Source organism: Psittacula echo, assembly GCF_963264785.1.
Source record: "Psittacula echo genome assembly, chromosome: 11".
NCBI classification, from domain to species: domain Eukaryota; kingdom Metazoa; phylum Chordata; class Aves; order Psittaciformes; family Psittacidae; genus Psittacula; species Psittacula echo.
Genome location: NC_137746.1, coordinates 20,364,697 through 20,935,135, shown reverse-complemented (window position 1 = coordinate 20,935,135; position 570,439 = coordinate 20,364,697).

The window sequence follows — 570,439 nt, the reverse complement described above, 5'->3', positions numbered from 1 at the left end:
GTAGAGCACGAACGGTTAGCCTCTGCTCCCACAGCCGAAGAGCCAGGGCAAAAAACTTGAGCTGTGCCTCTTCTGCAGAAAGTCACCTTTGCAACAGTGCCATCTGCATTGCTGAGGTTCCTCGATTTCTCAACTCAAAGTCCATTAAAATGGAACCTCTTTGGCACCCGTGCTCGGCTGCCCAGCATCCCAGGGAGTAGAGCACGAACGGTTACCCTCTGCTCCCACAGCCGAAGAGCCAGGGCAAAAAACTTGAGCTGTGCCTCTTCTGCAGAAAGTCAGCTTTGCAACGGTGCCATCCGTATTGCTGTCGCTCCTCGATTTCCCAACTCAAAGTCCATTACAATGGAACCTCTCTGGCACCCGTGCTCGGCTGCCCAGCATCCCAGGGAGTAGAGCACGAACGGTTAGCCTCTGCTCCCACAGCCGAAGAGCCAGGGTAAAAAACTTGAGCTGTGCCTCTTCTGCAGAAAGTCAGCTTTGCAACGGTGCCATCAGCATTGCTGAGGATCCTCGATTTCCCAACTCAAAGTCCATTACAATGGAACCTCTGTGGCACCCGTGCTCGGCTGCCCAGCATCCCAGGGAGTAGAGCATGAACGGTTGGCCTCTGCTCCCACAGCCGAAGAGCCAGGGCAAAAAACTTGATCTGTGCCTCTTCTGCAGAAAGTCAGCTTTGCAACGGTGCCATCCGCATTGCTGAGGTTCCTCGATTTCCCAACTCAAAGTCCATTACAATGGAACCTCTTTGGCACCCGTGCTGGGCTGCCCAGCATCCCAGGGAGTAGAGCACGAACGGTTGGCCTCTGCTCCCACAGCCGAAGAGCCAGGGCAAAAAACTTGAGCTGTGCCTCTTCTGCAGAAAGTCAGCTTTGCAACGGTGCCATCCGCATTGCTGTCGCTCCTCGATTTCCCAACTCAAAGTCCATTACAATGGAACCTCTCTGGCACCCGTGCTCGATTGCCCAGCATCCCAGGGAGTAGAGCACGAACGGTTAGCCTCTGCTCCCACAGCCGAAGAGCCAGGGCAAAAAACTTGAGCTGTGCCTCTTCTGCAGAAAGTCAGCTTTGCAACGGTGCCATCTGCATTGCTGAGGTTCCTCGATTTCTCAACTGAAAGTCCATTAAAATGGAACCTCTTTGGCACCCGTGTTCGGCTGCCCAGCATCCCAGGGAGTAGAGCACGAACGGTTGGCCTCTGCTCCCACAGCCGAAGAGCCAGGGCAAAAAACTTGAGCTGTGCCTCTTCTGCAGAAAGTCAGCTTTGCAACGGTGCCATCCGTATTGCTGTCGCTCCTCGATTTCCCAACTCAAAGTCCATTACAATGGAACCTCTGAGGCACCCGTGCTCGGCTGCCCAGCATCCCAGGGAGTAGAGCACGAACGTTTAGCCTTTGCTCCCACAGCCGATGAGCCAGGGTAAAAAACTTGAGCTGTGCCTCTTCTGCAGAAAGTCAGCTTTGCAACGGTGCCATCAGCATTGCTGAGGATCCTCGATTTCCCAACTCAAAGTCCATTACAATGGAACATCTCTGGCTCCCGTGCTCGGCTGCCCAGCATCCCAGGGAGTAGAGCATGAACGGTTGGCCTCTGCTCCCACAGCCGAAGAGCCAGGGCAAAAAACTTGATCTGTGCCTCTTCTGCAGAAAGTCAGCTTTGCAACGGTGCCATCCGCATTGCTGAGGTTCCTCGATTTCCCAACTCAAAGTCCATTACAATGGAACCTCTGTGGCACCCGTGCTCGGCTGCCCAGCATCCCAGGGAGTAGAGTACGAACGGTTGGCCTCTGCTCCCACAGCCGAAAAGCCAGGGCAAAAAACTTGAGCTGTACCTCTTCTGCAGAAAGTCAGCTTTGCAACGGTGCCATCCGCTTTGCTGTCGCTCCTAGATTTCCGAACTCAAAGTCCATTACAATGGAACCTCTGAGGCACCCGTGCTGGGCTGCCCAGCATCCCAGGGAGTAGAGCACGAACGGTTGGCCTCTGCTCCCACAGCCGAAGAGCCAGGGCAAAAAACTTGAGCTGTGCCTCTTCTGCAGAAAGTCACCTTTGCAACAGTGCCATCCTCTTTGCTGTCGCTCCTCCATTTCCCAACTCAAAGTCCATTACAATGGAACGTCTTTGGCACACGTGCTGGGCTGCCCAGCATCCCAGGGAGTAGAGCACGAACGGTTGGCCTCTGCTCCCACAGCCGAAGAGCCAGGGCAAAAAACTTGAGCTGTGCCTCTTCTGCAGAAAGTCAGCTTTGCAACGGTGCCATCCGTATTGCTGTCGCTCCTCGATTTCCCAACTGAAAGTCCATTACAATAGAACCTCTTTGGCACCCGTGCTGGGCTGCCCAGCATCCCAGGCAGTAGAGCACGGACGGTAGGCCTCTGCTCCCACAGCCGATGAGCCAGGGTAAAAAACTTGAGCTGTGCCTCTTCTGCAGAAAGTCAGCTTTGCAACGGTGTCATCCGTATTGCTGTCGCTCCTCGATTTCCCAACTCAAAGTCCATTACAATGGAACCTCTGTGGCACCCGTGCTGGGCTGCCCAGCATCCCAGGCAGTAGAGCACGAACGGTTGGCCTCTGCTCCCACAGCCGAAGAGCCAGGGCAAAAAACTTGAGCTGTGCCTCTTCTGCAGAAAGTCAGCTTTGCAACGGTGCCATCCGCTTTGCTGTCGCTCCTCGATTTCCCAACTCAAAGTCCATTACAATGGAACCTCTCTGGCACCCGTGCTCTATTGCCCAGCATCCCAGGGAGTAGAGCACGAACGGTTAGCCTCTGCTCCCACAGCCGAAGAGCCAGGGCAAAAAACTTGAGCTGTGCCTCTTCTGCAGAAAGTCACCTTTGCAACAGTGCCATCTGCATTGCTGAGCTTCCTCGATTTCTCAACTCAAAGTCCATTAAAATGGAACCTCTTTGGCACCCGTGCTGGGCTGCCCAGCATCCCAGGGAGTAGAGCACGAACGGTTGGCCTCTGCTCCCACAGCCGAAGAGCCAGGGCAAAAAACTTGAGCTGTGCCTCTTCTGCAGAAAGTCAGCTTTGCAACGGTGCCATCCGTATTGCTGTCGCTCCTCGATTTCCCAACTCAAAGTCCATTACAATGGAACCTCTGTGGCACCCGTGCTCGGCTGCCCAGCATCCCAGGGAGTAGAGCACGAACGGTTGGCCTCTGCTCCCACAGACGAAGAGCCAGGGCAAAAAACTTGATCTGTGCCTCTTCTGCAGAAAGTCAGCTTTGCAACGGTGCCATCCGCATTGCTGAGGTTCCTCGATTTCCCAACTCAAAGTCCATTACAATGGAACCTCTTTGGCACCCGTGCTGGGCTGCCCAGCATCCCAGGGAGTAGAGCACGAACGGTTGGCCTCTGCTCCCACAGCCGAAGAGCCAGGGCAAAAAACTTGAGCTGTGCCTCTTCTGCAGAAAGTCAGCTTTGCAACGGTGCCATCCGCTTTGCTGTCGCTCCTCGATTTCCCAACTCAAAGTCCATTACAATGGAACCTCTCTGGCACCCGAGCTCTATTGCCCAGCATCCCAGGGAGTAGAGCACGAACGGTTAGCCTCTGCTCCCACAGCCGAAGAGCCAGGGCAAAAAACTTGAGCTGTGCCTCTTCTGCAGAAAGTCACCTTTGCAACAGTGCCATCTGCATTGCTGAGGTTCCTCGATTTCTCAACTCAAAGTCCATTAAAATGGAACCTCTTTGGCACCCGTGCTCGGCTGCCCAGCATCCCAGGGAGTAGAGCACGAACGGTTGGCCTCTGCTCCCACAGCCGAAGAGCCAGGGCAAAAAACTTGAGCTGTGCCTCTTCTGCAGAAAGTCAGCTTTGCAACGGTGCCACCGTATTGCTGTCGCTCCTCGATTTCCCAACTCAAAGTCCATTACAATGGAACCTCTTTGGCACCCGTGCTCGGCTGCCCAGCATCCCAGGGAGTAGAGCACGAACGGTTAGCCTCTGCTCCCACAGCCGATGAGCCAGGGTAAAAAACTTGAGCTGTGCCTCTTCTGCAGAAAGTCAGCTTTGCAACGGTGCCATCAGCATTGCTGAGGATCCTCGATTTCCCAACTCAAAGTCCATTACAATGGAACATCTCTGGCTCCCGTGCTCGGCTGCCCAGCATCCCAGGGAGTAGAGCATGAACGGTTAGCCTCTGCTCCCACAGCCGAAGAGCCAGGGCAAAAAACTTGAGCTGTGCCTCTTCTGCAGAAAGTCAGCTTTGCAACGGTGCCATCCGCATTGCTGAGGTTCCTCGATTTCCCAACTCAAAGTCCATTACAATGGAACCTCTGTGGCACCCGTGCTCGGCTGCCCAGCATCCCAGGGAGTAGAGTACGAACGGTTGGCCTCTGCTCCCACAGCCGAAAAGCCAGGGCAAAAAACTTGAGCTGTGCCTCTTCTGCAGAAAGTCAGCTTTGCAACGGTGCCATCCGCTTTGCTGTCGCTCCTCGATTTCCCAACTCAAAGTCCATTACAATGGAACCTCTGAGGCACCCGTGCTGGGCTGCCCAGCATCCCAGGGAGTAGAGCACGAACGGTTGGCCTCTGCTCCCACAGCCGAAGAGCCAGGGCAAAAAACTTGAGCTGTGCCTCTTCTGCAGAAAGTCAGCTTTGCAACGGTGCCATCCTCTTTGCTGTCGCTCCTCCATTTCCCAACTCAAAGTCCATTACAATGGAACGTCTTTGGCACCCGTGCTGGGCTGCCCAGCATCCCAGGGAGTAGAGCACGAACGGTTGGCCTCTGCTCCCACAGCCGAAAAGCCAGGGCAAAAAACTTGAGCTGTGCCTCTTCTGCAGAAAGTCAGCTTTGCAACGGTGCCATCCGCATTGCTAAGGATCCTCGATTTCCCAACTCAAAGTCCATTACAATGGAACCTCTTTGGCACCCGTGCTGGGCTGCCCAGCATCCCAGGGAGTAGAGCACGAACGGTTGGCCTCTGCTCCCACAGCCGAAGAGCCAGGGCAAAAAACTTGAGCTGTGCCTCTTCTGCAGAAAGTCAGCTTTGCAACGGTGCCATCCGCTTTGCTGTCGCTCCTCGATTTCCCAACTCAAAGTCCATTACAATGGAACCTCTGTGGCACCCGTGCTCTATTGCCCAGCATCCCAGGGAGTAGAGCACGAACGGTTAGCCTCTGCTCCCACAGCCGAAGAGCCAGGGCAAAAAACTTGAGCTGTGCCTCTTCTGCAGAAAGTCACCTGTGCAACGGTGCCATCTGCATTGCTGAGGTTCCTCGATTTCTCAACTCAAAGTCCATTAAAATGGAACCTCTTTGGCACCCGTGCTCGGCTGCCCAGCATCCCAGGGAGTAGAGCACGAACGGTTGGCCTCTGCTCCCACAGCCGAAGAGCCAGGGCAAAAAACTTGAGCTGTGCCTCTTCTGCAGAGAGTCAGCTTTGCAACGGTGCCATCTGCATTGCTGAGGATCCTCGATTTCCCAACTCAAAGTCCATTAAAATGGAACCTCTTTGGCACCCGTGTTCGGCTGCCCAGCATCCCAGGCAGTAGAGCACGAACGGTTGGCCTCTGCTCCCACAGCCGAAGAGCCAGGGCAAAAAACTGGAGCTGTGTCTCTTCTGCAGAGAGTCAGCTTTGAAACGGTGCCATCCGCATTGCTGAGGATCCTCGATTTCCCAACTCAAAGTCCATTACAATGGAACCTCTTTGGCACCCGTGCTGGGCTGCCCAGCATCCCAGGCAGTAGAGCACGAACGGTTGGCCTCTGCTCCCACAGCCGAAGAGCCAGGGCAAAAAACTTGAGCTGTGTCTCTTCTGCAGAAAGTCACCTGTGCAACGGTGCCATCCGTATTGCTGTCGCTCCTCGATTTCCCAACTCAAAGTCCATTACAATGGAATGTCTTTGGCACCTGTGCTGGGCTGCCCAGCATCCCAGGGAGTAGAGCACGAACGGTTAGCCTCTGCTCCCACAGCCGAAGAGCCAGGGCAAAAAACTTGAGCTGTGTCTCTTCTGCAGAAAGTCACCTGTGCAACGGTGCCATCCGCTTTGCTGTCGCTCCTCGATTTCCCAACTCAAAGTCCATTACAATGGAACCTCTGTGGCACCCGTGCTGGGCTGCCCAGCATCCCAGGGAGTAGAGCACGAACGGTTAGCCTCTGCTCCCACAGCCGAAGAGCCAGGGCAAGAAGCTTGAGCTGTGCCTCTTCTGCAGAAAGTCAGCTTTGCAACGGTGCCATCAGCATTGCTGAGGATCCTCGATTTCCCAACTCAAAGTCCATTACAATGGAACATCTCTGGCTCCCGTGCTCGGCTGCCCAGCATCCCAGGGAGTAGAGCATGAACGGTTGGCCTCTGCTCCCACAGCCGAAGAGCCAGGGCAAAAAACTTGAGCTGTGCCTCTTCTGCAGAAAGTCAGCTTTGCAACGGTGCCATCCGCATTGCTGAGGTTCCTCGATTTCCCAACTCAAAGTCCATTACAATGGAACCTCTGTGGCACCCGTGCTCGGCTGCCCAGCATCCCAGGGAGTAGAGTACGAACGGTTAGCCTCTGCTCCCACAGCCGAAAAGCCAGGGCAAAAAACTTGAGCTGTGCCTCTTCTGCAGAAAGTCAGCTTTGCAACGGTGCCATCAGCATTGCTGAGGATCCTCGATTTCCCAACTCAAAGTCCATTACAATGGAACCTCTTTGGCACCCGTGCTGGGCTGCCCAGCATCCCAGGGAGTAGAGCACGAACGGTTAGCCTCTGCTCCCACAGCCGATGAGCCAGGGTAAAAAACTTGAGCTGTGCCTCTTCTGCAGAAAGTCAGCTTTGCAACGGTGCCATCCGCATTGCTGAGGATCCTCGATTTCCCAACTCAAAGTCCATTACAATGGAACATCTCTGGCTCCCGTGCTCGGCTGCCCAGCATCCCAGGGAGTAGAGCATGAACGGTTGGCCTCTGCTCCCACAGCCGAAGAGCCAGGGCAAAAAACTTGAGCTGTGCCTCTTCTGCAGAAAGTCAGCTTTGCAACGGTGCCATCCGCATTGCTAAGGATCCTCGATTTCCCAACTCAAAGTCCATTACAATGGAACCTCTTTGGCACCCGTGCTGGGCTGCCCAGCATCCCAGGGAGTAGAGCACGAACGGTTGGCCTCTGCTCCCACAGCCGAAGAGCCAGGGCAAAAAACTGGAGCTGTGCCTCTTCTGCAGAAAGTCAGCTTTGCAACGGTGCCATCCGCTTTGCTGTCGCTCCTCGATTTCCCAACTCAAAGTCCATTACAATGGAACCTCTCTGGCACCCGTGCTCTATTGCCCAGCATCCCAGGGAGTAGAGCACGAACGGTTAGCCTCTGCTCCCACAGCCGAAGAGCCAGGGCAAAAAACTTGAGCTGTGCCTCTTCTGCAGAAAGTCACCTTTGCAACGGTGCCATCTGCATTGCTGAGGTTCCTCGATTTCTCAACTCAAAGTCCATTAAAATGGAACATCTTTGGCACCCGTGCTCGGCTGCCCAGCATCCCAGGGAGTAGAGCACGAACGGTTGGCCTCTGCTCCCACAGCCGAAGAGCCAGGGCAAAAAACTTGAGCTGTGTCTCTTGTGCAGAAAGTCAGCTTTGCAACGGTGCCATCCGTATTGCTGTCGCTCCTCGATTTCCCAACTCAAAGTCCATTACAATGGAACCTCTCTGGCACCTGTGCTGGGCTGCCCAGCATCCCAGGCAGTAGAGCACGAACGGTTGACCTCTGCTCCCACAGCCGAAGAGCCAGGGCAAAAAACTTGAGCTGTGCCTCTTCTGCAGAAAGTCAGCTTTGCAACAGTGCCATCCGCTTTGCTGTCGCTCCTCGATTTCCCAACTCAAAGTCCATTACAATGGAACCTCTGTGGCACCCGTGCTCGGCTGCCCAGCATCCCAGGGAGTAGAGCACGAACGGTTAGCCTCTGCTCCCACAGCCGATGAGCCAGGGTAAAAAACTTGAGCTGTGCCTCTTCTGCAGAAAGTCAGCTTTGCAACGGTGCCATCAGCATTTCTGAGGATCCTCGATTTCCCAACTCAAAGTCCATTACAATGGAACATCTCTGGCTCCCGTGCTCGGCTGCGTAGCATCCCAGGGAGTAGAGCATGAACGGTTGGCCTCTGCTCCCACAGCCGAAGAGCCAGGGCAAAAAACTTGAGCTGTGCCTCTTCTGCAGAAAGTCAGCTTTGCAACGGTGCCATCCGCATTGCTGAGGTTCCTCGATTTCCCAACTCAAAGTCCATTACAATGGAACCTCTGTGGCACCCGTGCTCGGCTGCCCAGCATCCCAGGGAGTAGAGTACGAACGGTTGGCCTCTGCTCCCACAGCCGAAAAGCCAGGGCAAAAAACTTGAGCTGTGCCTCTTCTGCAGAAAGTCAGCTTTGCAACGGTGCCATCCGCTTTGCTGTCGCTCCTCGATTTCCGAACTCAAAGTCCATTACAATGGAACCTCTGAGGCACCCGTGCTGGGCTGCCCAGCATCCCAGGGAGTAGAGCACGAACGGTTGGCCTCTGCTCCCACAGCCGAAGAGCCAGGGCAAAAAACTTGAGCTGTGCCTCTTCTGCAGAAAGTCAGCTTTGCAACGGTGCCATCAGCATTGCTGAGGATCCTCGATTTCCCAACTCAAAGTCCATTACAATGGAACCTCTTTGGCACCCGTGCTGGGCTGCCCAGCATCCCAGGGAGTAGAGCACGAACGGTTGGCCTCTGCTCCCACAGCCGAAGAGCCAGGGCAAAAAACTTGAGCTGTGTCTCTTCTGCAGAAAGTCACCTGTGCAACGGTGCCATCCGTATTGCTGTCGCTCCTCGATTTCCCAACTCAAAGTCCATTATAATGGAATGTCTTTGGCACCTGTGCTGGGCTGCCCAGCATCCCAGGCAGTAGAGCACGAACGGTTGACCTCTGCTCCCACAGCCGAAGAGCCAGGGCAAAAAACTTGATCTGTGTCTCTTCTGCAGAAAGTCACCTGTGCAACGGTGCCATCCGCTTTGCTGTCGCTCCTCGATTTCCCAACTCAAAGTCCATTACAATGGAACCTCTGTGGCACCCGTGCTGGGCTGCCCAGCATCCCAGGCAGTAGAGCACGAACGGTTGGCCTCTGCTCCCACAGCCGAAGAGCCAGGGCAAAAAACTTGAGCTGTGCCTCTTCTGCAGAAAGTCAGCTTTGCAACGGTGCCATCCGTATTGCTGTCGCTCCTCGATTTCCCAACTTAAAGTCCATTACAATAGAACCTCTTTGGCACCCGTGCTGGGCTGCCCAGCATCCCAGGCAGTAGAGCACGGACGGTAGGCCTCTGCTCCCACAGCCGATGAGCCAGGGTAAAAAACTTGAGCTGTGCCTCTTCTGCAGAAAGTCAGCTTTGCAACGGTGCCATCCGTATTGCTGTCGCTCCTCGATTTCCCAACTCAAAGTCCATTACAATGGAACCTCTGTGGTACCTGTGTTGGGCTGCCCAGCATCCCAGGCAGTAGAGCACGAACGTTTGACCTCTGCTCCCACAGCCGAAGAGCCAGGGCAAAAAACTTGAGCTGTGCCTCTTCTGCAGAAAGTCAGCTTTGCAACGGTGCCATCCGCTTTGCTGTCGCTCCTCCATTTCCCAACTCAAAGTCCATTACAATAGAACGTCTTTGGCACCCGTGCTCGGCTGCCCAGCATCCCAGGGAGTAGAGCACGAACGGTTAGCCTCTGCTCCCACAGCCTATGAGCCAGGGTAAAAAACTTGAGCTGTGCCTCTTCTGCAGAAAGTCAGCTTTGCAACGGTGCCATCAGCATTGCTGAGGATCCTCGATTTCCCAACTCAAAGTCCATTACAATGGAACATCTCTGGCTCCCGTGCTCGGCTGCCCAGCATCCCAGGCAGTAGAGCATGAACGGTTGGCCTCTGCTCCCACAGCCGAAGAGCCAGGGCAAAAAACTTGATCTGTCCCTCTTCTGCAGAAAGTCAGCTTTGCAACGGTGCCATCCGCATTGCTGAGGTTCCTCGATTTCCCAACTCAAAGTCCATTACAATGGAACCTCTGTGGCACCCGTGCTCGGCTGCCCAGCATCCCAGGGAGTAGAGCACGAACGGTTAGCCTCTGCTCCCACAGCCGATGAGCCAGGGTAAAAAACTTGAGCTGTGCCTCTTCTGCAGAAAGTCAGCTTTGCAACGGTGCCATCCGCTTTGCTGTCGCTCCTCGATTTCCGAACTCAAAGTCCATTACAATGGAACCTCTGAGGCACCCGTGCTGGGCTGCCCAGCATCCCAGGGAGTAGAGCACGAACGGTTGGCCTCTGCTCCCACAGCCGAAGAGCCAGGGCAAAAAACTTGAGCTGTGCCTCTTCTGCAGAAAGTCAGCTTTGCAACGGTGCCATCAGCATTGCTGAGGATCCTCGATTTCCCAACTCAAAGTCCATTACAATGGAACGTCTTTGGCACCCGTGCTGGGCTGCCCAGCATCCCAGGGAGTAGAGCACGAACGGTTGGCCTCTGCTCCGACAGCCGAAGAGCCAGGGCAAAAAACTTGAGCTGTGTCTCTTCTGCAGAAAGTCACCTGTGCAACGGTGCCATCCGTATTGCTGTCGCTCCTCCATTTCCCAACTCAAAGTCCATTACAATGGAACCTCTGTGGCACCCGTGCTGGGCTGCCCAGCATCCCAGGCAGTAGAGCACGAACGGTTGGCCTCTGCTCCCACAGCCGAAGAGCCAGGGCAAAAAACTTGAGCTGTGCCTCTTCTGCAGAAAGTCAGCTTTGCAACGGTGCCATCCGTATTGCTGTCGCTCCTCGATTTCCCAACTGAAAGTCCATTACAATAGAACCTCTTTGGCACCCGTGCTGGGCTGCCCAGCATCCCAGGCAGTAGAGCACGGACGGTAGGCCTCTGCTCCCACAGCCGATGAGCCAGGGCAAAAAACTTGAGCTGTGCCTCTTCTGCAGAAAGTCAGCTTTGCAACGGTGCCATCCGTATTGCTGTCGCTCCTCGATTTCCCAACTCAAAGTCCATTACAATGGAACCTCTGTGGCACCTGTGTTGGGCTGCCCAGCATCCCAGGCAGTAGAGCACGAACGTTTGAACTCTGCTCCCACAGCCGAAGAGCCAGGGCAAAAAACTTGAGTTGTGCCTCTTCTGCAGAAAGTCAGCTTTGCAACGGTGCCATCCGCTTTGCTGTCGCTCCTCGATTTCCCAACTCAAAGTCCATTACAATGGAACCTCTGTGGCACCCGTGCTCGGCTGCCCAGCATCCCAGGGAGTAGAGCACGAACGGTTAGCCTCTGCTCCCACAGCCGATGAGCCAGGGTAAAAAACTTGAGCTGTGCCTCTTCTGCAGAAAGTCAGCTTTGCAACGGTGCCATCAGCATTGCTGAGGATCCTCGATTTCCCAACTCAAAGTCCATTACAATGGAACATCTCTGGCTCCCGTGCTCGGCTGCCCAGCATCCCAGGGAGTAGAGCATGAACGGTTGGCCTCTGCTCCCACAGCCGAAGAGCCAGGGCAAAAAACTTGAGCTGTGCCTCTTCTGCAGAAAGTCAGCTTTGCAACGGTGCCATCTGCATTGCTGAGGTTCCTCGATTTCCCAACTCAAAGTCCATTACAATGGAACCTCTTTGGCACCCGTGCTCGGCTGCCCAGCATCCCAGGGAGTAGAGCACGAACGGTTGGCCTCTGCTCCCACAGCCGAAAAGCCAGGGCAAAAAACTTGAGCTGTGCCTCTTCTGCAGAAAGTCAGCTTTGCAACGGTGCCATCCGCATTGCTGTCGCTCCTCGATTTCCCAACTCAAAGTCCATTACAATGGAACCTCTTTGGCACCCGTGCTGGGCTGCCCAGCATCCCAGGGAGTAGAGCACGAACGGTTGGCCTCTGCTCCCACAGCCGAAGAGCCAGGGCAAAAAACTTGAGCTGTGCCTCTTCTGCAGAAAGTCAGCTTTGCAACGGTGCCATCCGCTTTGCTGTCGCTCCTCGATTTCCCAACTCAAAGTCCATTACATTGGAACCTCTCTGGCACCCGTGCTCTATTGCCCAGCATCCCAGGGAGTAGAGCACGAACGGTTAGCCTCTGCTCCCACAGCCGAAGAGCCAGGGCAAAAAACTTGAGCTGTGCCTCTTCTGCAGAAAGTCAGATTTGCAACGGTGCCATCCGCTTTGCTGTCGCTCCTCGATTTCCCAACTCAAAGTCCATTACAATGGAATCTCTTTGGCATCCATGCTGGGCTGCCCAGCATCCCAGGGAGTAGAGCACGAACGGTTGGCCTCTACTCCCACAGCCGAAGAGCCAGGGCAAAAAACTTGAGCTGTGTCTCTTCTGCAGAAAGTCAGTTTGCAACAGTGCCATCCGCTTTGCTGTCGCTCCTCGATTTCCCAACTCAAAGTCCATTACAATGGAATCTCTTTGGCATCCGTGCTGGGCTGCCCAGCATCCCAGGGAGTAGAGCACGAACGGTTAGCCTCTGCTCCCACAGCCGAAGAGCCAGGGCAAAAATCTTGAGCTGTGTCTCTTCTGCAGAAAGTCACCTGTGCAACGGTGCCATCCGCATTGCTGTCGCTCCTCGATTTCCCAACTAAAAGTCCATTACAATGGAACCTCTGTGGCACCCGTGCTGGGCTGCCCAGCATCCCAGGGAGTAGAGCACGAACGGTTGGCCTCTGCTCCCACAGCCGAAGAGCCAGGGCAAAAAACTTGAGCTGTGCCTCTTCTGCAGAAAGTCAGCTTTGCAACAGTGCCATCCTCTTTGCTGTCGCTCCTCCATTCCCAACTCAAAGTCCATTACAATGGAACGTCTTTGGCACCCGTCCTGGGCTGCCCAGCATCCCAGGGAGTAGAGCACGAACGGTTGGCCTCTGCTCCCACAGCCGAAGAGCCAGGGCAAAAAACTTGAGCTGTGTCTCTTCTGCAGAAAGTCAGCTTTGCAACGGTGCCATCCCCTTTTCTAAGGATCCTCGATTTCCCAACTCAAAGTCCATTACAATGGAACCTCTGTGGCACCCGTGCTGGGCTGCCCAGCATCCCAGGCAGTAGAGCACGAACGGTTGGCCTCTGCTCCCACAGCCGAAGAGCCAGGGCAAAAAACTTGAGCTGTGCCTCTTCTGCAGAAAGTCAGCTTTGCAACGGTGCCATCCGCTTTGCTGTCGCTCCTCGATTTCCCAACTCAAAGTCCATTACAATGGAACCTCTCTGGCACCCGTGCTCTATTGCCCAGCATCCCAGGGAGTAGAGCACGAACGGTTAGCCTCTGCTCCCACAGCCGAAGAGCCAGGGCAAAAAACTTGAGCTGTGCCTCTTCTGCAGAAAGTCACCTTTGCAACAGTGCGATCTGCATTGCTGAGGTTCCTCGATTTCTCAACTCAAAGTCCATTACAATGGAACCTCTTTGGCACCCGTGCTCGGCTGCCCAGCATCCCAGGGAGTAGAGCACGAACGGTTGGCCTCTGCTCCCACAGCCGAAGAGCCAGGGCAAAAAACTTGAGCTGTGCCTCTTCTGCAGAAAGTCAGCTTTGCAACGGTGCCATCCGTATTGCTGTCGCTCCTCCATTTCCCAACTCAAAGTCCATTACAATGGAACCTCTGTGGCACCCGTGCTGGGCTGCCCAGCATCCCAGGCAGTAGAGCACGAACGGTTAGCCTCTGCTCCCACAGCCGAAGAGCCAGGGTAAAAAACTTGAGCTGTGCCTCTTCTGCAGAAAGTCAGCTTTGCAACGGTGCCATCAGCATTGCTGAGGATCCTCGATTTCCCAACTCAAAGTCCATTACAATGGAACATCTCTGGCTCCCGTGCTCGGCTGCCCAGCATCCCAGGGAGTAGAGCATGAACGGTTGGCCTCTGCTCCCACAGCCGAAGAGCCAGGGCAAAAAACTTGATCTGTGCCTCTTCTGCAGAAAGTCAGCTTTGCAACGGTGCCATCCGCATTGCTGTCGCTCCTCGATTTCCCAACTCAAAGTCCATTACAATGGAACCTCTTTGGCACCCGTGCTCGATTGCCCAGCATCCAAGGGAGTAGAGCACGAACGGTTAGCCTCTGCTCCCACAGCCGAAGACCCAGGGCAAAAAACTTGAGCTGTGCCTCTTCTGCAGAAAGTCACCTTTGCAACAGTGCCATCTGCATTGCTGAGGTTCCTCGATTTCTCAACTGAAAGTCCATTAAAATGGAACCTCTTTGGCACCCGTGCTCGGCTGCCCAGCATCCCAGGCAGTAGAGCACGAACGGTTGGCCTCTGCTCCCACAGCCGAAGAGCCAGGGCAAAAAACTTGAGCTGTGCCTCTTCTGCAGAAAGTCAGCTTTGCAACGGTGCCATCCGTATTGCTGTCGCTCCTCGATTTCCCAACTCAAAGTCCATTACAATGGAACCTCTGTGGCACCCGTGCTCGGCTGCCCAGCATCCCAGGGAGTAGAGCACGAACGGTTAGCCTCTGCTCCCACAGCCGATGAGCCAGGGTAAAAAACTTGAGCTGTGCCTCTTCTGCAGAAAGTCAGCTTTGCAACGGTGCCATCAGCATTGCTGAGGATCCTCGATTTCCCAACTCAAAGTCCATTACAATGGAACATCTCTGGCTCCCGTGCTCGGCTGCCCAGCATCCCAGGGAGTAGAGCATGAACGGTTGGCCTCTGCTCCCACAGCCGAAGAGCCAGGGCAAAAAACTTGATCTGTGCCTCTTCTGCAGAAAGTCAGCTTTGCAACAGTGCCATCCGCATTGCTGAGGTTCCTCGATTTCCCAACTCAAAGTCCATTACAATGGAACCTCTGTGGCACCCGTGCTCGGCTGCCCAGCATCCCAGGGAGTAGAGTACGAACGGTTGGCCTCTGCACCCACAGCCGAAAAGCCAGGGCAAAAAACTGGAGCTGTGCCTCTTCTGCAGAAAGTCAGCTTTGCAACGGTGCCATCCGTATTGCTGTCGCTCCTCGATTTCCCAACTGAAAGTCCATTACAATAGAACCTCTGTGGCACCCGTGCTGGGCTGCCCAGCATCCCAGGCAGTAGAGCACGAACGGTTGGCCTCTGCTCCCACAGCCGAAGAGCCAGGGCAAAAAACTTGAGCTGTGCCTCTTCTGCAGAAAGTCAGCTTTGCAACGGTGCCATCCGTATTGCTGTCGCTCCTCGATTTCCCAACTCAAAGTCCATTAAAATGGAACCTCTGTGGCACCCTTGCTGGGCTGCCCAGCATCCCAGGCAGTAGAGCACGAACGGTTGGCCTCTGCTCCCACAGCCGAAGAGCCAGGGCAAAAAACTTGAGCTGTGCCTCTTCTGCAGAAAGTCAGCTTTGCAACGGTGCCATCAGCATTGCTGAGGATCCTCGATTTCCCAACTCAAAGTCCATTACAATGGAACGTCTTTGGCACCCGTGCTGGGCTGCCCAGCATCCCAGGGAGTAGAGCACGAACGGTTGACCTCTGCTCCCACAGCCGAAGAGCCAGGGCAAAAAACTTGAGCTGTGTCTCTTCTGCAGAAAGTCACCTGTGCAACGGTGCCATCCGCATTGCTGAGGTTCCTCGATTTCCCAACTCAAAGTCCATTACAATGGAACCTCTGTGGCACCCGTGCTCGGCTGCCCAGCATCCCAGGGAGTAGAGCACGAATGGTTAGCCTCTGCTCCCACAGCCGATGAGCCAGGGTAAAAAACTTGAGCTGTGCCTCTTCTGCAGAAAGTCAGCTTTGCAACGGTGCCATCAGCATTGCTGATTATCCTCGATTTCCCAACTCAAAGTCCATTACAATGGAACATCTCTGGCTCCCGTGCTCGGCTGCCCAGCATCCCAGGGAGTAGAGCATGAACGGTTGGCCTCTGCTCCCACAGCCGAAGAGCCAGGGCAAAAAACTTGAGCTGTGCCTCTTCTGCAGAAAGTCAGCTTTGCAACGGTGCCATCCGTATTGCTGTCGCTCCTCGATTTCCCAACTCAAAGTCCATTACAATGGAACCTCTGAGGCACCCGTGCTGGGCTGCCCACCATCCCAGGCAGTAGAGCAAGAACGGTTGGCCTCTGCTCCCACAGCCGAAGAGCCAGGGCAAAAAACTTGAGCTGTGTCTCTTCTGCAGAAAGTCAGCTTTGCAACGGTGCCATCCGCTTTGCTGTCGCTCCTCGATTTCCCAACTCAAAGTCCATTACATTGGAACCTCTCTGGCACCCGTGCTCTATTGCCCAGCATCCCAGGGAGTAGAGCACGAACGGTTGGCCTCTGCTCCCACAGCCGAAGAGCCAGGGCAAAAAGCTTGAGCTGTGTCTCTTCTGCAGAAAGTCAGCTTTGCAACGGTGCCATCCGTATTGCTGTCGCTCCTCGATTTCCCAACTCAAAGTCCATTACAATGGAACCTCTGTGGCACCCGTGCTCGGCTGCCCAGCATCCCAGGGAGTAGAGCACGAACGGTTAGCCTCTGCTCCCACAGCCGATGAGCCAGGGTAAAAAACTTGAGCTGTGCCTCTTCTGCAGAAAGTCAGCTTTGCAACGGTGCCATCAGCATTGCTGAGGATCCTCGATTTCCCAACTCAAAGTCCATTACAATGGAACATCTCTGGCTCCCGTGCTCGGCTGCCCAGCATCCCAGGGAGTAGAGCATGAACGGTTGGCCTCTGCTCCCACAGCCGAAGAGCCAGGGCAAAAAACTTGATCTGTGCCTCTTCTGCAGAAAGTCAGCTTTGCAACAGTGCCATCCGCATTGCTGAGGTTCCTCGATTTCCCAACTCAAAGTCCATTACAATGGAACCTCTGTGGCACCCGTGCTCGGCTGCCCAGCATCCCAGGGAGTAGAGTACGAACGGTTGGCCTCTGCACCCACAGCCGAAAAGCCAGGGCAAAAAACTGGAGCTGTGCCTCTTCTGCAGAAAGTCAGCTTTGCAACGGTGCCATCCGTATTGCTGTCGCTCCTCGATTTCCCAACTGAAAGTCCATTACAATAGAACCTCTGTGGCACCCGTGCTGGGCTGCCCAGCATCCCAGGCAGTAGAGCACGAACGGTTGGCCTCTGCTCCCACAGCCGAAGAGCCAGGGCAAAAAACTTGAGCTGTGCCTCTTCTGCAGAAAGTCAGCTTTGCAACGGTGCCATCCGTATTGCTGTCGCTCCTCGATTTCCCAACTCAAAGTCCATTAAAATGGAACCTCTGTGGCACCCGTGCTGGGCTGCCCAGCATCCCAGGCAGTAGAGCACGAACGGTTGGCCTCTGCTCCCACAGCCGAAGAGCCAGGGCAAAAAACTTGAGCTGTGCCTCTTCTGCAGAAAGTCAGCTTTGCAACGGTGCCATCAGCATTGCTGAGGATCCTCGATTTCCCAACTCAAAGTCCATTACAATGGAACGTCTTTGGCACCCGTGCTGGGCTGCCCAGCATCCCAGGGAGTAGAGCACGAACGGTTGACCTCTGCTCCCACAGCCGAAGAGCCAGGGCAAAAAACTTGAGCTGTGTCTCTTCTGCAGAAAGTCACCTGTGCAACGGTGCCATCCGCATTGCTGAGGTTCCTCGATTTCCCAACTCAAAGTCCATTACAATGGAACCTCTGTGGCACCCGTGCTCGGCTGCCCAGCATCCCAGGGAGTAGAGCACGAATGGTTAGCCTCTGCTCCCACAGCCGATGAGCCAGGGTAAAAAACTTGAGCTGTGCCTCTTCTGCAGAAAGTCAGCTTTGCAACGGTGCCATCAGCATTGCTGAGGATCCTCGATTTCCCAACTCAAAGTCCATTACAATGGAACATCTCTGGCTCCCGTGCTCGGCTGCCCAGCATCCCAGGGAGTAGAGCATGAACGGTTGGCCTCTGCTCCCACAGCCGAAGAGCCAGGGCAAAAAACTTGAGCTGTGCCTCTTCTGCAGAAAGTCAGCTTTGCAACGGTGCCATCCGTATTGCTGTCGCTCCTCGATTTCCCAACTCAAAGTCCATTACAATGGAACCTCTGAGGCACCCGTGCTGGGCTGCCCAGCATCCCAGGGAGTAGAGCACGAACGGTTGGCCTCTGCTCCCACAGCCGAAGAGCCAGGGCAAAAAACTTGAGCTGTGTCTCTTCTGCAGAAAGTCAGCTTTGCAACGGTGCCATCCGCTTTGCTGTCGCTCCTCGATTTCCCAACTCAAAGTCCATTACATTGGAACCTCTCTGGCACCCGTGCTCTATTGCCCAGCATCCCAGGGAGTAGAGCACGAACGGTTGGCCTCTGCTCCCACAGCCGAAGAGCCAGGGCAAAAAGCTTGAGCTGTGTCTCTTCTGCAGAAAGTCAGCTTTGCAACAGTGCCATCCTCTTTGCTGTCGCTCCTCCATTCCCAACTCAAAGTCCATTACAATGGAACATCTTTGGCACCCGTGCTGGGCTGCCCAGCATCCCAGGGAGTAGAGCACGAACGGTTGGCCTCTGCTCCCACAGCCGAAGAGCCAGGGCAAAAAACTTGAGCTGTGCCTCTTCTGCAGAAAGTCAGCTTTGCAACGGTGCCATCCGCTTTGCTGTCGCTCCTCGATTTCCCAACTCAAAGTCCATTACAATGGAATCTCTTTGGCATCCGTGCTGGGCTGCCCAGCATCCCAGGGAGTAGAGCACGAACGGTTGGCCTCTGCTCCCACAGCCGAAGAGCCAGGGCAAAAAACTTGAGCTGTGCCTCTTCTGCAGAAAGTCAGCTTTGCAACAGTGCCATCCTCTTTGCTGTCGCTCCTCCATTCCCAACTCAAAGTCCATTACAATGGAACGTCTTTGGCACCCGTCCTGGGCTGCCCAGCATCCCAGGGAGTAGAGCACGAACGGTTGGCCTCTGCTCCCACAGCCGAAGAGCCAGGGCAAAAAACTTGAGCTGTGCCTCTTCTGCAGAAAGTCAGCTTTGCAACGGTGCCATCCGCATTGCTAAGGATCCTCGATTTCCCAACTCAAAGTCCATTACAATGGAACGTCTTTGGCACCCGTGCTGGGCTGCCCAGCATCCCAGGGAGTAGAGCACGAACGGTTGGCCTCTGCTCCCACAGCCGAAGAGCCAGGGCAAAAAACTTGAGCTGTGCCTCTTCTGCAGAAAGTCAGCTTTGCAACGGTGCCATCCGCTTTGCTGTCGCTCCTCGATTTCCCAACTGAAAGTCCATTACAATGGAACCTCTCTGGCACCCGTGCTGTATTGCCCAGCATCCCAGGCAGTAGAGCACGAACGGTTAGCCTCTGCTCCCACAGCCGAAGAGCCAGGGCAAAAAACTTGAGCTGTGCCTCTTCTGCAGAAAGTCACCTTTGCAACAGTGCCATCTGCATTGCTGAGGTTCCTCGATTTCTCAACTCAAAGTTCATTACAATGGAACCTCTTTGGCACCCGTGCTCGGCTGCCCAGCATCCCAGGGAGTAGAGCACGAACGGTTGGCCTCTGCTCCCACAGCCGAAGAGCCAGGGCAAAAAACTTGAGCTGTGCCTCTTCTGCAGAAAGTCAGCTTTGCAACGGTGCCATCCGTATTGCTGTCGCTCCTCGATTTCCCAACTCAAAGTCCATTACAATGGAACCTCTGTGGCACCCGTGCTCGGCTGCCCAGCATCCCAGGGAGTAGAGCACGAACGGTTAGCCTCTGCTCCCACAGCCGAAGAGCCAGGGCAAAAAACTTGAGCTGTGCCTCTTCTGCAGAAAGTCAGCTTTGCAACGGTGCCATCAGCATTGCTGCGGATCCTCGATTTCCCAACTCAAAGTCCATTACAATGGAACCTCTGTGGCACCCGTGCTCGGCTGCCCAGCATCCCAGGGAGTAGAGCATGAACGGTTGGCCTCTGCTCCCACAGCCGAAGAGCCAGGGCAAAAAACTTGATCTGTGCCTCTTCTGCAGAAAGTCAGCTTTGCAACGGTGCCATCCGCATTGCTGAGGTTCCTCGATTTCCCAACTCAAAGTCCATTACAATGGAACCTCTTTGGCACCCGTGCTGGGCTGCCCAGCATCCCAGGGAGTAGAGCACGAACGGTTGGCCTCTGCTCCCACAGCCGAAGAGCCAGGGCAAAAAACTTGAGCTGTGCCTCTTCTGCAGAAAGTCAGCTTTGCAACGGTGCCATCCGTATTGCTGTCGCTCCTCGATTTCCCAACTCAAAGTCCATTACAATGGAACCTCTCTGGCACCCGTGCTCGATTGCCCAGCATCCCAGGGAGTAGAGCACGAACGGTTAGCCTCTGCTCCCACAGCCGAAGAGCCAGGGCAAAAAACTTGAGCTGTGCCTCTTCTGCAGAAAGTCACCTTTGCAACAGTGCCATCTGCATTGCTGAGGTTCCTCGATTTCTCAACTGAAAGTCCATTAAAATGGAACCTCTTTGGCACCCGTGCTGGGCTGCCCAGCATCCCAGGGAGTAGAGCACGAACGGTTGGCCTCTGCTCCCACAGCCGAAGAGCCAGGGCAAAAAACTTGAGCTGTGCCTCTTCTGCAGAAAGTCAGCTTTGCAACGGTGCCATCCGTATTGCTGTCGCTCCTCGATTTCCCAACTCAAAGTCCATTACAATGGAACCTCTGTGGCACCCGTGCTGGGCTGCCCAGCATCCCAGGGAGTAGAGCACGAACGGTTAGCCTCTGCTCCCACAGCCGATGAGCCAGGGTAAAAAACTTGAGCTGTGCCTCTTCTGCAGAAAGTCAGCTTTGCAACGGTGCCATCCGCACTGCTGAGGTTCCTCGATTTCCCAACTCAAAGTCCATTACAATGGAACATCTCTGGCTCCCGTGCTCGGCTGCCCAGCATCCCAGGGAGTAGAGCATGAACGGTTGGCCTCTGCTCCCACAGCCGAAGAGCCAGGGCAAAAAACTTGATCTGTGCCTCTTCTGCAGAAAGTCAGCTTTGCAACGGTGCCATCCGCATTGCTGAGGTTCCTCGATTTCCCAACTCAAAGTCCATTACAATGGAACCTCTGTGGCACCCGTGCTCGGCTGCCCAGCATCCCAGGGAGTAGAGTACGAACGGTTGGCCTCTGCTCCCACAGCCGAAAAGCCAGGGCAAAAAACTTGAGCTGTGCCTCTTCTGCAGAAAGTCAGCTTTGCAACGGTGCCATCCGCTTTGCTGTCGCTCCTCGATTTCCGAACTCAAAGTCCATTACAATGGAACCTCTGAGGCACCCGTGCTCGGCTGCCCAGCATCCCAGGCAGTAGAGCACGAACGGTTGGCCTCTGCTCCCACAGCCGAAGAGCCAGGGCAAAAAACTTGAGCTGTGCCTCTTCTGCAGAAAGTCAGCTTTGCAACGATGCCATCCTCTTTGCTGTCGCTCCTCCATTTCCCAACTCAAAGTCCATTACAATGGAACGTCTTTGGCACCCGTGCTGGGCTGCCCAGCATCCCAGGGAGTAGAGCACGAACGGTTGGCCTCTGCTCCCACAGCCGAAAAGCCAGGGCAAAAAACTTGAGCTGTGCCTCTTCTGCAGAAAGTCAGCTTTGCAACGGTGCCATCCGCATTGCTAAGGATCCTCGATTTCCCAACTCAAAGTCCATTACAATGGAACCTCTTTGGCACCCGTGCTGGGCTGCCCAGCATCCCAGGCAGTAGAGCACGAACGGTTGGCCTCTGCTCCCACAGCCGAAGAGCCAGGGGAAAAAACTGGAGCTGTGCCTCTTCTGCAGAAAGTCAGCTTTGCAACGGTGCCATCCGCTTTGCTGTCGCTCCTCGATTTCCCAACTCAAAGTCCATTACAATGGAACCTCTCTGGCACCCGTGCTCTATTGCCCAGCATCCCAGGCAGTAGAGCATGAACGGTTAGCCTCTGCTCCCACAGCCGAAGAGCCAGGGCAAAAAACTTGAGCTGTGCCTCTTCTGCAGAAAGTCACCTGTGCAACGGTGCCATCTGCATTGCTGAGGTTCCTCGATTTCTCAACTCAAAGTCCATTACAATGGAACCTCTTTGGCACCCGTGCTCGGCTGCCCAGCATCCCAGGGAGTAGAGCACGAACGGTTGGCCTCTGCTCCCACAGCCGAAGTGCCAGGGCAAAAAACTTGAGCTGTGCCTCTTCTGCAGAAAGTCAGCTTTGCAACGGTGCCATCCGTATTGCTGTCGCTCCTCGATTTCCCAACTCAAAGTCCATTACAATGGAACCTCTGTGGCACCCGTGCTCGGCTGCCCAGCATCCCAGGCAGTAGAGCACGAACGGTTGACCTCTGCTCCCACAGCCGAAGAGCCAGGGTAAAAAACTTGAGCTGTGCCTCTTCTGCAGAAAGTCAGCTTTGCAACGGTGCCATCAGCATTGCTGAGGATCCTCGATTTCCCAACTCAAAGTCCATTACAATGGAACATCTCTGGCTCCCGTGCTCGGCTGCCCAGCATCCCAGGGAGTAGAGCATGAACGGTTGGCCTCTGCTCCCACAGCCGAAGAGCCAGGGCAAAAAACTTGATCTGTGCCTCTTCTGCAGAAAGTCAGCTTTGCAACAGTGCCATCCGCATTGCTGAGGTTCCTCGATTTCCCAACTCAAAGTCCATTACAATGGAACCTCTTTGGCACCCGTGCTCGATTGCCCAGCATCCCAGGGAATAGAGCACGAACGGTTAGCCTCTGCTCCCACAGCCGAAGAGCCAGGGCAAAAAACTTGAGCTGTGCCTCTTCTGCAGAAAGTCAGCTTTGCAACAGTGCCATCTGCATTGCTGAGGTTCCTCGATTTCTCAACTGAAAGTCCATTAAAATGGAACCTCTTTGGCACCCGTGCTCGGCTGCCCAGCATCCCAGGGAGTAGAGCACGAACGGTTGGCCTCTGCTCCCACAGCCGAAGAGCCAGGGCAAAAAACTTGAGCTGTGCCTCTTCTGCAGAAAGTCAGCTTTGCAACGGTGCCATCCGCATTGCTTTCGCTCCTCCATTTCCCAACTCAAAGTCCATTACAATGGAACGTCTTTGGCACCCGTGCTGGGCTGCCCAGCATCCCAGGGAGTAGAGCACGAACGGTTGGCCTCTGCTCCCACAGCCGAAGAGCCAGGGCAAAAAACTTGAGCTGTGCCTCTTCTGCAGAAAGTCAGCTTTGCAACGGTGCCATCCGTATTGCTGTCGCTCCTCGATTTCCCAACTGAAAGTCCATTACAATAGAACCTTTTTGGCACCCGTGCTGGGCTGCCCAGCATCCCAGGCAGTAGAGCACGGACGTTAGGCCTCTGCTCCCACAGCCGATGAGCCAGTGTAAAAAACTTGAGCTGTGCCTCTTCTGCAGAAAGTCAGCTTTGCAACGGTGCCATCCGTATTGCTGTCGCTCCTCGATTTCCCAACTGAAAGTCCATTACAATAGAACCTCTTTGGCACCCGTGCTCGGCTGCCCAGCATCCCAGGGAGTAGAGCACGAACGGTTGGCCTCTGCTCCCACAGCCGAAGAGCCAGGGCAAAAAACTTGAGCTGTGCCTCTTCTGCAGAAAGTCAGCTTTGCAACGGTGCCATCCGCTTTGCTGTCGCTCCTCGATTTCCCAACTCAAAGTCCATTACAATGGAACCTCTCTGGCACCCGTGCTCTATTGCCCAGCATCCCAGGGAGTAGAGCACGAACGGTTAGCCTCTGCTCCCACAGCCGAAGAGCCAGGGCAAAAAACTTGAGCTGTGCCTCTTCTGCAGAAAGTCAGCTTTGCAACGGTGCCATCCGTATTGCTGTCGCTCCTCGATTTCCCTACTCAAAGTCCATTACAATGGAACCTCTGTGGCACCTGTGCTGGGCTGCCCAGCATTCCAGGCAGTAGAGCACGAACGGTTGACCTCTGCTCCCACAGCCGAAGAGCCAGGGCAAAAAACTTGAGCTGTGCCTCTTCTGCAGAAAGTCAGCTTTGCAACGGTGCCATCAGCATTGCTGAGGATCCTCGATTTCCCAACTCAAAGTCCATTACAATGGAACGTCTTTGGCACCCGTGCTCGGCTGCCCAGCATCCCAGGGAGTAGAGCACGAACGGTTGACCTCTGCTCCCACAGCCGAAGAGCCAGGGCAAAAAACTTGAGCTGTGTCTCTTCTGCAGAAAGTCACCTGTGCAACGGTGCCATCCGCATTGCTGAGGTTCCTCGATTTCCCAACTCAAAGTCCATTACAATGGAACCTCTGTGGCACCCGTGCTGGGCTGCCCAGCATCCCAGGGAGTAGAGCACGAACGGTTGGCCTCTGCTCCCACAGCCGAAGAGCCAGGGCAAAAAACTTGAGCTGTGCCTCTTCTGCAGAAAGTCAGCTTTGCAACGGTGCCATCCGTATTGCTGTCGCTCCTCGATTTCCCAACTGAAAGTCCATTACAATAGATCCTCTTTGGCACCCGTGCTGGGCTGCCCAGCATCCCAGGCAGTAGAGCACGGACGGTAGGCCTCTGCTCCCACAGCCGAAGAGCCAGGGTAAAAAACTTGAGCTGTGCCTCTTCTGCAGAAAGTCAGCTTTGCAACGGTGCCATCCGTATTGCTGTCGCTCCTCAATTTCCCAACTCAAAGTCCATTACAATGGAACCTCTGTGGCACCTGTGCTGGGCTGCCCAGCATCCCAGGCAGTAGAGCACGAACGGTTGACCTCTGCTCCCACAGCCGAAGAGCCAGGGCAAAAAACTTGATCTGTGCCTCTTCTGCAGAAAGTCAGCTTTGCAACGGTGCCATCCGCTTTGCTGTCGCTCCTCGATTTCCCAACTCAAAGTCCATTACAATGGAACCTCTCTGGCACCCGTGCTCGGCTGCCCAGCATCCCAGGCAGTAGAGCACGAATGGTTAGCCTCTGCTCCCACAGCCGATGAGCCAGGGCAAAAAACTTGAGCTGTGCCTCTTCTGCAGAAAGTCAGCTTTGCAACGGTGCCATCAGCATTGCTGAGGATCCTCGATTTCCCAACTCAAAGTCCATTACAATGGAACATCTCTGGCTCCCGTGCTCGGCTGCCCAGCATCCCAGGGAGTAGAGCATGAACGGTTGGCCTCTGCTCCCACAGCCGAAGAGCCAGGGCAAAAAACTTGAGCTGTGCCTCTTCTGCAGAAAGTCAGCTTTGCAACGGTGCCATCCGCATTGCTGTCGCTCCTCGATTTCCCAACTCAAAGTCCATTACAATGGAACCTCTGAGGCACCCGTGCTGGGGTGCCCAGCATCCCAGGGAGTAGAGCACGAACGGTTGGCCTCTGCTCCCACAGCCGAAGAGCCAGGGCAAAAAACTTGAGCTGTGTCTCTTCTGCAAAAAGTCAGCTTTGCAACGGTGCCATCCGCTTTGCTGTCGCTCCTCGATTTCCCAACTCAAAGTCCATTACATTGGAACCTCTCTGGCACCCGTGCTCTATTGCCCAGCATCCCAGGGAGTAGAGCACGAACGGTTAGCCTCTGCTCCCACAGCCGAAGAGCCAGGGCAAAAAACTTGAGCTGTGCCTCTTCTGCAGAAAGTCAGCTTTGCAACGGTGCCATCCGCTTTGCTGTTGCTCCTCGATTTCCCAACTCAAAGTCCATTACAATGGAATCTCTTTGGCATCCGTGCTGGGCTGCCCAGCATCCCAGGGAGTAGAGCACGAACGGTTGGCCTCTACTCCCACAGCCGAAGAGCCAGGGCAAAAAACTTGAGCTGTGCCTCTTCTGCAGAAAGTCAGCTTTGCAACGGTGCCATCCGCTTTGCTGTCGCTCCTCGATTTCCCAACTGAAAGTCCATTACAATGGAATCTCTTTGGCATCCGTGCTGGGCTGCCCAGCATCCCAGGGAGTAGAGCACGAACGGTTGGCCTCTGCTCCCACAGCCGAAGAGCCAGGGCAAAAAGCTTGAGCTGTGTCTCTTCTGCAGAAAGTCACCTGTGCAACGGTGCCATCCGCATTGCTGTCGCTCCTCGATTTCCCAACTCAAAGTCCATTACAATGGAACCTCTGTGGCACCCGTGCTCGGCTGCCCAGCATCCCAGGGAGTAGAGCACGAACGGTTGGCCTCTGCTCCCACAGCCGATGAGCCAGGGCAAAAAACTTGAGCTGTGCCTCTTCTGCAGAAAGTCAGCTTTGCAACAGTGCCATCCTCTTTGCTGTCGCTCCTCCATTCCCAACTCAAAGTCCATTACAATGGAACGTCTTTGGCACCCGTGCTGGGCTGCCCAGCATCCCAGGGAGTAGAGCACGAACGGTTGGCCTCTGCTCCCACAGCCGAAGAGCCAGGGCAAAAAACTTGAGCTGTGCCTCTTCTGCAGAAAGTCAGCTTTGCAACGGTGCCATCCGTATTGCTGTCGCTCCTCGATTTCCCAACTCAAAGTCCATTACAATGGAACCTCTCTGGCACCCGTGCTCGGCTGCCCAGCATCCCAGGGAGTAGAGCACGAACGGTTGACCTCTGCTCCCACAGCCGAAGAGCCAGGGCAAAAAACTTGAGCTGTGTCTCTTCTGCAGAAAGTCACCTGTGCAACGGTGCCATCCGCATTGCTGAGGTTCCTCGATTTCCCAACTCAAAGTCCATTACAATGGAACCTCTGTGGCACCCGTGCTCGGCTGCCCAGCATCCCAGGGAGTAGAGCACGAACGGTTAGCCTCTGCTCCCACAGCCGAAGAGCCAGGGCAAAAAACTTGAGCTGTGCCTCTTCTGCAGAAAGTCAGCTTTGCAACGGTGCCATCCGCTTTGCTGAGGATCCTCGATTTCCCAACTCAAAGTCCATTACAATGGAACCTCTGTGGCACCCGTGCTCGGCTGCCCAGCATTCCAGGCAGTAGAGCATGAACGGTTGGCCTCTGCTCCCACAGCCGAAGAGCCAGGGCAAAAAACTTGATCTGTGCCTCTTCTGCAGAAAGTCAGCTTTGCAACGGTGCCATCCGCATTGCTGAGGTTCCTCGATTTCCCAACTCAAAGTCCATTACAATGGAACCTCTTTGGCACCCGTGCTGGGCTGCCCAGCATCCCAGGGAGTAGAGCACGAACGGTTGGCCTCTGCTCCCACAGCCGAAGAGCCAGGGCAAAAAACTTGAGCTGTGCCTCTTCTGCAGAAAGTCAGCTTTGCAACGGTGCCATCCGCATTGCTGTCGCTCCTCGATTTCCCAACTCAAAGTCCATTACAATGGAACCTCTCTGGCACCCGTGCTCGATTGCCCAGCATCCCAGGGAGTAGAGCACGAACGGTTAGCCTCTGCTCCCACAGCCGAAGAGCCAGGGCAAAAAACTTGAGCTGTGCCTCTTCTGCAGAAAGTCACCTTTGCAACAGTGCCATCTGCATTGCTGAGGTTCCTCGATTTCTCAACTGAAAGTCCATTAAAATGGAACCTCTTTGGCACCCGTGCTCGGCTGCCCAGCATCCCAGGGAGTAGAGCACAAACGGTTAGCCTCTGCTCCCACAGCCGAAGAGCCAGGGCAAAAAACTTGAGCTGTGCCTCTTCTGCAGAAAGTCAGCTTTGCAACGGTGACATCCGTATTGCTGTCGCTCCTCGATTTCCCAACTCAAAGTCCATTACAATGGAACCTCTGTGGCACCTGTGCTGGGCTGCCCAGCATTCCAGGGAGTAGAGCACGAACGGTTGACCTCTGCTCCCACAGCCGAAGAGCCAGGGCAAAAAACTTGAGCTGTGCCTCTTCTGCAGAAAGTCAGCTTTGCAACGGTGCCATCAGCATTGCTGAGGATCCTCGATTTCCCAACTCAAAGTCCATTACAATGGAACATCTCTGGCTCCCGTGCTCGGCTGCCCAGCATCCCAGGGAGTAGAGTACGAACGGTTGGCCTCTGCTCCCACAGCCGAAGAGCCAGGGCAAAAAACTTGATCTGTGCCTCTTCTGCAGAAAGTCAGCTTTGCAACGGTGCCATCCGCATTGCTGAGGTTCCTCGATTTCCCAACTCAAAGTCCATTACAATGGAACCTCTGTGGCACCCGTGCTCGGCTGCCCAGCATCCCAGGGAGTAGAGTACGAACGGTTGGCCTCTGCTCCCACAGCCAAAAAGCCAGGGCAAAAACTTGAGCTGTGCCTCTTCTGCAGAAAGTCAGCTTTGCAACGGTGCCATCCGCTTTGCTGTCGCTCCTCGATTTCCGAACTCAAAGTCCATTACAATGGAACCTCTGAGGCACCCGTGCTCGGCTGCCCAGCATCCCAGGGAGTAGAGCACGAACGGTTGGCCTCTGCTCCCACAGCCGAAGAGCCAGGGCAAAAAACTTGAGCTGTGCCTCTTCTGCAGAAAGTCAGCTTTGCAACGGTGCCATCCTCTTTGCTGTCGCTCCACCATTTCCCAACTCAAAGTCCATTACAATGGAACGTCTTTGGCACCCGTGCTGGGCTGCCCAGCATCCCAGGGAGTAGAGCACGAACGGTTGGCCTCTGCTCCCACAGCCGAAAAGCCAGGGCAAAAAACTTGAGCTGTGCCTCTTCTGCAGAAAGTCAGCTTTGCAACGGTGCCATCCGCATTGCTAAGGATCCTCGATTTCCCAACTCAAAGTCCATTACAATGGAACCTCTTTGGCACCCGTGCTGGGCTGCCCAGCATCCCAGGCAGTAGAGCACGAACGGTTGGCCTCTGCTCCCACAGCCGAAGAGCCAGGGCAAAAAACTTGATCTGTGCCTCTTCTGCAGAAAGTCAGCTTTGCAACGGTGCCATCCGCTTTGCTGTCGCTCCTCGATTTCCCAACTCAAAGTCCATTACAATGGAACCTCTCTGGCACCCGTGCTCTATTGCCCAGCATCCCAGGGAGTAGAGCACGAACGGTTAGCCTCTGCTCCCACAGCCGAAGAGCCAGGGCAAAAAACTTGAGCTGTGCCTCTTCTGCAGAAAGTCACCTTTGCAACGGTGCCATCTGCATTGCTGAGGTTCCTCAATTTCTCAACTCAAAGTCCATTAAAATGGAACCTCTTTGGCACCCGTGCTCGGCTGCCCAGCATCCCAGGGAGTAGAGCACGAACGGTTGGCCTCTGCTCCCACAGCCGAAGTGCCAGGGCAAAAAACTTGAGCTGTGCCTCTTCTGCAGAAAGTCAGCTTTGCAACGGTGACATCCGTATTGCTGTCGCTCCTCGATTTCCCAACTCAAAGTCCATTACAATGGAACCTCTCTGGCACCTGTGCTGGGCTGCCCAGCATTCCAGGGAGTAGAGCACGAACGGTTGACCTCTGCTCCCACAGCCGAAGAGCCAGGGCAAAAAACTTGAGCTGTGCCTCTTCTGCAGAAAGTCAGCTTTGCAACGGTGCCATCAGCATTGCTGAGGATCCTCGATTTCCCAACTGAAAGTCCATTACAATAGAACCTCTTTGGCACCCGTGCTGGGCTGCCCAGCATCCCAGGGAGTAGAGCACGAACGGTTGGCCTCTGCTCCCACAGCCGAAGAGCCAGGGCAAAAAACTTGAGCTGTGTCTCTTCTGCAGAAAGTCAGCTTTGCAACGGTGCCATCCGTATTGCTGTCGCTCCTCGATTTCCCAACTGAAAGTCCATTACAATAGAACCTCTTTGGCACCCGTGCTGGGCTGCCCAGCATCCCAGGCAGTAGAGCACGGACGGTAGGCCTCTGCTCCCTCAGCCGAAGAGCCAGGGTAAAAAACTTGAGCTGTGTCTCTTCTGCAGAAAGTCACCTGTGCAACGGTGCCATCCGTATTGCTGTCGCTCCTCGATTTCCCAACTCAAAGTCCATTACAATGGAATGTCTTTGGCACCTGTGCTGGGCTGCCCAGCATCCCAGGGAGTAGAGCACGAACGGTTGACCTCTGCTCCCACAGCCGAAGAGCCAGGGCAAAAAACTTGAGCTGTGTCTCTTCTGCAGAAAGTCACCTGTGCAACGGTGCCATCCGCATTGCTGAGGTTCCTCGATTTCCCAACTCAAAGTCCATTACAATGGAACCTCTGTGGAACCTGTGCTGGGCTGCCCAGCATCCCAGGCAGTAGAGCACGAACGCTTGGCCTCTGCTCCCACAGCCGAAGAGCCAGGGCAAAAAACTTGAGCTGTGCCTCTTCTGCAGAAAGTCAGCTTTGCAACGGTGCCATCCGTATTGCTGTCGCTCCTCCATTTACCAACTGAAAGTCCATTACAATAGAACCTCTGTGGCACCCGTGCTGGGCTGCCCAGCATCCCAGGCAGTAGAGCACGGACGGTAGGCCTCTGCTCCCACAGCCGATGAGCCTGGGTAAAAAACTGGAGCTGTGCCTCTTCTGCAGAAAGTCAGCTTTGCAACGGTGCCATCCGTATTGCTGTCGCTCCTCGATTTCCCAACTCAAAGTCCATTACAATGGAACCTCTGTGGCACCTGTGCTGGGCTGCCCAGCATCCCAGGCAGTAGAGCACGAACGGTTAGCCTCTGCTCCCACAGCCGAAGAGCCAGGGCAAAAAACTTGAGCTGTGCCTCTTCTGCAGAAAGTCAGCTTTGCAACGGTGCCATCCGCTTTTCTGTCGCTTCTCGATTTCCCAACTCAAAGTCCATTACAATGGAACCTCTCTGGCACCCGTGCTCGGCTGCCCAGCATCCCAGGGAGTAGAGCACGAATGGTTAGCCTCTGCTCCCACAGCCGATGAGCCAGGGTAAAAAACTTGAGCTGTGCCTCTTCTGCAGAAAGTCAGCTTTGCAACGGTGCCATCAGCATTGCTGAGGATCCTCGATTTCCCAACTCAAAGTCCATTACAATGGAACATCTCTGGCTCCCGTGCTCGGCTGCCCAGCATCCCAGGGAGTAGAGCATGAACGGTTGGCCTCTGCTCCCACAGCCGAAGAGCCAGGGCAAAAAACTTGAGCTGTGCCTCTTCTGCAGAAAGTCAGCTTTGCAACGGTGCCATCCGCATTGCTGTCGCTCCTCGATTTCCGAACTCAAAGTCCATTACAATGGAACGTCTTTGGCACCCGTGCTGGGCTGCCCAGCATCCCAGGGAGTAGAGCACGAACGGTTGGCCTCTGCTCCCACAGCCGAAGAGCCAGGGCAAAAAACTTGAGCTGTGTCTCTTCTGCAGAAAGTCAGCTTTGCAACGGTGCCATCCGCATTGCTGTCGGTCCTCGATTTCCCAACTCAAAGTCCATTACAATGGAACCTCTCTGGCACCCGTGCTGTATTGCCCAGCATCCCAGGGAGTAGAGCACGAACGGTTAGCCTCTGCTCCCACAGCCGAAGAGCCAGGGCAAAAAACTTGAGCTGTGCCTCTTCTGCAGAAAGTCAGCTTTGCAACGGTGCCATCCGCTTTGCTGTCGCTCCTCGATTTCCCAACTCAAAGTCCATTACAATGGAATCTCTTTGGCATCCGTGCTGGGCTGCCCAGCATCCCAGGGAGTAGAGCACGAACGGTTGGCCTCTACTCCCACAGCCGAAGAGCCAGGGCAAAAAACTTGAGCTGTGCCTCTTCTGCAGAAAGTCAGCTTTGCAACGGTGCCATCCGCTTTGCTGTCGCTCCTCGAATCCCAACTCAAAGTCCATTACAATGGAATCTCTTTGGCATCCGTGCTCGGCTGCCCAGCATCCCAGGGAGTAGAGCACGAACGGTTGGCCTCTGCTCCCACAGCCGAAGAGCCAGGGCAAAAAGCTTGAGCTGTGTCTCTTCTGCAGGAAAGTCACCTGTGCAACGGTGCCATCCGCATTGCTGTCGCTCCTCGATTTCCCAACTCAAAGTCCATTACAATGGAACCTCTGTGGCACCCGTGCTGCGCTGCCCAGCATCCCAGGCAGTAGAGCACGAACGGTTGGCCTCTGCTCCCACAGCCGAAGAGCCAGGGCAAAAAACTTGAGCTGTGCCTCTTCTGCAGAAAGTCAGCTTTGCAACAGTGCCATCCTCTTTGCTGTCGCTCCTCCATTCCCAACTCAAAGTCCATTACAATGGAACCTCTTTGGCACCCGTGCTCGGCTGCCCAGCATCCCAGGGAGTAGAGCACGAACGGTTGGCCTCTGCTCCCACAGCCGAAGAGCCAGGGCAAAAAACTTGAGCTGTGCCTCTTCTGCAGAAAGTCAGCTTTGCAACGGTGCCATCCGCTTTGCTGTCGCTCCTCGATTTCCCAACTCAAAGTCCATTACAATGGAACCTCTCTGGCACCCGTGCTCTATTGCCCAGCATCCCAGGGAGTAGAGCACGAACGGTTGGCCTCTGCTCCCACAGCCGAAGAGCCAGGGCAAAAAACTTGATCTGTGCCTCTTCTGCAGAAAGTCAGCTTTGCAACGGTGCCATCCGCTTTGCTGTCGCTCCTCGATTTCCCAACTCAAAGTCCATTACAATGGAACCTCTCTGGCACCCGTGCTCTATTGCCCAGCATCCCAGGGAGTAGAGCACGAACGGTTGGCCTCTGCTCCCACAGCCGAAGAGCCAGGGCAAAAAACTTGAGCTGTGCCTCTTCTGCAGAAAGTCAGCTTTGCAACGGTGCCATCCGCATTGCTAAGGATTCTCGATTTCCCAACTCAAAGTCCATTACAATGGAACCTCTGAGGCACCCGTGCTGGGCTGCCCAGCATCCCAGGGAGTAGAGCACGAACGGTTGGCCTCTGCTCCCACAGCCGAAGAGCCAGGGCAAAAAACTTGAGCTGTGCCTCTTCTGCAGAAAGTCAGCTTTGCAACGGTGCCATCCGCTTTGCTGTCGCTCCTCGATTTCCCAACTCAAAGTCCATTACAATGGAACCTCTGTGGCACCTGTGCTGGGCTGCCCAGCATCCCAGGGAGTAGAGCACGAACGGTTGACCTCTGCTACCACAGCCGAAGAGCCAGGGCAAAAAACTTGAGCTGTGCCTCTTCTGCAGAAAGTCACCTTTGCAACAGTGCCATCCGTATTGCTGTCGCTCCTCGATTTCCCAACTGAAAGTCCATTACAATGGAACCTCTGTGGCACCCGTGCTCGGCTGCCCAGCATCCCAGGGAGTAGAGCACGAACGGTTAGCCTCTGCTCCCACAGCCGATGAGCCAGGGTAAAAAACTTGAGCTGTGCCTCTTCTGCAGAAAGTCAGCTTTGCAACGGTGCCATCAGCATTGCTGAGGATCCTCGATTTCCCAACTCAAAGTCCATTACAATGGAACATCTCTGGCTCCCGTGCTCGGCTGCCCAGCATCCCAGGGAGTAGAGCACGAACGGTTGGCCTCTGCTCCCACAGCCGAAGAGCCAGGGCAAAAAACGAGCTGTGCCTCTTCTGCAGAAAGTCAGCTTTGCAACGGTGCCATCCGCTTTGCTGTCGCTCCTCGATTTCCCAACTCAAAGTCCATTACAATGGAATCTCTTTGGCATCCGTGCTGGGCTGCCCAGCATCCCAGGCAGTAGAGCACGAACGGTTGGCCTCTGCTCCCACAGCCGAAGAGCCAGGGCAAAAAGCTTGAGCTGTGTCTCTTCTGCAGAAAGTCACCTGTGCAAAGGTGCCATCCGCATTGCTGTCGCTCCTCAATTTCCCAACTCAAAGTCCATTACAATGGAACCTCTGTGGCACCCGTGCTGGGCTGCCCAGCATCCCAGGCAGTAGAGCACGAACGGTTGGCCTCTGCTCTCACAGCCGAAGAGCCAGGGCAAAAACTTGAGCTGTGCCTCTTCTGCAGAAAGTCAGCTTTGCAACAGTGCCATCCTCTTTGCTGTCGCTCCTCCATTTCCCAACTCAAAGTCCATTACAATGGAACCTCTTTGGCACCCGTGCTGGGCTGCCCAGCATCCCAGGCAGTAGAGCACGAACGGTTGGCCTCTGCTCCCACAGCCGAAGAGCCAGGGCAAAAAACTTGAGCTGTGCCTCTTCTGCAGAAAGTCAGCTTTGCAACGGTGCCATCCGCTTTGCTGTCGCTCCTCGATTTCCCAACTCAAAGTCCATTACAATGGAATCTCTTTGGCACCCGTGCTGGGCTGCCCAGCATCCCAGGGAGTAGAGCACGAACGGTTGGCCTCTGCTCCCACAGCCGAAGAGCCAGGGCAAAAAGCTTGAGCTGTGTCTCTTCTGCAGAAAGTCACCTGTGCAACGGTGCCATCCACATTGCTGTCGCTCCTCCATTTCCCAACTCAAAGTCCATTACAATGGAACCTCTGTGGCACCCGTGCTGGGCTGCCCAGCATCCCAGGGAGTAGAGCACGAACGGTTGGCCTCTGCTCCCACAGCCGAAGAGCCAGGGCAAAAAACTTGAGCTGTGCCTCTTCTGCAGAAAGTCAGCTTTGCAACGGTGCCATCCGCATTGCTAAGGATCCTCGATTTCCCAACTCAAAGTCCATTACAATGGAACCTCTTTGGCACCCGTGCTGGGCTGCCCAGCATCCCAGGGAGTAGAGCACGAACGGTTGGCCTCTGCTCCCACAGCCGAAGAGCCAGGGCAAAAAACTTGAGCTGTGCCTCTTCTGCAGAAAGTCAGCTTTGCAACGGTGCCATCCGCTTTGCTGTCGCTCCTCGATTTCCCAACTCAAAGTCCATTACAATGGAATCTCTTTGGCATCCGTGCTGGGCTGCCCAGCATCCCAGGGAGTAGAGCACGAACGGTTGGCCTCTGCTCCCACAGCCGAAGAGCCAGGGCAAAAAGCTTGAGCTGTGTCTCTTCTGCAGAAAGTCACCTGTGCAAAGGTGCCATCCGCATTGCTGTCGCTCCTCAATTTCCCAACTCAAAGTCCATTACAATGGAATCTCTTTGGCATCCGTGCTGGGCTGCCCAGCATCCCAGGGAGTAGAGCACGAACGGTTAGCCTCTGCTCCCACAGCCGATGAGCCAGGGTAAAAAACTTGAGCTGTGCCTCTTCTGCAGAAAGTCAGCTTTGCAACGGTGCCATCAGCATTGCTGAGGATCCTCGATTTCCCAACTCAAAGTCCATTACAATGGAACATCTCTGGCTCCCGTGCTCGGCTGCCCAGCATCCCAGGGAGTAGAGCATGAACGGTTGGCCTCTGCTCCCACAGCCGAAGAGCCAGGGTAAAAAACTTGATCTGTGCCTCTTCTGCAGAAAGTCAGCTTTGCAACGGTGCCATCCGCATTGCTGAGGTTCCTCGATTTCCCAACTGAAAGTCCATTACAATAGAACCTCTTTGGCACCCGTGCTGGGCTGCCCAGCATCCCAGGCAGTAGAGCACGGACGGTAGGCCTCTGCTCCCTCAGCCGAAGAGCCAGGGTAAAAAACTTGAGCTGTGCCTCTTCTGCAGAAAGTCAGCTTTGCAACGGTGCCATCCGTATTGCTGTCGCTCCTCGATTTCCCAACTCAAAGGCCATTACAATGGAACCTCTGTGGCACCCGTGCTGGGCTGCCCAGCATCCCAGGGAGTAGAGCACGAACGGTTGACCTCTGCTCCCACAGTCGAAGAGCCAGGGCAAAAAACTTGAGCTGTGTCTCTTCTGCAGAAAGTCACCTGTGCAACGGTGCCATCCGCATTGCTGAGGTTCCTCGATTTCCCAACTCAAAGTCCATTACAATGGAACCTCTGTGGCACCTGTGCTGGGCTGCCCAGCATCCCAGGCAGTAGAGCACGAACGCTTGGCCTCTGCTCCCACAGCCGAAGAGCCAGGGCAAAAAACTTGAGCTGTGCCTCTTCTGCAGAAAGTCAGCTTTGCAACGGTGCCATCCGTATTGCTGTCGCTCCTCCATTTCCCAACTGAAAGTCCATTACAATAGAACCTCTGTGGCACCCGTGCTGGGCTGCCCAGCATCCCAGGCAGTAGAGCACGGACGGTAGGCCTCTGCTCCCACAGCCGATGAGCCTGGGTAAAAAACTTGAGCTGTGCCTCTTCTGCAGAAAGTCAGCTTTGCAACGGTGCCATCCGTATTGCTGTCGCTCCTCGATTTCCCAACTCAAAGTCCATTACAATGGAACCTCTGTGGCACCTGTGCTGGGCTGCCCAGCATCCCAGGCAGTAGAGCACGAACGGTTGACCTCTGCTCCCACAGCCGAAGAGCCAGGGCAAAAAACTTGAGCTGTGCCTCTTCTGCAGAAAGTCAGCTTTGCAACGGTGCCATCCGCTTTGCTGTCGCTCCTCGATTTCCCAACTCAAAGTCCATTACAATGGAACCTCTGTGGCACCCGTGCTCGGCTGCCCAGCATCCCAGGGAGTAGAGCACGAATGGTTAGCCTCTGCTCCCACAGCCGATGAGCCAGGGTAAAAAACTTGAGCTGTGCCTCTTCTGCAGAAAGTCAGCTTTGCAACGGTGCCATCAGCATTGCTGAGGATCCTCGATTTCCCAACTCAAAGTCCATTACAATGGAACATCTCTGGCTCCCGTGCTCGGCTGCCCAGCATCCCAGGGAGTAGAGCAGGAACGGTTGGCCTCTGCTCCCACAGCCGAAGAGCCAGGGCAAAAAACTTGAGCTGTGCCTCTTCTGCAGAAAGTCAGCTTTGCAACGGTGCCATCCGCATTGCTGTCGCTCCTCGAATCCCAACTCAAAGTCCATTACAATGGAATCTCTTTGGCATCCGTGCTGGGCTGCCCAGCATCCCAGGGAGTAGAGCACGAACGGTTGGCCTCTGCTCCCACAGCCGAAGAGCCAGGGCAAAAAGCTTGAGCTGTGTCTCTTCTGCAGGAAAGTCACCTGTGCAACGGTGCCATCCGCATTGCTGTCGCTCCTCGATTTCCCAACTCAAAGTCCATTACAATGGAACCTCTGTGGCACCCGTGCTGCGCTGCCCAGCATCCCAGGCAGTAGAGCACGAACGGTTGGCCTCTGCTCCCACAGCCGAAGAGCCAGGGCAAAAAACTTGAGCTGTGCCTCTTCTGCAGAAAGTCAGCTTTGCAACAGTGCCATCCTCTTTGCTGTCGCTCCTCCATTCCCAACTCAAAGTCCATTACAATGGAACCTCTTTGGCACCCGTGCTGGGCTGCCCAGCATCCCAGGGAGTAGAGCACGAACGGTTGGCCTCTGCTCCCACAGCCGAAGAGCCAGGGCAAAAAACTTGAGCTGTGCCTCTTCTGCAGAAAGTCAGCTTTGCAACGGTGCCATCCGCTTTGCTAAGGATCCTCGATTTCCCAACTCAAAGTCCATTACAATGGAACGTCTTTGGCACCCGTGCTCGGCTGCCCAGCATCCCAGGGAGTAGAGCACGAACGGTTGGCCTCTGCTCCCACAGCCGAAGAGCCAGGGCAAAAAACTTGATCTGTGCCTCTTCTGCAGAAAGTCAGCTTTGCAACGGTGCCATCCGCTTTGCTGTCGCTCCTCGATTTCCCAACTCAAAGTCCATTACAATGGAACCTCTCTGGCACCCGTGCTCTATTGCCCAGCATCCCAGGGAGTAGAGCACGAACGGTTGGCCTCTGCTCCCACAGCCGAAGAGCCAGGGCAAAAAACTTGAGCTGTGCCTCTTCTGCAGAAAGTCAGCTTTGCAACGGTGCCATCCGCATTGCTAAGGATCCTCGATTTCCCAACTCAAAGTCCATTACAATGGAACCTCTGAGGCACCCGTGCTGGGCTGCCCAGCATCCCAGGGAGTAGAGCACGAACGGTTGGCCTCTGCTCCCACAGCCGAAGAGCCAGGGCAAAAAACTTGAGCTGTGCCTCTTCTGCAGAAAGTCAGCTTTGCAACGGTGCCATCCGCTTTGCTGTCGCTCCTCGATTTCCCAACTCAAAGTCCATTACAATGGAACCTCTGTGGCACCTGTGCTGGGCTGCCCAGCATCCCAGGGAGTAGAGCACGAACGGTTGACCTCTGCTACCACAGCCGAAGAGCCAGGGCAAAAAACTTGAGCTGTGCCTCTTCTGCAGAAAGTCACCTTTGCAACAGTGCCATCCGTATTGCTGTCGCTCCTCGATTTCCCAACTGAAAGTCCATTACAATGGAACCTCTGTGGCACCCGTGCTCGGCTGCCCAGCATCCCAGGGAGTAGAGCACGAACGGTTAGCCTCTGCTCCCACAGCCGATGAGCCAGGGTAAAAAACTTGAGCTGTGCCTCTTCTGCAGAAAGTCAGCTTTGCAACGGTGCCATCAGCATTGCTGAGGATCCTCGATTTCCCAACTCAAAGTCCATTACAATGGAACATCTCTGGCTCCCGTGCTCGGCTGCCCAGCATCCCAGGGAGTAGAGCATGAACGGTTGGCCTCTGCTCCCACAGCCGAAGAGCCAGGGCAAAAAACTTGAGCTGTGCCTCTTCTGCAGAAAGTCAGCTTTGCAACGGTGCCATCCGCATTGCTGAGGTTCCTCGATTTCCCAACTCAAAGTCCATTACAATGGAACGTCTTTGGCACCCGTGCTGGGCTGCCCAGCATCCCAGGGAGTAGAGCACGAACGGTTGGCCTCTGCTCCCACAGCCGAAGAGCCAGGGCAAAAAGCTTGAGCTGTGTCTCTTCTGCAGAAGTCACCTGTGCAAAGGTGCCATCCGCATTGCTGTCGCTCCTCAATTTCCCAACTCAAAGTCCATTACAATGGAACCTCTGTGGCACCCGTGCTGGGCTGCCCAGCATCCCAGGCAGTAGAGCACGAACGGTTGGCCTCTGCTCCCACACCCGAAGAGCCAGGGCAAAAACTTGAGCTGTGCCTCTTCTGCAGAAAGTCAGCTTTGCAACAGTGCCATCCTCTTTGCTGTCGCTCCTCCATTTCCCAACTCAAAGTCCATTACAATGGAACCTCTTTGGCACCCGTGCTGGGCTGCCCAGCATCCCAGGCAGTAGAGCACGAACGGTTGGCCTCTACTCCCACAGCCGAAGAGCCAGGGCAAAAAACTTGAGCTGTGCCTCTTCTGCAGAAAGTCAGCTTTGCAACGGTGCCATCCGCTTTGCTGTCGCTCCTCGATTTCCCAACTCAAAGTCCATTACAATGGAATCTCTTTGGCACCCGTGCTGGGCTGCCCAGCATCCCAGGGAGTAGAGCACGAACGGTTGGCCTCTGCTCCCACAGCCGAAGAGCCAGGGCAAAAAGCTTGAGCTGTGTCTCTTCTGCAGAAAGTCACCTGTGCAACGGTGCCATCCACATTGCTGTCGCTCCTCCATTTCCCAACTCAAAGTCCATTACAATGGAACCTCTGTGGCACCCGTGCTGGGCTGCCCAGCATCCCAGGGAGTAGAGCACGAACGGTTGGCCTCTGCTCCCACAGCCGAAGAGCCAGGGCAAAAAACTTGAGCTGTGCCTCTTCTGCAGAAAGTCAGCTTTGCAACGGTGCCATCCGCATTGCTAAGGATCCTCGATTTCCCAACTCAAAGTCCATTACAATGGAACCTCTTTGGCACCCGTGCTGGGCTGCCCAGCATCCCAGGGAGTAGAGCACGAACGGTTGGCCTCTGCTCCCACAGCCGAAGAGCCAGGGCAAAAAACTTGAGCTGTGCCTCTTCTGCAGAAAGTCAGCTTTGCAACGGTGCCATCCGCTTTGCTGTCGCTCCTCGATTTCCCAACTCAAAGTCCATTACAATGGAATCTCTTTGGCATCCGTGCTGGGCTGCCCAGCATCCCAGGGAGTAGAGCACGAACGGTTGGCCTCTGCTCCCACAGCCGAAGAGCCAGGGCAAAAAGCTTGAGCTGTGTCTCTTCTGCAGAAAGTCACCTGTGCAAAGGTGCCATCCGCATTGCTGTCGCTCCTCAATTTCCCAACTCAAAGTCCATTACAATGGAATCTCTTTGGCATCCGTGCTGGGCTGCCCAGCATCGCAGGGAGTAGAGCACGAACGGTTAGCCTCTGCTCCCACAGCCGATGAGCCAGGGTAAAAAACTTGAGCTGTGCCTCTTCTGCAGAAAGTCAGCTTTGCAACGGTGCCATCAGCATTGCTGAGGATCCTCGATTTCCCAACTCAAAGTCCATTACAATGGAACATCTCTGGCTCCCGTGCTCGGCTGCCCAGCATCCCAGGGAGTAGAGCATGAACGGTTGGCCTCTGCTCCCACAGCCGAAGAGCCAGGGCAAAAAACTTGATCTGTGCCTCTTCTGCAGAAAGTCAGCTTTGCAACGGTGCCATCCGCATTGCTGAGGTTCCTCGATTTCCCAACTCAAAGTCCATTACAATGGAACCTCTGTGGCACCCGTGCTCGGCTGCCCAGCATCCCAGGGAGTAGAGTACGAACGGTTGGCCTCTGCTCCCACAGCCAAAAAGCCAGGGCAAAAAACTTGAGCTGTGCCTCTTCTGCAGAAAGTCAGCTTTGCAACGGTGCCATCCGCTTTGCTGTCGCTCCTCGATTTCCGAACTCAAAGTCCATTACAATGGAACCTCTGAGGCACCCGTGCTCGGCTGCCCAGCATCCCAGGCAGTAGAGCACGAACGGTTGGCCTCTGCTCCCACAGCCGAAGAGCCAGGGCAAAAAACTTGAGCTGTGCCTCTTCTGCAGAAAGTCAGCTTTGCAACGGTGCCATCCTCTTTGCTGTCGCTCCTCCATTTCCCAACTCAAAGTCCATTACAATGGAACGTCTTTGGCACCCGTGCTGGGCTGCCCAGCATCCCAGGGAGTAGAGCACGAACGGTTGGCCTCTGCTCCCACAGCCGAAAAGCCAGGGCAAAAAACTTGAGCTGTGCCTCTTCTGCAGAAAGTCAACTTTGCAACGGTGCCATCCGCATTGCTAAGGATCCTCGATTTCCCAACTCAAAGTCCATTACAATGGAACGTCTTTGGCACCCGTGCTCGGCTGCCCAGCATCCCAGGCAGTAGAGCACGAACGGTTGGCCTCTGCTCCCACAGCCGAAGAGCCAGGGCAAAAAACTTGAGCTGTGCCTCTTCTGCAGAAAGTCAGCTTTGCAACGGTGCCATCCGCTTTGCTGTCGCTCCTCGATTTCCCGACTCAAAGTCCATTACAATGGAACCTCTCTGGCACCCGTGCTCTATTGCCCAGCATCCCAGGGAGTAGAGCACGAACGGTTAGCCTCTGCTCCCACAGCCGAAGAGCCAGGGCAAAAAACTTGAGCTGTGCCTCTTCTGCAGAAAGTCACCTTTGCAACGGTGCCATCTGCATTGCTGAGGTTCCTCGATTTCTCAACTCAAAGTCCATTAAAATGGAACCTCTTTGGCACCCGTGCTCGGCTGCCCAGCATCCCAGGGAGTAGAGCACGAACGGTTGGCCTCTGCTCCCACAGCCGAAGTGCCAGGGCAAAAAACTTGAGCTGTGCCTCTTCTGCAGAAAGTCAGCTTTGCAACGGTGCCATCCGTATTGCTGTCGCTCCTCGATTTCCCAACTCAAAGTCCATTACAATGGAACCTCTGTGGCACCTGTGCTGGGCTGCCCAGCATTCCAGGGAGTAGAGCACGAACGGTTGACCTCTGCTCCCACAGCCGAAGAGCCAGGGCAAAAAACTTGAGCTGTGCCTCTTCTGCAGAAAGTCAGCTTTGCAACGGTGCCATCAGCATTGCTGAGGATCCTCGATTTCCCAACTGAAAGTCCATTACAATAGAACCTCTTTGGCACCCGTGCTGGGCTGCCCAGCATCCCAGGGAGTAGAGCACGAACGGTTGGCCTCTGCTCCCACAGCCGAAGAGCCAGGGCAAAAAACTTGATCTGTGCCTCTTCTGCAGAAAGTCAGCTTTGCAACGGTGCCATCCGCATTGCTGAGGTTCCTCGATTTCCCAACTCAAAGTCCATTACAATGGAACCTCTGTGGCACCCGTGCTCGGCTGCCCAGCATCCCAGGGAGTAGAGTACGAACGGTTGGCCTCTGCTCCCACAGCCAAAAAGCCAGGGCAAAAAACTTGAGCTGTGCCTCTTCTGCAGAAAGTCAGCTTTGCAACGGTGCCATCCGCTTTGCTGTCGCTCCTCGATTTCCGAACTCAAAGTCCATTACAATGGAACCTCTGAGGCACCCGTGCTCGGCTGCCCAGCATCCCAGGCAGTAGAGCACGAACGGTTGGCCTCTGCTCCCACAGCCGAAGAGCCAGGGCAAAAAACTTGAGCTGTGCCTCTTCTGCAGAAAGTCAGCTTTGCAACGGTGCCATCCTCTTTGCTGTCGCTCCTCCATTTCCCAACTCAAAGTCCATTACAATGGAACGTCTTTGGCACCCGTGCTGGGCTGCCCAGCATCCCAGGGAGTAGAGCACGAACGGTTGGCCTCTGCTCCCACAGCCGAAAAGCCAGGGCAAAAAACTTGAGCTGTGCCTCTTCTGCAGAAAGTCAGCTTTGCAACGGTGCCATCCGCATTGCTAAGGATCCTCGATTTCCCAACTCAAAGTCCATTACAATGGAACCTCTTTGGCACCCGTGCTGGGCTGCCCAGCATCCCAGGCAGTAGAGCACGAACGGTTGGCCTCTGCTCCCACAGCCGAAGAGCCAGGGCAAAAAACTTGAGCTGTGCCTCTTCTGCAGAAAGTCAGCTTTGCAACGGTGCCATCCCCTTTGCTGTCGCTCCTCGATTTCCCAACTCAAAGTCCATTACAATGGAACCTCTCTGGCACCCGTGCTCTATTGCCCAGAATCCCAGGGAGTAGAGCACGAACGGTTAGCCTCTGCTCCCACAGCCGAAGAGCCAGGGCAAAAAACTTGAGCTGTGCCTCTTCTGCAGAAAGTCACCTTTGCAACGGTGCCATCTGCATTGCTGAGGTTCCTCGATTTCTCAACTCAAAGTCCATTAAAATGGAACCTCTTTGGCACCCGTGCTCGGCTGCCCAGCATCCCAGGGAGTAGAGCACGAACGGTTGGCCTCTGCTCCCACAGCCGAAGTGCCAGGGCAAAAAACTTGAGCTGTGCCTCTTCTGCAGAAAGTCAGCTTTGCAACGGTGACATCCGTATTGCTGTCGCTCCTCGATTTCCCAACTCAAAGTCCATTACAATGGAACCTCTGTGGCACCTGTGCTGGGCTGCCCAGCATTCCAGGGAGTAGAGCACGAACGGTTGACCTCTGCTCCCACAGCCGAAGAGCCAGGGCAAAAAACTTGAGCTGTGCCTCTTCTGCAGAAAGTCAGCTTTGCAACGGTGCCATCAGCATTGCTGAGGATCCTCGATTTCCCAACTGAAAGTCCATTACAATAGAACCTCTTTGGCACCCGTGCTGGGCTGCCCAGCATCCCAGGGAGTAGAGCACGAACGGTTGGCCTCTGCTCCCACAGCCGAAGAGCCAGGGCAAAAAACTTGATCTGTGCCTCTTCTGCAGAAAGTCAGCTTTGCAACGGTGCCATCCGCTTTGCTGTCGCTCCTCGATTTCCGAACTCAAAGTCCATTACAATGGAACCTCTGAGGCACCCGTGCTCGGCTGCCCAGCATCCCAGGCAGTAGAGCACGAACGGTTGGCCTCTGCTCCCACAGCCGAAGAGCCAGGGCAAAAAACTTGAGCTGTGCCTCTTCTGCAGAAAGTCAGCTTTGCAACGGTGCCATCCTCTTTGCTGTCGCTCCTCCATTTCCCAACTCAAAGTCCATTACAATGGAACGTCTTTGGCACCCGTGCTGGGCTGCCCAGCATCCCAGGGAGTAGAGCACGAACGGTTGGCCTCTGCTCCCACAGCCGAAAAGCCAGGGCAAAAAACTTGAGCTGTGCCTCTTCTGCAGAAAGTCAGCTTTGCAACGGTGCCATCCGCATTGCTAAGGATCCTCGATTTCCCAACTCAAAGTCCATTACAATGGAACCTCTTTGGCACCCGTGCTGGGCTGCCCAGCATCCCAGGGAGTAGAGCACGAACGGTTGGCCTCTGCTCCCACAGCCGAAGAGCCAGGGCAAAAAACTTGAGCTGTGCCTCTTCTGCAGAAAGTCAGCTTTGCAACGGTGCCATCCGCTTTGCTGTCGCTCCTCGATTTCCCAACTCAAAGTCCATTACAATGGAACCTCTCTGGCACCCGTGCTCTATTGCCCAGCATCCCAGGCAGTAGAGCACGAACGGTTAGCCTCTGCTCCCACAGCCGAAGAGCCAGGGCAAAAAACTTGAGCTGTGCCTCTTCTGCAGAAAGTCAGCTTTGCAACGGTGCCATCCGCATTGCTGAGGTTCCTCGATTTCTCAACTCAAAGTCCATTAAAATGGAACCTCTTTGGCACCCGTGCTCGGCTGCCCAGCATCCCAGGGAGTAGAGCACGAACGGTTGGCCTCTGCTCCCACAGCCGAAGTGCCAGGGCAAAAAACTTGAGCTGTGCCTCTTCTGCAGAAAGTCAGCTTTGCAACGGTGACATCCGTATTGCTGTCGCTCCTCGATTTCCCAACTCAAAGTCCATTACAATGGAACCTCTGTGGCACCTGTGCTGGGCTGCCCAGCATTCCAGGGAGTAGAGCACGAACGGTTGACCTCTGCTCCCACAGCCGAAGAGCCAGGGCAAAAAACTTGAGCTGTGCCTCTTCTGCAGAAAGTCAGCTTTGCAACGGTGCCATCAGCATTGCTGAGGATCCTCGATTTCCCAACTGAAAGTCCATTACAATAGAACCTCTTTGGCACCCGTGCTGCGCTGCCCAGCATCCCAGGGAGTAGAGCACGAACGGTTGGCCTCTGCTCCCACAGCCGAAGAGCCAGGGCAAAAAACTTGAGCTGTGTCTCTTCTGCAGAAAGTCAGCTTTGCAACGGTGCCATCCGTATTGCTGTCGCTCCTCGATTTCCCAACTGAAAGTCCATTACAATAGAACCTCTTTGGCACCCGTGCTGGGCTGCCCAGCATCCCAGGGAGTAGAGCACGGACGGTAGGCCTCTGCTCCCTCAGCCGATGAGCCAGGGTAAAAAACTTGAGCTGTGCCTCTTCTGCAGAAAGTCAGCTTTGCAACGGTGCCATCCGTATTGCTGTCGCTCCTCGATTTCCCAACTCAAAGGCCATTACAATGGAACCTCTGTGGCACCCGTGCTGGGCTGCCCAGCATCCCAGGCAGTAGAGCACGAACGGTTGACCTCTGCTCCCACAGTCGAAGAGCCAGGGCAAAAAACTTGAGCTGTGTCTCTTCTGCAGAAAGTCACCTGTGCAACGGTGCCATCCGTATTGCTGTCGCTCCTCGATTTCCCAACTCAAAGTCCATTACAATGGAATGTCTTTGGCACCTGTGCTGGGCTGCCCAGCATCCCAGGGAGTAGAGCACGAACGGTTGACCTCTGCTCCCACAGCCGAAGAGCCAGGGCAAAAAACTTGAGCTGTGTCTCTTCTGCAGAAAGTCACCTGTGCAACGGTGCCATCCGCATTGCTGAGGTTCCTCGATTTCCCAACTCAAAGTCCATTACAATGGAACCTCTGTGGCACCCGTGCTGGGCTGCCCAGCATCCCAGGCAGTAGAGCACGAACGGTTGGCCTCTGCTCCCACAGCCGAAGAGCCAGGGCAAAAAACTTGAGCTGTGCCTCTTCTGCAGAAAGTCAGCTTTGCAACGGTGCCATCCGTATTGCTGTCGCTCCTCCATTTCCCAACTGAAAGTCCATTACAATAGAACCTCTTTGGCACCCGTGCTGGGCTGCCCAGCATCCCAGGCAGTAGAGCACGGACGGTAGGCCTCTGCTCCCACAGCCGATGAGCCAGGGTAAAAAACTTGAGCTGTGCCTCTTCTGCAGAAAGTCAGCTTTGCAACGGTGCCATCCGCATTGCTAAGGATCCTCGATTTCCCAACTCAAAGTCCATTACAATGGAACCTCTTTGGCACCCGTGCTGGGCTGCCCAGCATCCCAGGGAGTAGAGCACGAACGGTTGGCCTCTGCTCCCACAGCCGAAGAGCCAGGGCAAAAAACTTGAGCTGTGCCTCTTCTGCAGAAAGTCAGCTTTGCAACGGTGCCATCCGCTTTGCTGTCGCTCCTCGATTTCCCAACTCAAAGTCCATTACAATGGAACGTCTTTGGCACCCGTGCTGGGCTGCCCAGCATCCCAGGGAGTAGAGCACGAACGGTTGGCCTCTGCTCCCACAGCCGAAGAGCCAGGGCAAAAAACTTGAGCTGTGCCTCTTCTGCAGAAAGTCAGCTTTGCAACGGTGCCATCCGCATTGCTGAGGTTCCTCGATTTCCCAACTCAAAGTCCATTACAATGGAACGTCTTTGGCACCCGTGCTGGGCTGCCCAGCATCCCAGGGAGTAGAGCACGAACGGTTGGCCTCTGCTCCCACAGCCGAAGAGCCAGGGCAAAAAGCTTGAGCTGTGTCTCTTCTGCAGAAGTCACCTGTGCAAAGGTGCCATCCGCATTGCTGTCGCTCCTCAATTTCCCAACTCAAAGTCCATTACAATGGAACCTCTGTGGCACCCGTGCTGGGCTGCCCAGCATCCCAGGCAGTAGAGCACGAACGGTTGGCCTCTGCTCCCACACCCGAAGAGCCAGGGCAAAAACTTGAGCTGTGCCTCTTCTGCAGAAAGTCAGCTTTGCAACAGTGCCATCCTCTTTGCTGTCGCTCCTCCATTTCCCAACTCAAAGTCCATTACAATGGAACCTCTTTGGCACCCGTGCTGGGCTGCCCAGCATCCCAGGCAGTAGAGCACGAACGGTTGGCCTCTACTCCCACAGCCGAAGAGCCAGGGCAAAAAACTTGAGCTGTGCCTCTTCTGCAGAAAGTCAGCTTTGCAACGGTGCCATCCGCTTTGCTGTCGCTCCTCGATTTCCCAACTCAAAGTCCATTACAATGGAATCTCTTTGGCACCCGTGCTGGGCTGCCCAGCATCCCAGGGAGTAGAGCACGAACGGTTGGCCTCTGCTCCCACAGCCGAAGAGCCAGGGCAAAAAGCTTGAGCTGTGTCTCTTCTGCAGAAAGTCACCTGTGCAACGGTGCCATCCACATTGCTGTCGCTCCTCCATTTCCCAACTCAAAGTCCATTACAATGGAACCTCTGTGGCACCCGTGCTGGGCTGCCCAGCATCCCAGGGAGTAGAGCACGAACGGTTGGCCTCTGCTCCCACAGCCGAAGAGCCAGGGCAAAAAACTTGAGCTGTGCCTCTTCTGCAGAAAGTCAGCTTTGCAACGGTGCCATCCGCATTGCTAAGGATCCTCGATTTCCCAACTCAAAGTCCATTACAATGGAACCTCTTTGGCACCCGTGCTGGGCTGCCCAGCATCCCAGGGAGTAGAGCACGAACGGTTGGCCTCTGCTCCCACAGCCGAAGAGCCAGGGCAAAAAACTTGAGCTGTGCCTCTTCTGCAGAAAGTCAGCTTTGCAACGGTGCCATCCGCTTTGCTGTCGCTCCTCGATTTCCCAACTCAAAGTCCATTACAATGGAATCTCTTTGGCATCCGTGCTGGGCTGCCCAGCATCCCAGGGAGTAGAGCACGAACGGTTGGCCTCTGCTCCCACAGCCGAAGAGCCAGGGCAAAAAGCTTGAGCTGTGTCTCTTCTGCAGAAAGTCACCTGTGCAAAGGTGCCATCCGCATTGCTGTCGCTCCTCAATTTCCCAACTCAAAGTCCATTACAATGGAATCTCTTTGGCATCCGTGCTGGGCTGCCCAGCATCCCAGGGAGTAGAGCACGAACGGTTAGCCTCTGCTCCCACAGCCGATGAGCCAGGGTAAAAAACTTGAGCTGTGCCTCTTCTGCAGAAAGTCAGCTTTGCAACGGTGCCATCAGCATTGCTGAGGATCCTCGATTTCCCAACTCAAAGTCCATTACAATGGAACATCTCTGGCTCCCGTGCTCGGCTGCCCAGCATCCCAGGGAGTAGAGCATGAACGGTTGGCCTCTGCTCCCACAGCCGAAGAGCCAGGGCAAAAAACTTGATCTGTGCCTCTTCTGCAGAAAGTCAGCTTTGCAACGGTGCCATCCGCATTGCTGAGGTTCCTCGATTTCCCAACTCAAAGTCCATTACAATGGAACCTCTGTGGCACCCGTGCTCGGCTGCCCAGCATCCCAGGGAGTAGAGTACGAACGGTTGGCCTCTGCTCCCACAGCCAAAAAGCCAGGGCAAAAAACTTGAGCTGTGCCTCTTCTGCAGAAAGTCAGCTTTGCAACGGTGCCATCCGCTTTGCTGTCGCTCCTCGATTTCCGAACTCAAAGTCCATTACAATGGAACCTCTGAGGCACCCGTGCTCGGCTGCCCAGCATCCCAGGCAGTAGAGCACGAACGGTTGGCCTCTGCTCCCACAGCCGAAGAGCCAGGGCAAAAAACTTGAGCTGTGCCTCTTCTGCAGAAAGTCAGCTTTGCAACGGTGCCATCCTCTTTGCTGTCGCTCCTCCATTTCCCAACTCAAAGTCCATTACAATGGAACGTCTTTGGCACCCGTGCTGGGCTGCCCAGCATCCCAGGGAGTAGAGCACGAACGGTTGGCCTCTGCTCCCACAGCCGAAAAGCCAGGGCAAAAAACTTGAGCTGTGCCTCTTCTGCAGAAAGTCAACTTTGCAACGGTGCCATCCGCATTGCTAAGGATCCTCGATTTCCCAACTCAAAGTCCATTACAATGGAACGTCTTTGGCACCCGTGCTCGGCTGCCCAGCATCCCAGGCAGTAGAGCACGAACGGTTGGCCTCTGCTCCCACAGCCGAAGAGCCAGGGCAAAAAACTTGAGCTGTGCCTCTTCTGCAGAAAGTCAGCTTTGCAACGGTGCCATCCGCTTTGCTGTCGCTCCTCGATTTCCCGACTCAAAGTCCATTACAATGGAACCTCTCTGGCACCCGTGCTCTATTGCCCAGCATCCCAGGGAGTAGAGCACGAACGGTTAGCCTCTGCTCCCACAGCCGAAGAGCCAGGGCAAAAAACTTGAGCTGTGCCTCTTCTGCAGAAAGTCACCTTTGCAACGGTGCCATCTGCATTGCTGAGGTTCCTCGATTTCTCAACTCAAAGTCCATTAAAATGGAACCTCTTTGGCACCCGTGCTCGGCTGCCCAGCATCCCAGGGAGTAGAGCACGAACGGTTGGCCTCTGCTCCCACAGCCGAAGTGCCAGGGCAAAAAACTTGAGCTGTGCCTCTTCTGCAGAAAGTCAGCTTTGCAACGGTGCCATCCGTATTGCTGTCGCTCCTCGATTTCCCAACTCAAAGTCCATTACAATGGAACCTCTGTGGCACCTGTGCTGGGCTGCCCAGCATTCCAGGGAGTAGAGCACGAACGGTTGACCTCTGCTCCCACAGCCGAAGAGCCAGGGCAAAAAACTTGAGCTGTGCCTCTTCTGCAGAAAGTCAGCTTTGCAACGGTGCCATCAGCATTGCTGAGGATCCTCGATTTCCCAACTGAAAGTCCATTACAATAGAACCTCTTTGGCACCCGTGCTGGGCTGCCCAGCATCCCAGGGAGTAGAGCACGAATGGTTGGCCTCTGCTCCCACAGCCGAAGAGCCAGGGCAAAAAACTTGATCTGTGCCTCTTCTGCAGAAAGTCAGCTTTGCAACGGTGCCATCCGCATTGCTGAGGTTCCTCGATTTCCCAACTCAAAGTCCATTACAATGGAACCTCTGTGGCACCCGTGCTCGGCTGCCCAGCATCCCAGGGAGTAGAGTACGAACGGTTGGCCTCTGCTCCCACAGCCAAAAAGCCAGGGCAAAAAACTTGAGCTGTGCCTCTTCTGCAGAAAGTCAGCTTTGCAACGGTGCCATCCGCTTTGCTGTCGCTCCTCGATTTCCGAACTCAAAGTCCATTACAATGGAACCTCTGAGGCACCCGTGCTCGGCTGCCCAGCATCCCAGGCAGTAGAGCACGAACGGTTGGCCTCTGCTCCCACAGCCGAAGAGCCAGGGCAAAAAACTTGAGCTGTGCCTCTTCTGCAGAAAGTCAGCTTTGCAACGGTGCCATCCTCTTTGCTGTCGCTCCTCCATTTCCCAACTCAAAGTCCATTACAATGGAACGTCTTTGGCACCCGTGCTGGGCTGCCCAGCATCCCAGGGAGTAGAGCACGAACGGTTGGCCTCTGCTCCCACAGCCGAAAAGCCAGGGCAAAAAACTTGAGCTGTGCCTCTTCTGCAGAAAGTCAGCTTTGCAACGGTGCCATCCGCATTGCTAAGGATCCTCGATTTCCCAACTCAAAGTCCATTACAATGGAACCTCTTTGGCACCCGTGCTGGGCTGCCCAGCATCCCAGGGAGTAGAGCACGAACGGTTGGCCTCTGCTCCCACAGCCGAAGAGCCAGGGCAAAAAACTTGAGCTGTGCCTCTTCTGCAGAAAGTCAGCTTTGCAACGGTGCCATCCCCTTTGCTGTCGCTCCTCGATTTCCCAACTCAAAGTCCATTACAATGGAACCTCTCTGGCACCCGTGCTCTATTGCCCAGAATCCCAGGGAGTAGAGCACGAACGGTTAGCCTCTGCTCCCACAGCCGAAGAGCCAGGGCAAAAAACTTGAGCTGTGCCTCTTCTGCAGAAAGTCACCTTTGCAACGGTGCCATCTGCATTGCTGAGGTTCCTCGATTTCTCAACTCAAAGTCCATTAAAATGGAACCTCTTTGGCACCCGTGCTCGGCTGCCCAGCATCCCAGGGAGTAGAGCACGAACGGTTGGCCTCTGCTCCCACAGCCGAAGTGCCAGGGCAAAAAACTTGAGCTGTGCCTCTTCTGCAGAAAGTCAGCTTTGCAACGGTGACATCCGTATTGCTGTCGCTCCTCGATTTCCCAACTCAAAGTCCATTACAATGGAACCTCTGTGGCACCTGTGCTGGGCTGCCCAGCATTCCAGGGAGTAGAGCACGAACGGTTGACCTCTGCTCCCACAGCCGAAGAGCCAGGGCAAAAAACTTGAGCTGTGCCTCTTCTGCAGAAAGTCAGCTTTGCAACGGTGCCATCAGCATTGCTGAGGATCCTCGATTTCCCAACTGAAAGTCCATTACAATAGAACCTCTTTGGCACCCGTGCTGGGCTGCCCAGCATCCCAGGGAGTAGAGCACGAACGGTTGGCCTCTGCTCCCACAGCCGAAGAGCCAGGGCAAAAAACTTGATCTGTGCCTCTTCTGCAGAAAGTCAGCTTTGCAACGGTGCCATCCGCTTTGCTGTCGCTCCTCGATTTCCGAACTCAAAGTCCATTACAATGGAACCTCTGAGGCACCCGTGCTCGGCTGCCCAGCATCCCAGGGAGTAGAGCACGAACGGTTGGCCTCTGCTCCCACAGCCGAAGAGCCAGGGCAAAAAACTTGAGCTGTGCCTCTTCTGCAGAAAGTCAGCTTTGCAACGGTGCCATCCTCTTTGCTGTCGCTCCTCCATTTCCCAACTCAAAGTCCATTACAATGGAACGTCTTTGGCACCCGTGCTGGGCTGCCCAGCATCCCAGGGAGTAGAGCACGAACGGTTGGCCTCTGCTCCCACAGCCGAAAAGCCAGGGCAAAAAACTTGAGCTGTGCCTCTTCTGCAGAAAGTCAGCTTTGCAACGGTGCCATCCGCATTGCTAAGGATCCTCGATTTCCCAACTCAAAGTCCATTACAATGGAACCTCTTTGGCACCCGTGCTGGGCTGCCCAGCATCCCAGGGAGTAGAGCACGAACGGTTGGCCTCTGCTCCCACAGCCGAAGAGCCAGGGCAAAAAACTTGAGCTGTGCCTCTTCTGCAGAAAGTCAGCTTTGCAACGGTGCCATCCGCTTTGCTGTCGCTCCTCGATTTCCCAACTCAAAGTCCATTACAATGGAACCTCTCTGGCACCCGTGCTCTATTGCCCAGCATCCCAGGCAGTAGAGCACGAACGGTTAGCCTCTGCTCCCACAGCCGAAGAGCCAGGGCAAAAAACTTGAGCTGTGCCTCTTCTGCAGAAAGTCAGCTTTGCAACGGTGACATCCGTATTGCTGTCGCTCCTCGATTTCCCAACTCAAAGTCCATTACAATGGAACCTCTGTGGCACCTGTGCTGGGCTGCCCAGCATTCCAGGGAGTAGAGCACGAACGGTTGACCTCTGCTCCCACAGCCGAAGAGCCAGGGCAAAAAACTTGAGCTGTGCCTCTTCTGCAGAAAGTCAGCTTTGCAACGGTGCCATCAGCATTGCTGAGGATCCTCGATTTCCCAACTGAAAGTCCATTACAATAGAACCTCTTTGGCACCCGTGCTGCGCTGCCCAGCATCCCAGGGAGTAGAGCACGAACGGTTGGCCTCTGCTCCCACAGCCGAAGAGCCAGGGCAAAAAACTTGAGCTGTGTCTCTTCTGCAGAAAGTCAGCTTTGCAACGGTGCCATCCGTATTGCTGTCGCTCCTCGATTTCCCAACTGAAAGTCCATTACAATAGAACCTCTTTGGCACCCGTGCTGGGCTGCCCAGCATCCCAGGGAGTAGAGCACGGACGGTAGGCCTCTGCTCCCTCAGCCGATGAGCCAGGGTAAAAAACTTGAGCTGTGCCTCTTCTGCAGAAAGTCAGCTTTGCAACGGTGCCATCCGTATTGCTGTCGCTCCTCGATTTCCCAACTCAAAGGCCATTACAATGGAACCTCTGTGGCACCCGTGCTGGGCTGCCCAGCATCCCAGGCAGTAGAGCACGAACGGTTGACCTCTGCTCCCACAGTCGAAGAGCCAGGGCAAAAAACTTGAGCTGTGTCTCTTCTGCAGAAAGTCACCTGTGCAACGGTGCCATCCGTATTGCTGTCGCTCCTCGATTTCCCAACTCAAAGTCCATTACAATGGAATGTCTTTGGCACCTGTGCTGGGCTGCCCAGCATCCCAGGGAGTAGAGCACGAACGGTTGACCTCTGCTCCCACAGCCGAAGAGCCAGGGCAAAAAACTTGAGCTGTGTCTCTTCTGCAGAAAGTCACCTGTGCAACGGTGCCATCCGCATTGCTGAGGTTCCTCGATTTCCCAACTCAAAGTCCATTACAATGGAACCTCTGTGGCACCCGTGCTGGGCTGCCCAGCATCCCAGGCAGTAGAGCACGAACGGTTGGCCTCTGCTCCCACAGCCGAAGAGCCAGGGCAAAAAACTTGAGCTGTGCCTCTTCTGCAGAAAGTCAGCTTTGCAACGGTGCCATCCGTATTGCTGTCGCTCCTCCATTTCCCAACTGAAAGTCCATTACAATAGAACCTCTTTGGCACCCGTGCTGGGCTGCCCAGCATCCCAGGCAGTAGAGCACGGACGGTAGGCCTCTGCTCCCACAGCCGATGAGCCAGGGTAAAAAACTTGAGCTGTGCCTCTTCTGCAGAAAGTCAGCTTTGCAACGGTGCCATCCGCATTGCTAAGGATCCTCGATTTCCCAACTCAAAGTCCATTACAATGGAACCTCTTTGGCACCCGTGCTGGGCTGCCCAGCATCCCAGGGAGTAGAGCACGAACGGTTGACCTCTGCTCCCACAGCCGAAGAGCCAGGGCAAAAAACTTGAGCTGTGCCTCTTCTGCAGAAAGTCAGCTTTGCAACGGTGCCATCCGCTTTGCTGTCGCTCCTCGATTTCCCAACTCAAAGTCCATTACAATGGAACCTCTGTGGCACCTGTGCTGGGCTGCCCAGCATCCCAGGGAGTAGAGCACGAACGGTTGACCTCTGCTACCACAGCCGAAGAGCCAGGGCAAAAAACTTGAGCTGTGCCTCTTCTGCAGAAAGTCACCTTTGCAACAGTGCCATCCGTATTGCTGTCGCTCCTCGATTTCCCAACTCAAAGTCCATTACAATGGAACCTCTGTGGCACCCGTGCTGGGCTGCCCAGCATCCCAGGGAGTAGAGCACGAACGGTTGGCCTCTGCTCCCACAGCCGAAGAGCCAGGGCAAAAAACTTGAGCTGTGCCTCTTCTGCAGAAAGTCATCTTTGCAACGGTGCCATCCGCTTTGCTGTCGCTCCTCGATTTCCCAACTCAAAGTCCATTACAATGGAACCTTTGTGGCACCTGTGCTGGGCTGCCCAGCATCCCAGGCAGTAGAGCACGAACGGTTGACCTCTGCTACCACAGCCGAAGAGCCAGGGCAAAAAACTTGAGCTGTGCCTCTTCTGCAGAAAGTCACCTTTGCAACAGTGCCATCCGTATTGCTGTCGCTCCTCGATTTCCCAACTCAAAGTCCATTACAATGGAACATCTCTGGCTCCCGTGCTCGGCTGCCCAGCATCCCAGGGAGTAGAGCACGAACGGTTGGCCTCTGCTCCCACAGCCGAAGAGCCAGGGCAAAAAACTTGAGCTGTGTCTCTTCTGCAGAAAGTCAGCTTTGCAACGGTGCCATCCGCTTTGCTGTCGCTCCTCGATTTCCCTACTCAAAGTCCATTACAATGGAACCTCTGTGGCACCCGTGCTGTATTGCCCAGCATCCCAGGGAGTAGAGCACGAACGGTTAGCCTCTGCTCCCACAGCCGAAGAGCCAGGGCAAAAAACTTGAGCTGTGCCTCTTCTGCAGAAAGTCAGCTTTGCAACGGTGCCATCCGCTTTGCTGTCGCTCCTCCATTTCCCAACTCAAAGTCCATTACAATGGAATCTCTTTGGCATCCGTGCTGGGCTGCCCAGCATCCCAGGGAGTAGAGCACGAACGGTTGGCCTCTACTCCCACAGCCGAAGAGCCAGGGCAAAAAACTTGAGCTGTGCCTCTTCTGCAGAAAGTCAGCTTTGCAACGGTGCCATCCGCTTTGCTGTCGCTCCTCGAATCCCAACTCAAAGTCCATTACAATGGAATCTCTTTGGCATCCGTGCTCGGCTGCCCAGCATCCCAGGGAGTAGAGCACGAACGGTTGGCCTCTGCTCCCACAGCCGAAGAGCCAGGGCAAAAAGCTTGAGCTGTGTCTCTTCTGCAGGAAAGTCACCTGTGCAACGGTGCCATCCGCATTGCTGTCGCTCCTCGATTTCCCAACTCAAAGTCCATTACAATGGAACCTCTGTGGCACCCGTGCTGCGCTGCCCAGCATCCCAGGCAGTAGAGCACGAACGGTTGGCCTCTGCTCCCACAGCCGAAGAGCCAGGGCAAAAAACTTGAGCTGTGCCTCTTCTGCAGAAAGTCAGCTTTGCAACAGTGCCATCCTCTTTGCTGTCGCTCCTCCATTCCCAACTCAAAGTCCATTACAATGGAACCTCTTTGGCACCCGTGCTGGGCTGCCCAGCATCCCAGGGAGTAGAGCACGAACGGTTGGCCTCTGCTCCCACAGCCGAAGAGCCAGGGCAAAAAACTTGAGCTGTGCCTCTTCTGCAGAAAGTCAGCTTTGCAACGGTGCCATCCGCTTTGCTGTCGCTCCTCGATTTCCCAACTCAAAGTCCATTAAAATGGAATCTCTTTGGCATCCGTGCTGGGCTGCCCAGCATCCCAGGCAGTAGAGCACGAACGGTTGGCCTCTACTCCCACAGCCGAAGAGCCAGGGCAAAAAACTTGAGCTGTGCCTCTTCTGCAGAAAGTCAGCTTTGCAACGGTGCCATCCGCATTGCTAAGGATCCTCGATTTCCCAACTCAAAGTCCATTACAATGGAACGTCTTTGGCACCCGTGCTCGGCTGCCCAGCATCCCAGGGAGTAGAGCACGAACGGTTGGCCTCTGCTCCCACAGCCGAAGAGCCAGGGCAAAAAACTTGAGCTGTGCCTCTTCTGCAGAAAGTCAGCTTTGCAACGGTGCCATCCGCTTTGCTGTCGCTCCTCGATTTCCCAACTCAAAGTCCATTACAATGGAACCTCTCTGGCACCCGTGCTCTATTGCCCAGCATCCCAGGGAGTAGAGCACGAACGGTTGGCCTCTGCTCCCACAGCCGAAGAGCCAGGGCAAAAAACTTGAGCTGTGCCTCTTCTGCAGAAAGTCAGCTTTGCAACGGTGCCATCCGCATTGCTAAGGATCCTCGATTTCCCAACTCAAAGTCCATTACAATGGAACCTCTTTGGCACCCGTGCTGGGCTGCCCAGCATCCCAGGGAGTAGAGCACGAACGGTTGGCCTCTGCTCCCACAGCCGAAGAGCCAGGGCAAAAAACTTGAGCTGTGCCTCTTCTGCAGAAAGTCAGCTTTGCAACGGTGCCATCCGCTTTGCTGTCGCTCCTCCATTTCCCAACTCAAAGTCCATTACAATGGAACCTCTGTGGCACCCGTGCTCTATTGCCCAGCATCCCAGGGAGTAGAGCACGAACGGTTGACCTCTGCTACCACAGCCGAAGAGCCAGGGCAAAAAACTTGAGCTGTGCCTCTTCTGCAGAAAGTCACCTTTGCAACAGTGCCATCCGTATTGCTGTCGCTCCTCGATTTCCCAACTCAAAGTCCATTACAATGGAACATCTCTGGCTCCCGTGCTCGGCTGCCCAGCATCCCAGGGAGTAGAGCATGAACGGTTGGCCTCTGCTCCCACAGCCGAAGAGCCAGGGCAAAAAACTTGAGCTGTGCCTCTTCTGCAGAAAGTCAGCTTTGCAACGGTGCCATCCGCATTGCTGAGGTTCCTCGATTTCCCAACTCAAAGTCCATTACAATGGAACGTCTTTGGCACCCGTGCTGGGCTGCCCAGCATCCCAGGGAGTAGAGCACGAACGGTTGGCCTCTGCTCCCACAGCCGAAGAGCCAGGGCAAAAAACGAGCTGTGCCTCTTCTGCAGAAAGTCAGCTTTGCAACGGTGCCATCCGCTTTGCTGTCGCTCCTCGATTTCCCAACTCAAAGTCCATTACAATGGAATCTCTTTGGCATCCGTGCTGGGCTGCCCAGCATCCCAGGCAGTAGAGCACGAACGGTTGGCCTCTGCTCCCACAGCCGAAGAGCCAGGGCAAAAAGCTTGAGCTGTGTCTCTTCTGCAGAAAGTCACCTGTGCAAAGGTGCCATCCGCATTGCTGTCGCTCCTCAATTTCCCAACTCAAAGTCCATTACAATGGAACCTCTGTGGCACCCGTGCTGGGCTGCCCAGCATCCCAGGGAGTAGAGCACGAACGGTTGGCCTCTGCTCCCACAGCCGAAGAGCCAGGGCAAAAACTTGAGCTGTGCCTCTTCTGCAGAAAGTCAGCTTTGCAACAGTGCCATCCTCTTTGCTGTCGCTCCTCCATTTCCCAACTCAAAGTCCATTACAATGGAACCTCTTTGGCACCCGTGCTGGGCTGCCCAGCATCCCAGGCAGTAGAGCACGAACGGTTGGCCTCTGCTCCCACAGCCGAAGAGCCAGGGCAAAAAACTTGAGCTGTGCCTCTTCTGCAGAAAGTCAGCTTTGCAACAGTGCCATCCGTATTGCTGTCGCTCCTCGATTTCCCAACTCAAAGTCCATTACAATGGAACCTCTGTGGCACCCGTGCTGGGCTGCCCAGCATCCCAGGGAGTAGAGCACGAACGGTTGGCCTCTGCTCCCACAGCCGAAGAGCCAGGGCAAAAAACTTGAGCTGTGCCTCTTCTGCAGAAAGTCAGCTTTGCAACGGTGCCATCCGCTTTGCTGTCGCTCCTCGATTTCCCAACTCAAAGTCCATTACAATGGAACCTCTGTGGCACCTGTGCTGGGCTGCCCAGCATCCCAGGGAGTAGAGCACGAACGGTTGACCTCTGCTACCACAGCCGAAGAGCCAGGGCAAAAAACTTGAGCTGTGCCTCTTCTGCAGAAAGTCACCTTTGCAACAGTGCCATCCGTATTGCTGTCGCTCCTCGATTTCCCAACTCAAAGTCCATTACAATGGAACATCTCTGGCTCCCGTGCTCGGCTGCCCAGCATCCCAGGGAGTAGAGCACGAACGGTTGGCCTCTGCTCCCACAGCCGAAGAGCCAGGGCAAAAAACTTGAGCTGTGTCTCTTCTGCAGAAAGTCAGCTTTGCAACGGTGCCATCCGCTTTGCTGTCGCTCCTCGATTTCCCAACTCAAAGTCCATTACAATGGAACGTCTCTGGCACCCGTGCTGTATTGCCCAGCATCCCAGGGAGTAGAGCACGAACGGTTAGCCTCTGCTCCCACAGCCGAAGAGCCAGGGCAAAAAACTTGAGCTGTGCCTCTTCTGCAGAAAGTCAGCTTTGCAACGGTGCCATCCGCTTTGCTGTCGCTCCTCGATTTCCCAACTCAAAGTCCATTACAATGGAATCTCTTTGGCATCCGTGCTGGGCTGCCCAGCATCCCAGGGAGTAGAGCACGAACGGTTGGCCTCTACTCCCACAGCCGAAGAGCCAGGGCAAAAAACTTGAGCTGTGCCTCTTCTGCAGAAAGTCAGCTTTGCAACGGTGCCATCCGCTTTGCTGTCGCTCTTCGAATCCCAACTCAAAGTCCATTACAATGGAATCTCTTTGGCATCCGTGCTCGGCTGCCCAGCATCCCAGGGAGTAGAGCACGAACGGTTGGCCTCTGCTCCCACAGCCGAAGAGCCAGGGCAAAAAGCTTGAGCTGTGTCTCTTCTGCAGGAAAGTCACCTGTGCAACGGTGCCATCCGCATTGCTGTCGCTCCTCGATTTCCCAACTCAAAGTCCATTACAATGGAACCTCTGTGGCACCCGTGCTGCGCTGCCCAGCATCCCAGGCAGTAGAGCACGAACGGTTGGCCTCTGCTCCCACAGCCGAAGAGCCAGGGCAAAAAACTTGAGCTGTGCCTCTTCTGCAGAAAGTCAGCTTTGCAACAGTGCCATCCTCTTTGCTGTCGCTCCTCCATTCCCAACTCAAAGTCCATTACAATGGAACCTCTTTGGCACCCGTGCTGGGCTGCCCAGCATCCCAGGGAGTAGAGCACGAACGGTTGGCCTCTGCTCCCACAGCCGAAGAGCCAGGGCAAAAAACTTGAGCTGTGCCTCTTCTGCAGAAAGTCAGCTTTGCAACGGTGCCATCCGCTTTGCTGTCGCTCCTCGATTTCCCAACTCAAAGTCCATTACAATGGAATCTCTTTGGCATCCGTGCTGGGCTGCCCAGCATCCCAGGGAGTAGAGCACGAACGGTTGGCCTCTACTCCCACAGCCGAAGAGCCAGGGCAAAAAACTTGAGCTGTGCCTCTTCTGCAGAAAGTCAGCTTTGCAACGGTGCCATCCGCATTGCTAAGGATCCTCGATTTCCCAACTCAAAGTCCATTACAATGGAACGTCTTTGGCACCCGTGCTCGGCTGCCCAGCATCCCAGGGAGTAGAGCACGAACGGTTGGCCTCTGCTCCCACAGCCGAAGAGCCAGGGCAAAAAACTTGAGCTGTGCCTCTTCTGCAGAAAGTCAGCTTTGCAACGGTGCCATCCGCTTTGCTGTCGCTCCTCCATTTCCCAACTCAAAGTCCATTACAATGGAACCTCTGTGGCACCCGTGCTCTATTGCCCAGCATCCCAGGGAGTAGAGCACGAACGGTTGACCTCTGCTACCACAGCCGAAGAGCCAGGGCAAAAAACTTGAGCTGTGCCTCTTCTGCAGAAAGTCAGCTTTGCAACAGTGCCATCCGTATTGCTGTCGCTCCTCGATTTCCGAACTCAAAGTCCATTACAATGGAACATCTCTGGCTCCCGTGCTCGGCTGCCCAGCATCCCAGGGAGTAGAGCATGAACGGTTGGCCTCTGCTCCCACAGCCGAAGAGCCAGGGCAAAAAACTTGAGCTGTGCCTCTTCTGCAGAAAGTCAGCTTTGCAACGGTGCCATCCGCATTGCTGAGGTTCCTCGATTTCCCAACTCAAAGTCCATTACAATGGAACGTCTTTGGCACCCGTGCTGGGCTGCCCAGCATCCCAGGGAGTAGAGCACGAACGGTTGGCCTCTGCTCCCACAGCCGAAGAGCCAGGGCAAAAAACGAGCTGTGCCTCTTCTGCAGAAAGTCAGCTTTGCAACGGTGCCATCCGCTTTGCTGTCGCTCCTCGATTTCCCAACTCAAAGTCCATTACAATGGAATCTCTTTGGCATCCGTGCTGGGCTGCCCAGCATCCCAGGCAGTAGAGCACGAACGGTTGGCCTCTGCTCCCACAGCCGAAGAGCCAGGGCAAAAAGCTTGAGCTGTGTCTCTTCTGCAGAAAGTCACCTGTGCAAAGGTGCCATCCGCATTGCTGTCGCTCCTCAATTTCCCAACTCAAAGTCCATTACAATGGAACCTCTGTGGCACCCGTGCTGGGCTGCCCAGCATCCCAGGGAGTAGAGCACGAACGGTTGGCCTCTGCTCCCACAGCCGAAGAGCCAGGGCAAAAAACTTGAGCTGTGCCTCTTCTGCAGAAAGTCAGCTTTGCAACGGTGCCATCCGCTTTGCTGTCGCTCCTCGATTTCCCAACTCAAAGTCCATTACAATGGAATCTCTTTGGCACCCGTGCTGGGCTGCCCAGCATCCCAGGGAGTAGAGCACGAACGGTTGGCCTCTGCTCCCACAGCCGAAGAGCCAGGGCAAAAAACTTGAGCTGTGCCTCTTCTGCAGAAAGTCAGCTTTGCAACGGTGCCATCCGCATTGCTAAGGATCCTCGATTTCCCAACTCAAAGTCCATTACAATGGAACATCTTTGGCACCCGTGCTGGGCTGCCCAGCATCCCAGGGAGTAGAGCACGAACGGTTGGCCTCTGCTCCCACAGCCGAAGAGCCAGGGCAAAAAACTTGATCTGTGCCTCTTCTGCAGAAAGTCAGCTTTGCAACGGTGCCATCCGCATTGCTGTCGCTCCTCGATTTCCCAACTCAAAGTCCATTACAATGGAACCTCTCTGGCACCCGTGCTCTATTGCCCAGCATCCCAGGGAGTAGAGCACGAACGGTTGGCCTCTGCTCCCACAGCCGAAGAGCCAGGGCAAAAAACTTGAGCTGTGCCTCTTCTGCAGAAAGTCAGCTTTGCAACGGTGCCATCCGCATTGCTAAGGATCCTCGATTTCCCAACTCAAAGTCCATTACAATGGAACCTCTTTGGCACCCGTGCTGGGCTGCCCAGCATCCCAGGGAGTAGAGCACGAACGGTTGGCCTCTGCTCCCACAGCCGAAGAGCCAGGGCTAAAAACTTGAGCTGTGTCTCTTCTGCAGAAAGTCACCTTTGCAACGGTGCCATCCGCTTTGCTGTCGCTCCTCGATTTCCCAACTCAAAGTCCATTACAATGGAACCTCTCTGGCACCCGTGCTCTATTGCCCAGCATCCCAGGGAGTAGAGCACGAACGGTTAGCCTCTGCTCCCACAGCCGAAGACCCAGGGCAAAAAACTTGAGCTGTGCCTCTTCTGCAGAAAGTCACCTTTGCAACGGTGCCATCCGCATTGCTGAGGTTCCTCGATTTCTCAACTCAAAGTTCATTAAAATGGAACCTCTTTGGCACCCGTGCTCGGCTGCCCAGCATCCCAGGGAGTAGAGCACGAACGGTTGGCCTCTGCTCCCACAGCCGAAGAGCCAGGGCAAAAAACTTGAGCTGTGCCTCTTCTGCAGAAAGTCAGCTTTGCAACGGTGCCATCCGTATTGCTGTCGCTCCTCGATTTCCCAACTCAAAGTCCATTACAATGGAACCTCTGTGGCACCCGTGCTGGGCTGCCCAGCATCCCAGGGAGTAGAGCACGAACGGTTGACCTCTGCTCCCACAGCCGAAGAGCCAGGGCAAAAAACTTGAGCTGTGCCTCTTCTGCAGAAAGTCAGCTTTGCAACAGTGCCATCCGTATTGCTGTCGCTCCTCGATTTCCCAACTCAAAGTCCATTACAATGGAACCTCTGTGGCACCCGTGCTGGGCTGCCCAGCATCCCAGGGAGTAGAGCACGAACGGTTAGCCTCTGCTCCCACAGCCGATGAGCCAGGGTAAAAAACTTGAGCTGTGCCTCTTCTGCAGAAAGTCAGCTTTGCAACGGTGCCATCAGCATTGCTGAGGATCCTCGATTTCCCAACTCAAAGTCCATTACAATGGAACATCTCTGGCTCACGTGCTCGGCTGCCCAGCATCCCAGGGAGTAGAGCATGAACGGTTGGCCTCTGCTCCCACAGCCGAAGAGCCAGGGCAAAAAACTTGAGCTGTGCCTCTTCTGCAGAAAGTCAGCTTTGCAACGGTGCCATGCGCATTGCTGAGGTTCCTCGATTTCCCAACTCAAAGTCCATTACAATGGAACGTCTTTGGCACCCGTGCTGGGCTGCCCAGCATCCCAGGGAGTAGAGCACGAACGGTTGGCCTCTGCTCCCACAGCCGAAGAGCCAGGGCAAAAAACTGGAGCTGTGCCTCTTCTGCAGAAAGTCAGCTTTGCAACGGTGCCATCCGCATTGCTGTCGCTCCTCGATTTCCCAACTCAAAGTCCATTACAATGGAACCTCTCTGGCACCCGTGCTCTATTGCCCAGCATCCCAGGGAGTAGAGCACGAACGGTTGGCCTCTGCTCCCACAGCCGAAGAGCCAGGGCAAAAAACTTGAGCTGTGCCTCTTCTGCAGAAAGTCAGCTTTGCAACGGTGCCATCCGCATTGCTAAGGATCCTCGATTTCCCAACTCAAAGTCCATTACAATGGAACGTCTTTGGCACCCGTGCTGGGCTGCCCAGCATCCCAGGCAGTAGAGCACGAACGGTTGGCCTCTGCTCCCACAGCCGAAGAGCCAGGGCAAAAAACTTGATCTGTGCCTCTTCTGCAGAAAGTCAGCTTTGCAACGGTGCCATCCGCTTTGCTGTCGCTCCTCGATTTCCCAACTCAAAGTCCATTACAATGGAACCTCTTTGGCACCCGTGCTGGGCTGCCCAGCATCCCAGGGAGAAGAGCACGAACGGTTGGCCTCTGCTCCCACAGCCGAAGAGCCAGGGCAAAAAACTTGAGCTGTGCCTCTTCTGCAGAAAGTCAGCTTTGCAACGGTGCCATCCGCTTTGCTGTCGCTCCTCGATTTCCCAACTCAAAGTCCATTAAAATGGAACGTCTTTGGCACCCGTGCTGGGCTGCCCAGCATCCCAGGGAGTAGAGCACGAACGGTTGGCCTCTGCTCCCACAGCCGAAGAGCCAGGGCAAAAAACTTGAGCTGTGCCTCTTCTGCAGAAAGTCAGCTTTGCAACGGTGCCATCCGTATTGCTGTCGCTCCTCGATTTCCCAACTCAAAGTCCATTACAATGGAACCTCTGTGGCACCTGTGCTGAGCTGCCCAGCATCCCAGGCAGTAGAGCACGAACGGTTGGCCTCTGCTCCCACAGCCGAAAAGCCAGGGCAAAAAACTTGAGCTGTGCCTCTTCTGCAGAAAGTCAGCTTTGCAACGGTGCCATCCGCTTTGCTGTCGCTCCTCGATTTCCCAACTCAAAGTCCATTACAATGGAATCTCTTCGGCATCCGTGCTGGGCTGCCCAGCATCCCAGGGAGTAGAGCACGAACGGTTGGCCTCTACTCCCACAGCCGAAGAGCCAGGGCAAAAAACTTGAGCTGTGCCTCTTCTGCAGAAAGTCAGCTTTGCAACGGTGCCATCCGCTTTGCTGTCGCTCCTCGAATCCCAACTCAAAGTCCATTACAATGGAATCTCTTTGGCATCCGTGCTCGGCTGCCCAGCATCCCAGGGAGTAGAGCACGAACGGTTGGCCTCTGCTCCCACAGCCGAAGAGCCAGGGCAAAAAGCTTGAGCTGTGTCTCTTCTGCAGGAAAGTCACTTGTGCAACGGTGCCATCCGCATTGCTGAGGTTCCTCGATTTCCCAACTCAAAGTCCATTACAGTGGAACCTCTTTGGCACCCGTGCTCGGCTGCCCAGCATCCCAGGGAGTGGAGCACGAACGGTTGACCTCTGCTCCCACAGCCGAAGAGCCAGGGCAAAAAACTTGAGCTGTGCCTCTTCTGCAGAAAGTCAGCTTTGCAACGGTGCCATCCGCATTGCTGAGGATCCTCGATTTCCCAACTCAAAGTCCATTAAAATGGAACATCTCTGGCTCCCGTGCTCGGCTGCCCAGCATCCCAGGGAGTAGAGCATGAACGGTTGGCCTCTGCTCCCACAGCCGAAGAGCCAGGGCAAAAAACTTGAGCTGTGCCTCTTCTGCAGAAAGTCAGCTTTGCAACGGTGCCATCCGCATTGCTGAGGTTCCTCGATTTCCCAACTCAAAGTCCATTACAATGGAACGTCTTTGGCACCCGTGCTGGGCTGCCCAGCATCCCAGGGAGTAGAGCACGAACGGTTGGCCTCTGCTCCCACAGCCGAAGAGCCAGGGCAAAAAACTTGATCTGTGCCTCTTCTGCAGAAAGTCAGCTTTGCAACGGTGCCATCCGCTTTGCTGTCGCTCGTCGATTTCCCAACTCAAAGTCCATTACAATGGAACCTCTCTGGCACCCGTGCTCTATTGCCCAGCATCCCAGGGAGTAGAGCACGAACGGTTGGCCTCTGCTCCCACAGCCGAAGAGCCAGGGCAAAAAACTTGATCTGTGCCTCTTCTGCAGAAAGTCAGCTTTGCAACGGTGCCATCCGCATTGCTAAGGATCCTCGATTTCCCAACTCAAAGTCCATTACAATGGAACCTCTTTGGCACCCGTGCTGGGCTGCCCAGCATCCCAGGGAGTAGAGCACGAACGGTTGGCCTCTGCTCCCACAGCCGAAGAGCCAGGGCAAAAAACTTGAGCTGTGCCTCTTCTGCAGAAAGTCAGCTTTGCAACGGTGCCATCCGCTTTGCTGTCGCTCCTCGATTTCCCAACTCAAAGTCCATTACAATGGAATCTCTTTGGCATCCGTGCTGGGCTGCCCAGCATCCCAGGGAGTAGAGCACGAACGGTTGGCCTCTGCTCCCACAGCCGAAGAGCCAGGGCAAAAAGCTTGAGCTGTGTCTCTTCTGCAGAAAGTCACCTGTGCAAAGGTGCCATCCGCATTGCTGTCGCTCCTCAATTTCCCAACTCAAAGTCCATTACAATGGAACCTCTGTGGCACCCGTGCTGGGCTGCCCAGCATCCCAGGGAGTAGAGCACGAACGGTTGGCCTCTGCTCCCACAGCCGAAGAGCCAGGGCAAAAACTTGAGCTGTGCCTCTTCTGCAGAAAGTCAGCTTTGCAACGGTGCCATCCTCTTTGCTGTCGCTCCTCCATTTCCCAACTCAAAGTCCATTACAATGGAACGTCTTTGGCACCCGTGCTGGGCTGCCCAGCATCCCAGGGAGTAGAGCACGAACGGTTGGCCTCTGCTCCCACAGCCGAAGAGCCAGGGCAAAAAACTTGAGCTGTGCCTCTTCTGCAGAAAGTCAGCTTTGCAACGGTGCCATCCGCATTGCTAAGGATCCTCGACTTCCCAACTCAAAGTCCATTACAATGGAACGTCTTTGGCACCCGTGCTGGGCTGCCCAGCATCCCAGGGAGTAGAGCACGAACGGTTGGCCTCTGCTCCCACAGCCGAAGAGCCAGGGCAAAAAACTTGAGCTGTGCCTCTTCTGCAGAAAGTCAGCTTTGCAACGGTGCCATCCGCTTTGCTGTCGCTCCTCGATTTCCCAACTCAAAGTCCATTACAATGGAACCTCTTTGGCACCGGTGCTGGGCTGCCCAGCGTCCCAGGGAGTAGAGCACGAACGGTTGGCCTCTGCTCCCACAGCCGAAGAGCCAGGGCAAAAAACTTGAGCTGTGCCTCTTCTGCAGAAAGTCAGCTTTGCAACGGTGCCATCCGCTTTGCTGTCGCTCCTCGATTTCCCAACTCAAAGTCCATTACATTGGAACCTCTCTGGCACCCGTGCTCTATTGCCCAGCATCCCAGGGAGTAGAGCACGAACGGTTGGCCTCTGCTCCCACAGCCGAAGAGCCAGGGCAAAAAACTTGAGCTGTGCCTCTTCTGCAGAAAGTCAGCTTTGCAACGGTGCCATCTGCATTGCTGAGGTTCCTCGATTTCCCAACTCAAAGTCCATTAAAATGGAACCTCTTTGGCACCCGTGCTGGGCTGCCCAGCATCCCAGGGAGTAGAGCACGAACGGTTGGCCTCTGCTCCCACAGCCGAAGAGCCAGGGCAAAAAACTTGAGCTGTGCCTCTTCTGCAGAAAGTCAGCTTTGCAACGGTGCCATCCGTATTGCTGTCGCTCCTCGATTTCCCAACTCAAAGTCCATTACAATGGAACCTCTGTGGCACCTGTGCTGGGCTGCCCAGCATCCCAGGCAGTAGAGCACGAACGGTTGACCTCTGCTCCCACAGCCGAAGAGCCAGGGCAAAAAACTTGAGCTGTGCCTCTTCTGCAGAAAGTCAGCTTTGCAACAGTGCCATCCGTATTGCTGTCGCTCCTCGATTTCCCAACTCAAAGTCCATTACAATGGAACCTCTGTGGCACCCGTGCTGGGCTGCCCAGCATCCCAGGGAGTAGAGCACGAACGGTTAGCCTCTGCTCCCACAGCCGATGAGCCAGGGTAAAAAACTTGAGCTGTGCCTCTTCTGCAGAAAATCAGCTTTGCAACGGTGCCATCAGCATTGCTGAGGATCCTCGATTTCCCAACTCAAAGTCCATTACAATGGAACATCTCTGGCTCCCGTGCTCGGCTGCCCAGCATCCCAGGGAGTAGAGCATGAACGGTTGGCCTCTGCTCCCACAGCCGAAGAGCCAGGGCAAAAAACTTGAGCTGTGCCTCTTCTGCAGAAAGTCAGCTTTGCAACGGTGCCATCCGCATTGCTGAGGTTCCTCGATTTCCCAACTCAAAGTCCATTACAATGGAACGTCTTTGGCACCCGTGCTGGGCTGCCCAGCATCCCAGGGAGTAGAGCACGAACGGTTGGCCTCTGCTCCCACAGCCGAAGAGCCAGGGCAAAAAACTTGAGCTGTGCCTCTTCTGCAGAAAGTCAGCTTTGCAACGGTGCCATCCGCTTTGCTGTCGCTCCTCGATTTCCCAACTCAAAGTCCATTACAATGGAACGTCTTTGGCACCCGTGCTCGGCTGCCCAGCATCCCAGGGAGTAGAGCACGAACGGTTGGCCTCTGCTCCCACAGCCGAAGAGCCAGGGCAAAAAACTTGAGCTGTGCCTCTTCTGCAGAAAGTCAGCTTTGCAACGGTGCCATCCGCTTTGCTGTCGCTCCTCGATTTCCCAACTCAAAGTCCATTACAATGGAACCTCTCTGGCACCCGTGCTCTATTGCCCAGCATCCCAGGGAGTAGAGCACGAACGGTTGGCCTCTGCTCCCACAGCCGAAGAGCCAGGGCAAAAAACTTGAGCTGTGCCTCTTCTGCAGAAAGTCAGCTTTGCAACGGTGCCATCCGTATTGCTGTCGCTCCTCGATTTCCCAACTCAAAGTCCATTACAATGGAACCTCTGTGGCACCTGTGCTGGGCTGCCCAGCATCCCAGGCAGTAGAGCACGAACGGTTGACCTCTGCTCCCACAGCCGAAGAGCCAGGGCAAAAAACTTGAGCTGTGCCTCTTCTGCAGAAAGTCAGCTTTGCAACAGTGCCATCCGTATTGCTGTCGCTCCTCGATTTCCCAACTCAAAGTCCATTACAATGGAACCTCTGTGGCACCCGTGCTCGGCTGCCCAGCATCCCAGGGAGTAGAGCACGAACGGTTAGCCTCTGCTCCCACAGCCGATGAGCCAGGGTAAAAAACTTGAGCTGTGCCTCTTCTGCAGAAAATCAGCTTTGCAACGGTGCCATCAGCATTGCTGAGGATCCTCGATTTCCCAACTCAAAGTCCATTACAATGGAACATCTCTGGCTCCCGTGCTCGGCTGCCCAGCATCCCAGGGAGTAGAGCATGAACGGTTGGCCTCTGCTCCCACAGCCGAAGAGCCAGGGCAAAAAACTTGAGCTGTGCCTCTTCTGCAGAAAGTCAGCTTTGCAACGGTGCCATCCGCATTGCTGAGGTTCCTCGATTTCCCAACTCAAAGTCCATTACAATGGAACGTCTTTGGCACCCGTGCTGGGCTGCCCAGCATCCCAGGGAGTAGAGCATGAACGGTTGGCCTCTGCTCCCACAGCCGAAGAGCCAGGGCAAAAAACTTGAGCTGTGCCTCTTCTGCAGAAAGTCAGCTTTGCAACGGTGCCATCCGCTTTGCTGTCGCTCCTCGATTTCCCAACTCAAAGTCCATTACAATGGAACGTCTTTGGCACCCGTGCTCGGCTGCCCAGCATCCCAGGGAGTAGAGCACGAACGGTTGGCCTCTGCTCCCACAGCCGAAGAGCCAGGGCAAAAAACTTGAGCTGTGCCTCTTCTGCAGAAAGTCAGCTTTGCAACGGTGCCATCCGCTTTGCTGTCGCTCCTCGATTTCCCAACTCAAAGTCCATTACAATGGAACCTCTCTGGCACCCGTGCTCTATTGCCCAGCATCCCAGGGAGTAGAGCACGAACGGTTGGCCTCTGCTCCCACAGCCGAAGAGCCAGGGCAAAAAACTTGAGCTGTGCCTCTTCTGCAGAAAGTCACCTTTGCAACAGTGCCATCTGCATTGCTGAGGTTCCTCGATTTCTCAACTCAAAGTCCATTAAAATGGAACATCTTTGGCACCCATGCTCGGCTGCCCAGCATCCCAGGGAGTAGAGCACGAACGGTTGGCCTCTGCTCCCACAGCCGAAGAGCCAGGGCAAAAAACTTGAGCTGTGCCTCTTCTGCAGAAAGTCAGCTTTGCAACGGTGCCATCCGTATTGCTGTCGCTCCTCGATTTCCCAACTCAAAGTCCATTACAATGGAACCTCTGTGGCACCCGTGCTGGGCTGCCCAGCATCCCAGGCAGTAGAGCACGAACGGTTGGCCTCTGCTCCCACAGCCGAAGAGCCAGGGCAAAAAACTTGAGCTGTGCCTCTTCTGCAGAAAGTCAGCTTTGCAACAGTGCCATCCGTATTGCTGTCGCTCCTCGATTTCCCAACTCAAAGTCCATTACAATGGAACCTCTGTGGCACCCGTGCTCGGCTGCCCAGCATCCCAGGGAGTAGAGCACGAACGGTTAGCCTCTGCTCCCACAGCCGATGAGCCAGGGTAAAAAACTTGAGCTGTGCCTCTTCTGCAGAAAGTCAGCTTTGCAACGGTGCCATCAGCATTGCTGAGGATCCTCGATTTCCCAACTCAAAGTCCATTACAATGGAACGTCTTTGGCACCCGTGCTGGGCTGCCCAGCATCCCAGGGAGTAGAGCACGAACGGTTGGCCTCTGCTCCCACAGCCGAAGAGCCAGGGCAAAAAACTTGAGCTGTGCCTCTTCTGCAGAAAGTCAGCTTTGCAACAGTGCCATCTGCATTGCTGTCGCTCCTCCATTTCCCAACTCAAAGTCCATTAAAATGGAACCTCTTTGGCACCCGTGCTGGGTTGCCCAGCATCCCGGGGAGTAGAGCACGAACGGTTGGCCTCTGCTCCCACAGCCGAAGAGCCAGGGCAAAAAACTTGATCTGTGCCTCTTCTGCAGAAAGTCAGCTTTGCAACGGTGCCATCCGCTTTGCTGTCGCTCCTCGATTTCCCAACTCAAAGTCCATTACAATGGAACCTCTTTGGCACCCGTGCTGGGCTGCCCAGCGTCCCAGGGAGTAGAGCACGAACGGTTGGCCTCTGCTCCCACAGCCGAAGAGCCAGGGCAAAAAACTTGAGCTGTGCCTCTTCTGCAGAAAGTCAGCTTTGCAACGGTGCCATCCGCTTTGCTGTCGCTCCTCGATTTCCCAACTCAAAGTCCATTACATTGGAACCTCTGTGGCACCCGTGCTCTATTGCCCAGCATCCCAGGGAGTAGAGCACGAACGGTTGGCCTCTGCTCCCACAGCCGAAGAGCCAGGGCAAAAAACTTGAGCTGTGCCTCTTCTGCAGAAAGTCACCTTTGCAACGGTGCCATCTGCATTGCTGAGGTTCCTCGATTTCCCAACTCAAAGTCCATTAAAATGGAACCTCTTTGGCACCCGTGCTGGGCTGCCCAGCATCCCAGGGAGTAGAGCACGAACGGTTGGCCTCTGCTCCCACAGCCGAAGAGCCAGGGCAAAAAACTTGAGCTGTGCCTCTTCTGCAGAAAGTCAGCTTTGCAACGGTGCCATCCGTATTGCTGTCGCTCCTCGATTTCCCAACTCAAAGTCCATTACAATGGAACCTCTGTGGCACCTGTGCTGGGCTGCCCAGCATCCCAGGCAGTAGAGCACGAACGGTTGACCTCTGCTCCCACAGCCGAAGAGCCAGGGCAAAAAACTTGAGCTGTGCCTCTTCTGCAGAAAGTCAGCTTTGCAACAGTGCCATCCGTATTGCTGTCGCTCCTCGATTTCCCAACTCAAAGTCCATTACAATGGAACCTCTGTGGCACCCGTGCTCGGCTGCCCAGCATCCCAGAGAGTAGAGCACGAACGGTTAGCCTCTGCTCCCACAGCCGATGAGCCAGGGTAAAAAACTTGAGCTGTGCCTCTTCTGCAGAAAATCAGCTTTGCAACGGTGCCATCAGCATTGCTGAGGATCCTCGATTTCCCAACTCAAAGTCCATTACAATGGAACATCTCTGGCTCCCGTGCTGGGCTGCCCAGCATCCCAGGGAGTAGAGCATGAACGGTTGGCCTCTGCTCCCACAGCCGAAGAGCCAGGGCAAAAAACTTGAGCTGTGCCTCTTCTGCAGAAAGTCAGCTTTGCAACGGTGCCATCCGCATTGCTGAGGTTCCTCGATTTCCCAACTCAAAGTCCATTACAATGGAACGTCTTTGGCACCCGTGCTGGGCTGCCCAGCATCCCAGGGAGTAGAGCACGAACGGTTGGCCTCTGCTCCCACAGCCGAAGAGCCAGGGCAAAAAACTTGAGCTGTGCCTCTTCTGCAGAAAGTCAGCTTTGCAACGGTGCCATCCGCTTTGCTGTCGCTCCTCGATTTCCCAACTCAAAGTCCATTACAATGGAACGTCTTTGGCACCCGTGCTCGGCTGCCCAGCATCCCAGGGAGTAGAGCACGAACGGTTGGCCTCTGCTCCCACAGCCGAAGAGCCAGGGCAAAAAACTTGAGCTGTGCCTCTTCTGCAGAAAGTCAGCTTTGCAACGGTGCCATCCGCTTTGCTGTCGCTCCTCGATTTCCCAACTCAAAGTCCATTACAATGGAACCTCTCTGGCACCCGTGCTCTATTGCCCAGCATCCCAGGGAGTAGAGCACGAACGGTTGGCCTCTGCTCCCACAGCCGAAGAGCCAGGGCAAAAAACTTGAGCTGTGCCTCTTCTGCAGAAAGTCACCTTTGCAACAGTGCCATCTGCATTGCTGAGGTTCCTCGATTTCTCAACTCAAAGTCCATTAAAATGGAACCTCTTTGGCACCCATGCTCGGCTGCCCAGCATCCCAGGGAGTAGAGCACGAACGGTTGGCCTCTGCTCCCACAGCCGAAGAGCCAGGGCAAAAAACTTGAGCTGTGCCTCTTCTGCAGAAAGTCAGCTTTGCAACGGTGCCATCCGTATTGCTGTCGCTCCTCGATTTCCCAACTAAAAGTCCATTACAATGGAACCTCTGTGGCACCTGTGCTGGGCTGCCCAGCATCCCAGGGAGTAGAGCACGAACGGTTGGCCTCTGCTCCCACAGCCGAAGAGCCAGGGCAAAAAACTTGAGCTGTGCCTCTTCTGCAGAAAGTCAGCTTTGCAACAGTGCCATCCGTATTGCTGTCGCTCCTCGATTTCCCAACTCAAAGTCCATTACAATGGAACCTCTGTGGCACCCGTGCTCGGCTGCCCAGCATCCCAGGGAGTAGAGCACGAACGGTTAGCCTCTGCTCCCACAGCCGAAGAGCCAGGGTAAAAAACTTGAGCTGTGCCTCTTCTGCAGAAAGTCAGCTTTGCAACGGTGCCATCAGCATTGCTGAGGATCCTCGATTTCCCAACTCAAAGTCCATTACAATGGAACGTCTTTGGCACCCGTGCTGGGCTGCCCAGCATCCCAGGGAGTAGAGCACGAACGGTTGGCCTCTGCTCCCACAGCCGAAGAGCCAGGGCAAAAAACTTGAGCTGTGCCTCTTCTGCAGAAAGTCAGCTTTGCAACAGTGCCATCTGCATTGCTGTCGCTCCTCCATTTCCCAACTCAAAGTCCATTAAAATGGAACCTCTTTGGCACCCGTGCTGGGTTGCCCAGCATCCCGGGGAGTAGAGCACGAACGGTTGGCCTCTGCTCCCACAGCCGAAGAGCCAGGGCAAAAAACTTGAGCTGTGCCTCTTCTGCAGAAAGTCAGCTTTGCAACGGTGCCATCCGCTTTGCTGTCGCTCCTCGATTTCCCAACTCAAAGTCCATTACAATAGAACCTCTGTGGCACCCGTTCTGGGCTGCCCAGCATCCCAGGGAGTAGAGCACGGACGGTTGGCCTCTGCTCCCACAGCCGAAGAGCCAGGGCAAAAAACTTGAGCTGCTCCTCTTCTGTAGAAAGTCAGCTTTGCAACGGTGCCATCCGCTTTGCTGTCGCTCCTCGATTTCCCAACTCAAAGTCCATTACAATGGAACCTCTCTGGCACCCGTGCTCTATTGCCCAGCATCCCAGGGAGTAGAGCACGAATGGTTGGCCTCTGCTCCCACAGCGGATGAGCCAGGGTAAAAAACTTGAGCTGTGCCTCTTCTGCAGAAAGTCAGCTTTGCAACGGTGCCATCTGCATTGCTGAGGTTCCTTGATTTCTCAACTCAAAGTCCATTACAATGGAACCTCTTTGGCACCCGTGCTGGGCTGCCCAGCATCCCAGGGAGTAGAGCACGAACGGTTAGCCTCTGCTCCCACAGCCGAAGAGCCAGGGCAAGAAGCTTGAGCTGTGCCTCTTCTGCAGAAAGTCAGCTTTGCAACGGTGCCATCCACATTGCTGTCGCTCCTCGATTTCCCAACTCAAAGTCCATTACAATGGAACCTCTGTGGCACCCGTGCTGGGCTGCCCAGCATCCCAGGGAGTAGAGCACGAACGGTTGGCCTCTGCTCCCACAGCCGAAGAGCCAGGGCAAAAAACTGGAGCTGTGCCTCTTCTGCAGAAAGTCAGCTTTGCAACGGTGCCATCCGCTTTGCTGTCGCTCCTCGATTTCCCAACTCAAAGTCCATTACAATGGAACCTCTCTGGCACCCGTGCTCTATTGCCCAGCATCCCAGGGAGTAGAGCACGAACGGTTAGCCTCTGCTCCCACAGCCGAAGAGCCAGGGCAAAAAACTTGAGCTGTGCCTCTTCTGCAGAAAGTCAGCTTTGCAACGGTGCCATCCGCATTGCTAAGGATCCTCGATTTCCCAACTCAAAGTCCATTACAATGGAACCTCTTTGGCACCCTTGCTGGGCTGCCCAGCATCCCAGGGAGTAGAGCACGAACGGTTGGCCTCTGCTCCCACAGCCGAAGAGCCAGGGCAAAAAACTTGATCTGTGCCTCTTCTGCAGAAAGTCAGCTTTGCAACGGTGCCATCCGCTTTGCTGTCGCTCCTCGATTTCCCAACTCAAAGTCCATTACAATGGAACCTCTCTGGCACCCGTGCTCTATTGCCCAGCATCCCAGGGAGTAGAGCACGAACGGTTAGCCTCTGCTCCCACAGCCGAAGAGCCAGGGCAAAAAACTTGAGCTGTGCCTCTTCTGCAGAAAGTCACCTTTGCAACGGTGCCATCTGCATTGCTGAGGTTCCTCGATTTCTCAACTGAAAGTCCATTAAAATGGAACCTCTTTGGCACCCGTGCTCGGCTGCCCAGCATCCCAGGGAGTAGAGCACGAACGGTTGGCCTCTGCTCCCACAGCCGAAGAGCCAGGGCAAAAAACTTGAGCTGTGTCTCTTGTGCAGAAAGTCAGCTTTGCAACGGTGCCATCCGCTTTGCTGTCGCTCCTCGATTTCCCAACTCAAAGTCCATTACAATGGAACCTCTGTGGCACCTGTGCTGGGCTGCCCAGCATCCCAGGGAGTAGAGCACGAACGGTTGACCTCTGCTCCCACAGCCGAAGAGCCAGGGCAAAAAACTTGAGCTGTGCCTCTTCTGCAGAAAGTCAGCTTTGCAACAGAGCCATCCGCTTTGCTGTCGCTCCTCGATTTCCCAACTCAAAGTCCATTACAATGGAACCTCTGTGGCACCCGTGCTCGGCTGCCCAGCATCCCAGGGAGTAGAGCACGAACGGTTAGCCTCTGCTCCCACAGCCGATGAGCCAGGGTAAAAAACTTGAGCTGTGCCTCTTCTGCAGAAAGTCAGCTTTGCAACGGTGCCATCAGCATTGCTGAGGATCCTTGATTTCCCAACTCAAAGTCCATTACAATGGAACATCTCTGGCTCCCGTGCTGGGCTGCCCAGCATCCCAGGGAGTAGAGCATGAACGGTTGGCCTCTGCTCACACAGCCGAAGAGCCAGGGCAAAAAACTTGATCTGTCCCTCTTCTGCAGAAAGTCAGCTTTGCAATGGTGCCATCCGCATTGCTGAGGTTCCTCGATTTTCCAACTCAAAGTCCATTACAATGGAACGTCTTTGGCACCCGTGCTGGGCTGCCCAGCATCCCAGGCAGTAGAGCACGAACGGTTGGCCTCTGCTCCCACAGCCGAAAAGCCAGGGCAAAAAACTTGAGCTGTGCCTCTTCTGCAGAAAGTCAGCTTTGCAACGGTGCCATCCGCTTTGCTGTCGCTCCTCCATTTCCCAACTCAAAGTCCATTACAATGGAACGTCTTTGGCACCCGTGCTGGGCTGCCCAGCATCCCAGGGAGTAGAGCACGAACGGTTGGCCTCTGCTCCCACAGCCGAAGAGCCAGGGCAAAAAACTGGAGCTGTGCCTCTTCTGCAGAAAGTCAGCTTTGCAACGGTGCCATCCGCTTTGCTGTCGCTCCTCGATTTCCCAACTCAAAGTCCATTACAATGGAACCTCTGTGGCACCCGTGCTGGGCTGCCCAGCATCCCAGGGAGTAGAGCACGAACGGTTGGCCTCTGCTTCCACAGCCGAAGAGCCAGGGCAAAAAACTTGATCTGTGCCTCTTCTGCAGAAAGTCAGCTTTGCAACGGTGCCATCCGCATTGCTGAGGATCCTCGATTTCCCAACTCAAAGTCCATTACAATGGAACGTCTTTGGCACCCGTGCTGGGCTGCCCAGCATCCCAGGGAGTAGAGCACGAACGGTTGGCCTCTGCTCCCACAGCCGAAGAGCCAGGGCAAAAAACTTGAGCTGTGCCTCTTCTGCAGAAAGTCAGCTTTGCAACGGTGCCATCCGCTTTGCTGTCGCTCCTCGATTTCCCAACTCAAAGTCCATTACAATGGAACGTCTTTGGCACCCGTGCTCGGGTGCCCAGCATCCCAGGGAGTAGAGCACGAACGGTTGGCCTCTGCTCCCACAGCCGAAGAGCCAGGGCAAAAAACTGGAGCTGTGCCTCTTCTGCAGAAAGTCAGCTTTGCAACGGTGCCATCCGCTTTGCTGTCGCTCCTCGATTTCCCAACTCAAAGTCCGTTACAATGGAACCTCTCTGGCACCCGTGCTCTATTGCCCAGCATCCCAGGGAGTAGAGCACGAACGGTTAGCCTCTGCTCCCACAGCCGAAGAGCCAGGGCAAAAAACTTGAGCTGTGCCTCTTCTGCAGAAAGTCACCTGTGCAACGGTGCCATCCCCATTGCTGAGGTTCCTCGATTTCTCAACTCAAAGTCCATTACAATGGAACCTCTTTGGCACCCGTGCTCGGCTGCCCAGCATCCCAGGGAGTGGAGCACGAACGGTTGACCTCTGCTCCCACAGCCGAAGAGCCAGGGCAAAAAACTTGAGCTGTGCCTCTTCTGCAGAAAGTCAGCTTTGCAACGGTGCCATCCGCTTTGCTGTCGCTCCTCGATTTCCCAACTCAAAGTCCATTACAATGGAATCTCTTTGGCACCCGTGCTGGGCTGCCCAGCATCCCAGGCAGTAGAGCACGAACGGTTGGCCTCTGCTCCCACAGCCGAAGAGCCAGGGCAAAAAACTTGAGCTGTGCCTCTTCTGCAGAAAGTCAGCTTTGCAACGGTGCCATCCGCTTTGCTGTCGCTCCTCGATTTCCCAACTCAAAGTCCATTACAATGGAACCTCTGTGGCACCCGTGCTGGGCTGCCCAGCATCCCAGGGAGTAGAGCACGAACGGTTGGCCTCTGCTTCCACAGCCGAAGAGCCAGGGCAAAAAACTTGATCTGTGCCTCTTCTGCAGAAAGTCAGCTTTGCAACGGTGCCATCCGCATTGCTGAGGTTCCTCGATTTCCCAACTCAAAGTCCATTACAATGGAACGTCTTTGGCACCCGTGCTGGGCTGCCCAGCATCCCAGGGAGTAGAGCACGAACGGTTGGCCTCTGCTCCCACAGCCGAAAAGCCAGGGCAAAAAACTTGAGCTGTGCCTCTTCTGCAGAAAGTCAGCTTTGCAACGGTGCCATCCGCTTTGCTGTCGCTCCTCGATTTCCCAACTCAAAGTCCATTACAATGGAACCTCTCTGGCACCCGTGCTCTATTGCCCAGCATCCCAGGGAGTAGAGCACGAACGGTTAGCCTCTGCTCCCACAGCCGAAGAGCCAGGGCAAAAAACTTGAGCTGTGCCTCTTCTGCAGAAAGTCACCTGTGCAACGGTGCCATCCCCATTGCTGAGGTTCCTCGATTTCTCAACTCAAAGTCCATTACAATGGAACCTCTTTGGCACCCGTGCTCGGCTGCCCAGCATCCCAGGGAGTGGAGCACGAACGGTTGACCTCTGCTCCCACAGCCGAAGAGCCAGGGCAAAAAACTTGAGCTGTGCCTCTTCTGCAGAAAGTCAGCTTTGCAACGGTGCCATCCGCTTTGCTGTCGCTCCTCGATTTCCCAACTCAAAGTCCATTACAATGGAATCTCTTTGGCATCCGTGCTGGGCTGCCCAGCATCCCAGGGAGTAGAGCACGAACGGTTGGCCTCTGCTCCCACAGCCGAAGAGCCAGGGCAAAAAGCTTGAGCTGTGTCTCTTCTGCAGAAAGTCACCTGTGCAACGGTGCCATCCACATTGCTGTCGCTCCTCCATTTCCCAACTCAAAGTCCATTAAAATGGAACATCTGTGGCACCCGTGCTGGGCTGCCCAGCATCCCAGGCAGTAGAGCACGAACGGTTGGCCTCTGCTCCCACAGCCGAAGAGCCAGGGCAAAAAACTGGAGCTGTGCCTCTTCTGCAGAAAGTCAGCTTTGCAACGGTGCCATCCGCTTTGCTTTCGCTCCTCGATTTCCCAACTCAAAGTCCATTACAATGGAACCTCTCTGGCACCCGTGCTCGGCTGCCCAGCATCCCAGGGAGTAGAGCACGAACGGTTAGCCTCTGCTCCCACAGCCGAAGAGCCAGGGCAAAAAACTTGAGCTGTGCCTCTTCTGCAGAAAGTCACCTTTGCAACGGTGCCATCCGCATTGCTAAGGATCCTCGATTTCCCAACTCAAAGTCCATTACAATGGAACGTCTTTGGCACCCGTGCTCTATTGCCCAGCATCCCAGGGAGTAGAGCACGAACGGTTGGCCTCTGCTCCCACAGCCGAAGAGCCAGGGCAAAAAACTGGAGCTGTGTCTCTTGTGCAGAAAGTCAGCTTTGCAACGGTGCCATCCGCTTTGCTGTCGCTCCTCGATTTCCCAACTCAAAGTCCATTACAATGGAACCTCTCTGGCACCCGTGCTCTATTGCCCAGCATCCCAGGGAGTAGAGCACGAACGGTTGTCCTCTGCTCCCACAGCCGAAGAGCCAGGGCAAAAAACTTGAGCTGTGCCTCTTCTGCAGAAAGTCAGCTTTGCAACGGTGCCATCCGCATTGCTAAGGATCCTCGATTTCCCAACTCAAAGTCTATTACAATGGAACCTCTTTGGCACCCGTGCTGGGCTGCCCAGCATCCCAGGGAGTAGAGCACGAACGGTTGGCCTCTGCTCCCACAGCCGAAGAGCCAGGGCAAAAAACTTGAGCTGTGCCTCTTCTGCAGAAAGTCAGCTTTGCAACGGTGCCATCCGCTTTGCTGTCGCTCCTCGATTTCCCAACTCAAAGTCCATTAAAATGGAACCTCTCTGGCACCCGTGCTCTATTGCCCAGCATCCCAGGGAGTAGAGCACGAACGGTTAGCCTCTGCTCCCACAGCCGAAGAGCCAGGGCAAAAAACTTGAGCTGTGCCTCTTCTGCAGAAAGTCACCTTTGCAACGGTGCCATCTGCATTGCTGAGGTTCCTCGATTTCTCAACTGAAAGTCCATTAAAATGGAACCTCTTTGGCACCCGTGCTCGGCTGCCCAGCATCCCAGGGAGTAGAGCACGAACGGTTGGCCTCTGCTCCCACAGCCGAAGAGCCAGGGCAAAAAACTTGATCTGTGCCTCTTCTGCAGAAAGTCAGCTTTGCAACGGTGCCATCCGCATTGCTGTCGCTCCTCCATTTCCCAACTCAAAGTCCATTAAAATGGAACCTCTGTGGCACCTGTGCTGGGCTGCCCAGCATCCCAGGGAGTAGAGCACGAACGGTTGGCCTCTGCTCCCACAGCCGAAGAGCCAGGGCAAAAAACTTGAGCTGTGCCTCTTCTGCAGAAAGTCAGCTTTGCAACAGTGCCATCCGTATTGCTGTCGCTCCTCGATTTCCCAACTCAAAGTCCATTACAATGGAACCTCTGTGGCACCCGTGCTCGGCTGCCCAGCATCCCAGGGAGTAGAGCACGAACGGTTAGCCTCTGCTCCCACAGCCGAAGAGCCAGGGTAAAAAACTTGAGCTGTGCCTCTTCTGCAGAAAGTCAGCTTTGCAACGGTGCCATCAGCATTGCTGAGGATCCTCGATTTCCCAACTCAAAGTCCATTACAATGGAACGTCTTTGGCACCCGTGCTGGGCTGCCCAGCATCCCAGGGAGTAGAGCACGAACGGTTGGCCTCTGCTCCCACAGCCGAAGAGCCAGGGCAAAAAACTTGAGCTGTGCCTCTTCTGCAGAAAGTCAGCTTTGCAACAGTGCCATCTGCATTGCTGTCGCTCCTCCATTTCCCAACTCAAAGTCCATTAAAATGGAACCTCTTTGGCACCCGTGCTGGGTTGCCCAGCATCCCGGGGAGTAGAGCACGAACGGTTGGCCTCTGCTCCCACAGCCGAAGAGCCAGGGCAAAAAACTTGAGCTGTGCCTCTTCTGCAGAAAGTCAGCTTTGCAACGGTGCCATCCGCTTTGCTGTCGCTCCTCGATTTCCCAACTCAAAGTCCATTACAATAGAACCTCTGTGGCACCCGTTCTGGGCTGCCCAGCATCCCAGGGAGTAGAGCACGGACGGTTGGCCTCTGCTCCCACAGCCGAAGAGCCAGGGCAAAAAACTTGAGCTGCTCCTCTTCTGTAGAAAGTCAGCTTTGCAACGGTGCCATCCGCTTTGCTGTCGCTCCTCGATTTCCCAACTCAAAGTCCATTACAATGGAACCTCTCTGGCACCCGTGCTCTATTGCCCAGCATCCCAGGGAGTAGAGCACGAATGGTTGGCCTCTGCTCCCACAGCGGATGAGCCAGGGTAAAAAACTTGAGCTGTGCCTCTTCTGCAGAAAGTCAGCTTTGCAACGGTGCCATCTGCATTGCTGAGGTTCCTTGATTTCTCAACTCAAAGTCCATTACAATGGAACCTCTTTGGCACCCGTGCTGGGCTGCCCAGCATCCCAGGGAGTAGAGCACGAACGGTTAGCCTCTGCTCCCACAGCCGAAGAGCCAGGGCAAGAAGCTTGAGCTGTGCCTCTTCTGCAGAAAGTCAGCTTTGCAACGGTGCCATCCACATTGCTGTCGCTCCTCGATTTCCCAACTCAAAGTCCATTACAATGGAACCTCTGTGGCACCCGTGCTGGGCTGCCCAGCATCCCAGGGAGTAGAGCACGAACGGTTGGCCTCTGCTCCCACAGCCGAAGAGCCAGGGCAAAAAACTGGAGCTGTGCCTCTTCTGCAGAAAGTCAGCTTTGCAACGGTGCCATCCGCTTTGCTGTCGCTCCTCGATTTCCCAACTCAAAGTCCATTACAATGGAACCTCTCTGGCACCCGTGCTCTATTGCCCAGCATCCCAGGGAGTAGAGCACGAACGGTTAGCCTCTGCTCCCACAGCCGAAGAGCCAGGGCAAAAAACTTGAGCTGTGCCTCTTCTGCAGAAAGTCAGCTTTGCAACGGTGCCATCCGCATTGCTAAGGATCCTCGATTTCCCAACTCAAAGTCCATTACAATGGAACCTCTTTGGCACCCTTGCTGGGCTGCCCAGCATCCCAGGGAGTAGAGCACGAACGGTTGGCCTCTGCTCCCACAGCCGAAGAGCCAGGGCAAAAAACTTGATCTGTGCCTCTTCTGCAGAAAGTCAGCTTTGCAACGGTGCCATCCGCTTTGCTGTCGCTCCTCGATTTCCCAACTCAAAGTCCATTACAATGGAACCTCTCTGGCACCCGTGCTCTATTGCCCAGCATCCCAGGGAGTAGAGCACGAACGGTTAGCCTCTGCTCCCACAGCCGAAGAGCCAGGGCAAAAAACTTGAGCTGTGCCTCTTCTGCAGAAAGTCACCTTTGCAACGGTGCCATCTGCATTGCTGAGGTTCCTCGATTTCTCAACTGAAAGTCCATTAAAATGGAACCTCTTTGGCACCCGTGCTCGGCTGCCCAGCATCCCAGGGAGTAGAGCACGAACGGTTGGCCTCTGCTCCCACAGCCGAAGAGCCAGGGCAAAAAACTTGAGCTGTGTCTCTTGTGCAGAAAGTCAGCTTTGCAACGGTGCCATCCGCTTTGCTGTCGCTCCTCGATTTCCCAACTCAAAGTCCATTACAATGGAACCTCTGTGGCACCTGTGCTGGGCTGCCCAGCATCCCAGGGAGTAGAGCACGAACGGTTGACCTCTGCTCCCACAGCCGAAGAGCCAGGGCAAAAAACTTGAGCTGTGCCTCTTCTGCAGAAAGTCAGCTTTGCAACAGAGCCATCCGCTTTGCTGTCGCTCCTCGATTTCCCAACTCAAAGTCCATTACAATGGAACCTCTGTGGCACCCGTGCTCGGCTGCCCAGCATCCCAGGGAGTAGAGCACGAACGGTTAGCCTCTGCTCCCACAGCCGATGAGCCAGGGTAAAAAACTTGAGCTGTGCCTCTTCTGCAGAAAGTCAGCTTTGCAACGGTGCCATCAGCATTGCTGAGGATCCTTGATTTCCCAACTCAAAGTCCATTACAATGGAACATCTCTGGCTCCCGTGCTGGGCTGCCCAGCATCCCAGGGAGTAGAGCATGAACGGTTGGCCTCTGCTCCCACAGCCGAAGAGCCAGGGCAAAAAACTTGATCTGTCCCTCTTCTGCAGAAAGTCAGCTTTGCAATGGTGCCATCCGCATTGCTGAGGTTCCTCGATTTTCCAACTCAAAGTCCATTACAATGGAACGTCTTTGGCACCCGTGCTGGGCTGCCCAGCATCCCAGGCAGTAGAGCACGAACGGTTGGCCTCTGCTCCCACAGCCGAAAAGCCAGGGCAAAAAACTTGAGCTGTGCCTCTTCTGCAGAAAGTCAGCTTTGCAACGGTGCCATCCGCTTTGCTGTCGCTCCTCCATTTCCCAACTCAAAGTCCATTACAATGGAACGTCTTTGGCACCCGTGCTGGGCTGCCCAGCATCCCAGGGAGTAGAGCACGAACGGTTGGCCTCTGCTCCCACAGCCGAAGAGCCAGGGCAAAAAACTGGAGCTGTGCCTCTTCTGCAGAAAGTCAGCTTTGCAACGGTGCCATCCGCTTTGCTGTCGCTCCTCGATTTCCCAACTCAAAGTCCATTACAATGGAACCTCTGTGGCACCCGTGCTGGGCTGCCCAGCATCCCAGGGAGTAGAGCACGAACGGTTGGCCTCTGCTTCCACAGCCGAAGAGCCAGGGCAAAAAACTTGATCTGTGCCTCTTCTGCAGAAAGTCAGCTTTGCAACGGTGCCATCCGCATTGCTGAGGATCCTCGATTTCCCAACTCAAAGTCCATTACAATGGAACCTCTGTGGCACCCGTGCTGGGCTGCCCAGCATCCCAGGGAGTAGAGCACGAACGGTTGGCCTCTGCTCCCACAGCCGAAGAGCCAGGGCAAAAAACTTGAGCTGTGCCTCTTCTGCAGAAAGTCAGCTTTGCAACGGTGCCATCCGCTTTGCTGTCGCTCCTCGATTTCCCAACTCAAAGTCCATTACAATGGAACGTCTTTGGCACCCGTGCTCGGGTGCCCAGCATCCCAGGGAGTAGAGCACGAACGGTTGGCCTCTGCTCCCACAGCCGAAGAGCCAGGGCAAAAAACTGGAGCTGTGCCTCTTCTGCAGAAAGTCAGCTTTGCAACGGTGCCATCCGCTTTGCTGTCGCTCCTCGATTTCCCAACTCAAAGTCCGTTACAATGGAACCTCTCTGGCACCCGTGCTCTATTGCCCAGCATCCCAGGGAGTAGAGCACGAACGGTTAGCCTCTGCTCCCACAGCCGAAGAGCCAGGGCAAAAAACTTGAGCTGTGCCTCTTCTGCAGAAAGTCACCTGTGCAACGGTGCCATCCCCATTGCTGAGGTTCCTCGATTTCTCAACTCAAAGTCCATTACAATGGAACCTCTTTGGCACCCGTGCTCGGCTGCCCAGCATCCCAGGGAGTGGAGCACGAACGGTTGACCTCTGCTCCCACAGCCGAAGAGCCAGGGCAAAAAACTTGAGCTGTGCCTCTTCTGCAGAAAGTCAGCTTTGCAACGGTGCCATCCGCTTTGCTGTCGCTCCTCGATTTCCCAACTCAAAGTCCATTACAATGGAATCTCTTTGGCACCCGTGCTGGGCTGCCCAGCATCCCAGGCAGTAGAGCACGAACGGTTGGCCTCTGCTCCCACAGCCGAAGAGCCAGGGCAAAAAACTTGAGCTGTGCCTCTTCTGCAGAAAGTCAGCTTTGCAACGGTGCCATCCGCTTTGCTGTCGCTCCTCGATTTCCCAACTCAAAGTCCATTACAATGGAACCTCTGTGGCACCCGTGCTGGGCTGCCCAGCATCCCAGGGAGTAGAGCACGAACGGTTGGCCTCTGCTTCCACAGCCGAAGAGCCAGGGCAAAAAACTTGATCTGTGCCTCTTCTGCAGAAAGTCAGCTTTGCAACGGTGCCATCCGCATTGCTGAGGTTCCTCGATTTCCCAACTCAAAGTCCATTACAATGGAACGTCTTTGGCACCCGTGCTGGGCTGCCCAGCATCCCAGGGAGTAGAGCACGAACGGTTGGCCTCTGCTCCCACAGCCGAAAAGCCAGGGCAAAAAACTTGAGCTGTGCCTCTTCTGCAGAAAGTCAGCTTTGCAACGGTGCCATCCGCTTTGCTGTCGCTCCTCGATTTCCCAACTCAAAGTCCATTACAATGGAACCTCTCTGGCACCCGTGCTCTATTGCCCAGCATCCCAGGGAGTAGAGCACGAACGGTTAGCCTCTGCTCCCACAGCCGAAGAGCCAGGGCAAAAAACTTGAGCTGTGCCTCTTCTGCAGAAAGTCACCTGTGCAACGGTGCCATCCCCATTGCTGAGGTTCCTCGATTTCTCAACTCAAAGTCCATTACAATGGAACCTCTTTGGCACCCGTGCTCGGCTGCCCAGCATCCCAGGGAGTGGAGCACGAACGGTTGACCTCTGCTCCCACAGCCGAAGAGCCAGGGCAAAAAACTTGAGCTGTGCCTCTTCTGCAGAAAGTCAGCTTTGCAACGGTGCCATCCGCTTTGCTGTCGCTCCTCGATTTCCCAACTCAAAGTCCATTACAATGGAATCTCTTTGGCATCCGTGCTGGGCTGCCCAGCATCCCAGGGAGTAGAGCACGAACGGTTGGCCTCTGCTCCCACAGCCGAAGAGCCAGGGCAAAAAGCTTGAGCTGTGTCTCTTCTGCAGAAAGTCACCTGTGCAACGGTGCCATCCACATTGCTGTCGCTCCTCCATTTCCCAACTCAAAGTCCATTAAAATGGAACATCTGTGGCACCCGTGCTGGGCTGCCCAGCATCCCAGGCAGTAGAGCACGAACGGTTGGCCTCTGCTCCCACAGCCGAAGAGCCAGGGCAAAAAACTGGAGCTGTGCCTCTTCTGCAGAAAGTCAGCTTTGCAACGGTGCCATCCGCTTTGCTTTCGCTCCTCGATTTCCCAACTCAAAGTCCATTACAATGGAACCTCTCTGGCACCCGTGCTCGGCTGCCCAGCATCCCAGGGAGTAGAGCACGAACGGTTAGCCTCTGCTCCCACAGCCGAAGAGCCAGGGCAAAAAACTTGAGCTGTGCCTCTTCTGCAGAAAGTCACCTTTGCAACGGTGCCATCCGCATTGCTAAGGATCCTCGATTTCCCAACTCAAAGTCCATTACAATGGAACGTCTTTGGCACCCGTGCTCTATTGCCCAGCATCCCAGGGAGTAGAGCACGAACGGTTGGCCTCTGCTCCCACAGCCGAAGAGCCAGGGCAAAAAACTGGAGCTGTGCCTCTTCTGCAGAAAGTCAGCTTTGCAACGGTGCCATCCGCTTTGCTGTCGCTCCTCGATTTCCCAACTCAAAGTCCATTACAATGGAACCTCTCTGGCACCCGTGCTCTATTGCCCAGCATCCCAGGGAGTAGAGCACGAACGGTTGTCCTCTGCTCCCACAGCCGAAGAGCCAGGGCAAAAAACTTGAGCTGTGCCTCTTCTGCAGAAAGTCAGCTTTGCAACGGTGCCATCCGCATTGCTAAGGATCCTCGATTTCCCAACTCAAAGTCTATTACAATGGAACCTCTTTGGCACCCGTGCTGGGCTGCCCAGCATCCCAGGCAGTAGAGCACGAACGGTTGGCCTCTGCTCCCACAGCCGAAGAGCCAGGGCAAAAAACTTGAGCTGTGCCTCTTCTGCAGAAAGTCAGCTTTGCAACGGTGCCATCCGCTTTGCTGTCGCTCCTCGATTTCCCAACTCAAAGTCCATTACAATGGAACCTCTCTGGCACCCGTGCTCTATTGCCCAGCATCCCAGGGAGTAGAGCACGAACGGTTAGCCTCTGCTCCCACAGCCGAAGAGCCAGGGCAAAAAACTTGAGCTGTGCCTCTTCTGCAGAAAGTCACCTTTGCAACGGTGCCATCTGCATTGCTGAGGTTCCTCGATTTCTCAACTGAAAGTCCATTAAAATGGAACCTCTTTGGCACCCGTGCTCGGCTGCCCAGCATCCCAGGGAGTAGAGCACGAACGGTTGGCCTCTGCTCCCACAGCCGAAGAGCCAGGGCAAAAAACTTGATCTGTGCCTCTTCTGCAGAAAGTCAGCTTTGCAACGGTGCCATCCGCATTGCTGTCGCTCCTCCATTTCCCAACTCAAAGTCCATTAAAATGGAACCTCTGTGGCACCTGTGCTGGGCTGCCCAGCATCCCAGGCAGTAGAGCACGAACGGTTGACCTCTGCTCCCACAGCCGAAGAGCCAGGGCTAAAAACTTGAGCTGTGCCTCTTCTGCAGAAAGTCAGCTTTGCAACGGTGCCATCCGCTTTGCTGTCGCTCCTCGATTTCCCAACTCAAAGTCCATTACAATGGAACCTCTGTGGCACCCGTGCTCGGCTGCCCAGCATCCCAGGGAGTAGAGCACGAACGGTTAGCCTCTGCTCCCACAGCCGATGAGCCAGGGTAAAAAACTTGAGCTGTGCCTCTTCTGCAGAAAGTCAGCTTTGCAACGGTGCCATCTGCATTGCTGAGGATCCTCCATTTCCCAACTCAAAGTCCATTACAATGGAACATCTCTGGCTCCCGTGCTGGGCTGCCCAGCATCCCAGGGAGTAGAGCATGAACGGTTGGCCTCTGCTCCCACAGCCGAAGAGCCAGGGCAAAAAACTTGATCTGTGCCTCTTCTGCAGAAAGTCAGCTTTGCAACGGTGCCATCCGCTTTCCTGTCGCTCCTCGATTTCCGAACTCAAAGTCCATTAAAATGGAACGTCTTTGGCACCCGTGCTGGGCTGCCCAGCATCCCAGGGAGTAGAGCACGAACGGTTGGCCTCTGCTCCCACAGCCGAAGAGCCAGGGCAAAAAACTGGAGCTGTGCCTCTTCTGCAGAAAGTCAGCTTTGCAACGGTGCCATCCGCTTTGCTGTCGCTCCTCGATTTCCCAACTCAAAGTCCATTACAATGGAACCTCTCTAGCACCCGTGCTCTATTGCCCAGCATCCCAGGGAGTAGAGCACGAACGGTTAGCCTCTGCTCCCACAGCCGAAGAGCCAGGGCAAAAAACTTGAGCTGTGCCTCTTCTGCAGAAAGTCACCTGTGCAACGGTGCCATCCCCATTGCTGAGGTTCCTCGATTTCTCAACTCAAAGTCCATTACAATGGAACCTCTTTGGCACCCGTGCTCTGCTGCCCAGCATCCCAGGGAGTGGAGCACGAACGGTTGACCTCTGCTCCCACAGCCGAAGAGCCAGGGCAAAAAACTGGAGCTGTGCCTCTTCTGCAGAAAGTCAGCTTTGCAACGGTGCCATCCGCATTGCTGTCGCTCCTCCATTTCCCAACTCAAAGTCCATTACAATGGAATCTCTTTGGCATCCGTGCTGGGCTGCCCAGCATCCCAGGGAGTAGAGCACGAACGGTTGGCCTCTGCTCCCACAGCCGAAGAGCCAGGGCAAAAAGCTTGAGCTGTGTCTCTTCTGCAGAAAGTCAGCTTTGCAACGGTGCCATCCACATTGCTGTCGCTCCTCCATTTCCCAACTCAAAGTCCATTACAATGGAACCTCTTTGGCACCCGTGCTGGGCTGCCCAGCATCCCAGGCAGTAGAGCACGAACGCTTGGCCTCTGCTCCCACAGCCGAAGACCCAGGGCAAAAAACTTGATCTGTGCCTCTTCTGCAGAAAGTCAGCTTTGCAACGGTGCCATCCGCATTGCTGAGGTTCTTCGATTTCCCAACTCAAAGTCCATTACAATGGAACCTCTTTGGCACTCGTGCTGGGCTGCCCAGCATCCCAGGGAGTAGAGCACGAACGGTTGGCCTCTGCTCCCACAGCCGAAGAGTCAGGGCAAAAAACTTGAGCTGTGCCTCTTCTGCAGAAAGTCAGCTTTGCAACGGTGCCATCCGCATTGCTGTCGCTCCTCGATTACCCAACTCAAAGTCCATTACAATAGAACCTCTGTGGCACCCGTGCTCGGCTGCCCAGCATCCCAGGGAGTAGAGCACCAACGGTTGGCCTCTGCTGCCACAGCCGAAGAGCCAGGGCAAAAAACTTGAGCTGTGCCTCTTCTGTAGAAAGTCAGCTTTGCAACGGTGCCATCCGTATTGCTGTCGCTCCTCGATTTCCCAACTCAAAGTCCATTACAATGGAACCTCTGTGGCACCCGTGCTGGGCTGCCCAGCATCCCAGGGAGTAGAGCACGAACGGTTGGCCTCTGCTCCCACAGCCGAAGAGCCAGGGCAAAATGCTTGAGCTGTGTCTCTTCTGCAGAAAGTCACCTGTGCAACGGTGCCATCCACATTGCTGTCGCTCCTCCATTTCCCAACTCAAAGTCCATTACAATGGAACCTCTTTGGCACCCGTGCTGGGCTGCCCAGCATCCCAGGCAGTAGAGCACGAACGCTTGGCCTCTGCTCCCACAGCCGAAGAGCCAGGACAAAAAACTTGAGCTGTGCCTCTTCTGCAGAAAGTCACCTTTGCAACGGTGCCATCCGCATTGCTAAGGATCCTCGATTTCCCAACTCAAAGTCCATTACAATGGAACCTCTTTGGTACCCGTGCTGGGCTGCCCAGCATCCCAGGGAGTAGAGCACGGACGGTTGGCCTCTGCTCCCACAGCCGAAGAGCCAGGGCAAAAAACTTGAGCTGTGCCTCTTCTGTAGAAAGTCAGCTTTGCAACGGTGCCATCCGTATTGCTGTCGCTCCTCGATTTCCCAACTCAAAGTCCATTACAATGGAACCTCTGTGGCACCCGTGCTCGGCTGCCCAGCATCCCAGGGAGGAGAGCACGAATGGTTGGCCTCTGCTCCCACAGCGGATGAGCCAGGGTAAAAAACTTGAGCTGTGTCTCTTCTGCAGAAAGTCAGCTTTGCAACGGTGCCATCTGCATTGCTGAGGTTCCTCGATTTCTCAACTCAAAGTCCATTACAATGGAACCTCTTTGGCACCCGTGCTCGGCTGCCCAGCATCCCAGGCAGTAGAGCACGAACGGTTAGCCTCTGCTCCCACAGCCGAAGAGCCAGGGCAAGAACCTTGAGCTGTGCCTCTTCTGCAGAAAGTCAGCTTTGCAACGGTGCCATCCGCATTGCTGTCGCTCCTCGATTTCCGAACTCAAAGTCCATTACAATGGAACATCTCTGGCTCCCGTGCTCGGCTGCCCAGCATCCCAGGGAGTAGAGCACGAACGGTTGGCCTCTGCTCCCACAGCCGAAGAGCCAGGGGAAAAAACTGGAGCTGTGCCTCTTCTGCAGAAAGTCAGCTTTGCAACGGTGCCATCCGCTTTGCTGTCGCTCCTCGATTTCCCAACTCAAAGTCTATTACAATGGAACCTCTCTGGCACCCGTGCTCTATTGCCCAGCATCCCAGGGAGTAGAGCACGAACGGTTAGCCTCTGCTCCCACAGCCGAAGAGCCAGGACAAAAAACTTGAGCTGTGCCTCTTCTGCAGAAAGTCACCTGTGCAACGGCGCCATCCACATTACTGTCGCTCCTCCATTTCCCAACTCAAAGTCCATTACAATGGAACCTCTTTGGCACCCGTGCTGGGCTGCCCAGCATCCCAGGCAGTAGAGCACGAACGGTTGGCCTCTGCTCCCACAGCCGAAGAGCCAGGGCAAAAAACTTGAGCTGTGCCTCTTCTGCAGAAAGTCAGCTTTGCAACGGTGCCATCCGCTTTGCTGTCGCTCCTCGATTTCCGAACTCAAAGTCCATTAAAATGGAACGTCTTTGGCACCCGTGCTGGGCTGCCCAGCATCCCAGGGAGTAGAGCACGAACGGTTGGCCTCTGCTCCCACAGCCGAAGAGCCAGGGCAAAAAACTGGAGCTGTGCCTCTTCTGCAGAAAGTCAGCTTTGCAACGGTGCCATCCGCTTTGCTGTCGCTCCTCGATTTCCCAACTCAAAGTCCATTACAATGGAACCTCTGTGGCACCCGTGCTCTATTGCCCAGCATCCCAGGGAGTAGAGCACGAACGGTTAGCCTCTGCTCCCACAGCCGAAGAGCCAGGACAAAAAACTTGAGCTGTGCCTCTTCTGCAGAAAGTCACCTGTGCAACGGCGCCATCCACATTACTGTCGCTCCTCCATTTCCCAACTCAAAGTCCATTACAATGGAACCTCTGTGGCACCCGTGCTCTATTGCCCAGCATCCCAGGGAGTAGAGCATGAACGGTTAGCCTCTGCTCCCACAGCCGAAGAGCCAGGACAAAAAACTTGAGCTGTGCCTCTTCTGCAGAAAGTCACCTGTGCAACGGCGCCATCCACATTACTGTCGCTCCTCCATTTCCCAACTCAAAGTCCATTACAATGGAACCTCTTTGGCACCCGTGCTGGGCTGCCCAGCATCCCAGGCAGTAGAGCACGAACGGTTGGCCTCTGCTCCCACAGCCGAAGAGCCAGGGCAAAAAACTTGAGCTGTGCCTCTTCTGCAGAAAGTCAGCTTTGCAACGGTGCCATCCGCTTTGCTGTCGCTCCTCGATTTCCCAACTCAAAGTCCATTACAATAGAACCTCTGTGGCACCCGTGCTGGGCTGCCCGGCATCCCAGGGAGTAGAGCACGGACGGTTGGCCTCTGCTCCCACAGCCGAAGAGCCAGGGCAAAAAACTTGAGCTGTGCCTCTTCTGTAGAAAGTCAGCTTGCAACGGTGCCATCCGTATTGCTGTCGCTCCTCGATTTCCCAACTCAAAGTCCATTACAATGGAACCTCTTTGGCACCCGTGCTGGGCTGCCCAGCATCCCAGGGAGTAGAGCACGAATGGTTGGCCTCTGCTCCCACAGCGGATGAGCCAGGGTAAAAAACTTGAGCTGTGCCTCTTCTGCAGAAAGTCAGCTTTGCAACGGTGCCATCCGCTTTGCTGTCGCTCCTCGATTTCCCAACTCAAAGTCCATTACAATGGAACCTCTGTGGCACCCGTGCTCTTTTGCCCAGCATCCCAGGGAGTAGAGCACGAACGGTTAGCCTCTGCTCCCACAGCCGAAGAGCCAGGGCAAAAAACTTGAGCTGTGCCTCTTCTGCAGAAAGTCACCTGTGCAACGGTGCCATCCCCATTGCTGAGGTTCCTCGATTTCTCAACTCAAAGTCCATTACAATGGAAGCTCTTTGGCACCCGTGCTCGGCTGCCCAGCATCCCAGGGAGTGGAGCACGAACGGTTGACCTCTGCTCCCACAGCCGAAGAGCCAGGGCAAAAAACTGGAGCTGTGCCTCTTCTGCAGAAAGTCAGCTTTGCAACGGTGCCATCCGCATTGCTGTCGCTCCTCGATTTCCCAACTCAAAGTCCATTACAATGGAATCTCTTTGGCATCCGTGCTGGGCTGCCCAGCATCCCAGGGAGTAGAGCACGAACGGTTGGCCTCTGCTCCCACAGCCGAAGAGCCAGGGCAAAAAGCTTGAGCTGTGTCTCTTCTGCAGAAAGTCACCTGTGCAACGGTGCCATCCACATTGCTGTCGCTCCTCCATTTCCCAACTCAAAGTCCATTACAATGGAACCTCTTTGGCACCCGTGCTGGGCTGCCCAGCATCCCAGGCAGTAGAGCACGAACGCTTGGCCTCTGCTCCCACAGCCGAAGAGCCAGGGCAAAAAACTTGAGCTGTGCCTCTTCTGTAGAAAGTCAGCTTGCAACGGTGCCATCCGTATTGCTGTCGCTCCTCGATTTCCCAACTCAAAGTCCATTACAATGGAACCTCTTTGGCACCCGTGCTGGGCTGCCCAGCATCCCAGGGAGTAGAGCACGAATGGTTGGCCTCTGCTCCCACAGCGGATGAGCCAGGGTAAAAAACTTGAGCTGTGCCTCTTCTGCAGAAAGTCAGCTTTGCAACGGTGCCATCCGCATTGCTGAGGTTCCTCGATTTCCCAACTCAAAGTCCATTACAATGGAACCTCTTTGGCACCCGTGCTGGGCTGCCCAGCATCCCAGGGAGAAGAGCACGAACGGTTGGCCTCTGCTCCCACAGCCGAAGAGCCAGGGCAAAAAACTTGAGCTGTGCCTCTTCTGCAGAAAGTCAGCTTTGCAACGGTGCCATCCGCTTTCCTGTCGCTCCTCGATTTCCGAACTCAAAGTCCATTACAATGGAACCTCTTTGGCACCCGTGCTGGGCTGCCCAGCATCCCAGGCAGTAGAGCACGAACGGTTGGCCTCTGCTCCCACAGCCGAAGAGCCAGGGCAAAAAACTGGAGCTGTGCCTCTTCTGCAGAAAGTCAGCTTTGCAACGGTGCCATCCGCTTTGCTGTCGCTCCTCGATTTCCCAACTCAAAGTCCATTACAATGGAACCTCTCTGGCACCCGTGCTCTATTGCCCAGCATCCCAGGGAGTAGAGCACGAACGGTTAGCCTCTGCTCCCACAGCCGAAGAGCCAGGGCAAAAAACTTGAGCTGTGCCTCTTCTGCAGAAAGTCACCTGTGCAACGGTGCCATCCCCATTGCTGAGGTTCCTCGATTTCCCAACTCAAAGTCCATTACAATGGAACCTCTTTGGCACCCGTGCTGGGCTGCCCAGCATCCCAGGGAGTAGAGCACGAACGGTTGGCCTCTGCTCCCACAGCCGAAGAGCCAGGGCAAAAAACTTGAGCTGTGCCTCTTCTGCAGAAAGTCAGCTTTGCAACGGTGCCATCCGCTTTCCTGTCGCTCCTCGATTTCCGAACTCAAAGTCCATTACAATGGAACCTCTTTGGCACCCGTGCTGGGCTGCCCAGCATCCCAGGCAGTAGAGCACGAACGGTTGGCCTCTGCTCCCACAGCCGAAGAGCCAGGGCAAAAAACTTGAGCTGTGCCTCTTCTGCAGAAAGTCAGCTTTGCAACGGTGCCATCCGCTTTGCTGTCGCTCCTCGATTTCCCAACTCAAAGTCCATTACAATGGAACCTCTCTGGCACCCGTGCTCTATTGCCCAGCATCCCAGGGAGTAGAGCACGAACGGTTAGCCTCTGCTCCCACAGCCGAAGAGCCAGGGCAAAAAACTTGAGCTGTGCCTCTTCTGCAGAAAGTCACCTGTGCAACGGTGCCATCCCCATTGCTGAGGTTCCTCGATTTCTCAACTCAAAGTCCATTACAATGGAAGCTCTTTGGCACCCGTGCTCGGCTGCCCAGCATCCCAGGGAGTGGAGCACGAACGGTTGACCTCTGCTCCCACAGCCGAAGAGCCAGGGCAAAAAACTGGAGCTGTGCCTCTTCTGCAGAAAGTCAGCTTTGCAACGGTGCCATCCGCATTGCTGTCGCTCCTCCATTTCCCAACTCAAAGTCCATTACAATGGAATCTCTTTGGCATCCGTGCTGGGCTGCCCAGCATCCCAGGGAGTAGAGCACGAACGGTTGGCCTCTGCTCCCACAGCCGAAGAGCCAGGGCAAAAAGCTTGAGCTGTGTCTCTTCTGCAGAAAGTCACCTTTGCAACGGTGCCATCCACATTGCTGTCGCTCCTCCATTTCCCAACTCAAAGTCCATTACAATGGAACCTCTTTGGCACCCGTGCTGGGCTGCCCAGCATCCCAGGCAGTAGAGCACGAACGGTTGGCCTCTGCTCCCACAGCCGAAGAGACAGGGCAAAAAACTTGAGCTGTGCCTCTTCTGCAGAAACTCACCTGTGCAACGGTGCCATCTGCATTGCTGAGGTTCCTCGATTTCTCAACTCAAAGTCCATTACAATGGAACCTCTTTGGCACCCGTGCTGGGCTGCCCAGCATCCCAGGGAGTAGAGCACGAATGGTTGGCCTCTGCTCCCACAGCCGAAGAGCCAGGGCAAAAAACTTGAGCTGTGCCTCTTCTGCAGAAAGTCAGCTTTGCAACGGTGCCATCCGCTTTGCTGTCGCTCTTCTATTTTCCAACTCAAAGTCCATTACAATGGAACCTCTGAGGCACCCGTGCTCGGCTGCCCAGCATCCCAGGGAGTAGAGCACGAACGGTTAGCCTCTGCTCCCACAGCCGAAGAGCCAGGGCAAAAAACTTGATCTGTGCCTCTTCTGCAGAAAGTCAGCTTTGCAACGGTGCCATCCGCTTTGCTGTCGCTCCTCGATTTCCGAACTCAAAGTCCATTACAATGGAACCTCTTTGGCACCCGTGCTGGGCTGCCCAGCATCCCAGGCAGTAGAGCACGAACGGTTGGCCTCTGCTCCCACAGCCGAAGAGCCAGGGCAAAAAGCTTGAGCTGTGTCTCTTCTGCAGAAAGTCACCTGTGCAACGGTGCCATCCACATTGCTGTCGCTCCTCCATTTCCCAACTCAAAGTCCATTACAATGGAACCTCTTTGGCACCCGTGCTGGGCTGCCCAGCATCCCAGGCAGTAGAGCACGAACGGTTGGCCTCTGCTCCCACAGCCGAAGAGCCAGGGCAAAAAACTTGAGCTGTGCCTCTTCTGCAGAAAGTCACCTGTGCAACGGTGCCATCCGCTTTGCTGTCGCTCCTCGATTTCCCAACTCAAAGTCCATTACAATGGAACCTCTCTGGCACCCGTGCTCTATTGCCCAGCATCCCAGGGAGTAGAGCACGAACGGTTAGCCTCTGCTCCCACAGCCGAAGAGCCAGGGCAAAAAACTTGAGCTGTGCCTCTTCTGCAGAAAGTCACCTGTGCAACGGTGCCATCCCCATTGCTGAGGTTCCTCGATTTCTCAACTCAAAGTCCATTACAATGGAAGCTCTTTGGCACCCGTGCTCGGCTGCCCAGCATCCCAGGGAGTGGAGCACGAACGGTTGACCTCTGCTCCCACAGCCGAAGAGCCAGGGCAAAAAACTGGAGCTGTGCCTCTTCTGCAGAAAGTCAGCTTTGCAACAGTGCCATCTGCATTGCTGTTGCTCCTCCATTTCCCAACTCAAAGTCCATTACAATGGAACCTCTTTGGCACCCGTGCTGGGTTGCCCAGCATCCCAGGGAGTAGAGCACGAACGGTTGGCCTCTGCTCCCACAGCCGAAGAGCCAGGGCAAAAAACTTGAGCTGTGCCTCTTCTGCAGAAAGTCAGCTTTGCAACGGTGCCATCCGCTTTGCTGTCGCTCCTCGATTTCCCAACTCAAAGTCCATTACAATAGAACCTCTGTGGCACCCGTGCTCGGCTGCCCAGCATCCCAGGGAGTAGAGCACGGACGGTTGGCCTCTGCTCCCACAGCCGAAGAGCCAGGGCAAAAAACTTGAGCTGTGCCTCTTCTGCAGAAAGTCAGCTTTGCAACGGTGCCATCCGTATTGCTGTCGCTCCTCAATTTCCCAACTCAAAGTCCATTACAATGGAACCTCTGTGGCACCCGTGCTGGGTTGCCCAGCATCCCAGGGAGTAGAGCAGGAATGGTTGGCCTCTGCTCCCACAGCGGATGAGCCAGGGTAAAAAACTTGAGCTGTGCCTCTTCTGCAGAAAGTCAGCTTTGCAACGGTGCCATCCGCATTGCTGTCGCTCCTCGATTTCCCAACTCAAAGCCCATTACAATGGAACCTCTTTGGCACCCGTGCTCGGCTGCCCAGCATCCCAGGGAGTAGAGCACGAACGGTTAGCCTCTGCTCCCACAGCCGAAGAGCCAGGGCAAGAAGCTTGAGCTGTGCCTCTTCTGCAGAAAGTCAGCTTTGCAACGGTGCCATCCGCATTGCTGTCGCTCCTCGATTTCCCAACTCAAAGTCCATTACAATGGAACCTCTGAGGCACCCGTTCTGGGCTGCCCAGCATCCCAGGGAGTAGAGCACGAACGGTTGGCCTCTGCTCCCACAGCCGAAGAGCCAGGGCAAAAAACTGGAGCTGTGCCTCTTCTGCAGAAAGTCACCTGTGCAACGGTGCCATCCGCATTGCTGAGGTTCCTCGATTTCTCAACTCAAAGTCCATTACAATGGAACCTCTTTGGCACCCGTGCTGGGGTGCCCAGCATCCCAGGGAGTAGAGCACGAATGGTTGGCCTCTGCTCCCACAGCCGAAGAGCCAGGACAAAAAACTTGAGCTGTGCCTCTTCTGCAGAAAGTCAGCTTTGCAACGGTGCCATCCGCTTTGCTGTCGCTCCTCTATTTCCCAACTCAAAGTCCATTACAATGGAACATCTCTGGCTCCCGTGCTGGGCTGCCCAGCATCCCAGGGAGTAGAGCATGAACGGTTGGCCTCTGCTCCCACAGCCGAAGAGCCAGGGCAAAAAACTTGAGCTGTGCCTCTTCTGCAGAAAGTCAGCTTTGCAACGGTGCCATCCGCATTGCTAAGGATCCTCGATTTCCCAACTCAAAGTCCATTACAATGGAACCTCTTTGGCACCCGTGCTCGGCTGCCCAGCATCCCAGGGAGTAGAGCACGAACGGTTCGCCTCTGCTCCCACAGCCGAAGAGCCAGGGCAAAAAACTTGAGCTGTGCCTCTTCTGCAGAAAGTCAGCTTTGCAACGGTGCCATCCGCTTTGCTGTCGCTCCTCGATTTCCCAACTCAAAGTCCATTACAATGGAACCTCTCTGGCACCCGTGCTCTATTGCCCAGCATCCCAGGGAGTAGAGCACGAACGGTTAGCCTCTGCTCCCACAGCCGAAGAGCCAGGGTAAAAAACTTGAGCTGTGCCTCTTCTGCAGAAAGTCAGCTTTGCAACGGTGCCATCTGCATTGCTGAGGTTCCTCGATTTCCCAACTCAAAGTGCATTAAAATGGAACCTCTTTGGCACCCGTGCTCGGGTGCCCAGCATCCCAGGCAGTAGAGCACGAACGGTTGGCCTCTGCTCCCACAGCCGAAGAGCCAGGGCAAAAAACTTGAGCTGTGCCTCTTCTGCAGAAAGTCAGCTTTGCAACGGTGCCATCCGCATTGCTGTCGCTCCTCGATTTCCCAACTCAAAGTCCATTACAATGGAACCTCTGTGGCACCTGTTCTGGGCTGCCCAGCATCCCAGGCAGTAGAGCACGAACGGTTGACCTCTGCTCCCAGAGCCGAAGAGCCAGGGCAAAAAACTTGAGCTGTGCCTCTTCTGCAGAAAGTCAGCTTTGCAACAGTGCCATCCGCTTTGCTGTCGCTCCTCGATTTCCCAACTCAAAGTCCATTACAATGGAACCTCTGTGGCACCCGTGCTCGGCTGCCCAGCATCCCAGGGAGTAGAGCACGAACGGTTGGCCTCTGCTCCCACAGCCGAAGAGCCAGGGCAAAAAGCTTGAGCTGTGTCTCTTCTGCAGAAAGTCACCTTTGCAACGGTGCCATCCACATTGCTGTCGCTCCTCCATTTCCCAACTCAAAGTCCATTACAATGGAACCTCTTTGGCACCCGTGCTGGGCTGCCCAGCATCCCAGGCAGTAGAGCACGAACGGTTGGCCTCTGCTCCCACAGCCGAAGAGACAGGGCAAAAAACTTGAGCTGTGCCTCTTCTGCAGAAACTCACCTGTGCAACGGTGCCATCTGCATTGCTGAGGTTCCTCGATTTCTCAACTCAAAGTCCATTACAATGGAACCTCTTTGGCACCCGTGCTGGGCTGCCCAGCATCCCAGGGAGTAGAGCACGAATGGTTGGCCTCTGCTCCCACAGCCGAAGAGCCAGGGCAAAAAACTTGAGCTGTGCCTCTTCTGCAGAAAGTCAGCTTTGCAACGGTGCCATCCGCTTTGCTGTCGCTCTTCTATTTTCCAACTCAAAGTCCATTACAATGGAACCTCTGAGGCACCCGTGCTCGGCTGCCCAGCATCCCAGGGAGTAGAGCACGAACGGTTAGCCTCTGCTCCCACAGCCGAAGAGCCAGGGCAAAAAACTTGATCTGTGCCTCTTCTGCAGAAAGTCAGCTTTGCAACGGTGCCATCCGCTTTGCTGTCGCTCCTCGATTTCCGAACTCAAAGTCCATTACAATGGAACCTCTTTGGCACCCGTGCTGGGCTGCCCAGCATCCCAGGCAGTAGAGCACGAACGGTTGGCCTCTGCTCCCACAGCCGAAGAGCCAGGGCAAAAAGCTTGAGCTGTGTCTCTTCTGCAGAAAGTCACCTGTGCAACGGTGCCATCCACATTGCTGTCGCTCCTCCATTTCCCAACTCAAAGTCCATTACAATGGAACCTCTTTGGCACCCGTGCTGGGCTGCCCAGCATCCCAGGCAGTAGAGCACGAACGGTTGGCCTCTGCTCCCACAGCCGAAGAGCCAGGGCAAAAAACTTGAGCTGTGCCTCTTCTGCAGAAAGTCACCTGTGCAACGGTGCCATCCGCTTTGCTGTCGCTCCTCGATTTCCCAACTCAAAGTCCATTACAATGGAACCTCTCTGGCACCCGTGCTCTATTGCCCAGCATCCCAGGGAGTAGAGCACGAACGGTTAGCCTCTGCTCCCACAGCCGAAGAGCCAGGGCAAAAAACTTGAGCTGTGCCTCTTCTGCAGAAAGTCACCTGTGCAACGGTGCCATCCCCATTGCTGAGGTTCCTCGATTTCTCAACTCAAAGTCCATTACAATGGAAGCTCTTTGGCACCCGTGCTCGGCTGCCCAGCATCCCAGGGAGTGGAGCACGAACGGTTGACCTCTGCTCCCACAGCCGAAGAGCCAGGGCAAAAAACTGGAGCTGTGCCTCTTCTGCAGAAAGTCAGCTTTGCAACAGTGCCATCTGCATTGCTGTTGCTCCTCCATTTCCCAACTCAAAGTCCATTACAATGGAACCTCTTTGGCACCCGTGCTGGGTTGCCCAGCATCCCAGGGAGTAGAGCACGAACGGTTGGCCTCTGCTCCCACAGCCGAAGAGCCAGGGCAAAAAACTTGAGCTGTGCCTCTTCTGCAGAAAGTCAGCTTTGCAACGGTGCCATCCGCTTTGCTGTCGCTCCTCGATTTCCCAACTCAAAGTCCATTACAATAGAACCTCTGTGGCACCCGTGCTCGGCTGCCCAGCATCCCAGGGAGTAGAGCACGGACGGTTGGCCTCTGCTCCCACAGCCGAAGAGCCAGGGCAAAAAACTTGAGCTGTGCCTCTTCTGCAGAAAGTCAGCTTTGCAACGGTGCCATCCGTATTGCTGTCGCTCCTCAATTTCCCAACTCAAAGTCCATTACAATGGAACCTCTGTGGCACCCGTGCTGGGTTGCCCAGCATCCCAGGGAGTAGAGCAGGAATGGTTGGCCTCTGCTCCCACAGCGGATGAGCCAGGGTAAAAAACTTGAGCTGTGCCTCTTCTGCAGAAAGTCAGCTTTGCAACGGTGCCATCCGCATTGCTGTCGCTCCTCGATTTCCCAACTCAAAGCCCATTACAATGGAACCTCTTTGGCACCCGTGCTCGGCTGCCCAGCATCCCAGGGAGTAGAGCACGAACGGTTAGCCTCTGCTCCCACAGCCGAAGAGCCAGGGCAAGAAGCTTGAGCTGTGCCTCTTCTGCAGAAAGTCAGCTTTGCAACGGTGCCATCCGCATTGCTGTCGCTCCTCGATTTCCCAACTCAAAGTCCATTACAATGGAACCTCTGAGGCACCCGTTCTGGGCTGCCCAGCATCCCAGGGAGTAGAGCACGAACGGTTGGCCTCTGCTCCCACAGCCGAAGAGCCAGGGCAAAAAACTGGAGCTGTGCCTCTTCTGCAGAAAGTCACCTGTGCAACGGTGCCATCCGCATTGCTGAGGTTCCTCGATTTCTCAACTCAAAGTCCATTACAATGGAACCTCTTTGGCACCCGTGCTGGGGTGCCCAGCATCCCAGGGAGTAGAGCACGAATGGTTGGCCTCTGCTCCCACAGCCGAAGAGCCAGGACAAAAAACTTGAGCTGTGCCTCTTCTGCAGAAAGTCAGCTTTGCAACGGTGCCATCCGCTTTGCTGTCGCTCCTCTATTTCCCAACTCAAAGTCCATTACAATGGAACATCTCTGGCTCCCGTGCTGGGCTGCCCAGCATCCCAGGGAGTAGAGCATGAACGGTTGGCCTCTGCTCCCACAGCCGAAGAGCCAGGGCAAAAAACTTGAGCTGTGCCTCTTCTGCAGAAAGTCAGCTTTGCAACGGTGCCATCCGCATTGCTAAGGATCCTCGATTTCCCAACTCAAAGTCCATTACAATGGAACCTCTTTGGCACCCGTGCTCGGCTGCCCAGCATCCCAGGGAGTAGAGCACGAACGGTTCGCCTCTGCTCCCACAGCCGAAGAGCCAGGGCAAAAAACTTGAGCTGTGCCTCTTCTGCAGAAAGTCAGCTTTGCAACGGTGCCATCCGCTTTGCTGTCGCTCCTCGATTTCCCAACTCAAAGTCCATTACAATGGAACCTCTCTGGCACCCGTGCTCTATTGCCCAGCATCCCAGGGAGTAGAGCACGAACGGTTAGCCTCTGCTCCCACAGCCGAAGAGCCAGGGTAAAAAACTTGAGCTGTGCCTCTTCTGCAGAAAGTCAGCTTTGCAACGGTGCCATCTGCATTGCTGAGGTTCCTCGATTTCCCAACTCAAAGTGCATTAAAATGGAACCTCTTTGGCACCCGTGCTCGGCTGCCCAGCATCCCAGGCAGTAGAGCACGAACGGTTGGCCTCTGCTCCCACAGCCGAAGAGCCAGGGCAAAAAACTTGAGCTGTGCCTCTTCTGCAGAAAGTCAGCTTTGCAACGGTGCCATCCGCATTGCTGTCGCTCCTCGATTTCCCAACTCAAAGTCCATTACAATGGAACCTCTGTGGCACCTGTTCTGGGCTGCCCAGCATCCCAGGCAGTAGAGCACGAACGGTTGACCTCTGCTCCCAGAGCCGAAGAGCCAGGGCAAAAAACTTGAGCTGTGCCTCTTCTGCAGAAAGTCAGCTTTGCAACAGTGCCATCCGCTTTGCTGTCGCTCCTCGATTTCCCAACTCAAAGTCCATTACAATGGAACCTCTGTGGCACCCGTGCTCGGCTGCCCAGCATCCCAGGGAGTAGAGCACGAACGGTTAGCCTCTGCTCCCACAGCCGATGAGCCAGGGTAAAAAACTTGAGCTGTGCCTCTTCTGCAGAAAGTCAGCTTTGCAACGGTGCCATCCGCATTGCTGAGGATCCTCGATTTCCCAACTCAAAGTCCATTACAATGGAACATCTCTGGCTCCTGTGCTGGGCTGCCCAGCATCCCAGGCAGTAGAGCATGAACGGTTGGCCTCTGCTCCCACAGCCGAAGAGCCAGGGCAAAAAACTTGAGCTGTGCCTCTTCTGCAGAAAGTCAGCTTTGCAACGGTGCCATCCGCATTGCTAAGGATCCTCGATTTCCCAACTCAAAGTCCATTACAATGGAACCTCTTTGGCACCCGTGCTCGGCTGCCCAGCATCCCAGGCAGTAGAGCACGAACGGTTGGCCTCTGCTCCCACAGCCGAAGAGCCAGGGCAAAAAACTTGAGCTGTGCCTCTTCTGCAGAAAGTCAGCTTTGCAACGGTGCCATCAGCATTGCTGAGGATCCTCGATTTCCCAACTCAAAGTCCATTACAATGGAACATCTCTGGCACCCGTGCTCGGCTGCCCAGCATCCCAGGGAGTAGAGCATGAACGGTTGGCCTCTGCTCCCACAGCCGAAGAGCCAGGGCAAAAAACTTGATCTGTGCCTCTTCTGCAGAAAGTCAGCTTTGCAACGGTGCCATCCGCATTGCTGAGTTTCCTCGATTTCCCAACTCAAAGTCCATTACAATGGAACCTCTTTGGCACCCGTGCTCGGCTGCCCAGCATCCCAGGCAGTAGAGCACGAACGGTTGGCCTCTGCTCCCACAGCCGAAAAGCCAGGGCAAAAAACTTGAGCTGTGCCTCTTCTGCAGAAAGTCAGCTCTGCAACGGTGCCATCCGCATTGCTGTCGCTCCTCGATTTCCCAACTCAAAGTCCATTACAATGGAACCTCTGAGGCACCCGTTCTGGGCTGCCCAGCATCCCAGGGAGTAGAGCACGAACGGCTGGCCTCTGCTCCCACAGCCGAAGAGCCAGGGCAAAAAACTTGAGCTGTGCCTCTTCTGCAGAAAGTCAGCTTTGCAACGGTGCCATCCGCATTGCTGTCGCTCCTCGATTTCCGAACTCAAAGTCCATTACAATGGAACCTCTGAGGCACCCGTGCTGGGCTGCCCAGCATCCCAGGGAGTAGAGCACGAACGGCTGGCCTCTGCTCCCACAGCCGAAGAGCCAGGGCAAAAAACTGGAGCTGTGCCTCTTCTGCAGAAAGTCAGCTTTGCAACGGTGCCATCCGCTTTGCTGTCGCTCCTCGATTTCCCAACTCAAAGTCCATTACAATGGAATCTCTTTGGCATCCGTGCTGGGCTGCCCAGCATCCCAGGGAGTAGAGCACGAACGGTTGGCCTCTGCTCCCACATCCGAAGAGCCAGGGCAAAAAACTTGAGCTGTGCCTCTTCTGCAGAAAGTCAGCTTTGCAACAGTGCCATCTGCATTGCTGTCGCTCCTCCATTTCCCAACTCAAAGTCCATTACAATGGAACCTCTTTGGCACCCGTGCTGGGTTGCCCAGCATCCCAGGCAGTAGAGCACGAACGGTTGGCCTCTGCTCCCACAGCCGAAGAGCCAGGACAAAAAGCTTGAGCTGTGTCTCTTCTGCAGAAAGTCACCTGTGCAACGGTGCCATCCGCATTGCTGTCGCTCCTCCATTTCTCAACTCAAAGTCCATTACATTGGAACCTCTGTGGCACCCGTGCTGGGCTGCCCAGCATCCCAGGCAGCAGAGCACGAACGCTTGGCCTCTGCTCCCACAGCCGAAGACCCAGGGCAAAAAACTTGAGCTGTGCCTCTTCTGCAGAAAGTCAGCTTTGCAACGGTGCCATCCGCATTGCTAAGGATCCTCGATTTCCCAACTCAAAGTCCATTACAATGGAACCTCTTTGGCACCCGTGCTCGGCTGCCCAGCATCCCAGGGAGTAGAGCACGAACGGTTGGCCTCTGCTCCCACAGCCGAAAAGCCAGGGCAAAAAACTTGAGCTGTGCCTCTTCTGCAGAAAGTCAGCTTTGCAACGGTGCCATCAGCATTGCTGAGGATCCTCGATTTCCCAACTCAAAGTCCATTACAATGGAACATCTCTGGCACCCGTGCTCGGCTGCCCAGCATCCCAGGGAGTAGAGCATGAACGGTTGGCCTCTGCTCCCACAGCCGAAGAGCCAGGGCAAAAAACTTGATCTGTGCCTCTTCTGCAGAAAGTCAGCTTTGCAACGGTGCCATCCGCATTGCTGAGGTTCCTCGATTTCCCAACTCAAAGTCCATTACAATGGAACCTCTTTGGCACCCGTGCTGGGCTGCCCAGCATCCCAGGGAGTAGAGCACGAACGGTTGGCCTCTGCTCCCACAGCCGAAAAGCCAGGGCAAAAAACTTGAGCTGTGCCTCTTCTGCAGAAAGTCAGCTCTGCAACGGTGCCATCCGCATTGCTGTCGCTCCTCGATTTCCGAACTCAAAGTCCATTACAATGGAACCTCTGAGGCACCCGTTCTGGGCTGCCCAGCATCCCAGGGAGTAGAGCACGAACGGCTGGCCTCTGCTCCCACAGCCGAAGAGCCAGGGCAAAAAACTGGAGCTGTGCCTCTTCTGCAGAAAGTCAGCTTTGCAACGGTGCCATCCGCATTGCTGTCGCTCCTCGATTTCCGAACTCAAAGTCCATTACAATGGAACCTCTGAGGCACCCGTGCTGGGCTGCCCAGCATCCCAGGGAGTAAAGCACGAACGGCTGGCCTCTGCTCCCACAGCCGAAGAGCCAGGGCAAAAAACTGGAGCTGTGCCTCTTCTGCAGAAAGTCAGCTTTGCAACGGTGCCATCCGCTTTGCTGTCGCTCCTCCATTTCCCAACTCAAAGTCCATTACAATGGAATCTCTTTCGCATCCGTGCTGGGCTGCCCAGCATCCCAGGGAGTAGAGCACGAACGGTTGGCCTCTGCTCCCACAGCCGAAGAGCCAGGGCAAAAAGCTTGAGCTGTGTCTCTTCTGCAGAAAGTCAGCTTTGCAACGGTGCCATCCGCATTGCTGTCGCTCCTCCATTTCCCAACTCAAAGTCCATTACAATGGAACCTCTTTGGCACCCGTGCTCGGCTGCCCAGCATCCCAGGCAGTAGAGCACGAACGGTTGGCCTCTGCTCCCACAGCCGAAGAGCCAGGGCAAAAAACTGGAGCTGTGCCTCTTCTGCAGAAAGTCAGCTTTGCAACGGTGCCATCCGCATTGCTAAGGATCCTCGATTTCCCAACTCAAAGTCCATTACAATGGAACCTCTCTGGCACCCGTGCTCTATTGCCCAGCATCCCAGGGAGTAGAGCACGAACGGTTGGCCTCTGCTCCCACAGCCGAAGAGCCAGGGCAAAAAACTTGAGCTGTGCCTCTTCTGCAGAAAGTCAGCTTTGCAACAGTGCCATCTGCATTGCTGTCGCTCCTCCATTTCCCAACTCAAAGTCCATTACAATGGAACCTCTTTGGCACCCGTGCTGGGTTGCCCAGCATCCCAGGCAGTAGAGCACGAACGGTTGGCCTCTGCTCCCACAGCCGAAGAGCCAGGACAAAAAGCTTGAGCTGTGCCTCTTCTGCAGAAAGTCAGCTTTGCAACGGTGCCATCCGCTTTGCTGTCGCTCCTCCATTTCTCAACTCAAAGTCCATTACAATGGAACCTCTGTGGCACCCGTGCTGGGCTGCCCAGCATCCCAGGCAGTAGAGCACCAACGGTTGGCCTCTGCTCCCACAGCCGAAGAGCCAGGACAAAAAACTTGAGCTGTGCCTCTTCTGCAGAAAGTCAGCTTTGCAACGGTGCCATCCGCATTGCTAAGGATCCTCGATTTCCCAACTCAAAGTCCATTACAATGGAACCTCTCTGGCACCCGTGCTCTATTGCCCAGCATCCCAGGGAGTAGAGCACGAACGGTTAGCCTCTGCTCCCACAGCCGAAGAGCCAGGGCAAAAAACTTGAGCTGTGCCTCTTCTGCAGAAAGTCACCTTTGCAACGGTGCCATCCGCATTGCTAAGGATCCTTGATTTCCCAACTCAAAGTCCATTACAATGGAACGTCTTTGGCACCCGTGCTCTATTGCCCAGCATCCCAGGGAGTAGAGCACGAACGGCTGGCCTCTGCTCCCACACCCGAAGAGCCAGGGCAAAAAACTTGATCTGTGCCTCTTCTGCAGAAAGTCAGCTTTGCAACGGTGCCATCCGCTTTGCTGTCGCTCCTCGATTTCCGAACTCAAAGTCCATTACAATGGAACCTCTCTGGCACCCGTGCTCTATTGCCCAGCATCCCAGGGAGTAGAGCACGAACGGTTGTCCTCTGCTCCCACAGCCGAAGAGCCAGGGCAAAAAACTTGAGCTGTGCCTCTTCTGCAGAAAGTCAGCTTTGCAACGGTGCCATCCGCATTGCTAAGGATCCTCGATTTCCCAACTCAAAGTCTATTACAATGGAACCTCTTTGGCACCCGTGCTGGGCTGCCCAGCCTCCCAGGGAGTAGAGCACGAACGGTTGGCCTCTGCTCCCACAGCCGAAGAGCCAGGGCAAAAAACTGGAGCTGTGCCTCTTCTGCAGAAAGTCAGCTTTGCAACGGTGCCATCCGCTTTGCTGTCGCTCCTCGATTTCCCAACTCAAAGTCCATTACAATGGAACCTCTCTGGCACCCGTGCTCTATTGCCCAGCATCCCAGGGAGTAGAGCACGAACGGTTGTCCTCTGCTTCCACAGCCGAAGAGCCAGGGCAAAAAACTGGAGCTGTGCCTCTTCTGCAGAAAGTCACCTTTACAACGGTGACATCTGCATTGCTGAGGTTCCTCGATTTCTCAACTCAAAGTCCATTACAATGGAACCTCTTTGGCACCCGTGCTGGGCTGCCCAGCATCCCAGGGAGTAGAGCACGAACGGTTGGCCTCTGCTCCCACAGCCGAAGAGCCAGGGCAAAAAACTTGAGCTGTGCCTCTTCTGCAGAAAGTCAGCTTTGCAACGGTGCCATCCGTATTGCTGTCGCTCCTCGATTTCCCAACTCAAAGTCCATTAAAATGGAACCTCTGTGGCACCTGTGCTGGGCTGCCCAGCATCCCAGGCAGTAGAGCACGAACGGTTGACCTCTGCTCCCACAGCCGAAGAGCCAGGGCAAAAAACTTGAGCTGTGCCTCTTCTGCAGAAAGTCAGCTTTGCAACGGTGCCATCCGCTTTGCTGTCGCTCCTCGATTTCCCAACTCAAAGTCCATTACAATGGAACCTCTGTGGCACCCGTGCTCGGCTGCCCAGCATCCCAGGGAGTAGAGCACGAACGGTTAGCCTCTGCTCCCACAGCCGATGAGCCAGGGTAAAAAACTTGAGCTGTGCCTCTTCTGCAGAAAGTCAGCTTTGCAACGGTGCCATCTGCATTGCTGAGGATCCTCCATTTCCCAACTCAAAGTCCATTACAATGGAACATCTCTGGCTCCCGTGCTCGGCTGCCCAGCATCCCAGGGAGTAGAGCATGAACGGTTGGCCTCTGCTCCCACAGCCGAAGAGCCAGGGCAAAAAACTTGATCTGTGCCTCTTCTGCAGAAAGTCAGCTTTGCAACGGTGCCATCCGCATTGCTGAGGATCCTCGATTTCCCAACTCAAAGTCCATTACAATGGAACCTCTTTGGCACCCGTGCTGGGCTGCCCAGCATCCCAGGGAGTAGAGCACGAACGGTTGGCCTCTGCTCCCACAGCCGAAGAGCCAGGACAAAAAACTTGAGCTGTGCCTCTTCTGCAGAAAGTCAGCTTTGCAACGGTGCCATCCGCTTTGCTGTCGCTCCTCGATTTCCCAACTCAAAGTCCATTACAATGGAATCTCTTTGGCATCCGTGCTGGGCTGCCCAGCATCCCAGGGAGTAGAGCACGAACGGTTGGCCTCTGCTCCCACAGCCGAAGAGCCAGGGCAAAAAGCTTGAGCTGTGTCTCTTCTGCAGATAGTCACCTGTGCAACGTTGCCATCCACATTACTGTCGCTCCTCCATTTCCCAACTCAAAGTCCATTACAATGGAACCTCTTTGGCACCCGTGCTGGGCTGCCCAGCATCCCAGGCAGTAGAGCACGAACGGTTGGCCTCTGCTCCCACAGCCGAAGAGCCAGGGCAAAAAACTGGAGCTGTGCCTCTTCTGCAGAAAGTCACCTGTGCAACGGTGCCATCTGCATTGCTGAGGTTCCTCGATTTCTCAACTCAAAGTCCATTACAATGGAACCTCTTTGGCACCCGTGCTGGGCTGCCCAGCATCCCAGGGAGTAGAGCACGAATGGTTGGCCTCTGCTCCCACAGCCGAAGAGCCAGGACAAAAAACTTGAGCTGTGCCTCTTCTGCAGAAAGTCAGCTTTGCAACGGTGCCATCCGCTTTGCTGTCGCTCCTCGATTTCCGAACTCAAAGTCCATTACAATGGAACCTCTTTGGCACCCGTGCTGGGCTGCCCAGCATCCCAGGCAGTAGAGCACGAACGGTTGGCCTCTGCTCCCACAGCCGAAGAGCCAGGGCAAAAAACTTGAGCTGTGCCTCTTCTGCAGAAAGTCACCTGTGCAACGGTGCCATCCCCATTGCTGAGGTTCCTCGATTTCTCAACTCAAAGTCCATTACAATGGAACCTCTGTGGCACCCGTGCTCGGCTGCCCAGCATCCCAGGGAGTGGAGCTCGAACGGTTGACCTCTGCTCCCACAGCCGAAGAGCCAGGGCAAAAAACTTGAGCTGTGCCTCTTCTGCAGAAAGTCAGCTTTGCAACGGTGCCATCCGCTTTGCTGTCGCTCCTCGATTTCCCAACTCAAAGTCCATTACAATGGAATCTCTTTGGCATCCGTGCTGGGCTGCCCAGCATCCCAGGCAGTAGAGCACGAACGGTTGGCCTCTGCTCCCACAGCCGAAGAGCCAGGGCAAAAAACTGGAGCTGTGCCTCTTCTGCAGAAAGTCAGCTTTGCAACAGTGCCATCTGCATTGCTGTCGCTCCTCCATTTCCCAACTCAAAGTCCATTACAATGGAACCTCTTTGGCACCCGTGCTGGGTTGCCCAGCATCCCAGGGAGTAGAGCACGAACGGTTGGCCTCTGCTCCCACAGCCGAAGAGCCAGGGCAAAAAACTTGAGCTGTGCCTCTTCTGCAGAAAGTCAGCTTTGCAACGGTGCCATCCGCTTTGCTGTCGCTCCTCGATTTCCCAACTCAAAGTCCATTACAATAGAACCTCTGTGGCACCCGTGCTCGGCTGCCCAGCATCCCAGGGAGTAGAGCACGGACGGTTGGCCTCTGCTCCCACAGCCGAAGAGCCAGGGCAAAAAACTTGAGCTGTGCCTCTTCTGCAGAAAGTCAGCTTTGCAACGGTGCCATCCGTATTGCTGTCGCTCCTCGATTTCCCAACTCAAAGTCCATTACAATGGAACCTCTGTGGCACCCGTGCTGGGTTGCCCAGCATCCCAGGGAGTAGAGCAGGAATGGTTGGCCTCTGCTCCCACAGCGGATGAGCCAGGGTAAAAAACTTGAGCTGTGCCTCTTCTGCAGAAAGTCAGCTTTGCAACGGTGCCATCCGCATTGCTGTCGCTCCTCGATTTCCCAACTCAAAGCCCATTACAATGGAACCTCTTTGGCACCCGTGCTCGGCTGCCCAGCATCCCAGGGAGTAGAGCACGAACGGTTAGCCTCTGCTCCCACAGCCGAAGAGCCAGGGCAAGAAGCTTGAGCTGTGCCTCTTCTGCAGAAAGTCAGCTTTGCAACGGTGCCATCCGCATTGCTGTCGCTCCTCGATTTCCCAACTCAAAGTCCATTACAATGGAACCTCTGAGGCACCCGTTCTGGGCTGCCCAGCATCCCAGGGAGTAGAGCACGAACGGTTGGCCTCTGCTCCCACAGCCGAAGAGCCAGGGCAAAAAACTGGAGCTGTGCCTCTTCTGCAGAAAGTCAGCTTTGCAACGGTGCCATCCGCTTTGCTGTTGCTCCTCGATTTCCCAACTCAAAGTCCATTACAATGGAACCTCTCTGGCACCCGTGCTCTATTGCCCAGCATCCCAGGGAGTACAGCACGAACGGTTGGCCTCTGCTCCCACAGCCGAAGAGGCAGGGCAAAAAACTGGAGCTGTGCCTCTTCTGCAGAAAGTCACCTGTGCAACGGTGCCATCCGCATTGCTGAGGTTCCTCGATTTCTCAACACAAAGTCCATTACAATGGAACCTCTTTGGCACCCGTGCTGGGGTGCCCAGCATCCCAGGGAGTAGAGCACGAATGGTTGGCCTCTGCTCCCACAGCCGAAGAGCCAGGACAAAAAACTTGAGCTGTGCCTCTTCTGCAGAAAGTCAGCTTTGCAACGGTGCCATCCGCTTTGCTGTCGCTCCTCTATTTCCCAACTCAAAGTCCATTACAATGGAACATCTCTGGCTCCCGTGCTGGGCTGCCCAGCATCCCAGGGAGTAGAGCATGAACGGTTGGCCTCTGCTCCCACAGCCGAAGAGCCAGGGCAAAAAACTTGAGCTGTGCCTCTTCTGCAGAAAGTCAGCTTTGCAACGGTGCCATCCGCATTGCTAAGGATCCTCGATTTCCCAACTCAAAGTCCATTACAATGGAACCTCTTTGGCACCCGTGCTCGGCTGCCCAGCATCCCAGGCAGTAGAGCACGAACGGTTCGCCTCTGCTCCCACAGCCGAAGAGCCAGGGCAAAAAACTTGAGCTGTGCCTCTTCTGCAGAAAGTCAGCTTTGCAACGGTGCCATCCGCTTTGCTGTCGCTCCTCCATTTCCCAACTCAAAGTCCATTACAATGGAACCTCTCTGGCACCCGTGCTCTATTGCCCAGCATCCCAGGGAGTAGAGCACGAACGGTTAGCCTCTGCTCCCACAGCCGAAGAGCCAGGGTAAAAAACTTGAGCTGTGCCTCTTCTGCAGAAAGTCAGCTTTGCAACGGTGCCATCTGCATTGCTGAGGTTCCTCGATTTCCCAACTCAAAGTGCATTAAAATGGAACCTCTTTGGCACCCGTGCTCGGCTGCCCAGCATCCCAGGGAGTAGAGCACGAACGGTTGGCCTCTGCTCCCACAGCCGAAGAGCCAGGGCAAAAAACTTGAGCTGTGCCTCTTCTGCAGAAAGTCAGCTTTGCAACGGTGCCATCCGCATTGCTGTCGCTCCTCGATTTCCCAACTTAAAGTCCATTACAATGGAACCTCTGTGGCACCTGTTCTGGGCTGCCCAGCATCCCAGGCAGTAGAGCACGAACGGTTGACCTCTGCTCCCAGAGCCGAAGAGCCAGGGCAAAAAACTTGAGCTGTGCCTCTTCTGCAGAAAGTCAGCTTTGCAACAGTGCCATCCGCTTTGCTGTCGCTCCTCGATTTCCCAACTCAAAGTCCATTACAATGGAACCTCTGTGGCACCCGTGCTGGGCTGCCCAGCATCCCAGGGAGTAGAGCACGAACGGTTAGCCTCTGCTCCCACAGCCGATGAGCCAGGGTAAAAAACTTGAGCTGTGCCTCTTCTGCAGAAAGTCAGCTTTGCAACGGTGCCATCAGCATTGCTGAGGATCCTCGATTTCCCAACTCAAAGTCCATTACAATGGAACATCTCTGGCTCCCGTGCTGGGCTGCCCAGCATCCCAGGCAGTAGAGCATGAACGGTTGGCCTCTGCTCCCACAGCCGAAGAGCCAGGGCAAAAAACTTGAGCTGTGCCTCTTCTGCAGAAAGTCAGCTTTGCAACGGTGCCATCCGCATTGCTAAGGATCCTCGATTTCCCAACTCAAAGTCCATTACAATGGAACCTCTTTGGCACCCGTGCTCGGCTGCCCAGCATCCCAGGGAGTAGAGCACGAACGGTTGGCCTCTGCTCCCACAGCCGAAGAGCCAGGGCAAAAAACTTGAGCTGTGCCTCTTCTGCAGAAAGTCAGCTTTGCAACGGTGCCATCAGCATTGCTGAGGATCCTCGATTTCCCAACTCAAAGTCCATTACAATGGAACCTCTGAGGCACCCGTTCTGGGCTGCCCAGCATCCCAGGGAGTAGAGCACGAACGGCTGGCCTCTGCTCCCACAGCCGAAGAGCCAGGGCAAAAAACTGGAGCTGTGCCTCTTCTGCAGAAAGTCAGCTTTGCAACGGTGCCATCCGCATTGCTGTCGCTCCTCGATTTCCGAACTCAAAGTCCATTACAATGGAACCTCTGAGGCACCCGTGCTGGGCTGCCCAGCATCCCAGGGAGTAGAGCACGAACGGCTGACCTCTGCTCCCACAGCCGAAGAGCCAGGGCAAAAAACTGGAGCTGTGCCTCTTCTGCAGAAAGTCAGCTTTGCAACGGTGCCATCCGCTTTGCTGTCGCTCCTCGATTTCCCAACTCAAAGTCCATTACAATGGAATCTCTTTGGCATCCGTGCTGGGTTGCCCAGCATCCCAGGCAGTAGAGCACGAACGGTTGGCCTCTGCTCCCACAGCCGAAGAGCCAGGACAAAAAGCTTGAGCTGTGTCTCTTCTGCAGAAAGTCACCTGTGCAACGGTGCCATCCGCATTGCTGTCGCTCCTCCATTTCTCAACTCAAAGTCCATTACAATGGAACCTCTGTGGCACCCGTGCTGGGCTGCCCAGCATCCCAGGCAGCAGAGCACGAACGCTTGGCCTCTGCTCCCACAGCCGAAGACCCAGGGCAAAAAACTTGAGCTGTGCCTCTTCTGCAGAAAGTCAGCTTTGCAACGGTGCCATCCGCATTGCTAAGGATCCTCGATTTCCCAACTCAAAGTCCATTACAATGGAACCTCTTTGGCACCCGTGCTGGGCTGCCCAGCATCCCAGGGAGTAGAGCACGAACGGTTGGCCTCTGCTCCCACAGCCGAAAAGCCAGGGCAAAAAACTTGAGCTGTGCCTCTTCTGCAGAAAGTCAGCTTTGCAACGGTGCCATCAGCATTGCTGAGGATCCTCGATTTCCCAACTCAAAGTCCATTACAATGGAACATCTCTGGCACCCGTGCTCGGCTGCCCAGCATCCCAGGCAGTAGAGCATGAACGGTTGGCCTCTGCTCCCACAGCCGAAGAGCCAGGGCAAAAAACTTGATCTGTGCCTCTTCTGCAGAAAGTCAGCTTTGCAACGGTGCCATCCGCATTGCTGTCGCTCCTCGATTTCCCAACTCAAAGTCCATTACAATGGAACCTCTTTGGCACCCGTGCTGGGCTGCCCAGCATCCCAGGGAGTAGAGCACGAACGGTTGGCCTCTGCTCCCACAGCCGAAAAGCCAGGGCAAAAAACTTGAGCTGTGCCTCTTCTGCAGAAAGTCAGCTCTGCAACGGTGCCATCCGCATTGCTGTCGCTCCTCGATTTCCGAACTCAAAGTCCATTACAATGGAACCTCTGAGGCACCCGTTCTGGGCTGCCCAGCATCCCAGGGAGTAGAGCACGAACGGCTGGCCTCTGCTCCCACAGCCGAAGAGCCAGGGCAAAAAACTGGAGCTGTGCCTCTTCTGCAGAAAGTCAGCTTTGCAACGGTGCCATCCGCATTGCTGTCGCTCCTCGATTTCCGAACTCAAAGTCCATTACAATGGAACCTCTGAGGCACCCGTGCTGGGCTGCCCAGCATCCCAGGGAGTAAAGCACGAACGGCTGGCCTCTGCTCCCACAGCCGAAGAGCCAGGGCAAAAAACTGGAGCTGTGCCTCTTCTGCAGAAAGTCAGCTTTGCAACGGTGCCATCCGCTTTGCTGTCGCTCCTCCATTTCCCAACTCAAAGTCCATTACAATGGAATCTCTTTGGCATCCGTGCTGGGCTGCCCAGCATCCCAGGGAGTAGAGCACGAACGGTTGGCCTCTGCTCCCACAGCCGAAGAGCCAGGGCAAAAAGCTTGAGCTGTGTCTCTTCTGCAGAAAGTCAGCTTTGCAACGGTGCCATCCGCATTGCTGTCGCTCCTCCATTTCCCAACTCAAAGTCCATTACAATGGAACCTCTTTGGCACCCGTGCTCGGCTGCCCAGCATCCCAGGCAGTAGAGCACGAACGGTTGGCCTCTGCTCCCACAGCCGAAGAGCCAGGGCAAAAAACTTGAGCTGTGCCTCTTCTGCAGAAAGTCAGCTTTGCAACGGTGCCATCCGCATTGCTAAGGATCCTCGATTTCCCAACTCAAAGTCCATTACAATGGAACCTCTCTGGCACCCGTGCTCTATTGCCCAGCATCCCAGGGAGTAGAGCACGAACGGTTGGCCTCTGCTCCCACAGCCGAAGAGCCAGGGCAAAAAACTTGAGCTGTGCCTCTTCTGCAGAAAGTCAGCTTTGCAACAGTGCCATCTGCATTGCTGTCGCTCCTCCATTTCCCAACTCAAAGTCCATTACAATGGAACCTCTTTGGCACCCGTGCTGGGTTGCCCAGCATCCCAGGCAGTAGAGCACGAACGGTTGGCCTCTGCTCCCACAGCCGAAGAGCCAGGACAAAAAGCTTGAGCTGTGTCTCTTCTGCAGAAAGTCACCTGTGCAACGGTGCCATCCGCATTGCTGTCGCTCCTCCATTTCTCAACTCAAAGTCCATTACAATGGAACCTCTGTGGCACCCGTGCTGGGCTGCCCAGCATCCCAGGCAGCAGAGCACGAACGCTTGGCCTCTGCTCCCACAGCCGAAGACCCAGGGCAAAAAACTTGAGCTGTGCCTCTTCTGCAGAAAGTCAGCTTTGCAACGGTGCCATCCGCATTGCTAAGGATCCTCGATTTCCCAACTCAAAGTCCATTACAATGGAACCTCTCTGGCACCCGTGCTCTATTGCCCAGCATCCCAGGGAGTAGAGCACGAATGGTTAGCCTCTGCTCCCACAGCCGATGAGCCAGGGCAAAAAACTTGAGCTGTGCCTCTTCTGCAGAAAGTCACCTTTGCAACGGTGCCATCCGCATTGCTAAGGATCCTCGATTTCCCAACTCAAAGTCCATTACAATGGAACGTCTTTGGCACCCGTGCTCTATTGCCCAGCATCCCAGGGAGTAGAGCACGAACGGTTGGCCTCTGCTCCCACAGCCGAAGAGCCAGGGCAAAAAACTGGAGCTGTGCCTCTTCTGCAGAAAGTCAGCTTTGCAACGGTGCCATCCGCTTTGCTGTCGCTCCTCGATTTCCGAACTCAAAGTCCATTACAATGGAACCTCTCTGGCACCCGTGCTCTATTGCCCAGCATCCCAGGGAGTAGAGCACGAACGGTTGTCCTCTGCTCCCACAGCCGAAGAGCCAGGGCAAAAAACTTGAGCTGTGCCTCTTCTGCAGAAAGTCAGCTTTGCAACGGTGCCATCCGCATTGCTAAGGATCCTCGATTTCCCAACTCAAAGTCTATTACAATGGAACCTCTTTGGCACCCGTGCTGGGCTGCCCAGCATCCCAGGGAGTAGAGCACGAACGGTTGGCCTCTGCTCCCACAGCCGAAGAGCCAGGGCAAAAAACTGGAGCTGTGCCTCTTCTGCAGAAAGTCAGCTTTGCAACGGTGCCATCCGCTTTGCTGTCGCTCCTCGATTTCCCAACTCAAAGTCCATTACAATGGAACCTCTCTGGCACCCGTGCTCTATTGCCCAGCATCCCAGGGAGTAGAGCACGAACGGTTAGCCTCTGCTCCCACAGCCGAAGAGCCAGGGCAAAAAACTTGAGCTGTGCCTCTTCTGCAGAAAGTCACCTTTGCAACGGTGCCATCTGCATTGCTGAGGTTCCTCGATTTCTCAACTCAAAGTCCATTACAATGGAACCTCTTTGGCACCCGTGCTCGGCTGCCCAGCATCCCAGGGAGTAGAGCACGAACGGTTGGCCTCTGCTCCCACAGCCGAAGAGCCAGGGCAAAAAACTTGAGCTGTGCCTCTTCTGCAGAAAGTCAGCTTTGCAACGGTGCCATCCGTATTGCTGTCGCTCCTCGATTTCCCAACTCAAAGTCCATTACAATGGAACCTCTGTGGCACCTGTGCTGGGCTGCCCAGCATCCCAGGCAGTAGAGCACGAACGGTTGACCTCTGCTCCCACAGCCGAAGAGCCAGGGCAAAAAACTTGAGCTGTGCCTCTTCTGCAGAAAGTCAGCTTTGCAACGGTGCCATCCGCTTTGCTGTCGCTCCTCGATTTCCCAACTCAAAGTCCATTACAATGGAACCTCTGTGGCACCCGTGCTCGGCTGCCCAGCATCCCAGGGAGTAGAGCACGAACGGTTAGCCTCTGCTCCCACAGCCGATGAGCCAGGGTAAAAAACTTGAGCTGTGCCTCTTCTGCAGAAAGTCACCTTTGCAACGGTGCCATCTGCATTGCTGAGGATCCTCCATTTCCCAACTCAAAGTCCATTACAATGGAACATCTCTGGCTCCCGTGCTGGGCTGCCCAGCATCCCAGGGAGTAGAGCATGAACGGTTGGCCTCTGCTCCCACAGCCGAAGAGCCAGGGCAAAAAACTTGATCTGTGCCTCTTCTGCAGAAAGTCAGCTTTGCAACGGTGCCATCCGCATTGCTGAGGTTCCTCGATTTCCCAACTCAAAGTCCATTACAATGGAACCTCTTTGGCACCCGTGCTGGGCTGCCCAGCATCCCAGGGAGTAGAGCACGAACGGTTGGCCTCTGCTCCCACAGCCGAAGAGCCAGGGCAAAAAACTTGAGCTGTGCCTCTTCTGCAGAAAGTCAGCTTTGCAACGGTGCCATCCGCTTTCCTGTCGCTCCTCGATTTCCGAACTCAAAGTCCATTAAAATGGAACGTCTTTGGCACCCGTGCTGGGCTGCCCAGCATCCTAGGGAGTAGAGCACGAACGGTTGGCCTCTGCTCCCACAGCCGAAGAGCCAGGGCAAAAAACTGGAGCTGTGCCTCTTCTGCAGAAAGTCAGCTTTGCAACGGTGCCATCCGCTTTGCTGTCGCTCCTCGATTTCCCAACTCAAAGTCCATTACAATGGAACCTCTCTGGCACCCGTGCTCTATTGCCCAGCATCCCAGGCAGTAGAGCACGAACGGTTAGCCTCTGCTCCCACAGCCGAAGAGCCAGGGCAAAAAACTTGAGCTGTGCCTCTTCTGCAGAAAGTCACCTGTGCAACGGTGCCATCCCCATTGCTGAGGTTCCTCGATTTCTCAACTCAAAGTCCATTACAATGGAACCTCTTTGGCACCCGTGCTCGGCTGCCCAGCATCCCAGGGAGTGGAGCACGAACGGTTGACCTCTGCTCCCACAGCCGAAGAGCCAGGGCAAAAAACTGGAGCTGTGCCTCTTCTGCAAAAAGTCAGCTTTGCAACGGTGCCATCCGCATTGCTGTCGCTCCTCCATTTCCCAACTCAAAGTCCATTACAATGGAATCTCTTTGGCATCCGTGCTCGGCTGCCCAGCATCCCAGGGAGTAGAGCACGAACGGTTGGCCTCTGCTCCCACAGCCGAAGAGCCAGGGCAAAAAGCTTGAGCTGTGTCTCTTCTGCAGAAAGTCACTTGTGCAACGGTGCCATCCACATTGCTGTCGCTCCTCCATTTCCCAACTCAAAGTCCATTACAATGGAACCTCTTTGGCACCCGTGCTGGGCTGCCCAGCATCCCAGGGAGTAGAGCACGAACGGTTGGCCTCTGCTCCCACAGCCGAAGAGCCAGGGCAAAAAACTTGAGCTGTGCCTCTTCTGCAGAAAGTCACCTGTGCAACGGTGCCATCCGCATTGCTAAGGATCCTCGATTTCCCAACTCAAAGTCCATTACAATGGAACCTCTTTGGCACCCGTGCTGGGTTGCCCAGCATCCCAGGGAGTAGAGCACGAACGGTTGGCCTCTGCTCCCACAGCCGAAGAGCCAGGGCAAAAAACTTGAGCTGTGCCTCTTCTGCAGAAAGTCAGCTTTGCAACGGTGCCATCCGCTTTGCTGTCGCTGCTCGATTACCCAACTCAAAGTCCATTACAATAGAACCTCTGTGGCACCCGTGCTGGGCTGCCCAGCATCCCAGGGAGTAGAGCACCAACGGTTGGCCTCTGCTCCCACAGCCGAAGAGCCAGGGTAAAAAACTTGAGCTGTGCCTCTTCTGTAGAAAGTCAGCTTTGCAACGGTGCCATCCGTATTGCTGTCGCTCCTCGATTTCCCAACTCAAAGTCCATTACAATGGAACCTCTGTGGCACCCGTGCTCGGCTGCCCAGCATCCCAGGGAGTAGAGCACGAACGGTTGGCCTCTGCTCCCACAGCCGAAGAGCCAGGGCAAAAAACTGGAGCTGTGCCTCTTCTGCAGAAAGTCAGCTTTGCAACGGTGCCATCCGCACTGCTGAGGTTCCTCGATTTCCCAACTCAAAGTCCATTACAATGGAACCTCTCTGGCACCCGTGCTCTATTGCCCAGCATCCCAGGGAGTAGAGCACGAACGGTTGGCCTCTGCTCCCACAGCCGAAGAGCCAGGGCAAAATGCTTGAGCTGTGTCTCTTCTGCAGAAAGTCACCTGTGCAACGGTGCCATCCACATTGCTGTCGCTCCTCCATTTCCCAACTCAAAGTCCATTACAATGGAACCTCTTTGGCACCCGTGCTGGGCTCCCCAGCATCCCAGGCAGTAGAGCATGAACGGTTGGCCTCTGCTCCCAGAGCCGAAGACCCAGGGCAAAAAACTTGAGCTGTGCCTCTTCTGCAGAAAGTCACCTTTGCAACGGTGCCATCCGCATTGCTAAGGATCCTCGATTTCCCAACTCAAAGTCCATTACAATGGAACCTCTTTGGCACCCGTGCTGGGCTGCCCAGCATCCCAGGGAGTAGAGCACGAACGGTTGGCCTCTGCTCCCACAGCCGAAAAGCCAGGGCAAAAAACTTGAGCTGTGCCTCTTCTGCAGAAAGTCAGCTTTGCAACAGTGCCATCTGCATTGCTGTCGCTCCTCCATTTCCCAACTCAAAGTCCATTACAATGGAACCTCTGTGGCACCCGTGCTGGGTTGCCCAGCATCCCGGGGAGTAGAGCACGAACGGTTGGCCTCTGCTCCCACAGCCGAAGAGCCAGGGCAAAAAACTTGAGCTGTGCCTCTTCTGCAGAAAGTCAGCTTTGCAACGGTGCCATCCGCTTTGCTGTCGCTCCTCGATTTCCCAACTCAAAGTCCATTACAATAGAACCTCTGTGGCACCGTTGCTGGGCTGCCCAGCATCCCAGGGAGTAGAGCACGGACGGTTGGCCTCTGCTCCCACAGCCGAAGAGCCAGGGCAAAAAACTTGAGCTGTGCCTCTTCTGTAGAAAGTCAGCTTTGCAACGGTGCCATCCGTATTGCTGTCGCTCCTCGATTTCCCAACTCAAAGTCCATTACAATGGAACCTCTGTGGCACCCGTGCTCGGCTGCCCAGCATCCCAGGGAGGAGAGCACGAATGGTTGGCCTCTGCTCCCACAGCGGATGAGCCAGGGTAAAAAACTTGAGCTGTGCCTCTTCTGCAGAAAGTCAGCTTTGCAACGGTGCCATCTGCATTGCTGAGGTTCCTCGATTTCTCAACTCAAAGTCCATTACAATGGAACCTCTTTGGCACCCGTGCTCGGCTGCCCAGCATCCCAGGGAGTAGAGCACGAACGGTTAGCCTCTGCTCCCACAGCCGAAGAGCCAGGGCAAGAAGCTTGAGCTGTGCCTCTTCTGCAGAAAGTCAGCTTTGCAACGGTGCCATCCGCATTGCTGTCGCTCCTCGATTTCCCAACTCAAAGTCTATTACAATGGAACCTCTCTGGCACCCGTGCTCTATTGCCCAGCATCCCAGGGAGTAGAGCACGAACGGTTAGCCTCTGCTCCCACAGCCGAAGAGCCAGGGGAAAAAACTGGAGCTGTGCCTCTTCTGCAGAAAGTCAGCTTTGCAACGGTGCCATCCGCTTTGCTGTCGCTCCTCGATTTCCCAACTCAAAGTCCATTACAATGGAACCTCTCTGGCACCCGTGCTCTATTGCCCAGCATCCCAGGGAGTAGAGCACGAACGGTTAGCCTCTGCTCCCACAGCCGAAGAGCCAGGGCAAAAAACTGGAGCTGTGCCTCTTCTGCAGAAAGTCACCTGTGCAACGGTGCCATCTGCATTGCTGAGGTTCCTCGATTTCTCAACTCAAAGTCCATTACAATGGAACCTCTTTGGCACCCGTGCTGGGCTGCCCAGCATCCCAGGGAGTAGAGCACGAATGGTTGGCCTCTGCTCCCACAGCCGAAGAGCCAGGACAAAAAACTTGACCTGTGCCTCTTCTGCAGAAAGTCAGCTTTGCAACGGTGCCATCCGCTTTGCTGTCGCTCTTCTATTTCCCAACTCAAAGTCCATTACAATGGAACCTCTCTGGCACCCGTGCTCGGCTGCCCAGCATCCCAGGCAGTAGAGCACGAACGGTTAGCCTCTGCTCCCACAGCCGAAGAGCCAGGGTAAAAAACTTGAGCTGTGCCTCTTCTGCAGAAAGTCAGCTTTGCAACGGTGCCATCCGCTTTGCTGTCGCTCCTCGATTTCCGAACTCAAAGTCCATTACAATGGAACCTCTTTGGCACCCGTGCTGGGCTGCCCAGCATCCCAGGCAGTAGAGCACGAACGGTTGGCCTCTGCTCCCACAGCCGAAGAGCCAGGGCAAAAAACTTGAGCTGTGCCTCTTCTGCAGAAAGTCAGCTTTGCAACGGTGCCATCCGCTTTGCTGTCGCTCCTCGATTTCCGAACTCAAAGTCCATTAAAATGGAACGTCTTTGGCACCCGTGCTGGGCTGCCCAGCATCCCAGGGAGTAGAGCACGAACGGTTGGCCTCTGCTTCCACAGCCGAAGAGCCAGGGCAAAAAACTGGAGCTGTGCCTCTTCTGCAGAAAGTCAGCTTTGCAACGGTGCCATCCGCTTTGCTGTCGCTCCTCGATTTCCCAACTCAAAGTCCATTACAATGGAACCTCTGTGGCACCCGTGCTCTATTGCCCAGCATCCCAGGGAGTAGAGCACGAACGGTTAGCCTCTGCTCCCACAGCCGAAGAGCCAGGACAAAAAACTTGAGCTGTGCCTCTTCTGCAGAAAGTCACCTGTGCAACGGCGCCATCCACATTACTGTCGCTCCTCCATTTCCCAACTCAAAGTCCATTACAATGGAACCTCTTTGGCACCCGTGCTGGGCTGCCCAGCATCCCAGGCAGTAGAGCACGAACGGTTGGCCTCTGCTCCCACAGCCGAAGAGCCAGGGCAAAAAACTTGAGCTGTGCCTCTTCTGCAGAAAGTCAGCTTTGCAACAGTGCCATCTGCATTGCTGTCGCTCCTCCATTTCCCAACTCAAAGTCCATTACAATGGAACCTCTGTGGCACCCGTGCTGGGTTGCCCAGCATCCCGGGGAGTAGAGCACGAACGGTTGGCCTCTGCTCCCACAGCCGAAGAGCCAGGGCAAAAAACTTGAGCTGTGCCTCTTCTGCAGAAAGTCAGCTTTGCAACGGTGCCATCCGCTTTGCTGTCGCTCCTCGATTTCCCAACTCAAAGTCCATTACAATAGAACCTCTGTGGCACCGTTGCTGGGCTGCCCAGCATCCCAGGGAGTAGAGCACGGACGGTTGGCCTCTGCTCCCACAGCCGAAGAGCCAGGGCAAAAAACTTGAGCTGTGCCTCTTCTGTAGAAAGTCAGCTTTGCAACGGTGCCATCCGTATTGCTGTCGCTCCTCGATTTCCCAACTCAAAGTCCATTACAATGGAACCTCTGTGGCACCCGTGCTCGGCTGCCCAGCATCCCAGGGAGGAGAGCACGAATGGTTGGCCTCTGCTCCCACAGCGGATGAGCCAGGGTAAAAAACTTGAGCTGTGCCTCTTCTGCAGAAAGTCAGCTTTGCAACGGTGCCATCTGCATTGCTGAGGTTCCTCGATTTCTCAACTCAAAGTCCATTACAATGGAACCTCTTTGGCACCCGTGCTCGGCTGCCCAGCATCCCAGGGAGTAGAGCACGAACGGTTAGCCTCTGCTCCCACAGCCGAAGAGCCAGGGCAAGAAGCTTGAGCTGTGCCTCTTCTGCAGAAAGTCAGCTTTGCAACGGTGCCATCCGCATTGCTGTCGCTCCTCGATTTCCCAACTCAAAGTCTATTACAATGGAACCTCTCTGGCACCCGTGCTCTATTGCCCAGCATCCCAGGGAGTAGAGCACGAACGGTTAGCCTCTGCTCCCACAGCCGAAGAGCCAGGGGAAAAAACTGGAGCTGTGCCTCTTCTGCAGAAAGTCAGCTTTGCAACGGTGCCATCCGCTTTGCTGTCGCTCCTCGATTTCCCAACTCAAAGTCCATTACAATGGAACCTCTCTGGCACCCGTGCTCTATTGCCCAGCATCCCAGGGAGTAGAGCACGAACGGTTAGCCTCTGCTCCCACAGCCGAAGAGCCAGGGCAAAAAACTGGAGCTGTGCCTCTTCTGCAGAAAGTCACCTGTGCAACGGTGCCATCTGCATTGCTGAGGTTCCTCGATTTCTCAACTCAAAGTCCATTACAATGGAACCTCTTTGGCACCCGTGCTGGGCTGCCCAGCATCCCAGGGAGTAGAGCACGAATGGTTGGCCTCTGCTCCCACAGCCGAAGAGCCAGGACAAAAAACTTGACCTGTGCCTCTTCTGCAGAAAGTCAGCTTTGCAACGGTGCCATCCGCTTTGCTGTCGCTCTTCTATTTCCCAACTCAAAGTCCATTACAATGGAACCTCTCTGGCACCCGTGCTCGGCTGCCCAGCATCCCAGGCAGTAGAGCACGAACGGTTAGCCTCTGCTCCCACAGCCGAAGAGCCAGGGTAAAAAACTTGAGCTGTGCCTCTTCTGCAGAAAGTCAGCTTTGCAACGGTGCCATCCGCTTTGCTGTCGCTCCTCGATTTCCGAACTCAAAGTCCATTACAATGGAACCTCTTTGGCACCCGTGCTGGGCTGCCCAGCATCCCAGGCAGTAGAGCACGAACGGTTGGCCTCTGCTCCCACAGCCGAAGAGCCAGGGCAAAAAACTTGAGCTGTGCCTCTTCTGCAGAAAGTCAGCTTTGCAACGGTGCCATCCGCTTTGCTGTCGCTCCTCGATTTCCGAACTCAAAGTCCATTAAAATGGAACGTCTTTGGCACCCGTGCTGGGCTGCCCAGCATCCCAGGGAGTAGAGCACGAACGGTTGGCCTCTGCTTCCACAGCCGAAGAGCCAGGGCAAAAAACTGGAGCTGTGCCTCTTCTGCAGAAAGTCAGCTTTGCAACGGTGCCATCCGCTTTGCTGTCGCTCCTCGATTTCCCAACTCAAAGTCCATTACAATGGAACCTCTGTGGCACCCGTGCTCTATTGCCCAGCATCCCAGGGAGTAGAGCACGAACGGTTAGCCTCTGCTCCCACAGCCGAAGAGCCAGGACAAAAAACTTGAGCTGTGCCTCTTCTGCAGAAAGTCACCTGTGCAACGGCGCCATCCACATTACTGTCGCTCCTCCATTTCCCAACTCAAAGTCCATTACAATGGAACCTCTTTGGCACCCGTGCTGGGCTGCCCAGCATCCCAGGCAGTAGAGCACGAACGGTTGGCCTCTGCTCCCACAGCCGAAGAGCCAGGGCAAAAAACTTGAGCTGTGCCTCTTCTGCAGAAAGTCAGCTTTGCAACAGTGCCATCTGCATTGCTGTCGCTGCTCCATTTCCCAACTCAAAGTCCATTACAATGGAACCTCTTTGGCACCCGTGCTGGGTTGCCCAGCATCCCAGGGAGTAGACCACGAACGGTTGGCCTCTGCTCCCACAGCCGAAGAGCCAGGGCAAAAAACTTGAGCTGTGCCTCTTCTGCAGAAAGTCAGCTTTGCAACGGTGCCATCAGCTTTGCTGTCGCTCCTCGATTTCCCAACTCAAAGTCCATTACAATAGAACCTCTGTGGCACCCGTGCTGGGCTGCCCAGCATCCCAGGGAGTAGAGCACGGACGGTTGGCCTCTGCTCCCACAGCCGAAGAGCCAGGGCAAAAAACTTGAGCTGTGCCTCTTCTGCAGAAAGTCAGCTTTGCAACGGTGCCATCCGTATTGCTGTCGCTCCTCGATTTCCCAACTCAAAGTCCATTACAATGGAACCTCTGTGGCACCCGTGCTGGGTTGCCCAGCATCCCAGGGAGTAGAGCACGATTGGTTGGCCTCTGCTCCCACAGCGGATGAGCCAGGGTAAAAAACTTGAGCTGTGCCTCTTCTGCAGAAAGTCACCTTTGCAACGGTGCCATCCGCATTGCTGAGGTTCCTCGATTTCTCAACTCAAAGTCCATTACAATGGAACCTCTTTGGCACCCGTGCTCGGCTGCCCAGCATCCCAGGGAGTAGAGCACGAACGGTTAGCCTCTGCTCCCACAGCCGAAGAGCCAGGGCAAGAAGCTTGAGCTGTGCCTCTTCTGCAGAAAGTCAGCTTTGCAACGGTGCCATCCGCATTGCTGTCGCTCCTCGATTTCCCAACTCAAAGTCCATTACAATGGAACCTCTGAGGCACCCGTTCTGGGCTGCCCAGCATCCCAGGGAGTAGAGCACGAACGGTTGGCCTCTGCTCCCACAGCCGAAGAGCCAGGGCAAAAAACTTGAGCTGTGCCTCTTCTGCAGAAAGTCAGCTTTGCAACGGTGCCATCCGCTTTGCTGTCGCTCCTCGATTTCCCAACTCAAAGTCCATTACAATGGAACCTCTCTGGCACCCGTGCTCTATTGCCCAGCATCCCAGGGAGTAGAGCACGAACGGTTAGCCTCTGCTCCCACAGCCGAAGAGCCAGGGCAAAAAACTTGAGCTGTGCCTCTTCTGCAGAAAGTCACCTGTGCAACGGTGCCATCTGCATTGCTGAGGTTCCTCGATTTCTCAACTCAAAGTCCATTACAATGGAACCTCTTTGGCACCCGTGCTGGGCTGCCCAGCATCCCAGGGAGTAGAGCACGAATGGTTGGCCTCTGCTCCCACAGCCGAAGAGCCAGGACAAAAAACTTGAGCTGTGCCTCTTCTGCAGAAAGTCAGCTTTGCAACGGTGCCATCCGCTTTGCTGTCGCTCCTCGATTTCCGAACTCAAAGTCCATTACAATGGAACCTCTTTGGCACCCGTGCTGGGCTGCCCAGCATCCCAGGCAGTAGAGCACGAACGGTTGGCCTCTGCTCCCACAGCCGAAGAGCCAGGGCAAAAAACTTGAGCTGTGCCTCTTCTGCAGAAAGTCACCTGTGCAACGGTGCCATCCCCATTGCTGAGGTTCCTCGATTTCTCAACTCAAAGTCCATTACAATGGAACCTCTGTGGCACCCGTGCTCGGCTGCCCAGCATCCCAGGGAGTGGAGCTCGAACGGTTGACCTCTGCTCCCACAGCCGAAGAGCCAGGGCAAAAAACTTGAGCTGTGCCTCTTCTGCAGAAAGTCAGCTTTGCAACGGTGCCATCCGCTTTGCTGTCGCTCCTCGATTTCCCAACTCAAAGTCCATTACAATGGAATCTCTTTGGCATCCGTGCTGGGCTGCCCAGCATCCCAGGGAGTAGAGCACGAACGGTTGGCCTCTGCTCCCACAGCCGAAGAGCCAGGGCAAAAAGCTTGAGCTGTGTCTCTTCTGCAGATAGTCACCTGTGCAACGGTGCCATCCACATTACTGTCGCTCCTCCATTTCCCAACTCAAAGTCCATTACAATGGAACCTCTTTGGCACCCGTGCTGGGCTGCCCAGCATCCCAGGCAGTAGAGCACGAACGGTTGGCCTCTGCTCCCACAGCCGAAGAGCCAGGGCAAAAAACTTGAGCTGTGCCTCTTCTGCAGAAAGTCAGCTTTGCAACAGTGCCATCTGCATTGCTGTCGCTCCTCCATTTCCCAACTCAAAGTCCATTACAATGGAACCTCTTTGGCACCCGTGCTGGCCTGCCCAGCATCCCAGGGAGTAGAGCACGGACGGTTGGCCTCTGCTCCCACAGCCGAAGAGCCAGGGCAAAAAACTTGAGCTGTGCCTCTTCTGCAGAAAGTCAGCTTTGCAACGGTGCCATCCGCTTTGCTGTCGCTCCTCGATTTCCCAACTCAAAGTCCATTACAATGGAACCTCTCTGGCACCCGTGATCGGCTGCCCAGCATCCCAGGGAGTAGAGCACGGACGGTTGGCCTCTGCTCCCACAGCCGAAGAGCCAGGGCAAAAAACTTGAGCTGTGCCTCTTCTGTAGAAAGTCAGCTTTGCAACGGTGCCATCCGTATTGCTGTCGCTCCTCGATTTCCCAACTCAAAGTCCATTACAATGGAACCTCTGTGGCACCCGTGCTGGGTTGCCCAGCATCCCAGGGAGTAGAGCACGAATGGTTGGCCTCTGCTCCCACAGCGGATGAGCCAGGGTAAAAAACTTGAGCTGTGCCTCTTCTGCAGAAAGTCAGCTTTGCAACGGTGCCATCCGCATTGCTGTCGCTCCTCGATTTCCCAACTCAAAGCCCATTACAATGGAACCTCTTTGGCACCCGTGCTCGGCTGCCCAGCATCCCAGGGAGTAGAGCACGAACGGTTAGCCTCTGCTCCCACAGCCGAAGAGCCAGGGCAAGAAGCTTGAGCTGTGCCTCTTCTGCAGAAAGTCAGCTTTGCAACGGTGCCATCCGCATTGCTGTCGCTCCTCGATTTCCCAACTCAAAGTCCATTACAATGGAACCTCTGAGGCACCCGTTCTGGGCTGCCCAGCATCCCAGGGAGTAGAGCACGAACGGTTGGCCTCTGCTCCCACAGCCGAAGAGCCAGGGCAAAAAACTGGAGCTGTGCCTCTTCTGCAGAAAGTCAGCTTTGCAACGGTGCCATCCGCTTTGCTGTCGCTCCTCGATTTCCCAACTCAAAGTCCATTACAAAGAAACATCTCTGGCTCCCGTGCTCGGCTGCCCAGCATCCCAGGGAGTAGAGCATGAACGGTTCGCCTCTGCTCCCACAGCCGAAGAGGCAGGGCAAAAAACTTGATCTGTGCCTCTTCTGCAGAAAGTCAGCTTTGCAACGGTGCCATCCGCTTTGCTGTCGCTCCTCGATTTCCCAACTCAAAGTCCATTACAATGGAACCTCTCTGGCACCCGTGCTCTATTGCCCAGCATCCCAGGGAGTAGAGCACGAACGGTTAGCCTCTGCTCCCACAGCCGAAGAGCCAGGGTAAAAAACTTGAGCTGTGCCTCTTCTGCAGAAAGTCAGCTTTGCAACGGTGCCATCTGCATTGCTGAGGTTCCTCGATTTCCCAACTCAAAGTGCATTAAAATGGAACCTCTTTGGCACCCGTGCTCGGCTGCCCAGCATCCCAGGGAGTAGAGCACGAATGGTTGGCCTCTGCTCCCACAGCCGAAGAGCCAGGGCAAAAAACTTGAGCTGTGCCTCTTCTGCAGAAAGTCAGCTTTGCAACGGTGCCATCCGTATTGCTGTCGCTCCTCGATTTCCCAACTCAAAGTCCATTACAATGGAACCTCTGTGGCACCTGTTCTGGGCTGCCCAGCATCCCAGGCAGTAGAGCACGAACGGTTGACCTCTGCTCCCACAGCCGAAGAGCCAGGGCAAAAAACTTGAGCTGTGCCTCTTCTGCAGAAAGTCAGCTTTGCAACGGTGCCATCTGCATTGCTGAGGTTCCTCGATTTCTCAACTCAAAGTCCATTACAATGGAACCTCTTTGGCACCCGTGCTCGGCTGCCCAGCATCCCAGGGAGTAGAGCACGAACGGTTAGCCTCTGCTCCCACAGCCGAAGAGCCAGGGCAAGAAGCTTGAGCTGTGCCTCTTCTGCAGAAAGTCAGCTTTGCAACGGTGCCATCCGCATTGCTGTCGCTCCTCGATTTCCCAACTCAAAGTCTATTACAATGGAACCTCTCTGGCACCCGTGCTCTATTGCCCAGCATCCCAGGGAGTAGAGCACGAACGGTTAGCCTCTGCTCCCACAGCCGAAGAGCCAGGGGAAAAAACTGGAGCTGTGCCTCTTCTGCAGAAAGTCAGCTTTGCAACGGTGCCATCCGCTTTGCTGTCGCTCCTCGATTTCCCAACTCAAAGTCCATTACAATGGAACCTCTGTGGCACCCGTGCTCTATTGCCCAGCATCCCAGGGAGTAGAGCACGAACGGTTAGCCTCTGCTCCCACAGCCGAAGAGCCAGGGCAAAAAACTGGAGCTGTGCCTCTTCTGCAGAAAGTCACCTGTGCAACGGTGCCATCTGCATTGCTGAGGTTCCTCGATTTCTCAACTCAAAGTCCATTACAATGGAACCTCTTTGGCACCCGTGCTGGGCTGCCCAGCATCCCAGGGAGTAGAGCACGAATGGTTGGCCTCTGCTCCCACAGCCGAAGAGCCAGGACAAAAAACTTGAGCTGTGCCTCTTCTGCAGAAAGTCAGCTTTGCAACGGTGCCATCCGCTTTGCTGTCGCTCTTCTATTTCCCAACTCAAAGTCCATTACAATGGAACCTCTCTGGCACCCGTGCTCGGCTGCCCAGCATCCCAGGCAGTAGAGCACGAACGGTTAGCCTCTGCTCCCACAGCCGAAGAGCCAGGGCAAAAAACTTGAGCTGTGCCTCTTCTGCAGAAAGTCAGCTTTGCAACGGTGCCATCCGCTTTGCTGTCGCTCCTCGATTTCCGAACTCAAAGTCCATTACAATGGAACCTCTTTGGCACCCGTGCTGGGCTGCCCAGCATCCCAGGCAGTAGAGCACGAACGGTTGGCCTCTGCTCCCACAGCCGAAGAGCCAGGGCAAAAAACTTGAGCTGTGCCTCTTCTGCAGAAAGTCAGCTTTGCAACGGTGCCATCCGCTTTGCTGTCGCTCCTCGATTTCCGAACTCAAAGTCCATTAAAATGGAACGTCTTTGGCACCCGTGCTGGGCTGCCCAGCATCCCAGGGAGTAGAGCACGAACGGTTGGCCTCTGCTTCCACAGCCGAAGAGCCAGGGCAAAAAACTGGAGCTGTGCCTCTTCTGCAGAAAGTCAGCTTTGCAACGGTGCCATCCGCTTTGCTGTCGCTCCTCGATTTCCCAACTCAAAGTCCATTACAATGGAACCTCTGTGGCACCCGTGCTCTATTGCCCAGCATCCCAGGGAGTAGAGCACGAACGGTTAGCCTCTGCTCCCACAGCCGAAGAGCCAGGACAAAAAACTTGAGCTGTGCCTCTTCTGCAGAAAGTCACCTGTGCAACGGCGCCATCCACATTACTGTCGCTCCTCGATTTCCCAACTCAAAGTCCATTACAATGGAACCTCTGAGGCACCCGTTCTGGGCTGCCCAGCATCCCAGGGAGTAGAGCACGAACGGTTGGCCTCTGCTCCCACAGCCGAAGAGCCAGGGCAAAAAACTTGAGCTGTGCCTCTTCTGCAGAAAGTCAGCTTTGCAACGGTGCCATCCGCTTTGCTGTCGCTCCTCGATTTCCCAACTCAAAGTCCATTACAATGGAACCTCTCTGGCACCCGTGCTCTATTGCCCAGCATCCCAGGGAGTAGAGCACGAACGGTTAGCCTCTGCTCCCACAGCCGAAGAGCCAGGGCAAAAAACTTGAGCTGTGCCTCTTCTGCAGAAAGTCACCTGTGCAACGGTGCCATCTGCATTGCTGAGGTTCCTCGATTTCTCAACTCAAAGTCCATTACAATGGAACCTCTTTGGCACCCGTGCTGGGCTGCCCAGCATCCCAGGGAGTAGAGCACGAATGGTTGGCCTCTGCTCCCACAGCCGAAGAGCCAGGACAAAAAACTTGAGCTGTGCCTCTTCTGCAGAAAGTCAGCTTTGCAACGGTGCCATCCGCTTTGCTGTCGCTCCTCGATTTCCGAACTCAAAGTCCATTACAATGGAACCTCTTTGGCACCCGTGCTGGGCTGCCCAGCATCCCAGGCAGTAGAGCACGAACGGTTGGCCTCTGCTCCCACAGCCGAAGAGCCAGGGCAAAAAACTTGAGCTGTGCCTCTTCTGCAGAAAGTCACCTGTGCAACGGTGCCATCCCCATTGCTGAGGTTCCTCGATTTCTCAACTCAAAGTCCATTACAATGGAACCTCTGTGGCACCCGTGCTCGGCTGCCCAGCATCCCAGGGAGTGGAGCTCGAACGGTTGACCTCTGCTCCCACAGCCGAAGAGCCAGGGCAAAAAACTTGAGCTGTGCCTCTTCTGCAGAAAGTCAGCTTTGCAACGGTGCCATCCGCTTTGCTGTCGCTCCTCGATTTCCCAACTCAAAGTCCATTACAATGGAATCTCTTTGGCATCCGTGCTGGGCTGCCCAGCATCCCAGGGAGTAGAGCACGAACGGTTGGCCTCTGCTCCCACAGCCGAAGAGCCAGGGCAAAAAGCTTGAGCTGTGTCTCTTCTGCAGATAGTCACCTGTGCAACGGTGCCATCCACATTACTGTCGCTCCTCCATTTCCCAACTCAAAGTCCATTACAATGGAACCTCTTTGGCACCCGTGCTGGGCTGCCCAGCATCCCAGGCAGTAGAGCACGAACGGTTGGCCTCTGCTCCCACAGCCGAAGAGCCAGGGCAAAAAACTTGAGCTGTGCCTCTTCTGCAGAAAGTCAGCTTTGCAACAGTGCCATCTGCATTGCTGTCGCTCCTCCATTTCCCAACTCAAAGTCCATTACAATGGAACCTCTTTGGCACCCGTGCTGGCCTGCCCAGCATCCCAGGGAGTAGAGCACGGACGGTTGGCCTCTGCTCCCACAGCCGAAGAGCCAGGGCAAAAAACTTGAGCTGTGCCTCTTCTGCAGAAAGTCAGCTTTGCAACGGTGCCATCCGCTTTGCTGTCGCTCCTCGATTTCCCAACTCAAAGTCCATTACAATGGAACCTCTCTGGCACCCGTGATCGGCTGCCCAGCATCCCAGGGAGTAGAGCACGGACGGTTGGCCTCTGCTCCCACAGCCGAAGAGCCAGGGCAAAAAACTTGAGCTGTGCCTCTTCTGTAGAAAGTCAGCTTTGCAACGGTGCCATCCGTATTGCTGTCGCTCCTCGATTTCCCAACTCAAAGTCCATTACAATGGAACCTCTGTGGCACCCGTGCTGGGTTGCCCAGCATCCCAGGGAGTAGAGCACGAATGGTTGGCCTCTGCTCCCACAGCGGATGAGCCAGGGTAAAAAACTTGAGCTGTGCCTCTTCTGCAGAAAGTCAGCTTTGCAACGGTGCCATCCGCATTGCTGTCGCTCCTCGATTTCCCAACTCAAAGCCCATTACAATGGAACCTCTTTGGCACCCGTGCTCGGCTGCCCAGCATCCCAGGGAGTAGAGCACGAACGGTTAGCCTCTGCTCCCACAGCCGAAGAGCCAGGGCAAGAAGCTTGAGCTGTGCCTCTTCTGCAGAAAGTCAGCTTTGCAACGGTGCCATCCGCATTGCTGTCGCTCCTCGATTTCCCAACTCAAAGTCCATTACAATGGAACCTCTGAGGCACCCGTTCTGGGCTGCCCAGCATCCCAGGGAGTAGAGCACGAACGGTTGGCCTCTGCTCCCACAGCCGAAGAGCCAGGGCAAAAAACTGGAGCTGTGCCTCTTCTGCAGAAAGTCAGCTTTGCAACGGTGCCATCCGCTTTGCTGTCGCTCCTCGATTTCCCAACTCAAAGTCCATTACAAAGAAACATCTCTGGCTCCCGTGCTCGGCTGCCCAGCATCCCAGGGAGTAGAGCATGAACGGTTCGCCTCTGCTCCCACAGCCGAAGAGGCAGGGCAAAAAACTTGATCTGTGCCTCTTCTGCAGAAAGTCAGCTTTGCAACGGTGCCATCCGCTTTGCTGTCGCTCCTCGATTTCCCAACTCAAAGTCCATTACAATGGAACCTCTCTGGCACCCGTGCTCTATTGCCCAGCATCCCAGGGAGTAGAGCACGAACGGTTAGCCTCTGCTCCCACAGCCGAAGAGCCAGGGTAAAAAACTTGAGCTGTGCCTCTTCTGCAGAAAGTCAGCTTTGCAACGGTGCCATCTGCATTGCTGAGGTTCCTCGATTTCCCAACTCAAAGTGCATTAAAATGGAACCTCTTTGGCACCCGTGCTCGGCTGCCCAGCATCCCAGGGAGTAGAGCACGAATGGTTGGCCTCTGCTCCCACAGCCGAAGAGCCAGGGCAAAAAACTTGAGCTGTGCCTCTTCTGCAGAAAGTCAGCTTTGCAACGGTGCCATCCGTATTGCTGTCGCTCCTCGATTTCCCAACTCAAAGTCCATTACAATGGAACCTCTGTGGCACCTGTTCTGGGCTGCCCAGCATCCCAGGCAGTAGAGCACGAACGGTTGACCTCTGCTCCCACAGCCGAAGAGCCAGGGCAAAAAACTTGAGCTGTGCCTCTTCTGCAGAAAGTCAGCTTTGCAACGGTGCCATCTGCATTGCTGAGGTTCCTCGATTTCTCAACTCAAAGTCCATTACAATGGAACCTCTTTGGCACCCGTGCTCGGCTGCCCAGCATCCCAGGGAGTAGAGCACGAACGGTTAGCCTCTGCTCCCACAGCCGAAGAGCCAGGGCAAGAAGCTTGAGCTGTGCCTCTTCTGCAGAAAGTCAGCTTTGCAACGGTGCCATCCGCATTGCTGTCGCTCCTCGATTTCCCAACTCAAAGTCTATTACAATGGAACCTCTCTGGCACCCGTGCTCTATTGCCCAGCATCCCAGGGAGTAGAGCACGAACGGTTAGCCTCTGCTCCCACAGCCGAAGAGCCAGGGGAAAAAACTGGAGCTGTGCCTCTTCTGCAGAAAGTCAGCTTTGCAACGGTGCCATCCGCTTTGCTGTCGCTCCTCGATTTCCCAACTCAAAGTCCATTACAATGGAACCTCTGTGGCACCCGTGCTCTATTGCCCAGCATCCCAGGGAGTAGAGCACGAACGGTTAGCCTCTGCTCCCACAGCCGAAGAGCCAGGGCAAAAAACTGGAGCTGTGCCTCTTCTGCAGAAAGTCACCTGTGCAACGGTGCCATCTGCATTGCTGAGGTTCCTCGATTTCTCAACTCAAAGTCCATTACAATGGAACCTCTTTGGCACCCGTGCTGGGCTGCCCAGCATCCCAGGGAGTAGAGCACGAACGGTTGGCCTCTGCTCCCACAGCCGAAGAGCCAGGACAAAAAACTTGAGCTGTGCCTCTTCTGCAGAAAGTCAGCTTTGCAACGGTGCCATCCGCTTTGCTGTCGCTCTTCTATTTCCCAACTCAAAGTCCATTACAATGGAACCTCTCTGGCACCCGTGCTCGGCTGCCCAGCATCCCAGGCAGTAGAGCACGAACGGTTAGCCTCTGCTCCCACAGCCGAAGAGCCAGGGCAAAAAACTTGAGCTGTGCCTCTTCTGCAGAAAGTCAGCTTTGCAACGGTGCCATCCGCTTTGCTGTCGCTCCTCGATTTCCGAACTCAAAGTCCATTACAATGGAACCTCTTTGGCACCCGTGCTGGGCTGCCCAGCATCCCAGGCAGTAGAGCACGAACGGTTGGCCTCTGCTCCCACAGCCGAAGAGCCAGGGCAAAAAACTTGAGCTGTGCCTCTTCTGCAGAAAGTCAGCTTTGCAACGGTGCCATCCGCTTTGCTGTCGCTCCTCGATTTCCGAACTCAAAGTCCATTAAAATGGAACGTCTTTGGCACCCGTGCTGGGCTGCCCAGCATCCCAGGGAGTAGAGCACGAACGGTTGGCCTCTGCTTCCACAGCCGAAGAGCCAGGGCAAAAAACTGGAGCTGTGCCTCTTCTGCAGAAAGTCAGCTTTGCAACGGTGCCATCCGCTTTGCTGTCGCTCCTCGATTTCCCAACTCAAAGTCCATTACAATGGAACCTCTGTGGCACCCGTGCTCTATTGCCCAGCATCCCAGGGAGTAGAGCACGAACGGTTAGCCTCTGCTCCCACAGCCGAAGAGCCAGGACAAAAAACTTGAGCTGTGCCTCTTCTGCAGAAAGTCACCTGTGCAACGGCGCCATCCACATTACTGTCGCTCCTCCATTTCCCAACTCAAAGTCCATTACAATGGAACCTCTTTGGCACCCGTGCTGGGCTGCCCAGCATCCCAGGCAGTAGAGCACGAACGGTTGGCCTCTGCTCCCACAGCCGAAGAGCCAGGGCAAAAAACTTGAGCTGTGCCTCTTCTGCAGAAAGTCAGCTTTGCAACAGTGCCATCTGCATTGCTGTCGCTCCTCCATTTCCCAACTCAAAGTCCATTACAATGGAACCTCTTTGGCACCCGTGCTGGGTTGCCCAGCATCCCAGGGAGTAGACCACGAACGGTTGGCCTCTGCTCCCACAGCCGAAGAGCCAGGGCAAAAAACTTGAGCTGTGCCTCTTCTGCAGAAAGTCAGCTTTGCAACGGTGCCATCCGCTTTGCTGTCGCTCCTCGATTTCCCAACTCAAAGTCCATTACAATAGAACCTCTGTGGCACCCGTGCTGGGCTGCCCAGCATCCCAGGGAGTAGAGCACGGACGGTTGGCCTCTGCTCCCACAGCCGAAGAGCCAGGGCAAAAAACTTGAGCTGTGCCTCTTCTGCAGAAAGTCAGCTTTGCAACGGTGCCATCCGTATTGCTGTCGCTCCTCCATTTCCCAACTCAAAGTCCATTACAATGGAACCTCTGTGGCACCCGTGCTGGGTTGCCCAGCATCCCAGGGAGTAGAGCACGAATGGTTGGCCTCTGCTCCCACAGCGGATGAGCCAGGGTAAAAAACTTGAGCTGTGCCTCTTCTGCAGAAAGTCAGCTTTGCAACGGTGCCATCCGCATTGCTGAGGTTCCTCGATTTCTCAACTCAAAGTCCATTACAATGGAACCTCTTTGGCACCCGTGCTCGGCTGCCCAGCATCCCAGGGAGTAGAGCACGAACGGTTAGCCTCTGCTCCCACAGCCGAATAGCCAGGGCAAGAAGCTTGAGCTGTGCCTCTTCTGCAGAAAGTCAGCTTTGCAACGGTGCCATCCGCATTGCTGTCGCTCCTCGATTTCCCAACTCAAAGTCCATTACAATGGAACCTCTGAGGCACCCGTTCTGGGCTGCCCAGCATCCCAGGGAGTAGAGCACGAACGGTTGGCCTCTGCTCCCACAGCCGAAGAGCCAGGGCAAAAAACTTGAGCTGTGCCTCTTCTGCAGAAAGTCAGCTTTGCAACGGTGCCATCCGCTTTGCTGTCGCTCCTCGATTTCCCAACTCAAAGTCCATTACAATGGAACCTCTCTGGCACCCGTGCTCTATTGCCCAGCATCCCAGGGAGTAGAGCACGAACGGTTAGCCTCTGCTCCCACAGCCGAAGAGCCAGGGCAAAAAACTTGAGCTGTGCCTCTTCTGCAGAAAGTCACCTGTGCAACGGTGCCATCTGCATTGCTGAGGTTCCTCGATTTCTCAACTCAAAGTCCATTACAATGGAACCTCTTTGGCACCCGTGCTGGGCTGCCCAGCATCCCAGGGAGTAGAGCACGAATGGTTGGCCTCTGCTCCCACAGCCGAAGAGCCAGGACAAAAAACTTGAGCTGTGCCTCTTCTGCAGAAAGTCAGCTTTGCAACGGTGCCATCCGCTTTGCTGTCGCTCCTCGATTTCCGAACTCAAAGTCCATTACAATGGAACCTCTTTGGCACCCGTGCTGGGCTGCCCAGCATCCCAGGCAGTAGAGCACGAACGGTTGGCCTCTGCTCCCACAGCCGAAGAGCCAGGGCAAAAAACTTGAGCTGTGCCTCTTCTGCAGAAAGTCACCTGTGCAACGGTGCCATCCCCATTGCTGAGGTTCCTCGATTTCTCAACTCAAAGTCCATTACAATGGAACCTCTGTGGCACCCGTGCTCGGCTGCCCAGCATCCCAGGGAGTGGAGCTCGAACGGTTGACCTCTGCTCCCACAGCCGAAGAGCCAGGGCAAAAAACTTGAGCTGTGCCTCTTCTGCAGAAAGTCAGCTTTGCAACGGTGCCATCCGCTTTGCTGTCGCTCCTCGATTTCCCAACTCAAAGTCCATTACAATGGAATCTCTTTGGCATCCGTGCTGGGCTGCCCAGCATCCCAGGGAGTAGAGCACGAACGGTTGGCTTCTGCTCCCACAGCCGAAGAGCCAGGGCAAAAAGCTTGAGCTGTGTCTCTTCTGCAGATAGTCACCTGTGCAACGGTGCCATCCACATTACTGTCGCTCCTCCATTTCCCAACTCAAAGTCCATTACAATGGAACCTCTTTGGCACCCGTGCTCGGCTGCCCAGCATCCCAGGCAGTAGAGCACGAACGGTTGGCCTCTGCTCCCACAGCCGAAGAGCCAGGGCAAAAAACTTGAGCTGTGCCTCTTCTGCAGAAAGTCAGCTTTGCAACAGTGCCATCTGCATTGCTGTCGCTCCTCCATTTCCCAACTCAAAGTCCATTACAATGGAACCTCTTTGGCACCCGTGCTGGCCTGCCCAGCATCCCAGGGAGTAGAGCACGGACGGTTGGCCTCTGCTCCCACAGCCGAAGAGCCAGGGCAAAAAACTTGAGCTGTGCCTCTTCTGCAGAAAGTCAGCTTTGCAACGGTGCCATCAGCATTGCTGTCGCTCCTCGATTTCCCAACTCAAAGTCCATTACAATGGAACCTCTCTGGCACCCGTGATCGGCTGCCCAGCATCCCAGGCAGTAGAGCACGGACGGTTGGCCTCTGCTCCCACAGCCGAAGAGCCAGGGCAAAAAACTTGAGCTGTGCCTCTTCTGCAGAAAGTCAGCTTTGCAACGGTGCCATCCGTATTGCTGTCGCTCCTCGATTTCCCAACTCAAAGTCCATTACAATGGAACCTCTGTGGCACCCGTGCTGGGTTGCCCAGCATCCCAGGGAGTAGAGCACGAATGGTTGGCCTCTGCTCCCACAGCGGATGAGCCAGGGTAAAAAACTTGAGCTGTGCCTCTTCTGCAGAAAGTCAGCTTTGCAACGGTGCCATCCGCATTGCTGTCGCTCCTCGATTTCCCAACTCAAAGCCCATTACAATGGAACCTCTTTGGCACCCGTGCTCGGCTGCCCAGCATCCCAGGGAGTAGAGCACGAACGGTTAGCCTCTGCTCCCACAGCCGAAGAGCCAGGGCAAGAAGCTTGAGCTGTGCCTCTTCTGCAGAAAGTCAGCTTTGCAACGGTGCCATCCGCATTGCTGTCGCTCCTCGATTTCCCAACTCAAAGTCCATTACAATGGAACCTCTGAGGCACCCGTTCTGGGCTGCCCAGCATCCCAGGGAGTAGAGCACGAACGGTTGGCCTCTGCTCCCACAGCCGAAGAGCCAGGGCAAAAAACTTGAGCTGTGCCTCTTCTGCAGAAAGTCAGCTTTGCAACGGTGCCATCCGCTTTGCTGTCGCTCCTCGATTTCCCAACTCAAAGTCCATTACAAAGAAACATCTCTGGCTCCCGTGCTGGGCTGCCCAGCATCCCAGGGAGTAGAGCATGAACGGTTCGCCTCTGCTCCCACAGCCGAAGAGGCAGGGCAAAAAACTTGATCTGTGCCTCTTCTGCAGAAAGTCAGCTTTGCAACGGTGCCATCCGCTTTGCTGTCGCTCCTCGATTTCCCAACTCAAAGTCCATTACAATGGAACCTCTCTGGCACCCGTGCTCTATTGCCCAGCATCCCAGGGAGTAGAGCACGAACGGTTAGCCTCTGCTCCCACAGCCGAAGAGCCAGGGTAAAAAACTTGAGCTGTGCCTCTTCTGCAGAAAGTCAGCTTTGCAACGGTGCCATCTGCATTGCTGAGGTTCCTCGATTTCCCAACTCAAAGTGCATTAAAATGGAACCTCTTTGGCACCCGTGCTCGGCTGCCCAGCATCCCAGGGAGTAGAGCACGAATGGTTGACCTCTGCTCCCACAGCCGAAGAGCCAGGGCAAAAAACTTGAGCTGTGCCTCTTCTGCAGAAAGTCAGCTTTGCAACGGTGCCATCCGTATTGCTGTCGCTCCTCGATTTCCCAACTCAAAGTCCATTACAATGGAACCTCTGTGGCACCTGTTCTGGGCTGCCCAGCATCCCAGGCAGTAGAGCACGAACGGTTGACCTCTGCTCCCACAGCCGAAGAGCCAGGGCAAAAAACTTGAGCTGTGCCTCTTCTGCAGAAAGTCAGCTTTGCAACAGTGCCATCCGCTTTGCTGTCGCTCCTCGATTTCCCAACTCAAAGTCCATTACAATGGAACCTCTGTGGCACCCGTGCTCGGCTGCCCAGCATCCCAGGGAGTGGAGCACGAACGGTTAGCCTCTGCTCCCACAGCCGAAGAGCCAGGGTAAAAAACTGGAGCTGTGCCTCTTCTGCAGAAAGTCAGCTTTGCAACGGTGCCATCAGCATTGCTGAGGATCCTCGATTTCCCAACTCAAAGTCATTACAATGGAACATCTCTGGCTCCCGTGCTGGGCTGCCCAGCATCCCAGGGAGTAGAGCATGAACGGTTGGCCTCTGCTCCCACAGCCGAAGAGCCAGGGCAAAAAACTTGATCTGTGCCTCTTCTGCAGAAAGTCAGCTTTGCAACGGTGCCATCCGCATTGCTGAGGTTCCTCGATTTCCCAACTCAAAGTCCATTACAATGGAACCTCTTTGGCACCCGTGCTGGGCTGCCCAGCATCCCAGGGAGTAGAGCACGAACGGTTGGCCTCTGCTCCCACAGCCGAAGAGCCAGGGCAAAAAACTTGAGCTGTGCCTCTTCTGCAGAAAGTCAGCTTTGCAACACTGCCATCCTCTTTGCTGTCGCTCCTCCATTTACCAACTCAAAGTCCATTACAATGGAACGTCTTTGGCACCCGTGCTGGGCTGCCCAGCATCCCAGGGAGTAGAGCACCAACGGTTGGCCTCTGCTCCCACAGCCGAAGAGCCAGGGCAAAAAACTTGAGCTGTGCCTCTTCTGCAGAAAGTCAGCTTTGCAACGGTGCCATCCGCATTGCTAAGGATCCTCGATTTCCCAACTCAAAGTCCATTACAATGGAACCTCTTTGGCACCCGTGCTGGGCTGCCCAGCATCCCAGGGAGTAGAGCACCAACGGTTGGCCTCTGCTCCCACAGCCGAAGAGCCAGGGCAAAAAACTGGAGCTGTGCCTCTTCTGCAGAAAGTCAGCTTTGCAACGGTGCCATCAGCATTGCTGAGGATCCTCGATTTCCCAACTCAAAGTCCATTACAATGGAACATCTCTGGCACCCGTGCTCGGCTGCCCAGCATCCCAGGGAGTAGAGCATGAACGGTTGGCCTCTGCTCCCACAGCCGAAGAGCCAGGGCAAAAAACTTGATCTGTGCCTCTTCTGCAGAAAGTCAGCTTTGCAACGGTGCCATCCGCATTGCTGAGGTTCCTCGATTTCCCAACTCAAAGTCCATTACAATGGAACCTCTTTGGCACCCGTGCTGGGCTGCCCAGCATCCCAGGGAGTAGAGCACGAACGGTTGGCCTCTGCTCCCACAGCCGAAAAGCCAGGGCAAAAAACTTGAGCTGTGCCTCTTCTGCAGAAAGTCAGCTCTGCAACGGTGCCATCCGCATTGCTGTCGCTCCTCGATTTCCGAACTCAAAGTCCATTACAATGGAACCTCTGAGGCACCCGTTCTGGGCTGCCCAGCATCCCAGGGAGTAGAGCACGAACGGCTGGCCTCTGCTCCCACAGCCGAAGAGCCAGGGCAAAAAACTGGAGCTGTGCCTCTTCTGCAGAAAGTCAGCTTTGCAACGGTGCCATCCGCATTGCTGTCGCTCCTCGATTTCCGAACTCAAAGTCCATTACAATGGAACCTCTGAGGCACCCGTGCTGGGCTGCCCAGCATCCCAGGGAGTAGAGCACGAACGGCTGGCCTCTGCTCCCACAGCCGAAGAGCCAGGGCAAAAAACTGGAGCTGTGCCTCTTCTGCAGAAAGTCAGCTTTGCAACGGTGCCATCCGCTTTGCTGTCTCTCCTCGATTTCCCAACTCAAAGTCCATTAAAATGGAATCTCTTTGGCATCCGTGCTGGGCTGCCCAGCATCCCAGGGAGTAGAGCACGAACGGTTGGCCTCTGCTCCCACAGCCGAAGAGCCAGGGCAAAAAACTTGAGCTGTGCCTCTTCTGCAGAAAGTCAGCTTTGCAACAGTGCCATCTGCATTGCTGTCGCTCCTCCATTTCCCAACTCAAAGTCCATTACAATGGAACCTCTCTGGCACCCGTGCTGGGTTGCCCAGCATCCCAGGCAGTAGAGCACGAACGGTTGGCCTCTGCTCCCACAGCCGAAGAGCCAGGACAAAAAGCTTGAGCTGTGTCTCTTCTGCAGAAAGTCACCTGTGCAACGGTGCCATCCGCATTGCTGTCGCTCCTCCATTTCTCAACTCAAAGTCCATTACAATGGAACCTCTGTGGCACCCGTGCTGGGCTGCCCAGCATCCCAGGCAGTAGAGCACGAACGCTTGGCCTCTGCTCCCACAGCCGAAGAGCCAGGGCAAAAAACTTGAGCTGTGCCTCTTCTGCAGAAAGTCAGCTTTGCAACGGTGCCATCCGCATTGCTAAGGATCCTCGATTTCCCAACTCAAAGTCCATTACAATGGAACCTCTTTGGCACCCGTGCTCGGCTGCCCAGCATCCCAGGGAGTAGAGCACGAACGGTTGGCCTCTGCTCCCACAGCCGAAAAGCCAGGGCAAAAAACTTGAGCTGTGCCTCTTCTGCAGAAAGTCAGCTTTGCAACGGTGCCATCAGCATTGCTGAGGATCCTCGATTTCCCAACTCAAAGTCCATTACAATGGAACATCTCTGGCACCCGTGCTCGGCTGCCCAGCATCCCAGGGAGTAGAGCATGAACGGTTGGCCTCTGCTCCCACAGCCGAAGAGCCAGGGCAAAAAACTTGATCTGTGCCTCTTCTGCAGAAAGTCAGCTTTGCAACGGTGCCATCCGCATTGCTGAGGTTCCTCGATTTCCCAACTCAAAGTCCATTACAATGGAACCTCTTTGGCACCCGTGCTGGGCTGCCCAGCATCCCAGGGAGTAGAGCACGAACGGTTGGCCTCTGCTCCCACAGCCGAAAAGCCAGGGCAAAAAACTTGAGCTGTGCCTCTTCTGCAGAAAGTCAGCTCTGCAACGGTGCCATCCGCATTGCTGTCGCTCCTCGATTTCCGAACTCAAAGTCCATTACAATGGAACCTCTGAGGCACCCGTTCTGGGCTGCCCAGCATCCCAGGGAGTAGAGCACGAACGGCTGGCCTCTGCTCCCACAGCCGAAGAGCCAGGGCAAAAAACTTGAGCTGTGCCTCTTCTGCAGAAAGTCACCTTTGCAACGGTGCCATCCGCATTGCTGTCGCTCCTCGATTTCCGAACTCAAAGTCCATTACAATGGAACCTCTGAGGCACCCGTGCTGGGCTGCCCAGCATCCCAGGGAGTAGAGCATGAACGGCTGGCCTCTGCTCCCACAGCCGAAGAGCCAGGGCAAAAAACTGGAGCTGTGCCTCTTCTGCAGAAAGTCAGCTTTGCAACGGTGCCATCCGCTTTGCTGTCGCTCCTCCATTTCCCAACTCAAAGTCCATTACAATGGAATCTCTTTGGCATCCGTGCTGGGCTGCCCAGCATCCCAGGGAGTAGAGCACGAACGGTTGGCCTCTGCTCCCACAGCCGAAGAGCCAGGGCAAAAAGCTTGAGCTGTGTCTCTTCTGCAGATAGTCACCTGTGCAACGGTGCCATCCGCATTGCTGTCGCTCCTCCATTTCCCAACTCAAAGTCCATTACAATGGAACCTCTTTGGCACCCGTGCTCGGCTGCCCAACATCCCAGGCAGTAGAGCACGAACGGTTGGCCTCTGCTCCCACAGCCGAAGAGCCAGGGCAAAAAACTTGAGCTGTGCCTCTTCTGCAGAAAGTCAGCTTTGCAACGGTGCCATCCGCATTGCTAAGGATCCTCGATTTCCCAACTCAAAGTCCATTACAATGGAACCTCTCTGGCACCCGTGCTCTATTGCCCAGCATCCCAGGGAGTAGAGCACGAACGGTTGGCCTCTGCTCCCACAGCCGAAGAGCCAGGGCAAAAAACTTGAGCTGTGCCTCTTCTGCAGAAAGTCAGCTTTGCAACAGTGCCATCTGCATTGCTGTCGCTCCTCCATTTCCCAACTCAAAGTCCATTACAATGGAACCTCTTTGGCACCCGTGCTGGGTTGCCCAGCATCCCAGGCAGTAGAGCACGAACGGTTGGCCTCTGCTCCCACAGCCGAAGAGCCAGGACAAAAAGCTTGAGCTGTGTCTCTTCTGCAGAAAGTCACCTGTGCAACGGTGCCATCCGCATTGCTGTCGCTCCTCCATTTCTCAACTCAAAGTCCATTACAATGGAACCTCTGTGGCACCCGTGCTGGGCTGCCCAGCATCCCAGGCAGTAGAGCACCAACGGTTGGCCTCTGCTCCCAGAGCCGAAGAGCCAGGACAAAAAACTTGAGCTGTGCCTCTTCTGCAGAAAGTCAGCTTTGCAACGGTGCCATCTGCATTGCTGAGGTTCCTCGATTTCAAAACTCAAAGTCCATTACAATGGAACCTCTTTGGCACCCGTGCTCGGCTGCCCAGCATCCCAGGGAGTAGAGCACGAACGGTTGGCCTCTGCTCCCACAGCCGAAGAGCCATGGCAAAAAACTTGAGCTGTGCCTCTTCTGCAGAAAGTCAGCTTTGCAACGGTGCCATCCGCTTTGCTGTCGCTCCTCGATTTCCCAACTCAAAGTCCATTACAATAGAACCTCTGTGGCACCCGTGCTCGGCTGCCCAGCATCCCAGGGAGTAGAGCACGGACGGTTGGCCTCTGCTCCCACAGCCGAAGAGCCAGGGCAAAAAACTTGAGCTGTGCCTCTTCTGTAGAAAGTCAGCTTTGCAACGGTGCCATCCGTATTGCTGTCGCTCCTCGATTTCCCAACTCAAAGTCCATTACAATGGAACCTCTGAGGCACCCGTGCTGGGTTGCCCAGCATCCCAGGGAGTAGAGCACGAATGGTTGGCCTCTGCTCCCACAGCGGATGAGCCAGGGTAAAAAACTTGAGCTGTGCCTCTTCTGCAGAAAGTCAGCTTTGCAACGGTGCCATCCGCATTGCTGTCGCTCCTCGATTTCCCAACTCAAAGCCCATTACAATGGAACCTCTTTGGCACCCGTGCTCGGCTGCCCAGCATCCCAGGCAGTAGAGCACGAACGGTTAGCCTCTGATCCCACAGCCGAAGAGCCAGGGCAAGAAGCTTGAGCTGTGCCTCTTCTGCAGAAAGTCAGCTTTGCAACAGTGCCATCCGCATTGCTGTCGCTCCTCGATTTCCCAACTCAAAGTCCATTACAATGGAACCTCTGAGGCACCCGTTCTGGGCTGCCCAGCATCCCAGGGAGTAGAGCACGAACGGTTGGCCTCTGCTCCCACAGCCGAAGAGCCAGGGCAAAAAACTTGAGCTGTGTCTCTTCTGCAGAAAGTCAGCTTTGCAACGGTGCCATCCCCTTTTCTAAGGATCCTCGATTTCCCAACTCAAAGTCCATTACAATGGAACCTCTGTGGCACCCGTGCTGGGCTGCCCAGCATCCCAGGCAGTAGAGCACGAACGGTTGGCCTCTGCTCCCACAGCCGAAGAGGCAGGGCAAAAAACTTGAGCTGTGCCTCTTCTGCAGAATGTCACCTGTGCAACGGTGCCATCCGCATTGCTGAGGTTCCTCGATTTCTCAACTCAAAGTCCATTACAATGGAACCTCTTTGGCACCCGTGCTGGGCTGCCCAGCATCCCAGGGAGTAGAGCACGAATGGTTGGCCTCTGCTCCCACAGCCGAAGAGCCAGGACAAAAAACTTGAGCTGTGCCTCTTCTGCAGAAAGTCAGCTTTGCAACGGTGCCATCCGCTTTGCTGTCGCTCCTCTATTTCCCAACTCAAAGTCCATTACAATGGAACATCTCTGGCTCCCGTGCTGGGCTGCCCAGCATCCCAGGGAGTAGAGCATGAACGGTTGGCCTCTGCTCCCACAGCCGAAGAGCCAGGGCAAAAAACTTGAGCTGTGCCTCTTCTGCAGAAAGTCAGCTTTGCAACGGTGCCATCCGCATTGCTAAGGATCCTCGATTTCCCAACTCAAAGTCCATTACAATGGAACCTCTTTGGCACCCGTGCTGGGCTGCCCAGCATCCCAGGGAGTAGAGCACGAACGGTTCGCCTCTGCTCCCACAGCCGAAGAGCCAGGGCAAAAATCTTGAGCTGTGCCTCTTCTGCAGAAAGTCAGCTTTGCAACGGTGCCATCCGCTTTGCTGTCGCTCCTCGATTTCCCAACTCAAAGTCCATTACAATGGAACCTCTATGGCACCCGTGCTCTATTGCCCAGCATCCCAGGGAGTAGAGCACGAACGGTTAGCCTCTGCTCCCACAGCCGAAGAGCCAGGGTAAAAAACTTGAGCTGTGCCTCTTCTGCAGAAAGTCAGCTTTGCAACGGTGCCATCCGCTTTGCTGTCGCTCCTCCATTTCCCAACTCAAAGTCCATTACAATGGAACCTCTGTGGCACCCGTGCTCTATTGCCCAGCATCCCAGGGAGTAGAGCACGAACGGTTGGCCTCTGCTCCCACAGCCGAAGAGCCAGGGCAAAAAACTTGAGCTGTGCCTCTTCTGCAGAAAGTCAGCTTTGCAACGGTGCCATCCGTATTGCTGTCGCTCCTCGATTTCCCAACTCAAAGTCCATTACAATGGAACCTCTGTGGCACCTGTTCTGGGCTGCCCAGCATCCCATGTAGTAGAGCACGAACGGTTGACCTCTGCTCCCACAGCCGAAGAGCCATGGCAAAAAACTTGAGCTGTGCCTCTTCTGCAGAAAGTCAGCTTTGCAACAGTGCCATCCGCTTTGCTGTCGCTCCTCGATTTCCCAACTCAAAGTCCATTACAATGGAACCTCTGTGGCACCCGTGCTCGGCTGCCCAGCATCCCAGGGAGTAGAGCACGAACGGTTAGCCTCTGCTCCCACAGCCGATGAGCCAGGGTAAAAAACTTGAGCTGTGCCTCTTCTGCAGAAAGTCAGCTTTGCAACGGTGTCATCAGCATTGCTGAGGATCCTCGATTTCCCAACTCAAAGTCCATTACAATGGAACATCTCTGGCTCCCGTGCTGGGCTGCCCAGCATCCCAGGGAGTAGAGCATGAACGGTTGGCCTCTGCTCCCACAGCCGAAGAGCCAGGGCAAAAAACTTGATCTGTGCCTCTTCTGCAGAAAGTCAGCTTTGCAACGGTGCCATCCGCATTGCTGAGGTTCCTCGATTTCCCAACTCAAAGTCCATTACAATGGAACGTCTTTGGCACCCGTGCTGGGCTGCCCAGCATCCCAGGGAGTAGAGCACGAACGGTTGGCCTCTGCTCCCACAGCCGAAGAGCCAGGGCAAAAAACTTGAGCTGTGCCTCTTCTGCAGAAAGTCAGCTTTGCAACGGTGCCATCCGTATTGCTGTCGCTCCTCGATTTCCCAACTCAAAGTCCATTACAATGGAACGTCTTTGGCACCCGTGCTGGGCTGCCCAGCATCCCAGGGAGTAGAGCACCAACGGTTGGCCTCTGCTCCCACAGCCGAAAAGCCAGGGCAAAAAACTTGAGCTGTGCCTCTTCTGCAGAAAGTCAGCTCTGCAACGGTGCCATCCGCATTGCTGTCGCTCCTCGATTTCCGAACTCAAAGTCCATTACAATGGAACCTCTGAGGCACCCGTTCTGGGCTGCCCAGCATCCCAGGGAGTAGAGCACGAACGGTTGGCCTCTGCTCCCACAGCCGAAGAGCCAGGGCAAAAAACTTGAGCTGTGCCTCTTCTGCAGAAAGTCAGCTTTGCAACGGTGCCATCCGCATTGCTGTCGCTCCTCGATTTCCGAACTCAAAGTCCATTACAATGGAACCTCTGAGGCACCCGTGCTGGGCTGCCCAGCATCCCAGGGAGTAGAGCACGAACGGCTGGCCTCTGCTCCCACAGCCGAAGAGCCAGGGCAAAAAACTGGAGCTGTGCCTCTTCTGCAGAAAGTCAGCTTTGCAACGGTGCCATCCGCTTTGCTGTCGCTCCTCGATTTCCCAACTCAAAGTCCATTACAATGGAATCTCTTTGGCATCCGTGCTGGGCTGCCCAGCATCCCAGGGAGTAGAGCACGAACGGTTGGCCTCTGCTCCCACAGCCGAAGAGCCAGGGCAAAAAACTTGAGCTGTGCCTCTTCTGCAGAAAGTCAGCTTTGCAACAGTGCCATCTGCATTGCTGTCGCTCCTCCATTTCCCAACTCAAAGTCCATTACAATGGAACCTCTTTGGCACCCGTGCTGGGTTGCCCAGCATCCCAGGCAGTAGAGCACGAACGGTTGGCCTCTGCTCCCACAGCCGAAGAGCCAGGACAAAAAGCTTGAGCTGTGTCTCTTCTGCAGAAAGTCACCTGTGCAACGGTGCCATCCGCATTGCTGTCGCTCCTCCATTTCTCAACTCAAAGTCCATTACAATGGAACCTCTGTGGCACCCGTGCTGGGCTGCCCAGCATCCCAGGCAGTAGAGCACGAACGCTTGGCCTCTGCTCCCACAGCCGAAGACCCAGGGCAAAAAACTTGAGCTGTGCCTCTTCTGCAGAAAGTCAGCTTTGCAACGGTGCCATCCGCATTGCTAAGGATCCTCGATTTCCCAACTCAAAGTCCATTACAATGGAACCTCTTTGGCACCCGTGCTGGGCTGCCCAGCATCCCAGGGAGTAGAGCACGAACGGTTGGCCTCTGCTCCCACAGCCGAAAAGCCAGGGCAAAAAACTTGAGCTGTGCCTCTTCTGCAGAAAGTCAGCTTTGCAACGGTGCCATCAGCATTGCTGAGGATCCTCGATTTCCCAACTCAAAGTCCATTACAATGGAACATCTCTGGCACCCGTGCTCGGCTGCCCAGCATCCCAGGGAGTAGAGCATGAACGGTTGGCCTCTGCTCCCACAGCCGAAGAGCCAGGGCAAAAAACTTGATCTGTGCCTCTTCTGCAGAAAGTCAGCTTTGCAACGGTGCCATCCGCATTGCTGAGGTTCCTCGATTTCCCAACTCAAAGTCCATTACAATGGAACCTCTTTGGCACCCGTGCTGGGCTGCCCAGCATCCCAGGGAGTAGAGCACGAACGGTTGGCCTCTGCTCCCACAGCCGAAAAGCCAGGGCAAAAAACTTGAGCTGTGCCTCTTCTGCAGAAAGTCAGCTCTGCAACGGTGCCATCCGCATTGCTGTCGCTCCTCGATTTCCCAACTCAAAGTCCATTACAATGGAACCTCTGAGGCACCCGTTCTGGGCTGCCCAGCATCCCAGGGAGTAGAGCACGAACGGCTGGCCTCTGCTCCCACAGCCGAAGAGCCAGGGCAAAAAACTTGAGCTGTGCCTCTTCTGCAGAAAGTCAGCTTTGCAACGGTGCCATCCGCATTGCTGTCGCTCCTCGATTTCCCAACTCAAAGTCCATTACAATGGAACCTCTTTGGCACCCGTGCTGGGCTGCCCAGCATCCCAGGGAGTAGAGCACGAACGTTTGGCCTCTGCTCCCACAGCCGAAGAGCCAGGGCAAAAAACTGGAGCTGTGCCTCTTCAGCAGAAAGTCAGCTTTGCAACGGTGCCATCCGCTTTGCTGTCGCTCTTCCATTTCCCAACTCAAAGTCCATTACAATGGAATCTCTTTGGCATCCGTGCTGGGCTGCCCAGCATCCCAGGCAGTAGAGCACGAACGGTTGGCCTCTGCTCCCACAGCCGAAGAGCCAGGGCAAAAAGCTTGAGCTGTGTCTCTTCTGCAGAAAGTCACCTGTGCAACGGTGCCATCCGCATTGCTGTCGCTCCTCCATTTCCCAACTCAAAGTCCATTACAATGGAACCTCTTTGGCACCCGTGCTCGGCTGCCCAGCATCCCAGGCAGTAGAGCACGAACGGTTGGCCTCTGCTCCCACAGCCGAAGAGCCAGGGCAAAAAACTGGAGCTGTGCCTCTTCTGCAGAAAGTCAGCTTTGCAACGGTGCCATCCGCATTGCTAAGGATCCTCGATTTCCCAACTCAAAGTCCATTACAATGGAACCTCTCTGGCACCCGTGCTCTATTGCCCAGCATCCCAGGGAGTAGAGCACGAACGGTTGGCCTCTGCTCCCACAGCCGAAGAGCCAGGGCAAAAAACTTGAGCTGTGCCTCTTCTGCAGAAAGTCAGCTTTGCAACAGTGCCATCTGCATTGCTGTCGCTCCTCCATTTCCCAACTCAAAGTCCATTACAATGGAACCTCTTTGGCACCCGTGCTGGGTTGCCCAGCATCCCAGGCAGTAGAGCACGAACGGTTGGCCTCTGCTCCCACAGCCGAAGAGCCAGGACAAAAAGCTTGAGCTGTGTCTCTTCTGCAGAAAGTCACCTGTGCAACGGTGCCATCCGCATTGCTGTCGCTCCTCCATTTCTCAACTCAAAGTCCATTACAATGGAACCTCTGTGGCACCCGTGCTGGGCTGCCCAGCATCCCAGGCAGTAGAGCACCAACGGTTCGCCTCTGCTCCCACAGCCGAAGAGCCAGGACAAAAAACTTGAGCTGTGCCTCTTCTGCAGAAAGTCAGCTTTGCAACGGTGCCATCCGCATTGCTAAGGATCCTCGATTTCCCAACTCAAAGTCCATTACAATGGAACCTCTTTGGCACCCGTGCTGGGCTGCCCAGCATCCCAGGGAGTAGAGCACGAACGGTTGGCCTCTGCTCCCACAGCCGAAGAGCCAGGGCAAAAAACTTGAGCTGTGCCTCTTCTGCAGAAAGTCAGCTTTGCAACGGTGCCATCCGCTTTGCTGTCGCTCCTCCATTTCCCAACTCAAAGTCCATTACAATGGAACCTCTTTGGCACCCGTGCTCTATTGCCCAGCATCCCAGGGAGTAGAGCACGAACGGTTAGCCTCTGCTCCCACAGCCGAAGAGACAGGGCAAAAAACTTGAGCTGTGCCTCTTCTGCAGAAAGTCAGCTTTGCAACGGTGCCATCTGCATTGCTGAGGTTCCTCGATTTCAAAACTCAAAGTCCATTAAAATGGAACCTCTTTGGCACCCGTGCTCGGCTGCCCAGCATCCCAGGGAGTAGAGCACGAACGGTTGGCCTCTGCTCCCACAGCCGAAGAGCCAGGGCAAAAAACTTGAGCTGTGCCTCTTCTGCAGAAAGTCAGCTTTGCAACGGTGCCATTCGCTTTGCTGTCGCTCCTCCATTTCCCAACTCAAAGTCCATTACAATGGAACCTCTGTGGCACCTGTGCTGGGCTGCCCAGCATCCCAGGCAGTAGAGCACGAACGGTTGACCTCTGCTCCCACAGCCGAAGAGCCAGGGCAAAAAACTTGAGCTGTGCCTCTTCTGCAGAAAGTCAGCTTTGCAACGGTGCCATCAGCATTGCTGAGGATCCTCGATTTCCCAACTCAAAGTCCATTACAATGGAACATCTCTGGCACCCGTGCTCGGCTGCCCAGCATCCCAGGGAGTAGAGCATGAACGGTTGGCCTCTGCTCCCACAGCCGAAGAGCCAGGGCAAAAAACTTGAGCTGTGTCTCTTCTGCAGAAAGTCAGCTTTGCAACGGTGCCATTCGCATTGGTGTCGCTCCTCGATTTCCCAACTCAAAGTCCATTACAATGGAACCTCTTTGGCACCCGTGCTGGGCTGCCCAGCATCCCAGGGAGTAGAGCACGAACGGTTGGCCTCTGCTCCCACAGCCGAAAAGCCTAGGCAAGAAACTTGAGCTGTGCCTCTTCTGCAGAAAGTCAGCTTTGCAACGGTGCCATCCGCATTGCTGTCGCTCCTCGATTTCCGAACTCAAAGTCCATTACAATGGAACCTCTGAGGCACCCGTGCTGGGCTGCCCAGCATCCCAGGGAGTAGAGCACGAACGGTTGGCCTCTGCTCCCACAGCCGAAGAGCCAGGGCAAAAAACTGGAGCTGTGCCTCTTCTGCAGAAAGTCAGCTTTGCAACGGTGCCATCCGCATTGCTGTCGCTCCTCGATTTCCGAACTCAAAGTCCATTACAATGGAACCTCTGAGGCACCCGTGCTCGGCTGCCCAGCATCCCAGGGAGTAGAGCACGAACGGCTGGCCTCTGCTCCCACAGCCGAAGAGCCAGGGCAAAAAACTGGAGCTGTGCCTCTTCTGCAGAAAGTCAGCTTTGCAACGGTGCCATCCGCATTGCTGTCGCTCCTCCATTTCCCAACTCAAAGTCCATTACAATGGAACCTCTGTGACACCCGTGCTCGGCTGCCCAGCATCCCAGGGAGTAGAGCACGAACGGTTGGCCTCTGCTCCCACAGCCGAAGAGCCAGGGCAAAAAACTTGAGCTGTGCCTCTTCTGCAGAAAGTCAGCTATGCAACAGTGCCATCTGCATTGCTGTCGCTCCTCCATTTCCCAACTCAAAGTCCATTACAATGGAACCTCTTTGGCACCCGTGCTGGGTTGCCCAGCATCCCAGGGAGTAGAGCACGAACGGTTGGCCTCTGCTCCAACAGCCGAAGAGCCAGGGCAAAAAGCTTGAGCTGTGCCTCTTCTGCAGAAGTCACCTTTGCAACGGTGCCATCCGTATTGCTGTCGCTCCTCGATTTCCCAACTCAAAGTCCATTACAATAGAACCTCTGAGGCACCCGTGCTGGGCTGCCCAGCATCCCAGGGAGTAGAGCACGAACGGTTAGCCTCTGCTCCCACAGCCGAAGAGCCAGGACAAAAAACTGGAGCTGTGCCTCTTCTGCAAAAAGTCAGCTTTGCAACGGTGCCATCCGCATTGCTGTCGCTCCTCCATTTCCCAACTCAAAGTCCATTACAATGGAACCTCTGAGGCACCCGTTCTGGGCTGCCCAGCATCCCAGGGAGTAGAGCACGAACGGTTGGCCTCTGCTCCCACAGCCGAAGAGCCAGGGCAAAAAACTTGAGCTGTGCCTCTTCTGCAGAAAGTCAGCTTTGCAACGGTGCCATCTGCTTTGCTGTCGCTCCTCGATTTCCCAACTCAAAGTCCATTACAATGGAACCTCTCTGGCACCCGTGCTCTATTGCTCAGCATCCCAGGCAGTAGAGCACGAACGGTTGGCCTCTGCTCCCACAGCCGAAGAGTCAGGGCAAAAAACTTGAGCTGTGCCTCTTCTGCAGAAAGTCACCTGTGCAACGGTGCCATCTGCATTGCTGAGGTTCCTCGATTTCTCAACTCAAAGTCCATTACAATGGAACCTCTTTGGCACCCGTGCTGGGCTGCCCAGCATCCCAGGCAGTAGAGCACGAACGGTTGGCCTCTGCTCCCACAGCCGAAGAGCCAGGACAAAAAACTGGAGCTGTGCCTCTTCTGCAGAAAGTCAGCTTTGCAACGGTGCCATCCGCTTTGCTGTCGCTCCTCTATTTCCCAACTCAAAGTCCATTACAATGGAACCTCTTTGGCATCCGTGCTGGGCTGCCCAGCATCCCAGGGAGTAGAGCACGAACGGTTGGCCTCTGCTCCCACAGCCGAAGAGCCAGGGCAAAAAACTTGAGCTGTGCCTCTTCTGCAGAAAGTCAGCTATGCAACAGTGCCATCTGCATTGCTGTCGCTCCTCCATTTCCCAACTCAAAGTCCATTACAATGGAACCTCTTTGGCACCCGTGCTGGGTTGCCCAGCATCCCAGGGAGTAGAGCACGAACGGTTGGCCTCTGCTCCAACAGCCGAAGAGCCAGGGCAAAAAGCTTGAGCTGTGCCTCTTCTGCAGAAGTCACCTTTGCAACGGTGCCATCCGTATTGCTGTCGCTCCTCGATTTCCCAACTCAAAGTCCATTACAATAGAACCTCTGAGGCACCCGTGCTGGGCTGCCCAGCATCCCAGGGAGTAGAGCACGAACGGTTAGCCTCTGCTCCCACAGCCGAAGAGCCAGGACAAAAAACTGGAGCTGTGCCTCTTCTGCAAAAAGTCAGCTTTGCAACGGTGCCATCCGCATTGCTGTCGCTCCTCCATTTCCCAACTCAAAGTCCATTACAATGGAACCTCTGAGGCACCCGTTCTGGGCTGCCCAGCATCCCAGGGAGTAGAGCACGAACGGTTGGCCTCTGCTCCCACAGCCGAAGAGCCAGGGCAAAAAACTTGAGCTGTGCCTCTTCTGCAGAAAGTCAGCTTTGCAACGGTGCCATCTGCTTTGCTGTCGCTCCTCGATTTCCCAACTCAAAGTCCATTACAATGGAACCTCTCTGGCACCCGTGCTCTATTGCTCAGCATCCCAGGCAGTAGAGCACGAACGGTTGGCCTCTGCTCCCACAGCCGAAGAGCTAGGGCAAAAAGTTTGAGCTGTGCCTCTTCTGCAGAAAGTCACCTGTGCAACGGTGCCATCTGCATTGCTGAGGTTCCTCGATTTCTCAACTCAAAGTCCATTACAATGGAACCTCTTTGGCACCCGTGCTGGGCTGCCCAGCATCCCAGGCAGTAGAGCACGAACGGTTGGCCTCTGCTCCCACAGCCGAAGAGCCAGGACAAAAAACTGGAGCTGTGCCTCTTCTGCAGAAAGTCAGCTTTGCAACGGTGCCATCCGCTTTGCTGTCGCTCCTCTATTTCCCAACTCAAAGTCCATTACAATGGAACCTCTTTGGCATCCGTGCTGGGCTGCCCAGCATCCCAGGGAGTAGAGCACGAACGGTTGGCCTCTGCTCCCACAGCCGAAGAGCCAGGGCAAAAAACTTGAGCTGTGCCTCTTCTGCAGAAAGTCAGCTTTGCAACAGTGCCATCCGCTTTGCTGTCGCTCCTCCATTTCCGAACTCACAGTCCATTACAATGGAACCTCTGTGGCACCCGTGCTGGGCTGCCCAGCATCCCAGGGAGTAGAGCACGAACGGTTAGCCTCTCCTCCCACAGCCGAAGAGCCAGGGCAAAAAACTTGAGCTGTGCCTCTTCTGCAGAAAGTCACCTTTGCAACGGTGCCATCTGCATTGCTGAGGTTCCTCCATTTCTCAACTCAAAGTCCATTACAATGGAACCTCTTTGGCACCCGTGCTCGGCTGCCCAGCATCCCAGGGAGTAGAGCACGAACGGTTGGCCTCTGCTCCCACAGCCGAAGAGCCAGGGCAAAAAACTTGAGCTGTGCCTCTTCTGCAGAAAGTCAGCTTTGCAACGGTGCCATCAGTATTGCTGTCGCTCCTCGATTTCCCAACTCAAAGTCCATTACAATAGAACCTCTGTGGCACCCGTGCTGGGCTGCCCATCATCCCAGGGAGTAGAGCACGGACGGTTGGCCTCTGCTCCCACAGCCGATGAGCCAGGGCAAAAAACTTGAGCTGTGCCTCTTCTGCAGAAAGTCAGCTTTGCAACGGTGCCATCAGTATTGCTGTCGCTCCTCGATTTCCCAACTCAAAGTCCATTACAATAGAACCTCTGTGGCACCCGTGCTCGGCTGCCCAGCATCCCAGGGAGTAGAGCACGAACTCTTGACCTCTGCTCCCACAGCCGAAAAGCCAGGGCAAAAAACTTGAGCTGTGCCTCTTCTGCAGAAAGTCAGCTTTGCAACGGTGCCATCAGCATTGCTGTCGCTCCTCCATTTCCCAACTCAAAGTCCATTACAATGGAACATCTGTGGCACCCGTGCTCGGCTGCCCAGCATCCCAGGAATAGAGCACGAATGGTTGGCCTCTGCTCCCACAGCCGAAGAGCCAGGGTAAAAAACTTGAGCTGTGCCTCTTCTGCAGAAAGTCAGCTTTGCAACGGTGCCATCTGCATTGCTGAGGTTCCTCTATTTCTCAACTCAAAGTCCATTACAATGGAACCTCTTTGGCACCCGTGCTCGGCTGCCCAGCATCCCAGGGAGTAGAGCACGAACGGTTAGCCTCTGCTCCCACAGCCGATGAGCCAGGGCAAAAAACTTGAGCTGTGCCTCTTCTGCAGAAAGTCAGATTTGCAACGGTGCCATCCGCACTGCTGAGGTTCCTCGATTTCCCAACTCAAAGTCCATTACAATGGAACCTCTTAAGCACCCGTGCTGGGCTGCCCAGCATCCCAGGGAGTAGAGCACGGACGGTTGGCCTCTGCTCCCACAACCGATGAGCCAGGGCAAAAATCTTGAGTTGTGCCACTTCTGCAGAAAGTCAGCTTTGCAACGGTGCCATCCGCTTTGCTGTCGCTCCTCGATTTCCGAACTCAAAGTCCATTAAAATGGAATCTCTTTGGCATACGTGCTGGGCTGCCCAGCATCCCAGGGAGTAGAGCACGAACGGTTGGCCTCTGCTCCCACAGCCGAAGAGCCAGGGCAAAAAGCTTGAGCTGTGCCTCTTCTGCAGAAAGTCACCTGTGCAACGGTGCCATCCGCATTGCTGTCGCTCCTCCATTTCCCAACTCAAAGTCCATTACAATGGAACCTCTTTGGCACCCGTGCTCGGCTGCCCAGCATCCCAGGGAGTAGAGCACGAACGGTTGGCCTCTGCTCCCACAGCCGAAGAGCCAGGGCAAAAAACTTGAGCTGTGCCTCTTCTGCAGAAAGTCAGCTTTGCAACAGTGCCATCCGCTTTGCTGTCGCTGCTCGATTTCCCAACTCAAAGTCCATTACAATGGAACGTCTTTGGCACCCGTGCTCGGCTGCCCAGCATCCCAGGCAGTAGAGCACGAACGGTTGGCCTCTGCTCCCACAGCCAAAGAGCCAGGGCAAAAAACTTGAGCTGTGCCTCTTCTGCAGAAAGTCGGCTTTGCAACGGTGCCATCCGCATTGCTAAGGATCCTCGATTTCCCAACTCAAAGTCCATTACAATGGAACCTCTTTGGCACCCGTGCTGGGCTGCCCAGCATCCCAGGCAGTAGAGCACGAACGCTTGGCCTCTGCTCACACAGCCGAAGAGCCAGGGCAAAAAACTTGAGCTGTGCCTCTTCTGCAGAAAGTCAGCTTTGCAACAGTGCCATCTGCATTTCTGTCGCTCCTCCATTTCCCAACTCAAAGTCCATTACAATGGAACCTCTTTGGCACCCGTGCTGGGTTGCCCAGCATCCCGGGGAGTAGAGCACGAACGGTTGGCCTCTGCTCCCACAGCCGAAGAGCCAGGGCAAAAAACTTGAGCTGTGCCTCTTCTGCAGAAAGTCAGCTTTGCAACAGTGCCATCCGTATTGCTGTCGCTCCTCCATTTCCCAACTCAAAGTCCATTACAATAGAACCTCTGTGGCACCCGTGCTGGGCTGCCCAGCATCCCAGGGAGTAGAGCACGGACGGTAGGCATCTGCTCCCACAGCCGATGAGCCAGGGTAAAAAACTTGAGCTGTGCCTCTTCTGCAGAAAGTCACCTTTGCAACGGTGCCATCCGCTTTGCTGTCGCTCCTCGATTTCCCAACTCAAAGTCCATTACAATGGAATCTCTCTGGCACCCGTGCTCGATTGCCCAGCATCCCAGGGAGTAGAGCACGAACGGTTAGCCTCTGCTCCCACAGCCGAAGAGCCAGGGCAAAAAACTTGAGCTGCTCCTCTTCTGCAGAAAGTCAGCTTTGCAACGGTGCCATCCGTATTGCTGTCGCTCCTCGATTTCCCAACTCAAAGTCCATTACAATGGAACCTCTGAGGCACCCGTGCTCGGCTGCCCAGCATCCCAGGAATAGAGCACGAATGGTTGGCCTCTGCTGCCACAGCCGAAGAGCCAGGGTAAAAAACTTGAGCTGTGCCTCTTCTGCAGAAAGTCAGCTTTGCAACGGTGCCATCTGCATTGCTGAGGTTCCTCTATTTCTCAACTCAAAGTCCATTACAATGGAACCTCTTTGGCACCCGTGCTGGGCTGCCCAGCATCCCAGGGAGTAGAGCACGAACGTTTGGCCTCTGCTCCCACAGCCGAAGAGCCAGGACAAAAAACTTGAGCTGTGCCTCTTCTGCAGAAAGTCAGCTTTGCAACGGTGCCATCCGCTTTGCTGTCGCTCCTCTATTTCCCAACTCAAAGTCCATTACAATGGAACCTCTCTGGCATCCGTGCTGGGCTGCCCAGCATCCCAGGGAGTAGAGCACGAACGGTTGGCCTCTGCTCCCACAGCCGAAGAGCCAGGGCAAAAAACTTGAGCTCTGCCTCTTCTGCAGAAAGTCAGCTTTGCAACAGTGCCATCCGCTTTGCTGTCGCTCCTCCATTTCCGAACTCAAAGTCCATTACAATGGAACCTCTGTGGCACCCGTGCTGGGCTGCCCAGCATCCCAGGGAGTAGAGCACGAACGGTTAGCCTCTCCTCCCACAGCCGAAGAGCCAGGGCAAAAAACTTGAGCTGTGCCTCTTCTGCAGAAAGTCACCTTTGCAACGGTGCCATCTGCATTGCTGAGGTTCCTCCATTTCTCAACTCAAAGTCCATTACAATGGAACCTCTTTGGCACCCGTGCTCGGCTGCCCAGCATCCCAGGGAGTAGAGCACGAACGGTTGGCCTCTGCTCCCACAGCCGAAGAGCCAGGGTAAAAAACTTGAGCTGTGCCTCTTCTGCAGAAAGTCAGCTTTGCAACGGTGCCATCCGTATTGCTGTCGCTCCTCGATTTCCCAACTCAAAGTCCATTACAATAGAACCTCTGTGGCACCCGTGCTGGGCTGCCCATCATCCCAGGGAGTAGAGCACGGACGGTTGGCCTCTGCTCCCACAGCCGATGAGCCAGGGTAAAATACTTGAGCTGTGCCTCTTCTGCAGAAAGTCACCTTTGCAACGGTGCCATCCGCATTGCTGAGGTTCCTCGATTTCTCAACTCAAAGTCCATTACAATGGAACCTCTTTGGCACCCGTGCTCGGCTGCCCAGCATCCCAGGGAGTAGAGCACGAACTCTTGACCTCTGCTCCCACAGCCGAAAAGCCAGGGCAAAAAACTTGAGCTGTGCCTCTTCTGCAGAAAGTCAGCTTTGCAACGGTGCCATCAGCATTGCTGTCGCTCCTCGATTTCCCAACTCAAAGTCCATTACAATGGAACCTCTCTGGCACCCGTGCTCGATTGCCCAGCATCCCAGGGAGTAGAGCACGAACGGTTAGCCTCTGCTCCCACAGCCGAAGAGCCAGGGCAAAAAACTTGAGCTGCTCCTCTTCTGTAGAAAGTCAGCTTTGCAACGGTGCCATCCGTATTGCTGTCGCTCCTCGATTTCCCAACTCAAAGTCCATTACAATGGAACATCTGTGGCACCCGTGCTCGGCTGCCCAGCATCCCAGGAATAGAGCACGAATGGTTGGCCTCTGCTCCCACAGCCGAAGAGCCAGGGTAAAAAACTTGAGCTGTGCCTCTTCTGCAGAAAGTCAGCTTTGCAACGGTGCCATCTGCATTGCTGAGGTTCCTCTATTTCTCAACTCAAAGTCCATTACAATGGAACCTCTTTGGCACCCGTGCTCGGCTGCCCAGCATCCCAGGGAGTAGAGCACGAACGGTTAGCCTCTGCTCCCACAGCCGATGAGCCAGGGCAAAAAACTTGAGCTGTGCCTCTTCTGCAGAAAGTCAGCTTTGCAACGGTGCCATCCGCACTGCTGAGGTTCCTCGATTTCCCAACTCAAAGTCCATTACAATGGAACCTCTTAGGCACCCGTGCTGGGCTGCCCAGCATCCCAGGCAGTAGAGCACGGACGGTTGGCCTCTGCTCCCACAACCGATGAGCCAGGGCAAAAATCTTGAGTTGTGCCTCTTCTGCAGAAAGTCAGCTTTGCAACGGTGCCATCCGCTTTGCTGTCGCTCCTCGATTTCCCAACTCAAAGTCCATTAAAATGGAATCTCTTTGGCATACGTGCTGGGCTGCCCAGCATCCCAGGGAGTAGAGCACGAACGGTTGGCCTCTGCTCCCACAGCCGAAGAGCCAGGGCAAAAAGCTTGAGCTGTGTATCTTCTGCAGAAAGTCACCTGTGCAACGGTGCCATCCGCATTGCTGTCGCTCCTCCATTTCCCAACTCAAAGTCCATTACAATGGAACCTCTGTGGCACCCGTGCTGGGCTGCCCAGCATCCCAGGGAGTAGAGCACGAACGGTTGGCCTCTGCTCCCACAGCCGAAGAGCCAGGGCAAAAAACTTGAGCTGTGCCTCTTCTGCAGAAAGACAGCTTTGCAACAGTGCCATCCGCTTTGCTGTCGCTGCTCGATTTCCCAACTCAAAGTCCATTACAATGGAACGTCTTTGGCACCCGTGCTCGGCTGCCCAGCATCCCAGGCAGTAGAGCACGAACGGTTGGCCTCTGCTCCCACAGCCGAAGAGCCAGGGCAAAAAACTGGAGCTGTGCCTCTTCTGCAGAAAGTCAGCTTTGCAACGGTGCCATCCGCATTGCTAAGGATCCTCGATTTCCCAACTCAAAGTCCATTACAATGGAACCTCTTTGGCACCCGTGCTGGGCTGCCCAGCATCCCAGGGAGTAGAGCACGAACGGTTGGCCTCTGCTCACACAGCCGAAGAGCCAGGGCAAAAAACTTGAGCTGTGCCTCTTCTGCAGAAAGTCAGCTTTGCAACAGTGCCATCTGCATTTCTGTCGCTCCTCCATTTCCCAACTCAAAGTCCATTACAATGGAACCTCTTTGGCACCCGTGCTGGGTTGCCCAGCATCCCAGGCAGTAGAGCACGAACGGTTGGCCTCTGCTCCCACAGCCGAAGAGCCAGGGCAAAAAACTTGAGCTGTGCCTCTTCTGCAGAAAGTCAGCTTTGCAACAGTGATATCCGTATTGCTGTCGCTCCTCGATTTCCCAACTCAAAGTCCATTACAATAGAACCTCTGTGGCATCCGTGCTGGGCTGCCCAGCATCCCAGGGAGTAGAGCACGGACGGTAGGCATCTGCTCCCACAGCCGATGAGCCAGGGTAAAAAACTTGAGCTGTGCCTCTTCTGCAGAAAGTCAGCTTTGCAACGGTGCCATCCGCTTTGCTGTCGCTCCTCCATTTCCCAACTCAAAGTCCATTACAATGGAATCTCTCTGGCACCCGTGCTCGATTGCCCAGCATCCCAGGGAGTAGAGCACGAACGGTTAGCCTCTGCTCCCACAGCCGAAGAGCCAGGGCAAAAAACTTGAGCTGCTCCTCTTCTGTAGAAAGTCAGCTTTGCAACGGTGCCATCCGTATTGCTGTCGCTCCTCGATTTCCCAACTCAAAGTCCATTACAATGGAACCTCTGAGGCACCCGTGCTCGGCTGCCCAGCATCCCAGGAATAGAGCACGAATGGTTGGTCTCTGCTCCACAGCCGAAGAGCCAGGGTGAAAAACTTGAGCTGTGCCTCTTCTGCAGAAAGTCAGCTTTGCAACGGTGCCATCTGCATTGCTGAGGTTCCTCTATTTCTCAACTCAAAGTCCATTACAATGGAACCTCTTTGGCACCCGTGCTCGGCTGCCCAGCATCCCAGGGAGTAGAGCACGAACGGTTAGCCTCTGCTCCCACAGCCGAAGAGCCAGGGCAAAAAACTTGAGCTGTGCCTCTTCTGCAGAAAGTCAGCTTTGCAACGGTGCCATCCGCACTGCTGAGGTTCCTCGATTTCCCAACTCAAAGTCCATTACAATGGAACCTCTGTGGCACCCGTGCTGGGCTGCCCAGCATCCCAGGCAGTAGAGCACGAACGGTTGGCCTCTGCTCCCACAACCGATGAGCCAGGGCAAAAATCTTGAGTTGTGCCTCTTCTGCAGAAAGTCAGCTTTGCAACGGTGCCATCCGCTTTGCTGTCGCTCCTCGATTTCCCAACTCAAAGTCCATTAAAATGGAATCTCTTTGGCATCCGTGCTGGGCTGCCCAGCATCCCAGGGAGTAGAGCACGAACGGTTGGCCTCTGCTCCCAGAGCCGAAGAGCTAGGGCAAAAAGTTTGAGCTGTGTATCTTCTGCAGAAAGTCACCTGTGCAACGGTGCCATCCGCATTGCTGTCGCTCCTCCATTTCCGAACTCAAAGTCCATTACAATGGAACCTCTTTGGCACCCGTGCTCGGCTGCCCAGCATCCCAGGGAGTAGAGCACGAACGGTTGGCCTCTGCTCCCACAGCCGAAGAGCCAGGGCAAAAAACTTGAGCTGTGCCTCTTCTGCAGAAAGTCAGCTTTGCAACGGTGCCATCCGTATTGCTGTCGCTCCTCGATTTCCCAACTCAAAGTCCATTACAATAGAACCTCTGTGGCACCCGTGCTGGGCTGCCCAGCATCCCAGGGAGTAGAGCACGGACGGTAGGCGTCTGCTCCCACAGCCGATGAGCCAGGGTAAAAAACTTGAGCTGTGCCTCTTCTGCAGAAAGTCAGCTTTGCAACGGTGCCATCCGCTTTGCTGTCGCTCCTCGATTTCCCAACTCAAAGTCCATTACAATGGAACCTCTGTGGCACCCGTGCTCGGCTGCCCAGCATCCCAGGCAGTAGAGCACGAACGGTTAGCCTCTGCTCCCACAGCCGATGAGCCAGGGTAAAAAACTTGAGCTGTGCCTCTTCTGCAGAAAGTCAGCTTTTCAACGGTGCCATCTGCATTGCTGTCGCTCCTCGATTTCCCAACTCAAAGTCCATTACAATGGAACCTCTGAGGCACCCGTGCTCGGCTGCCCAGCATCCCAGGGAGTAGAGCACGAACGGTTGGCCTCTGCTCCCACAGCCGAAGAGCCAGGGCAAAAAACTGGAGCTGTGCCTCTTCTGCAGAAAGTCAGCTTTGCAACGGTGCCATCCGCTTTGCTGTCGCTCCTCGATTTCCCAACTCAAAGTTCATTACAATGGAACCTCTTTGGCACCCGTGCTCTATTGCCCAGCATCCCAGGGAGTAGAGCACGAACGGTTAGCCTCTGCTCCCACAGCCGAAGAGCCAGGGCAAAAAACTTGAGCTGTGCCTCTTCTGCAGAAAGTCAGCTTTGCAACGGTGCCATCTGCATTGCTGAGGTTCCTCCATTTCTCAACTCAAAGTCCATTACAATGGAACCTCTTTGGCACCCGTGCTCGGCTGCCCAGCATCCCAGGGAGTAGAGCACGAACGGTTGGCCTCTGCTCCCACAGCCGAAGAGCCAGGGCAAAAAACTTGAGCTGTGCCTCTTCTGCAGAAAGTCAGCTTTGCAACAGTGCCATCTGCATTGCTGTCGCTCCTCCATTTCCCAACTCAAAGTCCATTACAATGGAATCTCTCTGGCACCCGTGCTCGATTGCCCAGCATCCCAGGCAGTAGAGCACGAACAGTTAGCCTCTGCTCCCACAGCCGAAGAGCCAGGGCAAAAAACTTGAGCTGCTCCTCTTCTGTAGAAAGTCAGCTTTGCAACGGTGCCATCCGTATTGCTGTCGCTCCTCGATTTCCCAACTCAAAGTCCATTACAATGGAACCTCTGTGGCACCTGTGCTCGGCTGCCCAGCATCCCAGGAATAGAGCACGAATGGTTGGTCTCTGCTCCACAGCCGAAAAGCCAGGGTAAAAAACTTGAGCTGTGCCTCTTCTGCAGAAAGTCACCTGTGCAACGGTGCCATCTGCATTGCTGAGGTTCCTCTATTTCTCAACTCAAAGTCCATTACAATGGAACCTCTTTGGCACCCGTGCTCGGCTGCCCAGCATCCCAGGGAGTAGAGCACGAACGGTTAGCCTCTGCTCCCACAGCCGAAGAGACAGGGCAAAAAACTTGAGCTGTGCCTCTTCTGCAGAAAGTCAGTTTTGCAACGGTGCCATCCGCACTGCTGAGGTTCCTCGATTTCCCAACTCAAAGTCCATTACAATGGAACCTCTTAGGCACCCGTGCTGGGCTGCCCAGCATCCCAGGGAGTAGAGCACGGACGGTTGGCCTCTGCTCCCACAACCGATGAGCCAGGGCAAAAATCTTGAGTTGTGCCTCTTCTGCAGAAAGTCAGCTTTGCAACGGTGCCATCCGCTTTGCTGTCGCTCCTCGATTTCCCAACTCAAAGTCCATTACAATGGAATCTCTTTGGCATCCGTGCTGGGCTGCCCAGCATCCCAGGGAGTAGAGCACGAACGGTTGGCCTCTGCTCCCACAGCCGAAGAGCCAGGGCAAAAAGCTTGAGCTGTGTATCTTCTGCAGAAAGTCAGCTTTGCAACGGTGCCATCCGCATTGCTGTCGCTCCTCCATTTCCCAACTCAAAGTCCATTAAAATGGAACGTCTTTGGCACCCGTGCTCGGCTGCCCAGCATCCCAGGCAGAGGAGCACGAACGGTTGGCCTCTGCTCCCACAGCCGAAGAGCCAGGGCAAAAAACTGGAGCTGTGCCTCTTCTGCAGAAAGTCAGCTTTGCAACGGTGCCATCCGCATTGCTAAGGATCCTCGATTTCCCAACTCAAAGTCCATTACAATGGAACCTCTTTGGCACCCGTGCTGGGCTGCCCAGCATCCCAGGGAGTAGAGCACGAACGCTTGGCCTCTGCTCCCACAGCCGAAGAGCCAGGGCAAAAAACTTGAGCTGTGCCTCTTCTGCAGAAAGTCAGCTTTGCAACAGTGCCATCTGCATTGCTGTCGCTCCTCCATTTCCCAACTCAAAGTCCATTACAATGGAACCTCTTTGGCACCCGTGCTGGGTTGCCCAGCATCCCGGGGAGTAGAGCACGAACGGTTGGCCTCTGCTCCCACAGCCGAAGAGCCAGGGCAAAAAACTTGATCTGTGCCTCTTCTGCAGAAAGTCAGCTTTGCAACGGTGCCATCCGTATTGCTGTCGCTCCTCCATTTCCCAACTCAAAGTCCATTACAATAGAACCTCTGTGGCACCCGTGCTGGGCTGCCCAGCATCCCAGGGAGTAGAGCACGGACGGTAGGCATCTGCTCCCACAGCCGATGAGCCAGGGTAAAAAACTTGAGCTGTGCCTCTTCTGCAGAAAGTCAGCTTTGCAACGGTGCCATCCGCTTTGCTGTCGCTCCTCGATTTCCCAACTCAAAGTCCATTACAATGGAATCTCTGTGGCACCCGTGCTCGGCTGCCCAGCATCCCAGGCAGTAGAGCACGAACGGTTAGACTCTGCTCCCACAGCCGATGAGCCAGGGTAAAAAACTGGAGCTGTGCCTCTTCTGCAGAAAGTCAGCTTTGCAACGGTGCCATCAGCATTGCTGTCGCTCCTCCATTTCCCAACTCAAAGTCCATTACAATGGAACATCTCTGGCTCCCGTGCTCGGCTGCCCAGCATCCCAGGGAGTAGAGCATGAACGGTTGGCCTCTGCTCCCACAGCCGAAGAGCCAGGGCAAAAAACTTGAGCTGTGCCTCTTCTGCAGAAAGTCAGCTTTGCAACGGTGCCATCCGCATTGCTGAGGTTCCTCGATTTCCCAACTCAAAGTCCATTACAATGGAACCTCTTTGGCACCCGTGCTGGGCTGCCCAGCATCCCAGGGAGTAGAGCACGAACAGTTGGCCTCTGCTCCCACAGCCGAAAAGCCAGGGCAAAAAACTTGAGCTGTGCCTCTTCTGCAGAAAGTCAGCTTTGCAACGGTGCCATCCGCATTGCTGTCGCTCCTCGATTTCCGAACTCAAAGTCCATTACAATGGAACCTCTGAGGCACCCGTGCTCGGCTGCCCAGCATCCCAGGGAGTAGAGCACGAACGGTTGGCCTCTGCTGCCACAGCCGAAGAGCCAGGGCAAAAAACTTGATCTGTGCCTCTTCTGCAGAAAGTCAGCTTTGCAACGGTGCCATCCGTATTGCTGTCGCTCCTCCATTTCCCAACTCAAAGTCCCTTACAATAGAACTTCTGTGGCACCCGTGCTGGGCTGCCCAGCATCCCAGGGAGTAGAGCACGGACGGTAGGCGTCTGCTCCCACAGCCGATGAGCCAGGGTAAAAAACTTGAGCTGTACCTCTTCTGCAGAAAGTCAGCTTTGCAACGGTGCCATCCGCTTTGCTGTCGCTCCTCGATTTCCCAACTCAAAGTCCATTACAATGGAACCTCTGTGGCACCCGTGCTCGGCTGCCCAGCATCCCAGGCAGTAGAGCACGAACGGTTAGCCTCTGCTCCCACAGCCGATGAGCCAGGGTAAAAAACTTGAGCTGTGCCTCTTCTGCAGAAAGTCAGCTTTGCAACGGTGCCATCAGCATTGCTGTCGCTCCTCGATTTCCCAACTCAAAGTCCATTACAATGGAACATCTCTGGCTCCCGTGCTCGGCTGCCCAGCATCCCAGGGAGTAGAGCATGAACGGTTGGCCTCTGCTCCCACAGCCGAAGAGCCAGGGCAAAAAACTTGAGCTGTGCCTCTTCTGCAGAAAGTCAGCTTTGCAACGGTGCCATCCGCATTGCTGAGGTTCCTCGATTTCCCAACTCAAAGTCCATTACAATGGAACCTCTTTGGCACCCGTGCTGGGCTGCCCAGCATCCCAGGGAGTAGAGCACGAACGGTTGGCCTCTGCTCCCACAGCCGAAAAGCCAGGGCAAAAAACTTGAGCTGTGCCTCTTCTGCAGAAAGTCAGCTTTGCAACGGTGCCATCCGCATTGCTGTCGCTCCTCCATTTCCCAACTCAAAGTCCATTACAATGGAACCTCTGAGGCACCCGTGCTCGGCTGCCCAGCATCCCAGGGAGTAGAGCACGAACGGTTGGCCTCTGCTCCCACAGCCGAAGAGCCAGGGCAAAAAACTTGAGCTGTGCCTCTTCTGCAGAAAGTCAGCTTTGCAACGGTGCCATCCGCTTTGCTGTCGCTCCTCGATTTCCCAACTCAAAGTTCATTACAATGGAACCTCTTTGGCACCCGTTCTCTATTGCCCAGCATCCCAGGGAGTAGAGCACGAACGGTTAGCCTCTGCTCCCACAGCCGAAGAGCCAGGGCAAAAAACTTGAGCTGTGCCTCTTCTGCAGAAAGTCAGCTTTGCAACGGTGCCATCTGCATTGCTGAGGTTCCTCCATTTCTCAACTCAAAGTCCATTACAATGGAACCTCTTTGGCACCCGTGCTCGGCTGCCCAGCATCCCAGGGAGTAGAGCACGAACGGTTGGCCTCTGCTCCCACAGCCGAAGAGCCAGGGCAAAAAACTTGAGTTGTGCCTCTTCTGCAGAAAGTCAGCTTTGCAACGGTGCCATCCGCATTGCTGAGGTTCCTCGATTTCCCAACTCAAAGTCCATTACAATGGAACCTCTGTGGCACCCGTGCTGGGCTGCCCAGCATCCCGGGGAGTAGAGCACGAACGGTTGACCTCTGCTCCCACAGCCGAAGAGCCAGGGCAAAAAACTTGAGCTGTGCCTCTTCTGCAGAAAGTCAGCTTTGCAACAGTGCCATCCGTATTGCTGTCGCTCCTCCATTTCCCAACTCAAAGTCCATTACAATAGAACCTCTGTGGCACCCGTGCTGGGCTGCCCAGCATCCCAGGGAGTACAGAACGGACGGTAGGCGCCTGCTCCCACAGCCGATGAGCCAGGGTAAAAAACTTGAGCTGTGCCTCTTCTGCAGAAAGTCAGCTTTGCAACGGTGCCATCCGCTTTGCTGTCGCTCCTCGATTTCCCAACTCAAAGTCCATTACAATGGAACCTCTCTGGGACCCGTGCTCGATTGCCCAGCATCCCAGGGAGTAGAGCACGAACGGTTAGCCTCTGCTCCCACAGCCGAAGAGCCAGGGCAAAAAACTTGAGCTGCTCCTCTTCTGTAGAAAGTCAGCTTTGCAACGGTGCCATCCGCTTTGCTGTCGCTCCTCGATTTCCCAACTCAAAGTCCATTACAATGGAACCTCTGTGGCACCCGTGCTCGGCTGCCCAGCATCCCAGGAATAGAGCACGAATGGTTGGCCTCTGCTCCCACAGCCGAAGAGCCAGGGTAAAAAACTTGAGCTGTGCCTCTTCTGCAGAAAGTCAGCTTTGCAACGGTGCCATCTGCATTGCTGAGGTTCCTCTATTTCTCAACTCAAAGTCCATTACAATAGAACCTCTGTGGCACCCGTGCTGGGCTGCCCAGCATCCCAGGGAGTAGAGCACGGACGGTAGGCGTCTGCTCCCACAGCCGAAGAGCCAGGGTAAAAAACTTGAGCTGTGCCTCTTCTGCAGAAAGTCAGCTTTGCAACGGTGCCATCCGCTTTGCTGTCGCTCCTCGATTTCCCAACTCAAAGTCCATTACAATGGAACATCTCTGGCTCCCGTGCTCGGCTGCCCAGCATCCCAGGGAGTAGAGCATGAACGGTTGGCCTCTGCTCCCACAGCCGAAGAGCCAGGGCAAAAAACTTGAGCTGTGCCTCTTCTGCAGAAAGTCAGCTTTGCAACGGTGCCATCCGCATTGCTGAGGTTCCTCGATTTCCCAACTCAAAGTCCATTACAATGGAACCTCTTTGGCACCCGTGCTGGGCTGCCCAGCATCCCAGGGAGTAGAGCACGAACGGTTGGCCTCTGCTCCCACAGCCGAAAAGCCAGGGCAAAAAACTTGAGCTGTGCCTCTTCTGCAGAAAGTCAGCTTTGCAACTGTGCCATCCGCATTGCTGTCGCTCCTCGATTTCCGAACTCAAAGTCCATTACAATGGAACCTCTGAGGCACCCGTGCTCGGCTGCCCAGCATCCCAGGGAGTAGAGCACGAACGGTTGGCCTCTGCTCCCACAGCCGAAGAGCCAGGGCAAAAAACTTGAGCTGTGCCTCTTCTGCAGAAAGTCAGCTTTGCAACGGTGCCATCCGCTTTGCTGTCGCTCCTCGATTTCGCAACTCAAAGTCCATTACAATGGAACCTCTTTGGCACCCGTGCTCTATTGCCCAGCATCCCAGGGAGTAGAGCACGAACGGTTAGCCTCTGCTCCCACAGCCGAAGAGCCAGGGCAAAAAACTTGAGCTGTGCCTCTTCTGCAGAAAGTCAGCTTTGCAACGGTGCCATCTGCATTGCTGAGGTTCCTCCATTTCTCAACTCAAAGTACATTACAATGGAACGTCTTTGGCACCCGTGCTCGGCTGCCCAGCATCCCAGGGAGTAGAGCACCAACGGTTGGGCTCTGCTCCCACAGCCGAAGAGCCAGGACAAAAAACTTGATCTGTGCCTCTTCTGCAGAAAGTCACCTTTGCAACGGTGCCATCCGCATTGCTGAGGTTCCTCGATTTCCCAACTCAAAGTCCATTACAATGGAACCTCTGTGGCACCCGTGCTGGGCTGCCCAGCATCCCGGGGAGTAGAGCACGAACGGTTGGCCTCTGCTCCCACAGCCGAAGAGCCAGGGCAAAAAACTTGAGCTGTGCCTCTTCTGCAGAAAGTCAGCTTTGCAACGGTGCCATCTGCATTGCTGAGGTTCCTCTATTTCTCAACTCAAAGTCCATTACAATGGAACCTCTTTGGCACCCGTGCTCGGCTGCCCAGCATCCCAGGGAGTAGAGCACGAACGGTTGGCCTCTGCTCCCACAGCCGAAGAGCCAGGGCAAAAAACTTGAGCTGTGCCTCTTCTGCAGAAAGTCAGCTTTGCAACGGTGCCATCCGCACTGCTGAGGTTCCTCGATTTCCCAACTCAAAGTCCATTACAATGGAACCTCTTAGGCACCCGTGCTCGGCTGCCGAGCATCCCGGGGAGTAGAGCACGGACGGTTGGCCTCTGCTCCCACAACCGATGAGCCAGGGCAAAAAACTTGAGTTGTGCCTCTTCTGCAGAAAGTCACCTTTGCAACGGTGCCATCCGCATTGCTGAGGTTCCTCGATTTCCCAACTCAAAGTCCATTACAATGGAACCTCTGTGGCACCCGTGCTGGGCTGCCCAGCATCCCGGGGAGTAGAGCACGAACGGTTGGCCTCTGCTCCCACAGCCGAAGAGCCAGGGCAAAAAACTTGAGCTGTGCCTCTTCTGCAGAAAGTCAGCTTTGCAACGGTGCCATCTGCATTGCTGAGGTTCCTCTATTTCTCAACTCAAAGTCCATTACAATGGAACCTCTTTGGCACCCGTGCTCGGCTGCCCAGCATCCCAGGGAGTAGAGCACGAACGGTTAGCCTCTGCTCCCACAGCCGAAGAGCCAGGGCAAAAAACTTGAGCTGTGCCTCTTCTGCAGAAAGTCAGCTTTGCAACGGTGCCATCCGCACTGCTGAGGTTCCTCGATTTCCCAACTCAAAGTCCATTACAATGGAACCTCTTAGGCACCCGTGCTCGGCTGCCGAGCATCCCGGGGAGTAGAGCACGGACGGTTGGCCTCTGCTCCCACAACCGATGAGCCAGGGCAAAAAACTTGAGTTGTGCCTCTTCTGCAGAAAGTCAGCTTTGCAACGGTGCCATCCGCTTTGCTGTCGCTCCTCGATTTCCCAACTCAAAGTCCATTAAAATGGAATCTCTTTGGCATCCGTGCTGGGCTGCCCAGCATCCCAGGGAGTAGAGCACGAACGGTTGACCTCTGCTCCCACAGCCGAAGAGCCAGGGCAAAAAACTTGAGCTGTGCCTCTTCTGCAGAAAGTCAGCTTTGCAACAGTGCCATCCGTATTGCTGTCGCTCCTCCATTTCCCAACTCAAAGTCCATTACAATAGAACCTCTGTGGCACCCGTGCTGGGCTGCCCAGCATCCCAGGGAGTACAGAACGGACGGTAGGCGTCTGCTCCCACAGCCGATGAGCCAGGGTAAAAAACTTGAGCTGTGCCTCTTCTGCAGAAAGTCAGCTTTGCAACGGTGCCATCCGCTTTGCTGTCGCTCCTCGATTTCCCAACTCAAAGTCCATTACAATGGAACCTCTCTGGGACCCGTGCTCGATTGCCCAGCATCCCAGGGAGTAGAGCACGAACGGTTAGCCTCTGCTCCCACAGCCGAAGAGCCAGGGCAAAAAACTTGAGCTGCTCCTCTTCTGTAGAAAGTCAGCTTTGCAACGGTGCCATCCGCTTTGCTGTCGCTCCTCGATTTCCCAACTCAAAGTCCATTACAATGGAACCTCTGTGGCACCCGTGCTCGGCTGCCCAGCATCCCAGGAATAGAGCACGAATGGTTGGCCTCTGCTCCCACAGCCGAAGAGCCAGGGTAAAAAACTTGAGCTGTGCCTCTTCTGCAGAAAGTCAGCTTTGCAACGGTGCCATCTGCATTGCTGAGGTTCCTCTATTTCTCAACTCAAAGTCCATTACAATAGAACCTCTGTGGCACCCGTGCTGGGCTGCCCAGCATCCCAGGGAGTAGAGCACGGACGGTAAGCGTCTGCTCCCACAGCCGAAGAGCCAGGGTAAAAAACTTGAGCTGTGCCTCTTCTGCAGAAAGTCAGCTTTGCAACGGTGCCATCCGCTTTGCTGTCGCTCCTCGATTTCCCAACTCAAAGTCCATTACAATGGAACCTCTTTGGCACCCGTGCTCGGCTGCCCAGCATCCCAGGGAGTAGAGCACGAACGGTTAGCCTCTGCTCCCACAGCCGATGAGCCAGGGTAAAAAACTTGAGCTGTGCCTCTTCTGCAGAAAGTCAGCTTTGCAACGGTGCCATCAGCATTGCTGTCGCTCCTCGATTTCCCAACTCAAAGTCCATTACAATGGAACATCTCTGGCTCCCGTGCTCGGCTGCCCAGCATCCCAGGGAGTAGAGCATGAACGGTTGGCCTCTGCTCCCACAGCCGAAGAGCCAGGGCAAAAAACTTGAGCTGTGCCTCTTCTGCAGAAAGTCAGCTTTGCAACGGTGCCATCCGCATTGCTGAGGTTCCTCGATTTCCCAACTCAAAGTCCATTACAATGGAACCTCTTTGGCACCCGTGCTGGGCTGCCCAGCATCCCAGGGAGTAGAGCACGAACGGTTGGCCTCTGCTCCCACAGCCGAAAAGCCAGGGCAAAAAACTTGAGCTGTGCCTCTTCTGCAGAAAGTCAGCTTTGCAACTGTGCCATCCGCATTGCTGTCGCTCCTCGATTTCCGAACTCAAAGTCCATTACAATGGAACCTCTGAGGCACCCGTGCTCGGCTGCCCAGCATCCCAGGGAGTAGAGCACGAACGCTTGGCCTCTGCTCCCACAGCCGAAGAGCCAGGGCAAAAAACTTGAGCTGTGCCTCTTCTGCAGAAAGTCAGCTTTGCAACGGTGCCATCCGCTTTGCTGTCGCTCCTCGATTTCGCAACTCAAAGTCCATTACAATGGAACCTCTTTGGCACCCGTGCTCTATTGCCCAGCATCCCAGGGAGTAGAGCACGAACGGTTAGCCTCTGCTCCCACAGCCGAAGAGCCAGGGCAAAAAACTTGAGCTGTGCCTCTTCTGCAGAAAGTCAGCTTTGCAACGGTGCCATCTGCATTGCTGAGGTTCCTCCATTTCTCAACTCAAAGTCCATTACAATGGAACGTCTTTGGCACCCGTGCTCGGCTGCCCAGCATCCCAGGGAGTAGAGCACCAACGGTTGGGCTCTGCTCCCACAGCCGAAGAGCCAGGACAAAAAACTTGATCTGTGCCTCTTCTGCAGAAAGTCACCTTTGCAACGGTGCCATCCGCATTGCTGAGGTTCCTCGATTTCCCAACTCAAAGTCCATTACAATGGAACCTCTGTGGCACCCGTGCTGGGCTGCCCAGCATCCCGGGGAGTAGAGCACGAACGGTTGGCCTCTGCTCCCACAGCCGAAGAGCCAGGGCAAAAAACTTGAGCTGTGCCTCTTCTGCAGAAAGTCAGCTTTGCAACGGTGCCATCTGCATTGCTGAGGTTCCTCTATTTCTCAACTCAAAGTCCATTACAATGGAACCTCTTTGGCACCCGTGCTCGGCTGCCCAGCATCCCAGGGAGTAGAGCACGAACGGTTAGCCTCTGCTCCCACAGCCGAAGAGCCAGGGCAAAAAACTTGAGCTGTGCCTCTTCTGCAGAAAGTCAGCTTTGCAACGGTGCCATCCGCACTGCTGAGGTTCCTCGATTTCCCAACTCAAAGTCCATTACAATGGAACCTCTTAGGCACCCGTGCTCGGCTGCCCAGCATCCCAGGGAGTAGAGCACGGACGGTTGGCCTCTGCTCCCACAACCGATGAGCCAGGGCAAAAATCTTGAGTTGTGCCTCTTCTGCAGAAAGTCAGCTTTGCAACGGTGCCATCCGCTTTGCTGTCGCTCCTCGATTTCCCAACTCAAAGTCCATTAAAATGGAATCTCTTTGGCATCCGTGCTGGGCTGCCCAGCATCCCAGGGAGTAGAGCACGAACGGTTGGCCTCTGCTCCCACAGCCGAAGAGCCAGGGCAAAAAGCTTGAGCTGTGTATCTTCTGCAGAAAGTCACCTGTGCAACGGTGCCATCCGCATTGCTGTCGCTCCTCCATTTCCCAACTCAAAGTCCATTACAATGGAACCTCTGTGGCACCTGTGCTGGGCTGCCCAGCATCCCAGGGAGTAGAGCACGAACGGTTGGCCTCTGCTCCCACAGCCGAAGAGCCAGGGCAAAAAACTTGAGCTGTGCCTCTTCTGCAGAAAGTCAGCTTTGCAACAGTGCCATCCGCTTTGCTGTCGCTGCTCGATTTCCCAACTCAAAGTCCATTACAATGGAACGTCTTTGGCACCCGTGCTCGGCTGCCCAGCATCCCAGGCAGTAGAGCACGAACGGTTGGCCTCTGCTCCCACAGCCGAAGAGCCAGGGCAAAAAACTGGAGCTGTGCCTCTTCTGCAGAAAGTCAGCTTTGCAACGGTGCCATCCGCATTGCTGTCGCTCCTCCATTTCCCAACTCAAAGTCCATTACAATGGAACCTCTTTGGCACCCGTGCTCGGCTGCCCAGCATCCCAGGGAGTAGAGCACGAACGGTTGGCCTCTGCTCACACAGCCGAAGAGCCAGGGCAAAAAACTTGAGCTGTGCCTCTTCTGCAGAAAGTCAGCTTTGCAACAGTGCCATCTGCATTGCTGTCGCTCCTCCATTTCCCAACTCAAAGTCCATTACAATGGAACCTCTTTGGCACCCGTGCTGGGTTGCCCAGCATCCCGGGGAGTAGAGCACGAACGGTTGGCCTCTGCTCCCACAGCCGAAGAGCCAGGGCAAAAAACTTGAGCTGTGCCTCTTCTGCAGAAAGTCAGCTTTGCAACAGTGCCATCCGTATTACTGTCGCTCCTCCATTTCCCAACTCAAAGTCCATTACAATAGAACCTCTGTGGCACCCGTGCTGGGCTGCCCAGCATCCCAGGGAGTAGAGCACGGACGGTAGGCATCTGCTCCCACAGCCGATGAGCCAGGGTAAAAAACTTGAGCTGTGCCTCTTCTGCAGAAAGTCAGCTTTGCAACGGTGCCATCCGCTTTGCTGTCGCTCCTCGATTTCCCAACTCAAAGTCCATTACAATGGAATCTCTCCGGCACCCGTGCTCGATTGCCCAGCATCCCAGGGAGTAGAGCACGAACGGTTAGCCTCTGCTCCCACAGCCGAAGAGCCAGGGCAAAAAACTTGAGCTGCTCCTCTTCTGTAGAAAGTCAGCTTTGCAACGGTGCCATCCGTATTGCTGTCGCTCCTCGATTTCCCAACTCAAAGTCCATTACAATGGAACCTCTGAGGCACCCGTGCTCGGCTGCCCAGCATCCCAGGAATAGAGCACGAATGGTTGGTCTCTGCTCCACAGCCGAAGAGCCAGGGTAAAAAACTTGAGCTGTGCCTCTTCTGCAGAAAGTCAGCTTTGCAACGGTGCCATCTGCATTGCTGAGGTTCCTCTATTTCTCAACTCAAAGTCCATTACAATGGAACCTCTTTGGCACCCGTGCTCGGCTGCCCAGCATCCCAGGGAGTAGAGCACGAACGGTTAGCCTCTGCTCCCACAGCCGAAGAGCCAGGGCAAAAAACTTGATCTGTGCCTCTTCTGCAGAAAGTCAGCTTTGCAACGGTGCCATCCGCATTGCTGTCGCTCTTCCATTTCCCAACTCAAAGTCCATTACAATGTAACCTCTTAGGCACCCGTGCTGGGCTGCCCAGCATCCCAGGGAGTAGAGCACGGACGGTTGGCCTCTGCTCCCACAACCGATGAGCCAGGGCAAAAATCTTGAGTTGTGCCTCTTCTGCAGAAAGTCAGCTTTGCAACGGTGCCATCCGCCTTGCTGTCGCTCCTCGATTTCCCAACTCAAAGTCCATTAAAATGGAATCTCTTTGGCATCCGTGCTGGGCTGCCCAGCATCCCAGGGAGTAGAGCACGAACGGTTGGCCTCTGCTCCCACAGCCGAAGAGCCAGGGCAAAAAGCTTGAGCTGTGTATCTTCTGCAGAAAGTCACCTGTGCAACGGTGCCATCCGCATTGCTGTCGCTCCTCCATTTCCCAACTCAAAGTCCATTACAATGGAACCCCTGTGGCACCCGTCCTGGGCTGCCCAGCATCCCAGGGAGTAGAGCACGAACGGTTGGCCTCTGCTCCCACAGCCGAAGAGCCAGGGCAAAAAACTTGAGCTGTGCCTCTTCTGCAGAAAGTCAGCTTTGCAACAGTGCCATCCGCTTTGCTGTCGCTCCTCGATTTCCCAACTCAAAGTCCATGACAATGGAACCTCTTTGGCACCCGTGCTCGGCTGCCCAGCATCCCAGGCAGTAGAGCACGAACGGTTCGCCTCTGCTCCCACAGCCGAAGAGCCAGGGCAAAAAACTGGAGCTGTGCCTCTTCTGCAGAGAGTCAGCTTTGCAACGGTGCCATCCGCATTGCTAAGGATCCTCGATTTCCCAACTCAAAGTCCATTACAATGGAACCTCTTTGGCACCCGTGCTGGGCTGCCCAGCATCCCAGGGAGTAGAGCACGAACGCTTGGCCTCTGCTCCCACAGCCGAAGAGCCAGGGCAAAAAACTTGATCTGTGCCTCTTCTGCAGAAAGTCAGCTTTGCAACGGTGCCATCCGCATTGCTGAGGTTCCTCGATTTCCCAACTCAAAGTCCATTACAATGGAACCTCTGTGGCACCCGTGCTGGGCTGCCCAGCATCCCGGGGAGTAGAGCACGAACGGTTGACCTCTGCTCCCACAGCCGAAGAGCCAGGGCAAAAAACTTGAGCTGTGCCTCTTCTGCAGAAAGTCAGCTTTGCAACGGTGCCATCCGTATTGCTGTCGCTCCTCGATTTCCCAACTCAAAGTCCATTACAATGGAACCTCTGTGGCACCCGTGCTGGGCTGCCCAGCATCCCAGGGAGTAGAGCACGGACGGTAGGCGTCTGCTCCCACAGCCGATGAGCCAGGGTAAAAAACTTGAGCTGTGCCTCTTCTGCAGAAAGTCAGCTTTGCAACGGTGCCATCCGCTTTGCTGTCGCTCCTCGATTTCCCAACTCAAAGTCCATTACAATGGAACCTCTCTGGGACCCGTGCTCGATTGCCCAGCATCCCAGGGAGTAGAGCACGAACGGTTAGCCTCTGCTCCCACAGCCGAAGAGCCAGGGCAAAAAACTTGAGCTGCTCCTCTTCTGTAGAAAGTCAGCTTTGCAACGGTGCCATCCGCTTTGCTGTCGCTCCTCGATTTCCCAACTCAAAGTCCATTACAATGGAACCTCTGTGGCACCCGTGCTCGGCTGCCCAGCATCCCAGGAATAGAGCACGAATGGTTGGCCTCTGCTCCCACAGCCGAAGAGCCAGGGTAAAAAACTTGAGCTGTGCCTCTTCTGCAGAAAGTCAGCTTTGCAACGGTGCCATCCGCTTTGCTGTCGCTCCTCGATTTCCCAACTCAAAGTCCATTACAATGGAACCTCTGTGGCACCCGTGCTCGGCTGCCCAGCATCCCAGGCAGTAGAGCACGAACGGTTAGCCTCTGCTCCCACAGCCGATGAGCCAGGGTAAAAAACTTGAGCTGTGCCTCTTCTGCAGAAAGTCAGCTTTGCAACGGTGCCATCCGCATTGCTGTCGCTCCTCGATTTCCCAACTCAAAGTCCATTACAATGGAACATCTCTGGCTACCGTGCTCGGCTACCCAGCATCCCAGGGAGTAGAGCACAAACGGTTGGCCTCTGCTCTCACAGCCAAAGAGCCAGGGCAAAAAACTTGAGCTGTGCCTCTTCTGCAGAAAGTCAGCTTTGCAACGGTGCCATCCGCATTGCTGTCGCTCCTCCATTTCCCAACTCAAAGTCCATTACAATGGAACCTCTTTGGCACCCGTGCTGGGCTGCCCAGCATCCCAGGCAGTAGAGCACGAATGGTTGGCCTCTCCTGCCACAGCCGAAGAGCCAGGGCAAAAAACTGGAGCTGTGCCTCTTCTGCAGAAAGTCAGCTTTGCAACGGTGCCATCCGCATTGCTGTCGCTCCTCGATTTCCCAACTCAAAGTCCATTACAATGGAACCTCTTTGGCACCCGTGCTCGGCTGCCCACCATCCCAGGCAGTAGAGCACGAACGGTTGGCCTCTGCTGCCACAGCCGAAGAGCCAGGGCAAAAAACTTGAACTGTGCCTCTTCTGCTGAAAGTCAGCTTTGCAACGGTGCCATCCGCATTGCTGAGGTTCCTCGATTTCCCAACTCAAAGTCCATTACAATGGAACCTCTTTGGCACCCGTGCTCGGCTGCCCAGCATCCCAGGCAGTAGAGCACGAACGGTTGGCCTCTGCTCCCACAGCCGAAGAGCCAGGGCAAAAAACATGAGCTGTGCCTCTTCTGCAGAAAGTCAGCTTTGCAACGGTGCCATCCGTATTGCTGTCGCTCCTCGATTTCCCAACTCAAAGTCCATTAAAATGGAACCTCTTTGGCACCCGTGCTCGGCTGCCCAGCATCCCAGGGAGTAGAGCAAGAACGGTTGGCCTCTGCTCCCACAGCCGAAGAGCCAGGGCAAAAAACATGAGCTGTGCCTCTTCTGCAGAAAGTCAGCTTTACAACGGTGCCATCCGCATTGCTGTCGCTCCTCCATTTCCCAACTCAAAGGCCATTACAATGGAACATCTTTGGCACCCGTGCTTGGCTGCCCAGCATCCCAGGCAGTAGAGCACGAACGGTTGGCCTCTGCTCCCACAGCCGAAGAGCCAGGGCAAAAAACATGAGCTGTGCCTCTTCTGCAGAAAGTCAGCTTTGCAACGGTGCCATCCGCATTGCTGTCGCTCCTCCATTTCCCAACTCAAAGTCCATTACAATGGAACCCCTGTGGCACCCGTGCTGGGCTGCCCAGCATCCCAGGGAGTAGAGCACGAACGGTTGGCCTCTGCTCCCACAGCCGAAGAGCCAGGGCAAAAAACTTGAGCTGTGCCTCTTCTGCAGAAAGTCAGCTTTGCAACAGTGCCATCCGCTTTGCTGTCGCTCCTCGATTTCCCAACTCAAAGTCCATGACAATGGAACCTCTTTGGCACCCGTGCTCGGCTGCCCAGCATCCCAGGCAGTAGAGCACGAACGGTTCGCCTCTGCTCCCACAGCCGAAGAGCCAGGGCAAAAAACTGGAGCTGTGCCTCTTCTGCAGAAAGTCAGCTTTGCAACGGTGCCATCCGCATTGCTAAGGATCCTCGATTTCCCAACTCAAAGTCCATTACAATGGAACCTCTTTGGCACCCGTGCTGGGCTGCCCAGCATCCCAGGGAGTAGAGCACGAACGCTTGGCCTCTGCTCCCACAGCCGAAGAGCCAGGGCAAAAAACTTGAGCTGTGCCTCTTCTGCAGAAAGTCAGCTTTGCAACGGTGCCATCCGCATTGCTGAGGTTCCTCGATTTCCCAACTCAAAGTCCATTACAATGGAACCTCTGTGGCACCCGTGCTCGGCTGCCCAGCATCCCGGGGAGTAGAGCACGAACGGTTGACCTCTGCTCCCACAGCCGAAGAGCCAGGGCAAAAAACTTGAGCTGTGCCTCTTCTGCAGAAAGTCAGCTTTGCAACGGTGCCATCCGTATTGCTGTCGCTCCTCGATTTCCCAACTCAAAGTCCATTACAATAGAACCTCTGTGGCACCCGTGCTGGGCTGCCCAGCATCCCAGGGAGTAGAGCACGGACGGTAGGCGTCTGCTCCCACAGCCGATGAGCCAGGGTAAAAAACTTGAGCTGTGCCTCTTCTGCAGAAAGTCAGCTTTGCAACGGTGCCATCCGCTTTGCTGTCGCTCCTCGATTTCCCAACTCAAAGTCCATTACAATGGAACCTCTCTGGGACCCGTGCTCGATTGCCCAGCATCCCAGGGAGTAGAGCACGAACGGTTAGCCTCTGCTCCCACAGCCGAAGAGCCAGGGCAAAAAACTTGAGCTGCTCCTCTTCTGTAGAAAGTCAGCTTTGCAACGGTGCCATCCGCTTTGCTGTCGCTCCTCGATTTCCCAACTCAAAGTCCATTACAATGGAACCTCTGTGGCACCCGTGCTCGGCTGCCCAGCATCCCAGGAATAGAGCACGAATGGTTGGCCTCTGCTCCCACAGCCGAAGAGCCAGGGTAAAAAACTTGAGCTGTGCCTCTTCTGCAGAAAGTCAGCTTTGCAACGGTGCCATCCGCTTTGCTGTCGCTCCTCGATTTCCCAACTCAAAGTCCATTACAATGGAACCTCTGTGGCACCCGTGCTCGGCTGCCCAGCATCCCAGGCAGTAGAGCACGAACGGTTAGCCTCTGCTCCCACAGCCGATGAGCCAGGGTAAAAAACTTGAGCTGTGCCTCTTCTGCAGAAAGTCAGCTTTGCAACGGTGCCATCAGCATTGCTGTCGCTCCTCGATTTCCCAACTCAAAGTCCATTACAATGGAACATCTCTGGCTACCGTGCTCGGCTACCCAGCATCCCAGGGAGTAGAGCACAAACGGTTGGCCTCTGCTCTCACAGCCAAAGAGCCAGGGCAAAAAACTTGAGCTGTGCCTCTTCTGCAGAAAGTCAGCTTTGCAACGGTGCCATCCGCATTGCTGTCGCTCCTCCATTTCCCAACTCAAAGTCCATTACAATGGAATCTCTCCGGCACCCGTGCTCGATTGCCCAGCATCCCAGGGAGTAGAGCACGAACGGTTAGCCTCTGCTCCCACAGCCGAAGAGCCAGGGCAAAAAACTTGAGCTGCTCCTCTTCTGTAGAAAGTCAGCTTTGCAACGGTGCCATCCGTATTGCTGTCGCTCCTCGATTTCCCAACTCAAAGTCCATTACAATGGAACCTCTGAGGCACCCGTGCTCGGCTGCCCAGCATCCCAGGAATAGAGCACGAATGGTTGGTCTCTGCTCCACAGCCGAAGAGCCAGGGTAAAAAACTTGAGCTGTGCCTCTTCTGCAGAAAGTCAGCTTTGCAACGGTGCCATCTGCATTGCTGAGGTTCCTCTATTTCTCAACTCAAAGTCCATTACAATGGAACCTCTTTGGCACCCGTGCTCTATTGCCCAGCATCCCAGGGAGTAGAGCACGAACGGTTAGCCTCTGCTCCCACAGCCGAAGAGCCAGGGCAAAAAACTTGATCTGTGCCTCTTCTGCAGAAAGTCAGCTTTGCAACGGTGCCATCCGCATTGCTGTCGCTCTTCCATTTCCCAACTCAAAGTCCATTACAATGTAACCTCTTAGGCACCCGTGCTGGGCTGCCCAGCATCCCAGGGAGTAGAGCACGGACGGTTGGCCTCTGCTCCCACAACCGATGAGCCAGGGCAAAAATCTTGAGTTGTGCCTCTTCTGCAGAAAGTCAGCTTTGCAACGGTGCCATCCGCCTTGCTGTCGCTCCTCGATTTCCCAACTCAAAGTCCATTAAAATGGAATCTCTTTGGCATCCGTGCTGGGCTGCCCAGCATCCCAGGGAGTAGAGCACGAACGGTTGGCCTCTGCTCCCACAGCCGAAGAGCCAGGGCAAAAAGCTTGAGCTGTGTATCTTCTGCAGAAAGTCACCTGTGCAACGGTGCCATCCGCATTGCTGTCGCTCCTCCATTTCCCAACTCAAAGTCCATTACAATGGAACCCCTGTGGCACCCGTGCTGGGCTGCCCAGCATCCCAGGGAGTAGAGCACGAACGGTTGGCCTCTGCTCCCACAGCCGAAGAGCCAGGGCAAAAAACTTGAGCTGTGCCTCTTCTGCAGAAAGTCAGCTTTGCAACAGTGCCATCCGCTTTGCTGTCGCTCCTCGATTTCCCAACTCAAAGTCCATGACAATGGAACCTCTTTGGCACCCGTGCTCGGCTGCCCAGCATCCCAGGCAGTAGAGCACGAACGGTTCGCCTCTACTCCCACAGCCGAAGAGCCAGGGCAAAAAACTGGAGCTGTGCCTCTTCTGCAGAAAGTCAGCTTTGCAACGGTGCCATCCGCATTGCTAAGGATCCTCGATTTCCCAACTCAAAGTCCATTACAATGGAACCTCTTTGGCACCCGTGCTGGGCTGCCCAGCATCCCAGGGAGTAGAGCACGAACGCTTGGCCTCTGCTCCCACAGCCGAAGAGCCAGGGCAAAAAACTTGAGCTGTGCCTCTTCTGCAGAAAGTCAGCTTTGCAACGGTGCCATCCGCATTGCTGAGGTTCCTCGATTTCCCAACTCAAAGTCCATTACAATGGAACCTCTGTGGCACCCGTGCTGGGCTGCCCAGCATCCCGGGGAGTAGAGCACGAACGGTTGACCTCTGCTCCCACAGCCGAAGAGCCAGGGCAAAAAACTTGAGCTGTGCCTCTTCTGCAGAAAGTCAGCTTTGCAACGGTGCCATCCGTATTGCTGTCGCTCCTCGATTTCCCAACTCAAAGTCCATTACAATAGAACCTCTGTGGCACCCGTGCTGGGCTGCCCAGCATCCCAGGGAGTAGAGCACGGACGGTAGGCGTCTGCTCCCACAGCCGATGAGCCAGGGTAAAAAACTTGAGCTGTGCCTCTTCTGCAGAAAGTCAGCTTTGCAACGGTGCCATCCGCTTTGCTGTCGCTCCTCGATTTCCCAACTCAAAGTCCATTACAATGGAACCTCTCTGGGACCCGTGCTCGATTGCCCAGCATCCCAGGGAGTAGAGCACGAACGGTTAGCCTCTGCTCCCACAGCCGAAGAGCCAGGGCAAAAAACTTGAGCTGCTCCTCTTCTGTAGAAAGTCAGCTTTGCAACGGTGCCATCCGCTTTGCTGTCGCTCCTCGATTTCCCAACTCAAAGTCCATTACAATGGAACCTCTGTGGCACCCGTGCTCGGCTGCCCAGCATCCCAGGAATAGAGCACGAATGGTTGGCCTCTGCTCCCACAGCCGAAGAGCCAGGGTAAAAAACTTGAGCTGTGCCTCTTCTGCAGAAAGTCAGCTTTGCAACGGTGCCATCCGCTTTGCTGTCGCTCCTCGATTTCCCAACTCAAAGTCCATTACAATGGAACCTCTGTGGCACCCGTGCTCGGCTGCCCAGCATCCCAGGCAGTAGAGCACGAACGGTTAGCCTCTGCTCCCACAGCCGATGAGCCAGGGTAAAAAACTTGAGCTGTGCCTCTTCTGCAGAAAGTCAGCTTTGCAACGGTGCCATCAGCATTGCTGTCGCTCCTCGATTTCCCAACTCAAAGTCCATTACAATGGAACATCTCTGGCTACCGTGCTCGGCTACCCAGCATCCCAGGGAGTAGAGCACAAACGGTTGGCCTCTGCTCTCACAGCCAAAGAGCCAGGGCAAAAAACTTGAGCTGTGCCTCTTCTGCAGAAAGTCAGCTTTGCAACGGTGCCATCCGCATTGCTGTCGCTCCTCCATTTCCCAACTCAAAGTCCATTACAATGGAACCTCTTTGGCACCCGTGCTGGGCTGCCCAGCATCCCAGGCAGTAGAGCACGAATGGTTGGCCTCTCCTGCCACAGCCGAAGAGCCAGGGCAAAAAACTGGAGCTGTGCCTCTTCTGCAGAATGTCAGCTTTGCAACGGTGCCATCCGCATTGCTGTCGCTCCTCGATTTCCCAACTCAAAGTCCATTACAATGGAACCTCTTTGGCACCCGTGCTCGGCTGCCCACCATCCCAGGCAGTAGAGCACGAACGGTTGGCCTCTGCTGCCACAGCCGAAGAGCCAGGGCAAAAAACTTGAACTGTGCCTCTTCTGCTGAAAGTCAGCTTTGCAACGGTGCCATCCGCATTGCTGAGGTTCCTCGATTTCCCAACTCAAAGTCCATTACAATGGAACCTCTTTGGCACCCGTGCTCGGCTGCCCAGCATCCCAGGCAGTAGAGCACGAACGGTTGGCCTCTGCTCCCACAGCCGAAGAGCCAGGGCAAAAAACATGAGCTGTGCCTCTTCTGCAGAAAGTCAGCTTTGCAACGGTGCCATCCGCATTGCTGTCGCTCCTCGATTTCCCAACTCAAAGTCCATTAAAATGGAACCTCTTTGGCACCCGTGCTCGGCTGCCCAGCATCCCAGGGAGTAGAGCAAGAACGGTTGGCCTCTGCTCCCACAGCCGAAGAGCCAGGGCAAAAAACATGAGCTGTGCCTCTTCTGCAGAAAGTCAGCTTTGCAACGGTGCCATCCGCATTGCTGTCGCTCCTCCATTTCCCAACTCAAAGGCCATTACAATGGAACATCTTTGGCACCCGTGCTTGGCTGCCCAGCATCCCAGGCAGTAGAGCACGAATGGTTGGCCTCTGCTCCCACAGCCGAAGAGCCAGGGCAAAAAACATGAGCTGTGCCTCTTCTGCAGAAAGTCAGCTTTGCAACGGTGCCATCCGCATTGCTGTCGCTCCTCCATTTCCCAACTCAAAGCCCATTACAATGGAACCTCTTTGGCACCCGTGCTCGGCTGCCCAGCATCCCAGGCAGTAGAGCACGAACGGTTGGCCTTTGCTCCCACAGCCGAAGAGCCAGGGCAAAAAACTAGAGCTGTGCCTCTTCTGCAGAAAGTCAGCTTTGCAACGGTGCCATCCGCATTGCTGTCGCTCCTCCATTTCCCAACTCAAAGTCCATTACAATGGAACCTCTTTGGCACCCGTGCTCGGCTGCCCAGCATCCCAGGCAGTAGAGCACGAACGGTTGGCCTCTGCTCCCACAGCCGAAGAGCCAGGGAAAAAACTTGAACTGTGCCTCTTCTGCAGAAAGTCAGCTTTGCAACGGTGCCATCCGCATTGCTGTCGCTCCTCCATTTCCCAACTCAAAGCCCATTACAATGGAACCTCTTTGGCACCCGTGCTCGGCTGCCCACCATCCCAGGCAGTAGAGCACGAACGGTTGGCCTTTGCTCCCACAGCCGAAGAGCCAGGGCAAAAAACTAGAGCTGTGCCTCTTCTGCAGAAAGTCAGCTTTGCAACGGTGCCATCCGCATTGCTGTCGCTCTTCCATTTCCCAACTCAAAGCCCATTACAATGGAACCTCTTTGGCACCCGTGCTTGGCTGCCCAGCATCCCAGGGAGTAGAGCACGAACGGTTGGCCTCTGCTCCCACAGCCGAAGAGCCAGGGCAAAAAACTGGAGCTGTGCCTCTTCTGCAGAAAGTCAGCTTTGCAACGGTGCCATCCGCATTGCTGTCGCTCCTCGATTTCCCAACTCAAAGCCCATTACAATGGAACCTCTTTGGCACCCGTGCTCGGCTGCCCAGCATCCCAGGGAGTACAGCACGAATGGTTGGCCTCTGCTCCCACAGCCTAAGAGCCACGGCAAAATATTGGAGATGTGCCTCTTCTGCAGAAAGTCAGCTTTGCAACGGTGCCATCCGCATTGCTGTCGCTCCTCCATTTCCCAACTCAAAGTCCATTACAATGGAACCTCTTTGGCACCCGTGCTGGGCTGCCCAACATCCCAGGCAGTAGAGCACGAATGGTTGGCCTCTGCTCCCACAGCCAAAGAGCCAGGGCAAAAAACTTGAACTGTGCCTCTTCTGCAGAAAGTCAGCTTTGCAACGGTGCCATCCGCATTGCTGTCGCTCCTCCATTTCCCAACTCAAAGTCCATTACAATGGAACCTCTTTGGCACCCGTGCTCGGCTGCCCAGCATCCCAGGCAGTAGAGCACGAATGGTTGGCCTCTCCTGCCACAGCCGAAGAGCCACGGCAAAAAACTTGAACTGTGCATCTTCTGCAGAAAGTCAGCTTTGCAACGGTGCCATCCGCATTGCTGAGGTTCCTCGATTTCCCAACTCAAAGTCCATTACAATGGAACCTCTTTGGCACCCGTGCTCGGCTGCCCAGCATCCCAGGGAGTAGAGCACGAACGGTTGGCCTCTGCTCCCACAGCCGAAGAGCCAGGGCAAAAAACATGAGCTGTGCCTCTTCTGCAGAAAGTCAGCTTTGCAACGGTGCCATCCGCATTGCTGTCGCTCCTCCATTTCCCAACTCAAAGTCCATTACAATGGAACCTCTTTGGCACCCGTGCTGGGCTGCCCACCATCCCAGGCAGTAGAGCAAGAACGGTTGGCCTCTGCTCCCACAGCCGAAGAGCCAGGGCAAAAAACATGAGCTGTGCCTCTTCTGCAGAAAGTCAGCTTTGCAACGGTGCCATCCGCATTGCTGTCGCTCCTCCATTTCCCAACTCAAAGCCCATTACAATGGAACCTCTTTGGCACCCGTGCTCGGCTGCCCAGCATCCCAGGGAGTAGAACACGAATGGTTGGCCTCTGCTCCCACAGCCGAAGAGCCACGGCAAAATATTGGAGATGTGCCTCTTCTGCAGAAAGTCAGCTTTGCAACGGTGCCATCCGCATTGCTGTCGCTCCTCCATTTCCCAACTCAAAGCCCATTACAATGGAACCTCTTTGGCACCCGTGCTTGGCTGCCCAGCATCCCAGGGAGTAGAGCACGAACGGTTGGCCTCTGCTCCCACAGCCGAAGAGCCAGGGCAAAAAACTGGAGCTGTGCCTCTTATGCAGAAAGTCAGCTTTGCAACGGTGCCATCCGCATTGCTGTCGCTCCTCGATTTCCCAACTCAAAGCCCATTACAATGGAACCTGTTTGGCACCCGTGCTCGGCTGCCCAGCATCCCAGGGAGTACAGCACGAATGGTTGGCCTCTGCTCCCACAGCCTAAGAGCCACGGCAAAATATTGGAGATGTGCCTCTTCTGCAGAAAGTCAGCTTTGCAACGGTGCCATCCGCATTGCTGTCGCTCCTCCATTTCCCAACTCAAAGTCCATTACAATGGAACCTCTGAGGCACCCGTGCTGGGCTGCCCAACATCCCAGGCAGTAGAGCACGAATGGTTGGCCTCTGCTCCCACAGCCAAAGAGCCAGGGCAAAAAACTTGAACTGTGCCTCTTCTGCAGAAAGTCAGCTTTGCAACGGTGCCATCCGCATTGCTGTCGCTCCTCCATTTCCCAACTCAAAGTCCATTACAATGGAACCTCTTTGGCACCCGTGCTCGGCTGCCCAGCATCCCAGGCAGTAGAGCACGAATGGTTGGCCTCTCCTGCCACAGCCGAAGAGCCACGGCAAAAAACTTGAACTGTGCATCTTCTGCAGAAAGTCAGCTTTGCAACGGTGCCATCCGCATTGCTGAGGTTCCTCGATTTCCCAACTCAAAGTCCATTACAATGGAACCTCTTTGGCACCCGTGCTCGGCTGCCCAGCATCCCAGGCAGTAGAGCACGAACGGTTGGCCTCTGCTCCCACAGCCGAAGAGCCAGGGCAAAAAACATGAGCTGTGCCTCTTCTGCAGAAAGTCAGCTTTGCAACGGTGCCATCCGCATTGCTGTCGCTCCTCCATTTCCCAACTCAAAGTCCATTACAATGGAACCTCTTTGGCACCCGTGCTGGGCTGCCCACCATCCCAGGCAGTAGAGCAAGAACGGTTGGCCTCTGCTCCCACAGCCGAAGAGCCAGGGCAAAAAACATGAGCTGTGCCTCTTCTGCAGAAAGTCAGCTTTGCAACGGTGCCATCCGCATTGCTGTCGCTCCTCCATTTCCCAACTCAAAGCCCATTACAATGGAACCTCTTTGGCACCCGTGCTCGGCTGCCCAGCATCCCAGGCAGTAGAGCACGAACGGTTGGCCTCTGCTCCCACAGCCGAAGAGCCAGGGAAAAAACTTGAACTGTGCCTCTTCTGCAGAAAGTCAGCTTTGCAACGGTGCCATCCGCATTGCTGTCGCTCCTCGATTTCCCAACTCAAAGCCCATTACAATGGAACCTCTTTGGCACCCGTGCTCGGCTGCCCAGCATCCCTGGCAGTAGAGCACGAACGGTTGGCCTCTGCTCACACAGCCGAAGAGCCAGGGCAAAAAAATGGAGCTGTGCCTCTTCTGCAGAAAGTCAGCTTTTCAACGGTGCCATCCGCATTGCTGTCGCTCCTCCATTTCCCAACTCAAAGTCCATTACAATGGAACCTCTTTGGCACCCGTGCTGGGCTGCCCAGCATCCCAGGCAGTAGAGCACGAACGGTTGGCCTCTGCTCCCACAGCCGAAGAGCCAGGGCAAAAAACTGGAGCTGTGCCTCTTCTGCAGAAAGTCATCTTTGCAACGGTGCCATCCGCATTGCTGTCGCTCCTCCATTTCCCAACTCAAAGCCCATTACAATGGAACCTCTTTGGCACCCGTGCTCGGCTGCCCAGCATCCCAGGCAGTAGAGCACGAATGGTTGGCCTCTGCTCCAACAGCCTAAGAGCCAGGGCAAAATATTGGAGATGTGCCTCTTCTGCAGAAAGTCAGCTTTGCAACGGTGCCATCCGCTTTACGGTCGCTCTTCGATTTCCCAAATCAAAGTCCATTACAATGGAACCTCTTTGGCACCCGTGCTCGGCTTCCCAGCTTCCCAGGCAGTAGAGCACGAACGGTTGGCATTTGCTCCCACAGCCGAAGAGCCAGGGCAAAAAACTTGAACTGTGCCTCTTCTGCAGAAAGTCAGCTTTGCAACGGTGCCATCCGCATTGCTGTCGCTCCTCGATTTCCCAACTCAAAGTCCATTACAATGGAACCTCTTTGGCACCCGTGTTCGGCTGCCCAACATCCCAGGCAGTAGAGCACGAACGGTTGGCCTCTGCTCCCACAGCCGAAGAGCCAGGGCAAAAAACTGGAGCTGTGCCTCTTCTGCAGAAAGTCAGCTTTGCAACGGTGCCATCCGCATTGCTGTCGCTCCTCGATTTCCCAACTTAAAAATCCATTACAATGGAACCTCTTTGGCACCCGTGCTCGGCTGCCCAGCATCCCAGAGAGTAGAGCACGAATGGTTGGCCTCTGCTCCCACAGCCGAAGAGCCAGGGCAAAAAACTTGAGCTGTGCCTCTTCTGCAGAAAGTCAGCTTTGCAACGGTGCCATCCGCATTGCTGTCGCTCCTCCATTTCCCAACTCAAAGTCCATTACAATGGAACCTCTTTGGCACCCGTGCTCGGCAGCCCAGCATCCCAAGGAGTAAAGCACGAACGGTTGGCCTCTGCTCCCACAGCCGAAGAGCCAGGGTAAAAAACTTGAGCTGTGCCTCTTCTGCTGAAAGTCAGCTTTGCAACGGTGCCATCCGCATTGCTGTCGCTCCTCCATTTCCCAACTCAAAGTCCATTACAATGGAACCTCTTTGGCACCCGTGCTGGGCTGCCCAGCATCCCAGGCAGTAGAGCACGAATGGTTGGCCTCTCCTGCCACAGCCGAAGAGCCAGGGCAAAAAACTGGAGCTGTGCCTCTTCTGCAGAAAGTCAGCTTTGCAACGGTGCCATCCGCATTGCTGTCGCTCCTCGATTTCCCAACTCAAAGTCCATTACAATGGAACGTCTTTGGCACCCGTGCTCGGCTGCCCAGCATCCCAGGCAGTAGAGCACGAACGGTTGGCCTCTGCTCCCACAGCCGAAGAGCCAGGGCAAAAAACTTGAACTGTGCCTCTTCTGCTGAAAGTCAGCTTTGCAACGGTGCCATCCGCATTGCTGAGGTTCCTCGATTTCCCAACTCAAAGTCCATTACAATGGAACCTCTTTGGCACCCGTGCTCGGCTGCCCAGCATCCCAGGCAGTAGAGCACGAACGGTTGGCCTCTGCTCCCACAGCCGAAGAGCCAGGGCAAAAAACATGAGCTGTGCCTCTTCTGCAGAAAGTCAGCTTTGCAACGGTGCCATCCGCATTGCTGTCGCTCCTCGATTTCCCAACTCAAAGTCCATTAAAATGGAACCTCTTTGGCACCCGTGCTCGGCTGCCCAGCATCCCAGGGAGTAGAGCAAGAACGGTTGGCCTCTGCTCCCACAGCCGAAGAGCCAGGGCAAAAAACATGAGCTGTGCCTCTTCTGCAGAAAGTCAGCTTTGCAACGGTGCCATCCGCATTGCTGTCGCTCCTCCATTTCCCAACTCAAAGGCCATTACAATGGAACATCTTTGGCACCCGTGCTTGGCTGCCCAGCATCCCAGGCAGTAGAGCACGAATGGTTGGCCTCTGCTCCCACAGCCGAAGAGCCAGGGCAAAAAACATGAGCTGTGCCTCTTCTGCAGAAAGTCAGCTTTGCAACGGTGCCATCCGCATTGCTGTCGCTCCTCCATTTCCCAACTCAAAGCCCATTACAATGGAACCTCTTTGGCACCCGTGCTGGGCTGCCCAGCATCCCAGGCAGTAGAGCACGAACGGTTGGCCTTTGCTCCCACAGCCGAAGAGCCAGGGCAAAAAACTAGAGCTGTGCCTCTTCTGCAGAAAGTCAGCTTTGCAACGGTGCCATCCGCATTGCTGTCGCTCCTCGATTTCCCAACTCAAAGTCCATTACAATGGAACCTCTTTGACACCCGTGCTCGGCTGCCCAGCATCCCAGGCAGTAGAGCACGAACGGTTGGCCTCTGCTCCCACAGCCGAAGAGCCAGGGAAAAAACTTGAACTGTGCCTCTTCTGCAGAAAGTCAGCTTTGCAACGGTGCCATCCGCATTGCTGTCGCTCCTCGATTTCCCAACTCAAAGCCCATGACAATGGAACCTCTTTGGCACCCGTGCTCGGCTGCCCAGCATCCCAGGCAGTAGAGCACGAACGGTTGCCCTCTGCTCCCACAGCCGAAGAGCCAGGGCAAAAAAATGGAGCTGTGCCTCTTCTGCAGAAAGTCAGCTTTGCAACGGTGCCATCCGCATTGCTGTCGCTCCTCGATTACCCAACTCAAAGTCCATTACAATGGAACCTCTTTGGCACCCGTGCTCGGCTGCCCAGCATCCCAGGCAGTAGAGCACGAATAGTTGGCCTCTGCTCCCACAGCCGAAGAGCCAGGGCAAAAAACTGGAGCTGTGCCTCTTCTGCAGAAAGTCATCTTTGCAACGGTGCCATCCGCATTGCTGTCGCTCCTCAATTTCCCAACTCAAAGCCCATTACAATGGAACCTCTTTGGCACCCGTGCTCGGCTGCCCAGCATCCCAGGCAGTAGAGCACGAATGGTTGGCCTCTGCTCCAACAGCCTAAGAGGCAGGGCAAAATATTGGAGATGTGCCTCTTCTGCAGAAAGTCAGCTTTGCAACGGTGCCATCCGCTTTACGGTCGCTCTTCGATTTCCCAACTCAAAGTCCATTACAATGGAACCTCTTTGGCACCCGTGCTCGGCTTCCCAGTATCACAGGCAGCAGAGCACGAACGGTTGGCCTCTGCTCCCACAACCGAAGAGCCAGGGCAAAAAACTTGAGCTGTGCCTCTTCTGCAGAAAGTCAGCTTTGCAACGGTGCCATCCGCATTGCTGTCGCTCTTCCATTTCCCAACTCAAAATCCATTACAATGGAACCTCTTTGGCACCCGTGCTCGGCTGCCCAGCATCCCAAGGAGTAGAGCACGAACGGTTGGCCTCTGCTCCCACAGCCGAAGAGCCAGGGTAAAAAACTTGAGCTGTGCCTCTTCTGCAGAAAGTCAGCTTTGCAACGGTGCCATCCGCATTGCTGTCGCTCCTCCATTTCCCAACTCAAAGTCCATTACAATGGAACCTCTTTGGCACCCGTGCTGGGCTGCCCAGCATCCCAGGCAGTAGAGCACGAATGGTTGGCCTCTGCTCCCACAGCCGAAGAGCCAGGGCAAAAAACTGGAGCTGTGCCTCTTCTGCAGAAAGTCAGCTTTGCAACGGTGCCATCCACATTGCTGTCGCTCCTCGATTTCCCAACTCAAAGTCCATTACAATGGAACCTCTTTGGCACCCGTGCTCGGCTGCCCAGCATCCCAGGCAGTAGAGCACGAACGGTTGGCCTCTGCTGCCACAGCCGAAGAGCCAGGGCAAAAAACTTGAACTGTGCCTCTTCTGCTGAAAGTCAGCTTTGCAACGGTGCCATCCGCATTGCTGTCACTCCTCGATTTCCCAACTTAAAAGTCCATTACAATGGAACCTCTTTGGCACCCGTGCTGGGCTGCCCAGCATCCCAGGGAGTAGAGCACGAACGGTTGGCCTCTGCTCCCACAGCCGAAGAGCCAGGGCAAAAAACATGAGCTGTGCCTCTTCTGCAGAAAGTCAGCTTTGCAACGGTGCCATCCGCATTGCTGTCGCTCCTCGATTTCCCAACTCAAAGTCCATTAAAATGGAACATCTTTGGCACCCGTGCTCGGCTGCCCAGCATCCCAGGGAGTAGAGCAAGAACGGTTGGCCTCTGCTCCCACAGCCGAAGAGCCAGGGCAAAAAACTGGAGCTGTGCCTCTTCTGCAGAAAGTCAGCTTTGCAACGGTGCCATCCGCATTGCTGTCGCTCCTCCATTTCCCAACTCAAAGGCCATTACAATGGAACATCTTTGGCACCCGTGCTCGGCTGCCCAGCATCCCAGGCAGTAGAGCACGAACGGTTGGCCTCTGCTCCCACAGCAAACAGGCAGGGCAAAAAACTGGAGCTGTGCCTCTTCTGCAGAAAGTCAGCTTTGCAACGGTGCCATCCGCATTGCTGTCGCTTCTCGATTTCCCAACTCAAAAATCCATTACAATGGAACCTCTTTGGCACCCGTGCTCGGCTGCCCAGCATCCCAGGGAGCAGAGCACGAACGGTTGGCCTCTGCTCCCACAGCCGAAGAGCTAGGGCAAAAAACTTGAACTGTGCCTCTTCTGCAGAAAGTCAGCTTTGCAACGGTGCCATCCGCATTGCTGTCGCTCCTCCATTTCCCAACTCAAAGTCCATTACAATGGAACCTCTTCGGCACCCGTGCTCGGCTGCCCAGCATCCCAGGCAGTAGAGCACGAACGGTTGGCCTCTGCTCCCACAGCCGAAGAGCCAGGGCAAAAAACATGAGCTGTGCCTCTTCTGCAGAAAGTCAGCTTTGCAACGGTGCCATCCGCATTGCTGTCGCTCCTCCACTTCCCAACTCAAAGTCCATTACAATAGAACCTCTTTGACACCCGTGCTCGGCTGCCCAGCATCCCAGGGAGAAGAGCACGAACGGTTGGCCTCTGCTCCCACAGCCGAAGAGGCAGGGCAAAAAACTGGAGCTGTGCCTCTTCTGCAGAAAGTCAGCTTTGCAACGGTGCCATCCGCATTGCTGTCGCTCCTCCATTTCCCAACTCAAAGTCCATTACAATGGAACCTCTTTGGCACCCGTGCTCGGCTGCCCAGCATCCCAGGCAGTAGAGCACGAACGGTTGGCCTCTGCTCCCACAGCCTAAGAGCCAGTGCAAAATATTGGAGATGTGCCTCTTCTGCAGAAAGTCAGCTTTGCAACGGTGCCATCCGCTTTACTGTCACTCTTCGATTTCCCAACTCAAGGTCCATTACAATGGAACCTCTTTGGCACCCGTGCTCGGCTGCCCAGCATCCCAGGCAGTAGAGCACGAACGGTTGGCCTCTGCTCCCACAGCCGAACAGGCAGGGCAAAAAACTGGAGCTGTACCTCTTCTGCAGAAAGTCAGCTTTGCAACGGTGCCATCCGCATTGCTGTCACTCCTCGATTTCCCAACTTAAAAATCCATTACAATGGAACCTCTTTGGCACCCGTGCTCGGCTGCCCAGCATCCCAGGGAGTAGAGCACGAACGGTTGGCCTCTGCTCCCACAGCCGAAGAGCCAGGGCAAAAAACTTGAGCTGTGCCTCTTCTGCAGAAAGTCAGCTTTGCAACGGTGCCATCCGCATTGCTGTCGCTCCTCCATTTCCCAACTCAAAGTCCATTACAATGGAACCTCTTTGGCACCCGTGCTCGGCTGCCCAGCATCCCAGGCAGTAGAGCACGAACGGTTGGCCTCTGCTCCCACAGCCGAAGAGCCAGGGCAAAAAACTTGAGCTGTGTCTCTTCTGCAGAAAGTCAGCTTTGCAACGGTGCCATCCGCTTTGCTGTCGCTCCTCGATTTCCCAACTCAAAGTCCATTACAATGGAACCTCTCTGGCACCCGTGCTGTATTGCCCAGCATCCCAGGGAGTAGAGCACGAATGGTTAGCCTCTGCTCCCACAGCCGAAGAGCCAGGGCAAAAAACTTGAGCTGTGCCTCTTCTGCAGAAAGTCAGCTTTGCAACGGTGCCATCCGCATTGCTGTCGCTCCTCCATTTCCCAACTCAAAGTCCATTACAATAGAACCTCTTTGGCACCCGTGCTCGGCTGCCCAGCATCCCAGGGAGAAGAGCATGAACGGTTGGCCTCTGCTCCCACAGCCGAAGAGTCAGGGCAAAAAACTGGAGCTGTGCCTCTTCTGCAGAAAGTCAGCTTTGCAACGGTGCCATCCGCATTGCTGTCGCTCCTCCATTTCCCAACTCAAAGTCCATTACAATGGAACCTCTTTAGCACCCGTGCTCGGCTGCCCAGCATCCCAGGCAGTAGAGCACGAACGGTTGGCCTCTGCTCCCACAGCCTAAGAGCCAGGGCAAAATATTGGAGATGTGCCTCTTCTGCAGAAAGTCAGCTTTGCAACGGTGCCATCCGCTTTACTGTCGCTCTTCGATTTCCCAACTCAAGGTCCATTACAATGGAACCTCTTTGGCACCCGTGCTCGGCTGCCCAGCATCCCAGGGAGTAGAGCACGAACGGTTGGCCTCTGCTGCCACAGCCGAAGAGCCAGGGCAAAAAACTTGAACTGTGCCTCTTCTGCAGAAAGTCAGCTTTGCAACGGTGCCATCCGCATTGCTGAGGTTCCTCGATTTCCCAACTCAAAGTCCATTACAATGGAACCTCTTTGGCACCCGTGCTCGGCTGCCCAGCATCCCAGGCAGTAGAGCACGAACGGTTGGCCTCTGCTCCCACAGCCGAAGAGCCAGGGCAAAAAACTTGAGCTGTGCCTCTTCTGCAGAAAGTCAGCTTTGCAACGGTGCCATCCGCATTGCTGTCGCTCCTCGATTTCCCAACTCAAAGTCTATTAAAATGGAACCTCTTTGGCACCCGTGCTCGGCTGCCCAGCATCCCAGGGAGTAGAGCAAGAACGGTTGGCCTCTGCTCCCACAGCCGAAGAGCCAGGGCAAAAAACATGAGCTGTGCCTCTTCTGCAGAAAGTCAGCTTTGCAACAGTGCCATCCGCATTGCTGTCGCTCCTCGATTTCCCAACTCAAAGCCCATTACAATGGAACCTCTTTGGCACCCGTGCTCGGCTGCCCAGCATCCCAGGCAGTAGAGCACGAACGGTTGGCCTCTGCTCCCACAGCCGAAGAGCCAGGGCAAAAAAATGGAGCTGTGCCTCTTCTGCAGAAAGTCAGCTTTGCAACGGTGCCATCCGCATTGCTGTCGCTCCTCGATTTCCCAACTCAAAGTCCATTACAATGGAACCTCTTTGGCACCTGTGCTCGGCTGCCCAGCATCCCAGGCAGTAGAGCACGAATAGTTGGCCTCTGCTCCCACAGCCGAAGAGCCAGGGCAAAAAACTGGAGCTGTGCCTCTTCTGCAGAAAGTCATCTTTGCAACGGTGCCATCCGTATTGCTGTCGCTCCTCGATTTCCCAACTCAAAGTCCATTACAATGGAACCTCTTTGGCACCCGTGCTCGGCTGCCCAGCATCCCAGGGAGAAGAGCACGAACGGTTGGCCTCTGCTCCCACAGCCGAAGAGTCAGGGCAAAAAACTGGAGCTGTGCCTCTTCTGCAGAAAGTCAGCTTTGCAACGGTGCCATCCGCATTGCTGTCGCTCCTCCATTTCCCAGCTCAAAGTCCATTACAATGGAACCTCTTTGGCACCCGTGCTCGGCTGCCCAGCATCCCAGGCAGTAGAGCACGTACGGTTGGCCTCTGCTCCCACAGCCTAAGATCCAGGGCAAAATATTGGAGATGTGCCTCTTCTGCAGAAAGTCAGCTTTGCAACGGTGCCATCCGCTTTACTGTCGCTCTTCGATTTCCCAACTCAAGGTCCATTACAATGGAACCTCTTTGGCACCCGTGCTCGGCTGCCCAGCATCCCAGGCAGTAGAGTACGAACGGTTGGCCTCTGCTCCCACAGCCGAACAGGCAGGGCAAAAAACTGGAGCTGTACCTCTTCTGCAGAAAGTCAGCTTTGCAACAGTGCCATCCGCATTGCTGTCGCTCCTCCATTTCCCAACTCAAAGGCCATTACAATGGAACCTCTTTGGCACCCGTGCTTGGCTGCCCACCATCCCAGGCAGTAGAGCACGAACGGTTGGCCTCTGCTCCCACAGCCGAAGAGCCAGGGAAAAAACTTGAACAGTGCCTCTTCTGCAGAAAGTCAGCTTTGCAACGGTGCCATCCGCATTGCTGTCGCTCCTCCATTTCCCAACTCAAAGCCCATTACAATGGAACCTCTTTGGCACCCGTGCTCGGCTGCCCAGCATCCCAGGGAGTAGAGCACGAACGGTTGGCCTCTGCTCCCACAGCCGAAGAGCCAGGGCAAAATACTTGAACTGTGCCTCTTCTGCAGAAAGTCAGCTTTGTAACGGTGCCATCCGCATTGCTGTCGCTCCTCCATTTCCCAACTCAAAGTCCATTACAATAGAACCTCTTTGGCACCCGTGCTCGGCTGCCCACCATCCCAGGCAGTAGAGCACGAACGGTTGGCCTCTGCTCCCACAGCCGAAGAGCCAGGGCAAAAAACTGGAGCTGTGCCTCTTCTGCAGAAAGTCAGCTTTGCAACGGTGCCATCCGCATTGCTGTCGCTCCTCCATTTCCCAACTCAAAGTCCATTACAATGGAACCTCTTTAGCACCCGTGCTCGGCTGCCCAGCATCCCAGGCAGTAGAGCACGAACGGTTGGCCTCTGCTCCCACAGCCTAAGAGCCAGGGCAAAATATTGGAGATGTGCCTCTTCTGCAGAAAGTCAGCTTTGCAACGGTGCCATCCGCTTTACTGTCGCTCTTCGATTTCCCAACTCAAGGTCCATTACAATGGAACCTCTTTGGCACCCGTGCTCGGCTGCCCAGCATCCCAGGCAGTAGAGCACGAACGGTTGGCCTCTGCTGCCACAGCCGAAGAGCCAGGGCAAAAAACTTGAACTGTGCCTCTTCTGCAGAAAGTCAGCTTTGCAACGGTGCCATCCGCATTGCTGAGGTTCCTCGATTTCCCAACTCAAAGTCCATTACAATGGAACCTCTTTGGCACCCGTGCTCGGCTGCCCAGCATCCCAGGCAGTAGAGCACGAACGGTTGGCCTCTGCTCCCACAGCCGAAGAGCCAGGGCAAAAAACTTGAGCTGTGCCTCTTCTGCAGAAAGTCAGCTTTGCAACGGTGCCATCCGCATTGCTGTCGCTCCTCGATTTCCCAACTCAAAGTCTATTAAAATGGAACCTCTTTGGCACCCGTGCTCGGCTGCCCAGCATCCCAGGGAGTAGAGCAAGAACGGTTGGCCTCTGCTCCCACAGCCGAAGAGCCAGGGCAAAAAACATGAGCTGTGCCTCTTCTGCAGAAAGTCAGCTTTGCAACAGTGCCATCCGCATTGCTGTCGCTCCTCGATTTCCCAACTCAAAGCCCATTACAATGGAACCTCTTTGGCACCCGTGCTCGGCTGCCCAGCATCCCAGGCAGTAGAGCACGAACGGTTGGCCTCTGCTCCCACAGCCGAAGAGCCAGGGCAAAAAAATGGAGCTGTGCCTCTTCTGCAGAAAGTCAGCTTTGCAACGGTGCCATCCGCATTGCTGTCGCTCCTCGATTTCCCAACTCAAAGTCCATTACAATGGAACCTCTTTGGCACCTGTGCTCGGCTGCCCAGCATCCCAGGCAGTAGAGCACGAATAGTTGGCCTCTGCTCCCACAGCCGAAGAGCCAGGGCAAAAAACTGGAGCTGTGCCTCTTCTGCAGAAAGTCATCTTTGCAACGGTGCCATCCGTATTGCTGTCGCTCCTCGATTTCCCAACTCAAAGTCCATTACAATGGAACCTCTTTGGCACCCGTGCTCGGCTGCCCAGCATCCCAGGGAGAAGAGCACGAACGGTTGGCCTCTGCTCCCACAGCCGAAGAGTCAGGGCAAAAAACTGGAGCTGTGCCTCTTCTGCAGAAAGTCAGCTTTGCAACGGTGCCATCCGCATTGCTGTCGCTCCTCCATTTCCCAGCTCAAAGTCCATTACAATGGAACCTCTTTGGCACCCGTGCTCGGCTGCCCAGCATCCCAGGCAGTAGAGCACGTACGGTTGGCCTCTGCTCCCACAGCCTAAGATCCAGGGCAAAATATTGGAGATGTGCCTCTTCTGCAGAAAGTCAGCTTTGCAACGGTGCCATCCGCTTTACTGTCGCTCTTCGATTTCCCAACTCAAGGTCCATTACAATGGAACCTCTTTGGCACCCGTGCTCGGCTGCCCAGCATCCCAGGCAGTAGAGTACGAACGGTTGGCCTCTGCTCCCACAGCCGAACAGGCAGGGCAAAAAACTGGAGCTGTACCTCTTCTGCAGAAAGTCAGCTTTGCAACAGTGCCATCCGCATTGCTGTCGCTCCTCCATTTCCCAACTCAAAGGCCATTACAATGGAACCTCTTTGGCACCCGTGCTTGGCTGCCCACCATCCCAGGCAGTAGAGCACGAACGGTTGGCCTCTGCTCCCACAGCCGAAGAGCCAGGGAAAAAACTTGAACAGTGCCTCTTCTGCAGAAAGTCAGCTTTGCAACGGTGCCATCCGCATTGCTGTCGCTCCTCCATTTCCCAACTCAAAGCCCATTACAATGGAACCTCTTTGGCACCCGTGCTCGGCTGCCCAGCATCCCAGGGAGTAGAGCACGAACGGTTGGCCTCTGCTCCCACAGCCGAAGAGCCAGGGCAAAATACTTGAACTGTGCCTCTTCTGCAGAAAGTCAGCTTTGTAACGGTGCCATCCGCATTGCTGTCGCTCCTCCATTTCCCAACTCAAAGTCCATTACAATAGAACCTCTTTGGCACCCGTGCTCGGCTGCCCACCATCCCAGGCAGTAGAGCACGAACGGTTGGCCTCTGCTCCCACAGCCGAAGAGCCAGGGCAAAAAACATGAGCTGTGCCTCTTCTGCAGAAAGTCAGCTTTGCAACGGTGCCATCCGCATTGCTGTCGCTCCTCCATTTCCCAACTCAAAGCCCATTACAATGGAACCTCTTTGGCACCCGTGCTGGGCTGCCCAGCATCCCAGGGAGTAGAGCACGAACGGTTGGCCTTTGCTCCCACAGCCGAAGAGCGAGGGCAAAAAACTAGAGCTGTGCCTCTTCTGCAGAAAGTCAGCTTTGCAACGGTGCCATCCGCATTGCTGAGGTTCCTCGATTTCCCAACTCAAAGTCCATTACAATGGAACCTCTTTGGCACCCGTGCTCGGCTGCCCAGCATCCCAGGCAGTAGAGCACGAACGGTTGGCCTCTGCTCCCACAGCCGAAGAGCCAGGGAAAAAACTTGAGCTGTGCCTCTTCTGCAGAAAGTCAGCTTTGCAACGGTGCCATCCGCATTGCTGTCGCTCCTCGATTTCCCAACTCAAAGCCCATTACAATGGAACCTCTTTGGCACCCGTGCTCGGCTGCCCAGCATCCCTGGCAGTAGAGCACGAACGGTTGGCCTCTGCTCCCACAGCCGAAGAGCCAGGGCAAAAAAATGGAGCTGTGCCTCTTCTGCAGAAAGTCAGCTTTGCAACGGTGCCATCCGCATTGCTGTCGCTCCTCCATTTCCCAACTCAAAGCCCATTACAATGGAACCTCTTTGGCACCCGTGCTCGGCTGCCCACCATCCCAGGCAGTAGAGCACGAACGGTTGGCCTTTGCTCCCACAGCCGAAGAGCCAGGGCAAAAAACTAGAGCTGTGCCTCTTCTGCAGAAAGTCAGCTTTGCAACGGTGCCATCCGCATTGCTGTCGCTCTTCCATTTCCCAACTCAAAGCCCATTACAATGGAACCTCTTTGGCACCCGTGCTCGGCTGCCCAGCATCCCAGGCAGTAGAGCACGAATGGTTGGCCTCTGCTCCAACAGCCTAAGAGCCAGGGCAAAATATTGGAGATGTGCCTCTTCTGCAGAAAGTCAGCTTTGCAACGGTGCCATCCGCTTTACGGTCGCTCTTCGATTTCCCAACTCAAAGTCCATTACAATGGAACCTCTTTGGCACCCGTGCTCGGCTTCCCAGTATCACAGGCAGTAGAGCACGAACGGTTGGCATTTGCTCCCACAGCCGAAGAGCCAGGGCAAAAAACTTGAGCTCTGCCTCTTCTGCAGAAAGTCAGCTTTGCAACGGTGCCATCCGCATTGCTGTCGCTCCTCGATTTCCCAACTCAAAGGCCATTACAATGGAACCTCTTTGGCACCCGTGCTCGGCTGCCCAACATCCCAGGCAGTAGAGCACGAACGGTTGGCCTCTGCTCCCACAGCCGAAGAGCCAGGGCAAAAAACTTGAACTGTGCCTCTTCTGCAGAAAGTCAGCTTTGCAACGGTGCCATCCGCATTGCTGTCGCTCCTCGATTTCCCAACTTAAAAATCCATTACAATGGAACCTCTTTGGCACCCGTGCTCGGCTGCCCAGCATCCCAGGCAGTAGAGCACGAACGGTTGGCCTCTGCTCCCACAGCCGAAGAGCCAGGGCAAAAAACTTGAGCTGTGCCTCTTCTGCAGAAAGTCAGCTTTGCAACGGTGCCATCCGCATTGCTGTCGCTCCTCCATTTCCCAACTCAAAGTCCATTACAATGGAACCTCTTTGGCACCCGTGCTCGGCTGCCCAGCATCCCAGGCAGTAGAGCACGAACGGTTGGCCTCTGCTCCCACAGCCGAAGAGCCAGGGCAAAAAACATGAGCTGTGCCTCTTCTGCAGAAAGTCAGCTTTGCAACGGTGCCATCCGCATTGCTGAGGTTCCTCAATTTCCCAACTCAAAGTCCATTACAATGGAACCTCTTTGGCACCTGTGCTCGGCTGCCCAGCATCCCAGGCAGTAGAGCACGAACGGTTGGCCTGTGCTCCCACAGCCGAAGAGCCAGGGCAAAATATTGGAGATGTGCCTCTTCTGCAGAAAGTCAGCTTTGCAACGGTGCCATCCGCATTGCTGTCGCTCCTCCATTTCCCAACTCAAAGTCCATTACAATAGAACCTCTTTGACACCCGTGCTCGGCTGCCCGGCATCCCAGGGAGAAGAGCATGAACGGTTGGCCTCTGCTCCCACAGCCGAAGAGTCAGGGCAAAAAACTGGAGCTGTGCCTCTTCTGCAGAAAGTCAGCTTTGCAACGGTGCCATCCGCATTGCTGTCGCTCCTCCATTTCCCAACTCAAAGTCCATTACAATGGAACCTCTTTGGCACCCGTGCTCGGCTGCCCAGCATCCCAGGCAGTAGAGCACGAACGGTTGGCCTCTGCTCCCACAGCCTAAGAGCCAGGGCAAAATATTGGAGATGTGCCTCTTCTGCAGAAAGTCAGCTTTGCAACGGTGCCATCCGCTTTACTGTCGCTCTTCGATTTCCCAACTCAAGGTCCATTACAATGGAACCTCTTTGGCACCCGTGCTCGGCTGCCCAGCATCCCAGGCAGTAGAGCACGAACGGTTGGCCTCTGCTCCCACAGCCGAAGAGCCAGGGCAAAAAACTTGAACTGTGCCTCTTCTGCAGAAAGTCAGCTTTGCAACGGTGCCATCCGCATTGCTGAGGTTCCTCGATTTCCCAACTCAAAGTCCATTACAATGGAACCTCTTTGGCACCCGTGCTCGGCTGCCCAGCATCCCAGGCAGTAGAGCACGAACGGTTGGCCTCTGCTCCCACAGCCGAAGAGCCAGGGCAAAAAACATGAGCTGTGCCTCTTCTGCAGAAAGTCAGCTTTGCAACGGTGCCATCCGCATTGCTGTCGCTCCTCGATTTCCCAACTCAAAGTCTATTAAAATGGAACCTCTTTGGCACCCGTGCTCGGCTGCCCAGCATCCCAGGGAGTAGAGCAAGAACGGTTGGCCTCTGCTCCCACAGCCGAAGAGCCAGGGCAAAAAACATGAGCTGTGCCTCTTCTGCAGAAAGTCAGCTTTGCAACAGTGCCATCCGCATTGCTGTCGCTCCTCCATTTCCCAACTCAAAGCCCATTACAATGGAACCTCTTTGGCACCCGTGCTCGGCTGCCCAGCATCCCAGGCAGTAGAGCACGAACGGTTGGCCTCTGCTCCCACAGCCGAAGAGCCAGGGCAAAAAAATGGAGCTGTGCCTCTTCTGCAGAAAGTCAGCTTTGCAACGGTGCCATCCGCATTGCTGTCGCTCCTCGATTACCCAACTCAAAGTCCATTACAATGGAACCTCTTTGGCACCCGTGCTCGGCTGCCCAGCATCCCAGGCAGTAGAGCACGAATAGTTGGCCTCTGCTCCCACAGCCGAAGAGCCAGGGCAAAAAACTGGAGCTGTGCCTCTTCTGCAGAAAGTCATCTTTGCAACGGTGCCATCCGTATTGCTGTCGCTCCTCGATTTCCCAACTCAAAGTCCATTACAATGGAACCTCTTTGGCACCCGTGCTCGGCTGCCCAGCATCCCAGGGAGAAGAGCACGAACGGTTGGCCTCTGCTCCCACAGCCGAAGAGTCAGGGCAAAAAACTTGAACTGTGCCTCTTCTGCAGAAAGTCAGCTTTGCAACGGTGCCATCCGCATTGCTGTCGCTCCTCCATTTCCCAGCTCAAAGTCCATTACAATGGAACATCTTTGGCACCCGTGCTTGGCTGCCCAGCATCCCAGGCAGTAGAGCACGTACGGTTGGCCTCTGCTCCCACAGCCTAAGAGCCAGGGCAAAATATTGGAGATGTGCCTCTTCTGCAGAAAGTCAGCTTTGCAACGGTGCCATCCGCTTTACTGTCGCTCTTCGATTTCCCAACTCAAGGTCCATTACAATGGAACCTCTTTGGCACCCGGGCTCGGCTGCCCAGCATCCCAGGCAGTAGAGTACGAACGGTTGGCCTCTGCTCCCACAGCCGAAGAGCCAGGGCAAAAAACTGGAGCTGTGCCTCTTCTGCAGAAAGTCAGCTTTGCAACGGTGCCATCCGCATTGCTGTCGCTCCTCCATTTCCCAACTCAAAGGCCATTACAATGGAACCTCTTTGGCACCCGTGCTTGGCTGCCCACCATCCCAGGCAGTAGAGCACGAACGGTTGGCCTCTGCTCCCACAGCCGAAGAGCCAGGGAAAAAACTTGAACTGTGCCTCTTCTGCAGAAAGTCAGCTTTGCAACGGTGCCATCCGCATTGCTGTCGCTCCTCCATTTCCCAACTCAAAGCCCATTACAATGGAACCTCTTTGGCACCCGTGCTCGGCTGCCCAGCATCCCAGGGAGTAGAGCACGAACGGTTGGCCTCTGCTCCCACAGCCGAAGAGCCAGGGCAAAATACTTGAACTGTGCCTCTTCTGCAGAAAGTCAGCTTTGTAACGGTGCCATCCGCATTGCTGTCGCTCTTCGATTTCCCAACTCAAAGTCCATTACAATAGAACCTCTTTGGCACCCGTGCTCGGCTGCCCACCATCCCAGGCAGTAGAGCACGAACGGTTGGCCTCTGCTCCCACAGCCGAAGAGCCAGGGCAAAAAACATGAGCTGTGCCTCTTCTGCAGAAAGTCAGCTTTGCAACGGTGCCATCCGCATTGCTGTCGCTCCTCCATTTCCCAACTCAAAGCCCATTACAATGGAACCTCTTTGGCACCCGTGCTCGGCTGCCCAGCATCCCAGGGAGTAGAGCACGAACGGTTGGCCTTTGCTCCCACAGCCGAAGAACGAGGGCAAAAAACTAGAGCTGTGCCTCTTCTGCAGAAAGTCAGCTTTGCAACGGTGCCATCCGCATTGCTGAGGTTCCTCGATTTCCCAACTCAAAGTCCATTACAATGGAACCTCTTTGGCACCCGTGCTCGGCTGCCCAGCATCCCAGGCAGTAGAGCACGAACGGTTGGCCTCTGCTCCCACAGCCGAAGAGCCAGGGAAAAAACTTGAACTGTGCCTCTTCTGCAGAAAGTCAGCTTTGCAACGGTGCCATCCGCATTGCTGTCGCTCCTCGATTTCCCAACTCAAAGCCCATTACAATGGAACCTCTTTGGCACCCGTGCTCGGCTGCCCAGCATCCCTGGCAGTAGAGCACGAACGGTTGGCCTCTGCTCCCACAGCCGAAGAGCCAGGGCAAAAAAATGGAGCTGTGCCTCTTCTGCAGAAAGTCAGCTTTGCAACGGTGCCATCCGCATTGCTGTCGCTCCTCCATTTCCCAACTCAAAGCCCATTACAATGGAACCTCTTTGGCACCCGTGCTCGGCTGCCCAGCATCCCAGGGAGTAGAACACGAATGGTTGGCCTCTGCTCCCACAGCCGAAGAGCCACGGCAAAATATTGGAGATGTGCCTCTTCTGCAGAAAGTCAGCTTTGCAACGGTGCCATCCGCATTGCTGTCGCTCCTCAATTTCCCAACTCAAAGCCCATTACAATGGAACCTCTTTGGCACCCGTGCTCGGCTGCCCAGCATCCCAGGCAGTAGAGCACGAATGGTTGGCCTCTGCTCCAACAGCCTAAGAGCCAGGGCAAAATATTGGAGATGTGCCTCTTCTGCAGAAAGTCAGCTTTGCAACGGTGCCATCCGCTTTACGGTCGCTCTTCGATTTCCCAACTCAAAGTCCATTACAATGGAACCTCTTTGGCACCCGTGCTCGGCTTCCCAGTATCACAGGCAGTAGAGCACGAACGGTTGGCATTTGCTCCCACAGCCGAAGAGCCAGGGCAAAAAACTTGAGCTCTGCCTCTTCTGCAGAAAGTCAGCTTTGCAACGGTGCCATCCGCATTGCTGTCGCTCCTCGATTTCCCAACTCAAAGTCCATTACAATGGAACCTCTTTGGCACCCGTGCTCGGCTGCCCAACATCCCAGGCAGTAGAGCACGAACGGTTGGCCTCTGCTCCCACAGCCGAAGAGCCAGGGCAAAAAACTTGAGCTGTGCCTCTTCTGTAGAAAGTCAGCTTTGCAACGGTGCCATCCGCGTTGCTGTCGCTCCTCGATTTCCCAACTTAAAAATCCATTACAATGGAACCTCTTTGGCACCCGTGCTCGGCTGCCCAGCATCCAAGGCAGTAGAGCACGAACGGTTGGCCTCTGCTCCCACAGCCGAAGAGCCAGGGCAAAAAACTTGAGCTGTGCCTCTTCTGCAGAAAGTCAGCTTTGCAACGGTGCCATCCGCATTGCTGTCGCTCTTCCATTTCCCAACTCAAAATCCATTACAATGGAACCTCTTTGGCACCCGTGCTCGGCTGCCCAGCATCCCAAGGAGTAGAGCACGAACGGTTGGCCTCTGCTCCCACAGCCGAAGAGCCAGGGTAAAAAACTTGAGCTGTGCCTCTTCTGCTGAAAGTCAGCTTTGCAACGGTGCCATCCGCATTGCTGTCGCTCCTCCATTTCCCAACTCAAAGTCCATTACAATGGAACCTCTTTGACACCCGTGCTCGGCTGCCCAGCATCCCAGGCAGTAGAGCACGAACGGTTGGCCTCTGCTCCCACAGCCGAAGAGCCAGGGAAAAAACTTGAACTGTGCCTCTTCTGCAGAAAGTCAGCTTTGCAACGGTGCCATCCGCATTGCTGTCGCTCCTCGATTTCCCAACTCAAAGCCCATGACAATGGAACCTCTTTGGCACCCGTGCTCGGCTGCCCAGCATCCCAGGCAGTAGAGCACGAACGGTTGGCCTCTGCTCCCACAGCCGAAGAGCCAGGGCAAAAAAATGGAGCTGTGCCTCTTCTGCAGAAAGTCAGCTTTGCAACGGTGCCATCCGCATTGCTGTCGCTCCTCGATTACCCAACTCAAAGTCCATTACAATGGAACCTCTTTGGCACCCGTGCTCGGCTGCCCAGCATCCCAGGCAGTAGAGCACGAATAGTTGGCCTCTGCTCCCACAGCCGAAGAGCCAGGGCAAAAAACTGGAGCTGTGCCTCTTCTGCAGAAAGTCATCTTTGCAACGGTGCCATCCGTATTGCTGTCGCTCCTCGATTTCCCAACTCAAAGTCCATTACAATGGAACCTCTTTGGCACCCGTGCTCGGCTGCCCAGCATCCCAGGCAGTAGAGCACGAACGGTTGGCCTCTGCTCCCACAGCCGAAGAGCCAGGGCAAAAAAATGGAGCTGTGCCTCTTCTGCAGAAAGTCAGCTTTGCAACGGTGCCATCCGCATTGCTGTCGCTCCTCGATTACCCAACTCAAAGTCCATTACAATGGAACCTCTTTGGCACCCGTGCTGGGCTGCCCAGCATCCCAGGCAGTAGAGCACGAATAGTTGGCCTCTGCTCCCACAGCCGAAGAGCCAGGGCAAAAAACTGGAGCTGTGCCTCTTCTGCAGAAAGTCAGCTTTGCAACGGTGCCATCCGTATTGCTGTCGCTCCTCGATTTCCCAACTCAAAGTCCATTACAATGGAACCTCTTTGGCACCCGTGCTCGGCTGCCCAGCATCCCAGGCAGTAGAGCACGAATAGTTGGCCTCTGCTCCCACAGCCGAAGAGCCAGGGCAAAAAACATGAGCTGTGCCTCTTCTGCAGAAAGTCATCTTTGCAACGGTGCCATCCGCATTGCTGTCGCTCCTCAATTTCCTAACTCAAAGCCCATTACAATGGAACCTCTTTGGCACCCGTGCTCGGCTGCCCAGCATCCCAGGCAGTAGAGCACTAATGGTTGGCCTCTGCTCCAACAGCCTAAGAGCCAGGGCAAAATATTGGAGATGTGCCTCTTCTGCAGAAAGTAAGCTTTGCAACGGTGCCATCCGCTTTACGGTCGCTCTTCGATTTCCCAACTCAAAGTCCATTACAATGGAACCTCTTTGGCACCCGTGCTCGGCTTCCCAGTATCACAGGCAGTAGAGCACGAACGGTTGGCATTTGCTCCCACAGCCGAAGAGCCAGGGCAAAAAACTTGAACTGTGCCTCTTCTGCAGAAAGTCAGCTTTGCAACGGTGCCATCCGCATTGCTGTCGCTCCTCGATTTCCCAACTCAAAGGCCATTACAATGGAACCTCTTTGGCACCCGTGCTCGGCTGCCCACCATCCCAGGCAGTAGAGCACGAACGGTTGGCCTCTGCTCCCACAGCCGAAGAGATAGGGCAAAAAACTGGAGCTGTGCCTCTTCTGCAGAAAGTCAGCTTTGCAACGGTGCCATCCGCATTGCTGTCGCTCCTCGATTTCCCAACTTAAAAATCCATTACAATGGAACCTCTTTGGCACCCGTGCTCGGCTGCCCAGCATCCCAGGCAGTAGAGCACGAACGGTTGGCCTCTGCTCCCACAACCGAAGAGCCAGGGCAAAAAACTTGAGCTGTGCCTCTTCTGCAGAAAGTCACCTGTGCAACGGTGCCATCAGCATTGCTGTCGCTCCTCAATTTCCCAACTCAAAATCCATTACAATGGAACCTCTTTGGCACCCGTGCTCGGCTGCCCATCATCCCAAGGAGTAGAGCACGAACGGTTGGCCTCTGCTCCCACAGCCGAAGAGCCAGGGTAAAAAACTTGAGCTGTGCCTCTTCTGCTGAAAGTCAGCTTTGCAACGGTGCCATCCGCATTGCTGTCGCTCCTCCATTTCCCAACTCAAAGTCCATTACAATGGAACCTCTTTGGCACCCGTTCTGGGCTGCCCAGCATCCCAGGCAGTAGAGCACGAACGGTTGGCCTCTGCTCCCACAGCCGAAGAGCCAGGGCAAAAAACTGGAGCTGTGCCTCTTCTGCAGAAAGTCAGCTTTGCAACGGTGCCATCCACATTGCTGTCGCTCCTCGATTTCCCAACTCAAAGTCCATTACAATGGAACCTCTTTGGCACCCGTGCTCGGCTGCCCACCATCCCAGGCAGTAGAGCACGAACGGTTGGCCTCTGCTCCCACAGCCGAAGAGCCAGGGCAAAAAACTTGAACTGTGCCTCTTCTGCTGAAAGTCAGCTTTGCAACGGTGCCATCCGCATTGCTGAGGTTCCTCGATTTCCCAACTCAAAGTCCATTACAATGGAACCTCTTTGGCACCCGTGCTGGGCTGCCCAGCATCCCAGGGAGTAGAGCACGAACGGTTGGCCTCTGCTCCCACAGCCGAAGAGCCAGGGCAAAAAACATGAGCTGTGCCTCTTCTGCAGAAAGTCAGCTTTGCAACGGTGCCATCCGCATTGCTGTCGCTCCTCGATTTCCCAACTCAAAGTCCATTAAAATGGAACATCTTTGGCACCCGTGCTAGGCTGCCCAGCATCCCAGGGAGTAGAGCAAGAACGGTTGGCCTCTGCTCCCACAGCCGAAGAGCCAGGGCAAAAAACTGGAGCTGTGCCTCTTCTGCAGAAAGTCAGCTTTGCAACGGTGCCATCCGCATTGCTGTCGCTCCTCCATTTCCCAACTCAAAGGCCATTACAATGGAACATCTTTGGCACCCGTGCTTGGCTGCCCAGCATCCCAGGCAGTAGAGCACGAACGGTTGGCCTCTGCTCCCACAGCAAAAAAGCAGGGCAAAAAACTGGAGCTGTGCCTCTTCTGCAGAAAGTCAGCTTTGCAACGGTGCCATCCGCATTGCTGTCGCTTCTCGATTTCCCAACTCAAAAATCCATTACAATGGAACCTCTTTGGCACCCGTGCTCGGCTGCCCAGCATCCCAGGGAGCAGAGCACGAACGGTTAGCCTCTGCTCCCACAGCCGAAGAGCTAGGGTAAAAAACTTCAACTGTGCCTCTTCTGCAGAAAGTCAGCTTTGCAACGGTGCCATCCGCATTGCTGTCGCTCCTCCATTTCCCAACTCAAAGTCCATTACAATGGAACCTCTTTGGCACCCGTGCTCGGCTGCCCAGCATCCCAGGCAGTAGAGCACGAACGGTTGGCCTCTGCTCCCACAGCCGAAGAGCCAGGGCAAAAAACATGAGCTGTGCCTCTTCTGCAGAAAGTCAGCTTTGCAACGGTGCCATCCGCATTGCTGAGGTTCCTCAATTTCCCAACTCAAAGTCCATTACAATGGAACCTCTTTGGCACCCGTGCTCGGCTGCCCAGCATCCCAGAGAGTAGAGCACGAATAGTTGGCCTCTGCTCCCACAGCCGAAGAGCCAGGGCAAAAAACTGGAGCTGTGCCTCTTCTGCAGAAAGTCAGCTTTGCAACGGTGCCATCCGCATTGCTGTCGCTCCTCCATTTCCCAACTCAAAGTCCATTACAATAGAACCTCTTTGACACCCGTGCTCGGCTGCCCAGCATCCCAGGGAGAAGAGCACGAACGGTTGGCCTCTGCTCCCACAGCCGAACAGGCAGGGCAAAAAACTGGAGCTGTGCCTCTTCTGCAGAAAGTCAGCTTTGCAACGGTGCCATCCGCATTGCTGTCGCTCCTCCATTTCCCAACTCAAAGGCCATTACAATGGAACCTCTTTGGCACCCGTGCTCGGCTGCCCAGCATCCCAGGCAGTAGAGCACGAACGGTTGGCCTCTGCTCCCACAGCCTAAGAGCCAGTGCAAAATATTGGAGCTGTGCCTCTTCTGCAGAAAGTCAGCTTTGCAACGGTGCCATCCGCTTTACTGTCACTCTTCGATTTCCCAACTCAAGGTCCATTACAATGGAACCTCTTTGGCACCCGTGCTCGGCTGCCCAGCATCCCAGGCAGTAGAGCACGAATGGTTGGCCTCTGCTCCCACAGCCGAACAGGCAGGGCAAAAAACTGGAGCTGTACCTCTTCTGCAGAAAGTCAGCTTTGCAACGGTGCCATCCGCATTGCTGTCACTCCTCGATTTCCCAACTTAAAAATCCATTACAATGGAACCTCTTTGGCACCCGTGCTCGGCTGCCCAGCATCCCAGGGAGTAGAGCACGAACGGTTGGCCTCTGCTCCCACAGCCGAAGAGCCAGGGCAAAAAACTTGAACTGTGCCTCTTCTGCAGAAAGTCAGCTTTGCAACGGTGCCATCCGCATTGCTGTCGCTCCTCCATTTCCCAACTCAAAGTCCATTACAATGGAACCTCTTTGGCACCCGTGCTCGGCTGCCCAGCATCCCAGGGAGTAGAGCACGAACGGTTGGCCTCTGCTCCCACAGCCGAAGAGCCAGGGCAAAAAACATGAGCTGTGCCTCTTCTGCAGAAAGTCAGCTTTGCAACGGTGCCATCCGCATTGCTGAGGTTCCTCAATTTCCCAACTCAAAGTCCATTACAATGGAACCTCTTTGGCACCCGTGCTCGGCTGCCCAGCATCCCAGGCAGTAGAGCACGAACGGTTGGCCTGTGCTCCCACAGCCGAAGAGCCAGGGCAAAATATTGGAGATGTGCCTCTTCTGCAGAAAGTCAGCTTTGCAACGGTGCCATCCGCATTGCTGTCGCTCCTCCATTTCCCAACTCAAAGTCCATTACAATAGAACCTCTTTGACACCCGTGCTCGGCTGCCCAGCATCCCAGGGAGAAGAGCACGAACGGTTGGCCTCTGCTCCCACAGCCGAAGAGTCAGGGCAAAAAACTGGAGCTGTGCCTCTTCTGCAGAAAGTCAGCTTTGCAACGGTGCCATCCGCATTGCTGTCGCTCCTCCATTTCCCAACTCAAAGTCCATTACAATGGAACCTCTTTGGCACCCGTGCTCGGCTGCCCAGCATCCCAGGCAGTAGAGCACGAACGGTTGGCCTCTGCTCCCACAGCCTAAGAGCCAGGGCAAAATATTGGAGATGTGCCTCTTCTGCAGAAAGTCAGCTTTGCAACGGTGCCATCCGCTTTACTGTCGCTCTTCGATTTCCCAACTCAAGGTCCATTACAATGGAACCTCTTTGGCACCCGTGCTCGGCTGCCCAGCATCCCAGGCAGTAGAGCACGAACGGTTGGCCTCTGCTCCCACAGCCGAAGAGCCAGGGCAAAAAACTTGAACTGTGCCTCTTCTGCAGAAAGTCAGCTTTGCAACGGTGCCATCCGCATTGCTGAGGTTCCTCGATTTCCCAACTCAAAGTCCATTACAATGGAACCTCTTTGGCACCCGTGCTCGGCTGCCCAGCATCCCAGGCAGTAGAGCACGAACGGTTGGCCTCTGCTCCCACAGCCGAAGAGCCAGGGCAAAAAACATGAGCTGTGCCTCTTCTGCAGAAAGTCAGCTTTGCAACGGTGCCATCCGCATTGCTGTCGCTCCTCGATTTCCCAACTCAAAGTCTATTAAAATGGAACCTCTTTGGCACCCGTGCTCGGCTGCCCAGCATCCCAGGGAGTAGAGCAAGAACGGTTGGCCTCTGCTCCCACAGCCGAAGAGCCAGGGCAAAAAACATGAGCTGTGCCTCTTCTGCAGAAAGTCAGCTTTGCAACGGTGCCATCCGCATTGCTGTCGCTCCTCCATTTCCCAACTCAAAGGCCATTACAATGGAACATCTTTGGCACCCGTGCTTGGCTGCCCAGCATCCCAGGCAGTAGAGCACGAATGGTTGGCCTCTGCTCCCACAGCCGAAGAGCCAGGGCAAAAAACTAGAGCTGTGCCTCTTCTGCAGAAAGTCAGCTTTGCAACGGTGCCATCCGCATTGCTGTCGCTCCTCGATTTCCCAACTCAAAGTCCATTACAATGGAACCTCTTTGGCACCCGTGCTCGGCTGCCCAGCATCCCAGGCAGTAGAGCACGAACGGTTGGCCTCTGCTCCCACAGCCGAAGAGCGAGGGCAAAAAACGTGAACTGTGCCTCTTCTGCAGAAAGTCAGCTTTGCAACGGTGCCATCCGCATTGCTGTCGCTCCTCCGTTTCCCAACTCAAAGGCCATTACAATGGAACCTCTTTGGCACCCGTGCTCGGCTGCCCAGCATCCCAGGCAGTAGAGCACGAACGGTTGGCCTCTGCTCCCACAGCCGAAGAGCCAGGGCAAAAAAATGGAGCTGTGCCTCTTCTGCAGAAAGTCAGCTTTGCAACGGTGCCATCCGCATTGCTGTCGCTCCTCGATTACCCAACTCAAAGTCCATTACAATGGAACCTCTTTGGCACCCGTGCTCGGCTGCCCAGCATCCCAGGCAGTAGAGCACGAATAGTTGGCCTCTGCTCCCACAGCCGAAGAGCCAGGGCAAAAAACTTGAACTGTGCCTCTTCTGCAGAAAGTCATCTTTGCAACGGTGCCATCCGTATTGCTGTCGCTCCTCGATTTCCCAACTCAAAGTCCATTACAATGGAACCTCTTTGGCACCCGTGCTCGGCTGCCCAGCATCCCAGGGAGAAGAGCACGAACGCTTGGCCTCTGCTCCCACAGCCGAAGAGTCAGGGCAAAAAACTGGAGCTGTGCCTCTTCTGCAGAAAGTCAGCTTTGCAATGGTGCCATCCGCATTGCTGTCGCTCCTCCATTTCCCAGCTCAAAGTCCATTACAATGGAACCTCTTTGGCACCCGTGCTCGGCTGCCCAGCATCCCAGGCAGTAGAGCACGTACGGTTGGCCTCTGCTCCCACAGCCTAAGAGCCAGGGCAAAATATTGGAGATGTGCCTCTTCTGCAGAAAGTCAGCTTTGCAACGGTGCCATCCGCTTTACTGTCGCTCTTCGATTTCCCAACTCAAGGTCCATTACAATGGAACCTCTGTGGCACCCGTGCTCGGCTGCCCAGCATCCCAGGCAGTAGAGTACGAACGGTTGGCCTCTGCTCCCACAGCCGAAGAGCCAGGGCAAAAAACTGGAGCTGTACCTCTTCTGCAGAAAGTCAGCTTTGCAACGGTGCCATCCGCATTGCTGTCGCTCCTCCATTTCCCAACTCAAAGGCCATTACAATGGAACCTCTTTGGCACCCGTGCTTGGCTGCCCACCATCCCAGGCAGTAGAGCACGAACGGTTGGCCTCTGCTCCCACAGCCGAAGAGCCAGGGAAAAAACTTGAACTGTGCCTCTTCTGCAGAAAGTCAGCTTTGCAACGGTGCCATCCGCATTGCTGTCGCTCCTCGATTTCCCAACTCAAAGTCCATTACAATGGAACCTCTTTGGCACCCGTGCTGGGCTGCCCAGCATCCCAGGGAGTAGAGCACGAACGGTTGGCCTCTGCTCCCACAGCCGAAGAGCCAGGGCAAAATACTTGAACTGTGCCTCTTCTGCAGAAAGTCAGCTTTGTAACGGTGCCATCCGCATTGCTGTCGCTCTTCGATTTCCCAACTCAAAGTCCATTACAATAGAACCTCTTTGGCACCCGTGCTCGGCTGCCCACCATCCCAGGCAGTAGAGCACGAACGGTTGGCCTCTGCTCCCACAGCCGAAGAGCCAGGGCAAAAAACTTGAACTGTGCCTCTTCTGCAGAAAGTCAGCTTTGCAACGGTGCCATCCGCATTGCTGAGGTTCCTCGATTTCCCAACTCAAAGTCCATTACAATGGAACCTCTTTGGCACCCGTGCTCGGCTGCCCAGCATCCCAGGCAGTAGAGCACGAACGGTTGGCCTCTGCTCCCACAGCCGAAGAGCCAGGGCAAAAAACATGAGCTGTGCCTCTTCTGCAGAAAGTCAGCTTTGCAACGGTGCCATCCGCATTGCTGTCGCTCCTCGATTTCCCAACTCAAAGTCCATTACAATGGAACCTCTTTGGCACCCGTGCTCGGCTGCCCAGCATCCCAGGGAGTAGAGCAAGAACGGTTGGCCTCTGCTCCCACAGCCGAAGAGCCAGGGCAAAAAACATGAGCTGTGCCTCTTCTGCAGAAAGTCAGCTTTGCAACGGTGCCATCCGCATTGCTGTCGCTCCTCCATTTCCCAACTCAAAGCCCATTACAATGGAACCTCTTTGGCACCCGTGCTCGGCTGCCCAGCATCCCAGGGAGTAGAGCACGAACGGTTGGCCTTTGCTCCCACAGCCGAAGAGCCAGGGCAAAAAACTAGAGCTGTGCCTCTTCTGCAGAAAGTCAGCTTTGCAACGGTGCCATCCGCATTGCTGTCGCTCCTCGATTTCCCAACTCAAAGTCCATTACAATGGAACCTCTTTGGCACCCGTGCTCGGCTGCCCAGCATCCCAGGCAGTAGAGCACGAACGGTTGGCCTCTGCTCCCACAGCCGAAGAGCGAGGGCAAAAAACTTGAACTGTGCCTCTTCTGCAGAAAGTCAGCTTTGCAACGGTGCCATCCGCATTGCTGTCGCTCCTCGATTTCCCAACTCAAAGCCCATTACAATGGAACCTCTTTGGCACCCGTGCTCGGCTGCCCAGCATCCCAGGCAGTAGAGCACGAACGGTTGGCCTCTGCTCCCACAGCCGAAGAGCCAGGGCAAAAAAATGGAGCTGTGCCTCTTCTGCAGAAAGTCAGCTTTGCAACGGTGCCATCCGCATTGCTGTCGCTCCTCGATTACCCAACTCAAAGTCCATTACAATGGAACCTCTTTGGCACCCGTGCTCGGCTGCCCAGCATCCCAGGCAGTAGAGCACGAATAGTTGGCCTCTGCTCCCACAGCCGAAGAGCCAGGGCAAAAAACTGGAGCTGTGCCTCTTCTGCAGAAAGTCATCTTTGCAACGGTGCCATCCGTATTGCTGTCGCTCCTCGATTTCCCAACTCAAAGTCCATTACAATGGAACCTCTTTGGCACCCGTGCTCGGCTGCCCAGCATCCCAGGCAGTAGAGCACGAACGGTTGGCCTCTGCTCCCACAGCCGAAGAGCCAGGGCAAAAAAATGGAGCTGTGCCACTTCTGCAGAAAGTCAGCTTTGCAACGGTGCCATCCGCATTGCTGTCGCTCCTCGATTACCCAACTCAAAGTCCATTACAATGGAACCTCTTTGGCACCCGTGCTCGGCTGCCCAGCATCCCAGGCAGTAGAGCACGAATAGTTGGCCTCTGCTCCCACAGCCGAAGAGCCAGGGCAAAAAACTGGAGCTGTGCCTCTTCTGCAGAAAGTCAGCTTTGCAACGGTGCCATCCGTATTGCTGTCGCTCCTCGATTTCCCAACTCAAAGTCCATTACAATGGAACCTCTTTGGCACCCGTGCTCGGCTGCCCAGCATCCCAGGGAGAAGAGCACGAACGGTTGGCCTCTGCTCCCACAGCCGAAGAGTCAGGGCAAAAAACTGGAGCTGTGCCTCTTCTGCAGAAAGTCAGCTTTGCAACGGTGCCATCCGCATTGCTGTCGCTGCTCCATTTCCCAGCTCAAAGTCCATTACAATGGAACCTCTTTGGCACCCGTGCTCGGCTGCCCAGCATCCCAGGCAGTAGAGCACGTACGGTTGGCCTCTGCTCCCACAGCCTAAGAGCCAGGGCAAAATATTGGAGATGTGCCTCTTCTGCAGAAAGTCAGCTTTGCAACGGTGCCATCCGCTTTACTGTCGCTCTTCGATTTCCCAACTCAAGGTCCATTACAATGGAACCTCTTTGGCACCCGTGCTCGGCTGCCCAGCATCCCAGGCAGTAGAGTACGAACGGTTGGCCTCTGCTCCCACAGCCGAACAGGCAGGGCAAAAAACTGGAGCTGTACCTCTTCTGCAGAAAGTCAGCTTTGCAACGGTGCCATCCGCATTGCTGTCGCTCCTCCATTTCCCAACTCAAAGGCCATTACAATGGAACCTCTTTGGCACCCGTGCTTGGCTGCCCACCATCCCAGGCAGTAGAGCACGAACGGTTGGCCTCTGCTCCCACAGCCGAAGAGCCAGGGAAAAAACTTGAACTGTGCCTCTTCTGCAGAAAGTCAGCTTTGCAACGGTGCCATCCGCATTGCTGTCGCTCCTCCATTTCCCAACTCAAAGCCCATTACAATGGAATCTCTTTGGCATCCGTGCTGGGCTGCCCAGCATCCCAGGGAGTAGAGCACGAACGGTTGGCCTCTGCTCCCACAGCCGAAGAGCCAGGGCAAAATACTTGAACTGTGCCTCTTCTGCAGAAAGTCAGCTTTGTAACGGTGCCATCCGCATTGCTGTCGCTCTTCGATTTCCCAACTCAAAGTCCATTACAATAGAACCTCTTTGGCACCCGTGCTCGGCTGCCCACCATCCCAGGCAGTAGAGCACGAACGGTTGGCCTCTGCTCCCACAGCCGAAGAGCCAGGGCAAAAAACTTGAACTGTGCCTCTTCTGCAGAAAGTCAGCTTTGCAACGGTGCCATCCGCATTGCTGTCGCTCCTCGATTTCCCAACTCAAAGTCCATTACAATGGAACCTCTTTGGCACCCGTGCTCGGCTGCCCAGCATCCCAGGCAGTAGAGCACGAATAGTTGGCCTCTGCTCCCACAGCCGAAGAGGCAGGGCAAAAAACTGGAGCTGTGCCTCTTCTGCAGAAAGTCAGCTTTTCAACGGTGCCATCCACATTGCTGTCGCTCCTCGATTTCCCAACTCAAAGTCCATTACAATGGAACCTCTTTGGCACCCGTGCTCGGCTGCCCAGCATCCCAGGGAGTAGAGCACGAATGGTTGGCCTCTGCTCCCACAGCCTAAGAGCCACGGCAAAATATTGGAGATGTGCCTCTTCTGCAGAAAGTCAGCTTTGCAACGGTGCCATCCGCATTGCTGTCGCTCCTCCATTTCCCAACTCAAAGCCCATTACAATGGAACCTCTTTGGCACCCGTGCTCGGCTGCCCAGCATCCCAGGCAGTAGAGCACGAACGGTTGGCCTCTGCTGCCACAGCCGAAGAGCCAGGGCAAAAAACTTGAACTGTGCCTCTTCTGCTGAAAGTCAGCTTTGCAACGGTGCCATCCGCATTGCTGAGGTTCCTCGATTTCCCAACTCAAAGTCCATTACAATGGAACCTCTTTGGCACCCGTGCTCGGCTGCCCAGCATCCCAGGCAGTAGAGCACGAACGGTTGGCCTCTGCTCCCACAGCCGAAGAGCCAGGGCAAAAAACATGAGCTGTGCCTCTTCTGCAGAAAGTCAGCTTTGCAACGGTGCCATCCGCATTGCTGTCGCTCCTCGATTTCCCAACTCAAAGTCCATTACAATGGAACCTCTTTGGCACCCGTGCTTGGCTGCCCAGCATCCCAGGGAGTAGAGCAAGAACGGTTGGCCTCTGCTCCCACAGCCGAAGAGCCAGGGCAAAAAACATGAGCTGTGCCTCTTCTGCAGAAAGTCATCTATGCAACGGTGCCATCCGCATTGCTGTCGCTCCTCCATTTCCCAACTCAAAGCCCATTACAATGGAACCTCTTTGGCACCCGTGCTCGGCTGCCCAGCATCCCAGGGAGTAGAGCACGAACGGTTGGCCTTTGCTCCCACAGCCGAAGAGCCAGGGCAAAAAACTAGAGCTGTGCCTCTTCTGCAGAAAGTCAGCTTTGCAACGGTGCCATCCGCATTGCTGTCGCTCCTCCATTTCCCAACTCAAAGTCCATTACAATGGAACCTCTTTGGCACCCGTGCTCGGCTGCCCAGCATCCCAGGCAGTAGAGCACGAACGGTTGGCCTCTGCTCCCACAGCCGAAGAGCCAGGGAAAAAACTTGAACTGTGCCTCTTCTGCAGAAAGTCAGCTTTGCAACGGTGCCATCCGCATTGCTGTCGCTCCTCGATTTCCCAACTCAAAGCCCATTACAATGGAACCTCTTTGGCACCCGTGCTCGGCTGCCCAGCATCCCTGGCAGTAGAGCACGAACGGTTGGCCTCTGCTCCCACAGCCGAAGAGCCAGGGCAAAAAAATGGAGCTGTGCCTCTTCTGCAGAAAGTCAGCTTTGCAACGGTGCCATCCGCATTGCTGTCGCTCCTCGATTACCCAACTCAAAGTCCATTACAATGGAACCTCTTTGGCACCCGTGCTCGGCTGCCCAGCATCCCAGGCAGTAGAGCACGAATAGTTGGCCTCTGCTCCCACAGCCGAAGAGCCAGGGCAAAAAACTGGAGCTGTGCCTCTTCTGCAGAAAGTCAGCTTTGCAACGGTGCCATCCGCATTGCTGTCGCTCCTCAATTTCCCAACTCAAAGCCCATTACAATGGAACCTCTTTGGCACCCGTGCTCGGCTGCCCAGCATCCCAGGCAGTAGAGCACGAATGGTTGGCCTCTGCTCCAACAGCCTAAGAGCCAGGGCAAAATATTGGAGATGTGCCTCTTCTGCAGAAAGTCAGCTTTGCAACGGTGCCATCCGCTTTACGGTCGCTCTTCGATTTCCCAACTCAAAGTCCATTACAATGGAACCTCTTTGGCACCCGTGCTCGGCTGCCCAGTATCACAGGCAGTAGAGCACGAACGGTTGGCATTTGCTCCCACAGCCGAAGAGCCAGGGCAAAAAACTTGAGCTCTGCCTCTTCTGCAGAAAGTCAGCTTTGCAACGGTGCCATCCGCATTGCTGTCGCTCCTCGATTTCCCAACTCAAAGTCCATTACAATGGAACCTCTTTGGCACCCGTGCTCGGCTGCCCAACATCCCAGGCAGTAGAGCACGAACGGTTGGCCTCTGCTCCCACAGCCGAAGAGCCAGGGCAAAAAACTTGAACTGTGCCTCTTCTGCAGAAAGTCAGCTTTGCAACGGTGCCATCCGCATTGCTGTCGCTCCTCCATTTCCCAACTTAAAAATCCATTACAATGGAACCTCTTTGGCACCCGTGCTCGGCTGCCCAGCATCCCAGGCAGTAGAGCACGAACGGTTGGCCTCTGCTCCCACAGCCGAAGAGCCAGGGCAAAAAACTTGAGCTGTGCCTCTTCTGCAGAAAGTCAGCTTTGCAACGGTGCCATCCGCATTGCTGTCGCTCTTCCATTTCCCAACTCAAAATCCATTACAATGGAACCTCTTTGGCACCCGTGCTCGGCTGCCCAGCATCCCAAGGAGTAGAGCACGAACGGTTGGCCTCTGCTCCCACAGCCGAAGAGCCAGGGCAAAAAACTGGAGCTGTGCCTCTTCTGCAGAAAGTCAGCTTTGCAACGGTGCCATCCGCATTGCTGTCGCTCCTCGATTTCCCAACTCAAAGTCCATTACAATGGAACCTCTTTGGCACCCGTGCTCGGCTGCCCAGCATCCCAGGGAGTAGAGCACGAACGGTTGGCCTCTGCTGCCACAGCCGAAGAGCCAGGGCAAAAAACTTGAACTGTGCCTCTTCTGCTGAAAGTCAGCTTTGCAACGGTGCCATCCGCATTGCTGAGGTTCCTCGATTTCCCAACTCAAAGTCCATTACAATGGAACCTCTTTGGCACCCGTGCTTGGCTGCCCAGCATCCCAGGCAGTAGAGCACGAACGGTTGGCCTCTGCTCCCACAGCAAACAGGCAGGGCAAAAAACTGGAGCTGTGCCTCTTCTGCAGAAAGTCAGCTTTGCAACGGTGCCATCCGCATTGCTGTCGCTTCTCGATTTCCCAACTCAAAAATCCATTACAATGGAACCTCTTTGGCACCCGTGCTCGGCTGCCCAGCATCCCAGGGAGCAGAGCACGAACGGTTGGCCTCTGCTCCCACAGCCGAAGAGCTAGGGCAAAAAACTTGAACTGTGCCTCTTCTGCAGAAAGTCAGCTTTGCAACGGTGCCATCCGCATTGCTGTCGCTCCTCCATTTCCCAACTCAAAGTCCATTAAAATGGAACCTCTTTGGCACCCGTGCTCGGCTGCCCAGCATCCCAGGGAGTAGAGCACGAACGGTTGGCCTATGCTCCCACAGCCAAAGAGCCAGGGCAAAAAACATGAGCTGTGCCTCTTCTGCAGAAAGTCAGCTTTGCAACGGTGCCATCCGCATTGCTGAGGTTCCTCCATTTCCCAACTCAAAGTCCATTACAATGGAACCTCTTTGGCACCCGTGCTCGGCTGCCCAGCATCCCAGAGAATAGAGCACGAATAGTTGGCCTCTGCTCCCACAGCCGAAGAGCCAGGGCAAAAAACTGGAGCTGTGCCTCTTCTGCAGAAAGTCAGCTTTGCAACGGTGCCATCCGCATTGCTGTCGCTCCTCCATTACCCAACTCAAAGTCCATTACAATAGAACCTCTTTGACACCCGTGCTCGGCTGCCCAGCATCCCAGGGAGAAGAGCACGAACGGTTGGCCTCTGCTCCCACAGCCGAAGAGTCAGGGCAAAAAACTGGAGCTGTGCCTCTTCTGCAGAAAGTCAGCTTTGCAACGGTGCCATCCGCATTGCTGTCGCTCTTCCATTTCCCAACTCAAAGTCCATTACAATGGAACCTCTTTGGCACCCGTGCTCGGCTGCCCAGCATCCCAGGCAGTAGAGCACAAACGGTTGGCCTCTGCTCCCACAGCCTAAGAGCCAGGGCAAAATATTGGAGATGTGCCTCTTCTGCAGAAAGTCAGCTTTGCAACGGTGCCATCCGCTTTACTGTCGCTCTTCGATTTCCCAACTCAAGGTCCATTACAATGGAACCTCTTTGGCACCCGTGCTCGGCTGCCCAGCATCCCAGGCAGTAGAGCACGAACGGTTGGCCTCTGCTCCCACAGCCGAACAGGCAGGGCAAAAAACTGGAGCTGTACCTCTTCTGCAGAAAGTCAGCTTTGCAACGGTGCCATCCGCATTGCTGTCGCTCCTCGATTTCCCAACTTAAAAATCCATTACAATGGAACCTCTTTGGCACCCGTGCTCGGCTGCCCAGCATCCCAGGGAGTAGAGCACGAACGGTTGGCCTCTGCTCCCACAGCCGAAGAGCCAGGGCAAAAAACTTGAACTGTGCCTCTTCTGCAGAAAGTCAGCTTTGCAACGGTGCCATCCGCATTGCTGTCGCTCCTCCATTTCCCAACTCAAAGTCCATTACAATGGAACCTCTTTGGCACCCGTGCTCGGCTGCCCAGCATCCCAGGCAGTAGAGCACGAATAGTTGGCCTCTGCTCCCACAGCCGAAGAGCCAGGGCAAAAAAATGGAGCTGTGCCTCTTCTGCAGAAAGTCAGCTTTGCAACGGTGCCATCCGCATTGCTGTCGCTCCTCGATTTCCCAACTCAAAGCCCATTACAATGGAACCTCTTTGGCACCCGTGCTCGGCTGCCCAGCATCCCAGGCAGTAGAGCACGAATGGTTGGCCTCTGCTCCCACAGCCTAAGAGCCACGGCAAAATATTGGAGATGTGCCTCTTCTGCAGAAAGTCAGCTTTGCAACGGTGCCATCCGCTTTACTGTCGCTCTTCGATTTCCCAACTCAAGGTCCATTACAATGGAACCTCTTTGGCACCCGGGCTCGGCTGCCCAGCATCCCAGGCAGTAGAGCACGAACGGTTGGCCTTTGCTCCCACAGCCGAAGAGCCAGGGCAAAAAACTTGAACTGTGCCTCTTCTGCAGAAAGTTAGCTTTGCAACGGTGCCATCCGCATTGCTGTCACTCCTCGATTTCCCAACTTAAAAATCCATTACAATGGAACCTCTTTGGCACCCATGCTCGGCTGCCCAGCATCCCAGGGAGCAGAGCACGAACGGTTGGCCTCTGCTCCCACAGCCGAAGAGCCAGGGCAAAAAACTTGAACTGTGCCTCTTCTGCAGAAAGTCAGCTTTGCAACGGTGCCATCCGCATTGCTGTCGCTCCTCCATTTCCCAACTCAAAGTCCATTACAATGGAACCTCTGTGGCACCCGTGCTCGGCTGCCCAGCATCCCAGGCAGTAGAGCACGAACGGTTGGGCTGTGCTCCCACAGCCGAAGAGCCAGGGCAAAAAACTGGAGCTGTGCCTCTTCTGCAGAAAGTCAGCTTTGCAACGGTGCCATCCGCATTGCTGTCGCTCCTCCATTTCCCAACTCAAAGTCCATTACAATGGAACCTCTTTGGCACCCGTGCTGGCCTGCCCAGCATCCCACGGAGAAGAGCATGAACGGTTGGCCTCTGCTCCCACAGCCGAAGAGTGAGGGCAAAAAACTAGAGCTGTGCCTCTTCTGCAGAAAGTCAGCTTTTCAACGGTGCCATCCGCATTGCTGTCGCTCCTCGATTTCCCAACTCAAAGTCCATTACAATGGAACCTCTTTGGCACCCGTGCTCGGCTGCCCAGCATCCCAGGCAGTAGAGCAAGAACGGTTGGCCTCTGCTCCCACAGCCGAAGAGCCAGGGCAAAAAACATGAGCTGTGCCTCTTCTGCAGAAAGTCAGCTTTGCAACGGTGCCATCCGCATTGCTGTCGCTCCTCCATTTCCCAACTCAAGGTCCATTACAATGGAACCTCTTTGGCACCCGTGCTTGGCTGCCCAACATCCCAGGCAGTAGAGCACGAATGGTTGGCCTCTGCTCCCACAGCCGAAGAGCCAGGGCAAAAAACTTGAGCTGTGCCTCTTCTGCAGAAAGTCAGCTTTGCAACGGTGCAATCCGCATTGCTGAGGTTCCTCGATTTCCCAACTCAAAGTCCATTACAATGGAACCTCTTTGGCACCCGTGCTCGGCTGCCCACCATCCCAGGCAGTAGAGCACGAACGGTTGGCCTTTGCTCCCACAGCCGAAGAGCCAGGGAAAAAACTTGAACTGTGCCTCTTCTGCAGAAAGTCAGCTTTGCAACGGTGCCATCCGCATTGCTGTCGCTCCTCGATTTCCCAACTCAAAGGCCATTACAATGGAACCTCTTTGGCACCCGTGCTCGGCTGCCCAGCATCCCAGGGAGTAGAGCACGAACGGTTGGCCTCTGCTCCCACAGCCGAAGAGCCAGGGCAAAAAAATGGAGATGTGCCTCTTCTGCAGAAAGTCAGCTTTGCAACGGTGCCATCCGCTTTACGGTCGCTCTTCGATTTCCCAAATCAAAGTCCATTACAATGGAACCTCTTTGGCACCCGTTCTGGGCTGCCCAGCATCCCAGGGAGAAGAGCATGAACGGTTGGCCTCTGCTCCCAAAGCCGAAGAGCGAGGGCAAAAAAATGGAGCTGTGCCTCTTCTGCAGAAAGTCAGCTTTGCAACGGTGCCATCCGCATTGCTGTCGCTCCTCGATTTCCCAACTCAAAGTCCATTACAATGGAACCTCTTTGGCACCCGTGCTGGGCTGCCCACCATCCCAGGCAGTAGAGCAAGAACGGTTGGCCTCTGCTCCCACAGCCGAAGAGCCAGGGCAAAAAACATGAGCTGTGCCTCCTCTGCAGAAAGTCAGCTTTGCAACGGTGCCATCCGCATTGCTGTCGCTCCTCCATTTCCCAACTCAAAGGCCATTACAATGGAACATCTTTGGCACCCGTGCTTGGCTGCCCAGCATCCCAGGGAGTAGAGCACGAATGGTTGGCCTCTGCTCTCACAGCCGAAGAGCCACGGCAAAATATTGGAGATGTGCCTCTTCTGCAGAAAGTCAGCTTTGCAACGGTGCCATCCGCTTTACTGTCGCTCTTCGATTTCCCAACTCAAAGTCCATTACAATGGAACCTCTTTGGCACCCGTGCTCGGCTGCCCAGCATCCCAGGCAGTAGAGCACCAACGGTTGGCCTTTGCTCCCACAGCCGAAGAGCCAGGGCAAAAAACTTGAACTGTGCCTCTTCTGCAGAAAGTCAGCTTTGCAACGGTGCCATCCGCATTGCTGTCGCTCCTCCATTTCCCAACTCAAAGTCCATTACAATGGAACCTCTTTGGCACCCGTGCTGGGCTGCCCAGCATCCCAGGCAGTAGAGCACGAACGGTTGGCCTCTGCTCCTACAGCCGTTGAGCCAGGGCAAAAAACTGGAGCTGTGCCTCTTCTGCAGAAAGTCAGCTTTGCAACGGTGCCATCCGCATTGCTGTCTCTCCTCGATTTCCCAAATTAAAAATCCATTACAATGGAACCTCTTTGGCACCCGTGCTTGGCTGCCCAGCATCCCAGGGAGCAGAGCACGAACGGTTGGCCTCTGCTCACACAGCCGAAGAGCGAGGGCAAAAAACTTGAGCTGTGCCTCTTCTGCAGAAAGTCAGCTTTGCAACGGTGCCATCCGCATTGCTGTCGCTCCTCCATTTCCCAACTCAAAGTCCATTACAATGGAACCTCTTTGGCACCCGTGCTGGGCTGCCCAGCATCCCAGGCAGTAGAGCACGAATGGTTGGCCTCTGCTCCCACAGCCGAAGAGCCAGGGCAGACCACTGGAGCTGTGCCTCTTATGCAGAAAGTCAGCTTTGCAACGGTGCCATCCGCATTGCTGTCGCTCCTCGATTTCCCAACTCAAAGTCCATTACAATGGAACCTCTTTGGCACCCGTGCTGGGCTGCCCAGCATCCCAGGCAGCAGAGCACGAATGGTTGGCCTCTGCTCCCACAGCCGAAGAGCCAGGGCAAAAAACTGGAGCTGTGCCTCTTCTGCAGAAAGTCAGCTTTGCAACGGTGCCATCCGCATTGCTTTCGCTCCTCCATTTCCCAACTCAAAGTCCATTACAATGGAACCTCTTTGGCACCCGTGCTGGGCTGCCCAGCATCCCAGGCAGTAGAGCACGAACGGTTGGCCTTTGCTCCCACAGCCGAAGAGCCAGTTCAAAAAACTAGAGCTGTGCCTCTTCTGCAGAAAGTCAGCTTTGCAACGGTGCCATCCGCATTGCTGTCGCTCCTCGATTTCCCAACTCAAAGGCCATTACAATGGAACCTCTTTGGCACCCGTGCTCGGCTGCCCACCATCCCAGGCAGTAGAGCACGAACGGTTGGCCTTTGCTCCCACAGCCGAAGAGCCAGGGAAAAAACTTGAACTGTGCCTCTTCTGCAGAAAGTCAGCTTTGCAACGGTGCCATCCGCATTGCTGTCGCTCCTCCATTTCCCAACTCAAAGGCCATTACAATGGAACCTCTTAGGCACCCGTGCTCGGCTGCCCAGCATCCCTGGCAGTAGAGCACGAACGGTTGGCCTCTGCTCCCACAGCCGAAGAGCCAGGGCAAAAAAATGGAGATGTGCCTCTTCTGCAGAAAGTCAGCTTTGCAACGGTGCCATCCGCTTTACGGTCGCTCTTCGATTTCCCAAATCAAAGTCCATTACAATGGAACCTCTTTGGCACCCGTTCTGGGCTGCCCAGCATCCCAGGGAGAAGAGCATGAACGGTTGGCCTCTGCTCCCAAAGCCGAAGAGCGAGGGCAAAAAACTAGAGCTGTGCCTCTTCTGCAGAAAGTCAGCTTTTCAACGGTGCCATCCGCATTGCTGTCGCTCCTCGATTTCCCAACTCAAAGTCCATTACAATGGAACCTCTTTGGCACCCGTGCTGGGCTGCCCACCATCCCAGGCAGTAGAGCACGAACGGTTGGCCTCTGCTCCCACAGCCGAAGAGCCAGGGCAGAACACTGGAGCTGTGCCTCTTCTGCAGAAAGTCAGCATTGCAACGGTGCCATCCGCATTGCTGTCGCTCCTCCATTTCCCAACTCAAAGCCCATTACAATGGAACCTCTTTGGCACCCGTGCTCGGCTGCCCAGCATCCCAGGCAGTAGAGCACGAACGTTTGGCCTTTGCTCCCACAGCCAAAGAGCCAGGGCAAAAAACTGGAGCTGTGCCTCTTCTGCAGAAAGTCAGCTTTGCAACGGTGCCATCCGCATTGCTATCGCTCCTCGATTTCCCAACTCAAAGCCCATTACAATGGAACCTCTTTGGCACCCGTGCTCGGCTGCCCAGCATCCCAGGGAGTAGAGCACGAATGGTTGGCCTCTGCTCCAACAGCCTAAGAGCCAGGGCAAAATATTGGAGATGTGCCTCTTCTGCAGAAAGTCAGCTTTGCAACGGTGCCATCCGCTTTACTGTCGCTCTTCGATTTCCCAACTCAAAGTCCATTACAATGGAACCTCTTTGGCACTCGTGCTCGGCTGCCCACCATCCCAGGCAGTAGAGCACGAACGGTTGGCCTTTGCTCCCACAGCCGAAGAGCCAGGGCAAAAAACTTGAACTGTACCTCTTGTGCAGAAAGTCAGCTTTGCAACGGTGCCATCCGCATTGCTGTCGCTCCTCCATTTCCCAACTCAAGGTCCATTAAAATGGAACCTCTTTGGCACCCGTGCTTGGCTGCCCAACATCCCAGGCAGTAGAGCACGAATGGTTGGCCTCTGCTCCCACAGCCGAACAGCCAGGGCAAAAAACTTGAACTGTGCCTCTTCTGCAGAAAGTCAGCTTTGCAACGGTGCCATCCGCATTGCTGTCGCTCCTCGATTTCCCAAATTAAAAATCCATTACAATGGAACCTCTTTGACACCCGTGCTCGGCTGCCCAGCATCCCAGGCAGTAGAGCACGAACGGTTGGCCTCTGCTCCCACAGCCGAACAGACAGGGCAAAAAACTGGAGCTGTGCCTCTTCTGCAGAAAGTCAGCTTTGCAACGGTGCCATCCGCATTGCTGTCGCTCCTCGATTTCCCAACTTAAAAATCCATTACAATGGAACCTCTTTGGCACCCGTGCTCGGCTGCCCAGCATCCCAGGCAGTAGAGCACGAACGGTTGGCCTCTGCTCCCACAGCCGAAGAGCCAGGGCAAAAAACTTGAACTGTGCCTCTTCTGCAGAAAGTCAGCTTTGCAACGGTGCCATCCGTATTGCTGTCGCTCCTCCATTTCCCAACTCAAAGTCCATTACAAAGGAACCTCTTTGGCACCCGTGCTCGGCTTTCCAACATCCCAGGGAGTAGAGCACGAACGTTTGGCCTCTGCTCTCACAGCCGTTGAGCCAGGGCAAAAAACTGGAGCTGTGCCTCTTCTGCAGAAAGTCAGTTTTGCAACGGTGCCATCCGCATTGCTGTCGCTCCTCCATTTCCCAACTCAAAGTCCATTACAATAGAACCTCTTTGACACCCGTGCTCGGCTGCCCAGCATCCCAGGCAGTAGAGCACGAACGGTTGGCCTCTGCTCCCACAGCCGAAGAGTCAGGGCAAAAAACTGGAGCTGTGCCTCTTCTGCAGAAAGTCAGCTTTGCAACGGTGCCATCCGCATTGCTGTCGCTCCTCCATTTCCCAACTCAAAGTCCATTACAATGGAACCTCTTTGGCACCCGTGCTCGGCTGCCCAGCATCCCAGGCAGTAGAGCACGAACGGTTGGCCTCTGCTCCCACAGCCGAAGAGCCAGGGCAAAAAACTTGAACTGTGCCTCTTCTGCAGAAAGTCAGCTTTGCAACGGTGCCATCCGCATTGCTGTCGCTCCTCGATTTCCCAACTTAAAAATCCATTACAATGGAACCTCTTTGGCACCCGTGCTCGGCTGCCCAGCATCCCAGGGAGTAGAGCACGAACGGTTGGCCTCTGCTCACACAGCCGAAGAGCCAGGGCAAAAAACTAGAGCTGTGCCTCTTCTGCAGAAAGTCAGCTTTGCAACGGTGCCATCCGCATTGCTGTCGCTCCTCCATTTCCCAACTCAAAGTCCATTACAATAGAACCTCTTTGGCACCCGTGCTCGGCTGCCCACCATCTCAGGCAGTAGAGCACGAACGGTTGGCCTCTGCTCCCACAGCCGAAGAGCCAGGGAAAAAACTTGAACTGTGCCTCTTCTGCAGAAAGTCAGCTTTGCAACGGTGCCATCCGCATTGCTGTCGCTCCTCGATTTCCCAACTCAAAGCCCATTACAATGGAACCTCTTTGGCACCCGTGCTCGGCTGCCCAGCATCCCAGGGAGTAGAGCACGAACGGTTGGCCTCTGCTCCCACAGCCGAAGAGCCAGGGCAAAAAACTGGAACTGTGCCTCTTCTGCAGAAAGTCAGCTTTGCAACGGTGCCATCCGCATTGCTGTCGCTCCTCGATTTCCCAACTCAAAGTCCATTACAATGGAACCTCTTTGGCACCCGTGCTCGGCTGCCCAGCATCCCAGGCAGTAGAGCACGAATGGTTGGCCTCTGCTCCAACAGCCTAAGAGCCAGGGCAAAATATTGGAGATGTGCCTCTTCTGCAGAAAGTCAGCTTTGCAACGGTGCCATCCGCTTTACTGTCGCTCCTCGATTTCCCAACTCAAAGTCCATTACAATGGAACCTCTTTGGCACCCGTGCTCGGCTGCCCAGCATCCCAGGCAGTAGAGCACGAACGGTTGGCCTTTGCTCCCACAGCCGAAGAGCCAGGGCAAAAAACTTGAACTGTGCCTCTTCTGCAGAAAGTCAGCATTGCAACGGTGCCATCCGCATTGCTGTCGCTCCTCCATTTCCCAACTCAAAGCCCATTACAATGGAACCTCTTTGGCACCCGTGCTCGGCTGCCCAGCATCCCAGGCAGTAGAGCACGAACGTTTGGCCTTTGCTCCCACAGCCAAAGAGCCAGGGCAAAAAACTGGAGCTGTGCCTCTTCTGCAGAAAGTCAGCTTTGCAACGGTGCCATCCGCATTGCTATCGCTCCTCGATTTCCCAACTCAAAGCCCATTACAATGGAACCTCTTTGGCACCCGTGCTCGGCTGCCCAGCATCCCAGGGAGTAGAGCACGAATGGTTGGCCTCTGCTCCAACAGCCTAAGAGCCAGGGCAAAATATTGGAGATGTGCCTCTTCTGCAGAAAGTCAGCTTTGCAACGGTGCCATCCGCTTTACTGTCGCTCTTCGATTTCCCAACTCAAAGTCCATTACAATGGAACCTCTTTGGCACTCGTGCTCGGCTGCCCACCATCCCAGGGAGTAGAGCACGAACGGTTGGCCTTTGCTCCCACAGCCGAAGAGCCAGGGCAAAAAACTTGAACTGTACCTCTTGTGCAGAAAGTCAGCTTTGCAACGGTGCCATCCGCATTGCTGTCGCTCCTCCATTTCCCAACTCAAGGTCCATTAAAATGGAACCTCTTTGGCACCCGTGCTTGGCTGCCCAACATCCCAGGCAGTAGAGCACGAATGGTTGGCCTCTGCTCCCACAGCCGAACAGCCAGGGCAAAAAACTTGAACTGTGCCTCTTCTGCAGAAAGTCAGCTTTGCAACGGTGCCATCCGCATTGCTGTCGCTCCTCGATTTCCCAAATTAAAAATCCATTACAATGGAACCTCTTTGACACCCGTGCTCGGCTGCCCAGCATCCCAGGCAGTAGAGCACGAACGGTTGGCCTCTGCTCCCACAGCCGAACAGACAGGGCAAAAAACTGGAGCTGTGCCTCTTCTGCAGAAAGTCAGCTTTGCAACGGTGCCATCCGCATTGCTGTCGCTCCTCGATTTCCCAACTTAAAAATCCATTACAAAGGAACCTCTTTGGCACCCGTGCTCGGCTTTCCAACATCCCAGGGAGTAGAGCACGAACGTTTGGCCTCTGCTCTCACAGCCGTTGAGCCAGGGCAAAAAACTGGAGCTGTGCCTCTTCTGCAGAAAGTCAGCTTTGCAACGGTGCCATCCGCATTGCTGTCGCTCCTCCATTTCCCAACTCAAAGTCCATTACAATAGAACCTCTTTGACACCCGTGCTCGGCTGCCCAGCATCCCAGGCAGTAGAGCACGAACGGTTGGCCTCTGCTCCCACAGCCGAAGAGTCAGGGCAAAAAACTGGAGCTGTGCCTCTTCTGCAGAAAGTCAGCTTTGCAACGGTGCCATCCGCATTGCTGTCGCTCCTCCATTTCCCAACTCAAAGTCCATTACAATGGAACCTCTTTGGCACCCGTGCTCGGCTGCCCAGCATCCCAGGGAGTAGAGCACGAACGGTTGGCCTCTGCTCCCACAGCCGAAGAGCCAGGGCAAAAAACTTGAACTGTGCCTCTTCTGCAGAAAGTCAGCTTTGCAACGGTGCCATCCGCATTGCTGTCGCTCCTCGATTTCCCAACTTAAAAATCCATTACAATGGAACCTCTTTGGCACCCGTGCTGGGCTGCCCAGCATCCCAGGGAGTAGAGCACGAACGGTTGGCCTCTGCTCACACAGCCGAAGAGCCAGGGCAAAAAACTAGAGCTGTGCCTCTTCTGCAGAAAGTCAGCTTTGCAACGGTGCCATCCGCATTGCTGTCGCTCCTCCATTTCCCAACTCAAAGTCCATTACAATAGAACCTCTTTGGCACCCGTGCTCGGCTGCCCACCATCTCAGGCAGTAGAGCACGAACGGTTGGCCTCTGCTCCCACAGCCGAAGAGCCAGGGAAAAAACTTGAACTGTGCCTCTTCTGCAGAAAGTCAGCTTTGCAACGGTGCCATCCGCATTGCTGTCGCTCCTCCATTTCCCAACTCAAAGCCCATTACAATGGAACCTCTTTGGCACCCGTGCTCGGCTGCCCAGCATCCCAGGCAGTAGAGCACGAACGGTTGGCCTCTGCTCCCACAGCCGAAGAGCCAGGGCAAAAAACTGGAACTGTGCCTCTTCTGCAGAAAGTCAGCTTTGCAACGGTGCCATCCGCATTGCTGTCGCTCCTCGATTTCCCAACTCAAAGTCCATTACAATGGAACCTCTTTGGCACCCGTGCTCGGCTGCCCAGCATCCCAGGCAGTAGAGCACGAATGGTTGGCCTCTGCTCCAACAGCCTAAGAGCCAGGGCAAAATATTGGAGATGTGCCTCTTCTGCAGAAAGTCAGCTTTGCAACGGTGCCATCCGCTTTACTGTCGCTCCTCGATTTCCCAACTCAAAGTCCATTACAATGGAACCTCTTTGGCACCCGTGCTCGGCTGCCCAGCATCCCAGGGAGTAGAGCACGAACGGTTGGCCTTTGCTCCCACAGCCGAAGAGCCAGGGCAAAAAACTTGAACTGTGCCTCTTCTGCAGAAAGTCAGCTTTGCAACGGTGCCATCCGCATTGCTGTCGCTCCTCGATTTCCCAACTCAAGGTCCATTAAAATGGAACCTCTTTGGCACCCGTGCTTGGCTGCCCAGCATCCCAGGCAGTAGAGCACGAATGGTTGGCCTCTGCTCCCACAGCCGAACAGCCAGGGCAAAAAACTTGAACTGTGCCTCTTCTGCAGAAAGTCAGCTTTGCAACGGTGCCATCCGCATTGCTGTCACTCCTCGATTTCCCAACTTAAAAATCCATTACAATGGAACCTCTTTGGCACCCGTGCTCGGCTGCCCAGCATCCCAGGGAGCAGAGCACGAACGGTTGGCCTCTGCTCCCACAGCCGAAGAGCCAGGGCAAAAAACTTGAACTGTGCCTCTTCTGCAGAAAGTCAGCTTTGCAACGGTGCCATCCGCATTGCTGTCGCTCCTCCATTTCCCAACTCAAAGTCCATTACAATGGAACCTCTTTGGCACCCGTGCTGGGCTGCCCAGCATCCCAGGGAGTAGAGCACGAACGGTTGGCCTCTGCTCCCACAGCCGAAGAGCCAGGGCAAAAAACTAGAGCTGTGCCTCTTCTGCAGAAAGTCAGCTTTGCAACGGTACCATCCGCTTTACTGTCGCTCTTCGATTTCCCAACTCAAAGTCCATTACAATGGAACCTCTTTGGCACCCGTGCTGGGCTGCCCAGCATCCCAGGGAGTAGAGCACGAACGGTTGGCCTCTGCTCCCACAGCCGAAGAGCCAGGGCAAAAAACATGAGCTGTGTGTTCACACTTTCAGATGCTTGATTCTGCCGTTCTTGGCAGGAAAACACAGGTGCACTGACTTTCGAAGAGAGTGCTGCAAAGCTCACTGATGGCTTTTCAGGCAGAGTAGAAAGCTTCTGTTGTGGATTCTGTCCTTTATGCGCTTTACCTGGACTTTTGAAGTCTGTGAGAACTGCTTGTGGGTCTGGCGAGGGAACGTAAATAAGCAGTTTAGGAAGAGGGACTTAACATTAAAAGGTAGTTCACATTGCTATTCTGATGAGAATGGAACACTGCTCACGCTGTGCAGGTGATTCCCAGCACCCTTTTTCTGCTCTCGGACCTCCAGTGTGGCAGCAGTGGTTGGAGCTGTCAGCTGAATTCCAAAGCAGATTTCTGCTCTGCCTCCTGCTCCAGAGAAGCAGAAGCTGTGTTTTCACACTTTCAGGTGCTTGATTATACCGTTTTCGGCAGGAAAACTGAGGTGCTATGACTTTCTGAAGAGAGAGCAGCAAAGCTCCTTGATAGCTTTTCAGGCAGAGTAGAAGGCTTCTGTTGTATATTCTGTGCTTTATGCGCTTTCCCTGGACGTTTGCTTTCTGTGGGCACTGCTTCAGCATCTGGCGAGAAAACGTAAATAAGCAGTTTGGAAAGACGGACTTAACTTTAAAAGGTAGCTCATATTGCTATTCTGATGAGAATGGAGCACTGCTCACGCTGTGCAGGTGATTCCCAGCACCCTCTTTCTGCCCTCTGACCTCCACGGTGGCAGCAGTGGTTGGAGCTGTCAGATGAATTCCAAAGCAGATTTCTGCTCTGCCTCCTGCTCCAGACAAGCAGAAGCTGTGTGTTCACACTTTCAGATGCTTGATTCTACCGTTCTCGGCAGAAAAACTCAGGTGCACTGACATTCTCAGGAGAGTGCTGCAGAGCTCCCTGATGGCTTTTCATGCAGAGTAGAAGGCTTCTGTTGTGGATTCTGTCCTTTATGCGCTTTACCTGGACGTTTGCAGTCTGTGAGCACTGCTTTTGCATCTGGCGAGAAAACGTAAATAAGCAGTTTGGAAAGATGGACTTAACTTCAAAAAGGTAGTTCATATTGCTATTCTGATGAGAATGGAGCACTGTTCACGCTGTGCAGGTGATTCCCAACATCCTCTTTCTCCCCTCGGACCTTAACGGTGGCAGCAGTGGTTGCAGCTGTCAGCTGAATTCCAAAGCAGATTTCTGCTCTACGTCCTGCTCCAGAGAAGCAGAAGCTGTGTCTTCACACTTTCAGATGATTGATTCTACCGTTCTCGGCAGGAAAACTGAGGTGCACTGACATTTTGAAGAGAGTGCAGGAGAGCTCCCTGATGGCTTTTCATTCAGAGTAGAAGGCTTCTGTTGTGGATTCTGTGCTTTATGCGCTTTCCCGGGACTTTTGCTTTCTGTGAGCACTGATTGTGGGTCTGGCGAGGAAACGTAAATAAGCAGTTTAGGAAGAGGGACGTAACTTTAAAAGGTAGTTCACATTGCTATTCTGATGACAATGGAGCATTGCTCAAGCTCTGCAGGTGATTCCCAGGACACTCTTTTTACCCTCGGACCTCCACGGTGGCAGCAGTGGTTGGAGCTGACAGATGAATTCCAAAGCAGATTTCTGCTCTGCCTCCTGCTCCAGAGAAGCAGAGGCTGTGTGTTTTCACTTTCAGATGCTTGATTCTACCGTTTTCGGCAGAAAAACTCAGGTGCACTGACATTCTCAAGAGAGTGCTGCAGAGCTCCTTGAAGGCTTTTCAGCGTGAGTAGAAGGCTTCTGTTGTGGATTCTGTCCTTTATGCGTTTCTCTGGACGTTTGCAGTCTGTGAGAACTGCTTCAGGGTCTGGCGTGGGAAAGCAAATAAGCAGTTTAGGAAGAGGGAGTTAACATTAAAAGGTAGTTCACATTGCTATTCTGATGAGAATGGAGCACTGCTCACGCTGTGCAGGTGATTCCCAGCACCCTTTTTCTGCTCTCGGACCTCCACGGTGGCAGCAGTGGTTGGAGCTGTCAGCTGAATTCCAAAGCAGATTTCTGCTCTGCCTCCTGCTCCAGACAAGCATAGGCTGTGTGTATTCACTTTCAGATGCTTGATTCTGCCGTTCTCGGCAGGAAAACTGGGGTGCACTGACTTTCTGAAGAGAGTGCAGCAAAGCTCACTGATGGCTTCTCAGGCAGAGTAGAAGGCTTCTGTTGAGGATTCTGTCCTTTATGCGCTTTCCCTGGACTTTTGCAGTCTGTGAGAACTGCTTCTGCATCTGGCGAGAAAACGTAAATAAGCAGTTTGGAAAGATGGACTTAACTTTAAAAGGTAGTTCATATTGCTATTCTGATGAGAATGGAGCACTGCTCAAGCTGTGCAGGTGATTCCCAGCACCCTCTTTCTGCTCTGGCACCTCCACGGTGGCAGCAGTGGTTGGAGCTGTCAGCTGAATTCCAAAGCAGATTTCTGCTCTGCCTCCTGCTCCAGAGAAGCAGAGGCTGTGTGTTCACACTTTCAGATGCTTGATTCTACCGTTTTCGGCAGGAAAACTGAGGTGCACTGACTTTCTAAGGAGAGTGCAGGAGAGCTCCCTGATGGCTTTTCAGGCAGAGTAGAAGGCTTCTGTTGTGGATTCTGTCCTTTATGCGCTTTACCTGGACTTTTGCAGTCTGTGAGAAATGCTTGTGGGTCTGGCGAGGGAACGCAAATAAGCAGTTTAGGAAGAGGGACTTAACATTAAAAGGTAGTTCACATTGCTATTCTGATGAGAATGGAGCACTGCTCACGCTGTGCAGGTGATTCCCAGCACCCTCTTTCTGCGCTCGCACCTCCACGGTGGCAGCAGTGGTTGGAGCTGTCAGCTGAATTCCAAAGCAGATTTCTGCTCTGCCTCCTGCTCCAGACAAGCAGAATCTGTGTGATCACAATTTCAGATGCTTGATTATACCGTTTTCGGCAGGAAAACTGAGGTGCACTGACTTTCTGAAGAGAGTGCAGCAAAGGTCGCTGATGGCTTTTCATGCAGAGTAGAAGGCTTCTGTTGTGGATTCTGTCCTTTATGCGCTTTCCCTGGACGTTTGCAGTCTGTGATCACTGCTTCTGCATCTGGCGAGAAAAGGTAAATAAGCAGTTTGGAAAGATGGACTTAACTTTAAAAGGTAGTTCATATTGCTATTCTGATGAGAATGGAGCACTGCTCACGCTGTGCAGGTGATTCCCAGCACCCTCTTTCTGCGCTCGGACCTTAACGGTGGCAGCAGTGGTTGGAGCTGTCAGCTGAATTCCAAAGCAGATTTCTGCTCTACGTCCTGCTCCAGACAAGCAGAAGCTGTGTGTTCACACTTTCAGATGCTTGATTCTACCGTTTTCGGCAGGAAAACTGAGGTGCACTGACTTTCTGAAGAGAGTGCAGCAGAGCTCCCTGATGGCTTTTCAGGCAGAGTAGAAGGCTTCTGTTGTGGATTCTGTGCTTTATGCGAATTCCCTGGACGTTTGCAGTCTGTGAGCACTGCTTCTGCATCTGGCGAGAAAACGTAAATAAGCAGTTTGGAAAGATGGACTTAACTTCAAAAAGGTAGTTCATATTGCTATTCTGATGAGAATGGAGCACTGTTCACGCTGTGCAGGTGATTCCCAACATCCTCTTTCTCCCCTCGGACCTTAACGGTGGCAGCAGTGGTTGCAGCTGTCAGCTGAATTCCAAAGCAGATTTCTGCTCTACGTCCTGCTCCAGACAAGCAGAAGCTGTGTCTTCACACTTTCAGATGATTGATTCTACCGTTCTCGGCAGGAAAACTGAGGTGCACTGACATTTTGAAGAGAGTGCAGGAGAGCTCCCTGATGGCTTTTCATTCAGAGTAGAAGGCTTCTGTTGTGGATTCTGTGCTTTATGCGCTTTCCCGGGACTTTTGCTTTCTGTGAGCACTGATTGTGGGTCTGGCGAGGAAACGTAAATAAGCAGTTTAGGAAGAGGGACGTAACTTTAAAAGGTAGTTCACATTGCTATTCTGATGACAATGGAGCATTGCTCAAGCTCTGCAGGTGATTCCCAGGACACTCTTTTTACCCTCGGACCTCCACGGTGGCAGCAGTGGTTGGAGCTGACAGATGAATTCCAAAGCAGATTTCTGCTCTGCCTCCTGCTCCAGAGAAGCAGAGGCTGTGTGTTTTCACTTTCAGATGCTTGATTCTACCGTTTTCGGCAGAAAAACTCAGGTGCACTGACATTCTCAAGAGAGTGCTGCAGAGCTCCTTGAAGGCTTTTCAGCGTGAGTAGAAGGCTTCTGTTGTGGATTCTGTCCTTTATGCGTTTCTCTGGACGTTTGCAGTCTGTGAGAACTGCTTCAGGGTCTGGCGTGGGAAAGCAAATAAGCAGTTTAGGAAGAGGGAGTTAACATTAAAAGGTAGTTCACATTGCTATTCTGATGAGAATGGAGCACTGCTCACGCTGTGCAGGTGATTCCCAGCACCCTCTTTCTGCGCTCGCACCTCCACGGTGGCAGCAGTGGTTGGAGCTGTCAGCTGAATTCCAAAGCAGATTTCTGCTCTGCCTCCTGCTCCAGAGAAGCAGAGGCTGTGTGTTCACACTTTCAGATGCTTGATTCTACCGTTTTCGGCAGGAAAACGGAGGTGCACTGACTTTCTGAAGAGAGTGCAGAAAAGCTCACTGATGGCTTTTCAGGCAGAGTAGAAAGCTTCTGTTGTGGATTCTGTGCTTTATGCGCTTTCCCTGGACGTTTGCAGTCTGTGAGCACTGCTTCTGCATCTGGCGAGAAAACGTAAATAAGCAGTTTGGAAAGATGGACTTAACTTTAAAAGGTAGTTCATATTGCTATTCTGATGAGAATGGAGCACTGCTCAAGCTGTGCAGGTGATTCCCAGCACCCTCTTTCTGCTCTGGCACCTCCACGGTGGCAGCAGTGGTTGGAGCTGACAGATGAATTCCAAAGCAGATTTCTGCTCTGCCTCCTGCTCCAGAGAAGCAGAGGCTGTGTGTTCACACTTTCAGATGCTTGATTCTACCGTTTTCGGCAGGAAAACTGAGGTGCACTGACTTTCTAAGGAGAGTGCAGGAGAGCTCCCTGATGGCTTTTCAGGCAGAGTAGAAGGCTTCTGTTGTGGATTCTGTCCTTTATGCGCTTTACCTGGACTTTTGAAGTCTGTGAGAACTGCTTGTGGGTCTGGCGAGGGAACGCAAATAAGCAGTTTAGGAAGAGGGACTTAACATTAAAAGGTAGTTCACATTGCTATTCTGATGAGAATGGAGCACTGCTCACGCTGTGCAGGTGATTCCCAGCACCCTCTTTCTGCGTTCGCACCTCCACGGTGGCAGCAGTGGTTGGAGCTGTCAGCTGAATTCCAAAGCAGATTTCTGCTCTGCCTCCTGCTCCAGACAAGCAGAATCTGTGTGATCACAATTTCAGATGCTTGATTATACCGTTTTCGGCAGGAAAACTGAGGTGCACTGACTTTCTGAAGAGAGTGCAGCAAAGGTCGCTGATGGCTTTTCATGCAGAGTAGAAGGCTTCTGTTGTGGATTCTGTGCTTTATGCGCTTTCCCTGGACGTTTGCAGTCTGTGAGCACTGCTTCTGCATCTGGCGAGAAAAGGTAAATAAGCAGTTTGGAAAGATGGACTTAACTTTAAAAGGTAGTTCATATTGCTATTCTGATGACAATGGAGCACTGCTCACGCTGTGCAGGTGATTCCCAGCACCCTCTTTCTGCTCTGGCACCTCCACGGTGGCAGCAGTGGTTGGAGCTGTCAGCTGAATTCCAAAGCAGATTTCTGCTCTGCCTCCTGCTCCAGACAAGCAGAAGCTGTGTGTTCAAACTTTCAGATGCTTGATTCTACCGTTTTCGGCAGGAAAACTGAGGTGCACTGACTTTCTGAAGAGAGTGCAGCAAAGCTCGCTGATGGCTTTTCAGGCAGAGTAGAAGGCTTCTGTTGTGGATTCTGTCCTTTATGCGCTTTCCCTGGACGTTTGCAGTCTGTGAGCACTGCTTCTGCATCTGGCGAGAAAAGGTAAATAAGCAGTTTGGAAAGATGGACTTAACTTTAAAAGGTAGTTCATATTGCTATTCTGATGACAATGGAGCACTGCTCACGCTGTGCAGGTGATTCCCAGCACCCTCTTTCTGCGCTCGGACCTTAACGGTGGCAGCAGTGGTTGGAGCTGTCAGCTGAATTCCAAAGCAGATTTCTGCTCTGCCTCCTGCTCCAGACAAGCAGAAGCTGTGTGTTCACACTTTCAGATGCTTGATTCTACCGTTTTCGGCAGGAAAACTGAGGTGCACTGACTTTCTGAAGAGAGTGCAGCAGAGCTCCCTGATGGCTTTTCAGGCAGAGTAGAAGGCTTCTGTTGTGGATTCTGTGCTTTATGCGCTTTCCCTGGACGTTTGCAGTCTGTGAGCACTGCTTCTGCATCTGGCGAGAAAACGTAAATAAGCAGTTTGGAAAGATGGACTTAACTTCAAAAAGGTAGTTCATATTGCTATTCTGATGAGAATGGAGCACTGTTCACGCTGTGCAGGTGATTCCCAACATCCTCTTTCTCCCCTCGGACCTTAACGGTGGCAGCAGTGGTTGCAGCTGTCAGCTGAATTCCAAAGCAGATTTCTGCTCTACGTCCTGCTCCAGACAAGCAGAAGCTGTGTGTTCACACTTTCAGATGCTTGATTCTACCGTTCTCGGCAGGAAAACTGAGGTGCACTGACATTTTGAAGAGAGTGCAGGAGAGCTCCCTGATGGCTTTTCATTCAGAGTAGAAGGCTTCTGTTGTGGATTCTGTGCTTTATGCGCTTTCCCGGGACTTTTGCTTTCTGTGAGCACTGATTGTGGGTCTGGCGAGGAAACGTAAATAAGCAGTTTAGGAAGAGGGACGTAACTTTAAAAGGTAGTTCACATTGCTATTCTGATGACAATGGAGCATTGCTCAAGCTCTGCAGGTGATTCCCAGGACACTCTTTTTACCCTCGGACCTCCACGGTGGCAGCAGTGGTTGGAGCTGACAGATGAATTCCAAAGCAGATTTCTGCTCTGCCTCCTGCTCCAGAGAAGCAGAGGCTGTGTGTTTTCACTTTCAGATGCTTGATTCTACCGTTTTCGGCAGAAAAACTCAGGTGCACTGACATTCTCAAGAGAGTGCTGCAGAGCTCCTTGAAGGCTTTTCAGCGTGAGTAGAAGGCTTCTGTTGTGGATTCTGTCCTTTATGCGTTTCTCTGGACGTTTGCAGTCTGTGAGAACTGCTTCAGGGTCTGGCGTGGGAAAGCAAATAAGCAGTTTAGGAAGAGGGAGTTAACATTAAAAGGTAGTTCACATTGCTATTCTGATGAGAATGGAGCACTGCTCACGCTGTGCAGGTGATTCCCAGCACCCTTTTTCTGCTCTCGGACCTCCACGGTGGCAGCAGTGGTTGGAGCTGTCAGCTGAATTCCAAAGCAGATTTCTGCTCTGCCTCCTGCTCCAGAGAAGCAGAGGCTGTGTGTTCACACTTTCAGATGCTTGATTCTACCGTTCTCGGAAGGAAAACGGAGGTGCACTGACTTTCTGAAGAGAGTGCAGAAAAGCTCACTGATGGCTTTTCAGGCAGAGTAGAAAGCTTCTGTTGTGGATTCTGTGCTTTATGCGCTTTCCCTGGACTTTTGCAGTCTGTGAGCACTGCTTCTGCATCTGGCGAGAAAACGTAAATAAGCAGTTTGGAAAGATGGACTTAACTTTAAAAGGTAGTTCATATTGCTATTCTGATGAGAATGGAGCACTGCTCAAGCTGTGCAGGTGATTCCCAGCACCCTCTTTCTGCTCTGGCACCTCCACGGTGGCAGCAGTGGTTGGAGCTGACAGATGAATTCCAAAGCAGATTTCTGCTCTGCCTCCTGCTCCAGAGAAGCAGAGGCTGTGTGTTCACACTTTCAGATGCTTGATTCTACCGTTTTCGGCAGGAAAACTGAGGTGCACTGACTTTCTAAGGAGAGTGCAGGAGAGCTCCCTGATGGCTTTTCAGGCAGAGTAGAAGGCTTCTGTTGTGGATTCTGTCCTTTATGCGCTTTACCTGGACTTTTGAAGTCTGTGAGAACTGCTTGTGGGTCTGGCGAGGGAACGCAAATAAGCAGTTTAGGAAGAGGGACTTAACATTAAAAGGTAGTTCACATTGCTATTCTGATGAGAATGGAGCACTGCTCACGCTGTGCAGGTGATTCCCAGCACCCTCTTTCTGCGCTCGCACCTCCACGGTGGCAGCAGTGGTTGGAGCTGTCAGCTGAATTCCAAAGCAGATTTCTGCTCTGCCTCCTGCTCCAGACAAGCAGAATCTGTGTGATCACAATTTCAGATGCTTGATTATACCGTTTTCGGCAGGAAAACTGAGGTGCACTGACTTTCTGAAGAGAGTGCAGCAAAGGTCGCTGATGGCTTTTCATGCAGAGTAGAAGGCTTCTGTTGTGGATTCTGTGCTTTATGCGCTTTCCCTGGACGTTTGCAGTCTGTGAGAACTGCTTCTGCATCTGGCGAGAAAAGGTAAATAAGCAGTTTGGAAAGATGGACTTAACTTTAAAAGGTAGTTCATATTGCTATTCTGATGACAATGGAGCACTGCTCACGCTGTGCAGGTGATTCCCAGCACCCTCTTTCTGCGCTCGCACCTCCACGGTGGCAGCAGTGGTTGGAGCTGTCAGCTGAATTCCAAAGCAGATTTCTGCTCTGCCTCCTGCTCCAGACAAGCAGAAGCTGTGTGTTCAAACTTTCAGATGCTTGATTCTACCGTTTTCGGCAGGAAAACTGAGGTGCACTGACTTTCTGAAGAGAGTGCAGCAAAGCTCGCTGATGGCTTTTCATGCAGAGTAGAAGGCTTCTGTTGTGGATTCTGTGCTTTATGCGCTTTCCCTGGACGTTTGCAGTCTGTGAGAACTGCTTCTGCATCTGGCGAGAAAAGGTAAATAAGCAGTTTGGAAAGATGGACTTAACTTTAAAAGGTAGTTCATATTGCTATTCTGATGAGAATGGAGCACTGCTCACGCTGTGCAGGTGATTCCCAGCACCCTCTTTCTGCGCTCGGACCTTAACGGTGGCAGCAGTGGTTGGAGCTGTCAGCTGAATTCCAAAGCAGATTTCTGCTCTACGTCCTGCTCCAGACAAGCAGAAGCTGTGTGTTCACACTTTCAGATGCTTGATTCTACCGTTTTCGGCAGGAAAACTGAGGTGCACTGACTTTCTGAAGAGAGTGCAGCAGAGCTCCCTGATGGCTTTTCAGGCAGAGTAGAAGGCTTCTGTTGTGGATTCTGTGCTTTATGCGCTTTCCCTGGACGTTTGCAGTCTGTGAGCACTGCTTCTGCATCTGGCGAGAAAACGTAAATAAGCAGTTTGGAAAGATGGACTTAACTTCAAAAAGGTAGTTCACATTGCTATTCTGATGAGAATGGAGCACTGTTCACGCTGTGCAGGTGATTCCCAACATCCTCTTTCTCCCCTCGGACCTTAACGGTGGCAGCAGTGGTTGCAGCTGTCAGCTGAATTCCAAAGCAGATTTCTGCTCTACGTCCTGCTCCAGACAAGCAGAAGCTGTGTGTTCACACTTTCAGATGCTTGATTCTACCGTTCTCGGCAGGAAAACTGAGGTGCACTGACATTTTGAAGAGAGTGCAGGAGAGCTCCCTGATGGCTTTTCATTCAGAGTAGAAGGCTTCTGTTGTGGATTCTGTGCTTTATGCGCTTTCCCGGGACTTTTGCTTTCTGTGAGCACTGATTGTGGGTCTGGCGAGGAAACGTAAATAAGCAGTTTAGGAAGAGGGACGTAACTTTAAAAGGTAGTTCACATTGCTATTCTGATGACAATGGAGCATTGCTCAAGCTCTGCAGGTGATTCCCAGGACACTCTTTTTACCCTCGGACCTCCACGGTGGCAGCAGTGGTTGGAGCTGACAGATGAATTCCAAAGCAGATTTCTGCTCTGCCTCCTGCTCCAGAGAAGCAGAGGCTGTGTGTTTTCACTTTCAGATGCTTGATTCTACCGTTTTCGGCAGAAAAACTCAGGTGCACTGACATTCTCAAGAGAGTGCTGCAGAGCTCCTTGAAGGCTTTTCAGCGTGAGTAGAAGGCTTCTGTTGTGGATTCTGTCCTTTATGCGTTTCTCTGGACGTTTGCAGTCTGTGAGAACTGCTTCAGGGTCTGGCGTGGGAAAGCAAATAAGCAGTTTAGGAAGAGGGAGTTAACATTAAAAGGTAGTTCACATTGCTATTCTGATGAGAATGGAGCACTGCTCACGCTGTGCAGGTGATTCCCAGCACCCTTTTTCTGCTCTCGGACCTCCACGGTGGCAGCAGTGGTTGGAGCTGACAGATGAATTCCAAAGCAGATTTCTGCTCTGCCTCCTGCTCCAGACAAGCAGAGGCTGTGTGTTTTCACTTTCAGATGCTTGATTCTGCCGTTCTCGGCAGGAAAACTGGGGTGCACTGACTTTCTGAAGAGAGTGCAGCAAAGCTCACTGATGGCTTCTCAGGCAGAGTAGAAGGCTTCTGTTGTGGATTCTGTCCTTTTTGCGCTTTCCCTGGACTTTTGCAGTCTGTGAGAACTGCTTCTGCATCTGGCGAGAAAACGTAAATAAGCAGTTTGGAAAGATGGACTTAACTTTAAAAGGTAGTTCACATTGCTATTCTGATGAGAATGGAGCACTGCTCACGCTGTGCAGGTGATTCCCAGCACCCTCTTTCTGCGCTCACACCTCCACGGTGGCAGCAGTGGTTGGAGCTGTCAGCTGAATTCCAAAGCAGATTTCTGCTCTGCCTCCTGCTCCAGAGAAGCAGAGGCTGTGTGTTCACACTTTCAGATGCTTGATTCTACCGTTTTCGGCAGGAAAACGGAGGTGCACTGACTTTCTGAAGAGAGTGCAGAAAAGCTCACTGATGGCTTTTCAGGCAGAGTAGAAAGCTTCTGTTGTGGATTCTGTCCTTTATGCGCTTTCCCTGGACGTTTGCAGTCTGTGAGCACTGCTTCTGCATCTGGCGAGAAAACGTAAATAAGCAGTTTGGAAAGATGGACTTAACTTTAAAAGGTAGTTCATATTGCTATTCTGATGAGAATGGAGCACTGCTCACGCTGTGCAGGTGATTCCCAGCACCCTCTTTCTGCTCTGGCACCTCCACGGTGGCAGCAGTGGTTGGAGCTGTCAGCTGAATTCCAAAGCAGATTTCTGCTCTGCCTCCTGCTCCAGAGAAGCAGAGGCTGTGTGTTCACACTTTCAGATGCTTGATTCTACCGTTCTCGGCAGGAAAACTGAGGTGCACTGACTTTCTAAGGAGAGTGCAGGAGAGCTCCCTGATGGCTTTTCATGCAGAGTAGAAGGCTTCTGTTGTGGATTCTGTCCTTTATGCGCTTTACCTGGACTTTTGCAGTCTGTGAGAAATGCTTGTGGGTCTGGCGAGGGAACGTAAATAAGCAGTTTAGGAAGAGGGACTTAACATTAAAAGGTAGTTCACATTGCTATTCTGATGAGAATGGAGCACTGCTCACGCTGTGCAGGTGATTCCCAGCACCCTCTTTCTGCGCTCGCACCTCCACGGTGGCAGCAGTGGTTGGAGCTGTCAGCTGAATTCCAAAGCAGATTTCTGCTCTGCCTCCTTCTCCAGACAAGCAGAGGCTGTGTGTTTTCACTTTCAGATGCTTGATTCTGCCGTTCTCGGCAGGAAAACTGAGATGCACTGACTTTCTGAAGAGAGTGCAGCAAAGCTCACTGATGGCTTCTCAGGCAGAGTAGAAGGCTTCTGTTGTGGATTCTGTGCTTTATGCGCTTTCCCTGGATGTTTGCTGTCTGTGAGCACTGATTGTGGGTCTGGCGAGGGAACGTAAATAAGCAGTTTAGGAAGAGGGACGTAACTTTAAAAGGTAGTTCACATTGCTATTCTGATGACAATGGAGCATTGCTCAATCTCTGCACGTGATTCCCAGGACACTCTTTTTACCCTCGGACCTCCACGGTGGCAGCAGTGGTTGGAGCTGACAGATGAATTCCAAAGCAGATTTCTGCTCTGCCTACTTCTCCAGAGAAGCAAAGGCTGTGTGTTCACACTTTCAAATGCTTGATTCTACCGTTTTCGGCAGGAAACAATTGGCACCCGTGATTGGCTGCCCAGCATCCCAGGGAGTAGAGCACGAATGGTTGGCCTCTGCTCCCACAGCCAAAGAGCCAGGGCAAAAAACTTGAGCTGTGCCTCTTCTGCAGAAAGTCAGCTTTGCAACGGTGCCATTCGCATTGGTGTCGCTCCTCGATTTCCCAACTCAAAGTCCATTACAATGGAACCTCTTTGGCACCCGTGCTCGGCTGCCCAGCATCCCAGGGAGTAGAGCACGAACGGTTGGCCTCTGCTGCCACAGCCGGTGAGCCAGGGCAAAAAACTTGAGCTGTGCCTCTTCTGCAGAAAGTCAGCTTTGCAACGGTGCCATCCGCATTGCTGTCTCTCCTCGATATCCCAACTCAAAGTCCATTACAATGGAACCTCTTTGGCACCCGTGCTCGGCTGCCCAGCATCCCAGGGAGAAGAGCATGAACGGCTGGCCTCTGCTCCCACAGCCGAACAGCCAGGGCAAAAAACCTGACTGTGCCTCTTCTGCAGAAAGTCAGCTTTGCAACGGTGCCATCCGCATTGCTGTCGCTCCTCCATTTCCCAACTCAAAGTCCATTACAATGGAACCTCTTTGACACCCGTGCTCGGCTGCCCAGCATCCCAGGGAGTAGAGCACAAACGGTTGGCCTCTGCTCCCACAGCCGAAGAGCCAGTTCAAAAAACTTGAGCTCTGCCTCTTCTGCAGAAAGTCAGCTTTGCAACGGTGCCATCCGCATTGCTGTCGCTCCTCCATTTCCCAACTCAAAGTCCATTACAATGGAACCTCTTTGGCACCCGTGCTCGGCTGCCCAGCATCCCAGGGAGTAGAGCACGAACGATTGGCCTCTGCTCCCACAGCCGAAGAGCCAGGGCAAAAAACTTGAGCTGTGCCTCTTCTGCAGAAAGTCACCTTTGCAACGCTGCCATCCGCATTGCTGTCTCTCCTCCATTTCCCAACTCAAAGTCCATTACAATGGAACCTCTTTGGCACCCGTGCTCGGCTTCTCAGCATCCCAGGGAGTAGAGCACGAAAGGCTGGCCTCTGCTCCCACAGCCGAAGAGCCAGGGCAAAAAAATTGAGCTGTGCCTCTTCTGCAGAAAGTCAGCTTTGCAACGGTGCCATCCGCATTGCTGTCGCTCCTCCATTTCCCAACTCAAAGTCCATTACAATGGAACTTCGTTGGCACCCGTGCTCGGCTGCCCAGCATCCCAGGGAGTAGAGCACGAACGGTTGGCCTCTGCTCCCACAGCCGAAGAGCCAGGGCAAAAAACTTGAGCTGTGCCTCTTCTGCAGAAAGTCAGCTTTGCAACGGTGCCATCCGCATTGCTGTCGCTCCTCCATTTCCCAACTCAAAGTCCATTACAATGGAACCTCTTTGGCAACCGTGCTCGGATACCCAGCATCCCAGGGAGTAGAGCAGAAACGTTTGGCCTCTGCTCTCACAGCCAAAGAGCCAGGGCAAAAAACTTGATCTGTGCCTCTTCTGCAGAAAGTCAGCTTTGCAACGGTGCCATTCGCATTGGTGTCGCTCCTCGATTTCCCAACTCAAAGTACCATTACAATGGAACCTCTTTGGCACCCGTGCTGGGCTGCCCAGCATCCCATGGAGTAGAGCACGAACGCTTGGCCTCTGCTCCCACAGCCAAAGAGCCAGGGCAAAAAGCTTGAGCTGTGCCTCTTCTGCAGAAAGTCAGCTTTGCAACGGTGCCATCCGCATTGCTGTCGCTCCTCGATTTCCCAACTCAAAGTCCATTACAATGGAACCTCTTTGGCACCCGTGCTCGGCTGCCCAGCATCCCACGGAGTAGAGCACAAACGGTTGGCCTCTGCTCCCACAGCCGAAGAGCCAGTGAAAAAAGCTTGAGCTGTGCCTCTTCTGCAGAAAGTCAGCTTTGCAACGGTGCCATCCGCATTGCTGTCGCTCCTCCTTTTCCCAACTCAAAGTCCATTACAATGGAACCTCTTTGGCACCCGTGCTCGGCTGCCCAGAATCCCAGGGAGTAGAGCACAAACGGTTGGCCTCTGCTCCCACAGCCGAAGAGCCAGTTCAAAAAACTTGAGCTGTGCCTCTTCTGCAGAAAGTCAGCTTTGCAACGGTGCCATCCGCATTGCTGTCGCTCCTCCATTTCCCAACTCAAAGTCCATTACAATGGAACCTCTTTGGCACCCGTGCTCGGCTGCCCAGCATCCCAGGGAGTAGAGCACGAACGCTTGGCCTCTGCTCCCACAGCCGAAGAGCCAGGGCAAAAAGCTTGAGCTGTGCCTCTTCTGCAGAAAGTCACCTTTGCAACGCTGCCATTCGCATTGCTGTCGCTCCTCCATTTCCCAACTCAAAGTCCATTACAATGGAACCTCTGTGGCACCCGTGCTCGGCTGCCCAGCATCCCAGGGAGAAGAGCATGAACGGTTGGCCTCTGCTCCCACAGCCAAAGAGCCAGTTCAAAAAACTTGACTGTGCCTCTTCTGCAGAAAGTCAGCTTTGCAACGGTGCCATCCGCATTGCTGTCGCTCCTCCATTTCCCAACTGAAAGTCCATTACAATGGAACCTCTTTGACACCCGTGCTCGGCTGCCCAGCATCCCAGGGAGTAGAGCATGAACGGTTGGCCTCTGCTCCCACAGCCGAAGAGCCAGTTCAAAAAACTTGAGCTCTGCCTCTTCTGCAGAAAGTCAGCTTTGCAACGGTGCCATCCGCATTGCTGTCGCTCCTCCATTTCCCAACTCAAAGTCCATTACAATGGAACCTCTTTGGCACCCGTGCTCGGCTGCCCAGCATCCCAGGGAGTAGAGCACGAACGGTTGGCCTCTGCTCCCACAGCCGAAGAGCCAGGGCAAAAAACTTGAGCTGTGCCTCTTCTGCAGAAAGTCACCTTTGCAACGCTGCCATTCGCATTGCTGTCGCTCCTCCATTTCCCAACTCAAAGTCCATTACAATGGAACCTCTTTGGCACCCGTGCTCGGCTGTCCAGCATCCCAGGGAGTAGAGCACGAACGGTTGGCCTTTGCTCCCACAGCCGAAGAGCCAGGGCAAAAAACTTGAGCTGTGCCTCTTCTGCAGAAAGTCAGCTTTGCAACGGTGCCATCCGCATTGCTGTCGCTCCTCCATTTCCCAACTCAAAGTCCATTACAATGGAACGTCTTTGGCACCCGTGCTCGGCTGCCCAGCATCCCAGGGAGTAGAGAACGAATGGTTGGCCTCTGCTCCCACAGCCGAAGAGCCAGGGCAAAAAACTTGAGCTGTGCCTCTTCTGCAGAAAGTCAGCTTTGCAACGGTGCCATTCGCATTGCTGTCGCTCCTCCATTTCCCAACTCAAAGTCCATTACAATGGAACCTCTTTGGCACCCGTGCTCGGCTGCCCAGCCTCCCAGGGAGTAGAGCACGAACGCTTGGCCTCTGCTCCCACAGCCAAAGAGCCAGGGCAAAAAGCTTGAGCTGTGCCTCTTCTGCAGAAAGTCAGCTTTGCAACGGTGCCATCCGCATTGCTGTCGCTCCTCCATTTCCCAACTCAAAGTCCATTACAATGGAACCTCTTTGGCACCCGTGCTCGCCTGCCCAGAATCCCAGGGAGTAGAGCACAAACGGTTGGCCTCTGATCCCACAGCCGAAGAGCCAGTTCAAAAAACTTGAGCTGTGCCTCTTCTGCAGAAAGTCAGCTTTGCAACGGTGCCATCCGCATTGCTGTCGCTCCTCCATTTCCCAACTCAAAGTCCATTACAATGGAACCTCTTTGGCACCCGTGCTCGGCTGCCCAGAATCCCAGGCAGTAGAGCACGAACGGTTGGCCTCTGCTCCCACAGCCGAAGAGCCAGGGCAAAAAACTAGAGCTGTGCCTCTTCTGCAGAAAGTCAGCTTTGCAACGGTGCCATCCGCATTGCTGTCGCTCCTCCATTTCCCAACTCAAAGTCCATTACAATGGAACCTCTGTGGCACCCGTGCTCGGCTGCCCAGCATCCCAGGGAGTAGAGCACGAACGGTTGGCCTCTGCTCCCACAGCCGAAGAGCCAGGGCAAAAAACTGGAGCTGTGCCTCTTCTGCAGAAAGTCAGCTTTGCAACGGTGCCATCTGCTTTGCTGTCGCTCCTCGATTTCGCAACTCAAAGTTCATTACAATGGAACCTCTTTGGCACCAGTGCTCTATTGCCCAGCATCCCAGGGAGTAGAGTACGAACGGTTAGCCTCTGCTCCCACAGCCGAAGAGCCAGGGCAAAAAAATTGAGCTGTGCCTCTTCTGCAGAAAGTCAGCTTTGCAACGGTGCCATCCTAATTGCTGTCGCTCCTCCATTTCCCAACTCAAAGTCCATTACAATGGAACCTCTTTGGCACCCGTGCTCGGCTGCCCAGCATCCCAGGGAGTAGAGAACGAACGGTTGGGCTCTGCTCCCACAGCCGAAGAGCCAGGACAAAAAACTTGATCTGTGCCTCTTCTGCAGAAAGTCAGCTTTGCAACGGTGCCATCCGCATTGCTGAGGTTCCTCGATTTCCCAACTCAAAGTCCATTAAAATGGAACCTCTGTGGCACCCGTGCTGGGCTGCCCAGCATCCCGGGGAGTAGAGCACGAACGGTTGGCCTCTGCTCCCACAGCCGAAGAGCCAGGGCAAAAAACTTGAGCTGTGCCTCTTCTGCAGAAAGTCAGCTTTGCAACGGTGCCATCCGTATTGCTGTCGCTCCTCGATTTCCCAACTCAAAGTCCATTACAATAGAACCTCTGTGGCACCCGTGCTGGGCTGCCCAGCATCCTAGGGAGTAGAGCACGGACGGTAGGCATCTGCTCCCACAGACGATGAGCCAGGGTTAAAAACTTGAGCTGTGCCTCTTCTGCAGAAAGTCAGCTTTGCAACGGTGCCATCCGCTTTGCTGTCGCTCCTCGATTTCCCAACTCAAAGTCCATTACAATGGAACCTCTCTGGCACCCGTGCTCTATTGCCCAGCATCCCAGGGAGTAGAGCACGAACGGTTAGCCTCTGCTCCCACAGCCGAAGAGCCAGGGCAAAAAACTTGAGCTGCTCCTCTTCTGTAGAAAGTCAGCTTTGCAACGGTGCCATCCGTATTGCTGTCGCTCCTCGATTTCCCAACTCAAAGTCCATTACAATGGAACCTCTGTGGCACCCGTGCTCGGCTGCCCAGCATCCCAGGAATAGAGCACGAATGGTTGGCCTCTGCTCCCACAGCCGAAGAGCCAGGGTAAAAAACTTGAGCTGTGCCTCTTCTGCAGAAAGTCAGCTTTGCAACGGTGCCATCTGCATTGCTGAGCTTCCTCTATTTCTCAACTCAAAGTCCATTACAATGGAACCTCTTTGGCACCCGTGCTCTATTGCCCAGCATCCCAGGGAGTAGAGCACGAACGGTTAGCCTCTGCTCCCACAGCCGAAGAGCCAGGGCAAAAAACTTGAGCTGTGCCTCTTCTGCAGAAAGTCAGCTTTGCAACGGTGCCATCCGCACTGCTGAGGTTCCTCGATTTCCCAACTGAAAGTCCATTAAAATGGAACCTCTTAGGCACCCGTGCTGGGCTGCCCAGCATCCCAGGGAGTAGAGCACGAACGGTTGGCCTCTGCTCCCACAGCCGAAGAGCCAGGGCAAAAAGCTTGAACTGTGTATCTTCTGCAGAAAGTCACCTGTGCAACGGTGCCATCCGCATTGCTGTCGCTCCTCCATTTCCCAACTCAAAGTCCATTACAATGGAACCTCTTTGGCACCCGTGCTCGGCTGCCCAGCATCCCAGGCAGTAGAGCACGAACGGTTGGCCTCTGCTCCCACAGCCGAAGAGCCAGGGCAAAAAACATGAGCTGTGCCTCTTCTGCAGAAAGTCAGCTTTGCAACGGTGCCATCCGCATTGCTAAGGATCCTCGATTTCCCAACTCAAAGTCCATTACAATGGAACCTCTTTGGCAACCGTGCTGGGCTGCCCAGCATCCCAGGGAGTAGAGCACGAACGGTTGGCCTCTGCTCACACAGCCGAAGAGCCAGGGCAAAAAACTTGAGCTGTGCCTCTTCTGCAGAAAGTCAGCTTTGCAACAGTGCCATCCGCATTGCTGTCGCTCCTCCATTTCCCAACTCAAAGTCCATTACAATGGAACCTCTTTGGCACCCGTGCTGTGTTGCCCAGCATCCCGGGGAGTAGAGCACGAACGGTTGGCCTCTGCTCCCACAGCCGAAGAGCCAGGGCAAAAAACTTGATCTGTGCCTCTTCTGCAGAAAGTCAGCTTTGCAACGGTGCCATCCGCATTGCTGAGGTTCCTCGATTTCCCAACTCAAAGTCCATTACAATGGAACCTCTTTGGCACCCGTGCTGGGCTGCCCAGCATCCCAGGGAGTAGAGCACGAACGGTTGGCCTCTGCTCCCACAGCCGAAGAGCCAGGGCAAAAAGCTTGAGCTGTGTCTCTTCTGCAGAAAGTCACCTGTGCAACGGTGCCATCCACATTGCTGTCGCTCCTCCATTTCCCAACTCAAAGTCCATTACAATGGAACCTCTGTGGCACCCGTGCTGGGCTGCCCAGCATCCCAGGGAGTAGAGCACGAACGGTTGGCCTCTGCTCCCACAGCCGAAGAGCCAGGGCAAAAAACTGGAGCTGTGCTCTTCTGCAGAAAGTCAGCTTTGCAACGGTGCCATCCGCTTTGCTGTCGCTCCTCGATTTCCCAACTCAAAGTCCATTACAATGGAACCTCTGAGGCACCCGTGCTGGGCTGCCCAGCATCCCAGGGAGTAGAGCACGAACGGTTAGCCTCTGCTCCCACAGCCGAAGAGCCAGGGCAAAAAACTTGAGCTGTGCCTCTTCTGCAGAAAGTCAGCTTTGCAACGGTGCCATCCGCATTGCTGAGGTTCCTCCATTTCTCAACTCAAAGTCCATTACAATGGAACCTCTTTGGCACCCGTGCTGGGCTGCCCAGCATCCCAGGGAGTAGAGCACGAACGGTTGGCCTCTGCTCCCACAGCCGAAGAGCCAGGACAAAAAACTTGAGCTGTGCCTCTTCTGCAGAAAGTCACCTTTGCAACGGTGCCATCCGCATTGCTGAGGTTCCTCAATTTCCCAATTCAAAGTCCATTACAATGGAACCTCTGTTTCACCCGTGCTGGGCTGCCCAGCATCCCAGGCAGTAGAGCACGGACGGTTGGCCTCTGCTCCCACAACCGAAGAGCCAGGGCAAATATTTTGAGCTGTGCTTCTTCTGCAGAAAGTCAGCTTTGCAACGGTGCCATCCGCATTGCTGTCGCTCCTCCATTTCCCAACTCAAAGTCCATTACAATGGAACTTCGTTGGCACCCGTGCTCGGCTGCCCAGCATCCCAGGGAGTAGAGCACGAACGGTTGGCCTCTGCTCCCACAGCCGAAGAGCCAGTTCAAAAAACTTGAGCTGTGCCTCTTCTGCAGAAAGTCAGCTTTGCAACGGTGCCATCCGCATTGCTGTCGCTCCTCCATTTCCCAACTCAAAGTCCATTAAAATCGAAAATCTTTGACTCCCGTGCTTGGCTGCCCAGCATCCCAGGGATTAGAGCACGAACGGTTGGCCTCTGCTCCCACAGCCGAAGAGCCAGGGCAAAAAACTTGAGCTGTGCCTCTTCTGCAGAAAGTCATCTTTGCAACGGTGCCATCCGCATTGCTGTCGCTCCTCCATTTCCCAACTCAAAGTCCATTACAATGGAACCTCTTTGGCAACCGTGCTCGGATACCCAGCATCCCAGGGAGTAGAGCAGAAACGTTTGGCCTCTGCTCTCACAGCCAAAGAGCCAGGGCAAAAAACTTGAGCTGTGCCTCTTCTGCAGAAAGTCAGCTTTGCAACGGTGCCATTCGCATTGGTGTCGCTCCTCGATTTCCCAACTCAAAGTACCATTACAATGGAACCTCTTTGGCACCCGTGCTGGGCTGCCCAGCATCCCATGGAGTAGAGCACGAACGCTTGGCCTCTGCTCCCACAGCCAAAGAGCCAGGGCAAAAAGCTTGAGCTGTGCCTCTTCTGCAGAAAGTCAGCTTTGCAACGGTGCCATCCGCATTGCTGTCGCTCCTCCATTTCCCAACTCAAAGGCCATTACAATGGAACCTCTTTGGCACCCGTGCTCGGCTGCCCAGCATCCCAGGGAGTAGAGCACAAACGGTTGGCCTCTGCTCCCACAGCCGAAGAGCCAGTGAAAAAAGCTTGAGCTGTGCCTCTTCTGCAGAAAGTCAGCTTTGCAACGGTGCCATCCGCATTGCTGTCGCTCCTCCATTTCCCAACTCAAAGTCCATTACAATGGAACCTCTTTGGCACCCGTGCTCGGCTGCCCAGCATCCCAGGGAGTAGAGCATGAACGGTTGGCCTCTGCTCCCACAGCCGAAGAGCCAGTTCAAAAAACTTGAGCTCTGCCTCTTCTGCAGAAAGTCAGCTTTGCAACGGTGCCATCCGCATTGCTGTCGCTCCTCCATTTCCCAACTCAAAGTCCATTACAATGGAACCTCTTTGGCACCCGTGCTCGGCTGCCCAGCATCCCAGGGAGTAGAGCACGAACGGTTGGCCTCTGCTCCCACAGCCGAAGAGCCAGGGCAAAAAACTTGAGCTGTGCCGCTTCTGCAGAAAGTCACCTTTGCAACGCTGCCATTCGCATTGCTGTCGCTCCTCCATTTCCCAACTCAAAGTCCATTACAATGGAACCTCTTTGGCACCCGTGCTCGGCTGTCCAGCATCCCAGGCAGTAGAGCACGAACGGTTGGCCTCTGCTCCCACAGCCGAAGAGCCAGGGCAAAAAACTTGAGCTGTGCCTCTTCTGCAGAAAGTCAGCTTTGCAACGGTGCCATCCGCATTGCTGTCGCTCCTCCATTTCCCAACTCAAAGTCCATTACAATGGAACGTCTTTGGCACCCGTGCTCGGCTGCCCAGCATCCCAGGGAGTAGAGAACGAATGGTTGGCCTCTGCTCCCACAGCCGAAGAACCAGGGCAAAAAACTTGAGCTGTGCCTCTTCTGCAGAAAGTCAGCTTTGCAACGGTGCCATTCGCATTGGTGTCGCTCCTCCATTTCCCAACTCAAAGTCCATTACAATGGAACCTCTTTGGCACCCGTGCTCGGCTGCCCAGCCTCCCAGGGAGTAGAGCACGAACGCTTGGCCTCTGCTCCCACAGCCAAAGAGCCAGGGCAAAAAGCTTGAGCTGTGCCTCTTCTGCAGAAAGTCAGCTTTGCAACGGTGCCATCCGCATTGCTGTCGCTCCTCGATTTCCCAACTCAAAGTCCATTACAATGGAACCTCTTTGGCACCCGTGCTCGCCTGCCCAGAATCCCAGGGAGTAGAGCACAAACGGTTGGCCTCTGATCCCACAGCCGAAGAGCCAGTTCAAAAAACTTGAGCTGTGCCTCTTCTGCAGAAAGTCAGCTTTGCAACGGTGCCATCCGCATTGCTGTCGCTCCTCCATTTCCCAACTCAAAGTCCATTACAATGGAACCTCTGTGGCACCCGTGCTCGGCTGCCCAGAATCCCAGGGAGTAGAGCACGAACGGTTGGCCTCTGCTCCCACAGCCGAAGAGCCAGGGCAAAAAACTAGAGCTGTGCCTCTTCTGCAGAAAGTCAGCTTTGCAACGGTGCCATCCGCATTGCTGTCGCTCCTCCATTTCCCAACTCAAAGTCCATTACAATGGAACCTCTGAGGCACCCGTGCTCGGCTGCCCAGCATCCCAGGGAGTAGAGCACGAACGGTTGGCCTCTGCTCCCACAGCCGAAGAGCCAGGGCAAAAAACTGGAGCTGTGCCTCTTCTGCAGAAAGTCAGCTTTGCAACGGTGCCATCTGCTTTGCTGTCGCTCCTCGATTTCGCAACTCAAAGTTCATTACAATGGAACCTCTTTGGCACCCGTGCTCTATTGCCCAGCATCCCAGGGAGTAGAGCACGAACGGTTAGCCTCTGCTCCCACAGCCGAAGAGCCAGGGCAAAAAACTTGAGCTGTGCCTCTTCTGCAGAAAGTCAGCTTTGCAACGGTGCCTTCTGCATTGCTGAGGTTCCTCCATTTCTCAACTCAAAGTCCATTACAATGGAACCTCTTTGGCACCCGTGCTCGGCTGCCCAGCATCCCAGGGAGTAGAGAACGAACGGTTGGGCTCTGCTCCCACAGCCGAAGAGCCAGGACAAAAAACTTGATCTGTGCCTCTTCTGCAGAAAGTCAGCTTTGCAACGGTGCCATCCGCATTGCTGAGGTTCCTCGATTTCCCAACTCAAAGTCCATTAAAATGGAACCTCTGTGGCACCCGTGCTGGGCTGCCCAGCATCCCGGGGAGTAGAGCACGAACGGTTGGCCTCTGCTCCCACAGCCGAAGAGCCAGGGCAAAAAACTTGAGCTGTGCCTCTTCTGCAGAAAGTCAGCTTTGCAACGGTGCCATCCGTATTGCTGTCGCTCCTCGATTTCCCAACTCAAAGTCCATTACAATAGAACCTCTGTGGCACCCGTGCTGGGCTGCCCAGCATCCTAGGGAGTAGAGCACGGACGGTAGGCATCTGCTCCCACAGACGATGAGCCAGGGTTAAAAACTTGAGCTGTGCCTCTTCTGCAGAAAGTCAGCTTTGCAACGGTGCCATCCGCTTTGCTGTTGCTCCTCGATTTCCCAACTCAAAGTCCATTACAATGGAACCTCTCTGGCACCCGTGCTCTATTGCCCAGCATCCCAGGGAGTAGAGCACGAACGGTTAGCCTCTGCTCCCACAGCCGAAGAGCCAGGGCAAAAAACTTGAGCTGCTCCTCTTCTGTAGAAAGTCAGCTTTGCAACGGTGCCATCCGTATTGCTGTCGCTCCTCGATTTCCCAACTCAAAGTCCATTACAATGGAACCTCTGTGGCACCCGTGCTCGGCTGCCCAGCATCCCAGGCATAGAGCACGAATGGTTGGCCTCTGCTCCCACAGCCGAAGAGCCAGGGTAAAAAACTTGAGCTGTGCCTCTTCTGCAGAAAGTCAGCTTTGCAACGGTGCCATCTGCATTGCTGAGCTTCCTCTATTTCTCAACTCAAAGTCCATTACAATGGAACCTCTTTGGCACCCGTGCTCGGCTGCCCAGCATCCCAGGGAGTAGAGCACGAACGGTTAGCCTCTGCTCCCACAGCCGAAGAGCCAGGGCAAAAAACTTGAGCTGTGCCTCTTCTGCAGAAAGTCAGCTTTGCAACGGTGCCATCCGCACTGCTGAGGTTCCTCGATTTCCCAACTGAAAGTCCATTAAAATGGAACCTCTTAGGCACCCGTGCTGGGCTGCCCAGCATCCCAGGGAGTAGAGCACGAACGGTTGGCCTCTGCTCCCACAGCCGAAGAGCCAGGGCAAAAAGCTTGAACTGTGTATCTTCTGCAGAAAGTCACCTGTGCAACGGTGCCATCCGCATTGCTGTCGCTCCTCCATTTCCCAACTCAAAGTCCATTACAATGGAACCTCTTTGGCACCCGTGCTCGGCTGCCCAGCATCCCAGGCAGTAGAGCACGAACGGTTGGCCTCTGCTCCCACAGCCGAAGAGCCAGGGCAAAAAACTGGAGCTGTGCCTCTTCTGCAGAAAGTCAGCTTTGCAACGGTGCCATCCGCATTGCTAAGGATCCTCGATTTCCCAACTCAAAGTCCATTACAATGGAACCTCTTTGGCAACCGTGCTGGGCTGCCCAGCATCCCAGGGAGTAGAGCATGAACGGTTGGCCTCTGCTCACACAGCCGAAGAGCCAGGGCAAAAAACCTGAGCTGTGCCTCTTCTGCAGAAAGTCAGCTTTGCAACAGTGCCATCTGCATTGCTGTCGCTCCTCCATTTCCCAACTCAAAGTCCATTACAATGGAACCTCTTTGGCACCCGTGCTGGGTTGCCCAGCATCCCGGGGAGTAGAGCACGAACGGTTGGCCTCTGCTCCCACAGCCGAAGAGCCAGGGCAAAAAACTTGATCTGTGCCTCTTCTGCAGAAAGTCAGCTTTGCAACGGTGCCATCCGCATTGCTGAGGTTCCTCGATTTCCCAACTCAAAGTCCATTACAATGGAACCTCTTTGGCACCCGTGCTCGGCTGCCCAGCATCCCAGGGAGTAGAGCACGAACGGTTGGCCTCTGCTCCCACAGCCGAAGAGCCAGGGCAAAAAGCTTGAGCTGTGTCTCTTCTGCAGAAAGTCACCTGTGCAACGGTGCCATCCACATTGCTGTCGCTCCTCCATTTCCCAACTCAAAGTCCATTACAATGGAACCTCTGTGGCACCCGTGCTGGGCTGCCCAGCATCCCAGGGAGTAGAGCACGAACGGTTGGCCTCTGCTCCCACAGCCGAAGAGCCAGGGCAAAAAACTGGAGCTGTGCTCTTCTGCAGAAAGTCAGCTTTGCAACGGTGCCATCCGCATTGCTAAGGATCCTCGATTTCCCAACTCAAAGTCCATTACAATGTAACCTCTTTGGCACCCGTGCTGGGTTTCCCAGCATCCCGGGGAGTAGAGCACGAACGGTTGGCCTCTGCTCCCACAGCCGAAGAGCCAGGGCAAGAAGCTTGAGCTGTGCCTCTTCTGCAGAAAGTCAGCTTTGCAACGGTGCCATCCGCTTTGCTGTCGCTCCTCGATTTCCCAACTCAAAGTCCATTACAATGGAACCTCTGAGGCACCCGTGCTGGGCTGCCCAGCATCCCAGGGAGTAGAGCACGAACGGTTAGCCTCTGCTCCCACAGCCGAAGAGCCAGGGCAAAAAACTTGAGCTGTGCCTCTTCTGCAGAAAGTCAGCTTTGCAACGGTGCCATCCGCATTGCTGAGGTTCCTCCATTTCTCAACTCAAAGTCCATTACAATGGAACCTCTTTGGCACCCGTGCTGGGCTGCCCAGCATCCCAGGGAGTAGAGCACGAACGGTTGGCCTCTGCTCCCACAGCCGAAGAGCCAGGACAAAAAACTTGAGCTGTGCCTCTTCTGCAGAAAGTCACCTGTGCAACGGTGCCATCCGCATTGCTGTCGCTCCTCCAATTCCCAACTCAAAGTCCATTACAATGGAACCTCTCTGTGACCCGTGCTCGGCTGCCCAGCATCCCAGGGAGTAGACCACGAACGGTTGGCTTCTGCTCCCACAGCCGAAGAGCCAGGGCAAAAAACTTGAGCTGTGCCTCTTCTGCAGAAAGTCACCTGTGCAACGGTGCCATCCGCTTTGCTGTCGCTCCTCGATTTCCCAACTCAAAGTCCATTACAATAGAACCTCTGTGGCACCCGTGCTGGGCTGCCCAGCATCCCAGGCAGTAGAGCACGGACGGTTGGCCTCTGCTCCCACAGCCGATGAGCCAGGGCAAAAAACTTGAGCTGTGCCTCTTCTGAAGAAAGTCACCTTTGCAACGGTGCCATCTGCATTGCTGAGGTTCCTTGATTTCCCAACTCAAAGTCCATTACAATGGAACCTCTGTGGCACCAGTGCTGGGTTGCCCAGCATCCCAGGCAGTAGAGCACGAACGGTTAGCCTCTGCTCCCACAGCCGAAGAGCCAGGGCAGAAATCTTGAGCTGCTCCTCTTCTGCAGAAAGTCAGCTTTGCAACGGTGCCATCCGTATTGCTGTCGCTCCTCGATTTCCCAACTCAAAGTCCATTACAATGGAATGTCTTTGGCACCTGTGCTGGGCTGCACAGCATCCCGGGGAGTAGAGCACGAACGGTTAGCCTCTGCTCCCACAGCCGAAGAGCCAGGGCAAAAAACTTGAGCTGTGCCTCTTCTGCAGAAAGTCAGCTTTGCAACAGTGCCATCCGCATTACTGTCGCTCCTCCATTTCCCAACTCAAAGTCCATTAAAATGGAACGTCTTTGGCACCCGTGCTCGGCTGCCCAGCATCCCAGGGAGTAGAGCACGAACGCTTGGCGTCTGCTCACACAGCCGAAGAGCCAGGGCAAGAAGCTTGAGCTGTGCACCTTCTGCAGAAAGTCAGCTTTGCAACGGTGCCATCCGCATTGCTGAGGTTCCTCGATTTCCCAACTCAAAGTCCATTACAATGGAACGTCTTTGGCACCCGTGCTGGGCTGCCTAGCATCCCAGGGAGTAGAGCACGAACGGTTGGCCTCTGCTCCCACAGCCGAAGAGCCAGGGCAAAAAACTTGATCTGTGCCTCTTCTGCAGAAAGTCAGCTTTGCAACGGTGCCATCCGCATTGCTGTCGCTCCTCGATTTCCCAACTCAAAGTCCATTACAATGGAACGTCTTTGGCACCCGTGCTCAGCTGCCCAGCATCCCAGGGAGTAGAGCACGAACGGTTGGCCTCTGCTCCCACAGCCGAAGAGCCAGGGCAAAAAACTTGAGCTGTGCCTCTTCTGCAGAAAGTCAGCTTTGCAACGGTGCCATCCGCTTTGCTGTCGCTCCTCCATTTCCCAACTCAAAGTCCATTACAATGGAACCTCTTTGGCACCCGTGCTCGGCTGCCCAGCATCCCAGGCAGTAGAGCACGAACGGTTGGCCTCTGCTCCCACAGCCGAAGAGCCAGGGCAAAAAACTGGAGCTGTGCCTCTTCTGCAGAAAGTCAGCTTTGCAACGGTGCCATCCGCATTGCTAAGGATCCTCGATTTCCCAACTCAAAGTCCATTACAATGGAACCTCTTTGGCAACCGTGCTGGGCTGCCCAGCATCCCAGGGAGTAGAGCATGAACGGTTGGCCTCTGCTCACACAGCCGAAGAGCCAGGGCAAAAAACCTGAGCTGTGCCTCTTCTGCAGAAAGTCAGCTTTGCAACAGTGCCATCTGCATTGCTGTCGCTCCTCCATTTCCCAACTCAAAGTCCATTACAATGGAACCTCTTTGGCACCCGTGCTGGGTTGCCCAGCATCCCGGGGAGTAGAGCACGAACGGTTGGCCTCTGCTCCCACAGCCGAAGAGCCAGGGCAAAAAACTTGATCTGTGCCTCTTCTGCAGAAAGTCAGCTTTGCAACGGTGCCATCCGCATTGCTGAGGTTCCTCGATTTCCCAACTCAAAGTCCATTACAATGGAACCTCTTTGGCACCCGTGCTCGGCTGCCCAGCATCCCAGGGAGTAGAGCACGAACGGTTGGCCTCTGCTCCCACAGCCGAAGAGCCAGGGCAAAAAGCTTGAGCTGTGTCTCTTCTGCAGAAAGTCACCTGTGCAACGGTGCCATCCACATTGCTGTCGCTCCTCCATTTCCCAACTCAAAGTCCATTACAATGGAACCTCTGTGGCACCCGTGCTGGGCTGCCCAGCATCCCAGGGAGTAGAGCACGAACGGTTGGCCTCTGCTCCCACAGCCGAAGAGCCAGGGCAAAAAACTGGAGCTGTGCTCTTCTGCAGAAAGTCAGCTTTGCAACGGTGCCATCCGCATTGCTAAGGATCCTCGATTTCCCAACTCAAAGTCCATTACAATGTAACCTCTTTGGCACCCGTGCTGGGTTTCCCAGCATCCCGGGGAGTAGAGCACGAACGGTTGGCCTCTGCTCCCACAGCCGAAGAGCCAGGGCAAGAAGCTTGAGCTGTGCCTCTTCTGCAGAAAGTCAGCTTTGCAACGGTGCCATCCGCTTTGCTGTCGCTCCTCGATTTCCCAACTCAAAGTCCATTACAATGGAACCTCTGAGGCACCCGTGCTGGGCTGCCCAGCATCCCAGGGAGTAGAGCACGAACGGTTAGCCTCTGCTCCCACAGCCGAAGAGCCAGGGCAAAAAACTTGAGCTGTGCCTCTTCTGCAGAAAGTCAGCTTTGCAACGGTGCCATCCGCATTGCTGAGGTTCCTCCATTTCTCAACTCAAAGTCCATTACAATGGAACCTCTTTGGCACCCGTGCTGGGCTGCCCAGCATCCCAGGGAGTAGAGCACGAACGGTTGGCCTCTGCTCCCACAGCCGAAGAGCCAGGACAAAAAACTTGAGCTGTGCCTCTTCTGCAGAAAGTCACCTGTGCAACGGTGCCATCCGCATTGCTGTCGCTCCTCCAATTCCCAACTCAAAGTCCATTACAATGGAACCTCTCTGTGACCCGTGCTCGGCTGCCCAGCATCCCAGGGAGTAGACCACGAACGGTTGGCTTCTGCTCCCACAGCCGAAGAGCCAGGGCAAAAAACTTGAGCTGTGCCTCTTCTGCAGAAAGTCACCTGTGCAACGGTGCCATCCGCTTTGCTGTCGCTCCTCGATTTCCCAACTCAAAGTCCATTACAATAGAACCTCTGTGGCACCCGTGCTGGGCTGCCCAGCATCCCAGGCAGTAGAGCACGGACGGTTGGCCTCTGCTCCCACAGCCGATGAGCCAGGGCAAAAAACTTGAGCTGTGCCTCTTCTGAAGAAAGTCACCTTTGCAACGGTGCCATCTGCATTGCTGAGGTTCCTTGATTTCCCAACTCAAAGTCCATTACAATGGAACCTCTGTGGCACCAGTGCTGGGTTGCCCAGCATCCCAGGCAGTAGAGCACGAACGGTTAGCCTCTGCTCCCACAGCCGAAGAGCCAGGGCAGAAATCTTGAGCTGCTCCTCTTCTGCAGAAAGTCAGCTTTGCAACGGTGCCATCCGTATTGCTGTCGCTCCTCGATTTCCCAACTCAAAGTCCATTACAATGGAATGTCTTTGGCACCTGTGCTGGGCTGCACAGCATCCCGGGGAGTAGAGCACGAATGGTTAGCCTCTGCTCCCACAGCCGAAGAGCCAGGGCAAAAAACTTGAGCTGTGCCTCTTCTGCAGAAAGTCAGCTTTGCAACAGTGCCATCCGCATTACTGTCGCTCCTCCATTTCCCAACTCAAAGTCCATTAAAATGGAACGTCTTTGGCACCCGTGCTCGGCTGCCCAGCATCCCAGGGAGTAGAGCACGAACGCTTGGCGTCTGCTCACACAGCCGAAGAGCCAGGGCAAGAAGCTTGAGCTGTGCACCTTCTGCAGAAAGTCAGCTTTGCAACGGTGCCATCCGCATTGCTGAGGTTCCTCGATTTCCCAACTCAAAGTCCATTACAATGGAACGTCTTTGGCACCCGTGCTGGGCTGCCTAGCATCCCAGGGAGTAGAGCACGAACGGTTGGCCTCTGCTCCCACAGCCGAAGAGCCAGGGCAAAAAACTTGATCTGTGCCTCTTCTGCAGAAAGTCAGCTTTGCAACGGTGCCATCCGCATTGCTGTCGCTCCTCGATTTCCCAACTCAAAGTCCATTACAATGGAACGTCTTTGGCACCCGTGCTCAGCTGCCCAGCATCCCAGGGAGTAGAGCACGAACGGTTGGCCTCTGCTCCCACAGCCGAAGAGCCAGGGCAAAAAACTTGAGCTGTGCCTCTTCTGCAGAAAGTCAGCTTTGCAACGGTGCCATCCGCTTTGCTGTCGCTCCTCGATTTCCCAACTCAAAGTCCATTACAATGGAACCTCTTTGGCACCCGTGCTGGGCTGACCAGCATCCCAGGGAGTAGAGCACGAACGGTTAGCCTCTGCTCCCACAGCCGATGAGCCAGGGTAAAAAACTTGAGCTGTGCCTCTTCTGCAGAAAGTCAGCTTTGCAACGGTGCCATCAGCATTGCTGAGGTTCCTCGATTTCCCAACTCAAAGTCCATTACAATGGAACCTCTCTGGCACCCGTGCTCGATTGCCCAGCATCCCAGGGAGTAGAGCACGAACGGTTGGCCTCTGCTCCCACAGCCGAAGAGCCAGGGCAGAAAACTTGAGCTGCTCCTCTTCTGCAGAAAGTCAGCTTTGCAACGGTGCCATCCGTATTGCTGTCGCTCCTCGATTTCCCAACTCAAAGTCCATTACAATGGAACCTCTGTGGCACCCGTGCTGGGCTGCACAGCATCCCGGGGAGTGGAGCACGAACGGTTAGCCTCTGCTCCCACAGCCGAAGAGCCAGGGCAAAAAACTTGAGCTGTGTCTCTTCTGCAGAAAGTCAGCTTTGCAACGGTGCCATCCGCTTTGCTGTCGCTCCTCGATTTCCCAACTCAAAGTCCATTAAAATGGAACCTCTGAGGCACCCGTGCTGGGCTGCCCAGCATCCCAGGGAGTAGAGCACGAACGGTTGGCCTCTGCTCCCACAGCCGAAGAGCCAGGGCAAAAAGCTTGAGCTGTGCCTCTTCTGCAGAAAATCACCTGTGCAACGGTGCCATCCGCTTTGCTGTCGCTCCTCGATTTCCCAAATCAAAGTCCATTACAATCGTACCTCTTTGGCACCCGTGCTGGGCTGCCCAGCATCCCAGGGAGTAGAGCACGAATGGTTGGCCTCTGCTCCCACAGCCGAAGAGCCAGGGCAAAAAACTTGAGCTGTGCCTCTTCTTCAGAAAGTCAGCTTTGCAACGATGCCATCCGCATTGCTGAGGTTCCTCGATTTCCCAACTCAAAGTCCATTACAATGGAACCTCTGTGGCACCCGTGCTGGGCTGCCCAGCATCCCAGGCAGTAGAGCACGAACGGTTGGCCTCTGCTCCCACAGCCGATCAGCCAGGGCCAAAAACTTGAGCTGTGCCTCTTCTGCAGAAAGTCAGCTTTGCAACGGTGCCATCCGCATTGCTGTCGCTCCTCCATTTCCCAACTCAAAGTCCATTACAATGGAACCTCTCTGGCACCCGTGCTCGGCTGCCCAGCATCCCAGGGAGTAGAGCACTAACGGTTGGCCTCTGCTCCCACAGCCGAAGAGCCAGGGCAAAAAACTTGAGCTGTGCCTCTTCTGCAGAAAGTCAGCTTTGCAACGGTGCCATCTGCATTGCTGTGGTTCCTCGATTTCCCAACTCAAAGTCCATTACAATGGAACCTCTGTGGCACCCGTGCTCGGCTGCCCAGCATCCCAGGGAGTAGAGCACGAACGGTTAGCCTCTGCTTCCACAGCCAAAGAGCCAGGGCAAAAAACTGGAGCTGTGCCTCTTCTGCAGAAAGTCAGCTTTGCCACGGTGCCATCCGCTTTGCTGTCGCTCCTCCATTTCCCAACTCAAAGTCCATTACAATGGAACCTCTTTGGCATCCGTGCTGGGCTGCCCAGCATCCCAGGGAGAAGAACACGAACGGTTGGCCTCTGCTCCCACAGCCGAAGAGCCAGGGCAAAAAACTTGAGCTGTTCCTCTTCTGCAGAAAGTCAGCTTTGCAACGGTGCCATCCGCATTGCTGAGGATCCTCGATTTCCCAACTCAAAGTCCATTACAATGGAACGTCTTTGGCACCTGTGCTGGGCTGTCCAGCATCCCAGGGAGTAGATCGAGAACGGTTGGCCTCTGCTCCCACAGCCGAAGAGCCAGGGCAAAAAACTTGAGCTGTGTCTCTTCTGCAGAAAGTCACCTGTGCAACGGTGCCATCCACTTTGCTGTTGCTCCTCAATTTCCCAACTCAAAGTCCATTAAAATGGAATCTTTTTGGCATCCGTGCTGGGCTGCCCAGCATCCCAGGCAGTAGAGTACGAACGGTTGGCCTCTGCTCCCACAGCCGAAGAGCCAGGGCAAAAAACTTGAGCTGTGCCTCTTCTGCAGAAAGTCAGCTTTGCAACGGTGCCATCCGCATTGCTGTCGCTCCTCCATTTCCCAACTCAAAGTCCATTACAATGGAACCTCTGTGGCACCCGTGCTGGGCTGCCCAGCATCCCAGGGAGTAGAGCATGAACGGTTAGCCTCTGCTCCCACAGCCGAAGAGCCAGGGCAAAAAACTGGAACTGTGCCTCTTCTGCAGAAAGTCAGCTTTGCAACGGTGCCATCCGTATTGCTAAGGATTCTCGATTTCCCAACTCAAAGTCCATTACAATGGAACCTCTTTGGCACCCGTGCTCGGCTGCCCAGCATCCCAGGGAGTAGAGCACGAACGGTTGGCCTCTGCTCCCACAGCCGAAGAGCCAGGGCAAAAACCTTGAGCTGTGCCTCTTCTGCAGAAAGTCAGCTTTGCAACGGTGCCATCCGCTTTGCTGTCGCTCCTCGATTTCCCAACTCAAAGTCCATTACAATGGAACCTCTGAGGCACCCGTGCTCGGCTGCCCAGCATCCCAGGGAGTAGAGCACGAACGGTTAGCCTCTGCTCCCACAGCCGAAGAGCCAGGGCAAAAAACTTGAGCTGTGCCTCTTCTGCAGAAAGTCAGCTTTGCAACGGTGCCATCCGCATTGCTGAGGTTCCTCTATTTCTCAACTCAAAGTCCATTACAATGGAACGTCTTTGGCACCCGTGCTCGGCTACCCAGCATCCCAGGGAGTAGAGCACGAACGGTTGGCCTCTGCTCCCACAGCCGAAGAGCCAGGGCGAAAAACTTGAGCTGTGCCTCTTCTGCAGAAAGTCAGCTTTGCAACGGTGCCATCCGTATTGCTGTCGCTCCTCGATTTCCCAACTCAAAGTCCATTAAAATGGAATTTCTTTGGCATCCGTGCTGGGCTGCCCAGCATCCCAGGGAGTAGAGCACGAACGGTTGGCCTCTGCTCCCACAGCCGAAGAGCCAGGGCAAAAAGCTTGAGCTGTCTCTCTTCTGCAGAAAGTCAGCTTTGCAACGGTGCCATCCGTATTGCTAAGGATCCTCGATTTCCCAACTCAAAGTCCATTACAATGGAATATCTCTGGCACCCGTGCTCGAATGCCCAGCATCCCAGGGAGTAGAGCACGAACGGTTGGCCTCTGCTCCCACAGCCGAAGAGCCAGGGCAAAAAACTGGAGCTGTGCCTCTTCTGCAGAAAGTCAGCTTTGCAACGGTGCAATCCGCATTGCTGAGGTTCCTCGATTTCCCAACTCAAAGTCCATTACAATGGAACCTCTTTGGCACCCGTGCTCGGCTGCCCAGCATCCCAGGCAGTAGAGCACGAACGGTTGGCCTTTGCTCCCACAGCCGAAGAGCCAGGGCAAAAAACTTGAACTGTGCCTCTTCTGCAGAAAGTCAGCTTTGCAACGGTGCCATCCGCATTGCTGTCGCTCCTCCATTTCCCAACTCAAAGTCCATTACAATGGAACCTCTTTGGCACCCGTGCTCGGCTGCCCAGCATCCCAGGCAGTAGAGCACGAACGGTTGGCCTCTGCTCCCACAGCCGTTGAGCCAGGGCAAAAAACTGGAGCTGTGCCTCTTCTGCAGAAAGTCAGCTTTGCAACGGTGCCATCCGCATTGCTGTCGCTCCTCGATTTCCCAAATTAAAAATCCATTACAATGGAACCTCTTTGGCACCCGTGCTCGGCTGCCCAGCATCCCAGGGAGCAGAGCACGAACGGTTGGCCTCTGCTCCCACAGCCGAAGAGCCAGGGCAAAAAACTTGAACTGTGCCTCTTCTGCAGAAAGTCAGCTTTTCAACGGTGCCATCCGCATTGCTGTCGCTCCTCCATTTCCCAACTCAAAGTCCATTACAATGGAACCTCTTTGGCACCCGTGCTCGGCTGCCCAGCATCCCAGGGAGTAGAGCACGAACGGTTGGCCTCTGCTCCCACAGCCGAAGAGCCAGGGCAGACCACTGGAGCTGTGCCTCTTCTGCAGAAAGTCAGCTTTGCAACGGTGCCATCCGCATTGCTGTCGCTCCTCGATTTCCCAACTCAAAGTCATTTACAATGGAACCTCTTTGGCACCCGTGCTGGGCTGCCCAGCATCCCAGGCAGTAGAGCACGAATGGTTGGCCTCTGCTCCCACAGCCGAAGAGCCAGGGCAAAAAACTTGAGCTGTGCCTCTTCTGCAGAAAGTCAGCTTTGCAACGGTGCCATCCGCATTGCTGTCGCTCCTCCATTTCCCAACTCAAAGTCCATTACAATGGAACCTCTGTGGCACCCGTGCTCGGCTGCCCAGCATCCCAGGGAGTAGAGCACGAACGGTTGGCCTCTGCTCCCACAGCCGAAGAGCCAGGGCAAAAAACTTGAACTGTGCCTCTTCTGCTGAAAGTCAGCTTTGCAACGGTACCATCCGCATTGCTGAGATTCCTCCATTTCCCAACTCAAAGTCCATTACAATGGAACCTCTTTGGCACCCGTGCTCGGCTGCCCAGCATCCCAGGCAGTAGAGCACGAACGGTTGGCCTCTGCTCCCACAGCCGAAGAGCCAGGGCAAAAAACTGGAGCTGTGCCTCTTCTGCAGAAAGTCAGCTTTGCAACGGTGCCATCCGCATTGCTGTCGCTCCTCCATTTCCCAACTCAAAGTCCATTACAATGGAACCTCTTTGGCACCCGTGCTTGGCTGCCCAGCATCCCAGGGAGAAGAGCATGAACGGTTGGCCTCTGCTCCCACAGCCGAAGAGCGAGGGCAAAAAACTAGAGCTGTGCCTCTTCTGCAGAAAGTCAGCTTTTCAACGGTGCCATCCGCATGGCTGTCGCTCCTCGATTTCCCAACTCAAAGTCCATTACAATGGAACCTCTTTGGCACCCGTTCTGGGCTGCCCAGCATCCCAGGGAGTAGAGCAAGAACGGTTGGCCTCTGCTCCCACAGCCGAAGAGCCAGGGCAAAAAACATGAGCTGTGCCTCTTCTGCAGAAAGTCAGCTTTGCAACGGTGCCATCCGCATTGCTGTCGCTCCTCCATTTCCCAACTCAAGGTCCATTACAATGGAACCTCTTTGGCACCCGTGCTGGGCTGCCCAACATCCCAGGCAGTAGAGCACGAACGGTTGGCCTCTGCTCCCACAGCCGAAGAGCCAGGGCAAAAAACTTGAGCTGTGCCTCTTCTGCAGAAAGTCAGCTTTGCAACGGTGCCATCCGCATTGCTGAGGTTCCTCGATTTCCCAACTCAAAGTCCATTACAATGGAACCTCTTTGGCACCCGTGCTCGGCTGCCCAGCATCCCAGGGAGTAGAGCACGAACGGTTGGCCTCTGCTCCCACAGCCGTTGAGCCAGGGCAAAAAACTTGAGCTGTGCCTCTTCTGCAGAAAGTCAGCTTTGCAACGGTGCCATCCGCATTGCTGAGGTTCCTCGATTTCCCAACTCAAAGTCCATTACAATGGAACCTCTTTGGCACCCGTGCTGGGCTGCCCACCATCCCAGGCAGTAGAGCAAGAACGGTTGGCCTCTGCTCCCACAGCCGAAGAGCCAGGGCAAAAAACTAGAGCTGTGCCTCTTCTGCAGAAAGTCAGCTTTGCAACGGTGCCATCCGCATTGCTGTCGCTCCTCGATTTCCCAACTCAAAGTCCATTACAATGGAACCTCTTTGGCACCCGTTCTCGGCTGCCCAGCATCCCAGGCAGTAGAGCACGAACGGTTGGCCTCTGCTCCCACAGCCGTTAAGCCAGGGCAAAAAACTTGAGCTGTGCCTCTTCTGCAGAAAGTCAGCTTTGCAACGGTGCCATCCGCATTGCTGTCTCTCCTCGATTTCCCAAATTAAAAATCCATTACAATGGAACATCTTTGGCACCCGTGCTCGGCTGCCCAGCATCCCAGGGAGTAGAGAACAAACGGTTGGCCTCTGCTCCCACAGCCGAAGAGCCAGGGCAAAAAACTTGAACTGTGCCTCTTCTGCAGAAAGTCAGCTTTTCAACGGTGCCATCCGCATTGCTGTCGCTCCTCGATTTCCCAACTCAAAGTCCATTACAATGGAACGTCTTTGGCACCCGTGCTGGGCTGCCCAGCATCCCAGGGAGTAGAGCACGAACGGTTGGCCTCTGCTCCCACAGCCGAAGAGCCAGGGCAGACCACTGGAGCTGTGCCTCTTCTGCAGAAAGTCAGCTTTGCAACGGTGCCATCCGCATTGCTGTCGCTCCTCCATTTCCCAACTCAAAGTCCATTACAATGGAACCTCTTTGGCACCCGTGCTCGGCTGCCCAGCATCCCAGGCAGTAGAGCACGAATGGTTGGCCTCTGCTCCCACAGCCGAAGAGCCAGGGCAAAAAACTGGAGCTGTGCCTCTTCTGCAGAAAGTCAGCTTTGCAACGGTGCCATCCGCATTGCTGTCGCTCCTCCATTTCCCAACTCAAAGTCCATTACAATGGAACCTCTTTGGCACCCGTGCTCGGCTGCCCACCATCCCAGGCAGTAGAGCACGAACGGTTGGCCTTTGCTCCCACAGCCGAAGAGTCAGGGCAAAAAACTGGAGCTGTGCCTCTTCTGCAGAAAGTCAGCTTTGCAACGGTGCCATCCGCATTGCTGTCGCTCCTCGATTTCCCAACTCAAAGGCCATTACAATGGAACCTCTTTGGCACCTGTGCTCGGCTGCCCAGCATCCCTGGCAGTAGAGCACGAACGGTTGGCCTCTGCTCCCACAGCCGAAGAGCCAGGGCAAAAAAATGGAGATGTGCCTCTTCTGCAGAAAGTCAGCTTTGCAACGGTGCCATCCGCTTTACGGTCGCTCTTCGATTTCCCAAATCAAAGTCCATTACAATGGAACCTCTTTGGCACCCGTTCTGGGCTGCCCAGCATCCCAGGGAGAAGAGCATGAACGGTTGGCCTCTGCTCCCAAAGCCGAAGAGCGAGGGCAAAAAACTTGAGCTGTGCCTCTTCTGCAGAAAGTCAGCTTTTCAACGGTGCCATCCGCATTGCTGAGGTTCCTCGATTTCCCAACTCAAAGTCCATTACAATGGAACCTCTTTGGCACCCGTGCTGGGCTGCCCACCATCCCATGTAGTAGAGCAAGAACGGTTGGCCTCTGCTCCCACAGCCGAACAGGCAGGGCAAAAAACTAGAGCTGTGCCTCTTCTGCAGAAAGTCAGCTTTGCAACGGTGCCATCCGCATTGCTGTCGCTCCTCCATTTCCCAACTCAAAGGCCATTACAATGGAACATCTTTGGCACCCGTGCTTGGCTGCCCAGCATCCCAGGGAGTAGAGCACGAACGGTTGGCCTGTGCTCCCACAGCCGAAGAGCCACGGCAAAATATTGGAGATGTGCCTCTTCTGCAGAAAGTCAGCTTTGCAACGGTGCCATCCGCATTGCTGTCGCTCCTCGATTTCCCAACTCAAAGTCCATTACAATGGAACCTCTTTGGCACCCGTGCTGGGCTGCCCAGCATCCCAGGCAGTAGAGCACGAACGGTTGGCCTTTGCTCCCACAGCCGAAGAGCCAGGGCAAAAAACTAGAGCTGTGCCTCTTCTGCAGAAAGTCAGCTTTGCAACGGTGCCATCCGCATTGCTGTCGCTCCTCGATTTCCCATCTCAAAGCCCATTACAATGGAACCTCTTTGGCAACCGTGCTCGGCTGCCCAGCATCCCATGCAGTAGAGCACGAATGGTTGGCCTCTGCTCCCACAGCCGAAGAGCCAGGGTAAAAAACTTGAGCTGTGCCTCTTCTGCAGAAAGTCAGCTTTGCAAAGGTGCCATCTGCATTGCTGAGCTTCCTCTATTTCTCAACTCAAAGTCCATTACAATGGAACCTCTTTGGCACCCGTGCTCGGCTGCCCAGCATCCCAGGGAGTAGAGCACGAACGGTTAGCCTCTGCTCCCACAGCCGAAGAGCCAGGGCAAAAAACTTGAGCTGTGCCTCTTCTGCAGAAAGTCAGCTTTGCAACGGTGCCATCCGCACTGCTGAGGTTCCTCGATTTCCCAACTGAAAGTCCATTAAAATGGAACCTCTAAGGCACCCGTGCTGGGCTGCCCAGCATCCCAGGGAGTAGAGCACGAACGGTTGGCCTCTGCTCCCACAGCCGAAGAGCCAGGGCAAAAAGCTTGAACTGTGTATCTTCTGCAGAAAGTCACCTGTGCAACGGTGCCATCCGCATTGCTGTCGCTCCTCCATTTCCCAACTCAAAGTCCATTACAATGGAACCTCTTTGGCACCCGTGCTCGGCTGCCCAGCATCCCAGGCAGTGGAGCACAAACGGTTGGCCTCTGCTCCCACAGCCGAAGAGCCAGGGCAAAAAACTGGAGCTGTGCCTCTTCTGCAGAAAGTCAGCTTTGCAACGGTGCCATCCGCATTGCTAAGGATCCTCGATTTCCCAACTCAAAGTCCATTACAATGGAACCTCTTTGGCACCCGTGCCCGGCTGCCCAGCATCCCAGGGAGTAGAGCACGAACGGTTGGCCTCTGCTCCCACAGCCGAAGAGCCAGGGCAAAAAACTGGAGCTGTGCCTCTTCTGCAGAAAGTCAGCTTTGCAACGGTGCCATCCGCATTGCTAAGGATCCTCCATTTCCCAACTCAAAGTCCATTACAATGGAACCTCTTTGGCACCCGTGCCCGGCTGCCCAGCATCCCAGGGAGTAGAGCACGAACGGTTGGCCTCTGCTCCCACAGCCGAAGAGCCAGGGCAAAAAACCTGAGCTGTGCCTCTTCTGCAGAAAGTCAGCTTTGCAACAGTGCCATCTGCATTGCTGTCGCTCCTCCATTTCCCAACTCAAAGTCCATTACAATGGAACCTCTTTGGCACCCGTGCTGGGTTGCCCAGCATCCCAAGGAGTAGAGCACGAACGGTTGGCCTCTGCTCCCACAGCCGAAGAGCCAGGGCAAAAAGCTTGATCTGTGCCTCTTCTGCAGAAAGTCACCTGTGCAACGGTGCCATCCACATTGCTGTCGCTCCTCCATTTCCCAACTCAAAGTCCATTACAATGGAACCTCTGTGGCACCCGTGCTGGGCTGCCCAGCATCCCAGGGAGTAGAGCACGAACGGTTGGCCTCTGCTCCCACAGCCGAAGAGCCAGGGCAGAAAACTTGAGCTGCTCCTCTTCTGCAGAAAGTCAGCTTTGCAACGGTGCCATCAGCATTGCTGAGGTTCCTCGATTTCCCAACTCAAAGTCCATTACAATGGAACCTCTCTGGCACCCGTGCTCGATTGCCCAGCATCCCAGGGAGTAGAGCACGAACGGTTGGCCTCTGCTCCCACAGCCGAAGAGCCAGGGCAGAAAACTTGAGCTGCTCCTCTTCTGCAGAAAGTCAGCTTTGCAACGGTGCCATCCGTATTGCTGTCGCTCCTCGATTTCCCAACTCAAAGTCCATTACAATGGAACCTCTGTGGCACCCGTGCTGGGCTGCACAGCATCCCGGGGAGTGGAGCACGAACGGTTAGCCTCTGCTCCCACAGCCGAAGAGCCAGGGCAAAAAACTTGAGCTGTGTCTCTTCTGCAGAAAGTCAGCTTTGCAACGGTGCCATCCGCTTTGCTGTCGCTCCTCGATTTCCCAACTCAAAGTCCATTAAAATGGAACCTCTGTGGCACCCGTGCTGGGCTGCCCAGCATCCCAGGGAGTAGAGCACGAACGGTTGGCCTCTGCTCCCACAGCCGAAGAGCCAGGGCAAAAAGCTTGAGCTGTGCCTCTTCTGCAGAAAATCACCTGTGCAACGGTGCCATCCGCTTTGCTGTCGCTCCTCGATTTCCCAAATCAAAGTCCATTACAATCGTACCTCTTTGGCACCCGTGCTGGGCTGCCCAGCATCCCAGGGAGTAGAGCACGAATGGTTGGCCTCTGCTCCCACAGCCGAAGAGCCAGGGCAAAAAACTTGAGCTGTGCCTCTTCTGCAGAAAGTCAGCTTTGCAACGGTGCCATCTGCATTGCTGTGGTTCCTCGATTTCCCAACTCAAAGTCCATTAAAATGGAACCTCTGTGGCACCCGTGCTCAGCTGCCCAGCATCCCAGGGAGTAGAGCACGAACGGTTAGCCTCTGCTTCCACAGCCAAAGAGCCAGGGCAAAAAACTGGAGCTGTGCCTCTTCTGCAGAAAGTCAGCTTTGCAACGGTGCCATCCGCTTTGCTGTCGCTCCTCGATTTCCCAAATCAAAGTCCATTACAATCGTACCTCTTTGGCACCCGTGCTGGGCTGCCCAGCATCCCAGGGAGTAGAGCACGAATGGTTGGCCTCTGCTCCCACAGCCGAAGAGCCAGGGCAAAAAACTTGAGCTGTGCCTCTTCTGCAGAAAGTCAGCTTTGCAACGGTGCCATCCGCTTTGCTGTCGCTCCTCGATTTCCCAACTCAAAGTCCATTACAATGGAACCTCTTTGGCACCCGTGCTGGGCTGACCAGCATCCCAGGGAGTAGAGCACGAACGGTTGGCCTCTGCTCCCACAGCCGATGAGCCAGGGTAAAAAACTTGAGCTGTGCCTCTTCTGCAGAAAGTCAGCTTTGCAACGGTGCCATCAGCATTGCTGAGGTTCCTCGATTTCCCAACTCAAAGTCCATTACAATGGAACCTCTCTGGCACCCGTGCTCGATTGCCCAGCATCCCAGGGAGTAGAGCACGAACGGTTGGCCTCTGCTCCCACAGCCGAAGAGCCAGGGCAGAAAACTTGAGCTGCTCCTCTTCTGCAGAAAGTCAGCTTTGCAACGGTGCCATCCGTATTGCTGTCGCTCCTCGATTTCCCAACTCAAAGTCCATTACAATGGAACCTCTGTGGCACCCGTGCTGGGCTGCACAGCATCCCGGGGAGTGGAGCACGAACGGTTAGCCTCTGCTCCCACAGCCGAAGAGCCAGGGCAAAAAACTTGAGCTGTGTCTCTTCTGCAGAAAGTCAGCTTTGCAACGGTGCCATCCGCTTTGCTGTCGCTCCTCGATTTCCCAACTCAAAGTCCATTAAAATGGAACCTCTGAGGCACCCGTGCTGGGCTGCCCAGCATCCCAGGGAGTAGAGCACGAACGGTTGGCCTCTGCTCCCACAGCCGAAGAGCCAGGGCAAAAAGCTTGAGCTGTGCCTCTTCTGCAGAAAATCACCTGTGCAACGGTGCCATCCGCTTTGCTGTCGCTCCTCGATTTCCCAAATCAAAGTCCATTACAATCGTACCTCTTTGGCACCCGTGCTGGGCTGCCCAGCATCCCAGGGAGTAGAGCACGAATGGTTGGCCTCTGCTCCCACAGCCGAAGAGCCAGGGCAAAAAACTTGAGCTGTGCCTCTTCTTCAGAAAGTCAGCTTTGCAACGATGCCATCCGCATTGCTGAGGTTCCTCGATTTCCCAACTCAAAGTCCATTACAATGGAACCTCTGTGGCACCCGTGCTGGGCTGCCCAGAATCCCAGGGAGTAGAGCACGAACGGTTGGCCTCTGCTCCCACAGCCGATCAGCCAGGGCCAAAAACTTGAGCTGTGCCTCTTCTGCAGAAAGTCAGCTTTGCAACGGTGCCATCCGCATTGCTGTCGCTCCTCCATTTCCCAACTCAAAGTCCATTACAATGGAACCTCTCTGGCACCCGTGCTCGGCTGCCCAGCATCCCAGGGAGTAGAGCACTAACGGTTGGCCTCTGCTCCCACAGCCGAAGAGCCAGGGCAAAAAACTTGAGCTGTGTCTCTTCTGCAGAAAGTCAGCTTTGCAACGGTGCCATCTGCATTGCTGTGGTTCCTCGATTTCCCAACTCAAAGTCCATTACAATGGAACCTCTGTGGCACCCGTGCTCGGCTGCCCAGCATCCCAGGGAGTAGAGCACGAACGGTTAGCCTCTGCTTCCACAGCCAAAGAGCCAGGGCAAAAAACTGGAGCTGTGCCTCTTCTGCAGAAAGTCAGCTTTGCCACGGTGCCATCCGCTTTGCTGTCGCTCCTCCATTTCCCAACTCAAAGTCCATTACAATGGAACCTCTTTGGCATCCGTGCTGGGCTGCCCAGCATCCCAGGGAGAAGAACACGAACGGTTGGCCTCTGCTCCCACAGCCGAAGAGCCAGGGCAAAAAACTTGAGCTGTTCCTCTTCTGCAGAAAGTCAGCTTTGCAACGGTGCCATCCGCATTGCTGAGGATCCTCGATTTCCCAACTCAAAGTCCATTACAATGGAACGTCTTTGGCACCTGTGCTGGGCTGTCCAGCATCCCAGGGAGTAGATCGAGAACGGTTGGCCTCTGCTCCCACAGCCGAAGAGCCAGGGCAAAAAACTTGAGCTGTGTCTCTTCTGCAGAAAGTCACCTGTGCAACTGTGCCATCCACTTTGCTGTTGCTCCTCAATTTCCCAACTCAAAGTCCATTAAAATGGAATCTTTTTGGCATCCGTGCTGGGCTGCCCAGCATCCCAGGCAGTAGAGTACGAACGGTTGGCCTCTGCTCCCACAGCCGAAGAGCCAGGGCAAAAAACTTGAGCTGTGCCTCTTCTGCAGAAAGTCAGCTTTGCAACGGTGCCATCCGCATTGCTGTCGCTCCTCCATTTCCCAACTCAAAGTCCATTACAATGGAACCTCTGTGGCACCCGTGCTGGGCTGCCCAGCATCCCAGGGAGTAGAGCATGAACGGTTAGCCTCTGCTCCCACAGCCGAAGAGCCAGGGCAAAAAACTGGAACTGTGCCTCTTCTGCTGAAAGTCAGCTTTGCAACGGTGCCATCCGTATTGCTAAGGATTCTCGATTTCCCAACTCAAAGTCCATTACAATGGAACCTCTTTGGCACCCGTGCTCGGCTGCCCAGCATCCCAGGGAGTAGAGCACGAACGGTTGGCCTCTGCTCCCAGAGCCGAAGAGCCAGGGCAAAAACCTTGAGCTGTGCCTCTTCTGCAGAAAGTCAGCTTTGCAACGGTGCCATCCGCTTTGCTGTCGCTCCTCGATTTCCCAACTCAAAGTCCATTACAATGGAACCTCTGAGGCACCCGTGCTCGGCTGCCCAGCATCCCAGGGAGTAGAGCACGAACGGTTAGCCTCTGCTCCCACAGCCGAAGAGCCAGGGCAAAAAACTTGAGCTGTGCCTCTTCTGCAGAAAGTCAGCTTTGCAACGGTGCCATCCGCATTGCTGAGGTTCCTCTATTTCTCAACTCAAAGTCCATTACAATGGAACGTCTTTGGCACCCGTGCTCGGCTACCCAGCATCCCAGGGAGTAGAGCACGAACGGTTGGCCTCTGCTCCCACAGCCGAAGAGCCAGGGCGAAAAACTTGAGCTGTGCCTCTTCTGCAGAAAGTCAGCTTTGCAACGGTGCCATCCGTATTGCTGTCGCTCCTCGATTTCCCAACTCAAAGTCCATTAAAATGGAATTTCTTTGGCATCCGTGCTGGGCTGCCCAGCATCCCAGGGAGTAGAGCACGAACGGTTGGCCTCTGCTCCCACAGCCGAAGAGCCAGGGCAAAAAGCTTGAGCTGTCTCTCTTCTGCAGAAAGTCAGCTTTGCAACGGTGCCATCCGTATTGCTAAGGATCCTCGATTTCCCAACTCAAAGTCCATTACAATGGAATATCTCTGGCACCCGTGCTCGAATGCCCAGCATCCCAGGGAGTAGAGCACGAACGGTTGGCCTCTGCTCCCACAGCCGAAGAGCCAGGGCAAAAAACTGGAGCTGTGCCTCTTCTGCAGAAAGTCAGCTTTGCAACGGTGCAATCCGCATTGCTGAGGTTCCTCGATTTCCCAACTCAAAGTCCATTACAATGGAATCTCTTTGGCACCCGTGCTCGGCTGCCCAGCATCCCAGGGAGTAGAGCACGAACGGTTGGCCTTTGCTCCCACAGCCGAAGAGCCAGGGCAAAAAACTTGAACTGTGCCTCTTCTGCAGAAAGTCAGCTTTGCAACGGTGCCATCCGCATTGCTGTCGCTCCTCCATTTCCCAACTCAAAGGCCATTACAATGGAACCTCTTTGGCACCCGTGCTCGGCTGCCCAGCATCCCAGGCAGTAGAGCACGAACGGTTGGCCTCTGCTCCCACAGCCGTTGAGCCAGGGCAAAAAACTGGAGCTGTGCCTCTTCTGCAGAAAGTCAGCTTTGCAACGGTGCCATCCGCATTGCTGTCTCTCCTCGATTTCCCAAATTAAAAATCCATTACAATGGAACCTCTTTGGCACCCGTGCTCGGCTGCCCAGCATCCCAGGGAGCAGAGCACGAACGGTTGGCCTCTGCTCACACAGCCGAAGAGCCAGGGCAAAAAACTTGAACTGTGCCTCTTCTGCAGAAAGTCAGCTTTTCAACGGTGCCATCCGCATTGCTGTCGCTCCTCGATTTCCCAACTCAAAGTCCATTACAATGGAACCTCTTTGGCACCCGTGCTCGGCTGCCCAGCATCCCAGGGAGTAGAGCACGAACGGTTGGCCTGTGCTCCCACAGCCGAAGAGCCAGGGCAGACCACTGGAGCTGTGCCTCTTCTGCAGAAAGTCAGCTTTGCAACGGTGCCATCCGCATTGCTGTCGCTCCTCGATTTCCCAACTCAAAGTCATTTACAATGGAACCTCTTTGGCACCCGTGCTGGGCTGCCCAGCATCCCAGGCAGTAGAGCACGAATGGTTGGCCTCTGCTCCCACAGCCGAAGAGCCAGGGCAAAAAACTTGATCTGTGCCTCTTCTGCAGAAAGTCAGCTTTGCAACGGTGCCATCCGCATTGCTGTCGCTCCTCCATTTCCCAACTCAAAGTCCATTACAATGGAACCTCTTTGGCACCCGTGCTCGGCTGCCCAGCATCCCAGGCAGTAGAGCACGAACGGTTGGCCTCTGCTCCCACAGCCGAAGAGCCAGGGCAAAAAACTTGAACTGTGTCTCTTCTGCTGAAAGTCAGCTTTGCAACGGTGCCATCCGCATTGCTGAGATTCCTCGATTTCCCAACTCAAAGTCCATTACAATGGAACCTCTTTGGCACCCGTGCTCGGCTGCCCAGCATCCCAGGCAGTAGAGCACGAACGGTTGGCCTCTGCTCCCACAGCCGAAGAGCCAGGGCAAAAAACTGGAGCTGTGCCTCTTCTGCAGAAAGTCAGCTTTGCAACGGTGCCATCCGCATTGCTGTCGCTCCTCCATTTCCCAACTCAAAGTCCATTACAATGGAACCTCTTTGGCACCCGTGCTTGGCTGCCCAGCATCCCAGGGAGAAGAGCATGAACGGTTGGCCTCTGCTCCCACAGCCGAAGAGCGAGGGCAAAAAACTAGAGCTGTGCCTCTTCTGCAGAAAGTCAGCTTTTCAACGGTGCCATCCGCATGGCTGTCGCTCCTCGATTTCCCAACTCAAAGTCCATTACAATGGAACCTCTTTGGCACCCGTTCTGGGCTGCCCAGCATCCCAGGGAGTAGAGCAAGAACGGTTGGCCTCTGCTCCCACAGCCGAAGAGCCAGGGCAAAAAACATGAGCTGTGCCTCTTCTGCAGAAAGTCAGCTTTGCAACGGTGCCATCCGCATTGCTGTCGCTCCTCCATTTCCCAACTCAAGGTCCATTACAATGGAACCTCTTTGGCACCCGTGCTGGGCTGCCCAACATCCCAGGCAGTAGAGCACGAACGGTTGGCCTCTGCTCCCACAGCCGAAGAGCCAGGGCAAAAAACTTGAGCTGTGCCTCTTCTGCAGAAAGTCAGCTTTGCAACGGTGCCATCCGCATTGCTGAGGTTCCTCGATTTCCCAACTCAAAGTCCATTACAATGGAACCTCTTTGGCACCCGTGCTCGGCTGCCCAGCATCCCAGGGAGTAGAGCACGAACGGTTGGCCTCTGCTCCCACAGCCGTTGAGCCAGGGCAAAAAACTGGAGCTGTGCCTCTTCTGCAGAAAGTCAGCTTTGCAACGGTGCCATCCGCATTGCTGAGGTTCCTCGATTTCCCAACTCAAAGTCCATTACAATGGAACCTCTTTGGCACCCGTGCTTGGCTGCCCAGCATCCCAGGGAGTAGAGCACGAACGGTTGGCCTCTGCTCCCACAGCCGAAGAGCCAGGGCAAAAAACTTGAACTGTGCCTCTTCTGCAGAAAGTCAGCTTTGCAACGGTGCCATCCGCATTGCTGTCGCTCCTCGATTTCCCAACTCAAAGTCCATTACAATGGAACCTCTTTGGCACCCGTTCTCGGCTGCCCAGCATCCCAGGCAGTAGAGCACGAACGGTTGGCCTCTGCTCCCACAGCCGTTGAGCCAGGGCAAAAAACTTGAGCTGTGCCTCTTCTGCAGAAAGTCAGCTTTGCAACGGTGCCATCCGCATTGCTGTCTCTCCTCGATTTCCCAAATTAAAAATCCATTACAATGGAACCTCTTTGGCACCCGTGCTCGGCTGCCCAGCATCCCAGGGAGCAGAGCACGAACGGTTGGCCTCTGCTCACACAGCCGAAGAGCCAGGGCAAAAAACTTGAACTGTGCCTCTTCTGCAGAAAGTCAGCTTTTCAACGGTGCCATCCGCATTGCTGTCGCTCCTCGATTTCCCAACTCAAAGTCCATTACAATGGAACCTCTTTGGCACCCGTGCTCGGCTGCCCAGCATCCCAGGGAGTAGAGCACGAACGGTTGGCCTCTGCTCCCACAGCCGAAGAGCCAGGGCAGACCACTGGAGCTGTGCCTCTTCTGCAGAAAGTCAGCTTTGCAACGGTGCCATCCGCATTGCTGTCGCTCCTCCATTTCCCAACTCAAAGTCCATTACAATGGAACCTCTTTGGCACCCGTGCTCGGCTGCCCAGCATCCCAGGCAGTAGAGCACGAATGGTTGGCCTCTGCTCCCACAGCCGAAGAGCCAGGGCAAAAAACTGGAGCTGTGCCTCTTCTGCAGAAAGTCAGCTTTGCAACGGTGCCATCCGCATTGCTGTCGCTCCTCCATTTCCCAACTCAAAGTCCATTACAATGGAACCTCTTTGGCACCCGTGCTCGGCTGCCCACCATCCCAGGCAGTAGAGCACGAACGGTTGGCCTTTGCTCCCACAGCCGAAGAGTCAGGGCAAAAAACTGGAGCTGTGCCTCTTCTGCAGAAAGTCAGCTTTGCAACGGTGCCATCCGCATTGCTGTCGCTCCTCGATTTCCCAACTCAAAGGCCATTACAATGGAACCTCTTTGGCACCCGTGCTGGGCTGCCCAGCATCCCAGGCAGTAGAGCACGAACGGTTGGCCTTTGCTCCCACAGCCGAAGAGCCAGGGAAAAAACTTGAACTGTGCCTCTTCTGCAGAAAGTCAGCTTTGCAACGGTGCCATCCGCATTGCTGTCGCTCCTCGATTTCCCAACTCAAAGGCCATTACAATGGAACCTCTTTGGCACCTGTGCTCGGCTGCCCAGCATCCCTGGCAGTAGAGCACGAACGGTTGGCCTCTGCTCCCACAGCCGAAGAGCCAGGGCAAAAAAATGGAGATGTGCCTCTTCTGCAGAAAGTCAGCTTTGCAACGGTGCCATCCGCTTTACGGTCGCTCTTCGATTTCCCAAATCAAAGTCCATTACAATGGAACCTCTTTGGCACCCGTTCTGGGCTGCCCAGCATCCCAGGGAGAAGAGCATGAACGGTTGGCCTCTGCTCCCAAAGCCGAAGAGCGAGGGCAAAAAACTTGAGCTGTGCCTCTTCTGCAGAAAGTCAGCTTTTCAACGGTGCCATCCGCATTGCTGAGGTTCCTCGATTTCCCAACTCAAAGTCCATTACAATGGAACCTCTTTGGCACCCGTGCTGGGCTGCCCACCATCCCAGGCAGTAGAGCAAGAACGGTTGGCCTCTGCTCCCACAGCCGAACAGGCAGGGCAAAAAACATGAGCTGTGCCTCTTCTGCAGAAAGTCAGCTTTGCAACGGTGCCATCCGCATTGCTGTCGCTCCTCCATTTCCCAACTCAAAGGCCATTACAATGGAACATCTTTGGCACCCGTGCTTGGCTGCCCAGCATCCCAGGGAGTAGAGCACGAACGGTTGGCCTGTGCTCCCACAGCCGAAGAGCCACGGCAAAATATTGGAGATGTGCCTCTTCTGCAGAAAGTCAGCTTTGCAACGGTGCCATCCGCATTGCTGTCGCTCCTCGATTTCCCAACTCAAAGTCCATTACAATGGAACCTCTTTGGCACCCGTGCTCGGCTGCCCAGCATCCCAGGCAGTAGAGCACGAACGGTTGGCCTTTGCTCCCACAGCCGAAGAGCCAGGGCAAAAAACTAGAGCTGTGCCTCTTCTGCAGAAAGTCAGCTTTGCAACGGTGCCATCCGCATTGCTGTCGCTCCTCGATTTCCCATCTCAAAGCCCATTACAATGGAACCTCTTTGGCAACCGTGCTCGGCTGCCCAGCATCCCAGGGAGTAGAGCACGAATGGTTGGCCTCTGCTCCCACAGCCGAAGAGCCAGGGTAAAAAACTTGAGCTGTGCCTCTTCTGCAGAAAGTCAGCTTTGCAAAGGTGCCATCTGCATTGCTGAGCTTCCTCTATTTCTCAACTCAAAGTCCATTACAATGGAACCTCTTTGGCACCCGTGCTCGGCTGCCCAGAATCCCAGGGAGTAGAGCACGAACGGTTAGCCTCTGCTCCCACAGCCGAAGAGCCAGGGCAAAAAACTTGAGCTGTGCCTCTTCTGCAGAAAGTCAGCTTTGCAACGGTGCCATCCGCACTGCTGAGGTTCCTCGATTTCCCAACTGAAAGTCCATTAAAATGGAACCTCTAAGGCACCCGTGCTGGGCTGCCCAGCATCCCAGGGAGTAGAGCACGAACGGTTGGCCTCTGCTCCCACAGCCGAAGAGCCAGGGCAAAAAGCTTGAACTGTGTATCTTCTGCAGAAAGTCACCTGTGCAACGGTGCCATCCGCATTGCTGTCGCTCCTCCATTTCCCAACTCAAAGTCCATTACAATGGAACCTCTTTGGCACCCGTGCTCGGCTGCCCAGCATCCCAGGCAGTGGAGCACAAACGGTTGGCCTCTGCTCCCACAGCCGAAGAGCCAGGGCAAAAAACTGGAGCTGTGCCTCTTCTGCAGAAAGTCAGCTTTGCAACGGTGCCATCCGTATTGCTAAGGATCCTCGATTTCCCAACTCAAAGTCCATTACAATGGAACCTCTTTGGCACCCGTGCCCGGCTGCCCAGCATCCCAGGGAGTAGAGCACGAACGGTTGGCCTCTGCTCACACAGCCGAAGAGCCAGGGCAAAAAACTGGAGCTGTGCCTCTTCTGCAGAAAGTCAGCTTTGCAACGGTGCCATCCGCATTGCTAAGGATCCTCGATTTCCCAACTCAAAGTCCATTACAATGGAACCTCTTTGGCACCCGTGCCCGGCTGCCCAGCATCCCAGGGAGCAGAGCACGAACGGTTGGCCTATGCTCCCACAGCCGAAGAGCCAGGGCAAAAAACCTGAGCTGTGCCTCTTCTGCAGAAAGTCAGCTTTGCAACAGTGCCATCTGCATTGCTGTCGCTCCTCCATTTCCCAACTCAAAGGCCATTACAATGGAACCTCTTTGGCACCCGTGCTGGGTTGCCCAGCATCCCGGGGAGTAGAGCACGAACGGTTGGCCTCTGCTCCCACAGCCGAAGAGCCAGGGCAAAAAGCTTGATCTGTGCCTCTTCTGCAGAAAGTCACCTGTGCAACGGTGCCATCCACATTGCTGTCGCTCCTCCATTTCCCAACTCAAAGTCCATTACAATGGAACCTCTGTGGCACCCGTGCTGGGCTGCCCAGCATCCCAGGGAGTAGAGCACGAACGGTTGGCCTCTGCTCCCACAGCCGAAGAGCCAGGGCAAAAAACATGAGCTGTGCTCTTCTGCAGAAAGTCAGCTTTGCAACGGTTCCATCCGCATTGCTAAGGATCCTCGATTTCCCAACTCAAAGTCCATTACAATGTAACCTCTTTGGCACCCGTGCTGGGTTTCCCAGCATCCCGGGGAGTAGAGCACGAACGGTTGGCCTCTGCTCCCACAGCCGAAGAGCCAGGGCAAGAAGCTTGAGCTGTGCCTCTTCTGCAGAAAGTCAGCTTTGCAACGGTGCCATCCGCTTTGCTGTCGCTCCTCGATTTCCCAACTCAAAGTCCATTACAATGGAACCTCTGAGGCACCCGTGCTGGGCTGCCCAGCATCCCAGGGAGTAGAGCACGAACGGTTAGCCTCTGCTCCCACAGCCGAAGAGCCAGGGCAAAAAACTTGAGCTGTGCCTCTTCTGCAGAAAGTCAGCTTTGCAACGGTGCCATCCGCATTGCTGAGGTTCCTCCATTTCTCAACTCAAAGTCCATTACAATGGAACCTCTTTGGCACCCGTGCTGGGCTGCCCAGCATCCCAGGGAGTAGAGCACGAACGGTTGGCCTCTGCTCCCACAGCCGAAGAGCCAGGACAAAAAACTTGAGCTGTGCCTCTTCTGCAGAAAGTCACCTTTGCAACGGTGCCATCCGCATTGCTGAGGTTCCTCAATTTCCCAATTCAAAGTCCATTACAATGGAACCTCTGTGGCACCCGTGCTGGGCTGCCCAGCATCCCAGGCAGATAGAGCACGGACGGTTGGCCTCTGCTCCCACAACCGAAGAGCCAGGGCAAATATTTTGAGCTGTGCCTCTTCTGCAGAAAGTCAGCTTTGCAACGGTGCCATCCGCATTACTGAGGTTCCTTGATTTCCCAACTCAAAGTCCATTACAATGGAACATCTTTGGCACCCGTGCTGGGCTGCCCAGCATCCCAGGCAGTAGAGCACGAACGTTTGGCCTCTGCTCCCACAGCCGAAGAGCCAGGGCAAAAAGCTTGAGCTGTGCCTCTTCTGCAGAAAGTCACCTTTGCAACGGTGCCATCAGCATTGCTGTCGCTCCTCGATTTCCCAACTCAAAGTCCATTACAATGGAACCTCTGTGGCACCCGTGCTGGGCTGCACAGCATCCCGGGGAGTAGAGCACGAACGGTTAGCCTCTGCTCCCACAGCCGAAGAGCCAGGGCAAAAAACTTGAGCTGTGTCTCTTCTGCAGAAAGTCACCTGTGCAACGGTGCCATCCGCATTGCTGTCGCTCCTCCAATTCCCAACTCAAAGTCCATTACAATGGAACCTCTCTGTGACCCGTGCTCGGATGCCCAGCATCCCAGGGAGTAGACCACGAACGGTTGGCTTCTGCTCCCACAGCCGAAGAGCCAGGGCAAAAAACTTGAGCTGTGCCTCTTCTGCAGAAAGTCACCTGTGCAACGGTGCCATCCGCATTGCTGTCGCTCCTCCATTTCCCAACTCAAAGTCCATTACAATAGAACCTCTGTGGCACCCGTGCTGGGCTGCCCAGCATCCCAGGCAGTAGAGCACGGACGGTTGGCCTCTGCTCCCACAGCTGATGAGCCAGGGCAAAAAACTTGAGCTGTGCCTCTTCTGCAGAAAGTCAGCTTTGCAACAGTGCCATCCGCATTACTGTCGCTCCTCCATTTCCCAACTCAAAGTCCATTAAAATGGAACGTCTTTGGCACCCGTGCTCGGCTGCCCAGCATCCCAGGGAGTAGAGCACGAACGCTTGGCGTCTGCTCACACAGCCGAAGAGCCAGGGCAAGAAGCTTGAGCTGTGCACCTTCTGCAGAAAGTCAGCTTTGCAACGGTGCCATCCGCATTGCTGAGGTTCCTCGATTTCCCAACTCAAAGTCCATTACAATGGAACGTCTTTGGCACCCGTGCTGGGCTGCCCAGCATCCCAGGGAGTAGAGCACGAACGGTTGGCCTCTGCTCCCACAGCCGAAGAGCCAGGGCAAAAAACTTGATCTGTGCCTCTTCTGCAGAAAGTCACCTTTGCAACGGTGCCATCCGCATTGCTGTCGCTCCTCGATTTCCCAACTCAAAGTCCATTACAATGGAACGTCTTTGGCACCCGTGCTGGGCTGCCCAGCATCCCAGGGAGTAGAGCAAGAACGCTTGGCCTCTGCTCCCACAGCCGAAGAGCCAGGGCAAAAAACTTGAGCTGTGCCTCTTCTGCAGAAAGTCAGCTTTGCAACGGTGCCATCCGCTTTGCTGTCGCTCCTCGATTTCCCAACTCAAAGGCCATTACAATGGAACCTCTTTGGCACCCGTGCTGGGCTGACCAGCATCCCAGGGAGTAGAGCACGAACGGTTAGCCTCTGCTCCCACAGCCGATGAGCCAGGGTAAAAAACTTGAGCTGTGCCTCTTCTGCAGAAAGTCAGCTTTGCAACGGTGCCATCAGCATTGCTGAGGTTCCTCGATTTCCCAACTCAAAGTCCATTACAATGGAACCTCTCTGGCACCCGTGCTCGATTGCCCAGCATCCCAGGGAGTAGAGCACGAACGGTTGGCCTCTGCTCCCACAGCCGAAGAGCCAGGGCAGAAAACTTGAGCTGTGCCTCTTCTGCAGAAAGTCAGCTTTGCAACGGTGCCATCCGTATTGCTGTCGCTCCTCGATTTCCCAACTCAAAGTCCATTACAATGGAACCTCTGTGGCACCCGTGCTGGGCTGCACAGCATCCCGGGGAGTGGAGCACGAACGGTTAGCCTCTGCTCCCACAGCCGAAGAGCCAGGGCAAAAAACTTGAGCTGTGTCTCTTCTGCAGAAAGTCAGCTTTGCAACGGTGCCATCCGCTTTGCTGTCGCTCCTCGATTTCCCAACTCAAAGTCCATTAAAATGGAACCTCTGTGGCACCCGTGCTGGGCTGCCCAGCATCCCAGGGAGTAGAGCACGAACGGTTGGCCTCTGCTCCCACAGCCGAAGAGCCAGGGCAAAAAGCTTGAGCTGTGCCTCTTCTGCAGAAAATCACCTGTGCAACGGTGCCATCCGCTTTGCTGTCGCTCCTCCATTTCCCAAATCAAAGTCCATTACAATCGTACCTCTTTGGCACCCGTGCTGGGCTGCCCAGCATCCCAGGGAGTAGAGCACGAATGGTTGGCCTCTGCTCCCACAGCCGAAGAGCCAGGGCAAAAAACTTGAGCTGTGCCTCTTCTGCAGAAAGTCAGCTTTGCAACGGTGCCATCTGCATTGCTGTGGTTCCTCGATTTCCCAACTCAAAGTCCATTAAAATGGAACCTCTGTGGCACCCGTGCTCAGCTGCCTAGCATCCCAGGGAGTAGAGCACGAACGGTTAGCCTCTGCTTCCACAGCCAAAGAGCCAGGGCAAAAAACTGGAGCTGTGCCTCTTCTGCAGAAAGTCAGCTTTGCAACGGTGCCATCCGCTTTGCTGTCGCTCCTCCATTTCCCAACTCAAAGTCCATTACAATGGAACCTCTTTGGCATCCGTGCTGGGCTGCCCAGCATCCCAGGGAGAAGAACACGAACGGTTGGCCTCTGCTCCCACAGCCGAAGAGCCAGGGCAAAAAACTTGAGCTGTGCCTCTTCTGCAGAAAGTCAGCTTTGCAACGGTGCCATCCGCATTGCTGAGGTTCCTCCATTTCTCAACTCAAAGTCCATTACAATGGAACCTCTTTGGCACCCGTGCTGGGCTGCCCAGCATCCCAGGGAGTAGAGCACGAACGGTTGGCCTCTGCTCCCACAGCCGAAGAGCCAGGACAAAAAACTTGAGCTGTGCCTCTTCTGCAGAAAGTCACCTTTGCAACGGTGCCATCCGCATTGCTGAGGTTCCTCAATTTCCCAATTCAAAGTCCATTACAATGGAACCTCTGTGGCACCCGTGCTGGGCTGCCCAGCATCCCAGGCAGATAGAGCACGGACGGTTGGCCTCTGCTCCCACAACCGAAGAGCCAGGGCAAATATTTTGAGCTGTGCCTCTTCTGCAGAAAGTCAGCTTTGCAACGGTGCCATCCGCATTGCTGAGGTTCCTCGATTTCCCAACTCAAAGTCCATTACAATGGAACATCTTTGGCACCCGTGCTGGGCTGCCCAGCATCCCAGGCAGTAGAGCACGAACGTTTGGCCTCTGCTCCCACAGCCGAAGAGCCAGGGCAAAAAGCTTGAGCTGTGCCTCTTCTGCAGAAAGTCACCTTTGCAACGGTGCCATCAGCATTGCTGTCGCTCCTCGATTTCCCAACTCAAAGTCCATTACAATGGAACCTCTGTGGCACCCGTGCTGGGCTGCACAGCATCCCGGGGAGTAGAGCACGAACGGTTAGCCTCTGCTCCCACAGCCGAAGAGCCAGGGCAAAAAACTTGAGCTGTGTCTCTTCTGCAGAAAGTCACCTGTGCAACGGTGCCATCCGCATTGCTGTCGCTCCTCCAATTCCCAACTCAAAGTCCATTACAATGGAACCTCTCTGTGACCCGTGCTCGGATGCCCAGCATCCCAGGGAGTAGACCACGAACGGTTGGCTTCTGCTCCCACAGCCGAAGAGCCAGGGCAAAAAACTTGAGCTGTGCCTCTTCTGCAGAAAGTCGCCTGTGCAACGGTGCCATCCGCATTGCTGTCGCTCCTCCATTTCCCAACTCAAAGTCCATTACAATAGAACCTCTGTGGCACCCGTGCTGGGCTGCCCAGCATCCCAGGCAGTAGAGCACGGACGGTTGGCCTCTGCTCCCACAGCTGATGAGCCAGGGCAAAAAACTTGAGCTGTGCCTCTTCTGAAGAAAGTCACCTTTGCAACGGTGCCATCTGCATTGCTGAGGTTCCTTGATTTCCCAACTCAAAGTCCATTACAATGGAACCTCTGTGGCACCCGTGCTGGGTTGCCCAGCATCCCAGGCAGTAGAGCACGAACGGTTAGCCTCTGCTCCCACAGCCGAAGAGCCAGGGCAGAAATCTTGAGCTGCTCCTCTTCTGCAGAAAGTCAGCTTTGCAACGGTGCCATCCGTATTGCTGTCGCTCCTCGATTTCCCAACTCAAAGTCCATTACAATGGAACCTCTGTGGCACCCGTGCTGGGCTGCACAGCATCCCGGGGAGTAGAGCACGAACGGTTAGCCTCTGCTCCCACAGCCGAAGAGCCAGGGCAAAAAACTTGAGCTGTGCCTCTTCTGCAGAAAGTCAGCTTTGCAACAGTGCCATCCGCATTACTGTCGCTCCTCCATTTCCCAACTCAAAGTCCATTAAAATGGAACGTCTTTGGCACCCGTGCTCGGCTGCCCAGCATCCCAGGGAGTAGAGCACGAACGCTTGGCGTCTGCTCACACAGCCGAAGAGCCAGGGCAAGAAGCTTGAGCTGTGCACCTTCTGCAGAAAGTCAGCTTTGCAACGGTGCCATCCGCATTGCTGAGGTTCCTCGATTTCCCAACTCAAAGTCCATTACAATGGAACCTCTTTGGCACCCGTGCTCGGCTGCCCAGCATCCCAGGGAGTAGAGCACGAACGGTTGGCCTCTGCTCCCACAGCCGAAGAGCCAGGGCAAAAAACTTGATCTGTGCCTCTTCTGCAGAAAGTCACCTTTGCAACGGTGCCATCCGCATTGCTGTCGCTCCTCGATTTCCCAACTCAAAGTCCATTACAATGGAACGTCTTTGGCACCCGTGCTGGGCTGCCCAGCATCCCAGGGAGTAGAGCAAGAACGGTTGGCCTCTGCTCCCACAGCCGAAGAGCCAGGGCAAAAAACTTGAGCTGTGCCTCTTCTGCAGAAAGTCAGCTTTGCAACGGTGCCATCCGCTTTGCTGTCGCTCCTCGATTTCCCAACTCAAAGTCCATTACAATGGAACCTCTTTGGCACCCGTGCTGGGCTGACCAGCATCCCAGGGAGTAGAGCACGAACGGTTAGCCTCTGCTCCCACAGCCGATGAGCCAGGGTAAAAAACTTGAGCTGTGCCTCTTCTGCAGAAAGTCAGCTTTGCAACGGTGCCATCAGCATTGCTGAGGTTCCTCGATTTCCCAACTCAAAGTCCATTACAATGGAACCTCTCTGGCACCCGTGCTCGATTGCCCAGCATCCCAGGGAGAGGAGCACGAACGGTTGGCCTCTGCTCCCACAGCCGAAGAGCCAGGGCAGAAAACTTGAGCTGCTCCTCTTCTGCAGAAAGTCAGCTTTGCAACGGTGCCATCCGTATTGCTGTCGCTCCTCGATTTCCCAACTCAAAGTCCATTACAATGGAACCTCTGTGGCACCCGTGCTGGGCTGCACAGCATCCCGGGGAGTGGAGCACGAACGGTTAGCCTCTGCTCCCACAGCCGAAGAGCCAGGGCAAAAAACTTGAGCTGTGTCTCTTCTGCAGAAAGTCAGCTTTGCAACGGTGCCATCCGCTTTGCTGTCGCTCCTCGATTTCCCAACTCAAAGTCCATTAAAATGGAACCTCTGTGGCACCCGTGCTGGGCTGCCCAGCATCCCAGGGAGTAGAGCACGAACGGTTGGCCTCTGCTCCCACAGCCGAAGAGCCAGGGCAAAAAGCTTGAGCTGTGCCTCTTCTGCAGAAAATCACCTGTGCAACGGTGCCATCCGCTTTGCTGTCGCTCCTCGATTTCCCAAATCAAAGTCCATTACAATCGTACCTCTTTGGCACCCGTGCTGGGCTGCCCAGCATCCCAGGGAGTAGAGCACGAATGGTTGGCCTCTGCTCCCACAGCCGAAGAGCCAGGGCAAAAAACTTGAGCTGTGCCTCTTCTGCAGAAAGTCAGCTTTGCAACGGTGCCATCTGCATTGCTGTGGTTCCTCGATTTCCCAACTCAAAGTCCATTAAAATGGAACCTCTGTGGCACCCGTGCTCAGCTGCCCAGCATCCCAGGGAGTAGAGCACGAACGGTTAGCCTCTGCTTCCACAGCCAAAGAGCCAGGGCAAAAAACTGGAGCTGTGCCTCTTCTGCAGAAAGTCAGCTTTGCAACGGTGCCATCCGCTTTGCTGTCGCTCCTCCATTTCCCAACTCAAAGTCCATTACAATGGAACCTCTTTGGCATCCGTGCTGGGCTGCCCAGCATCCCAGGGAGAAGAACACGAACGGTTGGCCTCTGCTCCCACAGCCGAAGAGCCAGGGCAGAAATCTTGAGCTGCTCCTCTTCTGCAGAAAGTCAGCTTTGCAACGGTGCCATCCGCATTGCTGAGGATCCTCGATTTCCCAACTCAAAGTCCATTACAATGGAACGTCTTTGGCACCTGTGCTGGGCTGTCCAGCATCCCAGGGAGTAGATCGAGAACGGTTGGCCTCTGCTCCCACAGCCGAAGAGCCAGGGCAAAAAACTTGAGCTGTGTCTCTTCTGCAGAAAGTCACCTGTGCAACGGTGCCATCCACTTTGCTGTTGCTCCTCAATTTCCCAACTCAAAGTCCATTAAAATGGAATCTTTTTGGCATCCGTGCTGGGCTGCCCAGCATCCCAGGCAGTAGAGCACGAACGGTTGGCCTCTGCTCCCACAGCCGAAGAGCCAGGGCAAAAAACTTGAGCTGTGCCTCTTCTGCAGAAAGTCAGCTTTGCAACGGTGCCATCCGCATTGCTGTCGCTCCTCCATTTCCCAACTCAAAGTCCATTACAATGGAACCTCTGTGGCACCCGTGCTGGGCTGCCCAGCATCCCAGGGAGTAGAGCATGAACGGTTAGCCTCTGCTCCCACAGCCGAAGAGCCAGGGCAAAAAACTGGAGCTGTGCCTCTTCTGCAGAAAGTCAGCTTTGCAACGCTGCCATCCGTATTGCTAAGGATTATCGATTTCCCAACTCAAAGTCCATTACAATGGAACCTCTTTGGCACCCGTGCTGGGCTGCCCAGCATCCCAGGGAGTAGAGCACGAACGGTTGGCCTCTGCTCCCACAGCCGAAGAGCCAGGGCAAAAACCTTGAGCTGTGCCTCTTCTGCAGAAAGTCAGCTTTGCAACGGTGCCATCCGCTTTGCTGTCGCTCCTCGATTTCCCAACTCAAAGTCCATTACAATGGAACCTCTGAGGCACCCGTGCTCGGATGCCCAGCATCCCAGGGAGTAGAGCACGAACGGTTAGCCTCTGCTCCCACAGCCGAAGAGCCAGGGCAAAAAACTTGAGCTGTGCCTCTTCTGCAGAAAGTCAGCTTTGCAACGGTGCCATCCGCATTGCTGAGGTTCCTCTATTTCTCAACTCAAAGTCCATTACAATGGAACGTCTTTGGCACCCGTGCTCGGCTGCCCAGCATCCCAGGGAGTAGAGCACGAACGGTTGGCCTCTGCTCCCACAGCCGAAGAGCCAGGGCGAAAAACTTGAGCTGTGCCTCTTCTGCAGAAAGTCAGCTTTGCAACGGTGCCATCCGTATTGCTGTCGCTCCTCGATTTCCCAACTCAAAGTCCATTAAAATGGAATTTCTTTGGCACCCGTGCTGGGCTGCCCAGCATCCCAGGGAGTAGAGCACGAACGGTTAGCCTGTGCTCCCACAGCCGAAGAGCCAGGGCAAAAAGCTTGAGCTGTCTCTCTTCTGCAGAAAGTCAGCTTTGCAACGGTGCCATCCGTATTGCTAAGGATCCTCGATTTCCCAACTCAAAGTCCATTACAATGGAATCTCTCTGGCACCCGTGCTCGGCTGCCCAGCATCCCTGGCAGTAGAGCACGAACGGTTGGCCTCTGCTCCCACAGCCGAAGAGCCAGGGCAAAAAACTGGAGCTGTGCCTCTTCTGCAGAAAGTCAGCTTTGCAACGGTGCAATCCGCATTGCTGAGGTTCCTCGATTTCCCAACTCAAAGTCCATTACAATGGAACCTCTTTGGCACCCTTGCTCGGCTGCCCACCATACCAGGCAGTAGAGCACGAACGGTTGGCCTTTGCTCCCACAGCCGAAGAGCCAGGGAAAAAACTTGAACTGTGCCTCTTCTGCAGAAAGTCAGCTTTGCAACGGTGCCATCCGCATTGCTGTCGCTCCTCGATTTCCCAACTCAAAGGCCATTACAATGGAACCTCTTTGGCACCCGTGCTCGGCTGCCCAGCATCCCTGGCAGTAGAGCACGAACGGTTGGCCTCTGCTCCCACAGCCGAAGAGCCAGGGCAAAAAAATGGAGATGTGCCTCTTCGGCAGAAAGTCAGCTTTGCAACGGTGCCATCCCCTTTACGGTCGCTCTTCGATTTCCCAAATCAAAGTCCATTACAATGGAACCTCTTTGGCACCCGTTCTGGGCTGCCCAGCATCCCAGGGAGAAGAGCATGAACGGTTGGCCTCTGCTCCCAAAGCCGAAGAGCGAGGGCAAAAAACTAGAGCTGTGCCTCTTCTGCAGAAAGTCAGCTTTTCAACGGTGCCATCCGCATTGCTGTCGCTCCTCGATTTCCCAACTCAAAGTCCATTACAAAGGAACCTCTTTGGCACCCGTGCTGGGCTGCCAACCATCCCAGGCAGTAGAGCAAGAACGGTTGGCCTCTGCTACCACAGCCGAAGAGCCAGGGCAAAAAACATGAGCTGTGCCTCTTCTGCAGAAAGTCAGCTTTGCAACGGTGCCATCCGCATTGCTGTCGCTCCTCCATTTCCCAACTCAAAGGCCATTACAATGGAACATCTTTGGCACCCGTGCTGGGCTGCCCAGCATCCCAGGGAGTAGAGCACGAACGGTTGGCCTCTGCTCCCACAGCCGAAGAGCCACGGCAAAATATTGGAGCTGTGCCTCTTCTGCAGAAAGTCAGCTTTGCAACGGTGCCATCCGCTTTACTGTCGCTCTTCAATTTCCCAACTCAAAGTCCATTACAATGGAACCTCTTTGGCACCCGTGCTTGGCTGCCCAGCATCCCAGGCAGTAGAGCACGAACGGTTGGCCTTTGCTCCCACAACCGAAGAGCCAGGGCAAATATTTTGAGCTGTGTCTCTTCTGCAGAAAGTCAGCTTTGCAACGGTGCCATCCGCATTGCTGAGGTTCCTCGATTTCCCAACTCAAAGTCCATTACAATGGAACCTCTTTGGCACCCGTGCTCGGCTGCCCAGCATCCCAGGCAGTAGAGCACGAACGGTTGGCCTCTGCTCCCACAGCCGTTGAACCAGGGCAAAAAACTGGAGCTGTGCCTCTTCTGCAGAAAGTCAGCTTTGCAACGGTGCCATCCGCATTGCTGTCTCTCCTCGATTTCCCAAATTAAAAATCCATTACAATGGAACCTCTTTGGCACCCGTGCTCGGCTGCCCAGCATCCCAGGGAGCAGAGCACGAACGGTTGGCCTCTGCTCACACAGCCGAAGAGCCAGGGCAAAAAACTTGAACTGTGCCTCTTCTGCAGAAAGTCAGCTTTTCAACGGTGCCATCCGCATTGCTGTCGCTCCTCGATTTCCCAACTCAAAGTCCATTACAATGGAACCTCTTTGGCACCCGTGCTCGGCTGCCCAGCATCCCAGGGAGTAGAGCACGAACGGTTGGCCTCTGCTCCCACAGCCGAAGAGCCAGGGCAGACCACTGGAGCTGTGCCTCTTCTGCAGAAAGTCAGCTTTGCAACGGTGCCATCCGCATTGCTGTCGCTCCTCCATTTCCCAACTCAAAGTCATTTACAATGGAACCTCTTTGGCACCCGTGCTGGGCTGCCCAGCATCCCAGGCAGTAGAGCACGAATGGTTGGCCTCTGCTCCCACAGCCGAAGAGCCAGGGCAAAAAACTTGAGCTCTGCCTCTTCTGCAGAAAGTCACCTTTGCAACGGTGCCATCCGCATTGCTGTCGCTCCTCCATTTCCCAACTCAAAGTCCATTACAATGGACCCTCTTTGGCACCCGTGCTCGGCTGCCCAGCATCCCAGGCAGTAGAGCACGAACGGTTGGCCTCTGCTCCCACAGCCGAAGAGCCAGGGCAAAAAACTTGAACTGTGCCTCTTCTGCTGAAAGTCAGCTTTGCATCGGTGCCATCCGCATTGCTGAGATTCCTCGATTTCCCAACTCAAAGTCCATTAAAATGGAACCTCTTTGGCACCCGTGCTCGGCTGCCCAGCATCCCAGGCAGTAGAGCACGAACGGTTGGCCTCTGCTCCCACAGCCGAAGAGCCAGGGCAAAAAACTGGAGCTGTGCCTCTTCTGCAGAAAGTCAGCTTTTCAACGGTGCCATCCGCATTGCTGTCGCTCCTCCATTTCCCAACTCAAAGTCCATTACAATGGAACCTCTTTGGCACCCGTGCTCGGCTGCCCAGCATCCCAGGGAGAAGAGCATGAACGGTTGGCCTCTGCTCCCACAGCCGAAGAGCGAGGGCAAAAAACTAGAGCTGTGCCTCTTCTGCAGAAAGTCAGCTTTTCAACGGTGCCATCCGCATTGCTGTCGCTCCTCCATTTCCCAACTCAAAGTCCATTACAATGGAACCTCTTTGGCACCCGTTCTGGGCTGCCCAGCATCCCAGGGAGTAGAGCAAGAACGGTTGGCCTCTGCTCCCACAGCCGAAGAGCCAGGGCAAAAAACATGAGCTGTGCCTCTTCTGCAGAAAGTCACCTTTGCAACGGTGCCATCCGCATTGCTGTCGCTCCTCCATTTCCCAACTCAAGGTCCATTACAATGGAACCTCTTTGGCACCCGTGCTTGGCTGCCCAACATCCCAGGCAGTAGAGCACGAATGGTTGGCCTCTGCTCCCACAGCCGAAGAGCCAGGGCAAAAAACTTGAGCTGTGCCTCTTCTGCAGAAAGTCAGCTTTGCAACGGTGCCATCCGCATTGCTGAGGTTCCTCGATTTCCCAACTCAAAGTCCATTACAATGGAACCTCTTTGGCACCCGTGCTCGGCTGCCCAGCATCCCAGGGAGTAGAGCACGAACGGTTGGCCTCTGCTCCCACAGCCGTTGAGCCAGGGCAAAAAACTGGAGCTGTGCCTCTTCTGCAGAAAGTCAGCTTTGCAACGGTGCCATCCGCATTGCTGAGGTTCCTCGATTTCCCAACTCAAAGTCCATTACAATGGAACCTCTGTGGCACCCGTGCTTGGCTGCCCAGCATCCCAGGGAGTAGAGCACGAACGGTTGGCCTCTGCTCCCACAGCCAAAGAGCCAGGGCAAAAAACTAGAGCTGTGCCTCTTCTGCAGAAAGTCAGCTTTGCAACGGTGCCATCCGCATTGCTGTCGCTCCTCGATTTCCCAACTCAAAGTCCATTACAATGGAACCTCTTTGGCACCCGTTCTCGGCTGCCCAGCATCCCAGGCAGTAGAGCACGAACGGTTGGCCTCTGCTCCCACAGCCGTTGAGCCAGGGCAAAAAACTGGAGCTGTGCCTCTTCTGCAGAAAGTCAGCTTTGCAACGGTGCCATCCGCATTGCTGTCTCTCCTCGATTTCCCAAATTAAAAATCCATTACAATGGAACCTCTTTGGCACCCGTGCTCGGCTGCCCAGCATCCCAGGGAGCAGAGCACGAACGGTTGGCCTCTGCTCCCACAGCCGAAGAGCCAGGGCAAAAAACTTGAACTGTGCCTCTTCTGCAGAAAGTCAGCTTTTCAACGGTGCCATCCGCATTGCTGTCGCTCCTCGATTTCCCAACTCAAAGTCCATTACAATGGAACCTCTTTGGCACCCGTGCTCGGCTGCCCAGCATCCCAGGGAGTAGAGCACGAACGGTTGGCCTCTGCTCCCACAGCCGAAGAGCCAGGGCAGACCACTGGAGCTGTGCCTCTTCTGCAGAAAGTCAGCTTTGCAACGGTGCCATCCGCATTGCTGTCGCTCCTCCATTTCCCAACTCAAAGTCCATTACAATGGAACCTCTTTGGCACCCGTGCTGGGCTGCCCAGCATCCCAGGCAGTAGAGCACGAATGGTTGGCCTCTGCTCCCACAGCCGAAGAGCCAGGGCAAAAAACTGGAGCTGTGCCTCTTCTGCAGAAAGTCAGCTTTGCAACGGTGCCATCCGCATTGCTGTCGCTCCTCCATTTCCCAACTCAAAGTCCATTACAATGGAACCTCTTTGGCACCCGTGCTCGGCTGCCCAGCATCCCAGGCAGTAGAGCACGAACGGTTGGCCTCTGCTCCCACAGCCGAAGAGTCAGGGCAAAAAACTGGAGCTGTGCCTCTTCTGCAGAAAGTCAGCTTTGCAACGGTGCCATCCGCATTGCTGTCGCTCCTCCATTTCCCAACTCAAAGTCCATTACAATGGAACCTCTTTGGCACCCGTGCTCGGCTGCCCAGCATCCCAAGGAGTAGAGCACGAACGGTTGGCCTCTGCTCCCACAGCCGAAGAGCCAGGGCAAAAAACTTGAACTGTGCCTCTTCTGCAGAAAGTCAGCTTTGCAACGGTGCCATCCGCATTGCTGTCGCTCCTCCATTTCCCAACTCAAAGCCCATTACAATGGAACCTCTTTGGCACCCGTGCTCGGCTGCCCAGCATCCCAGGCAGTAGAGCACGAACGTTTGGCCTCTGCTCCCACAGCCGAAGAGCCAGGGAAAAAACTTGAACTGTGCCTCTTCTGCAGAAAGTCAGCTTTGCAATAGTGCCATCCGCATTGCTGTCGCTCTTCCATTTCCCAACTCAAAGGCCATTACAATGGAACCTCTTTGGCACCCGTGCTCGGCTGCCCAGCATCCCAGGCAGTAGAGCACGAACGGTTGGCCTCAGCTCCCACAGCCGAAGAGCCAGGGCAAAAAGCTTGAACAGTGCCTCTTCTGCAGAAAGTCAGCTTTGCAACGGTGCCATCCGCATTGCTGTCGCTCCTCGATTTCCCAACTCAAAGCCCATTACAATGGAACCTCTTTGGCACCCGTGCTCGGCTGCCCAGCATCCCAGGCAGTAGAGCACGAACGGTTGGCCTCTGCTCCCACAGCCGAAGAGCCAGGGCAAAAAACTGGAGCTGTGCCTCTTCTGCAGAAAGTCAGCTTTGCAACGGTGCCATCCGCATTGCTGTCGCTCCTCCATTTCCCAACTCAAAGTCCATTACAATGGAACCTCTTTGGCACCCGTGCTCGGCTGCCCAGCATCCCAGGCAGTAGAGCACGAATGGTTGGCCTCTGCTCCAACAGCCTAAGAGCCAGGGCAAAATATTGGAGATGTGCCTCTTCTGCAGAAAGTCAGCTTTGCAACGGTGCCATCCGCTTTACTGTCGCTCTTCGATTTCCCAACTCAAAGTCCATTACAATGGAACCTCTTTGGCACCCGTGCTCGGCTGCCCACCATCCCAGGCAGTAGAGCACGAACGGTTGGCCTTTGCTCCCACAGCCGAAGAGCCAGGGCAAAAAACTTGAACTGTACCTCTTGTGCAGAAAGTCAGCTTTGCAACGGTGCCATCCGCATTGCTGTCGCTCCTCCATTTCCCAACTCAAGGTCCATTAAAATGGAACCTCTTTGGCACCCGTGCTTGGCTGCCCAACATCCCAGGCAGTAGAGCACGAATGGTTGGCCTCTGCTCCCACAGCCGAAGAGCCAGGGCAAAAAACTTGAACTGTGCCTCTTCTGCAGAAAGTCAGCTTTGCAATGGTGCCATCTGCATTGCTGTCGCTCCTCGATTTCCCAAATTAAAAATCCATTACAATGGAACCTCTTTGGCACCCGTGCTTGGCTGCCCAGCATCCCAGGCAGTAGAGCACGAATGGTTGGCCTCTGCTCCCACAGCCGAAGAGCCAGGGCAAAAAACTGGAGCTGTGCCTCTTCTGCAGAAAGTCAGCTTTGCAACGGTGCCATCCGCATTGCTGTCGCTCCTCGATTTCCCAACTTAAAAATCCATTACAATGGAACCTCTTTGGCACCCGTGCTCGGCTGCCCAGCATCCCAGGCAGTAGAGCACGAACGGTTGGCCTCTGCTCCCACAGCCGAAGAGCCAGGGCAAAAAACTTGAACTGTGCCTCTTCTGCAGAAAGTCACCTTTGCAACGGTGCCATCCGCATTGCTGTCGCTCCTCCATTTCCCAACTCAAAGTCCATTTCAAAGGAACCTCTTTGGCACCCGTGCTCGGCTTTCCAACATCCCAGGGAGTAGAGCACGAACGTTTGGCCTCTGCTCTCACAGCCGTTGAGCCAGGGCAAAAAACTGGAGCTGTGCCTCTTCTGCAGAAAGTCAGTTTTGCAACGGTGCCATCCGCATTGCTGTCGCTCCTCCATTTCCCAACTCAAAGTCCATTACAATAGAACCTCTTTGACACCCGTGCTCGGCTGCCCAGCATCCCAGGCAGTAGAGCACGAACGGTTGGCCTCTGCTCTCACAGCCGAAGAGTCAGGGCAAAAAACTGGAGCTGTGCCTCTTCTGCAGAAAGTCAGCTTTGCAACGGTGCCATCCGCATTGCTGTCGCTCCTCGATTTCCCAACTCAAAGGCCATTACAATAGAACCTCTTTGGCACCCGTGCTCGGCTGCCCACCATCCCAGGCAGTAGAGCACGAACGGTTGGCCTCTGCTCCCACAGCCGAAGAGCCAGGGAAAAAACTTGAACTGTGCCTCTTCTGCAGAAAGTCAGCTTTGCAACGGTGCCATCCGCATTGCTGTCGCTCCTCGATTTCCCAACTCAAAGCCCATTACAATGGAACCTCTTTGGCACCCGTGCTCGGCTGCCCAGCATCCCTGGCAGTAGAGCACGAACGTTTGGCCTCTGCTCCCACAGCCGAAGAGCCAGGGCAAAAAACTTGAACTGTGCCTCTTCTGCAGAAAGTCAGCTTTGCAACGGTGCCATCCGCATTGCTGTCGCTCCTCGATTTCCCAACTCAAAGTCCATTACAATGGAACCTCTTTGGCACCCGTGCTCGGCTGCCCACCATCCCAGGCAGTAGAGCACGAATAGTTGGCCTCTGCTCCCACAGCCGAAGAGCCAGGGCAAAAAACTTGAGCTGTGCCTCTTCTGCAGAAAGTCAGCTTTGCAACGGTGCCATCCGCATTGCTGTCGCTCCTCCATTTCCCAACTCAAAGCCCATTACAATGGAACCTCTTTGGCACCCGTGCTCGGCTGCCCAGCATCCCAGGCAGTAGAGCACGAATGGTTGGCCTCTGCTCCAACAGCCTAAGAGCCAGGGCAAAATATTGGAGATGTGCCTCTTCTGCAGAAAGTCAGCTTTGCAACGGTGCCATCCGCTTTACTGTCGCTCTTCGATTTCCCAACTCAAAGTCCATTACAATGGAACCTCTTTGGCACCCGTGCTCGGCTGCCCAGCATCCCAGGCAGTAGAGCACGAACGGTTGGCCTTTGCTCCCACAGCCGAAGAGCCAGGGCAAAAAACTTGAACTGTGCCTCTTCTGCAGAAAGTCAGCTTTGCAACGGTGCCATCCGCATTGCTGTCGCTCCTCGATTTCCCAACTCAAGGTCCATTAAAATGGAACCTCTTTGGCACCCGTGCTTGGCTGCCCAACATCCCAGGCAGTAGAGCACGAATGGTTGGCCTCTGCTCCCACAGCCGAAGAGCCAGGGCAAAAAACTTGAACTGTGCCTTTTCTGCAGAAAGTCAGCTTTGCAACGGTGCCATCCGCATTGCTGTCGCTCCTCCATTTCCCAACTCAAAGTCCATTACAATGGAACCTCTTTGGCACCCGTGCTCGGCTGCCCAGCATCCCAGGGAGTAGAGCACGAACGCTTGGCCTCTGCTCCCACAGCCGAACAGACAGGGCAAAAAACTTGAGCTGTGCCTCTTCTGCAGAAAGTCAGCTTTGCAACGGTGCCATCCGCATTGCTGTCACTCCTCGATTTCCCAACTTAAAAATCCATTACAATGGAACCTCTTTGGCACCCGTGCTCGGCTGCCCAGCATCCCAGGGAGCAGAGCACGAACGGTTGGCCTCTGCTCCCACAGCCGAAGAGCCAGGGCAAAAAACTTGAACTGTGCCTCTTCTGCAGAAAGTCAGCTTTGCAACGGTGCCATCCGCATTGCTGTCGCTCCTCCATTTCCCAACTCAAAGTCCATTACAATGGAACCTCTTTGGCACCCGTGCTGGGCTGCCCAGCATCCCAGGCAGTAGAGCACGAACGGTTGGCCTCTGCTCCCACAGCCGAAGAGCCAGGGCAAAAAACTTGAGCTGTGCCTCTTCTGCAGAAAGTCAGCTTTGCAACGGTGCCATCCGCTTTACTGTCGCTCTTCGATTTCCCAACTCAAAGTCCATTACAATGGAACCTCTTTGGCACCCGTGCTCGGCTGCCCAGCATCCCAAGGAGTAGAGCACGAACGGTTGGCCTCTGCTCCCACAGCCGAAGAGCCAGGGCAAAAAACTTGAGCTGTGTGTTCACACTTTCAGATGCTTGATTCTGCCGTTCTTGGCAGGAAAACACAGGTGCACTGACTTTCGAAGAGAGTGCTGCAAAGCTCACTGATGGCTTTTCAGGCAGAGTAGAAAGCTTCTGTTGTGGATTCTGTCCTTTATGCGCTTTACCTGGACTTTTGAAGTCTGTGAGAACTGCTTGTGGGTCTGGCGAGGGAACGTAAATAAGCAGTTTAGGAAGAGGGACTTAACATTAAAAGGTAGTTCACATTGCTATTCTGATGAGAATGGAGCACTGCTCACGCTGTGCAGGTGATTCCCAGCACCCTTTTTCTGCTCTCGGACCTCCAGTGTGGCAGCAGTGGTTGGAGCTGTCAGCTGAATTCCAAAGCAGATTTCTGCTCTGCCTCCTGCTCCAGACAAGCAGAAGCTGTGTTTTCACACTTTCAGGTGCTTGATTATACCGTTTTCGGCAGGAAAACTGAGGTGCAATGACTTTCTGAAGAGAGAGCAGCAAAGCTCCTTGATAGCTTTTCAGGCAGAGTAGAAGGCTTCTGTTGTGGATTCTGTGCTTTATGCGCTTTCCCTGGACGTTTGCTTTCTGTGGGCACTGCTTCAGCATCTGGCGAGAAAACGTAAATAAGCAGTTTGGAAAGATGGACTTAAGTTTAAAAGGTAGCTCATATTGCTATTCTGATGAGAATGGAGCACTGCTCACGCTGTGCAGGTGATTCCCAGCACCCTTTTTCTGCTCTCGGACCTCCAGTTTGGCAGCAGTGGTTGGAGCTGTCAGCTGAATTCCAAAGCAGATTTCTGCTCTGTCTCCTGCTCCAGACAAGGAGAAGCTGTGTGTTCACACTTTCAGATGCTTGATTCTGCCGTTCTCGGCAGGAAAACACAGGTGCACTGACTTTCTGAAGAGAGTGCAGCAAAGCTCGCTGATGGCTTTTCAGGCAGAGTAGAAGGCTTCTGTTGTGGATTCTGTGCTTTATGCGCTTTCCCGGGACTTTTGCTTTCTGTGAACACTGCCTCAGGTTCTGGCGAGGGATCTTAAATAAGCAGTTTAGGAAGATGGACTTAACATTAAAAGGAAGTACACATTGCTATTCTGATGACAATGGAGCACTGCTCACGCTGTGCAGGTGATTCCCAGCACCCTCTTTCTGCCCTCTGACCTCCACGGTGGCAGCAGTGGTTGGAGCTGTCAGCTGAATTCCAAAGCAGATTTCTGCTCTGCCTCCTGCTCCAGACAAGCAGAAGCTGTGTGTTCACACTTTCAGATGCTTGATTCTACCGTTTTCGGCAGGAAAACTGAGGTGCACTGACTTTCTGAAGAGAGTGCAGCAAAGCTCGCTGATGGCTTTTCAGGCAGAGTAGAAGGCTTCTGTTGTGGATTCTGTGCTTTATGCGCTTTCCCTGGACGTTTGCAGTCTGTGAGCACTGCTTCTGCATCTGGCGAGAAAACGTAAATAAGCAGTTTGGAAAGATGGACTTAACTTCAAAAAGGTAGTTCATATTGCTATTCTGATGAGAATGGAGCACTGCTCACGCTGTGCAGGTGATTCCCAACATCCTCTTTCTCCCCTCGGACCTCCACGGTGGCAGCAGTGGTTGGAGCTGTCAGCTGAATTCCAAAGCAGATTTCTGCTCTACGTCCTGCTCCAGACAAGCAGAAGCTGTGTCTTCACACTTTCAGATGATTGATTCTACCGTTCTCGGCAGGAAAACTGAGGTGCACTGACATTTTGAAGAGAGTGCAGGAGAGCTCCCTGATGGCTTTTCAGGCAGAGTAGAAGGCTTCTGTTGTGGATTCTGTGCTTTATGCGCTTTCCCGGGACTTTTGCTTTCTGTGAGCACTGATTGTGGGTCTGGCGAGGAAACGTAAATAAGCAGTTTAGGAAGAGGGACGTAACTTTAAAAGGTAGTTCACATTGCTATTCTGATGACAATGGAGCATTGCTCAAGCTCTGCAGGTGATTCCCAGGACACTCTTTTTACCCTCGGACCTCCACGGTGGCAGCAGTGGTTGGAGCTGACAGATGAATTCCAAAGCAGATTTCTGCTCTGCCTCCTGCTCCAGAGAAGCAGAGGCTGTGTGTTTTCACTTTCAGATGCTTGATTCTACCGTTTTCGGCAGAAAAACTCAGGTGCACTGACATTCTCAAGAGAGTGCTGCAGAGCTCCTTGAAGGCTTTTCAGCGTGAGTAGAAGGCTTCTGTTGTGGATTCTGTCCTTTATGCGTTTCTCTGGACGTTTGCAGTCTGTGAGAACTGCTTCAGGGTCTGGCGTGGGAAAGCAAATAAGCAGTTTAGGAAGAGGTAGTTAACATTAAAAGGTAGTTCACATTGCTATTCTGATGAGAATGGAGCACTGCTCACGCTGTGCAGGTGATTCCCAGCACCCTTTTTCTGCTCTCGGACCTCCAGTTTGGCAGCAGTGGTTGGAGCTGTCAGCTGAATTCCAAAGCAGATTTCTGCTCTGCCTCCTTCTCCAGACAAGCAGAGGCTGTGTGTTTTCACTTTCAGATGCTTGATTCTGCCGTTCTCGGCAGGAAAACTGAGGTGCACTGACTTTCTGAAGAGAGTGCAGCAAAGCTCACTGATGGCTTCTCAGGCAGAGTAGAAGGCTTCTGTTGAGGATTCTGTCCTTTATGCGCTTTCCCTGGACTTTTGCAGTCTGTGAGAACTGCTTCTGCATCTGGCGAGAAAACGTAAATAAGCAGTTTGGAAAGATGGACTTAACTTTAAAAGGTAGTTCACATTGCTATTCTGATGAGAATGGAGCACTGCTCACGCTGTGCAGGTGATTCCCAGCACCCTCTTTCTGCGCTCGCACCTCCACGGTGGCAGCAGTGGTTGGAGCTGTCAGCTGAATTCCAAAGCAGATTTCTGCTCTGCCTCCTGCTCCAGAGAAGCAGAGGCTGTGTGTTCACACTTTCAGATGCTTGATTCTACCGTTTTCGGCAGGAAAACGGAGGTGCACTGACTTTCTGAAGAGAGTGCAGAAAAGCTCACTGATGGCTTTTCAGGCAGAGTAGAAAGCTTCTGTTGTGGATTCTGTGCTTTATGCGCTTTCCCTGGACGTTTGCAGTCTGTGAGCACTGCTTCTGCATCTGGCGAGAAAACGTAAATAAGCAGTTTGGAAAGATGGACTTAACTTTAAAAGGTAGTTCATATTGCTATTCTGATGAGAATGGAGCACTGCTCACGCTGTGCAGGTGATTCCCAGCACCCTCTTTCTGCTCTGGCACCTCCACGGTGGCAGCAGTGGTTGGAGCTGTCAGCTGAATTCCAAAGCAGATTTCTGCTCTGCCTCCTGCTCCAGAGAAGCAGAGGCTGTGTGTTCACACTTTCAGATGCTTGATTCTACCGTTCTCGGCAAGAAAACTGAGGTGCACTGACTTTCTAAGGAGAGTGCAGGAGAGCTCCCTGATGGCTTTTCAGGCAGAGTAGAAGGCTTCTGTTGTGGATTCTGTCCTTTATGCGCTTTACCTGGACTTTTGAAGTCTGTGAGAACTGCTTGTGGGTCTGGCGAGGGAACGCAAATAAGCAGTTTAGGAAGAGGGACTTAACATTAAAAGGTAGTTCACATTGCTATTCTGATGAGAATGGAGCACTGCTCACGCTGTGCAGGTGATTCCCAGCACCCTCTTTCTGCGCTCGCACCTCCACGGTGGCAGCAGTGGTTGGAACTGTCAGCTGAATTCCAAAGCAGATTTCTGCTCTGCCTCCTGCTCCAGACAAGCAGAATCTGTGTGTTCACAATTTCAGATGCTTGATTATACCGTTTTCGGCAGGAAAACTGAGGTGCACTGACTTTCTGAAGAGAGTGCAGCAAAGGTCGCTGATGGCTTTTCAGGCAGAGTAGAAGGCTTCTGTTGTGGATTCTGTGCTTTATGCGCTTTCCCGGGACGTTTGCAGTCTGTGAGCACTGCTTCTGCATCTGGCGAGAAAAGGTAAATAAGCAGTTTGGAAAGATGGACTTAACTTTAAAAGGTAGTTCATATTGCTATTCTGATGACAATGGAGCACTGCTCACGCTGTGCAGGTGATTCCCAGCACCCTCTTTCTGCGCTCGGACCTTAACGGTGGCAGCAGTGGTTGGAGCTGTCAGCTGAATTCCAAAGCAGATTTCTGCTCTGCCTCCTGCTCCAGACAAGCAGAAGCTGTGTGTTCAAACTTTCAGATGCTTGATTCTACCGTTTTCGGCAGGAAAACTGAGGTGCACTGACTTTCTGAAGAGAGTGCAGCAAAGCTCGCTGATGGCTTTTCAGGCAGAGTAGAAGGCTTCTGTTGTGGATTCTGTCCTTTATGCGCTTTCCCTGGACGTTTGCAGTCTGTGAGCACTGCTTCTGCATCTGGCGAGAAAACGTAAATAAGCAGTTTGGAAAGATGGACTTAACTTTAAAAGGTAGTTCATATTGCTATTCTGATGAGAATGGAGCACTGCTCACGCTGTGCAGGTGATTCCCAGCACCCTCTTTCTGCGCTCGGACCTTAACGGTGGCAGCAGTGGTTGGAGCTGTCAGCTGAATTCCAAAGCAGATTTCTGCTCTACGTCCTGCTCCAGACAAGCAGAAGCTGTGTGTTCACACTTTCAGATGCTTGATTCTACCTTTTTCGGCAGGAAAACTGAGGTGCACTGACTTTCTGAAGAGAGTGCAGCAGAGCTCCCTGATGGCTTTTCAGGCAGAGTAGAAGGCTTCTGTTGTGGATTCTGTGCTTTATGCGCTTTCCCTGGACGTTTGCAGTCTGTGAGCACTGCTTCTGCATCTGGCGAGAAAACGTAAATAAGCAGTTTGGAAAGATGGACTTAACTTCAAAAAGGTAGTTCATATTGCTATTCTGATGAGAATGGAGCACTGCTCACGCTGTGCAGGTGATTCCCAACATCCTCTTTCTCCCCTCGGACCTTAACGGTGGCAGCAGTGGTTGGAGCTGTCAGCTGAATTCCAAAGCAGATTTCTGCTCTACGTCCTGCTCCAGACAAGCAGAAGCTGTGTGTTCACACTTTCAGATGCTTGATTCTACCGTTCTCGGCAGGAAAACTGAGGTGCACTGACATTTTGAAGAGAGTGCAGGAGAGCTCCCTGATGGCTTTTCATTCAGAGTAGAAGGCTTCTGTTGTGGATTCTGTCCTTTATGCGCTTTCCCGGGACTTTTGCTTTCTGTGAGCACTGATTGTGGGTCTGGCGAGGAAACGTAAATAAGCAGTTTAGGAAGAGGGACGTAACTTTAAAAGGTAGTTCACATTGCTATTCTGATGACAATGGAGCATTGCTCAAGCTCTGCAGGTGATTCCAAGGACACTCTTTTTACCCTCGGACCTCCACGGTGGCAGCAGTGGTTGGAGCTGACAGATGAATTCCAAAGCAGATTTCTGCTCTGCCTCCTGCTCCAGAGAAGCAGAGGCTGTGTGTTTTCACTTTCAGATGCTTGATTCTACCGTTTTCGGCAGAAAAACTCAGGTGCACTGACATTCTCAAGAGAGTGCTGCAGAGCTCCTTGAAGGCTTTTCAGCGTGAGTAGAAGGCTTCTGTTGTGGATTCTGTCCTTTATGCGTTTCTCTGGACGTTTGCAGTCTGTGAGAACTGCTTCAGGGTCTGGCGTGGGAAAGCAAATAAGCAGTTTAGGAAGAGGGAGTTAACATTAAAAGGTAGTTCACATTGCTATTCTGATGAGAATGGAGCACTGCTCACGCTGTGCAGGTGATTCCCAGCACCCTTTTTCTGCTCTCGGACCTCCACGGTGGCAGCAGTGGTTGGAGCTGTCAGCTGAATTCCAAAGCAGATTTCTGCTCTGCCTCCTTCTCCAGACAAGCATAGGCTGTGTGTTTTCACTTTCAGATGCTTGATTCTGCCGTTCTCGGCAGGAAAACTGGGGTGCACTGACTTTCTGAAGAGAGTGCAGCAAAGCTCACTGATGGCTTCTCAGGCAGAGTAGAAGGCTTCTGTTGAGGATTCTGTCCTTTATGCGCTTTCCCTGGACTTTTGCAGTCTGTGAGAACTGCTTCTGCATCTGGCGAGAAAACGTAAATAAGCAGTTTGGAAAGATGGACTTAACTTTAAAAGGTAGTTCACATTGCTATTCTGATGAGAATGGAGCACTGCTCACGCTGTGCAGGTGATTCCCAGCACCCTCTTTCTGCGCTCACACCTCCACGGTGGCAGCAGTGGTTGGAGCTGTCAGCTGAATTCCAAAGCAGATTTCTGCTCTGCCTCCTGCTCCAGAGAAGCAGAGGCTGTGTGTTCACACTTTCAGATGCTTGATTCTACCGTTTTCGGCAGGAAAACGGAGGTGCACTGACTTTCTGAAGAGAGTGCAGAAAAGCTCACTGATGGCTTTTCAGGCAGAGTAGAAAGCTTCTGTTGTGGATTCTGTCCTTTATGCGCTTTCCCTGGACGTTTGCAGTCTGTGAGCACTGCTTCTGCATCTGGCGAGAAAACGTAAATAAGCAGTTTGGAAAGATGGACTTAACTTTAAAAGGTAGTTCATATTGCTATTCTGATGAGAATGGAGCACTGCTCACGCTGTGCAGGTGATTCCCAGCACCCTCTTTCTGCTCTGGCACCTCCACGGTGGCAGCAGTGGTTGGAGCTGTCAGCTGAATTCCAAAGCAGATTTCTGCTCTGCCTCCTGCTCCAGAGAAGCAGAGGCTGTGTGTTCACACTTTCAGATGCTTGATTCTACCGTTCTCGGCAGGAAAACTGAGGTGCACTGACTTTCTAAGGAGAGTGCAGGAGAGCTCCCTGATGGCTTTTCAGGCAGAGTAGAAGGCTTCTGTTGTGGATTCTGTCCTTTATGCGCTTTCCCTGGACTTTTGCAGTCTGTGAGAACTGCTTGTGGGTCTGGCGAGGGAACGTAAATAAGCAGTTTAGGAAGAGGGACTTAACATTAAAAGGTAGTTCACATTGCTATTCTGATGAGAATGGAGCACTGCTCACGCTGTGCAGGTGATTCCCAGCACCCTCTTTCTGCGCTCGCACCTCCACGGTGGCAGCAGTGGTTGGAGCTGTCAGCTGAATTCCAAAGCAGATTTCTGCTCTGCCTCCTTCTCCAGAGAAGCAGAGGCTGTGTGTTTTCACTTTCAGATGCTTGATTCTGCCGTTCTCGGCAGGAAAACTGAGGTGCACTGACTTTCTGAAGAGAGTGCAGCAAAGCTCACTGATGGCTTCTCAGGCAGAGTAGAAGGCTTCTTTTGAGGATTCTGTCCTTTATGCGCTTTCCCTGGACTTTTGCAGTCTGTGAGCACTGCTTCTGCATCTGGCGAGAAAACGTAAATAAGCAGTTTGGAAAGATGGTCTTAACTTTAAAAGGTAGTTCATATTGCTATTCTGATGAGAATGGAGCACTGCTCACGCTGTGCAGGTGATTCCCAGCACCCTCTTTCTGCTCTGGCACCTCCACGGTGGCAGCAGTGGTTGGAGCTGTCAGCTGAATTCCAAAGCAGATTTCTGCTCTGCCTCCTGCTCCAGAGAAGCAGAGGCTGTGTGTTCACACTTTCAGATGCTTGATTCTACCGTTCTCGGCAGGAAAACTGAGGTGCACTGACTTTCTAAGGAGAGTGCAGGAGAGCTACCTGATGGCTTTTCAGGCAGAGTAGAAGGCTTCTGTTGTGGATTCTGTCCTTTATGCGCTTTCTCTGGACGTTTGCAGTCTGTGAGAACTGCTTGTGGGTCTGGCGAGGGAACGCAAATAAGCAGTTTAGGAAGAGGGACTTAACATTAAAAGGTAGTTCACATTGCTATTCTGATGAGAATGGAGCACTGCTCACGCTGTGCAGGTGATTCCCAGCACCCTCTTTCTGCGCTCGCACCTCCACGGTGGCAGCAGTGGTTGGAGCTGTCAGCTGAATTCCAAAGCAGATTTCTGCTCTACGTCCTGCTCCAGACAAGCAGAAGCTGTGTGTTCACACTTTCAGATGCTTGATTCTACCGTTTTCGGTAGGAAAACTGAGGTGCACTGACATTCTGAAGAGAGTGCAGGAGAGCTCCCTGATGGCTTTTCAGGCAGAGTAGAAGGCTTCTGTTGTGGATTCTGTGCTTTATGCGCTTTCCCGGGACTTTTGCTTTCTGTGAGCACTGATTGTGGGTCTGGCGAGGGAACGTAAATAAGCAGTTTAGGAAGAGGGACGTAACTTTAAAAGGTAGTTCACATTGCAATTCTGATGACAATGGAGCATTGCTCAATCTCTGCAGGTGATTCCCAGGACACTCTTTTTACCCTCGGATCTCCACGGTGGCAGCAGTGGTTGGAGCTGACAGATGAATTCCAAAGCAGATTTCTGCTCTGCCTCCTTCTCCAGAGAAGCAAAGGCTGTGTGTTCACACTTTCAAATGCTTGATTCTACCGTTTTCGGCAGGAAACAATTGGCACCCGTGATTGGCTGCCCAGCATCCCAGGGAGTAGAGCACGAATGGTTGGCCTCTGCTCCCACAGCCAAAGAGCCAGGGCAAAAAACTTGAGCTGTGCCTCTTCTGCAGAAAGTCAGCTTTGCAACGGTGCCATTCGCATTGGTGTCGCTCCTCAATTTCCCAACTCAAAGTCCATTACAATGGAACCTCTTTGGCACCCGTGCTCGGCTGCCCAGCATCCCAGGGAGTAGAGCAAGAACGGTTGGCCTCTGCTCCCACAGCCAAAGAGCCAGGGCAAAAAACTTGAGCTGTGCCTCTTCTGCAGAAAGTCAGCTTTGCAACGGTGCCATCCGCATTGCTGTCGCTCCTCCATTTCCCAACTCAAAGTCCATTACAATGGAACATTTTTGGCACCCGTGCTGGGCTGCCCAGCATCCCAGGGAGAAGAGCATGAACGGTTGGCCTCTGCTCCCACAGCCGAAGAGCCAGGGCAAAAAACTTGAGCTGTGCCTCTTCTGCAGAAAGTCAGCTTTGCAACGGTGCCATCCGCATTGCTGTCGCTCCTCCATTTCCCAACTCAAAGTCCATTACAATGGAACCTCTTTGGCACCCGTGCTCGGCTGCCCAGAATCCCAGGGAGTAGAGCACGAACGGTTGGCCTCTGCTCCCACAGCCGAAGAGCCAGGGCAAAAAACTTGAGCTGTGCCTCTTCTGCAGAAAGTCAGCTTTGCAACGGTGCCATCCGCATTGCTGTCGCTCCTCCATTTCCCAACTCAAAGTCCATTACAATGGAACCTCTTTGGCACCCGTGCTCGGCTGCCCAGCATCCCAGGGAGTAGAGCACGAACGGTTGGCCTCTGCTCCCACAGCCGAAGAGCCAGGGCAAATAACCTGACTGTGCCTCTTCTGCAGAAAGTCACCTTTGCAACGGTGCCATCCGCATTGCTGTCGCTCCTCCATTTCCCAACTGAAAGTCCATTACAATGGAACCTCTTTGGCACCCGTGCTGGGCTGCCCAGCATCCCACGGAGTAGAGCACAAACGGTTGGCCTCTGCTCCCACAGCCGAAGAGCCAGGGCAAAAAGCTTGAGCTGTGCCTCTTCTGCAGAAAGTCAGCTTTGCAACGGTGCCATCCGCATTGCTGTCGCTCCTCCATTTCCCAACTCAAAGTCCATTACAATGGAACGTCTTTGGCACCCGTGCTCGGCTGCCCAGAATCCCAGGGAGTAGAGCACAAACGGTTGGCGTCTGCTCCCACAGTCGAAGAGCCAGTTCAAAAAACTTGAGCTGTGCCTCTTCTGCAGAAAGTCAGCTTTGCAACGGTGCCATCCGCATTGCTGTCGCTCCTCCATTTCCCAACTCAAAGTCCATTACAATGGAACCTCTTTGGCACCCGTGCTCGGCTGCCCAGCATCCCAGGGAGTAGAGAAGAAACGCTTGGCCTCTGCTCCCACAGCCGAAGAGCCAGGGCAAAAAACTTGAGCTGTGCCTCTTCTGCAGAAAGTCAGCTTTGCAACGCTGCCATCCGCATTGCTGTCTCTCCTCGATATCCCAACTCAAAGTCCATTACAATGGAACCTCTTTGGCACCCGTGCTCGGCTGCCCAGCATCCCAGGGAGAAGAGCATGAACGGCTGGCCTCTGCTCCCACAGCCGAAGAGCCAGGGCAAAAAACTTGAGCTGTGCCTCTTCTGCAGAAAGTCAGCTTTGCAACGGTGCCATCCGCATTGCTGTCGCTCCTCCATTTCCCAACTCAAAGTCCATTACAATGGAACCTCTTTGACACCTGTGCTCGGCTGCCCAGCATCCCAGGGAGTAGAGCACAAACGGTTGGCCTCTGCTCCCACAGCCGAAGAGCCAGTTCAAAAAACTTGAGCTCTGCCTCTTCTGCAGAAAGTCAGCTTTGCAACGGTGCCATCCGCATTGCTGTCGCTCCTCCATTTCCCAACTCAAAGTCCATTACAATGGAACCTCTTTGGCACCCATGCTCGGCTGCCCAGCATCCCAGGGAGTAGAGCAAGAACGGTTGGCCTCTGCTCCCACAGCCGAAGAGCCAGGGCAAAAAACTTGAGCTGTGCCTCTTCTGCAGAAAGTCACCTTTGCAACGCTGCCATCCGCATTGCTGTCGCTCCTCCATTTCCCAACTCAAAGTCCATTACAATGGAACCTCTTTGGCACCCGTGCTCGGCTTCTCAGCATCCCAGGGAGTAGAGCACGAACGGCTGGCCTCTGCTCCCACAGCCGAAGAGCCAGGGCAAAAAAATTGAGCTGTAACTCTTCTGCAGAAAGTCAGCTTTGCAACGGTGCCATCCGCATTGCTGTCGCTCCTCCATTTCCCAACTCAAAGTCCATTACAATGGAACTTCTTTGGCACCCGTGCTGGGCTGCCCAGCATCCCAGGGAGTAGAGCACGAACGGTTGGCCTCTGCTCCCACAGCCGAAGAGCCAGGGCAAAAAACTTGAGCTGTGCCTCTTCTGCAGAAAGTCAGCTTTGCAACGGTGCCATCCGCATTGCTGTCGCTCCTCGATTTCCCAACTCAAAGTCCATTAAAATCGAAAATCTTTGACTCCCGTGCTTGGCTGCCCAGCATCCCAGGGAGTAGAGCACGAACGGTTGGCCTCTGCTACCACAACCGAAGAGCCAGGGCAAAAAACTTGAGCTGTGCCTCTTCTGCAGAAAGTCATCTTTGCAACGGTGCCATCCGTATTGCTGTCGCTCCTCCATTTCCCAACTCAAAGTCCATTACAATGGAACCTCTTTGGCAACCGTGCTCGGCTGCCCAGAATCCCAGGGAGTAGAGCACAAACGGTTGGCCTCTGCTCTCACAGCCAAAGAGCCAGGGCAAAAAACTTGAGCTGTGCCTCTTCTGCAGAAAGTCAGCTTTGCAACGGTGCCATTCGCATTGGTGTCGCTCCTCCATTTCCCAACTCAAAGTCCATTACAATGGAACCTCTTTGGCACCCGTGCTCGGCTGCCCAGCATCCCATGGAGTAGAGCACGAACGCTTGGCCTCTGCTCCCACAGCCAAAGAGCCAGGGCAAAAAGCTTGAGCTGTGCCTCTTCTGCAGAAAGTCAGCTTTGCAACGGTGCCATCCGCATTGCTGTCGCTCCTCCATTTCCCAACTCAAAGTCCATTACAATGGAACCTCTTTGGCACCCGTGCTCGGCTGCCCAGCATCCCACGGAGTAGAGCAGAAACGGTTGGCCTCTGCTCCCACAGCCGAAGAGCCAGGGCAAAAACCTTGAGCTGTGCCTCTTCTGCAGAAAGTCAGCTTTGCAACGGTGCCATCCGCATTGCTGTCGCTCCTCCATTTCCCAACTCAAAGTCCATTACAATGGAACCTCTTTGGCACCCGTGTTCGGCTGCCCAGAATCCCAGGGAGTAGAGCACAAACGGTTGGCGTCTGCTCCCACAGCCGAAGAGCCAGTTCAAAAAACTTGAGCTGTGCCTCTTCTGCAGAAAGTCAGCTTTGCAACGGTGCCATCCGCATTGCTGTCGCTCCTCCATTTCCCAACTCAAAGTCCATTACAATGGAACCTCTTTGGCACCCGTGCTCGGCTGCCCAGCATCCTAGGGAGTAGAGCACGAACGCTTGGCCTCTGCTCCCACAGCCGAAGAGCCAGGGCAAAAAACTTGAGCTGTGCCTCTTCTGCAGAAAGTCAGCTTTGCAACGGTGCCATCCGCATTGCTGTCTCTCCTCGATATCCCAACTCAAAGTCCATTACAATGGAACCTCTTTGGCACCCGTGCTCGGCTGCCCAGCATCCCAGGGAGAAGAGCATGAACGGTTGGCCTCTGCTCCCACAGCCAAAGAGCCAGTTCAAAAAACTTGACTGTGCCTCTTCTGCAGAAAGTCAGCTTTGCAACGGTGCCATCCGCATTGCTGTCGCTCCTCCATTTCCCAACTCAAAGTCCATTACAATGGAACCTCTTTGACACCCGTGCTCGGCTGCCCAGCATCCCAGGGAGTAGAGCATGAACGGTTGGCCTCTGCTCCCACAGCCGAAGAGCCAGTTCAAAAAACTTGAGCTCTGCCTCTTCTGCAGAAAGTCAGCTTTGCAACGGTGCCATCCGCATTGCTGTCGCTCCTCCATTTCTCAACTCAAAGTCCATTACAATGGAACCTCTTTGGCACCCGTGCTGGGCTGCCCAGCATCCCAGGGAGTAGAGCACGAACGGTTGGCCTCTGCTCCCACAGCCGAAGAGCCAGGGCAAAAAACTTGAGCTGTGCCTCTTCTGCAGAAAGTCACCTTTGCAACGCTGCCATTCGCATTGCTGTCGCTCCTCCATTTCCCAACTCAAAGTCCATTACAATGGAACCTCTTTGGCACCCGTGCTCGGCTGTCCAGCATCCCAGGGAGTAGAGCACGAACTGTTGGCCTCTGCTCTCACAGCCGAAGAGCCAGGGCAAAAAACTTGAGCTGTGCCTCTTCTGCAGAAAGTCAGCTTTGCAACGGTGCCATCCGCATTGCTGTCGCTCCTCCATTTCCCAACTCAAAGTTCCATTACAATGGAACGTCTTTGGCACCCGTGCTCGGCTGCCCAGCATCCCAGGGAGTAGAGCACGAATGGTTGGCCTCTGCTCCCACAGCCGAAGAACCAGGGCAAAAAACTTGAGCTGTGCCTCTTCTGCAGAAAGTCAGCTTTGCAACGGTGCCATTCGCATTGGTGTCGCTCCTCGATTTCCCAACTCAAAGTCCATTACAATGGAACCTCTTTGGCACCCGTGCTCGGCTGCCCAGCCTCCCAGGGAGTAGAGCACGAACGCTTGGCCTCTGCTCCCACAGCCAAAGAGCCAGGGCAAAAAGCTTGAGCTGTGCCTCTTCTGCAGAAAGTCAGCTTTGCAACGGTGCCATCCGCATTGCTGTCGCTCCTCCATTTCCCAACTCAAAGTCCATTACAATGGAACCTCTTTGACACCCGTGCTCGGCTGCCCAGCATCCCAGGGAGTAGAGCATGAACGGTTGGCCTCTGCTCCCACAGCCGAGAGCCAGTTCAAAAAACTTGAGCTCTGCCTCTTCTGCAGAAAGTCAGCTTTGCAACGGTGCCATCCGCATTGCTGTCGCTCCTCCATTTCTCAACTCAAAGTCCATTACAATGGAACCTCTTTGGCATCCGTGCTGGGCTGCCCAGCATCCCAGGGAGTAGAGCACGAACGGTTGGCCTCTGCTCCCACAGCCGAAGAGCCAGGGCAAAAAACTTGAGCTGTGCCTCTTCTGCAGAAAGTCACCTTTGCAACGCTGCCATTCGCATTGCTGTCGCTCCTCCATTTCCCAACTCAAAGTCCATTACAATGGAACCTCTTTGGCACCCGTGCTCGGCTGTCCAGCATCCCAGGGAGTAGAGCACGAACGGTTGGCCTCTGCTCCCACAGCCGAAGAGCCAGGGCAAAAAACTTGAGCTGTGCCTCTTCTGCAGAAAGTCAGCTTTGCAACGGTGCCATCCGCATTGCTGTCGCTCCTCCATTTCCCAACTCAAAGTTCCATTACAATGGAACGTCTTTGGCACCCGTGCTCGGCTGCCCAGCATCCCAGGGAGTAGAGCACGAATGGTTGGCCTCTGCTCCCACAGCCGAAGAACCAGGGCAAAAAACTTGAGCTGTGCCTCTTCTGCAGAAAGTCAGCTTTGCAACGGTGCCATTCGCATTGGTGTTGCTCCTCGATTTCCCAACTCAAAGTCCATTACAATGGAACCTCTTTGGCACCCGTGCTCGGCTGCCCAGCCTCCCAGGGAGTAGAGCACGAACGCTTGGCCTCTGCTCCCACAGTCAAAGAGCCAGGGCAAAAAGCTTGAGCTGTGCCTCTTCTGCAGAAAGTCAGCTTTGCAACGGTGCCATCCGCATTGCTGTCGCTCCTCGATTTCCCAACTCAAAGTCCATTACAATGGAACCTCTTTGGCACCCGTGCTCGGCTGCCCAGAATCCCACGGAGTAGAGCACAAACGGTTGGCCTCTGATCCCACAGCCGAAGAGCCAGTTCAAAAAACTTGAGCTCTGCCTCTTCTGCAGAAAGTCAGCTTTGCAACGGTGCCATCCGCATTGCTGTCGCTCCTCCATTTCCCAACTCAAAGTCCATTACAATGGAACCTCTTTGGCACCCGTGCTCGGCTGCCCAGAATCCCAGGGAGTAGAGCACGAACGGTTGGCCTCTGCTCCCACAGCCGAAGAGCCAGGGCAAAAAACTAGAGCTGTGCCTCTTCTGCAGAAAGTCAGCTTTGCAACGGTGCCATCCGCATTGCTGTCGCTCCTCCATTTCCCAACTCAAAGTCCATTACAATGGAACCTCTTTGGCACCCGTGCTCGGCTGCCCAGCATCCCAGGGAGAAGAGCATGAACGGTTGGCCTCTGCTCCCACAGCCGAAGAGCCAGGGCAAAAAACTTGAGCTCTGCCTCTTCTGCAGAAAGTCAGCTTCGCAACGCTGCCATCCGCATTGCTGTCGCTCCTCCATTTCCCAACTCAAAGTCCATTACAATGGAACCTCTTTGGCAACCCTGCTCGGCTGCCCAGCATCCCAGGCAGTAGAGCAGAAACGTTTGGCCTCTGCTCTCACAGCCAAAGAGCCAGGGCAAAAAACTTGAGCTGTGCCTCTTCTGCAGAAAGTCACCTTTGCAACGGTGCCATCCGCATTGCTGTCGCTCCTCCATTTCCCAACTCAAAGTCCATTACAATGGAACCTCTTTGGCACCTGTGCTTGGCTGCCCAGCATCCCAGGGAGTAGAGCACGAACGTTTGGCCTCTGCTCCCACAACCGAAGAGCCAGGGCAAAAAACTTGAGCTGTGCCTCTTCTGCAGAAAGTCAGCTTTGCAACGGTGCCATCCGCATTGCTGTCGCTCCTCCATTTCCCAACTCAAAGTCCATTACAATGGAACCTCTTTGGCACCCGTGCTCGGCTGCCCAGCATCCCAGAGAGTAGAGAATGAACGGTTGTCCTCTTCCCACAGCCGAAGAGCCAGGGCAAATAACCTGACTGTGCCTCTTCTGCAGAAAGTCACCTTTGCAACGGTGCCATCCGCATTGCTGTCGCTCCTCCATTTCCCAACTCAAAGTCCATTACAATGGAACCTCTTTGGCACCCGTGCTCGGCTGCCCAGCATCCCAGGGAGTAGAGCACAAACGGTTGGCCTCTGCTCCCACAGCCAAAGAGCCAGGGCAAAAAGCTTGAGCTCTGCCTCTTCTGCAGAAAGTCAGCTTTGCAACGGTGCCATCCGCATTGCTGTCGCTCCTCGATTTCCCAACTCAAAGTCCATTACAATGGAACCTCTTTGGCACCCGTGCTCGGCTGCCCAGAATCCCAGGAGTAGAGCACAAACGGTTGGCCTCTGATCCCACAGCCGAAGAGCCAGTTCAAAAAACTTGAGCTGTGCCTCTTCTGCAGAAAGTCAGCTTTGCAACGGTGCCATCCGCATTGCTGTCGCTCCTCCATTTCCCAACTCAAAGTCCATTACAATGGAACCTCTTTGGCACCCGTGCTCGGCTGCCCAGCATCCCAGCGAGTAGAGCACGAACGGTTGGCCTCTGCTCCCACAGCCGAAGAGCCAGGGCAAAAAACTAGAGCTGTGCCTCTTCTGCAGAAAGTCAGCTTTGCAACGGTGCCATCCGCATTGCTGTCGCTCCTCCATTTCCCAACTCAAAGTCCATTACAATGGAACCTCTTTGGCACCCGTGCTCGGCTGCCCAGCATCCCAGGGAGAAGAGCATGAACGGTTGGCCTCTGCTCCCACAGCCGAAGAGCCAGGGCAAAAAATTTGAGCTGTGCCTCTTCTGCAGAAAGTCAGCTTCGCAACACTGCCATCCGCATTGCTGTCGCTCCTCGATTTCCCAACTCAAAGTCCATTACATTGGAACCTCTTTGGCAACCGTGCTCGGCTACCCAGCATCCCAGGGAGTAGAGCAGAAACGTTTGGCCTCTGCTCTCACAGCCAAAGAGCCAGGGCAAAAAACTTGAGCTGTGCCTCTTCTGCAGAAAGTCAGCTTTGCAACGGTGCCATCCGCATTGTTGTCGCTCCTCCATTTCCCAACTCAAAGTCCATTACAATGGAACCTCTTTGGCACCCGTGCTCGGCTGCCCAGCATCCCACGGAGTAGAGCACGAACGGTTGGCCTGTGCTCCCACAGCCGAAGAGCCAGGGCAAAAAACTTGAGCTGTGCCTCTTCTGCAGAAAGTCAGCTTTGCAACGGTGCCATCCGCATTGCTGTCGCTCCTCGATTTCCCAACTCAAAGTCCATTACAATGGAACGTCTTTGGCACCCGTGCTGGGCTGCCCAGCATCCCAGGGAGTAGAGCACGAACGGTTGGCCTCTGCTCCCACAGCCGAAGAGCCAGTTCAAAAAACTTGAGCTGTGCCTCTTCTGCAGAAAGTCAGCTTTGCAACGGTGCCATCCGCATTGCTGTCGCTCCTCCATTTCCCAACTCAAAGTCCATTACAATGGAACCTCTTTGGCACCCGTGCTCGGCTGCCCAGCATCCCAGGGAGTAGAGCACGAACGGTTGGCCTCTTCTCCCACAGCTGAAGAGCCAGGGCAAAAAACTTGAGCTGTGCCTCTTCTGCAGAAAGTCAGCTTTGCAACGGTTCCGTCCGCATTGCTGTCGCTCCTCCATTTCCCAACTCAAAGTCCATTACAATGGAACCTCTTTGGCACCCGTGCTGGGCTGCCCAGCATCCCAGGGAGTAGAGCACGAACGGTTGGCCTCTGCTCCCACAGCCGAAGAGCCAGGGCAAAAAACTTGAGCTGTGCCTCTTCTGCAGAAAGTCAGCTTTGCTACGGTGCCATCCGCATTGCTGTCTCTCCTCGATTTCCCAACTCAAAGTCCATTACAATGGAACCTCTTTGGCACCCGTGCTCAGCTTCCCAGCATCCCAGGGAGAAGAGCATGAACGGTTGGCCTCTGCTCCCAGAGCCGAAGAGCCAGGGCAAAAAACTTGAGCTGTGCCTCTTCTGCAGAAAGTCAGCTTTGCAATGGTGCCATCCGCTTTGCTGTCGCTCCTCCATTTCCAAACTCAAAGTCCATTAGAATGGAACCTCTTTGGCACCCGTGCTCGGCTGCCCAGAATCCCAGGGAGTAGAGCACGAACGCTTGGCCTCTGCTCCCACAGCCGAAGAGCCAGGGCAATAAGCTTGAGCTGTGCCTCTTCTGCAGAAAGTCACCTTTGCAACGCTGCCATCCGCATTGCTGTCGCTCCTCCATTTCCCAACTCAAAGTCCATTACAATGGAACCTCTTTGGCACCCGTGCTCGGCTGCCCAGCATCCCAGGGAGTAGAGCACGAACGGTTGGCTTCTGCTCCCACAGCCGAAGAGCCAGGGCAAAAAACTTGAGCTGTGCCTCTTCTGCAGAAAGTCAGCTTTGCAACGCTGCCATCCGCATTGCTGTCGCTCCTCGATTTCCCAACTCAAAGTCCATTACAATGGAACCTCTTTGACACCCGTGCTCGGCTGCCCAGCATCCCAGGGAGTAGAGCACAAACGGTTGGCCTCTGCTCCCACAACCGAAGAGCCAGTTCAAAAAACTTGAGCTCTGCCTCTTCTGCAGAAAGTCAGCTTTGCAACGGTGCCATCCGCATTGCTGTCGCTCCTCCATTTCCCAACTCAAAGTCCATTACAATGGAACCTCTTTGGCACCCGTGCTCGGCTGCCCAGCATCCCAGCGAGTAGAGCACGAACGGTTGGCCTCTGCTCCCACAGCCAAAGAGCCAGGGCAAAAAACTAGAGCTGTGCCTCTTCTGCAGAAAGTCAGCTTTGCAACGGTGCCATCCGCATTGCTGTCGCTCCTCCATTTCCCAACTCAAAGTCCATTACAATGGAACCTCTTTGGCACCCGTGCTCGGCTGCCCAGCATCCCAGGGAGAAGAGCACGAACGGTTGGCCTCTGCTCCCACAACCGAAGAGCCAGGGCAAAAAACTTGAGCTGTGCCTCTTCTGCAGAAAGTCAGCTTTGCAACGGTGCCATCCGCATTGCTGTCGCTCCTCGATTTCCCAACTCAAAGTCCATTACAATGGAACCTCTTTGGCACCCGTGCTCGGCTGCCCAGCATCCCAGGGAGAAGAGCCTGAACGCTTGGCCTCTGCTCCCACAGCCGAAGAGCCAGGGCAAAAAACTTGAGCTGTGCCTCTTCTGTAGAAAGTCAGCTTCGCAACGCTGCCATCCGCATTGCTGTCGCTCCTCCATTTCCCAACTCAAAGTCCATTACAATGGAACCTCTGTGGCACCCGTGCTTGGCTACCCAGCATCCCAGGGAGTAGAGCAGAAACGTTTGGACTCTGCTCTCACAGCCAAAGAGCCAGGGCAAAAAACTTGAGCTGTGCCTCTTCTGCAGAAAGTCAGCTTTGCAACGGTGCCATTCGCATTGGTGTCGCTCCTCCATTTCCCAACTCAAAGTCCATTACAATGGAACCTCTTTGGCACCCGTGCTCGGCTGCCCAGCATCCCAGGGAGTAGAGCACGAACGCTTGGCCTCTGCTCCCACAGCCAAAGAGCCAGGGCAAAAGCTTGAGCTGTGCCTCTTCTGCAGAAAGTCAGCTTTGCAACGGTGCCATCCGCATTGCTGTCGCTCCTCCATTTCCCAACTCAAAGTCCATTACAATGGAACCTCTTTGGCACCCGTGCTCGGCTGCCCAGCATCCCAGGGAGTAGAGCATGAACGGTTGGCCTCTGCTCCCACAGCTGAAGAGCCAGGGCAAAAAACTTGAGCTGTGCCTCTTCTGTAGAAAGTCAGCTTTGCAACGGTGCCATCCGCTTTGCTGTCGCTCCTCGATTTCCCAACTCAAAGTCCATTAGAATGGAACCTTTTTGGCACCCGTGCTCGGCTGCCCAGAATCCCAGGGAGTAGAGCACGAACGCTTGGCCTCTGCTCCCACAGCCGAAGAGCCAGGGCAAAAAACTTGAGCTGTGCCTCTTCTGCAGAAAGTCACCTTTGCAACGCTGCCATCCGCATTGCTGTCGCTCCTCCATTTCCCAACTCAAAGTCCATTACAATGGAACCTCTTTGGCACCCGTGCTCGGCTGCCCAGCATGCCAGGGAGAAGAGCATGAACGGTTGGCCTCTGCTCCCACAACCGAAGAGCCAGGGCAAAAAACTTGAGCTGTGCCTCTTCTGCAGAAAGTCAGCTTTGCAACGGTGCCATCCGCATTGCTGTCGCTCCTCGATTTCCCAACTCAAAGTCCATTACAATGGAACCTCTTTGGCAACCGTGCTCGGCTACCCAGCATCCCAGGTAGTAGAGCACAAACGGTTGGCCTCTGCTCTCACAGCCAAAGAGCCAGGGCAAAAAACTTGAGCTGTGCCTCTTCTACAGAAAGTCAGCTTTGCAACGGTGCCATCCGCATTGCTGTCGCTCCTCCATTTCCCAACTCAAAGTCCATTACAATGGAACCTCTTTGGCAACCGTGCTCGGCTGCCCAGAATCCCAGGGAGTAGAGCACAAACGTTTGTCCTCTGCTCCCACAGCCGAAGAGCCAGGGCAAATAACCTGACTGTGCCTCTTCTGCAGAAAGTCAGCTTTGCAACGGTGCCATCCGCATTGCTGTCGCTCCTCCATTTCCCCACTCAAAGTCCATTACAATGGAACCTCTTTGGCACCCGTGCTCGGCTGCCCAGCATCCCAGGGAGTAGAGCACAAACCGTTGGCCTCTGCTCCCACAGCCGAAGAGCCAGGGCAAAAAACTTGAGCTGTGCCTCTTCTGCAGAAAGTCAGCTTTGCAACGGTGCCATCCGCATTGCTGTCGCTCCTCCATTTCGCAACTCAAAGTCCATTACAATGGAACCTCTTTGGCACCCGTGCTGGGCTGCCCAGCCTCCCAGGGAGTAGAGCACGAACGCTTGGCCTCTGCTCCCACAGCCGAAGAGCCAGGGCAAAAAACTGGAGCTGTGCCTCTTCTGCAGAAAGTCAGCTTTGCAACGGTGCCATCCGCATTATTGTCGCTCCTCCATTTCCCAACTCAAAGTCCATTACAATGGAACCTCTTTGGCACCCGTGCTCGGCTGCCCAGCATCCCAGGGAGAGGAGCACGAACGCTTGGCCTCTGCTCCCACAGCCGAAGAGCCATGGCAAAAAACTTGAGATGTGCCTCTTCTGCAGAAAGTCAGCTTTGCAACGGTGCCATCCGCATTGCTGTTGCTCCTCCATTTCCCAACTCAAAGTCCGTTACAATGGAACCTCTTTGGCACCCGTGCTCAGCTGCCCAGCATCCCAGGGAGTAGAGCAGAAACGTTTGGCCTCTGCTCTCACAGCCAAATAGCCAGGGCAAAAAACTTCAGCTGTGCCTCTTCTGCAGAAAGTCAGCTTTGCAACGCTGCCATCCGCATTGCTGTCGCTCCTCCATTTCCCAACTCAAAGTCCCTTACAATGGAACCTCTTTGGCATCCGTACTCGGCTGCCCAGCATCCCAGGGAGTAGAGCACGAACGGTTGGCCTCTGCTCCCACAGCCAAAGAGCCAGGGCAAAAAACTTGAGCTGTGCCTCTTCTGCAGAAAGTCAGCTTTGCAACGCTGCCATCCGCATTGCTGTCGCTCCTCCATTTCCCAACTCAAAGTCCATTACAATGGAACCTCTTTGGCAACCGTGCTCGGCTGCCCAGCATCCCAGGGAGTAGAGAACGAACGGTTGGCCTCTGCTCCCACAGCCGAAGAGCCAGGACAAAAACCTGACTGTGCCTCTTCTGCAGAAAGTCAGCTTTGCAACGGTGCCATCCGCATTGCTGTCGCTCCTCCATTTCCCAACTCAAAGTCCATTACAATGGAACCTCTTTGGCACCCGTGCTCGGCTGCCCAGCATCCCAGGGAGTAGAGCACGAATGCTTGGCCTCTGATCCCACAGCCGAAGAGCCAGGGCAAAAAACTTGAGCTGTACCTCTTCTGCAGAAAGTCAGCATTGCAATGGTGCCATCCGCATTGCTGTCGCTCCTCCATTTCCCAACTCAAAGTCCATTACAATGGAACCTCTTTGGCACCCGTGCTCGGCTGCCCAGCATCCCAGGGAGTAGAGCACGAACGGTTGGCCTCTGCTCCCACAGCCAAAGAGCCAGGGCAAAAAACCTGACTGTGCCTCTTCTGCAAAAAGTCAGCTTTGCAACGCTGCCATCCGCATTGCTGTCGCTCCTCCATTTCCCAACTCAAAGTCCATTACAATGGAACCTCTTTGGCACCCGTGCTCGGCTGCCCAGAATCCCAGGGAGTAGAGCACAAACGGTTGGCCTCTGCTCACACAGCCGAAGAGCCAGTTCAAAAATCTTGAGCTGTGCCTCTTCTGCAGAAAGTCAGCTTTGCAACGGTGCCATCCGCATTTCTGTTGCTCCTCCATTTCCCTACTCAAATTCCATTACAATTGAACCTCTTTGGCACCCGTGCTCGGCTGCCCAGCATCACAGGGAGTAGAGCACGAACGGTTGGCCTCTGCTGCCACAGCCGAAGAGCCAGGGCAAAAAACTTGAGCTGTGCCTCTTCTGCAGAAAGTCACCTTTGCAACGCTGCCATCCGCATTGCTGTCGCTCCTCCATTTCCCCACTCAAAGTCCATTACAATGGAACCTCTTTGGCACCCGTGCTCGGCTGCCCAGCATCCCAGGGAGTAGAGCACTAACCGTTGGCCTCTGCTCCCACAGCCGAAGAGCCAGGGCAAAAAACTTGAGCTGTGCCTCTTCTGCAGAAAGTCAGCTTTGCAACGGTGCCATCCGCATTGCTGTCGCTCCTCCATTTCGCAACTCAAAGTCCATTACAATGGAACCTCTTTGGCACCCGTGCTCGGCTGCCCAGAATCCCAGGGAGTAGAGCACGAACGCTTGGCCTCTGCTCCCACAGCCGAAGAGCCAGGGCAAAAAACTGGAGCTGTGCCTCTTCTGCAGAAAGTCAGCTTTGCAACGGTGCCATCCGCATTATTGTCGCTCCTCCATTTCCCAACTCAAAGTCCATTACAATGGAACCTCTTTGGCACCCGTGCTGGGCTGCCCAGCATCCCAGGGAGAGTAGAGCACGAACGGTTGGCCTCTGCTCCCACAGCCGAAGAGCCATGGCAAAAAACTTGAGCTGTGCCTCTTCTGCAGAAAGTCAGCTTTGCAACGGTGCCATCCGCATTGCTGTTGCTCCTCCATTTCCCAACTCAAAGTCCGTTACAATGGAACCTCTTTGGCAACCGTGCTCGGCTGCCCAGCATCCCAGGGAGTAGAGCAGAAACGTTTGGCCTCTGCTCTCACAGCCAAAGAGCCAGGGCAAAAAACTTGAGCTGTGCCTCTTCTGCAGAAAGTCAGCTTTGCAACGCTGCCATCCGCATTGCTGTCGCTCCTCCATTTCCCAACTCAAAGTCCATTACAATGGAACCTCTTTGGCATCCGTGCTCGGCTGCCCAGAATCCCAGGGAGTAGAGCACGAACGCTTGGCCTCTGCTCCCACAGCCAAAGAGCCAGGGCAAAAAACTTGAGCTGTGCCTCTTCTGCAGAAAGTCAGCTTTGCAACGCTGCCATCCGCATTGCTGTCGCTCCTCCATTTCCCAACTCAAAGTCCATTACAATGGAACCTCTTTGGCAACCGTGCTCGGCTGCCCAGCATCCCAGGGAGTAGAGAACGAACGGTTGGCCTCTGCTCCCACAGCCGAAGAGCCAGGACAAAAACCTGACTGTGCCTCTTCTGCAGAAAGTCACCTTTGCAACGGTGCCATCCGCATTGCTGTCGCTCCTCCATTTCCCAACTCAAAGTCCATTACAATGGAACCTCTTTGGCACCCGTGCTCGGCTGCCCAGCATCCCAGGGAGTAGAGCACGAACGCTTGGCCTCTGCTCCCACAGCCGAAGAGCCAGGGCAAAAAACTTGAGCTGTACCTCTTCTGCAGAAAGTCAGCTTTGCAATGGTGCCATCCGCATTGCTGTCGCTCCTCCATTTCCCAACTCAAAGTCCATTACAATGGAACCTCTTTGGCACCCGTGCTCGGCTGCCCAGCATCCCAGGGAGTAGAGCACGAACGGTTGGCCTCTGCTCCCACAGCCAAAGAGCCAGGGCAAAAAACCTGACTGTGCCTCTTCTGCAAAAAGTCAGCTTTGCAACGGTGCCATCCGCATTGCTGTCGCTCCTCCATTTCCCAACTCAAAGTCCATTACAATGGAACCTCTTTGGCACCCGTGCTCGGCTGCCCAGAATCCCAGGGAGTAGAGCACAAACGGTTGGCCTCTGCTCCCACAGCCGAAGAGCCAGTTCAAAAATCTTGAGCTGTGCCTCTTCTGCAGAAAGTCAGCTTTGCAACGGTGCCATCCGCATTTCTGTTGCTCCTCCATTTCCCTACTCAAATTCCATTACAATTGAACCTCTTTGGCACCCGTGCTCGGCTGCCCAGCATCCCAGGCAGTAGAGCACGAACGGTTGGCCTCTGCTGCCACAGCCGAAGAGCCAGGGCAAAAAACTTGAGCTGTGCCTCTTCTGCAGAAAGTCACCTTTGCAACGCTGCCATCCGCATTGCTGTCGCTCCTCGATTTCCCAACTCAAAGTCCATTACAATGGAACCTCTTTGGCACCCGTGCTCGGCTGCCCAGCATCCCAGGGAGAAGAGCATGAACGGTTGGCCTCTGCTCCCACAGCCGAAGAGCCAGGGCAAAAAACTTGAGCTGTGCCTCTTCTGCAGAAAGTCAGCTTTGCAACGGTTCCAATCCGCATTGCTGTATCTCCTCGATTTCCCAACTCAAAGTCCATTACAATGGAACGTCTCTGGCACCCGTGCTCGGCTGCCCAGCATCCCACGGAGTAGAGCACAAACGGTTGGCCTCTGCTCCCACAGCCGAAGAGCCAGGGCAAAAAACCTGACTGTGCCTCTTCTGCAGAAATTCAGCTTTGCAATGGTGCCATCCGCATTGCTGTCGCTCCTCCATTTCCCAACTCAAAGTCCATTACAATGGAACCTCTTTGGCACCCGTGCTCGGCTGCCCAGCATCCCAGGGAGTAGAGAATGAACGGTTGTCCTCTTCCACAGCCGAAGATCCAGGGCAAATAACCTGACTGTGCCTCTTCTGCAGAAAGTCACCTTTGCAACGGTGCCATCCGCATTGCTGTCGCTCCTCGATTTCCCAACTCAAAGTCCATTACAATGGAACCTCTTTGGCACCCGTGCTCGGCTGCCCAGCATCCCACGGAGTAGAGCACAAACGGTTGGCCTCTGCTCCCACAGCCGAAGAGCCAGGGCAAAAAACTTGAGCTGTGCCTCTTCTGCAGAAAGTCAGCTTTGCAACGCTGCCATCCGCATTGCTGTCGCTCCTCCATTTCCCAACTCAAAGTCCATTACAATGGAACCTCTTTGGCAACCGTGCTCGGCTGCCCAGCATCCCAGGGAGTAGAGAACGAACGGTTGGCCTCTGCTCCCACAGCCGAAGAGCCAGGACAAAAACCTGACTGTGCCTCTTCTGCAGAAAGTCAGCTTTGCAACGGTGCCATCCGCATTGCTGTCGCTCCTCCATTTCCCAACTCAAAGTCCATTACAATGGAACCTCTTTGGCACCCGTGCTCGGCTGCCCAGCATCCCAGGGAGTAGAGCACGAACGCTTGGCCTCTGCTCCCACAGCCGAAGAGCCAGGGCAAAAAACTTGAGCTGTACCTCTTCTGCAGAAAGTCAGCTTTGCAATGGTGCCATCCGCATTGCTGTCGCTCCTCGATTTCCCAACTCAAAGTCCATTACAATGGAACCTCTTTGGCACCCGTGCTGGGCTGCCCAGCATCCCAGGGAGTAGAGCACGAACGGTTGGCCTCTGCTCCCACAGCCAAAGAGCCAGGGCAAAAAACCTGACTGTGCCTCTTCTGCAAAAAGTCAGCTTTGCAACGCTGCCTTCCGCATTGCTGTCGCTCCTCCATTTCCCAACTCAAAGTCCATTACAATGGAACCTCTTTGGAACCCGTGCTCGGCTGCCCAGAATCCCAGGGAGTAGAGCACAAACGGTTGGCCTCTGCTCCCACAGCCGAAGAGCCAGTTCAAAAATCTTGAGCTGTGCCTCTTCTGCAGAAAGTCAGCTTTGCAACGGTGCCAATCCGCATTGCTGTATCTCCTCGATTTCCCAACTCAAAGTCCATTACAATGGAACCTCTTTGGCACCCGTGCTGGGCTGCCCAGCATCCCACGGAGTAGAGCACAAACGGTTGGCCTCTGCTCCCACAGCCGAAGAGCCAGGGCAAAAAACCTGACTGTGCCTCTTCTGCAGAAATTCAGCTTTGCAATGGTGCCATCCGCATTGCTGTCGCTCCTCCATTTCCCAACTCAAAGTCCATTACAATGGAACCTCTTTGGCACCCGTGCTCGGCTGCCCAGCATCCCAGGGAGTAGAGCACGAACGGTTGGCCTCTGCTGCCACAGCCGTAGAGCCAGGGCAAAAAACTTGAGCTGTGCCTCTTCTGCAGAAAGTCAGCTTTGCAACGGTGCCATCCGCATTGCTGTCGCTCCTCCATTTCCCAACTCAAAGTCCATTACAATGGAACCTCTTTGGCACCCGTGCTCGGCTGCCCAGCCTCCCAGGGAGTAGAGCACGAACGGTTGGCCTCTTCTCCCACAGCTGAAGAGCCAGGGCAAAAAACTTGAGCTGTGCCTCTTCTGCAGAAAGTCAACTTTGCAACGGTGCCGTCCGCATTGCTGTCGCTCCTCCATTTCCCCACTCAAAGTCCATTACAATGGAACCTCTTTGGCACCCGTGCTCGGCTGCCCAGCATCCCAGGGAGTAGAGCACGAACGCTTGGCCTCTGCTCCCACAGCCGAAGAGCCAGGGCAAAAAACTTGAGCTGTGCCTCTTCTGCAGAAAGTCAGCTTTGCTACGGTGCCATCCGCATTGCTGTCGCTCCTCGATATCCCAACTCAAAGTCCATTACAATGGAACCTCTTTGGCACCCGTGCTCGGCTGCCCAGCATCCCAGGGAGAAGAGCATGAACGGCTGGCCTCTGTTCCCACAGCCGAATAGCCAGGGCAAAAAACCTGACTGTGCCTCTTCTGCAGAAAGTCACCTTTGCAACGGTGCCATCCGCATTGCTGTCGCTCCTCGATTTCCCAACTCAAAGTCCATTACAATGGAACCTCTTTGGCACCCGTGCTCGGCTGCCCAGCATCCCACGGAGTAGAGCACAAACGGTTGGCCTCTGCTCCCACAGCCGAAGAGCCAGGGCAAAAAACTTGAGCTGTGCCTCTTCTGCAGAAAGTCAGCTTTGCAACGCTGCCATCCGCATTGCTGTCGCTCCTCCATTTCCCAACTCAAAGTCCATTACAATGGAACCTCTTTGGCAACCATGCTCGGCTGCCCAGCATCCCAGGGAGTAGAGAACGAACGGTTGGCCTCTGCTCCCACAGCCGAAGAGCCAGGACAAAAACCTGACTGTGCCTCTTCTGCAGAAAGTCAGCTTTGCAACGGTGCCATCCGCATTGCTGTCGCTCCTCCATTTCCCAACTCAAAGTCCATTACAATGGAACCTCTTTGGCACCCGTGCTCGGCTGCCCAGCATCCCAGGGAGTAGAGCACGAACGCTTGGCCTCTGCTCCCACAGCCGAAGAGCCAGGGCAAAAAACTTGAGCTGTACCTCTTCTGCAGAAAGTCAGCTTTGCAATGGTGCCATCCGCATTGCTGTCGCTCCTCGATTTCCCAACTCAAAGTCCATTACAATGGAACCTCTTTGGCACCCGTGCTCGGCTGCCCAGCATCCCAGGGAGTAGAGCACGAACGGTTGGCCTCTGCTCCCACAGCCAAAGAGCCAGGGCAAAAAACTTGAGCTGTGCCTCTTCTACAGAAAGTCAGCTTTGCAACGGTGCCATCCGCATTGCTGTCGCTCCTCCATTTCCCAACTCAAAGTCCATTACAATGGAACCTCTTTGGCACCCGTGCTCGGCTGCCCAGCATCCCAGGGAGTAGAGCACAAACGTTTGTCCTCTGCTCCCACAGCCGAAGAGCCAGGGCAAATAACCTGACTGTGCCTCTTCTGCAGAAAGTCAGCTTTGCAACGGTGCCATCCGCATTGCTGTCGCTCCTCGATTTCCCAACTCAAAGTCCATTACAATGGAACCTCTTTGGCACCCGTGCTCGGCTGCCCAGCATCCCAGGGAGTAGAGCACAAACCGTTGGCCTCTGCTCACACAGCCGAAGAGCCAGGGCAAAAAACTTGAGCTGTGCCTCTTCTGCAGAAAGTCAGCTTTGCAACGGTGCCATCCGCATTGCTGTCGCTCCTCCATTTCGCAACTCAAAGTCCATTACAATGGAACCTCTTTGGCACCCGTGCTCGGCTGCCCAGAATCCCAGGGAGTAGAGCACGAACGCTTGGCCTCTGCTCCCACAGCCGAAGAGCCAGGGCAAAAAACTGGAGCTGTGCCTCTTCTGCAGAAAGTCAGCTTTGCAACGGTGCCATCCGCATTATTGTCGCTCCTCCATTTCCCAACTCAAAGTCCATTACAATGGAACCTCTTTGGCACCCGTGCTCGGCTGCCCAGCATCCCAGGGAGAGGAGCACGAACGGTTGGCCTCTGCTCCCACAGCCGAAGAGCCATGGCAAAAAACTTGAGCTGTGCCTCTTCTGCAGCAAGTCAGCTTTGCAACGCTGCCATCCGCATTGCTGTCGCTCCTCCATTTCCCAACTCAAAGTCCATTACAATGGAACCTCTTTGGCACCCGTGCTCGGCTGCCCAGCATCCCACGGAGTAGAGCACAAACGGTTGGCCTCTGCTCCCACAGCCGAAGAGCCAGGGCAAAAAACCTGACTGTGCCTCTTCTGCAGAAATTCAGCTTTGCAATGGTGCCATCCGCATTGCTGTCGCTCCTCCATTTCCCAACTCAAAGTCCATTACAATGGAACCTCTTTGGCACCCGTGCTCGGCTGCCCAGCATCCCAGGGAGTAGAGAATGAACGGTTGTCCTCTTCCACAGCCGAAGATCCAGGGCAAATAACCTGACTGTGCCTCTTCTGCAGAAAGTCACCTTTGCAACGGTGCCATCCGCATTGCTGTCGCTCCTCGATTTCCCAACTCAAAGTCCATTACAATGGAACCTCTTTGGCACCCGTGCTCGGCTGCCCAGCATCCCACGGAGTAGAGCACAAACGGTTGGCCTCTGCTCCCACAGCCGAAGAGCCAGGGCAAAAAACTTGAGCTGTGCCTCTTCTGCAGAAAGTCACCTTTGCAACGCTGCCATCCGCATTGCTGTCGCTCCTCGATTTCCCAACTCAAAGTCCATTACAATGGAACCTCTTTGGCAACCGTGCTCGGCTGCCCAGCATCCCAGGGAGTAGAGAACGAACGGTTGGCCTCTGCTCCCACAGCCGAAGAGCCAGGACAAAAACCTGACTGTGCCTCTTCTGCAGAAAGTCAGCTTTGCAACGGTGCCATCCGCATTGCTGTCGCTCCTCCATTTCCCAACTCAAAGTCCATTACAATGGAACCTCTTTGGCACCCGTGCTCGGCTGCCCAGCATCCCAGGGAGTAGAGCACGAACGCTTGGCCTCTGCTCCCACAGCCGAAGAGCCAGGGCAAAAAACTTGAGCTGTACCTCTTCTGCAGAAAGTCAGCTTTGCAATGGTGCCATCCGCATTGCTGTCGCTCCTCGATTTCCCAACTCAAAGTCCATTACAATGGAACCTCTTTGGCACCCGTGCTGGGCTGCCCAGCATCCCAGGGAGTAGAGCACGAACGGTTGGCCTCTGCTCCCACAGCCAAAGAGCCAGGGCAAAAAACCTGACTGTGCCTCTTCTGCAAAAAGTCAGCTTTGCAACGCTGCCTTCCGCATTGCTGTCGCTCCTCCATTTCCCAACTCAAAGTCCATTACAATGGAACCTCTTTGGAACCCGTGCTCGGCTGCCCAGAATCCCAGGGAGTAGAGCACAAACGGTTGGCCTCTGCTCCCACAGCCGAAGAGCCAGTTCAAAAATCTTGAGCTGTGCCTCTTCTGCAGAAAGTCAGCTTTGCAACGGTGCCAATCCGCATTGCTGTATCTCCTCGATTTCCCAACTCAAAGTCCATTACAATGGAACCTCTTTGGCACCCGTGCTCGGCTGCCCAGCATCCCACGGAGTAGAGCACAAACGGTTGGCCTCTGCTCCCACAGCCGAAGAGCCAGGGCAAAAAACCTGACTGTGCCTCTTCTGCAGAAATTCAGCTTTGCAATGGTGCCATCCGCATTGCTGTCGCTCCTCCATTTCCCAACTCAAAGTCCATTACAATGGAACCTCTTTGGCACCCGTGCTCGGCTGCCCAGCATCCCAGGGAGTAGAGAATGAACGGTTGTCCTCTTCCCACAGCCGAAGATCCAGGGCAAATAACATGACTGTGCCTCTTCTGCAGAAAGTCACCTTTGCAACGGTGCCATCCGCATTGCTGTCGCTCCTCGATTTCCCAACTCAAAGTCCATTACAATGGAACCTCTTTGGCACCCGTGCTCGGCTGCCCAGCATCCCACGGAGTAGAGCACAAACGGTTGGCCTCTGCTGCCACAGCTGAAGAGCCAGGGCAAAAAACTTGAGCTGTGCCTCTTCTGCAGAAAGTCAACTTTGCAACGGTGCCATCCGCATTGCTGTCGCTCCTCCATTTCCCAACTCAAAGTCCATTACAATGGAACCTCTTTGGCACCCGTGCTCGGCTGCCCAGCATCCCAGGCAGTAGAGCACGAACGGTTGGCCTCTGCTCCCACAGCCGAAGAGCCAGGGCAAAAAACTTGAGCTGTGCCTCTTCTGCAGAAAGTCAGCTTTGCTACGGTGCCATCCGCATTGCTGTCTCTCCTCGATATCCCAACTCAAAGTCCATTACAATGGAACCTCTTTGGCACCCGTGCTCGGCTGCCCAGCATCCCAGGGAGAAGAGCATGAACGGCTGGCCTCTGCTCCCACAGCCGAAGAGCCAGGGCAAAAAACCTGACTGTGCCTCTTCTGCAGAAAGTCAGCTTTGCAACGGTGCCATCCGCATTGCTGTCGCTCCTCGATTTCCCAACTCAAAGTCCATTACAATGGAACCTCTTTGGCACCCGTGCTCGGCTGCCCAGAATCCCAGGGAGTAGAGCACAAACGGTTGGCCTCTGCTCCCACAGCCGAAGAGCCAGTTCAAAAAACTTGAGCTGTGCCTCTTCTGCAGAAAGTCAGCTTTGCAACGGTGCCATCCGCATTGCTGTCGCTCCTCCATTTCCCAACTCAAAGTCCATTACAATGGAACCTCTTTGGCACCCGTGCTCGGCTGCCCAGCCTCCCAGGGAGTAGAGCACGAACGGTTGGCCTCTGCTCCCACAGCCGAAGAGCCAGGGTAAAAAACCTGACTGTGCCTCTTCTGCAGAAAGTCAGCTTTGCAACGGTGCCATCCGCATTGCTGTCGCTCCTCCATTTCCCAACTCAAAGTCCATTACAATGGAACCTCTTTGGCACCCGTGCTGGACTGCCCAGCATCCCAGGGAGAAGAGCATGAACGGTTGGCCTCTGCTCCCACAGCCGAAGAGCCAGGGCAAAAAACTGGAGCTGTGCCTCTTCTGCAGAAAGTCACCTTTGCAACGGTGCCATCCGCATTGCTGTCGCTCCTCCATTTCCCAACTCAAAGTCCATTACAATGGAACCTCTTTGGCAACCGTGCTCGGCTACCCAGCAACCCAGGGAGTAGAGCACAAACGGTTGGCCTCTGCTCTCACAGCCAAAGAGCCAGGGCAAAAAACTTGAGCTGTGCCTCTTCTGCAGAAAGTCAGCTTTGCAACGGTGCCATCCGCATTGCTGTCGCTCCTCCATTTCCCAACTCAAAGTCCATTACAATGGAACCTCTTTGGCACCCGTGCTCGGCTGCCCAGCATCCCAGGGAGTAGAGCACAAACGGTTGGCCTCTGCTCCCACAGCCGAAGAGCCAGGGCAAATAACCTGACTGTGCCTCTTCTGCAGAAAGTCAGCTTTGCAACGGTGCCATCCGCATTGCTGTCGCTCCTCCATTTCCCAACTCAAAGTCCATTACAATGGAACCTCTTTGGCACCCGTGCTCGGCTGCCCAGCATCCCAGGGAGTAGAGCACAAACGGTTGGCCTCTGCTCCCACAGCCGAAGAGCCATGGCAAAAAACTTGAGCTGTGCCTCTTCTGCAGAAAGTCAGCTTTGCAACGGTGCCATCCGCATTGCTGTCGCTCCTCCATTTCCCAACTCAAAGTCCATTACAATGGAACCTCTTTGGCACCCGTGCTCGGCTGCCCAGCATCCCAGGGAGTAGAGCACGAACGCTTGGCCTCTGCTCCCACAGCCGAAGAGCCATGGCAAAAAACTTGAGCTGTGCCTCTTCTGCAGAAAGTCACCTTTGCAACGGTGCCATCCGCATTGCTGTCGCTCCTCCATTTCCCAACTCAAAGTCCATTACAATGGAACCTCTTTGGCACCCGTGCTCGGCTGCCCAGCATCCCGGGGAGTAGAGCACGAACGGTTGGCCTCTGCTCCCACAGCCAAAGAGCCAGGGCAAAAAACTGGAGCTGTGACTCTTCTGCAGAAAGTCAGCTTTGCAACGGTGCCATCCGCATTATTGTCGCTCCTCCATTTCCCAACTCAAAGTCCATTACAATGGAACCTCTTTGGCACCCGTGCTGGGCTGCCCAGCATCCCAGGGAGAGGAGCACGAACGGTTGGACTCTGCTCCCACAGCCGAACAGCCATGGCAAAAAACTTGAGCTGTGCCTCTTCTGCAGAAAGTCAGCTTTGCAACGGTGCCATCCGCATTGCTGTCGCTCCTCCATTTCCCAACTCAAAGTCCATTACAATGGAACCTCTTTGGCACCCGTGCTCGGCTGCCCAGCATCCCAGGGAGTAGAGCAGAAACGTTTGTCCTCTGCTCTCAGAGCCAAAGAGCCAGGGCAAAAAACTTGAGCTGTACCTCTTCTGCAGAAAGTCAGCTTTGCAATGGTGCCATCCGTATTGGTGTCGCTCCTCCATTTCCCAACTCAAAGTCCATTACAATGGAACCTCTTTGGCACCCGTGCTGGGCTGCCCAGCATCCCAGGGAGTAGAGCACGAACGGTTGGCCTCTGCTCCCACAGCCAAAGAGCCAGGGCAAAAAACCTGACTGTGCCTCTTCTGCAAAAAGTCAGCTTTGCAACGCTGCCATCCGCATTGCTTTCGCTCCTCCATTTCCCAACTCAAAGTCCATTACAATGGAACCTCTTTGGCACCCGTGCTCGGCTGCCCAGAATCCCAGGGAGTAGAGCACAAACGGTTGGCCTCTGCTCCCACAGCCGAAGAGCCAGTTCAAAAATCTTGAGCTGTGCCTCTTCTGCAGAAAGTCAGCTTTGCAACGGTGCCATCCGCATTGCTGTTGCTCCTCCATTTCCCTACTCAAAGTCCATTACAATTGAACCTCTTTGGCACCCGTGCTCGGCTGCCCAGCATCCCAGGGAGTAGAGCACGAACGGCTGGCCTCTGCTCCCACAGCCGAAGAGCCAGGGCAAAAAACTTGAGCTGTGCCTCTTCTGCAGAAAGTCAGCTTTGCAACGGTGCCATCCGCATTGCTGTCGCTCCTCGATTTCCCAACTCAAAGTCCATTACAATGGAACCTCTTTGGCACCCGTGCTCGGCTGCCCAGCATGCCAGGGAGAAGAGCATGAACGGTTGGCCTCTGCTCCCACAGCCGAAGAGCCAGGGCAAAAAACTTGAGCTGTGCCTCTTCTGCAGAAAGTCACCTTTGCAACGGTGCCAATCCGCATTGCTGTCGCTCCTCCATTTCCCAACTCAAAGTCCATTACAATGGAACCTCTTTGGCACCCGTGCTGGGCTGCCCAGCATCCCAGGGAGTAGAGAACGAACGGTTGGCCTCTGCTCCCACAGCCGAAGAGCCAGGGCAAAAAACCTGACTGTGCCTCTTCTGCAGAAATTCAGCTTTGCAATGGTGCCATCCACATTGCTGTCGCTCCTCCATTTCCCAACTCAAAGTCCATTACAATGGAACCTCTTTGGCACCCGTGCTGGGCTGCCCAGCATCCCAGGGAGTAGAGAACGAACGGTTGGCCTCTGCTCCCACAGCCAAAGAGCCAGGGCAAAAAACCTGACTGTGCCTCTTCTGCAGAAAGTCATCTTTGCAACAGTGCCATCCTCATTGCTGTCGCTCCTCAATTTCTCAACTCAAAGTCCATTACAATGGAACCTCTTTGGCACCCGTGCTCGGCTGCCCATCATCCCAGGGAGTAGAGCACAAACGGTTGGCCTCTGCTGCCACAGCCGAAGAGCCAGTTCAAAAAACTTGAGCTGTGCCTCTTCTGCAGAAAGTCAGCTTTGCAACGGTGCCATCCGCATTGCTGTCGCTCCTCCATTTCCCAACTCAAAGTCCATTACAATGGAACCTCTTTGGCACCCGTGCTCGGCTGCCCAGCATCCCAGGGAGTAGAGCACGAACGGTTGGCCTCTGCTCCCACAGCCAAAGAGCCAGGGCAAAAAACTTGAGCTGTGCCTCTTCTGCAGAAAGTCAGCTTTGCAATGGTGCCATCCGCATTGCTGTCGCTCCTCCATTTCCCAACTCAAAGTCCATTACAATGGAACCTCTTTGGCACCCGTGCTCGGCTGCCCAGCATCCCAGGGAGTAGAGCACAAACGGTTGGCCTCTGCTCCCACAGCCGAAGAGCCAGGGCAAAAAACTTGAGCTGTGCCTCTTCTGCAGAAAGTCAGATTTGCAACGGTGCCATCCGCATTGCTGTCGCTCCTCGATATCCCAACTCAAAGTCCATTACAATGGAACCTCTTTGGCACCCGTGCTCGGCTGCCCAGCATCCCAGGGAGTAGAGCAGAAACGTTTGGCCTCTGCTCTCACAGCCAAATAGCCAGGGCAAAAAACTTGAGCTGTGCCTCTTCTGCAGAAAGTCAGCTTTGCAACGCTGCCATCCGCATTGCTGTCGCTCCTCCATTTCCCAACTCAAAGTCCATTACAATGGAACCTCTTTGGCACCCGTACTCGGCTGCCCAGCATCCCAGGGACTAGAGCACGAACGGTTGGCCTCTGCTCCCACAGCCAAAGAGCCAGGGCAAAAAACTTGAGCTGTGCCTCTTCTGCAGAAAGTCAGCTTTGCTACGGTGCCATCCGCATTGCTGTCTCTCCTCGATATCCCAACTCAAAGTCCATTACAATGGAACCTCTTTGGCACCCGTGCTCGGCTGCCCAGCATCCCAGGGAGAAGAGCATGAACGGCTGGCCTCTGCTCCCACAGCCGAAGAGCCAGGCCAAAAAACCTGACTGTGCCTCTTCTGCAGAAAGTCACCTTTGCAACGGTGCCATCCGCATTGCTGTCGCTCCTCCATTTCCCAACTCAAAGTCCATTACAATGGAACCTCTTTGGCACCCGTGCTCGGCTGCCCAGCATCCCAGGGAGTAGAGCACAAACGGTTGGCCTCTGCTCCCACAGCCGAAGAGCCAGTTCAAAAAACTTGAGCTGTGCCTCTTCTGCAGAAAGTCAGCTTTGCAACGGTGCCATCCGCATTGCTGTCGCTCCTCCATTTCCCAACTCAAAGTCCATTACAATGGAACCTCTTTGGCACCCGTGCTGGGCTGCCCAGCATCCCAGGGAGAAGAGCATGAACGGTTGGCCTCTGCTCCCACAGCCGAAGAGCCAGTTCAAAAAACTGGAGCTGTGCCTCTTCTGCAGAAAGTCACCTTTGCAACGGTGCCATCCGCATTGCTGTCGCTCCTCCATTTCCCAACTCAAAGTCCATTACAATGGAACCTCTTTGGCAACCGTGCTCGGCTACCCAGCATCCCAGGGAGTAGAGCACAAACGGTTGGCCTCTGCTCTCACAGCCAAAGAGCGAGTTCAAAAAACTTGAGCTGTGCCTCTTCTGCAGAAAGTCAGCTTTGCAACGGTGCCATCGGCATTGCTGTCTCTCCTCCATTTCCCAACTCAAAGTCCATTACAATGGAACCTCTTTGGCACCCGTGCTGGGCTGCCCAGCATCCCAGGGAGTAGAGCACAAACGTTTGTCCTCTGCTCCCACAGCCGAAGAGCCAGGGCAAAAAACTGGAGCTGTGACTCTTCTGCAGAAAGTCAGCTTTGCAACGGTGCCATCCGCATTATTGTCGCTCCTCCATTTCCCAACTCAAAGTCCATTACAATGGAACCTCTTTGGCACCCGTGCTCGTCTGCCCAGCATCCCAGGGAGAGGAGCACGAACGGTTGGACTCTGCTCCCACAGCCGAACAGCCATGGCAAAAAACTTGAGCTGTGCCTCTTCTGCAGAAAGTCAGCTTTGCAACGGTGCCATCCGCATTGCTGTCGCTCCTCCATTTCCCAACTCAAAGTCCATTACAATGGAACCTCTTTGGCACCCGTGCTCGGCTGCCCAGCATCCCAGGGAGTAGAGCAGAAACGTTTGTCCTCTGCTCTCAGAGCCAAAGAGCCAGGGCAAAAAACTTGAGCTGTGCCTCTTCTGCAGAAAGTCAGCTTTGCAACGGTGCCATCCGCATTGCTGTCGCTCCTCCATTTCCCAACTCAAAGTCCATTACAATGGAACCTCTTTGGCACCCGTGCTCGGCTGCCCAGAATCCCAGGGAGTAGAGCACGAACGCTTGGCCTCTGCTCTCACAGCCGAAGAGCCAGGGCAAAAAACTTGAGCTGTACCTCTTCTGCAGAAAGTCAGCTTTGCAATGGTGCCATCCGTATTGCTGTCGCTCCTCCATTTCCCAACTCAAAGTCCATTACAATGGAACCTCTTTGGCACCCGTGCTGGGCTGCCCAGCATCCCAGGCAGTAGAGCACAAACGGTTGGCCTCTGCTCCCACAGCCAAAGAGCCAGGGCAAAAAACCTGACTGTGCCTCTTCTGCAAAAAGTCAGCTTTGCAACGCTGCCATCCGCATTGCTGTCGCTCCTCCATTTCCCAACTCAAAGTCCATTACAATGGAACCTCTTTGGCACCCGTGCTCGGCTGCCCAGAATCCCAGGGAGTAGAGCACAAACGGTTGGCCTCTGCTCCCACAGCCAAAGAGCCAGTTCAAAAATCTTGAGCTGTGCCTCTTCTGCAGAAAGTCAGCTTTGCAACGGTGCCATCCGCATTGCTGTTGCTCCTCCATTTCCCTACTCAAAGTCCATTACAATTGAACCTCTTTGGCACCCGTGCTCGGCTGCCCAGCATCCCAGGGAGTAGAGCACGAACGGTTGGCCTCTGCTCCCACAGCCGAAGAGCCAGGGCAAAAAACTTGAGCTGTGCCTCTTCTGCAGAAAGTCACCTTTGCAACGGTGCCATCCGCATTGCTGTCGCTCCTCGATTTCCCAACTCAAAGTCCATTACAATGGAACCTCTTTGGCACCCGTGCTCGGCTGCCCAGCATGCCAGGGAGAAGAGCATGAACGGTTGGCCTCTGCTCCCACAGCCGAAGAGCCAGGGCAAAAAACTTGAGCTGTGCCTCTTCTGCAGAAAGTCACCTTTGCAACGGTGCCAATCCGCATTGCTGTCGCTCCTCCATTTCCCAACTCAAAGTCCATTACAATGGAACCTCTTTGGCACCCGTGCTGGGCTGCCCAGCATCCCAGGGAGTAGAGAACGAACGGTTGGCCTCTGCTCCCACAACCGAAGAGCCAGGGCAAAAAACCTGACTGTGCCTCTTCTGCAGAAATTCAGCTTTGCAATGGTGCCATCCACATTGCTGTCGCTCCTCCATTTCCCAACTCAAAGTCCATTACAATGGAACCTCTTTGGCACCCGTGCTGGGCTGCCCAGCATCCCAGGGAGTAGAGAACGAACGGTTGGCCTCTGCTCCCACAGCCAAAGAGCCAGGGCAAAAAACCTGACTGTGCCTCTTCTGCAGAAAGTCATCTTTGCAACGGTGCCATCCTCATTGCTGTCGCTCCTCCATTTCTCAACTCAAAGTCCATTACAATGGAACCTCTTTGGCACCCGTGCTCGGCTGCCCATCATCCCAGGGAGTAGAGCACAAACGGTTGGCCTCTGCTGCCACAGCCGAAGAGCCAGTTCAAAAAACTTGAGCTGTGCCTCTTCTGCAGAAAGTCAGCTTTGCAACGGTGCCATCCGCATTGCTGTCGCTCCTCCATTTCCCAACTCAAAGTCCATTACAATGGAACCTCTTTGGCACCCGTGCTCGGCTGCCCAGCATCCCAGGGAGTAGAGCACGAACGGTTGGCCTCTGCTCCCACAGCCAAAGAGCCAGGGCAAAAAACTTGAGCTGTGCCTCTTCTGCAGAAAGTCAGCTTTGCAATGGTGCCATCCGCATTGCTGTCGCTCCTCCATTTCCCAACTCAAAGTCCATTACAATGGAACCTCTTTGGCACCCGTGCTCGGCTGCCCAGCATCCGAGGGAGTAGAGCACAAACGGTTGGCCTCTGCTCCCACAGCCGAAGAGCCAGGGCAAAAAACTTGAGCTGTGCCTCTTCTGCAGAAAGTCACCTTTGCAACGGTGCCATCCGCATTGCTGTCGCTCCTCGATATCCCAACTCAAAGTCCATTACAATGGAACCTCTTTGGCACCCGTGCTCGGCTGCCCAGCATCCCAGGGAGTAGAGCAGAAACGTTTGGCCTCTGCTCTCACAGCCAAAAAGTCAGGGCAAAAAACTTGAGCTGTGCCTCTTCTGCAGAAAGTCAGCTTTGCAACGCTGCCATCCGCATTGCTGTCGCTCCTCCATTTCCCAACTCAAAGTCCATTACAATGGAACCTCTTTGGCACCCGTGCTCGGCTGCCCAGCATCCCAGGGAGTAGAGCACGAACGCTTGGCCTCTGCTTCCACAGCCAAAGAGCCAGGGCAAAAAACTTGAGCTGTGCCTCTTCTGCAGAAAGTCAGCTTTGCAACTGTGCCATCCGCATTGCTGTCGCTCCTCCATTTCCCAACTCAAAGTCCATTACAATGGAACCTCTTTGGCACCCGTGCTCGGCTGCCCAGAATCCCAGGGAGTAGAGCACGAACGGTTGGCCTCTGCTCCCACAGCCGAAGAGCCAGGGCAAAAAACTTGAGCTGTATCTCTTCTGCAGAAAGTCACCTTTGCAACGCTGCCATCCGCATTGCTGTCGCTCCTCCATTTCCCAACTCAAAGTCCATTACAATGGAACCTCTTTGGCACCCGTGCTCGGCTTCTCAGCATCCCAGGGAGGAGAGCACGAACGGTTGTCCTCTGCTCCCACAGCCGAAGAGCCAGGGCAAATAACCTGACTGTGCCTCTTCTGCAGAAAGTCACCTTTGCAACGGTGCCATCCGCATTGCTGTCGCTCCTCGATTTCAAAACTCAAAGTCCATTACAATGGAACCTCTTTGGCACCCGTGCTCGGCTGCCCAGCATCCCAGGGAGTAGAGCACGAACGGTTGGCCTCTGCTCCCACAGCCAAAGAGCCAGGGCAAGAAGCTTGAGCTGTGCCTCTTCTGCAGAAAGTCAGCTTTGCAACGGTGCCATCCGCATTGCTGTCGCTCCTCCATTTCCCAACTCAAAGTCCATTACAATGGAACCTCTTTGGCACCCGTGCTCGGCTGCCCAGAATCCCAGGGAGTAGAGCACGAACGGTTGGCCTCTGCTCCCACAGCCAAAGAGCCAGGGCAAAAAGCTTGAGCTGTGCCTCTTCTGCAGAAAGTCACCTTTGCAACGGTGCCATCCGCATTGCTGTCTCTCCTCGATTTCAAAACTCAAAGTCCATTACAATGGAACCTCTTTGGCACCCGTGCTCGGCTGCCCAGCATCCCAGCGAGTAGAGCACGAACGGTTGGCCTCTGCTCCCACAGCCGAAGAGCCAGGGCAATAAGCTTGAGCTGTGCCTCTTCTGCAGAAAGTCACCTTTGCAACGGTGCCATCCGCATTGCTGTCGCTCCTCCATTTCCCAACTCAAAGTCCATTACAATGGAACCTCTTTGGCACCCGTGCTCGGCTGCCCAGCATCCCAGGGAGTAGAGCAGAAACGTTTGGCCTCTGCTCTCACAGCCAAATAGCCAGGGCAAAAAACTTGAGCTGTGCCTCTTCTGCAGAAAGTCAGCTTTGCAACGCTGCCATCCGCATTGCTGTCGCTCCTCCATTTCCCAACTCAAAGTCCATTACAATGGAATCTCTTGGGCACCCGTGCTCGGCTGCCCAGCATCCCAGGGAGTAGAGCACGAACGCTTGGCCTCTGCTTCCACAGCCAAAGAGCCAGGGCAAAAAGCTTGAGCTGTGCCTCTTCTGCAGAAAGTCAGCTTTGCAACGGTGCCATCCGCATTGCTGTCGCTCCTCCATTTCCCAACTCAAAGTCCATTACAATGGAACCTCTTTGGCAACCGTGCTCGGCTGCCCAGAATCCCAGGGAGTAGAGCACGAACGGTTGGCCTCTGCTCCCACAGCCGAAGAACCAGGGCAAAAAACTTGAGCTGTGCCTCTTCTGCAGAAAGTCACCTTTGCAACGCTGCCATCCGCATTGCTGTCGCTCCTCCATTTCCCAACTCAAAGTCCATTACAATGGAACCTCTTTGGCACCCGTGCTCGGCTTCTCAGCATCCCAGGGAGGAGAGCACGAACGGTTGTCCTCTGCTCCCACAGCCGAAGAGCCAGGGCAAATAACCTGACTGTGCCTTTTCTGCAGAAAGTCAGCTTTGCAACGGTGCCATCCGCATTGCTGTCGCTCCTCGATTTCAAAACTCAAAGTCCATTACAATGGAACCTCTTTGGCACCCGTGCTCGGCTGCCCAGCATCCCAGGCAGTAGAGCACGAACGGTTGGCCTCTGCTCCCACAGCCGAAGAGCCAGGGCAAAAAACTTGAGCTGTGCCTCTTCTGCAGAAAGTCACCTTTGCAACGGTGCCATCCGCATTGCTGTCGCTCCTCGATTTCCCAACTCAAAGTCCATTACAATGGAACCTCTTTGGCACCCGTGCTCGGCTGCCCAGCATGCCAGGGAGAAGAGCATGAACGGTTGGCCTCTGCTCCCACAGCCGAAGAGCCAGGGCAAAAAACTTGAGCTGTGCCTCTTCTGCAGAAAGTCAGCTTTGCAACGGTGCCAATCCGCATTGCTGTCGCTCCTCCATTTCCCAACTCAAAGTCCATTACAATGGAACCTCTTTGGCACCCGTGCTGGGCTGCCCAGCATCCCAGGGAGTAGAGAACGAACGGTTGGCCTCGGCTCCCACAACCGAAGAGCCAGGGCAAAAAACCTGACTGTGCCTCTTCTGCAGAAATTCAGCTTTGCAATGGTGCCATCCACATTGCTGTCGCTCCTCCATTTCCCAACTCAAAGTCCATTACAATGGAACCTCTTTGGCACCCGTGCTGGGCTGCCCAGCATCCCAGGGAGTAGAGAACGAACGGTTGGCCTCTGCTCCCACAGCCAAAGAGCCAGGGCAAAAAACCTGACTGTGCCTCTTCTGCAGAAAGTCATCTTTGCAACGGTGCCATCCTCATTGCTGTCGCTCCTCCATTTCTCAACTCAAAGTCCATTACAATGGAACCTCTTTGGCACCCGTGCTCGGCTGCCCATCATCCCAGGGAGTAGAGCACAAACGGTTGGCCTCTGCTGCCACAGCCGAAGAGCCAGTTCAAAAAACTTGAGCTGTGCCTCTTCTGCAGAAAGTCAGCTTTGCAACGGTGCCATCCGCATTGCTGTCGCTCCTCCATTTCCCAACTCAAAGTCCATTACAATGGAACCTCTTTGGCACCCGTGCTCGGCTGCCCAGCATCCCAGGGAGTAGAGCACGAACGGTTGGCCTCTGCTCCCACAGCCAAAGAGCCAGGGCAAAAAACTTGAGCTGTGCCTCTTCTGCAGAAAGTCAGCTTTGCAATGGTGCCATCCGCATTGCTGTCGCTCCTCCATTTCCCAACTCAAAGTCCATTACAATGGAACCTCTTTGACACCCGTGCTCGGCTGCCCAGCATCCCAGGGAGTAGAGCACAAACGGTTGGCCTCTGCTCCCACAGCCGAAGAGCCAGGGCAAAAAACTTGAGCTGTGCCTCTTCTGCAGAAAGTCAGCTTTGCAACGGTGCCATCCGCATTGCTGTCGCTCCTCGATATCCCAACTCAAAGTCCATTACAATGGAACCTCTTTGGCACCCGTGCTCGGCTGCCCAGCATCCCAGGGAGTAGAGCAGAAACGTTTGGCCTCTGCTCTCACAGCCAAAAAGTCAGGGCAAAAAACTTGAGCTGTGCCTCTTCTGCAGAAAGTCAGCTTTGCAACGCTGCCATCCGCATTGCTGTCGCTCCTCCATTTCCCAACTCAAAGTCCATTACAATGGAACCTCTTTGGCACCCGTGCTCGGCTGCCCAGCATCCCAGGGAGTAGAGCACGAACGCTTGGCCTCTGCTTCCACAGCCAAAGAGCCAGGGCAAAAAACTTGAGCTGTGCCTCTTCTGCAGAAAGTCAGCTTTGCAACGGTGCCATCCGCATTGCTGTCGCTCCTCCATTTCCCAACTCAAAGTCCATTACAATGGAACCTCTTTGGCACCCGTGCTCGGCTGCCCAGAATCCCAGGGAGTAGAGCACGAACGGTTGGCCTCTGCTCCCACAGCCGAAGAGCCAGGGCAAAAAACTTGAGCTGTGCCTCTTTTGCAGAAAGTCACCTTTGCAACGCTGCCATCCGCATTGCTGTCGCTCCTCCATTTCCCAACTCAAAGTCCATTACAATGGAACCTCTTTGGCACCCGTGCTCGGCTTCTCAGCATCCCAGGGAGGAGAGCACGAACGGTTGTCCTCTGCTCCCACAGCCGAAGAGCCAGGGCAAATAACCTGACTGTGCCTCTTCTGCAGAAAGTCAGCTTTGCAACGGTGCCATCCGCATTGCTGTCGCTCCTCGATTTCAAAACTCAAAGTCCATTACAATGGAACCTCTTTGGCACCCGTGCTCGGCTGCCCAGCATCCCAGGGAGTAGAGCACGAACGGTTGGCCTCTGCTCCCACAGCCAAAGAGCCAGGGCAAGAAGCTTGAGCTGTGCCTCTTCTGCAGAAAGTCAGCTTTGCAACGGTGCCATCCGCATTGCTGTCGCTCCTCCATTTCCCAACTCAAAGTCCATTACAATGGAACCTCTTTGGCACCCGTGCTCGGCTGCCCAGAATCCCAGGGAGTAGAGCACGAACGGTTGGCCTCTGCTCCCACAGCCAAAGAGCCAGGGCAAAAAGCTTGAGCTGTGCCTCTTCTGCAGAAAGTCACCTTTGCAACGGTGCCATCCGCATTGCTGTCTCTCCTCGATTTCAAAACTCAAAGTCCATTACAATGGAACCTCTTTGGCACCCGTGCTCGGCTGCCCAGCATCCCAGGGAGTAGAGCACGAACGGTTGGCCTCTGCTCCCACAGCCAAAGAGCCAGGGCAATAAGCTTGAGCTGTGCCTCTTCTGCAGAAAGTCACCTTTGCAACGGTGCCATCCGCATTGCTGTCGCTCCTCGATTTCCCAACTCAAAGTCCATTACAATGGAACCTCTTTGGCAACCGTGCTCGGCTGCCCAGCATCCCAGGGAGTAGAGCAGAAACGTTTGGCCTCTGCTCTCACAGCCAAATAGCCAGGGCAAAAAACTTGAGCTGTGCCTCTTCTGCAGAAAGTCAGCTTTGCAACGATGCCATCCGCATTGCTGTCGCTCCTCCATTTCCCAACTCAAAGTCCATTACAATGGAATCTCTTGGGCACCCGTGCTCGGCTGCCCAGCATCCCAGGGAGTAGAGCACGAACGCTTGGCCTCTGCTTCCACAGCCAAAGAGCCAGGGCAAAAAGCTTGAGCTGTGCCTCTTCTGCAGAAAGTCAGCTTTGCAACGCTGCCATCCGCATTGCTGTCGCTCCTCCATTTCCCAACTCAAAGTCCATTACAATGGAACCTCTTTGGCAACCGTGCTCGGCTGCCCAGAATCCCAGGGAGTAGAGCACGAACGGTTGGCCTCTGCTCCCACAGCCGAAGAGCCAGGGCAAAAAACTTGAGCTGTGCCTCTTCTGCAGAAAGTCACCTTTGCAACGCTGCCATCCGCATTGCTGTCGCTCCTCCATTTCCCAACTCAAAGTCCATTACAATGGAACCTCTTTGGCACCCGTGCTCGGCTTCTCAGCATCCCAGGGAGGAGAGCACGAACGGTTGTCCTCTGCTCCCACAGCCGAAGAGCCAGGGCAAATAACCTGACTGTGCCTCTTCTGCAGAAAGTCACCTTTGCAACGGTGCCATCCGCATTGCTGTCGCTCCTCGATTTCAAAACTCAAAGTCCATTACAATGGAACCTCTTTGGCACCCGTGCTCGGCTGCCCAGCATCCCAGGGAGTAGAGCACGAACGGTTGGCCTCTGCTCCCACAGCCAAAGAGCCAGGGCAAAAAGCTTGAGCTGTGCCTCTTCTGCAGAAAGTCAGCTTTGCAACGGTGCCATCCGCATTGCTGTCGCTCCTCCATTTCCCAACTCAAAGTCCATTACAATGGAACCTCTTTGGCACCCGTGCTCGGCTGCCCAGAATCCCAGGGAGTAGAGCACGAACGGTTGGCCTCTGCTGCCACAGCCGAAGAGCCAGGGCAAAAAACTTGAGCTGTGCCTCTTCTGCAGAAAGTCAGCTTTGCAACGCTGCCATCCGCATTGCTGTCGCTCCTCCATTTCCCAACTCAAAGTCCATTACAATGGAACCTCTTTGGCACCCGTGCTCGGCTTCTCAGCATCCCAGGGAGGAGAGCATGAACGGTTGTCCTCTGCTCCCACAGCCGAAGAGCCAGGGCAAATAACCTGACTGTGCCTCTTCTGCAGAAAGTCAGCTTTGCAACGGTGCCATCCGCATTGCTGTCTCTCCTCGATTTCAAAACTCAAAGTCCATTACAATGGAACCTCTTTGGCACCCGTGCTCGGCTGCCCAGCATCGCAGGGAGTAGAGCACGAACGGTTGGCCTCTGCTCCCACAGCCAAAGAGCCAGGGCAAAAAGCTTGAGCTGTGCCTCTTCTGCAGAAAGTCACCTTTGCAACGGTGCCATCCGCATTGCTGTCGCTCCTCGATTTCAAAACTCAAAGTCCATTACAATAGAACCTCTTTGGCACCCGTGCTCGGCTGCCCAGCATCCCAGGGAGTAGAGCACGAACGGTTGGCCTCTGCTCCCACAGCCAAAGAGCCAGGGCAAAAAACTTGAGCTGTGCCTCTTCTGCAGAAAGTCACCTTTGCAACGGTGCCATCCGCATTGTTGTCGCTCCTCCATTTCCCAACTCAAAGTCCATTACAATGGAACCTCTTTGGCACCTGTGCTTGGCTGCCCAGCATCCCAGGGAGTAGAGCACGAACGGTTGGCCTCTGCTCCCACAACCGAAGAGCCAGGGCAAAAAACTTGAGCTGTGCCTCTTCTGCAGAAAGTCAGCTTTGCAACGGTGCCATCCGCATTGCTGTCGCTCCTCCATTTCCCAACTCAAAGTCCATTACAATGGAACCTCTTTGGCACCCGTGCTCGGCTGCCCAGCATCCCAGGGAGTAGAGCACAAACGGTTGTCCTCTGCTCCCACAGCCGAAGAGCCAGGGCAAATAAACTGACTGTGCCTCTTCTGCAGAAAGTCAGCTTTGCAACGGTGCCATCCGCATTGCTTTCGCTCCTCGATTTCCCCACTCAAAGTCCATTACAATGGAACCTCTTTGGCACCCGTGCTCGGCTGCCCAGCATCCCAGCGAGTAGAGCACAAACGGTTGGCCTCTGCTCCCACAGCCGAAGAGCCAGGGCAAAAAACTTGAGCTGTGCCTCTTCTGCAGAAAGTCAGCTTTGCAACGGTGCCATCCGCATTGCTGTCTCTCCTCCATTTCCCAACTCAAAGTCCATTACAATGGAACCTCTTTGGCACCCGTGCTGGGCTGCCCAGCATCGCAGGGAGTAGAGAACGAACGCTTGGCCTCTGCTCCCACAGCCAAAGAGCCAGGGCAAAAACCTGACTGTGCCTCTTCTGCAGAAAGTCAGCTTTGCAACGCTGCCATCCGCATTGCTGTCGCTCCTCCATTTCCCAACTCAAAGTCCATTACAATGGAACCTCTTTGGCACCCGTGCTCGGCTGCCCATCATCCCAGGGAGTAGAGCACGAACGGTTGGCCTCTGCTCCCACAGCCGAAGAGCCAGGGCAAAAAACTTGAGCTGTGCCTCTTCTGCAGAAAGTCAGCTTTGCAACGGTGCCATCCGCATTGCTGTCGCTCCTCCATTTCCCAACTCAAAGTCCATTACAATGGAACCTCTTTGGCACCCGTGCTCGGCTGCCCAGAATCCCAGGGAGTAGAGAACGAACGCTTGGCCTCTGCTCCCACAGCCGAAGAGCCATGGCAAAAAACTTGAGCTGTGCCTCTTCTGCAGAAAGTCAGCTTTGCAACGCTGCCATCCGCATTGCTGTCGCTCCTCCATTTCCCAACTCAAAGTCCATTACAATGGAACCTCTTTGGCACCCGTGCTCGGCTGCCCAGCATCCCAGGGAGAAGAGCATGAACGGCTGGCCTCTGCTCCCACAGCCGAAGAGCCAGGGCAAAAAACTTGAGCTGTGCCTCTTCTGCAGAAAGTCACCTTTGCAACGGTGCCATCCGCATTGCTGTCGCTCCTCCATTTCCCAACTCAAAGTCCATTACAATGGAACCTCTTTGGCACCCGTGCTCGGCTGCCCAGCATCCAAGGGAGAAGAGCATGAACAGTTGGCCTCTGCTCCCACAGCCGAAGAGCCAGGGCAAAAAACTTGAGCTGTGCCTCTTCTGCAGAAAGTCAGCTTTGCAACGCTGCCATCCGCATTGCTGTCGCTCCTCCATTTCCCAACTCAAAGTCCATTACAATGGAACCTCTTTGGCAACCGTGCTCGGCTGCCCAGCATCCCAGGGAGTAGAGCAGAAACGTTTGGCCTCTGCTGCCACAGCCAAAGAGCCAGGGCAAAAAACTTGAGCTGTGCCTCTTCTGCAGGAAGTCAGCTTTGCAACGCTGCCATCCGCATTGCTGTCGCTCCTCCATTTCCCAACTCAAAGTCCATTACAATGGAACCTCTTTGGCACCCGTGCTCGGCTGCCCAGAATCCCAGGGAGTAGAGCACGAACGGTTGGCCTCTGCTCCCACAGCCGAAGAGCCAGGGCAAAAAACTTGAGCTGTGCCTCTTCTGCAGAAAGTCAGCTTTGCAACGGTGCCATCCGCATTGCTGTCGCTCCTCCATTTCCCCACTCAAAGTCCATTACAATGGAACCTCTTTGGCACCCGTGCTCAGCTGCCCAGCATCCCAGGGAGTAGAGCACGAACGCTTGGCCTCTGCTCACACAGCCGAAGAGCCAGGGCAAAAAACTTGAGCTGTGCCTCTTCTGCAGAAAGTCAGCTTTGCAATGGTGCCATCTGCATTGCTGTCGCTCCTCCATTTCCCAACTCAAAGTCCATTACAATGGAACCCCTTTGGCACCCGTGCTCGGCTGCCCAGCATCCCAGGGAGTAGAGAACGAACGGTTGGCCTCTGCTCCCACAGCCAAAGATCCAGGGCAAAAAACTGACTGTGCCTCATCTGCAGAAAGTCAGCTTTGCAACGCTGCCATCCGCATTGCTGTCGCTCCTCCATTTCCCAACTCAAAGTCCATTACAATGGAACCTCTTTGGCACCCGTGCTCGGCTGCCCATCATTCCAGGGAGTAGAGCACAAACGGTTGGCCTCTGCTCCCACAGCCAAAGAGCGAGTTAAAAAAACTTGAGCTGTGCCTCTTCTGCAGAAAGTCAGCTTTGCAACGGTGCCATCGGCATTGCTGTCTCTCCTCCATTTCCCAACTCAAAGTCCATTACAATGGAACCTCTTTGGCACCCGTGCTCGGCTGCCCAGCATCCCAGGCAGTAGAGCACAAACGGTTGGCCTCTGCTCCCACAGCCAAAGAGCCAGTTCAAAAAACATGAGCTGTGCCTCTTCTGCAGAAAGTCAGCTTTGCAACGGTGCCATCCGCATTGCTGTCGCTCCTCCATTTCCCAACTCAAAGTCCATTACAATGGAACCTCTTTGGCACCCGTGCTGGGCTGCCCAGCATCCCAGGGAGTAGAGAACGAACAGTTGGCCTCTGCTCCCACAGCCGAAGAGCCAGGGCAAATAACCTGACTGTGCCTCTTCTGCAGAAAGTCAGCTTTGCAACGGTGCCATCCGCATTGCTGTCGCTCCTCCATTTCCCAACTCAAAGTCCATTAGAATGGAACCTCTTTGGCACCCGTGCTCGGCTGCCCAGAATCCCAGGGAGTAGAGAACGAACGCTTGGCCTCTGCTCCCACAGCCGAAGAGCCATGGCAAAAAACTTGAGCTGTGCCTCTTCTGCAGAAAGTCAGCTTTGCAACGCTGCCATCCGCATTGCTGTCGCTCCTCCATTTCCCAACTCAAAGTCCATTACAATGGAACCTCTTTGGCACCCGTGCTCGGCTGCCCAGCATCCCAGGGAGAAGAGCATGAACGGCTGGCCTCTGCTCCCACAGCCGAAGAGCCAGGGCAAAAAACTTGAGCTGTGCCTCTTCTGCAGAAAGTCACCTTTGCAACGGTGCCATCCGCATTGCTGTCGCTCCTCCATTTCCCAACTCAAAGTCCATTACAATGGAACCTCTTTGGCACCCGTGCTCGGCTGCCCAGCATCCAAGGGAGAAGAGCATGAACAGTTGGCCTCTGCTCCCACAGCCGAAGAGCCAGGGCAAAAAACTTGAGCTGTGCCTCTTCTGCAGAAAGTCAGCTTTGCAACGCTGCCATCCGCATTGCTGTCGCTCCTCCATTTCCCAACTCAAAGTCCATTACAATGGAACCTCTTTGGCAACCGTGCTCGGCTGCCCAGCATCCCAGGGAGTAGAGCAGAAACGTTTGGCCTCTGCTGCCACAGCCAAAGAGCCAGGGCAAAAAACTTGAGCTGTGCCTCTTCTGCAGGAAGTCAGCTTTGCAACGCTGCCATCCGCATTGCTGTCGCTCCTCCATTTCCCAACTCAAAGTCCATTACAATGGAACCTCTTTGGCACCCGTGCTCGGCTGCCCAGAATCCCAGGGAGTAGAGCACGAACGGTTGGCCTCTGCTCCCACAGCCGAAGAGCCAGGGCAAAAAACTTGAGCTGTGCCTCTTCTGCAGAAAGTCAGCTTTGCAACGGTGCCATCCGCATTGCTGTCGTTCCTCCATTTCCCCACTCAAAGTCCATTACAATGGAACCTCTTTGGCACCCGTGCTCAGCTGCCCAGCATCCCAGGGAGTAGAGCACGAACGCTTGGCCTCTGCTCACACAGCCGAAGAGCCAGGGCAAAAAACTTGAGCTGTGCCTCTTCTGCAGAAAGTCAGCTTTGCAATGGTGCCATCTGCATTGCTGTCGCTCCTCCATTTCCCAACTCAAAGTCCATGACAATGGAACCCCTTTGGCACCCGTGCTCGGCTGCCCAGCATCCCAGGGAGTAGAGAACGAACGGTTGGCCTCTGCTCCCACAGCCAAAGATCCAGGGCAAAAAACTGACTGTGCCTCATCTGCAGAAAGTCAGCTTTGCAACGCTGCCATCCGCATTGCTGTCGCTCCTCCATTTCCCAACTCAAAGTCCATTACAATGGAACCTCTTTGGCACCCGTGCTCGGCTGCCCATCATCCCAGGGAGTAGAGCACAAACGGTTGGCCTCTGCTCACACAGCCGAAGAGCCAGGGCAAAAAACTTGAGCTGTGCCTCTTCTGCAGAAAGTCAGCTTTGCAACGGTGCCATCCGCATTGCTGTCGCTCCTCCATTTCCCAACTCAAAGTCCATTACAATGGAGCCTCTTTGGCACCCGTGCTGGGCTGCCCAGCCTCCCAGGGAGTAGAGCACGAACGCTTGGCCTCTGCTCCCACAGCCGAAGAGCCAGGGCAAAAAACTTGAGCTGTGCCTCTTCTGCAGAAAGTCAGCTTTGCAACGGTGCCATCCGCATTGCTGTCGCTCCTCCATTTCCCAACTCAAAGTCCATTAGAATGGAACCTCTTTGGCAACCGTGCTCGGCTGCCCAGCATCGCAGGGAGTAGAGCACGAACGCTTGGCCTCTGCTCCCACAGCCAAAGAGCCAGGGCAAAAAACTTGAGCTGTGCCTCTTCTGCAGAAAGTCAGATTTGCAACGGTGCCATCCGCATTGCTGTCGCTCCTCCATTTCCCAACTCAAAGTCCATTACAATGGAACCTCTTTGGCACCCGTGCTCGGCTGCCCAGCATCCCAGGGAGTAGAGCACGAACGGTTGGCCTCTTCTCCCACATCTGAAGAGCCAGGGCAAAAAACTTGAGCTGTGCCTCTTCTGCAGAAAGTCAGCTTTGCAACGGTGCCGTCCGCATTGCTGTCGCTCCTCCATTTCCCAACTCAAAGTCCATTACAATGGAACCTCTTTGGCACCCGTGCTCGGCTGCCCAGCATCCCAGGGAGTAGAGAACGAACGGTTGGCCTCTGCTCCCACAGCCGAAGAGCCAGGGCAAATAACCTGAATGTGCCTCTTCTGCAGAAAGTCACCTTTGCAACGGTGCCATCCGCGTTGCTGTCGCTCCTCGATTTCCCAACTCAAAGTCCATTACAATGGAACCTCTTTGGCACCCGTGCTCGGCTGCCCAGCATCCCAGGGAGTAGAGCACAAACGGCTGGCCTGTGCTCCCACAGCCAAAGAGCCAGGGCAAAAAACTTGAGCTGTGCCTCTTCTGCAGAAAGTCAGCTTTGCAACGGTGCCATCCGCATTGCTGTCGCTCCTCCATTTCCCAACTCAAAGTCCATTACAATGGAACCTCTTTGGCACCCGTGCTCGGCTGCCCAGCATACCAGGGAGTAGAGCACGAACGGTTGGCCTCTGCTCCCACAGCCGAAGAGCCAGGGCAAAAAACTTGAGCTGTGCCTCTTCTGCAGAAAGTCACCTTTGCAACGGTGCCATCCGCATTGCTGTCGCTCCTCCATTTCCCAACTCAAAGTCCATTACAATGGAACCTCTTTGGCACCCGTGCTCAGCTGCCCAGCATCCCAGGGAGTAGAGAACAAACGGTTGGCCTCTGCTCCCACAGCCGAAGAGCCAGGGCAAAAAACTTGAGCTGTGCCTCTTCTGCAGAAAGTCAGCTTTGCAACGGTGCCATCCGCATTGCTGTCGCTCCTCCATTTCCCAACTCAAAGTCCATTACAATGGAACCTCTTTGGCACCCGTGCTCGGCTGCCCAGCATACCAGGGAGTAGAGCACGAACGCTTGGCCTCTGCTCCCACAGCCGAAGAGCCAGGGCAAAAAACTTGAGCTGTGCCTCTTCTGCAGAAAGTCAGCTTTGCAACACTGCCATCCGCATTGCTGTCGCTCCTCCATTTCCCAACTCAAAGTCCATTACAATGGAACCTCTTTGGCACCCGTGCTCGGCTGCCCAGCATCCCAGGGAGTAGAGCACGAACGGTTGGCCTCTGCTCCCACAGCCGAAGAGCCAGGGCAAAAAACTTGAGCTGTGCCTCTTCTGCAGAAAGTCAGCTTTGCAACGGTGCCATCCGCATTGCTGTCGCTCCTCCATTTCCCAACTCAAAGTCCATTACAATGGAACCTCTTTGGCACCCGTGCTCGGCTGCCCAGCATCCCAGGGAGTAGAGAACGAACAGTTGGCCTCTGCTCCCACAGCCAAAGAGCCAGGGCAAATAACCTGACTGTGCCTCTTCTGCAGAAAGTCAGCTTTGCAACGGTGCCATCCGCATTGCTGTCGCTCCTCCATTTCCCAACTCAAAGTCCATTACAATGGAACCTCTTTGGCACCCGTGCTCGGCTGCCCATCATCCCAGGGAGTAGAGCACGAACGGTTGGCCTCTGCTCCCACAGCCGAAGAGCGAGGGCAAAAAACTAGAGCTGTGCCTCTTCTGCAGAAAGTCAGCTTTGCAACGCTGCCATCCGCATTGCTGTCGCTCCTCCATTTCCCAACTCAAAGTCCATTACAATGGAACCTCTTTGGCACCCGTGCTCGGCTGCCCAGCATCCTAGGGAGTAGAGCACGAACGGTTGGCCTCTGCTCCCACAGCCGAAGAGCCAGGGCAAATAACTTGAGCTGTGCCTCTTCTGCAGAAAGTCACCTTTGCAACGGTGCCATCCGCATTGCTGTCGCTCCTCCATTTCCCCACTCAAAGTCCATTACAATGGAACCTCTTTGGCACCCGTGCTCGGCTGCCCAGCCTCCCAGGGAGTAGAGCACAAACGGCTGGCCTCTGCTCCCACAGCCGAAGAGCCAGGGCAAAAAACTTGAGCTGTGCCTCTTCTGCAGAAAGTCAGCTTTGCAACGGTGCCATCCTAATTGCTGTCGCTCCTCCATTTCCCAACTCAAAGTCCATTACAATGGAACCTCTTTGGCACCTGTGCTCGGCTGCCCAGCATCCCAGGGAGTAGAGCACGAACGCTTGGCCTCTGCTCTCACAGCCGAAGAGCCAGGGCAAAAAACTTGAGCTGTGCCTCTTCTGCAGAAAGTCAGCTTTGCAACGGTGCCATCCGCATTGCTGTCGCTCCTCCATTTCCCAACTCAAAGTCCATTACAATGGAACCTCTTTGGCACCCGTGCTCGGCTGCCCAGCATACCAGGGAGTAGAGCACGAACGGTTGGCCTCTGCTCCCACAGCCGAAGAGCCAGGTCAAAAAATTTGAGCTGTGCCTCTTCTGCAGAAAGTCAGCTTTGCAACGGTGCCATCCGCATTGCTGTCGCTCCTCCATTTCCCAATTCAAAGTCCATTACAATGGAACCTCTTTGGCACCCGTGCTCAGCTGCCCAGCATCCCAGGGAGTAGAGAACAAACGGTTGGCCTCTGCTGCCACAGCCGAAGAGCCAGGGCAAAAAACTTGAGCTGTGCCTCTTCTGCAGAAAGTCAGCTTTGCAACAGTGCCATCCGCATTGCTGTCGCTCCTCCATTTCCCAACTCAAAGTCCATTACAATGGAACCTCTTTGGCACCCGTGCTCGGCTGCCCAGCATCCTAGGGAGTAGAGCACGAACGGTTGGCCTCTGCTCCCACAGCCGAAGAGCCAGGGCAAATAACTTGAGCTGTGCCTCTTCTGCAGAAAGTCAGCTTTGCAACGGTGCCATCCGCATTGCTGTCGCTCCTCCATTTCCCAACTCAAAGTCCATTACAATGGAACCTCTTTGGCACCCGTGCTCGGCTGCCCAGCATCCCAGGGAGTAGAGCACAAACGGCTGGCCTCTGCTGCCACAGCCGAAGAGCCAGGGCAAAAAACTTGAGCTGTGCCTCTTCTGCAGAAAGTCAGCTTTGCAACGGTGCCATCCTAATTGCTGTCGCTCCTCCATTTCCCAACTCAAAGTCCATTACAATGGAACCTCTTTGGCACCCGTGCTCGGCTGCCCAGCATCCCAGGGAGTAGAGCACGAACGGTTGGCCTCTGCTCTCACAGCCGAAGAGCCAGGGCAAAAAACTTGAGCTGTGCCTCTTCTGCAGAAAGTCAGCTTTGCAACGGTGCCATCCGCATTGCTGTCGCTCCTCCATTTCCCAACTCAAAGTCCATTACAATGGAACCTCTTTGGCACCCGTGCTCGGCTGCCCATCATCCCAGGGAGTAGAGCACGAATGGTTGGCCTCTGCTCCCACAGCCGAAGAGCCAGGTCAAAAAATTTGAGCTGTGCCTCTTCTGCAGAAAGTCAGCTTTGCAACGGTGCCATCCGCATTGCTGTCGCTCCTCCATTTCCCAACTCAAAGTCCATTACAATGGAACCTCTTTGGCACCCGTGCTCAGCTCCCCAGCATCCCAGGGAGTAGAGCACGAATGGTTGGCCTCTGCTCCCACAGCCGAAGAACCAGGGCAAAAAACTTGAGCTGTGCCTCTTCTGCAGAAAGTCAGCTTTGCAACGGTGCCATCCGCATTGCTGTCGCTTCTCCATTTCCCAACTCAAAGTCCATTACAATGGAACCTCTTTGGCACCCGTGCTCAGCTCCCCAGCATCCCAGCGAGTACAGCACGAACGGTTGGCCTCTGCTCCCACAGCCGAAGAGCCAGGGCAAAAAACTTGAGCTGTGCCTCTTCTGCAGAAAGTCACCTTTGCAACGGTGCCATCCGCATTGCTGTCGCTCCTCCATTTCCCAACTCAAAGTCCATTACAATGGAACCTCTTTGGCACCCGTGCTCGGCTGCCCAGCATCCCAGGGAGTAGAGCACGAACGCTTGGCCTCTGCTCCCACAGCCGAAGAGCCAGGGCAAAAAACTTGAGCTGTGCCTCTTCTGCAGAAAGTCAGCTTTGCAACGGTGCCATCCGCATTGCTGTCGCTCCTCCATTTCCCAACTCAAAGTCCATTACAATGGAACCTCTTTGGCACCCGTGCTCGGCTGCCCAGCATCCCAGGGAGTAGAGCACGAATGGTTGGCCTCTGCTCCCACAGCCGAAGAGCCAGGGCAAAAAACTTGAGCTGTGCCTCTTCTGCAGAAAGTCAGCTTTGCAACGGTGCCATCCGCATTGCTGTCGCTCCTCCATTTCCCAACTCAAAGTCCATTACAATGGAACCTCTTTGGCACCCGTGCTCGGCTGTCCAGCATCCCAGGGAGTAGAGAACGAACAGTTGGCCTCTGCTCCCACAGCCGAAGAGCCAGGGCAAATAACCTGACTGTGCCTCTTCTGCAGAAAGTCAGCTTTGCAACGGTGCCATCCGCATTGCTGTCGCTCCTCCATTTCCCAACTCAAAGTCCATTACAATGGAACCTCTTTGGCACCCGTGCTCGGCTGCCCAGCATCCCAGGGAGTAGAGCACGAACGGTTGGCCTCTGCTCCCACAGCCGAAGAGCGAGGGCAAAAAACTAGAGCTGTGCCTCTTCTGCAGAAAGTCAGCTTTGCAACGCTGCCATCCGCATTGCTGTCGCTCCTCGATTTCCCAACTCAAAGTCCATTACAATGGAACCTCTTTGGCACCAGTGCTCAGCTGCCCAGCCTCCCAGGGAGTAGAGCACGAACGCTTGGCCTCTGCTCCCACAGCCGAAGAGCCAGGGCAAAAAACTTGAGCTGTGCCTCTTCTGCAGAAAGTCAGCATTGCAACGGTGCCATCCGCATTGCTGTCGCTCCTCCATTTCCCAACTCAAAGTCCATTAGAATGGAACATCTTTGGCAACCGTGCTCGGCTGCCCAGCATCCCAGGGAGTAGAGCACGAACGGTTGTCCTCTGCTCCCACAGCCTAAGAGCCAGGGCAAAAAACTTGAGCTGTGCCTCTTCTGCAGAAAGTCAGCTTTGCAATGGTGCCATCCGCATTGCTGCCTCTCCTCGATTTCTCATCTCAAAGTCCATTACAATGGAACCTCTTTGGCACCCGTGCTCGGCTGCCCATAATCCTAGGGAGAAGAGCATGAACGGTTGGCCTCTGCTCCCACAGCCGAAGAGCCAGGGCAAAAAACTTGAGCTGTGCCTCTTCTGCAGAAAGTCAGCTTTGCAACGGTGCCATCCGCATTGCTGTCGCTCCTCCATTTCCCAATTCAAAGTCCATTACAATGGAACCTCTTTGGCACCCGTGCTCAGCTGCCCAGCATCCCAGGGAGTAGAGAACAAACGGTTGGCCTCTGCTGCCACAGCCGAAGAGCCAGGGCAAAAAACTTGAGCTGTGCCTCTTCTGCAGAAAGTCAGCTTTGCAACAGTGCCATCCGCATTGCTGTCGCTCCTCCATTTCCCAACTCAAAGTCCATTACAATGGAACCTCTTTGGCACCCGTGCTCGGCTGCCCAGCATCCTAGGGAGTAGAGCACGAACGGTTGGCCTCTGCTCCCACAGTCGAAGAGCCAGGGCAAAAAACTTGAGCTGTGCCTCTTCTGCAGAAAGTCAGCTTTGCAACGGTGCCATCCGCATTGCTGTCGCTCCTCCATTTCCCAACTCAAAGTCCATTACAATGGAACCTCTTTGGCACCCGTGCTCGGCTGCCCAGCCTCCCAGGGAGTAGAGCACGAACGGTTGGCCTCTGCTCCCACAGCCGAAGAGCCAGGGCAAAAAACTTGAGCTGTGCCTCTTCTGCAGAAAGTCAGCTTTGCAACGGTGCCATCCGCATTGCTGTCGCTCCTCCATTTCCCAACTCAAAGTCCATTACAATGGAACCTCTTTGGCACCCGTGCTCGGCTGCCCAGCATCCCTGCGAGTAGAGCACGAACGGTTGGCCTCTGCTCCCACAGCCAAAGAGCCAGGGCAAAAAACCTGACTGTGCCTCTTCTGCAAAGTCAGCTTTGCAATGGTGCCATCCGCATTGCTGTCGCTCCTCCATTTCCCAACTCAAAGTCCATTACAATGGAACCTCTTTGGCACCCGTGCTCGGCTGCCCAGCATCCCTGCGAGTAGAGCACGAACGGTTGGCCTCTGCTCCCACAGCCAAAGAGCCAGGGCAAAAAACCTGACTGTGCCTCTTCTGCAAAGTCAGCTTTGCAATGGTGCCATCCGCATTGCTGTCGCTCCTCCATTTCCCAACTCAAAGTCCATTACAATGGAACCTCTTTGGCACCCGTGCTCGGCTGCCCAGCATCCCAGGGAGAGGAGCACGAATGGTTGGCCTCTGCTCCCACAGCCGAAGAGCCAGGGCAAAAAACTTGAGCTGTGCCTCTTCTGCAGAAAGTCAGCTTTGCAACGGTGCCGTCCGCATTGCTGTCGCTCCTCCATTTCCCAACTCAAAGTCCATTACAATGGAACCTCTTTGGCACCCGTGCTCGGCTGCCCAGCCTCCCAGGGAGTAGAGAACGAACGGTTGGCCTCTGCTCCCACAGCCGAAGAGCCAGGGCAAATAACCTGAATGTGCCTCTTCTGCAGAAAGTCACCTTTGCAACGGTGCCATCCGCGTTGCTGTCGCTCCTCCATTTCCCAACTCAAAGTCCATTACAATGGAACCTCTTTGGCACCCGTGCTCGGCTGCCCAGCATCCCAGGGAGTAGAGCACAAACGGCTGGCCTGTGCTCCCACAGCCAAAGAGCCAGGGCAAAAAACTTGAGCTGTGCCTCTTCTGCAGAAAGTCAGCTTTGCAACGGTGCCATCCGCATTGCTGTCGCTCCTCCATTTCCCAACTCAAAGTCCATTACAATGGAACCTCTTTGGCACCCGTGCTCGGCTGCCCAGCATCCCAGCGAGTAGAGCACGAACGGTTGGCCTCTGCTCCCACAGCCGAAGAGCCAGGGCAAAAAACTTGAGCTGTGCCTCTTCTGCAGAAAGTCAGCTTTGCAACGGTGCCATCCGCATTGCTGTCGCTCCTCCATTTCCCAACTCAAAGTCCATTACAATGGAACCTCTTTGGCACCCGTGCTCAGCTGCCCAGCATCCCAGGGAGTAGAGAACAAACGGTTGGCCTCTGCTCCCACAGCCGAAGAGCCAGGGCAAAAAACTTGAGCTGTGCCTCTTCTGCAGAAAGTCAGCTTTGCAACGGTGCCATCCGCATTGCTGTCGCTCCTCCATTTCCCAACTCAAAGTCCATTACAATGGAACCTCTTTGGCACCCGTGCTCGGCTGCCCAGCATACCAGGGAGTAGAGCACGAACGCTTGGCCTCTGCTCCCACAGCCGAAGAGCCAGGGCAAAAAACTTGAGCTGTGCCTCTTCTGCAGAAAGTCAGCTTTGCAACACTGCCATCCGCATTGCTGTCGCTCCTCCATTTCCCAACTCAAAGTCCATTACAATGGAACCTCTTTGGCACCCGTGCTCGGCTGCCCAGCATCCCAGGGAGTAGAGCACGAACGGTTGGCCTCTGCTCCCACAGCCGAAGAGCCAGGGCAAAAAACTTGAGCTGTGCCTCTTCTGCAGAAAGTCACCTTTGCAACGCTGCCATCCGCATTGCTGTCGCTCCTCCATTTCCCAACTCAAAGTCCATTACAATGGAACCTCTTTGGCACCCGTGCTCGGCTGCCCAGCATCCCAGGGAGTAGAGAACGAACAGTTGGCCTCTGCTCCCACAGCCGAAGAGCCAGGGCAAATAACCTGACTGTGCCTCTTCTGCAGAAAGTCAGCTTTGCAACGGTGCCATCCGCATTGCTGTCGCTCCTCCATTTCCCAACTCAAAGTCCATTAGAATGGAACCTCTTTGGCACCCGTGCTCGGCTGCCCAGAATCCCAGGGAGTAGAGAACGAACGCTTGGCCTCTGCTCCCACAGCCGAAGAGCCATGGCAAAAAACTTGAGCTGTGCCTCTTCTGCAGAAAGTCAGCTTTGCAACGCTGCCATCCGCATTGCTGTCGCTCCTCCATTTCCCAACTCAAAGTCCATTACAATGGAACCTCTTTGGCACCCGTGCTCGGCTGCCCAGCATCCCAGGGAGAAGAGCATGAACGGCTGGCCTCTGCTCCCACAGCCGAAGAGCCAGGGCAAAAAACTTGAGCTGTGCCTCTTCTGCAGAAAGTCACCTTTGCAACGGTGCCATCCGCATTGCTGTCGCTCCTCCATTTCCCAACTCAAAGTCCATTACAATGGAACCTCTTTGGCACCCGTGCTCGGCTGCCCAGCATCCAAGGGAGAAGAGCATGAACAGTTGGCCTCTGCTCCCACAGCCGAAGAGCCAGGGCAAAAAACTTGAGCTGTGCCTCTTCTGCAGAAAGTCAGCTTTGCAACGCTGCCATCCGCATTGCTGTCGCTCCTCCATTTCCCAACTCAAAGTCCATTACAATGGAACCTCTTTGGCAACCGTGCTCGGCTGCCCAGCATCCCAGGGAGTAGAGCAGAAACGTTTGGCCTCTGCTGCCACAGCCAAAGAGCCAGGGCAAAAAACTTGAGCTGTGCCTCTTCTGCAGGAAGTCAGCTTTGCAACGCTGCCATCCGCATTGCTGTCGCTCCTCCATTTCCCAACTCAAAGTCCATTACAATGGAACCTCTTTGGCACCCGTGCTCGGCTGCCCAGAATCCCAGGGAGTAGAGCACGAACGGTTGGCCTCTGCTCCCACAGCCGAAGAGCCAGGGCAAAAAACTTGAGCTGTGCCTCTTCTGCAGAAAGTCAGCTTTGCAACGGTGCCATCCGCATTGCTGTCGTTCCTCCATTTCCCCACTCAAAGTCCATTACAATGGAACCTCTTTGGCACCCGTGCTCAGCTGCCCAGCATCCCAGGGAGTAGAGCACGAACGCTTGGCCTCTGCTCACACAGCCGAAGAGCCAGGGCAAAAAACTTGAGCTGTGCCTCTTCTGCAGAAAGTCAGCTTTGCAATGGTGCCATCTGCATTGCTGTCGCTCCTCCATTTCCCAACTCAAAGTCCATGACAATGGAACCCCTTTGGCACCCGTGCTCGGCTGCCCAGCATCCCAGGGAGTAGAGAACGAACGGTTGGCCTCTGCTCCCACAGCCAAAGATCCAGGGCAAAAAACTGACTGTGCCTCATCTGCAGAAAGTCAGCTTTGCAACGCTGCCATCCGCATTGCTGTCGCTCCTCCATTTCCCAACTCAAAGTCCATTACAATGGAACCTCTTTGGCACCCGTGCTCGGCTGCCCATCATCCCAGGGAGTAGAGCACAAACGGTTGGCCTCTGCTCACACAGCCGAAGAGCCAGGGCAAAAAACTTGAGCTGTGCCTCTTCTGCAGAAAGTCAGCTTTGCAACGGTGCCATCCGCATTGCTGTCGCTCCTCCATTTCCCAACTCAAAGTCCATTACAATGGAGCCTCTTTGGCACCCGTGCTGGGCTGCCCAGCCTCCCAGGGAGTAGAGCACGAACGCTTGGCCTCTGCTCCCACAGCCGAAGAGCCAGGGCAAAAAACTTGAGCTGTGCCTCTTCTGCAGAAAGTCAGCTTTGCAACGGTGCCATCCGCATTGCTGTCGCTCCTCCATTTCCCAACTCAAAGTCCATTAGAATGGAACCTCTTTGGCAACCGTGCTCGGCTGCCCAGCATCGCAGGGAGTAGAGCACGAACGCTTGGCCTCTGCTCCCACAGCCAAAGAGCCAGGGCAAAAAACTTGAGCTGTGCCTCTTCTGCAGAAAGTCAGATTTGCAACGGTGCCATCCGCATTGCTGTCGCTCCTCCATTTCCCAACTCAAAGTCCATTACAATGGAACCTCTTTGGCACCCGTGCTCGGCTGCCCAGCATCCCAGGGAGTAGAGCACGAACGGTTGGCCTCTTCTCCCACATCTGAAGAGCCAGGGCAAAAAACTTGAGCTGTGCCTCTTCTGCAGAAAGTCAGCTTTGCAACGGTGCCGTCCGCATTGCTGTCGCTCCTCCATTTCCCAACTCAAAGTCCATTACAATGGAACCTCTTTGGCACCCGTGCTCGGCTGCCCAGCATCCCAGGGAGTAGAGAACGAACGGTTGGCCTCTGCTCCCACAGCCGAAGAGCCAGGGCAAATAACCTGAATGTGCCTCTTCTGCAGAAAGTCACCTTTGCAACGGTGCCATCCGCGTTGCTGTCGCTCCTCGATTTCCCAACTCAAAGTCCATTACAATGGAACCTCTTTGGCACCCGTGCTCGGCTGCCCAGCATCCCAGGGAGTAGAGCACAAACGGCTGGCCTGTGCTCCCACAGCCAAAGAGCCAGGGCAAAAAACTTGAGCTGTGCCTCTTCTGCAGAAAGTCAGCTTTGCAACGGTGCCATCCGCATTGCTGTCGCTCCTCCATTTCCCAACTCAAAGTCCATTACAATGGAACCTCTTTGGCACCCGTGCTCGGCTGCCCAGCATCCCAGCGAGTAGAGCACGAACGGTTGGCCTCTGCTCCCACAGCCGAAGAGCCAGGGCAAAAAACTTGAGCTGTGCCTCTTCTGCAGAAAGTCACCTTTGCAACGGTGCCATCCGCATTGCTGTCGCTCCTCCATTTCCCAACTCAAAGTCCATTACAATGGAACCTCTTTGGCACCCGTGCTCAGCTGCCCAGCATCCCAGGGAGTAGAGAACAAACGGTTGGCCTCTGCTCCCACAGCCGAAGAGCCAGGGCAAAAAACTTGAGCTGTGCCTCTTCTGCAGAAAGTCAGCTTTGCAACGGTGCCATCCGCATTGCTGTCGCTCCTCCATTTCCCAACTCAAAGTCCATTACAATGGAACCTCTTTGGCACCCGTGCTCGGCTGCCCAGCATACCAGGGAGTAGAGCACGAACGCTTGGCCTCTGCTCCCACAGCCGAAGAGCCAGGGCAAAAAACTTGAGCTGTGCCTCTTCTGCAGAAAGTCAGCTTTGCAACACTGCCATCCGCATTGCTGTCGCTCCTCCATTTCCCAACTCAAAGTCCATTACAATGGAACCTCTTTGGCACCCGTGCTCGGCTGCCCAGCATCCCAGGGAGTAGAGCACGAACGGTTGGCCTCTGCTCCCACAGCCGAAGAGCCAGGGCAAAAAACTTGAGCTGTGCCTCTTCTGCAGAAAGTCAGCTTTGCAACGGTGCCATCCGCATTGCTGTCGCTCCTCCATTTCCCAACTCAAAGTCCATTACAATGGAACCTCTTTGGCACCCGTGCTCGGCTGCCCAGCATCCCAGGGAGTAGAGAACGAACAGTTGGCCTCTGCTCCCACAGCCAAAGAGCCAGGGCAAATAACCTGACTGTGCCTCTTCTGCAGAAAGTCAGCTTTGCAACGGTGCCATCCGCATTGCTGTCGCTCCTCCATTTCCCAACTCAAAGTCCATTACAATGGAACCTCTTTGGCACCCGTGCTCGGCTGCCCATCATCCCAGGGAGTAGAGCACGAACGGTTGGCCTCTGCTCCCACAGCCGAAGAGCGAGGGCAAAAAACTAGAGCTGTGCCTCTTCTGCAGAAAGTCAGCTTTGCAACGCTGCCATCCGCATTGCTGTCGCTCCTCCATTTCCCAACTCAAAGTCCATTACAATGGAACCTCTTTGGCACCCGTGCTCGGCTGCCCAGCATCCTAGGGAGTAGAGCACGAACGGTTGGCCTCTGCTCCCACAGCCGAAGAGCCAGGGCAAATAACTTGAGCTGTGCCTCTTCTGCAGAAAGTCACCTTTGCAACGGTGCCATCCGCATTGCTGTCGCTCCTCCATTTCCCCACTCAAAGTCCATTACAATGGAACCTCTTTGGCACCCGTGCTCGGCTGCCCAGCCTCCCAGGGAGTAGAGCACAAACGGCTGGCCTCTGCTCCCACAGCCGAAGAGCCAGGGCAAAAAACTTGAGCTGTGCCTCTTCTGCAGAAAGTCAGCTTTGCAACGGTGCCATCCTAATTGCTGTCGCTCCTCCATTTCCCAACTCAAAGTCCATTACAATGGAACCTCTTTGGCACCTGTGCTCGGCTGCCCAGCATCCCAGGGAGTAGAGCACGAACGCTTGGCCTCTGCTCTCACAGCCGAAGAGCCAGGGCAAAAAACTTGAGCTGTGCCTCTTCTGCAGAAAGTCAGCTTTGCAACGGTGCCATCCGCATTGCTGTCGCTCCTCCATTTCCCAACTCAAAGTCCATTACAATGGAACCTCTTTGGCACCCGTGCTCGGCTGCCCAGCATCCCAGGGAGTAGAGCACAAACGGCTGGCCTCTGCTGCCACAGCCGAAGAGCCAGGGCAAAAAACTTGAGCTGTGCCTCTTCTGCAGAAAGTCAGCTTTGCAACGGTGCCATCCTAATTGCTGTCGCTCCTCCATTTCCCAACTCAAAGTCCATTACAATGGAACCTCTTTGGCACCCGTGCTCGGCTGCCCAGCATCCCAGGGAGTAGAGCACGAACGGTTGGCCTCTGCTCTCACAGCCGAAGAGCCAGGGCAAAAAACTTGAGCTGTGCCTCTTCTGCAGAAAGTCAGCTTTGCAACGGTGCCATCCGCATTGCTGTCGCTCCTCCATTTCCCAACTCAAAGTCCATTACAATGGAACCTCTTTGGCACCCGTGCTCGGCTGCCCATCATCCCAGGGAGTAGAGCACGAATGGTTGGCCTCTGCTCCCACAGCCGAAGAGCCAGGTCAAAAAATTTGAGCTGTGCCTCTTCTGCAGAAAGTCAGCTTTGCAACGGTGCCATCCGCATTGCTGTCGCTCCTCCATTTCCCAACTCAAAGTCCATTACAATGGAACCTCTTTGGCACCCGTGCTCAGCTCCCCAGCATCCCAGGGAGTAGAGCACGAATGGTTGGCCTCTGCTCCCACAGCCGAAGAACCAGGGCAAAAAACTTGAGCTGTGCCTCTTCTGCAGAAAGTCAGCTTTGCAACGGTGCCATCCGCATTGCTGTCGCTTCTCCATTTCCCAACTCAAAGTCCATTACAATGGAACCTCTTTGGCACCCGTGCTCAGCTCCCCAGCATCCCAGCGAGTACAGCACGAACGGTTGGCCTCTGCTCCCACAGCCGAAGAGCCAGGGCAAAAAACTTGAGCTGTGCCTCTTCTGCAGAAAGTCACCTTTGCAACGGTGCCATCCGCATTGCTGTCGCTCCTCCATTTCCCAACTCAAAGTCCATTACAATGGAACCTCTTTGGCACCCGTGCTCGGCTGCCCAGCATCCCAGGGAGTAGAGCACGAACGCTTGGCCTCTGCTCCCACAGCCGAAGAGCCAGGGCAAAAAACTTGAGCTGTGCCTCTTCTGCAGAAAGTCAGCTTTGCAACGGTGCCATCCGCATTGCTGTCGCTCCTCCATTTCCCAACTCAAAGTCCATTACAATGGAACCTCTTTGGCACCCGTGCTCGGCTGCCCAGCATCCCAGGGAGTAGAGCACGAATGGTTGGCCTCTGCTCCCACAGCCGAAGAGCCAGGGCAAAAAACTTGAGCTGTGCCTCTTCTGCAGAAAGTCAGCTTTGCAACGGTGCCATCCGCATTGCTGTCGCTCCTCCATTTCCCAACTCAAAGTCCATTACAATGGAACCTCTTTGGCACCCGTGCTCGGCTGTCCAGCATCCCAGGGAGTAGAGAACGAACAGTTGGCCTCTGCTCCCACAGCCGAAGAGCCAGGGCAAATAACCTGACTGTGCCTCTTCTGCAGAAAGTCAGCTTTGCAACGGTGCCATCCGCATTGCTGTCGCTCCTCCATTTCCCAACTCAAAGTCCATTACAATGGAACCTCTTTGGCACCCGTGCTCGGCTGCCCATCATCCCAGGGAGTAGAGCACGAACGGTTGGCCTCTGCTCCCACAGCCGAAGAGCGAGGGCAAAAAACTAGAGCTGTGCCTCTTCTGCAGAAAGTCAGCTTTGCAACGCTGCCATCCGCATTGCTGTCGCTCCTCGATTTCCCAACTCAAAGTCCATTACAATGGAACCTCTTTGGCACCAGTGCTCAGCTGCCCAGCCTCCCAGGGAGTAGAGCACGAACGCTTGGCCTCTGCTCCCACAGCCGAAGAGCCAGGGCAAAAAACTTGAGCTGTGCCTCTTCTGCAGAAAGTCAGCATTGCAACGGTGCCATCCGCATTGCTGTCGCTCCTCCATTTCCCAACTCAAAGTCCATTAGAATGGAACATCTTTGGCACCCGTGCTCGGCTGCCCAGCATCCCAGGGAGTAGAGCACGAACGGTTGTCCTCTGCTCCCACAGCCTAAGAGCCAGGGCAAAAAACTTGAGCTGTGCCTCTTCTGCAGAAAGTCAGCTTTGCAATGGTGCCATCCGCATTGCTGCCTCTCCTCGATTTCTCATCTCAAAGTCCATTACAATGGAACCTCTTTGGCACCCGTGCTCGGCTGCCCATAATCCTAGGGAGAAGAGCATGAACGGTTGGCCTCTGCTCCCACAGCCGAAGAGCCAGGGCAAAAAACTTGAGCTGTGCCTCTTCTGCAGAAAGTCAGCTTTGCAACGGTGCCATCCGCATTGCTGTCGCTCCTCCATTTCCCAATTCAAAGTCCATTACAATGGAACCTCTTTGGCACCCGTGCTCAGCTGCCCAGCATCCCAGGGAGTAGAGAACAAACGGTTGGCCTCTGCTGCCACAGCCGAAGAGCCAGGGCAAAAAACTTGAGCTGTGCCTCTTCTGCAGAAAGTCAGCTTTGCAACAGTGCCATCCGCATTGCTGTCGCTCCTCCATTTCCCAACTCAAAGTCCATTACAATGGAACCTCTTTGGCACCCGTGCTCGGCTGCCCAGCATCCTAGGGAGTAGAGCACGAACGGTTGGCCTCTGCTCCCACAGTCGAAGAGCCAGGGCAAAAAACTTGAGCTGTGCCTCTTCTGCAGAAAGTCAGCTTTGCAACGGTGCCATCCGCATTGCTGTCGCTCCTCCATTTCCCAACTCAAAGTCCATTACAATGGAACCTCTTTGGCACCCGTGCTCGGCTGCCCAGCCTCCCAGGGAGTAGAGCACGAACGGTTGGCCTCTGCTCCCACAGCCGAAGAGCCAGGGCAAAAAACTTGAGCTGTGCCTCTTCTGCAGAAAGTCAGCTTTGCAACGGTGCCATCCGCATTGCTGTCGCTCCTCCATTTCCCAACTCAAAGTCCATTACAATGGAACCTCTTTGGCACCCGTGCTCGGCTGCCCAGCATCCCTGCGAGTAGAGCACGAACGGTTGGCCTCTGCTCCCACAGCCAAAGAGCCAGGGCAAAAAACCTGACTGTGCCTCTTCTGCAAAGTCAGCTTTGCAATGGTGCCATCCGCATTGCTGTCGCTCCTCCATTTCCCAACTCAAAGTCCATTACAATGGAACCTCTTTGGCACCCGTGCTCGGCTGCCCAGCATCCCTGCGAGTAGAGCACGAACGGTTGGCCTCTGCTCCCACAGCCAAAGAGCCAGGGCAAAAAACCTGACTGTGCCTCTTCTGCAAAGTCAGCTTTGCAATGGTGCCATCCGCATTGCTGTCGCTCCTCCATTTCCCAACTCAAAGTCCATTACAATGGAACCTCTTTGGCACCCGTGCTCGGCTGCCCAGCATCCCAGGGAGAGGAGCACGAATGGTTGGCCTCTGCTCCCACAGCCGAAGAGCCAGGGCAAAAAACTTGAGCTGTGCCTCTTCTGCAGAAAGTCAGCTTTGCAACGGTGCCGTCCGCATTGCTGTCGCTCCTCCATTTCCCAACTCAAAGTCCATTACAATGGAACCTCTTTGGCACCCGTGCTCGGCTGCCCAGCCTCCCAGGGAGTAGAGAACGAACGGTTGGCCTCTGCTCCCACAGCCGAAGAGCCAGGGCAAATAACCTGAATGTGCCTCTTCTGCAGAAAGTCACCTTTGCAACGGTGCCATCCGCGTTGCTGTCGCTCCTCGATTTCCCAACTCAAAGTCCATTACAATGGAACCTCTTTGGCACCCGTGCTCGGCTGCCCAGCATCCCAGGGAGTAGAGCACAAACGGCTGGCCTGTGCTCCCACAGCCAAAGAGCCAGGGCAAAAAACTTGAGCTGTGCCTCTTCTGCAGAAAGTCAGCTTTGCAACGGTGCCATCCGCATTGCTGTCGCTCCTCCATTTCCCAACTCAAAGTCCATTACAATGGAACCTCTTTGGCACCCGTGCTCGGCTGCCCAGCATCCCAGCGAGTAGAGCACGAACGGTTGGCCTCTGCTCCCACAGCCGAAGAGCCAGGGCAAAAAACTTGAGCTGTGCCTCTTCTGCAGAAAGTCACCTTTGCAACGGTGCCATCCGCATTGCTGTCGCTCCTCCATTTCCCAACTCAAAGTCCATTACAATGGAACCTCTTTGGCACCCGTGCTCAGCTGCCCAGCATCCCAGGGAGTAGAGAACAAACGGTTGGCCTCTGCTCCCACAGCCGAAGAGCCAGGGCAAAAAACTTGAGCTGTGCCTCTTCTGCAGAAAGTCAGCTTTGCAACGGTGCCATCCGCATTGCTGTCGCTCCTCCATTTCCCAACTCAAAGTCCATTACAATGGAACCTCTTTGGCACCCGTGCTCGGCTGCCCAGCATCCCAGGGAGTAGAGCACAAACGGCTGGCCTCTGCTCCCACAGCCGAAGAGCCAGGTCAAAAAATTTGAGCTGTGCCTCTTCTGCAGAAAGTCAGCTTTGCAACGGTGCCATCCGCATTGCTGTCGCTCCTCCATTTCCCAACTCAAAGTCCATTACAATGGAACCTCTTTGGCACCCGTGCTCAGCTCCCCAGCATCCCAGGGAGTAGAGCACGAATGGTTGGCCTCTGCTCCCACAGCCGAAGAGCCAGGGCAAAAAACTTGAGCTGTGCCTCTTCTGCAGAAAGTCAGCTTTGCAACGCTGCCATCCGCATTGCTGTCGCTCCTCCATTTCCCAACTCAAAGTCCATTACAATGGAACCTCTTTGGCACCCGTGCTCGGCTGTCCAGCATCCCAGGGAGTAGAGAACGAACAGTTGGCCTCTGCTCCCACAGCCGAAGAGCCAGGGCAAATAACCTGACTGTGCCTCTTCTGCAGAAAGTCAGCTTTGCAACGGTGCCATCCGCATTGCTGTCGCTCCTCCATTTCCCAACTCAAAGTCCATTACAATGGAACCTCTTTGGCACCCGTGCTCGGCTGCCCATCATCCCAGGGAGTAGAGCACGAACGGTTGGCCTCTGCTCCCACAGCCGAAGAGCGAGGGCAAAAAACTAGAGCTGTGCCTCTTCTGCAGAAAGTCAGCTTTGCAACGCTGCCATCCGCATTGCTGTCGCTCCTCGATTTCCCAACTCAAAGTCCATTACAATGGAACCTCTTTGGCACCAGTGCTCAGCTGCCCAGCCTCCCAGGGAGTAGAGCACGAACGCTTGGCCTCTGCTCCCACAGCCGAAGAGCCAGGGCAAAAAACTTGAGCTGTGCCTCTTCTGCAGAAAGTCAGCATTGCAACGGTGCCATCCGCATTGCTGTCGCTCCTCCATTTCCCAACTCAAAGTCCATTAGAATGGAACATCTTTGGCAACCGTGCTCGGCTGCCCAGCATCCCAGGGAGTAGAGCACGAACGGTTGTCCTCTGCTCCCACAGCCTAAGAGCCAGGGCAAAAAACTTGAGCTGTGCCTCTTCTGCAGAAAGTCAGCTTTGCAATGGTGCCATCCGCATTGCTGCCTCTCCTCGATTTCTCATCTCAAAGTCCATTACAATGGAACCTCTTTGGCACCCGTGCTCGGCTGCCCATAATCCTAGGGAGAAGAGCATGAACGGTTGGCCTCTGCTCCCACAGCCGAAGAGCCAGGGCAAAAAACTTGAGCTGTGCCTCTTCTGCAGAAAGTCAGCTTTGCAACGGTGCCATCCGCATTGCTGTCGCTCCTCCATTTCCCAATTCAAAGTCCATTACAATGGAACCTCTTTGGCACCCGTGCTCAGCTGCCCAGCATCCCAGGGAGTAGAGAACAAACGGTTGGCCTCTGCTCCCACAGCCGAAGAGCCAGGGCAAAAAACTTGAGCTGTGCCTCTTCTGCAGAAAGTCAGATTTGCAACAGTGCAATCCGCATTGCTGTCGCTCCTCCATTTCCCAACTCAAAGTCCATTACAATGGAACCTCTTTGGCACCCGTGCTCGGCTGCCCAGCATCCTAGGGAGTAGAGCACGAACGGTTGGCCTCTGCTCCCACAGTCGAAGAGCCAGGGCAAAAAACTTGAGCTGTGCCTCTTCTGCAGAAAGTCAGCTTTGCAACGGTGCCATCCGCATTGCTGTCGCTCCTCCATTTCCCAACTCAAAGTCCATTACAATGGAACCTCTTTGGCACCCGTGCTCGGCTGCCCAGCCTCCCAGGGAGTAGAGCACGAACGGTTGGCCTCTGCTCCCACAGCCGAAGAGCCAGGGCAAAAAACTTGAGCTGTGCCTCTTCTGCAGAAAGTCAGCTTTGCAACGGTGCCATCCGCATTGCTGTCGCTCCTCCATTTCCCAACTCAAAGTCCATTACAATGGAACCTCTTTGGCACCCGTGCTCGGCTGCCCAGCATCCCTGCGAGTAGAGCACAAACGGTTGGCCTCTGCTCCCACAGCCAAAGAGCCAGGGCAAAAAACCTGACTGTGCCTCTTCTGCAAAGTCAGCTTTGCAATGGTGCCATCCGCATTGCTGTCGCTCCTCCATTTCCCAACTCAAAGTCCATTACAATGGAACCTCTTTGGCACCCGTGCTCGGCTGCCCAGCATCCCTGCGAGTAGAGCACGAACGGTTGGCCTCTGCTCCCACAGCCAAAGAGCCAGGGCAAAAAACCTGACTGTGCCTCTTCTGCAAAGTCAGCTTTGCAATGGTGCCATCCGCATTGCTGTCGCTCCTCCATTTCCCAACTCAAAGTCCATTACAATGGAACCTCTTTGGCACCCGTGCTCGGCTGCCCAGCATCCCAGGGAGAGGAGCACGAATGGTTGGCCTCTGCTCCCACAGCCGAAGAGCCAGGGCAAAAAACTTGAGCTGTGCCTCTTCTGCAGAAAGTCAGCTTTGCAACGGTGCCGTCCGCATTGCTGTCGCTCCTCCATTTCCCAACTCAAAGTCCATTACAATGGAACCTCTTTGGCACCCGTGCTCGGCTGCCCAGCCTCCCAGGGAGTAGAGAACGAACGGTTGGCCTCTGCTCCCACAGCCGAAGAGCCAGGGCAAATAACCTGAATGTGCCTCTTCTGCAGAAAGTCACCTTTGCAACGGTGCCATCCGCGTTGCTGTCGCTCCTCGATTTCCCAACTCAAAGTCCATTACAATGGAACCTCTTTGGCACCCGTGCTCGGCTGCCCAGCATCCCAGGGAGTAGAGCACAAACGGCTGGCCTGTGCTCCCACAGCCAAAGAGCCAGGGCAAAAAACTTGAGCTGTGCCTCTTCTGCAGAAAGTCAGCTTTGCAACGGTGCCATCCGCATTGCTGTCGCTCCTCCATTTCCCAACTCAAAGTCCATTACAATGGAACCTCTTTGGCACCCGTGCTCGGCTGCCCAGCATCCCAGCGAGTAGAGCACGAACGGTTGGCCTCTGCTCCCACAGCCGAAGAGCCAGGGCAAAAAACTTGAGCTGTGCCTCTTCTGCAGAAAGTCACCTTTGCAACGGTGCCATCCGCATTGCTGTCGCTCCTCCATTTCCCAACTCAAAGTCCATTACAATGGAACCTCTTTGGCACCCGTGCTCAGCTGCCCAGCATCCCAGGGAGTAGAGAACAAACGGTTGGCCTCTGCTCCCACAGCCGAAGAGCCAGGGCAAAAAACTTGAGCTGTGCCTCTTCTGCAGAAAGTCAGCTTTGCAACGGTGCCATCCGCATTGCTGTCGCTCCTCCATTTCCCAACTCAAAGTCCATTACAATGGAACCTCTTTGGCACCCGTGCTCGGCTGCCCAGCATACCAGGGAGTAGAGCACGAACGCTTGGCCTCTGCTCCCACAGCCGAAGAGCCATGGCAAAAAACTTGAGCTGTGCCTCTTCTGCAGAAAGTCAGCTTTGCAACGCTGCCATCCGCATTGCTGTCGCTCCTCCATTTCCCAACTCAAAGTCCATTACAATGGAACCTCTTTGGCACCCGTGCTCGGCTGCCCAGCATCCCAGGGAGTAGAGCACGAACGGTTGGCCTCTGCTCCCACAGCCGAAGAGCCAGGGCAAAAAACTTGAGCTGTGCCTCTTCTGCAGAAAGTCACCTTTGCAACGCTGCCATCCGCATTGCTGTCGCTCCTCCATTTCCCAACTCAAAGTCCATTACAATGGAACCTCTTTGGCACCCGTGCTCGGCTGCCCATCATCCCAGGGAGTAGAGAACGAACAGTTGGCCTCTGCTCCCACAGCCGAAGAGCCAGGGCAAATAACCTGACTGTGCCTCTTCTGCAGAAAGTCAGCTTTGCAACGGTGCCATCCGCATTGCTGTCGCTCCTCCATTTCCCAACTCAAAGTCCATTACAATGGAACCTCTTTGGCACCCGTGCTCGGCTGCCCATCATCCCAGGGAGTAGAGCACGAACGGTTGGCCTCTGCTCCCACAGCCAAAGAGCCAGGGCAAAAAACTAGAGCTGTGCCTCTTCTGCAGAAAGTCAGCTTTGCAACGCTGCCATCCGCATTGCTGTCGCTCCTCCATTTCCCAACTCAAAGTCCATTACAATGGAACCTCTTTGGCACCCGTGCTCGGCTGCCCAGCATCCTAGGGAGTAGAGCACGAACGGTTGGCCTCTGCTCCCACAGCCGAAGAGCCAGGGCAAATAACTTGAGCTGTGCCTCTTCTGCAGAAAGTCACCTTTGCAACGCTGCCATCCGCATTGCTGTCGCTCCTCCATTTCCCCACTCAAAGTCCATTACAATGGAACCTCTTTGGCACCCGTGCTCGGCTGCCCAGCATCCTAGGGAGTAGAGCACGAACGGTTGGCCTCTGCTCCCACAGCCGAAGAGCCAGGGCAAATAACTTGAGCTGTGCCTCTTCTGCAGAAAGTCAGCTTTGCAACGGTGCCATCCGCATTGCTGTCGCTCCTCCATTTCCCAACTCAAAGTCCATTACAATGGAACCTCTTTGGCACCCGTGCTCGGCTGCCCAGCATCCCACGGAGTAGAGCACAAACGGCTGGCCTCTGCTCCCACAGCCGAAGAGCCAGGGCAAAAAACTTGAGCTGTGCCTCTTCTGCAGAAAGTCAGCTTTGCAACGGTGCCATCCTAATTGCTGTCGCTCCTCCATTTCCCAACTCAAAGTCCATTACAATGGAACCTCTTTGGCACCCGTGCTCGGCTGCCCAGCATCCCAGGGAGTAGAGCACGAACGGTTGGCCTCTGCTCTCACAGCCGAAGAGCCAGGGCAAAAAACTTGAGCTGTGCCTCTTCTGCAGAAAGTCAGCTTTGCAACGGTGCCATCCGCATTGCTGTCGCTCCTCCATTTCCCAACTCAAAGTCCATTACAATGGAACCTCTTTGGCACCCGTGCTCGGCTGCCCAGCATACCAGGGAGTAGAGCACGAATGGTTGGCCTCTGCTCCCACAGCCGAAGAGCCAGGTCAAAAAATTTGAGCTGTGCCTCTTCTGCAGAAAGTCAGCTTTGCAACGGTGCCATCCGCATTGCTGTCGCTCCTCCATTTCCCAACTCAAAGTCCATTACAATGGAACCTCTTTGGCACCCGTGCTCAGCTCCCCAGCATCCCAGGGAGTAGAGCACGAATGGTTGGCCTCTGCTCCCACAGCCGAAGAACCAGGGCAAAAAACTTGAGCTGTGCCTCTTCTGCAGAAAGTCAGCTTTGCAACGGTGCCATCCGCATTGCTGTCGCTTCTCCATTTCCCAACTCAAAGTCCATTACAATGGAACCTCTTTGGCACCCGTGCTCAGCTCCCCAGCATCCCAGCGAGTACAGCACGAACGGTTGGCCTCTGCTCCCACAGCCGAAGAGCCAGGGCAAAAAACTTGAGCTGTGCCTCTTCTGCAGAAAGTCACCTTTGCAACGGTGCCATCCGCATTGCTGCCTCTCCTCGATTTCTCATCTCAAAGTCCATTACAATGGAACCTCTTTGGCACTCGTGCTCGGCTGCCCAGCATCCCAGGGAGAAGAGCATGAACGGTTGGCCTCTGCTCCCACAGCCGAAGAGCCAGGGCAAAAAACTTGAGCTGTGCCTCTTCTGCAGAAAGTCAGCTTTGCAACGGTGCCATCCGCACTGCTGTTGCTCCTCCATTTCCCAACTCAAAGTCCATTACAATGGAACCTCTTTGGCACCCGTGCTCAGCTGCCCAGCATCCCAGGGAGTAGAGAACAAACGGTTGGCCTCTGCTCCCACAGCCGAAGAGCCAGGGCAAAAAACTTGAGCTGTGCCTCTTCTGCAGAAAGTCACCTTTGCAACGCTGCCATCCGCATTGCTGTCGCTCCTCCATTTCCCAACTCAAAGTCCATTACAATGGAACCTCTTTGGCACCCGTGCTCGGCTGCCCAGCATACCAGGGAGTAGAGCACGAACGCTTGGCCTCTGCTCCCACAGCCGAAGAGCCAGGGCAAAAAACTTGAGCTGTGCCTCTTCTGCAGAAAGTCAGCTTTGCAACACTGCCATCCGCATTGCTGTCGCTCCTCCATTTCCCAACTCAAAGTCCATTACAATGGAACCTCTTTGGCACCCGTGCTCGGCTGCAAAGCATCCCAGGGAGTAGAGCACAAACGGTTGGCCTCTGCTCCCACAGCCGAATTTCCAGGGCAAAAAACATGAGCTGTGCCTCTTCTGCAGAAAGTCAGCTTTGCAACGGTGCCATCCGCATTGCTGTCGCTCCTCCATTTCCCAACTCAAAGTCCATTACAATGGAACCTCTTTGGCACCCGTGCTCGGCTACCCAGCATCCCAGCGAGTAGAGCACGAACGGTTGGCCTCTGCTGCCACAGCCGTAGAGCCAGGGCAAAAAACTTGAGCTGTGCCTCTTCTGCAGAAAGTCAGCTTTTCAATGGTGCCATCTGCATTGCTGTCGCTCCTCCATTTCCCAACTCAAAGTCAATTACAATGGAACCTCTTTGGCACCCCTTCACGGCTGCCCAGCATCCCTGCGAGTAGAGCAAGAACGGTTGGCCTCTGCTCCCACAGCCGAAGAGCCAGGGCAAAAAACATGAGCTGTGCCTCTTCTGCAGAAAATCAGCTTTGCAACGGTGCCATCCGCATTGCTGTCGCTCCTCCATTTCCCAACTCAAAGTCCATTACAATGGAACCTCTTTGGCACCCGTGCTCGGCTGCCCAGCCTCCCAGCGAGTAGAGCACGAACGGTTGGCCTCTGCTGCCACAGCCAAAGAGCCAGGGCAAAAAACTTGAGCTGTGCCTCTTCTGCAGAAAGTCACCTTTGCAACGGTGCCATCCGCATTGCTGTCGCTCCTCCATTTCCCAACTCAAAGTCCATTAGAATGGAACCTCTTTGGCACCCGTGCTTGGCTGCCCAGCATCCCAGGGAGTAGAGCACGAACGGTTGGCCTCTGCTCCCACAGCCGAAGAGCCAGGGCAAAAAACTTTAGCTGTGCCTCTTCTGCAGAAAGTCAGCTTTGCAAGGCTGCCATCCGCATTGCTGTCGCTCCTCGATTTCCCAACTCAAAGTCCATTACAATGGAACCTCTTTGGCACCCGTGCTCGGCTGCCCGGCATGCCAGGGAGTGGAGCATGAACATTTGGCCTCTGCTCCCATAGCCGAAGAGCCAGGGCAAAAAACTTGACCTGTGCCTCTTCTGCAGAAAGTCAGCTTTGCAACGGTGCCATCCTAATTGATGTCGCTCCTCCATTTCCCAACTCAAAGTCCATTACAATGGAACCCCTTTGGCACCTGTGCTTTTTCTGCGCAGCATCCCAGGGAGTAGAGAACGAACGGTTGGCCTCTGCTCCCACAGCCGAAGAGCCAGGGCAAAAAACTTGAGCTGTGCCTCTTCTGCAGAAAGTCAGCTTTGCAACGGTGCCATCCGCATTGGTGTCGCTCCTCCATTTCCCAACTCAAAGTCCATTACAATGGAACCTCCTTGGCACCCGTGCTCGGCTGCCCAGCATCACAGGGAGTAGAGCACGAACTGTTGGCCTCTGCTCCCAGAGCCGAAGAGCCAGGGCAAAAAACTTGAGCTGTGCCTCTTCTGCAGAAAGTCAGCTTTGCAACGGTGCCATCCGCATTGCTGTCGCTCCTCCATTTCGCAACTCAAAGTCCATTACAATGGAACCTCTTTGGCACCCGCGCTCGGCTACCCAGCATCCCAGGGAGTAGAGCACGAACGGTTGGCCTCTGCTCCCACAGCCGAAGAGCCAGGGCAAAAAACTTGAGCTGTGCCTCTTCTGTAGAAATCAGCTTTGCAACGGTGCCATCCGCATTGCTGTCGCTCCTCCATTTCCCAACTCAAAGTCCATTACAATGGAAACTCTTTGGCACCCGTGCTCGGCTCCCCGGCATGCCAGGGAGTAGGGCATGAACATTTGGCTTCTCTCAGACAGACGGAGAGCCAGGGCAAAAAACTTGAGCTGTGCCTCTTCTGCAGAAAGTCAGCTTTGCAACGGTGCCATCCGCATTGCTGTCGCTCCTCCATTTCCCCACTCAAAGTCCATTACAATGGAACCCCTTTGGCACCCGTGCTCGGCTGCCCAGCATCCCAGGGAGTAGAGCACGAACGGCTGGCCTCTGCTCCCACAGCCGAAGAGCCAGGGCAAAAAACTTGAGCTGTGCCTCTTCTGCAGAAAGTCAGCTTTGCAACGGTGCCATCCGCATTGCTGTCGCTCCTCCATTTCCCAACTCAAAGTCCATTACAATGGAACCTCTTTGGCACCCGTGCTCGGCTGCCCAGCATCCCAGGGAGTAGAGCACGAACGGTTGGCCTCTGATACCACAGCCGAAAAGCTAGGGCACAAAAGTTGTGCTGTGCCTCTTCTGCAGAAAGTCAGCTTTGCAACGGTGCCATCCGCATTGCTGTCGCTCCTCCATTTCCCAACTCAAAGTCCATTACAATGGAACCTCTTTGGCACCCGTGCTCGGCTGCCCAGCATGCCAGGGAGAAGAGCATGAACGGTTGGCCTCTGCTCCCACAGCCGTAGAGCCAGGGCAAAAAACTTGAGCTGTGCCTCATCTGCAGAAATTCAGCTTTTCAATGGTGCCATCCGCATTGCTGTCGCTCCTCCATTTCCCAACTCAAAGTCCATTACAATGGAACCTCTTTGGCACCCCTTCACGGCTGTCCAGCATCCCAGGGAGTAGAGCACGAACGGTTGGCCTCTGCTGCCACAGCCGAAGAGCCAGGGCAAAAAACTTGAGCTGTGCCTCTTCTGCAGAAAGTCAGCTTTGCAACGGTGCCATCGGCGTTGCTGTCGCTCCTCGATTTCCCAACTCAAAGTCCATTACAATGGAACCTCTTTGGCACCCGTGCTCGTCTGCCCAGCATCCCAGGGAGTAGAGCACGAACGGTTGGCCTCTGCTCCCACAGCCGAAGAGCCAGTTCAAAAAACTTAAGCTGTGCCTCTTCTGCAGAAAGTCAGCTTTTCAATGGTGCCATCTGCATTGCTGTCGCTCCTCCATTTCCCAACTCAAAGTCCATTACAATGGAACCTCTTTGGCACCCGTGCTCGGCTGCCCAGCATCCCAGCGAGTAGAGCACGAACGCTTGGCCTCTGCTCCCACAGCCGAAGAGCCAGGGCAAAAAACTTGAGCTGTGCCTCTTCTGCAGAAAGTCAGCTTTGCAACACTGCCATCCGCATTGCTGTCGCTCCTCCATTTCCCAACTCAAAGTCCATTACAATGGAACCTCTTTGGCACCCGTGCTCGGCTGCCCAGCATCTCAGGGAGTAGAGCATGAACGGTTGGCCTCTGATACCACAGCCGAAGAGCCAGGGCAAAAAACTTGAGCTGTGCCTCTTCTGCAGACAGTCAGCATTGCAACGGTGCCATCCGCATTGCTCTCGCTCCTCCATATCCCAACTCAAAGTCCATTAAAATGGAAACTCTTTGGCACCCCTTCACTGCTGCCCACCATCCCTGCGAGTAGAGCACGAAAGGTTGGCCTCTGCTCCCACAGCCGAAGAGCCAGGGCAAAAAACTTGAGCTGTGCCTTTTCTGCAGAAAGTCAGCTTTGCAACGGTGCCATCCGCATTGCTGTCGCTCCTCCATTTCCCAACTCAAATTCCATTACAATGGAACCCCTTTGGCACCCGTGCTCGGCTGCCCAGCATCCCAGCGAGTACAGCACGAACGCTTGGCCTCTGCTCCCACAGCCGAAGAGCCAGGGCAAAAAACTTGAGCTGTGCCTCTTCTGCAGAAAGTCAGCTTTGCAACGGTGCCATCCGCATTGCTGTCGCTCCTCCATTTCCCAACTCAAAGTCCATTACAATGGAACCTCTTTGGCACCCGTGCTCGGCTGCCCAGCATCCCAGGGAGTAGAGCACGAACGGTTGGCCTCTGCTCCCACAGCCGAAGAGCCAGGGCAAAAAACTGGAGCTGTGCCTCTTCTGCAGAAAGTCAGCTTTGCAACGGTGCCATCCTAATTGATGTCGCTCCTCGATTTCCCAACTCAAAGTCCATTGCAATGGAACCTCTTTGGCACCTGTGCTTTTTCTGCCCAGCATCCCAGGGAGTAGAGCACGAACGGTTGGCCTCTGCTCCCACAGCCGAAGAGCCAGGGCAAAATACTTGAGCTGTGCCTCTTCTGCAGAAAGTCAGCTTTGCAACGGTGCCATCCGCATTGCTGTCGCTCCTCCATTTCCCAACTCAAAGTCCATTACAATGGAACCTCTTTGGCACCCGTGCTCGGCTGCCCAGCATCCCAGGGAGTAGGGCACGAACGGTTGGCCTCTGCTCCCACAGCCGAAGAGCCAGGGCAAAAAACTTGAGCTGTGCCTCTTCTTCAGAAAGTCAGCTTTGCAACGGTGACATCCGCATTGCTGTCGCTCCTCCATTTCCCAACTCAAAGTCCATTACAATGGAACCTCTTTGGCACCCGCGCTCGGCTGCCCAGCATCCCAGGTAGTAGAGCACGAACGGTTGGCATATGATACCACAGCCGAAGAGCCAGGGCAAAAAACTTGAGCTGTGCCTCTTCTGCAGAAAGTCAGCTTTGCAACGGTGCCATCCGCATTGCTGTCGCTCCTCCATTTCCCAACTCAAAGTCCATTACAATGGAAACTCTTTGGCACCCGTGCTCGGCTCCCCGGCATGCCAGGGATTAGGGCATGAACATTTGGCTTCTCTCAGACAGACGGAGAGCCAGGGTAAAAAACTTGAGCTGTGCCTCTTCTGCAGAAAGTCAGCTTTGCAACGGTGCCATCCGCATTGCTGTCGCTCCTCCATTTCCCAACTCAAAGTCCATTAAAATGGAACCTCTTTGGCAACCGTGCTCGGCTGCCCAGCATCCCAGGGAGTAGAGCACGAACGGTTGGCCTCTGCTCCCACAGCCGAAGAGCCAGGGCTAAAAACTTGAGCTGTGCCTCTTCTGCAGAAAGTCAGCTTTGCAACGGTGCCATCCGCATTGCCGTAGATCCTCCATTTCCCAACTCAAAGTCCATTACAATGGAACCTCTTTGGCACCCGTGCTCGGCTGCCCAGCATCCCAGGGAGTAGAGCACGAACGGTTGGCCTCTGCTCCCACAGCCGAAGAGCCAGTTCAAAAAACTTAAGCTGTGCCTCTTCTGCAGAAAGTCAGCTTTGCAACGGTGCCATCCGCTTTGCTGTCGCTCCTCCATTTCCCAACTCAAAGTCCATTACAATGGAACCTCTTTGGCACCCGTGCTCGGCTGCCCAGCATCCCAGCGAGTAGAGCACGAATGGTTGGCCTCTGCTCCCACAGCCGAAGAGCCAGGGCAAAAAACTTGAGCTGTGCCTCTTCTGCAGAAAGTCAGCTTTGCAACGCTGCCATCCGCATTGCTGTCGCTCCTCCATTTCCCAACTCAAAGTCCATTACAATGGAACCTCTTTGGCATCCGTGCTCAGCTGCCCAGCCTCCCAGGGAGTAGAGCACGAAGGGTTGGCCTCTGCTCCCACAGCCGAAGAGCCAGGGCAAAAAACTTGAGCTGTGCCTCTTCTGCAGAAAGTCAGCTTTGCAACGGTGCCATCCGCTTTGCTGTCGCTCCTCCATTTCCCAACTCAAAGTCCATTAAAATGGAACCTCTTTGGCACCTGTGCTCGCCTGCCCAGAATCCCAGGGAGTAGAGCACGAACGGTTGGCCTCTGCTCCCACAGCCAAAGAGCCAGGGCAAAAAACTTGAGCTGTCCCTCTTCTGCAGAAAGTCAGCTTTGCAACGGTGCCATCCGCATTGCTGTCGCTCCTCCATTTCCCAACTCAAAGTCTATTACAATGGAACCTCTTTGGCACCCGTGCTCGGCTGCCCAGCATCCCATGGAGTAGAGCACGAACGGTTGGCCTCTGCTGCCACAGCCGTAGAGCCAGGGCAAAAAACTTGAGCTGTGCCTCTTCTTCAGAAAGTCAGCTTTGCAACGGTGCCATCCGCATTGCTGTCGCTCCTCCATTTCCCAACTCAAAGTCCATTACAATGGAACCTCTTTGGCACCCGTGCTGGGCTGCCCAGCATCCCAGGGAGTAGAGCACGAACGGTTGGCCTCTGCTCCCACAGCCGAAGAGCCAGGGCAAAAAACTTAAGCTGTGCCTCTTCTGCAGAAAGTCAGCTTTTCAATGGTGCCATCTGCATTGCTGTCGCTCCTCCATTTCCCAACTCAAAGTCCATTACAATGGAACCTCTTTGGCACCCCTTCACGGCTGCCCAGCATCCCAGGGAGTAGAGCACGAACGGTTGGCCTCTGCTCCCACAGCTGAAGAGCCAGGGCAAAAAACATGAGCTGTGCCTCTTCTGCAGAAAGTCAGCTTTGCAACGGTGCCATCCGCTTTGCTGTCGCTCCTCCATTTCCCAACTCAAAGTCCATTACAATGGAACCTCTTTGGCACCCGTGCTCGGCTGCACGGCATCCCATGGAGTGGAGCACGAACGGTTGGCCTCTGCTCCTACAGCCGAAGAGCCAGGGCAAAAAAATTGAGCTGTGCCTCTTCTGCAGAAAGTCAGCTTTGCAACGGTGCCATCCGCATTGCTTTCGCTCCTACATTTCCCAACTCAAAGTCCATTACAATGGAACCTCTTTGGCACCCGTGCTCGGCTGCCCAGCATCCCAGGGAGTAGAGCACGAACGGTTGGCCTCTGCTCCCACAGCCGTAGAGCCAGGGCAAAAAACTTGATCTGTGCCTCTTCTGCAGAAAGTCAGCTTTGCAACGGTGCCATCCGCATTGCTGTCGCTCCTCCATTTCCCAACTCAAAGTCCATTACAATGGAACCTCTTTGGCACCCGTGCTCAGCTGCCCAGCATCCCAGGGAGTAGAGCACGAAGGGTTGGCCTCTGCTCCCACAGCCGAAGAGCCAGGGCAAAAAACTTGAGCTGTGCCTCTTCTGCAGAAAGTCAGCTTTGCAACGGTGCCATCCGCTTTGCTGTCGCTCCTCCATTTCCCAACTCAAAGTCCATTAAAATGGAACCTCTTTGGCACCCGTGCTCGCCTGCCCAGCATCCCAGCGACTAGAGCACGAACGGTTGGCCTCTGCTGCCACAGCCGAAGAGCCAGGGCAAAAAACTTGAGCTGTGCCTCTTCTTCAGAAAGTCAGCTTTGCAACGGTGCCATCCGCATTGCTGTCGCTCCTCCATTTCCCAACTCAAAGTCCATTACAATGGAACCTCTTTGGCACCCGTGCTGGGCTGCCCAGCATCCCAGGGAGTAGAGCACGAACGGTTGGCCTCTGCTCCCACAGCCGAAGAGCCAGGGCAAAAAACTTAAGCTGTGCCTCTTCTGCAGAAAGTCAGCTTTTCAATGGTGCCATCTGCATTGCTGTCGCTCCTCCATTTCCCAACTCAAAGTCCATTACAATGGAACCTCTTTGGCACCCCTTCACGGCTGCCCAGCATCCCAGCGAGTAGAGCAAGAACGGTTGGCCTCTGCTCCCACAGCTGAAGAGCCAGGGCAAAAAACATGAGCTGTGCCTCTTCTGCAGAAAGTCAGCTTTGCAACGGTGCCATCCGCTTTGCTGTCGCTCCTCCATTTCCCAACTCAAAGTCCATTACAATGGAACCGCTTTGGCACCCGTGCTCGGCTGCACGGCATCCCATGGAGTGGAGCACGAACGGTTGGCCTCTGCTCCCACAGCCGAAGAGCCAGGGCAAAAAAATTGAGCTGTGCCTCTTCTGCAGAAAGTCAGCTTTGCAACGCTGCCATCCGCATTGCTGTCGCTCCTCCATTTCCCAACTCAAAGTCCATTACAATGGAACCTCTTTGGCACCCGTGCTCAGCTGCCCAGCATCCCAGGGAGTAGAGCACGAACGGTTGGCCTCTGCTCCCACAGCCAAAGAGCCAGGGCAAAAAACTGGAGCTGTGCCTCTTCTGCAGAAAGTCAGCTTTGCAACGGTGCCATCCGCATTGCTGTCGCTCCTCGATTTCAAAACTCAAAGTCCATTACAATGGAACCTCTTTGGCACCCGTGCTCGGCTGCCCAGCATCCCAGGGAGTAGAGCACAAATGGCTGGCCTCTGCTCCCACAGCCGAAGAGCCAGGGCAAAAAACTTGAGCTGTGCCTCTTCTGCAGAAAGTCAGCTTTGCAACGGTGCCATCCGCATTGCTGTCGCTCCTCCATTTCCCAACTCAAAGTCCATTACAATGGAACCTCTTTGGCACCCGTGCTCAGCTGCCCAGCCTCCCAGGGAGTAGAGCACGAACGGTTGGCCTCTGCTCCCACAGCCGAAGAGCCAGGGCAAAAAACTTGAGCTGTGCCTCTTCTGCAGAAAGTCACCTTTGCAACGGTGCCATCCGCTTGGCTGTCGCTCCTCCATTTCCCAACTCAAAGTCCATTACAATGGAACCTCTTTGGCACCCGTGCTCGTCTGCCCAGCATCCCAGGGAGTAGAGCACGAACGGTTGGCCTCTGCTCCCACAGCCGAAGAGCCAGGGCAAAAAACTTGAGCTGTGCCTCTTCTGCAGAAAGTCAGCTTTGCAACGGTGCCATCCGCATTGCTGTCGCTCCTACATTTCCCAACTCAAAGTCCATTACAATGGAACCTCTTTGGCACCCGTGCTCGGCTGCCCAGCATCCCAGGGAGTAGAGCACGAACGCTTGGCCTCTGCTCCCACAGCCAACGAGCCAGGGCAAAAAACTTGAGCTGTGCCTCTTCTGCAGAAAGTCAGCTTTGCAACGGTGCCATCCGCATTGCTGTCGCTCCTCCATTTCCCAACTCAAAGTCCATTACAATGGAACCTCTTTGGCACCCGTGCTCAGCTGCCCAGCATCCCAGGGAGTAGAGCACGAAGGGTTGGCCTCTGCTCCCACAGCCGAAGAGCCAGGGCAAAAAACTTGAGCTGTGCCTCTTCTGCAGAAAGTCAGCTTTGCAACGGTGCCATCCGCTTTGCTGTCGCTCCTCCATTTCCCAACTCAAAGTCCATTAAAATGGAACCTCTTTGGCACCTGTGCTCGCCTGCCCAGAATCCCAGGGAGTAGAGCACGAACGGTTGGCCTCTGATATCACAGCCAAAGAGCCACGGCAAAAAACTTGAGCTGTGCCTCTTCTGCAGAAAGTCAGCTTTGCAACGGTGCCATCCGCATTGCTGTCGCTCCTCCATTTCCCAACTCAAAGTCCATTACAATGGAACCTCTTTGGCACCCGTGCTCGGCTGCCCAGCATCCCAGGGAGTAGAGCACGAACGGTTGGCCTCTGCTCCCACAGCCAAATTTCCAGGGCAAAAAACATGAGCTGTGCCCCTTCTGCAGAAAGTCAGCTTTGCAACGGTGCCATCCGCATTGCTGTCGCTCCTCCATTTCCCAACTCAAAGTCCGTTACAATGGAACCTCTTTGGCACCCGTGCTCGGCTGCCCAGCATCCCAGGGAGTAGAGCACGAACGGTTGGCCTCTGCTCCCACAGCCGAAGAGCCAGGGCAAAAAACTTGAGCTGTGCCTCTTCTGCAGAAAGTCAGCTTTGCAAGGCTGCCATCCGCATTGCTGTCGCTCCTCGATTTCCCAACTCAAAGTCCATTACAATGGAACCTCTTTGGCACCCGTGCTCAGCTGCCCGGCATCCCAGGGAGTGGAGCATGAACATTTCGCCTCTGCTCCCACAGCCGAAGAGCCAGGGCAAAAAACTTGAGCTGTGCCTCTTCTGCAGAAAGTCAGCTTTGCAACGTTGCCATCCACATTGGTGTCGCTCCTCCATTTCCCAACTCAAAGTCCATTACAATGGAACCCCTTTGGCACCTGTGCTTTTTCTGCCCAGCATCCCAGGGAGTAGAGCACGAACGGTTGGCCTCTGCTCCCACAGCCGAAGAGCCAGGGCAAAAAACATGAGCTGTGCCTCTTCTGCAGAAAGTCAGCTTTGCAACGGTGCCATCCACATTGGTGTCGCTCCTCCATTTCCCAACTCAAAGTCCATTACAATGGAACCTCTTTGGCACCCGCGCTCGGCTGCCCAGCATCCCAGGGAGTAGAGCACGAACGGTTGGCCTCTGATACCACAGCCGAAGAGCCAGAGCAAAAAAGTTTAGCTGTGCCTCTTCTGTAGAAATCAGCTTTGCAACGGTGCCATCCGCATTGCTGTCGGTCCTCCATTTCCCAACTCAAAGTCCATTACAATGGAACCACTTTGGCACCCATGCTCGGCTCCCCGGCATGCCAGGGAGTAGGGCATGAACATTTGGCTTCTCTCAGACAGATGGAGAGCCAGGGCAAAAAACTTGAGATGTGCCTCTTCTGCAGAAAGTCAGCTTTGCAACGGTGCCATCCGCATTGCTGTCGCTCCTCCATTTCCCAACTCAAATTCCATTACAATGGCACCCCTTTGGCACCTGTGCTCAGCTGCCCAGCATCCCAGGGAGTAGAGCACAAACGGTTGGCCTCTGCTCCCACAGCCGAAGAGCCAGGGCAAAAAACATGAGCTGTGCCTCTTGTGCAGAAAGTCAGCTTTGCAACGTTGCCATCCACATTGGTGTCGCTCCTCCATTTCCCAACTCAAAGTCCATTACAATGGAACCTCTTTGGCACCCGTGCTCGGCTGCCCAGCATCCCAGGGAGAAGAGCATGAACGGTTGGCCTCTGCTCCCACAGCCGAAGAGCCAGGGCAAAAAGCTTGAGCTGTGCCTCTTCTGCAGACAGTCAGCATTGCTACGGTGCCATCCGCATTGCTGTCGCTCCTCCATATCCCAACACAAAGTGCATTAAAATGGAAACTCTTTGGCACCCCTTCACGGTTGCCCACCATCCCTGCGAGTAGAGCACGAACGGTTGGCCTCTGCTGCCACAGCCGAAGAGCCAGGGCAAAAAACTTGAGCTGTGTCTCTTCTGCAGAAAGTCAGCTTTGCAACGGTGCCATCCGCATTGCTGTCGCTCCTCCATTTCCCAACTCAAATTCCATTACAATGGCACCCCTTTGGCACCCGTGCTCAGCTGCCCAGCATCCCAGGGAGTAGAGCACGAACGGTTGGCCTCTGCTCCCACAGCCGAAGAGCCAGGGCAAAAAACATGAGCTGTGCCTCTTCTGCAGAAAGTCAGCTTTGCAACGTTGCCATCCACATTGGTGTCGCTCCTCCATTTCCCAACTCAAAGTCCATTACAATGGAACCTCTTTGGCACCCGTGCTCGGCTGCCCAGCATCCCAGGGAGAAGAGCATGAACGGTTGGCCTCTGCTCCCACAGCCGAAGAGCCAGGGCAAAAAGCTTGAGCTGTGCCTCTTCTGCAGAAAGTCAGCTTTGCAACGCTGCCATCCGCATTGCTCTCGCTCCTCCATATCCCAACTCAAAGTGCATTAAAATGGAAACTCTTTGGCACCACTTCACGGCTGCCCACCATCCCTGCGAGTAGAGCACGAACGGTTGGCCTCTGCTGCCACAGCCGAAGAGCCAGGGCAAAAAACTTGAGCTGTGTCTCTTCTGCAGAAAGTCAGCTTTGCAACGGTGCCATCCGCATTGCTGTCGCTCCTCCATTTCCCAACTCAAAGTCCATTACAATGGAACCCCTTTGGCACCTGTGCTCAGGTGCCCAGCATCCCAGGGAGTAGAGCACGAACGGTTGGCCTCTGCTCCCACAGCCGAAGAGCCAGGGCAAAAAACTTGAGCTGTGCCTCTTCTGCAGAAAGTCAGCTTTGCAACGGTGCCATCCGCATTGCTGTCGCTCCTCCATTTCCCAACTCAAAGTCCATTACAATGGAACCTCTTTGGCACCCGTGCTCGGCTGCCCAGCATCCCAGGGAGTAGAGCACGAACGCTTGGCCTCTGCTCCCACAGCTGAAGAGCCAGGGCAAAAAACTTGAGCTGTGCCTCTTCTGCAGAAAGTCAGCTTCGCAAGGCTGCCATCCGCATTGCTGTCGCTCCTCCATTTCCCAACTCAAAGTCCATTACAATGGAACCTCTTTGGCACCCGTGCTCGGCTGCCTGGCATCCCAGGGAGTGGAGCATGAACATTTGGCCTCTGCTCCCACAGCCGAAGAGCCAGGGCAAAAAACTTGAGCTGTGCCTCTTCTGCAGAAAGTCAGCTTTGCAACGTTGCCATCCACATTGGTGTCGCTCCTCCATTTCCCAACTCAAAGTCCATTACAATGGAACCCCTTTGGCACCTGTGCTTTTTCTGCCCAGCATCCCAGGGAGTAGAGCACGAACGGTTGGCCTCTGCTCCCACAGCCGAAGAGCCAGGGCAAAAAACATGAGCTGTGCCTCTTCTGCAGAAAGTCAGCTTTGCAACGTTGCCATCCACATTGGTGTCGTTCCTCCATTTCCCAACTCAAAGTCCATTACAATGGAACCTCTTTGGCACCCGCGCTCGGCTGCCCAGCATCCCAGGGATTAGAGCACGAACGGTTGGCCTCTGATACCACAGCCGAAGAGCCAGGGCAAAAAAGTTTAGCTGTGCCTCTTCTGTAGAAATCAGCTTTGCAACGGTGCCATCCGCATTGCTGTCGCTCCTCCATTTCCCAACTCAAAGTCCATTACAATGGAACCACTTTGGCACCCATGCTCGGCTCCCCGGCATGCCAGGGAGTAGGGCATGAACATTTGGCTTCTCTCAGACAGATGGAGAGCCAGGGCAAAAAACTTGAGCTGTGCCTCTTCTGCAGAAAGTCAGCTTTGCAACGGTGCCATCCGCATTGCTGTCGCTCCTCCATTTCCCAACTCAAAGTCCATTACAATGGAACCTCTTTGGCAACCAGTGCAAGGCTACCTAGCTTCCCAGGGAGTAGAGCACGAAGGTTTGGCCTCTGATACCACAGCTGAAGAGCCAGGGCAAAAAACTTGAGCTGTGCCTCTTCTGCAGAAAGTCAGCTTTGCAACGGTGCCATCCACATTGCTGTCGCTCCTCCATTTCCCAATTCAAAGTCCATTACATTGGAACCTCTTTGCCACCCGTGCTGGGCTGCCCAGCATCCCTGCGAGTAGAGCACGAACGCTTGGCCTCTGCTCCCACAGCCGAAGAGCCAGGGCAAAAAACTTGAGCTGTGCCTCTTCTGCAGAAAGTCAGCTTTGCAACGGTGCCATCCGCTTTGCTGTCGCTCCTCCATTTTGCAACTGAAAGTCCATTACAATGGAACCTCTTTGGCACCTGTGCTCGCCTGCCCAGAATCCCAGGGAGTAGAGCACGAACGGTTGGCCTCTGATATCACAGCCAAAGAGCCACGGCAAAAAACTTGAGCTGTGCCTCTTCTGCAGAAAGTCAGCTTTGCAACGGTGCCATCCGCATTGCTGTCGCTCCTCCATTTCCCAACTCAAAGTCCATTACAATGGAACCTCTTTGGCACCCGTGCTCAGCTGCCCGGCATCCCAGGGAGTGGAGCATGAACATTTCGCCTCTGCTCCCACAGCCGAAGAGCCAGGGCAAAAAACTTGAGCTGTGCCTCTTCTGCAGAAAGTCAGCTTTGCAACGTTGCCATCCACATTGGTGTCGCTCCTCCATTTCCCAACTCAAAGTCCATTACAATGGAACCCCTTTGGCACCTGTGCTTTTTCTGCCCAGCATCCCAGGGAGTAGAGCACGAACGGTTGGCCTCTGCTCCCACAGCCGAAGAGCCAGGGCAAAAAATTTGAGCTGTGCCTCTTCTGCAGAAAGTCAGCTTTGCAACGGTGCCATCCACATTGGTGTCGCTCCTCCATTTCCCAACTCAAAGTCCATTACAATGGAACCTCTTTGGCACCCGCGCTCGGCTGCCCAGCATGCCAGGGAGTAGAGCACGAACGGTTGGCCTCTGATACCACAGCCGAAGAGCCAGAGCAAAAAAGTTTAGCTGTGCCTCTTCTGTAGAAATCAGCTTTGCAACGGTGCCATCCGCGTTGCTGTCGGTCCTCCATTTCCCAACTCAAAGTCCATTACAATGGAACCACTTTGGCACCCATGCTCGGCTCCCCGGCATGCCAGGGAGTAGGGCATGAACATTTGGCTTCTCTCAGACAGATGGAGAGCCAGGGCAAAAAACTTGAGATGTGCCTCTTCTGCAGAAAGTCAGCTTTGCAACGGTGCCATCCGCATTGCTGTCGCTCCTCCATTTCCCAACTCAAATTCCATTACAATGGCACCCCTTTGGCACCTGTGCTCAGCTGCCCAGCATCCCAGGGAGTAGAGCACGAACGGTTGGCCTCTGATACCACAGCCGAAGAGCCAGGGCAAAAAACATGAGCTGTGCCTCTTCTGCAGAAAGTCAGCTTTGCAACGGTGCCATCCACATTGGTGTCGCTCCTCCATTTCCCAACTCAAAGTCCATTACAATGGAACCTCTTTGGCACCCGTGCTCGGCTGCCCAGCATCCCAGGGAGAAGAGCATGAACGGTTGGCCTCTGCTCCCACAGCCGAAGAGCCAGGGCAAAAAGCTTGAGCTGTGCCTCTTCTGCAGAAAGTCAGCATTGCTACGGTGCCATCCGCATTGCTCTCGCTCCTCCATATCCCAACTCAAAGTGCATTAAAATGGAAACTCTTTGGCACCCCTTCACGGCTGCCCACCATCCCTGCGAGTAGAGCACGAACGGTTGGCCTCTGCTGCCACAGCCGAAGAGCCAGGGCAAAAAACTTGAGCTGTGTCTCTTCTGCAGAAAGTCAGCTTTGCAACGGTGCCATCCGCATTGCTGTCGCTCCTCCATTTCCCAACTCAAAGTCCATTACAATGGAACCCCTTTGGCACCTGTGCTCAGCTGCCCAGCATCCCAGGGAGTAGAGCACGAACGGTTGGCCTCTGCTCCCACAGCCGAAGAGCCAGGGCAAAAAACTTGAGCTGTGCCTCTTCTGCAGAAAGTCAGCTTTGCAACGGTGCCATCCGCATTGCTGTCGCTCCTCCATTTCCCAACTCAAAGTCCATTACAATGGAACCTCTTTGGCACCCGTGCTCGGCTGCCCAGCATCCCAGGGAGTAGAGCACGAACGGTTGGCCTCTGCTCCCACAGCCGAAGAGCCAGGGCAAAAAACTTAAGCTGTGCCTCTTCTGCAGAAAGTCAGCTTCGCAAGGCTGCCATCCGCATTGCTGTCGCTCCTCCATTTCCCAACTCAAAGTCCATTACAATGGAACCTCTTTGGCACCCGTGCTCGGCTGCCTGGCATCCCAGGGAGTGGAGCATGAACATTTGGCCTCTGCTCCCACAGCCGAAGAGCCAGGGCAAAAAACTTGAGCTGTGCCTCTTCTGCAGAAAGTCAGCTTTGCAACGTTGCCATCCACATTGGTGTCGCTCCTCCATTTCCCAACTCAAAGTCCATTACAATGGAACCCCTTTGGCACCTGTGCTTTTTCTGCCCAGCATCCCAGGGAGTAGAGCACGAACGGTTGGCCTCTGCTCCCACAGCCGAAGAGCCAGGGCAAAAAACATGAGCTGTGCCTCTTCTGCAGAAAGTCAGCTTTGCAACGTTGCCATCCACATTGGTGTCGTTCCTCCATTTCCCAACTCAAAGTCCATTACAATGGAACCTCTTTGGCACCCGCGCTCGGCTGCCCAGCATCCCAGGGATTAGAGCACGAACGGTTGGCCTCTGATACCACAGCCGAAGAGCCAGGGCAAAAAACTTGAGCTGTGCCTCTTCTGTAGAAATCAGCTTTGCAACGGTGCCATCCGCATTGCTGTCGCTCCTCCATTTCCCAACTCAAAGTCCATTACAATGGAACCACTTTGGCACCCATGCTCGGCTCCCCGGCATGCCAGGGAGTAGGGCATGAACATTTGGCTTCTCTCAGACAGATGGAGAGCCAGGGCAAAAAACTTGAGCTGTGCCTCTTCTGCAGAAAGTCAGCTTTGCAACGGTGCCATCCGCATTGCTGTCGCTCCTCCATTTCCCAACTCAAAGTCCATTACAATGGAACCTCTTTGGCAACCAGTGCAAGGCTGCCCAGCATCCCAGGGAGTAGAGCACGAACGGTTGGCCTCTGCTCCCACAGCCGTAGAGCCAGGGCAAAAAACTTGAGCTGTGCCTCTTCTGCAGAAAGTCACCTTTGCAACGGTGCCAACCGCATTGCTGTCACTCCTCGATTTCCCAACTCAAAGTCCATTACAATGGAACCTCTTTGGCACCCGTGCTCGGCTGCCCAGCATCCCACGGAGTAGAGCACAAATGGATGGCCTCTACTGCCACAGCTGAAGAGCCACTGCAAAAAAATTAAGCTGTGCCTCTTCTGCAGAAAGTCAGCTTTGCAACGGTGCCATCCGCATTGCCGTCGCTCCTCCATTTCCCAACTCAAAGTCCATTACATTGGAACCTCTTTGGAACCCGTGCTGCGCTGCCCAGCATCCCAGGGAGTAGAGCAAGAACGGTTGGCCTCTGCTCCCACAGCCGAAGAGCCAGGGCAAAAAACTTCAGCTGTGCCTCTTCTGCAGAAAGTCAGCTTTGCAACGGTGCCATCCGCATTGCTGTCGCTCCTCCATTTCCCAACTCAAAGTCCATTACAATGGAACCTCTTTGGCACCCGTGGTGGGCTGCCCAGCATCCCAGGAAGTAGAGCACGAACGGTTGGCCTCTGCTCCCACAGCCGAAGAGCCAGGGCAAAAAACTTAAGCTGTGCCTCTTCTGCAGAAAGCCAGCTTTGCAACGGTGCCATCCGCATTGCTGTCGCTCCTCCATTTCCCAACTCAAAGTCCATTACAATGGAACCTCTTTGGCACCAGTTCTCGGCTGCCCAGCCTCCCAGGAAGTAGAGCACGAACGGTTGACCTCTGCTCCCACAGCCGAAGAGCCAGGGCAAAAACCTTGAGCTGTGCCTCTTCTGCAGAAAGTCAGCTTTGCAACGGTGCCATTCGCTTTGCTGTCGCTCCTCCATTTCCCAACTCAAAGTCCATTACAATGGAACCTCTTTGGCACCTGTGCTCGGCTGCCCAGCATCCCAGGGAGTAGAGCACGAACGGTTGGCCTCTGCTCCCACAGCCGTAGAGCCAGGGCAAAAAAATTGAGCTGTGCCTCTTCTGCAGAAAGTCAGCTTTGCAACGGTTCCAACCGCATTGCTGTCGCTCCTCGATTTCCCAACTCAAAGTCCATTACAATGGAACCTCTTTGGCACCCGTGCTCGGCTGCCCAGCATCCCAGGGAGTAGAGCACAAATGGATGGCCTCTACTGCCACAGCTGAAGAGCCCCTGCAAAAAAATTAAGCTGTGCCTCTTCTGCAGAAAGTCAGCTTTGCAACGCTGCCATCCGCATTGCTGTCGCTCCTCCATTTCCCAACTCAAAGTCCATTACAATGGAACCTCTTTGGCACCCGTGCTTGGCTGCCCAGCATCCCAGGAAGTAGAGCACGAACGGTTGGCCTCTGCTCCCACAGCCGAAGAGCCAGGGCAAAAAACTTGAGCTGTGCCTCTTCTGCAGAAAGTCAGCTTTGCAACGGTGCCATCCGCTTTGCTGTCGCTCCTCCATTTCCCAACTCAAAGTCCATTAGAATGGAACCTCTTTGGCACCCGTGCTCGGCTGCCCAGCATCCCAGGGAGTAGAGCAGAAACGTTTGGCCTCCGCTCTCACAGCCAAAGAGCCAGGGCAAAAAACTTGAGCTGTGCCTCTTCTGCAGAAAGTCAGCTTTGCAACGGTGCCATCCGCATTGCTGTCGCTCCTCCATTTCCCAACTCAAATTCCATTACAATGGAACCCCTTTGGCACCCGTGCTCGGCTGCCCAGCATCCCAGGGAGTAGAGCACGAACGGTTGGCCTCTGCTCCCACAGCCGAAGAGCCAGGGCAAAAAACTTGAGCTGTGCCTCTTCTGCAGAAAGTCAGCTTTGCAATGGTGCCATCCGCATTGCTGTCGCTCCTCCATTTCCCAACTCAAATTCCATTACAATAGAACCTCTTTGGCACCCGTGCTCGGCTGCCCAGCATCCCAGGGAGTAGAGCACGAACGGTTGGCCTCTGATACCACAGCCGAAAAGCTAGGTCACAAAAGTTGTGCTGTGCCTCTTCTGCAGAAAGTCAGCTTTGCAACGGTGCCATCCGCTTTGCTGTCGCTCCTAAATTTCCCAACTCAAAGTCCATTAGAATGGAACCTCTTTGGCACCCGTGCTCGGCTGCCCAGCATCCCAGGGAGTAGAGCACAAACGTTTGGCCTCCGCTCTCACAGCCAAAGAGCGAGGGCAAAAAACTTGAGCTGTGCCTCTTCTGCAGAAAGTCAGCTTTGCAACGGTGCCATCTGCATTGCTGTCGCTCCTCCATTTCCCAACTCAAAGTCCATTACAATGGAACCTCTTTGGCACCCGTGGTGGGCTGCCCAGCATCCCAGGAAGTAGAGCACAAACGGTTGGCCTCTGCTTCCACAGCCGAAGAGCCAGGGCAAAAACTTGAGCTGTGCCTCTTCTGCAGACAGTCAGCTTTGCAACGGTGCCATCCGCATTGCTGTCGCTCCTCCATTTCCCAACTCAAAGTCCATTACAATAGAACCTCTTTGGCACCCGTGCTCGGCTGCCCAGCATGCCAGGGAGTAGAGCACGAACGGTTGGCCTCTGCTCCCACAGCCGAAAAGCTAGGGCACAAAAGTTGTGCTGTGCCTCTTCTGCAGAAAGTCAGCTTTGCAACGCTGCCATCCGCATTGCTGTCGCTCCTCCATTTCCCAACTCAAAGTCCATTACAATGGAACCTCTTTGGCACCCGTGCTCGGCTGCCCAGCATCCCAGGGAGTAGAGCACAAACGGTTGGCCTCTGCTCCCACAGCCGAAGAGCCAGTTCAAAAAACTTGAGGTCTGCCTCTTCTGCAGAAAGTCAGCTTTTCAATGGTGCCATCCGCATTGCTGTCGCTCCTCCATTTCCCAACTCAAAGTCCATTACAATGGAACCTCTTTGGCACCCGTGCTCGGCTGCCCAGTATCCCAGGGAGTAGAGCACGAACAGTTGGCCTCTGATACCACAGCCGAAGAGCCAGGGCAAAAAACTTGAGCTGTGCCTCTTCTGCAGAAATCAGTTTTGCAACGGTGCCATCCGCATTGCTGTCGCTCCTCCATTTCCCAACTCAAAGTCCATTACAATGGAACCTCTTTGGCACCCGTGCTCGGCTCCCCGGCATGCCAGGGAGTAGGGCATGAACATTTGGCTTCTCTCAGACAGCCGAAGAGCCAGGGCAAAAAACTTGAGCTGTGCCTCTTCTGCAGAAAGTCAGCTTTGCAACGGTGCCATCCGCATTGCTGTCGCTCCTCCATTTCCCAACTCAAAGTCCATTACAATGGAACCTCTTTGGCAACCAGTGCTCGGCTGCCCAGTATCCCAGGGAGTAGAGAACGAACGGTTGGCCTCTGCTCCCACAGCCAAAGAGCCAGGGCAAAAAATTTGAGCTGTGCCTCTTCTGCAGAAAGTCAGCTTTGCAACGCTGCCATCCGCATTGCTGTCGCTCCTCCATTTCCCAACTCAAAGTCCATTACAATGGAACCTCTTTGGCACCCGTGCTCGGCTGCCCAGCATCCCAGGGAGTAGAGCACGAACGGTTGGCCTCTGCTCCCACAGCCGAAGAGCCAGGGCAAAAAAACTTGAGCTGTGCCTCTTCTGCAGAAAGTCAGCTTTGCAACGGTGCCATCCGCATTGCTGTCGCTCCTCCATTTCCCAACTCAAAGTCCATTAGAATGGAACCTCTTTGGCACCCGTGCTCGGCTGCCCAGCCTCCCAGGGAGTAGAGCACGAACGGTTGGCCTCTGCTCCCACAGCCGAAGAGCCAGGGCAAAATACTTGAGCTGTGCCTCTTCTGCAGAAAGTCAGCTTTGCAACGGTGCCATCCGCATTGCTGTCGCTCCTCCATTTCCCAACTCAAAGTCCATTACAATGGAACCTCTTTGGCACCCGTGCTGGGCTGCCCAGCATCCCAGGGAGTAGAGAACGAACGGTTGGCCTCTGCTCCCAGAGCCAAAGAGCCAGGGCAAAAAACCTGACTGTGCCTCTTCTGCAGAAAGTCAGCTTTGCAACGCTGCCATCCGCATTGCTGTCGCTCCTCCATTTCCCAACTCAAAGTCCATTACAATGGAACCTCTTTGGCACCCGTGCTCGTCTGCCCGGCATCCCAGCGAGTAGAGCACGAACGGTTTGCCTCTGCTCCCACAGCCGAAGAGCCAGGGCAAAAAAGTTAAGCTGTGCCTCTTCTGCAGAAAGTCAGCTTTTCAATGGTGCCATCTGCATTGCTGTCGCTCCTCCATTTCCCAACTCAAAGTCCATTACAATGGAACCTCTTTGGCACCCCTTCACGGCTGCCCAGCATCCCAGGGAGTAGAGCACAAACGGTTGGCCTCTGCTCCCACAGCCGAAGAGCCAGGGCAAAAAACATGAGCTGTGCCTCTTCTGCAGAAAGTCAGCTTTGCAACGGTGCCATCCGCATTGCTGTCGCTCCTCCATTTCCCAACTCAAAGTCCATTACAATGGAACCTCTTTGGCACCCGTGCTCGGCTGCCCGGCATCCCAGGGAGTAGAGCACGAACGGTTGGCCTCTGCTCCGACAGCCGAAGAGCCAGGGCAAAAAACTTGAGCTGTGCCTCTTCTGCAGAAAGTCACCTTTGCAACGGTGCCATCCGCATTGCTGTCGCTCCTCGATTTCCCAACTTAAAATCCATTGCATTGGAACCTCTTTGGCACCCGTGCTCGGCTGCCCAGCATCCCAGGGAGTAGAGCATGAACGGTTGGCCTCTGCTCCCACAGCCGAAGAGCCAGGGCAAAAAACTTGAGCTGTGCCTCTTCTGCAGACAGTCAGCTTTGCAACGGTGCCATCCGCATTGCTATCGCTCCTCCATTTCCCAACTCAAAGTCCATTACAATGGAACCTCTTTGGCACTCGTGGTGGGCTGCCCAGCATCCCAGGGAGTAGAGCACGAACGGTTGGCCTCTGCTCCCACAGCCGAAGAGCCAGGGCAAAAACTTGAGCTGTGCCTCTTCTGCAGAAAGTCAGCTTTGCAACGGTGCCATCCGCATTGCTGTCGCTCCTCCATTTCCCAACTCAAAGTCCATTACAATGGAACCTCTTTGGCACCCGTGCTCGGCTGCCCGGCATCTCAGGGAGTGGAGCATGAACGGTTGGCCTCTGCTCCCACAGCCGAAGAGCCAGGGCAAAAAACTTGAGCTGTGCCTCTTCTGCAGAAAGTCAGCTTTGCAACGGTGCCATCCTAATTGCTGTCGCTCCTCGATTTCCCAACTCAAAGTCCATTACAATGGAACCTCTTTGGCACCTGTGCTTTTTCTGCCCAGCATCCCACGGAGTAGAGCACGAACGGTTGGCCTCTGCTCCCACAGCCGAAGAGCCAGGGCAAAACCTTGAGCTGTGCCTCTTCTGCAGAAAGTCAGCTTTGCAACGTTGCCATCCGCATTGGTGTCGCTCCTCCATTTCCCCACTCAAAGTCCATTACAATGGAACCTCTTTGGCACCCGTGCTCGGCTGCCCAGCATCCCAGGGAGTAGAGCACGAACGGTTGGCCTCTGCTCCCAAAGCCAAAGAGCCAGGGCAAAAAACTTGAGCTGTGCCTCTTCTGCAGAAAGTCAGCTTTGCAACGGTGCCATCCGCATTGCTGTCGCTCCTCCATTTCCCAACTCAAAGTCCATTACAATGGAACCTCTTTGGCAACCCGTGCAAGGCTGCCTAGCTTCCCAGGGAGTAGAGCAGGAAGGTTTGGCCTCTGATACCACAGCTGAAGAGCCAGGGCAAAAAACTTGAGCTGTGCCTCTTCTGCAGAAAGTCAGCTTTTCAATGGTGCCATCCGCATTGCTGTCGCTCCTCCATTTCCCAACTCAAAGTCCATTACAATGGAACCTCTTTGGCACCCCTTCACGGCTGCCCAGCATCCCAGGGAGTAGAGCACGAATGGTTGGCATCTGCTCCCACAGCCGAAGAGCCAGGGCAAAAAACTTGAGCTGTGCCTCTTCTGCAGAAAGTCAACTTTGCAACGGTGCCATCCGCATTGCTGTCGCTCCTCCATTTCCCAACTCAAAGTCCATTACAATGGAACCTCTTTGGCACCCGTGCTCGGCTGCCCAGTATCCCAGGGAGTAGAGCACGAACGGTTGGCCTCTGCTCCCACAGCCGAAGAGCCAGGGCAAAAAAGTTTAGCTGTGCCTCTTCTGTAGAAATCAGCTTTGCAACGGTGCCATCCGCATTGCTGTCGCTCCTCCATTTCCCAACTCAAAGTCCATTACAATGGAAACTCTTTAGCACCCGTGCTCGGCTCCCCGGCATGCCAGGGGGTAGGGCATTAACATTTGGCTTCTCTCAGACAGACGAAGAGCCAGGGCAAAAAACTGGAGCTGTGCCTCTTCTGCAGAAAGTCAGCTTTGCAACGCTGCCATCCACATTGCTGTCGCTCCTCCATTTCCCAACTCAAAGTCCATTACAATGGAACCTCTTTGGCACCCGTGCTCGGCTGCCCGGCATCCCAGGGAGTAGAGCAAGAACGGTTTGGCTTCTGATACCACAGCTGAAGAGCCAGGGCAAAAAACTTGAGCTGTGCCTCTTCTGCAGAAAGTCAGCTTTGCAACGGTGCCATCCACATTGCTGTCGCTCCTCCATTTCCCAACTCAAAGTCCATTACAATGGAACCTCTTTGGCACCCGTGCTCGGCTGCCCAGCATCCCAGGGAGTAGAGCACGAACGGTTGGCCTCTGCTCCCACAGCCGAAGAGCCAGGGCAAAAAACTTGAGCTGTGCCTCTTCTGCAGACAGTCAGCTTTGCAACGGTGCCATCCGCATTGCTGTCGCTCCTCCATTTCCCAACTCAAAGTCCATTACAATGGAACCTCTTTGGCACCCGTTCTTGGTTGCCCAGCATCCCAGGGAGTAGAGCACGAATGGTTGGCCTCTGCTCCCACAGCCAAAGAGCCAGGGCAAAAAACCTGACTGTGCCTCTTCTGCAGAAAGTCAGCTTTGCAACGGTGCCATCCGCATTGCTGTCGCTCCTCCATTTCCCAACTCAAAGTCCATTACAATAGAACCTCTTTGGCACCCGTGCTGGGCTGCCCAGCATCCCAGGGAGTAGAGCACAAATGGTTGGCCTCTGCTGCCAAAGCCGAAGAGCCAGGGAACAAAACTTGAGCTGTGCCTCTTCTGCAGACAGTCAGCTTTGCAACGGTGCCATCCGCATTGCTGTCGCTCCTCCATTTCCCAACTCAAAGTCCATTACAATGGAACCTCTTTGGCACCCGTGCTCGTCTGCCCGGCATCCCAGGGATTAGAGCACGAACTTCTGTCCTCTGCTGCCACAGGTGAAGTGCTAGGGCAAAAAACTTGAGCTGTGCCTCTTCTGCAGAAAGTCAGCTTTGCAACGGTGCCATCCGCATTGCTGTAGCTCCTCCAGTTCCTAACTCAAAGTCCATTACAATGGAACCTCTTTGGCACCCGTGCTCGGCTGCCCGGCATCCCTGCGAGTAGAGCACGAACGGTTGGCCTCTGCTCCCACAGCCGAAGAGCCAGGGCAGAAAACTTGAGCTGTGCCTCTTCTGCAGAAAGTCAGCTTTGCAACGGTGCCATCCGCATTGCTGTCGCTCCTCCATTTCCCAACTCAAAGTCCATTACAATAGAACCTCTTTGGCAACCGTGGTGGGCTGCCCAGCATCCCAGTTAGTAGAGCACGAACGGCTGGCCTCTGCTCCCACAGCCGTAGAGCCAGGGCAAAAAACTTGATCTGTACCTCTTCTGCAGACAGTCAGCTTTGCAACGGTGCCATTTGCATTGCTGTCGCTCCTCCATTTCCCAACTCAAAGTCCATTTGAATCCAAAATCCACGCCTCCCCTCTCGACTGACCAGCAGCCCCGTGAGTAGAGCACGAATGGTTGGCCTCTGCTCCCACAGCCAAATAGCCAGGACAAAAAACTTGAGCTGCACCTCTTCTGCAGAAAGTCAGCTTTGCAACGGTGCCATTTGCGTTGCTGTCGCTCCTCGATTTCGCAAATAAAAGTCCATTGGAATGGAACCTCTTTGGCACACCTTCTCGGTTGCTAAGCATCCCACGGAGTAGAGCACAAATGGTTGGCCTCTGCTCCTAAAGCCGAAGAGCCAGGGCAAAAAACTTGAGCTGTGCCTCTTCTGCAGAAAGTCAGCTTTGCAACGGTGCCATCCGCATTGCTGTCGCTCCTCCATTTCACAACTCAAAGTCCATTTGAATCCAAACATCCACGCCTCCCCTCTCGGCTGCCCAGCATCCCAGTGAATAGAGCACGAATGGTTGGCTTCAGCACCCACAGCCGAAGAGCCAGGGCAAAAAACTTGAGCTGTGCCTCTTCTGCAGAAAGTCAGCTTTGCAACGGTGCCATCCGCATTGCTGTCGCTCCTCGATTTCCCAAAAAAAAGTCCATTTGAATCCAAACATCCACGCCTGCCCTCTCGGCTGACTAGCATCCCAGTGTGTAGAGCACGAATGGTTGGCCTCTGCTCCCACAGCCGAAGAGCCAGGGCAAAAAACTTGAGCTGTGCCTCTTCTGCAGAAAGTCAGCTTTGCAACGGTGCAATCCGCATTGCTGTCGCTTCTCGATTTCCCAACTCAAAGTCCATTACAATGGAACCTCTTTGGCACCTGTGCTGGGCTGCCCAGCATCCCAGTTAGTAGAGCACGAATGGCTGGCCTCTGCTCCCACAGACGAAGAGCCAGGGCAAAAAACTTGAGCTGTGCCTCTTCTGCAGAAAGTCAGCTTTGCAACGGTGCCATCCGCATTGCTGTCGCTCCACAATTTCCCAACTAAATGTCCATTAGAATGGAACCACTCTGGTGGAGCTCTCGGCTGCCCAGCATCCCAGGGAGTAGAGCACAAATGGTTGGCCTCTGCTCCCACAACTGAAAAGCCAGGACAAAAAATTTCTGCTGTGCCTCTTCTGCAGACTGTTAGCTTTGCAACGGTGCCATTTGCATTGCTGTCGCTCCTCCATTTCCCAACTCAAATTCCATTTGAATCCAAACATCCACGCCTCCCCTCTCGGCTGACCAGCATCCCAGGGAGTAGAGCACGAATGCTTGGCCTCTGCTTCCACAACCGTAAAGCCAGGACAAAAAACTTGAGCTGTGCCTCTTCTGCAGACAGTCAGCTTTGCAACGGTTCCATTTGCATTGCTGTCGCTCCTCGATTTAAAAACTCAAAGTCCATTAGAATGGAACCTCTTTGGCACCCGTGCTCGGCTGACTAGCATCCCCGTGAGTAGAGCACAAATGGTTGGCCTCAGCACCCACAGCCGAAGAGCCAGGACAAAAAACTTGAGCTGTGCCTCTTCTGCAGAAAGTCAGCTTTGCAATGGTGCCATTTGCGTTGCTGTCGCTCCTCCATTTCCCAACTCAAAGTCCATTACAATGGAACCTCTGTGGCGCCCGCTCTCGTCTGACCAGCATCCCAGTGAGTAGAGCACTAATGGTTGGCCTCTGCTCCCACAGCCAACGAGCCAGGGCAAAAAACTTGAGCTGTGCCTCTTCTGCAGAAAGTCAGCTTTGCAACGGTGCCATCCGCATTGCTGTAGCTCCTCCAGTTCCTAACTCAAAGTCCATTACAATGGAACCTCTTTGGCACCCGTTCTTGGTTGCCCAGCATCCCAGGGAGTAGAGCACGAACGGTTGGCCTCTGCTCCCACAGCCAAAGAGCCAGGGCAAAAAACCTGACTGTGCCTCTTCTGCAGAAAGTCAGCTTTGCAACGGTGCCATCCGCATTGCTGTCGCTCCTCCATTTCCCAACTCAAAGTCCATTACAATAGAACCTCTTTGGCACCCGTGCTGGGCTGCCCAGCATCCCAGGGAGTAGAGCACAAATGGTTGGCCTCTGCTGCCAAAGCCGAAGAGCTAGGGAACAAAACTTGAGCTGTGCCTCTTCTGCAGACAGTCAGCTTTTCAACGGTGCCATCCGCATTGCTGTCGATCCTCGATTTAAAAACTCAAAGTCCATTAGAATGGAACCTCTTTGGCACCCCTTCTCGGCTGACTAGCATCCCCGTGAGTAGAGCACAAATGGTTGGCCTCAGCACCCACAGCTGAAGAGCCAGGGCAAAAAACTTGAGCTGTGCCTCTTCTGCAGAAAGTCAGCTTTGCAATGGTGCCATTTGCGTTGCTGTCGCTCCTTGATTTCCCAACTCAAAGTCCATTACAATGGAACCTCTGTGGCGCCCGCTCTCGTCTGACCAGCATCCCAGTGAGTAGAGCACTAATGGTTGGCCTCTGCTCCCACAGCTGAAGAGCCAGGACAAAAAACTTGAGCTGTGCCTCTTCTGCAGACAGTCAGCTTTGCAACGGTGCCATCCGCATTGCTGTAGCTCCTCCAGTTCCTAACTCAAAGTCCATTACAATGGAACCTCTTTGGCACCCGTGCTCGTCTGCCCGGCATCCCAGGGATTAGAGCACGAACTTCTGGCCTCTGCTGCCACAGGTGAAGTGCTAGGGCAAAAAACGTGAGCTGTGCCTCTTCTGCAGAAAGTCAGCTTTGCAACGGTGCCATCCGCATTGCTGTAGCTCCTCCAGTTCCTAACTCAAAGTCCATTACAATGGAACCTCTTTGGCACCCGTGCTCGTCTGCCCGGCATCCCAGGGATTAGAGCACGAACTTCTGGCCTCTGCTGCCACAGGTGAAGTGCTAGGGCAAAAAACTTGAGCTGTGCCTCTTCTGCAGAAAGTCAGCTTTGCAACGGTGCCATCCGCATTGCTGTAGCTCCTCCAGTTCCTAACTCAAAGTCCATTACAATGGAACCTCTTTGGCACCCGTGCTCGTCTGCCCGGCATCCCAGGGATTAGAGCACGAACTTCTGGCCTCTGCTGCCACAGGTGAAGTGCTAGGGCAAAAAACTTGAGCTGTGCCTCTTCTGCAGAAAGTCAGCTTTGCAACGGTGCCATCCGCATTGCTGTAGCTCCTCCAGTTCCCAACTCAAAGTCCATTACAATGGAACCTCTTTGGCACCCGTGCTCGGCTGCCCGGCATCCCTGCGAGTAGAGCACGAACGGTTGGCCTCTGCTCCCACAGCCGAAGAGCCAGGGCAAAAAACTTGAGCTGTGCCTCTTCTGCAGAAAGTCACCTTTGCAACGGTGCCATCCGCATTGCTGTCGCTCCTCGATTTCCCAACTCAAAGTCCATTACAATAGAACCTCTTTGGCAACCCGTGGTGGGCTGCCCAGCATCCCAGTTAGTAGAGAACGAATGGCTGGCCTCTGCTCCCACAGCCGTAGAGCCAGGGCAAAAAACTTGATCTGTACCTCTTCTGCAGACAGTCAGCTTTGCAACGGTGCCATTTGCGTTGCTGTCGCTCCTTGATTTCCCAACTCAAAGCCCATTACAATGGAACATCTGTGGCGCCCGCTCTCGTCTGACCAGCATCCCAGTGAGTAGAGCACTAATGGTTGGCCTCTGCTCCCACAGCCAAAGAGCCAGGTCAAAAAACTTGAGCTGTGCCTCTTCTGCAGACAGTCAGCTTTGCAACGGTGCCATCCGCATTGCTGTCGCTCCTCCATTTCCCAACTCAAAGTCCATTACAATGGAACCTCTTTGGCACCCGTGCTCGTCTGCCCGGCATCCCAGGGATTAGAGCACGAACTTCTGGCCTCTGCTGCCACAGGTGAAGTGCTAGGGCAAAAAACTTGAGCTGTGCCTCTTCTGCAGAAAGTCAGCTTTGCAACGGTGCCATCCGCATTGCTGTAGCTCCTCCAGTTCCTAACTCAAAGTCCATTACAATGGAACCTCTTTGGCACCCGTGCTCGGCTGCCCGGCATCCCTGCGGGTAGAGCACGAACGGTTGGCCTCTGCTCCCACAGCCGAAGAGCCAGGGCAAAAAACTTGAGCTGTGCCTCTTCTGCAGAAAGTCAGCTTTGCAACGGTGCCATCCGCATTGCTGTCGCTCCTCCATTTCCCAACTCAAAGTCCATTACAATAGAACCTCTTTGGCAACCGTGGTGGGCTGCCCAGCATCCCAGTTAGTAGAGCACGAACGGTTGGCCTCTGCTCCCACAGCCGAAGAGCCAGGGCAAAAAACTTGAGCTGTACCTCTTCTGCAGACAGTCAGCTTTGCAACGGTGCCATTTGCATTGCTGTCGCTCCTCCATTTCCCAACTCAAAGTCCATTTGAATCCAAAATCCACGCCTCCCCTCTCGACTGACCAGCAGCCCCGTGAGTAGAGCACGAATGGTTGGCCTCTGCTCCCACAGCCAAATAGCCAGGACAAAAAACTTGAGCTGCACCTCTTCTGCAGAAAGTCAGCTTTGCAACGGTGCCATTTGCGTTGCTGTCGCTCCTCGATTTCGCAAATAAAAGTCCATTGGAATGGAACCTCTTTGGCACCCCTTCTCGGTTGCTAAGCATCCCACGGAGTAGAGCACAAATGGTTGGCCTCTGCTCCTAAAGCCGAAGAGCCAGGGCAAAAAACTTGAGCTGTGCCTCTTCTGCAGAAAGTCAGCTTTGCAACGGTGCCATCCGCATTGCTGTCGCTCCTCCATTTCACAACTCAAAGTCCATTTGAATCCAAACATCCACGCCTCCCCTCTCGGCTGCCCAGCATCCCAGTGAATAGAGCACGAATGGTTGGCTTCAGCACCCACAGCCGAAGAGCCAGTGCAAAAAACTTGAGCTGTGCCTCTTCTGCAGAAAGTCAGCTTTGCAACGGTGCCATCCACATTGCTGTCGCTCCTCGATTTCCCAAAAAAAAGTCCATTTGAATCCAAACATCCACGCCTGCCCTCTCGGCTGACTAGCATCCCAGTTAGTAGAGCACGAATGGCTGGCCTCTGCTCCCACAGACGAAGAGCCAGGGCAAAAAACTTGAGCTGTGCCTCTTCTGCAGAAAGTCAGCTTTTCAACGGTGCCATCCGCATTGCTGTCGCTCCACAATTTCCCAACTAAATGTCCATTAGAATGGAACCACTCTGGTGGTGCTCTCGTCTGCCCAGCATCCCAGGGAGTAGAGCACAAATGGTTGGCCTCTGCTCCCACAACTGAAGAGCCAGGACAAAAAATTTCTGCTGTGCCTCTTCTGCAGACTGTTAGCTTTGCAACGGTGCCATTTGCATTGCTGTCGCTCCTCCATTTCCCAACTCAAATTCCATTTGAATCCAAACATCCACGCCTCCCCTCTCGGCTGACCAGCATCCCAGGGAGTAGAGCACGAATGCTTGGCCTCTGCTTCCACAACCGTAAAGCCAGGACAAAAAACTTGAGCTGTGCCTCTTCTGCAGACAGTCAGCTTTGCAACGGTTCCATTTGCATTGCTGTCGCTCCTCGATTTAAAAACTCAAAGTCCATTAGAATGGAACCTCTTTGGCACCCCTTCTCGGCTGACTAGCATCCCAGGGAGTAGAGCACAAATGGTTGGCCTCAGCACCCACAGCCGAAGAGCCAGGACAAAAAACTTGAGCTGTGCCTCTTCTGCAGACAGTCAGCTTTGCAACGGTGCCATCCGCATTGCTGTCGCTCCTCCATTTCCCAACTCAAAGTCCATTACAATGGAACCTCTTTGGCACCCGTTCTTGGTTGCCCAGCATCCCAGGGAGTAGAGCACGAACGGTTGGCCTCTGCTCCCACAGACGAAGAGCCAGGTCAAAAAACTTGAGCTGTGCCTCTTCTGCAGACAGTCAGCTTTGCAACGGTGCCATCCGCATTGCTGTCGCTCCTCCATTTCCCAACTCAAAGTCCATTTGAATCCAAACATCCACGCCTCCCCTCTCGGCTGACTAGCATCCCAGTGTGTAAAGCACGAATATTTGACCTTTGCTCCCACAGCCGAAGAGCCAGGACAAAAAAATTGAACTGTGCCTCTTCTGGAGAAAGTCAGCTTTGCAATGGTGCCATTTGCGTTGCTGTAGCTCCTCGATTTCCCAACTAAATGTCCGTTAGAATGGAGCCACTCTGGCGCCTGCTCTCGTCTGACCAGCATCCCAATGAGTAGAGCACGAATGCTTGGCCTCTGCTCCAACAGCCGAAAAGCCAGGACAAAAAACTTGAGCTGTGCCTCTTCTGTAGACAGTCAGCTTTGCAACCGTGCCATTTGCGTTGCTGTCGCTCCTCGATTTTCCAACTCAAAGTCCATTACAATGGAACCTCTTTGGCACCCGTGCTCGGCTGCCCAGCATCCCACGGAGTAGAGCACAAATGGTTGGCCTCTGCTCCCACAGCTGAAGAGCCAGGGCAAAAAACTTGAGCTGTGCCTCTTCTGCAGACACTCAGCTTTGCAACGGTGCCATCCGCATTGCTGTCGCTCCTCCATTTCCCAACTCAAAGTCCATTACAATGGAACCTCTTTGGCACCCGTGCTCGGCTGCCCAGCATCCCAGTTAGTAGAGCACGAATGGCTGGCCTCTGCTCCCACAGCCGAAGAGCCAGGACAAAAAACTTGAGCTGTGCCTCTTCTGCAGACAGTCAGCTTTGCAACGGTGCCATCCGCATTGCTGTTGCTCCTCCATTTCCCAACTCAAAGTCCATTTGAATCCAAACATCCACGCCTCCCTTCTCGATTGACCAGCATCCCAGTTAGTAGAGCACGAATGGCTGGCCTCTGCTCCCACAGCCGAAGAGCCAGGGTAAAAAACTTGAGCTGTGCCTCTTCTGCAGACAGTCAGCTTTGCAACCGTGCCATTTCCGTTGCTGTTGCTCCTCGATTTCCCAAATAAAAGTCCATTGGAATGGAACCTCTGTGGCGCCCTCTCTCGTCTGAACAGCATCCCAGTTAGTAGAGCACGAATGGCTGGCCTCTGCTCCCACAGACGAAGAGCCAGGGCAAAAAACTTTTGCTGTGCCTCTTCTGCAGACAGTCAGCTTTTCAATGGTGCCATCCGCATTGCTCTCGCTCCTCCAATTCCCAACTAAATTTCCATTAGAATGGAACCACTCTGGTGCCTGCTCTCGTCTGACCAGCATCCCAGGGAGTAGAGCACGAATGGTTGGATTCTGCTCCCACAACTGAAGAGCCAGGACAAAAATTTTGTGCTGTGCCTCTTCTGCAGACAGTTAGCTTTGCAACGGTGCCATTTGCATTGCTGTTGCTCCTCCATTTCCCAACTCAAAGTCCATTTGAATCCAAATATCAACACCTCCCCTCTCGGCTGCCTTCATCCCAGGGAGTAGAGCACGAATGGTTGGCCTCAGCACCCACAGCCGAAGAGCCAGGGCAAAAAACTTGAGCTGTGCCTCTTCTGCAGACAGTCAGCTTTTCAATGGTGCCATCCGCATTGCTGTCGCTCCTCAATTTCCCAACTAAATTTCCATTAGAATGGAACCACTCTGGTGCCTGCTCTCGTCTGACCAGCATCCCAGTGAGTAGAGCACGAACGGTTGGCTTCTGCTCCCACAACTGAAGAGCCAGGACAAAAAATTTGAGCTGTGCCTCTTCTGCAGAAAGTCAGCTTTGAAACGGTGCCTTTTGCATTGCTGTCCCTCCTCCATTTCCCAACTCAAAGTCCACTTGAATCCAAACATCCACGCCTCCCCTCTCGGCTGAGTAGCATCCCAGTGAGTAGAGCACGAATGGTTGGCCTCTGCTCCCACAACCGAAGAGCCAGGACAAAAAACTTGAGCTGTGCCTCTTCTGCAGACAGTCAGCTTTGCAACGGTGCCATCCGCATTGCTGTCGCTCCTCGATTTAAAAACTCAAAGTCCATTAGAATGGAACCTCTTTGGCACACCTTCTCGGCTGACCAGCATCCCAGGGAGTAGAGCACGAACGGTTGGCCTCTGCTCCCACAGCTGAAGAGCCAGGACAAAAATCTTGAGCTGTGCCTCTTCTGCAGAAAGTCACCTTTGCAACGGTGCCATCCGCATTGATGTCGCTCCTCCATTTCCCAACTCAAAGTCCATTACAATGGAACCTCTTTGGCACCCGTGCTCGGCTGCCCAGCATCCCAGGGAGTACAGCACAAATGGTTGGCGTCTGCTCCCACAGTCGAAGAGCCAGGGCAAAAAACTTGAGCTGTGCCTCTTCTGCAGACAGTCAGCTTTGCAACGGTGCCATCTGCATTGCTGTCGCTCCTCCATTTCCCAACTCAAAGTCCATTAGAATGGAACCACTCTAGCGCCCGGTCTCGTCTGCCCATCATCCCAGGGAGTAGAGCATGAATGGTTGGCCTCTGCTCCCACAGCCAAAGAGCCAGGACGAAAAACTTGAGCTGTGCCTCTTCTGCAGAAAGTCAGCTTTGCAACGGTGCCATTTGCATTGCTGTCGCTCCTCGATTTCCCAACTCATAGTCCATTAGAATCCAAACATCCACGCTTCCCCTCTTGGTTGCCCAGCATCCCAGGGAGTAGAGCACGAATGTTTGGCCTCTGCTCCCACAGCCGAAGAGCCAGGACAAAAAACTTGAGCTGTGCCTCTTCTGCAGAAAGTCAGCTTTGCAACGGTGCCATTTGCGTTGCTGTCGCTCCTCGATTTCCCAAACAAAAGTCCATTACAATGGAATCTCTTTGGCACCCGTCCTCGGCTGCCCAGCATCCCAGGGAGTAGAGCACAAACGTTTGGCATCCGCACTCACAGCCAAAGAGCAAGGGCAAAAACTTGAGCTGTGTCTCTTCTGCAGACAGTCAGCTTTGCAACGGTGCCATCCGCATTGCTGTCGCTCCTCCATTTCCCAACTCAAAGTCCATTTGAATCCAAACATCCACGCCTCCCCTCTCGACTGACCAGCATCCAAGTGAGTAGAGCACGAATGGCTGGCCTCAGCACCCACAGCCGAAGAGCCAGGGCAAAAAACTTGAGCTGTGCCTCTTCTGCAGAAAGTCAGCTCTGCAATGGTGCCATTTGCGTTGCTGTCGCTCCTCGATTTCCCCACACAAAGTCCATTAGAATGGAACCTCTGTGGCGCCCGCTCTCATCTGACCAGCATCCCAGGGAGTAGAGCACGAACGGTTGGCCTCTTCTCCCACAGCCGAAGAGCCAGGGCAAAAAACTTGAGCTGTGCCTCTTCTTCAGAAAGTCAGCTTTGCAACGGTGCCATTTGCATTCCTCTCGCTCCTCGATTTCCCAGCTCAAATTCCATTTGAATCCAAACATCCACGCCTCGCCTCTCGACTGACCAGCATCCCAGTGACTAGAGCACGAATTGTTGGCTTCTGCTCCAACAACCGAAGAGCCAGGACAAAGAACTTGAGCTGTGCCTCTTCTGCAGAAAGTCAGCTTTGCAATGGTGCCATCCGCATTGCTTTCGCTCCTCCATTTCCCAGCTAAATGTCCGTTAGAATGGAACCACTCTGGTGCCTGCTCTCGTCTGACCAGCATCCCAGTGAGTAGATCATGAATGGCTGGCTTCTGCTCCCACAACTGAAGAGGCAGGACAAAAAATTTCTGCTGTGCCTCTTCTGCAGAAAGTCAGCTTTGCAACGGTGCCATCCGCATTGCTGTCGCTCCTCCATTTCACAACTCAAATTCCATTTGAATCCAAACATCCACCCCTCCCCTCTCGTCTGAACAGCATCCCAGGGAGTAGAGCACGAATGGGTGGCCTCTGCTCCCACAGCCGAAGAGCCAGGACAAAAAACTTGAGCTGTGCCTCTTCTGCAGACAGTCAGCTTTGCAACGGTGCCATCCGCATTGCTGTCGCTCCTCCATTTCCCAACTCAAAGTCCATTACAATGGAACCTCTTTGGCACCCCTTCTCGACTGCCCAGCATCCCAGTTAGTAGAGCAAAAATGGTTGGCCTCTGCTCCCACAGCCGAAGAGCCAGGACAAAAAACTTGAGCTGTGCCTCTTCTGCAGAAAGTCAGCTTTGCAACGGTGCCATTTGCATTGCTGTCGCTCCTCGATTTCCCATCTCAAAGTCCATTTGAATCCAAACATCCACGCCTCCCCTCTCGGCTGACTAGCATCCCAGTGAGTAGAGCACGAATGGTTGGCCTCAGCACCCACAGATGAAGAGCCAGGACAGAAAACTTGAGCTGTGCCTCTTCTGGAGAAAGTCAGCTTTGCAATGGTGCCATTTGCGTTGCTGTCGCTCCTCGATTTCCCAAATAAAAGTCCATTAGAATGGAACCACTCTGGCGCCCGCTCTCGTCTGCCCAGCATCCCAGTTAGTAGAGCACGAATGGTTGGCCTCTGCTCCCACAGCCGAAGAGCCAGGACAAAAAACTTGAACCATGCCTCTTCTGCAGAAATTCAGCTTTACAACGTTGCCATTTGCGTTGCTGTCTCTCTTCACTTTCCCAACTGAAATTCATCTAGATTTGAACCTCTCTGGCGCCCGCTCTCAGTTTTCCAGCATCCAAGTGAGTAGAGCACAAATGGTTGGCCTCTGCTCCCACAACCGAAGACGCAGGACAAAAAACTTGAGCTGTGCCTCTTCTGCAGAAAGTCAGCTTTGCAATGGAGCCATTTTCATTCCTGTCTCTCCTCGATTTCCCAACTAAAATCCATTAGAGTTGAACCTCTGTGTTGCCCGCTCTTGAGTGTCCAGCATCCCAGTGAGTAGAGCTCTCATATTTAGCCTCTGCTCTCACAGACAAAGAGCCAGGACATAAAACTTGAGCTGTGCCTCTTCTGCAGACAGTCAGCTTTGTAACGGTTCCATTTCATTGATGTCGCTCCTCGATTTCCCATCTCAAAGTCCATTTGAATCCAAGCATCCACTGCACCTGCACTCGGCTTTCCAGCATCCCAGTGAGTAAAGCACGAATGGTTGGCCTCTGCTCCCACAGCCGAAGAGCCAGGACAAAAAACTTGAGCTGTGCCTCTTCTGCAGACAGTCAGCTTTGCAACGGTGCCATTTGCATTGCTGTCGCTCCTCCATTTCCCAACTCAAAGTCCATTTGAATCCAATAATCCACAGCTCCCCTTCTCGGCTGACCAGCATCCCAGTGAGTAGAGCACGAATATTTGGCCTCTGCTCCCACAGCTAAAGAGCCAGGACAAAAAACGTGAGCTGTGCCTCTTCTGCAGAAAGTCAGTTTTATAACGGTGCCATCCGCATTGCTGTCGCTCCTCGATTTCCCAACTCAAAGTCCATTTGAATCCAAACATCCATGGCTCACCATCTCGGCTGACTAGAATCCCACTGAGAAGAGCATGAATATTTGGTCTCTGCTCCCAGAGGCGAAGAGCCAGGACAAAAAACTTGAGCTGTGCCTCTTCTGCAGACAGTCAGCTTTGCAACGGTCTCTCCCACACTTTTTTCGCTCCTCGCTGTCCCTCTATATATTAATTAGAGTTGATCCTCTGTGACATTCGAGTGCTCACAGACTGCAAACGTGTAGAAAAAAACTTCTACACTGTGTCAACAGCAACCAGGGATCTCTGCAGCACTGTCTTCAGCATGTCAGTGTACCCCAGCTTTCCTGTGTTAAAGGATAGAAGCAAGTCTCACAAACTGCAAACCCACAGCTTCTGCTTATACAGAGCAGGAACCAGAGCAGAAAGCTGCTTTGAACATTCTGATGACAGAACCATCTACTGCTCCCACCGTGGAGGTGCAAGGGCAGAAAGATGGTGCAGGGAATGACCTGCACTGATTTCACAGTGCTCCACTGTCATCAGCATGGCAATCTGCACTACCTTTTAAATTTAATTCCGTCTTCCTACACTGCCTATTTAGGTTCACTCACCAGATCCTTGTGAACGCAGAGACTCCAAAACTGCAGTTAAAGCGTTTAGAGAGCGTTTAGAGCAGTTTACATAACAGAAGCCTTTTGCTCGGCTTAAACAGCCACCAGGAGCTCTACAACACTCTCTTTAGCATGTCAATGCAGCACAGTTTTCCTGCCTAAAACAGTAGAATCAAGTATCTGAAAGTGCGAACACACAGCTTCTGCTTCTCTGGAGCAGGAAGCAGAGCAGAAATCTGGTTTGGAATTCAGCTGACAGCTCCAACCACTGCTCCCACCGTGGAGGTGCGAGGGCAGAAAGAGGGTGCTGGGAATCACCTGCACAGAGTTTACAGTCCTCCAGTGTCATCAGCATGGCAATGTGAACTACCTTTTAAAGTTAAGTCCATCTTCCGACGCTGCTTATTTACGTTCCCTCGCCAGACCCAGAAGCAGTGCTCACAGACTACAAATGTCCAGCCAGACAGTATAAAGCACAGAATCCACAACAGAAGCCTTCTACTCTGCCTGAAAAGCCACCAGGGAGCTCTGCAGCACTCTCTTCAGAATGTCAGTGCACCTCAGCTTTCCTGCCGAAAACGGTAGAATCAAGCATCTGAAAGTGGGAACACACAGCTTCTGCTTCTCTGGAGCAGGAGGCAGAGCAGAAAGCAGCTTTGGGAATTCAGCTGACAGCTCCAACCACTGCTTCCACCGTGGAGGTGCGAGGGCAGAAAGAGGGTGCTGGGAATCACCTGCACAGCGTGAGCAGTGCTCCAGTGTCATCAGCATGGCAATGTGAACTACCTTTTAAAGTTAAGTCCATCTTCCTAAACTGCTTATTTACGTTCCCTCGCCAGACCCAGAAACAGTGCTCACAGACTGCAAACGTCCAGGGAAAGCGCATAAAGCACAGAATCCACAACAGAACCCTTCTACTCTGCCTAAAAAGCCACCAGGGAGCTCTGCAGCACTCTCTTCAGAATGTCAGTGCACCTCAGTTTTCCTGCCAAAAACGGTAGAATCAAGCATCTGAAAGTGGGAACACACATCTTCTGCTTCTCTGGAGCAGGAGGCAGAGCAGAAATCTGCTTTGGAATTCAGCAGACACCTCCAACCACTGCTCCCACCGTGGAGGTGCGAGGGCAGAAAGAGGGTGCTGGGAATCACCTGCAATGTGTGAGCAGTGCTCCAGTGTCATCAGCATGGCAGTGTGCACTACATTTCAAAGTTAAGTACATCTTCCTAAACTGCTTATTTAGGTTCACTTGCCAGATTGAGGCGCAGGGCGCAGAGACTGCAAAACAGCACTTAAAGCATGTAGAGCCCAGTTTCCACTAGAGAAGCCTTTTGCTCTGCTTAAACAGCTGCCAGCGAGATCAGCAGCAGTGACTTCACCACGTCAGTGCAGCTCAGTTTTCCTGCCTAAAACGGTAGAAGCACGTATCTCAAAGTGAAAACACACACTTTTGATCATCCAGAGCAGGAGGAAGAGCAGAAAGCAGCTTTGGGAATTCAGCTGACAGCTCCAAAAACTGCTCCCACCGGGGAAGTGCGAGGACAGAAAGAGGGTGCTGGGAATCACGTGCGCAGAGTTTACAGTGCTCCAGTGTCATCAGCATGGCAATGTGAACTACCTTTTTATGTTAAGTCCATCTTCCTACACTGCTTATTTACGTTCCCTCGCCAGACCCAGAAGCAGTGCTCAGAGAGTGCAAACGTCCAGGGAAAGCGCATAAAGCACAGAATCCACAACAGAAGCCTTCTACTCTGCCTGAAAAGCCACCACGGATCTCTGCAGAACTCTCTTCAGAATGTCAGTGCACCTCAGTTTTCCTGCCTAAAACGGTAGAAGCATGTGGATGATTTTCTGGCAAAGAACAGCCACATACCCAGATCAGCAAGTGCCTACATGGAGTTCGACATGAAACAAGGAACAACAAAAGGTGAAGGAGGATGGGAGCGAGGCACTGCGAGTGAGAATCCCAGCAAGATAAGAAGGAGCTGGAATTTACTGAGTTGCTAAATTGAGGACTGTTGGAAAACTTTGAAGGTCAGGTTCTCACACCTGTGCTTAACCAATTATATATTAGTTGTTAAGGGCCTCACAGATACGTATCCAATCGCAATGTGCCAAGTTAGTCAAAACAACTTTAAGAAATAGTATATAAAGAGTTAGTTTTCTAGAATAAATGGCTTTGTCTGACCACATTGATCTCCGATAGAGTCCCTTCCGCGACAAATGGCGCCCGAACAGGTTTTTTCACATTGAAAACGAAGAATGGGGTGCCGCGGGGAAGTCGATCTGACAGGACCGGGATTCATCCGGCAGGACCGGAACGCCACGGAGCCTTTGAGCCCGGGAGGCAAAAGCCTCGGAACGCTACGGAGCCTTTGAGCCCGGGAGGCAGAAGCCTCGGAACGCTACGGAGCCTTTGAGCCCGGGACACACTACAGTGGAATTCAGGTGAGCAGCCGAGTGTTCGGACGAGGATTAAAATGGGGACTCAATTGAGGAAAAAAAAGGCAGCAATATTTAAGCTCTTCCAGCATATCCCCTTTACGAGAGGGGTAGAGTATGATGACTCTACGTTAAAAAAGTTGTTGCTCTGGAGTACAGAGAAAAACTTAATCCAGGGGGTCAGCGAAGCCTTTGAGCTTGGGACTTGGGAAAAGATCGGGGCACACTTGTGGGACGAAATTACCCTTGGGTCTAAAGAAGCAAAATCTCTAGCTACCCTGTGGCGGTTACTCAAAGAAACTATATCCAAGATGAAGGTTGAGCAACAAGTAGTAAAGTCAGCTTTTGCGGCTTTTTCTGACTCGCCGTCACAAAAGCATGGGGGACCGGCTGCTGTGAGTCCAACACCTGACACCGTACTTAAGGGGGAACTGCCTGCCGCTTCAAGCGCAAAACATCTGGTTCGAAAGCTTGTGCGCCCTAAAGTGCGACTGTTTGAGGATCCAGCGCATCCTCCCTATCCTGTGCCGACAACGCCTTCACCGGAGGCAGCAATAACTAGTGACTGGGATTTTGAAAAGGATGATGTACCGCCAAAATGCCCTAACTCAAATCCTTTTCGTGCCGCTACCGCCCCTGAGCCCAGCCCCCAAATTCGCCCGCCCGCCCCTCACGTCGGCCCAGCCGCCCCTCACGTCGACGATGGCCCGCCCGCTCCTCACGCCGCCCTCACAGCCCCCGCCGCGCCTGACGGCCGCTTTTACACCACCGCCGCCCCCCCACCGCCTGATGCAGGAGAATGGGAACATCCGGAGGAGGACAGTGAGACTCCGAATTTATACCCACCCGTACCACGTACACCATCGCTAGCACTGCCCCAACCGGGGCCAAAAACTGACCAGGATTGGGGGCAGTGGACTAAGCTTTTAGATAAAAAATTACGGGACCTACGAGACCGATTGGAGCGAATTGAAGCAAAGAGAGAGGGGCACGAATCAGAAAAGTTAAACATGGTTAATCCTTTTGCTACGCCCTTGCCACCGCCCTCGAAGCCCCCTCTGCAAGCTAACCCTAGTGCCTTGAGATGGCGAGGTCTTATTCAAGACGCAGTCATAGACGGCACTGTTCTACCAATTGACATCCCTGCTGCATTTCCAGTCATTAAAAATGCTCAGGGACAAACCCAATGGACTCCTATGGAGTGGAAAATCATAAAGGAACTTAAGGGAGCAATTTCTCAATATGGGTTGTCTTCTCCATATACACAACAAATGTTAACTGCCTTGTTTTGTAGTATGGTCTTAACTCCCAATGATTGTCTTAAGGTAGCTTCAGTCCTGTTAACTCCTTCACAGCTATTACATTTTAAAAGTGGGTTTGAGGAGCTTGCTGAAAGAGCTGCTGATGATAATTTGGGTCGCAATCCTAATGATCCCTTACATGGTGTTACATATGAAATGTTAATAGGGAAGGGACAATTTCACCCTGATGCAGTACAGGCTCGTATGAGAACCGAGGTGTTACAGCAAGCGCAGCAATTGGCCTTAGCTGCTTTAAAAGCTGTGCCAGAAGCAGGAAAACCTAATCCCTCCTATACATCTATAAAACAGGGAATTACTGAGCCATTAATGGCCTGATACTCTGCTTAACATTGTGATTCTTTGTATGTCATAGGAATTGTTCAACGTCTAGAGAGGGCAATTTTACAGGAGGTTGTTAATTGCAGGTTATGGACTTTGTTGAAAACTCTGTTACATCTTGTAAATAATCATAACTGTAAATACTTCATGATGCATATTCGCAGTCACTCGGGCCTCCCAGGGAGCCTTAGTGATGGTAATGACAAAGCAGATAAATTAGTTGCTCCAGCTTGGGCAGGACCACCAGTAGATATTTCTCAACGAGCCCGAGCATTTCATGCCTTCTTTCACCAATCAGCAAAAATGTTAGTTCGCCAGTCTGGCTTGTCCCTGACAGGCATTGTACAGTCTTGTCCTGATTGTCAGGGCCAGACAATAGGCATAGGCCTTGGAGTCAATCCTCGAGATCTCCAGCCTCTCCAACTTTGGCAGATGGATGTAACCCATGTATCATCTTTTGGAAAATTGAAGTATGTCCATGTTATTATCGACACCTTTTCTCACTTTGTTTGGGCTACCCCTCTGGCTGGCGAAACCACACACCATGTAATCACGCATTTGCGTGGTTGTTTCGCAGTTGTGGGAGTACCTTTACAGCTTAAAACGGATAATGCACCTAGCTTTACTTCTTCAACACTGTCTAAATTTTTAAATAATTGGGGCATTGCTCATATCACTAGTATTCCTCATTCTCCTACAGGTCAGGCTATTATTGAACGTACGCATCAGACCTTGAAACAATTGTTAGAAAAACAAAAAACGGGGGAAGAAGGGCTTAACCCGGCAGCAGGAATACAGAAAGCTGTGTATGTTATGAACTTTTTGCAATTGGTAGGAGACTCTAGTGACCCTCCTGCTGTAATACATGTCAAGCGTTAGGGTCAGGTTATGTGAATAAGACTCAGGGTATACTGGTCCAATATAGGGATCTGGAAACTGGTACCTGGAAGGGTCCTGTGGAAGTAAAACTAACTGGTAGAGGATATATGTGTGTAATCACAGACTCTGGTCCGCGTTGGGTACCAGCTCAATGAGTGAAACCTTGGAAGGAGCCAGCGTTGCCAAAAGAAGACAGAACACCCTCATTGCCGGCGAATGAATCGGCTGGATGAAGAGGCACGAGCCAGGTTTCACACCTAGAATTTCTGAAGGACAGTTTGAGCTGCAGAGACGGGTATTGAAGCAGAAGAAGCAGATACGCATTATTCAGTTTGAATGTTCAAAGCCCTTACTGGTGTCATACAAATGGCAGATTCCTCCTGAGCACTGGGAGGGGACTAAGCGAAGGTGTGCCAAGCGATCTGCTTAGAAGCATGAAGATAGACATAGTCATGAGTGTAAATAGAGTATTCTTTCTTTCAATATTCATGCTTATATTTCAGATAGCTAATACTGCTTTTAAGGCTAATGCTTAAGTAGATCTGTTAGAAAAGGTAGTTAATTATACGCAAGTGAAAAACTGTTGGGTGTGTGAAAATGTAGAGCAATTTAATGCACCATTATTAGGAATCCCTTTAAATAATTGAACAAGTCTTAACCCTTTTAGGCTTTTGAACATGTTATATGAGTACCATTGCGGACTGTGGACTTGGGACCCCCTATACAACTCATTTGATAGTCTCTCTGTGATCCACATGTACTAGAAGATGGCAAATATAAGTATATCCATGTTTCTGTCAACCCTTGGAGACTTTTATGGATATTGCTGACAACTTCTTCCGATGTAGGCTGGCCACCTGCATCGGAATGAGTGTGCATTTTGGTCAGTGTAAAAGCCCAAGGCTCATGCGATGTGGGGGAGGCAGAGGCCCTGCGGGGACGCCCGCTAAAGTTGAGCCTGCCACGTCACACTGTGATGATGCTGCTTGGAGCTGATTTTTTGATTGTCTTCACAGGGTCCTTACGCCACGTTCTGTATGAGGGACTGTGTAGTGGGAAAAATGATTGTCTAGGTTTTTGTATTTCAAATATTGCAATTGTATGGAATGTGCTTGTGGGATCCCATGCATGCATGTGTGTGTGTTGAGGGCAGACAGTGTTCTGTGTATTTTTTGTTGTTGGGTTTGTGTAAAAGTTTTTAATGGGTAGCAGATTAACATTTTGGACAAGAAAGGGTTAATGCAAAAGTGTGGTTGCTAGCAGGTATTTATGGCTGCTGCTAACCAGGCAGGCAGCTGTAGCTTCACATTCCTTTTCCATCAGGATGCCTTTGAATCACTTTAACCCAGCTCCTTCTCAAGAGCTGATAGCCTGGGATAGGGGGTGTGTTTGTGTTCTCCTACCTACAGGTCCATGGCAGCTGCCTGCAAAGTTTGTCAAGTCTTGCCATGAGCTGGACAGACAAGTGGAGGAACCCGATGCCTCAGCTATAGGAGCTGACAGTGAATACCTCGAGCAGAATGAGATAGAGGAAGAAAAAAATGAATGATTACAGGACATCACTTGGGGGCAACTGAAAAGTAACAACTTGAATATGTGTGCTTGTAACGTAGCTATTATTAGAGACTGTGATTTTGTGTATAAAACCACCTGTATTTACTAGCCAGTTGCTAATGAGAAACTATACCTTGTACTGTGTGGATTTGTTACTTGTAAAAGATGTTAGAGCATGCAAATTTGCAGCAGCTGCTAGAAAATGCTAAGGCAAAAGCTAGAAAGATTCTAATACGATGGTAGTGTTATAAAGCAGGTAATGGAACAAATTAAGAGGGTGGGAGAACTCCACTGGTAAGAAAGTTCTTTGGCTGGTTTCTTGCTGCCATCAGCATCTTCAACATGCTGCTGTAACCTGTAATAGTTACTCTGGTAATGTCAATCTGTGTATGCTTTGCCACAATACCAACTTGTTACTGGATGAAGCAGGTGAAACTCTGCATTGACAATGAGGTACAAGAACTGAGGTTGACCAAATGCCTGCTGCCACAGTCAAGGGCAAGACTGGGTTGGCCTCTGTGTTTGCCACCAAGAAGAACCTTTAGCTCCGCTGTTGGCTGCAACCCAGCAGGCGTGGAGCGGTGGGGACACATGCCATGCCAGACCTTGATGTGAGGGGATGGCCTCCCCTGTTATCAGAGAGACATCCAGTAGAAAAATGGCAGACCCAGCAACCTATGATTGGCCTATGTTGAAGAAATATGGAAACATGCTAAGATCTTACACATGGTGTATGACGATGGGCAAGCCTTTTGGCTGAACAATATTTTAGGTGAATGGGGACTGACAGGTTGGCTGGTTGCTTTAGTAAAAGGTGGACTAATGGTGTTTACTGTCATTTTAATGATTTTGATTTTGTTGCTGTTTATTTTTAATGTATCCAACGAATGACTATGAGTGCTACAAAGCGTGTTTGGCTTGTATAAAAAGAAAAAGGCAGAGATGTGTATGATTTTCTGGCAAAGAACAGCCACATACCCAGATCAGCAAGTGCCTACATGGAGTTCGACATGAAACAAGGAACAGCAAAAGGTGAAGGAGGATGGGAGCGAAGCACTGAGAGTAAGAATCCCAGCAAGATAAGGAGCTGGAATTTACTGAGTTGCTAAACTGAGGACTGTTGGAAAACTTTGAAGGTCAGGTTCTCACACCTGTGCTTAACCAATTATATGTTAGTTGTTAAGGGCCTCACAGATATGTATCCAATCGCAATGTGCCAAGTTAGTCAAAACAACTTTAAGAAATAGTATATAAAGAGTTAGTTTTCTAGAATAAATGGCTTTGTCTGATCACATTGATCTCTGACTGAGTCCCTTAAGCGACAGAAGCAAGTATCTGAAACTGCGAACACACAGCTTCTGCTTCTGTGGAGCAGGAGGCAGAGAAGAAAGCTGCCTTGGAATTCAGCTGACAGCTCCAACCACTTCTGCCACCGTGGAGGTCTGAGGGCAGAAAGAGGGTGCTGGGAATCACCTGCACAGCGTGAGCAGTGCTCCAGTGTCATCAGCATGGCAATGTGAACCACTCTTTAAAGTTAAGTCCATCTTCCTAAACTGCTTATTTACGTTCCCTCGCCAGACCCAGAAGCAGTGCTCACAGACTGCAAACGTCCAGGGAAAGCGCATAAAGCACAGAATCCACAACAGAAGCCTTCTACTCAGCCTAGAAAGCCACCAGGGAGCTCAGCATCACTCTCTTCAGAACGTCAGTGCACCTCAGTTTTCCTGCCTAAAACAGAAGAATCAAGCATCTGAAAGTGTGAACACAAAGCTTCTGCTTCTCTGGAGCAGGAGGCAGAGCAGAAAGCTGCTTTGGAATTCAGCAGACACCTCCAACCACTGCTCCCACCGTGGAGGTGCGAGGGCAGAAAGAGGGTGCTGGGAATCACCTGCACAGAGTTTAGAGTGCTCCAGTGTCATCAGCATGGCAATGTGAGCTACCTTTTAAAGTTAAGTACATCTTCCTAAACTGCTTTTGTGGTTTAAGCCCTGGCTGTAAATTAGAACCACGCAGTCTACTTCCCCGCCCCCCACTCCCCCGAGGGATGGGGAGGAGAATCGAAAGAATGTAACTCCCACGGGTTGAGATAAAAACAGTCCAGTAAATAAGGTATAACACAAATCACTACTGCTGCCACCAATAATAATAATGATAAGAGAAATAACAAGGGAAGAAAATACGATACCGCTCGCCGGAAAAGAGCCCGACCGAAAAGAGGACGTGCCCTTCCGGGTAGCTCCCAGTTACATCCCCGGCCATGACGTGCTGTGGTATGGAATACCTCTTTGGCTAGTTTGGGTCAGGTGTCCTGTCTCTGCTTCCTCCCGGCCCCTCCTCCTCCCTGGCAGAGCATGAGCCTCACAAAGTCCTTGGTCAGTCTAAACATCAGTGTTATCAGCTTTGTTTCCAGGCCAAAAGTCAAAAACACAGTGCTGCAACAGCTACTAAGAAAGAGAAAAACTGACTGCTGCTGCTGAACCCAGGACAGTATCCACCCCTTATTCCATACCATTCACGTCATGCTCAGATCCCACATTTTCCATATACCCTCACTCTCATCTCAGTGCACTGTTATCTTAGTGCACGGACCAATTCCTATAAAGCTACTGAGTCCATTCGGTTCATGATGTTGGGCTCCATCTCTTGTAACAGTCTTTCAGGGCAGGAGAAGGTGTGTGCAGTGTTGGATCGTTGTCTGCTGATGCTGATCATTCCTTTACTCTAGAACTCGTCCGGTTATATCAAAGTTCATTCTCTGTTGGGATGATGGTCGGAGGGAAGTCAGGGCCAGTCGCTGGTGCCCTGCAGACTTCTAGTTGATGGCTATAGCAGGCAACAGCGTACAATTGAGTTCATTGTCTGTTTTCCCCTAAAATCAAATCCCCTTGAGGTACGCATCGGACTTCCCCATCTTCCTGCATTACCCACCAAGTATACCCAGGTCCCTGAGCAAAAGCAATCCCACGAGTGTGTTTGCCTTTACCTGAAGCAGGAATAACCCAGACTGTCTTCCCCAGCAAATTCTTCATGTGCACCACAGGAACTTTGTCCCCCTCTACAATATGTAAAAGTTCTGACTGGTCTGGGCCAGCCCTGTTGGCAGATCCTCTGGTGTTGACCAACCAGGTGGCCTTTGGTAAGTGTGTATCCCAATGCTTGAAAGTTCCCCCACCCATTGCTCTCAGTGTAGTTTTTAACAGCCCATTGTACCATTCGATTTTCCCAGAGGCTGGTGCATGGTAGGGGATGTGATATACCCACTCAATGCCATGCTCTTTTGGCCCAAGTGTCTATAAGGTTATTCCGGAAATGAGTCCCATTGTCTGATTCAATTCTTTCTGGGGTGCCATGTCGCCACAAAATCTGTTTCTCAAGGCCCAGGATAGTGTTCCAGGCAGTGGCATGGGGCACAGCGTATGTTTCCAGCCATCCGGTGGTTGCTTCCACCATGGTAAGCACATGGCGCTTGCCTTGGCGGGTTGGTGGGAGTGTGATATAATCAATCTGCCAGGCCTCCCCATATTTATACTTCAGCCATCGTTCTCCATACCAAAGAGGCTTTAACCGTTTGGCTTGTTTAATTGCAGCACATGTTTCACACTCATGAATAACCTGGGCAATAGTGTCCATTGTTAAGTCCACCCCTCGATCACGGGCCCATCTATATGTTGCATCTCTGCCCTGATGGCCTGAAGTGTCATGGGCCCACCGAGCCAAAAATAGTTCACCTTTATGTTGCCAATCTAAGTCCATCTGAGCCACTTCAATCTTAGCAGCTTTATCCACTTGTTGGTTGTTCTGGTGTTCCTCAGTGGCCCGACTCTTGGGTACATGGGCGTCTACATGGCGTACCTTCACCACCAGGTTCTGCACCCGGGCAGCGATATCTTGCCACAGTGCAGCAGCCCAGATGGGTTTACCTCTGCGTTGCCAGTTGCTCTGCTTCCATTGCTGCAGCCACCCCCACAGGGCATTTGCCACCATCCATGAGTCAGCATAGAGATAAAGTACTGGCCACTTTTCTCGTTCAGCAATGTCCAGGGCCAGCTGGATGGCTTTCACCTCTGCAAACTGACTCGATTCACCCTCTCCTTCAGCAGTTTCTGCAACTTGTCGTTGAGGACTCCATACGGCTGCCTTCCATCTCCGATGCTTTCCCACAATACGGCAGGACCCATCAGTAAACAAGGCATACTGCTTTTCACTTTCTGACAGTTTATTATATGGCGGGGCCTCTTCAGCACGCATCACCTCCTCCTCTGGTGACATTCCAAAATCTTTGCCCTCTGGCCAGCCCATGATGACTTCTAGAATGCCTGGACGACTGGGATTTCCTATTCGAGCTCGTTGTGTAATTAGTGCAGCCCATTTACTCCATGTCGCATCGGTTGCATGATGTGCAGAGGAGACCCTGCCTTTGAACATCCAGCCCAGCACGGGCAACCGGGGTGCCAGGAGGAGCTGTGCTTCAGTGCCAATCACCTCCGAAGCAGCTCGAACCCCTTCATAGGCTGCCAGTATCTCTTTCTCAGTTGGGGTATAGCTGGCCTCAGATCCTTTGTATCCCCAACTCCAAAGGCCGAGGGGTCGACCTCGAGTCTCCCCTGGAGCTTTCTGCCAGAGGCTCCAGGTAGGACCATTCTCCCCAGCTGCAGTGTACGGTACATTTTTTACATCTGGCTCAGTCCGGACTGGTCCAAGGGCTACTGCATGAACTATCTCACGTTTAATTTGCTCAAAGGCTTGTTGTTGCTCAGGGCCCCATTTAAAATCGTTCTTCTTCCGGGTCACATGATAGAGAGGGCTTACAATCGAACTGTAATTTGGGATGTGCATTCTCCAGAACCCCACAGCACCCAAGAAAGCTTGTGTTTCTTTCTTATTAGTTGGTGGAGACATTGCTGTTATTTTGTTGATCACATCTGTAGGGATCTGGCGACGTCCATCTTGCCATTTAAGTCCCAAAAACTGAATCTCCTGTGCAGGTCCCTTGACCTTACTCCGTTTTATGGCAAAACCAGCTTTCAGCAGGATTTGAATTATTTCCTTCCCTTTCTCAAAGACTTCTTCCGCTGTATCACCCCACACAATAATGTCATCAATGTACTGCAGGTGTTCAGGAGCTTGCCCCTGTTCCAGTGCATTCTGGATCAGTCCATGGCAAATGGTAGGGCTGTGTTTTTACCCCTGAGGCAGTCGGTTCCAAGTGTACTGGACGCCCCTCCAAGTAAAATCAAACTGTGGCCTGCACTCTGCTGCCAAAGGAATTGAGAAGAATGCATTGGCAATATCAGTCGTGGCATACCACTTGGCTGCCTTTGACTCCAGTTCATACTGAAGTTCTAGCATGTCCGGTACAGCAGCACTCAATGGTAGTGTGACTTCATTCAGGCCACGATAGTCTACTGTTAGTCTCCACTCTCCGTTAGACTTTCGCACTGGCCATATGGGGCTATTAAAGGGTGAGCGGGGCCTGCTGATCACTCCTTGACTCTCCAGACTACGGATCAGTTTATGGATGGGAATCAGGGAGTCTCGGTTGGTGCGATATTGCCGCCAGTGCACTGTTGCGGTCGCGATTGGCACTTGTTCTTCGACCTTCAGCAACCCCACAACAGAAGGATCCTCTGAGAGACCAGGCAAGGTGGACAGCTGCTCATTTTCCTCAGTCTCCAAAGCAGCAATACCAAAAGCCCATCGGTACCCTTTTGGGTCTTTGAAGTACCCTCTCCTGAGCTAATCTATGCCGAGGATGCATGGAGCCTCTGGACCAGTCACAATGGGGTGCTTTTGCCATTTCCTTCCAGTCAGGCTGATCTCAGCCTCCAGTATAGTCAACTCTTGGGATCCTCCTGTCACTCCAGAGATATAGATGGGTTCCACCCCTTGATAGCTTGACGGCATCAGGGTACACTGGGCACCGGTATCTACGAGAGCTTTATACTTCTGTGGGACTGATGTGCCAGGCCATCTGACCCACACAGTCCAGTAAGTCCGATTATCCCCTACCTCCACCTGGCTGGAGGCAGGGTCCCTCTAACAGTCATCACAACGTTGGACACCTAAGTCGTATTGAAAGGGATTATTCTTCGTTATCACAGGAGCTGGAGTAAAATCAGCTCTTCCACTCCATCTGGGAACCTGCTCACCAGAGACTGAAGCCGCAGCTCTCATGGGATGATTAGTCTTGACCCTTGTTCCTATTTTCAATTCATGCACCCGTTCCTCCAAAGCTGAAGTAGGTTTTCGATCCCACTTCGTCATGTCTTCTCCATGATCCCGCAGGTAAAACCATAGGGTGGCCCGTGGTGTTTGGCTTCTATATCTTCTGTCTCGAACAATAGGGCGTCTTTTGTTAACAGCTGAGATGCGTGTTGGTACACGTGAGGAGCTGGATAAATCAGATAGATCGTCCCTCAATTGTTTGATATCCTGGGACAGTTTTTCCACAGCTGAGATGATGGAAGGGGTGAGATTGTCTTCGAACTCTCGGAGTTTATGAATCATTTCATCCACTGTTGGTGTTACTATGTCACCCCAGGTTACTGTTGCCAATGAATGGGCATTCCGTGTAAGTTTTCGCCACATGGGTCGTGTACATTCGACTTCATCTGGGTCTATGGGTATATCTCCGTTATTCGGTTTGATGTGATAGATCATCTCTACGATGGCTGATTCCCTCAGAGACTGGATGCCTTTGTCTAAAGTAGTCCACTTGGCCTAATGACTCCTAACATCGTCCTTGTATGGAAACCTTTCTTTTACAGCTGCCAAGAGCCGCCTCCAAAGACTGAGGGACTTTTTCTCTCTTGCAATTGCTTTGTCAATTCCCCCTTCTCTAGCAAGTGATCCCAGCTGCTTGGCTTCCGTACCTCCTAGTTCGTGACCATCGGCCCCATTGTCCCAGCATCGGAGCAACCAGGTGATGATGTGCTCCCCTGGTTGACGGGTAAAATCTTTTCGCATATTCCGTAGCTCGGTTGAGGTCCGAGGTCGAGAAGTCACCTCTTCTTCTTCTTCATCATGTGATGATGACTCCTGATCAGATGGTGGCCCGGGTGGTGAATACATTGTTTCTTCATCTTGCTTCACCCTTCTTGCTGCTTTTTTGCTTTTTCTCTTGCGTAGAGGGGAAATCGATATTGGTACAAATTGGTCCTCTGGTTTAGCTGCAGTCATCACTGTGGTTTGAGTAGCAACAGTACTTGTCGCTGGGGGTGGTGTAGCTGCTGTGGTTGGAGCTGGGGTAGCTTCGCTGTCTGTTGCAGTTGAAGCTTGAGTAGCGGCTGTACTTGTCCCTGGGGTAGCTGCACTGTCTGTTGCAGTTGAAGTTTGAGTAGTGGCTGTACTTTTCACTGGGGTAGCTGCACTGTCTGTTGCAGTCGAAGTTTGAGTAGTGGCTGTACTTGTCGCTGGGGTAGCTGCACTGTCTGTTGCAGTCGAAGTTTGAGTAGTGGTTGTACTTGTCGCTGGGGGTGGTGTAGCTGCTGTGCTCGGAGCTGGAGTAGCTGCTCTGTCTGTTGCTTCGCCCTCAGATCCAGGGACATTTTTTTCCTTTTGAAGGTGCTGGATAGTGTTGAACAAGGCCCGGTAAGCATAGGCCAAGCCCCAGCACGTTGACATGATTTGTCCCTCTCTGGTATGACCAGGATGACAACACACCTCATTTAAGTGTTTTACTAATTCTTCTGGATTTTGCACTTGTTCGGTGGTGAAATTCCAAAACACTGGAGGGGCCCACTGACCTAGATACTTGCCCATACTATCCCACACACCCTGCCACTCATGGCTGTCCAGCCTCAGGGAAAATCTCTCGGTCCCCCTATTTTGTCGTCTAACCCCAGAAAAGACCCAAACCCGACTCTGCTTAACTCTTGAGATCAGACGTAATGGTTGTGAACAAAACACACTCTGTATGCGTGCCAACATGGTGATCCCCATCACAATCAGCAAACAGGTCTCAACAATATTAAAAGGTCACTCAAAACTTTCAAAACTCTCAAACGATGCTGTAAATGGTCTGGGAGGGGCACTGGGAGGGTAAAAGAATGTCTCCTTCAAAGGTTGACCACCCAGGAAGGAGAAAAAAGATGTATAGTTGCTAAGCATTTGTATTATATACCTCCCAAAGTATAAAGGTGGTGACCACACTGGGAACATAAGCCAGATCAGTTTCATGATCAATTTTTCTATTGTATTACAAGTCATTGCCATAAAATACAATGAGACAATAACCTTAGCCCAAGCCCCACACTTGAAAAACACTAACACAGCAAATACCGGCTCTAAGTAACCTACGGCATATTGAGACTGTGAGATCAAAAACAACAACTTTGAGAGCCAATAAAGCAGCATTGTGACGAGTGACTATTAATCCAAAACACTGAATGCTTATCACAAATACGATTAGACACACTCCGGTCAGATCTGTCGTTATCTCAAACCTTCGTGCCCCACGTTGGGCCCCAAAAAGAACTGTCGTGGTTTAAGCCCCGGCCGTAAATTAGAACCACGCAGTCTACTTCCCCCCCCCCCACTCCCCCGAGGGATGGGGAGGAGAATCGAAAGAATATAACTCCCACGGGTTGAGATAAAAACAGTCCAGTAAATAAGGTATAACACAAATCACTACTGCTGCCACCAATAATAATAATGATAAGAGAAATAACAAGGGAAGAAAATAAGATACCGCTCGCCGGAAAAGAGCCCGACCGAAAAGAGGACGTGCCCTTTCGGGTAGCTCCCAGTTACATCCCCGGCCATGACGTGCTGTGGTATGGAATACCTCTTTGGCTAGTTTGGGTCAGGTGTCCTGTCCCTGCTTCCTCCCGGCCCCTCCTCCTCCCTGGCAGAGCATGAGCCTCACAAAGTCCTTGGTCAGTCTAAACATCAGTGTTATCAGCTTTGTTTCCAGGCCAAAAGTCAAAAACACAGTGCTGCACCAGCTACTAAGAAGGAGAAAAACTGACTGCTACTGCTGAACCCAGGACAACTGCCTATTTAGGTTCACTTGCCAGATCCAGCCACAGGGCGCTGAGACTGCAAAACAGCAGTTAAAGCGTGTAGAGCCCAGTTTCCACTACAGAGGCCATGTCCTCTGCTTAAACAGCTGCCAGCAAGATCAGCAGCAGTGACTTCTGCATGCCAGTGCACCCCAGTTTTCCTGCCTAAAACTGTAAGAGCACCTATCTCAAAGTGAAAACACACACTTTTTGATGATTCCGAGAGGCAGCCAGAGCAGAAAGCAGCTTTGGGAATTCAGCTGACAGCTCCAACCACTGCTCCCACCGTGGAGGTGCGAGGGCAGAAAGAGGGTGCTGGGAATCACCTGCACAGAGTTTACAGTCCTCCAGTGTCATCAGCATGGCAATGTGAACTACCTTTTAAAGTTAAGTCCATCTTCCGACGCTGCTTATTTACGTTCCCTCGCCAGACCCAGAAGCAGTGCTCACAGACTACAAATGTCCAGCCAGACAGTATAAAGCACAGAATCCACAACAGAAGCCTTCTACTCTGCCTGAAAAGCCACCAGGGAGCTCTGCAGCACTCTCTTCAGAATGTCAGTGCACCTCAGCTTTCCTGCCGAAAACGGTAGAATCAAGCATCTGAAAGTGGGAACACACAGCTTCTGCTTCTCTGGAGCAGGAGGCAGAGCAGAAATCTGCTTTGGAATTCAGCTGACTGCTCCAACCACTGCTTCCACCGTGGAGGTGGGAGGGCAGAAAGAGGGGGCTGGGAATCACCTGCACAGAGTTTACAGCGCCCCAGTGTCATCAGCATGGCAATGTGAACTACCTTTTAAAGTTAAGTCCATCTTCTGACGCTGCTTATTTACGTTCCTTCGCCAGACCCAGAATCAGATCTCACAGACTGCAAACGTCCAGCTAGAGCGTATAAAGCAGAGAATCCACAACAGAAGCCTTCAACTCTGCCTAAAAAGACCTGGGATCTCTGCAGCACTGTCTTCAGCATGTCAGTGTACCTCAGTTTTCCTGCCTAAAACGGTAAAAGCGAGTATCTCAAAGTGCGAGCACACATCTTCTGCTTCTCTGGAGCAGGAGGCAAAGCAAAAATCTGTTTTGGAATTCAGCTGACTGCTCCAACCACTGCTCCCACCGTGGAGGTGCGAGGACAGGAACAGGGTGCAGGGAATCTCCTGCACAGAGTGAGCAGTGCTCCATCGTCAGCAACATGGCTAATGTGCTCTACTTTGTAAAGTCCATCTTCCTAGAGTGCCTCTTTGATGTTCCCTCGAGAGATCCAGGCGTAGTGCTTGCAGACTGCAAAGGTGTAGCTAATGAGTGTAGAGCAGAGAACCAACAGCAGAAACCTTCTGCAGTGCCTAAACAGTAACCACGGAGATCCGCAGCAGTGTCTTGGACATGTCAGCGTAACCCACCTTTCCTGTGTTAAAGGACAGAAGCACATATCCCAAAGTGCAAACACACAGCTTCTGCTTCTTCAGAGCAGGAGCAAGAGCAGAAAGCTTCTTTGAGAATTCAGCTGACGGCTCCAACCACTGCTCCCACCGTGGAGGTTCGAGGGCAGAAAGAGGATGAGGAGAATCACCTGCACAGAGTGAGCAGTGCTCCAGTGTCAGCAACATAGCAATGTGAACTACCTTTTAACGTTAACATCATCTTCCTACACTGCTTATTTAGGTTCACTCGCCAGATCCAGCTGCAGGGCGCAGAGACTGCAGAACAGCAGTTAAAGCGTGTAGAGCCCAGTTTCCACTACAGAAGCCTGCTCGACTTAAAGAGCTGCCAGCGAGATCGGCAGCAGTGACATCGGCATGTCAGTGCACCCCAGCTTTCCTGCCTAAAACCGTACAACCACGTATGTTAAAGTGCAAACACACACATTTGGATTCTCCAGAGCAGGAGCCAGAGCAGAAAGCTGCTTTGAAATTCAGCTGACAGAACCATCCACTGCTCCCACCGTGGAGGTGTGAGGGCACAAAGTGGGTGCTGGGAATCAGCTGCAGAGAGTGAGCAGTGCTCCAGTGTCATCAGCGTGGCAATGTGCACTACCTTTTAAAGTTATGTCCATCTTCCTACACTGCCTATTTACGTTCCCACGCCAGACCCAGAAGCAGTGCTCACAGACTGCAAACGTCCAGCTAAAGCGAATAAAGTACAGAATCCACAACAGAAGCCTTCTGCTTTGCCTAAGCATGCAGCAGGGAGCTCTGCCGCAGAGTCTTTAGCATGTCAGTGCACCCTAGCTTTCCTGCCTAAATCTGCAGAAGCAAGCATCTCAAATTGCGAACACACAGCTTCTGTTTCTCTAGAGCAGGAGCAAGAGCAGAAAGCTGCATCGGATATTCAGCTGACAGCTGCAACCACTGCTCCCACCGTGGAGGTCCGAGGGCAGAAAGCTGATGCTGGGAATCACCTGCACAGAGTGAGCAGTGCTCCAGTGTCAGCAACAGGGCAATGTGCGCTACTTTGTAATGTTAAATTCATCTTCCTAGGCTTCCTCTTGGATGTTCCCTCGACAGATACAGAGGCAGCTCTTACAGACTGCAAACGTGTAGATAATCAGTATAGGGCAAAAAACAACAGAAGAAACCTTCTACACTGCCTAAAGAGTAACCAGGCAGAACTGCAGCAGTATCTTGAGCATGTCAGTGCACCCCGGTTTTCCTGCCTAAAACGGTAGAGGCACGTCTGTTAAAGTGCAAACACACACATTTGGATTCTCCAGAGCAGCAGCCAGAGCAGAAAGCTGCTTTGAACCTTCAGCTGACAGCACCGTCCACTTCTCCCACAGTGGAGGTGCGAGGGCAGAAAGTGGGTGCTGGGAATCACCTGCACAGAGTTTACCGTGCCCAGTGTCATCACCATGGCAACGTGCACTGCCTTCTTAAGTCCATCTTCCTACGCTGCCCATTTAGGTTCACTCGCCAGATCCAGGCGCAGGGCGCAGAGACTACAAAAGTGCAGCTAAAGCGTGTAGACCTCAATTTCCACAGAAGAAGCCTTCTGCTCTGCCTAAACAGCGACCAGGGAACACTGCAGCAGTGTCTTCAGCATGTCAGTTCATCCCAGCTTTCCAACCTAAAACGGTAGAAGCAAACACCTCAAAGTGCGAACACACAGCTTCTGCTTCTCCAGAGCTGTAGCCAGAGAAGAAAGCTGCTTTAGGAATTCAACTGACAGCTGCAACCACTGCTCCCACCGTGGAGGTGCGAGGGCAGAAAGCTGATGCTGGGAATCACCTGCACAGAGTGAGCAGTGCTCCAGTGTCAGCAACAGGGCAATGTGCGCTACTTTGTAATGTTAAATTCATCTTCCTAGGCTTCCTCTTGGATGTTCCCTGGACAAATACAGACGCAGCTCTTACAGACTGCAAACGTGTAAATAATCAGTATAGGGCAGAGAAGCAACAGCACAAACCTTCTACACTGCCTAAAGAGTAACCAGGCAGAACTGCAGCAGTGTCTCGAGCATGTCAGTGTGCCCCGGCTTTCCTGTCTGAAACGGTAGAGGCACGTCTGTTAAAGTGCAAACACACACATTTGGATTCTCCAGAGCAGGAGCCAGAGCAGAAAGCTGCTTTGAACTTTCAGCTGACAGAGCCATCCACTGCTCCCACCGTGGAGGTGCGAGGGCAGAAAGAGGGTGCTGGGATTCACCTGCACAGAGTTAGCAGTGCCCCAGAGTCATCACCATGGCAATGTGCACTGCCTTTTAAAGTTAAGTCCATCTTCCCACACTGCCTATTTATGTTCCCACGCCAGATCCAGACGCAGTGCTCACAGGCTGCGAACGTCCAGCTAAAGTGAATAAAGTACTGAATCCACAACAGAAGCCTTGTGCTCTGCCTAAACTGCCAGCAGGGAGCTCTGCTGCAGTCTTTAGCATGTCTGTGCACCCCAGCTTTCCTGCCTAAAACTGCAGAAGCAAGTATCTCAAAGTGCATACACACAGCTTCTGCTTCTCTAGAGCAGGAGCAAGATCAGAAAGCTGCATTGGATATTCAGCTGACAGCACCAACCACTGCTCCCACCGTGGAGATGCGAGGGCAGAAAGCTGATGCTGGGAATCAGCTGCACATAGTGAGCAGTGCTCCAGTGTGAGCAACACACAATGTGCGCTGCTTTGTAATGTTAAGTCCATCTTCCTAGACTTCCTCTTGGATGATCCCTCAACAGACACAGACGGAGCGCTTACAGACTGCAAACGTGTAGATAATCAGTATAGGGCAGAGAACCAACAGCAGAAACCTTTTTACACTGCCTAAACAGTAACCAGGCAGAAGTGCAGCAGTGTCATCGGCATGTCAGTGAACCCCAGCTTTCCTGCCTAAAATGGTAGATGAATGTATGTTAAAGTTCAAACAAACACATTTGGATTCTCCAGAGCAGGAGCCAGAGCAGATAGCTGCTTTGAACCTTCAGCTGACAGAGCCATCCACTGCTCCCACAGTGGAGGTGCGAGGGCAGAAAGAGGGTGCTGGGAATCACCTGCACAGAATTTACAGTGCCCAGTGTCATCACCATGGCAATGTGCACTGCCTTCTTAAGTCCATCTTCCTACGCTGCCCATTTAGGTTCACTCGCCAGATCCAGGTGCAGGGTGCAGAGACTACAAAAGTGCAGCTAAAGCGTGTAGACCTCAATTTCCACAACAGAAGCCTTCTGCTCTGCCTAAACAGCGACCAGGGAACACTGCAGCAGTGTCTTCAGCATGTCAGTTCATCCCAGCTTTCCAGCCTAAAACGGTAGAAGCAAGCATCTCAAAGTGCGAACACACATGTTGTGATTCTCTAGAGCAGTAGCCAGAGAAGAAAGCTGCTTTAGGAATTTAACTGACAGCTCCAATCACTGCTCCAACCGTGGAGGTGCGAGGGCAGAAAGAGGGTGCAGGGAATCAGCTTCAAACAGTGAGCAGTCTCCAGTGTCATCAGCATGGCAATCTGCACCACCTTTTAAAGTTAAGTCCATCTTCCTACACTGCCTATTTAGGTTCACTCGCCAGATACAAGCTCAGGGAGGAGAAAATGCAAAATTTCAGTTAAAGCGTGTAGAGCTCAGTTTCCACAAAAGAAGCCTTCTGCTCGGCTTAAACAGCCACCAGGGAGATCTGCAACAGTGTCTTGAGCATGTCAGTGCACCCCTGCTTTCCTGTGTTAAATGATAGAAACATATAGTGTTATATCTCAAAAGTGTGAACACACAGCTTCTGCTTCTCCAGAGCAGGAGCAAGAGCAGAAAGCTGCTTTGGACATTCTGCTGACAACTCCAAAAACTGCTCCCACCGTGGAGGTGCCAGGGCAGAAAGCTGATGCTGGGAAACACCTGCACAGAGTGAGCAGTGCTCCAGTGTCAGCAACAGGGCAATGTGCTCTACTTTGTAATGTTAAGTCCATCTTCCTAGAGTGCCTCTTTCATGTTCCCTCGACAGATCCAGACGCAGTGCTTACAGACTGCAAACGTGGAGATCATGACTATAGAGAAGAGAAACAACAGCAGAAACCTTCCACACTGCCTAAACAGTAACCAGGGAGATCTGCAGCATTGTCTTGTGCACGTCAGTGTACCCCTGCTTTCCTGTGTTAAAGGATAGAAGTATCCTTAGAATATTTCAAAGTGTGAACACACAGCTTCTGCTTCTCTAGAGCAGGAGACAGAGCAGAAAGCTGCTTTGGGAATTCAGCTGACAGCTCCAAAAACTGCTCCCACCGTGGAGGTGCCAGGCAGAAAGCTGACGCTGGAAATCAGCTGCACAGAGTTTACAGTGCTCCAGTGTCATCACCATGGCAATGTGAACTACGTTTAAAGTTAAGTCCATCTTCCTACTCAGCCTATTTACGTTCCCTCGCCTGATCCAGAAGCAGTGCTCACAGACTGCAAATGTCCAGCTAAAGGGTATGGAGCACAGAATCCACAACAGAAGCCTTCTGCTCAGCTTAAACAGCAATCAGGGAACTCTGCAGCACCGCCTTCAGCATGTCAGTGCACCCCAGTTTTCCTGCCTACAATGGTAGAAGCATGTATCTCAAAGTGCAAATACAGCTTCTGATCTCCAGAGTAGAAGCCAGAGCAGAAAGCTGCTATGGACATTCTGCTGACAACGCCACCAACTGCTCCCTCAGTGGAGGTGGGAGGGCAGAAAGATGATTCTGGGAATTACCTGCTCAGAGTGAGCCGTGCTCCAGTGTCAACAACACAGCAATGTGCTATACTTCGTAATGTTAAGTCCATCTTCCTAGAGGGCCTCTTTCATTTTCCCTCGACAGATCCTGGCACAGTGCTTACAGACTGCAAACCTGTAGCTAATGAGTATAGAGCAGAGAACCAACAGCAGAAACCTTCTACACTGCCTAAACAGTAACCAGGGAGATCTGCAGCAGTGTCTTGAGCATGTCAGTGTATCCCAGCTTTCCTGTTTTAAAGGATAGAAGCACATAATCTCAAAGTGCGAACACACAGCTTCTGATTCTCCAGAGCAGGAGCAAGAGCAGAAAGCTGCATTGGGAATTCAGCTGACAGCTCCAACCACTGCTCCCACCGTGGAGGTGCGAGGGCAGAAAGAGGGTGCAGGGAATCACCTGCACAGAGTCTGCAGTGCTTCAGCGTAATCAGCATGGCAATCCGCACCACCTTTTAAAGTTAAGTCCATCTTCCTACACTGCCTATTTAGGTTCACTCGCCAGATGCAGGCGCAGGGCGCAGAGACTCGAAAAGTGCAGCTAAAGCGTGTACAGCCCAGTTTCCAGAAAAGAAGCCTTCTGCTCAACCTAAACAGCCACCAGGGAGATCTGCAGCAGTGTCTTCAGCATGTCAGTGCACCCCAGCTTTCCTGCCTAAAACGGTAGAAGCACTTATGACAAAGTGCAAACACAGACATTTTGATTCTCCAGAGCAGGAGCCAGAGCAGAAAGGTGCTTTGAACATTCAGCTGACAGAACCATCCACTGCTCCCACCGTGGAGGTCCGAGGGCAGAAAGTGGGTGCTGGAAATCACCTGCACAGAGTTTACAGTATGCATTGTTGGAAGATGGACATAACTTTGAGAAGTAGTGCACATTGCCACGTTGATGAGACTAGAGCACAGCTCACGCTGCGCAGGTGATTCCCAGCATCAGCTTTCTGCCCTCGTACCTCCAAGTTGTGAGCAGTGAATGGAGCTGTCAGCTTAATACCCAAATCAGCTTTCTGCTCTGTCTGCTGCTCTGGAGACGCAGAAGCAGTGTGATCTCACTTTGAGATACTTGCTTCTACCTTTTTAGGTAGGAAACCTGGGATTCACTGACATGCTGAAAACACTGCTCTAGAGCTCCCTGGTTGCTGTTTAGGCCCATCAGAAGGCTTCTGTTGTGGCTTCTGTGGTCTATATTTTGTTAGCTAGACACTTGCAGTATGTGAGCACGGCATCCGGATCTGGCAAGGGAACATCTTAGAAGCACTATAGGAAGATGGACTTAATATTACAAAGATAGTGCACATTGCCATGTTGCTGACAGTGGAGCACAGCTCACTCTCTGCAGGTGTTTCCCAGCACCAGCTTTCTGCCCTCACACCTCCACTTGTGAGCACTGGATGGAGATGTCACCTGAATGCCCAAATCAGCTTTCTGGTCTGGCTTCTGCTCTGGAGAAGCAGAAGCTGTGTGTTCACACTTTGAGATACGTGCTTCTTCCCTTTTAGACAAAGCTGGTGTGCACTGACATGCTGAAGACACTGCTGGAGAGCTCTCTGGTTGCTGTTTTGACCGACTAGAAGGTTTCTGTTATGGCTTCTCTGCTCTATACACTTTAACTGGATGCTGGCATTCTGTGAGCACTGCTCCTGCATCTGGCGACGGAATGTAAATAGGCAGTTTTGGAAGATGGACTTAACTCTAAAAGGTAGTTCACATTGCCATGCTGATGACACTGGAGCACAGCTCACTCTGTGCAGGTGATTCCCAGCACCAGCTTTCTGCCCTCGCACCTCCGCACTTTGAGCTGTGGATGGAGCGGTCAGCTGAATTCCCAAAGCAGCTTTCTGCTCTGGCTCCCGCTCTGGAGAAGCAGAAGCTGTGTGTCCGCACTTTGAGATACGTGCTTCTACATTTTTAGTAAGGAAATTTTGTTTGCATTGACATGTTGCTGACACTGGAACACTGGTCACACTGTGCAGGTGATTCCCAGCACCAGCTTTCTGCCCTTGCACCTCCACAGTGTGAGCAGTGAATGGAGCTGTCAGCTGAACGCTCAAAGCACCTTTCTGCTCTTGCTCCTGCTCTGCCCAAAGCAGATTTCTGCAGAAAGGGCTGTGTTCACACATTGGGAGAATTGCTTCTACCGTTTTACGCAGGAAAGATGGTGTGCACTGACTTGCTGGTGACACTGCTGCAGATTTCCCTGATAGCTGTTTATGCCAATTAGCACCTTTCTGCTCTTGGTTATCTGCTCAATTCACACAAGCTGGACGTTTGCTCTCTGTGAGAACTGCGCCTGGATCTGACGAGGGAATATCATCGGGGCACTGAAGGAAGATGAACTTAACATTACTAAGGTAGTGCACATTGCCATGTTGCTGACACTAGAGCACTGGTCACAATGTGCAGGTGATTCCCAGCACCAGCTTTCTGCCCTCACACCTCCACAGTGGGAGCAGTGGATTTAGCCTGCACCTGAGTACCCGTAGCAGTTTTCTGCTCTGGCTCCTCCTCTGGTGTAGTTTCTCGCTACTCGTGTGGTGAGGGACGGAAGCACTAGTTCCCTCCGAACTAGGGCTGAGACATAGAGCATTCATGGAATGCGGGTCATCAACGATTTATTGCGCAGTTAGAATTCCTTATATCTGCCGCCCAAGCACCTCCCCAGAGTCAGCTGGTTCCTGTCCCTCCTAGCAGCTTCCCATCCATGCACCAATCCCTACATCTCCCCTGCCTCAAGACTAGAAAACTCAGGGTTTTAACAGCTATTCCAGATAACTTATAACTCTAATTAACTAAGTCAGAAAGGTTTGTGCCACTAAGTATTCACACACTGCATATTACATAATCAAACAAGAAGGAAACAAACATCCTAATACTAATAAACACAGAGCGTCAGCCTAAAGGGACCTAGACGCAGGTGTTTCCGGCCTGAGTGATGTCGTATTCAACGGCTGGCTAAAAAGTTAGTAAGGCACGTTGTGACTGGATCCGTGAGTGAAGTCATCTGGACACATAAGAGCCAGGGATGTCATTTCACACCTCTTTCCGTCACTCTCTCCCAGATACAGCCGAGCGCCAATCACCACCTGTGAAATATAGCTCAAATACAAACTTACAGACACAGCTACAAATATGGTAATAACCATTTTGCCGGTACCCAGCGTAGCCCAGTCTCACCCTCCACACAGGCATAGCCCCACGCATGAGCACGTAGGGCAAATGGACCTATCTTACCCTTTTCCAGATCTTTCACCCGTACCTGCAGATACGGGGGTTTGTCTAGAGGTGGAGCAAAGTGTGAGCTCATCGGGGATTGTTCACTTGATCCATGCGAGAATTGATTTAAACTAGTCAGAGCAGAAAGTAAAAGTTGGCGCACACGGACTGCAGGAGCTCCTCCGGGTACAGACTCCCCTGCCTCAAGACACACGAGGCGAGCTTTCAGAGTCCGGTGCGCACGTTCGACAATAGCTTGGCCAGTGCTGTTATAAGGACAACCGGTCTTATGTTCAATGCCCCACTGTCGTAAAACCAAAGCCACCAGTTGACTTGAATATGCTGGACCGTTGCTGGTCTTGATCTGGCTAGGGACTCCCAAAATCGCCATGACCTCGCGCCAATGCAAAATGGCCGCCTTAGCGTCTTGCTTGCGTTGTGACGTAGCCAAGATGACACTGCTACAGCTATCAGTCATGGCATGTAAATAGCGCATAAAAATTGGAGGGCAACAGTCAGGGACTGGCAGACCTTGTGCAACACGATCTGCACTATTGTTACCTTCAGTTAGGAGTCCAGGGATGTGCGAATGACTATTACAGTGATTTGGGCAAATTTCAGCAGCTTGCTCAGACAAAGCCTGAAAAAGGACTTGCGCACACTCCGTCGTAGCCTCAATGGCTAATGGGGTCCACAGACCACTGTCGCAGCACATTAGCTACAGTAGCTACAGTATATGCTTCCACAAATTGAACTGCTATTGGCTAGACATAACCAATATAGATTGTGATTGGCTCAGAAGTGCAGTCCACACATTTTGAAGCAGATAACAGGCTAGCTAAAATTATCCATTCGCTACCTTTCTCATATAACTTGCAGTTTCACCATCCCGCTCCCACATCTTGTTAGCCTTGAGCAAACGCCAAGTTCCTTATTCTACTGCACGTAACTGTCCTTTAGTAACCTAAGGCTAGGCCTTGCAGCCTGAGTAACTTGAATTTAGGCCTTGCAACTTAACTCAGAGCTTGGCTAAGACCAAACAGCTGGGATTGCTCACATGTCCATTGTTAAGCTGTATTCTTCATAACCACCATCTCCTAAGGCTAAGACGTCTGGGTTGGTCACGAAATGTCCACCGTCCCTTAGCCACTCCACAATTCCCTCTTTTTGTTTTTGAGCAAACCAGACAGATGTTACATTTTTCTTAACCATAGATATCACACACCGCAACATATAACTTGCTACTAATACAAATAAAACTAACACACATAATATAGCTACTCCATCCATCATCTTTCGTTAGCCATTTAACCCCCTCTTTCAATTGTTGTATACTCTTATAAATTGATTCCGAATGATCTGACAAATTCATGCAGCACATCCCCTTAAATTCAGCACAACCATGCCCCTGTGCCGACAATAAAAAGTCGATTGCTGCCCTATTTGTAAGGTGGCATGACGAACACTATCAACATCAGTCAAGAGCCCACTTAGTGCAAGCATAGGAGCATTTGTCAGTTCCTTCTTATCTTGCTGGGATTCCTTCAGCTTTTGTTGTCCCTTGGTTCATGTCCGATTCCACGTAGGCACTTGCTGATCTGGGTACATGGCCGTTCATTGCCAGAAAGTCATCCACATCTCTGCCTTTTTCTTTTTATAGAAGCCAAACATGCTTTGTAGCACTCATAATCATTCGTTGGATACATTAAAAATACACAGCAACAAAATCAAAATCGTTAAAATCACAATAAACACCATTAGTCCACCTTTTACTAGAGCAACCAGCCAACCTGTCAGTGCCCATTCACCTAACAAATTGTCCAGCCAAAAGGCTTGCCCATCCTCATACACCATGTGTAAGATCTTAGCATGTTTCCATATTTCTTCAACATAGGCCAATCACAGGCTGCTGGGTCTGCCATTTTTCTACTGGATGTCTCTCTGATAACAGGGGAGGCCATCCCCTCACATCAAGGTCTGGCATGGCATGTGTCCCCACTGCTCCACACCTGCTGGGTTGCAGCCAACAGCGGAGCTAAAGGTTCTTCTTGGTGGCAAACACAGAGGCCAACCCAGTCTTGCCCTTGACTGTGGTAGCAGGCATTTGGTCAACCTCAGTTCTTGTACCTCGTTGTCAATGCAGAGTTTCACCTGCTTCATCCAGTAACAAGTTGGTATTGTGGCAAAGCATACACAGATTGACATTACCAGAGTAACTATTACAGGTTACAACAGCATGTGGAAGATGCTGATGGCAGCAAGAAACCAGCCAAAGAACTTTCTTACCAGTGGAGTTCTCCCACCCTCTTAATTTGTTCCATTACCTGCTTTATAACACTACCATCGTATTAGAATCTTTCCAGCTTTTGCCTTAGCATTTTCTAGCAGCTGCTGCAAATTTCCATGCTCTAACATCTTTTACAAGTAACAAGTCCACACAATACAAGGTATAGTTTCTCATTAGCAACTGGCTAGTAAATACAGGTGGTTTTATACACAAAATCACAGTCTCTAATAATAGCTACGTTACAAGCACACATATTCAAGTTGTTACTTTTCAGTTGCCCCCAAGTGATGTCCTGTAATCATTTATATTTCTCCTCCTCTATCTCATTCTGCTCGGGGTATTCACTGTCAGCTCCTGTAGCTGAGGCATCGGGTTCCTCCACTTGTCTGTCCAGCTCATGGCAAGGCTTTGCAAACTTTGCAGGCAGCTGCCATGGACCTGTAGGTAGGAGGACACAAACATACCCCCTCTCCCACGCTATCAGCTCTTGAGAAGGAGCTGGGTTAAAGTGATTCAAAGGCATCCTGATGGAAAAGAAATGTGAAGCTACAGCTGCCTGCCTGCTTATCAGCAGCAGTAAATACCTGCCAGCAACAGCACTCTGCATTAACCCTTTCTTGTCCAAAATGTTAATCTGCTACCCATTAAAACTTTTACACAAACCCAACAACAAGAAATATAAAGAACACTGTCCACCCTCAACACACACACACACACACACGGGATCCCACAAGCACACTCCATACAATTACAGTATTTGAAACACAAAACCTAGACAATCATTTTTCCCACTACACAGTCCCTCATACAGAATGTGGCATAAGGACCCTGTGAAGACAATCAAAAATCAGCTCCAAGCAGCATCATCACAGTGTGAGGTGGCAGGCTCAACTTTAGCGGGCGTCCCCGCAGAGGCTCCACCTCCCCCACATCGCATGAGCCTTGGGCTTTTACACTGAACCAAAATGCACACTCATTCTGATGCAGGTGGCCAGCCTACATTGGAAGAAGTGGTCAGCAATATCCATAAAAAATCTCCAAGGGCTAATAGAAACATGGATATACATGGATATATATTTCCCATCTTCTAGTACATGTGGATCACAGAGAGACTATCAAACGAGTTGTATATGGGGTTTCAAGTCCACAGCCCGCCATGGCACTCACACACCGTGTTCAAAAGGCTATCAGGGTACCTGATTCCCCCAGGCTAGGCTTTGAGGGTTGTTGTTGCTCGTTGTGTGGAACCCCCCTGTCCCCTGCCCTGTCGCACAAAGGGGAGTGTTACCAGGACTCACAACGCTCCACTTCCCGTTTCCCTGTGGCTGCCGTTGTTGCTGTTGCCGCGGCCGCGGTTTCTGGCAGTTGCGCTGCAGCTCCAGCGCTGTCCACTCAGCCACACGGCCCGAGGGCTCCGGCCGCGCTTCCCGGGGCACCTTCCTCCACAGCTCCTGCGCAAAGGTCTGCACCCGCGGCTCCTCCACTCACAGTGCCTCCGTGTCCCGCAGCCGCTCCAGCAGCTCCTCTCCTGGAGACAACTTTCTCAATGGCACCCCACGTCTCCCCTAGATCTCCTGCTTTCTTTTCCCCAGCCAAGACCGCTTCCAAAAGCTCTTGGCGGATCCGTCCCCATTGGGAGGTATCTAATACGTCCATGGGGGGCTCCACCGCCCCCCGACCTCGCAACCATTGGAGGCAGTGGCCCGCTGGCTCCGAGTATATCGCCTTCGGCAACCCAGCTTGCTGCACAAGGGCCTCCAGTACCCGTACCACGTGGCTCACATCCATCGCTATCACGTCGGGTTCACCACTTGTAGTTTCTCGCTACTTGTGTGGTGAGGGACGGAAACACTAGTTCCCTCCGAACTAGGGCTGAGACACAGAGCATTCACGGAATGCGGGTCATCAACAATTTATTGCGCAGTTAGAATTCCTTATATTTGCCGCCCAAGCACCTCCCCAGAGTCAGCTGGTTCCTGTCCCTCCTAGCAGCTTCCCGTCCATGCACCAATCCCTACACTCTGGAAAAGCAGAAGCTGTGTGTTCACACTTTGAGATACTTGCTTCTACTGTTTTAGGCAGCAAAGCTGGGGTACACTGACATGCTCAAGACACTGTTGCAGATCTACCTGGTTGCTGTTTAGGCCAAGTAGAAGGCTTCTGTTGTGGCTTCTGTGCTCTATTCTCTTTAGCTGGACGTTTGCAGTCTGTGAGCACTGCGCCTGGGTCTGGGAAGGGAAAGTAAACAGGCCGTGTAGGAAGATGGAGAACTTTAAAAGTTAGTGCACATTGCCATGTTGCTGACACTGGAGCACTGCTCACTCTGTGCAGGTGATTCCCAGCATCAGCTTTCTGCCCTCCCACCTCCACTGTGAGAGCAGTGGATGCAGCTGTGAGCTGAATCCCCAAAGCAGCTTTCTTCTCTGGCTCATGCTCTGGAGATTCAGAACGTGTGTGTTACCACGTTGAGATACTTGCTTCTACTTTTTTGGGGAGGAAAGCTTGGGTGCACTGACGTGCTGGAGACAGTGCTACAGAACTTCCTTGTTACTGTTTAGGCCGTGTAGGATGTTTCACCTGTGGCTTCTCTCCTCTATTAGCTAGACATTTGCAGTCTGTGAGCACTGTGCCTGGATATGGCAAGGGAACATAAAGGAGGCACTCTAGGAAGATGGACTTAACATTACAAAGTAGAGCACATTGCCATGTTGCTGACACTGGAGCACTGCTCACTCTGTGCAGCTGATTCCCAGCACCAGCTTTCTGCCCTGTTACCTCCAGGGTTGGACCCGTGGATAGAGCCTTCATGTGAATGCCCGTAGAAGCTTTCTGCTCTGGAGGAGCAGAAGCTGTGTGTTTGTACGTTGAGAGTGATGCTTTAACCGTTTTCGGCAGGAAAGGTGGGGTGCAATGACATGCTGGTGATACTGCTGCAGTGCTCCCTGGTAGCTGCTAAGCTGGAAAGCAGCTGTCTTCCCTTGATTCTCTGCTCTGTACACAGTAGAGGTACCTTTGCTGTCTCTGGGAACTGCGCCTGGATCTGGAGAGGGAAGATCATAGAGGCACTGTAGGAAGATGGACTTAACATTAAAAGGTAGTGCACATTGCCATGTTGTTGACACTTGAGCACAGCTGACGCTGTGCAGGTGATTCCCAACACCAGCTTTCTGCCCTCCAACATCTATGGTGTGAGCAGTGGATGGAGATGTCAGGTGAATGCCCACAGCAGCTTTCCACTCTGGCTCCTGCTCTGCAGAAGCAGAAGCTGTGTGTTTGCACTTTGATATCTTGCTTCTACCGTTTTGGGCAGGAAATCTTGGGTGCACTTACATCATGGAGATAGTGCTACAGAGCTCCCAGGTTGCTGTTTAGTCCGAGTAAAAGGTTTCTGCTGTAGCTTCTCTGCTGTATATGCATTAGCTGGACTTTGCAGTCTGTGAGCACTGTGCCAGGATATGGAGAGGGAACATCATAGAGGCACTGCAGGAAGATGGACTTAACCTTAAAAGGTAGTGGATATTGCCATGTTGCTGACACTGGAGCACAGCTCACTCTGTGCAGGTGATTCTCAGCACCAGCTTTCTACCCTCGAACCTCCACGGCTGGTGCTGTGGATGAAGCCTTCATCTGAAAACCCACAGCAGCTTTTTCCTCTGGCTCCTGATCCAGAGAAGCAGAAGCAGAATGGTCGCAATTTGAGATACTTGCTTCTACCATGTGAGGCAGGAAAGCTAGGGTGCACTGACATCATGGAGACAGTGGTACAGACCTCCTTAGTTGCTGTTTAGGCTGAGTAAATGGTTCCTGCTTTGGCTTCTCTGCTCTATACACATTAGCTGGACTTTGCAGTCTGTGAGCACTGTGCCTGGATCTGGCGAGGGAACATCACAGAGGCAGTGTAGGAAGATGGACTTAACATTAAAAGGTAGTGCATATTGCCATGTTGCTGGCACTGCAGCACAAGTCATTCTGTGCAGGTGATTCCTAGCACCACCTTTCTGCCCTCTCACCTCCACAGCTGGAGCCGTAGATGGAGCCTTCATCCAAATGCCCATAGCCGCTTTCTGCTCAGGCTCCTTCTCTGGGGAAGCAGAACTGGAGCTGGGCCTCTTCTGCGGAGAGTGAACTTTTAAACGGTGCCACCTACATTGCTATCGCCTCTCAAATTCCCACCTAAAAGTCCATTTAATTTGAACCTCTGCAGCACGGGCTATCAGCTGTCCAGCAGCAGAGTGAGTAGAGCATGAATGTTTGGTCTCTGCTCCCACACCCGAAGAGCCAGGACAGAAAGCTGGTGCTGGGCCCCATCTGCAGACAGTGAGCTTTGCAGCGCTGCCACCCACATTGCTGTTGCTTGTCGCTTTCCCACCTAAAAGTCTAATTGTGTGCAAGTTCTCTGGTGCCGTCTCCTGGACGCCCTGCAGCACAGTGAGTAGATCACAAATACTTGGCCTCTGCTCCCACAGCCAAAGAGCCAGGACAGAAAGTTGATGCTGGGCCTCTTCTGCAGAAAGTCAGCTTTGCAACGGTGCCACCCGCATTGCTGTTTCTCCTCGCTTTCCCACGTAAAATTCCTATTGTGTGAAACTTCTCTGGTGCCCTCTCCTGGCCGTCCTGCAGCACAGTGAGTAGAGCGCAAATGCTTGGCCTCTGGTCCCACAGCCGAAGAGCCAGGAGGGAAAGCTTGTGCTGGGGCTCTTCTGCAGAGAGTGAGCTTTGCAACGGTGCCACCCACATTGCTGTCGCTCCTCGCTTTCCCACCTAAAAGTCCAATTGTGTGCAACTTCTTTGGTGCCCTCTCCTGGCTGTCCTGCAGCAGAGTGAGTAGAGCAGGAATGTTTGTCCTCTGCTCCCACAGCCGAAGAGCCAGTACACAAAGCTGGTTCTGGGCCTCTTCTGCAGACAGTTAGCTTTGCAACGGTGCCTCCTACATTAAACATCTATTGTGTGTGCGCTTCAAAGGCTGCCAGAAGCGCTGAAGATTGTTGGAAGAAGGAAACGACCCCCAAAGACCAACACCACATTTTCGTACGCCTGTAGGAAAAACTTGCTAGAAAACTAATGTAATACTTAAGTAGCCTCTTGAATATGCATGTATGTCCAGAATGAATATGTATGCTTAGTGACTATATAAGGACAGCTTGTTTAGCAATTTAGAGACACATGTTAGGAGGAGCTATCCCCCGTGTCTCCCGGTACTGCAATAAAGTATACCTGCTTGTCTACTTGAAAACTCTGTTGGCGAGTTTGTTCCTGGAGTTTTCTCCTAATCACCATAGACCCCCGTATCTCCCCTAATCCCCCCCCAGACCCTATTACAGGTCTCCAGACTCCCAAATCCCCCCATATACCCCCATAAGCCCCCTGCAAACACCCCATATCTCCCCCATAAATCTCATAAATTCTGATTTAGTGACTCCAGACATCAATATCCCCTCATATCCCCTCAGAGAACCCCATCCAGCGACTCCGGTCCCCCATATCTCCCCCATGTCATCCCATATTTCCCCCTAGAACCCCTTGTAATGGACTCTAGACCGCCATTTCCCTCCAATGAACCCCATAACGGGACTGCAGACCTCCATATACCCCCCATAAACCTCCCTAGAACCCCATATCTTCCCCATATCCCCCCTTAGAACCCCATGTAGGGACTCCAGATCCCCATACCCCACCATATCTCCCCATATTCCCCCTTAAAGCCCCATAAAGGGTCTCCACACCCGCACAGAACCCTAGGTAGAGACTCCAGACCTCCAAATGTCCCCATATCCTCCCATAGACCCCCCGAATGGGATTCCAGACCCCCAAGTCTCCCCATATCCTCCCATATTCCCCTATAGACCTCCAGAATGGGACTCCAGAAGCCTAAATCCCCTCATATCCCCTCATAGAACCCCATGAAGGGTCTCCAGACCACAACAGAACCTCATGTAGGGACTCTAGACTGCCATATACCCCCTAATCCTGCCATAGACCCCCATGTAGGGAATCTGGACCCCCAAATCCCGTCATAGACCCACATAATGGGATTCCAGACCCTCATAGACCCCCAATATTGTGACTCCAGATGCCCATAACCCCCCATAGACCCGCATGTAGGGACTCCAGAGCCCCGTATTTTCCTTAATCCCCCCATAGACCCCCATAATGGGACTCCAGACCCCCAAATCCCCCCACAAAACCCCAGGTAGGGCATTGGGGGCAACGGGGGGGGCCTTACAGGCGACCAGGGGGTAATGGGAGGCAATGGGGGGTAATAGAGAGTTAACAGAAGATAATGGGGGGCAGTAGTCGCGCAATGGGAGTTAATAGAGGGCAATGGGGGGGGGTAACAGGGGTTAATGTGGGGGCAATGGAGGAGTAATGGGAGGCATCAGCTCCTCTCGGACCCCCTCACAGCCAGTAGGGTCCCTTCGGGTGGCTTCGGCTCCCCTCAGTTCCCTTCGGGCGGCTCCACCCTCTTGGGCTGGCTTCACCTCCGCTCAGCTCTCTTGGACTGCGCTCGGATGCTTTCGGTCGGCTCCGTCTTCTTCGGGTAGCTTTGGCTGCGCTCGGCTCCCTTCGGCTCCGCTCGGGTACCTTCGGGCGGCTCCATCCCGTTTGAAGGAGTCTCAGGTGCAGTCTCTGCGTCAAAGTCTGAATCCCAGAGTCTGAGCCACAGAGTCTCAGCTGCAGTCTCAGTCCCTAAGTCTTAGTCATTAAGTCTCAGCAAAAGTCTCAACCACAGTGTCTGAGTCTGAGAGTATCAGCTCCAAAGTCTGATACCCAGAGTCTCAGTCACCATCTCATCCCCAAAGTCTCAGCCATAGTCCTAGCCACAAAGTCTGAGTTCCAGATTCTCAGCCCCAGTTTCAGTCTCAAAGTCTGAATCTCTGAGTCTCCCCCATCTGAGCCAGAGAAAGAAAAGTAAAAATTAAAGCCATGAACACCCACAGAGCAAACAGTGAGCAAATATGGAAGAGCCAAGGCACTCACTGAACAGCCAGGGAGCAGCCACAGAGCCAGAGCCAAGCAATATAAAATTCCACCTGTGGCTTATCAGGGTGCTTTTATCTCAGGTGGTGGTTTGCCCCTCTCCTGCCCCAGCCCATTGAGGAAGGGGTTGTGGGTGGGGCCTGTGCTATATGAGGCACAGTGTTTGCTCAGGGAGAACATTTGGGTGAGTTTTCTGGTGTTGGCTCAGGTTTTGTGGTCTTAGAGCTTTCTAGTTTATTTGAGGTGTGGTTTTGGGGGGGTTGGTTTGAAATGGATTTGTGTCAATTAAAGTCTTCAGGCTATCTTAAGACTTACTAGTGCATGTATTAGTAAGTATTTTTGTGTAGAGGGTTTTTTCAGGTGTTATATTTGTAGGCTGTAGTGAGGTAAGCAGACTCCTGTGCTTGTTCTTAGGGGAGGAGTTGTGGCAAAGATAATCTTTGCTTGATGTCCAGATTAACTGTGTATTATTCCTGTTTTATTTTGAAGATGATGATGAGGTATACAGCTAGAGAAGGAAAGTACCAGTTAACCAACAAGGGGTTTTTCTCTATGATGGCTTCAGACCTCTGCCCTCATAAAAGGTAAGTTAAAAGAATGGGCCTGGAGAGGGGAAGGAAAGAGCTGTAAGGTCAATGTTAGAGAGAGGCTGTTGAAGAGGTGGGCTCTTTGGGCAGGTAAAGGGAGTAAGCTATTATTCAGTTTGAGCTTTTATCGCTTTACAAAGCTGAAGCACAGTTGGGGCTTGTGCCTCAGAGTCTTGAGTTAAACCGTCTCTCAGGGTGTAGCTCCAGGTTGTTGCTACAGCTCTGTTATCTCAATATATATTTTCCCAGAGCCGACTTTATCCAGCTATCTTGCCAGTTAACGTGCCATTAATTGGCTGAAGCAGCAGCTGTATGCAAAACAGGTTTAAGTAGTTGAAAGCATTTTTTATTTGTGTTTTCCACTTGAGTCGCAGACAGGACAGAGCAGGCAGAAATGTTGAAGGGCGGGGATTGGCCTTTTGGTGTTGAAAGTTTGTCCTCTGCTCCCACAGCCAAAGCTGGTGCTGGGCCTCTTCTGCAGACAGTGAGCTTTGCTACAGTGCCTCCTGCATTGCTGTCTGGATCTCCCTGATGGTAAATAGTCATGGAGTTTGAGAAATAGCTTCTTTTGTAGCTGTTCCAAGTTCTCTCTGTCCTCGTGCTATTTCACATTCTAGGTACAAAACTTGGGATTGAATTACTTGGACCTTTTGTTTGGATTACTGATAACCATTCAGTCCCAGAAAGTTCAGTAATCTCACCATTCCCTGAACACACTCTTCCTTTGTTTCTGTGGCAATTAATAGGTCATCCATATATTGTAACAGAGTCTCTGTGTGAGTGGGTGGCTTCCATGATTCTAGTTCCAGTGGTAAGTGATTTCCAAAAATCGTTGGACTGTTTTTAAACCCTTGAGGTAATACTGTCCAAGTCAATTGGGTTTTCATTTCTGTGTCAGGATTTTCCCATTCAGAAGCAAATAAATTCTGGGTTTTTTTGGCCAATGGTAAACAAAAGAAAGAGTCCTTTAAATCCAAGATGGCAAGCCATCTCTATTATTCAATTTAGTCAATAAGGTATAACGATTAGCTACTACTGGATGAATATCCTCTGAAAAATTGATTGCTCTGAGATCTTGAAGCAATCTGCAACTTTATTTCTTTACTTGCAAGATAGGAGTATTATATTCCAATTCACATTCAATTAATACTCTATATTTTAAAATATAATCTTTTTTTTTCTTTAATCCCCTTTGATCTTCCCATTTTAAGGGATATTGTTTTCTTCTAATTGGGCAAGCACCCCCTTTTTATTTCTACTTTAACAGGCAAAGCATTTTTCGCCTTACCTGGAACTTCAGATGCCCATACTCCCATATATACCTGATTAAGGATTCCTTTTATTTCAGGGAAGTCTTCCTGTTTGCTTTTCTGTTGAATTAAAGATTTTTAAAAACTGCAATTAATTGTTTTTAACTCTTAATTCCATTTTGCCTTCTTTAAATGTTGCATCTTGCCCTAATAAAGATTTTGGAGAATTTGGCATGCATAAAAATGTATATGTTCTTATTTGTTTTCTCAATTTGTACATTAAGGGTTTCAGAAAGAATGCCTGTTTTCCCGGTCCGCTTTCCTATTTTTTTTTCTTGGTGGCCAGTAGCTCCCACATCTGTACCAAATTCTTTTCCTTCTGATTTAACGCTGAATAAATTGTTCCTGTATCCATTAAAATTCTATTTTATTTTCTCTAATCCGTAGTTTTAATTTAACCAGTGGATCTGCTAAGGTAGATTCGCCAGGTTCCTGTCAGTCTACTTCCAATTCAGGCATCAGAGCCACCCCATGGTGGTTAACTTGTGAAAAGTAGCATTACAAATTGGGTTCATGCTAGACACCCGTGATACTCTCGACTATATATGTCCTATATGTAATGATTGTGTTCCTTGAGCTTTAGTGAGATGTGGTAGGTGTAGTAAGAATATTTGGTTTCGAGCAACAACAATTTCCTTAGGCTGCTACATGTGCACAATTGAAGCACCCAGAATAGCATATGAATTAATGCAATTATTAATAAAGATTGTGCGTGAGACAAAGGAAGACATTCTAAAAGTCATAAGGATTCAGATAGAATTATATATGCAATTACAACAAGCAGCAAAAGAAATTACCCTAATACAGCTGAAGTGCTCTAAATCTAAAAGATGGAGAAGAAAATGATTATAATCACAGGAGTAATCATGACCTTCATGGTCACACAAGGCCTTGATAGAGGATTACCATTATTAGAGACAGGTACAGATGTTTGGCTCACCTGGGCAAATAAAACTGGAATTACTGACTTCTGTTTGACACTCACACAAGTAGGGAATCCATTTCAAACATGCCTGATTGGAATCCGCTACCTGAATCCCTCTGACTTCCTTGGATGGGTAAGGGATGATTCTGTCCTAAATATGACAATAGTGATCACTAAAATTAAGGGAACAGAATGGACAGCCGCCTCAGCTCAAGTGGGTGGAATTATAAGAGGATTGAATCACTCAGCCATTCCCGTACAAGAACTCCGACTCCTTGGATCTGACCAGAGTAATCAAAGTTGTGTGACCTTTAGTTCTTGGTCACATGGAACCCCAGAAACTAAGGTAACCAGTGGGAAAGAATGGTATCATAATGTTACCTCATACTATTTAGTATCTTCCCCTTCACTACCTTATAGAAATACCATTCCTGAGGCTTTACCTCTGGGATATTTCCTAATATGTGGAGACTGAGCTTGGCCAGGGATACCCTCAAAACCTTTCGGGGGCCCGTGCTATTTGGGAAAGTTGTCTTTATTTGCAGCTTCAAAGAAACACATGATTCAGGATCTGAGAAATAGCCTCCATAGAAATAAAAGGTCCATAGAACAACTAGGTCCTAATTGTGACTCTACTTTAAGAATTTGGAATCATACAGCAAGATTCCTAGCTGTGTTGTTTCTACCAAATTTGGCAGCTGGGAAAGCATTGGCTGATATATATCAGCTTGCGTGTTGGGTGAGCAAACAATTGAATATCACCTCAGACGTGTTATCCTCGCTTGCTACAGATGTAGACAGCGTACAACATGCATCATTACAGAATAGAGCAGCCATAGATTTTCTACTGTTAGCCTATGGACATGGATGTGAAGATTTTGAAGGCATGTGTTGTATGAATTTATCAGACCATTCCAAATCCATCCATGCCAAATTACATGAATTGCAGGAAAATATGAAAAAGTGGCCATTGTGGCAGGATTAGATGGATGGCTAAGTGGATTTGGAATCACAGGATGGCTCAAGGACCTAATCAGGCAAGGAATTTGGATCCTGGTGGTAATTCTTCTGATCCTGATGATTATACCATGCTTAGTGCAATACATATCAAAGTTGTTTTCTAAGTCTCTAGATGGAACATGGGTATCTCTCAAATAATTATATATCTTTTATATATCTCTTTTATATTATATTATATTATATATCTTCCATTATATATCTTCCAAATAACTATTTTTTTGAAAATAAGGAGTAAAAGAATTTACTTATTTTATAGAAAAGGGGGGAATTGATATAGACTATTGTACAGGGGGGTTGTACAAGGGGGTTTTGTAAATTGTACAGGGGGGTTGTACAAGGGGGTATTGCTTAAGTTACACGGCTTGCTCAACAGATATATCGCTCAGCAAATACCTATCATGCCTTACCATGTAGTACCAGAACATAACCTCCTGATAAGGAAAAAACAGTTACTTAGTTCCAGTAAAGACCAGCTTCACTATTTGGACGTTGACCAGACTCCTCCAGGCTCCTAAGGAGCATGCGTGAGGACCAAGGGTGAAAAGTTTAGCCTCGAGGAAGACTCACTTACTTCATCCTGAGACCCTCGCCCATGACCACCAGGAGGCACTGCGCAAGCGCAAAGAACTTTTTTACCTCATTATAATACGAAGCGGGGATAGATCATTAATATGTATAGGCATATTGTGTAACCTCATGAACATGTGTAAATGTAGAGGGAAAACGACACTGAAGTGCTCATGCTTTCCAGGAGCAATCCCCCATGCACCTCAGCTGAATAAAAGCATACCTACTTTACAACTTTACCAAGTTGTGGAGTCTATCTGCGCATCACACTCTGCCGATTTCCCATTATCAATCTCACATTCACACACACACACACACACAGGGTCCTACAGACACACTCTACACAGTTACAACACTCGCGACAGAGACTAAAATTTTGTCAAACAAACAACAGTTAATAACAGTTATAACAGCCTGTCACCAATACCAAAATCACAAGACCAAAGTCATCACTATGACAAGCCACAACATAAGTCAAATACCATTAAAATCCAAAACCATTTCTACAAGACACCCACTACGTCTTGTAGGACTCAAACCACAAGATGCCCCCTGCTTCTTGTGGGTGTATACCGAATGGATTGCTAGCAGCCGGGTATATTTATTTTTATTTTTATATAATTATTTTTTTATATAATTTATTTTTATTGCTAGCAGCCGGGTATATGCCTTTACCCATAAGATTTCCTATCATCTCGACTTACAGAAGGCTTCCAAACCTTGCGTATGCTTACCAAACCAATTTACCAAACCAAGACGCCCCCTGCATCTTACAGACTATATAAAAGAAAAGAATATCTTTTATGAAGATGGTCCTTGTCTGCTCCCGCAGTGGTCCGAATGAGTCGAGGCGTCCCTCCGAGCAAAACTCCCAAGGGCCCTAGGGAGCCCTGTCCTCATCGGGTCCTGCAGCTGAGCAGAGAGTGTCCCATCTGGGGTGCCAAACTGATTCAGAAAAAACTCCAGGAACAAACCTGCCAACAAAGTTTTCAAGTTGACAAGCAGGTATTCTTTATTGCAGCACTGGGAGACACAGGGGATAGCTCCTCCTAATGTGTATCACCGTCTTGCTACACAAGGTGTCCTTATATAGTCACTGGGCATACATACATAATCATGAGGCTACACATAAATGGCATCATTTTCCAGAAAGTTTCCCAAATGCATACAAAAATGTGATGGTGGTCTTTGAGGGTTCGTTTACTTCTTCCAACAATCTTCATAACTTCTGGCAGCCTTTGAAGCACCAGCTTAATTAACATTACAGACTTAGCAATCATCGTGTCCTTCTACTTATCAGTTAGTCTAACTACTCTCATCCTGGACGTCTGCTAGTCCAGATACTCCCCAGTAGAAGTTTACACCAGCTTAATGAGTTCATTAACACCAAAAACATAGCGATCATCCTGTCCTTCTACCTATGGGTTAGTTTACCTGCGACCATCCTGAACATCTGCTAGTCTCAGATACTCCGCATCCCCAGGTCCTGTTTTTCTTACGCTTTCTGTACTAAGGTGATAAGGACCTAAAACTATGTCAACTACCTTCAAGCACCTCAGTTATTTTCCATTACAAAGCCATCAAACTTACCATTACTTAGAACTGATCACATTTTATGCTTTTGTGCCTCCTTGTCTCAGGTGGCTGACTAATGAAGCTGTGAAACCTGTGGAAACTTAACTGTGCTTCTAAGTAATTGACATGCCATTTTTTGCTATAAAAAAACATAGCTCTTACAGGTATTCTAGGTAATGCATGTTTTGTTCTGAGTTGGTTCATTTTATGGCTACAAATGTGTCTTTATCATGGTTTTTACCTGGACCATCAGTTTTTGGAGGCAGTGGGTTACTGTAATACTGCTCACAGGGGCTGTTTTTTTTTTTTTTTTTTTGCATTAGTGTAAATTATGCTCTGCTTGTACATGACGGCAGCCTTTATGTAACAAGCACAAAGGTGCTTAGTGCCACATGTGATGTGGATGAAGTTTGTAGGTGGTAGTTACACTCCTTTTATAGATTATAGCTAAGTGCTAAGAATACGCTTTTATTCTGATTTTGTGCTGGAAGTTGTTACATAAGGGAATTTTTGGGCATCTTCACTTCTTCCTTCAGGCAGGGAAAAAAGCACTTGTTTTCCTTGGTCTTGTTCCCTAAGGCAGGTGCAGCTAGCAATCTCCATAACTACAAAAACAATAGCCGTTCTTTCAGCACTCTCTGGTTCTCCACAAAGGGTCCAAGCAATGCAGAATAGGTGCTAATGGCTTCTAATGCACTAGGTAAAGCAACTTAACAGGTGATAACGAGGTGAACATGTGCCTGTGAACTCCAGTAGGATGGAATTTGTGTAAAGCTAGTGTTTCTCAGGACAAGCAAAGTACAGATGCTGGCTTGGGAAGGAGCCTATTAGCACCTTGTCCCAGTGCAAGAGAAAGCGCAGCTATTCCTTGAGGAGTTCATCAAGCCTGTTAGTGAGACCAGCCCCTTCTGGAGACTGTACGTTCTCATTAAGTGATCTGTTCTCCTGTTTAACCATGCTGTTTTTAGTGAAGTGTGTGTTGTTTTTTGTTGATTTTTTTTTGTAAGGGTGTGTGTGTGGGGGGGGTTGGCTTTGTCTGGCTTTTTTTATTTGTTTTGTTTTGGGGGGTATAATCATATTATTTAATCTAGATCTCTGTGTGCACTGCCAATAAGAAGTAATAAACTGAAGCAAGACAGCAAAGATTATTTGCAACAGCCTTACATCCTTGAGCATTGCTAACTTGCTCAGTCTCTCCTTGGGAGCTTTCTCGTGTTGGTGTAACAACAGTGGTAAATTGTGAGGATAGTATATAGGAAGATTCCCGCATTTTCAAAAAGTAGCTTTTTCTTCTGGATTTGTTTAGCTACAGAGCTGCCACAGGGGGGCAGTATTGTCCAATTTAACTGCTGCTCTGGTTTGCCTGCCTTGTGAAAATAGATGGCACACATTTGTTAGACTTCATTGAATGTATTTTTTCGTTTATTGAAGCGTGAGGGAATTTCATGTTTGAACACAGAAGCAGATAGATAGTTAAAAATGTATAATATTTATTATTTCTTTATGTATTTATACTGATGGAAGCAGCAAAGTGTCTGATTTATCTTCATTTGTCAACTTGATGGACTAATGATGTGACTAGGACATTCATTCGCCCTCTCATGTACCACTTGCAGAATAGATGATATTTAGTTGTTCGTGTGTACACGTCACTAGCTGGATGCTGCCTGTCATTAAGATTTCAGGTGTGTTTTTCCATAGGGAGGTTAGAATGGCTGGAGGCAATAGGACCATTTATTTTTGGGGGGTGGGAGGAGGGAAAGGAAAGGGAATTATAGTGGAAATGTGTTTGTTTGTTCCTTTTGTACGGGACGACAGAGAAACAATAACAGTGACACAAAGTCTGAAAATCTGTGTGACTTTGAGCAAGTTGTTGCATTGTAATTTCCTCTACTGGTAATAAGAAATATCATGATCACAATTGGTTTGGAATTTCTCTTGTAAAATACACTGAGATCTTGGGGTGGAAAGCACCATACAGGATTTAATTTTGGTTATCTAATAAAATATAAACAATGTCGTTTTAATAATGTGTAGAATCCTTGTTTTAAAAGGAACCTTCATCTGCTTCATTTGAAAGTGTCAGTCACTCATGCATAATGGCAGAAGTGCACCAATAAGACAGCCAGAAACAAAATACCAGAGCCTTTTCATTCTGCCTCTTGACACCCTGGAAATTCTAGTGTTTTAATTTTCACTTACTACAGCATATTGCGTAAGATTGAAAAGAAATGCACCTAATCCAGATATGCACTTTGACCCCTTGTCTTTGACCCTCACATTGAAAATAAAATTCTGTCAGTTTTGCTTGGTTCAGTAAAGGGAAAGTGTGCAGAGACTGTCAGGAAATCCGTTCCTACTTGGTAAATCTTGCACAAAAATGCCTAAAGCAAACAGCAAAGTAAGTTCGCTTTACTGAAGACAAACTTAGAACTTTGCTCTTTCAAAGACACTGTTTACAAGTTAAAGCCGTGGCTCAGGCTGTCTTTCTTCTTAAACTACCAATCTATAGTGCCTGAAGGCACTTGCAAAGAAAAAAATTGGGAGATTTCATGCTGCTATCATGGTCTAACAGAAGTGCTTGATGTTCTGAATATAGAATGGTAGTCTGAAAGCCTGGAGGGCTGGAGCTGAAATGATGGCATATATGTGCTGTCACCAGCAAAATCTGATTGCTCTGCATAGAAGTCCAACTGAAGTTATCCAGACCAATACAAATCTTTCTGGTGGAAAATGCACTCCCAATAAGCCTATTAATATTATAAAAAAGATTTCAAAAAGGTCAGTTTAAATGGTTCTGTATGTTATCTTCCTCAAAGGCTCTGCTTATGCTTGGAATAGAGTTTTGCTTGAAAATGGTGTTGAGTCACAGTTTGAGTTCAGTTCTTGCTGTTTCATTACAACAATGGTTTGGCAGCCTGGCAAAAGCTTGGATGAGATATTAGAAACTATGGTTTTTTCTATTTTATTTTTTTTTCCCTTCCTTAATATGGCTGTATTTTGTGCTAAACATTTTTCTGTGTGTTACAGGTCATGGGTGATGTGGAATCCTTCTGTATTGCTTTTAAGACATGTTTTCAGCATGGCTTTCTTTCTCAGAATAGACCTGATCTGTACTTGCAAGGTAAAGAATTAAATTGAATGATTGCAGATTATGAAATGGACCAAGCAATAAAAGCATGTTATAATCACATAACAAGAAATTGCTTCTGTCACATGGTGGTTGTGAAAGTAAATGAAAAGAAGGAAGGTGGTGATGAAGGAATAAAGGTACAGATTTGTTGCATTGGCTAGAAAGTGAATGCAACAAGTTTGTAGTAAAATTGTGAAGAAAGTCCAAGTATTTTGATACCAAAGTCTGTGCTCTGTTTGCTGGAAATTTCTATTTAGGCACTCTAAGATAAATGGTGGTTATGTGTTAGGAACACAAGTAACTTGTCAGTTTTCCACTGGTCACTGTTGTCAGATATTGAAACAAATGAAAATTCCTTATCTCTCTTTCTATCTAGGAAAATGCTGTTAAGATTTTTCTCAAACCATTCCTTCTTTCCAGAAGATATTATTACAGTTAATAAGATAAAGATATTATTACAGTTAATAAGATAAAGATATTATTACAGTAAAGTAGGCACTGTGTTGTGGTGAGGACTAGCAAAAAGAAGAAAAGCTCCAAAATTCTTATCCATGGAAGCTGCTTAATGGCTCCTTCTTTCTTTGTATTACCTCTTTATGGCTGCTTTTCATCATCACTCACTTGTGAGTGTGTTTATTCCATTCTTACTTATGTCATTTTTCTTTGCATTCAAAGATCACCTGTAGGTAAATATAATGGAAATGAGAGTATCGTGGCAATGCCAAATATAAACATTTGCTCATGAATAGATGTCCTATCTTCAAAATCCACTTGATGGCACCGGAGCCTTAGATATATATGCTCAGAAGGCCTTTCTTTTGGGTAGCAAATCCTATTATCTAGGTTAGCTCATCTGTATTCAACAGATCAATGTTGCATTATTACAAAGATCCTTTCAAGTGTAAAAAGGATGGCACTTCATTACAGAAAGTAAAAGAAACTAATCAAACTTTCTTGGTGAAATCATTGACTTTTTAAAGTAAAGGGCAAATTTAAGAATTTGAAAGTCCAAAATGTAAGAGAGTCTTAGAGTTGAGGCTCTGTGTTGCTCTAATTTAAATCTGCTGTAACACAACTCTTGGATTTTCATATAATCTGAAGAAGAAAGTGGTGTGATGCAGCTCTCCCGATGGCTCCTGAATAAGCCAAGATGTCATATGCCCTCCTGAAATCTGATGTACCATGTAGCTTTAGAGACCTGTTCAGTGTGCAAAGAGGGTCTTTATATGAGAGGAGAGATGAGATCATCTCTTCATTTAGGACAGTTAGGCTGTGCCTTAGTACTGTTCATATTTTTAGTAAAACTGAAATCATAGTGGACTTAACTTTGTGTCCCTGTCTAGGTTGCCATATAGTATTATGCAAGTTGTCAGCACAAAAAGGAGCTATTTTATCTTTTCAATTCTCTCCTCCCCTTTTATCTTTTGTGAAAGGACAGGAAAGAGTTATACAGTTCCCTGTTTATTACTGATAGCTCTCTCTCCTATCTCATGCTCCTTACTTGTAGCTTTCCAAATGCTTTGTTAAAGGAATGGTTATTACCACTTTATATTGCCTGCAGATAGATATAGGGCAGAACCCAGATCACTGAACTTCCACTCCTTAATGAATGGATACTGATTGGTACTCATCTATGAACACCTTGCTGTCAATATTTGTAATTTGTGCCAGATTTACAGATATTACTTTTTCTTTTCTTCTTTTTTTTTTTTTTTTTTTTTTGGTGGTTTTTTTTTTTTTGCTTTGCACTTGCTTATTTCCCTTGTCTGATTAGGTGACTTATGTAGCTCACCAGCACTGGCAGACCGCGCTATTGAAAGTGCTGCTCAGAATTCCCTTTTGGTGACGGAGTGCTCCCTTTGGTGACTGAGTTCATTTTCAGGAATAAATCTGTAGCACCTGATCATTCTCAGAAATGAACATAAATGAGTTATAAATGCAGCCAAACCAAAATTCAGCTTTAGTTTGCATGCATATTCATGAATGTTCCTTCCCACCACTTCCTTTCTTACTGACAACTTGATTGAGTGTAACCGAGGGCCCAAAGTTAGGTGCAGTAACATGTTTTGAAGACATTTAAAGCAGGTCAGTCTGGCCAACTTGTACCAGTTTTTAGTTTGAACTTGAAGGAAACTGGTTTGAATTCAGAACATAACTGGGGGCTTAATGAAGTCATTTGGAAAAGACAGAAAATATGCCTTAAAAATCTGACCCAAGAAAGCAGACACTGAATTGCTTCAATGATCTACTGACAATGAAGCAGACTAGCTTTATTGCCTTCCAGTCCCTTTGTGTGATTAATAGTTAATAGTGGCACAGTACCTACCCTTTCTATACTTGAGGGATTTTTTTTTCTTTGAGTTTCAGGTTCTCTAATATGACCTGCAGTGCACATGCCAGGAGAGAGAGAGTTGCTTTAATATAGGAATCTTAAAAATTAATTTTGTGACATATCTAGGAAGAATTTGGAGAAAGATGTGGCTGCAAGATGTAGTCTTGAATGCTGACATATCCGCATCAAGTTAAAATAATTCTTCCAGCTCGTTCTTATCCACTATTTAGTATTGAAGTTTGTTCTTGTCGTTAGTGTATCAGCAAGATGTGTTGACTTGAAGTCTGAGCATGTGTTTCTTGAAAATATATGGTTAGAGTCCTATTCTTGACTTTGAGGACGTAGGATAGCATCACACTGAATTAAGACCTCTTCTGGATTTATGACAAGGCATCTTCCTGTGTTTATGAGCTGCTGCTTGAGTGATTGTTACTCTGCCTTCTGACACTGAAACACTGGATCAGTCTTTTATTTTACAGCCTTGTGGATTCTTTCTTTTTCTTTTGTTTCTGAGAAAGCTGCATATACTGCTTGCATGTAAAGGAAGCTGAGACTTGCTTGTGTAAGGAGAGAAAAATTCATTCTGTAAAATTGGCTTTTATAACTGTGGTTTGTTCCAGCCAAATTTCCCAAAATTAGTTTCTGTGAGAGAAGTAAATATTCCTTCCCACACAATTTAGTTTACAGGCAACTATGTAAGACACTTCTCCAGGTATTCTGATTAATATGAAATGAAAAATCACGCTAGGTCATAGTAAGAAAAAAATCTGACAATAAACTGGGATTCAGTGACCATTAACTTGCTTTACATACAGGGTCTATGTTTCACTCAAAATGCTGTAGACTTGGGTGAGACTTAAGCAGTGTACAGGGCTCAAACTAATTAGCACTTAGTTTTGCATAGTGTAAAAAACAAAATTTGAACCATTTTACTGGTTATTTAGGGTAATGTATACCTCTGTGCAGAAAAGCAGTTTTCAGCAGTGTGAGTATCTTAAGCTAGTGCTGAATCACTTCATTTTCAGGTTGATGTCACTGAATTCACCAAGAGATTAAAATGTTGTGGCCAAAGCTTTCTTGTTGTCCCATCAGAATATATAAGATTTAACAAGTGATGTGGCAGACCAGTTTTACATGGAACACCACTCTCTTTATTTTTCTTTGTATCACAGAACTTATTAATTTAAAAAATAATGATGAAACAATCTGGTGTATGTGCTATTTCTAAAAATTCTTCAATTATGGTAAAAACACTGATAACATAAGCCACTCTAGATAGTCCTCCCTGCGGTGAGAGACTGTTTTTCTGGGGGTTGGCATATTCACATAAGAAGGTGAGTCCAGCTCTTGTCTCCTTGCTAGTATGGCCAGTAAAGTAAGCCTGACTCATACTAACTTTCATAGGGTTATGTAATATACATCACTTCAAAAATTTTCACTTGGTCAGGAGGACCTTATGTGACCGATCTTCTAGTACCAATGAACTAGAAAATACCCAAATAAAGGTGTTACTTTGAATGGTGGACTCCTGTCATCATTTAACCATCAGTGGCAAAGACTTTATGCATAGGAATACTCTGATGCACTAAAAAAAATAAATCTCTAAGTTTGCTTGTGTGAACAAGATTGCTTCAGAGTATGACATGTGACTTCTACCTTATGCTGCTTAAGATACTTATTAAATATATGTACTGGTGTTCTAGATCTCAAGAGTATAATATGTATTTTGTCTGGTGTTGGGAAGAGACTGTCATGGTATACTTCATTTATTTTTATTAAGAGATTATGTTTATAAAAAACCCTTGTCTTTCTGGTTGTTCAGTAACTATTTAAAAGTGGTTAAAAGCATGGAGTAACTGTACGATGAGGAAATAATTCCATGAAATTGCATTTATTCAATTGGTTTCAGACTCCTAAAAATGGACATTGCTTGTGGCGCTTAAAGTGCTATTAACATGACCCATAAAAATGACTCTGGACTTCTCTATTTGTGGAAAGAGACCTTTCTATACTTTTGATGATATTACTTAAGGCAACCTATTACTGAACATGCAAATAGCTGAGAACATAGGTCTCAGTGCTGTAAATGCCTCTCAAATTGGAGAAACTTTCTTTACATGGATGGTGCCGTTTACTAGAGTCGTAATTTGCTCATTCAGCCATAGTACATGGTGGCATAACTGAACAGTTCTGAAAGACAGTAGTCATCCCATTAAAATAACATGCATCATAACCCTCCCTGTGGGAGGTGTGGTATGGATTTATTAATATCAGTATGCTCTTCATCATGTGTCCAATAAATTGGAGTATAATGTATTTTTGTTCTTCAGTTTGTTTAAAAAATATATTTTAACTTGAAAGACAAAATTAACTGAACATCTCTGTGCTTGTTTTCATGCTCTCTACTCCATTTATATTAGCTGGACATTGAACTCAATATATGCAGAAGCTGTCAGAAATTTACAGGTGGGAACCAGGTCACAGTGTTCTCCAGAGCTGAGCAGGTAGCATTTTACTGCCATCACCACAGTACTGTGATAATTTTTCTTTGGTAGCGCTATATGGTTTTTAACTTTCTGAGGTTTTGTCTTGGGGGGTATTCACAGATAGTGAAATTTCACAAGGAATGGTCCTGGTTGTAAGATTTTTCTAAAGCAGAAGCAGTGTTTGACAGCATTTGATAGCTAGTTGTTCAAACATGTGTAAACACACAGTTTATGAATATGCAGCTCCTCATGTCTTCCTTGTTTAAGCTGCTAAAAAATCCCCTAGACCTTACCTGGATGTAGCAGAATATCTTCTTACAATCATTCTAGGACAGAAGTGGATATTAGATCAAGGCTGTGTATTTCAAAATGTCAGCAGTTGCTTCTGATATCTGGCAAGGTGGAACTGTCCTCAGCATGTGCCACTACAAAGTTCTGTCTTTCCTGCCACTTTTTTAATTTCTGTATTTTCTTTTGTTCTGTGTTACCTTGCAGGTTGCACTAGGTAAGACCAGACTCCTGTCTACCACTATGAATAGTAAGCCTTCCTTCCTCAGACCTATGTATCTCTATAGGCTGCTTTTCCATGATACTTTGATGTTTGTCATTACCCTCTGTAATACTCACCAGGTGACTGAGGAACAGGACTAGCTGCAGATTTTGGCTAACATTATACTATATAGTATAACAGACAAAAAAATAAAAGGAAAGAAAAGATAGCTCAATTGAGGCTTTAATCAGATATACTGTCAGAATTTACTCCCTAATTTATGATGCAACTGCACTCTGATCACAAGTGGCTTGAGATGAGAGGCAACATCTCCTTTAATATGAGGAGTAATTCTACATAAGACTGTGAATTTTGCCGCTATAGCTTCAAAAAAAAAAAAAAAAAAAAAAGGAAGAGAAAGAAAACTGATTGTATTTCCTAGCTCGTATTCCCTGCACTGCCACAAAACCAGCTGACTTTCAGTGTTGTTTGGGTGACTTGAAGTTTTCCACCCCTCATTCCTGCTTCCCTATTGCATATTGTCTTTTATCTCCTTTATACTGGGAATGCTAGATGAGCTGCTTTATACTTTAGGTAGTGTATTGGACACAGCAATCCTGAAATAAATTCTTGTGAATATAATATTTGATAGTCCAACTACTCTATCCTCAGTTTGTCAAGTGGTCATTGGAGAAAACTGAGCACTAACTAATATTTACCTTATGGAGAGAAAGAAGCATCTTTCTGCATGTGTTATGATGCGTTTGCCTTGGGGTTTCCTTGTTGTCCTGGTTTTGGGCACTTGTATTTCCTGAAACATCTGGTATTGGCTGCTATCAGAGATAAAATGCTGTATTATGTAAGCATTGGATAGTTGCGAGTTTGGGGTGTTATCTCTTTCCGGAAACATTAGCAAAAAATGCACTACATAGAGTGTGCAAGTATTTTAAAGGATATAAAAGTGGTTTGGGTTGGGGTCTTGCATTAGTAAGTATTCCATTAGAGAAGATTTATAAGAATGCATACATATGTAGTCAGTAATTATTAGGTTACTGGCGGGCAATAATGGAAGGACAGTAAAAACCATTTTTCTCACTTAGCAGTGATTTTAGCTAAAGTTTGTAACATGATTTCTAAATTATGCATCGGATGTGCTTTTATTCTCTACTTTTTTGTGAGGTATTTACATTTTATCTGGTTTGCTCAGATCATGTAACACTTCTGTTACAAGTGGTCCTTGGCACTGCTGCCCTAGAACGGAATGTGATAAAGGAAATAAATGGAGCATCCCCCCCTTGTGGCTTCTGTTTGCTATTTCTGTCACTCTTATGTTGAAGCCTTAGAGGATGAGAAAGTGAAACCCTCTGTCATTTTACTGTGACTTATGAAGGCTAAAGTAGAGAGCAGAAAGCTATCAAGCCAGATTGCAAGTTCTTTTATGGGGCTGTTTTTTTACATTTCAACGTTTTATTTGCTCACCAACAGTTTTGACTGATTCAACATTTTTCAAGTGTCGATTTCAAGGGGAATGCTGTGCTTGCTCTAAAGCAGGACACAAATAAATGCGGATTGTGTCAGTTGCCTGATTTTTTTTTTTATTGTTTGTTTTTAATGTTCACAGTAGTCTGACTGTTCTTGTACAGATGTAGCAAGAACTGAGGGGATTTTTTTTTTTTTCACTACAAATGTATGTTATTAGTATCCATCCTTTTTTGAATATGACCCTAATTAAAGAGATGTATTAAAAATATTTTTCTGTATTTAGACCTGACTTGTACAAAACCTAATGAAGACAAGATCAGACATAAATGCGAAGTGGATTTTAGTAGTTTTCATAGTAAATTTAAATAGTATTATTTTTGTCTTTTTGTATTTTAATATGTATAAATAAATCCACTACCTAATTTTTACCTCTTAGTCTTACTGTCCATATTTTAAAATTTGTCCTTGAACGGTGACTCCTCTTCCTATGTCTTGATTTTTCTGATTCTGTATCCTGTGTGAATTAGAGCAGCTAACTTATGTCACTGTTATGTGGTACTAGGGGGCTCTATCTTCAGAAAGTTTAATTTGACAAGAGCAGGATGTTTCTATATCTCAAAACATTAATGCCTTAATATTAGCCTTACTGTTGGGAAGCACTTTGTGTCAGTAATAAAGTTCAAAAGGTTCACTCCTTGGAATGTTTTGTGTTATAAAAACTCAGTGCCTGATGGGTTTTAAAAATATTAAGAGCATGTGTGTAGTTCATCTATATCAGATCTTCTTTTTGTTTAGCCATGCTTTTTCCTTGGTGTATTAACCATGTGTCACGGATCAGCTATCAATGCACAGACCCAGCAGAGGCCAAATCCCTAATAGCTTAATTTTTTTGTTTAATATGCATTGGTGAGGGGGTTTAGAATACAGTTAGAAAATAGCTTTTATTCTGGTAAAGAGCTGTGTCCGACTGAAGTTAATTTTCTTGTTTGTTATGATTTTGACTCATGTGGCCCTGACTATGTCTGGGTTTCCTTTAATCCTTACCAAAAAATAACATAAGATGCATCAACATGTTCTATTTAGCTTGTTCCCATCGCTTTACCTCATTAGCTGCTTGATCATTGTAAAAAAAAAAAAAAAGTAATCTTTTATTAGCTCTCAACTTCAAAAGACTCAGATTTTCTGATCAAACAGTTCTTCAACAGCTGTTTAAAAATCTTTAAATCCAAAAGGTTATCTTCAAAGAACACTTCTTTGTTTGTTCTGAACCTAGTTGACAGGTAAACAGTAATTTATGACCAAAGATATGCATTAATGAAACACCTTTAAACCATGGGCAATCTCTTACTCTTTCCCTTTTGATTATAGTGGGAGGATCCTAGATTGACAACAATACAAGTGGATGGCTTAATTCATCATGGAGAGCAAGTGGTGACCCAGACTTCTTACGATACCATTCTACCAACCTGTTTAAAATATGCTCCATTTGGAGTGGCAACCTCTAAATAATAAAAGAATAGCTAGAAGTTATATTTCACTTGTTCATAGGTGTTTTCTTTAAGAGTGGTCAAATCTAGTTTTGAGGCCAGTTGGCTGATGTGTAGTGCAACAAAGCTTATTAACAGCTGGTGTGCTTGGGGATAGTGAGAAGAAGGAAGAAATCCAGGTGGCTTTGTGCTTTCCCATTCCCATATTAAAAGATACCCTTCTTAAAGAAAAATGGGTCAGACTATTATTAATTCCATGATTCAGGAGGTCTAACTGTTCCATGTGTTATGCTGTAGAAATTCAGGAAGTGATTTTAGAACAAACACACAGAGTGAGTAGGAGTTGGGGAGAAAGTATGGGTCTTCTGGCACGATTGCCCAATATGCAAGTCCAGCCTGTTACTAGGCTGAGACTATGGAAAACTGAAGTGCAATGGAATGTGTCTGAGTAATTTCTTTCTCTCTGAGATTGACCAGTACAATGGTGTGAGAAGGGCATTTAAAACTAGAACTGATGTGAGGAAAGCAAACAGGAAATACAAATCAAGTGGTGAATGAATTCCTTTCTTTTCTTTGCTTATGTGTGTGTTTCACTTTGCCTATTAAACTGTTGTTATGTCCACTTACAAGTTTTCTTCTTTTTATGCTTATAGTTAGTCCCTCCCTCCCAGCAGGGTGGAGTGAGTGAGTGGCTTTGTCCTGTTTAGTTGCTGGCTGGGGTTAAACCAGGACACCATCTAACATTGGCTTATCAGTACCATAATGATGGCACTGCTGGAATGGAGTGAACAGGGAAAAGATTTAGTCAAATACAGCTCTTCTCAAGAAAACCTTAAGAATTTCACGTATAGGAAGTCTTTTGAGCTGAGAATCGTGGGACAAGCATTTAAAAATCTTTCTTCCTCCTACGTCTTTCAGACTTATAATATTTTAGATATGAGACTGAGCAGAAGTAACTCATTGTGCTCCTCAGTGTTACAGTATAGATGATTTCAAGCAGTGGCAAGTCAAATGTCCTAGTATGTGGTTCAAGATTTCCATGCACTATGCTGCCTGTGCTCAATGGAGAAAGGTGGTCTTACGCAATAGATCCTGTAACCTCAGGTGCTATCCCTACAGGTGGGTGCCAAAGTGGAGGCTCTTAACTGGGTTTGTTACTAAATGATTAAGTAAATGTTTCAACCCATTTCTAAGATAAGTTGAATCCAAATGCTTCAGAGCCAAACAGTGTATCAGAGCTTTTACCTTCTTCAAATTCACCCCTGTAGTTACATAGTAGAAACCATATACAGTAGTTTCTGGTGTGTGGCATATGTCAGTAGAGCAAACATCTGGTTTTTATTTTCTTCATAATACTGTTTTTGCATTGAGTTGAACTGATAGCATGTGATTTGTCAGTATATAAATTATAATTCCATGTGAACCCTTCCTGTTTTTCCAGGGGCTAGGCTTTGCCAGCTTAAAATATTCACAGAATTATAGAATGGTTTGGGTTGGAAAGGGCCTTGCAGATCATCCAGTTCCAACTCCCTGCCACGGGCAGGGACACCTTCCACTGGAGCAGCTTGCTCCAAGCCCCTGTGTCCAGCCTGGCCTTGAACACTGCCAGGGATGAGGCAGCCACAGCTTCTCTGGGCACCCTGTGCCAGCGCCTCAGCACCCTCACAGGGAAGAGCTTCTGCCTAAGAGCTCATCTCAGTCTCTCCTCTCACAGGTTAAAGCCATTCCCCTTGGCCTGTCCCTACAGGCCCTTGTCCAAAGCCCCTCTCCACCTTTCCTGTAGCCTCTTTAGGTACTGGAGCCACTCTAAGGTCTCCCCTTCAGGAGCCTTCTCTTGTCCAGGCTGCCCCAGCCCAGCTTTCTCAGCCTGGCTCCAGAGCAGAGCTGCTCCAGCCCTTGCAGCATCTCCATGGCTTCCTCTGGACCCACTCAAGCAGATCCCTCGTCACTCAGTCTTTATTTCAGTCATTCAGTCTGAACAAGAAAGGAGCCAAATCTTGGGTAATAGACAGCCTTAAGGCACAGTTTAGGTAAGTGAACTGAGCAGTCTTTTCATAAAAATATGGGACTGTGCATTCATTTCTTGAGTATTTTCACCAGTTCACATATCACATGTATGGAATAGTGGTATCTTTTGTTTGTTTGTTTGCTTTTTCTTTTTGTTTTATTTTTTTTTCTGAATGATATTGGGACTTAAGGATTTTCCTGTGAATGTCTGCCATCTGCAAAGTGACTAGTTCCCATTGGTTTCAGAGGTATTTCTACATCGAGTTTCTTTTGATCTCAGTGAGAATTAGTTGCTAATACTTTTAGGGAATTAAGGTTAAAATACACAAAAGCCAAAGTGCGGTTGAAATCTGTTAGGAAGTAGGCTTCTGAGATGTCTTTGGAATCCAAACTTGCAATCTAGGGGTAAGTGATTGCCTAGGAGCAGCCTGCCTGGCTACTGACAGGACAGATGCTGTCAGCAACATGGGCAGAAGGAAGGAAAACAAAGTGACAAGGAAGAATGCTTTAAAATCAAATAATGGCACGTTGATAAAAGCAAACCACAAAATTGTTAAAATGATGCTGCAGAATACAAAAGTAGTGGAATTTGTGTTCTAAAGCTTCACTTATGAGCTTGGCTTCAAGCATGAAACCCTTTTCCAGTGTAAAATATACTTTGTATGTGTTTGGGGATAGCTAAATCAGTGCACTCCCTTACAGATACTTAGGTATTTGTCAGAATGGCATATTCATACCTGGAGAAGCCAGAGATGGGAAAGTCCACTTGAGTGTCAGTTTAGCTTAATTGCAGGTCAGTGTGTTAGGGTGTGGAAAGAGGGAGATCCAAGAGCACATCCAAGAGCCTCACTTTTAGCTCTAATAACAAGACTGCAAATGTCATAGTCTGAATAGACTTCTTTTGATGTTTACATGGATCATTTACTGAAAGAAAAATGTTAGTTGTTTATCTAGGCTGGTGACTGTTTGGTAGTAGGGGTTGTTTCAAGTATCCTTTTAAGGTTTCTATTAATGTTGCCTACAACAGGAAAGGGCCTGCAAATATTTGGCTGCTTCTGGCAGTTTTTGTCTGTGATTGTTCAGGCTTGGTCTGAGAGAGTCCTCAGGTCAGTTAACCTTTACAGTGCATTTCTAAGATTATTTTGTGTTTACACTTTTATTTTTTTTCTTTTTCTTTAAAATTAGCTCAGCTTCTTCATATTGATATGTCTGTTTTCCTGCTCTGAGGTAGAATACAAGTAGTCATCATTTCTGTTGGAATATTATGAGCATGTGACAGACGGAATCGTTACATAAGCAAAAGGAGGACACAAGTTTAGCAGCTAAAACTTTCTATGCCACTGATAATGAAGTCACCTAGAAGAAGTTAGCGGAAGTCAAAAGACAGTTGTTTTCTCTTGCTAGTGGTCCCATACTTGAACTTGGAAAAATGAGTCTGCAAGCAGCCTGAGTTTGATAAGCTTGTCTCTCCTGACAGGCTCTGGCTTCAAAGCTGGAAGTTCAGTAACGTAGCTTGCTGTCGGCCATTCAACACACAGAGTTTTTTCTTTTTCCCCATGCCTTTCAGTGTATGGTAATGTTCAGGCATATTTCTGTAGCTGCAATGAAGCAGATAGATTTTATTCTTTCCTACTAAATGTTTTCCTCCACTTGCTTATCAGCAAAGACTTAGAAGTGACTGGAAAGGATTGCAGTGATAGCAACACAATGCAGAGAATAAAGGTGTTACCTGATAGGATGTGATGAGTAAAAATCAAATTGTTCTAATTTGTGTTTAGCTATTAAAATACCTGAACAGGTATTCAAATATAACTAGCTGACTGAATTGGGCAGAGTGGTATGAGGCATAATTAGCAAGATGCTACAGTCCTTTCAGCCAAGCTGCCTCTAAAAAAAGAAAATAAACCTTAAAATAACAAGTGTATCATGCATATTCAATATTTCAGTTTCTGCTGTTTTTATGAAGCAGATTGGAGTGGGAAAAGTCAAAACCAGTTCAAAAGGAGAGTTGAAATTATATTTATGGACACAAGATGCTTTGCTTATATGTTGTTTTAGTCTCTAAACCTTGTCATTCTTGGTGTGCTGACATCAGTTACACAGGTATTTACGCTCTGTCAATTTGATTGTTGCAGTCTTGCTTTTTAGTTCTTTTTTTCTTCCCTCCGTAATGCTTTTGTGTCTAAAACTCACTGACCCATAGTTCTTAAGCTCCAAATTTCAGGATTTGAGCTCAAAGACAGTTTATTACCTCAGCCTTTACTGTTGTGTTTAATCTTCTTTGATGGGCTATGTTAACACATTTCTTGGTGTTCAATATTGGAGGAAGCTAGCAGATGGAATTCAAATGAAGGATCAGACTGATGCAGATCAAGTAGCCATTATCTGAGTAGCAACTAAACGTAATAATTGAGATCCTTGTGACTTTTTATGTTTGGTGATTTTGTGACTGACTACATAGTGTCATACTTAAAGCCATAAGGTGTTTCTTTGGGATCTTTGGGTCTGTGTTACATCAATGTGCTGGCAATATAAATCAGCATTTTCTGTGACAATTTGGATATAATGGATTACAGCTATGCTGCCATCCCAGCTAAAGTGAGATAGTGGTCTGGACTAAGCCATAAGCTGGCAAGTTTCTTTTTGTAAGTTCTTATAACTGTATAAAGGTTCCAATGTCTGAACAAGGACAATTAAACTTCTCTAAGAAGAATTTAACCTCTTCTTAGATATTTTCCTACACCGAAGTATGAACTAGATCATAACATGCTGCAATAAGCTTTATGCCCTACTAACAATGTGTTTGCAGAACAGGGCTCTATAGGTGGCTGAAATAGTTGTTATTCAAGTAGTACCCCAGAAAGCCTTTTGCTGTAATTTTCAGTTACAAATAAGTTTACTTTTTTGTTTGTTGGTTTGGGTTTTTATTGTCTTATTTGAGGTATGTGAAGTTATTCTGACTGGAAAGAGATTGTCTTGTTTTGATCAGAACTGTTTGGTCATTTGTTTGAAAGAAATTGTTACCATAAAAGTTGGTTGGAGAAATTCTCTGAAACTCAATGTGGAGTTTCATAAAGCAGCATTCTTTATTGCAGCACTGGAAACATACATGAATCGTTTCACAAAGGTGAGCGCACTTGCAAACAGCAGGCATGAATTTAGCATACTCATGCGTATTCACAGCATTCCCAGGAAATTATTTACATAGTCATGAGATTATCAGAAACTAATTATAATATTTGCATCCTAATTACACATGCGCTTTCTTGCTGAGTCGGAGTCTCTGGTGGTTATCAATAGTCTTCCTCACTGTATTTACCGAATGACTTCAGTGCTTGTGAATGCTCGCAAGGTCCTAGTGCTGAGTTAGCATGTGACATATCCTTGCTTCTGTTCTGTTCCAGTCTTGCTCCATGCTGGGCACCACTCTGCTGTCCGGAAGGCTGGCATCCATGGTCTATCTTACTTTCTTCTTACTTGTTGTTGGTCTTGTGATGTCCCTTCCCTCATCAGCTAAACATTCCTTTCTCTCTACGTGTTAGCAAGTTAGAACAGTTTGCTGTGTTTTACTATGTTGATTTAAAGCCACACACACTATTGTTAGTTTAAACCTATGATTTAAGCCTATAAAATGACTAGCTTTCCAGAGCTTTAACTCTACACATTGACCTGCAATAATTTCTGTCTTCCAAACATATTTATTTTCTGCCAGTGATACTGTAGAGCTCACAACCTCCCGTGAAAACAACCTCCTTGATTCTATAACAAAGAATGTAAATGACTTGATATCAAAGTTGTGAGTGAACTTACTTGTTCTGTCCCTTTCTCTGTGCCTGTTAAAATCTTGGAGCAGATTCTCCTAGAAAGCAGGTTAAGGCACATGAAAAACAATGAGGTGGTTGGTGACAAGCAGCATGGCTTCACTAAGGGGAAATCTTGCCTGACCAATTTGGTGGCCTTCTATGATGGGGCTACAGGACTGATGGAGAGGGGCAGAGTAGTTGACATAATCTACCTGGACTTCTGCAAAGCGTTCAGCACTGTCCTGCATGACATCCTTGTCTCTAAACTGGAGAGATATCAGTTTGATGGATGGACCATTGGATGGATAAAGAATTGAATGGATGGCCACACGCAGACAGTTGTGGTCATTCTGTCAATGTCCAAATGGAGGATGGTGATGAGTGGTGTCCCTCAGGGGTTGGTGCTGGGACCAATCGTGTTCAATATCTTTGTCGGGTACATGGACAGTGGGATTGAGTGCACCCTCAGTAAGTTTGCCGACGACACCAAGCTGTGTGGTTCAGTTGATATGCTGGAGGGAAGGGACGGGATCCAGAGTGACCTTGACATGCTTGAGAGGTGGCCAATGCCAGCCTTATGAAGTTCCATAACGTGAAGTGCAAGGTCCTATACGTGGGTTGGAGCAATCCCAGGCACAAATAGAGGCTGGGCAGAGAAGAGATTTGAAGCAGCCCTGCGGAGAAGGACTTGGGGCTGTTGGTCGAAGAGAAAATGAACATGAGCCGACTTCAGTGTGTGCTTGCAGCTCAGAAAGCCAACTGTATTCTGGGCTGCATCAAAAGGAGCGTGACCAGCAGGTCGAAGAAGGTGATCCTTCCCCTCTACTCTGCTCTCATGAGACCTCACTTGGAGCACTGGGTGCAGTTCTGGTGTCCTCAACATAAGAAGGACATGGAGCTGTTGGAGCAAGTCCAGAGGAGGCCACGAGGATGATCAGGAGACTGGAGCACCTCCCATATGAAGATAGGCTGAGAAAGTTGGGGCTGTTCAGCCTGGAGAAGAGAAGCTGCTTCGGGACCTCAGAGCAGCTTCCAGTATCTGAAGGGGGCTATGAGGTTGCTGGAGAGGGACTCTTTGTCAGGGACTGTAGCGATAGAGCAAGGGGTAACGGGTTCAGACTAAAACAGGGGAAGTTTAGGTTAGATATAAGTAAGTTCTTTACTGTAAGGGTGGTGAGGCACTGGAATGGATTGGCCAATGAGGTTATGAATGCTCCATCCCTGGCGGTGTTGAAGGCTGGGTTGGATGGAGTCTTGGAGGGGAGGGAAATAACATTAATGCTTAAAAGCTTCTTTCTCTGTGGGCCATTAAAACTCTAGGTTGTTTTTAGTTATGTTATACAATGTAAATGATGACACTATTGAGGCAGGGAGGTGTGGGAGACAGATAAGGTGTCTGAAGTGATTAATCAGTGCTCTGGTGACAATATTAATTGTGTTATTGTACTCCTGTGCATGTTGCCCTATCTGATGGAAACGAACACAGGCATATCCTCCTCCCTCTCCCTTTCATTTAATTATGGTCCATAACAACTAATCCTTTTCCCTAGCCTAAGACCACCCTCCTCTGTGAAAGGTTTGTTACTCTTTCTCTGTCTCATGTACTTTGTAAGACTGGGTGAGTCTTCGAGTTAAGGCAGAAAGCCTGCAGGCACACAATTGTGTGTTCAGAAAAAAAGTGTAAAAAAGGTGGGCAATTGGAAGTACTGATTAAGTTCTTTAAAGACAGGTGTCGGTGTTATTAAGACCAGATGAAATTGCCTCTCCTACTGCTCTTCAGCTGCACAAGAAAAGCACATTTAATTCAGGCCCAACACTACATCATTACCACATAGTATAGCACTGCCTGTGCTCAGATGCTTAAGTAGCCTCTGGTTGTCTCTAAAAGGCCATCTATCTCAGCATCCAGGCGTGGTTTTTTCATGTTTTTTTTTTGAGTGTTTTTGAAACACTAAAAACCTGAAAACCTTGGAGTATACATATATTATCTCAAAACTCACAAATTATGGTATTGAACTGCCATTTAATGCAGATATGATGGCATTCTAGGTCAGTGTTTTTCAAGTGAAGGACTAGATCATGTCAGTAAACATAAGGGGAACTTAGAAAAGTGTGGTACCCACAGAAGAAGGATGAGGTTTAAGAATAAGCATGGGCTAAGACATTAAACTGTAGAGTAAAGGCAGAGTACTCAAAGGCAGTTGAGAGAGCAGAATGAATCAACAGCTGCATCACTGAAAGTTATTAGGAGGTTAATTTAACAGACAGATTTGCATGGAAGCTTGTTCTTATTTTCTCATTTTTATGGGGAGTTTCACCTGAATAAGCAAGACTGTTTGAGCATGTTGATGTTGTATTACTATTAAAATTGTTATTTGCATTATGTGAATTGGACATTAAGATCCCTTAGGCAGCCTTGAAAATGTTAGCCCTGCCCATATAATACATATGACACATATTAACCTACTGCAGGACTTCGTTTCCCTTGCTCCTGGACTGGAAGTCTCCTGAAAAAGATTTACTGCCTTCAAGATAACTGTCCTGGTCTTTTAGTTCAGGCACAGGCACCTCTGCATTCATGTACAAAGATTCAGTATGACCAGATAACCTACCTCTGGGTGTTTATATACTGTGCATCAGCACTTCTGGAAGTGGCTGGGGAGCTGCACCTGAAACTCATTTGAGGATGGGAAGTGGGGAAATTCTTTGGTTCCCTTTGGTGTATTGTGGAAGTGAAATTATTACTCAGTTCACATATGACTTTTTTTCCTTCCTGTAGCATGCTTGGCATTTAAGGCAATATTCCTCAAATTATTTTAGTGCACAAAACAATACATTGTATAAAAAAGGATTCCTCTCCTTGGCTCTATGTAAGATGAGGACTTGAGGTTTCTATGGAACAACTATCACAGTGAAAATCTTTTGGGGCAAACAGGACCCTTCTATCCCAAGCAAACATGCCTTGCCTTGTCTGCAGGTACTCAGCAGAAGCATATGTAGGGACCTTTAGTAAAAAGGTGGGATACTGGTGGTGCTAGATCTTCTGTCTCATGCAATGTGGCAATTTTGTGATTTACACCACCATCCTCTGAACTGCCTCCCACTCTAATAGCTCTGTCTTTGCCAGGCTTCTAGCCTTTAGGAGGTAGGAATGACTATGGTGAAACTAAAAGAGACTTGGTCTATTCTGCATGGTGAGTCTGCATGTTTGAGTGCTGCTTTGAGGAAAAAGATGATAAGTCTCTGCAGATAAATTCTACAAAGGGTAACTCATGTAGTACAAGCTAGTTGATGGAATTACAATATGAGAGCTGTAGATACTGTGTGTGTGGGCACTTGAAGTGCTCCCCTGTGCTCTGGAACCTCTGTCACCTCAGGTGCTCCTGCAAAACTGTGTGCTGTGAGTATGGCACATCTCTTTCCCCAGGTAGCTGTAATGCAGACTACGTAACCCACAAAAGAGCTCTTTTCTGTCAGCTTATTTGTATTTTCTCCACTAGTGTTGCCACAGTGGAGATTTTAATGATGTGACAGAAATTTTTGAGACCCTCACTTGAAATGTGAAAGGAGCAGTGTCAAAACCTTTTTGGCTTCAGGAGTATCCTGGAGCTGATTTTTGTGAAAATATTTCTAATGCTATTGCAGTTGAGCTGTGTATTTCAATGTAGTAACAGTTCTGCTAGTTTTGCTTTAGCTCTCAGCCATGAAGACAAACCCAAACATAATGCAGAAAATTACTATAGGCAGAGCACTGCCTATACTGCAGTACCACAATGTAGTATTTGTTTCTCCAGCAGGGATTCTACTGTTTTTACAATCGCAACTGGATGTAGACAAGATCACACCAATTTCCCTTCCTCATCTCCTGCCTTGTGATTTTTTTTATTTCCTTTCTTAGGGAATACTTAGAATTCCTTAAAAATACTTAAAATACTTGTGCTCTAAAAGTAAACACTTAAGCTTTGCATGAAGTTAGCTTCTATGGCAGACCATCCCTCACTATGCAGTTATATTAAAAGAAGACCACATAGACTCTCCCCACCCTCCCAATAGCCCTTTCTTGCTGATTGCTGCAGCACTGTATAATCAAGTGCTGAGCTATTGTGAGCATATTTCAGCTTCCTGTAAGTGCCCTTTGTTTCAGTCAAGAGACTGGTAATTAATGCTGTGGGCCATGGTTTTTCGCTTTAGCAGGGTTTGATTGAAACCAGTCATTTACCATGGTAAAATCCTAAGGCTTTCTGCAGTGTTTACAAATAAGCTCTCCGTATGACAGTCATTTAGTCTACTCAACCATCCATATATTAAAGATATTGCACATTTTCCTTTTCTCTATTCAGACAAATCAACTGCTGTTTTCAGTTTGATTACATTTCAGTTCACAGAGATCATCCTATGAGTCTTCTCTCCTAGCTTCTGTTTGAAGCAACACTGGCTGGGCCTCTGCTAGTTTTTTCACTGTTGGAAATCACTGATGTGAAATTTGTTAATAAAATGAACTAAATGCATTTATATGTACTTTAATATTATTTCCTTTTTTCTTACCACTGCATAAAAGAGTATATCACTGCTTAATGAGGCCTTTTAAACATTAGTGGCTTGGAACCTATCGATGTTTGCTTTATCCATTACTCACAGAGCTCATTTTCAGCAATATGACTCTTTTGCTTGTTGCCAAGCTTTCTTAATATCTTAAGTCTGAGAATGCTTTAGTGTTTATGAAAGAAGCCAGGAAACCTTAGCAGAATAGAATTGGGATGGAATACCTCTGAGCACAGTAACTGATCTGAAGGGGAAAGGTGACACTTCATTGTCAAATTGATTACTTCCTGGACCCTAGCCTCGATGATCTGTCTTCCTTTTCTGTGCTATGGAAAGATGAGATCTAAGAATTAGCAGATGGCTATGATGCAAAATACGGAGAGAATCTGAACTGCAGGCTGCAGCTTTTTGTAGTTCTTAGGTGTGTTTATGATACTTTGTTGTTTTGTGTGGGGTTTTATTTATTATTTTGTTTTTTGGTGTGAATCTGTTCTATGGCCTATGCTTATTGGGTGTGTTTCTGGGGGACTGAACTTGGAAATGCATCCTTGCTCCATTTTTCTATGTATTTTTTTGTTTGTTTGTATCCTTATTGTAGCACTCCTTCCAGCTCATACCTAGTACTGTCAAATTGGAATAATGGTGAGCTCATGGTATTTGTTCTGTCACAAAGGCTCAGGCTTTCTTTTCTTTCTTCCAGGGGAAGGTTTTTCTTTCAGGAGTTTCATAGTTCCAAGGTTTTATTCAGTTTATAGAAGGCTGTAGGAGAAGCTGGGAGGGTTAGGCCAAATGAAGGATATAAAATATGCTACTAGGTCCTGCTCTGAATTATATTGAATTAATTTAGTTGCAAAACTGCCTGGAACAATGACAGTGTTTAACTTTGTGACAGTCTACTGAGATGCCTTTCTCCTTCAAGCCTTGCATAGCACAGGCTCAGTGAACACAGTAAAATACTTGGGCATTTCAGAGACGTATTACTGGTCCTTAACCAAAACTGTTGTGACAGACTTTTAAACCATAGAATCATAGAATAGTTAGGGTTGGAAAAGACCTTAATATCATCAAGTTCCAACCCCCCTGCCATGGGAAGGAACACCTCACACTAAACCATGTCACCCAAGGTTCTGTCCAACCTGGCCTTGAATACCACTGGGGTGGAACATTCACAACTTACTTGGCCAACCCATTGCACTGCCTGCCCACCCTTACAGTAAAGAACTTCTTTCATATATCCAATCTAAACTTCTTCTGTTTAAGTTTTAACCCATTACCCCTTGTCCTGTCACTACAGTCCCTAATGAAGAGTCCCTCCCCAGCAGCCTTATAAGCCCTCTTCAGATACTGGAAGGCTGCCATGAGGTCTCCATGCAGCCTTCTCTTCTCCAGGCTGAACAGCCCCAACTTTCTCACCCTGTCAAATTCATACGGGAAGTGCTCCAGGCCCCTGATAGTCCTCATGGCCCTCCTCTGGACTTGTTCCAACAGTTCCATGTCCTTTTTATGTTGAGGACACCAAAACTGTATACAATACTCCAAGTGAGGTCTCACGAGAGCAGAGGAGATGGGCAGGATCACCTCCTTTGACCTTTGACCTCTGACCTCCTTTGACCTCCTTTGCTGGTCACGCTCCTTTTGATGCAGCTCAGGATATGGTTGGCTTTCTGGGCTGCGAGAGGACACTGAAGCTGGCTCATGTTCATTTTCTCATCGAGCAACACCCCCAAGTCCTTCTCTGCAAGGCTGCTCTGAATCTCTTCTCTGCCCAACCTGTAGGTGTGCCTGGGATTGCTCCAACCCAGGTGTAGGACCTTGCACTTGGCATGGTTAAACTTCATAAGGTTGGCATCACCCCATCTCACAAGCATGTCAAGGTCCCTCTGGATGCCATTCCTTCCCTCCCGTGTGTCAACCAAACCTCACAGCTTGGTGTCATTGGCAAAGTTACTGAGGGTGCACTCAATCCCACTGTCCATGTTACCGACAAAGATGTTGAACAAGACCAATCCCAACACCGATCCCTGAGGGACACCACTCATTACTGGTCTCCAACTGGACATTGAGCCATTGACCACAACTGTTTGTGTGCAGGCATCCAGCCAGTTCTTTATCCACCGCGTGGTCCACCCATCAAATTGATGTCTCTCCAATATAGAGACAAGGATGTCATGCAGGACAGAGTAATATGCCTTGTGATAAGTCCAGGTAGATGACATCAGCTGCTCTGCCCCTGTCCCTCAGTTCTGTAGACCTATCATAGAAGGCCAAAAAATTGATCAAGCAGGATTTGCCCTTAGTAAAGCCATGCTGGCTGTCACCAAACACCTCATTGTTTTCATGTTTCTTAGCATGCCTTCCAGAAGAATCTGCTCGAAGATTTTAACAGGCACAGAGGTACAACTGACTGGTTTGTTGTTCCCTGGGTCATCTGTTTTCCCTTTCTTTAAAATGGGTGTTATTTTACCCTTTTTCCAGTTGTTGGGAACGACCTGACTGCGATGATTTTTCAAATATGATGGACAGTGGCTTAGCAACTTCATTTGCCATCTTCTTTTGACCTGTGGATAGATTTCATCAGGTCCCATGGACTTCTGCACCTTCAGGTTCTTAAGATGGTCTCAAACCAGATCTTTTCCTATAGTGGGCCTAAGGTCTTCATTCTCACAGTCCCTGCATCTGTCTTCCAAGACTTGGGTGGTGTGGTCAGAGCATGTGCCAGGGAAGACTGAGGCAAAGAAGTCATTAAGAACCTCAGCCTTCTCCAAATCCACGGTAGCCAGTTCTCCTGATAGCTTCCGGAGAGGGCCCATGCTGTCCCTAGCCTGTCTTTTATTTGCAATGTACCTATAGAATCCCTTCCTGTTATCTTTCACATCTGTAGCCAAGTTCAATTCTAACTGGGCCTTAGCTTTCCTAACCTGGTCCCTAGCTTAAATGTTTCACTAGGGGGGCTGGTTACACTTCAGTAGTAGTCTGTGAATATATGTAACACTGCTGGTCAAATGTGGGATCTGACACAAAATGTAATGGCATAAAGATTGGCTTTGCATAACTCATCTCCAACCGCTACAGAGAGAACACGGCACTTGGTTACTTGTCTCCTGTGCTCTTTCTAGTTGTCCTCAGCATTTCTTCATTTCTTTTTTTTGGAAGATGGATGGCTGCTGTTCTGTGTGATTTTGAGTATCTTGGAACATTTGTTGTTTGTTTTTTTGAAATGCTGCTTTTGCTGTGGTGCCATGTTAGACTGTGTAAGCTATAGAAGAACCCAACCTAACAACTGTACGGATAACTTCAAGTGCTATTGATTCTGTCAAGTGCTTTAAAACAGTTCTCTCTTTTAAGAAGTGAAGCTCATTGATGCTACAAAGAAAATTTAATTAGTTGGCAATTATCACCCCTGCCCTATGATAGAATAAGCTAAAAAGCTTTATGTAATCAAACAATTTTGAATTTAATGAACTTGTTTATTTAAATAGAGTGTATTTTTTAGAGAAATCCATAGTCTACTTTGTAAATTCTGATCTTTTTATATTTATTTATTCTGATTCCCCAACTAATTTGTACCTAATCAATAAGTGTGATTCTGATGGCTCATTTTGAAACTTTAGTATAACAAGCTGAAACAAAGAAGGGATTAGTGAAGTGGTTTGATGACATTCCAATCTATTTTAAGTGAATGCAAATTTCTAATAAATATTTAATGGGTACCTGTTTGTGGTTTAATAGAACTAGATAATTCTATTAGAATCCTGTTTGGAGATTTACATGTATCATACGTCACTGTCGAGGACATGGTTGATAATTTAGGCTACGTGACTCATAACTACAAACACAGTCAGGTGAAGCAGGGACTCTTTTGTCCTTTCTTTTCCTTTTGTTTTTTCTTAGGTGATCCAGGAATTCAAATAGGTATGTGTTTGCTATGTAACTGCAACTCTGTTCTTGGGATCTCTCTTGCACAGAAGAACTAATCTGGTGAGTGTGAGAAGCCTTAAATGTAACAACAAAGCATGAGGCCCCTAGGGTTTATTTAATATCTTATCCTCTGAGTTAATGAGTTGGGAAATAGTTTACTGTTTATCTACAGTAGACTGAGAAGATGTTGCCAATTCAATTTTATGGAAAGTAATGTCTGAGAGATTGTCTTCTGCCCATTACTTTTTCATGGGTTGAATCTCTGCTGTCCTCAGCTTCAGGAGAACATTTCTCACACTGGTCATGGAACTGAGAAAAAATTACTGCAGCAGAACTTGGCAATGCTTCTTACTGTGAGGATACTTTTCAAAGATTATTTGAAAATGCCCTTAATTTAGTGTTGAAAACTGAATGGCAAGGAAAATGCGAAGCAATTGAGAAGGCACTGAGGAAAGTTAAAACTAAGTAAAACACAATGCAAATATGTCTCTGTTGCTGCCACTTACATCAGCTTTGGTTTCAGGTGAAGAAATGGTGAAGAGCACAGAAATCTCAAAGGACACCTAATTTAGGGGTAGTATAAACAAAGCTGTTGACAGCTGCAGCAGGGTACTGGTTGTACTCTAGACCTATTCTCACTGGATCTCAGTATGAGCAGTTTGATCAAAAGATGTTATCTCCTGCAGCAATGTTAGAATGTGAGGATAATACAAATGCATAGCTTAGTCAAGGGAGCATGCCCAGCAAGAAGCTTTGCATCCCAGCTAGTCCCTCTGTCAGTTGAAATGAGGAAGCTGTCACTCATCTCTTGCACTGCCCAGGAGGTGAGCTTTTCTTTGTCTTTCCTCTAGTTATTCACATTGTAATATCATCAATTCCGTGCATCTCTTATGGATTAGAGAGTATTCAGTTACAATCTATTCTATGTAGGATAGCTTGTGAAGCATTTGTTCTTACATATTTGCATGTCTCTGAACATATGCATTTTCCGTTGGAGAACCAGAGGCTGTTGTTTTCAAGTTGACTCAGCGCTTAAGTTCTGGTGTTGTTTACTGCATTCAAGGAACCTGTTTAATGATTGAATGGAGCAGGAGCAGGACTGGTTTTGTGCTTGTTGTGAGAGTTTTGTATCTAAAACTAGCTTACTTTAAGATTTAATTTTGTAATCAGAAGAGTTTGAGGCAAAACTACCGCAAAGTCTTTCTGCTACCACGCATCTTTTGTTCTTAGCTCTGCCCTTACTAGCTGTAAGAGCATGGTAGCTACTTGATGTATACAATTTGCAGCATTATTCTCCAAAGAACACTCATTTTTTGAGGTTATGTCATTAGCAGTGTAGTATGTGAGAGTTTGATAAAGGCTAGAAATTTATCTTTCAAAAATTCTTTTTTTTTTTTATTAATTGAAGGTAAAATATTTGGTCATTGTGACTAATTAAGTATGCAGATTTGGAGGGTAGCAGGGTACTGGCCAGTTACATGGTAGTATCATGTAACATGTTAAGAGGATAGTTTCACAGGAATCTTTGAATAGTCTGGATAATGACATAGGAATGTGGAAATTCAAAGTAGCATTGACAGTATTTATTTTCATCTGTATTTTTACATTGCCTCATTATTATGCTTTCACTTCTGAAAGTTAATGATGTTACTCTGTAGCTCTGTTAATACAGCTGTGCAGTAATACTGGTAATACTGCCTTGAACTGGGGCTGTTTACTGCTCTGAAGACTGCCCACCTCAGAATTAGAGTTCTGTAGTTTTGAAGATGATTTTGTTTCCTAACAAGTGTAGAGTCACTTCTATGGAATTACAATCATCACTTGAATAAAATCTGCTGCAGCTGAGACCTGAATTTGGCCTTGACTTCTTGTGTATGTACATGTGTGTACAAGTACATACGTGTGCATGTAAATAAACCTTCTGTCCTGGGTTTAGCTGTAACTTATTTTTCTCCTTCTTAGTAGCTGCTGCAGTGCTGTGTTTTCTACTTTAGTCTGAGAACAACACTGATAACACCAATGTTTTTAGTTGTTGCTAAGTAATGTTTGCTCTGATCAAGGACTTTTTGAGTCTCATGCTCTGCCAGGGAGGAGGGGAAGTCAGGAAGAAGCAGAGACAGGATACCTGTCCCAAACTAGCCAAAGGGGTATTTCTTCCCACAGCACGTCATGCCCAGTAGAGAAACTGGGGGAGTCACCCGGGAGGCCCAGATAGTTGCTCAGGTCAGGCTGAGTATTGGTCGACGGGTGGTGAGCAATTTTTTTCTCTCCCCTTGTTATTTCCTTCATTATTATTATTATTGGTGGTAGCAGCAGTAGTGGTTTGTGTTATACCTTAGTTGCTGGACTGTTCTTATCTCAACCCGTGGGAGTTACATTCTTTTGATTCTCCTCCCCATCCCTCCGGGAGTGGGGGGAAGAAGAATGGGGGGAAGTGGGCAGCTGGTTCTAAGTTACCAGCTGGGCTTAAAACACGACAGTTCTTTGTGGTGCTCAACATGGGGTACGAAAGGTTGAGATAACGACAGATCTTTACCAGATCTTTACAGTTCCCAAGGCTTAGGCCCAAGCAGGGCACTAACACCTGGTATTTTCTTCACTGTTCCCAAGGCTTAAGCTGGACCAGGGCGATAATGCCTGGATCCATTTTGTTAACTATTTCTATTCATCACTCGCAGGTGGGTTGTGTGGCAGGTACCCCCGCCGTGACAACAGCCCTGACAAAGCCCTGACCAAAGCCCAAGGAAGCTTCCCTCCACAGACAAAAGCCTGGGAGAGTTTCCCACATGCACAGTTCTTGCCCCAGCCCCATGGTGGCAGTCAGTGGGCTCAAGGGAAGGAAGTTGGGTCCTGAGCCAATGGGGGACATGACTTATCTGACCACAGCTCAGATGTGACCAGAGTATAGAAGGAGCCCTGCTGCCGAGCCATTTGAAGGCAGTCCTCCTTAGAGCAGCAAGCCTGCAGTCAGGAACTCTCCCTTTAATTTGGAGCACCATCTAAGGGAACTCCTCGAGATTGAGAGCCCTTTCTTTTTAGGTGAGTGGTTGTGCATTTTGGATCATTGGCCACAAAATTTAAGAATCAGCAGTGTAGTGATGAATTCAAGTGACACCCTGAATCTGTAGTTAGTGTTGGTAGAGCTTTAATTGAGTTTCAGTTAATCTCGATTTATTTGTTCCATGACAACGTCTTAGTGGCCAGAGTGATTTTTTTGACCGTGAAGAGAAAGGAGAGCAAAGTTGACAAGCTGGTTATTTTTCCTTTTGTTTCTTCTCATTTTCTCTGCATGTAGACACTTTGAACTCTCAGGACTAGTTCAAAAAGGTCATCTAGGATGTGATACTCTTATCCTACAAAGCAGTCCTTTCTTGTTGCATCAAAATAATTGAAACCTATATATACATGCATACTTTCTGGTTTCAAGAAATTGTGCCTAGTATATGGATATTGATTGTGATATTCCTCCTTCTTTTGTTTACTAACAAACAAAATGTCTTCCTTCGAAATATTCTGAGTTCACATTGACATAAGCAAGAATTTACCTAGGCTACCTCAGCAGGACACACACAGCAGTAGAATTTCCAAACCAGGTAACCTCTGGCCAACTTGGAGGGCAGGCAGAGCAAATCTGCATTTCTTTGCATGTAATTTGTTGTTATAACCTAACTGCATATGTGCTGAGCTGTAACTGTAGACACAGAAACACTTGGATTGATTTGAGCTAATTGAGTTGACTAAGTGTTGCAAATTCAGCTTGCATGAAGTCCCACTTGTCTTCACTTGGAACAGCAGCAGTGCTAGCAAATGAATTACTACATCAGAACTCTTGGTACCTATAGACAATCGAGTGATGCACTGTTTTGGTAGTGGGAGACTGCCAGACTTCTGAAAAATATTGGTCACTTGCAAACTTTGACCCTTAAGAGTTGGTTTTACTTACTACAGAGAGTTTTTTGTAGGCCTCTAGTGCCCCAGATGTAGAATTTAAATAGTTGTAGTTGAGTAGCTATTGTACACTGTATTTGTCAGTTTGGAAGGTGTTTGTATGTCAGTCTATACTAATTATATATTTTAATCAATGTTTATTCTACATTCATGCATTTTTTTAATCATGGCCCTGCTTGCCACCCTCCAAAGAAATCACTAAAAATATCTTCATATTTGCAGACAAATTTTTGCTTTACTCAGCTGATACACAGTAAGGAAGAGAAAAGCACTTCACAGATGCCATACCTCCAAGCACAAAGGTGGGATGCTAAATATTCCTATTGTACAGATGGGGAAGTCAAGACAAGGAGGGATGAAGAGTTGTGCTTCATGTTATGCGGGAAGATGAAGTTAAATATGGGAACAGGAAGTAGCTAAATATTACACTGAATCCTGGTGAGACGATCTTCAACCTTTAGTTCATCATTTCCTTGCTAAGACTGCCTTGTTCCCATGTCTGTGTTATGTTTTCACAGAACTCTTGCAGAAGGCTAATCTTGATGCAGTTCTAGGTAAATAATTAGGCAAATATTATTTGTTTGGTTAGCACTGGAGAAAGGGAGGTCTTCTAAACTCTAGTAGGCCAAACTCATAAATACCATAAATACCAGAGAAATTTTCTTCCCAAAGTGCTGTTTATTAGCTGTGATACGTTCATCTGTAAGGAATGCTGCAAGGGTCTTTGTACCGACTGAAGGGCCTTGGGCTGCTCTAGAGTAAGTGGGTGCTCACAGGGTCCTCCTTTGGCTAACTTGATATTAAGAGTTTGTGATACAGCTGTATCTGGGTATTTTTCATGTCGTTTATTTCAGTTGATGTCAAAACAAGCTCTGCTACAACTTTTATTGCTGTTATAATATCAATGAAATGAGGATTCTTCTCCTCAAGCACCTTAGAATCCCCTTCCTTGAGGTTTTATAACATTTTTGCAGTGGAAGAAATTTCATGTCACCATTAAGGTGTGCATACCCTAATGTTCAGTAAATGTAAATTACTGGAATAAAAATTAAACTCTATGTAAAAATTAACTGCTTTTTTAAGCTTAAAACTGTTGATGGAACAGATATCACAACAGCCAAAAAAAAAAAAAAAAACAAAACAGTAAAATTACTTTCGAAGTGTGTGGTGATGCACACAAGGCTACATTTTATGATCCTTACTCATGATGGAAAGTAGTTACTCATTGATCTGTACTTATCCATTTAGTGGAATTTCTGAGAGGGAATGTACATGGACATGGTAGTAACAACACTGGTAACATCAAAGTTTTTAGTCGTTGCTAAGTAATGTTTACTCTGACCAAGGACTTTTTGAGTCTCATGCTCTGCCAGGGAGGAGCAGAAGTCGGGAGGAAGCAGAAACAGGACATCTGTCCCAAACTAGCCAAAGGGGTATTCCATACCACAGCACATCATGCCCAGTATATAAACTGCAGAGAGTTACCTGGAAGGGCTAGATCACTGCTCGGATTGGGCTGAGTATTGGTGAGCAGTTGTATTCCCTTCCCTTATTATTTCCTTTATTAGTATTAGTGGTAGCACTGGTGGTTTTGTTATACCTTAATTAATGGACTGTTCTGGCAACCTCCAGAACACCTGCAATACATTGATGACATTATCATGTGGGGCGATACAGCAGAAGTTTTTGAGAAAGGAATTTTTCGTGGTTGAAACCCAGCCAGCAACTCAGAATCACGCAGACCATTGCTTACTCCACACCCTCTTTCCTTCCCCCCGCTCCCGGAGGGATGGGGAGGAGAATCAAAAGAATGTAACTCCCATGGGTTGAGATAACTGTCCAGTAACTAAGCTGTAACACAAAACCACTAGTGCTACCACTAATAATAATAATGATAAGGGAAATAACAAGGGAAGAGAATACAACTGCTCACCACCCACTGACTGATACCCAGAAATACCTCTTTGGCTAGCTTGTGTCAGGTGTCCTGTCTCTGCTTCCTCCTGGCTTCCCCTCCTCCCTGGCAGAGCATGAGACTCAGAAAGTCCTTGGTCAAAGTAAACATTACTGAGCAACAACTGAAAACATCGGGGTTATCAGCCTTGTTCCCAGGCTGAAAGTCAAAAACACAGCACTGCACCAGCTACTAAGAAGCAGAAAAATGACTGCTACTGCTGAACCCAGGACAGAAGTAAAATGATCCAAATCCTGCTGAAAGCTGTTTTTTCCATAAAGCAGAGTAAGGTCAAGGGACCTGCACAGCATCTACGCCATGTAGATGGTCATGTACCCAAGAGTCAGGCTACTGAGGAACACCAGAACAACCAACAGGTGTATAAAGCTGCTAAGACTGAATTGGCTCAGATGGACTTATATTGGCAACATAAGGGTGATTTACTTTTTGGCCCGGTGGGCCCATGACACTTCAGGCCATCAGGGCAGAGATGCAACATATACATGGGCTCATGATCGAGGGGTGGACTTAACAATGGACACTATTGCCCAGGTTATTCATGACTGTGGAACATGTGCTGCAATTAAACAAGCCAAACAGTTAAAGCCTCTTTGGTATGGAGGATGATGGCTGAAGTATAAACATGGGGAGGCCTGGCAGATTGATTATATCACACTCCCACTAACCCGCCAAGTCAAGCGCCATGTGCTTACCATGGTGGAAGCAACCACCGGATGGCTGGAAACATACGCTGTGCCTCACGCCACTGCCCAGAACACTATCCTGGGCCTTGAGAAACAAATTTCGTGGCGACATGGCACCCTAGAGAGAATTGAATCAGACAATGGGACTCATTTCTGGAACAACCTTATAGATACTTGGGACAAAGAGCATGGCATTGAGTGGGTATATCACATCTCCTACCATGTACCAGCCTCTGGGAAAATCGAATGGTACAATGGGCTGTTAAAAGCTACATGGAGAGCAATGGGTGGTGGGACTTTCAAACATAGGGATACACACTTACCAAAGGCCACCTGGTTGGTCAAGACCAGAGGATCTGCCAACAGGGCTGGCCCAGCCCAGTCAGAACTTTTACATATTGTAGAGCGGGACAAAGTTCCTGTGGTGCACATGAAGAATTTGCTGGGGAAGACAGTCTGGGTTATTCCTGCTTCAGGTAAAGGCAAACACACTCGTGGGATTGCTTTTGCTCAGGGACCTGGGTATACTTGGTGAGTAATGCGGGAAGATGGGGAATTCTGATGTGTACCTCAAGGAGTTTTGATTTTAGGGGAAAACAGCCAATGACCTCAATTATATGCTGTTGCCTACTATTTAGCACTTTTATAGCTCACCAACTAGATGGCATCAGGTCACCAGCGACTGGCCCTGACTTCCCTCCGACTATCATCCCAACAAAGAATGAACTTTGATGAAACCAGTTGAGCTCAGCAGTGACCAGATGAATTCCATGGTGTCATCGGCAGGCAATGATCCAACACTGCACACTCTCTCTCATGCTCTGAAAGGCTGTTACAGGAGATGGAGCGCGACATGGACTGGATGAATTCAGCAGCTTTATAGGGATTGGTCCATGCACGGAGGAATGATAGGTCTCTCTATTCATGTGTGGGTGTGTGTATATATATATGAGACAAAAGCGGTGGTATATTGAAAAATGCGGGATCTGAGCATGACGTGAATGGTATGGAATAAGGGGTGGATGGATACTGTCCTGGATTCAGCAGTAGTAGTCATTTTTCTGCTTCTTAGTAGCTGGTGCAGTGCTGTGCTTTTGACTTTCAGCCTGGAAACAATGCTGATAACACCGATGTTTTTAGTTGCTGCTCAGTAATATTTACTTTGACCAAGAACTTTCTGAGTCTCATGCTCTGCCATGGAGGAGGGGCAGCCAGGAGGAAGCAGAGACAGGACACCAGACCCAAACTAGTCAAAAGGGTATTCCATACCACAGCACGTCATGCCCAGGATGTAAACTGGGGGGCAGTTACCTGGAAGGGCTAGATCATTGCTCGGGTCAGGCTGGGTATCGGTCAGTGGGTAGTGAGCGGTTGTTTTTCCTTTCCTTGTTATTTCCCTTATTGTTATTATTATTGGTGGTAGCAGTAGTGGTTTTGTTATACCTTAGTTACTGGATTGTTCTTAGCCCATGGGAGTTACGTTGTTTCAGTTCTCCTCCCCATTCTTCTGGTAGTGGAGGGAGGAAGAAGAGTGGGGAGTGAGGGAGCTGTGTGGTTCAGTTGATACGCTGGAGGGAAGCAATGCCATCCAGAAGGACCTTGACACACTTGTGAGGTGGGCTGATGCCAACCTTATGAAGTTTAACCATGAGAAGTGCAAGGTCCTACACCTCGGTCAGAGCAATCCCAGGCACAGCTACAGGTTGGGCACAGAAGAGATTCAGAGCAGCCCTGATACCTATTTTTATAATGTATGTTTTCTTCTCCTTTGAATGTTCCATCTATTCAGATGGTACATACAAACACCAGTTTTATAGGTTCTTTATACTATATAGTACAATCTTTGTTTATAGGACTAGTGTGTATTACTGTAATATTTGTATTTTTAAAAGTTTTTTTACCACCCCCCATCAATATAATGGCATACAAATGAAACTGACATACGTGGTTTGTTCTGAACCATTCTTGTCTCACATCATAGGAATCATGAGACATGAAAGTTAAAATGTTTTAATGTCAACAGAGATGTGTTCTGAATTTGTTACCAGGGGCCTGGGTAAGGGAGTCCTAATCTTTAAAACCATGAATGTTCTAAAACCTGATCTTCTAGCTTCACTGAGGTTAATTCCTTTTACTTATTTCTTCCTTCTTTTGCGTCGTCCCTGTTGTCTGCCCGAGTTCCTTCAATGTTGCGGCTAGAAGTGAGAAGGCACTTAGAGCTTCTTGCAGTTTCCTGTTTTGTTACTAATCATGGTTTAATTTTATTTGAATCTGAGCTAAATAATGGATTTGCAGTGAAAAAATCACACTAGTGGTTGCAATATGGAAATAACATATACTGGTTTAGCAGTAGCGGTCATTTTTTCTCCTTCTTAGTAAATGGTGCAGTGCTGTGTTTTTGACTTTCAGCCTGGGAACAAGGCTGGTAACACTGATGTTTTTAGTTGCTGCTCAGTAATGTTTACTCTGACCAAGGACTTTCTGAATCTCATGCTCTGCCAGGGAAGAGAGGAAGCCAGGAGGAAGCAGAGACAGGACACCTGACCAAAACTAGCCAAAAAGGTATTCCATACCACATCACGTCATGCCACTATATAAACTGGGGGCAGTTACCTGGAAGGGTTAGGTCACTGCTTGGTTGGGCTGGGTATCGGTCGGTGGGTGATGACCGGTTGTATTCTCTTCCTTTTTTATTTCCCTTTTCATTATTGTTATTGGTGGTAGCAATAGTGGTTTTGTGTTATACCTTAGTTACTGGACTGTTCTTATCTCAACCTGTGGGATGGCATTTTTTCGATTCTACTCCCCATCCCTCCGGGAGTGAGGGGGAAGAACTGGGAGGAACTGGGTGGGGGGAGAATGAGAGAGCGGCTCCGTGGTTCTGAGTTACCAGCTGGGCTGCAACCACGACAGCTGGTAACTTGCAGATGAAATAATAAAAAAACAGTTTTAAAATGCGGTTGATGGAACTAAGTAATTATCATTTGGAAAATGCCCTTAGTAATCTGATGTACATCAAACCTTCACATTTCAGAGCAGTAATTTGACTTGAAAGGATGTGTGAGTCTGCAGGACAAATGACAGTAAGCTGCTGAGCTTTATGCCAGCTTGCTCTTCTGGGTTGACAAGTGGGATGAACAGTTCAATCTAGCCTTTATGCTTTAATAGTAAAAGCAAATAGAAAAAAGGCTAAATATATATGGGAATCAAGGGCTTGAAGAAATGCCAGTAATGGTTGTAGAAATGTCATAAACCAAGTCTACAAAACAAAGGATGACCTTAGCTCAAGATATCTTAAGCTATCACTCTTTTCCCAGAAAAATACAGAGAAGCTGGTTTTAAAAGAATACCTTCTGTCACATCTGCATTTATGGCAAAAAAGGAAGCTTTGTTTGGGTAGCATATTCTGACCTGATTTTTATGTCATGAGCAACCATGTATTCTATAGAAGGAAAGAAATTCTAGCCTGATGTGTACTTCAGCTGAGGTGTGTGGTTACCGTGGCCCACAGGACACTGTATAATCTTATGTTGTTCAGTTAATCACCATGCAAAGTGCCTTAATACTTGGCCAGCTTGGGAAAACAGAGAAGGAAAACAAATGGGGTTTTCAAGGCAATGCAGCTGAAATTACGAAGGTGGATAACCAGAAGGCAAGTCCTGTGCCTATAAGGACATTGCTCGCTTCAGCGCACAATATATTAACTACATCTGGATTTAGGATAATCATCCTTGACTAATACGAAGAGAACAGAGAAGGTTTAAGTACTAAATAAATAAATTACTTAATTACGTGTTGTCAGACAGGAACGGATGGTCAGGTAAGTGTATTTTCTGACTGCTTATGCTTTCAAGAGAGGGTACATACACAGTGATTGTTGTACAAAAGATTTCCCAGTGTCAGTAATTCATCTGTGGTTATATCAAAAAACTTTTATTGATGTTCCATGCCAATACCTATTTTAGGTGATTGAAGTATTTAACGTCATTGGGAGTTAATATTTTATAACACTGTCTCCTTTTCCTGTATGGTAACTGTGTATTTATTGTAGTGCTAATTATTATTATAGGTGAGAAATGGCTCAAGATCCTACACTGGAAGAGTAGGATGGCTGCATAACTTGTCATGTGGATATTGTACTGTATAACATTCTGCTATATCTGTGGCCAAACCATAATTTGCAATCCAGCTTCCAGTTAAAGAAAATGGAGTTTTGCTCTTTGGAATTGTCCCCTTCTGCTAGCTCCTGAGAAATACTTTCCTTGAGAATTCAGTGCCTGCAGTACTTGTGTCAGTTGCTGCTGCAGCACTGTGTAGCATGGATTGAAATCCTGGGTAGACAGAGGTAGAGTGTTCCTCGTGAAAAGGACACCCACCACCCATTCCCTTCTATAGCTCCTTGTAGCTCCTCTGCCTTGCATAGCTGTCATGTAGTCTGAACTTGGTGCAGTAGAATTGGGTGCAGGTGTGGTTTTCATTACACTTTTCACTCTTCCCATATTTTTCCTCTCATGAGAAATTGTATGGGGAAATTAAGTGTAGGAGTGTTTCAGCTTTAATTAACAATTGTTGCCTAAATGAAGAGGAACAAGCCAGAGTTTGCCTTTTGTACTCTTGTATTTATTAAGAAAAAATACATAGCAAAGGGGAAATTCTCAGTTCTGAAACAACAGTAATAGAAAGGAGGTTTATCACTGTCTTTTCAAATAGTGATTTATACTTCTCTATTACTTATTGTTCCTTAAAGGTAGCAAGTTTAGTACTTCTATTTCACTGTGTCTATACAACAAAATAAAATGCAGTAACAAATAAATGCTTGAGCCTTATGAGTAAGGCATGCTCAAACTCTGAACTCAAATTCAGGATCCATTCCTAGAATGAACTTGATTTCCAAACTTCATTTTTTTTTCTCTGTTAATCATTTTTCTCTTCTTCGTCTTTATTAAGAATTCTGTATTAAATTCTGAGCTAAAATCTGCAATTGAATATGAAACCAGAAATTTATATACCAAGGAAAGCAGTAGGCAGAAATGAGGGTTAATACCAGGTGGTTATGTAATTGCTGAGGTGAGTACACCTCGAGAGAGGACGCCTTCAACACATGAGCTGGGGGGAAGCTCAGCATCCAGGAGCCTCAACTTACAGCGGCAAGAGCCACAGAGGGAGCGTCAAGTTCTCAATAGGACTTACCCAGAAGCCGACAGCTCCGCTGATGCGAGCAGGGACTCACAGGGGGTGGAGCCAGGAGGAGCGGCACCCGCCCTGACTGGTTAAAAACCTGCCACAGGGAACGCGAGCAATGGGGAGCGTTGCGAACAGGGCGGGTTGAGGCAGTTTGCGCGGGCAGGTGAGTGGGATGGCGAGCACTCGCCTCATGAGCAGGGCCCGCTCTGGGAGCTCTGCTCTGGCTGCCCCGGCGGTGGCCACCGGAGGCACCCAGACAGAGCCGATGAGAGGGGAGGCTGCGGTGCAGAGCTTGGAGTGTAGAGAGTGCCTGCACCGGTCCGGTGAGGGGAGGAGGCACAATGGGCAGGGCTGCACTCGGTGCTCCCTGGTGGAGGTCCTCCTGCAGCAGGCAGCTGAGCGGGGTGAGACTGTCAGTAAGCTAAAAGATGTCAGGGAAGCTGAGAGGAAGCAGGACTGCTTGCTGCAGGCACAAAAACTGTGCAGGGGCCTCAAGCGTCCATCATAGCGCGTACAGGAAAGAAGGAGGGCATTGATCCGGGAAGCTAGGAACTAGTGACAAAAAAAACCCAACAAAGAACAAACAAACAAACAAAAAACCCCAAAAAACCAACCCCCAAAAAAAACAAAAAAAAAAAAAAAAGAAAGGAGGATGAGGACCTTAATAGCAAGGGGCTTCCTCCTAAATCTGATGTTCCCACTCAGAACCACTTTGCAGTTCTGCAGGGGCTAATAAGGAAACACACACCTCATCACATGAGCAACCTCCTAATGCACCAATGAAGAGGATCAGTAGTGGTGCTGCCAGGAAAAAGCGGTGGGTCATAGTAGTAGGGTACTCTGCTTTGAAAGGCATTGAGAAGCCATCTGTTGGCCTGACCCAGTCTCAGGGGAGGTGTATTGTCTACCAGGGGCTCGAATCAGAGATATTGCAGAGAGGCTGCCTGGTCTAGTAAGTCCTGCTGACTATTACCCACTTGTACTGGTCCATGTGGGTGCTACTGGTATAGATAGCAGTAGCCCAGAGAACATTAAGAAGGGCTACAGAGCCCTGGGAGAAGTGGTTAGGGGCTCTGGAGCTCAGATAGTCTTTTCCTCAATTCTCCAGGATAAAGGGGAGGACCTTAGAAAGGCTAGGAGGATTGGCCAGGTTAATAAATGGTTAGAACAGTGATGCCATAGTCAAGGGTTTGGGTATCTAGAACATGGGACTCAATTTAGGAGGCCAGCTCTACTGGAGGCTGGTGGAGCTGGTCTGACAATAAAGGGGAAGAGCGGTTTTGGCAGGAGGCTTGCCAGGCTGGTCAAGGAAGCTTTAAACTAAATGTGTTGGGGGAGTGGGCATCATTCCATCTGAACACACCCAGTCAGTTGCCAGCACCTATAATAAATGCTCGGAGCAATGTAGAGATATTCCAGCCTCTCCAGCCAATGAGCTGGCTTAATTTGGAGCTCAGCTCAGATGCCTCTATACAAACGCCCATAGCACGGGGAACAAAGATGAGGAATTACAGATGTGTGCACGTCTACGGGGTTATGATATAATAGGCATCACAGAAACATGGTGGGATGGTTCCTATGACTGGATTGTTGGAATGGAAGGTTACAGGCTCTTTAGAAAAGACAGACCCGCCAGAAGGGGGGGGGGGAGTTGCTATTTATGTCAGTGATAGGCTGGAGAGTATGGAACTCTGTTTGGGTACAGATGAGCAGTCAAGAGAGAGTTTGTGGGTCAGGGTTAAAGGAAGAACAGCTATGGGGGACATTACTGTGGGGATCTGTTACAGAACGCCTGATCAGGAGGACTCTGTGGATGAAGCACTTTATAGACAGATAGGAACAGCCTCACGCTCACAGGCCCTTGTCCTTATGGGGGACTTCAACTACCCTGATGTCTCTTGGAGGGACGGTATGGCCCAGCACAAGCAGTCCAGGAGGTTCCTCGATTGTGTGGAAGACACCTTCCTCCTGCAAGTAATAGAGGAGCCAACAAGGACAGGTGCCATGCTTGACCTCGTGCTCACCAACAGGGAAAGGCGGGTTGGAAATGTGACACTCCAGGGAAGCCTTGGTTGCAGCGATCATGAGATGGTTGAGTTCAAGATCCTCAGGACAGTGAGAAGAGCGTGCAGCAAGCTCACTGCCCTGGACTTCAAGAGAGCAGACTTTGGCCTCTTCAGGAACCCGCTTATAAAGGTTCCATGGGATATAGCCCTACAGAGCAGAGGGGCCCAACACTGTTGATTGATATTCAAGAATCATTTGCTACAAGCTCAGGAGTGTTGCATCCCAAGTAAAAGGAAGTGCAGCAGGAGGATCAGGAGACCTCCTTGAATGGATGAGGAGCGGCTGAAGAAACTTCGAAGGAAAAAAGAGTTTTATAAAAGGTGGAAGCAAGGACAGGCGGCCTGGGAAGAATATAGAGATGTTGTCCGGGAAGCTAGAGACCAGGTTAGGAAAGTTAAGGCCCAGTTAGAATTGAACTTGGCTAGGGATGTAAAAGATAACAGGAAGGGATTCTATAGGTCCATTGCAAATAAAAGACAGGCTAGGGACAGCATGGGTCCTCTCCGGAAGCTATCAGGAGAACTGGTGTTGTGGTTTAAGCCCAGGCCGTAAATTAGAACCACGCAGTTTCTACTCCCCCCCCTCCCGAGGGATGGGGAGGAGAATCGAAAGAATGTAACTCCGACAGGTTGAAATAAAAAAAGTCCAGTAACTCAGGTATAACACAAATCACTACTGCTATCACCAATAATAATAATGATAAGAGAAATAACAAGGGAAGAGAATACGATACTGCCCGCCGGAAAAGAGCCTGACAAAAAAGAGGAGGTGCCCTTCCGGGTAGCTCCCAGTTACATCCACCGGCATGACATGCTGTGGTATGGAATACCTCTTTGGCTAGTTTGGGTCAGGTGTCCTCTCTCTGCTTCCTCCTGGCTTCTCCTCCTCCCTGGCAGAGCATGAGACTCACAAAGTCCTTGGTCAGGGTAAACATTCTGACCAGCAACTGAAAACATCGGCTTTATCAGTATTATTCCCAGGCTGAAAGTCAAAACCACAGCACTGCACCAGCTACTAAGAAGAAAAACTGACTGCTGCTACTGAACCCAGGACAACTGGCTACCCTGGATTTGGAGAAAGCTGAGGTTCTTAATGATTTCTTTGCCTCAGTCTTCCCTGGCACATGCTCTGACCATGCCACCCAACTGTATGCTGGGCTGCATCAAAAGAAGTGTGACCATCAGGTTGAAGGAGGTGATCCTGCCCATCTACTCTGCTCTCGTGAGACCTCACTTGGAGTATTGTGTAGAGTTCTGGTGTCGTCAACATATAAAGGACATGGAACTGCTGGAGCAAGTCCAGAGGAGGGCCATGAGGATGATCAGGGGACTGGAGCACCTCCTGTATGAATTTGACAGGGTGAGAAAGTTGGGGCTGTTCAGCCTGGAGAAGAGAAGGCTGCATGGAGACCTCATGGCAGCCTTCCAGTATCTGAAGAGGGCTTATAAGGCTGCTGGGGAGGGACTCTTCATTAGGGACTGTAGTGACAGGACAAGGGGTAATGGGTTAAAACTTAAACAGGGGAAGTTTAGATTGGATATAAGGAAGAAATTCTTTACTGTAAGGGTGGTGAGGCACTTGTTGAAGCATCCTGCTGAAGCAGCTTGCTTCAAACTTCTTCAGTACTTCTTAGTGTAAATTCAGATAATTATTAAAATGGAGTGTGCTGTAAATTTTTTATTGTAAGAGGTATCTGAAGGTGGCTACAAGGATGCTGGAGAGTGACTATTTACTAGGGACTATAGTGATATGACAAGGGTGAATGGGTTCAAACTTAAATATGGGAAGCTTAGGTTAGATATAAGGAACAAGTTCTTTACTTAAGGGTGGTGAGGCCCTGGCACAGGTTGCTCAAAGAAGTTGTGAATGCTCTATACCTGGGAGTGTTCAAGGCCGGGTTGGACAGAGCCTTGCATGACATGGTTTAGTGTGAGGTGCCCCTGCCCATGAAACGCCTAATGTCCCAGTGAATCCCAAAGGACATAAAGTGACTGAACATGTCAGTGGAAGATGTCAAATATATCAAAAGAATAGACCTCTGTGGGATTTATGTATCTCCTTGCCTGGTTTGGAAAGAAGCCTTCATGGAGGTGGAGTACACAGATGTCAGAAATATAATTATAAAGCATTTGCAGCACTGACCTCTTCCAGGACTCTCTCAAACTTTCTCTAATAAATTCAGTTTTGCCTGAAAATCTGCATGCAATTTGAATGAAATTGAATGTTTCAGGGACTCAAGCAGCATGCCTTCCATCTGAAGCAAAATGGACATGAATTTCAATTAGATGTTCCCATTATAATCTGTCTCCACCTGTAGTTTTCATCAAAATTGCTGGAAAGTGTGACATTGTATATGATCAGGATTTATTCACTAACAGCAGTGTGCCCATTATCTTAGTTAAAAAAAAAAGGCATAAAATAATTAGCTTGATGTGTGCATATATGTGTGTATACGTATCAGCTTCCCATGAATGACTTAATTGTGATAGACAATTGGTATGGGATTTGAAAGTACGTGTAAGAATACATATAATGGTTTATATTCTTTTCATCTTCATTGTTATTGACGAGTGAGCCAATCTCGTTTTAAAATATAAATTTATTAATTTGAGCAAGCGATAGCAGATAAAAAACAGCGCTGGGTGCGCCGGGAGGCTCCGCTCCGCCCCCCTCAAAACGCACACCGGGTCCTTTTGGAGGCTGTCCCTTATACCTTTTCGGCTCGGGACTTCAGCCAATCCTGTGGTCCCCCCCACCCGGACATCCTGACGTGGCTCCTTTCCACTGGTTCTCCCCACCGCTGGGGTCTCACCGTGGAGAAACTTCGAGATGTTTCCAGAAGCCTCGCGAAGCTCCCAGAAGTTTCGAGAAGTCTGCTGTAAGTTTCAAGGAGCTCCCGCCCCCAGCTCAGTTGTCATAGCAACCTCCATCCCCCATATGCTGTAACAAGACACTACCTCAAACTACTCAACCCCCCCCTTTTTCCCTCTCACAATCCCCTGTAGTAACACAACTGACTTCTCCCTCCCAATACAGAAGTCATAATGCAGAAATACAACAGCTACAAAACAAAACAAAACATGTTTCTACACAAAGTGACAGTCACAGAGAGCTTCCCAAAATGTAACAAACAATATCCTCCTTTAAAACTTTTGATGAACAAACTCTACACATTACATTCATGATGAGACAGATTACTAATTAGGGTGTGTCCCGGATTCAGCTATAGCAGTCATTTTTGTGCTTCTTAGTAGCTGGTGCAATGCTGTGGTTTTGACTTTCAACCTGGAAACAACGCTGGTAACATCACAGTATCACAGTATCACAGTATGTTAGAGATTGGAAGGGACCTCAAAAGATCATCTAGTCCAATCCCCCTGCCAGAGCAGGAACACCTAAATAAGGTTACACAGGAATGTGTCCAGGTGGGTTTTGAATGTCTCCAGAGAAGGAGACTCCACAACCTCCCTGGGCAGCCTGTTCCAGTGTTCTGCCACCCTCACTGAGAAGAAGTTTCTTCTCAAGCTTAAGTGGAACCTCTTGTGTTCCAGTTTATACCCATTACCCCTTGTCCTATCATTGTTTGCCACTGAGAAGAGCCTGGCTCCATCCTCATGACACTCCCCCTTTATATATTTATATACACTAATAAGGTCCCCCCGCAGTCTCCTCTTCTCCAAACTATAGAGACCCAGCTCCCTCAGCCTTTCCTCATAAGGGAGATGCTCCACTCCCTTAATCATCCTAGTTGCCCTGCGCTGGACTTTCTCCAGCAGGTCCCTGTCCTTCTTGAACTGAGGGGCCCAGAACTGGACACAATATTCCAGATGCGGTCTCACCAGGGCCGAGTAGAGGGGAAGGAGGACCTCTCTCGACCTACTGACCACTCCCCTTCTAATACACCCCAGGATGCCATTGGCCTTCTTGGCCACAAGGGCACAGTGTTGGCTCATGGTCATCCTGCTGTCCACTAGGACCCCCAGGTCCCTCTCCCCTACACTACTCTCTAACAGGTCGTTCCCCAACCTATACTGGAACCTGGGGTTGTTCCTGCCCAGATGCAGGACTCTACACTTTCCCTTGTTATATTTCATCAAGTTATTCCCTGCCCAACTCTCCAGCCTGTCCAGGTCTCGCTGGATGGCAGCACAGCCTTCTGGCGTGTCAGCCACTCCTCCCAGCTTAGTGTCATATTAGTGTCATCAGCAAACTTGCTGACAGTACACTCAATTCCCTCATCTAAATCATTGATGAATATATTAAATAATACTAGTCCCAATACTGACCCTTGAGGCACTCCACTAGATACAGGCCTCCAACTGGACTCCGCCCCATAGACTACAACTCTCTGGCTTCTGTCCTTCAGCCAGTTCGCAGTCCATCTCACTACCTGATCATCCAGGCCACACTTCCTCAATTTAGCTATGAGGATGCTGTGGGAAACTGTGTCAAATGCTTTGCTAAAGTCAAGGTAGACCACATCCACCGCTCTGCCATCATCCATCCACAATGTTATTTCCTCATAAAAGGCTAGGAGGTTGGTCAAGCATGACTTCCCCTTGGTAAAGCCATGTTGACTGCCCCTCATAACCCTCTTATCCTTGACATGCCTTAAGATGGCATCAAGGATAAGGTGTTCCATCACTTTCCCAGGGATGGAGGTGAGGCTGACCGGTCTATAGTTACCCGGGTCCTCCTTCTTGCCCTTTTTGAAGACTGGAGTGACATTTGCTTTCCTCCAGTCCTCAGGCACCTCTCCCGTTTCCCAAGACTTGGTAAAGATGATGGAGAGTGGTCTAGCAATGACTTCCGCCAGTTCCCTCAGCACCCGCGAGTGCATCCCATCTGGACCCATGGATTTATGGATGTCCAGATTGCTCAACTGGTCCCTAACCCATTCCTCATGGACTAAGGCAAACCGCTCCAGTGACCTGACTTCATCTGAGGTCTCAGGAGTACAGGGTTCTTCAAGACTGCCTCCGGCAGAGTAGACTGACACAAAGAAGGCATTCAATAACTCTGCCATCTCAGTACCTTCTGTCACCAGGGCACCCATCCCATTCACCAGTGGGCCAACCTTGCCTCTGGTGTTAGTTTTATCAGCTATGTATTTGAAAAAGCTCTTTCTGTTGTCCTTGACCCCTCTGGCCAGATTTAATTCTAAGGAGGCCTTAGCCATCCTAGCTGCCTTCCTACATCCTCTAGCAGCAGCCTTATATTCCTCCCGAGTGGCCAGCCCCTCCTTCCATGACCTATAAACTCTGCTCTTCCACTTGAGCATACCCAGCAGTTCCTTATTCAGCCACGCAGGTCTCCTGGCCCTCTTCCTTGACTTCCTACGTGTCGGGATGCTCTGCTCTTGAGCTTGGAATAAGCAATCCTTGAATGCCAACCAACTATCTTGGGCCCCTTTACCTTCAAGCAGCCTTGCCCATGGGACTTCCTCTAGCAATTGCTTGAAAAGGCCAAAGTTTGCCCTGCTGAAGTCCAGGGTTGCAATTCTACTTGCTATTGTACTGGTCCTACCACACAAGATCCTGAATTCCACCATCTCGTGGTCGCTGCAACCAAGGCAGCCCTCAACCCTTACTGCTTCGACCAGACCCTCCTTGTTAGTGAGGATGAGATCCAGCAGCGCTCCTCTCCTGGTTGGCTGATCCACCATTTGCATGAGGAAGTTATCATCCATACACTGGAGGAACCTCCTGGACTGTGGCTGGGTTGCTGAGTAGTCCTTCCAGCAAACATCAGGGAAATTAAAATCCCCCACGACGACCACGTCCTGTGACTGTGAGGCCGCTCTCAGCTGCTTGTAGAAGGCCTCATCAACTTCCTCACCCTGATCTGGTGGCCTGTAACAGACACCCACAGCAGTATCGCCCCTGCCAGCCTGCCCCTTAATTCTCACCCACAGACTCTCAACTCGCTCATCCCCTGTTCCTGGACAGAGCTCAGTACATTGCAGCTGCTCTCGCACATAAAGAGCAACCCCACCACCCCGCCTGGCTGGCCTGTCTTTCCTGAAAAGGACATAGCCCTCCATGAGTATATTCCAGTCATGCGAGCTGTCCCACCACGTCTCTGTAATTGCCACCAGATCATAATCTCCTGACTTAACACAGGTCTCCAACTCCTCCTGCTTATTTCCCATGCTGCACGCATTGGTGTACAGGCATTTCAAGGAGGGAGCTGAGCTCACCAATTTCACCCTAGGATTATAGGAGGCCTCCTGGTCTTCATCAATCCTAGAGTGCTGCCCCACTGGGGCAAGCCCAGTTACAACCCCATCCCCCTTCGAATCTAGTTTAAAGCTCTCCAAATGAGCCCTGCTAATTCATGCCCCAGCATCCTTTTGCCTCTGTGAGTTAAACCTTTCCCACGTGCCATCATCCAGACTGGAGCCTTATAAAACCAGCCGTTATCAAAGAACCCAAAGCCCTGCCTAAAGCACCAGTCTCGTAGCCAATTGTTTACGGACTGAATTTTCCCATTCAAACCCACATCATCACCGGAAGATGGAAGAAGTGAGGAGAAGATCACTTGAGCCCCAGACTCTTTCACCATCCGCCCCAAGGCCCTGTAGTCTTTCTTCATCCCCCTCAGACTGCGGGAAGCAGCTTCCCCCCCACCTGTCTGGAAGACCAGCAGTGGGTAGTAGTCTGTCGGGTGCACCAGGCTGGGGAGCACCTTGGTGATATCCCTGATCCGGGCTCCAGGCAGACTACACACTTCCCTATGATGAGGGTCAACTCTGCATATCGGGCCCTCTGTTCCTCTCAGAAGGGAATCGCCTACGACAATGACTTTTCTTTCTTTCTTGTCAGAGGCAGTCTTGAGGTGCGAAGTCGACCGCCTTTTCCTATGTGACCTTGTAGTCTGGCCTTGCACCACATCCTCACTTACCTCTCCATCAAGATCCAGGGCCTCAAACCTATTACTGAGGGGCACCTGGGGAAGCAGGGCAGGAAGGGAGGAAGGTTGCCCACGGTTCCGAACTGGAACTCGCTTCCAGCCCTCATCGTCTTTTTGGTCCCTTACCTCTGCGCAACAGCTACAGAGCAGGGGCTGTCTCGGGTCATCCCCCTCTGTCTGAGAGGACAGGGGGTCCATCCCCTTGTGGTGGGTATCTCCCTGGAACCGTTCCTGCTGACATGCTAGGGAGTTACTCCACCAGTCGATCTCCCTTTCACAGTCCCTGATGGTCCTCAGCGTCTCGACCTCCTCCTTAAGTTCTGCCACCAATCTAAGCAGATCTTCTACCTGCTCACACCTCACACAGGTGGAATGCTGGCCTCTCTCCCTCGGCAGCAGCAGGCTCTGGCACTCCCTGCAGCCAGAGACCTGAACAGCCACGGTTTGGGGCAGGGTCTCTGTCTGAGTTGCTACAGTCTCCGTACTGCAGGCTCTCCTTCTGGAGGCGACCATATTGGTCAGCAGTCTGGGACACCAGCAACAGAGTCCGCAACACGACCTGCTTGTTCCTCCCTGCACCTGGTGCCCTCTCAGAGGCTCTTTCAAGGCAAGGGGCAGGGGTGCGGTCGCTGTTACCGCGGGAACGCCCCCTGCCACGTCAGCCGCTCTCTCGCAAGGGCTGCTGGGGCTTCGGGGATCGGGAGATGTCGGGAATCGCGATGTCTCTGCGCTGTCCCCTCTGATTTTCCTGATCTCTTCTGACCCTCGTGGTCTCTGAAGCGTGCCGGCTCCGGCTCTAGCTGTGCTAGCTCCGATCAGCTGACTGACTGACAATGTCAATGTTTTTAGTTGTTGCTAAGTAATGTTTACTCTGACCAAGGACTTTTTGAGTCTCATGCTCTGCCAGGGAGGAGCAGAAGTCGGGAGGAAGCAGAGACAGGAGACCTGACCCAAACTGACCACAGCACATCATGCCCAGTAATATAAACTGGGGGGAGTTACTCGAAAGGCCCAGATCACTGCTTTGGTCAGACTGGGTATTGGTTGGTGGGTGACGAACAGTTGTATTTTCTTCCTTTGTTATTTCCCTTACCATTATTATTATTGTTGGTAGCAGCAGTAGTTTTGTGTTATACCTTAGTTACTGGACTGTTCTTATCTCAACCTGTGGGAATTACATTCTTTTGATTCTGCTCCCCATCCCTCTTGGGAGTGGGGGGAGGAAGAAGACAGGGAGTGAGGGAGCGGCTGTGTGGTTCTGAGTTACCGGCTGGGCTTAAACCATGACAGGGTGATAAAGTAAGTGTTTCAAAAGATTTATTATGATGTTGGCAGAGTAGTCAGTAGTTATTTTAAAATGTCTGTTTCGTAGTGATGGTTTTTTAGAACATGAGTTTTATGGATTCTTTTATTTATGTGCAAGACCACAAGGTGAACCCCAGAGCACTGGTGTGAACTCAGGCTTATGGTCCGCTCCTGATGTGTCTGTCAGTGGCATCCCCCTGCCAATCCTCTGAAGTTCTTCTGACTTACCACAGCTGTTGCCATGCAAGGATGTTGCGCTGCCCTGAAATGGAGCCTCCCTACTGCCACTTAATACACAATATATCCGCAGCTGGGGGTATTTACTCCACACAGGTAATGCTAAAATAGAGTTAAGTTTCCATCCTTTCTCACTGACTTATACAAAGGCATTTTGAAGATGTCATGTGGTCATTTGCACAAAAATAGCCCTGTTTCCTAAATAATCAATTACTCAGACTTGTGTTTCAGGCAATACCATTTTCTAAGCCATGTTAAAATTGTGTCTTGGGTTCCTAAGAGGGCAGTTTTGTTAATTGGTTTCATGGCAGTAATGTGATATTTAAAACTTTTCATTAGCACTCGGAGCACTTGCTTGTCTGCATGTCTTTTTGTGAGGGCATTATTTGAGGTGTAGCTTATTGTCCTTACCCTTGTCAAGTTGGTTTAGGACTGTTCAAGTATAGTGTATTAATATGGCAGCCGTATCATTTTGTTTGGAGGATTTTAGATGTACGATTTCTTTTTATGACTTGTGGCATAGCACTTGCAGAAGGGAGAAGTGAGTTACTGAGTGCTGTTGAATGGGCTTGGTATACTCACATTAGCTGCAAAGGTAAGAAACAAAGGTGAATGTAGATGTGGTTCAGTGCTGAAAAGAGAAAGGTAAAGTGTGGTGTTGAATTCTAAGTGTGGAAATGGAGACATTTTGATGAAGTTAATAATGTGTTCCTTGCCCACTGAGACTTGATAGAGCTCTTCAGTTTGTTGGTGATTTCTGCTTAGAGGGATGAGGGAGTATTAAGTGGAAGATGCAAATTATTGTACTTCAGGAGAGTCTATGGGTGACTCTGGAGTGCCATATGAAATCTGTGTGAGAATCGAGCTGTTAATATGTAAATAAGTGCTTGGCTTTTTGTGTGGTTGGTTTTTATGTGCCTTACGCATCAGAAAATGGAGTTGGCCCTCTCTGCTGCTGAACGAATTGGCATTTGCTAATTTAAATAATCTTTTGTATTTTCATTGTGGGTCTCAAGAAAGCTGCATATCATTGTATTGATATGGTGGGGTGCATAATACATTATTTTGTGCTGCCACTGTAGGACACCACATAAATGCTGATAAATGCAGTAGTCCCACTGATCTGTCACTTTACTGAAAGTCAGTCTTACCTGGTGGAGGTGTATTTTGCAGGCAGGAGTTGGCTCTAGATTTCTTGTGTATCAGTTTTGCCAGCTGCTGACACCTGCTGATAATAGACTTCTTATTAAGCAGCAACTTTGATAGAAAAACCAGGTGAGCTTAGGTGTGTGTATTATGTTGCAGTGAATAAAATTCAAACCTGTGGGCATAAGAAGGAGAATTCACATTTCAGTATACACATGATGAAATTTGAGAGATGACAGAAACCTTGGTACCAACAACCAAGAAAGCAGGATCAGATAAGGCAGGCATTCCTCTAAAATCTGCCTCTAGAATACAAACATTAGTTGTCATCCTATTCCTGATTCACGGAAGAAAATAACAGCAATGTGTCTTCATTGAGACAAATGTTGCAAAACAAACCCAGCCCAAAACAAAAATCCAAATCAATAGTAAGGAAACATGGTTTGAGGTTAAAGGCCCTAAGACGGTACTGGTGGCATATAGCACCAACTTTCAACCTACCTTACATAGTAAATGTTCTGCAAGAAAAAGCACGTAGCACAGCATTCTGACTGAAGAGGGAAACAAAGCATTGCTACAGAAACAAAGAGTAGTAGGTTTTCACTGAGGGCAAAAGCTTAGCAGGATTCCAAGAAATGCTGGCTGGACAAGATCATCCAGAATTAGCAGGTTATATATATTGAAGAATTTAAGTGGAATTTTAGAAGAGAAAGGAATTATGTCCTTGGATCAAACTTCATTAGGGTTTAGGAATAACCTTGGTATTTTAAGTGCCATCTTCAAGAATTCTTCTAATTCACACTGTTATTAGTAGCCTATGACTAAATGAAAATATGGGAATAAGGCAACCATGCAACTAACTGGATATATTGTCTTCCACTCTTATCACTGGATTCTTATTTTAGGCTTTGGTGTATCATACAGATGAATGCATATATTCTTTTCACTTGGCAAGTCAGGACAATAACAAAGATTTCCAGGGAATACTGACTTGTTCCTTCACAAGCATTATATGCAAACATCCTGAAGCAAATGCCCTTAAACCAGTAGAGGAGATGTGAACCCAGTGACAGCAATTACCAGGGAAAAAGTCAGAAAATATTGGCAACAAAAGTAAATTGAGTTTTTTGTAGTGACTCATTAACACTAAGAATACTCAAATAAATGTGGGGTTAGACCGAAGTGCTCAGGCTAAAAAGACAGCTCTTGAATTATTTCAAATGACCTAGTAGCCCTTAACATGAATTATTTGTTGAACAAGTTCAGTGTCTCATGCTGTTGAAAACAAATTTCTCTCAAAGCACCTTTGTTAGTGTCAAGACAAATACATAACCATCGGAATGGTTTTATGAGGTGCTTTATTAAGGCGCCGAGAACCAGGGGTACTCACCCAAATCTGGTTCTAACACCATCACATCGCGTTCGCAATTTATACACTACAAGTCGGCTGATGCAGTACGCCTATACAGATTCGTGATCTATTCCCGCTTTGTATTATAATGATCTTCACACTTGCACCTGCACTCTGATGACTTAACCTTGGTCCAAACTGCGGAACTATTGTTAACTAGTTTCTTAAGTGCAACTGGCCAGAACGGTAGTTCCAGCCAGGTTTTGAACAAAGTTTTCCATTCTAACTTTATTCTTGGATATTTTCAGTCATCTTACAAATCGTTCCTTGATTAGATTTCTAACATAATGCTTAGTTATAAAGTAACTAAAGATAAATGTACAATTGTTTTCTAGTAACTAAAGATAAATGTACAATTGTTTTCCTAATGATTTATGATTTCTAAACACAATAGCCTATTGAAACAGCTATAGAGTAACTGAAATACAAAACTACAAAGTTAGTTATAAAATGACTAAAACACAAAATAGCAAAATTACACATTTTGATATAAGTATAAAGGTCTAAGGCTTTCTATTGATTAACAAATTTTTAAATAAAATCACTTCTATCACTCTTATATGATTATGACAAACAAAATTTCACCCTTCCCTAACACCTTTAGCTTTCAGTAACCTCCAGTGCGGTGTAAAGAAGAGCAAATGTCCTTGATTGCCCCAGGCAGCATCAGCTGCAAGCTGGCAGCATTGTGGTCTTTCTTCTTTTTTTTTTTTTTTTTTTGGTTAACATTTGGCTCTTGCTTAGGTAGAAATGGCTGTGCCAAAATAAGGTCCAAAAAGTAGATTCAGATGGTATTAATATCTGATGATAACTCTGAGTTGGCACATCTTCTGTCTTTCCCAGATTGCCATGATGTTCTTAATGAAAAAAACTCCCAACTGCTGATGCAAAAAAGTTAGTGGACAAGTGTGTGGGCAGTTTCTTTTGTTTTCCAAAGCTTCCCCCCTAGAAATGCTCATGCTGCTGTCAAATGTTGAGGGAGCAAACTGTCCTCAATAAATTAACACTCTTTAGTTTCTGTTGTAATAAGTATAATTCTTAAATGTTTTTTTTCTTTTTTTTTTCCTGTCACAATAAAAACAAGTGATGTAGAAGAAGAACATCAGACTATGCAACCCCCAAACAGAAAGTAATTTTTCTTTTTTGACTCACTCACCACTGAAAAATAGAAGTAGCATGGGAGTCATTTCAGGGATAAAAATTTTGTAAGTTCTGACTAAAAAATGATTGTGACTTTTGAGTAACCACAGGTTCTGGAATGAAACAGAAGGTTTTATAAAAACCAAATTTTTTAATCTACAGATTCTTTAAGCTGTACTGAAGTTCTCCTGCTACTACTCAGTGTATTTGCATGCAGTAAGAAAAACAAAGATTTGGGAGTTTTGTTTGTTGTTTTTCTTTTTATTAATGCTCTCCTGAAGGCTATTCCTTTGTGCCTTCTGTCCTGCATAACAAATACAGGTCTATTTGGAAATTCATTATAGGTCCTGGCTCTATATTGCCTATTCACATCCCTCAGTTCTTTTCAGATTCTCTAGGCTCAGCTATTCTGAAAAGCTTATGTTTGTTCATGGGTGTTGTGAAGTAGGGAGTTTATTTAAACTGGCCAGCTTCAACAGTTAATGCACTGTCTCTGAAACTGCCAATGAGACTAAACTGGGTTGTCAGAGTCAACATACTGATCTCGTGAGCCTATTAAAATCTTAATAACTTTTAAAATTGGACTCTAGGTAACAAACCATTGTCCCTGTGCATTAGATTTTCAGTAGATAAATCCATTAAACTATGTGTTATCACTTTTCTTCTCTCTCTGTTGAAGACTTCCCAAAGGAGTATTTTTAGAAATCTGGTTGAGTACCTCTAACAGTGGAACATCATAAATCAGTTATCATTGGAGTAAATTCAACTCATCCAAACAAATTCTGCTGTGTTAGGAATTTTTTTCTGCTTTTCTCTGGGTCAGCTTATTGATGGTATTTGGATTTCTGTGCCTGAAATGAAGGTAGTTGGTTTAAATAAGCCAAAGTAAGGGGAAGATAGCTGTAGTGCTTGCTTGTTCCCTCTAATTTCTGAGCCCATAGCCCATCCTGATCTTAATAAAGGAGCTGTCAATGGCATTCTGTTGTCTCAGCTTCCAATAGAGTGACAGAAAACTGACAGATGGCGATATCTATAAATGGGAGTTTAAATGAGAGTTTCCTCCTTCAACTTTTTCTGAATGTGAAGGAAAATTCTTCTGCCATGATTCTTGCATATCACTTAAAGTTCTCTTTCATTAATAGATGTGAGTGGGAGGTCAAAATTGAACTCTTTAGTGGAAACAAAGTTGCAGCCTTAATTATGAAGGAAATTGTAGATTACTCATAATAATCAACCAAAGTTTTAATGTTAAGTTTGACTGACAGAAAAACATCTGTCATCATTACTACTATGTATGAGACCAAATCCATTTGCAGACAAGCAGCAAGTGATTAAACAGAACTAGCAGAAGCAAAAGGACTGTTATGAGAAACTCCTTGTAATCCTTGTCTTTCAAGAAGAATAATTAGTGGCATTTTAGATATCTCAGCCACTTGTAATGCTTTCTGAAAGTAAACTAAATAAAACCAAGTATGATCATATATGACAGCAGTGACTGAAATGAGCCATTCTCCTCTACTATCCTACAGTGTTTACATCCTGTATTTCTGTGCAAAGTTGTCATTAGCAAATAATCTAGGGTGGGTTTTTTTTGCACAGCAATTAATAAATAAAGAAGATGTGAAAGGTGGGATATATATAGCACATCAAATCCAGATGTGTAATTTTTGATAGTAAACAATGCCTTGAAATGCAGTTGGCAATTCCTCTGTGCTATTGTTGCAATGTGTACGCTAAACTTTTACAAGAACAGTAGAAAGTGAACTGAGGAGCATAGTGGGTAGAAAAAAATATGGCAAAGCAAATATGCCTGACCTGAAGGTGGGTCATCATCAAAGACTATGAAGCGCATATCAGTTTTCATGAGAATTACTGTTTTCTTGAGTCGGTACGAGCAGCCATGCTAGATGCTGCTAGACTCTCTATTTTCAACAGACTTTTCTGCCTTAGTGCAAAAGGGTGAATTTGATTTGTGGTTTCTTGAGCAAACAAAAGTTTTATCTGCAAAGCAATCCAGATGCAGCACTTTGTTTTTAAAGCCTAATTATTGAGAAATATGCATCAGAGGATATTAATATTGATATATTTTGATGTTTAGACAAGAGCATTCTCTTACAAACTTGAGTGAAAAAGGAAGTGTTAGTTCTGCTAACTGTAGTTAGTGGCAGCTTATCTATGTATTTTCTCCTTACATGGTTAAATATTTCCTCTGCAATTTTGGTTTCATGCAATTCAAGAGAAGATCTGATTTCAGATAATTCTTCTAAGAAAGCAGTTGGTACTTTAGTCTACCTTTCATCCACGTCCATTTATCCCAGGATAAACACTCATTTGTGAGCTAATTCAAAATAAAGAACAATGTGCAACTTCTCATTTACAATGAATTGGTAGGTAATACATTTTTATTCTCCAACACTTGCCTACCAGTGGTCATATCTCCAAGAAGGTGAGTGTTATTGTAAAATATTATATGATTTTCCGCTTCTCCAGGGAAGCATAGCTGTCCTTGTGCAGGTTATAAAATGTCTGTGTTCTAACTTCATTGACAACTGGAATATTTTTCTTTGTCTTCTTTCCCTGTCACTATTTATAATGATGAAACCAGAAGCAACTAGGGAATCTGTGCCTTTGCAAACAACACAGTCCTATTTCCTTGTTACTTCTGAAGTTCACATAGCAAGTAGCAATCAACGGGAAGCGTGGCTCCTTAGATTGGGACTCTTGTGCATGGTACAAATACTCTATATGCAGCTCATTATTTATTCCCAAATCTTGTATAATCTAAGCATAAACCTCTCGTCAGCAGTGAAATTGGACAAATAGCTGGAGTTGGTAGAGACAGGGAAGTGATGAAGCAATGGACTTCAGCATGACAGCCACAGTCTTTATTCTCTGGCTTTTAGGATGTTTTGAGTTTGGGCAGAAGCAGCCACTCAGGCGGGCACAGAAAGTGAACGTAGTGGTTCCTCAGATGTGACTAGTCTTAGTGAAGGTCAGGTTTAAGCGTGAGAGAATAAAGTGAGGTGTGAGAAATATTGCAAAAATAAACGTATAACACTGTGGAATACAGGCTGTAAATATTGTACAGCATTTACCCCCGCACCACAAAAAAAACCACCAAACTAAACCACACAAAAACCAAAAATCCCCAACCAAACATAAAGCAACTCAAAAGCACAAAAAATCCCCAAACACATTCCCCTAATAGGAGAATCTCCAAGCTGCTTGAAAATATCCATTAATTACCTCTCAGTGGGAAATCATACAAAGATCATTTAACTTGTTTTGGAATTGGCAATTGGTTGCTGCTAATGTGTAGATCAACACTGCTACCATCTGTCAAAAGCAGAAAAGAAAGCAGAGCTTGTGGACAAAGCAACCGATTTGAAGTAAGGATAGCCATTCATACAAAGCATGTAACCACCTGACACTGAATTAAAATTAAAAAAAAAAAAAACAAAACAAAACCAACCTCTGAGACATTTAGTGATTTTGTGTAGTAAAAATCATCATAGCTCAGATTTTGCATCATCTGACTTTTGAAGTGAAGTCTGAGCCTTGCTACCCAGACGCAAAACAACCTGATGTTGCTGGAAAGTGACTGGCCATGTTCCTAACAGCCTATGCAACTGACTACCATATTGACTACCATCAGTGGTCCACCTTGACCTCCAATCGGGAGACTTGGAGACACACCATACATAACGCTGTTGTCTCCTTTGAGAACACACAGAGAATTAGTCTTGAGGAGAAAAGACAAGGTAGAAATAATTGTGCCTCATCTATACCACTGTCCTGGGTTCAGCAGCAGCAGTCAGTTTTTCTTCTTAGTAGCTGGTGCAGTGCTGTGGTTTTGACTTTCAGCCTGGGAATAATACTGATAAAGCCGATGTTTTCAGTTGCTGGTCAGAATGTTTACCCTGACCAAGGACTTTGTGAGTCTCATGCTCTGCCAGGGAGGAGGAGAAGCCGGGAGGAAGCAGAGACAGGACACCTGACCCAAACTAGCCAAAGAGGTATTCCATACCACAGCACGTCATGCCCGGGGATGTAACTGGGAGTTACCCGGAAGGGCACGTCCTCTTCTCTGTCGGGCTCTTTTCCGGCAGGCGGTATCGTATTCTCTTCCCTTGTTATTTCTCTTATCATTATTATTATTGGTGATAGCAGTAGTGATTTGTGTTATACCTTATTTACTGGACTGTTTTTATCTCAGCTCGTGGGAGTTACATTCTTTCGATTCTCCTCCCCATCCCTCTGGGGAGTGGGGGGGGGTGGGGGTGGGGTGTAGAGACTGCTTGGTTCTAATCTACAGCCTGGGCTTAAACCACAACAGTTCTTTTTGGCTCCCAATGTGGGACACGAAGGGTTGAGATAACGACAGGTCTGACCGGAGTGTGTCTAATCATATTTGTGATAAGCATTCAGTGTTTTGGATTAATAGTCACTCGTCACAATGCTGATTTATTGGCTCTCAAAGTTGTTGGTTTTGATCTCACAGTTTCAATATGCCGTAGCTTACTTAGAGCCGGTATTTGTTGTGTTAGTGTTTTTTAAGTGTGGGGCTTGGGCTAAGGTTATTGTCTCATTGTATTTTATGGTAATGACTTGTAATACAATAGAAAAATTGATCATGAAGCTGATCTGGCTTATGTTCCCAATGTGGTCGCCACCTTTATACTTTGGGAAGTATATAATACAAGTGCTTAGCAATTACACATCTTTTTTCTCCTTCCTGGGTGGTCAACCTATGAAGGAGACATTCTTTTACCCTCCCAGTGCCCCTCCCAGACCATTTACAGCATCGTTTGAGAGTTTTGAAGTTTTTGAATGGCCTTTTAATATTGTTGAGACCTGTTTGCTGATTGTGATGGGGATCACCATGTTGGCACGCATACAGAGTGTGTTTTGTCCACAACCATTACCTCTGATCTCAAGAGTTAAGCAGAGTCGGGTTTGGGTCTTGTCTGGGGTTAGACGACAATATAGGGGGACCAAGAGATTTTCCCTGAGGCTGGACAGCCATGAGTGGCAGGGTGTGGGATAGTATGGGCAAGTATCTAGGTCAGTGGGCCCCTCCACTGCTTTGGAATTTCACCACCGAACAAGTGCAAAATCCAGAAGAATTAGTAAAACACTTAAATGAGGTGTGTTGTCATCCTGGTCATACTGGAGAGGGACAAATTATGTCAACGTGCTGGGGCTTGGCCTATGCTTACCGGGCCTTGTTCAACACTATCCAGCACCTTCAAAAGGAAAAAAATGTCCCTGGATCTGAGGGCGAAGCAACAGACAGCGCAGCTATTCCAGCTCCAAGCACAGCAGCTACACCAGCATCAAGTACAGCCACTACTCAAACTTCGACTGCAACAGATAGCGAAGCTACCCCAGCTCCAAGCACAGCAGCTACACCACCCCCAGTGACAAGTACTGTTGCTACTCAAACCACGGTGATAATGACTGCAGCTGAACCAGAGGACCAATTTGTACCAATATCGATTGCCCCTGTACGCAAGAGAAAAAGCAAAAAAGAGGCAAGAAGGGTGAAGCAAGATGAAGAAACAATGTATTCACCACCCGGGCCACCATCTGATCAGGAGTCATCATCACATGACGAAGAAGAAGAAGAGGTGACTTCTCGACCTCGGACCTCAACTGAGCTACGGAATATGCGAAAAGATTTTACCCGTCACCCAGGGGAGCACATCATCACCTGGTTGCTCCGATGCTGGGACAATGGGGCCGATGGTCACGAACTAGGAGGTATGGAAGTCAAACAGCTGGGATCACTTGCTAGAGAAGGGGGAATTGACAAAGCAATTGCAAGAGAAAAAAAGTCCCTCAGTCTTTGGAGGCGGCTCTTGGCAGCTGTGAAAGAAAGGTTTCCATACAAGGACGATGTTACGAGTCGTTTGGCCAAGTGGACTACTTTAGACAAAGGCATCCAGTCTCTGAGGGAATCAGCCATCGTGGAAATGATCTATCACATCAAACCGAATAACGGAGATATACCCATAGACCCAGATGAAGTCGAATGTACACGACCCATGTGGCGAAAACTTACACGGAATGCACCATCATCATATGCCCATTCATTGGCAACAGTAACCTGGAATGACGTAATACCACTAACAGTGGATGAAATGATTCATAAACTCCGAGAGTTCGAAGACAATCTCACCCCTTCCATCATCTCAGCTGTGAAAAAACTGTCCCAGGATGTCAAACAATTGAGGGACGATCTATCTGATTTATCCAGCTCCTCACGTGTACCAACACACATCTCAGCTGTTAACAAAAGACGTCCTGTTGTTCGAGAGAGAAGATATAGAAGGTATACACCACGGGCCACCCTATGGTTTTACCTGCGGGGTCATGGAGAAGACATGACGAAGTGGGATGGAAAACCTACTTCAGCTTTGGAGGAACGGGTGCATGAATTGAAAATAAGAACAAGGGTCAAGGCTAATCATCCCATGAGAGCTGCGGCTTCAGTCTCTGGTGAGCAGGTTCCCAGATGGAGCGGAAGAGCTGATTTTACTCCAGCTCCTGTGATAACGAAGAATAATCCCTTTCAACTTGACTTAGGTGTCCAACGTTGTGGTGACTGTTAGAGGGGCCCTGCCTCCAGCCAGGTGGAGGTAGGGGACAATCGGATTTACTGGACTGTGTGGGTCAGATGGCCTGGCACATCAGTCCCGCAGAAGTATAAAGCTCTCGTAGATACCGGTGCCCAGTGTACTCTGATGCCGTCAAGCTGTCAAGGGGTGGAACCCATCTATATTTCTGGGGTGACAGGAGGATCCCAAGAGTTGACTGTACTGGAGGCTGAGATCAGCCTGACTGGAAGGAAATGGCAAAAGCACCCCATTGTGACTGGTCCAGAGGCTCCATGCATCCTCGGCATAGATTACCTCAGGAGAGGGTACTTCAAAGACCCAAAAGGGTACCGATGGGCTTTTGGTATTGCTGCTTTGGAGACTGAGGAAATTGAGCAGCTGTCCACCTTGCCTAGTCTCTCAGAGGATCCCTCTGTTGTGGGGCTGCTGAAGGTCGAAGAACAACAAGTGCCAATCACAACCACAACAGTGCACCGGCGGCAATATCGCACCAACTGAGACTCCCTGATTCCCATCCATAAGCTGATCCGTAGTCTGGAGAGTCAGGGGGTGATCAGCAGGACCCGCTCACCCTTTAATAGCCCCATATGGCCAGTGCGAAAGTCTAACGGAGAGTGGAGACTAACAGTAGACTATCGTGGCCTGAATGAAGTCACACCACCATTGAGTGCTGCTGTACCGGACATGCTAGAACTTCAGTATGAACTGGAGTCAAAGGCAGCCAAGTGGTATGCCACGACTGATATTGCCAATGCATTCTTCTCAATTCCTTTGGCAGCAGAGTGCAGGCCACAGTTTGCTTTTACTTGGAGGAGTGTCCAGTACACTTGGAACCGACTGCCCCAGGGGTGGAAACACAGCCCTACCATCTGCCATGGACTGATCCAGAATGCATTGAAACAGGGGCAAGCTCCAGAACACCTGCAATACATTGATGACATTATTGTGTGGGGTGATACAGCGGAAGAAGTCTTTGAGAAAGGGAGGGAAATAATTCAAATCCTGCTGAAAGCTGGTTTTGCCATAAAACGGAGTAAGGTCAAGGGACCTGCACAGGTGATTCAATTTTTGGGAATAAAATGGCAAGATGGACGTCGCCAGATCCCTACAGATATGATCAACAAAATAACAGCAATGTCTCCACCAACTAATAAGAAAGAAACACAAGCTTTCTTGGGTGCTGTGGGGTTCTGGAGAATGCACATCCCAAATTACAGTTTGATTGTAAGCCCTCTCTGTCATGTGACCCGGAAGAAGAACGATTTTAAATGGGGCCCTGAGCAACAACAAGCCTTTGAGCAAATTAAACGTGACATAGTTCATGCAGTAGCCCTTGGACCAGTCCAAACTGGGCCAGATGTAAAAACATACTGTACACCGCAGCTGGGGAGAATGGTCCTACCTGGAGCCTCTGGCAGAAAGCTCCAGGGGAGACTCGAGGTCGACCCCTCGGCTTTTGGAGTCGGGGATACAAAGGATCTGAGGCCAGCTATACCCCAACTGAGAAAGAGATACTGGCAGCCTATGAAGGGGTTCGAGCTGCTTCGGAGGTGATTGGCACTGAAGCACAGCTCCTCCTGGTACTCCAGTTGCCCGTTCTGGGCTGGATGTTCAAAGGCAGGGTCTCCTCTACACATCATGCAACCGATGCGACATGGAGTAAATGGGCTGCACTGATTACACAACAAGCTCGAATAGGAAATCCCAGTTGTCCAGGCATTCTAGAAGTCATCATGGACTGGCCAGAGGGCAAAGATTTTGGAATGTCACCAGAGGAGGAGGTGATGCGTGCTGAAGAGGCCCCACCATATTATAAACTGTCAGAAAGTGAAAAGCAGTATGCCTTGTTTACTGATGGGTCCTGCCGTATTGTGGGAAAGCATCGGAGATGGAAGGCAGCTGTATGGAGTCCTCAACGACAAGTTGCAGAAACTGCTGAAGGAGAGGGTGAATCGAGTCAGTTTGCAGAGGTGAAAGCCATCCAGCTGGCCCTGGACATTGCTGAACGAGAAAAGTGGTCTCTATACTGACTCATGGATGGTGGCAAATGCCCTGTGGGGGTGGCTGCAGCAGTGGAAGCAGAGCAACTGGCAACGCAGAGGTAAACCCATCTGGGCTGCTGCACTGTGGCAAGATATCGCTGCCTGGGTGCAGAACCTGGTGGTGAAGGTACGCCATGTAGACGCCCATGTACCCAAGAGTCGGGTCACTGAGGAACACCAGAACAACCAACAAGTGGATAAAGCTGCTAAGATTGAAGTGGCTCAGATGGACTTAGATTGGCAACATAAAAGTGAATTATTTTTGGCCCGATGGGCCCATGACACTTCAGAACATCAGGGCAGAGATGCAACATATAGATGGGCTCGTGATCGAGGGGTGGACTTAACAATGGACACTATTGCCCAGGTTATTCATGAGTGTGAAACATGTGCTTGCAATTAAACAAGCCAAACAGTTAAAGCCTCTTTGGTATGGAGGATGATGGCTGAAGTATAAACATGGGGAGGCCTGGCAGATTGACTATATCACACTCCCACTAACCCGCCAAGTCAAGCGCCATGTGCTTACCATGGTGGAAGCAACCACCGGATGGCTGGAAACATACGCTGTGCCTCACGCCACTGCCCGGAACACTATCCTGGGCCTTGAGAAACAGATTTCGTGGCGACATGGCACCCCAGAGAGAACTGAGTCAGACAGTGGGACTCATTTCCGGAATAACCTTATAGATACTTGGGCCAAAGAGCATGGCATTGAGTGGGTATATCACATCCCCTACCATGTACCAGCCTCTGGGAAAATCGAATGGTACAATGGGCTGTTAAAAACTACACTGAGAGCAATGGGTGGGGGAACTTTCAAGCATTGGGATACACACTTACCAAAGGCCACCTGGTTGGTCAAGACCAGAGGATCTGCCAACAGGGCTGGCCCAGCCCAGTCAGAACTTTTACATATTGTAGAGCGGGACAAAGTTCCTGTGGTGCACATGAAGAATTTGCTGGGGAAGACAGTCTGGGTTATTCCTGCTTCAGGTAAAGGCAAACACACTCGTGGGATTGCTTTTGCTCAGGGACCCAGATATACTTGGTGGGTAATGTGGGAAGATGGGGAATTCCGATGTGTACCTCAAGGGGTTTTGATTTTAGGGGAAAACAGCCAATGAACTCAATTGTATGCTGTTGCCTGCTATAACCCATCAACTAGAAGTCATCAGGTCACCAGCGACTGGCCCTGACTTCCTTCCGACCATCATCCCAACAGTGAATGAACTTTGATAGAACCAGACGAGTTCTACAGTAAAGGAACGATCAGCATCAGCAGGCAACGATCCAACACTGCACACAGCCTCTCCTGCCCTAAAAGACTGTTACAAGAGATGGAGCCCAACATCATGAACCGAATGGACTCAGTAGCTTTATAGGGATTGGTCCATGCACTAAGATAACAGTGCACTGAGATGAGAGTGAGGGTATATGGAAAATGTGGGATCTGAGCATGATGTGAATGGTATGGAATAAGGGGTGGATACTGTCCTGGGTTCAGCAGCAGCAGTCAGTTTTTCTCCTTCTTAGTAGCTGGTGCAGTGCTGTGGTTTTGACTTTCAGCCTGGGAATAATACTGATAAAGCCGATGTTTTCAGTTGCTGGTCAGAATGTTTACCCTGACCAAGGACTTTGTGAGTCTCATGCTCTGCCAGGGAGGAGGAGAAGCCGGGAGGAAGCAGAGACAGGACACCTGACCCAAACTAGCCAAAGAGGTATTCCATACCACAGCATGTCATGCCGGTGGATGTAACTGGGAGTTACCCGGAAGGGCACGTCCTCTTCTCTGTCGGGCTCTTTTCCGGCAGGCGATATCGTATTCTCTTCCCTTGTTATTTCTCTTATCATTATTATTATTGGTTATAGCAGTAGTGATTTGTGTTATACCTTATTTACTGGACTGTTTTTATCTCAACCCGTGGGAGTTACATTCTTTCGATTCTCCTCCCCATCCCTCGGGAGCGGGGGGGAGTAGAAACTCCGTGGTTCTAATTTACGGCCTGGGCTTAAACCACGGCAACCACCCAAGGAGACCTTTCTCTGTGCTTTTTGCAACTGGATTTGCCTATCCCACGTTGGCCTTTTTAGTCATCAGCGCGCTTGTAGTAAGCATGGGTAATGCCCTTCCCAAATCTTCGTTCACGAAGTCAAGCCATCATCATGCAACTGAAAGAGCTTAAAAGCTTCAGGGACTTTGATAGATCCTTGAAACTCTGAGCCTCTGCTGGTTTTCAAATTATTTAACTGAAGTCTCACCCCAGCTGCAGTCTTGGGCTGTCATCTTTACATTACTGGGGTATTATAAACCTGCCCATCATCACTGTAATGCACTGTGTAGAATGAAGACCTGCCTTTATAAGCCTTTTTTTTCTTCACTTCTGCAGAGCATGTTTTATGTAAATAGGGAAATATTCTGTAGAATATGTAACTGACCATGTCTGTGGTTTTTTTGATTACACATATCTCCAAAGGTATAAAGACTCACTTATTCATCTTTTTTTTGTTTTAAGGATCTAATCAGAGGGTGTGGGGTTTTTTCCTCCTTTCTCAGATTTGTGAGGATATTCAGTCATTTTTGACTTTAGCTCCTATGACAATGACTTTTCTATCCTCAATGAACCAGTTATACCAGGCAAAAGGTGAAACTGCCTTCCTCTGCTTGAAAAACTGGGCCAAAGTATCCAATAAGTGTTTAATGTCAAATACTTTGTTCAATGCAAATGAGCACTTTCGTCAGCTGCCTGGGTAAATAATAGCTCCTATTAGGTATTATCCAATAAAAATACATAATGAACACGATCTCTCATTTTCTACAGAAATAATGTGCCAGGCCCTTGAAATAACTGAAGAAGTGCTTTTTTTTGTTGAGAATCACAGCACAGATATAAGGGGGCATATCTGTGAGGGGTGTCCTACATCTTTTCTCTCTCCTCTCCTCTCCTCTCCTCTCCTCTCCTCTCCTCTCCTCTCCTCTCCTCTCCTCTCCTCTCCTCTCCTCTCCTCTCCTCTCCTTCCCTCCCCTCCCCTCCCCTCCCCTCCCCTCCCCTCCCCTCCCCTCCCCTCCCCTCCCTTCCCCTCCCCTCCCTTCCCCTCCCCTCCCCTCCCCTCCACTCCCTTCCCCTCCCCTTCCTTCCCCTCCCTTCCCCTCCCCCCCTTCCCTTCCCCCCTTCCCCTTCCCCTTCCCATCTTTCCCCCTTCCCCTTCTCCCTTCCCCTTCCCCTTCCCTTCCCCTCTTTTTCTTTTTCTTTTTATTTTTCTTTTTTTTCTTTTTCTTTTTCTTTTTCTTTTTCTTTTTATTTCATTTTATTTCATTTTTTACTTTTTTATAAAAACCACAAAATCCTATTATTCTCAGAAATACCCATCTCTCTTCCTCTTTTCCTCCTCCAAGTTTGATTAGAAGCCTGATGTATTGTGGGGAGGAGTGGGATGAAGTGTATGGTTATTGCAACTAACCAGATGGGAAGATCCCCTTCCAGACATGATCTTTAAAGGTACACAGTGTTCTTGTTTATTTTTCTGTTGGCTTTTTTTGTTTGTTTTGTTTGTTTCTGAGCTGCTCAGAGAAGTGACAATGTGCAAGCCATTTTAAGAGTGTGGGTGGTAGTGTATATGTCACAGATGCTAGAAAGGAGGCAAATAAATACAAAGGTGCTCCTTTTAGAATGTAATAAGAGTTGTGATGGCTCCAGTGTGGAGGAATGTGTAGTATTGAATGTTAAAAGTCAAACCATCAGATAAAGATTGATTATGATTGTATCTGAGCATGAAAATTATGGTATCTTTGTTCACTTCCTGCTTTTTGTCAACTTTGTAATTCTGAACTTTACTCCCTTAAGAGTACTCTGTGGGAAGCTCTACTCCTTGTTAGTTTGTGTGTGTATTAAGTAGGATTTCTATTAATACTAATCTGGACATCCAGTAAAAGTCAGCTGCTGAACCATTTTATTTTAACTTATAATATGTCAAGTGTGGCTTCTAATGTGTTTGAAAAAATGCACATAGTAAGACCCAAATTCTGCTGCTTGCCACTTGGTGCCACTCTACCTTTGTGAACTGCAGTCTCACCAAAATAACAGATCTTTCTTCCTGTAAGTTTGCCAAATGCTGTCTGAAATATAACACTCTGGGCAACCATCTTTCAGCTGTGTTGGTTTGGGTCAGAATAGATGGTGGCTGATGGACAGTTTTCTGATACTGCTCAGAAAGGAAAGGAAATGGTAGTATCTATGATAGTGATTGTAAACTGAATATGTGAATATGAAAGCACTGCAGGTTTTAGTTTACTAATGCTGCTTTTCGTTCAAACTTGAAACTGGACTAAACCATTTCAGTAACTGCTCTGAGACTGTTCCGTTCCTGAAGAGGAATAGAGACAGTCGTCTAATGTACTTGCAGATAGTTGCACAAAAATCATAGAAAATTGTAGCATGTATGTTTCGTACTCCATTTATTGAAGTACTTTCATAACACATCTGTCTCCTTAGACTCTAGTATCTTGATCTGAAATGTGTGGTGTAATATGGGTCATTCCTCTGCAGGCAACCCTATCATGTTTCCCAAGACGTGCAGTTATATTGAGAAAGACACAGTCTTTGGTAGCGAGGAGTTTGAAGCTGTGCTAATTCTGAGACCGTACGCTCTCCCCAGGAAGTTTTGTAAATGATACTGGCATAAAATTTATGGTTTCCTGCAAGGTAAATGTTCTTTGCTTGTTGAAGGCGGGATTGTGCAATCTGAAAGGAATAAGAGCCAAACTGTGGGACAGGAGACAGAAGATTGGCTGGACAAGGAGTGTCTGAGTTGGAATGGAAGTGGTATAATTGGAGTCAGGAGAGGGAGAAAGGCTGTGGAACTCTTTCTTTTGGACAGTGAAGAACTCAGTAAAGAAAATGGTACTGGGATGTGGGCAGCTAGTAGCAATAAATTCTGCAAATACCTGTAAAACAAATACAGGAGCTTAAAAAGATTTCAAAAATTACCGTAATTCCTGTATTTTTCTAGGCATTTGACAATAACTCAATAGGGTGTCCTTCATAACTGTTAACTGCTTGACTTAACAACTGCATAGTTTCACACAGTATCACAGTATGTTAGAGATTGGAAGGGACCTCAAAAGATCATCTAGTCCAATCCCCCTGCCAGAGCAGGAACACCTAAATAAGGTTACACAGGAATGTGTCCAGGTGGGTTTTGAATGTCTCCAGAGAAGGAGACTCCACAACCTCCCTGGGCAGCCTGTTCCAGTGTTCTGTCACCCTCACTGAGAAGAAGTTTCTTCTCAAGCTTAAGTGGAACCTCTTGTGTTCCAGTTTATACCCATTACCCCTTGTCCTATCATTGTTTGCCACTGAGAAGAGCCTGGCTCCATCCTCATGACACTCCCCCTTTATATATTTATATACACTAATAAGGTCCCCCCGCAGTCTCCTCTTCTCCAAACTATAGAGACCCAGCTCCCTCAGCCTTTCCTCATAAGGGAGATGCTCCACTCCCTTAATCATCCTAGTTGCCCTGCGCTGGACTTTCTCCAGCAGGTCCCTGTCCTTCTTGAACTGAGGGGCCCAGAACTGGACACATACCAGATGCGGTCTCACCAGGGCAGAGAAAAAAAAATTTTTATATATAAAATAGTTTCTTCCAGTACAAGGTCTGTGTGATAGACTGATAGAGGTAACAGTTAAGTTCTCTGCTCCTTATGTGTCACCTTCAGTGAAGTGTTTAGCAAATATCTGTACAAGCATTACTTTCCTGCTCATGGATTTCAAAGCAGAGAAAACAGAATCTGGCTGATTTAGAAACAAAAGGTTAGGAATTAAAATAAAATTCCAGAAGCTGGAAACTTGCTTAACACCTTTATTCCTGAAAAGGTGACTAAGGAGCTTTAACAGAGAGAGAAATAAAGTTATCAAAATTGAAGAAAGCACATCTAAAGGTGTTGTTTTGCAGTTATTCTTTTCTGATACTTCTTCTGTAGGATTAATGTTTTTCTCTCACAAACCGTCCTTTCCACCAAGAGATCCCTCATGGTTATTTGGGTTTTGGACTTATCATCTTACCACTCCTTTTATTACTTTTCTTGTACTCAATGTTGTGTGTAATATTGACCTGAAATGGTATTTAAGTTGCAGATCTCTGCAGAAGGGGATAGGAATGTAGTAAGGTGTCTTCTGCACATTAGATTTACTTTGTTGGGTAAAGATCTCTAAACTTTTGTACAAGTTGGTTTATACAAATTGGCAGTTGTTACTGTTACACTGGGATAGTCCACACAAGAAGGCATAAGACTTTTAAGGATCCACAGAAATTGTAAATTAAATGGGTGTGTTGAAAGTTGAGTTTGCATGGTGAGCCAAACAGGAATGAAGTACTGCATTTGGATAACACTCAGAGGGAGTTACAACTTGATGCCAGATGGATAGATGTCTGCTCTTATGACCAGTGCTCTCGTTTGGAGTCCCAGAATCCTTTGACCAGCTCCTTTCAACCTTGACTGTGATCTTGATCTAAGGCCTTACCATGGCTAATCTTATTGGTCTCAGTTGTAGACTGATTATTACACTGACTTATGTTGCTGCTATGCCTCTCTCATATGATTCCTTCCACCTTTTTGTTTTACATTAATCTACTGTTTCAAAGAAGCAAAAAGATCCTATGACCAAAAATTCATGCAAAATCTCAGTTTTAAACCTAACATTGGTATAATTTTGCCAGATTTTGGAGTAGCTGACACCATTCTGTGCTTTCCCTAAATTCAGCCTAGAGGGAATTTGAGAATGCCAGCAGCAGAAATGGTGTTCTCTTTTTCCAGTAGCCCTCATTATCCTCCAGTGTGTACCCAAGTTATTTTCAAAGAAACAATATATTTTCAACATGCCTGAACTTTAATATATTAAAAAACAATGCTGTCTAAAAGATGCTTTCCCTCCCAATGTCCCTTAGTTAAAGGAATTGAAATAAATGGTGTTTTTTAAAAAGAAACCTTCATGTAGTCCTTTACATTTTCAAGGTTTGGATGTTTTTCTTTTTCCCCCAAGTATACTTAACAAAAGATGACAAAGACTTAAGGGTGGATGTTGTCCTGATACTAAGGAGGCAGAAATCTCTGTGTTATAAAATTACTAATCTGGTTTCAGTGTTTAATGTTGTATATTTACCATGTTTTACTTTTTTAGGCCTCTTTTACATGAGAATTAATATAACAGTCCTTTGGCATGACAGATGTTGTAATGAAAAAAATGCTGTATATACTGCTCTGCTCTGTAAATCTAACTTTTTTTTTCCCTGCAGTTTTCAGAAATAACCTACAACAGAGATACTAGCAAAAGGTATATATTGTAAACTGCATGCAAGCTAACTTTAAAGAGGTTAGCTGGGTACCAGAAGTAATTTTTAAATACAGGTGTCCAGAAGTCTTTATGAGCTGACTGATCCTTCATTGCCATCTTGCTACAGCTAGACTACTTTCCTACATCAACTGGCTTGCTTGAAACTAATCTGATCTTCTGTATGCTAAATTAAAGCTAGATATGTAGACATACCAGAAAGTCTGTTCCTTCCTTTCTTTTGTCTGTGACTTTTAGTAGAAGCAAGGTGCATGCATGAAAGGGGCTGCTTCTAGGTAGGCATACATGCAAGATTAGCAGAAAGCTTATGTCTTGGATTACCTTGTATTTAGCAGTGTAACTCTATTGCATTAAACCTACCTATTTGTATGCATAGTGCTCTAAGAAATCCTTGCTGTAGTTTTAAAAATAAGACTTTGATACTGTTTTGCAAGCCACTGTTGAATTTACAGTGCTGACAATTACAAAATTTCAGGAGGAAAAATGAAAAAATTTATGCATATGTATATATAAAGCAGCATGTGCTTTTGATGATAAAAGCCAAATGGAGTTCCAAAGGGACTCGTGAAATCTGTCTGACTTTCTAAGGCTGTGGTGATGAGACACATGAAACAGTAGATCTTAACAATTAAAAAATTAACATGTCCTCACAGGGTGTAAACAAAAAGATAGTTAGAAATATACTGTTTGCAAAAACTTCTGCTACTAAATGGTTATAGTAACTTGTCAGCAAAGGTCAATTTGAGGAAATGTGCTAAGACTCAAATGAAAACTGAGTGATGATCTGTGAAAAAGTAGTTTAACATTTAAAACCTCAATTGTTTGGTTTATTAGGAAGTTTTATAATCACAAAAAGCATCAGATGTTTATTAAGTCATGAGAGCTTGGTTCTGCAAGCAGACTGACATCAACAAGCAACTTTAATGCAGGGCATTTGATGTTGCAGTCTTAGAATCATAGAATCATAGAATAGTTTAGGGTTGGAAAGGACCTTAAGATCATCTAGTTCCAACCGCCCTGTCATGGGCAGGGACACCTTGCACTAAACCATGTCACCCAAGGCTCTGTCCCACCTGGCCTTGAACACCGACGGGGATGGAGCTTTTACAACTTCCCTGGGCAACCCATTCCAGTGCCTCACCACCCTCACAGTAAAAAACTTCTTCTTTATATCTAATCTAAACTTCCCCTGTTTAAGTTTGAACCCGTTACACCTTGTCCTACCACTACAGTCCCTTATGAAGAGTCTGCCCTCGGCATCCTTGTAGGCCCCCTGCAGATACTGGAATGCTGAGATCTCCATGCAGCCTTCTCCAGGCTGAACAGCCCCAACTTTCTCACTCTGTCAGATTCATACGGGAGGTGCTTCAGCCCCCTGATCACCGTTGAAGCCCTCCTCTGGACTTGTTCCAGCAGTTCCATGTCCTTTATATGTTGACGACGCCAGAACTCTACACAATATTCCAAGTGAGGTCTCACGAAAGCAGAGTAGAGGGGCAGTATCACCTCCTTCGACCTGCTGGTCACGCTCCTTTTGATGCAGCCCAGGATATGGTTGGCTTTCTGGGCTGTAAGTGCACACTGCCGGCTCATGTTCAGTTTCTCATCGACCAACACCCCCAACCTTCTCCGCAGGGCTGCTCTGAATCTCTTCTCTGCCCAACCTGTAGCTGTGCCTGGGATTGCTCCAACTCATGTGTAGGACCTTGCACTTGGCATCATTAAACTTAACAAGGTTGGCAACAGCCCACCTCACAGGCGTGTCAAGGTCCCTTTGGATGGCATCCCTTCCCTCCGGCTTATCAACCGAACCACACAGCTTGGTGTCATTGGCAAACTTGCTGAGGGTGCTCTCAATCCCACTGTCCATGTCACCAACAAAGACATTGAACAAGACTGGTCCCAACACTGATCCCTGAGGGACACCACTCATTACTGGTCTCCAACTGGACATTGAGCCATTGACCACAACTGTTTGTGTGCAGGCATCCAGCCAGTTCTTTATCCATCAAGTGGTCCGCCTATCAAATTGATGTCTCTCCAATTTAGAGACAAGGATGTCTTGTGGGACAGTGTTGAAGGCTTTGCACAAGTCCAGGTAGATGACATCAACTGCTCTACCCCTATCCATCAGTTTCATAGACCTGTCATTGAAGGCCACCAAATTGGTCAGGCAGGATTTCCCCTTAGTGAAGCCATGCTGGCTGTCACCAACCACCTCGTTGTTTTTCATGTGCCTTAGCATGCTTTCCAGAAGAATCTGCTTCAGGATTTTAACAGGCACAGAGGTGAGACTGACTGGTCTGTATTTCCCCTTTTTGAAAATGAGGGTTATATTTCCCTTTTTCCAGTCATCGGGAACTACAGCTGATAATTTTGAGGTGGCCTGAAAGAACCATTGGTACAATATAGTTTTTCATAGGAGAAACAACCTGAGATAGCTGCCCCATGAGACTACCTCTGCTCTAGCAGCTCTGCTAGTAGTGGCCAGATGTTGTGTTGTGAACTGTTGCAATACAGTGTTCACTTCTAATAAAATCAGTGCCTTTGAAGGAATTTTCAAGGCCAGACTGGATGTTGTTCTGGGCATCCTGATCTCATTGCAGGGCGGTTGGACTAGATGAGCTTCGAAGGTCCTTTCCAACCCAAACTGGTCTATAATTCTATGAAAAATCATAGACTGAATAAAGGGAATGCATAAAGCTCAAGACATGCTGTGTCATGCATGTCATCTTCGTGCATTCTTGCATTCCTTGATATCATCTTTCTCATACTTACATTGGCCTGCACTGGCTTCAGCACTTCTTGATCAAATAGCTAAGTATTTGGTTTCATTGTAATAGGCGCAATAATGTTTGTTCAACATCAAAAAAATTATTAGTAATCCATTGACTTATCGATTAATGGGAAAGGTGTGATTTTAAATGTTGAAACATGTCACATTGACTTAGAGTATTGCACCACAAAGGTCAGAAAAAATAATATTACACTACGATAAATAGAATAATTCCTCAGGATTTAACTGTATGTGTTCTGGGGGAAGAAAATTGATTTGATAAATGGAACCTAATCAGCAGACATTGAGGATGATAGGGCTAACCATATCAAGGGTATCAATTCCATAGTCAGTTTTCAAGGTTCTTTGGGAACCTTATGCTGTGATATTGAACATACTGAGCAGGCTGCGTATAAACACAGTTGAACCGAAATCTCATTTAGTTCCAACTACCCATTACCTCAAATTGACCAAGCTTTGTTTACAGACTTGAACAACATTTCTTTAACTTTTAAGGTTGTAATTTGCTTGTAGGAAGTAATTGATTATCAGCAAGTTCATAAAGACTATATAAACAAAACTTTAATATAATGGCTCAATAGTTTTTACCTATTAAACAATAGGTAAAGAATTGGACTAAACAGTCCTGTCTGTAGGAGTAGGAGGAACGTCTGTCAATAAGAAGCAAGCTCCAGTGAAGTTTGATGCTACAGTTCACTTTGAGGACAAAATTAATTCTGTAGGTTTTGTCCCTCTTTTATGTATTTGACGTGAAAGATGCATAATATGCAGGCAACTATTGATTTGCTCTGCTCTCTTTACTGCAAACAAAGATTTGTCTTCCCCAACCATCCTTAGTCTGTAGCTGTTGAGTAATGCAAATTAGTGTGTTTTAGCTCTCAAAGTAGATACTTTGGTCTTTGGGTTGAGATCTGTTATGCTCAGCAACAATTTTTGTTTGCTGTTTATCTCCTTTTCAAGACACTTTGTTAAATAACATGGGAATACTTTGGCAAAGGTTTTTATCATGCTACATAAGTAGAATTTTTGTAACAAATGGATGGAAACAGCCCTGAGGAGGTTTGCTCCTCTGCCATGATTACTTCAATTGCCTAGGCTGAGTTCAGTTGGAATATTTGGAAACTGCTAGTGGGAAAACATAATAAAAACAGCAGTGGAAAACTGATGCAAGTTTGTATTCCATGTCAGGCTTTATTAATTCCATCTTTTTCTAGAGAAAGTTATAATGCCAGCCATTTTGCAGAATTTTTAGGTGGGGCATTGCTGGTCTCTCTGGGAAATTTTGGCCTCATGTTTTACAGAACACAGTGTCTTAGACATGTACTAGGTATGCAAAATACTTGCATTTATGCAAGCATGCAGTGAGAGGAAAAGCTTTCCTGTTCTAACCACATATGCTCAGAATAGTCCAAACATGGAACAGATGGAGAACTGTGAGAGGTGGTGGATACAGCAGAGGATGGTGTTGCCATCCAGAGGTACCTCAACAGAATGGAGAAATTGACTGAAAGGAACCTCACAAAATTCAACAACGGGAAGTACAAAGCTCAGTACCCGGGGCAGAATAATCCTGTACACCTGTACATGCTGGGGGCTAGTAGATAGGCTGGAAGGCAGCTTTGCAGAAAAGGCCCTGGGCCTCCAGGTGGATAACAATTTGAACACAAGCCAGCAACATGCTGTTGTGGCAAAGAAGGCTGATGGTATCCTGGGCTGCACCAGAAGGAAGTCAGCAGGCCAAAGGAGGTGATCCTTCCCCTCTGTGCAGCACTGGTGAGGCTCCACCTGGAGTGCTGCATCTGGTTCTGGGCTCCCCACTACAAGAGCAGTAAAGAACTACAAGAGAGTCCATCTGGCAAAGGGCCACCAAGATGATTAAGGAACTGAGACAGAGAACTGAGACTGCTCTGCCTGGAGAAGAGAAGGCATATAGGCTAGGATGAATATCATCAATGTGTGTAAACACTTGAAGGGAGGGTGCAAAGACGATGGAACCAAGCTCTACCCAGTGGTGCCCAGTGACAGTGCAAGAGACAGTGGGCACAAACCGAAACATAAGAGGCTCCACTGGAACACGTGAACACGTAAACATGTTTTTATTGTGAGGGTGACAGAGCACTGGCACAAGTTGCCCAGAGAAGTTGTACAGTCACCATGGGGATATTCAACAGCTGTCTAGACATAGTCGTGTGCATCCTGCTCTAGGTAACACTGAGTGAGGTGAGAAGGTGGGCAGAACTATCTCCAGAGTCAACAAGATGACCCCCTTTTCCAACCTCAACCATTCTGTAATTCTGTGAGAGAACTGGAAAGGAGCTCATATTTCAAAGTCATTGAAGTGGCTTGCTCAGGTCTTTCTGCAGCAGGGTAGTGAATATTGAAAGCACAGTTGTTTGACTTAACTCTACTGCTCTCTGTGTGTTGTGCTGCCTCTCAGGTTTTTCTTTGCTCTCTTTTCTTATTTTTTTAATAATAAAGCAGAAAGCTTTACAATTATGATCTAGTTTCCAAAAAAGGAACAATAAGGCTGAAACAAATGGTGGGAGGGAAAGCTGGAAATGTACTTTTTAAAAAATCCTGAAAGGCAGGTGCATGGTTATGTTCTCAGTTTCTTGAAAATAGTAACTTATTTTTATTGGTAGAAATCACTGCTTCTCTTGATTTTAATGTCTTCTTAATAGGAAGAAAATTTTCTTCAACCAAATGATTGTCACTTTGTGTTTTCTTTAAGGATTTATGTATTTTGTAAACATCTTTTAGCTGCTTAAGAGAATTGTCTTCTGTAGTGGGGGCCTTACATCAGTAAAGAAATTGGTGCAGAAGATTTCTAGCTCTAAATGTAGTTCTTAAATGTTTTCAGGGAAGCTGGACCTTATGTGATTAGTCCTAGGGCAATTAAAGAATTGGCTGTGTAGGGAAGGAAGCAATATCTGGGGAAAAGCAAATATAGTAATTCAGGAGGCGGTAGGGAAAGGATGAGCCAGGTAATTAAAGACCAGTCTGTTTGGCTTAAATATAGCAAGGAATAATTGGAAAGACATCTCATAAGCGCCTGCCAGTTAGCAAGATCGGTTACCGAGTAAACAGATTTCTCAAGGGCAAAGCATGACAAACCCATTTAATTTCCTTGTAAGGAGAGAAGCAGTAGATATACCTCACAGAAGCCTTCCTGTATCTGAAGCAGGCCTACAAGAATGCTGGAGAGGGACTCTTCGTCAGCAACTGTAGTGATAGGACAAGGAGAAATGGTTTTAAGTTTAAAAAGGGGAGATTTAGGTTAGATATAAGGAAGAAGTTCTTCCTTGTGATGGTGGTGAAACACTGGCACAGGCTGCCCAAAGAAGTGGTAAATGCTTCATCCCTGGCAGTGTTCAAGGCCAGGTTGGAAAGAGCCTTGGGCGACATGGTCTAGAGGTGTCCCTGCCCATGGCAGGGGGTTAGAACTAGATGACCTTCAGGTCCCTTCCAACACAAACCAGTCTGTGATTCTATATACCTTGACTTGACTAAAGTTTCTTGCACTGAATTCATTTAACGTTCTCTTTAAGTCAAATGAGGAAGCAGTCTAGAGGAGTCTACTGCCTAGTGGATATAGAATTAGTCAGGAAAAAAAAATTCCACAAATGTGTGTAATTGGCCAAATGTCAGAACATAGTAATATATCAAGAAGGGCTCATCAATATCCTATGTCTCATATTACTCAGTACTTTCATTAAAGACATGGACAGTAGAATGCAGAGTACCTCCTTAATCTGCCAGCCCTGACAGAGTGAGAAGGAATACAAGAGCATGGGGATACAGGCATAGAATTTAAAATGATCTTGGGAAATGGAGTTCAGCAGGGATATAACCAGGATAGTGCATTTCAGCAGGATCACTCAGCTGCATGAATACAGCATGGAAAAGTTTGACTAAATGGTGTTCTGTGTAAAGGGATTTAGGATTTATAGAGAATCACTACTAATAGCAAGTCATTAACTTAATGTTGGCATGAGTTGACACTATATTAACATCCCTGTAACACTTGTGAAATAATCTCTCTACCTTACTCAGCATTGGTGAGGCCTGTATTAGAAAACTTCCAGTGTTATTTTTCAGACAGCTGTGGAGCAAATGAAGATAGTGCTTAGAAGAAAAACAGCAGGTCCAGGAAACATTGCTGAGAAATAAGCAAGTAATAAAGACAGCTAGAGTTGTTTAGAATAAAAATAGAAAAAAGATGGGTGTAATAAATCTGTTTCAAGAAGAAAGGAAGTAATCTGTTATCTGTTTATGGTGGATAGTGTATGTATGGAGCTTAAATTATAGTGTGAAGGCCATAGAAACTCCAAAGGCCGTAGACTTTCCATTGTAAGAAATCTTGAAATCTTGCCTTTAAGATTACATTGATGATACTAGTCTGTCTTGTATACCCATAGAACATATTTTTGGCAGGAAAAGGTACTCAGTAATTCTGTGGTGAGTTTACCTCTCTAATTCTGCCCTCATTCTTTGATCTTGCATTTTTTATTGTGCCTTTTGCTGATTGACAGATAAACTGTATGGTGTCTGTTATCGAACACTAATATTCCTAAAAGAATGAGGAAGACTAGCACAGTAGAAGTTGAATATGTAGCAAGCCTGCACGCTTTGAAAAAGAAGATTCAGTTTATCAAACGTGATTTTGGGAACTCAAATTTTATAGCATATATGCCTATATATATTCACAAACTGAAGGTAAGAAAAGTCAGATTAGCTTTCCAGTGAAGGAAATAAAAACAGAATTGACAAGAAAAATGAACTTACATGCAAATCTTATGTTCATGTAAATATGTTAACAGCGAAGAGGTCGTAATTGCAGTAGTTGTTGCTATTCTAGTCCTTTTCCAGCTATTCTCCTGTAGCAACTGTGCTATGAAGACAGGCTGAAAGAATTGGGCTTATTGAGTCTGGAGAAGGGAAGGCCGCAGCTGAGACCTTGAAGCAGCTTCTAGTGCCTAAAGAGACAATAAGAAAGCTGGAGAGGAACTTTTTACAATGGTCTGTAGGGACAGGACAAGGGGGAATGGCTTTAAACAGAGGGAAGATTTAGATGACATCTTAGGATGTCACCCCTGTGAGGGTGCTGAGGCGCTGGCACAGGGTGCCCAGAGAAGCTGTGGCTGCCCCATCCTTGGAGTGCTCAAGGCCAGGTTGGACACAGGGGCTTGGAGCAGCCTGGTCTAGTGGAAGGTGTCCCTGCCTGTTGCAGGGGATTGGAACTGGATAAGCTTTAAGGTCCCATCCAGCACAAAGCATTCTTTGATTCTATTTATAAGTTTTTGAAAGTTACTACCTTAGTTTTGAGACTATGGTTGATCTATGCTGAAAGGAGAATTTTCTTTGTAGAATTGACTGAAGGTTTCAGTTGCAATTAAGTGCATTCAGTTGCACCCTCATATACTTCCTGACTCAAGAGATGACTGGTCTTGAATCATCCGAGTTGAATCTTAAAATTTGCAGTAAATGTTATCTGTTCCCTCCCGCTCTCTCTTTTCCCTCAAAAAGAGTTACAAAAAACTAAATTGTCTGCTAAATGTTGTAAGCCAGTAGAAGTTAATTTTACAGAACAGCTTATGAGAACTGTAATGCATTAAGAGACAGCAGAATCACAGAATGCCAGGTTGGAAGGGTCCTCAAGGATCATCTATCTGGTCCAACCTTTCTAGGCAAAGCATGACCCTAGATGGCCCAGCACCCTGTCCTAATGAATTTTAATAGTGTTCAACACTGGGGAGTCCACCACTTCCCTGGGGAGATTATTCCAATGAGTGATTGATATTGTGAAAAACTTTCTTCTTGTGTCCAATTGGAATCTCCCCAGGAGTAACTTGTACCCATTAACCCTCCTCTTTTCCATGTAAAAAGGGAGTCTCTGTCTACCTTAAATACTAGGACATGATGATCAGGTCTCCCTTAGAAAACAGCTTCTTCGTGCTTCTGATTACAAAAATAATTTATTTCTTTTTAGAAACTGAACAGTGATCACTTGATTAAATTAAGAAGCAAGGACTTGTGTACCTAATTCTAAAAATCACTTATACTTACTGTTGTTAGCAAAACTGGGAATTTACTTTCAGCTTCTGCATACAGACATTTTTCTTCATGTTGGTTGTAATAAACAGGAAATAGGGATACAAATGTGCTTTTTGTAAGAAAACAGCATGGCGAGACTTATGCAGTTAGCCTAGTATATCTCTAGTAAGACTGCAAAGCAGGTTTAAATTAGTGTTTCCTGCCTTCCAGTTTACAGTCTGCTTCTGTCTTCACACTTCACACAGGGAAAGATCTGTCAGCTGAAGGGGATAGGGAAATTATATGGTTAGAGACAACCTTCACTTTCTTCTTCAACCCTCCACCACCTTCAGTTCTGCTTGTCTCAACCAGTTATATTCCTGGGGTTTCACTGTGTTGGGCGAACATTTGTGCCAAGACGAATGACTGGGGAAGACATTGGAAACAAGATTGATCCCAGAGGGCAGAATTGCCTCTTTCAGTGGCACTGCCTCCTCAGACTCTCTATAAACTCTGCTTTCAATTAAATGCCCAAACCATCAACTTCTGTCAGTCTTGGCTCAGGCTGTCAGGTTCTTTGCATGCCTTCATTAGTCCCCAGATGGCTCATAACAGTACCTGTAAGTTGTATGTCAGAATCCAGTTCCACTGGGCGTGCTGCTAGTGACCGAGACATGCAGCAGGTAGCACCTTTACTGTCAATTGGCTTCTCACACATAGTGCTTTTCAGTGTAGGGATTGGAGAAAGTCCCTAGGATACAGCTGGCAGCTTAAGTCATAAAAAAGTCACATCACTTTTGATTTAACATTGCAATAGTCAGGCTTTTATTATGCATCATGAATAAAACTTTTTCCCTATGTCTTCTAAAAATTGCTTTAGAACACAGCCTTAGGGTTCTAAACCTTATATTGATGTTGTTTATAGTAAGTTAGGAATTATGTATGGGATCAAAAGATGTTTCTTTAAAAGACTGTGGTGTGCCATATACATGTAATATAGGTTAACAGTAGCTCTAGTGCTATCCTATCCTTATAGAATGCTTATTGTAAGTTTCTTTTGTAGTATGGAATATTACTGTGCTTTTTGTCTCTTAGAGATGCTTAACTATTAACTATAGATGACGCATACTAACTTAAGAGCCCAGAGTTAATCTCAAAACCAATATTAACTTCTTTAAATTGGGCAGTTGGTATGCAGTATCCATGCTGTAAAGGTATGGTGAAGAGTTCACCCAAATATGAACTGTATTTGGAAAATATATCTACTGAGAAGGGTGTTTTATGCAGATTTTGTTCATCTTGTTTGATGCAATTTTCCTCTTTTTTCTCTTTTCCTAGTATTTTTGCTATTTGGAAGATACAAAGGTAGACTTTCAGTAACTGTTTAGGTATGAGCAATCTTAGAGTAAAAAGGAGAAGGGCTGGATAAAGTGGCTTAATGTTAACTTTTCCCTTTCATGGACTTTTACCAGAAACAGATTGGACAGCTGGGGATACTGATGTCTGGATGATATACTAGCATCTGAAAAGAAATGGATGTTTGAGTGTATTGTGAAATAGTGTCCTTTTCAGTCGTGTACTGCCTGTGCGATAATAGCTTCTACTACTCAGAGGTTAGCTAGAAAAATGTCTGTCTCTTTTTGCCTGTTTAGGTCAAACTAATTAGAATGAAATTCTCATTTCTTGTTATTTAAATTCTCAATTTAACTATCTCATCTTTTGACAAATAAGTGTAATTAGTTCTCTTGTATAATTTATTAACTTCTCTATTAAGTTGTGTACAGATTAGTGAGGCACCAGGCATGCTGGCAAAAAAAGGCTTCCAATTAGGTGATAGATGGGTTTGTTTTATTTGATAAACAGCCTTTTTCATATTTTCAAATGAAATTGGAAAGACCTGTTTTTATTTAAATCCTGTCATAGCATGAATCTGATCAGAATTGAACTAGATTCTGTCCTGTGCACAACCATGATAACTTTGTAAAAAGGAGATTAAAAGATATTACTAACATATAAAAAGAGACGTTTTAGACTTCTTAAGAAGGATATAATAAAGGGTTGGAACAGTAGCAAAAAGTGAAATTTTGATCCTTGTCTTGTACTGCTTCCTGACAAGAGAACTGACATCTCATTAAGTACTTGAAAAATGCCTCAGAAAGTTATTGCTCGCTAGGACATGCATGTGTACCAAGCTGTGACATGACATCTGCTGATACTAGCTCTTCCTCTTTGGCTGTGTTGGGTGAAGGTGGGTGTGCAGGTGTATATTGAAACAGAGCTGCAGTAGTGGCAACAGTGTTATTGTCATTAAAGCGCTGCCATTTTCAGTGATCACCTAGCAGATGGCATGGCTCTCAAAATTTCCGTGAAGAACAGCTTAGTGAATACTCAGAAAATACCCATAGTGTGGGATGCACCTAACGTATGTCTAGAGGTATGGGTCTGGCTAGGGTCAAATATATGTAAAGGGAAATGAAGATTAAATAAAAGTGAGCTTGTGACATAGTTTAAAAAGCAGGGGTCCTGAATCCTGTGTCCTGGCTGTATTTTCTGTGAAGTACTCTTTTCTCTGTACATCTTTACACACAAAATAGTAAAAAAGGGTATCGTGATAAAACAGGGCTCACATGATCACATATTGTTACTAAATAACCTCTTTAACAATATTTGTTTAGAATTGTCACTATTATGGATCATCACAGAAACATGGTTCTTCTCCATCAATGCTTGTGCTGAACTTTCTTATTCTTCTTTTTTCATAGGCTTTTAATTTCTCAATTGAGAGCATCTGCTTTGACAGTTTGAAATGAGAACCCTGTCAAAACCATCATCATCTAAAATGCTTAGAGAGGTTATTGGATTTTAATTTCCAATGCTGACACTTTTCTGCAAAGTTGTTTTAGTTTGTTGATGGCTTTGGGTGAGGGTTTTTTTTTTTTTCATGTTTTTTTGGTTTGTTTTGGTTCGGTTTTGGGGTTTGTTTTGTTTGTTATTTTAGAGGGGGAGGCACTGCTGTTGAGTCTGACTGTTCACCCTTTTTTTCCCTGATTTATTAGAACCTGCTGTGATTTCCAAGTTTTTCGGGTTTTTTTATTGTGGGTTTTTGTTGGTTTTTTTTGTTGGTTTGTTTTGTTGTTTGTTTTTTTTTTTTTTTGTGTATTTTTTTTTTTTTCCTGTTCCCCACTACTGATTTAGTGCACAGGAGTGAATCTGACTTCCAAAATTATTTATCTTTCTGCTATTCCACTTAACTCTATAACTTTGTCATTTCCTTTCAAGGGTTTTATTTACATTGGAGCTATTTATACAGTAGGAAACTTTTTTTTTTTTGCTTTCATTTGTACCAATCAGATCAGTTTTCATTGAGCTTACAGGAATAGTTTTTCCATTTACCCTAAGGATGAAGAGTTACTATTTCTGCCAGTATTTCTGGTATAGATTCTTCCCCTAGGAATTTGTCTAAAGGAATGAGCTTACAGTGTGACTGCCAGCATTAAATATCCATCTTAGAAGGAGTGCTCAAAAGTGGAGGACCCTTGGCTGCTGCTTCTGTCTCTTTCTTTCTCTCCCTTTCTTCAAAGGAAGAGGTAATAAAAGCTCTGCCTGTTTGACTACCTGCAGAAAGCTAAAATATCTGGGTGATCTGAGGTGCAAGAACGACTGAGTAGTGAGCTAAGCGTGGAAGTGACTTGAGACGGTGTAGGTTGCCATGTCCTAGTAAGATCACGAGCGTCTTTTCTCCTTGAGGACACTCGATAGAAGCATCAAATGCTGTCTGTAGAGCTTGTCCAATTTACAAAGAGCTCAAAAATTTAGTAATTAGACCTTAATAGTCCATGTGACATGTACTAGACATTAAATACAGCTTTTACAAGATTTTTCTGGATTATCAAATGGAACTTAGTATGGCACTAAAACAAAAATAAATAGTTTTTGCTAACAAATCCATTACAGACCCTGTGAGAAACTGGTCTGAAATCAGACTCATCTGTCCATTGTCTCAAAGATTGGTCTGAGAAGCTGAGATGGAATTCCACCTATCTTTTGTCTCAAGAGATGGCTGGGAGGAGTTAAGACTCCAATATCTACTGCCTAGGAGAAGGATGTGAGGAGCAGAACTGGGATTCCACCCTCCATTGCCTGAGGGATGAGTGGGAAAGAGCTAAGACTCTTCCCTTCATTACCTTGGGGATTGGTGTGAGGAATTGCTACCCATTATCCCAAGAATTGCTGCAGACACATGCAGTTGAAAAGCTGGCTGAAGACCAGGAAAACTGGTCCACGAAGAACATGTAATACGTGACATGAAAAACAGAGGTACTCCCCCCATGTCATTATAAAAGGGGGAAAAGGTAATCACCAAGAGGCACATCCCCAAGGGAGCCATTGCCATGAGGATGACTCCATAAGGACACCTCCGTGAGGACACTCTCTCCACCGATGACTCCTACGGACCCTGAGGGACACCCTCCATGACACATTGCCATGAGGGCAACTCCACAAGACATACTCCATGGGGTACCTTTAAGAGGACAACTCCAGCAGGATGCCTCCACGAAGGCACTTGCCTCCAATGACTGTTATGGAGCCCTGGGGGACACTCTGCTCCCATACCGACTACAAACCCTGAAGGACTCCCACCACCAATGACAATGGGTCCCCGGGACACCACTGGATCCACGGTGGTGACTCTCTCTCCCTATATATATATTTCTTTCTCTCTCTCTGCACCCTGAATCCTTGCTTCATTTTGCATCCTTTTTCCAATCTGACCTATTGCTATCCCCTTTATTACAATAATTTACTTTTTTTGTAATAATTATACTTTTGTGATAAACTTACTGATCGATTGTGGTACTTGTCCTCTTTTGTGTCTTAATTTCACTCTAGGGATCACAAACTGAAACAGGTGCCGGCACTGGGGTTTTCTCCAGTCTGACCCTGACATGAAATTGGTGAAACAGACAGGATCACCTGCAGTGAAAAGTACTGTAATGTGTGAGGTATTACCTGTGTACCTCTCAGGGACTTAAGGGGTAAATTTGTTGAAATAGGCATGCTGCCTCCCTGAGATGACTGCCCCATTCAGAAATGAATGAAGCTGCCCCTCAGGGCAGAGATGTGTTTTGTGGTCTTTAGAGAAACATCAGGCTCACCACTCTTTGCCAGGGGTAGAATGGACCGAGAGAAATTGGCATAATTTGCAAAGTGTAGCAGACCGAGTAAGAGCCCTGCAAAAGAGTGCAAAACACCGGCCAGGAAAGGGTAACTCGGTTTTCTGTGCCGCTCTGGGTGCCAGCTTGGCTGCTGCAGGAGAGGCTGGAGAACAACAAGCAGCTGAATCTCAGTTCATACAAACTTTACCAGCCCTGGTCCAAGCCTTGCAGAACCAGGTAGTTAACATAAAAGAGCAATTAGGCAAAGAGAAGAATCAGCCTAACTACTTGCAATTATCCCTGAAAGAGCAAATCCTGGCAGAGAAAAGGCCTATCCAAGCCCAAGCAAACAATTGAATACCTCCACAGGGACCTGGAAGAGAGGAGACAAAGGTTAGAAAAATTAAATGTTCCTGCCGCTTCTCTCTTACTCCTGAGAAAAATTGAATATACTTACAAAGACGGAGAGGACAAATTCCCACAAATTACCAACAAAAAGGTTTAATTACTGCTACGGAATTAGATAACCTTAAAAAGGAATTCTGTTGTACTCCAAAACAAATCAGAAACCGAATATATATTGTGAGCTCGCAGCCCAGAAAGCCAACTGTATCCTGGGCTGCATCAAAAGGAGTGTAACCAGCAGGTCGAAGAAGGTGATCCTGCCCCTCTACTCTGCTCTCGTGAGACCTCACTTGGAGTATTGTGTGCAGTTCTGGTGTCCTCAACATAAAAAGGACATGGAACTGTTGGAGCAAGTCCAGAGGAGGGCCACGAGGATGATCAGGAGGCTGAAGCACTTCCCGTATGAAGATATGTTGGGAAAGTTGGGGCTGTTCAGCCTAGAGAAGAAAAGGCTGCATAGAAACCTTATAGCAGCCTTACAGTATCTGAAGGGACCTTATAGGGCTGCTGGGGAGGGACAAGGGGTAACGGGTTAAAACTTAAACAGGGGAAGTTTTATTGGACTGGAGGACTTAACCTTTTGGGAAGGGGAGATCCCCTCTCCATCACAGGGACAGTCTACCAGTTGGTAGAAGGTGTGGAGAAAGTGGTATGTCTACAAATGATGTATGATCAGGAACTTAGACTTAAACAGGACTCCCCCATGATTATACCAGTTGATCCCGAATATATGACTCAACTCATCTGGGGTCTTCCCAACTTCCTGAAAGCCGTGGGCACACAATCGCAGGAAAAGAAATAAGCAACACCCCAAAGTGAAAGGCCCATTGATGTCCTGGGAGGACTGCTATCACCTAATCGAAAGACAGAGAAGAAAGTATGGACATGTGGGGAAGTTGCCCGGGAGTTGATTAATTATGAGAGAAAGTACGGTCCCTAGAAATTTACAATTTCTAGTAAAATTGATACTAAGGGACTGAAGCGAACAGAGGCAAAAACCCCTCCTCACCAGACTAATGGGAAATGCCAGATACCCCCTACTTGCTCAGGAGGTAAAAATATTCCCAATAAAAGGCAAGGGTTGTGGTGCTGAATGCCTTCTTTGCCTCTGTCTTTACTCCTGCAGACTCTCCCCAGGGGCCACAGATTCCTACAGCCCCAGAAGGAGTCAGGATAAAGGAGGAGTTTGCTTTGGTAGATGAGGATTGGGTTAGGGATCAGTTAAGCAATCTGGACATCTATAAATCGATGGGTCTGGATGGAATACACCCATGGGTGCTGAGGGAGCTGGCGGAGGTCATTGCTAGGCCACTTTCCATCATCTTTGGTAAGTTGTGGGAAACAGGAGAGGTGCCTGAGGATTGCAGGACGGCAAATGTCATGCCAGTCTATAAGGAGGCAAGAAGGAGGACCCGGGTAATTATAGACCGGTCAGCCTTACCTCCATCCCTGGAAAGGTGATGGAACAACTTATTCTTGACACCATCTCTAGACATATCAAGGATGAGGGGGTCATTAAGAGTAGCCAACATGATTTTACCAAGGGGAAGTCATGTTTGACCAACCTTATAGCCTTCTATGAGGAAGTAACTAGGTGGATGGATGATGGTAGAGCGGTAGATGTGGTTTTTCTTGATTTCAGTAAGGCATTTGATACTGTCTCCCACAGCATCCTCATAGATAAGCTAAGGAAGTGTGGGCTTGATGATCAGATAGTGAGGTGGATCAAGAACTGGTTGAAAGGAAGAAGGCAGAGAGTTTTGGTCAATGGGGCAGAATCTAGCTGGAGGTCTGCGACTAGTGGAGTCCCTCAGGGGTCGGTGCTGGGACCAGTGCTGTTTAATATTTTCATCAACGACCTGGATGAGGGATCTGAATGTACCCTCAGCAAGTTCGCTAATGACACTAAGCTGGGAGGAGTGGCTGACACACCAGAAGGCTGTGTTGCCATCCAGCGGGACCTGGACAGGCTGGAGAGTTGGGCGGGGAGAAACTTGATGAAATTCAATAAGGGCAAGTGTAGAGTCTTGCATCTGGGGAGGAACAACCCCATGTACCAGTACAGGTTGGGGGTTGACCTGCTAGAAAGTAGTGAAGGGGGAAGGGACCTGGGAGTCCTGGTGGATAGGAGGATAACCATGAGCCAGCACTGTGCCCTTGTGGCCAAGAAGGCCAATGGCATCCTAGGGTGCATTAGAAAGGGTGTGGTTCGTAGGTCAAGAGAGGTTCTCCTCCCCCTCTACTCTGCCTTGGTGAGGCTGCATCTGGAATATTGTGTCCAGTTCTGGGCCCCTCAGTTCAAGAAGGACAGGGAATTGCTTGAAAGAGTCCAGCACAGAGCCACAAAGATGATTAAGGGAGTGAAACATCTCCGTTATGAGGAGAGGCTGGGGAAGCTGGGTCTTTTTAGCTGGGAGAAGAGGAGACTGAGAGGTGACCTCATCAATGTTTACAAATATGTAAAGGGTGAGTGTCAGGATGATGGAGCTAGGTTTTTTTCAGTGATGTCCAGTGACAGGACAAGGGGCAATGGGTGTAAACTGGAGCATAAGAGGTTCCATGTGAACATCAGGAAAAACTTCTTTACTGTGAGAGTGACAGAGCACTGGAACAGGTTGCCCAGGGGGGTTGTGGAGTCTCCTATGTTGGAGATAGTCAAGGCCCGCCTGGACAAGTTCCTGTGTGATGTACTCTAGGTTACCCTGCTCTTGCAGGGGGGTTGGACTTGATGATCTTTTGAGGTCTCTTCCAACCCTTGGGATTCTGTGATTCTGTGATTGGGGTGGCAAAAGGGTGTTCCTAAAGATTTAATGCATGGACTATCCACTGATAAATTGGAAAAGCTGGTGTTAGAGTGGCCCGAAATAAAATCCATAGGCCCTAAAGAAAGGAAAAATGTGAAGGTCCCAGTGCTCCCAACACTATCTCCACCCCTTGATTTTGAGCAGAGGGAGGAGGGTGGATATATATTTGACAGCTCCCTGAAAATAATTAAGATTAATTACCTATTTTGTGGGACCTATCTGAAGCCACATTTTTCACTTGCTTTGTATAATTTGTAGGACTGCATAGAGAACTCAACTCATAATGCTATTGCCATTTGTCCCACAGGATTTCACAGGATTTTACAATTTGTTAGATGGTTTCTCTCTTGGTTGGGGGTGAGTGAATTAGAAAAGATGATTGTAAATATATCTGCAGTAATTAAAAACATTGAAAGTGTAAAATACGAGCTCACTCCTCTAATCAAGATAACAGGGTTTTATTGAGGGACAAAGTCAATAAAATAAAAGCAACAGCGCTGGGTGTGTGACCGTAGCCAGAGACACACTGATTAGCATTTGTTACAGGTTTATATACTTTCACTATTGCATTAGTCATATACATATTCATAATTCCTGCATATAGGAAAGGGATATTATAACTAGCTCCAGGAACTTATTATGATAAGTCTCCTCCTCTTGGTGTCTGTGCACTACTCTCCGGTGGTTGTGGGCAGGGGTTTTGAGGATGAAGTAAGCAGTCTTCCTCATGCAGGCAGGGGTCTTCAAGATGAAGTAAGCAGTCTTCCTCACGGTGTACTTTTCACCTTTGACACTTTTGGATGCCCCAGTAATCACAAAACTAGCTGAAACCAGCCATATCTGTAATTTTTCTGATAGCTGGCAAAGATTTAGAACAGTGTGACCTTCATGCAAAATCTATTGCAAGCAAAACAGGACAGGCAGACAAGGAGTATCCAAAGCTAGCAGATGTTTGGGAGGCACTGTCTCTAAACTAACTGATAAGTAGAAGGATGGTGTGAAGTAATTCACTCATGTTTAGTGAGGCCACTAAGTTCTGTTATCTCACCACAGACAGCATAAACATTGTTCTTTATCTTTGACTTAAGCTAAAAGTACTTTAAAAGGATGGTGTGAAATAATTCACCCATGTTTAGTGGGGCCACTAAATTCTGTAATCTCATCACAGACTTACAACACAAACATTTTTCTTTGACTTAAGTTAAGCTAAAAGTACTTTAACCCTATGTTTTCCAGGCACTAGCTTTCCTCATATCAAGCCCCCTCCCCTTTTCTTTTACTTTACAAATTCTTTTACTATGTGACTCCATTTTGCTCAAGAGTTCTGGCCATTTTCAACTTGTTGTCTAATCTTGTGTCTTTTGCGAGCTTTGCAAACTCATACAGTTATATCCACATAGCAACACCTATGATTTGTGAAAGCCAATACATTCATGTGTTTATCACAAAAGTGAAATTATAGATGCTATACAGGCATTACTGTATATATTGAAGGATCCAGCATTGAAGGACCCAGCCTATCCCAGGTGACATTGCAAAACTGTCTGGCCCTTGACTTGCTATTAGCTTCCCAAGGAGTGTCAATACAACTATAAATGCAAGCTGCAGCACGTATTTGGATCACAGCAGCAAAATGTCTACAGATTTGGCTGAAATTTGGGAACAAACAAATATTGCACCAAGTCACTAGAGATGATGCCTCATGGGTTTGGAAGAGTTATGGTACAAACTTACCTTAGGGTACCAAATTGGACATGGTTAAAGAATTTGTTTGTAATCATTATAATAATTATTATTTGCATTTGTACCCTAGCAGGCATGATTCAGTGTTACTGTTCACAATGGTGTTTCAGAATTAAATATGGGAAAATATAAGATGAAGCTTATAGGGTATACATGTATCCTTGAAACCTCAAAGGGTGGAATTGTAAGCTGAAATGCTAAGTTGTAAATTAAAATCATTCTGTTAACTGTGCGCTGTAAATTGGGACCAGTCTGTTGAGAGCAAGACGGGGCTGGTTCTTCAAGGTAATGAGCTGAATCAGAACAAACCGACCTAAACCGTGGACCTGGTTGTGAAGTAATTCACAAAAGTCTTTGTACATGAGCAAGCACAGAAATTAATTAGTGGACACAGTAAGGAAGACTATCGATGACTACCAGAGACCTCTCGACCATCACCCAGCAAGGAAGCGCATGTGTGATCAAAATGCGCATATCACTTCAGGAAATATAGTGAATATTTGCAAACAAATTGGTGGCCTCAGGTGGCTCAGTCACTTGTGAGGCTTTGATAAAGCATTTTAACAAATTATAAAACATTACAGACTGGCTATCTGGAACCCTAACAAACTGGTCAGCTTCAATCACCAATTTGGTACTCAAGAACCTATTTGTAACTTAAATTGCATTATTCGGTTATGAATGAAACAGCGCATGCACTTGATCTGTTAGCAGATCAGGCCAGGAAAATGTGGACAGGAATATTTCAACATCATATGGTTCCCAACTACCTGCTAGCCATGGAAGGGGGAGTTTGTAGCAAATTACATTATTCTAATTGTTGTTTGAAAATTGATGATGGTTAAATAGTAAAACGAATCACATCCGGAATCCAAAAATTGGCTCACATTCCTGTCCAAACCTGGCAAGGATGGAAGTTTGACCCTTATTCCTTGCTTCCTGGAAAGCCTGTGGGTTAAACACATTTTATTCTATTTGTTACTTGGCTTTTTCAATGTTTTTTATTTTTACCTTTTATTATTCCTTGTCTCATTCAATTAATCTGTAGTGTTGTACCAAACATGTAATTTGTAACTACTCTCTCCTGACAGAAATAAACAAATCAAATTAATATGTCCACAGAAACCATTCATTGTAGAAATAGTTTAAACCACTGCTCTTTTCATCTTTTGCACTATCTCTTTTCTAAAACCACCTGGGTCCAGAACAATCAGGAGACCCAAGGAGAGATTTTTGTCAAATGAGATACAACAATGACTTTTGAAAGATCTTTCCTAATTGATAGTTCAAACTTCCATTGCCATCTTTATTCATAAAATGCCTTTATTGCCAAACTTGAACAAGATTTCCCTGTTCTGTGTATGTTCCTGAAGAACCTAGCTACCAGGTAATGTAAAGCCGTGTGGTCTGCATGTCATCGTCTTGCTAACAGACATGGAATAGGACTCCTTTTCAAGTCAGTGTAGCCAAACCCCTGGTTTGGTTGCAGTTTCATTTCTCCTGTGATTTCTCAGAGGCTCTTTCTAGAATATCTGCTTTCCAGCATATGCTGATTTGTTGCCATGGTAACAAGTATCCATCTAATTGATTGTTCTGTTGTGGTTTTGACTTCTATTTTCTTATGCCTTGCCCATTGCAGTCATATTCATTCCCCTTAACAACACAGAACTAATCTATTCAGCATCTGGCATTGGCTGTCAGTACCTATAAGCTCAGCTCTTGCTTTCTTATATGTGTCACAGGATCCAGCTTGGGGTGTTGGTCAGAAAGAGGAGTCAGTAAGACCTGCCAACAGGGTTTTGGTTTGAATTAGCAGTTCTGTGATAATTTGTTCAGACATTATCAGATATAGGTGTATATTGGACATTTATTCTCCAAATACATTTTGTGAAATATTGTTTCTTTTTCACCTTTCAGAGACCATGGGTTTAGGTCTTGATTCTACTACTAGAAGCTCCCTTGAACCTTTCCTGTGTCTTAGTCCTTGGCCACAGGTTGGGCACAAGAGCACTCTGCTGTACTGGAGGGGTAAGATGCTGAGATAACAGAGACTGCAAAAGAAGCATAAGTAAGTAGCTTGCTACATATCATAGCATGGGGCATTCCTAAATCCTAAAACAATACTTTTGTGTAGATCTAATTATAGAGATGAAAATACTTCTTTGGCAAAGCAAAAATATCCAAGATTCCTGTGAAAGGATGATAGAACTAATTTGGCAAAATTGCCAACTCTCTTTTAGTTATGAATGTAAACCTGCACAACTCATAAAAAAGAACTTTAACACAGGTTACTAATGATCCTGGAAACTAACTGCATTCTTTTAATTAACTTATCAGATGCAGTTTGTAAGGGGAAAGTAACGCAGCTAGAATGAGGCTAACAGAAACATGCTATCACCTATTTTATAACATTACTGTGGTTTTCTAAATCTTCTTAGCCAAATTTATTTTAAAGTTATGTTACAAAAATTTTAGAAATGTTGATACATACATATAAATGATATATTGCATGTATGTAATCATCAAATACAGCTGTTAAAAATATTACTTGCTCTTTTGTTTGCCTTCCAAAGAAGCAGTTTAGCCACTTTGCATTACTCTGGCTGTGGCATGAACAACATATACGGGCATTCTTCCTGCTGCTTAAGGAATCAAATACATATTATTACAATAGTTCAAAATATCTTCTCAAAGTGTTTGATGGTTCTTCACTTAGTGAGTAAATTGTCCACGCTATAACGTTTTATTAACCAGTGTACACAATTGTCATTTAGTGGCTTTCATATCTGAGATATTTTGTTAATTTTTGCATACTGTTTTATTTGTGGCTGTAAAAAATAGATGCCCATCTGGCACTTGCAGTGAGATAAATGCCAAAATTATTCTGGAATAATAATTAAAAAAACCTCTCAAAGTAACATACTAACACACTTGAGCTTGCGGTTAGTTGTACTAGTTGGGTCTGAAGTATTAATTTTAGAGAAATTTAATCTTTATATCACCAGACACCTTTACTTCACTGTGATTTCATAGATAAATACTTGAGAGACTATGAAGATTCTTGTATTTTAATGCTGGTGACAATGTATGAATAAGGATGAATTACAGTCTGTAAAGATGACATCCAACCTTCAGCCTCCATTTGAATGTAAAAAAAATTCTTTACCTGCTCCTAGCAGGAGCTGCAGTTGCCTTCAGAGAAGATTGACTTATTCTTGGTCTTTTTTCATGGGTATTAGTAGACTGTTTGGTATTTCATGTTTCAGTGATCTTGAGAAATAAAATATTCAGGTGAGATTTTAGGAAAGTTTAACTAGGTCTTAAAAAAATATTGAATATCCCTTAAACAGGGTGCAGTTATTGCAGTGTATCTCCATAGTGGCTTTGTCATTTTTTTTAATTACTGCAGGTATTTATTTTGGTTGTTTCCCTATGTATGTATGTGCTTATTTATTTATTTAGGTATGGCTTAATTTCCGTTGCTTCAGGCCATCTTGACATGCTCTAAATCATTAACCTTGTGCTTCAGGGAACTTACCCTTATGGCAGCATCTTTGATATTAGATTGGATCCCTTGCAGGCAGAATTTAATTGACTGGATTTCTAGGGGGAGAGCTGGTTCCTTCAGTCTGTCTTTGCTCCATCAGGCCATGATTGTTTCAGCAGTTGATTTAGAAGCCAAGTTTCTGCTGTTACGTGATAGCAAAGGGAGAGCAGGCTGTGAATCAGAGGGCAAAGGCTGTGCTTTGAAGCATAAACTGATATGTTTCTTCATTCAGGGATGTATTTGCGCTAAGTGTACTGGCATTTTATACCAATAAAAGCAGCATGAGATGGATGAATACAGTATTAGGGACTGTAGTAACAGAACAAGGGGTAATGGGTTAAAACTTAAACAGGGGAAATTTAGATTGGATATAAGGAAGAAATTCTTTACTGTAAGGGTGGTGAGGAACTGGAATGGGTTGCCCAGGGAGGTTGTGAATGCTCCATCCTTGGCAGTGTTCAAGGCCAGGTTGGATGAGGCCTTGGGTGGCATGGTTTAGTGTGAGGTGTCCCTTCCCATGGCAGGCGGTTGGAACTAGATGATCTTAAGGTCCTTTCCAACCCTAACTATTCTATGATTCTATGAGAGCCATGGTTCTGGGTATCCAGGCATAACTTTCAAAGCTAAGAATCTGTACCCTTAGTTTGGTAATCATAGTAATCAACCCCAAATTCTCCCTTTTTGATAAGGGCTTCAGTATAAAGCAAGACAAAGGAAAACTTGAGAGGCAGAAAAATCTTTCTGGTAACTGCTGTATATTTCTGGGTGTTTCAAAATGTTAAAGATTTTCCCCTGGAAATGCATTGTTTGTGTTTTAAAGCCATTAGCCAATGTAGATGAAACTGCTCTGACAGTAGTGGTGGAGACATACAGACAGAAGGAGGGGAAAGCTGAGTGTCCATCCTTGGGCCTCTGTTATTCATGAAGATGGACACTTGCTGTGTTTGTCATGTCAGTGTGGGAACTATTTCTTAATCCTCATAAATCTGTCTCAGACAGAAAGGAGGGGATGCGGCTGTATAAAATGTATCAGTATGAACTTTTCACAGGTAAGAATGATGACTGGAAATTAGCTTCGAAATTAAGATTAAAAGACCTTTGCTATTACATAGGTGGTCAGACTGGTAACATGACACTAGACAAACGTAGTCTTTGCTAGCCTCAGAATTAGGTGAACTGGATTTTGTGATGTCAGTTCCTCGGGAGTGCCTGTTGTTTAAGTGATGTCCTTATAGTCACAAATATATAAAACATGTCTTTTTCAGGTGGAATTAACTTGGATGGTTAATGTGAATGTTCTGAGGTTATCTGTGCCTGAAAATAACTGACAGGATTTCACCCTTTCCCCTATGTTTAGATGGATGAGACTCCTTCTTTCCACTGGCTAAATCTGAGATAGCTCTGCTGTTCTCTAAAAACAGTTCTCATTAGAGGAAAAATGTACATCCAAGTAAAATGTGAAGTTGAAAGTCAGAGTTGAGATAGAGCTCGCTGCATCACTTGATCTCTATCTGAATGTTACTGGCATGATTATCACAATGCACTGGCTCAGTGTGGAGACAAAATGTGCTGGCAGCAGACAGGAAGTACATTTGTTGGGGGGAAAAGATTCTCAGCAATTACTGTGGGTCTTTCTTACTGGAGTTTGTTAATGGTTTGTATGTAATACTACAAGGCTTTTTTGGTAGTTTGAATTCAGGGTGCAAGAGAGAATATGCAGGGATAAAAATGTGGCAGTAATCTTCAAATTCCTCTGTTAAAATTGTCTGAGGCATGGGGAAGCATAGAAATAGAAAGCTGTTTCTTGATTTCCGCCTGCTCCATAGCTCTTTGGAAAAGTGAGAGAAGAACCTTGATCTCACATTATCTAGCTTCTTTCTATGTTTTGTGACTGTAGTAAGTGAGTGGTACACAAGGTAAATTGGTTCAGTCAGGGAAACTTCGTTCTGACTAGAAAAATTCAAGATAATGCAAGAGGAAACAGTAATCAGAGCAATGGGGGGATTGCTCTTTGCAATCCTTTTTCTGTCTGGAGGAGCCCTGTCCTGGGAGAATAAAATGGACAGGATGTCATTAGGCATGAGGGAGAAAGACTTTAGAACTTGCTGCAAGGGTACTTGTTAGCACTGTGATTATTCCACAAGCAAGCAGGAGTGAACGATAAAACTAGAATCTTATTTACAAAAGCCCTTCAGAGAAGTCTCTTAGGACAGATTAAGTTCTTTGGTTAGCAAAGGTCTGAATGTTTTCTGAAAAGCTTTCATATATTTTCTCCAAATAACTCTTATGTCAAGACTTAAACTATGTCCCACTTCCCTCCCCAATATAACATAACCACAGAAAGTTTGTTGAGGCTGTCACTTTTAGCTCTGAAATCCCGAACTTTCTGAAAGCTTCTAAATTATAGGTTTTAGGGTCTCTCATCTATGCCATGACTTATGTCAAAGCCACACCATTTTACACTAATGCCCATTCCTTTGCTACCTTTCTTTTTCCATCACTTACACAGCAGCAGCTATAGGATTTGCAGCAAGAAAGGGTGTCACATACTGAATCAACTAAGTGAGGTATTTAATATTTTATGAATTTAGGTCCTTAGTGTTCATTTATCTCACTTTTTTAATTTTTATTTAGGAAAAGTGGAGTCATTCATGTTGCCTAATGTTTTACAGCAACAACTTCCGTTATTCTGTTTTTGAGGATGTAGGCATGGCACAGCTGCAGTTAACATAAATTACAGCCGATGTACAATTTGTATTTTGCTGCTTGACTTTAAAAATAATTATTAGCGGTTAATCCATGATCACCAGGTTTATTTTTTTTTTCCCTGCAGTGGAGTCTTCTGCTCCATATGTTTATGTTTTCCCTCTTGTATAAGGTAAAATTGGCAGCATTTAAATCAAAAGAGAAATGTGCCACATTCAAAATTGGGCAGTATAAGTTTGTTTATCCTTTTCTATTCTCTGCCACTAGGACTTCTAAACAGGCTCTGATAACTTACCATCTGTATTATTGCAGCAAACTTGCAAGCTGCTATCAAAGTTGTATGACCCTCTTCCAGTGTATGAAAACGCACCAGCTCTGAGCCTCCTGCGTAAAATGCCTTTTCCTAAATGAACCTCGTCTTTATCCCTCATCAGATTCTCATTTTATCCTTTTTACATCTTGTACTACTCAGTTTCTTTTTTATAATTTTTTATTTCATTGTTCATATTCTTTCTACTTTACTAATGATCATAACCCCTTTGGTTTTTTTTTCTGCCAGTCAACTGTAGCTGTCTGCCATAATTACTCTGTTTAGAGGCTTTTTGTGTGGAATCACAGTGCTCCTTATCATTCAAAATCCATACTGAGTCCCAGTTCTTACTGAAGGCAATTCTTCTACCTGTAGTGTTTGTTTCAACAAAGATAATGAAACAGTGCAAAATATTTAACTTCCATGAATAATCATTTAATCTTGCTGTATTTCCAAGAACCTTCCCCTCTGGTCTTCTCAAATTGTCTTTTGTTAGCTAACGCGTTGAATCACAACTGTATTCTGCTGTGGTTCCGAACATACTGCAGGTTTGAGCTTGTGTTCATCTGAAATCAAATTGACACTAATGGTCATATTCGTAGCAGTTTGCAGGTGCATGTTTTTATGGGCTCTTTGTAATATGAATTATGCATCTTTGCATTATGCTCTTCAGCACTGAAACTAATAATAGAACTCATATTAGCAGAGAAGATTTATGTTTTAGAAAAGCGAAGTTAAATTCCTGAGATAGTAATACTTCAGAATCTGAAATGCTTTAATCTAAAAAGTATATTTGTAGTAATCTCTGATTCCAGGGGTTTTAGTAATGTGCAGTTAAACTTTCTGATAAGGGATGAGTGAAATATATATTTCCTGTGATGTTGAAAATGACACTAGTCAATGATTATTATTTGCAAAATGCACAGTTTGATTTTGTACCCTCTTGAAGAGGGTGCTTCTGAAACTTTCACCGCTGCTGGACAGAACTGCCCTCATCTTGAGTGCACACACTCATCAATGAGCTTTACTGCTCCACAGTCTCTTCTGCTTGGCTGTGAAATTGGTGCTTATATGTGCTGTTATGGTGCTGCTGCTCCTGCTAGTACCTTTGATTTGGCTTTCATTGTCATATGAAGTGAGGGGGAGAATTTCTTGCTTATTACATCTTCAGTTCAATTAGCGCCCCTGGTACCATGAGAGGCCATTGCAATACCTGAAGTGGAGGGAAAGAAAATATTCTTGCAGCCTTCTGTTGTTTTCACTGTGGAGTGTTTTCCTAAAGCCCTGATCTGAATTTAAATTCAGTTCATTGCAAATGTCACAAATCAGCAGTTGTTAGAACCCATTCTTGTCATGGTTTAACCCCAGTCAGCAACTAAGCAGCACAGAGCCCCTATATCACTGCCTCCCTCCCTGCAGGATGGAGGCAAGAGAACTGGAAGGGCAAAAACTTATTGGCTGAGATAAAACCAGTTTAATAATTGAAATACAATATAATAATTAAAAAATTGTAATGAAAAGGAAAATGACAGACAAAGAGATAAACCCCAAGAAAGAAACCTGATGTAAATGAAAACAATTGCTCACGACCAACTGACTAATGCCCAGTCAGTCTTGAGCAGTGTGCCCCGGGTCACCTTCTTCCCCCTAGGTCATTGCTGAGCAAGATGTCATATGGCATGGAATAACCCTTGGGTCAGTCTGAGTAAGCTGTCACACCTTTTTTGCTCTCCCCCAGCCTCCTCGCTGGTGAAGTGAAGAGCAGAACAGGCCTTGACTCTGTATCATAGAATCATAGAATAGTTAGGGTTGGAAAGGACCTTAAGATCATCTAGTTCCAACCGCCCTGCCATGGGCAGGGACGTCTCACACTAAACCATGCCACCCAAGGCCTCATCCAACCTGGCCTTGAAAACCGCCAGGGATGGAGCATTCACAACTTCCCTGGGCAACCCATTCCAGTTCCTCACCACCCTTACAGTAAAAAACTTCTTCCTTGTATCCAATCTAAACTTCTCCTGTTTAAGTTTGAACCCGTTACCCCTTGTCCTGTCACTACAGTCTCTAATGAAGAGTCCATCCCCAGCATCCTTATAGGCCCCCTTCAAATACTGGAAGGCTGCTAAGGTGTCCATGCACCGTTCTCTTCTCCAGGCTGAACAGCCCCAACTTTCTCAGCCTATCTTCTTATGGGAGGTGCTCCAGCCCCTGATCATCCTCGTGGCCTCCTCTGGACTTGTTCCAACAGTTCCATGTCCTTTTTATGTTGAGGACACCAGAACTGCACACAATACTCCAAGTGAGGTCTCATAAGAGCAGAGTAGAGGGGCAGGATCACCTCCTTCGACCTGCTGGTCACGCTCCTTTTGATATAGCCCAGGATATGGTTGCTTTCTGGGCTGCGAGCGCACACTGCAGCCGGCTCATGTTAAGTTTCTCATCGACCAACACCCCCAAGTCCTTCTCCGCAGGGCTGCTCTGAATCTCTTCTCTGCCCAACCTGTAGCTGTGCCTGAGATTGCTCCAACCCATGTGTAGGACCTTGCACTTGGCATGGTTAAACTTCACAAGGTTGGCATCAGCCCACCTCACAAGCGTGTCGAGGTCCCTCTGGATGCCATTCCTTCCCTTCAGCGTTATCAACCAAACCACACAGTTTGGCGTCATTGGCAAACTTACTGAGGGCGCACTCAATCCCACTGTCCATTTCACCAACAAAGATGTTGAACAAGACCGGTCTCTACACCAATCCCTGAGGGACACCACTTGTTACCGGTCTCCAACTGCACATTGAGCCATTGACCACAACTGTTTGCGTGTGGCCATCCAGCCAGTTCTTTATCCACTGAGTGGTCCACCCATCAAATTGATGTCTCTCCAATTTAGAGACAAAGATGTCATGTGGGACAGTGTTGAAGGCTTTGCACAAGTCCAGGTAGATGATGTCAACTGCTCTGCCCCTGTCCATCAGTTCCGCGGCCCCATCACAGAAGGCCACCAAATTGGTCAGGCAGGATTTCCCCTTAGTGAAGCCATGCTGGCTGTCACCAACCACCTCGTTGTTTTTCATGTGCCGTAGCATTCCTTCCAGGAGAATCTGCACCAATATTTTGCCAGGCACAGAGGTAAGACTGACTGGTCTGTAATTCCCTGGGTCATCCATTTTCCCCTTCTTGAAAATGGGGGTTATATTTCCCTTTTCCAGTCATTGGGAACTTCACCTGACTGCCATGATTTTTCAAATATGATGGCCAGTGGCTTAGCAACTTCATTCGCCAGCTCCTTCAGGACCCGCGAATGGATTTCGTCAGGTCCCATGGACTTGTGTATGTTTAGGTTAAGATGGTCTGGAACCAGATCCTCTCCTACAGTGGGCCTAAGGTTTTCATTCTTACAGTCCCTGCGTCTGCCTTCCAAAACTTGGGTGATGTGGTCAGAGCATTTGCCAGTGAAGACTGAGGCAAAGAAGTCATTAAGAACCTCAGCCTTCTCCAAATCCCAGGTAGCCAGTTCTCCCGATATCTTCTGGACGGGGCCTACGTTGTCCCTAGTCTGTCTTTTATTCCCTACATACCTATAGATTCCCTTCCTGTTATCCTTAACATCTCTAGCCAAGTTTAATTCTAACTGGGCCTTAGCTTTCCTAACCTGGTCCCTAGGTTCCCGGACGCTGCTGGGCAGTAACTAATACACCCCTGTGCGACCTATGCTGCTTTCACCACAAATCCAAACCATAGCCCCATACTAGGTACTGTGAAGAAAATTAACTCTATCCCAGCCAAAATCAGCACAATTTTGAAGAAATAAGCATTTATCATTTTGAGAAGGTGAATAATTTAGCTAGAAAAATTCCAAGAACATAAGCATGCTTCTGACTGACAATTTTTTATCCCTTGGAGATACAAGGAGTTGTTGCATGCTAAGTGAATATTGATCTGCTTCATACAGATAAACGAAATTCTACTTACAATTCATTGGTTGCTCACTTGTCACCAATTAAAACTGAAGAGCATGGTCATGCACCAGAAATATTAATAAACTTTCCCCAGTTGCTGGTTATTTGCTGACCCAAGAGACTGTGGGCTGGCTTGCTGGATATAGATGTGTCTGGCCTTCACTCATGTGATTCCTTTTCCACTACTCTTCATGCTGATGGTTAGTAGAGTATAGCCAGGTGAGAGGGGAAAAAAAAAAAGAATTACTAGCTCCTAACTCTCCCTACTTTCTTTTAGACTTATCCGGTCATTGTTTCTATCTTATAGCCTCTGTTCCCATTATTAACTGCGCAGTCAGTAGTCATTTAAACGATGCTTCTTTCCTGTTTGTGCTGTCATGTTTCAAGGTATGAACTGAAGAAAAAAATCCATAATAGAGTAATAAATGAATTTCTAAGTAAAGGACTTGTTCTCTGGATTATCAGCTTTCAGAAATTCACAGGAGTCCTATCAGGAAAATAACTGATTGCTAGAAACCTGGCTAATATTAGAGGAAGCGGAGAAAAAAAATGACAGGATGAAAGCTAGGGAGTAAGATCAAAGGACTACTGAGTCTGCAGGGAAGGTTCTGGTCAGTGAACCAGCTGAGGCATGATGTTTCTACCAATTGACACAGCAAAACTTTACAAGCCTGCAAGGAAGTTGATCAGTGGAGCGTTAAGAAGCCCTAACTGCTGTTCTAATAGAAGCCAGGTCTCTGACTTCTTACCTTCCCTCACAATTAGGGGTTCTAAAAATAACGACTTTAGAGAAAAGGCAGAAAATAAATAAACTGATGAAGCTGTATTTTGAGCAGTTTCATCTGCAAATCCTGAGTGATTCTGATGATACCCACTTATACACATGTAATGGAGATCATCATCTAGGCCTTGATTTTAAAATGACGTTCCAGTTTTCTGGCAGCTCTAAAAATACTGGCATTTCTTGTAGCTGGAGGACATGCAAATATTGATTGAGCAACAGAATTGTTTTGTAATGCAGTGATAGTTGGCTGGTTTCTGAACTGTAGCATGTTGTTCTAGGCTTTACAATATATAGCTAACAAGGAAAGAGTAACAACATTGAAATCCAAACGTGTTGATGGGGAACATTCCTGAAGGAATCAAATATGTCATCAACCACTTGTGAAGTATTGCTGCAGCTTTCTGACTGTACATCCCATTGCCAGATAACTTAGGAAAAAACTGGTATTGATAGTACCAGATCTGTTCTGTAGCTTAAGCTAATACCAGGCAGAAGAAGTGTCCCCCAGATTCTTCTTCTTAAGGGGACCTATTAAACAAGCATATTTAAAATATTCTGCATGCTAAATGGTAAAATGTAATAAAATTCACAGCTTTTATAGAAATTAAAATAGTGAAATACCACTGGAGAGACTAGGCTTCCTTGTCACTATGTCAAAATTTCCATGAATCTGGGCTGTACAAAACAAAGCACTTACTGGTGTTTACAGTACATGAGCAATGTAGTTATTTTTTCATTAGGAGAAAAGTTGGGAAAAATGTGCTTCATTAATGTTTTTTTCAGAAAAAGGTTATTCACCAACCTCTGCCATGCTCCAGCAAATACTGAAGTTGATCAGTGCAGTAGAGGAAGAGCATTCTGGGAGCTGGCACACCTTTGTGTCTGTGTATGTCAGACTAACAGAGGCAACCCAGCTCAGCTTCTGGAACAGGCAATTTCATTTTTGTTGCCCTTGTATTCAAAGAAATGAAGGAGAGATGAGAGTAAGGAAGGAGTCCTTCACTGTGCTGTTACCATGCAGTTGTAACAAGATTTTACATAGACTGTTAATATTTGACATGTTCCCTTTTATGCTGTAGACATCACTGCATTTACTGTTCAAGTAGGAGTATGTTCTAAGCCTCTGTTTCCCTGCAGCTTTTTCCACAACTCTTAGTCCATCCTGCTCCCATCCTGTCCTCTGTTTAATGTATAATTCATATGTCTAGGAAGATTCCAGCCCTCCTTTTAATCCAGAGGAATCAGAAGGCTTTCCATTTGTTGCTTCTGAGAAGCCAAAGTTAGAGGTTCAGAGCTTTTGTTCTCTTCTGGTTTAGTCCTGTCCTTTCTGGAGCTGGCGATTTCAGAGAAGGGAGAGGGTTTTCAGGGTCATGGCAGTGCAATTTTGATAGAGAAGTCATTTTGAAACCTGCTGAACAGGAAATTTAAGACCAAGTCGTGCAGTTGTGCTGGAGTCTAATCAGTAGAGCAGTTGTCCAAATCTGTTATTTGAAGATCAGTATTAACAAGGCTCTGCAGTCTGTTCATCCATACATGAGCTTTGATAATATCTGTAGTATGAGGTAGTTGGAGGTGACAGAAGGGCAAGAGAGACAGGAGAGTGTGGCTCAACTCCTGTTCCTATGGTAATGGCTAATCTGCCTGGTATCTGAACAACATGATTGCTCCCATATGAGTAATTTTAAACTTGATGTGCCATCAATGAAACTGCCTTCCAAGTAGCACACAAATCCAAAGTCAAAGCCAATGATTCTAATGATCATTTCTTTCCTCTTAGAAGTTTTATTTTGAGGAAAAGACACTTCTGCTACTGTGTTTCTTTGCTACTGCAACTATAGTTGTGGAGAAAGAACTTAGTGCTTTTACTTCATGCCCCATTTTACGTAAGATCAAAAGCAAAAATCTGTCTCCCTCTCCTCCAAACTAAGTGTAACATTACAACTTCAAAAAGAGAGGTGGTCTAAGCTGACTTTAAGGGAAACCATCTGGGTGGCATCTAAAGCTGTAGAAATCATTATATTGTACCAGACAAAGAGTTTCCCTTGTGCATTGATAGAGGCAATTTCAAGAGCATGTCTATAAAATTTTACAAAGTAAAGTTCCAGAGGAGGGGGGATTTGAACTAGATGATCTTAGGGTCCTTTCCAACCCTAACTATTCTATGATTCTATGGATACAAATTACAGAGTCTGCATCAGTGATGGCCCAAATGAAGGAGACTTAGACTTCAAGCTTTTACAGCAGTATCAGTTGGAAATTTCAGAGATCTACTTGCACCTTGTCACTTGAATGAACACTGGAAAACTACCAGAAATAATTTGGCTTATGAAACCTAGCTGTTACATGAACTTTAACTAGGACAATTGCTTTTATCTTTCTATCCATCTTTTTGTCAAGAAGAAGAAATCACTGAGTGCATTCTGGAAGTTGAAGGACTTGGCCTCAAATCTGCTTTTGTCAGTGTGAGTTCATCTTTTCCTCTGAGACTGCTCTCAGGCTAGTGAGAGCAAATTCTCTGTGAGGCCCCTAGGATCTCAAGGTTCCTTTTTTATAGGATATTTTTTGTCTGGCTCATCATGTCTGCCCCTGTTCCTCCTTTCTGTTGCTGCATGCTCAGTTCTTGCCTGTCTTTAAGGTGGTAGGTGTGCCTGTTCCAGCCTGTATCCTGAGTGCAGGCTGTAGAGATGCTTTTGGAATTAAGATAGGAAACCCTGCATTTTTGGAAGGGAGAAATAAAGGAAGAGACTTTGTCCTCTTTGCTTAGTTTATTCTCACATGGTTCCTGTCCTCTCTAAGTGCAAGTGATCAGTTTTTGTGACAGGGTAGTGGCCAGGCTTTGGAAGGAAAGCTCCCTGAGTGTTTCTTCCAGTCCTAAGAACTCTTGCTTTTTCAGCCCAAACCTGCTAATGAACAGCATGTTCCTAAATTCAGTTTTGATTGTTCATGTAGGAATATATTCACCACTTCCAGCCTTTCAGCTTAAAACTTTGGAAAAAGAAACTCCTTGAAAGTTGGAGAAAATGGAGATCCCAAAGGCTGGTCTCTACTGATGAGGTTGCTTTCCACTTACACTCATACAGCTGAGGGGAGGCTGTAGTCTTATACCATCTTTGCCTTTGTTGCAGTTTGAGTTGGAAACCCAGCATTATTTTTCTTAAGAAAAATTTTGATACTGAAGTTTCAATTGAATTTCATATCAAAAAGCAGGAAGAGAAGCCCTTTCACAAAAAATAACCGTTTTCTCCCAGATGCCAGTGAAGTGGGTTCAGAAACATACCATGAGATTGAAATTTCTCAAAGTGCTTCTTAAATCTCTGCTGCAATTACTGTAATTCACAATAATAGATCCAATACTATTTTTAAGAGCTTTTGAAGGTTGCAACTAGCATCCATCAACTGTGGGTTGTGGGTGATCTAGGAAACCATAGGTTCCCAAGGCTTTTCTTCAAAAGAAAGAGAAAGATGTAATGAAAATAGCTATGAAAAAACATGAAAGTTTGTGCTGTGCTGAACACTAACAAAAAAAAGGCTCATGAAATGCCTGAGCAGTCTTTGTAAAAATTGTCCTCAGGCTGGACAAGATTTTGCAAGTCTTGGATGAGCCTTTTTTAATCCATTACTTCTTTTTATAGAGACTGGTTAAGATAGTAGCTGGCTGTGGGAGAAACTGTAATGGTTGAGACATATGAGGACAGATCTACAAAAGCCAGAGGAACCTGTTTATAATTTTCTGAACTGGTATGGAATTCAGTATTAAGGTGAGGTAGGTGAATGGATCATCTACTGGCATCTTTTCCACTCCCACCCCCAAGTGATCTTCAGATGAGCTTATACACCACAAAGGAGTGTGGAAGCACTCATGCAAGATTTTGATCCAACTCTCAGTGTGCAACCTCTCTCTCCATGCTGCAGGTCACCTGTAACAGACTATAATATTTTCTCTAATATTTGAATGTTTAGACTTACAAGGATGTTTTCTTCAGTCACCTCACAATAAAACTTACTGAACACTATAAAGCAATATGCTTAATTGATAAAAAATTTTATAAATTTATACACATCATGAAGCTACTCACATTTACTTCCTTGGAGGTTCTTTCCTTTTAATCTGGGTCTTGGAATCACCTGCTTTACTTGAAGTCTTTTGTTAGGTTGTATCCCTTAATTGCATGAAGGTGGACCTGAGACTTCAGATAAAAATGAACTGTGGCTTAGCTGGGGAGGCATATAGAAGAATTAAAATCAGGTTGTTCTTTATTTTCTAGGTCGGGTTATGGTCTTAAAAAAGAAGTGGTCCAGAACTGAATGCTTCCAGGGGAAGTGCGAGGACAAATTTTGCATTTCAAAGTAATTTTTTCTCTGTGTTTGGGGTGGGAGGGCTGTGGGAGGAGGGGGTATTGGGAAGAAGAGAGGGAATTAGCACTGGTGGTACTCACAAAGGGCCAGCAATTGTAAAATGGTAAATAATAGCAGAAACTGCTGATCAGAGGGCTATCTTTTTCACTTGAAAAGCAGAGCACACGAAAGCAATGTGTTTTTAATATGCTTAAATGAGAAGTCATTGTATCTCTAGGGCAAAGAACTGCTCTGGGAAAAATTCAAAGGAGTTGGAGGATTTGCCTGATTATTAGGCCCATCAGCCTTTCCCTGGAAACGTAAGAAATTATTAGTGTTTCAACAAGAAAAAAAATACTAGTGTTAAAGGCTACTCGATAAGGATTCAGTGGCTGTTAAAAGATTCACAATGCAGGAATCTTATTGAGGTGCTGGAGGAAGTCCACAGGATAACCTTAAAAACATATTACAATGAGAGATTCAAGGAATACAGTCCGTTGTCTTTATCAAAGGCACATCTGGAGAAGAATTTAATTAGTGTGTATGTAAGGGTTGAGAAAAAAAAAATTTTGTTCTACTGCATAGATGTATAGTGAAATACACACGGACTTTGAAATAAAGTGCATTGCTATAATGGTACAGGTAATTAACATCCTGAATTGTCAAATCCTCTGGCATCTTAATTCAAGTTGAGGAGTGATGTTCAAGGGATGCTTGGATAGGAAAGTCGTAAGGATTTTCTCAGGCAGGAGGTCAGACAAGATAGTCTGTGTTTGTCTTCATAATCTGCATAATCCAAGTATGTAATATATTTGTGAGGTGCATTGTGGATAGTGAGATAATGGAAACACCTAAGGTTGAGACAGTAGAGCTAAGCATGCAGATCTTGTTCAAACTCTGGAGTATACTTGGCCCTTCTGCCAACATCACGTGCATAGTAAGAACTGTGTAAAATGCTTTTCCCTTTCCCAGTATTTGAAAGCTCATGCTACTTGGGAAGGCATTCCTAGGACTTCTGCTGAGCACAAGTTCCAACAGTATGACCAAATGGACTAAAATCTTTGTCTCAGGAAAACCACCAGTAAATGTAAAGATGTTCTGTGTTTTGTTTTAACTGAGATGTTGCGTGCTAAGATGGTGGATACATGAGGTACACATCAATCCTTTTCTGTATGCCAGATGATATTTATTTTCACCATGGCTTTTGCTTGTCAATTAGTTGCTTGATATTTCAATCTTGAGCATAAATTGCTCATCTCCCTTTTCAAACTGTTCTTGAAATAGTTTCTATAATTGTTTAGACTTCTACAAAAATATCAGAAAAATTCATCTTTATGAAGTGTTGTCTTATGCATCAACTGTCTGAAATAGCAGGAAAATATGCAAAATGAGAATTTTTTGTGAGCACTGTATGTGGCAAAAAAAGACATGGGTGAACTCAGCTTCCTACATATCATTGTATGATTCTGACTTTATTTTCGTGAGGGAGATTCTTAAGATGATATTAGTATGTCACGCATTTTGTGTAGGCACATGAAAATAAATTCATGGCTTACAAAACCTCATAGTACCTTCTATCTTCTAGGTGACATGAATGTATTAAAAGAATGTCAACATTTATTAGTACAAAGTCTTTACTTCTCTTTTACAAATTCCTACCTGTAAAATTGATACTTGGAGAGGTCAGATTGTTCCGCATCATTAACTTGGAGTTAGTGCTCCAGAATAGTGAAAGTGGGAGACACCTAAAACTAGTATGGTGAGGAAGTAGATATGGTGATTCAGAAGGGAATTCTGAAGGGAAAAGTGGCTAGCATTCCAAAGGGCATGCAGTAAGTATGCTAACTAATAACTGCAGCTCAGTGTTTCAACTAAATGAACCCTTTGTCAAAGAGTTCTGATAAACAATTTTCCTAGCTTTACAAATATGTATTTTAATTTGCATATTCTGACGATTGTAGTCCTCAACAAAGCTTGTGGCTAATATGTGGAGTAGGAGGAACCTTTTAAATACGCCAAATGGAGCTTAGGAGCACAAGCATTCTGAATTTTAATGGTTCTTGCAGAGCTTGGTCTTCTGAGGCATGTTTGACAATCAGCCACAGGTTGTAGTGCCACAATCTGGTCTGTAGCAACTCTGCTTTGGAAGAAAGTGGTTAAAAGCAGTACCTTGTCCTTATGTGTGCGTCTTTCACAGCCTTTGAATATTTGAGTCCTCTAGCCACTGTTGAAAAAGTTCTTAATTAACAAACAGTCCTGACAAATGAAAATGTATTATATGATGTATTTGTTTTCAGACTAGAAAACCAACAGATCAATGTGAAGTGTTATGCAAAAGACCATGCAGGAAAGAGTAAATCAGGAATACAATATGAAGCCTCACATAACAGCCTGCCTTCTGTTTGCATTTGGGAATTCCATATTAAAAGCTGGCATTTTAATAGTTGGATAACAGTTGGTGTGTAATGCTGTAGTACTGTCCGCAATTTTACTTCAAACAGTTCTATGCCATGTGATTACTTATTAGTGGATAACAAATAGTAGAATGTATGAGTCAGTGTGTGGTCTGCCAAGATGTGTTGAAGAGCACCTGTGCAGCCTTCAGCAAGGAGAAAAAAATGAAGAAATCCTGTCATGAAAACAGGCTTCTGAAAGCGCTATCTCTCTATCTACCTTGGCTAATGTGTTGTGTTGGGGTTTGTCTTGTCAAGTTGTTGCACTCATATAGCAAGGTATGAAATGGTGTGGCATAACTCTGTTGTTAACAAAGCAGCTCCTTATTGAATGCTACAGCATTATCATGTGTCTTTTCTACCATGACATGAAAGAAGGGAGCTTTGTTGGAGAAGGAAGAAGTGCCAAGGAGGAATGAAAAAGAAACTGTTGAGTAAAGAGCATATTCCTCAGTGTTGCTTGTTTTGCTGTACCAAGGTATTGCAGGTAATTAGATGACTCATTTAAAACAGACCCTGCACTTATTCAAATGTTTTGTTAGGTGGATGATTGCTCCCAGGCTTGTAGGTGAATGAATTACTCATCAGGCAGTTGGCAACTCAGCCAGTGATGTAGATCTTCTGACAAGAAAATCAATTGCATTGCTGAGTTTCCCAATTTGATTACTTTATAAAAAGTCCCTAGAGCAGTTCTCTGCTTGATTATATAGACTTACTTGTGAACTGAAAGCTTAGTCCCACATGTTACACAGGTCTAAACAATTTGTAGTAATTATTTTGATTAAATATGTACTGAAATGCTATTTCAAAAATCAGTAAGGTGATGGGCAAATTATAGAGGAGAATATCCACAAAAGCTTTAAAAAGAAACAAAAGAAAGCTAAATTGAGCTCAAAAATTACTGGATGAAACTTCCTGAATCTTATGTTCTTGAGTTCAAATCCCTCGTCAGCTTGGGGGTCTTTGTGATTAGATTTGCAGATAAGATCTCCTTCCATTTCTCTCGTTTCTGGTATATTTTGAGTGAAAAAGTATTAAAAATAATGCACATACACAAAAAATGGTAAATTGGTTTACTATTAGTGAAGAATCTATTGTAGCAGGAAAGCTGTAGACATTTGAATTAATTTAAAAGAAAATATTGACTGCATCGTAGGCAAGATATCCAGACATCTGTACCTGTAAGACTTTTGAACATTGTGCTTGGTGTAAAAGTATGGCTGAAACAATGGAAATCAGCCACCTACTTCTGAGCTCTGGGTCAGTAGTAACACCTTTACTGGTCTATAAATCAGACACTACATAATAAGAGCAAGAATTTCTTTTTGCTGAGTATGAGTGTAGTATGTGGAAGGATAGCAGGAGGAAGGCATTCAGAGTCTGCATGCCTTGGGAAGTGTTCCAAACCCTTTGTCATGGTTTAAGCCCAGCCTGTAACTCAGAACCATGAAGCTGCTTGCTCACTCCCCGCCTTCTTCCTTCCCCTGTTCCCAGAAGGATGGTGAGGAGAATCGAAAGAATATAACTCCCATGGGTTGAAATAAGAACAGTCCAGTAACTAAGGTATGACACAAAATCACTACTGCTACCACCAATAATAATAATGATAAGGGAAATAACAACCGAAGAGAACACAATTGCTCACAGCCCGCCAACTGATACCCAGCCTGACTCAAGCAGTGATCTGTCCCTTCCAGGTAACTGCCTCCAGTTTATATACTGGGCATGATGTGCTGTGGTATGGAATACCCCTTTGGCTAGTTTGAGTCAGGTCTCCTGTCTCTGCTTCTTCCTGACTTCCCCTCCTCCCTGGCAGAGCATGAGACTCAGAAAGTCCTTGATCAGAGTAAAAATTACTGAGCAACAACTAAAAACATTGGTATCAGTGTTGTTCCCAGCCTGCTGAAAGTCAAACCCACAGCACTCCACCAGCTACTAAGAAGGAGAAAAATCACTGCTATGGCTGAATCCAGGACAGTATCCACCCCTTATTCTATACCATTCATATCATGCTTAGATCCCATGTTTTATATTATAGCATCGCTTTTGTCTCATGTATATCTACATACACACTCACACACACACACAGAGACATATCATTCCTTCGTGCATGGACCAATCCCTATAAAGCTGCTGAATTCATCCAGTCTGTGATGTCAGGCTCCATCTCTTTTAACAGTCTTTCAAAGCAGGAGAGATGGTGTGCAGTTTTGGATTGTTGCCTGCCAATGACACCACGGAACTCGTCTGGTCACTGCTGAGCTCGACTGGTTTCGTCAAAGTTCGTTCTTTGCTGGGATAATGGTCAGAGGGAAGTCAGGGCCTGTCACTGATGACCTGAAGACATCTAGTTGGTGGGCTATAAAAGTGCTACATAGCATGCAACAACATGCATACAACAGCATGCAATTGAGTTCATTGGCTGTTATCCCCTAAAATCGAATACCCTTGAGGTATACATCAGACTTCCTCATCTTCCCACGTTACCCACCAAACATATCTGGGTTCCTGAGCAAAAACAATCCCACGAGTGGGTTTGCCTTTACCTGAAGCAGGAATAACCCAGACTGTCTTCCTCAGCAAATTCTTTATGTGCACCACAGGAACTTTATCCCCTTCTACAGTATGTGAAAGTTCTGATAAGGCTGGGCTAGCCCTGTTGGCAGATCCTCTGGTGTTGACCAGCCAGGTGGCTTTTGGTAAATGTTTGAAAGTTCCCCCACCCATTACTCTCAGTGCAGCTTTTAACAGCCCATTGTACCATTCAATTTTCCCAGAGGCTGGGACATGGTAGGGGATGTGATATACCCACTCAATGCCATGCTCTTTGTCCAGGTGTCTATAAGGTTGTTCCAGAAATAAGTCCTATTGTCTGACTCAGTTCTCTCTGGGGTGCCATGTTGCCATGAAATTTGTTTTTTCCAGGCCCAGGATAGTGTTCTGGGCAGTGGCGTGGGGCACAGCGTATGTTTCCAGCCATCTGGTGGTTGCTTCCACCATGGTAAGCATATGGCGCTTGCCTTGGCTGGTTGGTGAGAGTGTGATATAGTCAATCTGCCAGGCCTCCCCATATTTGCACTTCAGTCATCAATCCTCCATACCAAAGAGGCTTTAACTGTTTGCCTTGCTTAATTGCAGCACATTTCACACTCATGAATAACCTGGGCAATAGTGTCCATTGTTAAACCTACTCCTCGATCATGAGCCCATCTATATGTTGCATCTCTGCTCTGATGACCTGAAGTGTCATGGGCCCACCAGGCAAAATATAATTCTTTTATGTTGCCAATCTAAGTCCATCTGAGCCACTTCAGTCTTAGCAGCTTTATCCACTTGTTGGTTGTTCTGGTGTTCCTCAGTGGCCCAACTCTTGGGTACATGGGCGTCTACATGGCGTACCTTCACCACCAGGTTCTGCACCCGGGCAGCGATATCTTGCCGCAGTGCAGCAGCACAGATGAGTTTACCTCTGCGTTGCCAGTTGCTCTGCTTCCACTGCTGCAGCCACCCCCACAGGGCATTTGCCACCATCCATGAGTCAGTATAGAGATAAAGTACTGGCCACTTTTCTCGTTCAGCAATGTCCAGGGCCAGCTGGATGGCCTTCACCTCTGCAAACTGACTCGATTCACCCTCTCCTTCAGCAGTTTCTGCAACTTGTCATCAGGGACTCCATACAGCTGTCTTCCATCTCTGATGCTTCCAAAGCACTGGAGGGGCCCACTGCATTAGATATTTGCTGACACTGTCCCACACATCCTGCTACTGATGACTGTCCAGCCTTGGGGAATATCTCTTGGTCCTCCTATATTGTGGTCTCACCCTAGGCAAGACCCAAACCCAACCCTGCTTAGCTTCCATGATCACACAATTTCAGGGATTCTCAGGGTGTTCACACCGTAGGCAAAACATAAAGAGCATATGCAGCAACTAGGTGGTTTCCAGCAAGAGAAGCAAAGTGCTTTCAAGGCCATTGAAAGGTTATTCAGGATCTCTTACTCTTCCAGAATCTACTGCCACTGTATATATCCTGGTGGGGGAAGAGAGGGTGTGAGGGATTATCTTCTCCATAGGTTGACACCGCAAGGAAAGAAAAAAGAAAGATGTGTAATTGCTAAAAACTTCCATTATATGCTTCTCAAAGTATAGAGGTAATGACCACGCTGAGAACACATACCAGCCCAGTTTCATGATCAATAAGTCTATTGTATTACAAGTCATTACCATAAAGTGCAGTGAAACAATAACCTCAGCCCAGGCCCCCCAAGCCGATAAACACTAAACCAGCAAATACTGGCTGTAAGGTATGACATGCTGAAACTCCGAGATGAAGAGCTCAATATTGGCTCTCAACTTTGAGAGCCAATAATGTACCATTGTGTCAAGTGACTATTAATCCAAAACAATAAATGTTTGTCACAAATATGATTAGACACACTCCAGTCAGATCTGTCATTATCTCAGCCCTTCCTGACCCACAATAAGTATCACAAAGAACTGTTGTGGTTTAAGCCCAGATGGTAACTCAGAACTACGCAGCTGCTCTCTCATTCCTGGAGGGATGGGGAGGAGAATCAAAAGAGTGTAACTCCCATGGGTTGAAATAAGAACAGTCTGGTAACTAAGATATAACACAAAACTACTGCTGCTACCACCAATAATAATAATGATAAGGGAAATAAAAGCAAAGAGAATACAATTGCTCACTATCCACCGACTGATACCCAGGCTGAACCGAGAAGCAATCTGGGCCTTCCGGGTAGCACCCCCACCCCCCCCCCCCCATTCATATACTAGGCATGACATGTTGTGGTATACCCCTTTGGCTAGTTTGGGTCAGGTGTCCTGTCTCTTCTTCCTCCTGGCTTCCCCTCTGCCCTGGCAAAGCATGAGACTCAGGAAGTCCTTTGTCAAAGTAAAAATTACTGAGCAACAACTAAAACCATCAGTGTTATCAGTGTTGTTCCCAGACTGCTGAAAGTCAAAAGCACAACACTGACCAGCTATTAAGAAGGAGAAAAATCACTGCTACAGCTGAATCCAGGACACCTCTGTAATCTTCAGAAAGGGTCCAATTTACAGGAATACCAGTGGAGTGGTTTTCTATGAACATGGTAGTAGCATGGCTAGCCCTTGTGAACCATGCTGCCTTGCAAAGTATTTAAGGTTCCTGGGTTAAATCTGCAGAAGAGTTAAGAGAGGCAGAAAGCACAAGATTGACATTTTCAGTATGCCCTTTTTGAGCATGTGTCCTTCACGGATTTCTGCCCTTAGGCAGACCCCCCCCTCCCCTCCAGTTTTCTTCCCTTAAGCTCCCCAGGTGATGGCTAAGAATGGGGTTCATAAAATCTCTGGATCATTTCAGATTTGCTTTCAAGAAGTAAAGTAGGATTACACTTTTATGACATAATCTCCGAAGCGGGAGGAATTGGTCATAGTCCCCTTCTCATTTAACAGCTCATATTTCACAGTTCCTGATTGAATGTTTCCATTTTATGTTAAGCAGGTATTGAATGACATCCAGCAACTGTAACTGAAACAGGAACTAGACACCTAGTCTTTGACTTCTCAGCTCCCCTAAGCAGCAGCAATATTCTTTGCTATTCTTCTTATGGAGTGATTTGATGAAAAATCAAATAGTTTCCACAAGAAGGGCATCTGTTACTCTTTCTCACATCCAGGAGTAAGTGAAAGCTTGGAATTTAGTCACTGTTGCGTGAGATGAATCTTCTAAAGTAATGATAGGACATGGAGCTGGGAGGAGAATTGAGCCCAGTGTTAAATTTTGTGTGGAACCCTGTTCTTTAAAGACTTACTGGGAACTGGGATTGGGAGTCAAATGTATAAGCTGAACAACTTTGTGTTGATAGAATAAGTGGTATAGGTAAATGGAGATACAACCTGAGCTTCTCAGCACTGGCAATATGGGTGCTTTCTGCACATACTCAATGTGAATGGAGGTATAAACACACTGACTTAGTTACTTGCTTCTCATTTGTTTTTCCATGTGTAAGAATGCTTTTTCCATGTGCAAGAATATTTTCCATGTGCAAGCTCTGTGTTGCAGAGATAGTGCAGAGCTAGTAAGTAATTCCTTTGCTCTTGCACAAAAGTTCTCAGAAATTTCTAAGGGAAAATATTTGGTTTTCTTTATTCTCCTCAAAGATTTTAGGTAAATTTGGTCAAAATCTATAACACACTACACCACATCAGTGAGTGAGAGGATTGTGTTGTGTGCTGTAATCCTTGGCTGCACTGTAAATTGTGTGGTGTGGGACAGGAGGCTGGAGGTGAAATTAGTTTGTGGGAGATATAAATTGGATGGGAATTGCTGTCTGAAGTCCTACAGCAGCACAGGCAGATTACAAAATAGTATTTAATTATATTAACTAATCAGATTTATTTTCAAAACATTGGAATAGTGTGAGGAATAATGAAGTATTTCAGGAATGTCAAAACGGATTTTGTTCACTCTATTTTTTTTTAAAGGAGAACCTATGTTACTGAGGTTCATATGTAAGCAGTGAATGAAGCTCTTTCTCCTCCAACAGTGACTTGAAACAATTTCCCTTTATTCAAACTTTGTAGAAAGAGCATCAAGTTCTAGTTTTAAGTCTGGTGCATCTTGCTTTCTGTCATTTTAAAATTTGCATTCAGTTGATGTATTGAGTATCTTCTTGTTCTGTTTATGATGAGAAGATGTGGGGGAAGGCAAAAATTGCAATAAAAAAGTGCCAACAATCCCAAACCCCAGCAAGGGGATACCTGTGACAAACACGTTAATTATGAACAGATTACCAGTTCTAGAAAGATATTTTTCTGGTTTAATACCTAATGTTTGTAAACTTATAATTTAAATTTATTATTTATAATAAAAATAATAGCATATTATTATTAATGTTTGATGTCTCTCTCTTCTATCATCTGTACCTTTTAATGACTTACCCAGAATTCTGGTTGCCATCTCTTCTAGCCATCAGGTGGTTACAGTGAAAAGATGGGGTTGTTCTCTCTGTGATTACCATTCTTTTGTTTTAAATAAGAAATTAAGAATTATGTGTAACTTGTTACTTGCTGGTCACTTCTTAAACCCAGTTAGAAAGGAGATTTTTTTTTCATGCTATATGGTAGAAAAAGAGATTCTAGCAAGTCCTTGTATCACTTCCCAATATTTTTCAGTGTGCATTATTTGCTAGCTGTAGAATATAAGCCATTAGGAAAAGACCCTCTTTGGCTGGTGAAGCAAGGACAGAGAATAGCAGGAAATGAATGGGAGTTTGCAGGACTGGGCAGCTGGAGCTTTTGGAAAAAGAACCAGCCTCTGGACACTCTTCACATGACAGAAGAGAATAAATTAGAGGATTCAGTTTATTTATGGAGAAGTTAGAGGGAGATTCGTCAGAGAGGTACAGGTGGTAGGGATGAATGGTAATTAAACTCATCAGATATAAAGGGGAGAAAATTCATCATGAGAGTAGTAAAACAGTGGAGTAAGGGCCCAAAGACATTTTTGAACATCAGCCTAGGAGATACCAAAAATTCAGTTGGCCAAGACCCTAAGCAACCTGAACTGGACCAGTTTTGAGCAGGAGAATGGGCTACAGACCCTCAAACTTCCCTTCCAACCTAAAGTGTTGTTCTAGAGTTTGTTCTAGATTGAAAAGGTTGTTTAACAAGAAGGAAGAGCACTTGCCTGCAAGAAAATCAGTTTGTTATATGGCAAAAAAGTAATTGGTACTTTGGATGTAACTTCTTTTTTCTCCTTTCTTAAAACCTCTTAAAATCTTTCAGCTTTGATGTACAGATCTTGCCTTGATAAAAAGAGTCCACAAACTGGTTTTAAATCATATCTGACTCTTATATTGAAAAATGTCAGCAGAAATGGCAGGGGCTGGGGTAAGAAGGGTATTCATTTTGAAGGCTATTTTGTTTAAGGAATGTGTTTTAATGAATGCTTTCACCCAATTCTATTTATTTCCCAGCAAAGACATCAAATTCACGATACCAAAAAAATACAAACCTTGGAAGTTTGATACAAAGTTGAGGATGGAATGAATTTTCAGAAACCAGTGGGAGAGCATTAGTTCTTATTTTAGGTGACAACAGTGTTGCATAATTAAGGTCCTATTTTCTCAGCACTGTGGGAGTGTGTGGGTGTTACAATGCCTGCACACTTTCTGTCTCCTTTGCTAGAAGGTTGCACTCAGCTTTTATTTTATGTGGAAGAGAATGAGCCTAGTTTGAATTTATGACAAGTTCTAGTCTGGCATAAGGCATAATTTTTGCTTTCTCCATATAAAATTCCATGTGTCTACCTTCTATATTTCTATTTTTCTTTCCAGTGCTTTGTAAGAAAGAGAGCCACCATTGTTCTTTGTACAGAGGAAAGTTCAAATACCTTTCATTCTTAAAGGTGACATTGGTGGCAGTGCTAAGTGATTTGGAAGTGAATTACAGTGATGTAGATTGACTGTTACAGAACAGATTTTTTGAACCACCTCTTAAAATTCTTTTGTGACAGTTTATTGTGGTGTGGGTTTTTTCAAACTATTATTACTGTATTTATTTTTTAATACTAGCTCCCACTTCAGGTGGGACCAGACTTGCCCCTGACAATTGCCTGTGAAGGAGGTAATCATCTTATTGATCTCCCTCCTACACTGTCACAGAGTGTGCCTGTTGTTCATTGTTAAATAATAACAACTGTGTTTTCACTGAGTGTCTCTAAGAAGCATTCATCTCCCGTTAGAAGGAGTTAAGTTCTTATTCAGCCTAGTCCTGGGCAGTGGTCTACATGAGTGCTCCTTAGCTAGGCACGCTCTTTCTATTGATAGATGGGACTTCCAAGATGTCTAAATATGATTTTACCAGTAGCACTTCACCATTGGCACATTGCTTTTGGCACTGAGATAATAAAACTAGATTTTGATGACCAAAAAATCTAACTTTTCTGTGGAAACATAAATAATACCAAGATAGATCTGGGAAGAGGCCCATTGGATCTGAAATTGTATCATATAACAATGCATTATTGTATAAATACAGAAAGAAGTTCCTGATCTGATTAAAAAATTGCAAAAAATATACATAAAAAATGCTTAGATCTAATCAGGTTAGTATTTTCCAATGATCTTTTTTTCTTGTTGGTGCTTTCCAGACAGCTTCAGTACTGAAATATCAGTCTTGGCTCTATCTATCAGCTGATAATTTGACAACATTCACTTTGCAGAGTGGCATATTTCCATTGCAGTCTTATGGGAGAAACAGGAATATCCAGACACTAAGACACAGATGTGGAGGAAGAGTATAAAGGAAATACAAATTTTAAATTTCGTTTCTTCCTGTTAAGAGGCCTGTTCACATTTTTCCATTTCAACACAGTTCTATAAGTCTAGGAAAGTGTTAATAGAATTGGCAGGTATAGTAGGGTACCGGGGCTTACACCATTATGTGCCTATAAAGCATGTTGTACATCCACTAACAAGACTGCCATTAATTTTTTCAATAAATCCTGCACAGGAGTATTAGGGTCTGTGAACTGACAATTGATTTACTGCCTGGAAAATTATTCTTTATTGATTTATATTACATAGAGGCAACCGCAAATCTGTAGCGGCCTTAATCGGAGAGAAAAAGCTAAGGTTAGTGTCATTCTTACTTAGACAAGCAATTAGAAGTAGGAGAATTGGTTTAGTACCTCTGGGTGACATCTACATGTTATTCAATTATGAATCTCAGTAATCTATGAATTACAACACATAAAAGCATGTGAGATCTGGTTAATTATTTTTTTGTAATATGAGCAAGGTGTTTTAAATGTCAGCCTCGCATTTTTACGCAAAATTTGGCACCAGAAACTAAGTTTGATTTTCTTTAATAAGTTTCTTGGGATCTTTACACTGCCTAGTATTTTTCTGATATTTTGTATGAATTTGACAGAATCAAGAATCTGAGACTATTTACCAGATTTGTATATGAGGTGTTTTAAAAGTGAGTAGATATTTCAGTCTTTTAGATTCTAACCTCAAAAAGGTGTGTGAGAAGATAGAGCCATCCATAGACACAGGGACAGTGCTCCAGGACCAGACACTCTTGAAATGTCTGGACAACAGACTGAATGCAGACAGCAAAAGCCCTGAGCTCTGTGTGAACTAAGCTGAGTTTTGCAGCTTACCTTCAGTTAACTATGTCTCAAATATAGCTGTATATACATGGCTATCTTTCTCTCTGCAAACCCTTCACTTCTGTGAGTTGGAAAATTAAGGGATGTTGGACAGACGTATGCAGTGCGCTATCAAAAAGATTTGCAGAGGATGGGTCTGGTACTGAGGAACTGGAAACTAGCAGCTGGATGGAAAAGCTTCTTAGTAGTGGGGTTAAGATCTTTGGGATTTGACTGAAAAGCTCTGGGAACATATCTGAGAAGATTGATGCAGCTTTTTTTTTTCCTAGTTTTCCTCAGAAAAATATCTGAAAATAAATGTATCTCACTCTGTTAGTAAAATAGAACTTTCTCTGTTGTTTTTTTGAGACATCATAGGTTATTTGCAGGGTATTTTCCTTCTTAAGGAAGCAAGTGGAGAGATTAGAAAAGTAAAAGAGACTGTGTTGTATTATGTAAGACTTCAGCTTTTAAAATTATTTCTCATGTAAGAATACTGTGGAACTTACTCTCCATTCACGAATTTAGCCTTTTATGTAGTAGATGAAGGCTATTTTCCTGCTTTGCAGGCACTGATAATACGGTATGACCCAAGGTTTTCTAGGGAGCTGGTCCTGTTGGCATAAAATCTTAATTGAAAGTTGTTTAGGAAAAAAAATAAAGTACTGGTTTAAGGGAATGAACTGCCCAACTCTGTAGTTCATTGTTTTGAGGCATTTTTTCCAGGCAGAGTGGAAGTACAGCTCCTTTTGGGGCTATTTCCATTAGGTATTTAAGGTACGCACAAGTCTGTCTGTTTTATCACTGGCTGACATAATTGCGAGTCTTAAGAATATTCTGGCCTCAGGTGTAAGTGACCGGCTGGTCACTGTGAAGACTCTAATCCAGAAAGCAGCACCAATGAAATATGAGCCAGGTTTATGCTGTATAAGGCTTTGGAAGTAGCCGGGCAGGAGAAGCGCATAGAAATGAAGAGTTGGAATTTCCTGCACACCCTGTGCTTGGCTGGCATGCAGCAGCTTCAGCTACAAATCCTCTGCTGCTGCTTCTGCATTGTGCTTGGCAGCTCTGAGTAACGGCTAATTCTCAAAATCTCCATGTCCAGATCTTCTTCTACATCACAATATGCCACCATATACAATGGGTTTTTTTTTATTCTATTGCTTATTTCGAACAGACACTGGCTTTTTAAAAATAGAAATTTAGGAGGGAGAATGATTGTTGTTGTAGACAAGCAGCTTAACGAAAATGCTACTAGAACACCTCTTCTTGTATGAAAACTAATAAATCAATTACCAAAGCAGTTTCCTAACCCAATGTGATTTTATTGTCTTTATTTATTTTATAATCAAGTATTTTTTATATCAAGTGTTTTTATATCAATTTTATATCAATTTTATATCAAGTGTTGCTGTTGTGTTTGAAAAAGAGGAGTACCAGAAGGGTAGTTAGATATGTGGCCCTGATCATTGTGTTCAGGGAATGGTGGCTCTGCAGCAGACCCTTGGCTGACAGCCTAGTAGTAGCTTATGTACCTAAAGCCACAGAAGAGTTTCTAAAGATATTTGGGCATCAGGCTTCAGGAATTTGTTTTAAAATGTTTCTCAAAGTTTTTACCTAGTTTTGTGTGTTCATTTTATCTCTTCACATTTTTTTTTTTTGTGGAAATTCTGGGAGCTTTTAAGTGTTCTGCTGAGTTCAGTGTAGGAAAAACCTACATCTAACTGAAAAAGTATATACCTTAAGTCATGTTCTTCCCACCTCTTGGTAACATGTTTTTGCATAGAAGTGTTGAATGCTGGATAGCCATTTATAGTTATATGGTATTGAAAGGTATGCAGGTAATTTTGAAGTGAGGCAAGGACAGAAATAGCAGGTATATGTTCTGATTCATGGCAGGGGTGTAATAGGAATGTTATAAGGAAATGTAAGAAGGCTGTTTTTTCTGAAGATGTGCATGGAGAAGTCACTGGAGTAGTGCATACTCATCCCTGCTGGACTTTAAGGGAACAAATAGAGGTACCTGTGATTCACCTCTTGTTAATGGCACCAGAACCTGAAAGATTAGCAGAGCTGCTGTGTCCTGTTGCTTTATCACACAGATGTAAATGCACCGAATCCCTCGATCCTCTCTTTGCTGATTGCATCCCTACCCTTTCCTGCTGTCCCACTCAGCCTGGGCTAATATCACTAACATACTGCCACTTTTTTATAGAAGGAGCAGATATGTACATATTCATAAATGTTTCAACATGAATGTCTCTGGGATCCCAATGCATTTTTTCCAGTGGTGAGTTGCTGGGGGAATGATGGGCTGTGTCCCTTCTGTTGGTGTCCCTGTCTCTAAGCAACTCTGAGTGGACATGTAAACATGCTCTTCATGCTTAGAGAGTAAATATATCATCAAAGCATGAGCAAACCCAATTATGGGAAGTGTGGCTTATTGTAAAAATATCATTAATTGATTTGTGGCTTTAATGTGTTTTTGTTTACTGAGTTGTAAAATAACAAGCAGGATATATTAAGGGTTCAGATTTAGGACCAGATTTCAAGACATGCAGAAAATCCCAGCAGATTATCTTGCTTGTTAAAAACCAAAATAAGCTCTTCTTTTTTTTTTTTTTTTTAGTTGAAAATTGCATTTCTTTGGCTTTTGGGGATGACTTTTATGTTCAAATGTTTAATAATACATGTCACAGGATAGGTCAATAATGGGTCTGTATAGCTGCATTAGGTAAGAAAACACTTTCCTCCCTCTGTACCCTTTTTTCTGTTCAGACTGGCCTTTAGGCAAATACTTCATGGGAAAACCTTCTTAGCCGCTTCTTCCTGTAAAGCTAATCATTAATTTCCTGGACTGTGGATTCAATAAAGGAATAAATATTAGAGATTTTTCTTGGAACTGAAAAGCAGGTAAGTAATGGCTTTTTCTCATAATACCTAGGCTGGAATTGCATCCCCCAGTTATGGAGGGAACTATTGCTCACTCAATATAGAAATGAAATATTCACAACAGTTGCTATTAAAATTTTAACTGACTGATGATGCAGATGGTTACTGCTGTGCCCTCTCCTTTCAAAGCTGTTTGGAAAATCGGGATTTTGAGGTGTAGTTGCTTTTCTGACAATGCAGTGGGATGGAACAGGGAGACAAGTCATCCCCACTCTGCTGCAGCCAGCACATATCAGAGAACATGCAGCATGCAAGAATCTGTGATGTGTCAGCTCAGCGAAACTCTTGTTTTTAGGAGCTAATTGATACATTTAAAATATTTGAAGTCCCAGAAGTATAACACTACAGTAGCTTGGTGTAGTATTTAAATTTAAAACTAGCAAGCAAAGCTATTGCTATACATAGGCAGCTTTTAGTTTGGCTCAGAGGCTTTTCTTTTTCGCCCTTTCTGAAGTACAGAGTATAAACTGATAGAATAATACATGCTAGTTGTCCTTAAAAATGTAAATAAAAATACCACCCTCTGCATTTAAGATAGTAGCTCTTCTTTTCGGTGTACCTGCTCATTGCTAATAATAATCCCTCAGCCACCTGAGAGGGCCCTTCCACCATGAGTGTTCTCAAGTAATTGCTGCAACTTGATGGATGAGAGGAAGTCTGGTGAATATAATTCAGCTTCCTTGAGTCTACTGCTCATGGATCTCAGTGCCCCATAAATTAACAAACAATTACACAATAACAAGAGATGGCCTTTTTCATGACTCATCACTTCACTACAACTCATTTCATTTTAAGCAGCACTACTGGGCAGTGTATTAATATAAGATTAATTTATGATCATTAACATTAAAATATTACCAAACTTTTTATTCTAGCAGTTGTTTTATTATTCTGAAAAGCTTTTGGAGATCAGTGTACAAATGTATAATTGAATCACATGTAGACGGTGGAATGATTAGTTTCTCACAATCAATAATGCTTCATTCAGTCATCTGGCCAAATTTGGAGATGCACTTCTATTAAAAATAAAAACACTTATTATTATAGATAACAGCATTTTGATCTCATTAAAATGGATCATTTTCTCTAAGCTGAGCTAGACTGTAGTGTAGCAGTAAAAAGCTCCTTTTTATATAAATTAAAATATTTTTCTTCTGACCTGCCATATAATTAAGATCCTGTTTATCAAAGTTACAAGCACATTAGAACACTAATTGCATTACAACACGCTTTCTTATTTCTGAACTATTTATGATTTAATTGACTTGTTTAAACTAATTTTCATGTCTCTGTGTAATTAGATCATTAATGGAATTTATTTGCACATGCAAATGCTAATACATCACCCCATTATACTAGTAATGATTAACAAACCCATTAATGTCTTAATTGAATGAGTTTTTCAGCAAATCTGATAGCACTGAAGTTGATTTAGGAGTAATACCATTTTAAAGAGTATGCCTTGATGCAATGAACTGAGATTTAAAACTCAGGGCAACAAGCAGCATGGCTGTTGTGTATAAATATTATTCCTGTGTACAATGAAACAGCAATCTTGAAGAAAACATGTCTGTTAATTTCACTATTTTAGCAAGGATATACCAGATTTTATTTGAATGGTCTTCTCATTACTGTAGAGACTTGATAGTAATAAAGCATGATATAATAAATAAATAATAAAGCATAATATGATATATATCACAATATATATATTTTTTGTGTCTAATACATATATTATTTATTTGTCTCTAAATTAGATAGACATCAATTTGATAGATGGACCACTTGGTGGATAAAGAACTGGCTGGATGGCCGCATGCAAAGAGTTGTGGTCAGTGGCTCAATGTCCAGCTGGAGACTGGTAACAAGTGGTGTCCCTCAGGGATCGGCATTGAGACCGGTCTTGTTCAGTGTCTTTGTCAGTGGTGTGGACAGTGGGATTGAGTGCACCCTAAGCAAGTTTGCCAATGACACCAAGCTGTGTGGTTCGGTTGATATGCCAGAGGGAAGGGATGCCATCCAGAGGGACCTCGACACGCTTGTGAGGTTGGCTGATGCCAACGTTATGAAGTTTAACCATGCCAAGTGCAAGGTCCTACACGTGGGTTGGAGCAATCCCAGGCACAGCTACAGGTTGGGCAGAGAAGAGATTCAGAGCAGCCCTGCGGAGAAGGACTTGGGGGTGTTGGTTGATGAGAAACTTAATATGAGCTGACAGTGTGCGCTCACAGCCCAGAAAGCCAACCATATCCTGGGCTATATCAAAAGGAGCGTGACCAGCAGGTCGAAGGAGGTGATCCTGCCCCTCTGCTCTCGTGAGACCTCACTTGGAGTATTGTGTGCAGTTCTGGTGTCCTCAACATAATAAGGATGTGGAACTCTTGGAACAAGCCCAGTCCAGAGGAGGGCTACGAGGATGATCAGGGGACTGGAGCACCTCCCGTATGATGACAGCGTGAGAAAGTTGGGGCTGTTCAGCCTGGAGAAGAGAACGGTGCATGGAGACCTCTTAGCAGCCTTCCAGTATCTGCAGGGGGCCTACAAGGATGCTGGGGATGGACTATTCATCAGGGACTGTAGTGACAGGACAAGGGGTAATGGGTTCAAACTTAAACAGGAGAAGTTTAGATTGGATATAAGGAAGAAATTCTTTACTGTGAGGGTGGTGAGGAACTGGAATGGGTTGCCCACAGAGGCTGTGAATGCTCCATCCTTGGCGGTGTTCAAGGCCAGGTTGGATGAGGCCTTGGGTGGCATGGTTTAGTGTGAGACGTCCCTGCCCATGGCAGGGCGGTTGGAACTAGGCGACCTTAAGGTCCTTTCCAACCCTAACTATTCTATGATTCTATGATTCTATGTACTGAATATAACCCACCAACTACTTTAGGATGCTCAGGATGCAGTTTCACGTTATGATTTCATGGTTGTAGTGGTTTATACTTTTATTTAAGTTTTCAGCTATGGATTATAAAAAATATTAAAAATAGAATCCCTAAACTGCATTTGTGCTTTCAAATTTTGTTTGCTTTTAATGGCAGAAACACTGTTTATGCATGCAAGATCCATTTTTTAAATTAGTATCTTATTGTTTATTGATAAACAGATTTACTAGCAACCTGTTTTTAAAAAGCTAAACAATGGTTTTCCATCTATGAAGGTAATCCACTAAACATTTTCAGTATAAAACTTCACTTTATTTCAATTAGTTGTCAGTGGTGCCACTGTATTTATGTGGAAGTGGTAATCCTCTGTAAAGTTCAGATCCTTCTAAAACTACTCAGAAAAGTGGTACACACTTAGAATGTTTTAAAAAGGTGTTCAAAGATTCTTTTAAAAAATTAGTCATATCTAGCTACAGATTAACCTTAAAACAAAAGAAAAATACCAGTAAAATATATTGGAATTTAAAGCAGACCTGATCCACAACAATTCAAGGCAATATCTCATAGTAAGTCAGTTTAACATGGATTATTTGTTTAGCAACTTTCTAGCATTTTCTCTCTGGATTAGTCTTTCAAGTGCCAACCTGTTCCACAGAGGTTGTTGTGTTCTTCCTGCAGCAAGTGCTTGTTATAAAGTTGTATCTGCACATGTGACAATTTGCTTCTCTTGGCTTAAATTGGATTTTATGGGTATGTAAAACTGGTATAACATGGACCAGTCTACTTAACATACCACAAGAAGTAAAAGCTTTTCATTTGCTCTAAGATTCTTGTTTGATCTCTAGGTGGAGCCTGGAATCTCATGATGTTCACACAAGCAAAAAAACCCTGTTCACTTCTGGCTTGTTACTGTTTTTACAAGGTTGTCATGGAATTGAATGGAAAAAGTAGTCCAACAAAATCTTCTTCAAATTACCTAGCACAGAGATAATCTCTTCAAGACTGTCCATGCAAGTGGTCTTAGTTCATTCAGAGGTTCTCACTGCTTAATATTTCAGAGAATAAGTTTTAAGTGGCATAGGAAGAACACAGTGAAATTTGTTCTGTCTCTTTTCCAAGGTATGAGTCCAATGTTTCATGCGTTGCTGCTCACCCTGACTTGTCTTCATGGTTGGTAAGACCTTCAGACACAGTACATCAACCTTTTATATATTTTTATAGAATTCGGGGTATTTTCCAACATTGCATACATAAAATAAATCTGTTTTTTCTGATGAATGTGGGACATGCTTTTGTTGTATTTTGTCTGTATCTGAATGCCTCTTCCATCAAATGCATAAAGTTTAAAAATGCTGTAGCTGTCAAGATACAGATTGAAACCTTGAAGCTTCTAATTTGATCTGGTAATGCAGTGTGGACTAAGCTAATTTTAATATAGATAACTCAACCTAGAGCGCACTGTTTGCTGATTATGATGACAACTGCCGTATTGTACCATGCGTGTATTTACTCTGTTGGGTATTTATTTCAGTATACCATCTTCAATAGTGGAACTTAGTCTTTTGGAAAAGGAAGGTTTTTCTTAAGCTCCTATTGCCAAGCATCTGAACTTTAAGCTTCAAAACTCAGATCCTGACAGCAGTTGAGCCTCCAGGTGGAAACCCTGTTGAATTTTCAGTTCAATGTTGACCTGTTTCTATTCACTCCCAAAGTCTTTGTTCTCTTATGAGGTTCAATTTTAGGGATGGCGCAGCAAGGAGCCCAGGGACAGACATAGCAAATTTGTGTATGGATGGTTAGGAGGTATCTACTTTCGTGGAGGGATACACGATGTACACTTCTGTTGGGCTCAAAGAAAGTGAAATAATGTAAAGATGCACGTCATAGTCTCTATCAAATGTCGGTGGAAAGGCAGTTCAGTGTGGTTGAGTGCAATCTCAGGATTAATCCTAAACATTCCAGATGTGTGTTGGCATAAGCAGCCATGTAACAGTGTCAGGCAAAATCATGCTGATATAGGAGCTTGAATCCCTTCCAAAAAGCTTGCCTTTTTTAATTTTGCCACTACGGAGTTCTCATTTTCTGTGTAGGTACCCAGTCTAAATGCATATAACACCAAGGCCTTGTTTCTAGCAATGTCTTGTGGCCATGGGTTTTACAAGACTGTTATTTTGTTGCATGGATGAGATCAAGGATACAGTTTTGTTGGTGGTTAATTATTATCTTTCTCATCCACAGGGAAAATAAACCACAACCCAGCTCTGAGTTTGTGCTTCCACCACTAGATACCAGACCTGTCAATATTGCAGGGAAGCCTTTTCCAGCTTCTTTGTAGTTTCTTGCTACTTGTGTGGTGAGGGACGGAAGCACTAGTTCCCTCCGAACTAGGGCTGAGACATAGAGCATTCACAGAATGCGGGTCACCAACGATTTATTGCGCAGTTACAATCCTTGTATCTGCCGCCCAAGCACCTCCCCAGGGTCAGCTGGTTCCTGTCCCTCCTGGCAACCTCCCGTCCATGCACCAATCCCTACATCTCCCCCGCCTCAAGACTAGAAAACTCAGGGTTTTAACAGCTATTCCAGATAACAACTTATAACTCTAATTAACTAAGTAAGAAAGGTTTGTGCCACTGAGTATTCACACACAGTACATATTACATAACTCTAATTAACCACGTAAGAAAAGTTTGTGCCACTAAGTATTCACACACAGTGCGTATTACATAATCAAACAAGAAGGAAACAAACATCCTAATACTAATAAACACAGAGTGTCAGCCTAAAGGGACCTAGACGCAGGTGTTTCCGGCCTGAGTGATGTCGTATTCAACGGCTGGCTAAAAAGTTAGTAAGGCACGTCATGACTGGATCCGTGAGTGAAGTCATCTGGACACATAAGGGCCAGGGATGTCATTTCACACCTCTTTCCATCACTTTCTCCCAGATACAGCCGAGCGCCAATCACCACCTGTGAAATATAGCTCAAATACAAACTTACAACTACAAATACGGTAATAATCATTTTGCTGGTACCCAGCGTAGCCCAGTCTCACCCTCCACACAGGCATAGCCCCACGCATGAGCACGTAGGGCAAATGGACCTATCTTACCCTTTTCCAGATCTTTCACCCATACCTGCGGATACGGGGGTTTGTCTAGAGGTGTGGCAAAGTGTGAGCTCATCGGGAATTGTTCACTTGATCCATGCGAGAATTGATTTAAACTAGTCAGAGCAGAAAGTAAAAGTCGGCGCACACGGACTGCGGGAGCTCCTCCGGGTACAGACTCCCCCGCCTCAAGACACACGAGGCGAGCTTTCAGAGTCCGGTGCGCGCGTTCGACGATAGCTTGGCCAGTGCTGTTATAAGGACAACCGGTCTTATGTTCAATGCCCCACTGTCGTAAAACCAAAGCCACCAGTTGACTTGAATATGCTGAACCGTTGTCGGTCTTGATCTGGCTAGGGACTCCAAAAATTGCCATGACCTCGCGCCAATGCAAAATGGCCGCCTTTGCGTCTTGCTTGCATTGTGCCATAGCCAAGATGACACTGCTACAGCTATCAATCATGACATGTAAATAGCGCATAAAAACTGGAGCGCAACAGTCAGGGAGTGGCAGACCTTGTGCAACACAGTCTGCACTATTGTTACCTTCAGTTAGGAGTCCAGGGATGTGCGAATGACTATTACAGTGATTTGGGCAAATTTCAGCAGCTTGCTCAGACAAAGCCTGAAAAAGGACTTGCACACACTCCGTCGTAGCCTCAATGGCTAATGGGGTCCGCAGACCACTGTCGCAGCACATTAGCTACAGTAGCTACAGTATATGCTTCCACAAATTGAACTGCTATTGGCTAGACGTAACCAATATAGATTGCGATTGGCTCAGAAGTGCAGTCCACACATTTTGAAGCAGATAACAGGCTAGCTAAAATTATCCATTCACTACCTTTCTCACATAACTTGCAGTTTCACCATCCCGCTCCCACATCTTGTTAGCCTTGAGCTAATGCCAAGTTCCTTATTCTACTGCACGCAACTGTCCGTTAGTAACCTAAGGCTAGGCCTTGCAGCCTGGGTAACTTGAATTCAGGCCTTGCAACTTAACTCAGAGCTTGGCTAAGACCAAACAGCTGGGATTGCTCACATGTCCATTGTTAAGCTGTATTCTTCATAACCACCATCTCCTAAGGCTAAGACGTCTGGGTTGGTCACGAAATGTCCACCGTCCCTTAGCCACTCCACAATTCCCTCTTTTTGTTTTTGAGCAAACCAGACGGATGTTACATTATTCTTAACCATAGATATCACACACCGCAACATATAACTTCCTACTAATACAAATAAAACTAACACACATAATATAGCTACTCCATCCATCATCTTTCGTTAGCCATTTAACCCCCTCTTTCAATTGTTGTATACTCTTATAAATTGATTCCGAATGATCTGACAAATTCATGCAACACATCCCCTCAAATTCAGCACAACCATGCCCCTGTGCCAACAATAAAAAGTCGATTGCTGCCCTATTTGTAAGGTGGCATGACGAACACTATCAACATAAGTCAAGAGCCCACTTAGTGCAAGCATAGTGGCATTTGTCAGTTCCTTCTTATCTTGCTGGGATTCCTTCAGCTTTTGTTGTCCCTTGGTTCATGTCCGACTCCACGTAGGCACTTGCTGATCTGGGTACATGGCCGTTCATTGCCAGAAAGTCATCCACATCTCTGCCTTTTTCTTTTTATACAAGCCAAACATGCTTTGTAGCACTCATAATCATTCGTTGGATACATTAAAAATACACAGCAACAAAATCAAAATCGTTAAAATGACAATAAACACCATTAGTCCACCTTTTACTAGAGCAACCAGCCAACCTGTCAGTGCCCATTCACCTAACAAATTGTCCAGCCAAAAGGCTTGCCCATCCTCATACACCATGTGTAAGATCTTAGCATGTTTCCATATTTCTTCAACATACGCCAATCACAGGCTGCTGGGTCTGCCCTTTTCCTCCTGGATGTCTCTCTGATAACAGGGGAGGCCATCCCCTCACATCAAGGTCTGGCATGGCATGTGTCCCCACTGCTCCACACCTGCTGGGTTGCAGCCAACAGCGGAGCTAAAGGTTCTTCTTGGTGGCAAACACAGAGGCCAACCCAGTCTTGCCCTTGACTGTGGTAGCAGGCATTTGGTCAACCTCAGTTCTTGTACCTCGTTGTCAATGCAGAGTTTCACCTGCTTCATCCAGTAACAAGTTGCTACTGTGACAAAGCATACACAGATTTACATTACCAGAGTAACTATTACAGGTTACAACAGCATGTTGAAGATGCTGATGGCAGTGAGAAACCAGCCAAAGAACTTTCTTACCAGTGGAGTTCTCCCACCCTTTTAATTTGTTCCATTACCTGCTTTATAACGCTACCATTGTATTAGAATTTTTCTAGCTTTTGTCTTAGCATTTTCTAGCAGCTGCTGCAAATTTCCATGCTCTAACAACTTTTACAAGTAACAAATCCACACAATACAAGGTATAGTTTCTCATTAGCAACTGGCTAGTAAATACAAGTGGTTTTATACACAAAACCACAGCCTCTAATAATAGCTACGTTACAAGCACACATATTCAAGTTGTTACTTTTCAGTTGCCCCCAAGTGATGTCCTGCAATCATTTATTTTTCTCTTCCTCTATCTCATTCTGCTCGGGGTATTCACTGTCAGCTCCTGTAGCTGAGGCATCGGGTTCCTCCACTTGTCTGTCCAGCTCATGGTAAGGCTTGACAAACTTTGCAGGCAGCTGCCATGGACCTGTAGGTAGGAGGACACAAACATACCCCCTCTCCCACGCTATCAGCTCTTGAGAAGGAGCTGGGTTAAAGTGATTCAAAGGCATTCTGATGGGAAAGGAATGTGAAGCTACAGCTGCCTGCCTGCTTATCTGCAGCCATAAATACCTGCCAGCAATGGCACTTTGCATTAACCCTTTCTTGTCCAAAATGTTAATCTGCTACCCATTAAAACTTTTACACAAACCCAACAACAAAAAATACACAGAACACTGTCCGCCCTCAACACACACACACACACATATGGGATCCCACAAGCACACTCCATACAATCACAGTATTTGAAACACAAAACCCAGACAATCATTGCTCCCACTACACAGTCCCTCATACAGAACGTGGTGTAAGGACCCTGTGAAGACAATCAAAAATCAGCTCCAAGCAGCATCATCACAGTGTGAGGTGGCAGGCTCAACTTTAGTGGGCATCCCCGCAGAGGCTCTGCCTCCCCCACATCACATGAGCCTTGGGCTTTTACACTGACCAAAATGCACACTCATTCCGATGCAGGTGGCCAGTGTAATGTGTAGAGTTTGTTCATCAAAAGGTTTAAAGGAAAATATTGTTTGCTACATTTTAAGAAAGTCTCTGTAACTATGACTTTGTGTGGAATCATATTTTTTTTTGTAACTATTGTACTTCTGCATTACGACTTCTGCATTAGGAAGGAAAAGTCAGTTGTATTACTGCAGGGGATTGTGAGAGTGAAGAGAAGGGGGGTTGGGTAGTTTGAGGTAGTGTCTTGTTACAGCATACGGGGGATGGAGGTTGCTATGATGACTGGATTGGGGGCAGGAGCTCCTCGAAACTTCTGGGAGACTTCTCGAAACTTCTGGGAGCTTCTCGAGGCTTCTGGAAACATCTCGAAGTTTCTCCACGGTGAGACCCCAGCGGTGGGGAGAACCAGTGGAAAGGAGCCATGTCAAAACATCTGAGCAAAGGAGACCACAGGATTGGCTGAAGTCCCGAACCGAAAAGGTATCAGGGACAGCCTCCAAAAAGACCCGGTGTGCGTCTTGGGCGGGGGAGAGCGGAGCCTCCCGGTGCACCCAGCGCTGTTTTTTTTTATCTGCTATCGCTTGCTCAATTTAATAAATTTATATTTTAAAATGAGATTGGCTCACTCGTCGATAACAGCCAGCCTGCATCGGAAGAAGTGGTCAGCAATATCCATAAAAAGTCTCCAAGGGCTAATAGAAACATGGATATACATGGATATGTATTTGCCAACTTCTAGTACATGTGGATCACAGAGAGACTATCAAATGAGTTGTATATGGGGTTCCAAGTCCACAGTCTGCCACAGTACTCATATAACGTGTTCAAAAGGCTATAGGGGTACATTAAGTTGCTGTGGTTTTGTTTTTTTTTTTTTTTTTTCTCCAGAAAGTCAAAAACAACAAAAACACTCTGGCTTGGTAGCCAAGGATAAAGACAATGTCGTTAGTAGGGAGGATTCCCCCAGGGTAGGCTTTGAGGGTTGTTGTCGCTTGTTGTGGGGAACCCCCTGTCCCCTGCCCTGTCGCACAAAGGGGAGTGTTACCAGGACTCACAACGCTCCACTTCCCGTTTCCCTGCGGCGGCCATTGTTGCTGTTGCCGCGGCCGCGGTTTCTGGCAGTTGCGCTGCAGCTCCAGCGCTGCCCGCTCGGCCACGCGGCCCGGGGGCTCCAGCCGCGCCTCCCGGGGCACCTTCCTTCACAGCTCCTGCGCAAAGGTCTGCACCCGCGGCTCCTGCACTCGCAGCGCCTCCGTGTCCCGCAGCCGCTCCAGCAGCTCCTCTCCTGGAGACAACTTTCTCGATGGCACCCCACGTCTCCCCTAGATCTCCTGCTTTCTTTTCCCCAGCCAAGACCGCTTCCAAAAGCTCTTGGCGGATCCGTCCCCATCGGGAGGTATCTAATACGTCCACGGGGGCCTCCACCACCCCCCGGCCTCGCAACCATTGGATGCAGTGGCCCGCTGGCCCCGAGTATATCACCTTTGGCAACCCAGCTTGCTGCGCGAGGGCCTCCAGTACCCGTACCACGTGGCTCACATCCATCGCTATCACGTCGGGGTCACCACTTGTAGTTTCTTGCTACTTGTGTGGTGAGGGATGGAAGCACTAGTTCCCTCCGAACTAGGGCTGAGACATAGAGCATTCACGGAATGCGGGTCACCAACGATTTATTGTGCAGTTACAATCCTTATATCTGCCGCCTAAGCGCCTCCCCAAGGTCAGCTGGTTCCTGTCCCTCCTGGCAACCTCCCGTCCGTGCACCAATCCCTACATTCTTAATTGAATTTACAGAGGGAAAAGTGCCAAATAAGAGCAAATGTTTTAATTGCAAGAAGCAGTTTTCTTAGGTAAGACACTCTCTATGTTTGCAGAATGAATTTAATATGCTACACAGTTTAGCAGGTTTTTTAATAAATGTTAAGTCTGAAAAAACCTGCATGAAGTAGCTATGGTTGTATTTGCATATTTGCTCAGAATAATTGATAGAATTGTTCAATTATTGTAAAAGGAAATAGTCTAATATACTCTGTAAGAAAAGTAGAACGATGAGATTCAGTGATTTATCTGATTGCATCTTTTGTATATTTAAGCAGTAAGTCTCAATAGGCTAGGCGTTTCCTGGTAGTTTTAGCTTGGCTTAAGTAACAGTGGGAAACTTCATGATACACAAGTCTGAGAAAATTTTTACTAGATATAAGATTCAATCAAAATTCTGGTTCCATAAAACCTTAGCTCTAAATAGAAACTCAGACTTGGCATCTCCCTGTCTAGAATTATACCGCAAATGTACTATTCAGCATATGTTAGTATGTATTATATATGGTATGTTTATTAATATGCTAGTAATCAAAAAGTGGTATCTATTGAACAACATTGATTGGCAGCAAGGATTGCTTTAATCATTTGTCGTCTTATGTTTTTTGACCTCCTAAAGAAGATCTTTACTGGGACAGTGGTTGTGCAGGTGGTTTCAGTGATGTATGAGCTCGTTTTCTTATAACTGAAAGAGTTCTGATCTTGCATTGTAGAGGTTAGTACAGATTGCTAAATTGTAGATGTCAGTCTTGGAGAAGCACAAAAACTTGAGGTTGTGCAGTTGTGCTTCAGTTCAGATGAAGTTCAAATGAAGTCAATGGCCTTAAAATACATGATCTAAGTTGAAACAGTTGTTGAAATATTTCTAATTTAGAACCCAGTTAAGCACACAGGAATCAGCATTAGGAATGGAGACAGTGTTTTGCAGGGTAAAGACAACAGCTCTATTCAGTTTCATAAGGATAGAGATGCATGAATTGTAAGGTGATTACTGAAAGCCCAAGGTCAACAACATAGGTTAGACCTTCTAGAACTGTTTTTGCAGTTAATACTTTGTTTCTTGGATGTGTTTGCAAAAGAAATTATAGATAACATAACTAGGAATTTGTCATACTACATCAGATTTATTTTTAAGCTACTCTTCAGTTACAAAACGGGAGCTCTTTATGGATTGAAGGCTTTTTGGAGGCTCTGCTCTTGAAGATTTATGGACTGTTTAATAAAAAGTATAAGATTGTATCTTTAAAACAAGAAATGAATGACACAAACATTTTTTGCCAAAGAGATAAATTACCCAATCTGGTGTATTTATCAGGTTACAAATATAAATTTTCTTTGAGACAGAATGGGCGTTTTTTATTAATAACTCCATGTTGTGACCATTTTTCTAATGCATATTTAGCTTGGAAGAAGGAAAAGAATGCATGCAGTCTATGAGTGATTTGACAATTCCTTGGCATGAAAAAGATTGTATTATTAATTTTTTTCGAAGAAGAGTGACTTCATATTCCAGTGGTTTCTTAATAGACAAAGTTGAGAGACACTTGCCTAACTCTCTGCTAGGTCATGTTTCATGAGAATATGGAAATTCTATATTTTTATAGCATCACTATGACACCCCTAAACATATATGTTATTTAAACTTTAAATTATGATTTTGGTGTACAAGTGGATGTGATCCTGTTAGATCTATAGTTGTTGCAGCCTGCAAGTGATTGGACATACAAAGAACACAAAAAATGAACTAAGATGATTTAAGCATTCTGAGTTGAAGGATGCAATTTCAGTATTTTCCCCATCTTTTCCATATAAAGAAAACATATTCCAGTATCTGGGACAAGGGAAAGACCAGTGTACTCACAGGCGGTTTTGAATCATTTTGTTTTGTCTGTGACACTGTAAAATACGTGTCTAGTAAGAAAGACCATTACTTCTTTTCTAATGACCTATAGTATTAAGTGAAGAATTGAAAAGGTTATCAAGCAGTTCCTGTTTGGAGCACTGCAGAGAAAATAAATAGATCTAAGAAAGTATCTCCAGGAATACAATCTGCTCAGACTGAGGAGTTGGAATTAAATCTGGGGCTATAGCGTAAGGCTTGAGAAAGGATCTAAATTACTGTCAGGGAATTCTTAATAACTAAGCAGGGACTGTCAGAGCTCTGGAGCCCTGGCTGCCTAGAGACCCCAGGGAGCTGGAGAGTAAAAGGACAAAAAAAGCAAAGCCTAGTGAGTGCTGCTGCTGTTTTGGGGGGAAAGGGAAGTGCATCTGTCTTTGTGTATTTGTCTTTGGCTTTTGTGAACAAAACTGTAAGTAAAAGGTGCAGTGTTCCAGTAGAACACTGATATATATAATTATCTTTTAGTTCAGCAGTGACTTACCCCACAATGCAGTTCCTTCTTCTGCGATCCTCAGACTCTGGTTTACCTGACTTAACCTGTAAAACTGTTTTCTTTTGATACAGTGACTAGTGCACTGCACAAGCAACATACAGTGTTTTCCATAGCTTTATATATATCACTGATCCTTAGGTGATCAATTCTTGAGTGATGAAGTGGGATAGCGATTCAGAAATTGTAGTAGTATGCTACAGTTGCAGTTGTCCTGGTTTAGCAGTAGCAGTCATTTTTTCTCCTTCTTAGTAGCTGGTGCAGTGCTGTGGTTTAGACTTTTGGCCTGGGAATAATACTGATAAAGCTAATATTTTTGGTTGCTGGTCAGAATGTTTGCCCTGACCAAGGACTTTGTGAGTCTCATGCTCTGCCAGGGAGGAGGGGAAGCTGGGAGGAAGCAGAGACAGGACACCCGACCCAAACTAGCCAAAGAGGTATTCCATATCACAGCACGTCATGCCCAGGATGTAACTGAGAGTCCCTGGAAGGGCTAGATCACTGCAGGGTGGGGGTGAGGTACCGGTTGGTGAGCGGTTGTATTCTCTTCCTTGTTATTTTCTTTATCATTATTATTATTAGTGGTAGCAGTAGTGATTTGTGTTATACCTTAGTTATTAAACTGTTCTTATCTCAACCCGTGGGAGTTGCATTCCTTCGATTCTCCTCCCCGTCCCTCCAGGAGCAGAGGGAAGAAAGGTGAGGGGAGAAGTAGACTGCGTGGTTCTGATTTATGGCCTGGGCTTAAACCACGACAGCAGTGTAAAATCAGCAGTATGCTGATTTAGTGTGTTTAATATATATAAATATAACTACACTGACTATATGCTTTCCCTTCAATGAATTACAAAACTTAGCTACATAGTCTGATACTTGGTGATTCTGTTAAAGGGTGGAAGATGAAGCTGGTTGGCTGCTTTTTTGTATTTTGGTGACTGCCATCATTCACTTGCTAGTACTGCATGTTTTAGGGGAGATAAAGTCCAAAACGTAAGAGAAAGGGACAAATGTGCACTGTCATAAAATCATAGAATCAACTCAGTTGGAAAAGACCTTTAAGATCACCAGGTCCAACCATTATGTCAGTACATATTTGAACAGACTGGGAACTGTAAAAATGGCAGTACAAACCTGTGCTGCCATTATGACTTTTTGCCAAATCCAGACAAATCAAAGAGCAATTGTACATAAACATACTTTGGGAAACAAACCTAGTGGACTGAATGTACTGACTACAGTATGCAGCCCTGGGCTTCTTATATATCATTGGGGAAATTTTTTGATCAAAAGATATAAAACTATATCTTGAGCTTAAGGTGACGTCTGCCTATTAGGGAGGACTGGATGGAAAAAGTCCCAAAAGCTCAGGGATGCAAACAGCACCAGGAAACTTTCCATTAGGCTACCCTCTTTAAGTGATGATGAGTTTTGGTAACTGCATCACAGTATCACAGTATGTTAGAGATTGGAAGGGACCTCAAAAGATCATCTAGTCCAATCCCCCTGCCAGAGCAGGAACACCTAAATAAGGTTACATAGGAATGTGTCCAGGCGGGTTTTGAATGTCTCCAGAGAAGGAGACTCCACAACCTCCCTGGGCAGCCTGTTCCAGTGTTCTGTCACCCTCACTGAGAAGAAGTTTCTTCTCAAGTTTAAGTGGAACCTCTTGTGTTCCAGTTTGTACCCATTACCCCTTGCCCTATCATTGTTGCCATTGAGAAGAGCCTGGCTCCATCCTCATGACACTCCCCCTTTATATATTTATATACACTAATAAGGTCCCCCTGCAGTCTCCTCTTCTCCAAACTATAGAGACCCAGCTCCCTCAGCCTTTCCTCATAAGGGAGATGCTCCACTCCCTTAATCATCTTAGTTGCCCTGCGCTGGACTCTCTCCAGCAGGTCCCTGTCCTTCTTGAACTGAGGGGCCCAGAACTGGACACAATATTCCAGATGCGGTCTCACCAGGGCAGAGTAGAGGGGAAGGAGGACCTCTCTCGACCTACTGACCACTCCCCTTCTAATACACCCCAGGATGCTATTGGCCTTCTTGGCCACAAGGGCACAGTGCTGGCTCATGGTCATCCTGCCATCCACTAGGACCCCCAGGTCCCTCTCCCCTACACTACTCTCTAACAGGTCGTTCCCCAACCTATATTGGAACCTGGGGTTGTTCCTGCCCAGATGCAGGACTCTACACTTTCCCTTGTTATATTTCATCAAGTTTCTCCCTGCCCAACTCTCCAGCCT